Below are 483,226 nucleotides of genomic sequence, written 5' to 3'. Positions count from 1 at the left end.
CACCGCGCCATGGGGTCGCTCGCTTGCTGGCAGCCAGCTCTGGCTGAGCCCACATAGGACCCCACCTCATCTTTCCACAGCCGGTCCCGCATCCCCCCCCCCCACTGCGGCCTTCCCCACATGCAGCACACAGACCAAAAGAAAATTGCCTTTCCGTGTAATGTTAAAAAAAACACCCACGCGCGCGCGCACACACACACACACACACACATTTAATAATTCCATTTTCTAGCAAAAACCAATCGTCTCGTAAGGATCATTTCCCCCGCCTCGGTGGTGTCTGTTCAATGGGAGACTGCCAGGTTATCCTGATTGTCTTTATTGTTGGATTGCTCAGCGTGAAGCCAACCAACATTGCCAAGGTTCTTCCACCTCAGACATCTGAAAAGAGTTTGCAAGCACTTAGGAAACCAATCAGTATTCTTGAAACTTGACTTTGCAAGCCTGAGGTTCGTTTGCCAGAAAGACAGGAGATATTCAAATAATATCAGTTTCTGTCTATATATATACTTCTCAATTTCAGTCTCTTGCTCTCTCTCTGCTCTCTCTCCTTTATAAATTCAACTTCAGTTTTCTCACCCCTCCTGTAGAAAGTTGTGAGTTTCTCTGGATCCACAACGGAAAAGATGCAGCATAATTTCGGGAGTTTCAACCCGAGCTCCTAGCTATAACGCCAGCAGGTCGTGTACTGAAATGCCACACAAACAAAACAAAACAATGAGGTTTATCAGGAATTTTTTTTTAATTGTCTCTACAGGGCAGTTATTTCCACTAAGGAAAAATGGCAAAACTTGAGTTTTGAGACTGAAATAATCTATGAACTCTGTAAGGAATGGGCCATTGTATTTCAATTTCAGTTTTGTTCCTACTCTTTCACAATCAAAAAAATACTTTTTCTGCATTTTCTCAAGCAGATAGATAGATAAAAACTGACTGTCACAGTTTGGTTTCTATTGCTGTGACATTATGACCAAAAGCAACTTGGGGAGAAGAGGGTTTATTTCATCCTATAACTTACAGTCCACCACGAAGGGAAGTTAGGGCAGGAACCTGGGGGTAGGACCTGAAGCAGAGACCATGGAGGAACTGGCTTGCTGCTTATGGCTCATTCAATTTCCTGTCTTATACAGCTGAGGCCCACCTGCCCCGGGGTAGGGGGTGGGGGGCACCGCCCATAGTGGGCTAGACCCTCCCACATCAATTATCAATCAAGAAATGTCCCACAGACTTGCCCACAGACCTATCTGATAAAGGCATTTCTCAGTTGAGGTTCCCTTTTCCCAGACAACCCTAGTTAGTGTCAAGATGACAAGAAATAACCAGCGCATGTGCCTTGGCAGTTCCTTTGTAGAACACAGCAGAACAGTATAAACTGTTCTTTAGTGAGTACTAGTTTGCAGCCTCTTAGGAAAGAAAAAAAAATGTCTCTGTGAAAGAAATGCAAAAGAGAGATGAACAGGAATAAAATGTAGCCAAACTCTGGAGTCCTTGTTATTAACACAGTTGCCCAGGGGTTATTTTTTATCTATTACAGAATGTTCTTATTTTTCAGCTTCATCCAGTTATCTACAGTCATTCACCCATTTAATTATTATCAAGACTATTCTCTAAAGTGAGCCGGGCTTTAGAGACAGTCACCAAGATGGCCAGTCTGGACCCCTACACTTGGAATCCTTTGGAGAACTGTCCATTTGTCTCTCCTTTCTAAGCTTCATTAAAATAGATTTTTAAAAAGTCATTACTAACACCTTAAGAGGCCCATGGGCATACAAGCCCATGGCCTTTGGGGGTCATGGACAGAAGGACATGATTCTGCTACTCATTCAACCTTGGTTTCCTGCAGCAAATTCCTTGGAAAACCCACATCTCACCTCTCCAATATAAGTATATATGAAAAAGCATGAAACTCTTAAGTTTGTACTCAAGCCCCTGGGGTGGTCTGCTCACAGTGACTCATGTTGCCATAGGTTGTCATGATTATGACAAAACATTCTATCCATTGTGCTGAAGATCAACTAACAAGAGGGTACTAGCTCAAGCTCACCTGCGCCGAAGATGTTGGAAGCAGAGTTGAATTGCCTGGTGCAGTTCCAAGTTTTACTCTTTTTACCCTTTGGCCTTTTTGAGGGATCCACTATCCAGATCCCAAATAAATCACACAGTAAGTAAGAGGCTTACTCTTAGTTGTGAATGCCCAGCCTTAGCTTGCCTTGTTTCTTGCCAGCTTTTCTTAAATTATCCCATCTATCTTTGGCGTTGGGGCTTTTATTGTTCTCTATTCCTGTATACCTTTTCTCTCCTTCTTCCTCAGTGTCTGGCTGGGTGGCTGGGTGGCTGGGTGGCTGGGTGGCTGGGTGGCTGGGTGGCTGGGTGGTTGGGTGGCTGGGTGAAGTCCTCTTCCCCTTGTTCTCTTCTTGCTCCTCCTCTTCCTTGGCTCTCCTTTTTATTCTCTCTGCTTGTCAAGCCCTACCTATCCTTCCTTGCTCCTGCCTCGCTATTGGCCATTCATCTCTTTATTAGACCATCAGGTGTTTTAGACAGGCAAAGAATCACAGCTTCAGGCAAATGGATGGAACTAGAAGAAACCATTCTGAGTGAGGTAACCTAGTCACAAAAAGACAAACAGGATATGTACTCACTCATATATGGATTTTAGACATTGAGCAAAGGATTACCAGCCCACAGTCCGCACCACCAGAGAAGCTAGGAAACAAGGAGGACCCTTAAGAGGGACATACATGGTCCCCCGGAGAAGGGGAAGGAAACAAGATCTCCTGAGCAAATTGGGAACATGAGGGGAGGGGAGAGGGAGCTAGGAGAATGAGAAGGGGAGAAGAGGAGGGGTGAGGAGGACATGAGGGATCAGGAAGTTCGAGTTCGGAAAGAATAGAAGAGAGCAAGATAAAAGATACCATAATACAGGGAGCCATTATAGGTTTAAAGAGAAATCAGGTGCTGGGGAAATGTCTGGAGAGCTACAATGATGACACCATCTAGCAATCTAAGCAACAGAGGAGAGGCTACCTTAAATGCCCTCCCCTGATAGTGAGATTGATGACTGTCTTATATGCCATCCTATAGCCTTCACCCAGCAGCTGGTGGAAGTGGAAGCAGACACCCACAGCTAAACACTGAGCTGAACTGAAATCCAGTAGCAGAGAAGGAAGAGTGATGAGCAAAGGGGTCCAGACCAGGCTGGAGAAACCAATAGAAACAGCTGATCTGAACAAGGGGGAGCTCTTGGTCCCCAGACTGATAGCTGGGAAACCAGCATGGGACTGATCCAGACCCCATGAACGTGGGTGTCAGTGAGGAGACCTCGGAAATTTATGAGGCCTTATGTAGTAGTTCAGTACTTATCCCTAAAATAGGAATAGACTTTGGGAGCCCATTCCACATAGAGGGATACTCCCTGAGCCTAGACACAAGGGGTGGGCCTAGGCTCTATCCCAAAGGATATGACAGACTCCGAAGACACCCCATGGAAGGCCTCATCCTCCAGGGGAGCAGAAAGGATATATGGGATAGGTAGGGTGTTAGTTGGGGAGGGCAGGGGAGAAGGGGAGGCAGAGGGAACTGGGATTGACATGTAAAATAATCTTGTTTCTAATTTAAATAAAAAATGGAGATAAGGAAAAAAAACCTTAAAAAAAAAAAAAGAATCACAGCTTCACAGAGTTAAACAAATGCAGTATAAACAAAAGTCGCACACCTTAAAGTAATATTCCCCAACAGCTGGGACTTAATTCTTTCAAACATACATACATACATACATACATACATACATACATAGATGTTAGTATTTAACCAACACAGTTCACAAAATTCACTGGAACCCAACACCTTGTCATAGTGTGCATTCTGTATGCCACTTACTGTACCTCATCTTTTGTGCCAGTGGTCAAACACACTGACTTCTCGTCTTCAAAAAAGCTGTTAGTGTGGTGAGAGAGACAACAGCAGCAGGATAGGTTCAGGGCTACCATCTGAGGGCAATCTGTGGGGCACAGTGGGCGCCTGTCAGGAAAGTTAGTGTGGACCGAGATTGGTTCTGTGAGGGAGACACCAAGGTCAGAGGGAGCAACACATGCACAAGCAGAGAATGGAGGACAGGGCACATTTAGGAGCAGTGAAGCCTGAGGGAGATAGACAAAGGGAGCTAGGGAGGTAAATGGGGGATGGGAGAATGAAGTGTGGTGGTGTGTTTTACCTATACTCAGGGCAGAGAGTCAATGCAAGGGTTAAGCAAGAAAAGGGACTTTAGAAAGTCACCCTGGCCGCACCCAGGAGAGGCAGTCAGGTAAGCCAGGAGGTTGGCTTTGGCCAGGGTTCAGGATTTTGCAGAGCACTATAATGTAAAGAGAAAAGGCAGGGAAGTTGAGGGCAGAGGTAGTATTGAGATTACATTGATCCTACATGGAACCTAAACTGAGGAAGAGAAAAGCCATGCCTGGCGTGGTCAGGTTAGTCAAATGATAGTGTGGGTGGATGGTAGGGTGCCAAATTCATTTCTTTCTGCTTCCTGCCTATGAGTTCAACATGGCCAGCTGCTCCAAGCTCCTGCCACCATGCTCTCCCCACCAGGATGGACCAAAGTAAACTCTTCCCTTTACCTACTCCTTGTCAGGGATTTGGTCATAACATTAAAAACAACCAACAAAAACCCAGCACACATGTACGTGCATCCTTTCCATTCATCCATTCCCAAATTCAGTTTTTGACAGACAACTGATCACTTTCAGTTGCACAATTGGTCCGTCTTAAAGCTTACACTGGGTATTCCAGAGTTTCAGCTTTCCGGCTGAAATGAAATCAAAGTGATAGATTTTTCTGTAGCCCGAGTAATAAAACCCCAGAGACAGGTATTGGGGTTCAGGCTGAAGATCAGAAAAACAAAGCAGCCAACCACTAGAGAGTTCTTACCTCTACTAAGGCTGGGGCTATTCTGTCCTTAGTGTGGCTGCAGAGTGAATGCAGACTGAGACTGCACTGAGATTCTGCCTTATATTCCTCTCTAGTGCTGGGATTAAAGGTGTGAGGTCCGTTTCTTTTTTAGACTGATTTACTCTCCTGTAGTCACGGTGGCCTTGAACTCACAGAGATCCATCTGCCTCTCTCCTGAGTGCTGGGATTAAAGGTGTGTGCCACCACTGCCTGGGCTCTATGGCTAGCTTTGCACTCTGATCTTCAGGCAAGTGTTGTTATACCATAAACAAAATATCACCACATTTTTCTTCCTGCTTTCCTTTTTTTTCCTCATTGTTTCTCCCTCCTTTGCATGAAGCAATGCATTTTATTTATTGCTTGCCTGGAACACTACCTTTGGATACCACCTTGGAAAAGCCAAAGTATGTCATAATCATTTTAAACTGCAAGGTCCCAGGATGGGGAGACAGCTCAGTCACTGAAGTATTTTCCACATAAACATAAGATCTGAGTTCAGTCTATAGAACCACATAATAGCCAGGCATAGAAGGCTGAGTCTGGGAGCCTTAGGTTCAATTAGAGGCTCTACCTTAAAAATTATGTGGGGAGAGGTTCAGAACACCTGACATCAACCTTCTGGCTTCCACATGTGCATGTGAGAACATACACACACACACACACACAAACATACACACACAAATAAACTTCAAGGACTGTTACTTAGACCTTATGAGTACCTATAAAGGTTTGTAGGTTTGGGCGTGTTTGAATTTAAGCCAATAATCTTATAGAAGTTATTAATGAGACTAGAGTCTCTCTCTCTCTCTCTCTCTCTCTCTCTCTCTCTCTCTCTCTCTCTCTCTCTCACACACACACACACACACACACACACACACACACACGTGCAATTGTCATCATTCTGCCACCATTTATCTTAAGTCTCAGTTGGATGGGTACCTGACTCACTTAGGAATTCCCCCTGGGACCTCTCAGGAACTTTTAGGCTTTGGGGTTGGCAGTGGGAGTATGGGGGGGGTGAAGAAATGTGTTCTTGGAATGTTTTGCAGCAAACAACTAAAGGGAGGAAATCCCTCTTGACTTCCTACTGGGAGCGTCCTTATCTTAGTTCAGATTTGTGTCTAGCCTGAGCTCTATGACCCAGGCCTAATAAGTTTTTGTGTAGATTGTCTCCCCTTTCCTGCCTGACTCAAGTTGGTTTCAACTGCTTAAATTCAAGCTAGTTGAAGAGCAAAGATGTGCACTTCAGCATTTCAGGGTTCAGGAAAGCTGATCAAACTTTATGTAGAGAGATGACATGACCCCTTATTCTCTACTGACATAAGAAAGCCAGGCTTAAGTTCAAGACTAATGGCTCTCATCTCAGCTTTCCCGGGGACAAGCACATCCCCGTGGCCATGGACCACTCATTGGATCTCAGAGTCGGGCTATCCCACCTCACAGAGAAAAGCCACATAAACTTGGAGGCCTTGTTTATCAGCATTTTCTTTTCATTTCTTCTTAAAACTAGAGAAAAGAAGGAAGAGAGGGAAGGGAGGAAGAAGAGGAGGAGGATAAGAGGAAGGAAAAGGCTAAAGTTCTCTGAGTCTGGAGAGTATCGACAAGGTTTAGAAATCTACCATTAACATGAAAGGAATAAGGATCAAATTTGTGGATTAAAAATAAGTGCATTTGCCCACACTGAATGTCCTAATGATGCTGAATGCCTGCTTTAGATACAAGGGGTCTTTCATAGAGTCTTTCTATAACTGCAATCCAACACAGGAGAAAAGCCCAAGGGGCAAATATCCCTGAAGTTATACACCAGATGAAAGAAGGGATGGAAATAAAACCCAGGGACTTTTACTGCCCATGCTGTCAATAATAACTCCAGGGGCCTGTAGCAACATTGAAGGATGGAGCCTATTTCTGTTTTTTATTGGAAGATTTTTCTTTTGTGGGTATTTCAAGCTCAGATGCTAAAGGAGAGAAGAGAGGGATGCACATAATATGAAAATGGCATACAGATGGCCAGCAAATACAAACAACACTTTAAATGAAAGTGCAGCTCTGTTGTAGGAAGAGCATCAGACAGGAAGTAGGGAAGTAGGGCTCCAGTCCTGACTCTGCCACTAACAAGCTGTTTGCTTTTTGGACAAATACCTTGGTTGACTTCTTGAGCCTTGAGGTCATGTTCGGAAAAATGAAAGCACTGTCATAAACAATGTCTCCTCCAGTTGCAAAATTCTATGAGAGCTTAAAGTTTTTAAAGCAAATTAAATTAAATCAAAGTGATGGTTATATCATGTGGTACTGAAATTGCCAAAATAATATATTTAATGCAATTTTAGAAAGCTGAAATGGTCACAGGAAAATAGATTTAATTAAAAATAGAACAATAGAGGGGTTTTTGTTTCTGGCCTTAAAAAAAAAAAAACCTGGGGAACCTACTAAGAATAAAGATAAGGGAATTACAAAAGACAAGCAGAATTAATCATTATATGAATTTAATCACGGGAAGATTAAAAAAAATCAAGAGGCTCAATATTGCAGGCAGCATCCATAATCATAAGCTTTTTAACCATATACACAAGACATCAAACACATCACATAGGAGAAAAAAGGGTTCAGAGTACAAAAGGCATAAAGAAAGGAAGGTTTTGAAAAGACAGTTTCATTACTCACAAAGGGAGAGGGTGGTGACTAGCCAGCTGAAGACTCTTGCATTGGGAAGCCTAGCTGCCATCCAGGCGGCAGAATTAAAGGAGTGTGGTGGTAGACATGAGTATTAACAGGCAGAAGGCATTCCAGCTAAGCAAAGCACCAAGCTCAGATGTTGTTGTCTCAAGAGCATCCAACACATAAGCAACAATATAGGTGAAGAAATTATGATACAAGAAGGTAACAGGAAAAGGAGACCAACACAATGCAAAGAGACATTCCAGATTAGCAGAAGCATATTTATCTTAAAGAGGGAAAAACAAACAAACAAACAAACAATGCCAAAGGAACCAACAGGCAGTCTAACAATGCAGACAGACTGTAGAAAAATGGCCAGAAAGAAAGGACTATGGGTGGAACCTTCTAGAAGTATCATTTGGTCTCATTTTTAGACATGAGTTAGTCGTATTATCCCAAGCATCATATGCTTCCAGATGTCACTGCTATAATTACTGAAGGGGACATTTTGCACACAGTGATTTGGGGCAAGGAGAGGGGAAAGCAAGGATTACTTCAAAATTACTACATAGGAAATTATTTCCCAAGACTGAGCCAGGAGCTGGAAAGAGCTGATGTCAGAGCCAATCCAAGATGCAAGCTTTGTACCCGTCACAACGATTTCCTACATAATAACCCTGCCCTTTACCCTGGCCTGTTTATGCTTCTCATTCAAGTCTTGGTCATAGCTCACCATGGAAGAATGACCTTCCCTGATGTCATCGTCACTTTTCTATTGCTGTGATAAAACACCACAACAAAGGCAATTTAGGAGGGGCTTACAGTTCCAGAAGGTTCCATAATGGCAGAGGCAGCATGACAGTGGGCAACAGGCGTGGCAGCTGCAACTGTAAGCTGTATGCTGAGAGCTCATATCTTGAACAGCAAGCAGGAAGCAGAGGGCAAACTAGTAGCCGCAGGAGTCTTGAAACTTTTGAAGCCTGCCTCTAGGGGCACACTTCCTCCCGCAAGGCTACATGCCTCCTTAACTATCCAAGCAGAGCTACCAACTGGGGGACCCAGTATTCAAATGCCCAAGACTATGGGGATATCTCATTCAAACCACCATGCTTGGCCACCTTGTCTACAGTTGTCACTATCCTTTGTTTGCCTTTGCCTTCAACATGATGGATTCTCTCTCCTCAGACTTAACATATAGGCTTATACTCTTACTGGTAGGTGATATCCCCGAGAAACTTGTCTTTTTTTTTTTTTTAACATTTTGTATTGACTCTTTGGGAATTTCACATCATGAACTCAATCCCACTCATTTCCCAGTCCTTCCACGTCCACCCCCTATAAAATCCCCCACAAAAGGAAAAAGATTAAATATTAATTAAAAACAAACAAAAACCAAATCACTTCTTTCCTGCCTCCCCAACACCTCTTCATTCTTCTTAGTGGCACTGGGAGTTTCGGGTGTCACACAGTAAACCCTTTTGTCCACTCATCTATACTTGCAAATGTTCATTGCAATGAGTCTGGTTCAAGGCCTCTGCCTTCTGATACACCATCAATACTGGACCCTCACTGAAACTCCTCTCGGGTATCCTGCTGTTGCCCCAAGTCATGGAGATCCTGCGCTATGGTTCCACGAGACCAGTCCCTTCAAGCACTCCTGCAGGTCACAGATGGGGTAGATACTAGGTTGGGCCAACTGAAAGCCCTGGATGTGGTCTAGGTGGTAGCTGATTTGGTTGGTCTGGGCCACTGGGACTACCTGCCTCAGGTGAGGGGCAGAGCCAGCTCTCCCACTCCCAGCTTTCCCGTGAGGGGTGGGATCTGCTGCAGTGGCCAGCGAGGGGCTGGGCCAGCTCTCCCAGGGTCAACATAGGGCGGTGCTAATTCTGCCCTGCCCTCAGATTTCAACGCTCAAGGTTCTAAGGCCCACTATGGTAAGACGGGCCACAGAAATCAACACAGATTCCAGCGCAGCAGGACCACGGACCCCGACATGGCTCTCGCTGCAGCTCTGGTGGATGTCACCATGGCCCTGATGGTAGCTCAGACCACTCAGATCAGTATGACCCCAGCAGCAGCATGGCTCTTAGACACTAACATGGTCTCAGGTGGCTGACCAAACCCTGGGTGTCCGCATTGTCCTCAGTGGTAAAAGGAGCCACAGACATCAACTCAGACCCTAGCTGGTGTAGGGCCATTGACCCTGACATGGCCCCCAGCAGCAGCCTAGGTCAGATGCCACCATGGCCCCCAGGTGGCAAGCAGGCCACCCACATAAACTTTTCCCTCATCACCTTGGCTTATCGGTTCCACCTCTTTCCACAGTACACGAACCAGTCTGCTTCTTTCTCTCCCATTTCTCCACCATATATTTGCTCATTACAACGGTGCTACCTGCCTGGCACCTTGTGGCCTTTAGATGCCTTCAGCCAGTCCAGGCTTCGAGAACCCAGAAGGGCTTGTGTGTGTCTTTGCCCCAGCTGTGTATGAAAACTGTCATTCTTAAAACAAACCATTATCTCCTCATTCTTAGATAAACACAATTGTTTCCTAAAGCATTATCCTGACACTTTGCTGGTCCTTTCCACATATTATTTGCAAAGGATTTGTCCCCATGCACTGTATTACAAGCCTCCTTTCTATGGTGTTGTAAACGTCCTGGTATTCAGAGCTCACCAGGGACATGCCTATAGATGAGCAAGCTGGGTTTAATACGTATTTCAGTGAGGAAGAACACATGCCATGGAGAATTGTGGGTTGTCGCAGCCATCCCCAAGGTCCTCCATCCATGTTTGCAGGCTTGCAGGACACCTGTCTTCTTGAAGGACACTTGCCTTCTGCCAATAGCACGTGACCTGTGGATTAGGGACTATAGGAAGACTCGCCTACCGTTGACCCAAGCAACTTGGCAAAGTCGATTCTACTGTCCTTTTGTCCACGGTCTGGAGTACTTTGTAGCAGTTGAGGTAAAGGGTAGGATTGCTCAGTGGCCAGCGTTGTCATTGTCTCGAGATGAAGTTTCTTCAGTGCCCACCAGTCTTCTTGAAGGAAATGGGGTGGGGCCAGCAGCTGGCCTGTCTCTCTGTTATGAAAAGCTTTTTAATAAAACAGTTTAAATGCCATGTTCTCTAGATCTCTGAGCATTTGAGGGCTGTCTGTCTGTTTAGTATCTCAGCAGTCAAAGGTTTGCCTTTAGTTAGAGAAAAATCCCTTTTTGTAAGAAAAAGCTGTACCTTTGTAAATGGCTTACAGGATGGACTGAATGATATAAATATTTTGTTAATTTATACCTTTATACCTGAAATAGACCTTTATGATTTTAAATGTTAATTATTGAAGGGACCAGCTTCCCTTTTGGCAGCCGTAACGGCCAAACACGTGCTCTATGACCTTGTCTTAGTCACTAGAAAGTCAGATGCCTGCCTCGTGACAAGGAACCAACCAGAAGTTAGCTGGTGGCACTATGCTTTACGACCCTGGGTGTGCTTTATGGACAAGCGCACAGCAGTGATGCACAAAGCATAGCAACCACCCTGGGAGGGTCTATGGGCCATAACAACCAGTTGGCCAATCAACACAGGACAAGCCCTCCAAGTCTGGAGGCACACCAATCGTGAGCCTGTTCATACCCCTAGACACTCCCCTTACGCTGCCCTATAAGATCTCTCGGGAGGCCCTAGGAGCTGTCTTTTGTGAGCCATCCACCATGGTGGGTGGGTGAAAGACCCGAGCTAACATGGCGTTAGCTGGTTAAATTACAATAAAGCCTCGTGCAGTTTGCAGCAAGCTCTCGAATCTGCCTGGTGATTGGGGTGACCGCAGTCGTGGCCTGGGACCCTGGATACCTGAGTTTTCCAGGGGTCTAACATTATCATTTAAAGACACATAACAATTTAGAAATATGAGACTTAGCATAGTTTAAGTTGCACATAGAGTTAGCTAAGTATAAAGTTAAATTTAAATTACAGTACAGAGACAAGCAGAACTGAATAAGAGTAAAAGGGGGAACTAGAATGCAATCTCTGATCCATACATTGTAGCAAACAGACAAGAGATTTAAAGGGACAGAGTAGACTTAAAGAGAGGGCCCTGGAAAGGCACAGTATTCTGTAAACAAGCCATGAGCAACAGGGCCAGTGAAAGAAGAAATCATAGACAAAAATAAATAAAAAGCAAATAGGATCTGACAGCTGGGGTTTGCTGCACAGGCGGCTGGAGGGGCATGCCTGCAGGTCAGTCATGTGGCCAACATGGTGGGCCCCGGGCTAGGCTGCATGGCCAAGATGGTGGCACCCATAGGCATGTTTGTTTGTTTGTTTGGTTGGTTGGTTTTTTTTCTGTTTACCCGTCTGTTGGCTGCAACCAGAAAGGTCCTGTATGCATTTCCCATGGGTGAGGCAATTTGAAAAACCGGCAAAAAGCTCCTCTCTGGATGCCCGTCGGACCATGGGAGTTGCCAGGGGCCTGGCCCCAAGGGGGACTCAGCTGTCCCGAAACCAAAAAGGACCCAGGGGTCCAAATTGAAAAAGTCAAAAAGCACCGCTCCTGGAGCGGGATCCCAAACCTGACCCTTGGGAATTCAAGAGGTATCTTACCGGATTGCGGCAAACAGGCAGATGAGTAGATTCCAAAGATGGTTAGTTTGAAAAGCCACGAGTTGAAGTGTATAGAGTTCTGGCATCTCCCTCCATAGGCAGGAGGAAATGCCAGGAAAAACTGAGATGGAAAGTGGGTTATGCATTCAGATTTTAGGATTCCCAAAATTTCCTGTGCCCCTGGCGGGAGAGGTTACGGAGAAAACCTATCCCGCCAGCGAGCTGCGAGAGCGCTTATGGAGAGAGCCTAAATCACGTTGGGTGTCAAATGTTACTGTTTTGCTTAAATTAGAAATGAAGAGGGACGCAAGATGAGACATGAGACTAAGAGACATATTAACCAGTTTATTATATGCCCGGCAGAGTAGAGAGACTAAGGGAGAAGAGGAACAGGGTTAATGGCTGACCGCCATGGCCGGTCCCCATAGAGAGGCAGAGAGAGGAGAAGAGGAGAGGAGGAGGCCACTGGCTTTTAGTCATAATATACATTCTACTTTCAATCTGCCATTGATTTTTTAAAGTTATGTTTGTGTGGTTTTTGTTGATGTTGTCTTAACATAAGGTTTTTCTATGTAGCCCCAGGCTGGCTTAGATGTCATGGTTCTTCTGCCTTTGTATCCCAAAGGGAAGGCAGGAAGCTAAGATGTTAATGATTGGCATGGGAAAACTGTCCTCTTCAGCCCATGCTCGATCCAGCATTTATCTTCCTTTCTTCTTCTGTTGTGATAATAGTTGTTGAAACTCTGATGTAACAATGGCTGCAAAGAAGCATTTAAGATTGGTTAGGACATATCAGCCAAGTGCAACGCAGACAATTATCAGGAGCAAAATGACAATTAGTCTTTATAATAGAGCTGGAAGCCATCTGTCTAGATTGTGAAACCTAGGCAATAAAAACATGGCCCATAATCCATCCGAGAGAGACAGATGGCTTTTCTTCCTGTGTTGTCATAGGCTGTACTCTGTACCCTCTAGCACTTGTCTTGGTGATGGGAGTGTTTGCTACAGCCCATCAGGCCTCCTGCTTGGTTGCTTAAGAAAACAAAATCAAGGACTATACAAGTGTCAGTGACAACCAATGAATTTAGACTGATTTCAACTCAGTTTCCTCATTGCTCCGTTCCCATGGTGGGAATCATGGCTGACACAATCTGTCTGAGGAAGGAATGGGCTCTATTCCTCCTCAAGTTCGCCCAGCTGATTTAAACTTCTTTGGGGGGTAGAAGGAGCTGCTAGGTCTTCTAGCTGAGGAAGCGTGGAAGAATAGTAGTTTAGTTATTGGAACCTCCAACAATTGCTCCAAATACACAGGATCCATGAGTACATAGTGGAAAAAAAGAACCAATGTCCTACCAATGGACAGATGCCACATGTGGAGCCACACAGGTCCCTCAAATCAGGCGGAGGCATCTGTGAGAGTAATACACTGTCATAGGCAGGCAGCTGCCGTCCAGTTCTTACTCTTGATCAAACTATAAGGATTTCAGGGCCAATGCCTGTGAATTTAGTAGTTGGGATTAATGATTTGAAGGAAACTTGAGTACCAGAAAGGGTTTTAAAAGAGATTTCCCTGGGGTGGGGTGGGGATAGTGGCACACGCCTTTAATCCCAGCACTTGCGAAGAAGAGGCAAGTGGATCTCTGTGAGTTCAAGGCCAGCCTGGTCTACAGAGTGAGTTCCAGGACAGCCAGGACCATTTCACAGAGAAACCCTGTCTCAAAAAACAGAGAGAGAGAGAGAGAGAGAGAGAGAGAGAGAGAGAGAGAGAGAGAGAATATGCAGGTTCAGTAATGGTTGTATAGAGGTCAGAGAACAACTTATAGAAATTGGTTTTCTCCTTCTGCCATGTTGTTCCTGGGGCTTGAATTCAGGTTGGTGGATTGGTGACAAGTTGCCTTTACTTGCTGATCCATCTTCTCTACCTAATCTTCCACTTTTATGGTAGTTCCCCCACTTAAAAATGAATTTCTTCTTCCTTCTTCTTCTTCTTCTTCTTCTTCTTCTTCTTCTTCTTCTTCTTCTTCTTCTTCTTCTTCTTCTTCTTCTTCTTCTTCTTCTCTCTTCTCTCTTCTCTCTTCTTCTCTCTTCTTCTTCTTCATTATTATTATTATTATTATTATTATTATTATTATTTTATTATTTTTTGTGATGTGTGTATATGTGTATCCGGGTCTGTGCATATGCTAGTGCAGGTGCCTGAGGTATCCAAAGAAGGTGTTGGATCCCTGCAGCTGGGTTATAGGCAATTGAGAGCCACTTGACATGGGTGCTGGGAACTGAACTCTGGTCTTCTGCAAGAGAAGTGTGTGCTTCTAACTGCTGAGCCATCTCTTCCAGACCTTAGAGTAGTTTTTTCCTTTGGTAACAACGAGGCATTAAGATGCCTGGTGAGACTGTGGAGTCAGTAAAGAGCTTGTCTTGTAAACACAAGGATCTGAGATTGGTCTCCAGAATCCACATGCTTTGTAATCCCAGCCCCCAGAGCCCATTGGCCAATCAGCCTAACCTACTTTGCGAATTCCAAGCCAGTGAGATGGGATTTGAGGAGGAATACTTAAGGTCATTTTTGGGTTCCACAGACATGGATATGTAATTGTATCCCACACACTTGCTTGAGGGCACGCAGAATGCACGCACGCGTGCACGTGCTCTCTCTCTCTCTCTCTCTCTCTCTCTCTCTCTCTCTCTCTCTCTCACACACACACACACACACACACACACACACACGGTCTTAATGTGTTATTCATGTTTGCTGAATAAAGGATACTGCTGATGTAAAAAAAAAAAAAAAAAAAAAAAACCTCTTTGTTTCCAATGTCATGGGCTTCCTGAGAAATCTATCAAAGGTTGGGTGTGATGGCTCATGTCTGTAATTCAGCACTCAGGAGGCTGAGGCAGGAGTGTTAAGTTCCAGACCAGCCTGGGCTGCATAAAAGATCCTGTCTAAAAAAAAATCAACCAAACGAAACATCAACTCTCATTTAAATTTTTGTTCTTTTCCTCTTTCCTAATTGGTATATCTAGTCATGCACAATTAATTTAGTTTTTTGAATTGACTTGATTTCTAGAAATAGTTTGTAATACAAAGGTAAATTCAGGCTTGTAGCTGCATAACCTGCCCGATAACTTCTAATTTCTGTTTTTAAAAAGAAACCATTTACAGATAAAATTAGGTGAGGTTTGTCTAGGGACATGGCAACAGATCTGCGTAAGATGTAGGGCAGAGGTGACTATAACACAGACTTAAGCAACTGTACTGCCCCTTCGGGAGAAGGAAGGGAAACAGCTGGGTTTTGGGTATTGCTGGGGCAGTGACATTTGATAGAAAAATCAAACTGTCGCATGGACTGTTGGGCAGCTAGTTGAGAATTGCTTCATTTCCTCCATCAGCAAAAGAGTCTGTACACAGGGTCCCAATCAACTGAGCAGAGAACCTGGGCTCAGCCCGCCGACGACAGCAGAACGTCACTGTTGTTCATACTGAAGTGAGGTGACCATGTCTAAGTTTCTGAACCAAAGGAAAGACTAAAGATTGCAATGGGCCTTTGAGAAAAGGCTGATTTCCTATGAGTAGAACAGAGGTATCCGGAAGCTGGGGGTGGGGGGAAGAGGGAATGGGGACAGAGTAGCCAATGCATACAAAGAAATAGTTCAGAGAAGTGACTGCTGGAGTTTTACCACAGTTGCAATCTAGACTTACTGTAATCCAAATTTCAAAATAACTAAAAGAGTGGATTTCAAACGTTCCCATCACTAAGAATTGATAAACGGAGACTGGGGAGATTACTGTGTAGTTGAGAGCAAGTACTGCTCTTGCAAAGGACCTGAGTTCTAGTTTCCAGCACCCATGCATATTGGGCAGCTCATGACTGCCTGTAACTTCAGCTCCTGGAGATCTGATACTTTCTTCTGGTTCCCTAGGCTACGTGCAATCAGGCACATATACCCCCTGCCACACACCTACATATAATTAAAATTTTTGTTTGTTTGGTTGGTTGGTTTTTCGAGACAGGGTTTCTCTGTGGCTTTGGAGGCTGTCCTGGAACTAGCTCTTGTAGATCAGGCTGGCCTCGAACTCACAGAGATCCACCTGCCTCTGCCTCCCGAGTGCTGGGATTTAAAAGGAGTGTGCCACCACTGCCCGGCTTGATTTTTGTTTGTTTGTTTGGTAAATTAAAAAAAAAGTTGAAAAGAAATGATGTCTGAAGTGTTGCATTGCTAAATACTGTGTTGATCATTTCTTAATGTGTACACACATGCAAATATCACTCTGCACATCATTAATATCTGTAATTGTGCCAATTAAAACAAACTAAAAGAAAAGCAAAGGGGTCTCAGATGAGTCTCCTGTAATTGCTCAATACTCCCTGAATAAGGATCATCCATGAACAACAAGGGAAAAGGGCTTATGATACTTAGGTACCCCTGTTTGGGTGCCCAGGCAGAGTTGTGTCTAGGTCCCAGAAGGTTTCATGTTTATCTTTCTAGTATAGAGGTTCAGGAACTAAGGACATAATTCATAGAAGGGGGATTTGGATATAAGAAAAGCTTAGTATCAATTTCCTGTGACCCAAAGCCCCACCCTAAGAATGCCCAAAGTCATTTTGTTAGTCTGGGAAATTCTGAACATTTGTCCTTGTAACATCGTGAATTTGTCTTCATGAGGTGTGGCATGCCATAGACAAGGAGACTTCTGTTGTTACTGCAGCAGATTTCAATCTCTCTTTGAAGGCTTTGTGTCTCTCCTGAACTTAGGTCTTGAATAAGATGCAAAGTCAGTCTTAAGTCTTTACTCATTTTTTTTAAATAACAAAATATCACCTGCACATATTAGAATAGACTCATGAGGAAATCTCAACTCCTTGAGTTTCCAATTAAGAACCTGAGAAAATACAACATGAGAGGAGCTTTAATAAATGCCTGAGCAAAACAGGCCAGGTGCCTTGTTGATTTTCCTATGAGAAGGGAAATAAATATTGACTACCTGGACCTAACAGGGCACTAGTGGACATACATAAACCCATCCCAGTGAAGAGAGTGGCTTCTGGTAGCACTGAAGACCAAATGGAATTTGGATTAAGGACCATTGGAAAAAAAAGAAATCACAACCTTATGTATGGCTTGTGGTTTTGCATGAATTCATAACTATGAGGCTTGTTTTCTTGGACAACACCAGAGGATTACAAGGGCTGGAGCAAGGACTAATGAGTCCCTGGCTGATAAAATCCACCGTGGGCTGCAGCCCTTTCTGAACTTTGTCATGAAGGGTACTGAACAGGACAGGTGAGGGTTTAGAGAAATCAGCTCATACCTTCAAGGGTTTGGCCCTTACAATCCTTTATCAGTAGAACTCTTGACCAGAAGTTATCACGTGCCTGACATAACCCTTTAGACTGAGATTGGATAACCTTTTCTTGACTAGCAAAGTACCATCTAAATCACACTACTGAGAGAGTGAGGATGTAGCTCGGAGGGAAAGCACTTGCCTAGCATGCATGAAGTCCTGGATTCCACTGTGTTACTGGAAGGGCTGGGAGGGTGTAGCTTGGTACAGAAGAAGCTTTGCCTAGCTAGCATGTCCGGGATAGCTGGCTTTGGTTTCAGCCCTACCAAATAAATAAACAAATTCATAAATAAATAAGCAAGACAGAAAATATGCTGCACTAATGAAGGACCATGCATGGGAGAGTTCCCAGATGTTTTCAGAAAGAGTTCATCTGTGGAGCATCTGGTGGTCACCACTGTTCCCATGAAGGATCCCACCTAATGAAATTCAGTAGTGTGATGGCAGAGAGAAGTCTGTGTTGGCTGGCAGAGGGTCAGGAGTTGGAGCCATAGATGAGAAGGGAAAAGTCTGAGCATGCTTTGAAATCCTTGAGCAGATTAGTAGCTCCGGGGAAGATCATGGTAGAATTGAGAGTACAGAAGCAGTTGCACCTACCAGAAAGGTCTGCCTCTGTTGTCGCTTTGTTATTGAAGCCATTTATCCTTGGTGACTTAATGGAATCACTGGAAATTAACCCCAGGGTCTCTTTATTCTACTTTGGAGTTACAAGAAGGAAGTGGTACCTTGATTTCTTTTTTTTTTTTTTTTAAACTCTTCTTTCCCTTTCTTTTTTCCCTTCTCTTCCTATTCCCCCCCCCACTTCCTCCTTCATGTCCTTTCTTTTAATAGTCTCACTGTATATAATCTAGGCTAGTGTCAAATTCATGTTCCTCCTGCCTCAGCTTCCTCAACATTGCCAGCATTATAGTTTTTATCTCCCACCCCCTAAGGGACCAGCTCCCCATTTTGGCAGCCATAACAGCCGAACACGTACTTGCCTGACCTTGTCTTGGTCACTAGGAGGTCAGATGCCTGCCTCATGGCAAGGAACCAATCAGAAGTTAGCTGGTGGTGTTATGCTTTACAGCTCTGGGTGTGCTTTACAGACAAGTGTGCAGCAATGATGCACAGAGCATAGCAATTGCTTGGGAGGGCCTATGGGCCATAACAACCAGTTGACCAATCAACACAGGGCAAACCCTCCAAGCCTGGAGGCACACCAATCCTGAGCCTGTGTGTACCCCTAGACACTCCCCTTACGCCTCTATGCAGACTCTTCGCAGGGTCTTTCCTAGCCATCCGCCATGGTGGGTGGATGAAAGTCCTGAGCTAACATGGGGGTTAGCTCGTTAAACAACTACAATAAAGCCTCTTGCTGTTTGCATCAAGCTTTTGCCTCTGCATGGTGATTGGGGTGGCCGTGTTCCTGGACCAAGATCCTGGGGGCCTGAGTCTTCGTGGGTCTTTCACCCCCAAGCCCAATACTTTTTCATTTAAGTTTGGATGAGCTGGTTATTTTGCCAGCACATTCCCTAAATATTAAAGGGGTGGGGTACTAATAAATGTCTGTATCAAAGGGGAAGTTTACAATATCTCCTAGCCTCTGGCAGCAATTTGTTCCCCATTTCTAAAACTTAATCTTTAAGAAATGACAAATGGAGTCATATATGTGCAAATGTCCAAGATCAATGGCTATTCTTCATTCAGCATGATTCTCTGGAGACTTAACAGATCTATCGTGTATCAGTGATTGGTTCGTTCTTATTCATGAGTCCACGTTTTTAAAATTTGATTTTTTATTTTTTGAGATTATAATATAATTATATCATTTTCCTCCATTTTCTCCTTCTGAACCCTACCATGTCTCAATCACCACCACCCCACCTTGTGTAACAGTTTCCCCTGAGGTTAAAACATTAGCAACTCAAAATAGCTTCAGGAAGTCCCTGAAACTAACCAGATTAGCTCCCAGCCAGTGAATTGTAGAAGCTGATAGAAATAGAGCTGCACAAAAGACTCTGAGACCAGACCAGCTGCCTGGAAGAAGCAGTGATGAGCTGTCCAGAATAGGTTTAGACCAACTGAGTGTTAGGGTCCCCGAGAAGTCCCACAAAAGACCACCATCCATGTATGCAATCAGCAAGAACATTTATTATCTCCAGAATAGAAGGGCCAGCATGCTGGGGTGGCACATCCCAACAGAAGGGCAAAGATGGTACCCACCCTCAAGAAAAGCTTGCAGGCTCTTTTATGCACAACTAGAAGAATCCTAAAAGCAGTGTGATCATTCTATGATTGGTTTCATACATGACAACAGATTAGTATGTTTCTAGTTGGTTAGGGCTGGCAGGGGTGAGCTAAGGCTATAGCTTTTTCACGTTGGGGCAAGTCTGGACAAGTTCCAGGCTTTGTCCTTATTTGGTATCGCCTCGAGGTACCTTGGTTGGGTGTGTGTGTGTGGGGGGGGGGGGCTTGTATCAGTCCCATGCTACAGAGGCTATCTATTCTGGACTCATGTCCTTGGGGGCTGTGATTGGGGCCATCCCTGAGTGTGTGTGGGGGGGTGGACCTGGAAACTCCTAGCTACCCAACGGCTGGCATCTTGTCATTTTAGGAGGGCTCTCAGTCCATCCTGGAAACTGGAGTCTCCGGTCTATTCTAGCATCCTTCTAAACAGCTTTCCAACCGTCTGCCATGACTGCAGAAAGCATCTCTTATGAAGTCTTTCTTTTTTGACCCTAGCAGCATACCTAAAAACTGTCTCTAGGCATGTAGACAAAGCCCTCAGCACAGGTGCAGCACATTCAGGGTCTAGGTCTGTTCTAATGCAAACTCAATTCTCCATTGAGGCCATGCCATCAGGCAGCAATTAGCCAACATCTGTTAGACAATGGAGGTTCAGGTTTCTGAAAGATGGAGCCAGAGGTTTAGACCCCAAAAAACTTTCTAACTGATAATTTTTGGTCCCCGACAATTGGGGTGGAGGTGGGGGTGGGGAGTTGGTCCTGTCCTGGTATGTGAAGTTCTTCATGTCCTCACTGTCAGGGGCTTTGGCAATTGGTTTCCCTTTGTTCATGTCTTCCTCAGAAACTATCTTGTTTCAAGAGACAGGAAGTGAGGCCCAGTTCTTAACTGAGTTATTAGGGGTCTGTCATGATATCTGCCTGGTCCTCTCAGTGAGTCACTTGGAAGGGACAGTCTCCAACCTGTTGAGCTGTCTACAGGCAGTGCACTGTGCTCCAGGTTCCCAGCTTTGCGAGCTGTCACCCATGCTGGGGTGGGCTTTGGTTATGTGGCTATCTTTGAGTCATTTCTGCTCCTGTAAGTAACTCTTCATCCATGCTCCTGTAAGTAACCCCAGTAAAACTCATTGGTTCACCAAGTTGGACTTTGGTGGTTTTTGGTCTGTCATGGGTTCCCTGTATCATATATATGTATATATGTATTCCTAAATACATACACAAAATCTGCTCAGCCTGTATAATGTTGCTTGAATGTATGTTTTCAGGGCTGGCCATTTGGTATTGGACAACCATTTGGTGTGCTCATCCCTGGGAAGACCATTTCTCCTGCTACATTATTCCTTGGTTGCCTGAAGTTCTCTGTCTAGGGATGAGACCTAATTTCCTTTGTTTAGTCATTCATTTATTGAAGGGTATCTAGGCTGTTCCCAGTTATTTGCTGTCATGAAAAAAGGGGGTAGGAGTAATCATACATAGTTACTGAAGGGACACTAGCCCACTTGAGCATGTGGCTCTGGAAGGCCTTGCCCTTCACCCATTCCCTCTGCTTTGCTAAAAACTATTAGTTACATCCCTAAGGCTAGCCACCAAGGTTCATTCCCTTATTTGGCCTCTTCCTTCTCCTGAGGCTGACTACCAAGGTTCAGCTATCAAAAGGCCCCTTTGGCTCACCTAATTAACATGCCCAATTAAAATTAAACACCTCATCCTAACACAGGGTTACCCCTTTTATTTTTATAAACTGCCTTTTGCCTGTGTGACACATCTGTCTCCCCTCTGTCCAGAGACATCCTTTGTCCTTCTGGGTCAAATACCTTGTCCTGTATCGCCTTTATGTCTCAGCCCATTCCAACACAGACCTCCCCTTTTTCTCCTCTTAAAAATTACACCTGCAAGGTCATTTGCTGCTGCAGAAAGCAGCCACTTTTACTTTTCTTCCATGCATAATAAAGGATCTCTCTGTGAAAACAGGTGCTTGGGTGTGGTTTGTGCCTAATGGGGGCTGGGGGTGGGTGTCCTTCAGATTTTCATGTAAACATGTTTTCACTTAACTAGAACAATGCCCAAGAGTGCAATTGTAGAATCATGTGTCTGTTGCATGTCTAGTTTTTAAGTGAACTTGTGTGTGTGTGTGTATTTCTGTGTGTACTCACTTGTATGTAAATGTCCTTAGGAGCATGCATGCTACACTGTGCATGCAAAGGTCAGAAGACACGCATCTAGTTTTACAAGAAACTAGCAAGCTGTTTTCTAGATTTGTTGTGCCATTTTCTGTTGCCATCAGCAATATGTGTGTAATGTTTCTTTGCATTTGGGTTCACATTTGTGTCCACATTTGGTGTTTATTTTAGTTTTTTGATATGTGTGCAGTTGTACATCACTGTGATTTTGATTTTTCAGGGAGACTGCTGGAGATTTCTAGAGCCTTACATATATTAAGCATTCCTTTATCCCTAAGCTAAGCACCCAGCCCTTAAAATGATGCTGAACTTCATGTTTTTTTTTTTACTAGACTGATATTGTTCTTATGACATGTCTATTCCTATCTTTTGCTAAGATTTAAAAAATTTGTTTTAGAAGGTAGAATGTGCATGCCACCGTATATGATTGGAGGTCAGAGAACAACTTGCAGGAGCTGATTCTCTCATTCCACCATCCAAGGATCCAGCTTAGGTTGTCAGGCTTGGCAGCAAATGCCTTTAACTGCTAAGCCATCTTGCCACCTCATATTTTGACTGGATCAGTGGTGTGTGTGTGTGTGTGTGTGTGTGTGTGTGTGTTTGTGAAGGGACCAGCTCCCCATTTTGGCAGCTATGACAGTCTAACACGTGCTTGCCTGACCTTGCCTTGGTCACTAGGAGGTCAGATGCCTGCCTTGTGGCAAGGATTCAATCAGAAGTCAGCTGGTGGTGCTATGGCAATGGACAAGTGCACAGCAATGACGTGCAGAACATAGCAATCACCCTGGGTGGGCCTATGGGCCATAACAACCAGTTGGCCAATCAACTCAGGGCAAGTCCTCCAAGCCTGGAGGCACACCAATCCTGAGCCTGTGCATACCCCTAGAAATGGCCCTTACACTGCCCTATAAGATCTCTGTCCCGTGGTCTGTTGGGGTCTTTCCCCAGCTATCTGCCATGGTAGGTGGATGAAAGGCCCCCTTAGCTCGTTAAACAACTGCAATAAAAGACTCCAAATGGGCCTCTTGGTGATTTGGGGGGTTCAGAATTTGGGCACAACATTTGTAGTGTGTCTGTGTATGTTATGTGTATTGCGGTATATTTGTGTGTGTGAATATGTTTGTGATGTGTGGTGTGTGTGGTATGGTGTATGATGTGTGTGTTGTATTGTGTGGTGTGTATATGTGTATGTGAATGTGGAATGTATGCTATGTACATGTGTCTAGGTTGTAGACTTCTGTCAGAGCATACAAATATTTTCTTCCTGTCTAGAACTTGTCTTGACATCTAATCAGAGTCTTTCTTTCTCACAGATTTATTTTAATTATATGTGTGTGTCTGTATGACCTTGTGCACAGGAGTGCAGTGGCTTTAGGAGGCAGGGGCATGGCATCTTTCTGGAGCTGGAGTTATGAGTCATTCTGACTCCTCTCTGAGGGTGCTGGGAACCTCGATGAGCTCCACAGAGCAGCTTCTCTCTTAACTGCCCAGCCCTCTCTCCAGCCCTCACCATAGTCTTTTATAACATCTAAACGTTTTCTCTGTTTTTTAACTTTTTATGCATAGATTCCAAAGTTTTCCTCCATGCTGGGGCCTGGCTTGTATCAGTCCCACGCTACAGAGGCTATCTATCCCAGACTGATGTCTCTGGGGCTGAGATTGGAGCCAGCCAAATGGCCCCGGGTTCATCCCTGAGTTGGTGGTAGACCAGGAAACTCCTAGCTACCTAGACACAGACATCTCAGGAGGGCTCTCAGTCCATGCTGGAAACGGGAGTCTCTGGTTTATTCAAGCATCCTCTTAAATAGCTTTCCAAAAGTGGGGGTTATCTGCTATCATGTATATAGCTGATATCAAGTAATCCTTTCAACCTTAGTTGCACACCTGAACAGTCCCTAGTCACTGTAGACAAAAAACTCAGGACAGATGTGGGCACACCCAGGGCCTAAGTCTGTTATGCAAACTAGGGGACATTCTCTGCTGAGGCCAAGTCACCATCACTGGGTGGTAATTTAGCCAGCATCTAAAAGACAGTGGGAGATTCAGGCCCCTGGAAATGGAGTGGAGGTTTGGACCCCAATACCTTATAATCGATAATTTTTGGACCCCCGACACCTCCAATATCTATTTCTAAATAGTTCTTGTTTTGTATTTTGCCTTTGAGTTCCTAAACTGTTTGGGATTACTTCTCAAATCAAGAACAAGGCTGAGCTCAAGGTGTTCTGCTTTGCTTTCCTGTGGACCATTGATCACTCCTGTACCATTTGTTGTTAAAGCTAGCTTCCCCCTACTGAATACCTTTTACATCTTTGCCAAGCATTATTTGGGTAGGCAATGCACTGGAGATTGTGCACAAGCCAGTAAGTAGAACTCATTATTGTTTCTCTGTCAAATGAGATTACTTTTATCTTCAACTGCCCATTTTTGGGGCTGGTGGGAAACTCCTCCTTGATCATTAGTGTGACCCTTTTCCCTCCCAGGGTTGTACTAGACTCCAAGACTTTCATGTCTGGAGGGCCTGTAATTCCAGCTCTAAACCGGAGGCTGAGCGAGTTTCTGCTCCCACCGCTTTTGATGATGAACTCATATGGATCTGTGAGAGAAATAAACCCTTTCCTCCCCGAGTTGCTTTTGGTCATGGGGTTTCATCACAGTAATAATAACAACCCTAACTAAGATAGGTATGAAACTTCAAGACCCATTTTCTCCAATATGGCTCCACCTGAAACTAACTTTCCTAAACAGTGCCACCTGCTAGGGATCAAGTGTTCAAACCCATGAGTCTATGGGGCACATTTCACATTCTAACAACAGGAACAGTTAGAGATTTCTGTAAAATAAATAAGTAAATAAATAGTGTACTGGATATATCCACAGGACATCTGAGAGGACTACATCTCCCAGCCATCTTTGTACATAGACATGGCTTCCCAATTAGGCCTGTCTAGTGAGAAAGGGGCAGAGCACATGCTTCCTTTGCAGCTATATTGACTGACAAGATGCTGAAAATAGATCATGAGATAGCTGGGCCCTGGGCCAAGCTACCTCTGAATATTTACATGAGAGAAACCCACCACTTTCTTGATGTTGAAGGGACCAGTTCCCCATTTCAGCAGCCATAACAGCGTAGCATGTGCTTGTCTGACCTTACCTTGGTCACTAGGAGGACAGATGCCTGCCTCTGCCTCGGGGCAAGGAACCAATCAGAAGTTAGCTGGTGGTGCTATGCTTTACGGCTCTGGGTGTGCTTTACGGACAAGTGCACAGCAATGACGCGCAGAGCATAGCAATCGCTCTGGGAGAGCTTATGAGCCATAACAACCAGTTGACCAACCAACACAGGACAAACCCTCCAAGCCTGGAGGCACACCAATCCTGAGCCTGTGTATACCCCTAGACTCTCCCCTTACGCTGCCCTATAAGATCTCTATGCAGTGGCTTCTTGCCGTCTTTCCCAGCCATCCGCCATGGTGGATGGATGAAAGTCCCAAGCTAGCATGGGGTTAGCTTGTCAAACAAACAACTGCAATAAAACCTCTTGCTGTTTGCATCAAGCTTTCGACTCCACCTGGTGATTGGGTTCATCGAGGTCCTGAACCGAGATCCTGGGGGCCTGAGCCTCTGGGGGGTCTTTCAATGTAGGCAGTAGTAATTCTGCATCTCTGATCGATCAATCAAAATAATTTCCTAGCTGATTTTTATCTTTTGCCACCTTTTCCCTGAGATGATAGGAATTACATTTACTTTCCCATTTTGGGGGCCTTAGGGGTTCTGAGATCACCTGTTTATTCAGGTTGCTTTGGTCATTGCCCACTCTGGCCCCTTCTATATCGGAGCCATTGCTGAGTGTGGGTACTCTTACATCTTTCTGCTCTAGGTTTGCCGCTTGGGACGGGGGAATAGCTGCAGCTTGCTCTGGGCTCCTACACACTTGTCTGGACAAAGGGGGATGCTGAGTGTCCTGCCCTGTCATTCTCTGCCTTGTCCTCCTATTCACCTGCATCTTGCTACTATTTGGCTATGCTGGCTGGCCAGGAAGCCTCATCAGTCCTTGTTTCTCTACCTCACTCCGGTGCTGGGGTTACTGGCTACAAGGCTGCTTTTTTTTTTTTTTTTTTTTTTTTTTTTTTTTTTTTTTTGGTTTTTCGAGACAGGGTTTCTCTGTGGCTTTGGAGGCTGTCCTAGAACTAGCTCTTGTAGACCAGGCTGATCTCGAACTCACAGAGATCCGCCTGCCTCTGCCTCCCGAGTGCTGGGATTAAAGGCATGCGCCAGGCTACAAGGCTTTTATGTGGGTGCTGGAACCTGAACTCAGGTCCTCATGTCCATGTACCAAGTGCTCTTACCACGAGCCACCTCCCCAGCTCTAATTTTTTAAAAATTGTTTTTGATCCATGGTTGGGTGAGTCAATGGGTGTAGAATGGAGGGGTGATTGTATTTAATGCATTGTTGATTTTCTGTACACTCTTGTCTATGTATTTTTGTGATTTTGAAGATCATACCTAGGGCCTTATACATGTTAGGTAAACATTATACCTCTGAATTCGATCCCTGTATTTTTTAAGATTTATTTATTATGTATGCATGCAGGCCAGAGGAGGGCACGGATCTCATTACAGATGGTTGTGAGCCACCATGTGGTTGCTGGAAATTGAACTCAGGACCTCCGGACAAACAGCCAGTGCTTCTAACTGCAGAGCCATCAGTCCAGCCTCCAACCCCTGTATTTTTATACTACTTTACATCTAATAGGACGGTGACTCCAGTTCAGGGAAGGCAGGGGATTAAGTTTTTCTTCTGCTCAGTTCCCTGGGGAGCACTGTGGACAGCTCCCTTCCCCCACAGGGATGGTAGACCCGTGAAGAAGGGAATTCTGTTGTAGCATCCTCTTAGCAGGTGGAGACAGTGTACTGCTGAAGCAGCCTGGAGGGCAGTGAAGAAATGCGCCAGTCTGAGGGCAAAGCGCCAGTCTGGTGTGAGGGGAGGGTGTGGGGGAAGGGGAATTCATATAGTGGTGGTCAGTCACTAGTAAGTTTCTTCCTGAGCACTCACAAGCTGCCGCTGCTAGGAGCATGTAAGGTAAAAGGGCATTTTCAAAAGTCCAATGTGTGATTAACTAGAGCAGCGGTTTCTCAACCTTCCTAACGCTGTGGCCCTTCAATACAGCTCCTCATGCTGTGGCAACCCCCAACCACAAAATTATTTCTGTTGCTACTTCATAACTGTAATGTTGCTACTGTTATGAATCACAGTGTAAATCACTGTGTTTTCCAATGGTCTTAGGCAACTCCCGTGACAGCGTCCTTTGGCCCTAAGAGGATCACGACCCATGGGTTGAGAACCTCTGAACTAGAGTAAGTAGTAACCCCCAGAGAACATACAACACAGCCTGGAATCCAGAGCAAGGCTCAGCGACTGAACTAAACACCAAAGACAGCATTTCACTGGCATACATTATTTCTACAAGGGACTGGCACTTATTTGCAGGGCTTAATTAGTGGGCTTCTAGAAATAAAAATGGAACACGGAGAACAACATTACTACTCTTGCAACATTAGAATGGTCTCTAGCTGCCTTTTGCCTCCCTGTGCTCTTGGGTCTTGTCTTACCCTTCTCCTTTGCCTCAGCTTCACTTACTGACCATCTAGATGTTAGGCTAGAAATGCACATGAAGAAACTAGAAAGTCCTTGCCCTGGAAGTCTAGCTCAGCCTTGTGTCATTCAAATTCTGCACTCAGGTAGTGCAGGAGCAGGGCAGGTGAAGCGGTGAGGAAAGCACTTGGCAGTTGATCCTTTTCAACCTAACTGGACTTCCCATCACCCAGGACACATGCCTCTAGGCGCATCTGCCAGCATCCTCCCCGAGAGGTTTAACTGAGGAGGGATGGCCCGCCCTGAATGTGGTACCACCCTACCATCTGGACTGAATAAAAAGGAGCAAAGGTGCTATCTTTTTCCTGATTCCGGACTGTGGATTCAGCATGACCAGCTGTCTCACAGTCCTGTTGCTGTGGCTTCCTCCATAATGGACCGTGGTGTAACCATGTCCTCCAAGACTGAAGCATTCCTTCCTCCAGGAAAGCTCTGTAAGTAGGGAGGTGAACAATTAAAGATAGCTTCAGGAAGTACCTGAAACTGACCAGATTCACATGGCCCCTCCCTGGCAGAGTAATTAATAAAGAAGGGCCTAGGGTCACCCTCAGACAAGCTGTCTTAGGGTGGACTTCTTCTTCTTCTTCTTCTTCTTCTTCTTCTTCTTCTTCTTCTTCTTCTTCTTCTTCTTCTTCTTCTTTTCTTCTTCTTCTTCTTCTTCTTCTTCTTCTTCTTCTTCTTCTTCTTTCTTTCTTTCTTTCTTCTTCTTCTTTCTTCTTCTTTCTTCTTCTTCTTCTTCTTCTTCTTCTTCTTCTTCTTCTTCTTCTTCTTCTTCTTCTTCTTCTTCTTCTTCTTCTTCTTCTTCTTCTTCTTCTTCTTCTTCTTCTTCTTCTTCTTCTTCTTCTTCTTCTTCTTCTTCTTCTTCTTCTTCTTCTTCTTCTTCTTCTTCTTCTTCTTCTTCTTCTTCTTCTTCTTCTTCTTCTTCTTCTTCTTCTTCTTCTTCTTCTTCTTCTTCTTCTTCTTCTTCTTGGTTTTTTGAGACAGGGTTTCTCTGTGTGGCTTTGGAGCCTGTCCTGGAACTCGCTCTATAGACTAGGCTGGCCTTGAACTCACAGATCTACCTGCCTCTGCCTCTTGAATGTTGGGATTAAAGGCGTGAACTACCATCACCTGGCCATTATTTAGGGTTTTCTATTGCTTTGAAATGACACCATGACCAGGGCAACTCTTATAATGAAAACATTTAATTGGGGTGGCTCACTTAGAGTTTCAGAGGTTCAGTCCATTATCATCATGGCAGCGTGCAGACAGACATGGTACTGGAGTAGCTGAGAGTCTTACATCTTGCAGGCAACAGGAAGTCAACTGAAAGTCACACTGAGGGAAGCTTGAGCAAAAGAGACCTCAAAGCCCACCCCCACAGTGACATACTTCCTCCAATAAGGCCACACCTCCTAATAGTGCCACCCCCTTTGGGAGCCATTTCCTTTCAAATCATCACACAAGCCAAGCTGCAAAGAGGACTCTGAGACTGGACCAGCTGCTTAGAAGAAGCAGAGCCCAGTTGAGCTGGTGGGAAGGGTTTAGATCAACTGAGTCACTAGAAAGGACACTCTCTAACCTTTTAAGCTGCCTGCAGGCTGTGCAGTGTGCTCCAGGTTCCCAGCTTTGGGAGCTGTCACCCATACTGGAGTAGGACTTGGTGATACAGCTACCCATGAGTTATTTCTACTCCTGTAAGTAACCCCAATAAAACTCATTGGTTCACCAAATTGAACTTTGATGGTATCTATACTTTGATCTGTTCTGGGTTCCCTGTTTGGGATGAGTAGATGTGTCTCCCCCAGAATGTTTTGTCACACAACATGGAATGCATCCCTTCTTAAACTATGAGGCAAAATACCCTCCCCCCTCCTCGCCTGGGATTGGAGAGATGGTTCAGCAACTAAAATGCTTGCTGCTCTTGTAGAGGGCCCAAGTTCAGCTCCTCCTAGCACCCACATGAGACAATTTACAACTACTTGCAACTCTAACTCCAGGGGATCCAACACCCTTTTTTGGCCTAGCAGACTCTCAAAGAACATCTCTCTTTAAGTTGCTTTTGTTAGGTGTTTTGTCTACAACAAGCAACGTAACTAATACACACAGATAGCAGACACAAATAGCAGTTAAGGATGGGTTGGTTGGGGGAGTATGGGTGATAAGGAGTTCCCCAAGTGAGGCTGGGAATAGGAAGGGGGTGTCTGGAAGCAAGGATGAGTTCAAGTGATGCTTTTTGAAGGACCCCAAGCAGGCTCAGCATGCTTGTTGCACTCTGTGGGGAGGTGTGTTAAGAGTTACACGGGTAAGGGCTAGATTGCCAGGAGTCCCACACATTAATGAAGTTAAGAGTTTTCTCTTAAAGCAGGGGTTCTCCTTGGGTGGGTAGGGGCCACAGGTGACAGTTGCTGAATATTCTACAGTGGATAGGGCAGCCCAAGGTTAGCTGCTAAAAGTATCAGATAGCCCAGGATGAAATGGTGGGTCTCTTGGTTCAAGGAGTAGAACAAAGTCACCATTGCAATTACTAAAATATATTCCAATATCCAACCCAGCAGCAGGTAGGAGGCTGAGGCAGAAAGATGGCAAATCTGAGGCCTCCTTGGGTTGCGTAACAAGACCTAGTCCCCCCAAACCAACCAAACAGACGAAAAGGTAAAAATACAATGCAAAAGTCTTTTCCTTTTCTCCACATTCTAATTATTTGCCATGGTATTGTTTTTATTTGCTACCTAGTGTTGTTTTGAGAAGTTAAAAATTTAAAATCATCAACATGTGGTATCCCCTTTATCTTCATATTGTACAGTGCTGGTTTTGAACTACAAATATAAGGACACTTAATTCACACGTGGGACCCCTAAAATCACCCTACCCAATTTCATAGCTGGCCTGTGTGCATGTGTTTGTTTTTCTAGGTGAGCAGGAAGGCTGGGCAGAGCTCATGTGTCTGCTGTTACTCTACTCCATGGCGGCACACTGTCCCAGCAGCTACCTTAAGGAGGCATGAGTTAAAGGCAGGGAGCTGCCAGGTAAAAGACAAGGTAACTTGTTTAGTTTGGATTTGGAGAACAACATTAAAATTTCAGTATACATACACCCTATGTTGCTTATCTGAAATTCAAATTTTAACAGGCAACCTACACTTGCTAATAAGACCTGCTCTGCTCTTTCTTCAGTCCTGGGAGTCTGGGCTTTTCGTGGTCTAAGGCAGTGCTCTACCACTGAGTTTCCCCACTCCATCAGCTGTAAAACTCTACTTCTGTGTCACTGGTTTCGGTAGTTGGCAAGTTCAGGGACAGAACATGAATGAGAGAATACCCATCAGCTTATTGATCATTTGCTTTTTTTTTTTTTTTTTTTTTTTTTTTTTTTTTTTTTTTTGTGGCTAGCGCGCTTCTTATGCATTCAAAGCAAGTTTCTGGTTGGAAACTATCCTGGACTATGGAGGGCTCTGTTTACTGAGGAAACAGAATGGCTCTCAACCTGTGAGTTACGGCCCTTTGGGGTCATCCAAGACCATTAGAAAACACAGATATTTACACAAATATTTACAATATTACAATTCATAACACTAGCAAAATTACAGTTATGAAATAGGAACAAAAATAATTTCATAGTTGGGGTCACCGCAACATGAGGAACTGTGTTAAAGGGTCACAGCACGAGGAAGGTTGAGAGTCACTGGCTTACTTAGTCACAAGTGTTGCACATTTCTTTTTTGCTTGCTGTGATTGTCACTGCACCTTCATGCATTGTGGGCCCATGAGAATTCTGTGTTCATAGGGCATTGGAACTGTCGCCACTCTGCAAACAGGGCAGCAAGGACCATGGCCATGACTATCAGGCTCTCCTGTATTTCATTTACAAGTTTAAAGATCATTAATGTAGCACAAAAATAAAAGACCCAGGAACTGATATTGGGGTTCAAGCTTTAAGTTGAAGATCAGAAAAACAAAGCAGCTGGTCACTAGCTCTTATCTCTACCTCAGCTCAGACCAAAGGGGCAGTCCTCAAACTGCTCCCGACTTCACTGCTCCTCAGATTCACCAGGACTGCTATGCTCTTCTCATCATGGCTAGAGACTAATCCTGATATTAACTACTGAAGACCCTGCTCCTATCTTTTATATCTCTCTAGTTCTGGGATTAAAAGTGTGAGCTGTTACTCTTTTAGACTGATTCAATCTCGTGTAGCCTTGGGTGGCTTTGAACTCAGAGAGATTCATCTACCTCAGATCTTAATCCTGAGTCCAGGGATTAAAGGTGTATACCACCACTGCCTGATCTCTATAGATTGAGGCTGGCTTTACTTTCTGAATCCTCAGGCAAGCTTTAGTAAATCATAAATAATGTATTAAGAACTTCAGGATGATGACAGTGGAGCCTGCAAGTGTTAGGATCTCTTCTGAGTGTACTGCCTTGCAGAGGAACTGCGTATGTTACATGCCCAGGAACTCAGCCTCCACAGCTGGCCACAGATGCCGACAGTGCTAAAGGTGAGAAGCCCTACTCTGAGGAAATGGGGAGCCTGAAGGATTCTAAACACTTGGGGAACACAGAAGCTGGAGAGAGGTTCTATGAGCAGACTGTACTATGGAAGAATCAATAGACAGCATAGAATTTGGATCCAAGTAGGAACTTTGGATTACAGCTTAGTGGAAACAATATGAAAACATCAGTGCAGGTTGAAACAATTGCACGTGGTCCCCTGGGAAGGCACTGGATGGCACAGTCATCTCATCTTGCCATGTGTCAGATCAGGGTTGTCCTGTTTTCAGTTGACATGGCATGTGATGAAGTACCTGGTGGCTTGTGATCAGCATCCCTGTTGTATGGGGAATATTTAAATACTGGGATAATATTCTGTATGGGGAGGTGCCATGCCACAGTAACCCCCAGGCACTGAGACGACTGAGAAAAGGGTAGTCTTGTCTCTGCTACTAAGTTTCTTCAAGGTGGTTGTTCACTGTAGTGACATTTAGGCTGCTGCTCCAACATCCAGTGACTCTCCTCCCACTGGGTAGCAGCCATGTTGTTTGAGGAACTGCTCCCAGCCCCACCCCTAGAGATGAGAATTTATTAGTCTAATCTAGCAAAGTCAATCCCAGCTGTTTAGGTAACTCAGGCCTAAGCAATTAAACAGTGATAGCCCATGGCCAGGGGGAGAGAGCAGCCAACTGATTGGAAACTGGGATTTCTGCTCAGGGCTCTAGACCTGCTGGCTTTTTCCTCTTCTGTGTAAATAGGGAGGCCCAGTCATTACAAACAGCCACATTGTCACATTGTCACCATAAGACAAACCATACTGGGTAAGAAACAACCAACACAAGAAGGAAGTCAGACCTGGGAGTACTGCAGCTTAACGGAACCACATCACTGGCAAACTATGTCTAAAACCTTTCTCCAATGGTGTCCTTGCTGCTTTCTGGTTTCTGTTAGTTTTTAAGTCCCCTGAATTGAGCTCTCTGATATTCTCAGCCCACTCTAGGCATCCCACTACAAAACAGTGACTTCCTGCAGGAGAAGGGAAAGCCATGCTCCAGTCTTGTTAAGGAACGGAGAGAACACACTAAAGACAGCAGGAAAGGACATGGCTTGCCATTATCAGCTGGTACACGGTGCAGCCATCTTTGGAGCTACAATGTCACAATTACACCCACTTTGGGTGTGTGTGTGTGTGTGGGGGGGTGTTGTGTGGCTTACCCTTCATATATGAGGGACTAAAGTTATGTGGTGGGGACTTCATCAGTGTGCCAAAGACTTCTTTTATGCTGCATCTGAACAGGAAGGTTTTGCATAGTGAACCACTGTACCCTCAGGGTGTGGTCCAGTTTGAGAAGTCAGAATGCCTCTTTCTCCTCTTCTTTGCGTTCTCTCTCTTCTAGTTTCTGTTTTGTGCATATCCAGCTAGCAGCAAGTGCCCCAAGATTCTCTACCCAATGAGAGTCGTATTTCCTTGGGTCTGGGACTTTGATACGATTTTCAACTCATATTGTGTTACTATCAAGGGAAATTTTGAAGATGTAATTAAAGATAACAATGACTTGACTTTGAGATAAGCAAAAGGGAGGTTATGCAAGTGGCTGCAACTTCATCACATTCTTTTAAAGGCACAGCATTTCTTTATGGCTGGTGGCAGATGGAGAGAGATCAGAAGACTCAAAGGATTGGAAGTGTCCTTGCTGACTTTGAAGATAGTTAGCTACACACCAGAGTCGAGAGAAGCCTCTCCATGAGGAGGGTGACCTGATCCACAGGCAGCAAGGACTCGAGGCCTTTGCCCCATAGCTGCATGGAATGGAATGATGCAAACATCCAGAAACAACTTAGAAGTGGCTTCTCCCCCAGCCCTGCCTGGCTGACACTTGGAGTTCGGATCATAAGTAGAGAACCCGGTCATCTATATGGACTTCTGACCCACGGAACCATGAGATGGTAAACGGGTGCTATTTTAAACTCTTCTATTTGTAGTAATTCGTTAGCTAGAATTAGCAAACTAATACAGCCCATTAACGTGTCAGCTAGCAATCCCTTAAGTGGTTTTTAATTAGGAACCCAAACATGCAAATATACGTACGTGAGTGTACGTGAGGTACCTGGTGGGAGAAGGATCTGATTTGACTTGAGGGGTGTGTTTAGCAATCTCCTTTCTCATGTCTTTATAAGACTAAAACTGATGGTTCCAGCAAGGGACTTTTAAAAAATCTGTCTGGTTGTGGTAATTGTTCAGGTTTTAAAAGATCATTTTCACCTTTTACTTCTTGTTTTACTCTGCAAGTTCTGGGAATTCGCTACGCTCAATTGGAAACAGGTGCGAAAAGCCACAAGCTGTAAATGTTTGTTTTGTTACCAGGCACAAGTAACCCGGGAGGGGCCTCTAGAAAGATGTCAATGAAAACAAATTGTCCTGAGCTACCCGGTGACCCTCTAAGTGACAAAACACTGCATTAGAAGCTGAGTAAATTCATTCTGAAATGCATATTTCAATTTATGCTTTTTAGATTCACATGACTGAAAAAAGACAAATTTATTAGAGCAATGTCATAGTGTATCTGCAAGGTTTCCGGCCCACTCTACCTGAGAGTCTATTCCAGTCATGAATGTTGCTAACCAGAAGTTGTGGCTATCTTTCCAATTATTATGCTAAACACACACACACACACACACACACACACACACACACACACACACACACACACACACACACACAAAGCAACTTGGGGAGAAACCGGTTTACATGGCTTACCTGTCTCCTTCAGGATTCATCACAAAGGCAGGAACTCAAACAGAGCAGGAGCCTAGAGGCAGGAACAGAAGCAGAGACCAGGGACTGGTGCTCTTTCTGGCTTGCTCAACCTGCTTTCTTATACAACTCAGGATTACCCACCCAGAAGTAGCACCTCCCACAATGGGCTGAGCCCTCCTAGTCAATTAGCAATTAAGAAAACACCACATGGACAGGCTCATGGATCGGCCAGTTTGACAGAGGCATTGGTTGAGGCTCCCATTTCCCAGGTGACTCTAGGTTAGTGTCAAGTTGACAGCTGAAGCTAACTAAGTATGATGCCAGGCCCTGAGCCCTTTGCCTAAGACAAAGCAAAGCAAATGTTCTGAAAGCAATTGTGTGTGGCTTCTTGTTCTCTTAAGTGACCAGCCAGTGGTGTGTGCTGAGAACATTAGGCTGGGGAGCTGGGATGCAGAGAGGTTTTGCAGTAGTGAATGTATAGTGGTTCCTTCCTCCTCCTTGGGGAATATGTTCTAAGGGGTGGGTGTCTAAGCCTGCAGACAGTAACAAATCTCATTTGTATATGTCATATTGTCTCCTTGTACCTATGATACATTTGACTTTATAACCTAAGCATAGAAAGAACTTAGTAATAATTAATAAAATAGAATGACTTTAACAATATACTATAATAAAACTATGTGAATTTATGGTGTCTCTCAAAAATCTCTGTGTATGTCTGTGTATTTATGTGTAAATGTGTAAGGGAGGGTTCAGGTGCTTGTGTGTTTGCATATGTGGAGGCCACAGGTCAACATGGTTGTCATTCTCAATTGCTTTCTAATCACTTTTTCAGAAAGGGTCTCTTACTGAACCCAAGGCTTGTCGATTCAGCTAATCTGGCTGGCCAGCAAATTTAGGGATCCTTCCTGTCTCTGCCTCCCCAGCTGTAGGATTCCAGATGCACACGGGCTCTCCTGTGGGTGCTGGCAACCCAATTCAGGTCTCCATATCTGTGGAGCAAGAACTTTGCTAACGGGGCTATCACCTGAGTACCTCAGTGTACCGTATTCACCTCTCTTCTCGAGCTGATGTGAGGTCATGTGATGGCTCGCTGACAGATGTGTGACTCAGGCATTGTGATGCGGTGTTAGACTAGGGACAACTTTCTGATTATGCTTAAGAAGAAGGTTCATTGGGGCCACAACTGTGCAGTTGACCTCAGGTAACGGGAACTGTAGAAAGTAGAACTGGGAGAGAGACAATGGTAATTGCTATCACAGAAGAGTGGGGCATGTCCGTACCACACTACAGCGGGGTGCACACATATCACACTGGAGTGAAGGCACATAGACTGCAAACACCAAGAGTGATCCCTATGAGAAAGCAAAAGGCTTTTTCCTCAGTGCTGGATCTAAAAGTCATAATTCTAGAACACATCATTATAACAAGAAAAAAGTTTTGTAGATAATAAAAGTTTGTAGAAGAGGAATAACGGATCAACTCATTCCTTTGTTCATTCATGTGTTGACTGAACAACACAGAAACTTACACCCTTTGCAAACCAAAGTCTGGGAGAATGGGGAATCGATATTCTCCATATCTGAGTATGAATTTGCATCCTGTCTGGCCCTCATCCTGTGCACAACCCTCCTGAATTTTTGCCTTCTGCATATTGCCCGTCTTGCTTCTTTTACTTCCTGTCAACGTCAGTGCGGCAGTGTCAGGGCATAGCAGCTACATGGAGACTCTCACACCAAACCCATTCATTTTCAGAACGAGTCTCTCATAGCCTAGTGGGAGCAAAGATCCTGATTGCTCCCCAAGGGCCTCTATAGGACCGGATGGGAGGGACCTCTCCAAGGTGGGAAACAGTTTTTCTTCTATATGACAGCCATTCATCTTACCAGTTCTAACGATGCTCTGTGTGGTTTGAATAGAAATGGCCCCCATAGGCTCATAGATTTGAATGCTTGGTCACCAGGGAGTGGCACTATTAGGAGCTGTGGCATTGCTGGAGGAAGTGTGTCACTGGGTGTGGGCTTTGAGGTTTCAAATGCTCAAGGTAGGCCTAATGTCTCTCTCTTCCCGCTGCCTGCTGATCCCTCTGCTCTTTCTCCAGCACCATGTCTCCCTGTGTGCCGCCTTCACAATACCTCCCAAATTTGGGGGGGGCGAGGAGGATAAATAAAAAATCACTGAAACACCTCCATTTGTGGCTTGTACATTTTCTGTGTTATGTGTGTTGGCCATTGCTGAATTCAGGGTTTGGAGCTGAATTTTCACTCCCAGACAATGCAGAATAAAACAAAACAACCCATTCAATATGATTTACAAATTGCAGCCACCTAATAATAATACCTTGCATTTCTGGAGATCTTTTTTATTGCAATACTCTTTCCAGACAATAACTAATGAATTCGCCAACTCCCTCTAGGAATACAGACACATGCATTCCCACTTAATTTACATGAAATGAAGAGAAAGACATCATGAAGCAGCATTCCATTAAATCATAATTACAACCTCAAGCCCAAGGTATACATATTGAACTAACTCTCTCAGGGAGGCTGTGATTCTTACCCATTGGGGAGTTTCTAGTTTGAGTCTCTCTTTATCTGCATAAGGAGAATGAAGGAGAAATATGTACATTAAGTTCTTCATCTCAGGGATGTGGGTTCCGTTTTACAGCCACACAACTTTGTGTAAATGCCTGTGTGGAGCGAGTGCTGGGGTGGTGGTCAGATTGCACTGCAGGATTCCTTGTCTACCGGGCCTTCCCCTTCTCCCCATCATAGGTCTCTTATACTTTCCTTGGGACCCCATCTCTCCATCTCTCCTCCTGTCCATTGGGAGGAAGTAAATGTGATAGGACCACATAGATGTGTCAGGTATTTCCTGTGTGAAGAGGGAGCCATGGGCTTTTTACAAAGAGCTGGACGTCCAGGAGACGGAGAAGTCTTCCAAGTAGTCATGAGTCGCACTTCCTGTCCCTGGCCAGTCCCATGTGTCCACACAGACACTCAGCACTATGGATTCTTTCCATATGTCTTACCTATTTGCCACATATAACTGTTATTACACCGAATTGACTCCAGCCACCAGGTGAGTGGCTGCGATGTCTGAAAGTCCTACATCTGGAACGCCTTCAGATAGATAGCTGCTCCCCGAGGGACATAATGACTGAGTGTGATCGCCTTCCTACTTGGCAGGTTCACCAGGTAGGTAGAGGGGACTATTATTGCCCTTTACCTGCACCCCACTGCTCAGCCGAGTCAGAAGCCGCTGCTCAGACAGGCAATGCCTATCCACATTCCCCAGAGGTGGTCCAGTTTTGTGTCCCGGCATTAACAACTGTTTTCTGCTTGTCTGGATCCCAGGGCAATTTTCTGATTTATACGTTGTTGCTAGCACTGGCTTGGAACAGTCTAAACCAGTGTTTCTCAACCTACGGGTTGTGACCCCTTGAGGGTGTTGAATGACCCTTTCACAGGGGTCACATAAGACCATCAGAAAACACAGACATTTACAATTCATACAATGTCAAAATTACAGTTAGGAAATAGCAAAGAAAATAATTGTATTGCCACCACAACATGAGGAACTGTATTAAACGGTTGCAGCATTAGGAAGGTTGAGAACCACTGGTCTAAACTGACTTGTTTTTTAAATTTTAAAGCAATGATAGAAATTGCTTTGACATGGTCTGTCATTGCTATCCATGCCGTTTCTGCATCTTTGTGTGTGTGTGTGTATGTGTGTGTGTGAGAAGTTGCCTTTCTAAATTATTCTACACCATATATATTGAGGCAAGGGTCTCTCTGTCTTTTTTTTTAAAGATTTTATTTATTTATTTATTTATTTATTTATTTATTTATTTATTATGTATACAACATTCTGCTTCCATGTATATCTGCACATCAGAAGAGGGCACCAGATCTCATTACGGATGGTTGTGAGCCACCATGTGGTTGCTGGGAATTGAACTCAGGACCTCTGGAAGAGCAGCCAGTGCTCTTAACTTCTGAGCCATCTTTCCAGCCCCTGGGTTTCTCTATCTTAATCAAGATCTTGCTGACTTGGCTAGTCTAGCCAGCCCACTTACTCCAGGGGTCCCTGATTTTATCTGCCTGAACCCCTCCCCAGCACTGGGATTTCAAGCGGGTTGCCATTCTTGGCTCATCCTGGGGATTCTAACTGTGGTTCTGATGTTTGTATGGCAGGTGCTTTACCCACCAGGCCATCACCCCAGCCCTCCAAGGGAGCATTTTAAAAGCTAAATTAAGATGGATGCACCAAAACCACTTCATAACTAGGCTCACAGGTATGGCTGAGCCAACAAAGGGCAACCAAACCAAACCTGCTAGCAGAGATGGGAGACCTCCCTGGGTCCCCACTGGACATACTCAGTAGAGAGGTGGGCTAAAAGTCAGTGGGAATGAATGGCAGAGTAAATGGGGAAAGGCAGACCCACCAGAACGGGCAGCCAGTGAGCTGCCTCAGTGAGGACTCCAGCAATGTGGAAGCTCTCAGAAAGTGAGTCTGATGGAACATAAAAGTGCAGGCCCCTGAGATGCAACACATCCCATCTGCATCCACCCCGAGCCTTCCATGGGAGGTCTCTGCCACAGGCAGACACCAGGTGTTTCTAAAGGAGAGAGGATGAAGACAGCCATAGGAAATACAGAGAAGGTGCCTCCAGTTGAGCTACCCTCCAGGAAGAGAGGCTTGCTTGACCTCGTGAGTTTGATATGGCAAGACATATGTCAAAGAAGTCAGAGAAGGAAATAAGAACAACAGTGGCGACAATACCTATGATTACCTTAAACAATAAGAAAGGGTTCCTTGCCTTGGAACATCTGGGAATGCAGAGGCGTGTCTGGAAGATGGATGAAGACCAGGAGCATTATGAAGAAGGAAATTACAGCTAGAGGGGCTGCAGAATGAGAAAGATGGGAGACCTTTGCCATTCCACTGTGCTTCCCAGAACTCACGCTTTGCAATCAACCCCAAAGCAGCAGTGTGGAGAGGCGATTCCTTGTTGAAGCTTCTGCCCTCATGAAGAGATCAGTGCTCTTATCACGGAGTGTTTTCCACATAAAATGAGGAGTTTGTCTTCTTCTCCCTTGCCCCTGCTCACAGTGCCTTATCTTATGACACCCCTTTTCATGCCACGATACAGAGAAGGCCTTAGCCAGAGGTGGTCTTCGATGTTCAGTTTTCCATTATCCAGAAACAGAGCCAACTAAACTATCATAATTACCAAGTCTATGGTAGTCTGTTGTAGCAAGACGAAAGAGACTAAGACAGAAATGTTCCTGTAAGTGACAAGTTTGAGGGTCGAGGCTATGGGGGAGGTGCCTGGGGAATAAGAACCTCTTGTCACCAAGTAGACACAGCCACCTCTTCATCCTCAGGACAGGGAGCATGTGAGAGGTGAGTGCTCCAGCTCAGAGGTGAGTGCTCTGGCTTAGATGATGGATGGGGTGACTGTGAGGCCTGGGCATCATCCAAAGAACTGGTGTACCACTGCATCCGAGGGGCTAGATGTAGAGCCAGGAAAAGCAGAGTTCAGAGGCCACAGTGGGAACCCAAAGGCAGAATCGAGCACAAAGCCAATGGATCAGTTACTTGTCCCATTGTTGTTACCAAAAACCCGACGAAAAGCACCCTACAGGGAGAGGATTTATTCTGGCTTGCTGCATGGGAAAGGTGTGGCAGAACTCACCACAGCAGAAGTGTGCGCTGGGGCTCACACCTGGGCAGACCAGGGCTGGGAGAAGAGGGAATACAGTCACTCAGCTGGCTTCCTTCTTTGCTCATTCTTATCAAGTCTGGGGCCCCAGCCTTGGGATGGCCACTCACACTTGGGGGGGGGTAGGGGGTGGGGAGTGTCTTCCCTCCTTGGCTAAACTTCTCTGAATACACCATCATGGACAAGTCCAGGGGTGTGTCCTCTGGATAATTTCAAATCTAGTCAAGTTGGCAGTGAAGGTGAACCATCACAGCCAATAACCCCAAACATTTGAAGACGCCATGAAAGAGAATCACCAACCTCATCGAATAGGAAAGCTTACACCAAAGGAACAAAGGTAATAGAGCAGACAACAAGAATTTGGCACACATATAATTAGACTCCTTGGAGAGAGATAAAATGATATGACCCTCCCCATAAAAGGAAGGTTTTGAGAGAGCTTGGAAATGAAAAATTTGATGATTGAAATAAAGATCTTAATAAATGGGCAGGAGCGCTGAAGCAGAGAAGTGGGGGGGGGGGAGCTGAGCCAAGGCTGAGCCAAGGAGCCCCTGATCAGCAAGAGTCAGAAGTTAAGAGAACCCAGGATCCCAGCTTTGCTCAACAGATAGAAAGCCAGCAAGGGAAGAAAGGGAGAGTGCGCTGCCAGCTTCAGGAGGACAGTGCCCCAGAGGGAGGAGCCCCACAGAGGAAGTGCCCACAGACAGCTGAGTAAAATCACAGGCAAACACAGCTAAACACTCTTACTAAATAGTTCCAACACAGTGATATTTCAGATCTCAAGGATGTGTTTGTATACTCGCTCTTTGCAATTCTGGGATCAAAACACAAAATAACCTAAAGGAAGAGAATTTGATTTTAACTTACGGTTTCAGAGTTTTTTGTTCATTACACCCCCTCTACTCTTTCTAGGTGCATGGTGAGGCAGACCATCACAGTCGTGGGAGCACATAGCGGAGGAGTTCCTGGTTTGTCTGCTTGTTTTTTTGAGACAGGGTTTGTCTATGTAACAGTCCTGGATGTCTCGGAACTCATACTGTAGACCAGGCTGGCCTTGAACTTAGAGATCTACCTGCCTCTGCCTCCTGAGTGCTGGGATTAAACCATGGGCCACCACCACCTCGCATTGGTGGAGTTTGTTAAATGGACCTACAGGAAAAGGCCAGAGCAAGACAGAGCCCCAAGGACTACTCCCACCAACTAGAAAAAATAATATCATATTGTCAATCCACCCAGGGAGGGACTAACCCATCCACTAGGTACCACCTTCAGGATCTACTCACCGCTGGAGACCACTTTACAGACATACTCAGGGTGGTCTTTCCTCATCTCTTAGGTGTTTCTTAATCTAATCAAGTTGACAGACAAAGTTAATGATACCATAGAGGCCTCTCGTTGGCTTGCAGATGGTTGCTGGTTTGCTGCATACTTGACAAGTGCATCCCTCTGTGTGCTTCCACTCAGGTCTCTCTCTCTCTCTCTCTCTCTCTCTCTCTCTCTCTCTCTCTCTCTCTCTCTTTCTAAGGACACTGGGCACATGTGGCCTTTCCTATGTTAAGATGCAGGAAGATGATCCTCCCCACATGCCAGTCCCTCCCTCTTGGACTTCTCAGACTCTAGAACTATGAGAAATAATTTTCTTTATATATGTAAAAAAAGATACTATGCTGAGGAGATGATGGCTTACTGGCTAAGAGTGCTTGCTACACATTACTGAGGATGGGAGTTCAAACACTCAGAACTCATGTGAAAGCTAGATGAGATGCCGCCAAGCATGCTTGTAACTCTAGCACTCGGTGAGCAGAGATGGGCAGATCTCGGAAGCTCATCAACCAGCCAGCATAGCCTAATACAGCAAGATTAATATTCGGTGAGAGACTCTGTCTCAAGGGAATACGGTGGAGAGTGATACAGGGCACCAGACGATCTGCTCTGGACTCCACAAGCACACGCATAGGTGTGTGCACCTGCGTGACACACATCACTCCCATGGTAAGAGTCAGTTTGATTAGAGCCCATTTCTTTCTTTTTTAGATTATACAACTTTTTATTTTTTATTCCAGCCATTATAATAGATGTAGTTACAATTCACTTACAAACATATGGAATTATCAAAAGCATAACTAGAGAATTGTTTGATTGCACCTACTTGTGTGTCTTGCAACTGTTTTCTTTTTTCCCTCCATTTTTATTTAAATTAGAAACAAGATTGTTTTACATGTCAATCCCAGTTCCCTCTCCCTCCCCTCCTCCCCGACACTCCCCCCACACTAACACCCTACCTATCCCATACCCTTTCTGCTCCCCAGGGAAGGTGAGGCCTTCCATAGCGGGTCTTAAGAGTCTGTCATCTCCTTTGGGATAGGGCCTAGGCCCTCCCCCGTGTGATTAGGGCCCATTTCAATGGTTTCATTTTCATTTGTCCTTTAAAGGCTCTATCCCCAAATATAGTCATGTTTTGGGTTTCTAGGTATTAGGATTCCCATACTGAATTTGGTGGGGAAATACTTCATGTCATACATATTACCATACTTTTTTTCAGTGGGGGAACCATGGGTCAGGGATCCCATGGTGGGAGTGGAGAAGACAGAATGTGATGAGTTTTCTTCTAAAGATCCCTCAAGGACAAGGCCAGGCAAGGGAATCAGTCCCAGGTGCATTCAAGCAGGGGAGGAAGGACGTCCTCCCCTGGCCTCAGGCTGGAAGGCTTGGGAATTCCCGAAGGATACCAGCCAGAGTAACACCACAAAGGCCGAACACCCATGTTAGTGAACTGCCCACTTTGCACTGTAAGCAGATTTCAGAGAAGTCAGATCTTTGAGAGTCTGGATTCATCCTGGCTCAGCATTTAATGAGTAACACGAGATAGTTCTTGTGTATAGAGAAGCAAAAGGCTTCTTATTGTATGAAGTGTCCAGAAAAGTTATGAAGTCACCCTAGATTTCATCTAAGGGAATCGAACTGACCTTTAGAGGGGCTTGGAAGGGACAATGATGGGTAGGGACCATAGTTGGATGTGTGAGCTCATTTTCTCACTATTCTTTATGGACAGAGTTATTCTGCCTACTCAGTGTATCTGCACTGAGGTAAAATACACATCCTCATTGATCATAAATGATTCCATTATGGTCAAGAGCAGTCGTTCTCAACCTCCCTAATGCTGCAACCCTTTAATACACTTTCTCATGTTGTGGTGACCCCCAACCATAAAATTATTTTTGTTACTTCCATTTTGATACTGTTATGAATTGTAATGTAAATATCTGATATGCAGAATATCTGATATGCAACTCCTGTGAAAGGGTCATCCAACCCCTCAAAGGGTTGCAACCCACAGGTTGATAAATGCTGCCCTATAAAGATCTGGAAATGTGACCAGAAAAATAGAGAAAGGTCATAAGGCGAGGAGGAGTGAGGTCCAGCCTCTTCCTCAGTTACTGGGAAACTTAGCAGCCTCAAGCAGACCTGACCCAGGGTGTACTTTAGAGGGGGCCTGGTGGTGCCCAAACACCAGGTACATGCTGCGAGCGGCTGTGAGCATCTGAGCTGGAAGTACAGGCCAATGAGAGACCACCATGGCAGTGAAAGTGGCATATTTAGGATGTTCCACGTGTGGGTGGAGGGGGATGACACAGCTGAACACTAGGCCAGTCACTCTGGCATGAGCCCTGGTCCCTCAAGCACACTGAGATGAGAAGGGACTCAGCCTGCAGTAAAAGGTTCATGAAGTCATTCTGCTCTTTCCATTCTAGTCACACTATGAAGACTCTAAACTGAGATGGATAGACATTTGCTTGCAAAAATTTATTTATAGGAAATTTAATAGACAATGGGAGGATAGTTAAAACCAAACACTTTAAACCTAAAACTGAAAGAACGAAGTTGGGATGCAGCTCAGTTAGTAAATGCTTGGTCTGGCGTGCACAAAGCTCTGGATTTGGTTCCCAGCATCACATAAAGAAGATGTGATTGTGCACACCCGAAATCCCATCACTCAGGAGGCAAAGACGGGACTCAGAAGTTCAAGATTATTTTTAGTTATATTGCAAGTTTGGGGCCTGCCTGGGCTCTCGGGTTAGTGCAACGCCAGTCTAGGCAGCTTAGTGAGACCCTTCCTCAAATCAGAAAAGTAAAAAGGAAAATAGGTCTTAGGGTAGAGCTCAATGGCAGAGTGTTTTCAAGGTCCCGGGTTTAATCCTAGAAGTTCGGAACAAAACATGGAAAAGAAAAATTCAAGTCAAAATGGATTTGGACACGGTTACTAAGAGGAAAGGAAGATCTTCTAGTAAATGATGTCAAGACAAGTGGACATCCATGCAAGAGTGTGGATACCCACACACAGAATCAACTTAAATCTAAAACCCAGGGACAAAACGTTCTAAGCCTATCAAAACAATGTAAGAGCAACCTGATTATCCCGAGTTAAAAATCCTTCTTAGATACAGCACAAAAACACAGTAGATATATCCTCAAGTGGACTTGATGAAAGTTAAAAGTGCTTGTAACACACTCACAAAGGGAACAAGGACAGGACCACCCAGTTGACAAGGCAGCTATTTCTGGGTAAAACCGAGTGGGAATTGAGGGAAAGGCTTATCTATCTGTACAGTATACCTACACAGAAGAACAATTTCATTAAAAAATTTAAGAAAGGAAAAATGCAATGATGGTTCATGTTTATTATTAACCTGACAGCACTGAGCTTGAGTCATGTAGGACTCAAGCTTCTGGAACAACTGAGGGATAATGTAGAGTTGGCTTACATCTGGCATGTCTCTGAGGGATTATTTAGGTTGAGGCAGCTGATTTACCTTGAATGTGGATGTTACTATTCCTTGGTCAGAAGTTCCAGACTGCATAGGAAGGAGAAAGGTCACTGAGCACCAGCACCCACCTCTTGCTGCTTCTGGACTGTGGATGCAGTGTGAGCAGCTGCCTCAGGCTTGCACTGATGTGACTTCCCCACTGTGGTGGATTAGATCCTGGAGCTGTGCCAAAGGAAACCTTTCCTCCCTTAGGTTGGTTTTGTTAGGGCATTTTATCATAGAAATAGGAAAAGAACTAACAGTGGCCAGTGAGTCTTTTGTATTTAATATTTTTATCATTATTAAAAAATATTTTTATGTGTCTGGGTGTTTTGCCTGCATGTATATCTGTGTACCATGTACATGCCTCATATTCCTGAAGACAGAATAGAGCATCAGATGTCTTGGAACTGATGTTACAGACAAAGCTGCTATGTGGGTGCTGGGAATTGAACCCCAGTCCTCTGGAAGAGCAGCCAGTGCCCTTAATCGGCTGAACCATGTCTCCAACCCCTGTGTTGAATATTTTAAATGTTTGTCTAGTGTTTGCACTGTGGAATAGTAACGGTTTACACTTAAGTATTGCATTGTGCAAGCAAAGCTTTGACATGCAAAGAAATAAAACATCTCTTAGCAAGAATGTCCCAGGCTCTCCAAATGTTGCTTCATTTTCACTCCAAAGTGACACTGTTTCTAACTGAGAACATTCCCAGGCTGGTATGTGTTTCTTTCAAAATCTGGCATCCCCTGTAGAAGCTTACATGGACGCATACTTCTTTCTGGTTAGAAGGCAATTTATTTGGCTGCTTGATTATATTTAAAAAAAAAAAAAAACAAACCTTGCTATGCCACATGAGAACAAACATCCTACTTGAAAGAAGTTCGAGATACTAGAACATATTTGAGACAGAATGCCAACTTCAAGGTTTATTAAGACATTAAAAAAAGTCATTTTGATAATGGGCTAATATTTGCCTCTAAATATAAAAACATTTTTTTTTTAAAACAGATCCGTAAGGTTCACTCTGTTACAGTACAATAAGAGGCATCTCCATTCCCGAAACCGTGCTGTTGGGTTTCTTGTGAAATATAGAAGCAGTATTACATGTAGTTCAAACCAGTAACAAGTGCAGCTGCTGCTCTATCTTCTTTCTACCTGGGAATTTCAGACTTAGACAAAATACAAGTTCCCACCAGAAAGAGTCTTAGTAATAGACGGATGTGCTTGCTACTCCTCTATTCACTCTGGAGTCACTCCTGATCTGGAAGGGGATTGCTTCCTCTGTTTTGGAGCAACTTTTATTCTTTGAGAAGAAGAAATAGAAAAAGGGGTGTTAACATTGCACTGTTGTGTGCAGCTATGAGCAAATGCAGACATTAGGTCTGCACAGACATGTGGGCATCTTTGAAGCAGCCTGGAAATGAGACTCTTTACAGGCTTGCACTGTTTACTTGTGATCCACTGCTATGTCCTTGGGAAAAATAGTCACAGATTTGGGGCTGTAAGTGCTCCTTATTAAAGCCACTAGTCTTTATTAATTTCTTGGGTTAAGATTCTTGTCATGGGCCGGGCATTGGTGGTGCATGCCTTTAATCCCAGCACTCAGGAGGTAGAGGCAGGCAGATCTCTGTGAGTTCGAGGCCAGCCTGGTCTCCAGATCGAATGCCAGGATAGGCTCCAAAGCTACACAGAGAAACCCTGTCTTGAAAAACAAAACAAACAAAAAAGATTCTTGTTACACTCTCAGACACCGGAAACTGCACACAACTTCCTCAGTAGTGGCTGAGGTTGATGTTTAATAGAGCCACAATTTAGATAAAACAGTGACTGTCAACACAGATTCTGGGTTCTGTAACAACATCCAAATACAAGAATAAGCAGCCCAGATGAATGCCTCGTAGCACAGACAGAATTGCGCCGCTTTAGTTTAGAGCGACTGGACAGAATACAGAGATATTGGACTGTGTGAATATAGCATTTCCATCGCTCCTCTGTATACATTTTCACAAGTCTCATTGCTGTGCAGAATTGACCTGTTTAAAAATTCTTTTCAGTTCCTTAAGCCATCTTCAGGCTGGTCCGCATAGGAGGCACAGATGAGGGCCCTGTACCTAACTTGCTTTTGTGATTGTTAAAGCTGAACCACTGGCCAAGTCTGGTGGGATGTAAGTACTGTGAATGCTGATGGCATCCCCAGAACTGAGATGCAGAACTGGAGATGGTTTTTGGCCTGACGGTGTAGTCCTTTGACTTTGGAATATTGAATTTGAGTTGTCAGTTCCAGGAATAGCATGAATAAATGTTTCTCCAAGGTAAGTAGGCAACTCCATAATAAGGGAAACAGCTGAGTTTTAAATTCCTTTACCGACTAAGACCAACTTCAAGGGCGCAACTTTTATAGAACTATGGAAACAAGTAGTTTCTCCCCTCTCACAGAAATATTTCCTGCCCCAGAAAGGTAACAGTCACCTGAGTGTCCAGCTGGTACAGGCCCTCCTAACAAGAATGTGCTGATACCTAGGATGCCCCCTGCCCAAGCCAATGTCTGAGATTCACACAGGATGGCATCTTGGGTCTTGTGGAATGAATGCAGTTTATTTGAACTTAAACCAGGCTAATTTCTCCCAGAAGCTCTGGCCATTGTTCATAACAGGGTGAGAAAAGGGAGGGGATTTCTAGAGAGTATGGAAGGGGGCTTCCCCCCATTTCATGTTTATATAGGTTAAGCTCAAAGCACTGGTTTAGAGATCCATGGAAGACACATTGGCCCTGGCTCTGATTAGTATTAGACAAGAAGTAAAAATCCATATGCACAGGGCTTTGACTCTAGTGGTGTGAAGTATCAGTTGGATCTGTACTGGTTGTCCAGATGCTGGGGTCAAAATGTTTGGGGTCTAGTTGGGTGTCACAAAAAGCAGTGAGTTCTCCCGTATGTTGACATTCCTCTTTTCCGTCTCTGACTCAGGTTTCACCCGTGATTAAGTGATTATGCTGAGCTGCCACTTAACCCACTAGAGAAAATCATTCCCTTTCCCGTGAGAGGTTTCCTTTTTCCAAGTCTCTTAAGACGGATCTTCTTTCTTGGGGACAAGCCTCCCAGAACAGCTGCCCACCCCCAACTCCCACAAAGAGAACTCAATCTCCCCATCTCCAGGGGGAAAGCCTGAGAGTACAGGGAATGAGATGGGGCTGTGGATCTCTAGCTCCATCACAGTTCTTGAACTGTAGCACTGAATGGCTACAGTGGTTTTTCATGGGAGATGTCAGTTCCTGAACCCAAAGTTGTTTCTTTCCCTTTGCATCTGAATACCACTAACTTCCCAGGCCAGAGCTGGGTGGCCTCCTCCTTTCTCCTCCCCTCTCCCATTCAGTTTTGTTTCTTTAAACCTCAATGTCTCTTGGAATTGTTCTACTGAAGGGACAAGATACCAAATCTCGGCTTACAGAATTTGTGTCTCAAGAATAACAACAAAATCAATCCAGTTCTCAAGTGTGTGTGTGTGTGTGTGTGTGTGTGTGTGTGTGTGTGTGTGTGTGTGGAGAGCATTTTGGAATTGATTTGGAAACCCTGGTACTCCGGGGAATCAGCTTGAAATCACACCAAGTGTCAATATTCCAATCACTACTAGGAAGGGACTCAGTAATGACTCAGAAAGGGGTGTGTGTGCTGAAACAGCATCAGGCTCTATATTTAGGGTCACCCACCGACCTCTCAACTGCACAGACACATTTGTGGTACTCATGTTCTCAGGCAAAGGTAACAGAGGAGGCTCAAAGACCATTGCATCATACCTTGAGTACCTTTGGTTATCTGTGGATGGAATGTCATTCCATTGAGTCACATTGTGGGGTTTTTCTGTGCTCATCTTGAAATAAAGAGTTTACAAATGCTGGTGAAAATCTAGTTTTCTGAAAAACTGAAAAAGCACTTAGGTATGACAAGGAAGTAGAATGTCACAGTGATTTTCATCAACAACAGCACTGTTTGAAAGTCCCAAGCATAGATACTTCCTGTCTTGTTTGGGTACCACCCATTTTTCCATGACTATTTTGAAAGCAAGTAGGAAACAAGAGCTTGATTCAGCTTTCCAGACCCCATCAATACTTGAGAAACTCTGTGGACCCCATCCGTATCTTGGATGCTTAATTTTCTGTTTTTATTTGTGATTAATGCCTCATCCTTCAGATCACTGTCTTTCAAATTGGCTCTAAGAGATGAATCTTCCAAAAACACACAGAGTTTTAATCCCTGGATTCCCATTACTGCCAAGAGCTGTGACTGCAAATCCCTCGGCAGCTGACCCCAAATTTACCCCTTGGTGTTGAAAGTGCCAATTAAATAATAAAAACTGAAACCGTGGTCAGATGTAATTAGTTTGAGAATAGAGTTTTATAATGTGCCTCGTGCTTAGCAAACAAGTTAACCATTCCAATAACAGACACACACAAGAACAGAGAACAGAGCTCTCAGATTGGAACTCTTCGTGTTGTTGGTCAGGATGGGAAACTGAGGAAGCAAACTATGGCTCTAAATGGTTGAAAGTGCAGTTTATGGGGTAGTTTCCCTCCCCGATCTTGCATTAAACATGTCTTTCAAGATTCCAGCTGGTCTAGGCTTGACTGAAAATGAGGCATAGTTTAAAACAGAATTCTGATAGGAATAGACTCTGACTGTGTTACTGTAAGTTATTTGACTGAAAAGCGGTTCTTGTTTGGAAGGTTGCTGGGAATTTCTTAGCCCACCTCGGAAAGAGTATTACTCTCAGTGGTCTCTAGTAAAGACAAGTCCCCGGTCCTAGACACTTTTGGGGACCAGGTGTGCTCCTTAGTTGTACATCTCTATTTGGCTGATGAGGGCTGAACTGAGTACTGTGTTTCTGTCTAGACTGTGTGGATTATGTCAGATGGCACAGTGGGGAAGATATCTGAACCTGACGGTATGGACTGCTTCAGGTCAGGAAGTCATTTTGTTTCTGTTATTTCTGCTTCTTCAGTTTGGGGAGGAGGAGAAGGAAGAGGGAGGGAGATAAGTTTGAAAACAAGGTCGACAAATCCTCAACTATACAGGTCACTTCCTGCTCTAATATTTCAGCTCTTCAATTCAGAATTCTCTTATTTTCTCAAGCAAGTATTGCAAACATGATTCTACCATGCTGGTTAAGCTGGAAAAGCCTGGCACGGTCAGAGAATTGACTTGCTCCATTAAAGAATGTTGACTTGAACAGAGTCTTGGGGATGCTACTTGAGTGGGCATCCATCCATGTAGACACCGACAGGAACCTCTCCGGTTTCCTCATCAGCAGTCTTTGTCATACAGAGAATGTGGGGGAGGGAGGGAGCGAGCAAGGATGGACATACTTGGGTATGGAAAACAGAAGTAGGAAACTACAGTTCTATTGAAAAACATCAGACTTAGCAATGATAACCCATGGGACGTGCTGCTCTGAAAGTATCGGGGAGGGCCGGGGATGCAGCTCAGTGGTAGAGAGCTTGTACTGCATGTGCAAGGCCCCGAGTTTAATGCCTAGAGTAGAAGAAGGTAAAGAAAGAAACAAAAACATAAACAAAAGAAAGAGAGAAAGGAAAAGATACATGAAAAAAGACAGCTTCTAAATCAGTTCCAATCTGGGAGCCAGAATATTGCTTTGAAAATATTTCAATTCTGAAGTTTCCTTGTAAAATATTAAGAGAAACTGGTGAACTTTTTTTTAAACGTACAACTCGATTTCTCTCACATACAACATAAATCATTTAATGTATTGTTTGCAACCTTAGAAAGGCAGACATATTCAATCCAAGTCTGTTTATAAATTCCAATTTTGTAATGGATTAAAAACTGCAGATAAATTAAGTCACAATAGTATCCTGTACATGCATTAAGGCTGGTGACTGCTAAGGTCTCTTGAGTATCTACAAATAGGAAATCACACACAGATCACTGTGTCTGGAGTGTCTACATCATTAAAAAAAACTTGCATTCTCTCTTTTTTTTTTTTTGGCGATACAGATTTCAACAGTAACTCTGGAAAACTGTGAAAAATGTTATTTAAAAATATATATGCATATGCTACGGCACAGTTTCAAAGATGTGATTCATAAATAATGTCGTTGCATTGATTAATTTTATAACAATGACTGCACTTCCAAGGTCAGATGTGAACACGTAGTGACTTATACTCAATATTAGGCACTAGTAATATGTCAGGCGCACTACAGTTTTATGTTAGCTGTATTGTACATATATATTTTCAAATGTATGCATTTATACAAACTGTGTCTATTTTGTATGGGTGTCAGAGATGTACATAACTGTTACACAGCACACACACCATTGTTGCACATACAGGACACGTTTTAGTGCAGAAAGTCTCATTGCATTGCATTCCATGTGTTCAATCTAGCACACAGTTTGTCAACTGTTTAGTGTGTATTTCCAGTACATTCCTCTTTAGAGAGTGGATCCAAGTTTCCATTTGCAATTTGGATGTTTCCAGAAGCATCTGTTATAAGAAAACCTCTCTCTTGCACATCTGTAGAGGACATTCATCTGTGCAGAGTATGAGCTAATGCAGAAGTCTGTTCAGGAATACTTTTAGGCTACTCCCTTTCAAAGGTAATTCTATCATTGTGACAAAGGATGGCATCTACTCAGGTCACAGGAGATAAGACCAGTTAGACTTTGGTGGAACATCTGAAAAAAGAGTATGTCTTCAAATGTAAACAAGTGGTAATACATTTTATGTTTAAATGTAAAAACTTCTGGAAGGATACAGATCACTGAACTGTGGTCATCTCAGGGCAGGTGAGGCAACCACAGACTTACATCTACATTATTTGAATTCCTATAATGAACATGTAGGACTTTTATAGCCATAAAACATAAGAAAGATGCTTCAATTTGCAACCCAATTTAAGAAAAGGAACATGTTACGGAGGACTTTCATGGCATCAAGCAGAAGATATCAGAATTATCAACACTAAGTCCCATCAAGTGGAAGACAGTTTCTTCCTAAAATTACCTACACTGGGCCTGACACATGCTCCATGGATGAGGCAAGACATGGACAGGACCTAGATGCTCTGACTATGTCCCCAGGAGACCAGTTTCCACAAGTTTTGTTAGGAAACAGGTCCCAGTATGTTCACCAAACCTGTGCTGGTGCAACTAGCCAGAGGCCAACCTTGTAATTTGATGGGACTTTTCCAGGGATGTGGATTTCATGGGTGCCGCAACTAAGCCTACAGCTTTAAAGAAAGTGGGGACCCAAAAAGCTACCCAGGGTTGCAGAGAGGCCCTGAGGGTGTTCCTCCTCTAGGTGAGAGTTTGAACTTTTCACCAGAATTCACCGGAGCAACTAGAACAAAGTCTCACTCCTGCACAAAAGGTGATTCAAAATTTCTTATATTCAGACTTGAAACACAGGATAGGATCACAACCCTGCCAACAGTTAGTGGGATGGACGCAAAGAGCACATTGTATGGATAAATATAAATGTGGGGATGGAGGCAGAGCATTCTCATTTCAAGACTCTGAAACCTAAACTGCTCCAAAATCTAAAACTTCTTGAGCAGTGGGTATGATGTTAGTGGTAAATCCCATACCTGACCTCATGGGATGGCTTACAATCGATATTGCAGACATTACCCTCATGTATACAAGGTATATATGAAATGTAAATGAATTTCATGTTTAGACTTGAGTCCGCTTCCCCAAGATACCTAATGATGTATTCACAAACATTCCAACATCTTAAAAAAAAACAAAAAACATTTTTGGTCCAAAACATCTGAAGTCAATGTACTGCTAAAAATTTCAAGTGTTTGAGGGTCAAGGCCAAAGGCAAATCCCACAAAGTTCAGTTTGGTACGGATCACCAAACCATGGTCAGCTGTTTGTTCTGGATCTGCACTAGAATCTGGGGAATGAGAGCAGTCTTATTTGCCACCTACTGAGAAGGCTGACAAAACAGCAATGTGAACATAACCAAGCTCACAGGGAGACAGTGGACACATAATGTATGCCCCTGCCACCTTCAACAATGGACTGAAGAGGTGGCCTTACCTATCTTCCTCTGGGTGACTTGGTACAGTGCTGTCAAGTAACTCAAGGACATTAGTTTGTCTTTAAAGTGTGGCAAGACGCAGCTTGTTTGAAGGACTTGTTTCTTTATACTAATATTTCAGATTCACATATACTTAACAAGAAGACTAAGTCTAGGGTGTGAAAGAACATGAGGAAACAAACTTCAGACAAAAACTGTAAATAAGATGCTGAAAAACTAAAACATAAACTCAAAAAACAAAACAAAACAAAACAAAAACAACTCAGAAAATAACCATGGCTAAGCATAAACATACCAGATGCTCAAGATATATGTAAGACACTCCGGTCGTTGCTAGTCCAAATAGAGTTGTGATCATCAAAGGGATAACTTCCTTTGCACTGTGAACAGCTTAACAAAAGCTTAAAAAATATCCTCCCAATTAAAATGCACTCAAGGCCCATAGCTACACACTGTGTACAAAGCATCACAGCAGCAACCTGTTCCCAATCTTGTAAGCAGCGGCCAGATCTAGGGATGGTGTGTTCTAGACAATGTCTTCATTTGGCCAAGTGAAGTTGCAAGAAAGCTATTGCAGAAAGAAAAGACTTGAAATGTGTTGGCTGACAACAGCCAGGTGGCTCTAGGGCCACAGAGTCACAGTGGCAGGAAGAGGAAATGCGTGCGCCTGGAGGGCTTATTGCCACAGGTGAGGACTTCATTCAGAACCAAAATGGTCACTGTTGCTTTTGCAGTTGTTGAGCTTTCACCGAATCCTGGGGCCATTTTTATACTATGTGGGGATGAGGCAAGGGAAGTTTGTGGGACTCCACTGGCTTATAATGTACTCTGTTGGGTGGATAATGAGAGCTGGGGGGAGCCGGTATGAGAGGAGGGGCAAGGCATTTGGTAACATGCAATCTAGTGAACTTCTGGCACAAAAATAATTGACTTGTTTCCATTATTCAATTACTCATTAATATACAACAACCAAAAGTAACTGGGGACTTGTATATAATACTGAAAGTAATCAATAATATAAAAGCTAGGTTCAACGCATTCGGCAGTTATGCTTTTGCGTGCTGGATCACGTCAGGTACAGCAACACATGAGATTTTGGTGGAACTTTCTAAGAAGGCAATGGCTTAGCACTGGGGGTGAGATGTGTCTGTGGGAGTGTGAGCACATGTGTGCTGCGTGGATTTCCTCCAGTGAGGAGCCTCTAATCACTTGTCTATTTTGGAATTATAGGAACCAGACAAAGAAAATGTATTTCAAAGAGCTGTTGATCTTAACACAATACACACACACACACACACACACACACACACACACACACACACACACAGGGAGGGGTGAAGAGAAAGCTTCATCCGAACCCACACCAAAACACACACACACACACACACACACACACACACACACACCCCAGAACAAGATCACTGTTGGAGTCTGAGGAAATGTTCACCGCAGTTTGGGAAAAGCTGTGGGCTAGGAATGTCAGCAGCACAGTGTCCAGAAACATTGAGCCACCGAGGAGGAGAAAATGCAGTCTGGCTCAAGGGCATGGTCCCTAGGACAGGTGTGCGCTGCTCCGAAGCCAGTGCAGACCTTGCTGGGAGTACTGGACCAGGTGTTCCATGCTGCTGTGCAAAGTGACAGGTCCCATGAGCAAATCCAGGTCATTGAAGAACTCTAGGAGACAGAGAGACATGCGAGGGAGGAAGTCAGGGCCTGGATGACTTCAGAAAGAATCCACTCATGGTTTCAACCAGTCTCCATTGTTTATGTGGCTTGGCATTTCCCTGGAACAAAATAAAACCCTACATCCAAACAAACGACTGCTATTTTGCCACATTTATGTATCCAAATAGCAAAGGGTCTGAATGTTCTAGCTACTTTCTCCTGGTACTTGATGTCAGTGTGACTCAGCTCTCCATTATTCCACTGTCAACTTCCTGGGCTGAGACCCTGAAGGGGATTCAATAAGCGGGGCTATACGACAGTGGGTAAATCAGCGGTCAGGACCAAACAGTCACCTCTGCTGAAGTTACATTCCAGCTTGGGACATTCTCTGTGCTTGCTGTCTCCTTTATTTTGTACCTAGGCACTTCCTGGGAAAGGTGGGAGTACAAGCCAGATGAATAGCGTGTGTGTGGTGAACACAGACAAATCCTTATGGCTGCTCTGCTGTCATAGGTGAATCACTGGATAAAGTCCGAGACAATGTTTTCAAAGGTCATATACATACACACTAAATGGTGTCCCCCTAAGAAAGGAAGGGGAGGTTCAGGAAAGACTGAACACTGAAGCCATCTCATTGGCCCCTATTATTTCTACTATCAGAAAAACAAGTATTATTTTAAAAGTAATAATTCAGGAATACATGTAAGATAATCTGTTCTGTAAGAGAGATTATTGTAAGCAAATAACACTTTTTTTTTTGAGACAAGGCCTTATTTATGTAGCCCAGGCTAGCTTGGTATTCCCTTTATAGCTCAAGCTGGACTCAGATTTGGAAATCTTCTTGCCTCAATTTCTAGAGTACCACTAAATCTGGCTAGCAGCTTAGACAGGAGCTGGCAATATTCAAATTCATTCATTTCATATATTTGATATTTCTGGAGTCCCAACTGTGTTCTAGGAAATAGGCTAGGTCTTGGGGGCACAAATGACAAGGAAATAAGTCTATGTGCGAGAAGCCCACTGTCTAAACTGGAAAACACCATGTGTGCACATCTACGTCCGTTTGCATCTGAATTTACACCGACGTCTGTGTGTATCTGTCATCTAATTGGTTCCACAAGCTCTTCCAAAGTAAGGGTAAAAGCAGATTCATGCAGCAGGTGCTAGTTCTTTTTCTTTCATAAACCATGAAATTTGATCAGGGCAGATTTCCCCACACCTACGTGGGTCCCCATTCCCCACGGGTTGTACACACACCTCTGTTTTCCTTGGCCAGGTTGTCAGCCATCTCCCAGTAGTCATAGCTGTGGAGGATGCTGTTGGTGATGCTGACGTGATTGGCTGCCATCTGGTGAATACGCTGGGGGATGCTGACGATGGTTGACGGGGACAGGGCACTGGAGCTGGAGAGGCTGCCCTGAGACCCCACGGAGCTGGTGGGAGAAGGGTTGGGAGACATGGGGGATGGGCTTCCAGTGCTCCTGGAAGAAGAGAGGTAGAAAAGCCAGAGTGGAGAGGTTGGGAGCACGCGAGGCGGGCAGCCCCCTTAGGGCAGTGCGTCATGCAATGCGTGGCTTATTGCGTTTGGGAAAAGTGAACTTACTTGCCACTGGACCCCCATGGGGATGGGGCTTGGGCAGCTTTCGATGAATTCTGCAAGGAAATACAAATATGGACAGTGAGTGCCGTTGGCTAAGTCTAACCAGTGACAGACAGCATATTTTAATGTGACTGTGACAATCTTCACTGCTGTACTGCAGGTCAGTGCAGACTCACAGAAATCAGATCTAGAGAGCTACATTCACGAGGCTCTCACAGAAGCCAGTGTGTATGAATGAGTGTGCATATGTGTGTGAGCGTGTGAGCACACATGTACCCATGTGCCTTACCTAGTGGAGGTTTTTAAAAGCCAATTTTAGGCACTAAACTATCCATAACTGCAAAGGTCTATTGAATGCTGAACCAATCTAGAGTTTTCACCGGAGATTAGCCTAAATCTTCTGAAAAGAGAGTGAACTCTTCCCCACACCACAATGAAAATGCCTTATATCTAAATTTAGGGATTATTTACAGAGACTTTCAAGGGAAGTATGTCATCAAACCCTATTGTTTTAAATTTTGAAGTTTAAAATTATCCCTCTTAATGCTGGGTGTTGTGACACACACCTTTAATCCCTGCACTTGGGAGGCAGGCAGATCGATCAGTTTGAATCCAACCTGGTCTACAGACCAAGTTCTAGGACAGCCAGGGCTAAACAGAGAGACCCCCTGTCTCAAACAACAACAATAACAACAACAAATTATTCTTCTTAAAGGAATAAGAGAATATTCTTAATGTGATAGTTTCAGATATATTTCCTAACAGGAAATTTTAAAAATTCCGACACCTTATTAGCATAAATATTAACACAATTAATAGTACTGAGAGCTTTCATTATAACATAGTATTTATTTATTTATTTATTTATTTATTTATTTTTGGTGGCAGTGGGTACTGAACCCAAGTGTTACAGGGAGGCATTCTACCATTCATCTCCATCATAGCCCTTGGTATACTTAGGTAGTCTGACTCAGGCTATTATATCTCATGTGCTAGGTATTTGCATCAGTCATTTACATGTTTTCCTGATTGGGGGTGTGGCTCAGTCACACAGAACTTGACTGGTAATAGGAGCTCCCGGGTTTAATCCCAGGCACCACAAAAACAAAACAAAAAAAAACCCCAGAAACAAACTAGCAATAAATTAGTGAAAAAAAAACAAATAAAATACAGTTTTTAATATTTTGCATGTGTATGTATGTCTGCCTGTGTGTGTATGTATGCGTATGAGCATACCATGATATGTGGAAGTCAGAGGACAACTTGTGGGAATCAGTTCTCTTCTACATGTGGGTCCTGGGGACGGAACTCAATTCATCAGCCAGGCTTGATGTCAAGTGCCTTCATTGACCAAGGCAGCACGCCAGCCCAGCTAAAATCTTCAGAAAGGCTTCTCTTAAGCCAGGGATGTCGCCAAGGGCAGTCAGGTTTCCTGTCTGAGAGCCTGATCTCCTCGCTCCTATTGTCTACATGGCTATCAGGGGGAGTGACAGTCTCTATGAGGCTTGTGCCATTTCTCCCTCCCAGCAGTTCCTAAGACAATGAGCTTCTGGCAGAAGGAGCTTCAGGAAGTGACTGGCTGTCCAGTTTCAGTGCAGGAGCTGCCAAGATGGCAATAACTGGCCTTTCGGGCTCTCAGCAAGCGTAGACACAGACAGAATCACAAACTGCCATTTTCACCTGTCTCACGGAGAGAGCTGGAACAAGAATGCCATGCTAGGGGATCCCTGCTCCTTTCCTGCCAGAATGGTCCTGACACATACTGCTGAGGCATAGTGTCCACAACCCAACCTGTATTTAAATGGTCCTTGAAGGTACAAAGGGCACCTACTAGGTACAAGCTTCAACATGAAGGACACGTTTTAGAGATCCACCGAAAGGATGTGGCCAAAACTGCAAGAAGGGGGCAGATCTGAGATGTTCCCGTCATGAAGATGGTTAAGAGGTGGGGTGATGCATGTGTTCTCTAGCTGGCAGCATCTAACAGGCCCACAGTATACAATATATCAAAGCATCACATTGTACACTATTAATAACATAGTCTGCCACTTAAAATATACTTCAAAATATAGAATCGATGGAAAGCAAAGCCAATAGCTCCTAGAAGAGACTATCATTTCCTATTCCATTCTCTTACCCATTTTGTTCATATTTTTGGACTGGATACAAACATTAAAAACTATTTTCAATCACTTAAAAGTTTGTCAAAACTCCCTGCGATCACAAAATTCAGGGTACTTCTTTATTTAAGCATTTTTGTTTATATTTTGCTGTAATAATTCACCCCTTAGATTCTGAGTTCCCGAAAATCACTACCCCACGTGACTGCGTGTCTGCGACAGGCCTCACTATATACATATGTGACTGCCTTGGGACTTGCCATGTAGACCAAGTGCCTGGAACTTGCAGTGATCCTCCTGCTTCTGTCTCCTGAGTGCTGGGGTCACAGGCAAGCCCACCACACTGGATCTCTTGTCCTCAAGGGTCAGGGGGGCTCAGCAGCAGCGATTCCGTATGCACAACTAGGAAGCTGGTCGTACACTAGGCAAAGCCCAGGGAATCTCCAACATGGCCTGGCCATTCGACCGGTCTCTAAGGTGTGCTGGTTGACAATCAAGGATCGAAAATGATGGCTGTGTGCTTGTGTGTGATAATGGACTGGTGGAGACAGTGGTGGTGTCATTTCAGACAGAGAAGAAATTTTGAACGAGTGATTAACTTCAGGATCACTTTGCAACACTACATCAAAAGGGTGCTTTTTGTTTGTTATGTATTCTTCTAGTGAAAATAATTTAATTCTCTGAGATAAAAAGTTGCCATGGTTGCAATTCAATCCCTCTCATTACACATGGCTATCAAGGGTCTCGGAGTTGTAACAAGCCATTTACAAATAACATTTGCATCAAAGATTAAATCAGCTACTAGAGACTAACTAAGGGGACTGGGCCTAAGTTGTCACTTCCAAGAATTCTATATGGACATAAGGATTTATATCTGTTCTAAAGACCAATCCCCAGGTCACTGAGGGTGAATAATTGGACATTCTTTGTTTACAGGCTGTAAAAATAAGCACTGGAAGGCAGGGGCACACATTAGCTGGGCTCTCAAGGCTCATTCTCCCTCTGAGCCCTACAAGCCACAGTGTGTCATAAATGGGTGATTCTGGAGAACAGAGATGACAGGTTTAGCCTCAGTGCAATGGGCTGGATGAGGCCTCTCAGGGAGAGCTGTCAAGGAGACAGCACGAGGAGGCATGCTGCTTATTTCCTAGACAGTACCTTGAAATAGTCGATAAGTGCTTTCGAATACTTTACGGCGTGGTCCCTTTTCAGTCGAAACATCCGCCAGTACAGGAGAGCCAGGCATCGGTAACTGCAGTGGAAGAGGAGATGGATGTCCTTTACACTGAAGCTTCAGAACAAATCCTGTCGTTCCTGACTCAATACTTCATCACACTTACACATCCAAAATGTTCCCGTATTAACTATATGCATGAGTATTTGACACTCCTTTTGTTAAAAAAAAGCCCCATAATTCAAAATTCCAAGGAGGCCCTCAATACAAGCGTTTACCAGATGATGTATGATAACAGCTTTGACAGCTCTTTGTTGGGAACAGGGTCAGGCTGCTTTCTCCTCCCACCACTAGAGGGCAGTCTTTCCCCATGAGAGGCTGAGGAAGAGCTAGCACACAGCCTGCACTGCTTTATTGGATAAGCTTTTGGTTTGCAGACCGGACAGCAATTTCACAGATTTTTATTACCTCTGCTTGTTAACGCTTTACTAGATTGTAATGAGTTCAAATAAAGTGCACTACAAACAGCAGAAGTACTAATCGGAGGCTAGTCACGTTTGCTTATTTTCTACAAAGTTTTGTATAATTATTTATATCATACATATATCCCAAAATTAATTATTAATCACCATCAATATATTAATCCCATTATGGTACTCCAATAAAGAAAAGGGCATAGTTAGCATTTTCTGAGACTAATATTCTCTTCCCGGTTGACTCGTAATTCTTCCCCAGCAGAGATCAGGTATTGAAGTGCTAGAATCTCAACAAACCCAGCACAATGTGATCCAGCTTGATAGCACTTCAAACTCCAGATGAAATTATGTCAAAAAGCTCAGGACTCTGCCGGGTGTTGGTGGCACACGCCTTTAATACCAGCACTCGGGTGGCGGAGGCAGGCAGATCTCTGTGAGTTTGAGGTCAGCCTGGTCTCCAGAGTGAGTGCCAGGATAGGCTCTAAAGCTACACAGAGAAACCCTGTCTTGAAAAACAAAAACAAAAACAAAAAACAAAAAGCTCTCTTGTGTCTATGTGGCTGCTATGCTGCCTGAGACTCCATTTGATTTTCTATCTCTCAGATTAGATCTTGAGCTCAACAAACCCCACGGTGAGCAAAACACTCTGGATACATGGATGCAGGGACAGGAAAGAGCCAGAGAAGGGCCTTGCAATGTGAGGAATGGGATGGGGCCTTCAGAGCAGACGCTGTGGGGAGCTGCCACCGCATAGTCCTTATTACTGTAATCCTAAGCACAGGAAGATCGATTACCCATTAGCCGGTACGAAAGAAATGATTTTTATTATCTAAGCATAGTGAGCTAGCTGCCCTCAGTTCAGTGTATTGATAGCCCTAATGGATTGTGAGTATCCATGCATACTGATCTGGCATGCAAAGTAACTCGTCAATGATTTTGACTGCATCTGAAGTGTTAAACACAGGAAAAAATTCCATTTAGGACAATTCACATTCAAATGAATGAGGCAGGAGCTACTTGGTTTTACTTTTGCTTTGTGTGTGTGTGTGTGTGTGTGTGTGTGTGTGTGTGTGTGTGCATGTGCCCATTTGTGTACATGAGTGTGTGTGTGCCTGTCCATGCATGTGTAGAGGCCTGAGATCAACATGAGTGTTTGTTGTTCTCCACCTTATTTCTCTGAGACAGGGAGCTTGCTGTTTTCGGTTGCCCTGACTTGCTAGTGACGCTTCTCGACCACTGTGACCCTTTGGTCACTGTGAATTCAGGGTAGCGCAGTGAAAAGTGGACTGAGTCTCTTGGCTGTTGGAACAGCTTGGGATCAGTGGGTTAGAGGTATGGGGAAGCACAAGGCAGCTCGGCTTGGGGTTACACTTACCAAAGAGCAGCTAGCTGTTTGTCCTCTGGTGTGGCGTTGGGGCCTGAGTGGGTTTTTAGTCTCATAGCGTACCTTAAAAAAAAAAAAAAAAGATAGTCAAGAAATTAAAGAGCGCTTTCTGGCTATCAACGGAACCTCTCTCTCCATTCCACACTTACATGTTATTTCTTTTATTTTTTTAAACTTATGCACTTGTGTGTGTCTGCATGTGGGTATGTGTTACTGTGGATGCCCATAGAGGCCAGAACTGGGTGTTAGGTCCCGTGGAGCTCGAATCACAAGTGGCTGTGAGATATTTATTGTGAGTTCTGGGCCTAGAACTTGGGTCCTCTGCACAAACAGCAGGTGTTCTTAGCCACTGATCCAGCTCTCCAGTCCCAGCACATAGGTGTTCACAGTGCCTTAAAAGCTAGCTGATGGGCTGGGCGTTGGTGGCGCATGCTTTTAATCCCAGCACGCAGGAGGCAGAGGCAGGAGGATCTCTGTGAGTTTGAGGCCAGCCTGGTCTCCAGATCGAGTGCCAGGATAGGCTCCAAAGCTACACAAAAACCCTGTCTCAAAAAAAAAAAAAAAAAAAAAAAAAAAAAAAAAAAAAAGCAGCTAGCTGATGGCAGTGCTGTGGTGACCAAAAGGAGAGGACTTTTATGATGTTGTGCCACTTTCTGCTTTTCCATGACTCAGGAAAAACTCTTAGGAGGGCTGCAAGCTCAAGAGCCATTTTCCTACACCTCAACTTAAGCTGAGTCACTGAGAATGGAAGTGATGTTCACCCCAGGACTTAGGTGGATGCTTAACCTACTTTTATCCTAGTTATATGTAACTCTTATCTGATGACAGTATAGCTGGCTGTAATATGTTTTAATGTCTACTTTTCTGGGTACTGAAAAGTGTTTTGAGAAGCAAGCGTCTTTCATAGCCAAGGAGGACTGTGGCCACTGCTTCCTCTCAGGGGGAATAACTGCTCACCTGCTCAGAACCTTGAGAGATGAGGCGGCTGTGCAATGGTGAGAGGGTCCCAGGGTAAAGCCCCATCTCAGTTACTCAGAGTTCAGACAGATGTAGTAACATGCTTGAGTGTCTATTTCCTAATCTGTAAAGCGAGACTAACGCATCAGTCTCAGAGCGTGTAGAGGTTAGCCCAGATAGTTTGGGATGTTCTTGGCTTGCTGGAAATGGCTGAAACAGTAATGCTATCTTCTTGCTACAGGGCTATAGATTCCAAGTGCAGGCCTCTGCAGTTTCCCCAGAGCTTGCCCCTGGATAAAACCCTGCCTGTGTGACCTACAGTTTGATGGGATCAGTGTCTTACCTGGGCTGAAGCATGAAAGTCTTTACTGTCCCTTCTATGCAATTTTACCTTGAGTACCACATGATGGGATAAACTTTGTTTCGACCATCACACATGGTTTATAAAACTCACTGGGAGGAACAGTTTAGTGTGTACACAGCTATAGTTTTGTTCTTTCCTCCCGGACTTGCCGAAATTCCATCCTCCACTATTTCTTTTTATTGAGGAAGTTCTTTCAGTTTTCAAAAAGGTATTTTTAAATTTCAGTTGTTTTTATTAGTTTACAAATCAGTAGGCTGTATTATGGCATTTTCCAAATAAAATTTGTTTTTGTGTTTCTCCCTTTCAACCCTCCCTTATGCTCTGAGAACATGAGAGGGAATCAAGGGATTCTTCTGTCCTTTGTACTCATGTCCGCTAGACACGATTGCTTCTATCTTCCTCAGCCTGACCTAATGCTGAACCCGCCCTTCTTTCCGTATTTGAAGATCGGCACACCCGCTCCTGCCCCAGAGAGTAGACCACCGCTGTTCTTCAAAGCGGTCTCATTAGTGACAACATGTCTTTTTTTCTCTGGCTGCTTGCAGGGTTTTGGATTTTGTTGTCACATGCTGTTATGTTGTGACTTGGCATGCAATTTCTTTAGGTTATCCTAGTTGGCCTTTTGAACCTGTCTTTTGACAAGTTCAATGATTTCCAGCCATCATGTCTTCTGATACTCTTACTGTCCTGTTCTCTTTTCCTCTCATTCTGGGTCTCTAGTGATACTGGGGTGGGGTGGAGTGGGGAGTCTTTCTATTTTTTTGGTAACAATGTTAACAAACAAACCAACTTCTCTTGAAGCTACTCTGAAACATACCTTATCATTAGCCGCAATCATTCTGCAGGTAGGAAAACCCTTGTCTCCATTTTCTGGGCAGTGAGAGGGTACCACTCATTCTGAGCTATGTTCTCTGTGAGCAAGGTGGTCTGCATCCGCAGGTATAGTGTATAGAACACCTGCATCCTGTGTGTCTCATAGACTTTTGTTGTGGTTATGATTTATGTGTTAATTTTATTGCACAAAGGTCTTTAAACAGGACATGACATTGAAGCTCACTGTAGACCCCATGGCTTAGTTACTTAGCTTAACTTCAAATATTGAATAAGTACAAACTACATATCAGGGTCTGCCTGTGGTTTTAATTCCCTGTTTGTTGCTTAGTGATACACTGATTGTCCATTTATATGTTTTCTTCTGAGAAATGTCTACTTAGGTATACTACACCTTTTAGAATGAAGTTATTATTGTTGCTTTTTCTTACCACTTTTGAGAAAAAGAATGAATGAATAAATGTATTCATCTGATTGATGATGACTAAACCCAGCGGCCTGTGAAGCCAGGCAACTAACTGGTCTACCACAGACTTACATCTCCACTTTTATTCCCTATGGACTTTTTATTTTCAAGCAGCTTAGAGATTAAACGAGTTTAACACCTACCACTTCCTAGCTGAGGGGACATGGGGACATGTCCCTTGGATAGTCAAGAAGACTTTGGGCAGGAGGTGCCCTGTCTCACACAGAAAACAAGGAGGAATGCCGTGTGAAAGTTGTAAGTCCCTCTCCTTTCTTATTTTTGGGAATCAACACTGGTCCCCACTGGCTGATACTGCAGGTTGACATTCTTTTCTTAGTATTCTGCACATGTACTTATGGATACGACCTTCCTGCTCATCACTATGCCCCTGCTGGAAGCACCTTACCTGATGAGCTCCACCGTCTCTGAGTACATGGTGTATGGAGACTTGGATTCCATTGGGCCTTGCTCCATTGCATTTCCACACTCGATGAAGGACAAGGCTGCTTCGGCATAGTTCAAGGCTTTCCCAAACTTCTCCACCTGACCAACAGAATCAGTGGTGTCTTCCTTAATAAAAGGTTTTTTTTTTTTTTTAAATATAAACAAGGGGGAGCACCGCATAGTTTATATGCTTTGAGAAACCCAACTTTTGAGGTCTAAAATCCCGTGAAATGGGGCTGAGAGAAAAAAAGAAATAGATATGTAGCCCTCCCTGCCATTCATAGCCCATTTTCTATGATTTCAGGTACCTGTGGTCAACAGGGTCTGAAAATGTTAGGAGCAAAATTCCAGAAATAAACAATTAATGAGCTCATACATTTTACTATCATAGCTTTCTATTATAATTGCTCTACATTATTATCAGTTACTAGTTACTGCTAGTGTATTTCTGTGCTTAATCATGTATCAAAACATACATGTATATGGAATATAGTGTGCATAAAGCTTTGAACAAGGCATGCTCTCTGGGCTTGGAGTCCACATCCCTTGTTTAAAAGGGACCTAGTGTAAATCCTTTCCGGTCATTTTCTCTGACTGCCACTAGCTTGAGGCAATTCACGTGACACATTCAATTTTGCAAATTTCAGTTTTCTTCTCCCCAGTGATGTGGCAAATTCCTTCCTTGTCTTCTCCTACGGTGCTAAATGTGCCAAAGTTCACATGCCTGGTTCTATACATGGGCTTTTGTGCCCCATCAAAAATGATAGTTCAGGGCCTTGATTACTGTCTCGTATGCTATTTGTGACTTATACCCTTCCATGTTCACCCTCTTGGGCATCATTGTTAACGGGGGCCTTACTAAAGGGAAGAAGACTGAGAAGGGAAGGAGTGGAGATTAACTTAAGGCTCTGAGACCCAGAGCTGAAAACCAGTCACAAGAACAACCTCTAGGGTTCTCTACACTGTCTAAATGCACACGAGTCAGATGTGCTGTCCTGATTTCTCCCAGGTCTGGAACTATGTATGGAGGTTCTGGCTCTAGACACTGACTGCTGCTCTAGAAAAAAAAATCACATATTCTCACCTTGTAAAATCACCTCTGTTTTCCCATGATTTGTTAATCAAAGAAAAATTCACATACCTACTCTTAACTATTCTCTTAACTACCACTCAAATAAACATAAAAATAAACCCCCAACTTCTTTTAACAATGATATCTTTGAAAATGAATACATAGCAAAACTCTTACTCATTAATAAATCAAGTTAACACTTAGTAAGTCATACAGGCTATACCACCGCATTGTGGGGGCAATACTGTCAAGTTAAGGAACTGATTTCGTCATAAAGCACTTAATTTTGGGGTGTGTGTACTTGATATACAAAAGCTCCTTCCAGGGACACATAAGACATTTGGAGAGTGGAAACTGCATACCGTAAACTAGTTCAATATGCCAGGCAGCCGATGATTGACAGACTACAAATGGAGGAGTCTGATGTAAGAAAACTGGAGAGAGGAGAGAGTGACGGAGGGGGCTGCAGAGAGTCAGGGAAATCTCAGAGAGGAGACTGAGGTGGTAGTGGGAGGAACTGCATTATTTGGCTGGATTTGGGGAGGGCATTGAGGGTGTGGGTATACCTGGGAGAGACATCGAGAGCGTTAAGCTCTGCAGATGGATAGACGTGTAGGCAGCATAAGCAGGGTATGATGAGAGGCTGCCAAGGGACAGGGAAGTTAGAGTTGGGCAAGATGGCACTAAATGAAAAGAGCCAGGAAGCCGTGGATGATGGCTTCAGGTAGCAAATCTCACCATATTTAAAAGTGTTATAGGCCGGGAGTTGGTGGCGCACGCCTTTAATCCCAGCACTTGGGAGGCAGAGGCTGGCAGATCTCTGTGAGTTCAAGGCCAGCCTGGTCTCCAGATTGAGTGCCAGGATAGGCTCCAAAGCTACACAGAGAATCTCGGGGAAAAAAAAAAAGTGTTATGTTTTTGCCCCAAAGTGGCCATGCATTATTGCTTTCCTTCCTTCCTTTCTCTCTTTTTAAAAACAGCACTGGAGAGAGGGAGAGCCAAACACCAGTTTCTTTGGGTCACCTCAACTTTCCACCAAACCCTGGGATTGTCGGGCTGTGTGGACAAGGGCTGGCCCTTGTAATCTTCTCTATTTTCTGATATTCACTGCTATTTCCACATTGCCCCAGTGTTCCCTGGCAGTTGACATCAGATAATAACTGTGTGGTGAGCTGTGTCAGGCACACTGGGAGAGCAACTGCTAGGATTTATGTATCTTCCCCACTGGAATCACATTCCGAAAGGTATTTGAGATGCCACCTTTATCTCCAGCCCCCTGACTGATCTTTGTTATGAACTCTGGAGAGGAAGAAAACTAGAATTTCTAGGAAGAAAGGCATCTTTTTGGAAGAGGCCTTAGGGTGGGAACCACCTTATTATCTAAAAACCAAACCAACAAACCAAAAGTCTATTTCTTGCCTGAAATAGATCACCCAAATCAGAAAAGTTATTTTTTGCAAAGATTAAATCATGGCGACTTAAAGGTTTTAAGTATGGGTGATGGTTTCTACATCGAACACTTCAGGGGATGCACTTCTTTTGGGCAGATATACACCAGGAACTAGTTGTCCTGAAAAGGGATTTGTGGGACTGGGCCAAGAAGAGCCAGCTAGATTAGCCAGAGAGGAAAATGCAAATTCAATTTTTTCTAATAGCTCCGCCCACTGATTCCACTGGCTCTGGTTACTATTCAAACCTTAAGACTAAATTGAAATATTCATTTATCCAGGGCTTTCTTCCAGTTCGGCATTACTGAGTGAAGTCATAATTTATTGGGCTATGAGTCTTTGATTATATAAACATTTTCCCATTTAGCAGGCCTAGCCATCCTTGTAATAGATTTTATAATTACCCCGGGTATATTACCCCAGTGATGAAGCTGCAGCACAAACATAATTTGGATGAACAAATCTGGAAAGAAAAGGGTCTCACCATCGCGTCTGCTTTATGCTTCATCCGTTTAGCTTCTTGCATAAAATAATCTGCACTACGAGGCCTACAAGGAGAGAGTATTAGATGCCATTATTGCTTAAGTGCAAGATCTGTTGAAAATATGCTTTTCTTTCATTCAAACATAAAGCACAATTTAAAAACCTGGCTTTAATATAGAATCATGTATACTTTTTGCACTTTCAAATTACAGCCTGTACATAAAATACATTATTTTTCTCCTAAACTAGCAATTCAAAACCCACTCAATACATGCAGATAGCCTATATTTATAGTTGCTTTAACGTGGTCCCTTAGTGCCTAATTTGTGAATAAGATTTTTTTTATTGTATGGGTTAAGAAAAAAGTAAAAAATCTTATTTTGCATAGTATCTACAGAAAACCATCCCCCTTTAACCTGAAAAAAAAAACTGTAAATATATCTGGTAATAGTTTCATGGATATGTATGGGGAAGAGTATTTATCTATTCTTAGGAGTACATCGTTTATATGCATAAATAGTAACTAGAGCTGTATGCACATATAGTTAATTATCTTAAAGCCTCACAGTGAAGACTGAAGGACTGTGATGTAGTATGATCATGTTCCAGTTGTAATGAAGTTAATTGTAAAATGATGTCTACCTTGTAACAATGCAAACACGGCATGTATCCTCTGGAGTGCTGATTAGCTAGCTGGTAAACAGGAGCATTAGACATGTGTATTATTAAAGCAATAATCCTGGCCAGTGCCAATTCTTCTGGGAGAAGAAGGTAATTTGTCCTGAGACAGTTATGGATGTTTATAACAACCCTAAGTCACACTAGGCCACTCATCAGTTGGTGCCTTTAAAATGCTTAGTCTAATAGATTATTAAAAAAAAATACAAAAAACCTTTACATCCTTTAGATGCCATCAGCATAAACTTCTTTGTAGTCTGTGTGTTATGTGATCAATAAACTTGACCTATGCATAAACAGCAGGTACCAGCCGGGGGATATGATGTCAGCAGAGACATCAGTCATGGACTGTTTAACCTATTATGACACGCTTATTTTAAACTGTCTTGTTTTAGATTCTAATGGGTCTTTTACCTCATTGAAATACCAGGTAGTCAGAACATTCCTTTATTCAAAGAGACCAGAAAGCTTAGAGAAACAGTAATGTGCAATGACAGTGAACGTGGGTTGACTAAAACGTGGCATTTAATTAATCAAACTAAGAAATCAAATCAGGATCAAAGCAAATAATTAGTTTGGGTCAAAAACCATGGGAACAACAACAACAAGAAGGGATCTCATGTCCTGTCTCTTATTTCTCTACAAATATTGTTAGAGTTATGGCAATATACTGGGACTGACATGTTGGTTTGTTACCACAAAGACGTGACAACACAGCTGCAGGATTTCCTGAATGTAACTGTCTGTCTTTAGGCAATTGCTCCTTCACCATTCTCGCTACTATAGCCTTCTCCTCCCCTTGGTGGGTCTCAGTTGTGGCTGAAGGTTTCCTCAGTAAAACAGGTCAGCTCCCTTCACCTTTGCTTTTCATCTCCCAGGGACTCACACCTCCACTCGAAAGGCTTTTCAGTTGCCTTAACAGAGTGGGCCTCCTTCTTTGGCTACATATTGACCGATCCACAGCCTATATATTGCTACATTAGCAATTTTCATTGTTACTACCCTGTTCGCTTTCACATTCAAACAAATTTCTCAGAGTGGTTTTTTTTTTTTATTTTTTAGATTCACAGTAAAATTGAGCAGAAACTATGTAGTTTCTATGTATACTCTGCCCATATATGTACAACCTCCTTCATTACCAACGTCCTGAACTAAAGTGTATGTAATTGTTAAAAAGTGATAAGCCAGCCAGGTGGTAGTGGCACAAGCCTTTAATCCCACAGCACTTGAGAGGCATAGGCAGGGTGATTTCTGTGAGTTCAAGGCCAGCCTGGTCTACAAAAGTGAGTTCCAGGACAGCCAGGGCTGTTACACAGAGAAACCTTGTCTTGAAAAAAAAAAAAAAAGTGACAAGCCAGAGTTGACAACCAGAAGTCCATGGGTTAGGGATCATTTCTAGATGGTTGAGGTCCTGTGGGTTTGGAGTTATGACATCCAAACATCGATGGCATCCTGCTGAGTCGTGACACATATCTGTCATTGCAGAATCAGAGGGAAATACAAGCTGCCGTGTTTGCTCTTTGCATCCCAACACAGACAATTAGAATTCACCTCCAGTCCAAGCCTAGATTAACTCCTGGGCTTCAGATCCCAGAACCTATAGTTTGAGGAGAGTTTACAGTTTTCACAAGTTCTCTCTTGTTGCCAGATGTGTCCATGCTTCCGTTTTAGAATTCCTCTTCTCTTAAAGACATATCAACCAAATTGCTTGTATCAACTCTAGCTCTGGGGTTTATAGTTCAACTCCCTTAGAGTCAAACAGGAACCTTACTCCTTGACCAGTGTTTCCAAAACACAGTTTCTGTTGTGTCATTGTCTTGTTTCCAGTACAAAATTCAATCTTTGGGACTTCTGAGTCAAATCTTAGTTCAGGCTAGGTATTCACCTGGGACTTGTGGAGTAAAATCTGGGAAGGTTCCATTGGTTTTGATGGCATACCATTCCTGTTTGGAAGTTCTGTTCTTCCTTTCCCCTGCCTGTAATACTCTGCTCTCTGCTCACTCACGGAGTGTTCACCAGATCCTACCATGAACCAAAGATTACTCCCCTGAACTCTGATCCTTGCCAGGAACTATTCCTAGTAGTGTCACCCATGCTTCTCATTGTCGCAGAGAACTCGTCTATACTATACTTGATGGGTAATTAGTTACCCACCAAGTTTACAGGACTACAGTCACTGCATTTGTGCAGCTTGGCTACTGGCTTCAGCAGGAATCATGCTGTTGACCTTTTCGGTCTTCCACAGCCTACAGTAATCCTTGAATTGTGCTGGATTTCTTTGGAGCCTAGGGAAGAGTGGTGCCTTCTGAGAGGGTGCAGCATCATAGCCAATGAGCCGGAGAGTGTCTCCATGGCAACTTGAAATTCTCTACATCATTATCTGCTCTACACTCTAGTATCTAAGTTTGGTCATTTTCTTTGTGTCCTGTTTTTGTAGACTTCGACACTAAAAGATTGTCATTTTAAATGCATTTATTCCCATGGGGAGTGTGTGTGTGTGTGCGGGGGGGGTGACACCTCTTTTGGTTATAAGTTATGGCATCTTAGATTTCACAGGCTTTCTAAGTTAGAGATGGCAGTAGCTTATAGACCCTAATACATGTTCTTCAATCAATGCTGTTTTTATCTTCAGCACATGAATGCATTTTTCAAACCCGATAGGGAGGCTGAGTCACAGGCACACAGCAGTGCCTTTAGGTAAGTAACACATCCAATTTTCTGACCGGATCCTGGCAGCTACAACAGTAACCTGCCATGCTAAAAGAAAACCCAGTGCCATCTATGGACCATTTACAAACACGCTTGTTAGAATCCTTTTTGCATATAATGGAGGGCTCACTATACTAAGCACTGAAAATTGCCTGAAGATTGGCCCATTTTCTCCTCTCAGGTGATTTCCACTGCTATGCTCTTAAATCAGGCCATTATAAAGTCATTGGGACCAATGGGATGTCACTCACTCAGACTGTCCAGTGTGGCTGTGGACACATACTAACCTGAAGGCATTGCTTTCTACAGCCATATACAAGTCAGAAGGAGAAATGAAATTGCCCCTCACTGCTGTCACAGGTACAGAATCTAATATATCAAAGGTTCTGAAATAAAACCTAGTCATCTCAGGGTAAAATAGATTTTCCATGGAATCTGTTTGTATGAGGGAAATCTAGAGTTTTTAAACTTCCACAGTAATACCCTTCCTGTAATTTTTCATAGTATTTTATGATGGTCATGAACATACAAATAAGAGTGCCATTAAACATTGTAAACGGAACTACACCCAGTGCTCCAGACATCAGAACTGGCTGATGGCAGTGCCAGAGAACGGCCATGTGCATCTTTGTTCTAAGAGTTCTCTGCTAACAAAAGCAATCGGTGTACTTGATCCAAACGGTACATTTTCTTTTCTTCCTTTCTTCCACCATCACCACCTACAAACACATGGCCTTGGCTCTGAGCCACTGCAGGGTGTGAGTGACCTGACATGTCTTCTAGCACATGAGCTTTAGAAGCAGGCTTTGCTTTTTGTTCTCCTTCGTGGCTGAGGGAGAGAGAGAGATGAATGGTCTCCCACGGAGAGGCTGGCACACTGCTTTCTGTAATTCCTACCTCTTTGAAAGGCCGTCCCTCCAAAGAGCAAGCCTGTTTTGTGCAAACTGGCAGGGATGAGAGCTCACTGTGTTTGAACAAACAGGTCCCCAGGTGTGGAGAGATCTGGATGGTTTGCGTGGAGAAACTGAAATCCACATCAGACAGAGCAGCAACAACAATGATATCAAATGAATTTTCTTCTGATACCCCCCAATGTCAGTTGATGTGCCCTAGGGGTGTTACTGTGTCCCCAGTCTTGAGGTACTGGCTCCAAAAGGAGATGTACCATATAAGGGGTTAAATACTTCTTTTTCACACACAACTGCTTTGTAGTGCTAGCTTGCAGAACTGGGTGGCACACACAGGGCTTCGTGCATGCCGGGCAAGAACTGCCACCTGCCCCCCTCCAGCAGTCACTGTTGGCGGAGGTGTCTGGGGACTGGGGCCCTCAGGGGCTGCTGCTGGCTGTCTGCACACACTCCCATGAATGCGGGGAGATAGTGTTTAAGCAGCAAGGATTCAAAAACAGCTTTCCTTCCTATAGTCTTGACATCTACTGGAACCCTAAATGCTTCTCAGGAGGGGGAGTGCCCTCCCTCATGTTCCTTACAGCACCCACAGTACATTTTTTCGTGTTGTGCTGACTAAGGGAGGCAAGATTTTAATCATTTAAGAAAGTTTTATTGAAATGGAAATCATCAGTCTCAGTGCTCCTCCTCTCTGGGTTGGATATTTAAAATGATCGATTTTAGCAAAGCCTAGAGATTTCAATAACAGAGGTGTTCTCCTCCCATGTCAAGTTTCTCTTTTTGTTTTTCCATTGGTCAAAATAAAGTAAGGGCTCAGTCTGAGAAAGGGAATTCATGATGGAAACAATTCCCTAAGAACAAAAAGTGGGGTCCAGTTTTGCAAGGAGGAAAGAGTCTCCCCAGGCCAACAGTGCCTTGCCTGGCTCTCTTATGGCCTATGCAAAAATTCTAGTTGGTTTTCTTTGATTAAATCATGCTGCAGGAGATTCAACCTCTCATATACGGGAATCTTCCTTCCCATCCTCTATAAAATTAAAATCCTTTTAGCAAGGAGACTGCTGCACATAATTACATTACAAATGTCAAGTCCTCATCCCTTCCTCCCACTCACATTTTACATGCTCAATGGCCTTCAGTACTGTGTGTCCCAGGGAGTCTTCACTCAGTGCTGGGAGGGTTAGGTAGCTCTGCTCCTATTATTGGCGTCATGGGGACAGATGGGACATTTGGTGGATTGGCTGAGTGCTCTGGTCGTGACTGCCTCTTCTATGTGAAATATGGGCAGGGGACAGCACATCCTTCAGCAAGCAGCAGGCAGTGCTGGCCTCCAGCCCCGCTGGCTTCCAACATAGCAATATGGCTGGCGGGAGCCAGGCTTTATTTCTTGCCAAGCCTTTTACCGCTTAGCTCCGTGAATTCGGGACTCCTGGACCGAGGCTTCCCATCCCAGATCCCTCTCAATTTTCCTTGGCCAAAGCTCCCCTGTCACTAATTATGACACCAAATAATATATAGCTCACGGCTTTGCACTAATAAGACCGTATCTGAGCTGCGGGGCGAAGCAAGTGTTGTCACTCCTTGACATAAATTCTCACAGATTTTGTCTTTTACAAGAAAAGTCTGTTAATCATGCCAGTGCCACCTTCCTACTGAGGCGGTGGAGTAGTGACTGTCATGCTTTTCGGGCTTCTGCTGAAAGTCAGGGGAGGAGGGCATTCACACTGCCGCTAGTCTGTACTTGCAGATTACCAAGAACAAGCCGACCTTGATCCCAGTTTTAAAATAAGTGCTATCCCCTTTAGTTCATTTGCATCCCCAAAGCACTAACTGGCACTTAATTGGTAAGAAACACAGGAAACAAGATGTGGAAGAGTGTGGATTTAAATGTACTTTCACAAAGGTTCATGGAAAAAAGAAAAAGAAAAATCCAGGCCTTCCCCTGGGAAGGGTATTTATAATGCAGCTGTATTTATTCAGTACTCATTCTTGACAGCCTGGTGGATTCACTTGTTGTCTGAACTGCATGTTTATTCAACCATTAACAAGTATTTATAATACAAAAGGATGAGTTTCTTTCTTTCTTTCTTTTTTAAGGCTACATGACGCAGCTTTAAGAACTAAATGACAGCCTGGCATCTGTTACTTTTGGGATCTTTCTAACTGGCTTTCCATCAACTTCTCAGTTGCTCTGGTCCTAATGATCTGGCCCTCTCCCTTCTCCTCCTGGCAGCCTCTTGGTTCATCTCAGTGTTGACACCCTCAGTGAATATAAGCCAACGAGAGTGACAGGAGCCGAGGACTTTCTTGGTCAAGGAGGCTGCCAAGGCAGAAGTTGTCAGGGTGAAAGAGGAGGAAAAGGAAGTGAGAAGGGAAGGAAAAGAGGGCAGTAAAAGCCACTTGGGGGAGGAAGAGGCTTATTTGTGTTGCCTGCCTAGGGATGGTACCACCCACAGTGGGCTGGGCTCCCACACCAGCTGGCACTCAAGAAAATGCCACAGAGACATATCCACACCCCATTCTCATGGAAACAATTTCTTAACTAAGGTTTCCTTTCCCCAGGCGTGTCAAGTTGAAACAAATTATGACAGAAGGGAAGGAAGAAAAGTGGGGTAGGAGAAAGAGGACAGGAAGAAGGAAGGGTGATGAGAGAACATAGGAAGAGGAGGAGGTGTGGTCACAGTAGTCTCAGGAGTGGTCCCATTCATGCGTCTCTCTCCTGACTCTGTAGAATAACCGAGAAGGAACCCATCATCATACCCTAGCTGTTGCCCTCTACCTGAGTCTTTGTCAGTGCTCAATAGAGCAGCTAGACATGTAAGGCATTTTGCATGTGTCAGGTGACTTTGATCTCTTGAGGGATAGCTATTTTTATGGCTTAAAGGAAGAGACAATGTTGGTTCTTTGCCCTTTGGGTTTTAAAAATCTTCCTACAGCTTTCTTAGATCAGTGGCTGTTTCAGTTGCTCAAATCATTTTTGAGCAAGTGGTCATACCTCTCCATGTAATGGGCATGTAAGAGTGCTTTTCTATTTCACTGTACCATATCCCCAACAGAACAAACTGTTCCAGCACTGTCAACAGCCAGAATTACACATCTTGCCAGTAGGCAGAGCCTCCATTGGTATAGACAGGGAACATAAGGAGAATCATTTCCCCCTATAAAAAGTTCAAGAAACTTCAGAATGGCTACTGTCATTGGGTCACTGCTCTTTCTTGGCATAGGTCTTCAGTTTTGAACATTGGAGAAGTCATTGAATTTATTTTCCCATACATTCTTGTTTCTTTCTTATCTTTATCATGCTTCCCAAACTATATACTGGAGATGTTTGGTATTTTGAGCATCCCAATGTCTGATACTTCTGTTATTATCTATGACACCCAAACACTGCTGCTGCTTATGTGATACCCCCAAGGAGGGATGCACAGTAGTAGTCACTGATATTATTATTTTCTTCTGAGAAGGGGGCGGGAGATGTTGAGACCAGTTTGTATTTTGACTTCCAGGGGCTTATGGCTTGTGGTCTGTCTCTGCAGTTGGAATGTAAGCCAGCAGAGGGCAGGGATCTCCTGCACGAGGTTCCCCGAAGACTTCATTTATCCTGCCTCAAGTGGACATGCATGGAATGTTTGCAGGTCGGCCAACAGCTGAAGGCAGGATTCAGGCTGAACTCATGACATACTATCCCCTCCTTCTAGGTGTTTCTTGATCTGCTTTCTCCCTGGGAGACTAAATCATCTTCAGCATCATCTCAGCCTTTCTGGCTGTGATTTTTCAGCCTCCCAAGAGCATGGCTGGACATTCTTGTTCACCTTCCTCTGATGATGGGCATGTAAGATGCATTCAAGTTTTGGCAGGAGAAGTAGACAAAGTATGCCAGGCTGCTTTTTCTACATAAGGCCTGTTTATACTGTTAACAAAGAACCTATAGCTTAAGAGAAAACAGCCTTCTGGAGTAAATCACCATTATTCTTTTGCTATTATAGTGTACAAAACCAAAAGTGATTTTTTTTTCTGATAGCATAAAATCACCAACACCCCATAATATATAGCCTTAGAAATGAGACTCACTTGGAGGGGCTGGAGAGACAGCTTAACAGTTAAGGGCATGCTCTGCTCTTGCAGAGGACTAGGTTTGGTTCCAGTACCCATACTGGGCAGCTAATTACCTCTAGCTACAGGGGATCCTGAGTACCCATGCTCATGTACACATACCCAGACAAATACACACATAATTTTAAAAGAAATAAGATCCCTCAGTGAAATTTGCCTCAGTTTTCTGAGGTCTTGGGTGTCAACTCCATTAGCCCTGGGGATCCTGTTTATTCAGGGTTGCACACTAAGTTAGAACTTCCTTTGAGAGGAACGTTTAAATGGCCATATCACTCAAAGGCAAACAGCCTCATTGTAAATGAGAGGTAATGATCTTTCTTTTTACTTACTCCTTCCTCATCATACCAAGGAGGTCCAAACTTACATGTCATCGAAGATCAGTTTCTGTCTCTTGCAGTCCCTGTGGCCACTGGAACCTGGAGACCATGGCTCAGTCTGTGGCCGTGACTTGGTATGGAGGATGCCATTTTCAGAACTGTTGTGAGCTGCTTTCTAAACAACAAATAACACAGAAGTCACTGAGACACTGGCCACGTGGCTGAAAGAGTTACTGCACATAACACTTTTTATCTGCACAATACTGCTTGTTCTAGATTAGAAATGATCTATATTAGATTTTTTTCAATAAAGAAGAGGTAATACAGGCTGTATACTTATTCAAAATACTGGGGACCACAAGCGATTGGATATTTGGGGAAAAGGATCCAGGTCTAAGTATGAAACTCATCTGTGTTTCTCCATATACATATAGTAATTACATATACATTAAAACAATTACATGTAGTTTTTTTTTGCTTTTTTTTTTGAGACAGGGTTTCTATGTGTAGCCCTAGCTGTCCTAGAACTCGCTCTTGTAGACCAGGCTGGCCTTGAACTCACAGAGATCTACCTGCCTCTGCCTCCCGAGTGCTGGGATTAAAGGCACGTGCCACCACCATCTGTCTATATGCAGTTTATTTTAAAACAGTTTTGTGATTCTTTTTGATTCTGACCTATCATAGGGATTGGGTGTAGAATGACCCATTTGCAGAATTAGGTTGGTGTTCTTCAAGTTTCAGATTTTGGAGCCCTTAGGATTAGGGGTGCCCTGCCTGTATGTGTCTAGGTCTCAAGCTGAGGATTTCTGCACCTGTTGTCAAAAGCTGTTCTCACAATATCAAAAGGGAGGTCCTACATTTCTCTCATGGATGGGGAAACTAAGAGTGGGCAGGTTAGGCAACTTTCTCAAGTTCTAGTAGTAACTGTGGGTGGAGACCCTGGAGTGAGGGCTTGGGTTTTATTTTACCCAATTTATACATATATCAGAATCACCCAGAGACCTGTTAAAACACAGACTGCTGGCTTAGTTTCTGTTTTAGTATATCTAGGGTAGTCTCAGGGATCTGCATTATTTCTTCTTCTCTTCCTGCTTCCCTGCCCACCCTTCCAGATAAGGTTTGATATGCCATTCAGGCTGATTTTGAACTGTCTCAGCTTACTGAATGCTAGGATTACAGCAGTATGTTATCACACTCCTTGTGAAAGCTAGGATTACAGGAGTATGTTATCACACTCCTTGTGAGAGCTAGGATTACAGGAGTGTGTTAGCACACTCCCTGTGAGAGCTAGGATAACAGGAGTGTGTTATCACACTCCCTGTGAGAGCTAGGATTACAGGAGTGTGTTATCATACTCCTTGTAAGAGCTAGGATTACAGGAGTGTGCTATCATACTCCCTGTAAGAGCTAGGATTACAGGAGTGTGCTATCATACTCCTTGTAAGAGCTAGGATTACAGGAGTGTGCTATCATACTCCTTGTGAGAGCTAGGATTACAGGAGTGTGCTATCATACTCCTTGTGAGAGCTAGGATTACAGGAGTGTGTTAGCATACTCCCTGTGAGAGCTAGGATTACAGGAATGTGTTAGCATACTCCCTGTGAGAGCTAGGATTACAGGAGTGTGTTAGCATACTCCCTGTGAGAGCTAGGATTACAGGAGTGTGCTATCATACTCCTTGTAAGAGCTAGGATTACAGGAGTGTGCCATCATACTCCCTGTGAGAGCTAGGATTACAGGAGTGTGCTATCACACTCCCTGTGAGAGCTAGGATTACAGGAGTGTGCTATCACACTCCCTGTGAGAATCTGTATTTCTACCACATTCTCGGATGGTGCCCCAAAGCCAAGCTTTTACCCCTGTCTCACTCTAACTGGTCCTCCCAAGAGCTGCCATTCATGTCAGAGATGGACTGCTTCTCAGGCACTATCTCATAAAAATAGAGTGCAAAGCAATTATTTAAAAATATTTGAAAGAGGTCCTACTACCCAAGGTTACAAAGCACCCACTGTGGGCTGACACGTGGGCAATAGAGTATATGTCTATTCATAAAACACAAACTATTCCCTCTGAAGTAGTTGAACATATACACAAATGCTTTTTTAGGTATAGGCCAGGTTCATGTACAATATAAGGGTTAGAGTCTGCTGTACATGATCAAGAAGACTGGATGCTTAATTTCCAAAATTGTTCTTGAGACACTTAAATGGTGCCCTCTTAACTCTCTATAAAGTGGGAACAACCAGGAGTGCTGTCATGGTAGCCTTGGAGGTTGGTCTTTTGTCTACCTTCCAGCTATCTTCCTATGTTCTCTGTCACTCAGACTCATGGGCTGGTGCTGACTTCCTTAGGAACTTTGACATCATGTTTCTTGTGCTGGGAATGTCACTGTGACCTGCCCTGCCTTTTAGAGATTGTACACTGGGGCAACCTATGGCTTGTGGGTCAAATCTGGCCCTTTCTATGAGTAAATTATTACTGGCAACCAGTTGTGCCTATGTCTTTACACAGTGCCCACACCTGGGTTCTCCCTATAATGGAGACCATTATAATCAGCAGATGGGACAAGCTGGTGCGAACCACAAAGCCATCATCCATTTATTACCTGGCCTTTTGTCCCAGCAGGAAGTGGAGGCCAGGGGTGCTGCTTGGGACTGACCCTACAGTGCACAGGACTGCCCTGACCATGAAGGGTTACACAGCCCCAAATGCCAGTAGTGCCGAGAAATCCTGCTTCACTGAGATTTGCTGCTCCTGGTACCAGCCAGGTAAGAGAAATGCAAGTTCACTGTGAGCACCATCTTTGCATGTCTGGCAGTGTTTAGGGGTGTGATTATGGGTGTATAAGATTCCCTGTCCTAGACTCTCTCCTCAGCTGGGTTCACAGCTTCTTGGTGATGCAGAGTCAGATGCACTGAGTGATCAACACATCAGCTCAGCATGGAGCCTGGCCTAGGACAAGGACTTACTCTCAGAAAGCATCTGCTTGGTGAATGAACAAGCGGAATAAGAAAATGGTTCTGCTTCTCAGCACACCACAGATGACCACAGTGTCAGGATATGAGGGCAAAGAAAACTGGTTTCGTTTTAAGACCTGAACAGATATCTTTTTTTGTCCCATGTTTCTCAAGAAGAGTCTCTCTGAATTCTTCCTGCCTAGGAGTAAAGATAATTACTTCTAAATGTGGGTGCAGACAGAGAAGACATGATTTGGAGATGTGCTAAGACTCAGGCTCCCATAGAGCCTTCTGACAACTTTCTTGCATCTTAAACCCATGGGAAAAATGTTAAGTACTGGCCCCTCCTTAAGATATTTCTATTTCTTTGCATAGTTTAATTTTTTTTTTTTAAAGACAGAGTTTCTCTCTATAGCCTTGGATGTTCTGTAACTGGTTCTGTAGTCCAGGCTGGCCTCAAACTCAGAACTCAGAGACCTACCTGTCTCTGTCTCCAGTGCTGGGATTAAAGGTTATAAACCACCACAGCCTGGGGCATAGTCCTATTCTTAAATCTTCTCTCTCTCTAGCCTCATAGAGCTTTACTGGTTTTGGCAGGCATAGTGACCTGGGTGAACTCAGGCAGAGTGTATGGAATTACAGAATACCCCAGGGAGATGCTGTTCTTAGAGGCTAGTGCAGGAGTGTGGAGGAACTAAATGGAATGCCAGTGATATCTAGAAGGGCTGAGGTAAAGAAATGGCTCAGAGAGATTAAGCAACTGGCCCAAGATCACACCAAAGCTAAAACACCTCCATGGTAATCACAGGAGAATGTTAGAGCTACCCTGGTATGGATGGTCAAGGGGGATATTAGAACCCCATTCTACGGCAGACAAGAGTGGGTTGACAGCCCTGTAATGTTGGCATGTGAGTCATGTCTGGGTAGGACATTTTCTCAGCACAGAAACTGGCTGGTTTAAAACTCCTAATTTTCTTCTCTGGGGATTTTGTTACTCTGGGGCCTGACATAGTTCCAAGAGGCTTCATAAGAAGGGGCTTGGCATGTCAACTGGGCAGGCTTCTTGCTTCATATTCCTTGGGGAGATAGGAGGAGGAGTACTTTTCCTCCACCAGATCTCCCCAAAAAATGCCTTCAGGAGTTCAGCAAGGGACCTCCAGCATGAGTGTACAGTGTGCTCGGCAAGGGACAGAGTGGTGGGCTGACTCAGAATTTCACTCAAGTTCACTTAGAAAGGAAGGGCATCAACCAACCGTGAGGTCTCCAGCGTGTGACTGCAGCTGGCTGTCAGCCTTCGGCTTTTTGTTGGAAGAGGCAGAAGTCAATACCCCATTGCCATGAGGGCGGCTGGAAGAAGTTAGGTCCTCGCTGGAGTATTTGTGTTTGCATGCGTCAGAGAGTGGTGAAGTGGGTGACCGGAGCATTTTTTCATTTTTGTTTATTGGTATTGCCAAGCTGAAAAGAGAAATAGCAACAGAGTCTCGAAGTCTGCACTGGAAAAAAGGCCATGCTTCTTGTGTGACCCAACCTCCCATTTAAAATCTGGTGGTAGGAAGACGTTTCTTGGGAATTATTTTGACAGAAGTGACTTTATGGCATCAGAACCACAGAAAACAATAAACAAATCTCATACATTGTTTCTTTACACCATCAGGATACACAATGATCTTGAGTTCCTGCCAATGCAAGATTAATAAGGGTAACACATCCACATTTTGGAGTTCTTCATCTAGGTATTTACAAACACTGAAGGAACAAGTTTAGTTTTTCCTCACAAGTGTGAGCAGCTTGGGAAAGTCAGTCAACAGTCAACAATAGCAATCAAGCTCTTAGAAGTTTCTTAGAAGGCACTGGCCAGCATCTTAGCTTATAGGATACAGCCACAAAACAGCGGGGTGACTTCAAGGCCCGAAGCCACCTTCCAACAGCTGAGTTTCTGAATTCACCGGGCACTGATTGGAATTGTCTACTCTTAGACAGAATTTACCCAAGGTTAACCATTAGAGAAGACAAATTCACTTAAAGTCTTACAGTAATGACGGTGCTTATTGCTAAGGATCTATGTGTTTTGCATTAGGAACAAGTATCATTTGTGGAGGATATGCTATCCTGAAATAGAGTCAATCACTGCCAATTAAAGAAGCATATAGAGTTACTTAATACAGATTACAAACAACAACTACAACAAAAGGGTAAAAACAACGAAAATTTAGTCGTGACTCCTGGGGTTATGATGGGTTAATTGTATGTGTTGGTTATCAGAGCAAACAAGCCATTAAAGTCACTTCAAAAAGCAATTTCCTTAGCTGGTAGTCACAGTGGGAATCTGAAGCACTGGCCTTTTAACAAATAGCAAAGGTTTTTTTTTTTTTTTCATCATGCAAATAGATACACGTGGAGCCAGGACTTCTGGTTCCAAAAGTCCTGAGTGACATGTTACAGACAACTGCTCTGGATGAACCCAAGATGTGTCTACTGAAGGGACGGATGCTGTTGTCAAGGATGAGTGTGAAAAGCCTGGAAACAATCATTTCTTGACATCTGAGTGAAAAAAAAAAAAGACCTGCTTCTAAGTATCTATTATTTTACATTCTTCATGTGTGATGAAAAACAAATTATGATATTAAACATAATCATGGGTATATATGACTGTTGCTTCTTCATTGTTGCAAGTTTACATATTCAAGTGGACCAAACAAGCATTCTATGCAAAGCCTCCTAGCTGGATGGTCAGCTCTGTGTTCTGCAGTGGTAAAACTGGCAGTAGAATCCCAATTTCAGAGGTTCACAGATCACCTTCCCCAGAAAGAACTCTACACACTCTCATTCACATCCTGTCATTACTTAGTGCCAACAAAACAATCAGATCTGGGAGGCCCTGCCAGACAGTCATGAGAGCAGGAGATTTTTAATTTGAGGTTCATGAATCCGGATGGCAAAAAAGTTCTATCTTTATTGTCACCCTTTCTCATTTCTTCCAGTTACAAGCAAGGGCAAGGATCAGAAGAACAGTTAAGCCGGAGTCATCTTAGCAGAAACCATGGGTCTTTTCTTGTCATACTACAGTTGTTTCAGACACCTTGAAATATCATTTGTGTTCATTGCTATGCAGCAGTTATGACTTCCGCTAGATAGGAGGGTTATTTAATGTACCGACAAATGCACAGAAACCACATTATACATTAAAGAGAAATATTTTTTGGGGGGTGAGGTCCCCTCGTTGCCATTTCCCTAGTCCTTGGGAATGTACAGAAGACTGTGGAAGCCCCGAGTATCCGCTCCCCCTGTGCAGGGTTTCAGCAGCATCCTCAAGGTGATCCCCAGAGCACCCTGGACCTGTGTGCCTCTGCTCTCCAGTTGCCTTTTTGAGTTTCAGCACTGCTCTACATCTTTCCGCAACCTTTCAGTTTACATTTTTATGTGCTGTGCAGAACCATTAATCTCCCTTTAAAAACCCTCTGTGTATAGTCAGGGAGAGTGAGAAGTGTCTCAGTAGAGGGGAAGCGGGGTCTGTGCTGAGGTGCTTCTAAATGGAAAAGCCTCTATGACTGATGCTAAGCTACTTGCTTTAATGAATGCCTGGGACCTTGCCTTGCTGGAGGACCATTTATCACAGAGTGAGGCAGTGTGTGGTGGCCCGGTGCTGATACTTTAGAGTCATTGGGTGGCAGTTTGACCTTGGAAGAGCAGATCCTTTTTAAGTCCACAGCCTGTCTACACCCAAGAGCTTAGGTGTCATTTCGGGTTCTTATGTGCTTTGCAGCTATTATTAAAACATTAGCCTGGTATCAAGTTTTGGGGGGGATAGACCATCCTTGGGGGGTACAGAGCTCAGAGCAGTGTGTTCCCAGTCACTGGTCTCTGGTTACAGGTAAGGGCCTGATACAGCTATTGGAAACAGAGCATGAGGCTCACCTTAGACATAATTATAAGCTTTCGGTTAATTTGAGGGAAGTAAGCTTGCAGACTCAGATTAGAACAATCAAAAGGATCTTCCATTTCCTCAACACAGCATGTGACTCTCAGATCTAGTGACCCCCCAACTCACCTCTGCCTTCGGGGACCAGGCTTACCTGTTGATGTTCATGTTGCAGTGGCTCCCGGACAAGGTGTTATTAGTGGAGGCAGCCAGGCGTGAAGCACTCTCCTTCTCTCCTTGGGCCTTCTTTATCTCCCTATAGTCGTCTTCATTGTCACACTGGGTGGTAATAAGCAGAAGCCAATCAACTTTGGACTCTGAGGGGTGCCAGTGAGCTGCAGGGCACTGCCTGTCACACAGCAAGGCCTCTTGGGACGTGTCCTTACCTACCTCCTCTAGAGACTGAGAGAATAGGAACGCCCCTGGCATAGGTTCCACAGCACTCAGTGAACAAGGAGGACATGTGCTGAGTTTAGTGTGGATGGCCCAGTAAAGGGAGAGACATCATGTCGTGATCACAACTGGATGATGAAAGCTGCTGAGTGTTCAGCTCTGCAAAGCTGATCTGGTCTGAATTAGCCTGCAGTATCACGATCACTCATCCTGCATTTTGGTATCAGAATAAAGCATGCCAAGTGTGCTTTGTCCCAGCTCTTTGGAGTAACAATAGTGAGAAACCCCAGCTTTGCCTCTTTGAAAGAAATACCTTTAGTGAACGGGAAGCAGAGGCTGTTGCCTGATGTGCTTTACTTCTAGCTTGCAATTTCCAGCCCAAAACATCTTCAAGTTCCTCTTGAGAAGATAGGACTTGGATTGGCTTCTTGTTGTACAAATGTGTTTGACTCTACAGCATCAGGCTACAGTGGTAATAAACTCCCCAAAGTGCTACTCCTGGGGAGACAACAAGAGCTGTCTCATCAGGGCTGAATGGGGTGTTTTCTGGGAGAAAAAAAATCAAGCAGAGAACTTGACTCTTTTTAGCTGGGATTGTGTCAATCCCAGCCTTTGCAAAGGGGGTGGGTCCTAGAAGCTCATGTTGTTACAGTGGCCGCTTAAAGAGTCCAAAGCAAACTTTAAGTCCTTGGATCTCAGTTATGGGGCTTTAGCAGGGTGAAACTCAGCTGTGTCAGTCTGTATAGGGAGTCTGAGTAGTTATCTGCCCCTTCCAGCCCTCCCATGGAGAATGGGTGACATGGGGGTTGCAATGTTCTCTACTGAATGAGAAGCTACTTCCCTTGTTCTTGGCATACAGGCAATTGGTACAATTGGCTCTGCAAGGGAAAGGCACTTGCTGCCAAACCTGATGACCCAAGTTCAATTCCTAGGACCCATATGGTGGAGGAAGAAAACTGTCACAAGTTTATCCCCTGTGCACTGTGGCATATGCATGCGCACACACACAAATATAAAACACTGAAAAAAGGCCTTTGTATATGTGTCAAGAACAAGGGAAGTTGCTGTCTTTAGGTGGTCCTTCTTTTCCAAGGTTCAAATTCTATTTTGTAGAAATAAGCAGTTCAGTGTTACCACATGAAGAAACACATTCTGTGTCTGTATAATAAATTTCCTTGCTGGTAATGAAGTTCACTGTCACCAGAAAGAGACTATGTCTTTGATATATACCCTTCCAAAATGAGGAATATCTTCATTTTGGCCAGGAAAACTGCCTAATAAACATTACTTCCAAGTCACCTCATTTTGTGTGTGTGTGTGTGTGTGTGTGTATGTGCGTGTGCGTGTGTGTGTGCGTGTGTGTGTGTGTGTGTGTGTGTGTGTGTGTGTATGTACGTGCACATGCACATGGAGATCAGAGCCTCATTTCAGGTGCTGTCTGCCTTGTTTTAGGAAACACGATCTTTCACTGGGAACTAGATGACTGGAGAATGTCCCAGGGGTCTGCCTGTCTCCACCTGTCCACACTGGGATTGTAACCATGCACCTCCCTGCCCAGCTTTGTACAGAAGCTCTGGGGAATCAAACTCAGGTCCTCTTGTTTGCTCAGCAAGAACTTTACCAATGAGGCTATCTCCCTCCAAACTAGTTTGAAGACACAGCCATGGAAGTAATTGTTAATATCCTCAAATTTGGTTTGAGGAAGGAAGAATTTCCCAATTTGGAAACCTTCAAAACTGGCTGTATCCTTGAGTCACTCAGAGGCTGCCCGGGCTCTCCCATTCTAAAGCTGCGTCTGTCAATCCAGGCCTCACCTATCCAGCCTATTCATTCCTCAAGTGCCACTCCACCCAAAGACCGTTGTGCTTACAAACATCCTTCTCGCATCTGAGTCCCAGACCTCTTCTACCATGAAGCTCCCAGACCTCTTCTACCATGAAGCACTTCCTTATCACTACTGGAAGCAACAACTACTAGCTCTGATGCCATTGGCTAATGACCTCAGGGACACTGGATTTCATCTTCCACTTTAGTCTTAAACTCCATGAGGCCTTTTAGTGGATGAATGGCCCACTAGCAACATTACCCGGTCCATCTCAGCAAAGAATGGGGTTCACCATATGTTCCGTCTTCCCTGTGCCTGACGTTCAGCCTGAGTATCTGCACACTCAGTAAACGTTGCCTGTATTAGCATTTCTTCAGGCCAGGGGCAGTGCTTTAAGTATCCACAACCATATGGATATAGTGGCAGTACTCCCATACACCATTATATAGGTATGTCAATTACTTATGCCATTGCTGGAGGATACACAAGGGGAGCCGCCTGCAGCCCAGACCAGCAGCTTATCTGTGGTCTACACCTTGCCCTCAAATACAAAGAGAGATAGACTGCTCCTCCCAAGGCCTCCCAACTCTAGACCTACCTTGCGTTTCCTCTTGGATTTTGGCAAAGTCTTTTCAGCAGTTGTGTCTAATGCATGGCTGGCTGGGGCACTATCAGTGTCCTTGGCTGCAGGAGCGCTCAAGACCCCAGGCTCTTGGGACAGGTGTTCTGGGATCCGGGACAGGAGGGTCAGGTCAATTTTGACCCAGAGAGACCTGACCTCATCACTGTCCTTTAGTGGAGAAAGCAGTTCATTCCGGCCAAAGGGAACCAGCGTGTAAAACTGTTCCTCTAGCTCCTTGGCAATGTCACTGGTGGTCCTAGCATTGATGGACCCCACAGGGGCCCGGGAGGTGCTGCTGTTGCTACTGGCGGTCTCCTTCAGACGCTGCTCGTTTGTAGTGGTGGTCTGAGTCTTGGATAGGACGTACTCCTCTTGCTCTGACTCCAGGTCTGAGTCCGAGGAGGAAGACGAAGATGAGGATTCTGTCTCAATAAATTCCTTGGATTTAGGAGCAATTCTGCTGAGCCCCCTTGTGCGCCTTTTCTCACAGGTCACGGAGGAGCGTAGCTCCTTGCGGTGGCCTGTCCTGCTGTTACCGCAGGGTCTGGTTTTGGGGGGCTCTGGGGGTCCCACCACACTCGCCCCCAGCGCATCTTGGGCCACAGGCTCCTCTGGCCGGTGGCAGTTGGCACTGTCCCCAGCTGAGAGTCTCTCGGTGCGCCGGGTGGGCTTCTTGCCTGCTGACCTCCGGGTGGGCGCGGGTGCGCTCTCCGTGGGTGCGCTGGGCACAGCAGGTGGCGGGGCAGCTGAGGTCACAGCCACTGCGGCGGCGGCAGGTGGGGACTTTTGCTTTACACTTTTGCTGCCAGGGGCCTTGTTTGCGGTCCTCGGCCGCTGCTCCTCCTTGCAGGCAGTCTTGAGGTCCTTGTCTCTCAGGCTGGCTTGGCAGATCTCAGGAAGTTTCCCGCAGTCCTGCCCTTCATCTTTCACCGGTGTGTAGTATTGATTCCTTTCGGGGCCATGACTTTCATTTTGGATCAGAATAGGTGGCTTGTGAGGATTAACTTTGTTTAGCCATTTATCCAGCTGCCACTTGTTAGAGGATGCAGGTTCGGCCTGAAAACAGAAAACCCAGGACAAACAAAACAGCGTTTACAACAGGCTCACTTAAAAGGGGCCCTGGCTGTTTTGATCTTGACATTCTCTGCTAAGCAAAAGAAAATTGAAAGGTCTGGCAACAAACGGTAAATGGAAGCCCAGGTATATGTGGCAGCCCTCTGCTGGTACAGAGGGTGCCCAGCTGGCCCCTGGTACCGTGGTATCCATGAAGCAGTTTTAAGTCTACTTAATAAAACAATGGGACAGCATGCACCTCTCCAGCTTACTCCTAGGTATTATACAGATGTATCATTTCTTTCTTTTTTTTTCAGATTGTTTTTTATTTGAATTAGAAACAAGATTGTTTTACATGTCAATCCCAGTTACCTCTCCCTCCCCTCCTCCCCTACCACCCCTCTCCCTAACTAAAACCCTACCTATCACAAATCCTTTCTGCTCCCCCTGGAGGGTGAGGCCTTCCATAGGGTGTCATCAGAGTCTATCGTATCCTTTGGGATAGGGCCTAGGCCCTGTGTGTCTCGGCTCAGGGAGTGCAGATATATCATTTCATATATATTTGTACATATACACCTAAATTTGAGATTCTGTGAACTTAACTTGGAAATAATAACTGGGTGGCCCTGAGCATTAAAACGTTTTTTCTTTTGACTTGTCACCTTCAGGAAAATCTGTGAACCTAGAACCACCTCCCCATTAGCAGATAACTTATATGGAGAAGACAAGTAGGCCACGGGTGCTTAATGACAAAAGCAGCATCATTGGGAGGGTGGCGCATTGGCAGCAGAGGACACCATTTTCAAATGGACCCGGCATGCCCGGTCTGGCTCATCAGCCTGACTGAGTCCACCCTCAGCCTGCTGCTGCCATTTCCTCTGCCATGGTCCTGCTAGTTGAGAACTCCTGGCTTAGAACAAGAGTGTCTATCTGAGTCAGGTCTATCATTTACCATCTACCTAACCTACTCATCATTTATCTCTTCTATCTATCTATCTATCTATCTATCTATCTATCTATCTATCTATCCATCCATCATCTATCATCTATCTCCTTCACACCTATCACTTATCTATCATTGTGACGATATGCTGGGTCTTGCACATGGTAGGCAAACGACACCCTGATCTCCACTTCCAGGCTCTTAGCTTTGTATTTCAAACTTGTCAGTCATGAACCTAGAGGCAGAATCAGTCAGGTTATTTTATGTGAGAAAAAAAAAAAGTTTGTAACATAAGAAATTCTAAGATCCTCCTTGGCATATCATGATTTATTTTTCAACAATGAGGTGCATCTTGAGAGCAAAGCTTGGGGTTCTGAGTGTAGTTACATACACTCAGAAGGCCAGGAGAGGGCTGTGTTGGACACACTAGGTTGCTAGACAGGTTTGCAGGAGTTGAGGGCACACACACACACACACACACACACACACACACACACACACACACACACACACACACACACAGAGCCAGAGAGATGAGAGCCTCTGATAACATCAGGGGGTGGAGCCAGCAGGAACTGGCCATCTAGTATGGGGTCTACCAATCACAGCTGTGCTGGTGGCTCTTAACAGATGAGATCAGCCGAGTTTCCCTAATTACAAATGCTTGGGGCCAAGACTTTTACGAGTTTTATGTTATTTTTGGATTTTGGACTATTTGTATATAATTATGAGATCACTTAGAGATGGAACCCAAGTCTAAATGTAAAAAGCATTAAACTTCATACATATCTGATGGGGTGTGTGTGTGTGTGTGTGTGTGTGTGTGTGTGTGTGTGTGTGTATGAGTGATGTATATACATGCATAAGTGTGCTTCAGTACACACCACAGCATGCAGGTAAAGGTCAGAGATAACCTCAGGTGTCAGTACTCATCTTCTATCTTGGAGGCAGGGCCTCTGTTGTTTGTTGCCACCCATGGCTAGCTGGCTCAGCAGCTTGCTTCCATGGATTTTCCTGTGTTTGCTTCCCATCTCTCTACAGAAGGCCTAGGATTACAGACAGGTGACCATGCCTGGCTTTATAGGGTTCTCAGTTCCTCACCCTTGTGCAGCAAACACTTTACTTACAGAGCTATATCTCATCCCCTTGACAGAGATTTTGTACAGTTTTAAAAGTAGCTTTGTACGTGGAACAAAGTGTTCTGACGTGGAGTTTTCCACCTGTGGCCTCATTGCAGCATTCAGTAGGTTGTAGATTTTAGAGCATTTGGATTGGGGTTACTAAGCTGTTATCTTCTTGCTCCCTCTGAGTTACATGTGATTTTCTGCTTTTTTTTTTTCTTTTTGGTGTGTGTGTGTGTGGCTTCTTGAGAGAAAGGGAGGAAGAGAAGCCTGTAGGATGATGCCTGGCTTAGATCACAATAGCGGCAAGCGGGAAGATAAGGGACACCCAGCAGCTTCTTTCCAGGGGGGTTCCTGCACCTTCAGAAGAGCATCTGAAGGCTTTTTTTTTGTTTCTCAGACAGATCTGGTTGGCCTTGAACTTAGTAAGTAGCCTTGAATGGCCTTGAACTTAGTAGGCAGTCTTGAATGGCCTTGAATTTAGTAAGCAGTCTTGAATGGTCTTGAACTTCTGACTCCCTTTCTTCTACCTCCCAAGGGCTGGGATTACAAGTGTGAACTACCACTCTAGGTTTATACAGCCTCAGGGATTGAACAAAGTGCCTCATGTATGCTAGCTAGGCAAGTAGTCTTCTAAATGAGCTGCAGCTACAGCCCCCTGAAAGGTAATTTGATACAAACATTCATGGATTCCAAGTTTGTCTCCCCTAAATGTTTTGTGTCATGCTTCCGTGTCCCTAAGGAAGTGGTATGTGGAAGCAGAAGGGCCTTGAAGAACAAATTTGTGTAGCAGAGAGGGCTCAATCACTAGACAGAGCACAGAACTCATGCTACTTACTTGTCGCTGTGTTTGATACTAGGTCCTCCTCCACCCTAGGCTTCCATAGCTCTTGTGTGAGACAATACAGAAGTCTGTTTGCAGCCTAAACACAGCTGCATGTGAGGAGAGCCACACTGGAACTTCAGAGTGGGACCATTAATGGTGAATTGTAGAATTTCATACACTTAGGATGGGCCCACTGCCAGATGTACTCTAGGGTCATTTTTTTTTTCTTGTACTTCACAGCTGAATGAATCAGTCTGAAGTATCATTTTCAACACATCACTAAATCACATTCCCTTTCTCAAGGGTCTACAATAACCTCCTATTGCCTCTTAGACAAAATCCAAATTCCCAGACTGGCATTCAAGAGCCATCATCTTGGAATCATTTATCATTGCTAGAGCATCTACAATATGCCTCCCGCTTTGCATATATCACTCAATTTAATCTTTACAGATAAGGAATGCTATCTCTAATTTGTAGATGAGGCTCAGAAAGGCTAAGTGGTACCCCATGGCTGCACCGTTCCCAGGCTCTGCCAGGTGTACAGAGTGGGTTCCCCGCACTAGCTGCCTCCCCTCCCCCAGTACTCTCGGAGTCGCCTCATGAAAGGGAGCTCATTCTTTTGAGAAATGTCAGTCCTGAACCTAAAATGAGAGTTTTAGATATGCTTTTCAGAGGAAACACGATTCTTGCAAACAATGTCTGCGGCCTCCATCACAACCAATGGCATAGTCTTTTTGTGTTTGTTTCATGGGCACATAACTTGTAGCTTCAATGTAGTCTATACTTGTTTCAGGCTAGGGCCATGTCTTTTTTTATGACCTTGAAATAGTCATGCCAGGGCTGGGAGCTTGATGGCTATGCTTCTGCTCTCATCAAAAAAAAAAAAAAAATCAAGACTATTATTCAATCTGTACCGTCTATTCCTCATGGATTAGGGAGAAATGCTATAGCTGTAGCTGCCATAGTAGAGGGAAAGCGATTGTGGTCCTGGAAGCTCAAAAGACCTGTGATCATGTGGAGGGAAAACCTGAGACTTCGGATTCCAGCCCACCATCATGCACTGGTGATACTCAAATCCTGAGGTTATCACTGAGACTTCCGCCCAGGGTTTGCATTTGTCTCCTGGCGGCTCGCTGTGTTCTGTGTATGACCGGAGCTCTCTTCCCTAATTAGTCTTCTGAACATCCCTACTTTATCCACTCTTTTACAGCACACACTGCCACGTGGCCCAGAGGTTCCTGATTTACAAAAGGCTGTGCATCAATGTGCTTCGAGTCTCTGCTGATTGTAAAGAGGAATCTATAGTGGTCTTTTCTAAAACATATTTTCTGTTCAGGTACTTCATAAAGGCCTGTCATGGTCAGATCCACTGGGGAATGGCCACAATGGAAAATGCAGTTTGTAAGAGCAATATCTAGGGCTGGGAGCTATCCAATAGAAAGACATGGAGTTTACCTGATGTGACCAGGGTCTTTCTGTAGGGACTCTGGCAATCCTGAGCCAGGAAACCCTGTGTGCTGTCAGTGTGGCAGAGGCATGGAAAGGCAGCTTCCACCCCTGAGAAGCATTGGCACGAGAGGGTATATAACCAATGCCAAGAAAACGCACGAGAGAAAACCTTATGCTGAGAACAGTCCAGCACAGGCCATCCCAGAAGGGAGTCACAGCTTTGTACATGTTGACAGAGGCTTTTCTGTGCTAGCTCTCCAAAACCTGGCCTGCCTGCCTATGCTGGGGCAATTCATATATGATCAACTGGCTTTCAACAAACATGTCCAAAGAGAATGATTTGTAGGAGTTTCAGTGAGGCACAGGGAGTTTTCTAAGCACTGGCAGAGTGGAGGAAGAAGTAAGGACATCAGAACATGAATGCTTCCTCTTCCTCATGTCCATGGAAGGATGGTCTGGGAGAGAAGTGAGGGCCAAGGCTATTTGCTTCCAGGCAGCATAAGTGGGTCTGAGCAATGGACTGTGGCTATCAGGAGCTGGCCTATCACGTGAGGCTTGTAATACTGGGCTCCGTGCTGTCTGCCAGGCAGTCTACGCCAGCCACCTCCAAGAGAAGCAGAGTTTTGCTGCTACCTAGCACTATGATGTTCAGCTACTACAAACTGTTTGTTCCTAAAGGCTCTGTGTCTGTGTTAACCTTGGGGGGAAAGGCTCAAAGAGTCTGACTCTTATTCTAACATGCATGTACATCCTTTACCAGCAGAAAGGAACACTGGGTAATGTGGTTAATGCATTATCCAGCATCCGCCTTCCCTCTATAGGGAAGGATGGGAGCTGAAATCTCATATGCTCTCTAAGACTTAAACTTCAGAGGCCCCCCTCTTTAGCCAGGGACTTCTGAGATTTTCAGGAAGAAATGACAAGACTCTCCACCCACTGCCCAGAATTCCAGGCTTATGCTTTTAGAAAGTGCAGGCAATTCAGGAGCCCTAGGACTCATGTTTCAGTGTGGTATTAACCAACGAAGTCACAAAGCAAATAAATGTGGACAGGAGGCACTTCATAGGCCCCGCCCCTTTCAGTTCAACCCCCCCCCCCACACACACACACTGGCTCTGGCACTGCCTTGGGATGTAGTACTATTCTTTCACCTTCTCTCCTATCTCTTTTCTTTCCTTTTTCCTTTCTGGTAATGGGGATTGAACCCAGGGCTTTGTGCATTCTAGGCAAGTACTCTAGCACAGACTATAACCTTAGCTCTCTCTGCCTGCATGTATCCCTGCAGTCCAGAAGGGGGCACCAGACTACATTATAGATTGCTGGGAGCCACCATGCGGTTGCTGGGAATTGAACTCAGGACCTATGGAAGAATAGGCAGTGCTCTTAATCCCTGAGCCATCTCCCCAGCCCGCTCTGTTGTTTTTATAATTCAATATTCTGGAGTTTCTCAACAAATTATAGTACAATTAAAGCTCAATTACCTCCAGTATTTTATTCTTTAATTCCTGTATTTTTTCTATTTCAAATAACTCCCACTGGAATGTTAGCTCTGGGTAGACAGGACATTTTCTGTCATGTAACTGTTACATTCCTAAGCCAAGATAAGTACTATGGCTGATGGTCAATTCGTATTTATTGAATGAATATTGAATGAATGAATGAATGGATGGATGAATGAATGATGAGGGAGGAATAGTGGTTTAGTTTCTGGGAGCAGTCAGGGTAAAATAAATAGGTTAGTGTAGCTAAGGCCTTTGACCTTCTGTCTATGGGTAGAGGCAGATACAGAGGCACACAGATAGCTGGGCAGACAGGTGGGAACTTTGTAGAAAGGAGAGAAAAGGTGAACGGCTTATTTTAGGATGCACGGAGAGCTTGGCGTGACAGTCCAGTGCTGAAGAGTGAAGAAGGGTTGTGGGGACATAAAACAAAAGTGTGCACGGGTGTGAGGAGCCCTCTGTGAACTCGGAATGGGAGCATAACTACTTCCAGGGTGGCACAGGTATGACACCAGGCATGCATTCTCTACAAGGTGTTTCCTTTTTTTTCACAGCTGGACTTTGCGTGAGTGGGTCCGCTTGTGTGTCTCAGAGTCTATTTAGGATCTTGGTCCCTTAGATGGTATAGAGAGTTGTAAGCAAAGCTTTTCATCCCACCATCCACAGTGAGGTCAACTGTTTATAATCTCAAGAGGAAACAGTTTTATTCAGTATTTAGAAAGCAAAGTCTGCCCTTATGGCTCCACAGGCCTGAGGACCTGGTTTTCGGCCCTCACCCAAGAATCTTCAGGCTCTGAATTACTGTTTAATTTCCCCCTTTCCACTGAAAGTAGAAACAGCAATGGTTTTTATTGGTACCTTATAATGTTTTTATATGAGGCACCTAAATCTTCCCCTTAGATACCGATCACAGCTGTAAAAGGTTTCATTATTATTTGTAGGTGGATGCTAATTCTTCCTTTTATATTTTCACAAAGAAAACACAGTAAGGGTGGTTTTATTAATATTTATAGCCCTTGTTCTTCTGATCCGTGACAAACTGCAGAAAGGTAAGATTCTAAGCATGCCCAATGCATAAAACTCTTTGGCCTGTGATTTATGGGTGGTCACACTTCCCAAGTGACAAACTTCTCTGCCTGGTTATTGCCTGGGATGGCCCTGAGGGGGAGACCCCAGCCATGGGTTATTTCCTGTCAGTGATGTTTATAGCATATGTGGAAATTTCTGGAAGCCGAACAGAGAGTTTTAGACAGTAAAAGCTGATGCTTCGTATTTGAAAGGAAGCAGTGTCATCATGAGACGGGGAGGAGGGGGCACAGTGGGGAATAGAGAAGAACCCCATAGCCCAACAGCTTGTTCCAGGCTGGGGGACAGCAGGAGGGTGGGTAGGCAGGTAGGATGAAAGCCAGGGCTGGGGACTTGCTGGCCATGGAGCCACAGCCTGAGCCAGCAGCTGCTGCCTACCTCGGGGCTGGAGCAGTGTGGAGGCTTGCTGCCCTCGCTCTCGCTGGAGCTGCTCTCAGTCTCTGAGTCGGATCCGGAGCTGCTTTCTGAGTCGCTGGAGGAGCTGCTACTGCTGCTGCTGCTGCCGCTGCTGCTGCCCTTGCTGGATGGCACGGAACCTCTGCAGTTGGTCTGCTGGACCGCGGAGCTGCCAGTCCACCAGGCCCCCCAGGAAGGAAAGGGAAAGAAAGCCAAATGAGCAAACAGGAAGCACCAGCAGGCTGCCATCCTGGCAAAGGCAAGGGGAGGCACAGACTACACACATCTGTCAACCAGGGCCTGGACTCAAGGCCCAAAGCAGCCAAAACCAGACAAAATTAGACCCAGAAATAAACCGAAAATGAACAGTCTCTTTGGTCACTGGACATTGGTTAGATGTGTGGCTATTTCAGAGGAAGGTGTGCAAGACTAGTGCTCATTTCAATGTTGCCGCTGTTCTGAGAATGTTGTTTTCAAATACATCTCTGATTCTAAACACCTACACAAATGCAAGAATATCCTAAAACCTCAAAATATTTTGCAAACTGTCAAAAATAACTTTATCTTTGCTTTAGAGGGGAATGTCTGATGCCAAGGAACCTGCCAGGAAGGCCACAAGGGTCTGCTGGAAGCTTCTATAGAATTTGAGACTGTCAAAGTTAAACAGCTTAGCCCAGTGTGATAGCGCATGCCTTTAACCCCAGCACTCAGGAGGCAGAGGCAGGAGGATCTCTGTGAGTTTGAGGCCAGCCTGGTCTACAAAGCTACACAGAGAAACCCTGTCTCAAAAAACAAAAACAAAACAACAACAAAAGGCAAACAGCTTGCTTCATCCTCCCCCCCGCCCCCCCCACTGTAGAGTCCAGTGCTATTGTTACGGATGCTGGCTCAGTGCATGAACAGTAGCCTTCGAGTCCTTCACAAAAGAACTGATGATCCTTCAAAACACGTTTATACATTCTACGTTTAAAAAACCACCCCCAGAACAGTGGTTTACAGAAACTGGCATCTTCGGCTGATACCCGACAATTAACACACGTGCTGGAATCTGCCACACTGTCCCTATACGCTCAATGACAACAGGAAAATTTGGTCTGTGCTTTCAAACAGTAATTCATTAACACAACAATAAAGCTATCACAAATCCACCAAAGAGTGTGTACGTCAACAAGAAGACATCAGTTCTCACACATTATTCTACCTTTCCCAGGCCGTCTATGTGACTGAACTGAGACATTCCTGTATGTACCCCACTGGGGTCAAGCTCTAAACTCAGAAAGCGCTGGTCACTTTTGAGGTGCTGAGTCAGCAACAGTCTGTTTGCCACTTCTCAATTGTGAACATGGCTTCTACAGGGCTGAACTTCTGTGATGGATGAGGCTGGGGGCTCCTTAGGATTTAGGGGTTCCTTACCATGCCCAAAGAGCCTGGGCATGGTAAAGGGTTCTTTTCACTCATCCCTTAAATCTCAGGTTGCACTGTCTAAGGGGAATCTCATAAATTCCCCTTTGTTGGGGCTGGGAAGGAGAGAAATATTGGAGTCTCTGCTTCTCTTAAAGGAAAAAAAACAAGAAAGGAATCATCCCAGGAGTTTGGCAATAAAAATCACCTTTCTGAATGGCAGAGTTAGGGAAACTGGAGTTTGAATACAAATACCCCTATTGGCTTTCATTTCTTCCTGCCAATGTCATGGCCCACACATGCTATCGGCCTGCATTCTTCAATATCAGACAATATCCGCAGGGGCATGCCTTGTCTCAGTGGCAGAGATTTTGTTTCCATACTGTCACTGGTGTCTGGCATTGGGGGAGGACTCTGGGATTTTGAGATGGAGAGGAGGAAAGATCATTCATGTTCAAGGGACTAAACAGTATCTTTGCCTCATGAATGAAAATCCATTTTCCAGGTGACTGAATGGCGATGGCTACTATCAATGGAATTATTGCCTAGGGTGGTGGCTACTATCAAAGAGTAATGGAGGGATGGGGGCTTGCATTCAGCTGAATATGAACATCAGGATCTATATTAATAGTTTTTTTGGTTGGCCCTTAAAACACTGGGACTCTCTCTCTCTCTCTCTCTCTCTCTCTCTCTCTCTGACTCTCTCTCTCTCTGACTCTCTCTCTCTCTCTCTCTCTCTCTCTCTCTCTCTCTCTCTCACACACACACACACACACACACACAGGCACATGAACACAACAACAACAACAACAACAACAACAACAACAACAACAACAAAAACACACGGACAGCAAAACTACACATAACCCAGAAGTGTTTTTGTCATTAAGAAGCTGGTGGGAACAGACAGCAACCACAGAGGTGGGTCTCTGTGCCATACTCTAGGATGACATTTGCTGAAGACCAGGAAATAAAGGCAAACAAAGATTATTTTGACCCATTTTATAAAATATGCCCCAGATCAGTATTTGTTACTTGTTTGAATCTACACTGCACAGATTGTGCAGCAGAGGCCTTGCAGTGGGTGGTACTCTTGGTGGCCTGTACCATAGGATGAAGGGCTGTCTTTTGAAAAGAGGGGCTTTCATTTCTGGGGACATGCCCATTGCACACTTACATGCTGTCTCCCGCACTTCTGCAAGGGTGAGATACACCAGCACACAGTGATGCCAATACAACCACTGATCTGAAATAGGTTGGCAGAATAGCCTTGCAAGTCTATGTCTCTCTACCTTAAATTAGGAAATTGATTTAAAATGACAATTTTACTGGCATAACTATTTTATTTTTTAAAACATTTGGGGGAACCAAGGAGTCAGACTTTTCTTCACACTTGGCTTGTTGGAGCTGAGAGGCTCACAATACTTCTGGGGCCAGGAATGAATTCACAGACAGTCCTTTTATGATGGGTGTTTGACTTCAGGGTTTGAGTTTAATGGTGGTGTGACAGCAGTATGCACTCAGGAGAAGCTGCGCATGAAATGTTGAATTTGGATCTTTCCCTGGGCCTGTGATACAACTATGAGCAGTGATGTTACCACAAGGGGAAAGAACCAAGACTCTACAGTTTGATAGTGTTCATAGAATTAATATGTTAACAATTTATATTGTTTTCAACTTATGGTGAGTTTATCTGGATGTAACCACAGAGGAAGAAAAGAGCATTTGATGTTCATGTTCCTCTGATTTGGTATAGCCAGATAACACCTATGTCTAGGGTAGGGTTTGGAAGAACTCGGCTGGCTAGTTGTCAGGCTAAGAGAGCCACTCATCTATTCCTGTTCCACAAAGAGAGCTCTGCTAAGTGATCTTTGCAAAGATCCCTGGGGAACACCTGCTCACCCTGGCCAGCTTCAAGTCACTTCTGTGGCCCTGAGTGTATGTAGCTACTTTGCCTCTGTTACAATGATAGTGAGCGTAACAGACCCAAGTGATGGTCACTGTGGTGGTTTGAAAGAAAATGGCCCCCAAAGGGAGTGGCACCATTAGGAGGTCTGGATTTGTTGAAGAAGGTATGGACTTGTTGGAGGAAGTATGTGACTGTGGAGGTGGGCTTTGAGGTCTCATATATGCTCAAGCCACACCTAATGTCTCAGACTATTTCCGGTTGCCTGGGAATCAAGATGTAAGAACTCTCAGTTCCTTCTCTAGCATCATGTCTGCCTTCATGCTGCCTTGCTTCCCACCATGACAATAATGGTCTAAACCTCTGAATTGTAAGCAAGCCATCACAATGAATGTTTCCCTTTTTAAGAGTTGCTGTGGTCGATATGACAGACTCTGATGACACCCTATGGAAGGCCTTACTATCCCGGGGGAGCAGAAAGGATATGTGATAGGTAGGATTTTAGCTGGGAGGGGAGGGGTGGTACAGGAGGAGGGGAGGGAGAGGGAACTGGGATTGTCATGTAAAACAATCTTGTTTCTAATTCAAATAAAAAAATCTGCAGAAAAAAAAAAAGAGTTGCTGTGTCATGGTGTCTCTTTACAGTAATAGGAAATCTAACTAAGACAGTCACTCATATAGATCATCACTAAAAGAAGAATTGATTCTGAGAAACCAGGAAGGTTTTGGAGTTACAGAATTTAGAAGCTGAAAAAAAAAATCTGACAAAACTTCCTGAAAGGCAACTATAGGCTTGATACACTTAAAATCACAAATTGAAACTGTCAGTATACAACTGTTTGTTATGTTTATCGGGGGTACTGTGAAAAGTAGACTAAACTGTCTGGATAGATAAAACACTTGCCATGTAAACTTGAAGACTCAAGTTTGGATTCTAAGGATTCATATAAAAGCTGGACAAGCGTAGTGGTCTACCTGCAACTTTAGCACTTGGGAGGCAGAGCTGGCATTCTCTAGAAAGCTAGTGATCTGCCAAACTAGTTAGCTCTAGGTTCAGTGAGAGACCCTGTCTAAGTAAATAAAGTAAGAGCCATCAGGGAAGCTACCTGATGTCAACCATTGGCCTCCACAAACATTCATGCACCCCCTCATGTGTGCCCACATATATGTAAACATACACATGAAATGCCAACTCAGTAGAAGCTTTCCTGAAATGATCACGCAGACTGGTTGGCATGACGACACAACTTTAGATGATTCTTACCATACTGCCTACTAAGGTCTGGACCCTATACTGTTTCAAGACAATGGAGCCACTGATTCTGAAGACATGAAAAATGCATCTGACATCATGTAATCATCTTTTTATTAGCTTGATGGGTGGTACACACCTGTAACCCCAACACGCCAGGAGGTAGAGGCAGGGGGAACATAAATTTAAGGCTGTCATGAGTCTCAAAAAAAAAAAAACAAACAAAAAACCCCACCAAAAACCATAACTCAAACAGCCTCAACTTTAAAAACAAAACAAAACACAACCCAAACAAAACAAAGCCCCTCAAAATTAAAAGCAAAGTCTTTGCGTTATCATAACTTAGCATAGCTCAGCATGGATGGGTATTCACATGCATTTCAGAATGAGGAACTAAATGGAAATTAAGGACATAAACTGGGGTTAACAAAAGAGATCTCACTTTCTACAAAGTTACAATCTCTTGGTTCCAGTAACAAAAATGTGAGGTGACTTCAGTTTTCAGCATTTCTTCTTTTCTGCGAATATACCTTGAAATATATTTTCAATTCCATTTACTATAACTTAGTGAAGAGTTTAAAGTTTTCACTTTGGTGATTTCATGAACTGGTCTGCTGGTGAGTCCCGAATGTCTGGACTCAAGTATTTCAAACACACCTTTGAGAGATGCCACGCTGTATTCTGGGAGATGTGCTTGCTAAGCCCCTGCCTTAGTTGACAATGATAAATCCCTTCTAGAATCTGGCCCAGGTCTAAATACAGGCCATTAGAGAAAAGATCCAAAATGGAATCTCACCCTGGATCTCACAGATAAACCTCAAGGTCTCATGCCCGACTGAAGGAATACCCCTTGCTTTCACAGCTTCCCACTGAGAAATGACTAGGGAGGGGTTCCCTGTCATTTGCTGGGATGGTGACAAAAATGCTATAGGCCTGAAGGCTAGTAGACACTTCCTTGCTCAACAATCTGTAACATCTCAACAAAGACACCATTTCCCAGCCACCACCAGGCCTGAGTGATTGCAGTCCTTTTATTGGTAGTGTCTCCACTGATACCAGCTGGTCCAAAACTATGACCTCACAGGAGAAGTGAGCAAAGCAGGCAGTGCGAGGCACTTCAGTGTGGACAGAGTCCCCTCCCCTGTCGTGGAATATTTTTTTTATTTTTACAAAATTATAATTTCACATGTCAATCCCTTCTCCCTCCCCCCCAGCCCCCCATCAGCCCTCTCCCCCTCTACTCCCCATAGAGGGTAGGGTCTTCCACGGGGGCTCCCCAAGTGGAATTTTTTTTTTTTTTTTTTGGTTTTTCGAGACAGGGTTTCTCTGTGTAGCTTTGGAGCCTATCCTGACACTCGCTCTGGAGACCAGGTTGGTCTCGAATTCACAGAGATCTGCTTGCCTCTGCCTCCCGAGTGCTGGGATTAAAGGCGTGCGCCACCAACGCCAGGCTTCCCCAAGTGGAATATTATTTTAAGATGTGTTACATTTGTTTATGCTCTGGAACATTTGTTTTAATGATGTAATGATGTGCTCATTTTGTTTATGCTGCATTTGTTTAACTCTGTGAAGCCGTGAATCTTTGCCTGTCTAAAACACCTGACTGGTCTAATAAAGAGATGAACAGCCAATAGCAAGGCAGGAGAAAGGATAGGCAGGGCTGGCAGGCAGAGAGAATAAATAGGAGAAAATCTGGGAAGAAAGGATAGAGGAGCAGGATAAGGAGGAGGACACCAAGGACCAGCTACACAGCAAGACAGAAATAAAGAAAGATATACAGAAATAGAGAAAGATAAAAGCCCAGAGGCAAAAGGTAGACAGGATAATTTAAGTTAGGAAAAGCTGGCTAGAAACAAGCCAAGCTATGGCCCAGCATTCATAAGGAAGAATAAGCCTCTGTGTGATTTATTTGGGAACTGGGTGGTGGGCCCCTCTAAGAGCCAAAAGAATAAAACAACCAACAACACTTCTCCAATCCAAACTGATGGCATTGTCTGTTTATACCAAATTCTTTTGTTTGTTCTCGTTCCTCCAGGAGCAATTTCTCCTTGTAACATGGCTTTTGATAGTCCTCACAGTTGGTCCCTATCACGACTGCAGCTTCATTTCAGTAAGTCTGCCCCTGTACCTCGACCACTGTCCATCTCTCACCATCTTGGCTGGCTGCTGCCTATCCAAACCAAGGGCTTTGCACACAGTACCTCCTGTGTCAGAAGTCCTTTCTCCCTTTCTTCTTCTGGCTTCTTCCTTTTGCTCACTCTCTGAAGACCGAGATGCATTGGTATCAAGACCTTTACCCAATGCCTCGGATGTAATCAAGGCTTTCTGCTCTGGGTTCCTCTAGTACATTGCCCACTGAGCTTAGAAGAGTTAGATTATCCAACTCACACAGGGACACACACATACATACACACACACACACACACACACACACACACACACACACACACACACACACACTCACATAAACCAATGCCATGTATATATGGGTACACACAGAGGCCAGAAGGCATGGAATCCTCTGGAGGTGGAATTATAGGCAGTTGTGTTCTGTCTGTTGTGGGTGCTGAGATCCCAAACTCTTAACTCTTGCTTTTAACCACTGAGGCATCTCTTCAGCCTCTGACTAAAAAAAACCCCAAAAAACAAAAAAACCATTGCATTTTGAGATGATTAGTGATTCACTGGACACTGTACAAAATAGTACAGTGACCTTCCATCTATCCTCCATCCAGTTTTTCCCAGTGGTCACATTTTAGATAATAAGATGGCTCAAAATATCAAACCAGAAAATCACAAGGGCACAACATAGGTACAGCTCTGTGTCATATCAAATGCTTGGATTCCTGCCAACACATGTGGTTCCATCTCCAGCCTCTGCCTATGCCCCTCTCAGAACCACAGCTTCCTCTCTGCCTCTGACCCAGTCACACCAGTGCCAGGCAAATACTGATCTGGTCTTACTTCAAAACTGTTGTTTTGCAAATGATACACTCTATATCATATAAGTCGTTTTAAAAAATCAGATTTATTCCAATTACCTTCACATGGGTATATCCTTATGGAATGGGCCCTTTAAAAATACAATCGCCACAACATTCTGAGACCCACTTAAGTTACTGAGTACATATCAATATTCTAGTCCTGTTGCCGAGTAGTCCATGGTCATTAACCATTCACCCATGGAGGGACATTTGTTTTTTTTTCTAGCATTGTTCTATTAAAAATAAAGTTGCTATCAATGGTTTTATATAGGGCTTTGTGTAGATGCAAGTATTAATTTCTATGTGACAAATGTCAAGGTATGTGCTGAGTTGTACAATGTGTCATTTAAAAAAAAGATACTTTCAAACTCTTTGAATATTTAAAAATTCTTTTTACTTTATGTGTTTGAGTATTTTGTCTGAATGTATATCTGTGCCCCATGTACATGTCTGGTAGCCTCAGAGGCCAGAAGAGGGCATGGGATCCCCTGCAACTGGAATTACGGATGTTTGTGAGCTGCTATGTTAGTGCCGGGAATCAAACCTGGGTCTTCTGGAAAAGCAGCCAGTGCTCTTAACGCACTGAACCACATCTCCAGATGTTGAACATGTTTTATATTTTCTCTATCTTTCTGCTGTTATTTGGTGTTAGCCTTGGGGGGAATTGAGATGGTTATGTTACATTGCATTCAGTCTCTGGTAATTTATTTTACCTTCAAGTTGACTTAACTTGACAATAATATGGCTACCTCTTTCTTTTTTATTTAATTTTTATTTCTTTTAAATTAAAAGCTTAGTTGAAACCCAGCAGTTGTGCATATTTATACAACATGATGATATTTCAATATAGGTGCTCATTATGTAATGTTCAAATCAGGGGAATGGTATTTCTAATGTTGCTTCAACCATCAGATGAAACTTATAGAGTCTACAAGAAGAAATGAGGGGTGAAAATGACTAAAATTCACTATATAAATGCATGAAACTGACAAAGAATAATGAATAAATACATAAGAACGTCCAAGGGAAGGAACATTTCTTACAATTATGCTTCACATCTTGTTCTGGTTCTGTTTTCTGGATGTGTCAAGGTTCCTTATCTCCTCACTGAAGACATTCCATAACTGTCTTTAGCCTTTAGGATTTTCCTTCTGTAGTGTTTGTCATTCCTGAAGAAGTTCTCTGGATGTAGACTGACAGAGAGACAGTTTTCTTTCTTCAGCATTTGGAAAATGACGTGTGACTTTCTTGTGCCTTCATAATCCAGTGTCACTGAAATGGCTTGCACTGTTTTTCCTACGTGTGTGGTATTTATCTCTCACTGCTGACAGTGTCTCATGTAGCCTAGGCAGGCCTAGACTTATTATATAGCTAAGGAGGATGATTCTGATCCCACGGTCCTTCTGCCTCTGCTTCCCAAGTGCTGGGATTACATGCCTCCACCTCAGGTTTATGTGGCACTAGGGGGCGGAACCCAGGCTTCAAGCATGCCAGACAAACATCCTAACAGCTGTGCTGCTCGTCTCTACTCAGGCGCATTGTCTTTTGTTGTTGAAAGTTTGATTGTGCTGCGCTGTGCTGTCTGATTGTTCCTGTATACACATCTCTGGGCACATGCTACAGTGTGCTGAATGAGGGCCCAGGCTGATAAAGGGGCAGGGGGAGTGGACACACTGTGACCAGCTGTGTCATCTTCCTGCTTCCATGCCTACTTCTGACCCCACTACCACATTTCCCTGTCATTGGTGGACAACTCAAACCTTCCCTTCCCACACTCATTCTGCAATTGTCACAGAAATCAAACAAGTAACCAATTCATGTGCCTCCACCTAGATTTCTTTGGCTTCATCCTACCTGGGGTTCATTAAGCTGCTGGAACCTACAGGTTTATTTAGTCTGTAAAAAATTGAAAAATTCTTAAAAATTCATTTTCCTTTGATTACTTGTCTGAACCTGTTTTTCTCCACTCCTGGGACTCTCATGAGATGATTTTTTTTTTTTTTTTAAATCACAGTCCTGCAGGTCCCTATCCCACAGTCTACATTTTTCTCTGCTGTGTGACACAGGGTGGCCTTGAATCTGTAGCAATCCTTCCTACCTTAGCACCCTGAGTTCTGGGACTATAGGCACGGGCCACCTACCATGGCTGTGTTTGCTGATTTGATGTTGTTTTCCTTTTCAAAGATGCAGATATTAACCTATATTGTAATTCTAATATTTTATGGCTTTGCTTATTTTGACATTTTCAGGTTTCTCTTACGATGCTGCTACAAACTTCCTGAGTTGAAGGCTAACTTCATCTATGTTTTATTAGTCATAGAGCCACTTGGGACTGTCTTTTTGCCTCTTAACAAACCATAGCCACAGCTGCAGGCGATCAGCAGGGTTTTCATTTGCTTTACTTTCCATATACAGATGGTCGCCACAGTCTTCAAATCAGATCTCTGATCAAATCCTTATTTAGATTGCTTCTTCACTATAGGATGACGGAACACTGAGGTTTAAAAAAGAAGGGTAGGAAGGAGATATGGGCTACCAGGTGAGAATGCTGCCTCTTGGAGGGAAACCCTGGGAGCTCTTGTGAGCAGATGTGGAGGTGAGATGTAGGGGCAGAAGCATGACTCCAGTACTCAGAACCAGTGGCATGGGAGCTGGGTATGGCTTGGGTGGAGGTGAAGGCCATAAAGAAGACTTATATAGCACTGTCCATGTCCCAAATGGCCCCCAGAACCTTCTGCTAGCCTCAGGGAAGGATAAAAGTTGACAGAAACCGTCACATTCAGCAGGAGAGAAATTCAGTAATATAGAGGGTCCATAAACTTGAACATAAATTATGTCTCTCTTTTACTGCTGATGCTATTGCAGCAGCTGAGACATTTCTGACGCAAACAACAGAGTTCAGAGACGTGACTCAGGTCACTGAACCACACACACAGTCCTGTTGGGAATGTGAGGCTCTGTCTAGATGCCAGTGTGAGAAGAGCTTGGGTGCATAAGGCTTGACCACTAGTTTCAGATACCAGAGAGCAGAGATGTCACCCCCGAGGGTCCCTAGTCACTTCCTGGGTTTGTATCATTTATCATGCTCTGCTCTTCCAGGTGAGATGGGTGCCAGGGCATGGGGAATCTGCCTCAATATTGCCAAAGCATTCTTGAGTTTAAGAGCTTTGAGTTTAGAGTGTCACTATCCGATTAGTGATATTTGTTAAGAAATGTATGTTCCTGTGTTCTGGGGGATAGTCCTGCATGTGGATCCATTGACTTTTCTTTTTGGGATGTGATGAGGGATGTTGTCATTCTGATGGACCAAGACACAAAGACTACTGTTTGGTGTTCTGGGTTGAATTTAAAGTATACTTTTACTTTAATTTGGATAAAGGTCCCTATGTAGTTCAGTCAAGAAGAAAGGCACTCATAAATAAAAGGAAAAACACCATTATATGCAAACATTCCTTGGCTCTCTCCTCAAATATTCTTGGGCTCTCTGACCGTTTTTAATGAATAATATCTTATATTAAATATACTATAATACAATATATAAAACAATAATTACTAATTTAGTAAGTAAGGACTATATGAGAAGTACCCACATAAGTATTTTCTGCAAATATGCTGGGCCTGCTGGCCCTGCCTTCAGGAGGGTATGTCCTTGGGAAGGGTTCCTGTACTTACATCTGGGGAGCAGAGCATGACAGACAGACATACTTTGCACAGACAGACTAGATGGGGGAGGGCCCTGGAGGATGCTGGCCCCTTCAGACCGTATCTCTGAGTGTCCTGTGTTGGTAAGGCCACGGCATCTCATCATGACATTGCCAAACAAGGCCAGTGCTGCTGTGTTCTCCTCTTGTCCTAGGTTCTATTTGAGAGACAGGGCTAAGAAGCAGCAGCTGTGTTTGGTGACACAAATTTGCCCCCCATTGAATTAGGGGGTGGTGTGTTGAAAAGTGCTTCTTGTTACTCCCTGGGCCAAGACACACAGGGGTAGGCCTAGGCCTCATCCCAAAGGACATGATAGACCCTGATGACACTCTATGGAAGGCCTCAACCTCCAGGGGGAGCAGAAAGGATATATGATAGGTAGGGTTTTAGTTGGGGGTGTTGTAGGGGAAGAGCATTATGTAGAGCATTATGCAACATTTAGGCATATACTATCAAGTTCTTGGCTTCACTGCCTCTAGGAGTCTAGGTAAGAACTGGCATTGCTACTACTGTTAAGTGCAATAAGCCCTATGCACATGATCTAACCAATCACAAGGGACTCTATACCTATAGATCCAATCATCACAGGATACTCCACACCCACAGATACAACCAATCACAGGAGACTCCACACCCACAGATTCAACCAATCATCAGTGATCAAAATACATTCACCAAACCCTGTATGGGTACTGAACACATAGAGAGCATTTTCCTGAGTGTGATATGGTAGCTACATAACACTGCCACTGTGTTATGGATCATAAGTAATATACACATAGAAAATATACATATAAAACTGCAAAGTACATGTGAGGATGTGATTAGTTCTAGCACACACTCTGCCATTTAGACACACGGGATTTGAGAATTAGTAGGTGCAGGTATCTGCAGGGGGTATCCTGGAGCTAGTCTCTGTGGGTGCTAATGGGTGGCTGTGCTCTGCCTCCCCCAGATGTCGGTAAAATGACTTTAGGGTCTGCCTGCAGCCATGCTTGACTGGGGAACTTTCACTTTCAGTGTTGGGGTCCCTAAGGACTTTCCTGACTTCCTAATTTTGGTGCTGCTTGTTATGCATTCATATCTGGCACAGATCTCAGAGGGGTAGGCACAGGAAGCATAAAGTGAAACCATGCCCCCATAATGGGGCCTGAAGGGACTGGCAATGTGGATTCTCAAGTTGTGTGATATAATTCTGAGATCTAACCGAAGAAGAGAAAAGGATGAGTAAGGTTTGTAGAAAGGAATCCCTGGATACAGTGGGACCTGAGCAGGGCCCTAAACTCCAAGTGAGGGCAAACTCAACCTTCATGAGAACGGGCAAGCTTAGGGCAAATGGGTGCAATGAAGGTGACTTGGAGGCTGTGATCACAGGGACAGCTGTTTGGGGAGAAATCAAAACTGGCTCAGGCCAATATGTGGAATCATTGTCCTCTGTCCTGCTTTATAGAAACAAGTGGTCCTTCTATCTGGAAACATCAGTGACAAGGAAGCGGCCTGGAAAACATAAGTTGGGGTTAACTAGCTTTCTATACCAGGTAAAAGAGAAATCCTACAAGCAAGAGGCATCCACAGGGCACTGGTTTCAGGATCCTGTGAATACCCCAAATCCCTTCTATAAATCAGCATGATGGCTGCACAGAGTCTACTTGTATACTTTATTTATTTATTCTTCATTTATTTGTTGTGTGTGCATGTGCCACAGAGCACAGATGGTGGTCAGAGATCGACCGAGGGAGCTGGTTCTCCCTTTCACCATGTGGGGTCTGGGGGTCAGGCTTGGTTGCAAGCATCTTGATCTGTTGGTTCATCTCCCATGTCCTCTCATGTATCTTAAACCATCTCTCAATGACGTCTAACACTGGTGCGTTATCAGTGCTCTGTGAGTGCCTGTTATACTGCATTGCTTAGGGAATGACGAGCAGAGAAAATATGCTCATCATCAATTCAGATGCAATTTTCTTCTTCTACATATTTCCACTTGAAGCTGGCTGAATTCATGGATGCTGAACCTGATTTGGAGAGGGCCATCTTGTATTATTTTAGTGAGAGCACACTGAGTGGGATCTCCACAGTTGTTGGTAGAGTGGAGGCTCTCCTGCAATTTCTGTGATTCCCTTTATGCCTACTCTACCAAGGAGGCTACACCTCAGGGGAGTCTAGGGGTGCTCCTGACTGAAAATGGCACCTATATCCAGAACCTGGGACTGGGCCTAACCCAGATTGCAAGGCAAAAATTCTTGATGAGTAAAGGCCCATTAAAGATAATCTTTGTTTCTTTACACTGTGATTCAAATATCAAGGTTGTTTTGTTAGAATCAATCAAATATCAAGGTTGTTTTGTTAGAAGGCTAAGTGGGGGGGGGGGGCGGGGTGTAGGAAAAAGAAGAGATGATGAGATCATCTTGAATAGTCGCCATCATTCATTTGCTTTGTTATTCCTGGGTATTATACCTATGAGGCCGGGCTTTGAGACTCCTAGCTCCACCATCACAGAAAATGTGAGCAACATGGTTCTCAGAAATGATATCACCCAGTGATAGTCAAAATTCCATAAAGCTCACAGCCCAGCCTCACCTGTTCTGATGGAATCCTTCCAGAAGTGTTGAGCCCATGCATGAGGGCTAGGTACATCCATGCTGCACAATTGTAGCCTGCTTTCCCAGAGAATATGCACTTAGAGGCAGGAAACACACAGTCAGGCCAAGGTTGGGCAAGTGACTCAGAAGCACAGAGACAGTCCTTTTCCCATGGGAAACTTTGCTTTGACTTTCTGATCACAGCCACAACTGATCACAAAGGTAAGTCTGAGCCTCCCAGAAGGTGGGTAACTAATTAGACATTAATTAGCATACAGAACAGCATGTGCCTGGTTTAGCATCTAGGAACAAATGTATTTGGGACCTTTGAATAACAAAGATATTAAATTTTAAATAAATAGTTCATTAAGATTTTAAAAACTTAAAATATAGGCTGTTCCTAATGGTCAGTTGACATAACCATCATCTTCCTCAGCCCTGGAGTAAGAATGGTCACCAGTACTCAAAACAAAATGTACATGTGAGCTCCTTGTCCAAACATCAGGATGAGGGTAACATCGTCTACACTAAGACACAAGGCTGCTTCTTGCCTGGTTTCTCACTGGGCATTGAGCTTTTATTTGCTATTCCATGTTGTGCTCTCTAGGAAACCCAGAGGTACTGTGACCTTCACACTGGGAATATACTAGGCTCCTAGATCTGCGTGGGGAGAAGTTTAGTCCCACCCAGCCACACACTGGACATGCCATCTCTGTAGATAGCTTGCAGCAGAACACTGCTGCCATGTGTGGGCAGAGGTGTGCTGGTGGGCCTTGCCATGCATTCATACCCTTACGAAAGTGGTGCAAGATGGCAGCAGTCACTGTGTAGGATGGAGAGAGGGAGGCTGGGTGGGGTCAGGGGACCCGGCAGGGGAGTTGGCTGTGAGAAGAGGCTAAATGCTCTGGAATATGCTCCATTATTGTACTGGACCTCACAAATCAAAGACAAAATTATTAAGAATTTAAGATGGCAACCACAGAGCACCAGTCAGGTGTGTGTGTATACATAGATATCTGAGTACAGTACCCTGTGAGAGTGGCACAGGGATCTAGCTGTTCTTGCTAGTAGTCATCGGTTTCTTCTGTCTTTGTCTTTCTTTAAAAGCTAGGATCCTGAGCTACCAGCCTTCCAAAGGGCCCAGGTCCTGTCTTACGCCTTCCAGCTTCCCATCTGCCTGAATGCCCCTGCCTGTTCACTAAAGCAGAGGTGGGAGAAAACTTCCCAGACTATCTCCAACTTGGAGACGGCTTTATAAGCTCAAAAGAAGCTCTGTGGAGACAGGGCTTGAAATAAGCTGGCTCCCATGTAATTAAAATAATTATGAATGAAAATTACTACTTCAGTAATTGCTTTATATTATATTTACTACCATTTCCATTGTGTAACTTATCTCATTAATTACTGCTGGAAAAAAGTTAGTCAATGAATAATTAATATGATGTGGTATCCAAGGGAGCAGCAGTGCTTAAGAAACAGAGTTTGAAAGGCAGCATCACCCATAATCCTACTAATGAGAATCTCTCAGTACCAAGACCATAACTTGGGAGCAAGGCACTCTGCTGTGATTAGAGGTCAACAGAAAAATTCCTTTAGCCTGAACACAACTGGAAACAGACCTGAAAGTCCCAGTGGCTTTTGCTTTATCAAAAGCAGACAGTCCTTTGCATGGCTAACTTGGCCAACATACAAATTAGAACAGCACTCAAAATGAACACGGTACTGGTGCCGAGGTAGCCTACACTTCAGAGAAAGTGAGAGTCTGATGTCTCCTATCAGAGCATGTGCTGTAGAGGGGGAGAGAACAGGAGGTCATCCAGGTGCCCCAAACTGTAACCTCCAACCAGGTTTCCAAACAGGCCTGGCACTTGCAGGGAGCTGAAAAGGGAAATTAGTTATAAGGGAAGCCATGGAAAAGCAGGCATTCTGAAATTGCACATTTGAAGTTAGCTATATGTCCCTTCAAGATCTCAACATTTTCCTTTCTTGTGTTTTTAAGGCAAACATTAATTATTTTTAGAAATTATATGTGTGTGGGAATGTATATATGAGTACAAGTGCCCAAAGAGGCTACAGGATCCCCCGAAGTCAGAGTCAGAGGGAGTTGTGAGCCACTCAGTGTGGGTGCTGGGAAGTGAACCCAGGCCCTTTGGAAGAGCAGTATACTCTCTCAATCGCTGAGCCACCTCTCCAACCCCTTGACTTTTTCCTATGTAATTTCCAGCAAGGACCAAACCGTTTTACAGAACATTTCCTTTGTGATGATATTTAAATTAAAACATGGTTTGTATGGTATTGCCAGATGAAATGCAGGACACTTGTTGAGATTTACTAGTTACATATTGGATAGTAGACAACACTGAGAAGACATGAAATTATCCACTCATAGATTTAGATGGGTGAACTCTGGCAGCCTTGGTTTTATGGCCTTTCTTACTCATCCTATGTAAAAGCATGTGGCAAATGTGGCAAATCAGAAAGGCAAGACATGAGGATGAATGACACAGGAAGATGAGTGACACCCACAAACTGCATCACCACTAACTACCATGCATGAGATTCCCCTTGAATTTTTGCAAAATGTCCTGTGGCGGGATCCCGGATAGAATGATGAGTGGGAGTTACTAATGACAAGGAGAGTCTGGGGACCTGGGGATTTATCCTTCAAGTTGCCAGAGTTGTATTTTAAAAGCAATTTAACACAACAATTTGTGGGGATGGATGAACAGTCGGAAGATGAAAGTAGCACAGTGCTAAGATATCATGAGTCCACTCCAAAGCCACAAAAGTCAGGGTTAAGTGCCCCCCTCAGGGCTTTCGGATAGGCAGCAAGCCTTACGTGACCACTTTCCTACTGAAATTAAACCCGTTCATGGCTTGATGACTGAAACACCCTCTGGCTACTTCAGATTTCTGAAGTGGTCATAGAAAGAAGCTAGAGTGCCTATGAGAGAGAGAGAGAGAGAGAGAGAGAGAGAGAGAGAGAGAGAGAGAGAGAGAGAGAGAGAGAGAGAGAGAGAGAGAGAGAGCAGATGTGGCCCAGCCCAGGTGTACAGAATGCTGTTAACTAAGGCGTCTGCAATGCATGACGGCTGGCCTGTTCTATGGCATTTGGACAGTAAGACAATGGAGGATGCTATCTTATTAGCAAATGATGTTGGGATTTAATGAGATTTCACTGTAGTATTTTGTTGAAAAGAAACTTGTCTCTACCTCCTAGGCTCCACCTTCCAAGCCCATGCTTCTTGTGGCCATTTGCTCATAGTCTACGATACACCTCCTACTGCACTAGACACAGTTGGCCTTTAAAAATGTGGTGTATAGGTGAGTGCTCTACTGTTGAGTTAGTTGTGTATGAAAATTCCACAAGGATGCACGTTACTCTATATGCTCACTAAGAAACAAAACTATATAGGGCGGTGTCTTGGTCTGTTCAGACTGCTGAAAGGAATACCACAGCCTGAGTGACTTAAGATACTCATTTCTTGATGCTCTGAAGGCTGGGGAGTCTAAGATTAAGGCACTAACACACTTATTGGTCGGTGAGAGCTCTTTCTGGCATGCTCACAGCCATCTCACCATGTGCTTACATAACTTCTTGCCTGTGCCTGCTTTCTAGTTGTATCATGGGACCACATGACCTTATTGAAACCCAATTACCTTCCAATCTCTCACTCCCTAATACTAAGAGATGGTGGATTAGAGCTTTGACGGAAGAATTTGCAGGAGTGTGGAGGCATGCAAGCACTCAGCTCACAAAAGATGCAGGGGCATGTAAGGCTGTCGGTCTGCTCCGGGCTTCACAGCTGACTCCCTTTTGGAGGCTACTCCTGGGGTCAAGTGACCCAGCACCTCAGGAAGACCCTCAGTAGAAGATCTTTATAAGTATCCTCATCACCTGCTGGAGTATGACAGGGAGGCACTGAGAAGCTCACAAAGGGAAAGATAACACAGGGAGACTGGTTGCCAGCTAAACCCTATAATGGCACCAGAAAACATAAGGCCATCTATAGGAGCCACTGCAGACCTGTCATAGTTGTGAAGAGTTTAGGAAATGGTCTCCATTGTTCCCTCAAGAACTGAACCACAATACCAGAAGAGAGATTTTTTTTTCTTTTAAATCTGAGGTGCTATCATACTTTAGCAGCCATACCATTGGGAATGCCACAGACAATGCACGAGGCTTCTTCTGATTTCTCTACAGCCTTGCCAACAGTTTGTGTATGTTTTAAAAAAGCAAAACATATCTCATGATGTGTAATCTCATAGTGGTTTAACCTAGTGAAGGGAACCTTGTTTATAGGAGAGAAGAGCCATGAATTTGGGTGCATGGAGTCACATGTGGCTATTACAGCTTTCAGATCCACTGGGGCCGGGCCACAGAAGCCCAGGGTACTGAGTTTTGTGAGTCACATAAGTCTTCTGAGGGACCCAGGTCTTGTCTGTAATCCATCAGCTACTGATCTGCTTGATTACTGCTAGCAGAATTGTAAAGAGAGGGAAAATGTCCTGGATGGCCTCCAAGTAAGTAACCAAGATGGCAACTGTCAGGAGACTGAAGAATTCTCTGTGGAGACTAGACTTGTGAAATAAGTTGGAGCTGTGTGTAATTAAAATAATTATGGATGGAAATAGTCACTTTAGTAATTTCTTTTACATGACAATATTTACTACTACTGCTACTCTGAACCTTATTAATTACTGTTAGAGTGGTCCCAGGTTGGAGGTAAGAAATTAAGAGTAGAGAAGGAACAGGGTGCTTGATTTTGCCTTTTATCACCAGTCAAGATTAACAGCTGTTTAAGGGGCATTGCTTAGTAGCAACTGTATTACTAAGGGATACCACTTTCAGATTCACAAAGCTCTTTCCCTCAAAAATAATCTCCCAAGGTGCAAGGTGGGCAGATGTAGATAATACCCTCTCCTCTTGATGGATGGGGAAAGGCCACTGAGAAAGCCAGTCAGTCTGTCAGTATTCAGGCCACAAGTCAGGCTGTGCTGCATGTGCCCAGATTTGACAGGTATTTCTTGAAGTCTATCACCCATGGAAAAGCTGCTTAATCCCACAGGGGTGGTTACCACCAAGGGACAACTAGGGGCAGATGACTAAAGATGGAGGGGCCCCCTTGGTATCTGAGCTGTGACCTGAAGTTTGGCAAGGTATACAACTAGGTTGGAGGAAAGTAGAAGGGAGTGGAGAAGGGAAAAGTTTCCAGGCTGAAGGAACAATGTGTGTGTGTGTGTGTGTGTGTGTGTGTGTGTGTGTGTGTGTGTGTCTGTCTGTCTGTCTGTCTGTCTGTCTGTCTGTCTGTCTGTCTGTCTGTTCTGTGGCTGAAATCACATGGACTCAATTCCTTAAGTTGGCTGAGCTCCTCACAAAAATGGACTCAAGACAGAGCCAAGGCTTGAAGGGGACCTAGGAAGCTAAGTTGGCTGAGCTCCTGTTATTACAGATCCATGATATCCAGGGAATTGTGTGGTCTCCACTGCACTGGAACTTTACCTCATTTTGCTAGGGCAAAAAAGTTGACATGGCTGATGTTTGGTTTCTAAAGCAACCATACATGGGTGGGTGTATATTCTGAAAACCTGATGTATATTTGAATGCAATTTGTCTTTAATTTCAAAGTACCAATGAATAGATACAATATTTCCAGCCAATTGGAAGGGGGAAATCTCCCAAGGAATAGGAATCTTAGGAAACAGTATTGGTTTGCATCTTCTTTCCTCTTCATCTAAATCTAAGTAAGTGGTTCTCAACCTGTGGGTCGCAACCCCTCTGACAAACCACTATCTCCAAAAACATTTACATTACAATTCAAAATAATAGCAAAATTACAGTTATGAAGTAGCAGCGAAAATTTCACGGTTTGGGTTCACCACAGCGTGAGAAACTTTATTCAAGGGTCACAGCATTAAGAAGTGGAAAACCACTGGCTCTAAGCCCAAGCAATGTACTTTTCAAATGCTTTGTTGTCTCCTATTTTAAATGTAGAGCATGGAAAGATGGCTGAAATTCCTGGACCTACTTGCTTTGGTGGAACAAGGCTAGGCAAGGCATGCTGTACCACACAGACCTCCAGCTGAGTCCATCTTTCTGAGTAGGATAAAGGAGCAGCCCTTGGCCCTGGGTGTAGCCCTCTGGCATGTGCTGTGCGTGACTCAGGGAGAGCTGAAGTATGTCCTGTTTTAAGGGATTGAGTAGGGTGGAGAGGGAATGAGGGCCCAGGCAACCAGTCTGTGGTGTGGCAGGTCTTCCCTGTCCATAGCCACATGGCCCCTGTTGTGGGATATTTTGATCACACTCTGACATTCCACAGACTTGCCAATGAAGTTAAACCTTGAACCAGGGGGTGGAGCCAGTGACTAGCTGACTAGAATTGGCCATAAAGAGCCAGCAATTTGGACAGAGAAGACATACAGGAAGGAAAGAGAGGGGACTTGAGTGGTGCTTCTTTTTCTGGTTCTGGGATGAGGGAAGGGATGTGTCTTTTCTAATGTTTCTGGCCAAAAAGCAAGGCCAGCTAGCTGCTATTTAACCTGTCTGAGTTAGCAGACTTTCACTCCACCTTTGACCCCAGAGCTCTGTAGAGCAGGCTGGCCTCGAACTCAGAGATCCACCTGCCTCTGCCTCCTGAGTGCTGGGATTAAAGGTATGTGCCACCAACACCTGGCCACCTTTGACTCTTATTGATAAATAGAATGATAGAGACTTAGTTTAAACCTACATACTGGGGCTGTGGCAGAGCCAGGGCCACAGGACTGGAAGCCCCTCTAGGTCTCCGCCTGAGTAGCCGGCAGGGCAGTGACTGTAGGGCCACAGATGATAATTAAAATATCAATAGATTCATGTGCAGCTACTAAGCAGACAGAAAAACATCAGGTCCCTGCAAACCTTGACTCCAGTGTGTGCCACACCTTAGTGTGTCCATTAACTTTGGGTGCCAAGTGACTCAACAGTTTGGAACTTCAGTTTCCCATATGCAAGATGAGGATAAAAACACCTGCCCCAGAAGGTTGTCTGGGGATGACATGGGATGGTGACAGTGAGACACTAGCACAGAGCTTGAGACAGCATGCTATATATACCAGGAGGCCAGAGGTAACCTAACACCCAGAGGACCCTGTGCTTTGCTAGAGAGGGAGTGTTAACAGCTTCCCTTTGTGTTCATCTTCCAACCACAGAGGAACACTCATCCTTTTACAATTACACTAACTAGCTGGGACAGTGACTCAAAGAAACCCTGGCCCTCTTTCATATACCCTCTCGGGTAACTAACACCTCAATTTGCCATGCTCATGTACTGTCTGCTGTTATTTGCCTTGGCTTCTGAGTTCTAGGATTAGACAAGCTGAACAGTCTCCACTGTAAGATGAAGAGCTGTGACCTCAAGTGGCTCGCTGACTCACTGGCTGTGAAGAGAGTGAACACAGCCAAGAAGAGCAGTGTGGGGGAGCTGCAGGGCCTCAGACTTCCAGCCTGGGCAGTCTTCAGAAAGCCCTGTTTGATTTGCTCCACCAGAGCCAGAGAGCAGGCCAACCTGGCCTGTGATATACGAGAGGGGCCATGACCTTGGCCTCCACAAGCTTGCTTCAACATTTTAGCTGAACTGACTACAGTGAGTGTAGTCACACTAGATACCATCTCTCAGGATGAGAGGGATAGGGATCAGAAAACCCCTACAGAAGGAAACTGGAAAATCACAGCAGAGACAAGGCTAAGAAACCTACATGGAATTTGGTAGATCCCCAAACAGCAGGGATATACTTTACAAGGGTCTGTTGTTCCCCAGGGAGAGCTGAGATGGGCACTGTATGTTGTCTGTCAGAGGTGGACGTGGTGTGGCTGCCAGACACTGGCCTGGGAACCAGCACAGGCCAGGGAACTGGGCAGAGTGAGAAAGGTCAGGCTGCTCCAGCCAGTAGGAGCACATTAACCTTCCCTGGCAGCAGGGAAGTGTAGTGGCTCCAAATCACAGTCATCAAAGGCTGGCTAGCCAGCGCAAGCGACCAGCACTAGCCCAAGGCTGCCTCTGTGAAGGAGTTAAAGGAGCAGGTCACTGGCAGGGGAGGACTTCTGGAGAGGGACAGGCACTGAGACTGGAGTGAGCAGCTGGCTGGGCAGTAAGGTCTAACTGGCTGTGTGATTCCAAGTTCAGAGAGACACTTGGCGAAAGGACAGTTCTAGGAGGGAAGGACAGTTATGAAGAGGGAGGTCCTGTTTGCAAGGCTCGTAAAGCCAGAGAAAGAGGACTCTGTGGACTCGGGAGATTTAAAACCAAAAGGAACTGGTGCAACGATTTAAATAAATTCCCATTATAGACAGATAAGCAGTTTGAGTTTTTAACAAAACACAAAACAATAAACCCAGCCTATCAAATGACTTAATACACCATTCCACATGTTTCTCTCACTGGCTTCCTGGGGCACTGACAGGGACAGGAGTGTTCAGAAAGCACCATGTGCACTAATGATGCAGAGGTTTTGTTTTTTGAAACAGGGTTTCCCTGTATTGCTTTGGAGTCTGTCCTGGAACTCGCTCTGTAGACTGGGCTGGTCTCACAGACATCCTCCTTCCTTCCAAGTGCTGGATTGAAGGTGTGGGTCACCACCGCTGCTGGGACCAAGATGCAGAAGTTTTAAAAGCTTCTCTTGTCACAGATACTATTGGGGGCTGGGGAGGTGGCTCAGTTGGTAAGGTGCTTGCTATGCAAGCGTAAGGACCTCACCCCAGGACCCTGTGAAAAAGTTGGGTGGTGTTGTTATCTCAGCTCTGGGGAGACAGGAGGATCATTTGGGGTCACTGGCCAGCCAGCCTAGACAAATAGGAGAATCCCAGGCCAGTGAGAGACTTTTGCCTCAAAATGTGAGGCAGATAGCTCCCCTTCCTTTGGTGTCTCCTTCAGGTTCTGCTCAATTTAGCAGATGAGGGTCACTGAAAATGATAGCTATGTGTGGTAAGTTCAAAGCAGGAGGGAACTATATGTCATATCTTCACAGGTAATAAGTTTAAACATCCTAAAATAACTGGCCAGTAACTACCAGCTAGTAACACATTTCCTGTAGGACAGCAATCTTTTTTTTTTTTATCATTTATTTGAATTAGAAACAAGATTGAATTACATGACAATCCCAGTTCCCTTCTCCCTCCCTTCCTCCCCTACCACCCCCAACTAAAACCCTACCTATCACATATTGTTTCTTCTAATCTTCCCCTGACTCAACCTTTCTGCTCCCTCATGACCTCTGCATCCTTCCTCTTCTCCCCTTCTCATTCTTGTAGCTCCCTCTCCCCTCTTCCCATGCTCTCAATTAGGACAGTAATCTTTAATCGAAGCAATTTTCCAACAAGGTAGGGGTAGTCTCTCTCTCATAAGTACATAGTAAAAAGTCTCTACTTTTTAGTACACAGGAAAAATAATGTTAATTATACAATAGCTTTTGCATTGAAATGCCATGTGTACCACTGTATTGGTTTGAAATAAAATGGCCTTCAAAGGGAGTGGCACTATGAGAAAGTGTGGCTTTGTTGGAGGAAGTGTGTCACTGGTGGAGATGGGGCTTTGAGGTCTCTTCTGCTCAAGCGTCCCTCAGTTTGAGAGTTGACTGCCTGTTGCCTGCAAGACGCAGGACTCTCAGCTCTAGCACCACATATGCTTGGGAGCTGCCTGCATGCTGCCATGCTCTCTGTCATGATGATAATGGACGGAACCTCTAAAACTGTAGGCGAGCCACCCCAATTAAATGTTTCCTTTATAAGAGTTGCTGTGCTCATGGTGTCTCTTCGCAGCAATAAAACTAACTCTAAGACAACCATTTTATGAAAATTTAAATAAAAATGAAAAGAGCCATAAACATTGGACACACAGAATGCCCACTACCCTTGGTTTAGGGACAACTACGTAGGTGTTCAAAGGCACAGACTTGTTAACCAAGTGACAAATAAGGCATAGGCTTGTGATTTAAATATCTTGCCTCTGGTAACTTTCTCAAACGTATGAGGGGATGCATTCAGCAGGAAGGGAACACAATGCCGGATGATTCACTGGGTGAAAATGTGCCAAGTGCAGTGTGGTTCACTTATCCTGTCACTGAAGTGTGAGGACCGGGCTCCCTCTGGCCCTTTTGAGAGTTTATAGAACACAGTGATACAGATGAACAAGGGTTGCCAATTAGCTGTGCTCCTCCACAGTCATAGTGGCTGGAGGAGCTGGAGACGGGCAGCGAACTAGTCTTTGCTTTGCCCGGCCCCCCAAGGCCAGGGTCACTTCTAACCCTATCTGAGAAGGAAGTGAAGAGTGCTTCAGTGGGAAACCTAGTACCTCAAAGCCTTGTGAGGACATAAGTCCTCTGCTCTATGTATGACAGGCCTCCTTGGAGCTTTGAAATTCTTGACACTGGAATACTTTCTGACTTCAGTCTTTTTCAGATTTTTCAGTGTGTGTGTGTGTGTGTGTGTGTGTGTGTGTGTGTGTGAGAGAGAGAGAGAGAGAGAGAGAGAGAGAGAGACAGAGAGAGACAGAGAGAGACAGAGAGAGACAGAGACACAGAGACAGAGAGGTGGGGTGGGGAGGGAGAGTTGTGAGATGTCTTGGCCCTGGGACCAAAGTCTACATACGACATCTATATACATTATACAAAGATTCTAAAGGGGATCTGAGATGGTGTTTTAATTAATGCTATACATAAAACACGGTTTCATAATAGACAGTCTTCTACTTGTGGTGTTCAGTTGGTGCTACAAAAATTTTGGATTTTGGAGCATTTTGGATCTGAGATTTTTAGGGATCTCAGCCTATATCTGCAGACCTTTTCATTTTCATATATATACATATATACGCACACAAACACATTACTGTGCAAAATACACATCACACATTTTTATCATTTTCCTCACATACTTCAGAGGTTTTAAGTACATGGATGTTATCGCAGACATCACTCCTATTATTCTTTTTAAAGAAGCCAAAGTTCTACATATGCTTCAGCTATGTCACACATGAGCTGGGGCTCATGGCAATTGTGGGCATTAACTAAAGGGTTAAAGCACTTGCACCCCAGGGCCTTCCTGTTGACTCCTCCCTGGCCAGACATCAGGTGGCAAGTTCATATTAATCCTCAAGCACTCTCAAACCCACTAAACCATTTTAAAGGGCAATTAGTGGCTTTATACAACTCGTTATTTATTTACTCAAAAGACTGTAACTTCTTCCTTGACTCTCTTCTGTTGTGTGAAATACATGTCTGGGACCTTTTAAACTGTGTATTATTTACCTGATAGGACTCAATGGTTTCTCTGGACCCATTTAGTTTTATTGTGGAAATTAGTACTGGGGGGGGGGTGGGTGTTAAAGCTGAGCTTTAGCCCCTCTAGCCTGTGTGTGCCCCCCCTTGTTAATGTAGTGTTAATGCAACTGACTGGGCTAACGGCCACCCAAGGGCTGTGAGGGACAATTACGTGGCTTCCCTGTAGAAACAGGGGGGGTGAAGGGTCTCTGCTTGTAAGTGATGGATATCACAGGGCCCTGTTAAGGACCAGAGAGACTTAGCACATATGGCTCTGTTGACGGCCCCACACAGTGCTCTACCTGAGAAGGGCGGTTTGATTTCGACATAATAAAGGACTATTTGCTCTGCAGTAAGAAAACCAGGCCAGTTCTTTATCGATCATTGTGAGGAGTATCAGTAAGTGACCCAGATGAGTCTTCCCCATGAATGAGGTGAGAAGATGATGGTAGAGTCACAAGTATGACCAGTCCATCACAGGCATGCATGGACCTCATCTAGGGCCCTGGGCTTGGTGTTTTAGGGGACAACAGGCTAGGTTAGAACATGTTACAAAAGAGTGGGTGAGAACTATCCAGGGCTACTTGTGTAGACTTGCTGATACCATCTCTCCTTGGACATACAGAAAGCTGTTATGGCTGGTTATTTTTTCCTAACAGACCTGTATTCTACTCTTCTGGGTGCTGAGCCTCTAGGTAGACTTGAGCCAAAGGGCTTCCCCTGGCACCTGGGTGACAGGTGCTTCAGAATGCTATGGTGATGGGGTTATCTGCTCCCAGGAAGAGGGACAAAGCACCCATTCTTTTTATTAGTTCATGTGGTTTGTCCACATACCCAGATGGAGGCCATTGTCATTGCACTGCTTATTGCAAGTGGGAAAATTTAGACCCAGATGTTGAATGCTTTACCACATTCTCATTATCCTACTTGCTTTGTTCCACGATGTCTACTAAAGAGGAGAGAGATCAGGGATGGTGGTCCAGGAGGATTTTTCTTCTCATCATGAGAACAGATTTGATGAGCAGGATGTACATTCTTGGACCGTTTTGTTTTAAGAGTCATGCAGGAATTATAGAGATGGCTCAGCAAGTAAACACACTTCCAGGGAAAACCTTATGACTTGAGCTCAACCCTGGATCCCACTCACTGTGACCTCCCTTCATGCACCTCTGTTTGTGTAGGCTTGTATTCATGCACAAACACAAACAAATACAAATACTAAAAAGGGACACAGTTAAGTCAGGATTACATGATGATCTGTATAAAGCACTACCCACTCCTTAAGATGTGGCACCCATTCTGAGTATCTGCTGGGACTGCGCATAAATATATCGTGTTAGCAGCTCTCTGAAGGACATAGGGAACAGGGCCTGGTCAGATAGCTGTTAAGGTTTCTTTGGAAGACAAGGAACCTGGAGGAAGTGCTGTATGGTGACAGGATGTGCTGTTTCTGTTCTTCATGCTATGTGGAGCTGGTTTCAGCACCCTGCAGCCCCCTCCCATACAGGGTAAAGCAAGTACCCCCTGGCCACCCTGCAGCCCCCTCCCATACAGGGTAAAGCAAGTACCCTCTGGCCACCCTGCAGCCCCCTCCCATACAGGGTAAAGCAAGTACCCCCTGGCCACCCTGCAGCCCCCTCCCATACAGGGTAGAGCAAGTACCCTCTGGCCACCCTGCTGCTCCCTCCCATACAGGGTAAAGCAAGTACCCTCTGGCCACCCTGCTGCCCCCTCCCATACAGGGTAGAGCAAGTACCCTCTGGCCACCCTGCTGCCCCCTCGAATACAAGGTAAAGCAAGTACCCTCTGGCCACCCTGCAGCCCAATACCACCTATGCTGATGCTTCTTCTTGGTCCCGTTCCATTCCTGGTCAGAGTCACTAATGCCATTTCCCTTCACATCACAATGAAAATGCCCACCAGGTCCCCCTTTCTGTGCTCTGAAAGTCCCCCACCTCTCCGCATGCCCTGCCAAGGTCACTGGTTTCCTCACGGCTTCATGGGGGTAGGGGCTTTGCTTACTGAAGTGGCTAAAGGCATCGACTCTGGGGTCAGACAGATTGTTCTGGGGGCTCTGAGATGTGGGAGAAAGTTGCCTGAGTCTATTAATAGAAACCCAGATGCAGTAGCGTTTTAGGGAAAGCAGTTTAGAATATGAAGGGAAATGGAATCCTATTGACAACAGCCTCTCTTTATAGCCCTAATGTTGAAGTCTTTCTTCCTTGCTGAGATGGCTGTGGTGAGGATTAAATGAATAGTATCAATGACGCCCTTGGCATGCTGACACACAACTGTTCCAAGAGGAACACTATGCATACTATACCATTCTTCTAGAGACAACAGAATGGTGCCTTACCCAGTGTACAAGTTCAGAGCTGTAAATGCTTATTGAATGAATCAGTACAGATAAGAAGGGGACATTTTAAGTCTTGTCACAATGCACTGCAATGAAAGGTTGTGTGTGTATATGTGTGTGTGTGGGAGGGTTGGTTACATAAGTCACCTGTCCTGACATCCACTTGGAGTCAGAAATCTACTGGTAAGGCTGCAGGGTTTTCTCCCAATTACTGGGTCCTAACTTATTCCACTCTAACTTAAATGCATCAGGCAGTTTACATCCGAGACTGTCCTGATTTTTTAAAAGTTGTTTAATATTTTTCTCTTGTTCTAGCCATGGTAGTAGCTGTTTATGTTGCTTCACTAAAGCAGCCGAACCCCTGAATTTTGAGCCCCTGTGCACCAAACTCTCCCTTCCAAGGTACCCTGTTGCTGGGATGGAGACCAGATTCAGAAAATTATTTTCTATTTTAAGCCCAGAGTTGCCTCTGTAACTGCAAACCACTGGCTTGGTTCATCCATTCAATCATTTGTTCATTTACACATTCATTTATTCACCCAATAATTTTTCCCCTGGTTGCCAGGTAATGTTCTAGGTATAAAAAGATGACTAAGGCAGAAATAACATATGGATGCAAAAGGTGTCTAAGCCTACAGTAGAGGTCTCTGATATTTCAAAGCTTTCTTTGCTGCTGTGCGGAGGATGGCACTGCCTGGACCTGAGTTCTAATCATAGCTGGGCCACTTGCTTCCATGTGGCCCTTGGGTGAGTCACACCACCTGCCCATGGTTTAGTTTATGTTAACCTTTAAAAAACATTTTTGTTTTGTGTTTAATGTTCCACATACCTCTCAGGACTGTCCTGAAGATTATAAAATGATACAGCAAATGGGACAGAGCTTCTAAACTGTAATACTCCTTGAAAACTTGTGATGCACATGGTATTCCAGTCTTCATGATAAGGAATCCCCTGCTTGAGGGAGAGTGGAGAACATGGGGCCCACAGGCTCGGTTGATAGAAACCTGCCACTTTAACACTGTCAAAGCTGTGAGTTTAAAATTTCCTTAAAAGGGCCCCCATCTCTTCTTTTTGATGTTTCCAGAGCAACTGGGCCAGCAAGATGGCTCAGCAGGTAAAGGTTGCCACTTAGCTTGCCACTAAGCCTGATGACCCAAGTTTATTCTTTAGGATTTACAAGGGGGAAGGAGAGAATCAACTTCCTCAGATTGCACTCTGACTTCCATAGGCATCCATTAGCATGAGTGCTATCCACAGTAAATAAATAAATGCAAAATATTTTTAAAAGAAGGGATCAATTAGTAGTAGTTCACAGCAGCTGTGGCTTTTCTCTCATGTTGCCAGGGACTGAACAGAACAGAACCTAAAGCAAACTTGTGGGCTAGTGGTCCTCTTAGCACACAATGAAGCTGGCCCTTTGACTTGGGGGGCAAGAGGAAGCCGGAACAGAAGCACCCACTAGCCAGTCAGCGCCTGTCCTTCCCTCCTGTCCCTCAAAACAGGGACATGTTTCTGGACACAGATCATTTCACATTCCACTCTCTAGGTGGAGGTGAAGTTCTCTTAATTGAAGGCTATTTTTCATCTACTTCATTTCCTTCTATTCTTCCCCATGGAAAATAGGACTCCATGCATGAAATTTAATCTGAGAAAGGGAAAACCAGAAAGCAGCAAGTCCATGAGCAGGATAGGCCCCTCTCCTTGCAAACCCAACACCAGGCCTCTGGCCTCTGGCTGCCAAAGCCCTGAGCAGAAAGAATCACTTCTCAACCAGTGTGCTTCAGTCTTAGCACATGCCCCCAACTGAGCATGCGCTCAGTGAGGATCCCAGGAATAAATGAATAAATCCATGGGAGTTGTTTGGATTTCAATATAAATGGATCTTGGACCTGAGAATCTGCCAGATGGGCAGACAGGTCTGGTGATGTGTCTCCAAAGCTATAAAAACGTAGCCATGGCTGGAGCTGCACACTGGCATTTTAGAAAATGATTATATGCACAATTTAAGCACTTGGCCGTCCCTGCCCTCCAAGTGCTGTTGCTTCAATGGCTGCATGGATACTGCCTTTCTTGATCCTTCCTCTTTTTTTTTTTTTTTTGAGTCAAGCAATTTTTTTCTCAGCCCCTCACATTTCTAACAGTGTGATTTATCCATACAAAATTATGCTCCATTTTTATAAAACCCAAGTTGCTGCAAATGATGCCCGAGGTTCCACAGAAAATATTAATTCCTGATCTGCTGCTATAAAGCATGCCTGCTCTCCCTGCAGAGGCTCCGTTGCCCCAAGACAGATGGAAGCAGTCTCAGGGTATGATTAACTTCTTAGTCCCGGCAATTTCCTCATGCTCCTCTGGCCGTAGACTTCCAGATTGACCTCCAGCTTCTCTGCAAATGAACAGTCGCTTGGATTGATAAATCACACGGATCCCTCCTCTGATCAGAGCTGTCTGCTATTTACTACTTACAGAGAGAAGTTAATCATATTCAAGGCTCTTCATATGCTGCATGCAACCCTTCCTTCCTAACAGCCCTCTGCATATTCTCCATGTTACTGATAATGTGGGAGCTTCTGCAGTGCAGTCTGCACCTTTATGAAGGAACCAAGTGTCCATTTGTCCCTCTTCCCTTCACCTGTCCCCATATCCACCAAGAGCCACAACCCACAAGAAGAAAAAGCACTTGAGATTATAAGGATAGAGTGCCTGTGCAAACTAGTATCTAATAATTGCCTTATTTATCTCAAGAATATTGCCACCTCTTCCTGCCCTGGTTGCCTGTAGGCCTCATATTTCTCAAAAATATAAAACAAAAACCTACAGTCAGGTGTAGAAAAGAACAAAATCCATACAAGCTCATCTTCCTATAACATATCCTGTCATCTCAGGGTGAGGTCAGGGTGAGTGGGGTTGCAGTCCAGACTCTCACATCGCCTGGTGTACTCTTCTATGACTATTTGGGCTGAACTACAAACAAAGCCAATTGCTAGGGTCAATATCTGATGTGGCTTTTTAAAGTTAGGCAATGGATGTATTTTATCTTTAGTTGATTATGAGACTTCCCAAACTTTAGAGCAGCTGGCCTGGGTAGTAAGCTCCAGCACGCCAGGGCACAGTAGATTGACTACAGATAATGATAAAGGACTGTGTGCCTTTGAAAAAGTTAGACGAGGGCTAGTGAGATGGCTCAGTGGGCAAACATACTTGTCACTAAGCCTGATGGCCTGAGTTTGATCCCTGAGACCTAGGAGTTAGGAGAGGACTGATTCTTACAAGTTGTTCCCTGATCTCCACACATAAGCATGCATGCATATGCAAGTACACACAAAAAAATGTAAAAAGTATTTTAAAAAGCTACTAAAGGTGTTTGAATGTTTTTAATGAAGAAATGTCTGAAAAGATAAGTGCCTTAAATTTATTTATTTTACTTTTTAAAAATTTATTTAATTTACTTTTAAGTGTATGAATGTCTTGCCTGCATGCATGTATGTGCCTCTCAAGTGGCTCAGCCTTGAATTACAAAAACAGAAGTCCAGAAATATGGAGACGGCAGCTTCCCACAATGGCATCACCAGAGCAGTGTGTTAGCCCAAGCCATCACCTGGAAGTGAGCCTAGCTCCTCTAATTCTGAGTAAAAAACTTCTGGATTGAATAGGGGAATGTCCCTACCATCCTGGGGAATAGAGGAATGGCAACAATAGGAACCCCTGCATCTGGGCAGGTCACCAGCTTGACAGGGTTTTTTAGTGAGAAAATCAGAAAGAAGTCAGAGGGCTTCTCATTAAGATCTACCCACACTGGCTTCCTGGGGCTAAGTCATTTGAGAAGAGACCTTTGAATGTGTCAACTAGTTTCTGATGTACCCTGTACAATTTTAAAGGGAATGCCCATTTTCTTAAAAGATTGTTTGGTTCATTCTGACAAAGGTGGTCATGATGCTTCTCATTATATATATATATATATATAGTTTTATCAAATATTTATTTTTATATTAGGAACTTCATCCATCCAAAGGGTGTCTATCAGTGGTTTGTAGTATATCAACAGGGTTGTAGAAACATTGATGTAATAATCACAAGCTTTTCATTGTCCCCCAACAAAAGGAAATACCATATGTATTGGTAAAAGTCATTTTATGAATCTAGGTTTCCCTTGCTTTTTAAAACATTTGATTGAAAGTCTCTTACTTCCACAGAGAAGACAAAAGAAGAAAGAAATATGTGTAGGAAGAGCTTGATTCTGTCATATAGTGAGTTTGGGTCCTGAGTATCTCTGATCAAAAGGCCCAGAAGTAGCACATTTGTAGGCTTTCACACTCCCAGTAGTGGCTTGGGTCATGCAGAAGCTGCTCTCAGAGCATGTACACTTGGGTGGTTGTCACTGGGGGAAGGTTCTCAGCTGAAATAAACACACTTAGGTTCAGGCCACCTGAGAGGAAATGCTTTTTACCCATGTACTCCAGATAATTCACCTAAGCAAGGAGCTGTACCTGGGAGGAGTGCTAGACTGATGTGGTTTAGTCAGTAATCACTTATTCTGAAAGAAAGAAGTCACAAGGAAGGGAGGGACAAAGGCTGCCTAGACAACACACACACACACACACACACACACACACACACACACACACACACACACACACACACACACGTATATCCTGGTCTGTTCTAGAAAGTGATTCTGTATTTCAGAAAAAGCAAGGTGCAAATTCCAGTTCAGTAATGCAAGGCAGGAGAAACAAGCCAAGGCATAAGAAGTCAGGCGGGAGACCAAGAGTGACTGGCTTGTAGGCATACAGCTCAAGAGAAAATCTTATCAACAGACAGAGTCCTCTGGGTGAAAAGATATGGAAAGAGTGAAGAAAACACCTCAAAATAAATGAAGTACTTATTGCTGAAAAATGAGCTTGGCTCTCAACCAATTCCAAAGTTCAGAATTTACTGCACCACTCAGGCCTTCCCGCCTAAGTTTCTTGTCTCTTGTTTCATGGCACAACAAGGGATTCTTCATACTTTATGTGAAATACAACAAGGCGATTTTTGCAGTAATAAACTCCATGCACGCACGACAAATCCAAGCACGGAGAATGTTTAACATCCCAGTTCACAGATTCTTTAGGGACAAAATCCGATTATGAATTATATGCCACAATAAATAGGGCTCAATGTTTCATAAAGCAATTTATAGTTCATAAAAATGACAAAATGTACCTGTCAGATAGGGCGCGGAGAGCTGTTCTCTGGGCTGCCTGCTGGAAGAAAGGACAGAGATGTTTATTTAATATTCTGACTTTTAAATTATGCGCTCAATCAACACTTAAAAAAATCTGTGCCACACACACTTTTTTTGTCAAGTAACCAAAATTTAAACTGTTAGCAATGTAGTAGAACGCCCTGTTATGTCATGAAAGGCACGTTTTTGGTTAAGGGGTGTTGCAGCAAGGCACACTTGCCAACAGGGGGCGAAAGTGAGCGAGTGCTGCTGAGAATTCTTCCATGGCCACTTGGGGCGGCTCTCAGGAAACACAGCAAAGATTTGAGCTTTATTTTTTCCCTACCACCTGAAATTATTTATCCACTGCCTTATCCTCATTTCCTGTAAGAAAAAAAAATCAACTTCTTTATCAGTGAAGGTGTAAATTGGTGTTGGTGTGTGTCTGTATGTTGTGTGTCTGCTGATGTGCATATGTGAGCATGGCTGGGCTGAGGCTAGAAGCCGGCACTGGTGCCTTCCTCTAAGGCTCTGTGTCTTAGTCTCCTGCATCATGGTCTCTCAGGAAACCCAAAGCTCTCCATTTCAGGTAGGCTGGCTGGTCATCAAATTCCCAGGATCCGTTTGTTTCTGCTCCCAAGCCAATGCTGATGTTCTAAGCATATGTGGCCATGCTGGGGGTTTTTTCTTACATAAGTGTTAGAGGTTTGAATTCAGGTCCTCAGGCTTACACAGTGTATACTATTTTCCATGAAGCCATCTTGCTAGCCATTGACAACATCATGCTTGACTTTTTTTTCTTGATTTTTTCTCCATTTTTAAATTTGAATTAGAAACAAGATTGTTTTACATGTCAATCCCAGTTCCCTCTCCCTCCCTTCCTCCCCTGACCCCCCCACTAATACCCCATCTATCCCATACCCTTTCTGCTTATACTTGACTTTTTAAAAATTGTTTTCTTTTAGATTTATTAAATTTCTCCATATTTGGAAACTGGATTGCTGCCTGGGCAATATCACATTATTATGAGATCACTGATATTTTTAGGCACAATAATGATGTTGTGACAACAGTTTTGTGTTTTGTTTTGTTTGAAGAGCTTTTTAGTGACCCATGGAGATGGCTTATTTGGTATGGTGCTTGCTGTGCAAGCATAAGCATTAGTGTTTGGATCCCCATCACCCTTGTGAAAACACGCACGCAAGTGCATCTTAAGCCCAGTTCTGTGGAGGCGGAGGTGAGTGTATTCCTAGAGCTTACTCCTCAGCTAGTCTAGCTTGAATGGTAAGCTCCAGGTTTAGTAAGACACCGTGTCTCAAAAAAAAAAAAAAAAAAAAAACAAGGAAAAATAAAAGAAGAAGAAGTGCTCCATGATCGAAATGTAGTAAGCACGCTGACTACACACTGGTGACCTGTAATGAGTCTTATCTCAAATGCAGTTCCTCCTGTTGGTGACACTCAGCCCTCCTCAAACTGACCCTCAAATGGGATGGGCTGCATCTGATACCGCTATGCTTAAACAGGCTCTGTGGCCAACTGTGGTTAAGATTTATCCTGGGCTTCTTACAGACTCTCCCTTGGTTCTGACTTCAGGACAGCTTCTCTAACTCTGCAGCCCCTTTAAACCCTTCTTTAGCCACTTTGTAATGGTGTATTCTTACATTAGTGAGAGGTATAATGTGTGATCTGAGAGTGGATATTAGTAATTGAGCTGGAATAAAGGAACTTGAGATTGCCAGTGGCTACCTACCAAACAAAATTAGGAGCAAGTTGCAGCCAGTATTTTGTAATCACCCAGTAAGTTCCAACACTGAGGGACAACAATAAAAAATAACATGGAGGGTGACTGAAGAAGACACCTGACGCTGACCTCTGGCCTTCACATATGGCATCTGCACACATGTGTATACCCTTACAAGAACGATGAGGGACGGGACTAAAGATCCAGTCTGAACTTAAAGTCGATTGGCCCGTTCCTACTATGCCTCCAAAGATTCTTCCTGCTGACCTCTAGGACAGGGCACACCAAGCGTCGATGAGTAGCTGGTTGGAAAATGATTTATAGAGCAAAGGAAGACAAACAAAAAGCAAGAAATGGCTGTGTACCCACTGAGTGCCTGTGAATCAGTGGCAACTGCTAATGACCTTGAAGGAGTCTATCCTCGACTGGTTCTATCCTAAGCTTGATGGGAAGCCTGAGACAAGGGTAGCTCTCCTTTAGCAAACCCACAAGATGTTGGCTTAGACACTGGGCACTCACCACCCATTTATCAATGTCTTTTGTCATTCTTTACTCTTCCAGTCTGTCATTGTGATGAATGTTACCACACAGTCAACACTGTGGGACTCAGCACAATTGCTGGAAGTACTATTTATTTATTTTTTTAACGTTTGATTTTTGACTGCACTTTTCATTGTAATTATTCTTTGTTATGAAATACTTTACAGAGGACAATCATCATCCATTAAGAAAGGAAATAAGAATGCATTAAACATTTAAAATCACTCTTGGTGGGGGGCAAAGCTATGGTATTAAAGTAAAAGTCATACACTGAGGCAGGGAGCAATTAGTAAGAGATTTTTGTGCCCAGTCTCCTAAACAAAACAAAACCCTTCAGTTTTTGTGCACTGTCTTAATTTATAGTTGGAAAATAGTAAAAAGAAATAAACATTGGGTTTAAACAGTCAAGAAAAAAATTACTTGGGTGACTCATGATTGAAACCTGAAAAACTAGTCGTAAACTAGATGAATTGCCCAATTCCATCCCTTCAAGAGTTGTATCACAGTGACCACATTTTCCTTTCTTAATCTCTCATCAGCTTTCCCTGGTAGCTTTCCTTTGATTCGGTTTCAGCAGAGTCACTTGAGAGGGTTAAGAGGATGCTTCACTGATCTTTCCTGAGTGCATTATTCATTCATGAATGACTCTGAAGCTCAAGTCTATAAGACAAAACAAGTTTTCTGCCAGAAATAGTCATTTTCCAAGCTCCCCTCAAGAGATGACATCTTTTCTCTGTCTTTATTTTAACAAGGTTGGAGCCTGGAAACATAATCAGCAGATATCCTGGTTCCAATGCATGCTAAATGAATTACAAGCCACAATCTGTTAATGAAAGGAAATCAAAGAGGAAATTAAATGCCCTCTTGTAATTGGGTCTATCATAGGGCAAGTTCATAGACACTGGGGTGGGGAGTAAAACAAAAAGAAGGAAGAGGCTGAAGTTCAGAGGTGGCCCAGAGCCATCCAATTTCATGATGTAAGTAGAATTTATGCCTGTATACATAAATAAATTTAATTTGAACTACCTACTATGTGTAGGCACTGGACCTGGCATAGGTGACAGTAAAAATAGGTTAAGGTCTTCTTTGAGTCTGGAGGCGGAGCAGACACAAAAGGATTACAATGCCTAGGGCTGAGGAGGACAGCATGCTATGAAATGGAACAGTGAAAAGACAAATGGTACAGAGGGCTCAGTAAGTGTGGAGTAACAAGGCCTGTAGGAAAAAGGAGAGCCAAGTCCAGAGACATGGGGAGGGAAAAGGAGAGCCATTAGTTTACAGACATGGGGGAAGGAAAAGGAGAGTATGAGACTAGAAACATGGGGAGGGAAAGGAGGGCCATTAGTCCACAGAAATGAGGGAGGGAGAGGAGCAAGGGCTCGATGCAGAGGAAACAACCTGGGAGTAAAAGCTGCATCAGGCTTAGGTCCTGGCTCAGATGAGAAACTGTATAAGGTCACCGTGCTACAGGTCAGCAGGGCAGTGGGACTATGGCAGAGTAAGACGAAGCTAATCTCAAGGGCTACAGAGGTCAAGTGTAGGCTTGTGGTTGTAGAGGACAATAGGAGGGTCATTAAAAGGTTTAATGGATAGGAGCTGGACAAAGCAAGCTTGTACATTCTGTGTAACTTCCTGTGAATCTATGATAAAAAATAACAGAAGGACTGGTGATACAGAGTATATTTTCAAAGGTCACACTGGATTCTGTTTTGTGTGGTGAATGAATCTGGATAAGAAAATGAGTAAATGTGAAGTTATTACAATGACCAGGCAAGAGGAATATTTGACAACACTGAAGATGACGGGAGCATTGTTACACCTTGCAGTTCTAATAGAGGAACTGTCTATGGCAGGATATGGCAGGTCAGGCCAGGGATGGCACTGCCGTCAGATTTCATTCCTGAGTACCTGGTGTAGATGGAGACCACTGGTGGAGATGTGGGACCAGGGGTGCAGGAATATGAGTAAAAGAAGAGTAAGTTTTGTGCTGTTAAGTTCAGCACATGTTGGATGCTCACGGGCAGATGGGGAGTGATATAGCAGGAAATATTAGATAGAAGTTGTTAAACACAAACCAAACAAAGACACCAATAATAGGCTGGGAGTGATAGCTCAGCCAGTGTAACCATGGGACCCAGAGCCAGAGGGAGAGGAAGAGGAGGAGGAAAAGCAAGAGGAGGACGAAGAGGATGAGGAGATACAGCGGCACGCACTGATAATCCCAGCCTGGGGTGGGGGGAGCCCTGGGACTTACTATTCAACCAGCCTGTCCTAATCTGCAAGTTTCAGGTAAAGTGAGAAACTGTTTTTTTTTTAACAGATAAATAAAAATGAAGGTGAAGGAAACCTGAGGTGCACCTCCAGCCTCTTCTCACATATACATACACATGCACACATGAATATACACACACACACACATACCCACCCCTTTCTGCAGAATATCCGCAAGAGTCATGGAACTGACATATATGGCTTAAAGTTCAGGATCAACACTTTGCCACTGTTAACCCTCTTGGTGTTTTCCTGGGTAAGCATCAGTGCCATTCATTTCTAGGTTCCTAGAAATGCAGTCTAAGAAGCCTTCTGTTTAGTAGGCATCCTCCTCACCCTGTTGTGTACTGGGGTCAGGCAGAGCCAGTGAGGACAATAACTTAACCTCTGTGTAAAAACACTTTGAGAGTGACAGGGGATGCTAACCAGATGGCAGTTGGAGGAAGGAGGAGAAAACCCTCTTTGGCTGGGTAGTCTGGGCTGTCTGGTTGTTCTAATAAAGACTGCTCTGTGTGAATACTGCTTGCTCTTTATAAAACCCACACTGAGTAGTCTCACAAGGACAAGGCAGAATTTCAGAGGTGGCAGAACTCATCAGTAAAGAAAGCCAACTGCTGAATGGGGGCAGCAGAGGACAAACCACTGTGGCTCTTGAAGTCAGAGGCAAGCCAACATTTGTAAGGTTTTCTGGTTCCTTCCCAGCACTTCTCCCCTGATTTAGATTCTACCTAAGCTCTGAGGTCTAGTTCATTTTTTTTAAAACTAATTGCTTCTTCAATTCTCAGCTTTCCTTGGTGCCCTCCTCCTGCACTCTGGGTCTGTAACAGGAGTTGGGGACTGCTCATCTCTGGGGATCTCTCCACTGGGGCAAGGCGGCATTTTAATTCTGGCTTCCCATGCTCCCTTTAGGGGGCACAAGGCAGAGATCTTAGTGCATTCTTTCATCAGAAAGCACTTCTTTACATTTAGAGGATGTGAACAGGGGGCTTTGGGCATGACTAAGCCTTCTGCAGGGTTAGGGAAGGCACATTTGCTTTGGTAAGCATTTCCAGGACAGTCTACTCCCCGGAGATACACTCTGAACTATCTATGGCTCTTCTGGGTTCTGGACGCCATTTCCCTTACAGACTTCAGGTTTTGCTGTGGAATCAAGAGAGAATTTGACCTCACCAACATGTCTAGCATATTATGACAGAGTTGTATAAAGAAGGACAAGCCAGGGTATGTTAGGTGTGGGTAGGACCAAAGGCCACTGGAGAGTAACTAGGATTAACCTAATTGATACATGGTGCTTCTGGATAACTGAGAGCCAAACTCTTACTTGCCCTCAGAATGAGAGGGGCTCTTGTGAGGGCAGCACATACTTTTGGATTCTGGCACTGGTAAGACAATTGTGCCTTCTCAGAGGGAGACAGCATGAGTGTACAAGCGCATGCCCATCTGTGTGTTTACAACTTCAGGAGAGAAGCCATACAAGAGTGGCAACACCAGAAGCTTCTAGGAGAAAGTCTACAGGAGGTTTGTCTTTACAGCTCTAGTTCTTGACAGTGGGAGATTAAATTTGGAACTTGGATGGTGACACTAGAACACAGGTCTGAATCGGGAGCCGAGTCACCTTCTAGAAGGCTCTTGAGCTTTTAGGTCTCACCTGAGTAGGCAAGCTTATTCTCTAGAATCATGACATACATTATTAGGATAAAGAAACAAAGTCAGTTACTGGTAATAAATCCTAAGTTCTACATTGTCTGATGAGTCTTTCTGGACTGTTAATTTCAAGTTAGATTTAATGTAGTTGTTGGGTTATGTATGGAGTCATTGGGTTTGGTGAACTGTAGTTTTGCATAAAGGTGATGCTGGTCGGAAAACACAGAAAGCTGGTATAACTTTGTAAGTTGAAAACTAGCTGGTTATTTAGGCTTGGGTTGGGGACAGATCAAGTGCCCCTACTCCCATGGAGGCACGAGTGTACAGGAGTTACTGCTTGATGTTCCAAGCACTCCGCCAGGTGGAAGCACTGGCTAAATCCTGCAGGTCCCACCATAGCTCTGTGACCGACTCATTTGGGCTTCGGTTGTTTTGTGCTTCTTTAAGTTGTTCCACATTGGCAATTTGAATGCAGCCACAACTTGAACGACGTTCAAATCATGATGGCTTATTGGTAACTGTCATTTAAATATATACCCCAAACGATACATGGTAATTATATATATGTATATATTCATGGGGTCCAGTGTGCTATGTCAATGTGTGCATGATGTTTAATGATCGGAACAGAGTAACAGCATCTTCATGGTCTCAAACATTTATAATTTCTTCGTGTCAGGAATATTCAAAATCTTCTCTACTAGCTAGTTTGAAATATTTGAAAAACTGTTGTTAACCATAGTTACCTTTATTGTGTTATAGAACATTTGAAATTATTCTGCTTGTCCTAATGTATCTTAGTTCCATTTATCACCGTATCTCCTTCTTTCTCCCACACCCTTGCTACTGGGCTCTGGTTCTACTATTACTTCTCTAAGGTTCTCTTTGCTCTAGCATTTGGGTACTAGGATGAGTCATTTCTCACTTTGTGAGCTTCCAAATGCCTTTGGAGCTTTTACAAATGTCCCTTTTGCTACCTTAGTATGATGCTTTGGTGGAATTCCCTTATGTTCCACTGGTGTTGGTGGCTGGTCAGTAACTGTGATTGCAAACACAGTCTACACATGTTTCTTTCTTTTTACATGAAGACCACACAGGAAAGTGAAATAAATATCTTGGTAGCTTTGTTATAACTGCAATCTGTGACTGAAGAACCTATATTAAATCTGGACATATTTTATATATATATATATATATATATATATATATATATATATTATTCTCTCTATATATATATAATATTCAAAGTTTTCTACAAAAAATACCCAATGTTTGAAAGTAAAAATAGGTTTGTAATGGTCAAGAAGATTATTTCAGTTGCACATTCCAAACCAATTATGCAGGAGGAAGCAAAAACAATTCCAAGTTCATTATTGGTGTTTGGATTTCACTTCCATATGAACATGGCTCTGCAGCCACTGAGAAAGCACGCACACTCTTCCCAGAGCTGCCTGGGACTTAAGAACAACAACCTGAAGGACAATAAACCCAGAGACAGTGCTGCTCCACCCTCCCCAGAGAGAAATCCTGGCTACCTTCCACTCCATGTTTCAGTTGTGGTAATGATTGTAAGCAATATCAAATACGAATCTTTTCTATCAGTTACTATAAAACTTAGGTTTAGGACAAGGAATTAAAATCTTTTTTATCTTTCTCAACTGTTAAGACTTTTATGCAAATATTTTAATCATTCTGGTCCCAGTAAGACATTTGTTTGCACAAAGGCCCAATACTCTAGAATTTGATGGTTTGGAGCAGTAACCCCTTTCTACTTCCTCCTCCATACATTATTTATCAATTCTAATTGGATAAGATTGTGAGGTCTAACCCCAGCCAATGGGGAAAAGACACAGCCACATTGATTTAGAATAAAAATCAAATACATTTTCTCTTTCAGAGTGTGTTCACTCTTTTAAGCACACCCTCTTGATCCAAAGTTTTTTTTTTTTTTTTTTTTTTTTTAATGTCCAGACATTTCAGTTGGAATGACGCTCTCTTTCCTTGCCACCCCAAACATATTTCTAACTATTTGGGTGCTCTGTCTGGTAACCTAGCTCCCCTGAGGGAGTGCCTTGGGCCCAGTTTTAACAATTGTCTGATCTGTTTCTTAGAGATGATTTTATTCCATTCAACACAACCCATGGGCTGCAGAGCTGGTCTGGATAGAACTGAGAAGTGCCAAGAGCCCTTGAATGACAAAAATGGTTTGTCTCTATGCTTCTCCAGGCTAAGAGTCTCCTGAGAAGAGCTGTGCTTAGGAGATAACCAGCCCCGCACATGAAGAAAAATTAGGACAACAAAAAGACAACTTTCCAAATGTTTATCTGGACCAAACACCTGCATAGCCAACTGCAGATATCACTCACACCTGGAGAGATGTGACAGCACACAGAGACAGCAGACACTCTGATGCTGACACCTCCCAACAAGCTAATGAAGAAGACAAACAAAAAATCCCCAAACTCCACATCATCAAAGTCACAGCACAAAGGGTCACTCCTCCCACTTGAAGGAATGTGCTCTGGAGGGAGAATTCTACTTTTGTTGCCAGCTAACAGTCTAGCTGAAGGCTAGGTTGGAGAAGAGTGGTCCATCAGCTCTGGATGTTGGTTTCCTTGAGCTCCTGGAATGCAGGGTCTAGGTGGGTGCTATTGACATCTGTTATTAGCAAAATTTTGCCCTGGTTAAAAAAAAATGCAGATCCTTGTGTGAATTCCACACTTTTAGCAAACTCCATGGTTTCCTGTCTTTGTGTTACTCATTTGTTTTCCTACACTCACTGGATCATCTTTTGATTTTTATATACATTTTCTCATTTTTCAGATTTCCATCCCTGGTGTTAAGGTTGAAGTAAGGTACATTCTTCAGTGTGGACTTACATAAATCTCACCTGACCCCCAAAGAGTAAGTCTCTAAAACATGGTAGGGAACAGCACATGGGACTTTGCACATTTGTGGACAGTGAAATGTAACTATTTCGATTTTGGAAATTACAGCCAACTAGAATGGAAACAGAAGAATTTGGCTCTCCTCACCATGTGTGTCTTTCACAGGTTTCCATAATTTGATAAAGAGAGATTTTCATCCACTTTGGATGACAGCGAAATTTTGTTTATAAAAATGCAATGACCTAACGGATCGTTAGGGTTGACAAACAAGCCCACACTCCTGCTGAGCACATACATTTGCTTCCTTGATTGTGACTGACAGTTCAGATGTGTACTCATCCCTAGACAGGTATGACAAAGATCTGATAGGCAGGCGTCTCCAATTATATTTACTGTGTTTCCATTCAGAAGGGAAACTAGCTCAGCAATGCTATCAAATTGAGTGTTTACTCAGGAACATGGTTACAAGACTAGAAACAAAACCAAATATAAGATATCTTCTCCCCCTGTGTTCCTATTGGGCTTAAAATATATAATATATAGTCCTTTGCATAGTCCTTCAGAAACAAGGCATTTTCTGGCATTGAAAATTTACTTAAAGTTTTTGTGGTTAAATTATCATAACAAATATTACTAATGTGTAATTCATCTTGAACAGCAAGCCAGCAGCTTGCATGGATATGTGGAGCTTAGTAGGCATTTAAGACTATTCTTGGAATGATTTATGCAAAAATTGTCTAGCTCTTGTTTGGATACAAATAACATCTCTAATACACTTCATTTCTCATGGAAAAGAAACTTGATTTTGGAGTCATGCCCCCCAAACCTGGTCCTGATTACTGCTTCAACTCCTGTTTATATAATTCTACACAGTTTTGGCAGGATCCAAGAGCACATACCAGGGTGTTGGCTTTTATGAATCTCCTGGGATGTGAATGTCACGCTGACTGGATGAACTCTGGCCACAAATCCCAGACAAGCACAATGACTCTATTTATTCAGACTTGGCTGCCTGAATGCAGACTGACTCTGTGTGTAATAAATTTTCACAGGCCAAGAACCTCCACATCAACTAAGCTGAAGCTGAGAAGAAAAACGCACCGAGTGGAATTGGGCTGCAGAGACCTCTCCTTCCCGGCTGCATTTCATTGCGTTACTTCACCATGTGCTCACTGATTGACACGCTCTGTCAATGCCTTTAAAGTTTTCCTTTTCAATGTTTTCAAAGCTCTGCTTTCTGTTATGCAGTTGTCATATTAAAACAAGGGGTCTGGGATGAAGAGTAGAAATCTGCTTTTAATAGTTTGCCCTGAACTGATATGAGTCATCAGTGGCTTCTACGGGACAAGGCTGAGAGCTGAAGTAGGGCTATTTCATTGCCACTCCATAAGAGACCAAATGAAACATGATGGCTGCACTGTGGGGCTCAGCAGGGCCTCACCTGCAGTCTGGACATGCCAGGGGTACAGAGACTTTGGTTTCTTCCTGACAGACAAGATTATTACTCTCTGCATTATAAACAAGAAAATAATTGCCTCTTTAGCTTGCAGATTTATGTTAATGACATAGATATCTATTAAATTAATTGTATGCTCTCCAAATATTGATTGGGGATTAAAAGGTAACTTTCCTTCATTGTGTTGAGAAATCAATTAGGCCAATAGAGAAATTCCCCTCTACAGATTAAATCCAATGATCGCTGCCTGTAAAATTAAAACAGTCAGTTTAAGTGGATAAACTACACTCATTTAAAGAGAAAAATGCACTTATATAATTAAAATGAAAAGACTGCCCAATCTCTGTGGATAATGTGATTACTTGGAGCTGCAGGCACAGACGTCGCCATTCAGCATGGATCGCTGTTCCCTTGCTCTCCCTGAGCTATGGATTTGTCATCTTGGAAACCCTGCTAGCAGCTGACACTCTCAGCTACTGCTTGCCAAAAGTCTCAATCATGTGTCCCTTTGCTCATGCCTCAGCTGCAATGATCCTGTCTAGAGATTTGCTCTGTTTCACTTCCTAGGCTTTCCTGGACTCAAGAGGCAGAGCTCATCATTTTGACCAAATGGTGAAACATGCATTATGATTCCTCCCTCCTTACAAGTCTACCATGGAATTCCTTTAATGCTGAGAGTGCCTTCAGGAACCACTTCATTTGAAGTCTTCTGATCCCTTCACATTTTTTTCCAGGGGACAATTAACCATTGGACTCCAAACAAGAAATTTGATTCTCAGATCTGCTCAGATATCAAGTGTAAGAATTCTGAGAGCCATCATGACAGCATGCTATCATTTCAATGCTGTCACAGCCAAATTATCAAGTAAACCTTGCCACAGTTGAGGATACAATTAAAATTCTGTTATTGTTGAGATCCCATTCTCTTGGCTTTGGGGGCTTCAGCTTGAGATGGCTGAGAAAACCTTGTAACCTTAATATTGCTTGACATACAATTAGTGGATGTAAGAAATGCAGATAGAATTTCCATGCAGATAGTATAGACACTTTTTTTTCTCATGTAGGCATGTTATCTCTGCCTTATAAATCTTAGGTCTCACATTTTTCTCCTGTCACTCAACATGTCTATTTAATGTTTGGAATTAGAAAAAATATCAGTGCTTAGTAAGAGAAATAAAGGCAGAACAAAGGTCATCATTGCTTCTGGACATTGGTCTGTAGGTTTTTAAATCCCAACCAACTTACGGCTGCACTCTGTGTTTGTTTATGTATCCACTCAACAAACAGACCCTCTACTGAGTCTGACAGTTTCTGTCCTCAGAGATCTTTCAGTTTCCTGATAGGAACAGTTACTGTCAAAAGTAAACACATACACTGACTAAAATTAAAATGAGGTCCTGGAGAAAGAGTAAAACTACCGAGAAAAGGACATGCCAGTATCTTTCTGAGAAAGTAAAAGTATGTTGTACCTTTAGTATGCACAGGTGTCAACCAGGCAAAACACAGAACAGAGGTCAGTGGAAGCCCTGAGGCAGCTGCTGAGTGTGGCTTGGTGGAGGAGCTGAAAGAGGGCCATGAGGCTATAGTGCTGGAATAAGCTCAATGAGAAGGGGAAGGTGTGGACAAGGATAGACTGTGTAGGCTAGTGGAGGCCATGATACGAGCATTTCAATTCTCTCTAGGTGAGAGAGGAAATCTTCATATTTTAGAAAACCAAATTTTAGTGGTTCTCAGCAAACACTAGGCTGCATACAATTGCCTGTTAATTCTAGGCAATCTGATGCCTTTTCTTGGCCTCCAAGGGTATTGCATGCATGCGGTGCCCATACAGACAGCAAGATAAACACATAAATAAAAATAATAGTTTCAAAAATAAATGATTCGATCTGAGATATATTTTTAAAAAGATCACTGAGGACCAAATATTACAGAGGCTGAAGAACAGCAAGATGCCAGTTCACACAAGGCTGGTTTAAACTAGTTAGGATGGAAAGAGGTAGGTAGACTAATATTAAATTCTAGAAGTTACATTTATAGGAGTTAGAGAAGAAAGGCATATTTGAGTGAGGAATGGGAGTTATCAAGACCAAGTCTGTGATTTTAGGCTTGAGCAATGGGCATCTTGGCAATGCTAGCTCTGGAAATGGGAACAACCACAAGACAAACATGTGGGTAGAGGGGAGGCAAAACCCAGAAGTTCAGCTTGGCATGGCTCGAGTTTGGAAGGCCTGTGAGACAATCAAACAGAAAAGTCAAGTACGTGTGTGGTTCAGAAGCATATTCCAAGTGAGAGCTGAGGCTGCACAGAAGTTGCCATTACAGAAAAACTGAAGGTCATGAGGAGGGTCAAGGATACCCTAAAGAGAAGAACTAGAAAGGAAAAGGCAGGAATGAACACTGTCAGACTCCAACACTGGCTGGAGAGTGAGCAGTCAGCAAATCGTCTGGGAAGAGACAGGCAGAGAGGAAGGGCATGGGTGAAAGGGGCAGAGGAGGGGCACAGCCAGGGTATGCGATATTAGGCCCCTTCAAGGAAGCTGTGAACAAGAATGGTCAATAATGCCTCTTTCTGGGTAAGGCAAGGGATGAAAAGAGGTGGGTATTTGGGTCAGTCCTGGTTCCAGAGCAGCTGCGACAGAGAAGTATCCTTAATGGAGAAGGCAGGGGCTGAGGGCAAGTTCCAAAGAAGCAGAGGAGATGAGACCAACTCCTGGTAGGACTGGGCTAGCACCCTCTTGGAACATGAGGGAAGGGGGGTTGACAACAGGAGGAAAATAAGAGCAGGGTGTGGCTGGCAGAGGAAACACTAGTCCTTTTTACTAGACCCAGGTCAGCACTGGAATGCAGTGTGGCGATGGAGAAGTACAGGCTAAGACTCAGCTCTTTCACTAATGTCAGGGAGCCTGAGTACTTGAAAATCTGAGGGATGATGACTGTCAAAAGTTAGAGGCCTGCCTGGGCTAACCTGGAGACACTCGCCCCCACTCCCACAAAACTCCAGACTTAAGATTAAATTCTATACTGTCCATGTTTGTCAAGTTTCTGATGGATGTAATTACAGGATATTAATGGAGAAAATTTATAAAATAATCAGTGAACTGCCATGTCTATATAGTGCACAGCCATCATAAAAGGCTGCATGAGTGTGTTCCTGTGTGAGTATGTGTGTGTGTATGAGTGTGTGTGTATGAGAGAGAGAGAGAGAGAGAGAGAGAGAGAGAGAGAGAGAGAGAGAGAGAGAGAGAGAAGAGTATAGGCCAGAGGTCCATGTAGGACATCTTCATCTTTTCTGCTTCCTGACTGTGGAAGCAATGTGGCCAGCAGCCTCATGGTCCTACCATCCCCAAATCTGGGTTGTATGCCTTCAAACTGTGTGTCCCCCCAAACACTTCCTTCCTTGAGTTGACTTTTCAGGCGTTTTGTTACAGCAGCAAGAAGAGTAACTGATACAGGGAGTGCTCACAAGTGGAGCCCTGGAGGACTTTGTGGTTAAAAAGCTGGGCTAACGTTGCCAAGCTACTCAACAGCTGAGCAGGGATTTGAATCCTGGAGCAAGGCTTCAGTGGTCTTCATTACTAAACTCTCCTTTTGTCTTCATTTCTAAGAGCACAAAGGCAATTAGGGAGTGTTCAAAAAAAATGTACCAGAGAGTGAGGCAAACATGTGCAGCAACCTGAGGCTCTTATGGACATCCTTTCTTATTTTTAGGTGACCACACAGGCCAGCTGGACCAATATTTACAAAGACAACTAGGTTGATTTCGTGCATCATGCTTCCTCAGACAGGGAAGAATGTAAAGTTGTTTGACAAGATTTCTGGCAAAGAGGTGAACTCTGATTGTACCTGGAAAGATTGCTGAAAACAAATGTGTGAAAAAGGAAATAAAATATATGTTTCAGGTATATATAGGCTACATGTTTTCTGGGGGAAAATATTATCATTAGTGTCAATAATGATAATAATCATTATTATCATTAGTATTAGATAATGATAATGATAATTATCATTATCACAGCAGGGGAATCCCTCCAAGGCTCAGGGAGCACTGTGAAACAGGGAATGGAACAAATACAAAAGCTTGAAGACAGGGAGAAGGGGTGTGTGAAGTGCTGTCCTCAGTCATGATACAGCCATCACAAAAACATGGCTTCTCAGCAGCTACAGTAGTCTAAACCAGGAAGGCACAAGAGTAGGCCTGCCAACAGCCAATTGTGGATTAGAAAGGATTCATGGGGATCCTACCTTTTCCCTGATGAACTAGTGGCAACTTAGGGAATTTGGGGGGCAGGGGAGACAGTCATTGTCTTTAGTTACATACTGAAAAGCGAGGCCACCAGTCTCTAAGGCAGAATAAACGTAATACACTAACATACACATATGGACTTATTAAATAAACTTAATCGGTAAAAACAGTGGGAGAGTTATGATTTTGTGATTATATAAGAGTATACTTTAGACCCAAATAGGAAATATAATTAATATAATTAATGGCGACAATTTAACTTAAATTTCCAAGTGCAAAAACACTGTTTGGAGACTTGTCGATAAGTTAGGGACTACTGTATAAAAACCATTCATTCTGAGTGCTCCTTTTACAAAAACAATAAAATATATACAAGGGTTGAAACACAAGACACGTCTATTCATTGTTACCAATGGTTGTAGACTGGAAAGTAGACAATAAACCAAACGATTCAGTTGACTTTAGAGAATGTGATAGCACAACATTAATAATGAGTTTCTTAAATTGCATGTTCACTGGAAGTGTTTCCTGTAAATAGTGCTAGAAACTGTTTAGCCTGTGAATCCTTTTTCTAATATAAACCATCCACAAATCACATGCTTGGGAAGCCTTAACCCATTTGGTACCTAGCTGGGCCTCTCAGTGGTATAAAATAGAGATGAAATCATTTTCTTTTAGTCATATAAATGAGAAAACAAAATTAGAAGTGAATCTGTTTTACATTTCTACTACGACTGCTGAGCTGTGGGTATCTGGCTGCCTGGGATAGACATCTAGAAACAAATTATTGCTTCTTGAAAATTCTCAAAGCTCCAAAGGTCCTTTCTGCCCAGCTAATCTTCCTCTCCATGGATGCTCTCTGCTCGTCAACCAGGTTCCCAGAGTCTCGAGTCCTCTTGAATCCTTGTGCCTTAGTTTGTCTCAGCGAGGGGAACAAGCCTTCTGTGACCCCAGGTCCATGTTCTGCTCAGGCACACTTCTTAGTAACGCTCCTCCAAATTTTCCCTCTCCTTTGCTTGCTCCCTATAAACGTTATTTGTATTTGCATGCCTAGGCAGTAAATCGCTCGCACAGCAATTCACGACACCTTTGAATCAAGTTCACGATTTCAAAATCAATTGAGTGGCACATGCATTTAGCCCAATACATAAAGATGACTTAAAAAAGAGAACTCTCCAAACTGTCTCTTTAACCTATGCTGTTCATCTAAATTCGACAAAATGCAATATAGGTGATGGGGCAAGTGAAAGAAATGTAGGAAAATCTGTCTTTAGTGTTTTGCAACCTGCTTCAAAATAAAAATGCTTCCTGAGACGCAGAAGTGAGTGTGATGACTTTTAAGTGGATATTTTTTCACCTTAACTGACTGATCAGAAGACTATTTATAGCCCCCCTGACTGATGTCTCAAGCTGGTAAATCAACAGCAAGGGAGACTATTTCAAGCACATTTATCATTTAAGACAAACAGCCGAGACTGCGCGTGATTATTTTTTATTCATCATCTTAGCTCACCTCTGTGTTCGCTCCTTCTCACTGTTAATAATATCTGTATAAGTCTTCTCAATATTTAATGGTACAGCCTCCCCACTGCATGCTGATGAGTGTAAGGTCACATGTTTGATCTCAAGAAGGCCAGTTATCTTTGCCAAAAGATGTAAAAAGAAAGGGAGGGGGTATCTGTATTTCCTAGGGTAGCCTGATTCTCGCAGTGTTGTTAGAAACACTATTGTTGGTCTCCATGCTATTAAAAAAGAAATCACAGAATGAAAGCTTTTAATGGGAACAGAGCTCAAGGCATTTCAATAGACTGGCACAGAGACTCTTGAGTGGTAACACAATGTCCAGAATTACACAACCGCTTGGTTCAGAGTCTCTATGACTCAGTTTACCCTCATCTAGGCATCTTGTACAAGACAGCAACACCCAAGAAAATCTTACCTGTTCACTCTCTTCATCATCACTACTTAGCTTAAGGTCATCTTCTAGCATCCTGAAAGAAGGAACAGAGAGATGCAGACACTTAGATTCAAAATCTTTCACTGCTGAAACATCACCTTTTAGTAATGTGTATTTGATTTCTATTCCCCCCTTGTATTTTAAGTGCTTTTCCTCTGATGCACTTAGGAATGAACAGATAAGTCACATCACGAAAACTAACCCTCATGGCAATCACAGGATGAGATGAGGCTCCTTCAGAGTTGGCTGTTGTAGAAAAACAGAACCAAACAGGGACTGTTCCCTAGGAAGTTCAAATTTCACAATTGTTTGTTCAGTGTTTTCCAGGCTGAAGAGCTGGGCTGTGTCCTCAGCCCTGTCTGGGGGATGCTCATGGTAAAGAAAGCACAAGAGCAAGCAGAATTCTGCTGAGGGTCATGCAGCCATAATCTTGAGTCCTAAGTGACATTTATGCAGGCCCCCTGACAGCCAAAGGACTGGAGAGGACGGTCTACTCCCGGATCTGCTGAGTGGAAGGCAATGAACAGCAGGGTACTTCTGAAGAGTCTAGGAGGCCCTTTCCACAGGCTACCAGCCACCCGTGGGTCCTAACACAAGCAGCAAGCCCGTAAAGGCCAATAGCAGACAAAGAAGTACAACTGCATACCCTACTGTGCTTAGGGATGAAGGGTTGTTCTTATCAGCGTTGCTGCCATTAGTTTTTTGCAGTGCAGCTGTTTTCAGATTTGTCCAGCGCTAAAGGAATCTTGCTCAGAAATGCACGCTCTAAAATTCGCTCTGTACACACAGAGCTGTTCTGCCCAGGAGCAGGGAGAGTGCACTGGCACAGAGCCCAGGGCTCCAGACACTGGTCTGGAAGCTGTTGAGCTCTTGTGTTTAAAGACCTCAGTGTCTTCCTTATAGTTAACTTCTGAAGAGTGCTACCAAATGTGCCTATCATAGGCAGATAGTGCTGTTTTAATGTTATTTCAGTGACTTTGGGGGGTGAATGGGGGATCAGGGGCTGTCAGGGCGTGGACCCAGTTATGAAATGTCTAAGTTTTGGGGGTAGGTGAATATAGCACCCTTGTTCACCCCATGGAAGGTGAAGGTTATACCTAGAGATCCTGCTTTAGATTCCATGAGTCTAAGAAATATAATTGTTTCTCCCATCTCACAATGAAGGAAAAATATCCTTTCTATTTGATCAGAATCATTTGGAGAAACAACTGCAATTGAACATGTGCATTTTTTTGGTCATTATTTCCTATCCACAGGGCAGAACACAGCGTTTATGTTGTATTTGGTGTTCTAAGAGCTCTAGGCAAGATTTAAAGCTATGTGGAGACGTGAGCTGGTTACATGCAAATCCAGTGCCATTTTACAGAAAGGACTAGAGTGTCCATAGATTTTGGTATCAGAGGAAGGTCCTGGAACCAAACAATCCCCCATGGATATCAAGAGACAACTGTATTTATTTTTGATAATGTGGCAATAGGGTTTCTGAATGTTTAAGAAACTCATAGGGGCAAATAAGCTGAGAAATAAAGATTTCACAACAAAGCCTGGGAGAGCCAAGTGCTCTCCTCCTTTAAGGCCTTTCTCGATGTCACCTAGTAGCTATAGTGGGGGAATATATTCTAGCTTCTAAAAGTTGACTTAGGTCTACAGAGGCCAGTAAACAAGGCTGCTAGCCCAGTATCTAGGGAGGGCTGCCTTTGGGGGTCAGCGGTTGGTCACACAGGCAGAAGTCACTAAGGTAGACTTTAATGACAGCAAAGATGTTGATATAAAATACATGATAAAATTAAACTTTTAAAATTAGAGGCCAGAGAGCAGAAGCCTAACCAGAGGTACCGAGAGTGGGATTTCACAATCTTGATACCCACAGAGTTGCAGACTGCTAGATACAATCACACAGTGGCTTCACAGTAGGTGCAGGTGACTCAGATCTGTGATACCTACAGGATGTAGGCAGGACATTTTAACATGTAACTGAAGTGACTGAGACTTTATACATTTTTTTCTAAACTTGTAGTCTGTCCAGACAACAATTTCTCTTTAAAAAAATATTGTGTGTGTGTGTGTGTGTGTGTGTGTGTGTAAAAGTATGCATATTGCAGAGGGCAACTTGCAAGAGATGATTCTCTCTTTCTACCACGTGGGTTCTAGGGTTCAAACTCAGATTGTCAGGCTTGGTGGCAAGCACCTGTGCTCACCCAGCCAGACCAAGACAGGTGCTCCCTGCTCCACTGCTAAGCTTCACTCAACTCAGGCAACACTGACCTGCATGGGAAACACTGCCACCTTAGGGTGTACTGAAGCTACTCCATGGAGCGGGGCTTTCAGTTGAAGGGATTTCTTTGAGTTACTTGTTATTTGAAGCTCTCTGAAGATCCTTCAATCCTTTATTTAAAGTTCATTTTATTTTGCTCTACCTTAATGGCTTTAAAGCAAATCTGAGTTTTAATTGAGCTGTTTGATTTTCAGAATTGTTTCTACAGTAGGTTCTGCTACTGTTTCTACCTATCTCAGATTTTAAGTCAGAGACAATGTCTATTAAGCATAAACAATGTCATCATTAAACATATCACTATGCAAGTATCCATTCTAGCAATTAGTATTTCACAATGGCCTTTGTCTTAGGGTTTCTATGGTGGTGATAAACCACCCTGATCAGAAAGCAACTTGGGGTGCAAAGGATTCATTTTATCTCCAGGGAAGTCAAGGCAGGAACTCAAGGTAGGAACCTGGGGCAGGAGCTTATGCAGATCTATAGGGGAGTGCTGCTTACTGGATTGCTCTCTATGGCTTACCCAGTGTACTTTAAAATATTATCCAGTATTATCAATCCAGGGGGGGCACCACCTACAGTGAGCTAGACCCTTCCACATCAATCCATTAATCAAGAAAATGCTCAATAGTCCACAGACCAATCTGTTGGGGGCATTTTCTCAACGGAGATTCCTTCATCCCAAATGACTCTGTGTCAAGCCGATGTAAAACTAACTAGCACAATTTGCAATTAATACCCGCTGGAAAAGAGAAAAAAATCAATTTTCTCTAATGGAGTGTCAACTGGTATATCAACATAGTTCAGAGCAGGCCTGGTGCCAAAGAGTAGCTGACCAACACAAAAAGAACTCAATTTGGGCATATTTGCTCTTTGTTTTGGTATGGTTTTATTTTGTTTGGGGGTATGGGAGTGGGAGAAGGAGTGTGTGGGGGGGGAGGAGGGGGGGAGGGAAGGAGAGAGAACTGGGTAAGTAGGGAAGTGGGGGAGAGGAAAGAATTATTATCAAAACATATGAAATAAAAAAAAATCCAGCACCTAACCAGCACAACCTGTTTGTTAGCCAGGCCTACCCCTTTAGAGGCATTCCTAAGCAGTACACTCCATGCCTTAGAACACTGACTGGAGTGAATATTAGACATCTCATTTCATTCTTTCTGATTTTCTCTGCTCTGTTGGTTGTTACCACCTGGCTGGGTAATTTTCATTAACAAGTGATCTCCTTTCCATCTGTAGCTCTGTAGCTATTTGGAACAACTTTGCCTATAGCATTCTGGGGAACTGGGAACTGAGAAGGCTAGAAAAGCTCTTGAGGGGGGTTGATGACTAAGTATATCCTAGATGAAGATGGATGAAGTGACTTAGCCTGGAGGCAAGTGAAAAATGCAGGATTAAGGCGAGGTGGTCTAGATAACCTAGCAACGTCCAATTGGAATGTATTCTGTTCCATGGATCTCTACATTGTTGAAAACAATTTGCTTCATAGTGAGGTGGTGTTTGCGCACATGTTTCTGTTTCCCAGGACCTGTTCTGGCCACTAGTGAAATCTCCAGGATCCACTCCTGCCATCCCCTAGTGAAAAAAGCAACTCTTCTGTTCACCTGCTTATTTTAAACTATAGGAAAGGTCATCTGATGGTTCCTTTCCTTACTTATTGAGTGCACCTGCTGCAAAGGCTTGTCCTGTTTCAAGAACTGCACCCCATTCTGAACCTTACATAATTTTCGAAAAAGTCAATCTTACTCAGGAAAATTGTCAATCCCAAGTAAGATATGGGATGCATGTATGTATCTGTAACTCAATCAACTGTTTTTCCTGATAGCATCATTATCCATATGTCATTAATGAAGAGAAATCAGAGGAGAAGAGACTCCGCAATCTGGAGGTAGATATTTCTCCAGTCAAGCCTTGGGATAATTGATAAGAGTCCCGGCTGGTATTATATTTGCATCCCATGACAGACCCTGAGCCAGAGGACCCAGCTAAGCCACACTCAGATTCTTTACCCATGAAACAATATAATGGATGCTGTCTTGAGCTACTAAGCTGAGGGGTAATTTGTTAGGCATCAATAATTAACTGGTATGTTAGCAGTAAGTATTTAGTGTGTCTCTTCGTGAAGACTGTCCCCAGTGACTTCAGGTGAACCTTTGTAGCCAACATTCAAGATGTCCAACATTAGAAATAACGTGAGAGAGACATTTACTAATAGTGATATTAAAAATAAGAAGGTGAGTCTGATACATTCTATTTATGTCAATACAATATTTCTGTATCATAACATATTTTTTAAGTGCTCAACATGTATATGTGGCTATCAGGTAACATAGGCTCTTTTTTTTTTTTTTTTTTTTTTGGTCAGAAGGTGAGGGTGTTCAAATTCCCAGAATGTCCTCACATCTTTTTGTGGAGGAGCTCTTACACTGCCTGATAGGGTGCATGGGACAGGCCAGCGGAAGTGACAACTTTCAAAAGTGTGTAGCAGTTAAGAGGAGCAGAAGGCACATTTTCCTTGACTGTTCCCTTTGCCCAGCAGCGTCCTAGCAGCTCACGGTGTCTGAGTCAGATGTGTCATTGACTCATCTTGCTATTAATTCAAATGAGTGTATGCATGACACACTGCAATGCATTGTGAACTCTGACCTCAAAGAAGTGCCCAGAAACAGAAATAAGTGGACCACAGGAGGGGTGGACTTTGATCAATGGGCTTAGGGGTCGTGTCCTAGGAGAAGAGATCAGAAGGTGAACTTGTAAACACATCTTGTAAAATTCTGACCACCTGACGCGGGGAGTCTACAAACTTGTTAACCTGTGCTTCATTTACTGCTCATTCCTCTTGGATGTAATAAAGCACAAAGTCAAGCACGGAGACTACTTGACATTCTCAGGTTTTTGTTAATGTATATTTCCAACTGCATCACTTGCTCTTTTTACTTGGAATTAGAATTCTAGCCACTGGAGCTGACAGCCTGAAAAAGAATCAGTGTGAAAAGAGAATAGGAACATGGGGCCCCGCTTTCCTTGAGCATCTCATGTTCATTCACACACTCCCCATCCCCCCCCAAAACCCCACAGGAGCCACGTGCTGTTTGTGTGCTTGTGAAAACATGAAGACATTCCAGCTTTTCCACTTAGGACAGCGCAGACCATGGTGATGAGGTCGCATCCTCTGAACACATTAGACTTTAAAATTGCTTCTTTCTGAAGGAATTACAGGAAAAGAGGGCTGTACATACTCTATCATTTCGATCAAAAGACAACAGAGGCTTAGAAACCTCACTTTCACAGGAAAATGCTTTCTCTGTAAGATGGTTTTTAAATTCCTATCTTTCTTACACGGACTTGTAGAAAATGAGTTTCTGAACTTGGTGTTCCTGGCATTAAAGGACTGAGTTTCTGAGGAGAAATGAATGCTAACACAGTATGTATGAGAATGTGATCCTTTCCCTGGCAGACAATAGAGGAGAGTTTAGAGGGTCCAGGCTAGGGACATAAAATGCACTTGGCTGTTAAGATCCAATGATGGACATTGCTTTACTGGGTCCTCATTGAAGAAGAACCTGTATTTAATCAGAGGGGTATTCATACATATTTATCTAGCTCTTTAGATGTTGAATATTAACTATTATTGGTTAATTAATAAGCTTGGTACCTGTTCTGCTTGCTAACTAATGATCTGTTTAATTGGTAAATGTGCATTGGCATTAAGAGGGTCATATATACTTAGGCTAAGATTTGTTTTTTGTTTTTGAAATACTGGCTTCTGTATTTTGTAGCCACTGTTATTGGCATGTTAATTGTGAAAGGAGTCCCTAATTAAGGGATATTTTTTTTTTGAACAGGTAAGCTGTTAGAACTAGGAAAGAGGGCAAAACATAATCTCTCAATTAACAAATTCATGGACTTTAAGCTCTATCACGGTGCCTGAGAATGCCATCACACAGTCATTACTAAGCTTTACTGCACATTGGAATCACCTGGGAATCTTTAAAACATACTGATACCGGCTTCCACTCATCCTGCATATTCTGATTTAATAGGTCTGGAGTGCAATCTGGGTGTCCAGACTTTTTAGAGTTCCCTTGGTAATTCTAAACCGTAATGAGGGTTAAGAATGCTATCGACAGGAGGAAACAGACTGCACCAGAAGAGCTAAAGGATAGCTCCTGACCTTGGATACAGTCCTCACTTCTAAGGTTTAGTTGGTCCATTAATAGATTGGGATGGATGATAGTCAAGACTCAAAAGAAATAATTTAGATAAAAATGTATGTCAACTCTACAGGCTTGCAGGGGTGCTCAGTGAAGGTTTAGGACAGTCTACGGTGCTTTTAAACCTACTGACTTGAGGGCCACATCCATAGAGGTTCTGGTTTCAGTGGGCTGGCCACAGGCATCAACATTTTTGATAAACTCCTGTGGTCAACCCATTTGTTGAAACCTAATCACCAGTATTGTGGTATGAAGATGCAAGACCACTGGGAGATGATTAGGTTCTGAGATGAATGGGATTATTGCCCTTATAAAGGATCCCAGGGCTGGGCATGCAGCACGGTGGTAGACCGCTTGTGTATCATGTACAAGATCCTAGGTTCAATCTCCAGTTCTCAGCAACACAACACCAACAAGCAAAGTGCCCAAGGAGATCTATCATATGAGAACTCAACAAATGGGTGCTACTTATGAACTAGAAAGTGGACCCTCACCAGATGTTCAGTCTTGACCTTTGACTCCCTAGCCTGTTGTTTGTAAGCTATCTAATCTTAGGTTCTTCTTCTTCTTCTTCTTCTTCTTCTTCTTCTTCTTCTTCTTCTTCTTCTTCTTCTTCTTCTTCTTCTTCTTCTTCTTCTTCTTCTTCTTCTTCTTCTTCTTCTCTTGACTTTACCTTTCCCTCATCTTCTATTTGAATAAAAGTGTATTAGAACTAGGGAATGTAAGCCTTAGTGGCAGGGAGCTTACATGGCATGTAAAGCCCTTCGGTTCTATCCCTCCTGCACTTTAAAGTGGAAAAAAAGAGACAAAACTCTAAGGGAAGCAGTGTGTTTTCTCAGTGCCTAGTAGAAGCCATAACACCATCATTACCAATTAATTAACTTAGGGATTGTGACACAATTTAGAATTCTACAGGAGTTGTTTTCAGACACCATGGGCAGTGCAGGGGAATCCGATGCCATTTCCTGGCCTGCTCTTGATCTTATAGGAGGACCCAGAGATTATTTGGAATATCATGCCTTCTCCCAGTTGGAGAAGTCTTCAAAGTTTCTTCAAGATCAAACAGCACAGCATAGGGCATTTCAGGCATGGAGACTCAACACCATTCCTTCTGTGTAACAAGGGCTAGAGGCCTTGGGACTACATTTCCCCAAAGCCCCATCAGCATGGTTTTTATTTAGGTGTCACCATTGAGAGGCACTTGAGGAGTGCTTGGAAGGTCAGAGAGTAACAACCACTATTGCTCCCAGGGCAGACCATGCTTTGGCATATGGCAGCCTTGACTCTCATAGAAGATCCCAGCATCACTCTGTGAAAAATACTTGCAGGCATGGTAGGCCTCAGTTCTTGTATTTACTGCTTCTCTGCAATGACTTCCTGATTACCAGTTTCTCCCCACTGGCTCCCTGACCTCCTGATGACTTTGGCAGCCACCAATTTTTTATGCTAGCATCTTCCTTCTTGAAATACCTATAGTGGCTTCTCTTGTTCAGATTAAGCTGACCCACATGTATAATAAACGGAAAGAGGCTTGGAACCAGAAAGCCTGAGGTACTACTCCATACCCCCACTCTGTCATGGACTAGTTATGTGTCCTGTCCAAAGAACTTACAATTGCTCTGCCTCAGTTTCCTGGTCTATAAGGTGAGACATCAAAACTGTTTGCCTTCTAGGAATGCTGTGAAGAATTACATGGGGAAATAAAGAAAGCACATTATACAGTACTTAGCATATAGTAACCACACATAAGCATTTGATGTCAGGCATCTTATTGTCACTGTAACTGTGCTATGATTTAGGTCCATTTTATTGTTTCTAGCACAGATCATAGATTGCTAATGTATTCACTATTTCCAAAGTGCACATTTTAGGAGCCAAAAACATGAAGTTGCAAAAGTCTCTGGCTCATGGTTGATTGGGGATAGGCAGAAAAGAAACCCTGTGAAGTGATAAATATGATGGCACAGGGCCATATCTTTTTTCCTTGGCAGGCAATCATGGCCCTGTTCTCTTTCCTTGTAGGTGTATGCTCTGGTTTGTAAGTCTCCAGTATTCTGTAATTCGCTTCTGTGTCTGCTATAAATATTTTGGCATCTTTCCCAAGCTGCCCTAAAACTAGCTATACAGCAATGGATATCCTTGAACTCCTGATCCCCCTGACTCTGTAGAGTCACTGTAGGGGGACACAGCCCACTCACTATACAGGCTTTATTGATGTTATCTCCAGTGGGAGCACTGTCAGCTATAATGGTTTGGATCAGAAATGTTGCCTACAGGTGGTGTATGGAAATACTTGGTGCTGGCTGGAATGCTATGGAAGGCTGTGGAAATCTTGGAACAAGGCTAGCAGAAGAAGGCCTTTAGAGCTGGCCTTGGGGATCGTTAGCATGGCTGCTTCTGGTTCCCTCTCTGCTTCTTGATCTTCAAGATGTGAAAGAGCAGCAGCATCAAGCTCCCACAGGCCCAGACCAAGATATTTACCATACTGTTTCTACTATGATGGGTCACATTCTTTGAAGCCTTAAGTAAAAATACATTAAGCCTTAAGTTGTATCAGCCATTTCTGTCACAGCAATAAGTAGGTAACTAATACACCTGTGTTGAGGGAAGTTCTGATAACCAAGGCCTAAGACTACCTTTCTAATACCTGAACCCATTAAATTTGTACCTTCCCCAACTCTATCTTGAGGACAAAAGGTTAGCTACCTACTTGCTTTGGATATTCATGAAGCCATCTAACATTCATCAGAGAGCCCATTGTGGTGACACAGACCTGTAATCCTAGCCCTTGGCTGAGGCAGAGGGCAGAGGGTAGAGGGCAGAGGGAGACAGGAAGATCGGGAGTTCAAAGAAATACTTTGCTACACAGCTAATTAGAGGCTAGCCTGGGCTCAAGAGGCATGTCTCAAAAAACCACCCACCCACCCACCCACCACCCATCCAATCAACCAACCAAACATCCATTGAAGCAGACTAACAACTTTGCCCTATGCTGTGAGGAGTCTGTGATGGGGATGAGTCTGGAATTGGATTCTCCTGAGACAGAGCCACCAAATGCTCTAGGTCCCAGGATACAGACCCTCAGCATGTTCTGTTTCATATGACAGATGTTTGTGCACTGATCCACTAATCCTCTCTACTGCAAATGTAATAGACTTGTCATTTAAATGTAAAGAGGAGAAGAAGACCTTTACGATCCACATTAAAGAAAATGCATCCTATTAGCCATTCATTGGACTTTGAGATTGGTGTATGATACTCTAACTAAGGCGGTCTCATGAATTTGGCTTTAATGCTAACACTTTTGTAATATGTTCCATATTATGTCTGCTACTTCCAGAATTTTTCATTATAAAAGTAATCCAGGTGGCCTGAATATATAAAGCTACAATTTGGGAAAAAAAAGAGAAAAACATCTCATATATGGAAGGACTAATCCAGCACTTAAAAAAAAGTGAATAGACTTGAAAATTAGGTCAGGTATATTAAATATCCTAAACCCATTATCAGATATATACAACTGGCTTTTGCCAAGGGAAGCATGATTGCTCAGTCAACATCAATCACTTTCTAGTATCTTCTTTTGGAGGGGAGGTTAGCTTAAGGTAAAAGAGAACACATCAAACAATCTATGTAAATGAAGCCCTGTCACACTGATTAGAGACAAGGTTCTTATTACAGGATTGGAAGCAGGGTCTCCTTGACTGGTTGTATCCTCCTGAAGCTGCTCCTCTTTGAACCGGCCACATTTTTATATACTCATTGTTAGACTTCCAAAGTGCAGAAAAGAATCTCAAGTGCCGAGAAAATAAATCATGCAGAAAATTTTAAGTGGGCATGGGGATTTCTGGGACAAGTCCTGACTGTGGAATAGCAGTGCTTCTACCTGCTGCTTAGGAAAATAATCAAGTAGTCTTGAACACAGCGATTATCCTGGAAAGGACGCCATAAATCCTGCCTACATGGGTCTGTTCATTGGTGGAGAACAGGAAGCAAGGAGTGAAAATGGACAAAATTGGAGTTCAAAATGCTCGTTTTCCTGTTTTTGGCAAGCCACGAATCTTGGGGGACTATGTTTTGGGTAAAATGGCAGAAAATCAATTGCTTTAAGATCAACACTAAGTAATATCTATGGGTAAAGCTTTATCTTTGAAAACCCTTTCCACTTTAGGCACACTTCTCACCCTGAGGACTTGGGGCTCCAGCCAGCTTATTCCTTTCTAGGTGAGCATGTAGCATTCCTCCTGGGATGTGGCATGGGTTTCCTTTCTGCCTATTGTAACACATTTCTCTATACCCCATACTGATGGCATTGGTTGTGGGAAATCACATTGCATCTTGAGGGGCTACGCAAATTGAATCCCATTCTAATAGGTTTGTAAGCACTGTAATTGTACAAACTACAAATAAATAAAACTCCAATGACAGCAACAATGATTCCAAAAGAATGATGTTACTGGGGGTTTTCAGTTACATTATGAACTCCTCAGGTGGACAACTGGACCTCCATCTTACATTGCTGCAGCAGATGCTCTTAACCATGACCTGGAGGGCCTGATAAAAATGCAGAGATGAGCATGTCCAATTGACATCAAACAGCATTGCCTCCCATGAGTCCTTAATACAGGAGCTTGGTCTGCAGAGAGCAGAGCATCAGCAGCTTCAACCAGACATCAGTGTCATCCTTGTATTTTGAGGTAGGGTCTCTCACTTAATCTCAGAGCTCACAGGCTCAGCTAGTCTAGCTATCACCTGTTCTAGGGAATCCCTTGTCTCTGCCTCCTGAGCTTGGGGACTCCACATGGAAGATGGAAATTTAAATTCTTGTCCTTGCTTGAGCTTGTGCAGCAAGCACTTTCCCTGGTGAGCCATGTACCCAGCTCCATCAAAAACTTAGAAAGAGTTCCCTTGGTGTTCTAAGTATGGAATATTAAACCCAGAATCAACAGAAGGTTCTAGAAGATCCTGAAATACAGTAACTTATATGGCAAAGACAAATGTTCTTAACATAAATTTACTTCTTGCTGTTGTGGTAATCTCATCACTGTCACCCATTTTTACATTTTAAATAAATAGCTAAATGAATAGGAATAAGTATTTTGAACGGATGTTTTTCTTTCCTCCTCCTCCTCCTCCTCCTCCTCCTCCTCCTCCTCCTCCTCCTCCTCCTCCTCCTCCTCCTTTTTCCTTTGTGGTACTGTAGATTGAACCCAGGGCCTAAACTTGCTAGGCAAGCACTCTCTTGAGCTACATATACCTCCACCTTCATATTCATTGACTCTGTTTGGCCAATGACAGGCTACAGAAGTGCTACCTAAACAGAAATGACTCTAAAACAGCAGGACAACTGAGTTTTTCTGATGAACTAAGGCAAAAGGAGTGAGTGCCATTTCAAGTCAAGGAGCCCAGAAGGAATGCTCAGTGTGATACTGCAAGTCTTCAGGCTGAGCTCTCAGCATGCAAGAGGCTGTGGGAGTTTGCCTGCAAGATGGAGAGGTGTCAGGACCTTCCAAATTAAGGGTCCAGCACACAACATGGACACACGGGGGCTTAAAGAGAAAACTTCTGCAAGTTTTAGATTTTTAGGGATGTTTTCTTAAACACATACTGTCCTATAACCAAAATGATGTATGTTAGATGTTCTGACTTTAGGACAGTATGAGAGTTCACAAAAGCATTCACTGTTTTTCACTGTCAGCAGCGTTCAAAATATGACCTGCTCATCAACACTTTACTAATAAGCTTTGTGTTAAGTGTTCTGCCTAAGCTACAGGCTAATGTGCTCTGAGCATGGCTAAAACTGATAAACCTAAGCTACAATAGTAGGTAACATAGATGTATTATTTGCATTTCTCACAGGGTATTTTTGACCTGTGATGGGTTTCCTGGGGGCACAGCCTATCTTAAGTTGAGGACTGTTCATACTCAGTACTTGATTTCCTTTACTGTCAAGATCTAACACTGGCATTTGGCACAAAGAAACCAATACTGATACACTGACTTAAGTCCACACCTAACTCCAATTTATTACTTCTTACCTAATGGTCCCTTTATGTTCTTTCTCCACTTTGGGAGGGGGGAACAATATGTTTCTCTTTAACTGAGCTGTCCTCAAACTCTCCTGCCTCAGCCTCCTAAGTGCTGAGATCACACATGTCAGTCAAGACTCTTGGCTATTCCAGGTTCTCTCCCAGACACAATGTTATGTTTAGTCATCATGTCTGGGTAGGGCTCCCTTAACTGTTCTAGCCTCTTGGACTAGTCTGGTTTTTAATGCTTTTTGACCATTGTGAGGAGAGCTGGCCATGTTTTTGATAGAATGACCCATATTTGGCTTATGTCCCATTCTTTTCCTGGTTACCTTTAGGTGATAGGGTAAGACAATGACTCCAGAGGTAAATCACCATTCTTTCCACATCATATCAAGGGTGCATGTTATCAACATGACTTAGCACTGATGTTAAGCTTCACTACACAGATGAGTTGGTGTCTGCCAGGGTTTTCCACCACCTTAAAGCTATGTTTTTACTCCTTCCTCAGACCACATGTGGAAGACCCTGGGCAAGATTCACATAGAAGGAGATGGTGATACATCACTACCTCCTTGAAGGCATCACCTACATAAATAATTTGGAATTTGTCATATAGGATATTTTCTACTTCTACATCTCCTTCCCTCCTTCACTCCGACATCAATATGGCCTCTTGTACATTTATTTCTGTTGTTTTTCAGTGATAAAGATGGAACCCAGGGCATCATGCATGCTCGACAAGTGCTCTACCATTAATGCCATTCCCCAGATCCTTACATATTTAATTCCTATGAGAGCTTTTAAATCAACCCTAGTCAATTGTTTCCAAAACCACATTAAGAAGTTCCAGATCCACCGAAGAAGTCAATATTCAGAGAATAAGACACTAGAGAGTATGCAGCATAATGGCACATTTCACACCTCTCCGGAGGCCTAAAGCTCGGGGCTGTTCCCAGAAGAGAGAGTGGACAAGCCAGAGGTGATAACATCAAGGGGCCAATGTTTTCCACACACAACAGGGCAACTGCACATTTGAACTCACAGAGATTGTGGCAGCATGCACACGGCCTATGCAAGGTGAAGTCAGACACAATTCCAGTGACGAGGAATGGGAGGAGGGTAATACAAAATCCAGCCATTATCTGAGGAGCATTTGACAGCTGCTGGGAGAGAAGGACTCAGTTTCATTTACTGATGTGACCCATGGTAGGTCAACAAAAAGGCCAGAGCAGGCCCCACTCATGAGGGGCAACACAAACTGGACTCAGTGGGAAAAAGAAAAGAAGAAAATTCAAAGTTGGGTGGATATAGAGGTGATGGTAGATATGGGAGGGGTTGAGGTGGGTATGATAAGGATTTGCTGTGTGACATTTTCAAAAAATTGATAAAAAATGTTATTTTTAAAAGTAGCAGATCAATCAGTTTTTCTTGCCTCTGGTAGAAGCAGGGAAGGGGCCAAGAGAAACAGAGCTGGTGTGTGTTATCAACAGTTGCCACAGGTACAAATCAAAGAACTGTCATTATCCTTACAAAAGCGCTGAAAATTATGCCCAATGGACCTAGCAAATCCTTCAGATTTTTGACCACAAAACCAGATTCCCTTTCAAATTATAGTCATCCACATGTCTACATGTCCACACTTAGGCTGTCAAGGATATTCAACTGTCATATCAAATAGACACATGTGCTTGTCCTGCTTGGCCACTTGGGCATTCTTTACTTGTCACACTCCTTGCAGTTTCTGAGACTCTCCTAGTTCTCTTTCTTTATCTGCAGCTTCCCATTTCCCTCAGTGTGTCTACTCCTTTGGGCCACTCCCCAGAAGTTTCCATCACCTGAGGATCTTGTTGCCAATTCTCACCTCTTCTGTACCTCCATGACTCCAGGGCTACTCCCAGGTATGACATTCGTGACGGCTTCCTCCAAGTGCCAGTTCTGTAGGGCCAACTACATTGGCATCTCTAGACTTTGGTTTTTTGGAGACTACAACCTCTATTCTATATTACGGGCACCTGCAGAAAAATGCTTGGCATAGAACAACCAAATAATCAACACATGTTGACTCAACAATTAACCTGTACTTGGATGGGTCTCTTCATTTTCCCCAAAACTGGAATCGGTTACCTGCTGACTTAAAATTCAACTGACACTTTGGAGTGCTGTATTCAGCACCCCTTTCCACTGCCACTCACCTGGCCCTCTACATCTGGGTTTGGACTAATCCTCTCTCCTGCCTGCAGACAACATAACTCCTAGTGGTGTCTGCCCATTTCTCTACCTCCCTCTGGAAATCCCCTTCTTCCCGATGGGATATAGCAGTAGCTCACATGCCACCTCTCATTGTGAAAGCTTCCTTTTTCCTTGCGTCCAGTCCTTTGGGGTCTAGATCTTATCTTCCCATACTCTATGTGAAACTTAAGTTTACACTGATTGGCTTCTGAAGGACCACAGCTCCTTCAGTCCTAGCCTCAGCTCACTGCAGCTACAGCCCTGTCCCCACCTGGAACACTGCAAGCCTTTCATGGTTCCCTCCTGTGGATCTTATCAGGTGTTCCTCCTGTCTGATGTTTTCCTCCTTCCTCTCCTTATGTATTATTCAGAGGATGCCCAAAGGTCCCTGCTCGGTGACCTGGATTAATTTCCCTCTGCTGTACACATGTCTGTTAGTGCACTTGGCACCCTATATTGTAATTATTTGCCTTCAAGTCTGCTGAGATACAATTGCCCATATCTTCCTCCTTTCTGTGTCTCTGGTGTTTGGACAAAATGGAGCTAAGGAGCCATGTGACAAAAGGGGAAATGCTCAGGCCATAGATATCTACTTCAAGAACCAACTTCCTGAACTAACCCCACGAAACAGCCTGTTCTGCTTTGAGGCCATTTCCACTTAGTAACTATCAATAAAATTGCCAACTGTGACCTTAGAATTGGATTTATGTAGTAAATGCCACCACTCACCAATCAGAGAGGGCCAGCCTCCTGAAGCACCCAAAGGGCCAATGAATTTTCAATGTAATTTGTGTGGACTTCTCTGTCCTACTAAACTTCCTAGACATATCCTGGCCTTTGCGACTATATTCCAGATTGCATTCCTAATCTTTATTTCTGAATAAAAACACCTTCATTGTAGATCTCTTACTGGTGTTTGACTTTGACAGGGCATTAGCATTTAAAATATTTATTATGCTTATTTATTTATTATTCTTTCAAAATTCACTCATGTATACTATATATTTTTTGTACCCCTTTCCACTGCCTCATGTATCTTAAGAGTAGCAGACTAGACCTCTAATAGGTCTTGATCCAGGATTCCAAATGGAATGGCATACAATTAAAATCTTAATAAGCTAAAAATACTGACAATAAATTATGAAAGTCTATCTAAAAGGCTGTTTAACTGTTTCACAAGGAAAAGTTTATTGATTGTTACTAAGTAGAAACTTACTAACTTTGAAAACAATCAGTGGTTGGACAAATATGTATACAGTGAAATCATGCCAGTAACATTAAGGGGTTTTCCAGAAACTGCTAAGAAGCCCAGGCCTCTGTGGGCTGTGCACTGCTTATGAATAACATTCCCAAGACTGAATGGCTATGTACTGCTGTTAGAATGCGTGCGCAAGTGGGCATGCAAAGAACTGTGACTTTAACGAAGTATATTGCGATTGAAATTTTCTTAGTACAATGTAAGATTTTATAAAAAGAAGTGTGCTATTTGAAGTCTTTATATATTGGTGGGGTTTCCTTCTTCCCACTTTCTCAAGAGTGTTGGGAGGGAGAGGAGAGTCACTGCAGGGGAATGGCTGTTACAGACAGGTTTGTAATTCATGCCTAGTGTTCAGGAAAGAACACTATGCTCCTGGCATTGCCCAATAGGATCTGCAACAAGGAAAGCTTCAAGGACATTTCTCAATAGCTTTTTCAGGGTTCCTAAAAGAAAGTTCTGGAAGCAGTAGCTGGTACTCAGCCTTAAGAGCCAGCAGTGGCGCCTATAGGTGCGGTAAAGTCAGAGCAGCTTGATTCTAGCACAGCTAAGTATGGCTACCTTGGTTGCCCTGGCCTGCATCCTCCCTATTCCTGGATCAAGGCTTCTTCCTGTTCACATTCAAAGAGGACTGCTAACTCATTCCTAGGGCTCAGCTCTAGCTGCTAAGCTTGGCTCTAATCCTTACTGAGCACTACTGTGGTCATGATGTCCTGCTGTGTGCAGAGACCCAGAATGATGTATTCTGCTTGTCTCTTTGCCTTGTCCCTTTATCCAGCAACATGTTCTTTATTCTTATACTTGAACACTCTTAATGGCAGAGGTAGAAGAGGTTACTGGTCTGTGGGGGTAGTATACAGGGGCTATATCTGCGATTCATGAGTGATGTACTTACTCAGTATGACCTCAAGAAGGTTTGGGGAGTTCTCCAGGAGAGGAGAGGAGAGTCCTGTGTGCGGTGTCCTCTCTGAAAGTCCTGCCTCCTTTCTCTGCAGACTCTAGTCTGATAACACACCCTAAGGTCCCAGCCCACAAACCTCTCCTCTGTGCTGTACATACACCAGACGTCTCCATCTCCATCTTCCCTTCTGCTCCAAATCCTATTAAGCTGGTCCATATGTTTCCCTTCTTCTCCAAACTCCTTCAGGATGGAGATTAAATGCCCACATTCTTTAGAGAGGCAGGATATCAGGTACCAGGTCAATGAGGAGGAGACTCAATGTACAAGTCCTGAGCTACTCCAAGCTCTGGATGATGGCTCTGGCATGCCCTGAGCCCATTTCAATAAATACATCTGTCCTAGCTCCTGTCAACTTACATGGAACCCACCATTCATGCCTCATCCTCATCCTCTGCAGGATACATCTCTCTCAAGTAGGCACCATGTCAGCTTATTATTTGTTTTGTTTTTCCAGTTTAGCATGGGCCCCAGACAGAGCAGGAACTCAATAGCTGGGCGAATTCCCAACCAAATCAATGGAAATTCACAGACTGCTGTGAATCCACATAAAAAGGAACTGGGTGAAATAAGAGACAAGAGTAGAGATGAGAATCCCATGATTAACTGTGACAAAGCTAGCATTAAAAGTGACTCTAGCATCATCACCCTAGGTGTGTAACCTGAAACGTATTTGTGAAAGACAAGTATTTTTCTCTGCACGTTTCAGTTGGACTCAACTTTGTTTCTGTATCTGTGCACTGAAAAACAATGACAGTAAGGTGCAAAAAAGAAAAAAAAAAAGCAGGATGTGGCCAAATCTAATTGTCATATGGAAATGGTTCATACATTAAAATTTTAATCTATTTACTACTTATAGCAACTATATATTTTTTTCTGTTGACAATATTAAGTTTTTAGAAGTCAAGGTGATTTTAACTAAGGAAGCTTGGAAGGATGGTAGGTATGAGAGAAACAGCGTTATTGATTACACCGCACACTTCTTTAGCCTTGTGGTCCTTACTAACCAGGAATGGAGGCACAATGCACGGCTCAGTGGACGTGCATGTAAAAGGCAAGGTTCCATCATCTTGAGCCCCCATCCCACCAATAACTGTGGAATCCAGGCAAATGGCTAACTCATGTTTCCAGTCATGACTCTGTCCTGTGATTCAAAGCCCTTTATCTTTCCTCATTACCAAAAAAATAAAATTATTAAAAACATTTTAGGGAGGGGCGCTGGAGAAATGGCTCAGAGGTTAAGAGCACTGACTGCTCTTTCAGGGGTCCTGAGTTCAATTCCCAGCAACCACATAGTGGCTTACAACCATCTACAATTCAATCTGATGCCCTCCTCTGGCACATAGGCAGAACACTGTATATGTAATAAATAAATAAATCTTTTTAAAAAACATTTTAGGGAATAAAAAGGACAAGATAATTTTTTGGCAAAGAATAAAAGTACCCAGACAGTTCCTTTTATTTCCCATACATTACAGTTTTGGCTGTATATAAAACCTGTATATAAATCTAGTCTTTTTTCATGTTAAATTTACATTTTCACTCATGAACAGTTTGTTATAACATTCTAGCCAAGAAATTATAGAGGGATATTTTGGACTTTCAAAGGATTTTTATGGACTCAAAATAAAATTCTGATTAAGAGGCATGCTTACTTCACTAATTGGACAGCAGATGTAAAGCAGGGGACACATTTGGTATGCCATGAGCAGTAAGCCACAACAGTAGCCAGAGGAAGTTAGTATGCTGAGCCTAAGGGAGAGGAGAGAGGTGGATGAATGCTGAGTGGATGCTGAACCTAGAGCTTATCAAAGGAGCTCAGGAGAAGCCTTGGTGGAAAGGCCATGAGGCTCTGAAGAACAGGGAGTGGGCTGTGAGGCAATTCAGTTGGTACAGTGCTTGCCTTGTGCCCATGGTTCTTATACCAGGACTACATGAAGTAGACATGGCAGTACATAATTGTAGTCCTAGAACTTGGGAGGTAGAGGCAGGATGATTAGGGTCATTCTTGGCTATATATGGAGTTCTAGGGTCAGCTCAGAGTATAGGAGGCACTGTTTCAAGACAAAGCAAGCAAACAAAAATCCCAGGTATGCCTGGTAATCACTTTGAAATTATATATATATATATAATTTCAGGTGTGTGTGTGTGTGTGTGTGTGTGTGTGTGTGTATGTGTGTGTATGTGTGTGTGTGTATGTATGTATGTATGTATGTATGTATGTATGTATGTATGTATGTATATTCATTCTATGCAAACAGAATTCCATTTTTGTAGAAGACCTGAGCAAGTGTGGGTTTTGGTACCCTGGAATCAATCATCATTGATAATAAGAATGCCTGTATGCTTTGTTCAACCTCACATAGCATATATTGTCATTTCAATGTAATAAAAGCTGTGTTATTGTTTCTATTGTTTTCCTATGACATGCTTTATATCTCATAGTTTGGACTGCCTATTTTAAAGCAGGATCTTAGATAGCCCAGGTTGGCCAGGAACTAGGCTGACTCTTAGGGTGACACTGGACTTCTGTTCCCCCTGCTTCCATCTGGATTTCTGGGAGTCCAGGCCTATGTGCCAATGCCTCAGGTGATGAAGTGCTGGAGACAAACCCAAGGCTTACCACATGCTGAGCCGGCTTTCTACCAACTGAGCTCCATCTGCGGGTTGCATATTATGAGTGCTCAACAGCCACCTGTACTTGGTGGCTCCTTGTTAGACCACACAGCTCTTGTGTGCCCAGCTAGACCAGGCCTTCCTATCTTGGGGGCTCAGGTCCCAAACTCCACTCTTCGCTAGGAGAGTCTCACACTAATGCCTCCAGTTGTTGACAGCTTGATTCATTTCCTTCATTAGCTTTCAAACGACCAGGCGAGTCCTGCCAGGGACTGCCATCTATGTGCAGGAACACATTCTTCTTAATCAGGTCTCTTGAGAGAACCTGGATGTGTGCTCTTAAACTGAAAGGAAAAATAACCTGGGGAATGTCTTTCTGATTTTGTATGTGTGCGTGCAGCTGCCAGCCATCCTCTGAGGCTGCCACACAGCAGGCAGAGGTAGGGATGCCTCTGCATCCACTTTTCCCCATTGTAAATGAACACGGCTATTCCCAATCATAGCAATGCACAGATTTCTTAAATGTAGAGCCCAGCACTACGTTTACCCTTTCTTTTTCTTCATTTGTCAGGTGTGCACGTGAGAATTTTCAGGCATTTATGAAAATCTTAAGGTTATGCAAGGAGAGAAGAAACAAAGACAGTGGAACGTAGCGAATGTGAGACCACAGATGACCAGCTACCATGTTGTTTTTCCTAACCCAGCAAACTCTCCAAATCTGAGAAAAAAAAAATGGCTTGGAGGATCACCCCAAGCTACCCAGCAAGGCTTTAGTAGATACCAGTCACCCCTTTGCCAGGGATGACAGTCACTCCTCAGGCTGACTGCCTCAGACCAATCAGCTGTCTAAACCCTTGCAGGCAACACTGATTACTTTTCTGGTGAAGGGTACAGGAAAAATCTTAAGTGAATTGCCTCTACAGTTAGTATGACAGAATAGTTCATAAAACCTTTGCTGCTTGGAAGAGGTGTAGGACGTTTCATTAACATAACGCTTCATTCCCGTCTAGCTCCTCGAACACACTTTGTGGCTGTTGCATTGTGCACACGCAGGAAGTTGCAGTCACTACCTCTTAGATGAGCAGGATGCAACTGGGAGTGGGTGCAGACATCTACCCTTCATGTCTATTACATACACCCATTACTGCATTACATTTATGCGTGTGTTCATGTGTGCGGATATGTGTGCTTGAGTGTGTACATGCAGGGGGAGACCATGTGTCTGCTATTAGATGTCTTCCCTGATCTCTCCAATTTATTGTTTAAGATAAGGTTTCTCATTGTACTAGGAGCTAATCGATTCAGCTAGGCTGGCTGGCCAATTCGCTGCAGGGGTCTGCTGTCTCTGTCCCTGCCCCCTAGCACTAGGGTTATAGCTGTGTACCACTGTTCCTAGCTCTTATGTGGACACGGGGAATCTGAATTCAGGTCTTCATGCTTACACAGAAGGCATCTGAGTAAATGAGTTAGCTCCCAGCCCTACACTGCATTTAATATATGAAAAAGTCATAATGGCACTAGACACATGGTCTCTGGAGGACAGGGCTTAGGCTCAGGAAAGCTCAGCACATCACACACCATGTAATGTGACTTCTAGCTGCATCATGATGCCATTCCACCAGCCATGGGGTATGAGCCAGCACACAGCTAGTTCCCTTTGCTCCTGGCTCCACTGTGTATTTCTTCAGATGCTTAGACAGGTGTCTCTACCCAACATTTCCTCCTACCAAACAGATTTGGCTTCAGCGGAGAAGGCCATCTGTCCCTTGGTGAGTGTAAACTGGAGGGAGTAGGAGTAACTGGAGAAGATACATTCAAGATTTTTATAAGGACTCATTTTAATTTTTAATTGTATGTATGTATGTATGTATGTATGTATGTATGTATGTATGTATGTATATGTGTGCCAGAGAATGCATCTAATCCCTTGGAGCTGGCTTTACAAACAGTTGTGAGCCACATGATGAGGGTACTAGGAACTGAACTTCTGTCTTTTCAATAGCAGCATTTGCTCTCAATTGCTGAGCCATCTTTCCAGCTGCAGATTTGAGCATTTTAAATGGCACAGGGAATACTGCTACCTACTCAGCTAGGTGGCATGCACATAGATGAGATGGACCATTGTCACCTTTTGCTTTGGGTGTTGGGAGTGAGGGTACATGTATATGGTTGAAACTGCAGATTCCCAGCTAGGAACAAGACTTTCTAAGGCAAAATCCACTGTTAAATGCCCAGAGATTTTACAGAGAAATAAAAGTAATGCAAGTTTCAGGGCTAGAAAATAAAATACAGATGGGTTTCTGTACAGACCTTGAAGGTTAATGCTAATTGACACTCATATTCATCCTCTCTTCCCCCTACAACACCCATTTTTTGGTGTGTGCATGTGTGCATGTGTGTAAGGACAACCTCTGGTGCTGTTCTTTAGACATGTCAACTTTTGTTTTTCCTCTCTCTCTCTCTCTCTCTCTCTCTCTCTCTCTCTCTCTCTCTCTCTCTCTCATCCCTCCCTCCCTCCCTCCCTCTCTGAAACAAGGTCTCTCACTGGCCTAGAACTCACCCAGTAGGTAAGCTAGCTGAGCAGTGAGTCCAAGGGATCCACCTGTCTCCACCTCCCAAGTACTGAGATTTTAAGAACAAGCCACCACATCTGGCTTTTTTGTTTGTTTGTTTTGTTTTTACAAGGGTTCTAGTGTTCAACCCAGGAGCTCATGGCTGCAAGGCTGACTTGGCTGACTGAGCCCTCTCCCCTGCCATAATTACTCTTTTTCAAACAGGCAACACACTGTGTTTTTAGAAGGGCTCTGGGGGATCAGAACAAGAGGAAAATCAGTACTGCTAAAGATACAGGTGATAGGAACATCTTTTAGGGCCTCTCAGCCCTGATAGGTGTTGTGAGTATAGAGTCAGTGAATCTGTGTCCTCTGAGTTCCATTAAGTATAGAACCACACACCTCCCTTTGGTTTCTTTACAACGTGGACCATAAAACCAGCTCTACCTACCATGGTATTTCTAGAGACAATATAATAGAACATTATTGTGTGAATAAGACATCCCCCCCCTCCAAGAAATGTCACTCTGTGAATTCAAATGTTGTCAATAAATGTCACTAGAACCCAGTTTCAAGTGTATGTATCTTTTGAGGACATGGACAATGACAAAGTGTTATGCTTCTCCTGACCCTGAGTGGTAGCACCAAGGACTGGACCACCGCTACACTTCTTTTCAGCATGACGTCCAGTCTCATCTATACAGTCACAGTATCCAGCCAAGAATCTCGAAACTTTCCTTTGCACTACCTTTTTTAGTAGCTGATTTGTGTTTTTTAATGTTCATTCCTCAACCTTCAGGATTGCTATGCATCTCCTGACTAAGGGAGTCTTGGGATCAAGTAGGCTGCAGAACACTGAGTCTGCTTGACTCATGCTTTGGAAAACTGGGTGTCAGGGTGCTGGGGTGTTGTTGCCATAACACTGGCAGAATTTGGAAATTCTTCCTCAAGTTTGACTCCAAGGGTGTTGATTCTGGCTAACCACTCTAGCAAAAAAAAAAAAAAAAAAAAAAAAAAAAAAAAAAAAAAGATCCAAGGCTGATGACTCATTTGGGAGATCTGGCATGCTTGGGTGTTTGATAATGAGACAACGGAAACTTTTGTATCAGTGTAGGAGCCACCAACAATTTTTAGAATACATTTAAGCACCTGATGGTTTACATATTTATCCAGCAATTTATAAGGTTCTTATAGCACATTTAGCATTATTTCCAAGGAGAGATTGTTTCATAGTGCTGACAGACTCACATTAGCAGACTCCAAGTAGGTATAACTTAATTTTGATTCTGAAACTGGAGAAACCTGGTAATATGCTTATAACTAGGTGATAACTCACTACTGTAGTAGTTAATTGAAAGAACATAAATATAATACTTGGATTTGAACTATAAACTATATACGATTCTTTGTAGAAGTCATAGACAAAACATGGGCGCATAAGGAAGGGGTCATACAGCCCCTTTAAATAAAATGAGCACATTTAGTAACAACATCAAAATCCATCCTATTACCTGGGTTATTAAAAGTAATAGAAAAAATATGTCACCTCCTAATGAATGTTAATGATCTTTTCCCTAGATCTGTATTTATCATTGAGTCAACTTTTAGGAGAAAAAATCTCTGAGAGATTTTAAACTGAGATTGAGCTTGTGCCTGAAGTCACAAGACTTAGAGTGGTGGGTGACAAAGACTGTCTTCCATTAGGTTGAGTTCTTTGTTAATAGAAGGGAACTGCTCTGTTCCCTACCCCACAAGCACGGGTATTAGCCAGGTGTGGGGAACTGTCATCCACAACAGTGCTGACCTTTATGGACCCACTCTTTGGAGTCATCACAGCGCTTTCTTTCTGTTCTGAACTATTCCCAGGCAACAGCTGAGAAGCAGTCAACAGGATGTACAGAATTCTAAATCAGTTCTATGTCACTCCTCCTGGGATTCCTAAGACACAGGACCTTCCTGCATGGAACTTTGTTTGAATATGGAAGCAGATGACTTTCACAAATAACCTTCATGGTTTCTAAACAAGTACCCGCCCTAACAACCCAGACAGTGAGACTATGTCCAAGGAAAACACAAAGCAGGATGACTTGCTTTTAAATATCTCTCTTACTGCCTCATCCTTGGTGTGTCTTGGGTTAAGACACTCATTCAAACCCTTCAGTGAAGGTGGTAAGGATGGCAAAATGGGGATATAGAGAAAAAGTGAGATTCAGAGATTTTATATATATATATATGTATATATATAATTTATTTTTAATTATATGTATATGCATATGTGTGTGTGCATGTCTGTCTGTCTGTCTGTCTGTCTGTATGTATGTATGTATGTATGTGTGTAGGTATCATCAGAGGCCAGATGAAAGCATCAGATCTCTTGGAGCTGGAATTATAAGTAGTTACAAGATATCTGACAAAAGTGCTTGGGAACCAAATTCGGGTCCTCTTGAAGAACAGCGAACATTCTAAACTGGCCCATCTCTCTAGCCCCTAGAAATTATAACCTTAAAACATATTCATACTTTGGTTTTTATTAGTTATTAAAGTCCCAGTTCAAATGTATTTGCCAGCTTGGTTGAAGAGGAAGTACCCTGATCAAACAGAACACAGGGAAGAGGGAAGAGAGAATAAAGTGTCAGGATTCTGGAAATTCCAGGACCTAAGATAATGTTCTCCAGGAAACTTAGAATTGTGTTGCCAAAAGCCAAGATAAGAATGGGGGTGTGGCTGGGTGTTGGTGGCACACGCCTTTAATCCCAGTACTCGGGAGGCAGAGGCAGGCGGATCTCTGTGAGTTTGAGGCCAGCCTGGTCTTCAGAGTGAGTGCCAGGATAGGCTCCAAAGCTACACAGAGAAACCCTGTCTTGAAAAGCCAAAAAAAAAAAAAAAAAAAAAAAAAAAAAAAAAAAAAAAAAAAAAGAAAAAAAGAATGGGGGTGTGAAGGACAGACAGGAAGACCAGAGGTAGTGGTCTTCGTCTTCTGAGCTGGGGCCAGCCTTCATTTCAGCAAGAGTAAGTTCCCCGACTTTAGAAATGTCAGCTATATGCATTGAGACCTTGAGGAGCCCAGTGCACTTCATAAGCTCCCAGAACCCTTTTATGGATATACTGAGGACAAAGGGACAACAGATGCTGACCGGTAGCCCATCTAGGATTCCTTGTGATTTAGGATGGGCAATGAGATAGAAGGCAAATATGCACCGAGTGTGTCACATGTGGGTATGCACCCAAGGCAATGGTGGACAAATTAAAATATTCACTAGGCACTCTGGTGCATTTTCAGCTTGGGCTGCAGATGACAGACGGCACACAATGGGAGGCTTGGCTATGTGAACAGAGCCAAGGGGCTGCCTGGGCCCAGGAAATGAAAAGTAAACAACTAAAAACTTGCCTGATACCCTGGGGAGACTGGGGGATTCTGCTCTATACTCACTTGTTATTTTGATTATTACGTGGACTGAGACTAGAAGAAAGCATGCAGAAACAAAATAGCTACCTTCTTTAGATTCACTGGTGTTCTTTTTTTCTCTTTTTTTCCCTGTGTAATCCTGGAACTTGATCTGTAGATTAGGCTGACCTCAAACTCATAGAAATCTGCCTGCCTCTGCCTTCTGAGTGCTGGGTTACTAAAGGCATATGCCACCATACCAGGCTGGTACACTGGTGTGTTTTAAGACAAAGATTCATATGAAGTTGCCACAGGACATACATGGGTGTCCCGAGCACCCCTCCCCAGATTCTGTCAATGTGAATGTCTTTGTTTTGGGTACTGAGTATTGGACCTAGTTCCCAGACATGTTATGAATGTGTTCTATCATCGAGCTCCATTTATGGCACCCAATGTCAGCATCTGTTGTGACAATAGTAGCATGTTGAAATTAGGTAACTGCCATTCAGGTTTCAGAGCTTATACACGAGTGTGGATGAGCACACATGTGATGATGTACAACAATCCACTGTCCTTAAGACATCTGGCCGCATCATCTCTACAAGGTTCTTTTAGCCACACTTGGCAGTCACTCCTCATCCCCAACCAATGTGAACCATGATCCTTTTCTCATCCTTAGATATTGCACATGGAGAATGGAGTAATTCATTAGAAACTGACCTTTTCTCCATCCAGCCCAAGTGGAGACATGTCCAACTTCTCATGTGTTTCAACAGTCCAGACTTGTTACTGGTGAGTAATAGATATACGATGCTGTGAACACTGACTTAGTTCCCAGTTTGGGACTCTTACAAATAAAACTGCTATGAACCTTCATGTACAAGTTGTATGAAAATAAAATTTCATCTCTCTGGCATGCAAGCCTGAGAGTATGACTTCTGGTCCATTTATAGCCATAAAAAGAATCGCCAAACTATTTTTCGACTGGCTGTAGCATTCTACATTTGCAGCAGCACTGTGTTTAGTGATCCAGTTTCTCTACATCCTTGCCAGCATTTGCAGTTGGCGTATTCTTTATTTTAGTCACTGTGATAGGTGTAGGAACATTTTATTGAGGCGTTAAGTTACAGTTTTCTCAAGGCTCAAGGATGTTCCTTGTCTTTCCCTATGCTTCTCCATCACCTGCAGCACTTTTCTCAGCGAAATATTTACATGCCTTTTTCCATTTGTGTAACTTGCAGGCTTGTTTCTTCAATGCTAAAGTGTTTGTGAATTTTTTGTGTAATATATACATTATATTATGTTATATTGTGATATATATATATATATATATATATATATATATATATATATATCTTAACCGGAAAGAATTAGATTAAGGTATATGGGAGTACTTACACAGGTTACACACAAATACTATGCCATTTTAAGGAATTCTGATATCCTCCTGGAACCAATCTCTACCCTCAAAAACCAAGGGCTGACTATCTTCATTTGACGTCATATAATGATGGAGGAAAGAGACTGAATTGGCTTTTGGAACCCAGATAAGCACTGCCATGAGGAATTGACATAGGGTCTCATGAGAGAAACAAGAGAAAATGTCAAAAGAAAAACAAGAGAAGCCACTTTAGATATAGAGAATGGCACACACAAAGGAACAGAGAAGGCTTATCTGGGGACATAGTAAGAGTAATAGCAAGCTTATTAATTTGTTTGGTGCTTTATGTGTAGGGTTGGGGGTAGCAAGCGAGAATGAGGTCAGAAAAAATAAATAGGGAGCTAGAGGCTGTAGCTTGGTGGTAGAACACTTGTCTATCATGAGCAAATTCCAAGATTCAAAACTCCCAGCATTGTGAAAAGGAAATTAATGAAATAAATAACTGAGGGAAGTGAGCAAAAGATACTAAAGGCCAGGCTAGAAATGTGAACATATTTTTTAGGCATTTAGTTATTGAATGGTATACAGCAGAGAAACAGTATGATCCAAACCAACCTTTATGCATGTTAATTTCGGCACGGCCTTACCACCACGAATGCTCCCAATCTCATCTGATGTGAGTTAATTTGGCAGAATTATACACAGAAGTAATCAAGAAGCTGGTGGTGGGAGATCAGATTTCCATAGTGGGCAAAATCTAAAACAGAAAAGACCTAACCTAACCAGCAGTCAAGGAAACTAAAAGTGACAGAATTGTGTGACAGAAGCTGTGCAAACAGAAACTAATGGGATAGAACTAGCCACTGAGTCCTGGAAAGAGTATACAATTTTGGTTTGGGAGGTGTTTTAGTCACTGTTCTATTGCTGTGAAGAGACACTGTGACCAAGGCAACTCTTATAAAAGAGAGCATTTAACTGGGTGCTTGCTTACAGTTTCAGAGGTCTACTCCATTATCAGCATGGAAGGGGGCATGACAACAGGCAGGTGCAGGTGTGGTGCTGGAGAAGAAGCTGAGAGCAACATCTGGATCCAAAGTTAGAGAGAGAGAGAGAGAGAGAGAGAGAGAGAGAGAGAGAGAGAGAGAGAGAGGGAGACACAGAGACAGAGAGAAAGAGACTTGGTCTGGCATGGACTTTTGAAGCCTCAAAAGTCACCCTTAGTGACATACTTCCTTGTATAAGGCCACACCTCTTAATCCTTGTAACCCAATCAAAGAGTTCCACTCTCTGGTGACTAAATATTCAAATATACGTGCCACTCTTATTCAAACCACCACGGGTGGCTCCATTAGACAATGTTGGCAATATGGATGGTGAGCGAGTGGGTACAGGAGATGAACAGTGTGAATAGTCAGTGGATGGCTGGAAGGGCTGATCAGGGTTAGTAAGACGCCCGATTTAGAGGTCTTGATATAAAGACACCTGAACAAATAAGTTAAAGGAATAGGAATAGCTGGAACTGCTGTGAGAATGTCAAGGGAATGCAGTAAGATGTCGACTGAAGAATAGATGGTAAAGAGGCCTGGCCAAGCTTTAAAGGGAGTTTCACTTTAAAGGGGAATCACTAAAAGGACTAGAAGACAAAGAGCAAGCTAGAGTACAGTACTGCTTGCTCCTTGCCCGCTGTGGGTTCACTAGTTAAAGGTCTTGTCCTCAGGATGGTAGCACTGAGAAGTGGTGGAACATTTAAGATATGAGGCCTGCTGGGAAGAACTTGGGCCAGTGGCGGTGATGCTGACTCTGAAAGGAAATGCTGGTCTTGGGGAGTGAGTTCTACAGAGAGTGAGTTGCAAAAGTCCGAGCTGGATCTTTGAATCGCCCTCTGTGTTTCCTACCTCATTTCCTCTGTCCTGTGCTCTTGCCACATTGATGAGCCCTGAAGCACTCCTCAGAGCTGGGTAGTGGTCAGGAACATGGCTCTCAATCTCCAGACCTACAGCTAAACACATCTGCCTCTTAGGAAGTTATCTTACTCAGTTATCTCATAGGAAGGAAAGGCTAACTAATACACAGTGGTTAATGGATATGACTGTTCTTTATTTTGTTTGGGGAAAATCTAAATCCATGGGAGAAGAGCTTCCAGGAAAAGAAGATGGCGGTCTGGGAAGGATGAAAGGGATAAGGTCAAGAGCACCAGAGATGACCTTACACACTGTCTTTTGAGATGGGAAAGAAGCCAGCATGGGTCAAGCTGGGAGAAGTCAAAGCTGAAACAGAAGTTCCAAATGCAGCTCCTAATGCACCCTCTGGATGGAAAGCAAAACCCTTTGAAAAGAATTCAGTTCAGTTAGGACGGTGGTGGGTTCCATCAAAGTCAACTGGGAAAGTTAAGAACCACGGATTCTTTGGCCCAGGCTCAGTCACACAGAATGTGACTCTAGTGGAAGACAGCCAGGACCTTACACCTTTAAAACATCTTCAGTGACTGAGGTTAGAGCCTCCTGGAACTGGAACCCTTTCCTTTCCTCTTCCCGTTTCATTACTCTGTCTTTTGTAACACCGTAGCACTGAAGAATAAAGCCATGGCAAGCACGCAACCACACAGAGCTACACACATTAGCGCAGCTACCTTTTCTTTCTTCTCTCTAACCACCCCCACCTCTCTCTCTCAACAGGTTTCACCATGATTTTTCATGTACACTTAGTTTTTGTTGATCTTCCTCCCCTTCTGCCCCATGTCTTTTCCATGTTTAAATCATGTGTGTTTTATCACCTTCTACTCGCCACACCTTCCTTAGGGCCTCTTACTCCTTCTAGATTCCTGGTCTCTAATCACATTCACTCCAACATAAATCCAGACACACACACAAACACACACATACTCACAGACAGACAGACAGACAGACACACACAGAGACAGACAGACAGACAGACACACACATACAATTGGAAGATAGGATCTGTACATGAGAGAGGAACATGTGGTTACTGGTCTTTCGGAGTCTGGGATGCCTCACTTAATATAATACTTTCCACACATATCTATTTTCCTGCAGATTTCCTTATTTCATTTTTCTCTATGGCTGAATAAAATTTTATTATGCATATTTACTACATTTCAATTATCTATTCATCAACTGACGGCTTTCTAAGTTGTTTTTATTTCCTGTTTTTTCTTTTAATTTTGAGACTGTGTCAATGAATTAATAAATTAAATCAAAATTAATCAAGCTGATAGTGCTAGTGTGTGCTTTTGGTCCCAACTATTCAGGAGGCTGAGGCAGCAGGATTGCTTGAGTCCAGGAATTCTACACCAGCCTGGGCACAGCAAAATACCATCTCAAATAAACACACCACTTCCTGCTCATGTCACTGTGGTTTGTATTCATCACCAAAATCATAACTGAATCCAGGCCTGTTGTCCCAACTATTCGGGGTACTGAGGCAGGAAGATTGCAAGTTCACAGTCAGCCAGGGCCACATAGGTAGTTCAAGTTTATTTTATTTGTTCATCTATTCATTCAACCAGTTTGTGTGTATATGTGTTGTATGTGGTTGGCTATGTGCACCTGTATAGTGCGTGAGAGAGAGAGAGAGAGAGAGAGAGAGAGAGAGAGAGAGAGAGAGAGAGAGAGAGAGAGAGAGGAGCAGCAAGCAGCAGCAGCAGCAGCAGCAGCAGCAGCAGCAGCAGCAGCAGCAGCAACAGCAGCAACAACAGCAGCAGCCAGAGGCTAATGGTGGATATATTCCACATTCCATCTTATTTTGGGGGCACAGTCATTCTTGCTGAACTTAGGGCTCACTGTTTTGGCTTGCCTGGCTAGCCAGTGAGCTCCAGGGATCCTCCTCTCTGCATGTGCTCCCTCACCAGGGCTACAGGCATAGGCCACCATGCTGTGCTTTTATGTGGGTGCTGAGGATCTGAATTCAGGCCCTCAAGCTTGCATTGCAAGCACTTTATCCACCGAGCCACCTCCCTATCCCCTGATATTTTAAAAAGCTTATCCAGTCTGACCTGCACCCTGTCTATGATGCACAGCTGAGAGGCTGGACTGGAGGAAAAGCTGTTTGGCTGGGACACACCCAAGTACCACTGCAACTGGCCATTAGGCCACTTGGCAATTTTCTTTGGTTATCTCTCTGCATTTGTTTCTAATCTGACTGCCACAGGTTGGACACATGGCTCCCTGTGGCTTCTCCCTGTGGTTTCTGCATGTGGATATCTCTGGCTCTTAGGAAAGAGACTGGCTTTGGGAACTTGCTGAAATCTGTTAAACTGAAAGCATGCAGAATGCTGTTATTCTTTATCTGAACCAATCGCACTGTGCACCTTACAAGAGTTAGTAAGGTGCAGGACAAATCAAACAGTGAAAGGAGGGAAAGCAGAAAAGATATGATGCTTTTTATTTTAAAAATTTGAAAAAGGGTCATCTGGAAGATCTATAATGAATTTGGTCAAGAATTCTCTTGCATCATTATTTTTTTTAAATAAGCAAAGACGCAAAAAAAAAAAAAAAAAAAAAAAAAAAAAAAAGAGCTAGTAGAAACAAGAGGCTCCCACATAGCTGCTGGGCTTCAGGGAGCTGTAAGCACCATCCTTGAAAGACATCTCAACAGTACAGACTTTTTTCACATCAAATGAAAATGTGGTCCAATGCCAATGCCACAATGCCAGTGCTGCCATGTAGCTTGTGGCACAGACAAACCACCCACCTTCCCCTTTACAGGACACCCACACTTGCATATCCAACAGCCAGTGCAAACCTGCAGTCTGCACTTCCCCCACAGCCACCCATCCTTGCAATAGCAAAGATAAACCAGCAACACGAAATGACTCTTACCCTGTTTAAGGCTTGATCCAGCTGTGGCTCAGCAGGCCAAAGCCTAGCACACGTGATTGAAATAATACGCTCAACATTCCAACCATTATTTCTCCCCATACACAGTTAAAATCCACCTCCTAGGAACAATGTCACAATGTGACGTGTCCAGGATGAAGTCAAGAGTTTTCTTGGTTAGAGCAATGTGTCTGGTTAGAGATAAAGGAAAAGATAAAACAGTCTTGAACTGTGAGTTAATATTTTTAACGTGAAAGAAAGAAAGAAAAAAAAAATCCATCTTCATGCTTCACAGCCAGTCTGGTTTTTTTTCAAACAGGGAAAATTCCTCTCCCTATCAGGTATCCAGTCATTTTCTGCTTTTTAGCACAAGACAAACAGAAGGTCACCCATGAAGTTTCAAGGGCATCTTAGAAACAAAAGCTGAAGTTAGGTACCTTTCCTTGCTATCCAATTGCCAAAGCATCTCTCGGGAAAAACAAAACCTGCAATTAATAAACAGTCACGCTCTTCTGACCAAGTCCAGGGCTAAGGGTCTCCAGGCTCCAAATCCTCCCTTCCTGGATAAGCAGCGATGCTCAGTTGTGAAGCACAAGGTCTCTCTCCTCTCTCTCTCTTTCTCTCTCTGCAAATATTCAGGCTAAAGAGTCCGTGAAACAGACATTTTCCATCCTATGACCTCAGTTTTCAGAATTTAGTTATTTTACTTGGCAGGTATCCAGCATTCATTCTTTCCTTCTGTCTCTATCTCTTTCCTCCTATCTCCACTTATCTTTTATTCTTTATTCATTAATACTTTAAGACATTTGGGTCTAGAGTCTATGTGGTGTCTGCAGAGTGTTAGACTTAGTGAATGAAACTCATGGGATTCCCTGCTTAGAATTTGGATTTCATGTTAAAAAAGTAATATCTTTGCATATGTATGCCCTTAATATTGCACAGGACACACACTGAAATTATTGTTTATCTGAAATTCAGATTTAACTGGGTGTTGTATATTTTACCTGACATCTCTATTTAGAAATTGAAGGGAGGGATCAAACAAACAAACAAACAAACAAACAAACAAACAAAGGCATCCATTTACAGCTCCTGGAGGTTGAGACCTTCTCATCCCTGTTCTAAATGCTCTGGGCCTCAGAAACTATCCTCAGCATCCCTTGATTTTAAGTATGACCTACCACACTATAACGAAAGATCATCAGAGTAGACCACACCATGATGATTGATATGGATGAAGCCAGCTTGGTGTTAGGGTTTCTCTCAGTGCCACTCCAGGTCAGCACTTGCACAAATGTAACCCAGGCAACAGTGAACCTCCTAACCCATGCAAGCCTGGGTCAGAGCAGAGCAGATTATTTTTTTTTTCAAACTCTGAACATCAACTGAGTATTTTAAGGACAAGGCACCCATTTTCTCTGCTCAGCATTTGTTCAGAGGCATTTAGCATGACCAGTGACATTGATGATTAGAAAACAGAACAATGGAATTAAAATGCTCTTTGAAATGCTATAAAATGATCACTTATCAGATACTTGAAAGAAAAGATAAAACATTGCTTTGTTCCACACATTTAAGACAGAGAAAAATAGGAGAGTCAATGGGACACCCTACATTTATTATTAATTGATACACATGCTTGAACATTTGAGAAAATCCAGAGTGGCCCAAAATTTAGAAAGTCTCTTTACTTAGAGACACATCAATAACCATTGTCTTGGCAATATGTTGAAGACTAGTGGCCAGAACAGACAATCTGCAGAAGTGTCCTGAAATGCATGGCCCCAGGAGTCAAACTACATTCAAATTTTGGCTTGACAGGAAACCTCTCGCACATGGACACCTTTTCTGAGAAGGGTCCTCCACCCCAAGAGCCCAGGAACAACACTGGCAGGGTGCTCAGAACAGTGGTCAGTAACGCTGGGTGTGAGGGTCAGATGACTCACACTGAAAAAAGGAGGTTAAGAGCACAAAATCGGGGAAAGTCTCCATTTTCACAAATGGCTCATGAGAAGTAGTTTTTGTCTTGTTAAATGGATGGCTTTTTTTCCTCCAAATCTATAAATGTTTTATGTATATACTCATTTAAAAATATTTATTTTTCAGAGTATAGCTTCTGAAATTTTCATTATATTGGTGTAAGAATTATTGGCTATTATTCTTGTCTTTTATTATTCTATTTGCTCTTGGAAACTCAAAACAAACAAACACATAAAAAATAAAACCAAAACCCAATATTCCTTCTATCTCACATCCCTTAAATATAATCAATCTAATAGATCTAATCAATCTTTTAATTTTTGTGTCAAACTAATATTCAAGTGAAATTACTCAATGGCTGGGCTTCCTTGTGTATTAGTTCATTTTCTGTCACTAGGCTGGGTAACTTTCCAAAGCAGCATTCCCTTTGAAGAGAATGTGGTCCCACAGAACTGAAGACTCTACCAGGTTCCACCTCTTACTTTAAATGTTTTTCCACTCACTCCCATATCACAACACAGAAGACATAGCTTCCAGCACACCACAGCAGAGATCCAGCGTCCAGTACATGAGCCCTTGGGGCATAAACCACATCAAAACCATTGCACATGCCTTGTGGCCACTTCAAGTTTGTATTTTTAATGTAATTTGGTGTCTGTAGACAAAGTACTTTCTAGGGTTAAAACCCTGACCTGAGGGCTACAGATGGCTCAGTGTGTAAGAACACTGGCTATCCTTCCAGAGGTTTGATTGCCATCACACATACTGTGGCTTACAATTGCGTGTAACTCCAATGCCAGGAGATCTGATGTCCTCTTCTGGCCTCCTTGTGCACTGCATGCAGAGATATACATGGAGGCAAAACACCCACCCAGATAATAAAACAACAAAACAAAACACAACAACACTGGCCTGTCTATTGCACCTGTGTACATTGCTCTCTGGGCCTCTGTTTCTCCATCTATTAAACAGAAGGGTTGTGCACTCTGAGTTTCTATGGAGATTCTAAGCTGACTCACCTAAAGGGCGACTCAGAGCTTCAGTTCACATCCCTGTATCTATTATACAAACACACATTTTAAATAACACATCTAATGTACAGAATAGTGTCTACTTAGTATATAGCATGTCACCCTGTGGTCACGATATGCTCACTTTTATTGTCTAAATGTTTGGAATTCCAAAGAGTCCTTATTTTTAAAAATTTAAAGCGGGAGTTGGTTTTTTTTAATTTAAATAAAAAGGTGAGTATAGGCATGCATAATTTTGGCCATCTGTCCTAACACTGTATGTTTTGTTCTGTGGACACTTCAGTCATGAAGGCAGAAGGGGGTGATTTTTTGTGGTAGAGCCTTGGCGGCAGAGGCTAACACATTTACATTCTGTGGTGAGACACCGTGGGCACAGCTTGACTGAGGCACCCTCTGCCAGCAGCAGAGGCCTCTGAGGTGAGCAGGTGGGTTGAGGCTGGGAAGTTACTTTCTGTTAGGAGAAATTCAGACTGCTCCTTGGCTACTTCTACCACCGTGCTGGAGACTGCAGGCACTGACGCCTGGAGTCGGGCTCTCCCTGTATCCTCACAGGCCCTCCTGGAGGCCACGCTCTTGTCAGTAGGTGGGAGAGGCAGGCTGCAGGAGCTTTTTAGGGAACTATCAGCCCTTTGTTTAGAAATGGGATTTCTTCCTTCACTACTGCTCTTCTACCTCAGAGGTCCCCTGTGCCAAGCCACAGACCTAAAGCAGTGCCTGTCAGCGGTCCTGGAGGCAGGCAACTAGCCAGATTCCTGGCGCTGCTGCTGCCAACTGTGCAGCCTTGGTGAGCCAGCTCACTGCTTGGAGATTCTGTTTTCCTCTTCTGTAATAAGAGATGTAACAGTGTAATAATACACTTCATCAGATTGTCCTGTGGATTAAACAGAGCAATGTGTCCAGTTGAGTGCCTGGCACAAAATAGGTGTTTAATCCATGGGAAATATTCTATGCGCCAGGTGTACAGAGAGGTCCTGTGATACGGGGAAAATGTAAACTCTGTTTGCAAGCCCTTGAGCTGCGTGTCTGAGAGGATCCTATCTTAGACTGTGCAGAAGAGAGAACAAATTGAGCTCAAAGTGTTTTGGAAAGAAAGTGTACAAAATGCAGAGTGAATGTGTTCTAATTATCCCCGTGTTCTCTGTATCAATGAATTTACTCTTCATATTGGTACTTTGGCACTGTGTGAGTACTAGGCTCTGAATGCTGCTGCTGCTGCTGGTGGTGGTAGGGAGGGTGTGCCTACAAAAAAGCATGGAAAAGAAGCTGTAGGAAAGACAATGCTGTGCCAGGAGAAAACATAACCAACCCATTAGTGTCAGGCAATATTTATTGTCTACAACAGTCAATAAAAGTGGGAACAAGAAACATACTCTTCTACAGCCAAGTGTCTCCTCCAAAAAAAAAAAAAAAAAAAAAGTTACCATCTTCTAAGGTCACTCAGACACGGAGCAACTGAAGTTTGCCAGTACCAACTCTATGGACTGAAAGGGCTCATTTCAAAGGTGCCACACCTTTCTCTAGTCTAGGGACTGTCCATTGTAATAATATGCTCATCACCGGCTATGTATGTGGTCTCCTTAGGGTTTACTAGGAACTTTCTCCCATCACACAGAACCCTTATAGCCCCATCATAAGCCTGTGACTTGGTCCTAAAAACTTTCGAGGTTTCAGTTCTTTTAGCTAAAACTTTTGTAGGTCCTACCAGATTGCTCTTGAGTCAGAGGACTACATAGGTGTGTATAGCAGATCTGTCCCAGCTGTGTCGCACAGAGTGAGGGCTTGGGAGACGGCCCCATAGATAAAGTACTTGCTGTGCAACAGTGACAGACTAAGTTTTGAACCCTGGAACTCATGAGAAGATGGATGTAGCAGCACGCGTCTGTAATCTCGGTATACTGAGTGAGAGATGGGAGGCAGACACAGGACAACCCCTGGAAGTCTTTTAAAGAACAAAAGTCTACGACTGGCCAGCCTAGCATATGCAGATTCTATACCACATAGTGAAAATACTGTTCAGGCTTGAGAAGGGAGTTACACCACATGTTGTAACATGAACGAAACTTGAGGATATCAGATAGAAAAACAAACCAACAAACAAAACCACTATTTTTTTCTACTTATCTAAAAGTAAACCCTGAATAGGCAAATATAGACCCATACGTAGAATGGGCCTGGGACTGAGAACAGTGACATGGGGAAGCTGCAGTTTCACCAGTGTGGGTGTTCAGTTCTGGGTTACGATGGCGAGTACCGGAGCAAGCCACTGAAAATGCACCTCATGCTACTAAACCATACACTTAAAACCAGCTAGGACAAATTTGTCACATTTTAAAATTACATGGCAAAATCCAGAAGACAATAAAAAACAAAACCTTGGGTAACCTAGATAACCTCTGAAAAGTATGTTTGGTGGGTCCCAGGAAGAGAAGTGTGAGTCCCCAGAGAATCAAACAGGGGAATGGACTCCTTAATTTTGCTAGAGGTTTCTCTCTACTGACCCCCTTGGGTCCAAGCCTCCAGCCAGATAGGTATAAGATCACAGAAGACAAGTTTCTAGTCTTGTTCTGGGAGGACACAATTTATAACTAGCATCTGAGAGCTGAACCAAGATCACCTGATCACCCTCTGACAACTTTGTCATATCTTCTCCAAAATCCAGAGGACTTTGGCCCTGCTTACTCTTTGGTGCATGCAGGCTGCTCATGGTGGTGATCCACACTTCTTTGCAGACCCACATCTAGTTTGGGCATCCATACAATGAGTGGTCTGAGGGTGTCTAGGGATACAGGGGAAGCCTTTGCTCATTTTTCATACTTGGTGTCTAAGAGTGGGAGAAACAGGATCTGGCCAACCCTTTCCAGAAAGGGCTGTTTTGTTAGCTTTCTCAGCTCTCTAGCTAACAGGATCCTGGCAAATCACTTCAACAGATACAGCAAGGAGGTCTCCAGGGACAGACACCTAATAAGCTGAAAGATCAGCCACAATCCATCATTTTACACACAGCCAAAATAAATATCACCATGGTTTCAAATTTCTCAGGGGGAAAAATTCTGTTCTTTTGAGGGGGAGCCGTTCTCCAATAGACTTTGATCTCTCTACTATTAGCTGACCAGTTTGTGTAACCTGATTATTAAATGCACATGTCTAAGTGGCATATTTCTTTATATGTTTAGCAGCCATTTTCTCCATACTTAACATTTTAAAGGTAATTTTGCTATGAGCATGGAAATTTCAAATGGGCACTATCTATCTCATGAATAAGCTGTCTATTGCAGCTCTATAAGCATGCTAAGGTGGGCTCATCCAGGTCCACATCTCTGGTCAGTAATGCCTATGTCTGGCAAGATGTTTTAGGCCTTCTCTCGGGCATGCACTCTCTCTGGAGAGAGGCAAAGTCATGGGCTTTTGCAGATGGTCTGGCCCTGTGATGGCTTGGGGAGGAGGAGTTTGTTCTGGCTGCCATCTCTGGAGATGACTGATACTGGATCTTTCTCAGCCCTGGCCTTACTGGAAACCCTTTCAAAAAACTTTCTACTAGTTTGTCTTTAATACCCTTCATTCTTTCTAAGTTCTCTACTTGTTTTAGAGAATAAATTAAGCTTCTAATAAAGCTCTGAACAGCCATAGAGACAGGGCTGTTTTCAAGCTTTTATACACCATAAATACTGTTATAATGGCAGTAACAATGAGTTATTGGGTGCCGGCTTGGTAATGGGCACTTTCCATATATTACCTTTTGAAGAAGGAGCATTTCATGGGTCGCTGCAATTTAGTCTAGCTTATAATAACTTCCAACTCTTTTACTGTACAATGTAGGCACCTGGATGGCCATTTCCTGCTGCCTCATTTTGGGTTTCTTTTTTTTCCCTCTTAGGAGTTTAACCCTTTTGTTTACGCCCATCACCTTGATTTATGAAGGTCACTTATAATCATCATTCTTTCCAGGCACACTTACTACAGCCAATTGAGGGACATCCACAACGTAAAAGGGCATTCTCTTGGGGTTTTGTCTGCATGCCTGAGCCATGGCCTTTGACTTGAGTGTTCATTCTTCATGGCTGGCAGTCCTCCATAAAAGCCAGCTCAGCAATCTGCCTAACTGTGGGCTTTGCAACGTCTTGGAAATCTCCATCTGGTCATTATTCCTTGGAGTTCTCTAGCTGGGATGACTAACTACCCTATGGTACCCTGGCCTAGTCCTCTTCAGGCATACACTAAGAATTGTTCTTCCCAGGATAGTTACCATGTCCAAAGGAGCACATGTGGGTTTGAGACGGCAGCAGTGGGACACTGGCTGAGAACTTTGCTCCTAGGATTGGAGTCTTGAGTTCGTGTCCTCTCTTTACCACTTTTTTTTTTTATTTATTTACAGCAAAGTGAGATAGTTTTTGTTGCCCCATATCTTCATCACTGCATGTTTGGCATCGACAGTCATTATAATTCAAGTCATAAAAATGGAGATGTAGAAGTGTTTCATTATGGCTTTCATGTGTATTTCCCCGGGCTGAGTGAAATGCATCCTTTCACCTGCTTAGGACCATCTGCATATCTTCTCTGGTATCTTTGAGGACTTTTCCCACTTAAAAATGTTTGTTATTTTATTATGGCATTTTTTCAGAGTTCCTTATATATTCTGGATATGTTATTTGCAGGTTATAGATTGTAAATGTATCCTTCCAACTCTTGGCTTGTCCTTTTCTTTTGATGAAGTATTTTCCTTTTGTTATAGGTAAATTTATTAGAATTTTTCCTTCTGTTGTTCAGTTTAACTATTTCTGTGGGGGACTTTTGTCTATTTCGGGCTGTCCTATAATTTCCCCTAGAAGTTTTGTCATTTTGGGTTTAACCCATGTCTGCTGTCTACAGGAGATTTGTTCCTTCACTGGCTGTCTTGGTATCGTCTGGTAAAAGGCTTGGCCTTCCAGCTGGCCTGCTTTGCTACCTGTGTGTAAGGGCAACTGTGCACATGGCCGGTCTTTAGACTCTTGCTTCACAGATTTGGCTACTTTAAGTCAGTGCTACACAATGCTAAGTTGCTTTTATGATTAAGTTTTGAGACTGGGTATTCATAGACAGATGCACTTGCTCTTCATCAAGGCTCCTACAGTTATCTACCCATGCTCTCCACTTTTGAGTTATTTTCCCCCTTAATATTTATGTCCATCTCTCCCTTCTCTTGCCCTATGGAACCGACCATGATCTCCAGTGAAATGCTGAACAGAGGTAACAACCACAGATCGCATTGTTGTATTTCTGACTTTAGGAGGAAGAAAATGTTTGGACAACTATTTTTAAATATGATACTAGAAGTAGGTCTTAATTTTTTAATAGATCCTCATCATTAGATTGAATATGTTTCTTACTAGTTCTAGTTAGCTCATTTAGAAAAATTCATTTATGGGGCTTAACATTATTTACCATGTACTTTTGCTGTACCCAATTATGTCTCTTCTTTATTTTATCATTATAGTAAATTATATTAATTCATTTTTAATGCTAAAGCAACCATACACTTTTGTAGTAAATCTTACCTAGTCATAATAAGCTATATCCTTTTCATAAGCACCAGACAGGATATGCTAATGCTTTTAGGATTTTGTATAATGTTTTATGAGGTACACTGGATTACAACTTTCTTTATAAGGTTAAGTCTGGTTCTGGTGCCTGGTTACAGTGAACTGGATTTTCCTTTCTCATAGTTCCCCTTTTCTCTTATTTCCCAAGTCTGTCAAATTCTGGTAATTGATTGATGGTGTTTCATTGGTGATAAACATTTTTTTTTTTCGTTTAAAACTATGACAACTAGTAGTGACACTGACACTGAAGGAATTTTCTGTTTACAAAAGCCTGACTGGATTTAATTATTTAATAATACCAATATGGCATTCAGATTTTTAAAACAATTATGATAATTCTATTTCCTTTTGATCTAAGTTGTCAAATTAATTCCCAAGTAGTGGCTCATAATATCTATTTATTATTAATTAAAGATTCATAGGAGATGTGAAGCTGCCTTCTCTTGGGGCTTATGCTGGCAATTTGTTTTTTTTTTTTTCTAGATCAATCTTGCCACTATGTTAATTTTGCAAACCCTTAAAAAACTTATTAGTTTTCCCTATTGTTTGGTGATCTCTATTTTTTATTATATGTTTTACTATTAATCTTAGGTTTACTTTTTCCTTTTTGACGTTTTTATCACTTTTTTGGTTAGCATATAAGGATATATTTCATAATTTTCTATCTTCATTAAAAATAATTTTAGTGTTAGACATATGTGTATGTATGCGTGTGTCTGTGTGTGGGTACATGCACACGAATACAGGTGCCCACAGAGGCCAGAAGTGTTAGATTTCCTATGGAGCTTGAGTTATAGGTGGTTGTGAGTTGCCTGATGTGGGTTCTAGGAACTGAACTTGGGTCCTCTGAAAGAGCAGTAGGTGTGCTTAATCATCTCTATTTTTCTATCTTCTTAATATAGAAACGTTAGTCATTAATACCAACCTTGGTTCCCCCTCCCCCGTATATGGAAGTAATTTCTTACATATCCTATTGTCCTCACTGTTTTTAATGCATTTCACACATTTCCATCAAATGTACTTTCATCCTGTTCAGCTAAAAGTTACATTCTAATTTCACTTGTGAGGCATTCTTTAATGCAAAGAATATTTAGAAACATTGTTTAACTTCTTGGCATTGAGATTTAAATTATTCTTACTGCTATTGACTTAACACAATTACTTTGTGTGAGCATGGAGCATGAGCCATGATATTTTCATACTCAAAAGCTTACTGAAACTTCACTTCCACAGCTCACCATCAGGCCAGCTTTGGTGGGTGCTTCTGTGCCTCCAGAAAGATCCTTTATTTGCACTTCTTGGGTGTAGCATTGTTATGTACACTTAGGGCGAAATGGCTGCTAATGTGGATACAGTCCACAAACTCTAGTATTTTACTTATTCTTACTATAGAGAGATATGTTAAAAATCCAACTATGATGCTAGTCTAGTTAGTTTTTGCCATGACTTTTGAGTCTGTACATACATATTTATTACTATAGTATCTTCCTCATTGGAACTAGGAAATGTCCTTTTTCAATGTCTTACAATTATCATGTCCATTGTCCTAGGGACTATTTGGCAGTAGTACTAAGACATTTGCTCCAGTTTTCTTGCATTTGTTATATAAGCAGTTCATCTTTTCTTATTTTTCTTTTTGTCTAAAGGCTTTGATTTATTTGTTTTCTTATATTTGAAGTATGGATGTGTAGACAATAAGTAGTCTTGATTTTATAGCCAGCATAACAATTTTCTCTTTAAACTGAAGGGTTTTTTTAAAATGTTTTTTTATTAATTTATTTTTTACATTCCAATCTCAGTTCCCCTTCTCTCCTCTCCTCCTGCTCCCCCCACTCCCCTTCCCCACCTCTCTTCTGCTCCTAGACTCCTAGGAAGTCTACAAGTCTGTCCCATCATCTCCTTGAGGCAGGACAAAGGCACCTCCCCACCCCACACACCCCTGTGTCTAGGCTGAGCAAGGTATCTCTCCAAATAGAATGGGCTCCACTAAGTCAGTTTGTGCTGACTAGAGTTAGATCTTGGACTCACTGCCACTGGCCTTATATATTGTCCCAGCTGCACCACTGTCACTAACTGGAGTTTTTAATGTATTTATCCCCATTCATCATTGAAGGAAGCCAGGACAGGAACCTGGAGGCAGGAGCTGATGCAGAGGCCGTGGAGAGGTGCTGCTTACTTGCTTGCTCAGCCTGCTTTCTTATAGAACCACCAGCTCAGGGATGGCCCCACCCACAATGGGCTGGACCCTCTCCCATCAATCACTAATTAAAAAAATGCCTTACATGTTTGCCTACAGCCTGACTCTGTAGGTAATGACTCTAGCTTGTGTAAAGTTGACCTAAAACTAGCTATTAGATTCCCTGGAAGTGAAGGTATAGGCGGTTGTCAGGTATCTGACCTGAGTGTTGGGAACCAAACTCAGGTCTTCAAGAGCACTATGTGCTTTTAGCACTGAACTGTCTCTCTAGCTTCAATTTACTGTCAAAGCTTGGTCCTTCTGGGCTTCGGAAAACTGAAGTTTTACTCAACACCTGAATCTTGGTTGAGATTTGAGTTCCTAACTCTAGCAGTATCTGAAGTCTCTGCTGGTCCCTTGCAGGGTTCTACTTCTTGTTTTCTACTGTGCTTGTAGTTATCTTCCCCACAACTAAGTAAATTAAGAGCCATTAAAGCACCTGTGGGGATTTAAATCCAGTACTGGGGGGTTTCTCTTTCTCATGGTCTTTTCCTTTATGAAATGTCTTCCCTTAATTACCACGTACTTTCACAACTGGGGGACCTCATCCTCTGACATCTCACACCATTGCAACTGTGGTTTCCCTCCTTCAGTTCTTGCTGCTGCTTGTGGATGGCTGAGCGCCTCTCGGAAGGGTATAACCAAATGTAGTTCTCACTCAACCCACTTTGTTTCTTTCCAGGATCAAATTCATATACTTTGCCTTAAAAACTTAGATCTCAAACAGTTTTGCAAATACTCAGAGGAAGGGAATGCAACTAAGTTTTTCCATCATTAATGTAACTGAAACTCTTTCACAGATATTTATGGTTTTGTTTGTGTCTAAATATTAAATTGCCCCTTTCATCTTCTTGAATCCTTGGATCATTAATCCTGAAGGAAATCTCAGGTATTTCCCCAATTCCTTTGTCCTACCATGCAAGGCATGTCTAAAGCGCATTGCAATTAACAAGGCAGAGAGGCACTGACTTGTGCTCTGACTTTCAAAGCTATTTATTTATGAGACAGAATTGCTATGCACCTGTGGCTTCTGGGTGTCCTGGCACTCACCGTACAGATCAGGGTTGGCTTTGAACTTGTACTGATACTCTCTCTTGCTTCTGCCTTCCAAGTGCTGGCATTGCAGGTGTGTTCCACCATGCCTCTTCCAATGGTAAGCCACAGTTTAAGTCTACTCAGCCCCTCCGGAGTCCACAACTTTTCTTCTGCCTTAACTCAAGCTATCACCCTTTGCCCCATCCACTGAAATCTGAACATGCTGTTCCTGTTAAGTTCTAATTCCTAAGCATTCCCTTCCCTAAGTCTGGCCGTCAGGGAGTGTTAAGGGTTGAATTGCCTCTCCTCGACAAATCCATATGTTAAAGTTCCAACTTTAGTGCCATGTTGGTTACTCTTATGTAGCTGTGACAAACAGCTGGAAGAAACAATTTAAAGGAGGAAAATGCTTATTCTGGTGCCCAATTTCAGAGGGTTCAGCTGACATTCATTTGTTCCCATGAGCTTTGGCAGAGTATCATGACAGTAGAGACAAGTAGCAGAGAAGGTTCTCACCTCATGGTGGGCAGGGAGTAGAGAAAGGAGAAGAGACAAAGAACAAGATACTCTCAAAGATTCCCCCCCCCCCCCCCCGCTCAAGTGAACTTTCAGCTAAGTCCCAGTGCAGATGTCTTCAAAACCTTTCTGAATAGTGTTACCAGCTGGAGGTAACCAAGTATTTAAAACTGGAACCCGTGGGGGACATTTCCTCTTCAGACCAAAACTATTATCTCAGAATGTGACCTCACGTTGAGATAGGATATTTATGGAAGTAATCATGTTAAAATGAAAGCATCAGGGTGAGGTCTAAAGTTAACAGGGTGGGCCTTCATCAATATGGACGGTGTACTGACAAAAGGGGGCAAAGAGAAAGAGGCATCAAGGAGGAAGGAGATGCTGTGAAGATGAAGAGGTAGATGGCCACGTGTTGATGTATGTGACGATGAGGCCAGGAACACAGGTAGCCTTCCCTTCCAATAATCAGATGGGAGGGACATTCAGACTCAATGGTGGGTTTATTTCTGTTGCATAAGCCATCTAGTCTGTGATACTTTGTAACAGTAGCCCCTTCTTGTTACTCATCTCTAACAAAAAGTGGTTCAATTTAAAAAGAAAATTTGCTTCCAATTCACAGCCTGACTTGTCTCAAGACTATACATTCCTAAGTAGACACACTGATGCCCTAAGCTATCCTTTAAATTGGGCAACCATTCTGATCCTCAGATACCTCATATGCAATATGTGTAGTGTGTCTCTGCTATACCTATCAGAGTAAAACACAAATGAGGGGTATATATTTGTGTATGTTGTGTGTGTGTGTGTTTGTGTATATAAGTATATACTCATATATGTGAGAAGGTGCATATAATATCATCTACAAGCATATCAATGCTACCCATGTCTGAGGCATCCTTAAGCTGATCCTCACAGTGTTTCTCCTGCCTGAGTATAACAGAAGGACCAGGAAGAGCTCTGAGAGACTCTTGAGACTCAAGCCCACGATGCCCCACTTTGAAGAGGTCCTTGCAACCTCAGCTCTGTTTCTGTTACCTGTGATTTGAGTGGCAACCATGAAGCAAGAGACAAAGGAACCGCTTTGAGTGAAGAGGCAGGGAGGTGGGCTGAGGATTTCATATCACCAGAGGGCTTAAACTTCACTCCTTACACAGCCTACTTATTTCTACATGGTAGGAGAAACAAAGCATCCAGCAGCAGAAAGCAACATTTAGGGAGTAGATGCCACAGAAATTCATAAGGGAAGGAATGAGATCATTAACAGTGCATCAAATTACATGAGTCAAACTGGTGTCTGGTGAACGAGATTTTTAAAATATGTAAAGTTATGTATAATATGCTGATGGTTTACACATATTTTTGATGCTCTTTTGTCTGTCTAGGAAACGATTTTGTTAAGAATTTGAAAGACTGATGCTTTTATGAAATCAATGCTGTCATCAAATAACAAATAAAACACAACTATTTTACCAATAGCTTACACTCTAGTTGCAGGCATTTTTATCTTGTCCAAATGGTACTCAATGAAAAATTTCAGTGACTCTACCCTTTTCAGTTCTCTAGAATGCCTCCAGATGGCATTAAAACGCTTCTCCCATTATGTTCTATAGTATAATTTAAAAACTAGCAACATTTTTTTAACCATTTAGGACTGTCATATTTATTATTTCATGAGAAAAATACAACAACAGAACTCATTAGAACTTTTAGGGTAATATCTTGAGAAACACAGCCCATAGCCATATTTATTATGAAACATCCATCCACCCTGTGTAAGCCAGAGGAGCTTTATAGATGGCACAAGATCTTGAACAAAACAGAACACAATACGGCAGCACAGACTGTGGCTGCTAATGAAGAACACGTCAGGTGTTTAGCGATGAGAGCAATGATCCCGGAACAGACACAATCACAAAGTCATTTCTATAATTAAACATTTCATTCCCCAAAGGTGATCAAAATAAATATTTTAAGAAGGAAGCCTGTATGGGTGCTTGTGAGGCTCAAACAGTTATTTGTTAGTTCCTGCTTCACTGTCATTAAGTATTGAATAGGCATATCAGATAGTAATAATGATAACATTATTATTTGACATCGGGCCACTCATTGGCCTGGAGCTCAGCAAGAATGTTTGACTGACTGGCTGGTGAGCCCTAAGGATATGCCTATTACTGCTTCCCCAGAGCTGCTGCTCAAGGCATGCACCACATGCCTCAGCAAACAATTCAGCAACTGAGCTGATTCCCTAGCCCCAGGACCTACCTTAATTTGGTATCATATGAGTCATTAAAAACATACTTATATTCCTTCAATACTGAGAAGGAAAAGATAAAAACGTAAGAAAGAGGTACCTTCTAAGAATCTTTTCTCATCCTCAACAAACGCTTTACTTAAAAACATTGATGAACCCTTGAGATCTTAGAGATATCTATAGTTGTGTTTGTCACATATTTCAGAGGTGGGACTGCAGATGGCAGGCTTTTTAAATGGCTTGGGTACTTCACGGGTATGTGGGACAGAATGCCCTCCAGTATGTGTAGAAAGTTCTGCAAATCTTATGCCAGTGTTAAAAGTCTCCAGCCAAATTTTAAAGGGCTTATCTCCATTCTCCCTTAGTACATACTCTCCAGTCTAATTATATTTCGACTTTATAAAGAAGAACATTTGCATTTGCAAGATCCCCCTTTCAGCGCTAAAGCATAAAACCTCAAAGTGAGTCTCTATCCGAAAGCATTTAAAAAGACATTATCATGAAAAAAGAGAACCATGGGCCTCCTTCCACTATGATTACCACCATTACAAGATACTTGCACTGTTTCATTTTATAAGGCATATTAAAGAACAGTCATCTCAGAGAGAAACGCGAAAGACACTTACGATGTATTCGATGTGCCATTGTCTGGACTCTCTGGCTCCGCATCAGCTTTCTCTTAAAAAGGAAGTGGAGGGAAGAAAAAAAAAAAAAAACACCAACATCAGTCTCCCAGTCCTTAAGATTTAAGATTAAACATATTTCTATGCTCCTATTAACAAGCTTTCAAAATGTGCAGCGGGAGGCTTTTAAAATATCTTTTATTGTTTGAGAACCGAATGTGAAAAATAATTTCACTTTGGCAATACAATTGCCCAGGCACAGAGCCTTGAGTAGGTACCAAGGAGCTATTTGCAAACAAGCAGAGACATGGAGTGCAGACCTTGCCAGAAGATGAATATCTTACAGATGGAATCAGTTTCTCTCCACTACACTTTACAGAAAGTTTAAGGAAATAAATTCATTAGCATTGTACATCCAAAGCACTCTGAACTTTGATCCCTTTTGCTAACACAAGCCAAATGGGGTCAGGCTGAATTGGAGAGAATTTTGCAAAAACTAAAGCCATAGTCATGAAATGTCCAAGAATTTCACCCCACGGAGAACTCTGGCAGTAGATTTTGGGGCTCCCAATAAAAGCATAGTAAGATATAAACCAGAAATCCTTTCTGACCATCTGAGAGTCAAGTGAAAGAACATCTCCATGGGATGTGACTATTGGGGATTTAGTTTTAGGAGCTTGGAAGCAGTCCAAATTCTTTCCACAACAGGCATAAGGTAATACTTAATCCCGAGCCAACTGTGGTTTGAAATGTGCACCCTCACTCTGTAAGGCGATTCTAAGGTTTTGTGGCAATGGAAGGAAAAAAAAAGCTGTTCGGGCTATGGCTACTACAGATGGCTCTGCAGTGCCAACAGCTGAACAAAACCAGTAGAAAGTTCTGGGCTACAGGAGTTGAGCCCAGTGGCAGCAGCTAACCTTTGCTATAGACTTCAACTCAGGCCTGACACCTTCCAGGACCCTCTGCTTCTGCTCAGGCCTTCTATCCAAACACTGGACTATGATAGGAAGCTTCATTTATTCTATTTTAACACTAGCTTGTAGTCATATCATTTTGGGAATGACCTCCTGGATTACACAATGAACATATCCCAAAGATACCATCCTAACTGAGCTCCAAAGTCCACTTTATATTTTCTTGCAGGAGATTAAATAATTGTGAGGAAGTGAGAACAGTTGCATATATGTATCTCAGATATACTCAGCTGCATGTCTACAGTATGCCAGAACACTCACAAGAGACAGTTACTCAGTCCCAAACCCAGTCAAAGGAAAGAAAAAAAAAAAGCCACAACACCTATGTTGATACCATCTGGGCTAGTAGGTTCCTGACCCAGGGGAACCATGTTGAGATAAAAGCAAACACAACAGACTGATGCTTGCTCTAATACACTGGGCAGAACTGTATACTCATTTAGGAGATATATACGGTCCGGTCAAGTGGCCTGGAAAATAATCTAATTTAATCCTTTCCAGAGTCATTTTCCCAGAACCACCACCATTCCTGCCACAGTCCCAAAATATAGTCACAGCAACTGTATTATGTAAGATAAAACTAAACAAGGGTCTAATTCTTGTCATACACATTGACTGTCCTCCCTCTCCGCTGAGTTTGGAGAAGTAGGTTACATTTCCCCAGGAACAGCTGTCAGCAGTTATACCAAGGCACCATTACAATGGAGGATATCAAACAGGCTCGGCAGTAGTAGATAGTAAACATTTCCAATAGTTCGTGTCAGAGACCAAGGGCTCATTATAAGACAAAGGAAGACCTTGATTGATGTCTGAGTAAATGTTTTACCTTGACCAATAATGCTGCCAAGTAGCCCATGGACCGAGAGGACCCAGGTTGGATTGCACATAGGATCTGGGGGCCAGAGGCATCCTGGGCTGGCTACAGCATGGGGACAAAGCTGCAGCTGATTATCTCTGCTCTTAGCAGCACTATGTTGTGGCAACAGGGAAAACAGAATAGGTTCTGGCCAATAGGAGGGGAAACATGGGGCCAAAAGGGACATTTACAGGAGCAGTCTGATAGTGGGTGCTCTTGGCAACCCAGTCCTCAAAAAAAAGTGACTCTTTCTGGGGAAAAGCAAGGCCAGCATTGAGATAGGGATTACTTTTTTTTTTTTTTTTTGTCTTTCAGGAGGAAAATACAGACAAATTAAACTCCCAACATCTTTGAAAATTTAGATGATGCAATTTCTGAAGTTAATTTGAAATGTTCAAGGGCTTGAGCTACTGAGAATCGTTAACACTTCCCCAGGCCTCAAGGGGAAGTGACAAAGGTGAGATGTCAAAGTCTCAGGACCAACAGTTGGCAAGTGGGTACTTGTACCCCACAAAGAGACCACTGGGTGTCACCATTCTGATCTCATTGGGAAGGAATCTGCATTGCCCATTAATAAACAAGGTAGAAGGTCTTCACTTTGCATATGGAAATAGAGGTACAGAGAGAAAGGGGGACAATGAACCACAGAAAGGATCAGATATCTGAGAAAATGTGTATGCATATATGCAAAATTATATAAAGATACCAAGATATTTTTTTTACATTTTATTTATCTATCATTCTCTCTCTCTCTCTCTCTCTCTCTCTCTCTCTCTCTCTCTCTCTCTCTCTCTCTCTCTCTCTCTCTCTTTCTGTGTGTGTGTGTGTGTGTGTAATGCCATGACAGGTATGTCAGCGGACAATCTGTGAGAGTTGGTTCTTTCTTTCTACCATTTGGGTTCTAGGGTAGATCCCATGGATTAAGTGCTGGTCATCAGGCTTAGTAACAAGCATTTTTATTCACAGAGCTATCTATCTATCTATCTATCTATCTATCTATCTATCTATCTATCTATCTATCTATCTATCTATCATCTATCTCTATCTGTCTATCCATCCATCTATCCATTATCATCTTCCTTTCTATCCATCCACTCACCTACTCTTTCTCCCTCACTCCTTCCCTTTTTCCTTCCTCCATCTATTCACTATTCCATCCACCACCGTGTGTGTGTGTGTGTGTGTGTGTGTGTGTGTGTATGAATGACACATGTGTTTCCGGTTTCACATGTGTCTTTTGATGCCCAGTCACTAAAATGGAAAGTAAAAGACCTTAGGGCTGAGGGTAGCTTAGACTTTTTAAGGTACAGTCACCATTGGGGTGGATATATTTTGAGGCACAAAACAGCTACACTGCTCAACAGGCCACTTAAAACCTTATAGTAGCTTCCTTTCTAGCCGATTACACATACGGAAGGCTCCTGTGTGCCTGGTACTCTGCCTGGAGGAAGTAAGATTAAAAAAACAAATCTAACCCACATTCTTTTAGAGACACCATGCGCACTGCTGTTGTCACAGCGGCCATCTTCCCAGCAGAGAAGAGCTTGAACATATGAGTCCGGCGCTTTTTGTGCTCTGTGGTTTGATATCTTGACTTTTCATTTTTGGAAAAGGAAGAACATGAAGCTGAGTGGGAAGGGAGGGGGGAAGGGGGATAAAAATGATTAAAATACACTGCATGGGGACTAAAAAAATAAAAAGTGGAATAAAAAGTAAAGCTGGCAGATATGTAGTTTCTAATAAGGTTATAAGGAACTACACCTTGTTATTAAATTTTTAACTGGGATGTTATTGAAATGACTAAAACACTAGAAAAGGTCCTCCAGATAGACATGTATTATGCTGCATTTTTTTCACAAAAGAAAATTTGTCTGTGCTGTGATTTTTTTTCACAGGTGTATCACAGGCAATTCATGTTCACGGCCAAAGAGAATTGGAGCATAGAAAAAAAAAAGCAATAAATTAATTCATTTTTGTTTTTAATTCTGCTACCCTTCAATTATTACTCTAAAAATACTAATAATTTATAGTTTTAGATATATCTATGTTAGATAATATCTATTCTCTAATAAATTGTCCCTCTACAATTTTCACTGGTTCAATTGTTACTTCTAGCATTTCTTCTTTTTTTTCAACTTTTTTCTTTTTTTAAAAAATTTAAATTAGAAACAAACTTCTTTTACATGTCAATCCCCGGTCCCTCTCCCTCCCCTCCTCCCCTGCCCCCTACTGCCCCCATCCCAACCCCTTTCTGCTCCCCAGGGAGGGTGAGGCATTCCATGGGGGATCTTCAAAGACTGTCATATCATTTGGAACAGGGCCTAGACCCTCCCAGTGTGTCTAGGCTGAGAGAGTATCCCTCTATGTGGCGAGGGCTCCCAAAGTTCATTTGTGTTCTAGGGGTAAATACTGATCCACTACCAGTGGCCCCATAGATTGTCCAGACCTCCAAACTGACCTCCTCATTCAGGGGGTCTGGAACAGTCCTATGCTGGTTTCCCAGCTATCAGTCTGGGGTCTATGAGCAACCCCTTGTTCAGGTCAGCTGTTTCTGTGGGTTTCTCCAGCCTGGTCTTGACCCCTTTGCTCATCACTCCTCCCTCTATGCAACTGGATTCCAGAGTTACAATCTAAGCAATAGTGGAGAGGCTACCTTAAATGCCCTTCTCCAATGAGATTGATGACTAACTTATATGCCATCCTAGAGCCTTCATCCAGCATCTTATGGAAGCAGAAGCAGATACCCACAGCTAAACACTTCTAGCATTTCTAATATGTACTTTTAACTTTTAAGTATATTTAATCTTTTATTTCTCACATCAAGAAAAGAAAAATTTATATGTTCTGAAGAAAGAACAGAGAATAATCTCTTTCTTGATTAATCAGCTTCTTTTGAAAAAAATTATGTATTTTTGTTTAATGCATATGGATGTTTTACCTGCTTGTACATCTGTAAACCACAGGAGTGCAGTGCCTACAGGGACCAGAAGAGGGCATCAGATCCCTTGGAACTGGAGTAAAGAGAGCTGTAAACGGCTATGTGGGTGCTGGGACCAGGGCACGTGCTCATTATGTCTGAACCATGTTTGTAGCCCCCTGGCTTCTGTTTTTATACAATGTAAAGCGAGGAGCCTCACCCATATGTCTTTCCCTTCCATCCTTTCTCAATTCTAAGTAGGTATATCTTTCTTTTCACACTGTCAAATCATAACTATTATTGAACCATCACATTAATATTAATTTAGTTAATGAATTAATCATTGTATTTGCTTATCGGTCAATTAGATAAACTGTAAACCAATAATGAGCACTTACAGCATAATACAAGTATTAGATACTAACCAACAAGGAGTAAGAGTTGACTCATGCACAAGGAAGTATTCCTCATCTGAAGAGTGTAAATGTTCCTAGCACTTATGCCCAATGGTTCTCACTCTTACATTCCATCATTCTATGGGTTAGTTTTTCTCAAGTCAAGGCCAGGCCTTTTCTGAAAGATCGATAAATGACATTTACCTTTAATGCACATAAAATGCATATGTAATTGATGTGTATAGGCAGTTTTAAAGAATTAAAATGGACTATGAAAACAGCTTTCAGGCTGGAAATAAACATTCACAAGCAATCTAGAGCCTCCCAAGTGGCCCCAGTGGACTGCATCCTCTTTCCTACCTTTCTATCAGCTACCTAGAAAGTAGATTCCAGTTAAACCTTCCCATTCTTTTTGGATGGATTTCACCACCCAGGAATACATTCTCAGTCACTGCTGTTTTTACACTATACAAATGGAGTCAGGCTGATACACAGTCTTATGAGACTTATTTCTGACATTCAAGAACGGGCTTTTCAGATTCAAATGTCGGGATGCACACAGTGCTGCAACTGGCAGCATCTTGCTACAGAAGAATACTGTGAGCTTCTGATCGGACTTTTTGTAAGGGGAATTTGGATTTGACTCATAAGAACGATGCATTTGAACACCTTTCCCCACAGAACATCAGGGACTCTGTGCTGCAGGGATTTCCTATGTCCCAAACTGGCAGATCCAGAGTTACAATCCTTCAGGGAATACCATAGTGTGGAATGAATGTCACTGTGATGTCTGCCATGTCTCTGAGAACCAGTGAGACCCCAGACTTTGTACTGGTTCAGTTTTGATTCAATGGAGTGATTTGTTGTCCCAATACAATGGTGACTTTTTGTAACCACCACAAACACAAACTAAAACCCTAAATAATAAGATAAAACATTCTAATGCTAGCAGTTTAGTTTTTCCCTGGTATTTTTGACTGAACTATGCTTTTCACTTTAATAAAATGATATCTGCAAATAGTTTCCTTTGATGTCTTCATATTTATTGAAGACACAAATAAAACATGACATTACCATCTTCTAAAAGAACAGTTTTACTTGTCTCTTAAAAATACTTGAGGTAATTTTTGTACATGGTGCAAGATGTGAGGTAATTTCATTGTTTCCTATTGTAGGATATTATTTTAAGATGTGTTACTTTTTTTTATTTTGCTGTGGAGCATTTGTTTAATGATGCAAAGAAGTATGGCATTCTTTTATGTTGCATTTGTTTAACTCTGTAAAGCTGTGTTACTTTGCCTGTCTAAAACACCTACTTGATCTTATAAAGAGCTGAACAGCCAATAGCTAAGCAAGAGAGGGATAGGCCGGGCTGGCAGGCAGAGAGAATAAATAGGAAGATTCAGGAGAGAGAGAAGGAGAAAGAGAGGTGGACATCAAGGGACAGCCACCTAGCTACGCAGCAAGCCATGGAGTAAGAAGTAAAGAATGTTACACAGAATAGCGATAAAAGTCCTGAGACAAAAGGTAGATGGGGTTATTTAAGAAAAGGTGAATAGAAACAAGTTTAGCTAAGGCTGGGCATTTATCAGAAAGAATAAAACTCTGTGTATTTATTTGGGAGCTGGGTGGCAGGCCCACAAAGAGCAGAGCCAAAAGAGTAAAAAACTACCAACTACAGTTTCCCATCCCAAGTATTCTAGCACAAGCCACCTGCTTTCTCCACATTGGCCTGCTGTCTCCAGTTTCCATGTAATCATGCTCCATCATCCCACTAGTCTCCTGCTACCTTCTGGACGTAGCTTTGGTTGTTTCAACACTGGTGAAGACAAGGTTCGGTTCTTTTTCATGTAACTATTTGCCATTCTCATCTTTTTCTCTATCATATAAATTAGAGGCCCACCTTGCCAACTTCTATCTATACAAATACTTGAAGTTTGAATGGCATTGTACTGAATCTACAGTTCACTGCACAGAGAACGTTAATCTTTACAACATCGTTCTAATGCCTGTACCTGGTAATAGTCACTCTATTCATTTAGGTTGTCTGAAATATTCCTTGATAGTTTGTAATTTTTCCCATCACTTTCTTATATACTTTTTCAGATTCATTGCTTAGTGAGTTACATATTTTTATGCCAATGTCAGATATTTTTAGCTATGATTTTTCTTTTTCCTTTTTAAAAATCAGAATGCAATTGATTGTGAGTATAAAATTGTTAAATTTTCTTATTAATTCTAATAATTCATCTGTGGGGTTTTATCAATGTTCTATCTATGTATTGATGACTATATCATTTGGGAAAATGAGTTCTGACATTTTCACCCTAAGGAACACCACACCTTCCTCTTTCTTAGTTTTTGGCTGTGACCAAGATTCTATCCTGAGGGATCAGCCTTGAACTGGTACCTTTGCCTAAGTGTTAGAGGGTGTGAAAAACACTAACAAGAAACAGCAGAAAGTTATTCCTTTCAGACATGGGCAACTGTTCATGGAAATGAGTTGGTCTTCTATTCCCAACTTTCTAAGACATTTCCCCCCTGAATTAAATATATAGAATTTTATCAAATATTTTTCTCATTGTCTTGGATTAAACATATTTTCTCTTTTCATATTACTATGGTGAATTGCATCAGTATTTGAACAGAATCTGATTTTGAATTACTGCAACAAATAGGACTTCTTACCTCTTACACTTTGAAATTTATTTTACACATTGCTAGATTTGAATAGCAAGTGCATTAGGATCATTAATAAAATTAGTTACAACTTTTCTTTCTTGTACGATTGTTGTCAAGTTTTGACATCAAGATTACAGTGGCCCGAGCGAGTGGGGAACTGTTGCCATTCCTACTGGACTACCCAAGAGAGGGTGCCAGCTCAATGTTATTTTTCGCTGTACTTGGTGGAATTCCTGGTGAGAAGCAACCAGTCTGGTTTTACCACTGTGTAAAACGATTTCACTTTTTAAATGACTGAGCCATTTTTTTAAAAAAAATAAATAGTTGTAGGATTGTTTAGGTTGATTATGTATATAGAATTTTTATATAAAACATAATTTCTAAAATTAGTCAATTATAATATCACATATATTACAATAACATTCATTTAATCCAATTTTGCTTTCAATTACCTAGTTTTTAAAATAAAAAGGTTTAGTATTTACTTATGTATATGTGTAAGGCCACACAAGAAAGCCAGAGGAGGGTGCTAAATCTCTTGGATCTGTGACAACGTGGTTGTGAGCTGGGATCTATCTCTGGTCCTTTGCAAGAGAGGAACCCACCCTTCACTGTGAAGCCATCTTTCTAGCCCCCTACATTTTTATGTTCCCTCAGCTGCCTGAGGTTATAATTCCACTGTCTGTTGATTTCCACTGCTGCTATTGTGGGGTCAGCTAGAGGGGTTTTCTTCCTTTCTTATAAACACAATTTATTAAAGGGTGTTTTTGAAGTTTTTTGTCCTCCATGTCTTACAGTAATGTATACACGTGGTCTTCTTCCCATTTGACATGTCGTGTCAGTATTACTTGGGTACCATGAGCCTTTGGCTTAGCTTTCCATTTGGATCATTCTCAACGTTAAGTCCTTGACTACTGGCCCTGTCCCTCCGTTTGGGGAATTCTAGTCAGGTGTATGGTAGACTTTCCCACCCTCATCTCTGTGCTTTGCAACTCCATGTTCTTTTGGTTTTCCTATGCTATATTCTTTATACTCTTAAAGTTCAGTTTTCTAATTCATTAGTTTTTCTTAAAAAAAGATTTATTTATTATGTACACAGTGTCCTGCCTGCATGTCTGCAGGCCAGAAGAGGGCGCTAGACTTCATTACAGATGTTTGTGAGCCACCATGAGGTTGCTGGGAAGTGAACTCAGGACCTTTGGAAGCACAGGCAGTACTTTTAGCCACTGAACCATCTCTCCAGCCCTAATTCATTAGTTTTTTTTTTTTCAACAATGTCAAATGTGATATTAAACTTTACCAAGGAAATTTAATTTCTATTTTTATTTATATAAATGTGCCTTAGCATTTCTTCAAATTTTCTTGTTCTTTACTGTATTTCCATCTTTTCTATCTCTTCTGGAATTTAACAAACATTCTGGATTTCATAATTCAAACAGCAGAATTCTGATTTTACTTGGTCCTGTGTTCAGCCTTTTTTTCTTTTATATAAAGTGTTTTTTTAAATTGTATGTTGGTTATTTTCTTGGGGATGTTATTTTATTTTGAGGTTTGTTTAATTTTTGACTTTTTTTTTTTCTGGTATTCCTATCAACTGTAGCTTGATGCTGATGTCCTGGTTTTCTGTTTATGTTAGTCTCGTTTGATCTTTTTATCATAAAAACAAAATGGTTTCAGTTGTATATGCCAGATTTGGGGCTTTAACTATTGCTTATTGTTTTCATGAAAGTCTACTTTTTTTTTACTTTATTGATCATATTTTTAATTCTTAAAGTTACTTAATCAACAACCACTTGTTTTTCATAGCTCTTTTTACTTCCTACAATTAATTACAGGTCTTTCTGCCGACTGTCCTACACTTGCACCTCTGCTTCTCTTTGCCTTGAGTGACACGGATTGCCTCCATGTCAGGCCTCTCAGTGCTCACGGCTGCTCACAGATTTGCACAATGGGCTGGCCAACTCAAGTGAGGTGTTGATTTCCACATCAGAACACTGATGGAGTTTTCTAGAACACCCACCTATGCCTTGTGGGGTGTGAAGGGTGCAAGAGGAGAGGGTATGTTGGCTGGAACTTCACAAGAGAAGAGGTGAGCTGGGGGACCAGAACCTCGTTTTGCTCCCTAACAAGGTGGGAGATGGGCAGAATTCTTGGTTAGTCATCTTACTGAGAAAGTTGCCCCTTTTCCAGCACTGAATTTTGCCCACTCCAAATCAGACACCATCTTAAGAGTCTATTTTGTTTCTCTTTAGAAGGAGAGAAAGAGAGCTAGTCAACTGTTCATCTCTTAAGCAAATATTACTGTGCTTTTTTTTTTTTTTTTAGCTTTAAAAAAGGAAAACCAAATGGAAAAAATCTGTGTACACACTAGCTAGGATGTGGACTTAGGGTGACGGGTGGAATGGCCCAGCGGTACAGACAGTCCATGCCTGTTCTCCTGGGCTCCCAAGGCTCTTCCCCACACCGGCACATACTCTTTGTTGTTCCATTTTCTGTCTGAATAATAATTTGACTGCTCAGGGCTGTTTTTCAGTAGGGGCCCATCTTTCTGTTCGCCAGATGTCACTCTTTCCTGTACTAGGGCTGCTTCTCGTTTAGTCCCATTCCTACAGAGTCCTACTCTCTGAGTGAGGATTCCAAATGGGAGAGGAGGAAGTACTTAGGATTGATCTGCCACCGGAGCAAGCATTCTCCCAACTTATAAAAGGCAGACGCATACCATGTGTTTTCATACGTGAATATACAGTAACATATTTAATATCCTAATACTATGAAATAGAGGCTTATTAAACAGAGAGCTTCTCACAGAAGAATTACAGAGACTCCTCACTGGTGCCCACGCTCCCAGAAAGCCCTGTGCTCGAGTGCCATCACTCCCCCAATTGACCTTTGTCTATCAGCCCATGAATTTTATGGAGCTTCCCAGCACACTGTGTGGACATCTTCTCTCCCAAACTCTCCTGCCCTGCCGATGTCCAGCAGAGGAGCCTCAGTTCCACAGACAGCTCTACCAGCTCAGTGATTTTTTTTATCTTCCCACAGAGCTTTGTAACTAGCAAAGGTTGTTCTGTTCCCAGCCCACTGGCTGCTCGTGAACCCGACAAAGCCTCGACTTTATGAGTTTGCTCTTAGGACACAAACAGGGCACAGCTTATGCATTTTTAATGCCCCAGACAACGTTAATACCAATTTGTAGGGCCAAGGAAGAGAATTCTTCTCTACAGAATGTTCCCTCTCTGATGACAGAGCTCATGAACTTCATTAAACACTGATTCAATAAGGGAACCACTTGCTGTCCAGCCCCAGCTGCCTATTTCTGGAAGAAGGCACAGCATATTTAGCAAGTATGAGTTTCCTTCATAGAGCCTATTCCATTTGGTGTGAAGCCTTCTGGATTTTCTTTTAATGTAGGCATCTCGTTACTTGCCTTTTAGTTTGTTTCCTTCACATATACTAGGGACCCATGGAGAACGGTGCTCTTTTCTTCTGGAAGCCCTCTGACATACACTACTCTATGCTTTTGGCCTCCTCCCCTTAAATATCCACATTCAGGTCATCAAGAACCTTATCACACATGTAGGCGGTACCTGAACAAAAGGCTCTCTCTCTTTTTCTCACTTGATTTTGTTTCCCGGCGACTTCTTTGAAACCTACTGCTCATCTTTCCCTCCCCCCTCTCCACAGAAAGCTTGAGAGAGACGTTCTTACTTGGATTATTGTGTCCAGAGGATACAAGTTGAGAGTCCTGAAAAAAAAAACCCAAGAAATATCAATTAATTGTCTAATTTTCATTTTCCAAACCAAAGATGAATGCATGATATTATTAGTCACTGTATAGAACCAAGTCTCCACTCAAAACTCCACTCAAAACTACCAGCCGCTGTCAGGAGAAACCTTTTCAAGAGTGTGCTTGTTAAGAAGTTCTGGGAGTGCAGCTGACAATTGCAGTCATTTTTCATTATTGAATTTTTTGTTATGCTTAATTGAGGATGTCATTCACATCATACAAAACAAACATTTGGAAACAAAACATTCTGTGGCTTATGGTATTTTCATGGTGTGGGGCCACTGCCACCTCTATGTAGGTGGCATTCCATCACTCAAACATCAAGTCCCTTACCCTTTATTCAAGCAGGATCTCCCACATCCTCCTTTCCCTGTCCCCTCGGCCCCTAGTGACATGCCCATTTCCAATCTGTGTTTTCAGACTTTCCCGTTCTGGTATCTCATATACACAGAATCATATAACCTGTGACCTTTGAGTCTGGCTTCTCCAGTTAGAATGCTGCACTGGAAGTTGCTTCTTGTTGGAGTTGGTATCTCTTCCACCCCCTCTCTCCCATCTTCCTTCCTTCTTCTCCTCTTTGGCAAGGTCTCACTATGCAATCCACGATGGCCTGGAACTCATAACCCTCCTGCTTCAGGCTTCCAAGTGCTAGGATTTTAGGTATGTGCCATGGTTCGTTTTTTTATGGGCAAATACTATTGGCTATATGAGATGATATTTTATGCATGCACCTGCTGATAAGCGTACAGTGTCTATACTCTGTGAGCCATGCTGCTGTTGACACGCATATGCTGGGACATACACAGCTCCTGTTTGAAATCCTTTTCTGTACATACCTAGAGGTAGAATTTGGGGTCTTATGAAACTCTTTGTAAACTTTTTGAGAAGCACAAACTGTTTTCCATGGTGGCAGAACCATTCCATTCCTACCAGAAATGGATAAAGCCTCCAATCTCTCAACATTCTTGCCAGCACTTGCTATTTTTCATTGATTTTTTTTTTTTGAATCATCTTTGTATGGGCAGAGTGGTATCTCATTGTACTTTTTATTTGTATTTACCTAAAAACTAAAGATGTTAGGCATTTCTCCATATAGCTGATGGCTATTTTTTTTGAGACAGGTTTCTCTGTGTAGCTTTGGAGCCTGTCCTGGAACTCACTCTGTAGATCAGGCTGGCCTCTAACTCACAAAGATCCGTCTGTCTCTGTCTCCTGAGTGCTGGGATTAAAGGCCATGTGCCACCACTGCCCAGCTGGCTATTTTCATTTTTGAAGAAATACCTATTCAAGTAGTTTATCATTTCATGTAGCTATCTACCTTTGTGTTACTGAGTTAAAAGAGTTCCTCACACAGTTGATACTACGCCCTAACTAGATAGATGGTCTGCCAATCATCTCCCCCATATTCTAGTCTTTTTCCTACAGCTGATAAAGTCCTCTGATACACAAAGCTTTCACATTTTTCTATTTAATTTTTATTTTGTTGTTCATACTTTGGAGGTTGCATCTTAGAATCTATCAGGGAACCTAAGGTTATAGTTTTGGTCTATGAAATTTATGACTTTACTTGCCAGATTTGGTCACTGATACATTAATGTCTTCGAACCTAACTCATTTACCTCTGAATGTGCCCTACTTCTAATACCTCTACAGACAAGGGCTGCCAGCCCCATCTTGACTGGACACACTCTACTGAGCAACTGTGGTCATCTCGTTGTGATGGACACAAAGGTTATTATGCATAAGCATTTGCCTGCAAGGGCACAAACCCTTGCAGTATTACTGTGTATATTAGATTTAGCTACTACTCAGGTAAATAGAGATGGAATCTGATTATATTTGTATTTAAATGAAATACGGACATCTCTCTTGAAAATGTAAATTTTCTTTCTTTGCAAAATTGTTTTTTAACATAAAATATAAGGATGAGTTATAGAAGAATGAACTGAGATGGTAAGAGTGTAAATAAAATGAATGTGTAATATCACATAAAATCTAAAACTATATCATTCTGATATGTGCAATAAAAAATCTAGTGAAATGGAATTAACTACTAATATAAGAGTTGGTGTGTTTCTACAGAATTTTGCTCTAGGAAGGCAGTTGCTATCAGGCAGGGGAATCACTTAATAGGACCAGTGGCATTTAAACCCAAGTAATAATGTCTATTTTAGAAAGGAACCCTTCTGGAATAGTACAAAATGAGCCAGGCTGTTGGGTGGCTGTGTAGCCTGAGTTCAGAAGCCCAAGGAACCTTTCTAAGTAATAATGGGCTATTTGCCTTCAGAAGAGGAACAAGTTTAGTTCTTACTCTGAAACTCAGTTTTTGGAAAACTATTTTGGGAAGATGAAATAAATAAACTAGCCCCCCCTTTGTTTTTAAATTTGCTTTTTCCAGACAGGGTTTCTCTGTAGGCCTGGAGCCTGTCCTTGAACTAGCTTTGTAGACCAGGCTGGCCTGGAACTCATAGAGATCCACCTGCCTCTGCCTTCCTAGTGCTGGGATTAAAGGCCTGCACCACCACCTGGCTAAATAAACCACTCTTGAAGTGATGGGCCGAAAACTAATCTCAAAATGACTTTGGCCTACATTGGGTAGATTCTGCAATTAAAAAAAAAAAAAAGTTCTCAGTTAAAGACTCCAGATGGGTTGGTGTGCTTTTCTTTTCTAATTAATTTGGAGTCTATATAGGGACACAAGTTTGTTTTAGCTTTAATTTGTAGAAAACATTTTGAGCCCCAGTCAGTCAGCTTCTCTGTGCCATGTGTAGGCTGTGCCTCTAGGCGGAGGAGACTCGCCATCAATGGACAAGGATGGTAACTGGCATGGATTTAAGCACTCAGCTTGTTCTTCTAAAAACAGAGCAGGGAGGCCTTTTCTGGTTGTCTGCCCACACTAATGGGAGTAGAACGTTTGTTTGCTGATGGACCCTGCAACTTGTATAATAGGTATTGGCAGCTACCTGTGAGGAGGAGCTCACAGCTGACCCGAATCTTCACTCCTACATCCCAGAAGATCAAATTTTAGTTGAAAAACCCCTCTGATTAATGACTTCCTACTTCATTTTGCATGGGAAGAGAAAGAGAAGCAGAATACACTCAACATAATTGCTAGTAAAAACATCACTACAGACGTCTTTTATAGAAAAGATGCAAATAAACCAAATAAACTCGGATTTTGCTCCTACTGTTCTGATGTCTTCTGGATGGTGCACTGACTACCAGATATTAGCTCAGAATATACTAACTCATTAAACTCCAACATTCCCAGATTGCCATTCTCTGGGTAGAAATGAAATTTCATTTTTATTTTCAGTGGTGTGTGTGTGTGTGTGTGTGTGTGTGTGTGTGTGTGTGCGCACGCGTATACAAATTCTGGTTGTCTTTCTCACCTTCTGCCTTATTTGAGGCAGGGTTTCTCTTGTTTGTACTACTGCACTCATATGCCAGGCTGGCTGGCCCACTAGCTTCATCAAGCATCCTTGCTTCCATTTTTTGTCTTGTCCTATGAGTGCTGGGGTTATAGATGCTTGATATTGATCTGGCTTTTTATGTGGGGTCTAGAGATCTAAAATCAGGTCATCAGACTTGCACAGCAAGCACTTTTACCCAGAGCCATCTCTCTGGCCCTTATCATCATTCTTAATGACAGCTGGCCCAGCATGTCATTAGTCTGTTCTTGGAGGCATTAGTTTCTTTAAGAAAACACAGGATGCTGTCTTAACCCTGATAAACTATCTGCCACCCTTCCCTGTCCATTTAGCTATGAAATGCCAGAGGCCTCCACAGCGTGCAGATTGTTCCTTCTTCAGGAAGTCAGTGCCAGGCTGGGTTACAGCCGAAGAAGATAACTGCATCCTCCAAAGGGCCTAGAAGCTGAAGTCCTTTGCATTTTTATATTCATGCCAACTATCCAGACACCAACATGCTTGTAGCTTTCATCTTGAAGGCTGTCTCTTCCTTTGTGATTATCTTCTGTTAGCATACGCCTGGAGAGTGCCAGTCCTTGCCGGGTATTGTCATTTCTACCTCCTTTCTGACCTTTCTCTGTTAGGAGACTTGAAGATTATGCAGGTGATTCCAGTGAGTTGAGGGTGCTGGGAGCATAGGAATGGGTCTAACTCTGCATGAAAGTGATGTCAAGGGGCTGCATGAGTGCCCAATCTGTGCCTTCCATCCAAGTTCCCTCTTAGGACATATATCTCACTGGCTTCTATAATTCAAGAGTGTCCTGCTCGCTAAGACCTTCCTGACACTCAGGGAGGCTTGGTTGCTTCTTTGTTTTATTTTCAAGTGTGAGATTTTAAAAGAAAACTATATTGAGGAATAAATGCATATATGTAAAATATGATTGATAATGTCATAAAAATATCTTACTTTTATGACTGTTTTATAATGCAAGCATAGCTTTGTAATAGTTAATAAAGTTTAGAGAACCAGAAAAAAACAAATTGCTGTTATCTCTTATTGGGAAATTCCTCAAGTTTATGTGTTGTTTCCAGTTTGTCAGGGTCATATGTTAAAGTTAAAGTTAACCAAGTGCATGATGGGGGAATCGGCCCTCCTAAGTTTAAAGAACGACTATAGCTGGGAACTCATTTGGATGTTCCAACACCAGAACTATTATTTGACATCTTGGGAATCCTGAAACCTTTTAAAAGTGGTATTCAACTCATCAATAAAAAAATGTAATTTTGCTCAAGATAGAAATAACTAGGCACACTGGTTTCCCCGACAGCCCTTTGATGAAATACCGTAAGGAATAACATGTTTCATAAAATGTACCATGTCATTCAAATTGAATGAGGCCAAATCAGCTCATGTAACACTATGATGGTCAATTTTAATTATCAACTTGATTGGACTGAGAAGCACCTAAGAGATTAGCGAAAGACATCGATGGCCATGTCTTTGAAGCATTTCCAGGGATATTTAGACCACGAGGCTCTGATTTGTGGAGGGATTAATTCCTTGATGGGGAGGAGGTGGGGTCTAGTTGGAGGAAGCAGGTCACTGAGCATGTCTGTTGGAGTCTGTCTATCTTTCCTCTGCTTCCAGCCACTATGATATGAACGGCTCTGCTCAACAGGCCCTTCCCTCCCTGATGGATGGAATCCTCTGAAACTGTGAGCCTAAACGAGCCTGCTCCTCCTTAACTTGTTTCTGGTATCATGGTCACAGTATTCAGAAAGGAACTAATCTAACTACCATGCAAAGAAACCTTTGTAATTAGCTATAAGATGCCATCAACTGTAAAATAAGAACCAATTATAGGTCTTTTGAAATGAGCTGTAGATAAATGAAATATGAGGTTCTTTGGCAAATGGTTTTGGAAGAAGATAGTACTCATACTGGTATGGTAAGGACATTTCTTTTTAAAAACATTTTATTATTTTTAAAAATGAGGTGTGTGTGTGTGTGTGTGTGTGTGTGTGTGTGTGTGTGTGTGTGTGTTTGTGTGTGTGTGTGTGTGTGTAGGTTGTGTATGTAAGTGCAGGTGCCAATGGAGACTATTGTCCTCTCTCCAGCCCTTGGTGAGGGTAGTTCTTACAAATAATGGCTTTGTTGAACTTTTTGAAGAGGACTCCACTCATATTTCTCCTTGTTTATTAGTTTATCACTAGGTTTACCCAATGCTAAAATTGGGAAATGTTTATATTTTCAGATGGCTCCTGAAGCTAATTACCACAGGAAACATAACTGTCCAAATTTGGTAGGTTTCTGTTCACTCAGCAGTCATTCTCATTCTCTCTCTCTCTCTCTCTCTCTCTCTCTCTCTCTCTCTCTCTCTCTCTCTCTGTAGGTCAGAGGACAGCTTGTATGAATCAGTTCTCTTCTACAATTCGAGGCATGGGGATAGAACTCAGGTCCTCAGGCTTAGCAGCCACGCCATTACCTGCTGAGGCGCCTTTGCTGGCCCCAAGCAGCCTGTTTCCTTTCATTCTGCATCTATAAGGCTCAAGTTGATAAAATATAATTCATAGTTAATTTGAATGTTTCTTTTTGAGGTAATGTGAATCATGAAGCTTTACTGCAAATACTCATTTGGAGTTGTGAGGCAAGCCAGCGACCCAGAGGAGATGTGTGATAAACCTTTCAATTGCAGGCACCTCCCTTCACACTTGCTAGCTCTCATTCTCCTTCTGGTGACTTAAGAGGAAGGCAGTCAATTCTCATTGCTGTAATGATGTTGGGATGCTGTACAAGGCTTTGAAAATCACTCAACAAGAATAGCTCCAGATGAGGGCTGATCCACCAGATTCATCACTCCTGACCACGTAAAATGCTCCCAAGATGCCCCTGGGTTTAGATGTGCATCCCTATCCAGAACGGAAAGCACAATGCACTTTTCAGTTCTTTATTTGCAACTTACGAGACTGCTGCACAATGAGGGGGAAGGGGCAGACCGAATTCATTTTCTTCTCTCTTGGCTGAAATACCTGGTAATGAATGGCAGCCAATTTACAGGAGTCAGGCATTGTTTTCTTTACCAAATCCAATTACTTTTGAGATTTGAAGAATGAGGCAGAAATGCTGGGCACTGCCTAGGGAACTGTGACTTCAAATCGAGTCCCCAGAGGACAGAAACAAAAACCAAGTTCATTATCAACTGGCTTTGCCTTAGTATGTGTCTTTTAATACTTAGACAAAATGCAGAAATTCTCAGAAGTGTGTTTAGCTAATTAAATTAGTGACACTGGAAACTCAGAATGTGCAGTAAAATCGACTTTTCCTTTTTTGAGAGCAAATGACACCCTTAATCTTAATAAGGTCTTAATTCCATTATTTATTAGTCATTTTGAAGATTTTTGCCCCTCAAATTACATAAACAGTTCTAGCTCAATAATCCAAACATTAATAGTCTAATCAATCAGCTGCACTGTCCAGCTGTCAGTATATTAATTATCTGAGATAAGGGTACAGAGAGAAGCACTCTAGGATTGGCAGCCAGCATAGCCACTGGGGAAGCACCTGCCTCCATGTGCGAGGCTGTGGACTTACCCCAGCAACACATCCAGGAGCAGTGCACTCTATTGTGAACACTAATAAGTATGTATGTAATAGGCAGAATCCTGGCATCCTCAAAAGTGGTGATGACGTTAATTCCACAGCCCTACAAATATGCCACCTCACATGGGAAAAAGACTGCTATAGATATAATTCAGCTTAATGATTCTAAAGTAGGGGCTTATTCAGGGAAGCCAAATATCATTTCAAGTTTCCTGATAAGACAAGGAGGTTAGAGGAAGTCAGAGAAGACAAGATAAGCAGAGGTCTGAGTGAAAGGAGCCCTTAGCAAGGAAGCTTCCAGAAGCAGGCAAAGGAAGAAATGAAGCTGTCTTTAGAGACTTCCTAAGGAGCAGAGCCTTGACCAAGTGTGTGGCAGTGGTACAGCTGAAGCAGGAAGCAGCTTCATTTCATCCAGATAAGACAACAATTCTCAGCGAAGCTGTTTGAGAAAAGGTGTGAGTAAGACCAACCATGCTCCTGGATCATAAATCATTGACATGCTCTTCCTCAGGGACTCAAAACAGACAGACCAACCAACCAACCAACCAACCTAGAGGTGAGTTCCATGCAACCCTGACTGTGGTCCTAAGTAGGGCATTTTTTTTCATTTTGAAATTCTCTGCCTCTTCAATAAATAATAGTTTTTTTTCCCCCAGTGGAAACAAATTAGATAACTTCTAGCTATTTTTTTAAATGTGGATTTCACAGCTGTATCGAAATATGTTAGATCACCGAAATATGTTCATTTTGTTAACATAAATGCACTTTTTGTCTTGTGTTTCCATGACCACTCCAGGTCCCAGAAACCGCCATTTTATCCTTAGCTTCTGTAAGTTTCACTATATTAGATTCTACACACAAGTAGAATCATAAGTAACAATACAGTGTTTTTCTTTCTGTTTTGGGTTATTTCATTTAGCACACACACATATATATATATATATATATATATATTTATATACACTCATGTACTTATACATGATAGACCTTATATAAATGCACCATGTATCTCATATATATGCCCTACATGTATACATGTACTATGTGATTTTTAATCAATGATAATGGAGCATAATACACCAGAAATAAAACTCTAGTTAGTATTATATTGATTGTACTATACACTTAAAATTTGCTAAGAAGGCAGATCATTTATGTATGAATGTATGTACACACATACATGCACACATGCACATATATGTCAGAGTGTGTCTTTGGACGTCAAAAGTCAACTTTTGAGACACAATTCTCTACTTCCACCATGGGGATACCAGGGATTGATCTCAGGGAATCAGGCCCCTTTATTATAATTTCATTTGTTAATTATAATTCAATAATGCAATCAAAATGAAATTTTTGCATTAACAGTTTAAAGTCCCAGTGCCACCTCAGGAGTTAAGTTCCTACTTCTACATTTATTTGAAACAAAACAGAACAAATTTTGGGACAGTAACAACAAAAATATGCTAGGGATGTGCCCACTTCTATCACAATTATGTCATAGACAGGTATATTTAAGAAAGCCCAGCCCTCCTTTTGGAACCTGTTCTCCATGCAGGGATGCCTCACCCAGCCTCGATACAGGGAGAGGAGCTTGGTCCTGCTGCAAGATGATAGATATTCCATGCTTTGTTGACTCCCATGGGAGGCCAGCTCCTTTCTGAACAGAGGAGGAGTGGATAGGGCCATAGACAGGAGGGTATGTGTGTGAGGGAGCAGGAAGAGAGGAGCGAGGGGAAACTGTGGTTGGAATGTAAAATAAATAAAAAATTAATAAAAGGAAAAAAAAGAAAGCCTAGCACTCAGGAGGCAGAGGCAGGTGGATCTCAGTGAGTTGGAGGTCCGCCTGGGTCTACAGTGTAAGTTCCAGGACAGTCAGGGCTACACAGGGAAACCCTCTCTCGAAAACAATTAAAAAAGCAAGGCTTGTCTGATTGTATTCTGGGTAGTCATGGACTCAGGTCAGATTGTGACAGTTTTTCCATTTTCTTCTCAGCATGGCAAGATGACACTAGAAACACACATTATAGAAACTGCTCATCCTGAAGCCTGAACATTTAAAAGACATCTAGCTTAGATTCCATTGCTGACACACTGCTCTCTTTATTAGGTGTTGTCAGTGCAGCCTGGAGCGTTCACTCTCTGATCCTTGACTGAAAAACTCTGACTTTTCTGTCTTTCTCCCTCCTCTCCTCCCCACCCCCATCCCTATCCTTGGGTCTTGCTATATTGTAAAAGCTAGTCTTTGAAATTCTGGGGTCAGGAGATCCTCTGCCTCATCCTTTAAGTAGCTGGACTACAGGTGTCTTACCATGCCCAGCTTAGTTGGCCTGATTTACATAAGTTATTGAGTAGTAAGTGTGTGTGTGTGTGTGTGTGTGTGTGTGTGTGTGTGCGCGCGTGCGCGCGCGCGTGCGTGTGTGTGTGTGTGTGTGTGTGTGTGTGTGTGTGTGTGTGTAAATCGTAAGGCCTAAAATAAATTCAAATGTTGACACATGGGACATTTCAAATTCCTGGGAGAAAAATGGGCTAATGTGTTAACAGTGGTACAGTAATTTACTAACTGCTACAAAGATGAAAGCTATAGTCCCAACTCCTACCATCCACATTTTTTCAAGCTAAAAAACATGTTAAAATTAGAACAGAGACCATTGTTAGAATGTTGGGAAAGGGAGGATTTTCTTCCCTGTGACAGAAAAATTAAATACTTTTCTAGATAAAAGGAACATAAATAAAGTTACAAAATGATCCCATTATATGCACTAGACAATGAATAAGATAAAAGAAGTTACTACAAATCATTTTTATGAAGTGGCAATGGATGTGAATGGGCAATCCACAAAGGAAAAATAGTCATTGCTAAAGCTAGAAGTAATTGGGGAAATGCAAATTAAAACAATGAGATATCAACTTTTCATCCATCATACGGGCACAATGATAAAACCTTGGATAGTATTAATCATTGGCTAAGAAACATAAAAAGACTTCCTGAATCACAGCCAAGTGTAAATGTGGTTTCCAGTGGCTCCATATCATAATTTCTGTCCTTACTGAGGACAGTCAATGGCAGGCACACAAAGGGACATTCACAAAGAGTGCTTTGTGGTACTGGTGTCTGTAGTAACAGATCATAAACAATCTGTCTACCACTATGAATGGAGTAAATAAATCAAGGCAAACCCACACTACCCATGTTTTGCTACTGTCCACAGTCACTCAGAAGGTCTTCCAAGCACACTTTGTTAAGGGAAATATAATCAGCTCTTAGGAGGCTGCGGTTGTGGCTCATGGGGAGTGCTTGCCTAGCAGGTGTGAGGCTCTGCACTTGACTCTTTGCAAGAAAGAAAAGAAGGATGGAAGGGAGAAAGCGAGGGAGGGAAGGATGGAGGGAAGAAGGGAGGGAGGAAAAAAGAAAGAGGGGAGGGAAGGAGAGAGGGAGAGAGAGAGAGCAGCAAAAGCCTAATTCTTAGGACAGAATTTATCATCGCAATGAATGATTATTTCACTGATTCACTCTAGAATGTGGTATTTCTGTAGAAAACAGACTGGCTGGGGATGTCACTGAGTTCCCTACTTTCTTTCTAGATGTACGATTTGATCTTTGATAGTGAGCACTGAGCTATATGTCAGTTACATGCTAGGAAAGTCAGGGAAAGCTTATAGGACTCAGGTATACTTGAAGTGTATCTTGTGGCTGAGTTCCTTAAGATATAGACATCCCTTTTAGATCTTAGGGAACTGTATGCTGTAAAAGGATAGCAAGAGAAGTTAAATACTACATGCCTCTAATTCTAAGGCATTCCTTTTAAGATTAGCCATTAAAAACTGCTTTCCGGTGTTTGGGTAGGGGTAAGGCACAGGATCTCAATGAATATGTGAGATGATTGCAAGATGCTTTTTTGATCTCACAAACACTTAGATCAGTGGTTCTCAAGACCTACGGGTGGAACAACCCTTTTACAGATATTTATGTTGAGATTAATAGCAGTAGCAACATTACAGTTACAAAGTAGCAACAAAAATAATCTTATGGTTGGGGTTCACCACAACATGAGGAACTGTATTAAAGGGCCATAGCATCAGGAAGGTTGAGAGCCAAATAACAATTTGCAGAATATGGAAACATGAGGTCACAAGCTCGATACCCACCTCAGTGAACACATACACGCTTACAAACCATTGGAGGCCAGAATTCCATGCTTCCAACAGGAATGCTCACAGGGGAAGAGATGCCAAAGGGCCAACATACTATCCATGACAAGCATTCACACAGCATGGGGGTTCTCTCTAGTGCTACAAGTGCTCACCTTATTTGGGAATGGAAACTTGCTTGGTTCCACTTTGCCGGGAGCTTGAATAGCAGAGAGTGGAGGAAGCCAGGTCATCTCCTAAAGGTGGGTTAAAAAAAACAACAGTATTTTCAAATAGAGTACTCAACAGCAAAAGCATGCACAGGGAATTTTTAAAACAGAGATTTGAAACTTATTTTTATGAAGTGTTTCCTAGCGTGATCAGTTAGTTCTTTAGTCGAAGCCTCCCTCTTAATACCTTAAAAATAAAGGGCTGTCCCATTTTCATGTCACGGAAAGAAAGGTTGGAGTTATTACACAAAATTCATAGGATGTTTCTGAAGGTGTGCTTAAGACAGTTGAAATCTTAGTACTCTTTATTGGATGACTTGTCTAAAGTATTAGAGATAAAGAAGGAATTCCCAACCAGTTCCATAAATCATTGCCGTCTTCATAAGAAATGGGGGACAATGAGAGAGACAAGCCATATACATGGAGTAAATAGAGAAAGAAATGGTGTCAAGTTTACAAGCCAGTACTAAGATCACAACTCGAGTTCCGTGTGCTGTAATCTGTCACACGCTCTTTGACACTGTTCCCTGAGCTGTGGGAGAGGGAGGAGGTCATATTGTTCACATTTAGTGTTTTCCTTTAATTCCATCTCCTAGAAGACAGCTGCCATCAATAACTTACTAAGGATTAAATTGACTTCTGATGACCAAGAGAATCAATGTAGTTTGAAAACAGGTTCTGAATCCTATTTTTAATTGGCCTTCACTTTCAAACCTAAGCAATCATGAACCATAGTTGGTGCTTAAAAAAAAAAAGAAAAGTAAGACTTTCCTCTGTTGGAGGGGGGCTGGGTCCTCACCAACCATTGGCAGGCAAGGTGTTGAGAAAAGATCCTTCAGGGTTTAGGTAATCAAAAGAGGACCTGTGGCTTCATTACCCGAGTAACCAACCCTCTTCTCCATAACCTCAGATGGGGCAGAATTTACACAAGAGCCAAGTTAGGGTGAGAATTCTAAACAACCCAGAAAGGATTTAAGGGAACTCCACCATCTCCCCCCATGACACATGTGCCACAGGCTGGAGGGTTTAGCAATAAGCTTTCCACATGCCCATTCTCCAATCCCTTTTTTGTCGACAAGTGACCCCATGTCCTTGTCTCATCCCACCTCTCCTCTGAGGAAGTAGGACTGCTGGGTTTGTGTTCAGGGTGGCATCTGACTTCATCCCCAGGATGAAGGATTAGCTCATCATGTTCATGAGTGGGCTATTTGTTGGGGAAGTGATCAGATCTCACCTAGATTTTTGCTCCCCAAGTAAGAAAGCTATTAAGACACAAATGGGTTTTCTTCCCTTAACATGTTGTTTCTACCACTTGGCTCTTCCATAGTTCACTATCTCTGTTTTTTTCTTCACAAGTTTTCTCATCTTTTTTTTTTTCACTTAACTTACTGGCTAGGATGAAGTGGTGTCAAATCTTTCACAAAGGGAGCTAATTATCAATTACAAATACTTGACCTGTTTTTCCTTTTTCTCCATTATGAACTGTCTGATGTGTCTAAGGCCACCACAATTACTCAGTAGCTTTCTTTGCAATCAGTTTTTTATTCACACAGTTTATACTACGTAATCTTTAGGGGTCAAAAGAGATAAATACAATATAAACTAATTACTCATGATAAACATCAGGCGTGTATGTACACACCAACATGTTCATGTTAACTTCCTTCCAATTACTGTTTGCTCTGTTTATTCATTGGCATGTTATCTATGTGTGCCTAAGTTTTCTGTTTGTCTGTTATAAAACCCCAAAGATGATTTGTGTCCTTACAGCTATTCAGAAGTAAGTGACAAAAACGGTTAATGAACTATAAATGACTGAACTTTCTTAGGACATTTTCTACAAATAACTTCTCACAAGTGACTTTCAGAAATGAATTACAGTTTATCCAAGGCAGAGGTAACAAACAAGCTTTAAGAAAGCGCTAAGCTGTGATCCCTGAGTGTACCCTCATCCCTGACCACCTGCTCATTCCCTACATAACCGTTACTGAAAAGTTCCTGTGGGCAGGCACAGGGCTCAGTCTACTGAGTCATCAAGTTAGTGTGTCAGTCCCAAGAGTATTTACGATCACCATGTCTTCCCTTATCCCAGTGAGGCCTGCAATCTCTCCCTTCTTCATCCCTTCCCCACCTCCATCCCATCTACCCAGCCTCACAAACTACAGCCACAAGAGGCAGACGTCCCTTCCACTTGGTTTGCTGTCCTTGTCTGCATTGTAGTTCTTTTTTGCACCCTCAACTCTTTCCTTCATTAGAGGGCATCTCCATCATTCTCTCTACCCCGTTCCTTTAAAAGAGTCCAGTGGCTCCCTCCCGAGTTGCCTTCTTCCCTGTCTACTTTTACAAGAACCACCCCCAACCTTGCTGGCTTTTAAGAACAATCTTGTAGCAGCCCCCAACATTTCACACCACCTTCTTGACATGATCTGTGTCCATATTCATTATATTGCTCCCTAGCTCTGAATTTAATTCTGAAAAATCAAACTTTTTTTTTTTTTAAGAGTGAGACCTCGTGGCTCTCTCCAGTCTGCCCCAAGCAGATTCAGGGTAGGACACTTTCTCCTACCTAAAACTCACTCAAGTTCCTATTTTCTTTAAATTCAATACCTAAAACTAATCAACTAACAGACAGCTTAGCTGACTTCTCTAAGATCCTTCCAAAGGGTGTGAACCACTCAGGTCCACTGCAACCTTTATATGCAATCTTCATTCCGGTGTCTCTGATCTGTGTGGCAGCTAAGCTAAAGGCACTGTGTGGCAACACACACCAGAGACACTGACTTCCTAAGTCCCAGGACCTCTAGCTAGCTAGGGCAGTCTTTGCCCTGGCTCTAGTCTTTCGTCCTTCTAAAGTTTCTCAGACACTGCTCTGGTGCTCTGTGATTCTCCTTGAGCCTATTTGGTTCTCACTTTCTATCAACCAACTCTTCCCTATTACGTCTTTGAAAACAACCAGCAGCTACTGGGTGTCACTGTACTTTAAGAGAAATCTATGGGTCCTCATGACAATCAAGCCAATCGCCTTCCTCACTGGTAATCCCTACCTGCTCCTCTACCTTGTCCTCACCTCTTCCTGAGATCTAGATCCTGTCACCTTCTCTATAACTTTAATATGTTCTTCTTCCCGGGTTTTCACCCGGGAAGACTGATGAACAGTCTTGACCTCTCCTCCAGCCTTTTATTTCTATACTTCGTATCAATAGCCACTTTTCTTGCTGTTTTTAAAAAGTATCATTCAATCATATTTTGCTGCAACTCACACACACACATGTACACACACATGAAAAACTACAGAATATGGCATATGTAGCTTAATAATGAAATGAATCCTATGAACTCACAACCCACCTTCCTATTTCCAAGACCTTATCATCAGAATCAGCTCTGATAAGGGTCCTTTCCAATGGTCACGTTCATTAGATTCTCTTGAATGGACATTTCTTCATGAAGCTCTGCCCTGGTTATCTCAGTTCCCGTGACCTCATCACCTCCACTCTCTAGCTTCTTTCTTCTCCATTCCTTCTTGTTGGCAAGTCTCCTTGACTAATCCTTCAATGTTTTGTGTTCAGTCTACTTTCTATTCCCTGGCTAATCCTGTTTATTACTGTGGCCTTAGAAATCACTGATGTATATGTTGCCCAAATATACAGCCGGGCAGTCAACTGCCTACTGTAGGTGTCTACTGAGTTCCTTAGTTACTGAGCTCTACAGTCAATTCAGACTCACCATATTTATCACTGATTGCCTCTTCCTCATAAACTTTTCATCTTCTGTATGTTACGTCCTGGGTGAATGCACCGACATCTTTTAACTATTCCAGACAGAATCCTTGTAATCGTTATGGAATCCTTCTCTTTTATCACTCCAACCCTCTCCCCAATAAAGCACCATCTTACACTAATTAAACACTTAAAACAGAAGATGTTTTATAAACCCCAAAGGTAGGATTGACTATTTACCTAGTTTATAGGCAAGGAAGCCAAGCCACTAATTGGCTAAGGGACTGCTGAAGCTTACCCACTGTCACTGTGTCTCAGTGCATTTAAGGTTCAACCCAAGGCCGGGGACGCCTGACCTCTGTGCATGTGGCTGGTCTCACTGAGCCTTTTCCTATCTACAGGGCTGCCTCTCATCTACTATGGTTCCCCCACTTTCAATGAAGCTCCAGATGCCAAGCCAAGGTTTGATCCAACTTTGGGGGTGTTTATCCCTCACCTAGGAGTGATCCCCCTCCAGCAGAGGCTGCATCATTTGTTTGATGGTCCCATCAGCTAATGCCAAGCTGATGTGTTCAGGGAATTTTTGAATGCATGCCAAACTGAAGTATATATTTTCAGGGTCTCAGCTTTTTCTTCCTTTATGTTTTCTAAGCTATCATGAAAATATTCCAGTATTTTATCCTGCTTAATAACTTCCTGTTTTAATTTCTTCTTCTGTTATCAGTCCTTCTTCTACATGGATGGCAAGGGGCTCGTCTTGGGTGTCAAGGTAGCCAAGGAACTTCACTCCTCCAAAACCTTTACTAGCCACCATCATATACATAACAGAAGCACAATGAGAATGACAACTACACACGATGGTTGTATCTAACAGTTTCATGATAGTCCCATGCAAGTTGTTTTATTCATGCCTACCCATCTAATGTAACCATGACTTCACATTGGAGGTGAGGAAGGTAGAGCTCGAAGATTATTTATTCAATTGGTTCATAAATATCACAGCTGAAGTGTGGCCCCGTGTCTCCTCACTTCCACTCCAGAATTTTATTTTCACTCTAGTGCATTTGCCTTCAGAGCTCTCACCCTCATACATGAGAGCTACATAAAGGGACCTGTGCCAGTTTCATTCCACTTACACAGAAAAGTGAATCTCTCTTTGCTTATGAAGTGCCTGTGTTGGATGAGTGCCCATCCCCACACGCCGCAGGACTTCTCACCATCCACGAAGTTATCTGCCTTTGCTGATACGCCCCTTATTCCAGCATCACATGAGAGTTCCTTTCTCAGGCTCTTCCAAAGCATTTACCGCTTCTACCTTACACTCTCAGGATCTGTTCTGTGCTATACTTCTAAAAGTACACACCCCAGTCTATGCCTAGGCTTCCCCCCTCTGAAACTCTCTTCCATGCTGAATAAAAATCAAACTCAGGTGACACCAATGCCTTCCTTCAAGAGCATCCATTCCCTACTCAAAAGAATTATCAAATGGGAATCCTAGTAACCCCTCACAAGGGTGCTTAGATACACTAAACTCAACCCCTTAAAGAAGGGCTCTAAGTTCCTGAGGCAAAGGAGCTACTTAGGTTTGCGTAGGCTGGAACATTTTACACAGTAGGTGCTCCACAGAAACTCAGTGAGTTGAGCTGAATATCCACATGTCAATGCAAACTCACTTGCTAATATTGATTTAAGTATTGCTAAGTATTTCAATTGGATTTATCTATCTAACAAATCTTATCAAACACATAAATGAGTAGTATGGGTGAGAGTCGAATGAAACATGCAATTATATAATAATTTCTAAAAATATGAATTATTATGGCTATTTAAGTAAGTTTACAATGTAATGCATACATAAAATGTTATGTATGTATAATGTGCAATGATTTTACAAGGTACCCTGCATTTTATTGAAATTTCTTACTAGGGTTATATAGGAAAATTGGGGCACACATACATCTCTATTTCTCTTGTCACTTTACTAGCTCAGCAAGTCACAGCTCAATATACCATGATAATTTCAAGTTTTGGAGTTTAGTATCAATGGGATCTCTGCTTGTGATAGCTTAGAAGCAAAGGAAATGGGAATATCATTCCACGAGTCAGGCACAAAGACTAAATGAGATAATGGACAAGATAACATAGCATAGTGCCCCATATCTAAGCATATATCAAGGATGTCACTGATTACTTTCAACACTGTTTCTGAATTCTTGCCTCTAAAATGAGAAATATAATTTATTTCTGAGCTCCAGTTGTTGGGGGCCTAAGACATAAGAACAGATGTCAAAGTATGTTTGTCTTAACAATATCCAAAAAGGTATCATGAATATGTAATCTAGAGTTTAGTTAGTAATTATTTATACGAATTATATGTTACTAGAACTGAAGTTATTTAAAAATTATGAATGATGACTTAGGTTTTCTGAAATGAACATATCTGTGACAAAATAATAGCAGTTGATAAAGTAATAAGACCTTATAGAAAAGCTTTCATGTGAAACTTATTCCTGGCACTGATTTAAAGTGTGAGCAAAGACCCCCCCCAACATCACATGACTTTATCACTGCTATTGGTTACTCTACACAATCCTAATGCCAAGATACCATAGACTTACACCAGGGAATCAAGCTGGTGCTCAAGTAGAAGCTTCCCCATTACTGACTAGCGTTCATGGTGCTAGAAGGTACTATATAAATTACCAGAGGAGAAAAGTCATCATCAATCTCACACAGCTACAAACTCTGCAACCTATAACAGCAACCTGCCAGACAGATATATTCACTGGTGCACCAGTGGCACACATGTTATGAGAACAACCAACTACCTTTAAGGCCTACTTCATGAGATGGAACCCATACTTGACACTGTTATTAAGGCCAAGAACCTGAGACTAGATAGGCTGTGGTGCTTAGGGGAACGGCTACTATTCTGCTAGAGGAACACAGCAATAAAATGACTCCTAATGACCCATTACTATAATGACCCTAGATTAATGCATTGCTGAACCCTAATCAGAGACAGTTCTAGCAGGAAATGGTAGCTAACATGGAGATTCGTAACTGGATGATGTGCATTCTGTGTGAGAGATTTGGATGCACTTAGGCCTAAATGAGGTGTGCTATCAACCCCCTCCCTTCAAAGCTCAGAGATCTGTGTGGAGGTGGAGGTAGAAATACTGTAATAATCAGAGGTGCTGTACAACTCCATGGAAACAGTGTTTTTTTTCAGGCACAACAGGGCTAATGCATATGTGAACTCAGAGACTGTGATAGCATACAAGACAAAACATGCAGAAGGGGAAATGGGCACAAAGTTCCACCCCAACCAAGAATCTACTTGTAATTGAGAGAGACAGAGACACAGAGAGAATCAGTTTTCTTCAATGGAGTGAAACTCATTTTATCAACCATACTCCAGGGCATGTCTCATGCTCAGGAGTAGTTGAGCTACACAAAATGGACTCCATGGAGTGTCCGTGTCCGTGTGTGTGTGTGTCCGTGTGTGTCCGTGTGTGTCCGTGTGTGTGTGTGTGTGTGTGTGTGTGTCCATGTGTGCAGACAGAGAGAGAGAGAGAGAGAGAGAGAGAGAGAGAGAGAGAGAGAGAGAGAGAGAGAATATGAATATGAATATGAAGTTGGGTGTATGGGTGGGAGGAGGCTCTATTTAGAGTTTGGGGGATGGAAAAGAATATGATAAAGGTATGTTGTATGAAAATATATTTTGAGTCAAGAAATAAAATAGACAATAGAGAATGAGCAAATGTAAGGTTTCTCATTCTTGTCCCATTTTTCTTTAGCTTGCCTCACATTATCATATAGAGAAGAACATAGTTTTGTGGCAAGGACAGGGATTGTCACCTCTGCATAAAATGTCTCAACCCCATCCACACTCCTGATATTCAATCAGCCCTTCTTAAATACTTTGCTTTATGTACAGCAAAGTCCCCCTTACCCATAGGTGATATATTTCCAGGGGGAACCCTGTATATACTGTGTCTTGTCTTGTGCATACAAGCCTGCCATCAAACCCTTTTATGACAGAGGTATTGCAAGTGTAAACTCATAGCAGCGTAGGTGTCCACATGAACCTGCACTACTCAAGACCTTCCAAAAGTCATTCATGGACAGAAAAAGGGCTCATGGGATCCTATCTTTCCCTGCCAAAACTGATGGCTATTGGGATGGGAAAGCCATTATCTTCAAATGTCTATCCCCCTGGTGACCCCACCAGGCTCACCCAGTTAGTTTCCCACCCAAGGTCACTTAGACTACCCTAGTTCAAACAGACTGCTACCAAAACAAAGAGACTTGAACATGCAAGAGGGAATGTAGGCTAGAGGGGATAGCAGGGGTAGGAGGAAGAGGTCTGCTGGGCAAGGGGTGACCATCTTCACAGGGTGTGCAATTAAACTACAGCTTTGTTCTCAGAAACATGCTCTACCTAGGACCATGAATTAACTCTGCCACTTGGGACTACAAAGTTCAAATGCTGAAGTTGCTATTTATGTGTGGTCCTGGTGGTTATAGTTCAGAGCAGAATTTCATTTTCAGTTTCCATGCCAGAATAACCACCCAGATTCTCAGTTATTTCACGGGTATCTTTCATGTTATGACACTCCTATCATGTGAGTGCCACCACCAACAGAACAAAATAATTTTCAATGCCCTGCCAATTTCTCCTGTGCAGGCAGCTCACAAGAGCACTGCCCTCTATGGAATGGGACAGCATTTCTGCAAGTCTTAGACTTGGAGGGACTAGTGCCAGTATGGGAATAAGAGAAGAATAGTAAATGCTCATTACCTGGTAGATCTGAAGAGTATGTCCTAATCATCAACCCACATATGGTGCCTGAATAAAAGGCCAGCATTGGCCTTCACATATAGACTCCAGGGCCAGGCATGAAGGCTAGCTAGCTTTGCTCAAGGCAAGGACGTCATAGCCAACAACAGAAATTCAGACATCTTCATCTACTTCACTATGACAGAAGGGCCTGGGGCTTGGCAAACAAGAATCACAGTGTAATGCCAGGGCATTTGAACTCACTGCAAGCTCTAGCTACAGTGAAGTTGGTTGGATATCAAGGGTTAAAAAAATGGGGCAGTCTGGTAGAATCAGTCTAAGAAAGAACATTCAACTCAAATTTCAAAGACTGACAAAAGCAATAAAATCACCATTTTTTTAAAAAATGGAAACACTACTCATAGAAAGCTTTTGAACAAAAAGCAGTGCATGCTGGGGGAAAAAGTGCACCCTCTAAAAATATTTGCTTTAAAAAACTTCTACAGTGTAGGTTGCGAAAATTCCAGAAACCACAACTGCAAATGATTTACACACGGATACAAATAAACAAATGACTGATAATAATTTAAAGACAGTTATCAAAACCATGGTGAATTTTTATTTCTTTAAACTTAAAATGCAGGAACAGAGGCAATGTGAACCAAAAATAACCAAGAAGGGCATCCTTGTGTATTAATGGGAAATCACTCTAAGACCCTACAGATATTAAGACCTGCAGAACCATCTTCATATAAAATGTCATCGTAGTTGGCATCAAACCTGTGCACATTTTTTCATACACTTTAAATCATCTACAGGTGACTTAAGTACCCAATACAATGTAAATACTCTGTGAAAAGCTGTCAGAATATACTGCCAAAGAAACAGAGTTTTTACTGCTCACCATAGACACAATCCTTTCTGTGAATATTTCTGATCAGTGGAGGGCTGAATTCATGAATGGAGAACCCAGTGACATGGAGAGCCCAAGACATTTACGTTTCTTGGTATCAATGTGGGCTCTTTGGATGGGGGGGGGAATCTCAGAGTAGGATACTAATTCAACAAATTAACAGCAATGCCTGGGCTCTGCCCTCCAAGAGGTGACTCACCAAGGGATAAAACTCAGTAAAGATCAATGGAATGGGTTGCAGAAAGAGCATGCCATGCAGATGGACAAATGCAAAATACAGAAGGCCTGCAAACAGAAACGCCGAGGGTCCCTCAGAGTTGCACAGCATGCTTGCTTCTTAACTTGTAAGAGTCCCACTTAGTAAAAAGCTGAGGACAAAAAGCACTCAGCCTGTATTTTATCGGTACTGTCTAAAGTGCTGTTTGATGAAGCAACACAGATCCCACACAGGGAAAAACACTTTTTAACCACGTGGTCTTGAGCTGTCCCTAGCAACTCAGGATTCTCCAAGAAAACAAAGTGAAGACATGACGTTTCAATTTTTGTTTTCATGTAAAGAGACCTAATTTTGGACTTTTTGAGAGATCCCATGTTGTAGGTGCAGTTGTATCGTTGTGGGGTGGGAACACAAAAAGGCCCTTTTTACTCTCTAGTACCCCCATGTTAAAGGAGTCCTTATTATATGTACTCAGAACCTTTTGCAACAATTAAAAAATACATTTTAAACTTTATTTTTAAATGCACCTGGTTTTCTATGTCATTTTACTACTCATTTAAAAAAAACCACTAGAATTCCCATTCCTCAGTCTATGAGCTGTTTTTATAACTCTTGGTGGATTAAAATGTTACAGTAGAAGAATTTAAATTGGGTTCTTAGAGTTTAAAGCAGTCAGCTTTGCCATGCAGTGCACAGCTGCTGGGGTGAATGAGCCCTGTTAAAGCCAGGTAACAATAACTCCAGCCCTGGGCTGCAACCCACACACCTGTTAGTCTTCAATTTGTGCTCCTGATGACATATGGTAATTGGTCTAATTTTAAATTAAAAATTCTTTTTAAATCAAAAGAATATGCATTTGAGGAACATGGGGGGGGGGAGGGTGTTTCCCAAATTCTGAGCCTGGACTTTGCTTTTGTCTGTGTAATTTCTGAGGATCACATTAGATCTAGGTGGGCAAATTGAGGGGAAAGGTCACAGTATTAATTGTACCGCTATTATCTTAGTTTTGACTCATTTGGTACCTTTTGGTAGCAGCATAAACACCCAGAAATTAGCCTCTTGATAGACACACAGATTATAATTAATCTTTGAACTGTGGTTTCTACCATCAAATTGCTCTTTCATACACAGCTAAAGGAAAAGATGGCATTCATTACTCTGAACAGACAGGCAGATCATGGGGGCAAAAGGGGGAAGAGGATTGTAAGTATGTTTTGGGCCATATTTCCATGTAATCTATTCCCAAATTCATTTCCCTAAGCATGCTGGGACGATGCATAAGACAAACCCCTGTATCAATCAATCACAGAGAAGTAAAACAGTGAATCAGAACCAGGGCTGGTGTATGGGGAACCTTGTGTAATACGTGCCCTGTTACAAGCCAGCAAAATTGCATGGATAGTTTGTTTTTTCCCCCCAACTATTACTGTTGCGATCTACAAAATGATATTAACATTGCCAGCGGATTAATAGAAAGAGTGGTAAGTATACAAAGCATCTAGAATGTTTGGCACACAGTAGGTACTCAGTCAATAAGATTTATTGTTCTAATACCAACTTTATAATTACTGTTGGCAGCTTTTGGCTTGGGCCTTGAGAAGGGAGAGGATAAATAAAGAAGGCATTTATGAGTTTGTTTTTTAATCTATTTTACTCAGTTAATTATTTAATATTTAACTGGTAAATTATTCATAGTCAAATAAAAGGCATAATAAAAGTATGCTTATTAAACAATAATTTGCTTCCCCACTCCCTTGCCACTGAAGTCTCATGTGCACAAATGGAAGGGAGAGTGTGCCTTTGTGTCTGGGGTGTATCTTCAAAGAGATATGTAAGAGTAAGCGGGGTCCACCATCTTCTAAGATCTGGTGTATGATGTTAAGGACCCAGAAGCATCACCTTTAGGCCTAAGGACAACACTCAGCATAGCATGGAGTGGCTATGAGGAGGTACACTGGCCTAAGCTCTCCTCAGCTAACTTCAGGGCACGTTGGGCAGGCTGTGAGCACAGAGGTAGAAGGCTTCTGTATTTTAGTAGCAAGGCAGGTAACACAGACAGAGCAAGGTGGGCAAGGCTAGACAAAAACAAACCAGAGTCATCGGGACCAGGAGAAAAGCTCCAGGTATGGTGGACTTCTTACTCTGAATGAAGTGAGGTCAGTCCTGCCCATGGCACATGTCCATGCCCTTTCAGATGTTTCCCAGCCATGTCCCCTTTGACTACTCTGGCTTTTGTCTACAGGAGTCTCCATTACTTGCAGAGGATCCATTTCAAGACGCCAGGAAATGCTTGAAATCTTACACATAACCGTGTTTATTCCTATGTACACATCCACAAATTTAACAGCTCCTTCTCCCCCTCTTAGCTATGCTTGGGGACATTATTAAGTAATCGCTTGAACACATACCCTGTGATAGGAAGATGGTGGATTGTGATAACAAACAGGGCCACTAAGTAATCCACAATCAGGTAGTGTGCGTGGGTGAACACACTGGACAAAAGGAAGATTCACGCCCTGTTGTCATGGATCAGGGAGAGATTTTATTACACGACTCAGCATGGGGCACAGTTCAAATAGTTTATCTAGAGTTGCTAGATGAAACATTTAGTACTTTCGAACCTTGGTGAAACTGCTTAAGAAAAAACTGCAGATGGGGGTTTACTATGTTAACTTTATCCAAATACTAGGTGAAGAAGTGACTGTATCACTGAGTAACACAGGTGGTCCAGTCCAACAGGAATGTCAACCTCTCAGATGAATATTAAAGACAAGAAGACTTTACAGGCAACATCACCACAAATACACTAAACACCAGCAGCTATCTAATCTCTAGGGGCAGTTCTTTAGATGTATAGGATCCATGTTTCTTTTCTTTCTTTCTTTTTTTCAAAGCATGAGGTCAACATCCTTAAAATGGAAAAGAAAAAGACTCGAATGATTCCCTCCAAAAGATGTCTAAAACAAGATGTCAGGGTCAAAAATATAACAGAATAGCAACTATTCTGTATGGTTTTATTGTATGGTTTATCTTTTTGAAGGCTCACTATGCTGTGATCTTTCCAACTTCATCCTTCCGAGTCCTGGGATTTACAGGTATGCCCTGCAACACACTACTTTTATTAGAATGTTGAATTTGCAGACCTAGTGGAAAAGATCTATTGAAAACAAATAAAGGTAAAAGAGGAAGGTGCCTATCAATAAAGACCGAAAAAAAAAAGAAAGAAAATAATTTTAGGGTATTGGTAAGCAATGATGACCTCACAGAGACTGTCCTATAGAAGAAGGCCAAAAGATGCACCAAACTATGGGAGAGCAAATGTAGTGCAGATTTCACAAAGATCCTCACTAATAATATCGTCCCCTATCTTGAGATGAGGCCTGTAACCAGGAGAAACAAGCTGACTTAGCAGAGCCAATCAACTCAGTTTCTATGAGTGTACTTGAGTGTGCATCCAACTGAACCCATACTGCACAATCACTGTGAGCCAGGTACTTCCCTAAGTCTTAGAACATAATCTACACAACAGAAATGCTTCCTGTTCTTAGGATGTGTAAGGTACAAAAGAAGGACACAATATGCATACTCTGCTATATATCATTTTGTAATACAACCCAAGGCAGTATGCATAATGTACAATAACACTATAACCATTAAAACTTGGGTCTTAGAGGGTAGATCAACTTATGCAAATCAATGAATTTAATACCATTTACATACATACATATACAAACAGATCACAGGATCATCTTAATAGATATAGAAAATGCCTTTGGCAGCATTCACCATTCCTTCTTGATACAAGCTCCAAGAGAACTAGGAAAATAGAACATGTCTAAACATAATAAAAGCTATTTGTGACAAACCTATACACAACTGAAATGTTTCCTCTGAAATCAGCAGCCAGTCAATGGTATCATTCTCCACTCTCACTCTATACACTACTTGAATTCTTAGCCAAAGCAATAAAGCAAGAGGAAAAAATAAAAAGAGAAAAAATAAATAAATAAGTGGTATTTTCTTACATATAAACTCTAGACCTAACTAAGCACATACCCACAAAACAGAGGGAGAAAGCAGGTTGGGAAAGAGGTAACAAGGGAAGGATCTGGGGTGATCAATATGAGCAATTTAAAAATATTTTTAAAATGAGGAGCCAGGGAAGACAACAAGACTAGCACCATGCATCAGTACAAAGTACCATCTCTTCAAATGCTGAGATGTTTTTCTCAGGAACATTCAGCATCTCAAGCAGGATGAGAACATTTAGCATCTTGATCAAGGTGGGAGGTCTAGAGATCCCAGGCCTGGATGGAGCCACCTGCACCTTGTGGTGACTCCTGACTTGAGTTTTGTATGTATTTGACTCTATTCCTGATTTGATGTCGTTTTTAATTTCACATAGGATATGTGGTCTGCTTAGCTCATATGGTCTCACTTTTTAAATAAATAGGATCTTCATGGTATTTTTCTGCTTGGATAAAGTATCCTTTCCATATAAAAGTTAAACATGGAAAAAAATCTTAAATGTAGGAGTGTGGAAACCCTCTAGAATATTAACATCTACGAAGTCTATAGTGAACAGCGCTAAACACTGGGTACAGATTCAACTTTTATGTGAATATATATTAACATGTAAGTCACATACACACATATATGCATGTATAGATTCATGTATCAATTTGTATGTGCCCGTATGTGTGAATATGAACATATGTGGGCTGGTGTAGGAGCCTGTGTCTACATATGGGGTCAGAAGAAGGTATTGGGTATCCCCTGCTACCTTCCCCACCTTTTCCTTTGAGACAGGGTCTCTCCCTAAACATGCAGCTTACATTTTCTTAAACTAGAAGCTACAAAGTCCCCATCTCAGTGACCCTGCTGACCCTGCCCCCATAGGGTTGGGTGGGGAACAGTGTGTCTAATGCCTGGTTTGTTATGTGGTTCCTAGGATCCAGACTTTCATCCTCATGGTTGCACAGCAAGCTCTCCTAACTGTGGAGCCCTCCCTACACCCTCATCCACATTTTCTTCCGTTTTCATTAATTAAATTTACTCATTTATTTTACATCCTGACTGCAGTTTCTCATTCTCCTCTCCCCTCATGCCCTTATTTTTAATGAGGTCATGGTTTTGGGTGACATACTATTCTTTATTGAACATCTTTATTTCACAGTACCACATAGAAATATATCTCCTTAAGGGATGCAAAGACCATCTCATTGCCTGGAGGTGATGCTGTTTGTTTACTTACAGGACACAGTTGCACTATGGCCATTTCTTCATAACTACAAATGATGCTTTGCAAAACCCCCGTGCCTGTATCTTCTCACTGTCCTGAATTCTTTAGTAGGATTAATTCCTTGAGTAAATTTCAAATGGCATAAATACTTGAACTTTTAATATATTATGAAAATTTTCCTTTATCTATCAATTTATCTCTTCTTGACATTGTACATCTTCACAAAAAGGTCCCTGTTTCTAATCATCCTAATAACCTCTTTAAAAAAAGACATTTTTAAAAACAATATTGCCAATCTAATAGGAAAAAGGTCATTTGTCTTTCATTATCAATATACTATATTTATTAGATTTGTACTCTTATTCATGAAGTATTTATTTATATGTCCCTTACCTGTTTTGATGTATGAATACATGCTTTTCATATTGGTGTTTAAAGAATACTCCAGGAACACAGGAAATTAATGACCTGTTTTACCAGCTGGCCCATTATATATTTTCCATATTATGCATACATAGGAGGAACTCCTGATGTAAAAATGAGTAAGAAACTTGGAAGAAAAAAAAACTTTTGAGAAAAAAGGGTAAGTAATAAAATTTTACTGCTCAAAGATGGGTTTAATGCCTTTCTGTGTTGCATAGTTATAAAAGTATGTGGCAGGCACACTTCATTGCCTAGTGGCAAACTTAATGTTGAATCAAAGAAACTGACTTCTAAGCATATTTGGTGTAATAAAAGCTTTAAATAGACCACCTAGCAAGGCCCCTCTTGAGCCTTTAGAAATGTTAAAATGAAGGTGATTGTCTCCCAGGGATTCAGCATTGTGTAAGCTACCAAGTGAGATACAGCAGAGGCCAAAGATGGCAGGACTCCTGGTTTTTTGCTTTTTGTTTGTTTGTTTGTTTTGAGACAGGGTTTCTCTGTAGCTTTGGAGCCTGTCTTGAAACTTGTTCTGTAGACCAGGCTGGCCTCGAACTCACAGCGACCTGCCTGTCTCTGGATTCTTGTTCTTATGCCATTCAAAGATAGAAAACAAGACAGACCAAACCTCTAAACATATATGTGCATAACCCCCAGCATGTGGTTGACCTTTTGGAGTGCCAAAGTGTACTGCATCTCTATCATGGTGACAGTTTCATGATACTGTGCATTTACCAAATTGACTATTTTAATTCTTTTTTTGCAAGTTTCTTGTTTATTTTTACATCATGAGTTCCTTCTGTATAAGCATTATATGGAAAAGTATACAATGTCCCAACTGGCAAAATGTGCTGCCATTAATTTCCTAAATGCCCCAAATATTCCTCAAAAACACAACGTGAAAAAGGTTGCATTTTGACACAGGAATACCTCTATAAAGACATGAAAAGGGAATGGTTACCTGGAGTGGAATTATGCACTGCAGAGTAGAGTACAATGGTTAAGAGAACCCTGGGCAGGCATCAGGTGAAGACAGTGTAGCAGGTTTGGGGGAGGTTAGGAATCCACAGTGTGACCCTATGACCCTGTGTGTGGTGATATTGGAGGAGACACTGTGGGGACCAGACAGATAAAACTGAAATAGAAAAGGGGTGCCCAAATCATGGACAGGCTGAGAACCAGCTATTCAGATTTGGCAGTGAGACGTTAAAGACACCTCAGGTCTGCTGTCCTGCGCATAGGATCGCTGAAAGGGAAAAAGGTTCCAGGTGAAACACACCAACAAACACTAGGGTGGCCAAGTTCCAAGGAAGAAAGTTAAGTTTTATCTGTTTCATATGGTATTTATGCCTTAAAACTTCGGCTTTTCAAAGGCCTCAGAGAAAGAATCACACCTCATAAACAAGTAGCAACAACACTGGATTTGGAATGAGGACACCTTGACTTTGGTCTCAGAGCGTCAGGGAACCATGGAACCTACTGGTACATCTCCCAAAGGAAGTGAGGTGTTTCCCACTTTTCAAACAATGATGCCTGCTTAGAGAAGACTTGGGTTGGCTACCTTGGCCACAGAGTCGCCTTGCAGTACATCTGAATGTAGCCTACTTCATCTTCCTTCAGTTTGTAAAGACTGGTAAGAACATCTAACAGGAACTGTGGGACATGAGAGTCTGTATAAGTATCATAAATATGCTTCTGAATGTAGAACAAATTCACTTTGGTAGGACTGTATTCACAGCATTCTGATTTGCTCTCAGATACTCTAGGCTCTCTACTCTTCTGACCCCTCGTGAAACATCACTGGGACAAAAGAAAAAGACAGGAAGACAGGAATAGTGTGGATATATGGGCCTGGTGACAGAGGCATGAATGTACAATTGGAGCCAGGACACCCTGCTCAGTCCCTGGCCAGACTATGTTCTTGGCTTGATATCAGGCTTCTCATCTGTGAATTCCATGAAAAGAGAACACAGCAGTCAAAGTGTTTTCAAAAAGGAGAAAATTGGGTGGGGCAGCTTTCCTGAGTGCCAGGAAGTATTTACTCTGGAAACTTGTACGGTATATCACTAAGACCCTCTCGCTCTCTGGTTCTGTAGTGTTTACCTCATCTTCCCTCTGGCACTTGTTCTTTATTATCTATTTAGGAGGCACAGTGGCAATTTTAATAATGTATTCCCACAAGCCTGAAGTGATATGGTTAAGTCTGATACCAATTCACTTCAGAGTCCAACCTCCTGTCTTAATTTTTAAATTCTCCTCTGTGTGAAAAAGCCAAGGTCTTAGTCTCCAAGTCATTCTTAAATGAGCTGTTGTCAAAGGTGCTGCATAAGGGCACGGTAGAGTAGACTACAGGGAAGGGCAAGGCCATTAGTCCTGATAAAGATTAAAAGCTCACAGGCAACTTTCCCAGCATGCCAGCCCTTATCTGGGGATTATTTTAATTTGAAGGAAGATCTGAAACAAAGGGCCCAAGCTCTCAGCTTTGTGGCCTGCTGCTCCTTGCTTGACTATCTATCCAGTTCATGGGGAGAAGGCTCAGGGAATCCTACCTGCAGGCTTTAGTCAGATGTATGCCCACATGGTAAGTTAGCTTGGAATCTCACCTTAAGAAAACAACTTCCCTCTACCTCCTTTTCCTAAGTACAGATCAGGCATGTTTGGGGTATCATGGCTCTCAACTCCCCTTTTCTCAGTGTCTAGGGCACTTACAGTTTGCAGTTTACACTCATTCTATCGAGTGGGAATGCAGTAAAGCTCTCCGAGGGATGAGGACTTGATTTTGTTCATGGCCTTGTGCCCAGAGTCTGGCTTAGTGAGGTGCTCTTAGGAAGTCATGGAGAGTTAACAGGTGAGAGCTCAAATTCAACAATGCTTGTCCTGCTCACAATGCTTCTGGCATTCTTCTCTGTGTATACAGGGATGGGTGGAAATGTGGGAGATCTCAGCAGTGAGAATGGAACTGAATTTGGAGAGTTAGGAGTGCCTAACCAAAGTGGCCAATGGAATGAGACAGAGAGGGGGAGGGAGAGGGGGAGAGAAAGAGAGATCAATCTTCTGTATTGGAATCCAGTGCAAGGTATTCCTCCTCACCGCTCCTCCTCCTCTCAAGGATATGAACACAACTGAGGACTTTTGAGATCCGAGAATACATTTGAGTATTTAGCTTCTCAATATGTCTATATCCAAGGACTGTGATTTCTCAAAATACCTCAAACATATTTCCCCCTAAAATGAAGCTACCTAGAGGGAGTTCAATCAATATCTACTGCCCCGACTTTATTCACAAGGTGGCTGACGCTAGCCTGCTTCCACGTGCCATCAAGTTCAAAATGAATTTGATGTTTTAAAAATATCAAGCTCCCACAGAAGGACAAGAAAATAATGAATCGGCAAGATATTGGAGAAAAAGAGGGAAGGGGACTGTTGGAAATACAATTCTCAGAGGGGCTTCAAATCACACAGGGAGAAAAAGGAACACATTCCATGTTGTTGGAGTCTCTCATAATTGTTCGCTTTGGCTACTAACAGCCAGCAGAGTCAGGACTATTTTGGGAAAATTTCAGAAATTTCAAAACAAAGAATTTTTGGATTTTTTTCTTTAAAGAATAGAGGTCAGTCTGTTTACCTAGCATAGACAGATGGTTGTGTTTATGTACTTAGAGGAGCAATACAGAGAGATTCCAGAGTTCCAGATGAGGCGCATTTGCCAAGAAAATGCTTCAGGTTGGCAGAAGGCAGAAACCATGTATTGGGTAAATATTTAGCAACATGCAAGAATTTTTAACAGTAATATCTCATTTGTAGTGGAGTATGCTCTATAGCCTGATGAAATCTCTTTCCCTGTTCTGTTTTATATGCAATGATAAAAATCAAAACAGCATCACCTGTCGAGGGCAAATCCTGCCCTTGGGATGCTGCATTTCAAACTGACTTCCTAATTATCGCAGAGGGAACTGGCATGAAAGAGTAGGCCCTTCCCACTACCTCCACTCTGGGCGCTGGACTCACAGACAAAGAAAGGGCTGTTGGTATAACAACAACAAAAATCTGCTAAAGTAATCTTTTATTATTTTAGTCTGTACAACCAATAGTTCCAGCTGGAGCTCAGTGGTCGCCTGCAGCCAAAATTCAAGTGGGCTCAGTCAGCTCTGAGGCTTGTGGGAGCAGCCCTGCCTGAGGGAGGATGAGCCCACCACCGGCACCAGCTGGCTTTGTGCAGGGCCATGTGCTCCATGTGTCACAGGGCACAAAAAACACAAATAATGGGCTCTTTTCTGAATGAGCTTGCAGCAGGCGGGCAGACAGGAACCTATAAATGCACGTGTACAGATGTAAGTCCCTTAATCACGAGCCACAAATCCAAATGACGCAGTGGGTGGTCACACATGGAAAGGAATGACATCGGAGCTTGCTGTGAATGAAAGAAGCAGGGTGTAAACACAGACTCTCTGCCAAGTTCCTGTAGGGGTCTCCTCTTCACCTGCCCGTGACCCAGGGACATCCTAGGAGAATGCCACTAGGAGCCGCCAGCACTTTCTACCCAGAGGAAGTTTCCATTCCTGAAAAGTACTGCATCATCCCACCTACTTGAGACCCAAACCAGCTGGCAGCAGACTGTGTGTTTGGCTGTCTGTTCCAAGGCCTGAGCCCCTCTGCCATGGGCATCAGCGGATTGTGTTATCATGTACGGGGGCTTAGAGGCAGAGTCCTGAGGAGTGAGTGGTCTTCTGGCTTTTTCTCCAAGAAGGAAAGATACCGCCTTGACACTCACGACCCTGAATTGCCACACTGGTATATCATTGTCATCTGGCTGGTTTTGAACATTTCTCTCTTTAAGACTCTTCATTTATAAGTATTAAAGTTACTCTCTCTCTACCTTCACCATCTATTAGGCTTTCCCTTAGTTCTTGTGTTTTCTGACTCCATGAAAATGCTCTGAAGAGCAGGTGTTGGCCAGGCAACTTCTCTGTAGCCCCTAACTAGATGCAAACACATGGCTGAGCCACCTTGTACCTGTTCTGGTGGCCTTACAGAGCAGACATGCCTGTAGGTCAAACAAACTCAGCTTGCACCACATTACAAAAGTAAAAACCAAAACCCTGGGAAATTTATTGTCACATATCTAGCTCCAACTGGTAACATGCAAGTCCCCCCGGCTTTGTCTCAGTGAATAATGAGGGCAGGCTCCAGTTGACTGGTTCCAGGACAGAGTTCAAAGGCCAATCGGTCTCTGAAGAGGAAAAACAAAGATCACTGCTTGTGGCCCCATCTATGCCCCCCCCACACCTCCACTCTTTCCCTCATTCTTCATTCCCTATTAATAAATATGTTTGAGGGGGTGGAGGGATGGCTCAGTGGTTTAGAGTACTGACTGCTTTTTACAGAGGACCCAAGTTCTCTTCCCAGCACCCACATGGTGGTTTACAACTGTCTTTAAATCCAGTTCTAGGGGATCTACTGTCCTCTTAGGCCCTGGCAGGCAATAGGCATGCGAGTAGTGTACATATACATACAAGCAAATATCCAAATGCATAAAATACAATTTAAAAACAGTTATTTTTTTGTTTGGGAATGTCATGCGTACATACAATGTGTTCTGAGCAATCTATTTCCCCATTCTCCCTATAACTCCCCATCCCCTAACCACTTTTACCCCCAATATCATTTGATATATATACATACATATATATATATATATATATATATATATATATATATATATGCTGCACTGAATCTACTTAGATTTGCCTGTATGTACCACATCCTGAAGAAAATTGATTCTCTCCCACCCCCAGCAACTGTCAGTTGCCAAGAGCTCCTCAGTTTGGGTGGGACTCCATGAGCCCCTCCCCCGTCAGTGCTGCTTTTGGCTGGCTCGATGTTGTGCAGATCTTTGCATGCCGTCACGGCCTCTGGGAGTTCACGTGTGTAACAGCCCTGCTGTGTCCAGCAGATAGTTTCACTATAGACATTCACAACCTCTGGCTCTTACAGTCTTTCCACCCCTTGTTTGAAATGATCTGAGTCTTGTGGGAATAGAGTGTGACATAGATGACCCCTTCAGAGATAAGCGCTACAAGTCTCTTATTATCTAAACACTGACTGGTTGTCAGGACCCTTTATTTTTAACTCTTACAAAGTAAATGACAATTGTGGGCATATTACATAGTTCCAGGCACTGAGTAACGTTCAACAAATGTTTGTTTTAAAACGAAGGGAGAGTAACTGATTTGAAGAAAAGAAAATCACTGATTGGATAGAAATGGAAGGTAACAATAGGGATAAATAACACATATAGAAATCTTTAGGAGTATTCTTGCATATATACACAAACATAATTCCACCCAACTTTCAACAACAGGCTAGGGGAATGGTACCCTGTCTCTCCTTGCTCCCATCCATATTTTCTCATCTATGTATGCATCAATACTTTTTGTCTAGGTATCCATCTACCAGCTCACTGACCTACCATGAACTCACAATGGAGCGGACAATAGTTCCTTATTAGGTTTGTGATTTGAAACTGCTTTTTCTCCTCCCATGAATTTTCCTTTTCATGTTTTTTACACTGTCTTTTGCACAAACATCTTATGCTTCCAGCCCAGCTCTTTTTCCTTTCATTGCTTATATTTTTATATATCTACCATTACGTATGACATTGGCATGGGTTTTCTGTAATTTATCTCTCTCTACATATATTTACATATAGAGCAAATTGTAAAATCTGTACCATATGTATACATACATATATATGTACATATATATAAAATAAGGACACCCTTTATAAATTAAGGAAATTTAACTCTTCATACTTTATTGTTTTTTTTTATCATAAAACATGTTGGGTTTTCTCAAAATCTTTTTTAGTATCTATTGAGAGTATTGGTATTTTTTGTTATTTATGTGATAGTTGTAGTATATTATTATACTGCTAACCTAGAAACCAAATTTGAATTCATGACATTATATTAGCTGTATATACTTATGGGGCAGAGTGTGATATTTTGATACATGAACACAATATGAACTGGTGAGGTCAGGAGACAGAACCATGATGGAAACCAGGGTCAGAATTTTCTGATTTGATCATCACACACTGCATGCGTATGCCGAATTATCATACTGTACCTCATTTCTGTGTAAAATTATTACTTGTTAATAAAGGTGTAAAATGAATAAGGATGTGTAAAATGGTAAAAAGATAACTCTTGACAGGAAAACAAATGATATACTAGTAATATGACAAATCAGTACAGTGTTGCAGAGAAGTTTTACAAACACAAGAGTCAATAGTGAGGCCAGAGTCAAAATTCAGGTCTCCCATTTGCAGGCTATACAGTCAGATGCACACAGAAAATATCTTTTAGCTACACTGAATCACAGCACAGGCTACATCATCATATGATCTCATCAAAACTAGACTCCCACATCTCCAAGCCCAGTGAAGCTTCAGAGGCACTACACGGTCACCTGGTCACCATCCCTTGCCGTGCATCGTTTTTATTGCTATGGGAGCAGCAAGATTTATGGCACATCATCACACACTCTTCTGTGACAGCACTTGACTAAGTGTCCCATTTCCCTCTCCTCTCATAAGAGCTGTCTCCCCTCCATCTTTACTTCTTTTCCCAAATTCTGTCATTGCAAAGGGACATGGTCTGTCAACCTGGTCTCCATCACTCTCCATCGCCTCAATCAATGTTGTTTCAGTTGGTAATTCTCTCCTTCATGAATCACTCTGCCTTGGAGTCTTTCCTCTGTGGGCTGCTCCCTTCCTGTTTCCATTGCAAAGTTCTTCTGATTTTCAGATGACTGTCCATCCCAGACCTCAGCCTTAGTAACCACACCCCCGACCTCTCAAATGTATTGACGTTCTGAGTGTTTCTATCCTGGGAAAATTCATTTCTGCTAATGGACATTTTTCTTTGTTTTCCACACTTGTGTGTCTAACATCTCCCAGCAACCATTCATTATGTTTAAAACGGAAGTTGAAATCTCCACTAAAAACTTGCTTCCTCCATAATCTTTCCCATCATGGTCAATGGCAACTTTCTTCTTCCAGGTGTTGAGAGCAGAACCCTGGCTCATCTTAACCCTTCTACTGTGAACATGCAGTTACCCATGAATCCCATCACCTCTACTTTCATCCCGAGCCATCTCTGACCTCTTGAAGTCAACATCACGGCACAAGCAAGGCTCTTACTTTACTTCTAAGGTGGTCTATTATTTCCACTCTTGTTCTCTTCAAATCTCTTCTCCCTAAAACAACCAGGGTTATCATCTGAAAACCAAACGGATCACCTCATTCTGTCCAAAACTTCCAGTGGTCTCTTGGAGGGAATGAAACCCACAGTCCTTACAGCAGCCTGTGAGTTCTCACATGATCTGGTCTCTGGTTCCCGTATTGACTTAGTTCCCATTATTCTCCTTTTGCTTAGCGTTCTCTAGCTACCATGACCTCCTTGCTATTTCTCCAAACTAGCAAAACAGGTTGCCACCTCAGGGCCTCTGCACTGCTGTTCCCTAAGCATGTCCACTCTACCTCAACACTAGCTCATTTCTAAGATGTCTGCTCAACTGTCACTTCAGAAAAGAGGCTGTGCCTGGTTTCCGTTTCATAAACAATACTTTCCCAGTCATTTCCCTCCCCATGCCTTACTTTCCTTTTCAGCACTTACCACCAATAGGTGTTAATATATTGATCAGATATCTGTTTCTTGTTTCCTTCACTGATAGGAAAATTTTATAGAACGTAGAATACTCTGTTTGGTTCATTGCTGTATCCTAAGGCAAGGATCTGTGAACAATGGCCTGATGCCAGTTTCTTTAAATAAAAGTCTCTGTTTCATTGTGGTAGTCTCATACATAGAGGTCATATATTGCACTTTGGTCTTATTTGCCTTCCATCACTCTTTTCTATTGCCCTCTTGATGGTACCCATTGTTCTTCCCACGTTGTGTCCCCTTTGCTTCCAAATATTCTCCCCCTAACACTCAATCTAATAATCTTAAGCTTTATACTCTGCATAGAGGAGAAAATATGCAACATTTGTCGGAGTCTTGCTTATTCTGCTTTGTATGATGTTTAACCAAGTTTACTGAAGATGACATACTCTGTTCTTTATAGTTAAATAAAACTCCATTGTTTATACCCACCACATTCTCTTTATCTATCCATCTGTTCATAGCCATCTAGGATGACTCTATATCTTGATTGTTGTGAATAGCACTGAGGTAACACAGGTGTATAAGTATATCCCATGATACACTGACTGAAGATTCCTTCAGTGATATGCCCAGGAGTTGTGTACAGACATAAGCATCCCAAGATAACACATCCTTTGTAGTCCTAATACAAAAACTTTTATTAGAACCTGGACACCCAACAACAGTCATCCACTAGTGGCTGTTTCTGTGCTGCAAAAGCAGACGTGAGCAGTCATGACTGAGACTGTGTGATCCTCAAGTCCTAAAGCATCTATCACCAAGGCCTTCACAGATCAAGCTTGCTGACAACTAGATTTCTATCTAAGGCTCAGCAGTCAGTAAAGATCTATAGAAGAGCCATCAAACATACTGTTCAATGAATAAATGAACAGAAGAAACAAGTAGGCCTAAATGACTCTATTAAAAAAGGACCTTTGTAGTATTGTTAGATGAATCAAGTACTGTAAAATATCAAGAGAAAAACGATTTAAACATGCTATAAATCCAAAAATAGAAAAGAGATGTATTACTTCTTTCTTAAAGCTGAGACTTGAATGCACTTCTTTTGCTGTAATGTGAAGGAAGTACTGAGATGGACAACACAGGTTTATATAACATTTAAGTTTATACCAGACTTTACTACCTATGGTAGTTTGAATCTAATTGGCTCCCATAAGCTCATAGGGAGTGGCACTATTAGAAGATGTGGCCTTCTTCGAAGAAGTGTGTCATTGTGGGGGTGGGCTTTGAGGTCTCTTATGCTTAAGTTACTCCCAGTGTGGACATAGACTCTTTCTGCTGCCTGCAGATCAAGATATAGAACTCTCAGCTCCTTCTTCATCACCATGTCTGCCTGCAGGCCACCATGACTTACTATGATGATAATGGACTAAACCTCTGAAGTGTAAGCAAGCCACACCAATTAAATGTTTTCCTTTATAAGAATTGTGTGGTTATCTCTTCTCAGCAATAGAAACCCTAACTAAGACACTACCTTGAGTGACTTTAGTTTTTCTTTTCTTTTCTTTTTTTTTTTTTGAGACAGGGTCCCTCTGTGTAGCTCTGGCTGTCCTAGAACTCTCACTGTAGACCAACCAGGCTGGTCTTGAACTCACAGAGATCTGCCTACCAAGTGCTGGGATTAAAAGCATGCACCCGCATTGTCTGGCAACTTCAGTCTTAAAAGACAAGCATATACACACCAAAATCTAGTGTTACAGAAACATGAATCCTTCTTTCATTTTCTTCTTTCAATTATTGATAAAATGTCTTGATTCACCATCTCCCTCTGGGCCATGTCCAGAGCCCTAAAAGCTCGGTCTATTCTTTTGGACTACAATGTATACTTAATAGGGACAGTCAGGGGCACTAGATGGGCTTGCCATAGATTCTGGCAGAAGTCCTGCAGGGTATACACCTGAAGACTGGCATGCATCGTAAAGTAGAATCAGAACTCCCTCTTGCTTTTATGCTATCTTTTTAAAGACCATATCTCTGCTGAGATGGGGGTGAGTGGGAATGAGAGCAAAACAGAAATGGTAAAAATAAAATTGGAACTTGTGTAGATAACACAAAGCTCCACTGACCCACAGGCCTCCCTGGCTAAGCTATAGCTCACTGTAGGACCAGGGACCTCCAATAACACCATGCAGCTTTCCCAGGGATGTCAGCAGACTGGCTTGAGAGTATTCACTGCTTTAGCTTCTATATCACATCAAAGGAACAGGCCTGTCCTGATGCTTGGCATTTCAATTGATAATCTGCAGACAAATACCTCCATCTCCACACATGCACATCCAGACCCTTTAGAGAGATTCAAAGCCTGGGCATTTGAAGGTATTCTTGGTGTTTCAGAATCTTATAATGAGTCTCTGTCTAACCTTAAACAGCATTTAGAGACCCAGAACAAAAGGCAGGGGACACAAATGCTTCCTTTGGTTCACGAGTAGATAGAGGATCTATGTTCCTAACTTGGATAGTTTCCAGACACATGACTTTAAACCTCCCCTAAGTCTGTTTTGTCTTCCTGTCTAGAGACATTCCTAGAGATCCAGGGAATTTAATGAGGAACATGATAGGGAGTGGCTTCTTGGAACTCAAGCCCAGGCTAGCAAGGCAAGGAGCAGAAATTAAGATGAGAAAATGTCACTGTTTACTCAACTTCAAGACGGCAACAAAAGCTTTTCTCCATGCCATGCACTGCTAATCATACCTCCCAGGTGCTCCTTAGTAGTCTCCTCTCAGTCTAAAGAGATGGAAATCCCTTCATCCTTCACTCTGACAGTGGAAACATGGGACAGATAGCTGTTTTTGAGGTCCCTTCTCAGAATTATCATGAGGGTATGTCAGACAATGCCTAAGGGAGGGTAGAGGCATCAACTCCACAGTTTTGTTCTTGCAGCTTCCTTGCAATGTGAGCAAACCCACCCTCTCTCAGGATGTGTAAAGCTGGCCTCTTTCTGAAGAGGGCACTGAACTCTACTGATGGGTGAGAAGAACCACACAATGTCAGAGGCTCCCCCTTTAGGCTTACACTGTCTTCAGGACCAAGTCAAGATCTCTCAGCTAAAAAACCACTGTTCAAATTATCTGCCATTCTAAAGGCAGACATAATTCATGATGTGAGGCTATCCTTCCTTAAACAGCCAGAAAAGGGAAGAATGACCAACAGCCCAGCCACTTTTTGCCAATCTTCTACTCATACTCTGGTAACATGTCACAGGACCCTCACAGAAAAGCAGAGCAACTCAACAAGGTCTCCCATCACTACTGGGACCAGGAAATCCACAACTCAGTGTTGAGTATCTACTATGCTTCAAACCCTGATGTTGCACTTCTTCAACAATGTGTAATTCAGTTTTAGAAGTTGCAGTCTTTGACTGATACTGGGTGCACGCAACAATCCTTAAACGCAGGGACCACTGCAGGTAACTAGCAGAGAAGAAACTTTCGTCTCGCCAGTTTCCAGGGCTTGGATGATTACTTAAGCTTCAAAACCCTTAGAGAACTGAAAGCGGGATCTGCCAATCTGAACCAAGCTCACATGAGCCCGGATTCCCTGGGCTTTATTTCCTTAGACAGTTCCTCAAATAGAAATAAGGCTAGTGAGCTGTTTGGGCCTTGTAGTCTCTAGCACCCCAAGGTCACCCTGGAGCATTCTTTGGGTTCTTGGGATATGTGTATCTATTTATGAAGAACAAAACGCTGCTGAGCCCAAGGATGCTCCAAATTTAGAGGAGTATACATACGGGGTCATGTGAAGGCCCTGCAGAAGTCACAGCCCCGAAAGAAGATTCTAAGCACAGGCCTGGGAATTCATCTCCATGGGAACCAGAAAGGGACTAGAGCAAAGGGTGACCCAGAGGTCAAGGGCAAAGGAAACCGTGTACGCTCATTTGTCACTGCACACTGCACGTTAGTGTGATTTCTGGACTAGTGAAGTTTGTGCAGCAGGAAGAGGTCAATCTCAGCATGCTAGCAGCAAGTCGGGGAACAAGCTATATAAAGATTTCAACACAGGAACAATTTTCTTCTATTGAGTAATATGGGCTTCGGTACTTGTTGCCATTTTTTTGTTTGGGGATCTAGAGTAAGAACATTAAACAGATGTATTTGCCTGAAAACTTAATCCATGTTTTTCAAATTGCCCCCTTTTGGAGTGTTTCCTGTCATGGTACAGTCTGAAATACCAGATTTAAATATTTGTAATAAGACAACAAGGAAGCTGTTATCACTTTTCTTGTTTTTTGCAAACGTGTTATTGCTGTCTTGTTTTTTATTTTCTTCATTCCTCAACTCAGGTCTGCAGTTATATACTAAGACAGTCTGAAATGTAGTTTCCTGGGCTGTATCCTGAGTGTTTACGCACAGTGGTGACACTGGGACTCTTCTGAGGTTTAAGTGTCTTATTCTCATTTATGACCTGCCTGTGCCATGGCAGCTGATACTGTTGTTAATCACATGCTGCATCCAACTTGTAAATTACACTTTATCATAGATATATATGTCCAGGAAAACACTAATGTATTCAGAGCAGTGAAAAGAGCAGCAACAGAGTGAGTTCAGGTGACTGAAGGTTCCTTATTGGTTTACCTGCTTTTTATCAGCCTGGGGCTATGTCATTCCTATTTCTAATCTACAAGGGGCTCTGTAATAAGAAGCCTGTGTATTAGGGAATTACAGTAATGGAGTCCAAATGAGATTTCCCATGGATATGATGGTACTACATTCAAATCAAGAGGCCAACTCTAAATTTAAAATCACAGCATCAAGGTGGATTCAACCTGCCTTTTTTGGGATAACACAGGTTCAAAAATCCATCTCCAAACCTCCAAAAAATTAGCTGTCAGGCTATAATTCCTAAACACAGGGAGATCACAGCCCAACTTGCTCCTCATTCCTCTTCTTTTTTACAATGCAATCTCACCAGAAGTCCCAGGGGCATTAAAATGGGGATATTTTTAATTCTCTTCTGGTTTCCAGCAGATATTTAAATGTTACAAGAAGCTATGTAGACAAAAGGTTCTTCTGCCCCTCTATCCATGGGACACTTCAGCAGGAGGCTTCTAAGTCTTTTCTGGTGTTGCAGCAATTCCTGGGGATCAAGTCTATTTAAGGTTTCAAGTCATATATGAAGAACTCAGGTTTTGGAAACATGCACCCCATTTGCATAGTCTCTGCCCAGCTTCCCCCAAATACTCCTCAGGGATTTCCACTATGGTTTTACACTCTCTTTGCACAATGCTAGTGTGTGTGTGAAAAGGCAAGTGGGGGGGAAGTTGAGCTCCTTAATTGACCCACTGTGCTTAGAATCACTTGTCAGTTCTGCTCTGGGCAGTTGGGAAAGTTATTTCATGTGTGAGGCTCCATTTCCTCACATGAAGAGAAGGACGGATAATGGAGACTGTAGAAACGGAGTCTTCCTGAAGAGGTATCATACACTACTGAAACTGCATAATGTGTATATGATTCATGGGACTGAAGGTCATGTAAGATTTCAGTCCTAAAGCCACCGCCAGTACACCAATTCACTGTTAGCAGAACTCACCCTGACCCTTGATTTCAGTTACCCACAATCAACATCAATAGAAAACTCTGAAAATAAACGATACCTGTGTTCTACGTGCATTTTATTATAGTATAATTGTTCTATTTTGTCATCAATATGGTCAGTATCTTGCTGTGCCTAATTTATAATCCACACTTGGTCATAGGTATGTATATCTAGGACAAAGACAGTATATCCAGAGTTTGGTTCTGTCCGGGGTTTGAAGCTTTTACACAAAATCTTAGAAGATATTCCCCATAAATAAGGGGGACTTTGGTAGCTCCTTAAATGTTAGTTGTTACTGCAATGATTATAGGGTGACAAAATCTTAAAGCAAAGGACAGAATACTGAGAATTCAGATAAAACAACAGGCTTTTGGTTTTTTTTTTTTTTTTTGAGATACAGTTTCTCCTTGTAATGGCCCTAGCTGTCCTGGAACTACATCTGTAGACCAGGCTGGCCTCAAACTCAGAGATCCACCTGCCTCTGCCTCCCAAGTGCTGGAATTAAAGATGTGCATCACCATGCCCAGCTGACAAAAGGTTTTTAAAATCAGTATTTTCCATATTCTTTATCTTTGTTCTGAATGATAAAGAGGCAAGTCAACCAAATGCTGTCGTGAGGAACTAGGCAGCTAATAACTATGACTGCCCAGATGCCATGGGAGTGTGGTCACTAAATGGAATAAACACTAGCTTCTGTCCTGGCTTTTATTCCACAGTGCTATAAAGTCAGATAATGAAAAAATAAACTAGAACTTCAAATTAATCCTCCCGTGCCAATTTACTGTAAAATATTTAGAGGATTCAGGTTGGTTTTAGGGTTGGCCTCAACCTGCCACGGAACTCTGTGGAACTCGAGCTACAGTGGCTGGGTTCCCGCCATGCCATCTGTTCCTGACACTTGGTCTCATTAGTATGACTGCTTTTATCGATACACACAGTAATGCTTCTAGTACCATCTTAGCTAGGCATTATTTATTGTATCCATATATACAACAATATTAACACAGTCAAGCACCAGGATGGATACTTGAGGGCATCATTAAAATCAGCCAATGTTCAGTTCTAGATTTAATGATGATTTAATAGTATTAAATGAGAAAAAAAGCGCCCTTGGCCTTTACATGCTCATTTAAAAACATATAAAAGAGCAGTAACTCAGGCAGTTATACTTCTCTCAAAGATTTTGCTCTAAATCACAGATGGCAATGAGAGGCCATGGCCATGTGCTGGCTCACACTCCACTTACTCTGACCGAAGCCAAGCCAGAAGTGCTTTGTTGGTCATAATTAGCAAAATGCTTGCAAACTCAACCCTTTAGATCAGAGACCAGCAAGTGCCAGGCTGAAGGATAGAGGGCACAAACAAGTGAAATGATGATGCGGGCATTCTCTCAAGGCTGCCTTGTCCAGACAGCCATCATCCACCACAAGGCACCGACACTGAGCTGTACCTGGACACACAGTGGGAAGGAAGCATTGTCTGCGGAGAAAGCCTCGTAGCTTTGCTTTCTGGCTTATAGGGTTTTAAGGCAACATGTTTTGTGCTCTCAATTCCTGCTCTCCTTTACTGACCACAGACAGGTCACACATTTCTGTTTCAGAAACATATCACTGAGCTGCCTGATGTGGAATTCTCTGTGATATGCAACCAGCAGAGAAGACTGCAGATTGATTGGACATCATTAGGCTGAGTTTCAAAGTTGGATGGAGACTGTCTTGGCAGATCAGAGAACAATCTTGCAGTTCAGTGGGAGACAGAGCAGCCTGTTTGCTTGGTTACAGACCAGCTCTGTGGCCAAGCTCCTGCCAGTTTCTGAATTCATTCCCTTATCTATAAGCTGCCTCCTAGACTCATTCCAGTTCTTCTGTAATTAGAAAACATAGCAAGACTAGATTACATTTATGAAATGCCTTATAGAAGGCTTGTCATAATTTCTGCAAGTTGTTGATAATTAGGCGACTGGTCCTGTCTTCATTTCTACAAACTTTAGAAGTGATGCAAATGTTACCCGAGTAAAATGGTTATCCTCTCTCAGAACCAGAAACAGACCAGTCTGGACACCTACTGGGTTAGCCTGCATGTATGCATCTACTGGGTTAGCCTGCATGTATGCATCTACTGGGTTAGCCTGCATGTATGCAACCCAGCCTCTTTTTTCCTGGGGCATTGGGAAAGACTTTACTTTTGAAATCTGACAGTGAACATGGGCAGGTCATGTCAGGGGAAGCCATTGGTCACACTGTTTAAGGAGGCTGCTTCCACCACATGTTCCAGGGCTAACAGAGTCCTTCCCACACTTGCTCAAGTCTTGTTGGGGAAATAAACATCCGTGGCTGGAGCAAATTAGAAGAGAGATGCAAAATGATGTTCTCTGCATTTTAACACAGATTACAGAATCTTTCAACTACTTCCAACAATGAAGGCAATGTGGAGCCAGTCAAAATTACACATGCATGGACTCTGGTGATGATACCTAAAATTAGACTATGGATGGCGGCTCCTGCAAAAATAAATGCAAAGTGATTGCTCATCAGAAAACCCATACGTTCCCGTGCAAACCTCTCCCGCCTGTGATAAGTTCTTCCATCAAAATGACTACTCAAGCATTTACCAACTGCCCTCAAAATACTGCAAGTTAATGTTTCTCATTCGAGAATGTGTACACAGCACAGATAAGGGAAGAAATTTTACGGCAATATCAGAGTCTTGAATTCTCTGAAAAACTCATACAATAATGGCAGGGCCTCAAGAACTTTCAAAACATGATGGAGAACTTGGCTAAGATAGTAACAACTGTGCTATAACCACAGCACCCACACCAAAGCAACCCATTTGCTAACAAGGCTACCTTACACTACCCAACACTTTACACAGGAGCCCAGTGCTTTGGAGTTTTTAAATGAAATAAACAGAAGCTTTGTGATGAATGAGATCTGATTTCCCTCTGCCCAGTGAAGGAATTCAAAGACATAAGCTATGATCTGAGGCTGCAATGCTCCTTTTGTGGAACATTGTTTGCTCTCATTTTAGCAATAATGTCCAATAAGTAGGTACTGAATTTGACAGTGTCTCAACCAGGGGCTTGCTGGAGAACCTTTTAGTGGAAACAGCTAAAGGGTAAAGGTCAAAGGTTCTGCCACAATCTTACAGTGCCTGGAACCATCCCTATGGTAAGAAATTACCTAGTTCAAAATGTTAATAGTATCAAGGCTGAAATTCTGATAGATACATAAGCCAGTGATTCTATTTAGCTTAGATAGATGAAGACATATATCTACATAGAGACTTGTAAACAACAACAGATCTACTTACAAAGTTCCAAACTGGAAACTCAAAATATCTATTGACAAATGAATAATGGAGAAAGCTATTAGGTTAGACCTATCCAATGGAATATTTCTCAACATAAAGAAAGGATGGACTCAGATATGTGAAACATAGATGAACATCAAAAACACTTGGATAAACTAAATCAAAGAGGCAAGGCACAAAGATTATATCTTGTTTGAACCTAAACAGGCAACATTCTATCATTGGCTGAGCAAAACTTATCTGTGGTGACATGTTGATGAGAGGATGGGACAGTAGAGAGATTCCTCTTTTCAATCTTTAGTCATTGCTCTTCTGAACACTTGAGTCTACATACCTTCCATAATCCCAGCGTGAGCTGCATCTGACAGGTATCCTTTCAGCAAGCCCCAAATATGTTGCGATTCCTCCTGCGGTTTCTTTTTTGAGTTATGTGGAGTCATAGGGTTGAACCTTCCAGTATCGGGGATTTTACACTCACCTTTCCTTTTTATTTCTAAATTCATTTCATTTTGAGCAGAAAACGTATTTTCTGTTCTTCAGAACCTTCTGATCTATGGAGGTGTGTTTTACATGCCAAACACAGTCTACTCTATCAATTTTGTCATGTGTGCACCTGACACATTACCTGGTGCATTGCTGCTGAATGGGATGTACTAAAGTCACCCAATGAAGCCATCAACTTGCCGATACTGGGTTTAGGGATCACACTGACATGTTTGCTCGAGTTTTAAGGTCTTCTATGCTCATACTAATTTTTTATGTTTTTCTGACAGTAATGAGAAAAGAATACTGAAATCTCCAACTAAAATTGTCACGTTGTTTCTCCTGATATTTCTACAGGGTTTATACCATGTAATGGTAAGTGCTTTTATCACATGCAAGCTCTATAAAGGCTGTTACATAATTCCAATGGCTGGTTACACAATTTTTATTATTCTAAACTTTTCCTCTAAATCCCTAACAATATTTGTCTTGGAGTCTATTAGAAAAACAATGCCTCCCATCACTGTTTTCTTTAGATTAGTATGTGCATAAATTTTTAAATCTTTTACTTTGGATATCTCGATTTATTTCCAAGGCATATAGGCAGGATGCTGGTGCTCTCTGCTTTGTGAAATCCACCCAAATAACCTTAAACCTTTAAGTAGTGCTTGGGTCATTTTTCTTTAAAGTAATTATAAAATTATATAGTTTAAATTTATTTCTTTGATCGTTGTTTTCTATTTTTTTCCTGCCCATTCTTTGTTGTCTCCTTCTTTTTTTGGATTAACTGAATCATTCTTTCTTTTACATTTTTCTAGCTTACTCAATGGTTTGTTTAGTTTACCTAGGTGTTCTTCTGTTCATAATCAGCATCTTTGACTTCCTACTTTCTGACTGCCATCAAGTAAAAGCATCAGCTCATGCAGACAAGAGCATTATAACTCTTGTGACTTCCATTTTCTCCTATCATCCTTGATACTCTTAAGAAGTTCATTTTATTTGTAAATATGTTACAATCCCTCAAAGAATTGCTAGCCTTTTGCTTTAGGCTGTCAGTTATTTTAAATAAAATTAAAACTAGGAAAAATTATATCCATTATTCTTGAAGTTCTTTGTTGTTTTATGTAGATACAAGTTTCTACCTGTGAATGCCTTTTAGTAAGTCAAATTGTTATTTAGTTCAGTTTGCTTCTATTTGTTGAGAACTAATTTGCATTCATTTTTGAAAGAGGAATTACTGGGTATAGATGTCTTAGGTGACTGGGTTTCTTTCTCATACTTCAAACATACAGCCCAATGTACCATTTCCAACAATAACAACAACAACAACAACAGACTGTTTTTCTATTTTGCCCCTTGAGCATTTCAAGATTCATCAATTGCCTTTTGTGGCCACCTTGCTTTGGTTTTGTTGAACTTTCTGGATCAGTAAGCTTATAGTTTGTACCAACCACTGAAGACTATTTCTCCAGATTTTGTGTCTTCTTTCCTCCTCTCTCTGGTTTCTGGTGACACAATTGACAAACCCCGGGTGTGGAGGATACAGGTACTAAGGCACTGATATCCCCCTTCACCTTTTTTTTTTCTTCTGTTTCTATTAGGATAGCCTTTGTGACTATGTTGGCTTTTCCTCTCTCCCTCTATAGACATTAGTTCCTCACTATCACTTATTTATTTATCATAACAGAATTTTCCTACCTACATCAATGTTACTGTTTTGAAGCTTATTTGTGAGCAGAAGGATCCAAAAGCTTGGCATATTATATTTTTTGAGTCTCCAAACCAGTCCCCTCTTAGTACAATGATATTGACAAGTGCCAGTTTATTAGTACATCCATGTAGTAAATTTAGAATGCCCAACTAAGTATTTTATTAGCTTTGAAAGATCTACTTTGTATATGTTTAATGTCTTTCACTGTTGTATTCATCTATTCCTTTATATCCCTGAAGCTATTCTAACCCAATGAGAAGTTTTACCTGATTATTTTTCATTTCCATTAATGTTTTCATTGGCCAGTTCTCTTTTTGCCACGGGTCCCATGCCTAGCTTTCTTGTCTGTCAGCATTTGGATTGGACACTTACTAACATCATGGGTGCCATACTGGCAAATTCTTTTTTTTTTAATTTTTATTTTATTTTATTAGTTCAAATTAGGAACAAGCTTGCTTCAGATGTCAATTCCTTCTCCCTCTCCCTCCCCTTTTCCCCAACATCCCACCTGCCCCTAGCCATCCCCCCTCCACTCCCTAGGCAGGGTAAGGCCCTCAAAAGGGGCTCCCCAAAGTCTACCACATCATCCTGGGCCAGCTGGCAAATTCTTTACCTGTTCTTTCTTTTTTTAAGTATTGATGAAGTTGGGTCTATGAGAAAATTAGTTTATTTGTGGTGGGTGTTCTTTTAAGATTTTGATGAATTTTTCATAAATATATTCCAGGTTGTTATCTGAGAGCTTATACTTCAGTTTGTTAGGATAGATCCAATCCCTTTGCGCTGGGGTGTTTTAGCTTTGTTACCAAGGCATGACTCTTCTGCTGTCAGTGTTGTAGGTTTTAATGAGGTCTTTCCATTACAGCTTGTGAAAATTTAAATGTACCTCTGCTGAATTTGAGTACTGGGAATTACTTAGCTCATAGCTTCATGGCAATTTTTATTTGCAGGCCCTATGGAGTTTTATATTATGCATGCAAGGATTAGCATTCAGACAAAGACAGAAAGAACCTCCTGTCCCTGGTGGAGATTTTGGGGCTCTTCCTGTGAATGCTGTCACTTTTGTCTTCTGTCATCAATTCTAGCTGTCTAGGCCTCTCCAAACACTGTCCTATTTCTCCTTGACTCAGACAGACTTCAAGGCTCTGCTTGAATGTACCCTCCCTGTGCACTGCAGTCCAGATCCATCTAAGGTGATGGTAGAGGCACCTAGTTCACTTTCCTTCACAGGTTCATTAGTCTGTTTTGACTGCTGACCAATAACTAAAACCAGCAATTTCAAGGTTTCCTATCATTTCTTAGTTGTGGCAGGAGGCTAAGTCCTATGCTGTTCATCACTTTGTCAGAGAAACCAGAGAAATTACTCAATAGTGTAAAGTTGATGATGGCATTCCCAGCTTCAAGTCCATCCAAGCAGGCTATATGTTTTACTGTCTGTCTTGGGACTGTTTCTAAATTGCTAAAACATAAACAAGAACTGGAAAAGCAACTCTCCATCTCCCCATTTCTTACCAAACTTCAGTCTTTCAGCTTTAATGCCTCTATAATGACATTCCATTTGCTCATGACACTTCTGCTATTCATTGGGAAAACTCCACCTTTTGCCCTCCAGGTACTGAGACTATCATATTGTCCGTGTCATGTTTTGTATATTGGGGGATTCTATGAGCTCATTGATTTGTTTACATATGTGAGGAACTGAGAAAGAAAAAAAGATACAAATTGTAGAAAGTTCATCTAGAAGGAATATTTGTGAGATTGATAAAATATAATGGGTAGAGGCTACTCATACTCAGGAGACTGTTAAGTGTAGGGGAACCTGCAGCCACGCCTGCTTAGGGGCTGGCTACAGGTCTGCCTGACCACGTAAGCAGGTGTGGCTACAGGTTCCCCTACAGTTAAGTTCCTATGCTCTTGTTTAGTATCAACCTTCAGTGCTAAGGAAGCCCATCTAAGGTGATTATTGGAGTCAGTAAGCTCACCCTCCCTCACAGGATCATGAGTCTGTACAGACTGCTACCCAGAACACTGAATCACCCTTCTTTCTTTTACATTTACAACCCTATCCAAAACCTATTCAGGAAATCATAATTTTAAAATCTTAAGCTTTATGATCTAAAGTCCCTACTGCTGAAGACACCAGGAACCTCAGAAACAGGGCCCAAATATCCCTGATCTGGAAATGAACTGAATATATCCTCCCTGCAGAATAGCTTTCATGGTGCCACAGGGTACTACTCAAGCTCCCAAAGGAGGGAGGCAACCAACCCACTCAGCTATGACACCTATGAACCACATTGACTGCCACTATGGCTACAGTAGTGGCACTCATATATTGGTGGTAACTAATAACCCTCTAATTGGACTTAAGAGTCTCTCAACAAGAGCAAGACCACACCCGGCACTGGAAACCTAACTGAATACTCAGTGTTAGTGAAGCAATGGTTGTTGGAGCAGAAGCTACAATCACTCATTTACTAACCCATCATCACTCCTAAGAACAGTGTATGAGCATTTATCCTCATGCCCACAGACAAATGTAGTCTCCACTCCTCATCAAGGAAAGTTGTCTTTGCAACCAATGGAGACTACTACAGAAAACCACAACTGATCAAACTGCAGAGTGGTCTAGGATTTGCCACATCACATTGTAAGTAAGTTTTTGTATTTGAGAAACAGAATTTGATTCAAAATTTTGCTATTTGGAAAAAAAATCATGCAACAAAGGCTTTCAGGAAACTGGATACAAAGCAATCAATGGCATCGATTTTGGAGAAATGGAAGACAAATGGGCTAAACTGTGCTACTGCCCTAGTTTCCTGCAGGAAGGGAATGCCTAGGTGAAAGCACAAGGAGGCAAAGCCCCTTGGATACTGTGAGCTGAACATCTGGGAAGAACGAGCTAACTGAAGTTTGCAAAACAGAGCACTAGGAAGAGAGTTCTGCACAGTTAAAATCTTGGTTATCTGCAGAAGGGCTCCTCAAGTCCCAAAAGGACAAGTGTGTGAAATACAGGAAAAAGCAGTGAAAAAATTAGAGATGAAAATTGCAGCAGGTGCTCATTCAGGCTGGGAACAGTAATTGTTCTCAACATGAAAACTAGAATAATTCCTAGTTAATGGAGCAATGGGCAAAATATTCACAAGTGGTACTACATACATACTTATACATCCATGTATAGTGCAGCACTGCTCATAACAGCCAAGGTATGGAATCAGCCTGCATGTCCAGCAACAGGTGGATGATAAAAAACAATCCATTCACAAAACGGAGTTTATATGACTACACAAAGAATGATTATATCACTGCTGGGTGGATACATGGATGCAACTACAGATTATGTTAAACAAATCAAGTCAAATAGAGAAAGATGGATACCACATTTTCTCTCATTTGTGGACCATGGAATTCTATGGAAATAAATAAGTTATACATAAAGTGTGTGTGTGTGTGTGTGTGTGTGTGTGTGTGTGTGTGTGAGTGAGAGAGAGAGAGAGAGTATATCATAAACTTTGACCATATTACCTCCTTTAGTTCCACACACTCCTTTTTTAGCCATGAAACTCAAAGCTATCTGCAACAAATATGTGATAACAAGAAAAAAAGTATAACAAAAAGAAAACAAGAACCTTGTCTAAAAAGCAGACAATAACTAGCCTTAGATTAAATTTCACCCTTTTGCACCTAGCAAACTGTGGAAACAAGACTAAGAAGGAACAAACCATTTCCATGTGACTGATAACTGCATCTCAGAACATGGCTTAAGATTTATAGAAACAAGAAAACACAAAGTTCTACTTAGCATCCAAACCAAGGTTACCAGATATGTTAAAAAAAGAAAAAGTGAGCCACAAGGGCAATCTAACCTAGAACTAATACAGAGATCTGAATTATTAGACATGGATGCTCACTGGCTGTTAGAAATGTAGTTTACACATCTACAAAAACTAAGCAGAGACACATGGGATTGAATATATAAAGAAGACCACGATCCAATATAATATACCAAATAAAAATAGACATCGAAATGCAATTAATAGAAGAATAGAGACTGCAAAAGGACCAATGAACTCAATGACAGCAATAGAAACTAAGCAAGATAAAACAGAAAAAAATAGTTTAAAATACCAATAAACTGTGGAATGCATTTGTGTATGTCCTAAGGGATATGGAACTGGACTCCATAAAGAAGGAGGGGAAGCAGAAACATATTTTAAGAAATGATGAAAGAAAAACTTGATTTTGATGAAAATTATAGACCCACAGGTATATTAAACTTAAGAGTTCTAAGCATATGAAATATGAATAAAGCTATGTGAGGACATAGTAAAGTTACTCAAAGCTAGTGATAAAGACAAAACATTAAAAGCATTAGAAAAAATTATAAACAAAGAGCAAGCATTTGTGACGACATGGAGAAGTGGATTTTCTTTTCCTGCAGGTGGAAATGCTGTAAGGCTTTGCATAACAGTTTGGTAAGCTTAATATATTAAGTTTAATCCTCCCATTCCAGTCCTGGACATCTACTTCAGAAAAAAAGACTTCTTGTGTCCTGTAAACATGTGCACATGTTTATAATAGTTAATTTGTAATAGTCCTCAAATGGAAACAACCCAAATGTCCTCACACAGGCAGTGGACAAATATACATAAAACCATACAATGGATTACTGCTTAGTGATAAAAAGCCATGATTATTGTCATTTTCTGTTTATCCTGAGTGGCTCTGTGTGGCTACTTTTATTATACAAATACCTCTACTGCAAAGATGGTCCATGTACCGAAAACCTCAAGGGCTTTCCAAAAGGAGTAGGGCAAGCATCAGGCTCACAAAGTGACCCAGTACACACAAGGATAGTGGCACTGTAATCAGAAACAGAGTGACTCATGGTGGACAGGTACAGCCCATCTTCTGAGACCAAGGCCAAAACCGATAAGCTTATGTTCCTATTTGAATACACTGAGCCTAACTACAGATCTCAGAGGATTCTGACCATCAACAGATGTATGTATTGTGAATTGTGAGGTGACAAGAAGAACATGGGCTAAGCGATTCAGCTCTGAAACTTTTGTGTTTTGTCTGAGAGAAAATACTGAAGTAGTAGAAAAATTACCTGTTGGAAAATAAAATTGCTAGCTATATAAAAATAATTACTATTGATGCATGTGATAATTTGGACGATCGGCATAGCATTGATTTGGCATGAAAGAAACCAAAGCAAAGAAGAAAGTTTACACTGTATGATTCCTTTTCCATGAAGCACTGCAATCCAGCAGTGCTGGATCAGTGGATATGTAGAGAGGGCAAAAGAAGAATCACAAAGAGGCCTGGGAGGGAGGGGGTTGGAAATGATGGACATGGTCTCTAAATTGAAAATATCAAGGGAAACCATGCCATGTCTGTCTAAATATGTGCAGTTCATGAAATGTCAATTCTACTTCAATAAAGAACAGCAAAAATATCTCCTACTTCAGCATGATTCTCTTCAATGTAGATTTTGTGCATGCAATACTTTCTGAAAACCCCCAGCAACTCACACACACCAAAATCAGCTACATAATTTTGTGAATATAGTTTCAAAACATGTTACTGTCAACCTGCTATCTTATGGATAATTTTTTTTCTATGACCTTTGTTCAAATGTATTATACTGTATTCTCTTGTGTTTCTGGTATTGTCACTTGTGTTTGATTGGTCTTTAGAGATATTTATGGAGTCAAGAAAAGGAACCCAGCTGGGTGGTGGTGGCACACGCCTTTAATCCCAGCACTCGGAAGGCAGAGGCAGGTGGATCTCTGTGAGTTCAAGGGCACTCTGGGCTTCAAACTTAATTCTATGACAGCCAGGACTGCTATACAGAAAAATCCTGTCTCAACACCACCCCCCCAAAAAAGCCAAAGAAAATGAAGCTAATTAATTGCAGACACCTTCCCTTTCCCGAGAGCCCACAAGTTCCTACCTATAAAGGACTTGCCCTCCCATTTCCTTCAGAAGAGCCTGGCTGGAGAAGCCGGCTCTGGTACAGAGTTTTCTCCAACTGCCATCAGTATCTTAACATCCACTTCTAGGGGTGCCTCTCAATTGGTTCCCCAAGCCCCAGCTCCATGGTCATCATTTACTTCTGATAAGAAAAGTGGAAAGGGAAACCCAGTGCTGTAGCTTGGGTTCTATGTGATTGTACATGGGTCTCCACCTCACTCCAAGTCATTAATTAGTCCAATTCCTTTATTTCCTCTAAGACAATTCCTTTGCCACTCTTCCCACAGCCATCTTCTGCAGAACCATTTCCTTTGTTAAATACATGCTTATGCAGGTTTTCACATGTGTATTATGTACCAATTATCATATAATTACATAATTACTGTAATCGGATTTAACGGCATAATTAGAATGTGTAATTATATAATTAAAACATGTAATTACCAAGTTTAAAAAGTTATGGAAATTATTTTTAAATGAATAATGCATGTATGAATAGGCAACTTTTAAAATTTGCTACCCAGGCCTTGGAAAAATAATTTTTAACTGGAAACACAATTAAAGATCTAGTAAAGGGGCAGGAGAGATGGCTCAGCAGTTAAGAGCACTTGACGCTCCTGCGGAGGACTTAGGTATGGTTCCCAGCACACACTCAACCACCTGTAATCCAGTTCCAGGGGAGCTTATGTCCTCTGGCCTCCAATGGGCACTGGCTTGCATGAAGCACCTAAGTCATACAGGCATGCACATACATACACATAAAATACATAAAGACATCTTTAAAAAAAATCTAGTAAGTCTTATTCTATAGGATGTGTTGGAAAATCTTTAAAAATGCTACTGGATTTTAAAAACAGGCATAGGAAAACATCTTTATCAAGGGAACATGAGGTCTATTCCTACATAGATTAATAGCTTTCTTAACTTGAAACAGTGAGTGGCTTGTACAAATGTCCTTGCCCAGATGGTAACCAGGAAAATGGTGCATCCGTTTCTGCCCCCCCCAAAGTTCATGCTACTTTTAAAAACAAATGCTGACTACATACCATAGTGTAAGAAAATAGCCAGCCTTTATTCACTTAACATTAGAGTGAAACTACATTTAAAGTGAAAGAAGCAATGTAATGGAAGTGTTTCCTCCGCATTGAAGATAGAAGCAGGCTGATGCCCATACGCCCCCCTCCCCCCCCCGCCGCCCCCCTCCACACGCTCCCAGACACTGAAACTGAAACTGGTGTTTGCTGAGGAAGGGGTACTGTTTCCTTCACTCCTGTAGGTGCTGGCAAACTGTCCAAGCTCCAGAAAATAATCTAAACTCATGCTCAAGAGAGTGACAATAATAAGCTCAGCAACTGGACCATAAAAAGACAGGAAAGTGGGAAGGGGAGGTGGTGGTAAGAAACTGCTTTGTTTTCTAACAAAGGTAGTTAGCCTGAAAACGACCTGGGGCCTTGACCTTTGTGCCATTAGCCAATCACATCAGTTGAGCTCCCACCGATAGAATGAGATACTGTAGTCATCAGGAAAAGACAGGCTATTTGGAGTGAGGGTGTTTACTGGCCTATTAGGGTTCTGGGGCACCATTTTTACAAAATCACCTTATGGAATTATTTTCCCTTTGTTCTTTGTTTTCTTTGTGTAACACCAGGATAAGAAATGGAAGAAGAAAAGTTTGGATTTTTTTTTGGGGGGGGATAAGAGAAGGAACTAAGGGTGAAACCATTCATTAATAAAAATTCATTATAAACATGAGTGAAACTGTCAAAGGAAAAAAGATGGAACGATGTGTATGCTGTTCAAACAGAAACCAGAGCAATAAACAAAACACAGATGATATGGGCAGCGATGGTTTTTGAAAACATTTTTGAAAATACAATAATGAGTCATTATAATTTGGTGCCTGAGGAAATGTGCTCTTCATCGAAACCGGTAATCAATTATTGATTTTCCTGACCACAATCAACACAACAGTTCGCTTGATTACTGTCTGCATGAAAATCCCTTCTCTTCAGGCCCGCCAGGAACACTTTGTACATACTTAATAGTAGAGTACTTATCCCATTATCTCATAATTATGCATATGGCAGCTTCTGTAGAATGTGATCCAGCAGAGTAAATGCTCAGCGCAGGGAGTGTTTTCTCACCTGTGCTGAATGCCTCAGGTGTAGACACACATGCACGCAGGTGCACATGGGTATGCATGCATGCCCCCTCCCCCACAGACAGACAGACAGACAGACAGACAGACAGACAGACAGACAGACAGAGAGGGGTAGAGCTCACAGATCTTTCGAAACTCAGCAATTTAACCTGAAAAATTTATCTTAATCATGCATTTCTATACAAAACAACACACAAAAACAAATGAAAATGCCTCACAGTAATAACAGACAGAAACTGTAGTAAGTCACTGAATAGACCTTATAGGTATAGAGCCAATAATGGGGCTGCTACATCAAAAGAGAAGTCCTAACTTTAGTTTTCTGAGGACTCTGTATACTGCTTTCCATAATGGTATACTAATTTACATTTCCAACAAATGTAAGAGTTCCCTCCTTTTTGAAATCCTCGTCAATATTTATTTATCTTTTGTCCTTTTGATAACTTAAGGAAACACCCTCCTTAATGTAGCCTTGTTGGGAAATGAGTGGGTAGGTGGAGCCAGCACACTGTCTGGTAGACAGAAAGCACTTTACATTAAATGCTACATCCTTACAGGAATGCCACTTACAATACAAGGCATAGTAACACTGAGTGTTTGTTTTTTTTTTTAAATAAATCTTTATCATTTCTGGAAATAAACATGATATTTATCATGGGGTTGAAAAATGAACCTCTAGAGTTAGACATCTGAAGGGTGGCAGGATCATTTGAGGCATTGGGAGGACAATAGAGGGGCATAATGCTTAACCACCCAGGATGTTCTTTACATCCATTAACAAATACCAATAGAAGCTGCCATTTGCATGTACATGTACTAATGTCTTTGTTGAATGAAAATTGGTTCATTTGAATACTAGCTGTCCCCTTCGTAATGAGCAACCAGGACCTGGGAGTGGAGATGGAGCAAATGTCATGGTATATGAGTTGTTATCTGATCTATTGGTTCTGGGTGTATGTTTATACATGTGCGCGCGTGTGTGTGTGTGTGTGTGTGTGTGTGTGTGTGTGTCTGGGTGTATGTTTATACATGTGCGCGCGTGCGCGTGCGCGTGTGTGTGTGTGTGTGTGTGTCTGGGTGTATGTTTATACATGTGCGCGCGCGCGCATGTGTGTGTGTGTGTGTGTGTGTGTGTGTGTGTGTGTGTGGCGAGAGGACAACTTCAGGTGTCACAGGTGCACTACACTTTTTTGGTGGGGGGGGAGCAGGGACTCACACTTGTTTGGAACTCATTGAGTACACTAGACTGGCTAGCTAGTGAGCCCCAGGGAAGCTCCTGTTCCCACCTCCCCTGCATTGGGATTATAAATCATACTAACATGCTCAGCTATTTTACAGAGGGTCTAGAGACTAAACTCAGGTCCTCATGATTTCACGGCAAGAACTTTACTGATTCAGCCCCCTGTTGGCTCTTGATTAAGTCTAATAAAATTCCATTAGCCCTTTGGGTAGGGCTGAGCTAGCCATGGCTCTAAGGTTCCAACTGGTACAACATACTCAGTGTACATGCTTTTTCTTGAACAGAGAAGAACCCTTATGTCTCTAAACAGACAACTGGCTTTTCTGATATTTAAGTTGGTGGAAAGTTATCATATCAGACTATTGAGCTCCAAACTGTAAATTCTATTCCTGTCCTGGTTTTCACTCCGAGATCAAAAAGAGCCAATAGAACCTTCTGTGGGCCAGTGTGTCCTAAAAGTAAGAGTCGACATTGGGAGCTGTCTGGACTTTGGTAAAGCCACAGGTTCTTCTCATCTACCTCCATTTGGCTCCCAGGAATAATGCCCTCAGTCATGCATCCTCCTTTATGGAGGGACCACACACAGGACCTGTTTTTCCAATGAGCTGGTCACAACTTCCTGTGAGAAGCAGAGGTCACCTGTGTTCTGGAATGCTGCCCTTGTGTGCTCCTGCTTCAGGAAGTGAGTTCCTGCGAATCATAAGGTGCTCAGTCTCACTTGTCCAGCACAGGTGCTGTGTATGAGACCATCACTGCATCTTTAGGGTGGGAACCCTTCCCTTACTCCCAGAGCGAACAGGAAGGGACCAAAACAGTTGCCCCTGAGAAGGAGCCTTAAATTTCCTCTCCCAGGAGTTGACCATCACCTTTCCACTCTTCCATCTCTTCTCAACACCACTCCTAGGGTACCTGTGGAAATGGCTCTGGAGTTACCTCGCACAATGAAACACGGCCAAGCAAACAGAGCAGAAACGAGATGTGATTAAGAACAAAGAAACAGGCATCCTTGGGAGTGTCAAGATCACTGGCGACAAGAAAGTGATTCTAGAAAGCAGGTCAAATTTATCTGATCCACCAGCAGGCTTAATCTAGGGCATATACCATACGCCATAATGTTTGTTTGCTTTGATTATCATGTGGCAGGTAACAGAACACTATCTTGTGTGTAAGGAAACAAAGGGTGAGGAACAAGAACTGATGATGTCTAATGCATGTGATCTGTTACAGAAACAAACTACCACCTTGAACCCCTAAGCTACTGGCAAAGCCTCAATCAATACATTCAGGAAAGACCACAGAATCAATGATGAGGATAATTTAACAGAATTAAGAGGTGGCTTTAGAAAGCAAAAATAAGAAAATACACATAACTGCAATAACTACCTTATATGTTGCTTAGCAACAAGATATAAAAATGATACATGATGTCACGAACTTAGTTTCCCAAACAGAAACAGTGCCCTGCCTCAGCAGTGCTATAATATACTTTCACCAACTAGAACTCCACGGAGACTATTAGCACTACCATTTTCCATAATACACTCTCTTAAACAATCATGTGTTTGTGTTAGTGCATTAAAACACTGGATTTACTTAATGACTACCCAGTGATACTACAGTCAGAGAAAGAGAGGGGCTTCCTTCTATTTGCTTCTGCAGATCACAGACAGGTTCATTCCATGGTGAGAGAAGTCAACAGGCAGTGAAGGGTATAAATACAAACACAGGGGTGACCACAGGGAAAGACATGCTTTTGTCTGTGTGTGTTTGGAGGGTGGATGGGAAAAAAAATGTTTCTCAGAGATTTTTTTTAAATCACAAAAAGAGACGTTTCTAGAAATCAGAGGGCATGGGAGGGAAGGTATGACAGAGAGGGAGAGTTAACAGCAGAGGGCTTTAGGAGAGATGCAGAGTTGAGCAGGGGGTGGGGATTCAAGTGTCCTGTTCTCAGTGGTCACCAGGCAAGATAGGAATCGAAAAGCTTTTGCTTCTAAGGCAGCCCAAACCCCCTGGGAGTAGGAAGAGGTGCAGGAGAAAGGGGGGGGGGTGGTTCACATTCATGACTTCATTTCATCTTGCTACTTTAAGCTCATTTAACAGTACCAGAAAATAAGCTCAAGGACATTATGTGACTTATCCAGAGACACTCAGCTAGCTAGCTATAAAGCTGTAATTCAAAAGCCTGTCTGTCTTCAAAGATACTGCACACCTGAGGCAAAGTGGCTATTAAGAATGGCTTTGTGGGGGATGTTCTGGGATTTGCCTTCATTTAATGTCCTAGGAGCACAAGTGGGGGAGAAAAGCTATTTCATCTAAATGTGCAAGCAAACAAAACCCAAACCCATCCCCAGTAAGTCCTGCTATACGTAAACTGTGTGCACACTGGACCTAGAGGCCTCTGACTTTTGGGACCTACCTACTCACTGTTACGTGTGGTCATTAACTCCTTTAACACAGGGCTGTATATTCTAACTTAAGACAGTTTATTCAGGAGCTCTCCAGTAACCTGTGATAGACCCTTATGGGTAGGATCAAGGTCATTTCACTTTATAAAATCCCCAGGGGTTGAATCTATCTTATCCACAGGACTGTCTTCAACATTTGTGGTGGAGTATAGTAAGTGCTCAAGAAGCATGCCCAGAAGAACTTTACTGATTCAGAATCCAAGATCTTCCTAACATACTGATGAACATTGTCTTTTGGTTAAGGCCCTCTGGGATTTGAATCAATATTGGTATCTGTAAAACAACCTCACAGATGATAAATAAACCATACCCACGGTCACTGGATGCTAATCTGAAGTGGAATGCTCATTGTGAAGAACAGAGGCAAAGATAACTCAAAGGCAGCTGAGCATCCTCCTAGTTGCTATGCAACACCAAAAATCCTGCATATCCCCTGTTTCCCTGACCTCTACCCTCACCATACCTGTTCCCTCACCCAGGAAATCAATCAACCCTTATATTGTCAAGCACTCACCGAGTACATATGGGATGCCCACAGGGCACAGAGCAATAAACTTATTGCTTACTTAAGTCAGGAAGTAAAGTGACAGCAAAGAGGAGGATTAGTCAGAATGCCTGGGCAAAACCAGGCCCAAGTAGAGGCTTTAGGCTGCTAATCCTCCAGCAGACTGTGGTGAGACTTGGCTTTGGTTATTTCTAAAGTAGCACCTGACAGACCATGCCTCTCTGCACTATAAGCTAGGTATATGCCGCTTCCCATCTCTGAGAGTTAAATCACCTCTTTTATGAGGTGTGTTGCTTTAGCAACACACATTTATGTCCTTAGACATGAACACCAAGGTGTTGGCAGGGACATTTTCTGTTCTGGAAGCTCCAGGAGAGAATTTACTCTTTGTCCCTTTCAGCTCCTAGAGGAGTTACCTGGCTTATGACCTATCCTCTATCTTCAAAGCCAGCAAGTCATCCTGAGGTTCCCTCCTCTCTGGTTCCCTCTATTTCTACACTAACTTAGTTCTAAGGATCTTTGTGACTACATTGCATTCAGAAGATATTCCAGAGCTACCTCTGATTCAAAGTGAGCTGATTAGCATCCTCAGTTCAAGTCCTCACCTTGGAACCTAAACATATCCACATATTCTAGAGACTGGGATGCGGAGGGCATTATTCTGCCTGAATTTATCTACTGAGATTAATGAAGGGCCATGTATTCTATGGGTAGGAACCAGGGACCTTGATAAGACTGTTTACTCCTTTGAGAACTTAATGTTCTAAAAGGAAGGTGATAAATACATAAAATATTGGTTGTAACCCCAAATAGATTTATATCTAAAGTATGATTTACAGTCTACAAAGCACTTTGACATCCATCCTTCTTGTGAGAACCTCAGACCTACTTTGCAGGACAGGGAAAGAAGGTATGATTAACTCTGATTAATAGATAAGAACACTGGGTTGAGGAAGGATTTTTCATAAGACCATAAAAACATCAGGTTCCAATCTAGGGATGCAGGCATCTGACCCAATGCTTGTTCTACTCCCTACTCTGCAAAGACCTCATTGCAAGTGTCCAAACAACTACACTGCCAAAACCAGAGGTACTGTATCCCTTCTCTGAATAGAAAAGAGAAAAACTAAAAAAAAAAAAAAAAAAAAACAACAACAAAAAACCAAACCAAACCAAACAAAACAAAACAAAAAACCCAACAACAAACAGTGTGAGGCTATCCAGAAACTTCATTCTTCTAGAGCTGAGATTCCAGGCACAAGATTCTCCATCAATCAGTTTAGGGCTTACCCCTAATTCACATCATGGACAGTGAAGGATTAGAAGGATCAGAGAGTCACTGTATGGCTGAAAAGAACTGGAGATGTGATAAAAAGACATCCTTGTTGTAGGTTTCCAGTCTCTGCATTCCTAAATGAGGGATACTCCACAGTGGCTTTGGCCTTACGTGAAAAATGGTTAGTAGACATACACATACAGATACACTTAAATCTCACTATTTCTTATAATATTTCTGTTATGTTTGTCACGTTTTTATTTCCCCACAAAGCTTCATCATTTATATGGAGAATTCATGATCAGAAATGTGTTTGTTCTATCTTTGATCTCCCAGGGTTGTCCTACTATCTTCTTTTAGATGGAGGAGACCTATCTAAGAGATGGCATGATTAGTGAAATGGGACCAATTAGTGACCGGGTAAGATACGTAGAGTAGATAGCAGAGGAATCAGTTGGTACTTATTTTTTCTCTACTCTGTTTTTCTTTTCATTTCATTTCTTTTCTTTTCTTTTCCTTTTCTTTTCGAGAAGTAGGAAACTTAAGAGGCTGCCTGCAGTGGCCTCTATGTGAAAGAGATCACTCCTGAGGTGAGACATTACTGCCTTCTTTCCCACAACCCCTGAAGGTGAAACATCTGCAGAAGCTAAAGATTCATGAGCACCTGCTGGCCCTTCTTGATAAAGCCACATGGGACTCAACTGTGAGCAGCCTCTGGCCACAGCATCTTTTCAATATAAGACCTGCTAAGCCCCAGGATCCCCAGATGCTCAGTGTACACATCCTTCATGACTCTTATTGGCATAGGATATGGAAAGAGACAGTCACTGACAGAAAGGAAATATGTAAGTGTAAACACATAACGGGAAGTCGAGTGTGCCTCTCTTAATTGCCTAACACAATTCCCACTACGTGCATAAATTGCAGTTCCCATTAACAACACCATGAATAATAATCAGTTTACTTTCTGACTTGTATCTAAATATACCTTCTATATGATTTCATCTTTTATGCAGCTGTTTAGAAGCAGAACGTCTAATTACAGTTCCTATTAGTCAACATTAATTTTTCCCCCCTTTGCCATGGAGCATATGTAATGACTGATTTTCTAAAAACAGAATTTTTTAGCATATGGAACAAATCGTGTTATTATTAATGCATTCCCAGATGACTCTGCATTTCAATTCCCTTAATTATTTAGTCATTGCTGATTATGTCTTTTTACCATTCATTATCCCATTTCTTGCAACACAGGCAGTTTATTCATTAAGTGTCAAAATGAAAAGCTTGACCTCCAGGAATAAAAAAAAGATAATCAGGAAAACTGACATTTTTTAAAGGTCTGAGTGTCCACTCTTGAACATTTTCAAGTACATGATGACAAGCTCTATGCCAGCTTTTCAAGGGCATCCTTAGGTACTAATGCCAGTGCTGGAGGCAGAGGCTGGAGGCGAGGCAAGAAGGAAGGTGTGGAGCTACTCACATGAAACATCACAAAAGATTAGGCCGTGACCTTAGCTGTACCACCACGTTCTCACTTTAAAGAAAATTACAATTTGTGTAGTCTTTTGTTAGACCTGTTTTATTCAAAAGCTAACACTATGTTTCAAAAATAGTTAAGCAGCACTGAGAAGCCCAGGACAAGAAACATTTACTTAAATTAAAAGAGAACGAGCTCTTAATGAGGATTCATTGTGTCCGCTGGCTGATCCCACTGACGTTATAAAACCCGATTTTGACCCTGACTATTTAATAAGACTTGGGTACTGTGATCTCCATGCAGATGCTGGCTCATTATTTCTGTGAGGTCTGTGTACCCCATCTGAAACCAAATTTACTGCAAAGATAAAACAGCAAAGGGAAAAAAATATGAAAGGAACAAGATGGTTGAGAATGTGAGGAAGTCAAAGGAGATGAGGCATGTCAGTTTTACTCAGATAGAGCCTTAACAAAGCTGTTAATTTGGGACAGAGGAAATCATAGCAAGACACCTCTGGGCTTCCCCAGCTAGACAGTGGGCACTATAAAGCAGCCCGCCCTCATGTGGAACAACTGGTAAACCTTTTATAAGGCATATTTATCTTGTTGCTAAACACGAAAACAGATGATGGTGCCAGAAATGAGTGCTACTGAGCATGATGTTATGCTAGAACAGACAAGAAACATCAAATAACCAAGGAGGCTAGTCAGCCCAGGCTGGGGGAGGCTTGCAATGAAGTCAGAGGAAGGGAGGTTACTTTCTTAGAGAAAGTCACCAGAGTACTGTGATACTTTCCCTTTTCCTTATGTGGTGAAGGGAAGAAGGATAGTTCTTCAACATCTTTGTTTCCTAGTTCCCATTCTTTTATCTGGCTGTCTTATGGTTCTCACCTCTCTGGTGACATCACTTATGTTATCTTGCACGCTGTCTACCTTTTCTGTAGGAGCAGCGTATTAATTGCGGTCATTTAAACAGCCTCTTTTAAAGGTCTACTGTCTGTGTCATATCTGATTCTGGCAGGGGAACACTGCTTTGCTTCAATTCTCCCCCCTTTTGGATGCCTCTGCACACCCCCCCTCCCAGACAACCATACTGCCGTGTCAGTAGGCACTGAAGTAAATATATTCTGTGCTCTGCAGCGAAACCTTCCTCCACTTGCTTTTTGTTTTATTTTGTTGTATTTGGAGGTCTGTGTTCATGTGTCCAGGAAGTGAGCTACATGTGAGTTCCCTCTGGGACTTGCAATCTGCCTCCCCCATGGCTCTGAAACTTTCCTTCCCACAGCTCTCTCCTGGTTGCACCCACTTTTATTTTGACTCAGTGTTCAGGAGTCAGGTGGGAAGGGTATTGTCTATGCTCTGATTGCTACTCAAGCAACTGTCTTAAGCATCCTGGCCCACTCTCCAAGTGGGAGGTAACGCACACTGCACATATCCTGCCCTTTTCCAAGGAGTAGAACTTTGAATTTCCCCATCCTTCCCTGGTAAGGTAGGCTTCCAGCAGAGTCCCTCAAAATGCACTTCAGGCACTCCTCCAGCTTTTGTATCCTAGGACTGACAGAGGAGACAAGTCTGTGTCTCGGTAGAGGCTGGTAGCTGTTATTCACCTCCCACAGCTGTAGAGGGATGCAGCTCTCCAGGCTGGCCTTCTGTGTCCTTCCTGAAAGCTGAAGCTCTGATCAGGAAGAGAGATACAGGAGGTAGGTCTGGATGGATGTTCACAGATGAAGTGCCTTGGGATTTTCCTAGGTCTTCCCTACAGGTGCCAAGTAGAGACAAAACCACAAACCTTCCAACGTGAATGGCCCCACAACTGTGAGCCCACATTTAATCTTTAGCAAGTATTTCAGAGTTTCTAGCTGGGCTTCTCATTGGTATTGTGGCCTTGATTAGTGCTCCATGTACAAACACCCAGGTTGTCTTGAAGTCCCCCTCTCCACACCTCAGGCTGTTTGTTCTGCAACTTGAGCTCTCTCATGAGTTTTGTAAAAATCATTATATCGTTAATGTTCTCTTACCCTGCTTTTCTCCCGCTCTCGAGGTGGGACTGGTGCTCCTCCAGGCAGTCAACTCAAAGCTGAAATAATACTACTATTTTTATATCAAGAATACTACTATTTTTAGTACTATTACTATTACTATTACTATAGTAACACTATATATATACTATATATATATACTATACTATATATACTATATATAATACTATATATACATATAATACTATATATATACTATACTATAGTATAGTAATTACTATTACTATAGTACTAGTACTATTACTATCAAGAAATATACTATTTTTTTTATCAAGTTCTGTGCAGTTAATTCCCTTTGGTCTGTACCCGTGGCAGAGACATGCTGACCACTGTTGTGTCAGAAAAGAAAATCAATCATAAGACACTATTTCCAATGGTGAATATTCATTCCTTGTTCTTCACTTTCAATGTAAACACAGGTTAGCATCATTAACTATTCACACACATGAGACTTCCCATCAAAGATAAGGCCAAATTTGGTCATTTAGACACTTTTTAGTTCCTATGAAGACATGAATTTTCTATAGGTAAAATTCCACTCCTTTCTTTAAGAGACAATAAGCTATCAACCACCTGTCAAAAAAAATGGTCCACCAGGGGGTGCAGTCTGCATTGATTTCTTTTGCAGTCACTCAGTGTATGACTTGAACTGTGGTTCAAAAATCCTCTTTGCAAAGTAACATCTTACTGCTTTAAATTTAATTCCAAGGAAGGCTATTCTTTATGTTTTAATGTTTGACAATCAATTTCAAATGATTTCTAACACTTTCATTTACAAATTAATGGCAATTTGTAAAGAAAATAAACAAGTATTTAGATGCCGTAGGGAAGTTCACTATTAATGTTAATTATTTCCAATAATTAGTAATACTCAGCAAATTAAAAAAATCTAGAAAATAGCATACAACTGGGCTTTCTAGACTGAGGTTTCCTTATTGAACTTCATTTCTAATAAATCTGAAAATAGTCTTTGAAACAATAAGAATGTTAGCAGCTAACAGCCATTATTTCCAGTATAAAATGTTTATTTTGGTCACAGGTTTACAATTTGGTTCACCTCCAGAAGCATATTTAAAGGATGAAAACATACTGTTAGACATGTTGACTCACTGGGATATGTGAAACTGCAAATTTATCTAGCAGGAGATGTTATAGCCATATGCAAGCCCGAATGAGAACAATAGCTTTCCCCTGGATAATGTTCGCCACACTGCAATCTATATTGGCTCAAAGTCACATGTTTCATGAGCAGCAGAGCTGCTTAAGGCTCCAGCTCAGGAAGAAATTCTTACTCTGGCAGCCAAGGGAACCTGGACTTCTGCATTACAACCTCACTCCATGTTTCCTTACTCTCTACTTTTACTCCCCCCCCCCCCCCGGAAAGGAGATTGCTATCCAGTACTGTTTTTCCTAGGGGTGACATGGGTAGTATCATTTACCAGAGAGCTCCACAGACCGTAGTACCACCCAGGTCATTGCAGAAAACAGACGGGCATTTTAAGGTGTGTTGCTAAGTAACTAGTTATGTATGCTCTGGGCCAATGTATAAGGACTATCAAAAGTGTCTCTGTGCTCACAAGGCCCCTTCATGTGATGGTCATGCAACCAAAGTCTCAGTCCTGTATCTCATGAACAGTTAGCAGCTTTTCTCCCTCATACAGAAACAGCAAATGCAGCCATGATGTATTTTCTTCAGATTGAAGGGAGCAAGGCAGACCAGATCCGAGGGTCTTGAGGTACTACTACAACAGTTAGTCAGATGTTTAAAAACCTGTTTTTTGTTTTGAACAAGGTTGTTTGTCATTAACCACTGGGATTGGCCCCCTAAACACATGCAAATCTGCAAATGCTCATAGCCCTTGAATAACATGGTGCAGTTTTGTTTGTATAAAACCTACAAATATCCTCTCATATAGTTTATATCATCTCTATATTACTTATAATATCCAACACAAAGTATCACATCATTATATTGGAACCGTTGGGGAATAATGACATGAAACAAGTCTATACATGTTAAGTATGGATATGGCCATGCTAGGTTCAACATCACAGCTCACAACAGCGACATGAGGCACATGATGCCAAACATTAATTACTGGAGAGAGACCAGGATATGTGAAAAGGTGGAGGCCACACCCACAAATCATGCACATTCAGTGAAACCCTGGGTGCCTGGGAACACAAGTGGTGGAGTTTGCTCTCAGTATCCTTCCTATTGTCCACATCCATGGGTACAGAGGGCTGGCTGTCCTCTGCATGGTATAGAAAAGTCCCAGGCTGGACTGGGGGAGACCTGAGTTTAAACCCTGCCTCTGCTTGCTACTCTTTCTACCTTTCTTTCCACCCGTAAGACAGGGATGACACTACATGAGTGAATACGGTAACTCATGTGAAAGACACCCCAGCAACACACATTAAGCCAGGATGCAGGTACCAGTGGTCCCGGCTTCCATTTATGGAGCTCGTCTAGTCCAAAGCCTTAGCTTTTAAGGAGAAGAAGATTACTTAAAATTATTGACCTGACAGGCTCCTTTCATATTTAGGAGTTAAAGGTTTAGTCTGTACCACCTGAGGGCCTGTGAGTTTTCTTGACACTAAGACACTAGACTCTGGGAGGGGGTGGAGGCATATTGAAACCCGAATGACTGCTAATCTCATTTCCTAAATATTCCTTCCAATTTACCGAATATTGCGTTCTCTGCCTTTCCAGTTGATTTTCCTCCAGTGGCATATGCTTTTGCTTTTGATGTGACACGCTTTCAAAATACATTATTAAACAGAGGAGCCCTGTGGCCCCTGGAGCTGATACTCTGTCCCCTGCTTATTTTTAACAAATCTCCCTTTGTGCTCTTTTGTGCTGAAGTGATTAATCATTTCACTATCCAACGGCTGCTGACAACCTTTCCAGACGACTCCAGCTACCATGACCTCTGCCCCCACCCCCAGCATCAGCACTTGTTTCTAACGCTCTAGGAACCTGCTTTGGGGTCTTTATGCATACGCAGTGGGCTCCTCCTTTCATACAACAATACCTAGCTCCATTTTCATCTCTTGTCTTTCTTCCCCACAAGAGTTCAGGGCTCAGTGTGTGCAGGGGGTGGTGTTGGCTTCAATGAGCAAACAAGTTAAAAAGTCAAGATGATGAAGCTCGTTTTGCAGAGCAGAAAGGGGGTTTCATATCTCCCTGGCCAAAGAGAACCTGTTGCTGCTCGTTTTTTCTGAGCAATATCATTCTCATGTCCCACAATGCCCGGGGTTTCTTTTCTCCCTCTTCCTTTTTGCCTCTGGTGAGCTTCCGTAGTCTTCAAATGCTCTCTATTGAAGTCCAGCCTTGGCCTCCCAGGCACTTAATCTCTAATTTGGTTTCCTGAGAAGTAGCTGGGGTAGGATTTGGGGGCTGGTCATTTAAATGTAAGTGCTCAATAGCAATCTTAGGTAACTTTACAGGCCCATCTGTTTTGTCTTCTTACAGTGCTGTTAATGTGAATTTTAAATGCATATTTAAAGAGGCGACCCAACATTGTTATTCCTAGAGATGGGAAAGCTAAACTCAGAGAGTGGGTACACAAATATGAGTATTCTGAAAATATTCACCAGGAGTAAATACCAGGGTGATTTGAAGTATAGGCTTCGTATGCATAATAAATCTGTACTTGAAAATATTTGCAAGTAGCCATGGCCTAGTGTATTAAATCCATTACATAATAGATCGATAATAAGCATGCTGATCTGAAGTTTGGGGTTTTTTGTTTGTTTTTTAACCTAGGGCCTTGTGCATATGAGGCAACAAGTGAACTGTATCCCCACCCCTCTAATCTTAATATTTTAAAGCTGATCTCAGAAGCCTAATCAATATTCATAGACAGATACTTGAAGATGAGAAAATAAAACCCTCTATATACCGATTTCATGGAACCACAAATCTCTAGTTATTTAGAGTTACCATAAAAAAGTAAAGGTATTATGATGAAAACTTGGCTAATAAAAAAAATTGTTACAATAGATAAGGAATTTCCCATCACTTCCCAGGAAATCCCCATGAGCGAGAAAAAGCTGATGAATGGTAGGTGGGGATGAGGTGGTAGGACACAACGTAAATCAGTTTGTGTTAGTATACAGCATACTACAATCCATTCAAAACCAACTACCTCAAGCACAAGAGATGGCCCGGTTTGCTCAATGATCCTCAGGCACCAAAGGCTTTGAGGAAGGTAGTCTTTCTGGAAGATATCAGCCAGAGGTGGAGGTGCTAAGCATATTTTCCTAGGAGATCTAAGGTACAAATAGGACCATAAATAGAGCCATGGACAAAGGAAGAAAAAGCTTTATTTCTAACAAACATTTAATTTAGGACAGTAAAGAAACCCAATACTATGCTGTTACCTGTTGGGAAATCAGGGGCTGTGAGCACAGCTTCCTAGAAAACCAGAACAAAGAACGTGCAAATGTGCCAGGCACGCTGTAAAAGCTCTGAAACCATCAGAGTCTGATCACTGTTTTCTCAGTATTTACAGTTAACAGCATCAATGAGCATAAAAACCAGAAATTACACATCTACAGACCGAAATCAGCAGAACTCACTGAAACCACATGAATGCAAGAACAAAGGAAAAATGAGTTTCCTAAGTTTTTAGGTTCAAATGGGCTAAATATCTAAAACATTACAGGGACAGGTAAAGAATTATGCCTGATTCAAAATACATAATAGTTATCAGGATAGATGCTCTCATTTTCAAGTCCTCCGTTTCTTCCATCTTCAAGCTATCATTCTCTCTGTTAGAAATTATTTTTTCAGAGATCTGTGTACATACAATGGTAATTTGCAGGAAATCAATGTAATTCTACAACCCTCAATTTGGAAAAAAAAGTAACAGAGAACACTGCATGTGGTTTTCATAATAAATACAAGTTTTAAATGTGTGCCCTGAGCTGATCGCTCTGGGTGGATGTTTTAATTTTTCCAAGAGATGCTTTGCATAGACCACATTAGCAGTGAAATCACTTTGACTTGCAGCCCTTGATTCCACAGTAGCAACATGCTAATTAACCAAATTATCCCTGCAAACTTATTATCTTGATTTCTTCAACTTGTAAAATTCATTATCTATCAAAATGAAAAACCCAATCTCATAAAAGATAATCAAGACACAAGTGGCAGATACAAAAGCCCTGGGCTTTCCTGGTGTGCCACACACTGCAGTAATAGCTGGATTCCTTTCCAGCTCTGACCCCTGATCACTAGCAGGTAAATTTTCATCTTTCTTGAATTTCTGTTCACTGTATGGTACGTGATATTTCCTCTACATATATTGTACTGACAGTTCTTAGAGAAGTATTCTTTTAAGGGAAAACCACCTCAAAGACTTTTGTTATAGTGTGGGAAGATAATAGGGTGAAAAGCAGGAACAAATAACAAGCATAGGGTGAAGTCATTCATTCATGCACAGGGTGAAGTCATTCATTTATTCATTCCTCTTCATTTGCTTAGCATTTATTAAGCATCTCTTATGTGCTTGTTATTGTGTCAGTCATTTAAGATAGATGGACCAATGAGAGATAAGAAAGACCACCACGTAGCAAATATTATAGTATGAATCCACATTCCGAAGAACATAAAATAGAGGCCTCTATCACAGACCTGGGGAAAGAGAAAGGTTCTAGAGTAAAATGGAGTCAGGTTAGTTTGTGATAAGTTGAGCAGAATGGGCATGGGGATGGTGGCTGCAGTGGTTATATCCTTACAGAAAAAGAATTAAAGCTTGGGGTGTGGGCTGGGGTAGCATGGCTGGAACAACAACACGGGAATTGATCACAAAAGGCTCTGCAAATCACATACAGGAATCTGATTGTTCTGAGCTTGGGAGAGGCTAGTAAAATGTATGCTTTGGAAAGTTAGTTCTGTCTACAATGTGGAGAACTAGTTGGGGGGGGGTAGATGACAAAGGTTGGTGGGCAGCCTTCTGGAACATTTAGGCAGGAAAGGATGGTGCCCTGACCTGAGCAGGAGACATGAGAGAGAGAGAGAGAGAGAGAGAGAGAGAGAGAGAGAGAGAGAGAGAGAGAGAGAGAGACACAGAGAGACACAGAGAGACAGAGAGACACAGAGAGACACAGAGAGAGACACAGAGAGAGAGACACAGAGAGAGAGACGGAGACAGAGACAGAGAGAGAGAGAGAGACAGACAGAGAGACAGAGAGACAGAGAGACAGAGAGACTAGACCTGTTTGAGGAAATGAGAGCTGGCAGGTTTGGGGAGGAATTGAATGAGATGCCAGTGGGAGAGAAGAATCCGATAGTGTTAGGAGCCATGTGACCACAAAAGTTCACACTGGAGGAAAGTGTAGTAGAGGAAAGGTGTGAGGTAGGGTTAAGGGAGAGGTGTTTGTGACACATGGAAATGTGGGTGAGCATGAAATTCAGGAAACAGCTCTGTTCAAGGCGTGCATTCGACACCTATCAGCACTTGGAAGCTTTTATTAGGAGCCAAGGAATAGTCGTGTTCAAGGGATAACCTAAGAGAAGACTAGTAGGAGATAACCTAATGACACCAACATCCCAGATGGATATAGGAAGGAAGAACCACAAAGTTAGGAACAAGGTATAGCTGGGAGAGATGCCAGACAAGCACTTTATCACAGGTGCTGTGTTGAGCATCATCCCTCTGCCTCCTGATGAGCATGCTTGGGGTGCTGATTTACAGGTATGGTAGGTGAGAACCAGGCAGCAGAGGGGTGAAGGAAAATGGAAGTAAAGCTGATGAGAGACTATCCTACTTAGGAGGGAGAGAGGGGCCCTAGGGAATGCAGCTCTAGAGAAAACCTGCTCCTTTTCTATGACATGTTGTTGTTGTTGTTAGACTGAAATACTTTGGAACATTACAAGTGTACCCTGAGCACAGGAAGCTAGCAGAGAGATCATGGTTACAAGGAAGTGGAAACATTTGCTAGCTCTTGAGTCAGCTTCAGTAGAGTTTGGGACTTGGAATTGCAGGAGAGGGTTGGTCCCAAGTGGGAAGAGAGTACAGAGAAAGTAGGAGGGGTGAGAGATGAATGCAAGTGTCTAGCATCAGTAGCCCAATTACAGGGCTACAGGAAGGGGGGTGGTATTTTCCAGTTTCACTCACAGCTGTACTGGTGCCCAGATCTGTGAGAAGCTGAAGCCAGACAGTCATAGGACACCCAAGGGAGACACCAGGCTGCCAAGAACAGGGAATGTGAAGCATTTATGCCAAGGAGGACATACTGGGGGCACAGGGGCACAGCAGGCAGAGATGGCTGAATCCAACCAAAAATTACCAAATGCTGGTCATACGAAACAGTTCTTCATATGAAAAGCTTACTCTAAACACAAAGTCCAATAGATACGGGGCCAACATCTAAACAGATACAGAACATATGGGGTGACAAGAATTCCATGAAGGGGATGTTAGAAAAATGTTTTTAAAGAGCTTCCTTGGGAACTGGGGTTAAATTGGTGGTAGACCGCTATGTAGCCTGTGTAGGTCCCTGGGTTGGTTATATTCCAAACACCCTTGCCTCAAAAATATCCCCTGGGGAATTGAGGGTGAAGGTTGAGAAAATACCGATGAGAACAAGGTAAGTACACCAGATGCTTTGTCTGTGAACATTGTGCTGACAGTGAGCTCTAGTTGGAGGTTACTCGATGGAAGAGAGCGTTGTAAGGCTGCTGTCATCCTACCCTGGAAGGCAGGTCTCGTATGAACCAGGGGCCCCACCTCCTGCTGTGCATATAGGGTTCACAGTGTAGCCTCCACTACTGGCTGCTGGGCATGCTACTGCTCCATTCCATAGACCTGAAGTAACCCAGGACAGCTAAGGCCAATGGGGATATGGATCAAGCAGGTACGCTGGTCCACCCAGCAGCAGGACCCATCTGAGAAGATGGCCTGACCTTACTATGACCATGCAGTCAACATGCTAACACTGGCAGTGATTCTGGGGAGGAAGAAAACAATGCTCTTAAGGGATCTGGGCTGTAATGGTACTAGGACAGGGCTTGGTGAGTTAGACCTGAGGACTTATTTGTAAGGACCATCTGTGTGATGTGATTTCTAGGTCAGAGTGAGAACTGAAAATGCCAGGCAGATATAAAATGGGCCACAGATGGGGGCTCTTTATGCTGGGGGTTGTCTGACACCGAGTTTACACACATACAAACACTTCCCAGATACTTTTGCAAGCAAGTGCAATCTTATCTGTCTTCACATTTTAACTGCTGACATCACTTTAGCAGACATATTCATGTCTAGATGCTTCTTCATTAGGGACCCTAGCCCTTCTCAAAGCCTTACAATACAATAACTCTAAAGATAAATTTTCTATGTTGCAAGCTTAAAAACTTTTATTATTTATTTTTATGTGTGTGAGTGTTTTGCTAACAAGTATATCTGTGCACTGGGTTTGTGCCTGGTACCCATGAAGACTAGAAGAGGGCATCTAATCCCTTGGTACTGGAGTTACAGAAGGTTGTAAGCTGCCATGGGGTGCAGGGAACAGAACCCAGATCCTCTGGAAGAGCATTCATTGGATGCTCCTAATCACTGAACCATATCTTTAGACCCTGTTATAAATTTTTCAAAGTCCGATGAACCTATATAGTTATTAAACATATAAACGTTCTATAGTCAGTGTTAGGATGCTGGCATAACCCTGGCAAGGCCCTGGATTCCAGTCCAGGACCTTAAAAAAATTTCCCCAGAGAAGAGCACTTAAATGAAACACACACTGAAAACTAATTGTAGTGGTTAGGGGTTCAGTTTTGTGACACAGAACATCCTTGGCAGGTGTAAGGCTCTAGGTTCCCTAGGAGTAAAACAGAATTTTGTTCAAACATTGCATGATGTATAAATCAGTAAAGGCATACTAACTACCCCTTTAAACATCTATCATATTTCTTTGTTGTACAAAGCATTTGGAATTCTTTCTCCAACTTTTTTTTTTTGAAATACACAATGTGTCATACTATTGTATGACACAACGCCAGAATCTAGTTCCCCTAAAACATACAGTATTTTTAACCTGTCAATTAAAAAAAAATGAAATAAAAATAAGTGATGTCTTTGAGGGTTATTTGTACATTTTAAAGTATGACTGCCTACTGTGATTTTGCATGCATTAATACTTTGTGCTCTATGAAAGACAATGCTGCAATGGTAAATCTCACTTGTGTGTACAGCTTAAGTCTGCTCACTTTTTATCACAAATGAGTCACATTTAAGCACCCAGTTTTCTGAAACTGCTTGCTCAAACACAGAGAAGGTAAACTAGTGAAGGCAGCCTGAGAGGTTAAGTGGGTTAGAGGGATGGCAATGTGTAGTCCCATGGCCAGCAGAGGAAGCCAGCAAGATCACCACCTCAGCTTCACTCCAGCCTCCACTGGCTTATTCTGTGCTGGTGGGGATAGACTCTGTAAGCCACCTGCCTGGGAGTGATGCTTCTGAAATGAACACATTTCTGTTTGTTCCCCGTTTGGCTGTCCCCCAGTAAATCGATTCTCCCACCCACTGAGTCTCTCCTGTGTGCAGCAGGTATCCAGGTGCCAAGCGCGTTGACTACTTTCTGGCACTCACATAGAAAAATGAACTGCTTTCAATGATGCAGTCACTACTGCAGTACTGACAATCCCAAAGCATGCCACAAAACCCTACAACATTACTTCGAACATTGACAAACACTCATGAGCAGGCTGCAGTACCTCCCCCTGCTAGGACACAAACTAAACCAGGTGGTTATCTAACTAATTCTACCACCCTGCAAATGACTGCATGGTTCCTAATTGTGCAAAAGACAAAAAAAGAAAGATACTGGGAGCAGAGGCAGCATATTATCAGAAGGCCCTCTGAACCTCAGCGTTCCTGTGGCTGCCATTCCCTGCCTGTGGGTGGGATCAGACCCACCTCTCTTATAGAGACTGAATTCCTTTAGCCACATGGCAAAGAGAGTGACCAGATAGCTCTCCAGCAAGTCACCTGGATGCCCTTGGCAGGTAGGAATGTAGTCCTTTATATAAGGCTCTAGATTAACAATGATTTTTATTAAGAATGCCATAATTTATCCTTGGGTAAGATCATAGGTTTTCTTTAGTGAACTTTCTATATTAACATCTGGATTTTTCTTTAAAGACTTATTTATTTTTTACTTCATGTGCATTTGTGCTTTGCCTGCATGTATGTCTATGTGAGGGTGCCAGATTCTCTGGTACTGGAGTTACAGATGTTGTGAATTACTGTGAGGTGCTGGGAATTGAACCCAGGCCCTTTGGAAGAATAGCCAGTATTCTTAACGGCTGAATTATCTCTCCAGTCCCTAATGTCTTACAGTCAATTTTCTTCCTTCCTTCCTTTCTTTCATTTTTGTTTTCTTGAGACAGGGTTTCTCTGTGTAGCCCTGGCTGGACAGGAACTCACTCTGTAGACCAGGCTAGCCTCAAACTCACAGAGATCCACATGCTTCTACCTCCTGAGTGCTGGGATTAAAAGTGTGCACCACGGGGCTGGAGAGATGGCTCAGAGGTTAAGAGCAACCGGCTGCTCTTCCAGAGGTTCCGAGTTCAATTCCCAGCAACCACATGGTGGCTCACAACCATCCGTTATGAGATCTGATGCCCTCTTCTGGTGTGCAGATATACATGGAAGCAGAATGATGTATACATAATAAATAAATAAGATCTTAAAAAAATTAACTCGTTAAACAATGAAGACTCATTGCTTTAAAAAAAAGTGTGCACCACCTCAGTCCAGTTTATTTTTCTATAATAAGTAATGGAATATATTAATGTTATTCCTTGACAGTTTTCTTCCTGGGTTGATTTTTGTTATTGGCGGGCTATGCCTTGCCCTGAATTACATTTTTATAGTGTTGGAAAGAAATGAAAAAAAAAGGATAAAAGAAACAGTATGAACTTTTATAAAAAGCCATTCTGGCCTTCAGTGGAGGAGATGTGACCTGAGCCACTTCTCCAAATGACCCAAGCAAGTCACTGAAACAAAGCATCTCTTTGTTTCTCATGTTCCAGTAGGCACAGAGTAGCTAATATGTTTTCATCTGGAGCGAGGAGCACGTAGATGTTTGAGTACAAGGCTTTTCTTGTCCCATCACCCAGAGCCTGGCCATGTGACAGGCTGTGATGATATGCAAGCCATATGACATGGCTCACAATGCACAAGCCTCTCCAGAGATGCTATGAAGTGGGATCTTCAGGTTTTGGAAAATTAAGGAAAAAAAGTGATTTCCCTGTACTCGCCTGAAGGCTGTTCTATTATAATGTCAGGAAATGGATTCCTAGAATTTAAACAAGTACCACTTATCCCCTTCATATAAACAGAAGAATGCAACTCTATGCAAATACCTCACAGTACACTAGAATTAAATTAGTGAGTAAAGATGATAGCCAAGAAGGGAATCTGTTCAGACGCTACACTCAAATAGTGTCTAAATTCAAACCAGAATCTCAAGCACTGGCCCTTTGGTTGTTATTATAAAGGCACAGCACTCTGTGGGGGTGCCCTCAGCAAAGTGTAATCTAAAACCTTCTTGCATAAAACTTGTGTATCCTGGATCCTAGCCCTGCACTCCTTCCATTATGTTGTAAATGGCTTTTATTGGCTGAACAAATGTTAATGCCATTATATGTTAATGGACGATGCTATGAAAGGCACCAAGGTATTTCATACCATTTGAACCTCCAAGGGTGAAATGTAGGACAACTTGCAGAAATGCCTACCATGCCAGCCATGAGGGCCTCAAGCGCTTATGGCCCATCTCCATAGAACTCAGCTGATAATTTCGCCCTTGGATAAGAGAATTCTGTAATTAGGCACAGATTTATTAGGTCCCAGGATTAAAATTCTCTGAGTAAGAATAAAAAGTGACTTACTTTAGAATGCATTGTAATAGTCAAATGATTTGAAAACATCACCTCAGCAAAAAACAAAGGAAGGGAGAAGAAGCAGAAGTTAAAGACACAGTTGGCAATGGGAGCCATAAACCGGTGTGACTTTAACAGGTGGGCACACGGTCTAGCACTTTCACCTTGCCCTCACAAGGACATGGGAATCTCTGTTACAGCAGAGTGCCTCAACTTCCTTCCTTCAAACTGCTGAGAACCGACCCATCACTCTAAGCATTTACCTGCCGTATGTTACACTCGCTTCTCTCTGGTTACAGGTGGGACTTCCTTTCCTGGGCCTTTATGCTCTTGCTTCCTTGGTTTCTAGCCTTTCTCCTGGAGAATGTGGCTCTCCGGTGCTATTACCAATTAGTCCAGCCGTCTGCTGTGAGCTACACTCACCTATATGCTCATCTCAGTTCTTCAGATGCTCCAAGTGCCCTTCAACTCAGCATGTCTATAAATGGATTCCTGTTTCCCCTCTCTCCCCTAAGACAGAAGTAATCCTAAGTGCCCCCACTGCTCACATTTGAGAGTGCACCTCCACACATCTCTCCTCTGTACTCTCTCAATGGCTTCCACCCTTTCTTGCTACTTCTCCTTACCTCTTCACTCCATCTTCCATGGCTGTCAGAACTGGGAATGGAAATTGCCAATCTGACCATATTACCCTCCCCACCAACCTCACGGCTCCCTTCCACAGGACTTGAACATGCCTGGGAGGCCAGCACTATCTTTTTCCTCCTATCTCTACCCACCAACTTTCTAGTCATTTTTGTCTACCTTGCCCTCATTGGGCTCTCACAGGTTGAACTCTGCCATTTCCTAAGCTTGGGACCCTTATCATTCCCCAGTCAACATTCTATTTATCTTTTAACTACCAGGGAGATCAGCCTTAACCACAAGAAAGGTCATATAGCATATGGTAAGGTCACATAAATCCCTGAGAATCTGTCACAGCTGGTGTTATGTATTTCCTAACTAGATCTCTAAAATACTAGTGTCTGCCTCTACTGGGAGGTAGACATTTCTACAAGGGCAAGGGGGCCAGACTATTTAGCCCACCAGTTTCCCAGTTGCCTACCTATACAGGATGGACATGAGAACTCCAAGTGTTATCATTCTCAGGCATTTTTTAAGGTCCTTTGCTTCCTTCACAAGAGAACACCACCCCTTAAACAGCATGGCTTCAAACAAGTACTCCTGATGGCCCTGGAGTTGAAACCACATCAGGTTTCCCCACATTAGTCACAGAGCAGGAAAATTATGAAGAAAATTGGGCTCTACAAAGGCTATCCATTGAAACCAGACATCAAAAGGACAACCAACCACAGCCATGACTCACAGCAAATGCATAACCATGGGTTTAGTGGTTTTCCTTTGGAGGGTTCTTTCATTCATTCACTCACTTGCTCATTGACTTTAAATTGGGGCCATAGTCTGGGGGTGGGGTGGGGTGGGGTGCTGCTGTGTGACAGATACATAATTAGTATGCTAGGCTGTTAGTGAAAGGAACCCTGTGCTTCTGTCTGGGGAAGATGGTACATTTAGGGAGAGAGGGAATGATGACTACGGAGAATGGAGAATCACCAACTGAGTGAGGCAATGGATAGCAAGAGAAAAACCCTAGGTACCACTGGGGACACAGAGCATCCTCTGGTAACTCCTCCATTACCAACTACTACCAACACTGCCTGAAGAGTGTGGGAGTTGGTGGAAAAGACCCATCCATGACACATTCCATGACCACTACTCTAGTACTGGACTTCTTAAGGGCTCTAAGAGGAGAAGAACTCAAATGGTTCACTATCTTCTCACACAGTCCCCACATCCAGGGCCAGCTAGCACAACTGTGGGACCTTCAGTCTCATGTGTGGGCAGGAATCCACCTACTTCATGCTTCCAGTCTTTTTCTTTGTGCCACAGAGGACCGGAGGAGGGCTGTGGAGAGGCAGCACCAAGTGGGAGGTTGTGAGTCAGTGTTGTAAGAAGGTTAGGAGTAAGGTGGACTGGGGTGGGGGTGGGGAGGACGTGGGGAATTGTGTGTGTGTGTGGGGGGGGAGAGGGTAGAGGCCTCTTCAGAAAAAGTAAAAGCTTTAAACTTGACTGAAGGAATTTGCTTTACTTAAATGGATTTCGGCTTCTTAAAGTATAAATTTTTGATGTATAAATTATTTAAGGCTTATTTAAATTTCAAGCCCTGTCTACCAATGAGAACAAAAAGGACAGGGCTGAGCATGATGGCACACACCTGTAATCCTAGCAATTAGATAGCAGAGGCAGAATTGTGGGTTCCAGACCAGCCTAGGAGACTCTGTCAGGAGAGCAAGGAGAAGGGATGACAAACGACAAATTTCTTCAGGACGGACAAAAGATGATAGATATTTTGAAATTGCAAAATAGAAGTTTATCAGCATCATATATCATGTACTATCTGTAATTCAAACTGAAACAAAATAGATAATAAAGATTTTTAAAAATAAAATATGTATTCAGTATAATTAAAGATCAGAAATGAAGCCTCATGATTTGAAAAGTTTTCTTCAGAAGGAAAAAAAATCATTACAGATTAAAAAAAAAACAACTAACTTTAGTTATTCTGACCAACTTGTGAGTTTAGAAAGATTTATTTGTGAAATAACACTTTTCTGGAAGGAAAATATCCATCTTCTAAATCAAATTGTGAAGGTAAAAAATTGTAAGTCAAGTAATTATATAATAATACTGTACTGTGTTGGTAATTCATAAAAAAACATGCAACATGTCCAAAAGGTAGAAACATGTTAATGTTCTCCTCTTTACAGGAAATGACCACACCATCTAGTGTAATTTATTTTGGTGTTTTGTCCAGTGTAGTATCAATTTTCTAAGAACTGTAAATTTTTAGGTTATTTCCCCTGAAAAAAATATGAGTGAAGAAAAAACTATGGGTTAATGATGACTTCTCAAATATAAGTTAGAACACTCAGAAAAACATGAGTACAGTGCAAAAGCGATACTTGTCCATCTCTGTGTGAAACTGGCTTATAGAGAGAAGGCAGTGGGAAGGATGGCAAGCACAGTACAAAAGAAATTCATAATCTACAACACAACACAGAAATACATTTTAGACTTCAGCACTATTTCTATGTCAGGAGCTTCTGATTCTAATTAAGTTTAGAAGAAAAGAATCACAAGGCAGCCCCTGCCTGACTCAGGACATAGCATTAAAGGAGCAGGACATAGCATTAAAGGATGCTCAGGTGATAAATGGGTGCATACAGATGTGAGCCCTGATGTATTTTTCACTTAACATCTGTTTCCTGGTCATCTATCTGAATGCTTTAATAGTGTCACCTCAGTGTGCCTCAAAGCACCAGGACTGGGCAACCTCCTAGAATGCTGAAGGGAAGGGCTGCTCCATTAGCTGTCACTTTGGTGACTTCAATGATCCTCCTCAGAACAGGTGAACACCAAACAACAAACTATGATAGATCTCTTGGATAATGTGACCACAGGAATTCCTTCTTTTGGGAAATCTGTGCACAGCCAATACATTGGTAAGATTTTAAAGAGTATCCTTACCCGGATTATTTCTTCTACACAGCTGTTGCTTTCTCCAGATCTACTCTCCTAAAAGCAAAGGAAAAATAAATTAGCATCGTAGAACGTTATTTTAATATGTGTTACATTTGTTTACATTGTGGAAATTTGTTTAATGATGCAAAGATATGCTGCATTCTTTCATGTTGCATTTGTTTGACTCTGTGAAGCTATGTTACTTTGCCTGTCTAAAATACCGGATTGGTCTAATAAAGAGCTGAACAGCCAATAGCCAGGCAGGAGAGAGGACAGGCAGGGCTGGCAGGCAGAGAAAATAAATAGAAGAAATCTGGGAAAAGAAGATCAAAGAAGGAGAAAGAGAAGGAGAGGAGGACTCCAGGAGCCAGCCACCCAGCTACACAGCAAGTCACAGAGTAAGAAGTAAAGAAAGGTGTATAGAAATAAAGAAACGTGAAAGCCCAGAGGCAAAAGGTAGGTGGGATAATTTAAGAAAAGCTGGCAAGACAAAAGCCAAGCTAAGGCTGAGCATTCATAAGAAAGAATAAGCCTCCTTGTGATATATTTGGGAGCTGAGTGGTGGGCTCCTCAAAAGAGAAAAGAGTAAGAGTAAAGAGTAAACAACCACCAAACAATTAGGCTTGACCAAATGAAACAATGGTCACAAAAAGAGGATGACAAGCAGATTTCCAAATTAGTTGGCAGTTAGGGTGGAATAAAGCAATCTTGGCCTAAGGCAATGTTTAAGGCAGGGAGTGCTGACTGAGGGATTTGCCCTGATGGCCACCTCTCTTTGGTCAGTTCTTATGTGGCTGTTTCCCCTTCCCTGGCATGCTGGCCCACATACATATGCATGCCCATGGACTCCGCCCAGAGCTCTCCCTCTATGTTAATTTAAGTGAGGAAGCTCTTAGAAACACAGAAAAAGTTCTACAACTCCGAGAGCCATCTACCCTGGGATTCATTCAAGTGTTGAAACCATTGACTTTACCACAAAGTAGAACCAGTCGACCCATGAAATATACGCCACGGACCAGATGGGTTCGGTGGTTACTACCGCTTAAATAGAAGTCTAGTTCACAACCCTCAAATCCTACTCTGAGTGGCAGGGTGATTCCAAAGCTAAATACCGAAAAAGAGCAGCCACAATCCTCTGGGCATTGCCAAGTATGCTGGTATCAGATATCACCAGAGTCACTTGTTCTGCTGTCACCCATGCTCCCTGCACTGTCGGCAGCTCTGAGGTGTGGCGGCCTCAGGTCACAGCTGATTGGAGGAAATGTTAAGCTCCACAGACACTGTTTAGTTACTGCTGGTTACACAGCAAAGAGCAGTGGTTTTATGGGAACATAAAAGCAATGAGCATCTACTGTTGGGTGTGCAGCCTGTGGTCCCAGGAAAGTCATTCTGCAGGCCCTGTAATTTAAGGGTGCCAACCACAGCACAGTGTGACATACTAGAATGGGATATTTTTGTGCTCTGTTAATCAAACCCACTGCCCTTTCTTCACAACTCTCTCTCCTCCAGGAATGCCATCTGTGCCTTTTGTAGTTTTTTAAGCTAATTCCAAAGCATCCGTTGGGTCATAGCTCACCCACAGTTTCCTCAAAGTGGCTATACTTGACCCTGGCATTCTCAGTAGCATGCCCTTCCTCATCTTAGCCTCCCCACAACTGCAATTCAATACCCAGAGCTCTCCCCCCATTTAGAACACACACCATGTGCAGAGTCTCTGTCATTCTGGACTGTGTTCCACACTGTATGTATTGTATACAATATGCATGTCAGCTGATAGCAAGCAAAGTAATGAATGCATTTCTTTTCTGTAGTCCTTGTGTTTAAGCTTGTCTTTTTTGAAACAGGGTCTTACTACACAGCCTAGGCTACTTTGAAATCTACCATCCCCCTGCCTCAACCTCCCAAGTTCTAGGATTATATCATTACCACTCCAGGGTACTTCCTGATATCCTGAGGTTGATCAGAATCTACCCTAGATGTTCAAAGGATGACAGAAGATCCCAGAGATGTATGCCACCTTACCCCTTGGGTCTTCTGTGCAACAATTTTCCTTGGAACTCAAGGGGTACCTCAAGAAAGGTACTATAATGGTTTGGATCTTCAGGGCTCCAGTTGCACTAGAGTAGATGAATGGGGCACAATATTGAAGGAAGTCTAATTCAAAAGGCACTGAGGCAAAACCAATGACTTTGACAGGAAAATTGTGCTCCAAATAAAGGGCTCTATCCAAAATTACTAAGGCAGCAAGTGGCAGGCAATGCAGGAGCCACGCATATTTTCAGCAGTCCTCTAGTGACTTTTCTATTTCAGGCAAGCTCCCTACACTCAATCCTTGGGGCTGTCTCTAGTTGATTTGAGGTCCATGTTTGAAGTGGGGAAATGGAAAGATTTTGATAACATTTTGATGAATTTCTTCATCTTTTTGATGTTATACTTAGTCATGCATGGTCTCTCAGTCAACTAACCTCCACATGATACAGAAAGAAAAGAGAAGGGAAATAGGAGAGGAAAGAGAGCGTCAAAAATAATTATCCCTCCTAACTAATAAAACAAACAGGAAGTGTATATGTCCTCAGAAATGGGAGCATAGAATTCCACCTGGTGTTTTTCAAATGCACCGAAGGGAAGGGGTAGGTCAATGAGTAGGAGAGGGAAAGGGGCCAGGGAAGCTTTCTGCCTTTGGGAATCTTCCTCAAGTCTGATTTCTACTATAGTTGTGTGCTTTGATTATATTTACAATTTTAAAACTTTGTGTTTATGAGTGAGGCTAAAACGTGCATGCAATTTACATCTTCAAAATTGTGTTTATATTTTTCACAATAAAATCACTGCTTCCCTTGGAAAGGGACCCACTGAGAAGGAGGCTGCACAATGTAAATTTTAATTACTCGGTATTTTTTTTTTTTTTGAGGTTTTGTGGCTGTTGTCTCATGCTGAGTCGCTGAGCTGTTGCTCCGTATTTACTGTGACTTTGATGAACCCCCTTCATTTTTCTATCATTACATTTTGAAATCTGTCAAAACAGTCTCACCTCATTGAAACTCCAACTAAACTTCAATTAAAAGCCAGTATCCCTGGCTGATTCTCCTCCACAGCCTTGGTTGTTAGATGCTTTCCCCACTACCACTCACACCCACTGCACAGCCTGCCAGGGAAATGTGAGGACTGAAGTTCTGGGAAAGGAGATCTCAAGAAGCAGCCAGGAGCATCATGTCGCTGACAGCCGAAATCCCTAATTACCATGCCGAGCACAGCACACTGGAAGAAGCAAGGCTTAAGGAGAAAAGGCTCCATCAAATCATGGTGAAATGGCATTTCATGGCAGAGGCGATGAACTGCACACAGGACACATTTTGAAAACAGTTTAACTCTTCATCAGTCACATTTCAAGGAAACTTTCATTCATAAACGATGCTAACAACACAACGACTCTGTTATCAAAGCCTCAAAAGACCCTTGAGCATTTAGAAATTGTTTACCCCCCCATACACCCAAATATACAGGGCTATTTTTTAAACAAATCTTACTGTCTTTTATTTACAGAAAACCTGAGGCAAAGAAATTAGGTATTCTATCAATGCTATGAAAACAGTTCCCGAAGATCTAAGCTAACACGAGGAACTGCCATAACTCTGTGGGAAGTCCCATCTCTAAGATTAAGCCCCGGACTTGCCCTAGCTCTTAAGGGTGACTTGTGAGCAATGAGGCAGATGGCCCACGGTCTCTAAATTCTGCTTCTCTTAACCTATCCTGACATGCCAACATAAAAGGGCTGCACTCTGCCTCCCCTCATCTGAAGCTGGAGGCTCCGTTCTTCTCTGCCCTTCAGACTCTCCACCTTACCTGCTCTGGCATTCCCACCCAGCTCAGACTCTGGAATGCTAGTGCCACCACCAGCATTGAGGCACCCAGACACTCAGAGAGAGACAAGCAAAAGTGAAATAAAAGAGACCGGAGAAAAAGGGCACTCATAGGCGGTGAATTACCAATACCAACTGGAGGGCAGATTACAGAGTTGGGGGTACACTGCAGAATGAGGAAGAGACAGGGCAAAGCAGACATTTTAGTAAAGCAGACATTTTAGTAAGGATGGAAGGACGCAGGCCTGTCACTGTTAGAGATCCTTAACCCACCTGTTTTCCCTAACAAACTAAGGGCACTACCAACCAAAATAAAAATAAACAAACTATTGTGAAAGGAAATAGAACATTTGAACAAAAAATTATATAAGGTTATGATGATAGATAAAATGAACTTAGAACACACTGTTAATAAAAACACATGAGGTTTGAAACTTTTTGAAGAAAAAACTGATTTATGAGATAGGTAGGACTTACAGCCCAGAGGCAACAAGTAACATAAAAAAAATCACCTTCCAGTCAGATAATTGAAGTGTTTTGAAGGCTTTTCTCTTTATAAAATTTCTACTATAAGTAGAAATTTATAGAAAACAGTAACAGGTTATTTTTTTTATTAAATTAGAAAAAAAGGGAATTCTCAATCAACAACCCATGTGAAAATAAGTATAAAATCCTTAATTCCTTATTAATACATATCACCCAGTAAAACATCAGAGTTAATGGTATGTACCCCAGGAATACAGCAGGGAGTTAATATTTAATTTTAGCGACCTTTGAAAGTACTATATCCAGTTGTTAAGAAAAATAAAATTATGAAGTTTGAAGGTAAATGGATAAGAGCTAGAAACAATTATCCTGTTGAGTCACTGGCCAAATGGGTCCCTTAAACTCCTCCCCCAAAACTCAAAAGCTATTGCCAAGGCTATAGGTTATCCTTCACAATCTGACAGTAAGACTCTGTTGCTGAAGACACCCATTACTATGCCATTGGACTTGGAGAAATCAAGCTGATACACAACTAGAAGCTTCTACTGACTAGCACTCATGGTCCTAGAGGGCACTTGCATACCACCAGAAGAAAGTAATCATTAATATCATTCAGCTACAAACTTGGCCCTACAGCGACTGGCCTACAAGATATACAAGCCCAATAGTGGTACAAATGTTATAGGGGTAACCAACCTCAAGGGTACTTACTATATGATACCTGTTGAATGACAAAATAAGTCAAAAGTTGTGGGTTTGGAGGAAATGGCTTAGTTAGTGAAGTACTTAATACAAGCATGAAACCCTGAGTTTGGATCCCCATGTCCATGTAAAAAGTCACACACAGCAGCATGCTTTGTAACTCTGGTGTTTGGGAGTGAGTGTGGGAGAGACAGGCAAATCCCCAGAATTCACTGGCTAGTCACAGTGCAGCCCATCAGTGAGCTCTGGGCTCAGCTAGTGACCCTGTCTTAAAAAAATAAAATGGAGAATAACAGAAGAAGACATCAGATTGGAACCTCTGGTCTCCACATGTGTGTGCATATATCTTTATGCACACACAAAAATGCACTCACACAAACACTACACATGCACAAATAAAATAAAATAACAAACACCACTAAAAATTGAAGTTCTGGATACTTTAAGAAACTATCTGTGTCATGAGAGATGTCTTTGCTTTCCCTGAAACAGTAGCAAATAACAGCTGCCTTAAAGACTAATTCTTAGAACATCAACATGTATTCACTTCATTAAAATTAAACTTATATCTATTAGCACATAAACTACTCACAGGCCACTTAACCTCCTAATTCCCACACTGGTACCTGTAAATCAAGCCTTTAGTGAGCAAGCAACATTAGTAAAGGGTGGCTGGCTGAGCAGCCCCCTTACGAAAACTTCAGTTTGAAATATATTGAGCATGGGAAAGAATGTCACAAGTGGAGAATTCCACATCTCATCTCAAATGATGCATCATGGTCAAAAAGCAGGTACATAAAAATACTACATAAGGTTTTCTACACTCTGTGTGTGTAAAGTACACACCAACCATGAATTCTGTTTAGACTTCAGTCTCATCCCATACAACCTCATTATACATATGAAAATATTCCAAAATATGTTTTAAAAACCAAATTATGCAATGCTTAATCCTAGGAATTTTTAGATAGAAAATCAACTATTACAGGTTTACTATCTCTACCCGATTCTTAGCAACAGGACAAGGCCTCCCAGTTATATTCTGATAATGGAAGCTAGTGAATCCAATCAATGCTTGTAGTTAGAAGTGCATGTGGTTGTCGGTAAGTTTGGTGGTCTATCAGTGTGCTGCCCTTGTCAAAAGCCTATTGACACCATGAAGAAATTAGAACCAGAGATAGTGACTTTACATGTTTGTCACTAATTGATATTGAGTGCTTTTCTGCGGGGTCATGTCTCAATAAAGTGCCCAGTGCTGGAAGTCAGGGTCATCTTCCACACTGCCCTGTCAACAAGAGGTAAAGAAATCACAAGGCAGTCATAATTGAACACTTGTAATGGACATTGACAAGAACATGGCAAGACCTCTCCATTCTTTCATCTCAAATCACTCCTTCCAGCAAGAAGACGACCAGCAGGCTCAGAGGGTGACAAGACTGAGCTGCTCAACACTCACTCGCCAGGCAAGCCTTCAGGGAGACATCTGAAATGCACCATTTCCCATTTAGTGTCTTCCTGAATCTCATCCTGTCCCCAATTATCTATCTGCCTCCTAATCTAATAAGGAGCAAATAATATGTTCTTTGTGGGCAGCAGAAGGCTTGCTGATAGGATAACTCTAAAACACATCCTCTAAAAGGATAAAGAGAAATACACAGGAAAAACACATTTGGTTATCACATATCACCACAAATGGGTTTTCCTTCTCTAATCATGAAATTCAGAACAGAGACTTGCAAGACGGAAAGAGTAATCCAACAAGGCTGATGAAATTAGCCAATTAGAGAAACTTAGGACTACCCTAATTTGTGTCCCCAGGTTAGACATATAATCAATTCTCTCTCAACCAAGAATGGAAATGGCACTGTGGTGCTGTGCATTTGACAATACAGGCTGAAATCCCTTACTCCAAACATTCTAAACCGTGCTCTCGATTTCAGATTTTAATGTTGACTAGTTTCCTTTGCATTGCTCTGATAAAATACCATGAACAAATGCAACCTGGGAGAGAGGTTTATTAGGCTTACTGGTCATCTTCCATCAACAGGAGATGTTAAGGCAGGAACTTGAATCAGGAACCTGGAGTCAGGAACTGAAGCAGAGACTGCACAGGAATGCTGCCCACTACTTAAGACTTTGGGGCTTCAGTTCAGTTCAGTTTGCTTAATTATACAACCCAGCACCACTTGCCCAGGGGTAGTGTCATCCACAGTGACACTCTTAGATCAATAATTATTCAAGAAAATGATCCCCCCAAATTGCAGAAAGGGCAATGGAAAGGAGACATTTCCTCAACTGACATTCACTCTTCCCAGCTGACAAAACATGAACCAGATCAAAAATACTTCCATGAACGGATGTGATCTCAGCAGTGGAACTCAAGATTAAGCATGAAATTTGTTGAGGCTTTGTTTTTATTCATTAATTTTGTATGCACATGTAAATGTGCACACGTGTGTCTTGTGTTTGTGTGTGGATTCAAGTATGTGGGGAGTGTATGTGGAGGCCAGATGACAACCTTGGGTGTCTTTCTCAGGAGTGTTGTTCACCTCTTTTGAGACAGGAACTCTCATTGGCTTGCAGCTTCCCAATTATGCTAGACTGGCTCACCAGTTAGTCCCAGGGATTCTACTGTTCTTGACTTCCCAGCTTCCGGATTACTACCAGGACTGGCATTTTCCCTAGGTTCTCAGGATTGAACTCCTTATTCTTGTGAAGTAAACACTTTACTGACAATCTATCTACCCCGCCCTTACATAGTTATGTTTTCTGCATTTTAACTGCAAGAGAACACATTAGTATCTTCCACATGAGGCATGATTGTTATTTCTCAAAAAGTTTGGGATTTTGGAGTACTTTAAACTTGAGGCTTTTGGATAAATATAGGCCAACCTATATTTTCTTTGGAGCAGTCCGTTCATCTTATTTAATTATTTATCTAAGATAAATATGACTTACGAGCAGCCTTTCTTATGCCATGCCTGTTATGAGTTTTTCTCTCCACTCTCCTTGGACCTACTCACCAACACGTCTCAGGTCTGTGTGACCCCACAGAAGGGTTCATTCTGTCTACCCAACATGACTTGTTTCTACAAATGCTCTCCAAAGAAACATGACATTAAATGTATGAAAAAAGAAAACAAATCTAAATCCAGCTGACATGAGCAGAGGAAAAAGCCTGTCAGGGTCGAGCAAGAATTACTGGAGACCATGACTGAGAAATTCACACCTAGTTTTGTTAGTAGGTGAGAACCTGGCAGAAATCAAGTTTGATATTTTTTATTTCCAGATTAAAGATGCTACTTTCTGAAATTTGCAGCCTCTCATGGTAGTTTCATATTAAGTCCAGTGACATAGTTTTATGTTCATTTGGGAAAGTATTTGCAAGTTACTAGTAAGAGATCTTGAGGAGACAAAAACATGTATCTTCTCCCTCTTTGACATCTATGTATTAAGCAATTACTGGAGAAATAGTATGTGGGTCTTGTCATGAGGCAAATTAAGTCTGTTTGCTTCTGGACCATGGGTCATCTGGGAATTAAGCTGGCACTAATCATGCATTTCCCTCTATCTGGGCAGGCCTCAGAAAGTCCCTGGAAGGGACTGCTGATCACTGGATTTCCATGAAGAATGTCACTGGGTCAAGTTATCTGGTAGTCCTCTCTAGAAAGTTCTTTACATCATGTCTGTTTGTCCAAAGCCTCAGGTGAGACCTTGTACAAAGGAAATCTTTGCACTTCTGTTCTCTCAGGTCTTCATCTCATGCAGTTCTCATTCAATGGGAGGAAGTTACCATTAGCAAACCAGTATTTTGCAAAGAAATAGACACCACACTGATACATTACAGCTTGCAAGTGCACAGAATGTGAACATGCCTTCTTTAATGGTTCACTAGCATCGTAAGATCAGCTCCTTAGAACACTGTCAAAGAAAACCATTTGCTTAGGTCATCCCAAGTCTTCGGCTTCTTTCTCTCTCTCTCTCTACAGCAAGAAACTTCCATCTCCAGGGGTAAAAATCAGCAACTGAATTTACCAAAAATAAAAACGCTTGGTACAAAAAAATCTAACTAAGACTCTTAGCAATAGCAGAACGGGTACCTGAACTGACCTTTTCCCCTGTAATCAGATTGAATACCATAACTCTTATCACAGAGCCTTTATCCAGTAACTGATAGAAGCAGATGCAGAGATCCACAGTCAAGGACCAGGCCAATCTCTGAGAGTCCAGTAGAAGAAAGAGAAAAGGGATTATATAAGCAAGGGAGAGTCAAGATCAGGACAGGGAAATCTACAGAGACAGCTGAACCAAGTTTGTGGGAACTCACAAACTCTAGATGGACAGTTGGGGTACCTGCATGGGACTGAACTAGGTCCTCTGCATGTGAGCAACAGTTCTGTAACTTGATCTGTGTGAGGAACCTCTGGCAGTGGGACCAGGATCTACCCCTGTTTTTGCATGAGCCTGCTCTTTTGAACCCATTCCCTATGGTGGGATGCCTTACTCAGCCTTGATGCAGGGGGTAAGGACTTGGTCCTGCCTCAACTTAGTGTGCCTCAACTTGACTCTCCATGAGAAGCCTGGGGGATAGGTTGGGGGAGAAGTGGAGGGGAAAAGGAGGAGAGGTGGGAGGGGGAACTGTGGTTGGTTGTAAAATGAGTAAAAAATAAATAAATAAAATAAAAATATAATTGTTGTACCCCTAATATTATGTTGCAATAACTTAACAAGAAAGGATTGGCTTGTGCTAAAATTAGCAAGAACAGTCAAATTAAATCAGAAAGTGTAAATGAAAATTGTCAAGGTCTTTCTCTCTTTAACACCATTGCTTAAATGCTTAGAGAAAAGAAGGTAATTCTGGTATTTGCCAACCTTTCCCTCAACAAATAAACATCAAAGAATAAGTAAAATATTAAGTTTTGGGACTTGATTCTAGCACTGGAAAAATAACTAAACTTAAGAAAGTTTCACTTAAGACTGAAGATGGCACTGAGAAGGTCAGTGACAGTCAAGAAATGAATGGCAAGGACTATCTAATGTAATTCATGGCTGAGGAGACAGTGGGGAAGTCTGCAGGGCAGTCCACATAGTAAAAATGAGTGAGCCCAACCCCAGCTGAGGTAGAGTCCAGAGTGTGATGCTACAAAGCCAACAGATGATACAACAAAACTTGTTTCAGTTAGCTGACTCCTGCCTTCAATTGCAAAGACAAATCAGACGGGAATTCATATCTCAGTTGGGTACGAATACCAAGACAGTGCTTTTAGCCATTTTACATGGCAGTGTTTGCCAACCAACAAGCCAGAACAACATCTCAAAATACCACCAATGACATCAAAAGGACTTGTTGTTATGGCTGTAACACCAACCACATTTAAAGAAACTATCCCTGTATCAAGAAAATACATCTCTACTAACAGATGCAGAGTCTGTTGTGGGATTCCAAGGATCACACCAAAACCTGAGTGGTTTAGCACAGGAACCATGGGCTTTTGCAAACCCAATCTTCTCACAGGGTGCCTGGACCACTCCTACCTTTTCTATACTTCAACTTTCTCATTCTTGTTTTTCCTATAAGTGTGTGTTTTATGTATGTGTCCATGCCTGTGTGCAGATGCCTAAAGGGCCAGAAAAAGGTGTCAGATCCCCTGAAGCGAGAGTGAAAGGTGGTCTTGAGCCACTAAATGTGGGTGTTGGGAACCAAACTCCAGTTGTCTGAAAGAGCAGCAAGTGCTCTCAATTACTGAGCCATTTTTTTTTCTAGCTTCCAAATTGTGGTAAGCTTTGCATTATTTACTTATTTTGTGACTGTAAGTACATGGGTGTGGGCATGGCATGACACATAATTTGTGATTACATTTTCTTTTACTTCCATAATGGTCCCAGGGATCAGACTCAAATCACCAGGCTTGGTAGCAAGGGCTCCTCATCAGCTGAGTGATTTCATTGGCTCTACCTTTCTCATTCTGAAAAACGAGGATAATAATAGTAGCAAGTATACATGAGGACTAAATGAGGCATTGCATACAAAATGTTGAGCAGGTGCCTTCCACATGACAGTTGATCACTGAAGAGGAATAATTCCTAATTTTAGTATTGCACAGACGTCATTTCAAACATATAGGAAAGTAATAGTTACTAACAGGCTATATGAGTTCATGAAGACCAGATAATGTTAGCTCTACTATATTCCCTGCATCTAAAGTGCCAGGGGGCTTCTGGATTTCTGTAGGACATCTGTCAAGGTCTTAAGAGATTTCACAGAGGGCAGATGGAAAATTAGCTACTCATATATTTAGATGAACTGGTAGTTAGTTAATGACCTTTCCTAACTTATTTTTTAAACTAATTTTCTTTTCTTTTTTTTTTTTGAGACAGGGTTTCTCTGTATATTTTGGAGCCTGGAACTCACTTTGTAGAGCAGGCTGGCCTCAAACTCAGAGTTCCACCTGCCTCTGCCTTGTAAGCGCTGTTATTAAAGGCCTGTGCTACCATCACCCTGCTTAAATTAAATTTTTAATAATTTATTTTCATTTGCATTGATTGATCTTTTGCCTGCATGCATGTCTGTGTGAGAGTGTTGGATCCTGGAGTTACAGACAGTTGTGAGCTGCCATGTGGGTGCTAGGAATTGAACCTGGGTCCTCTGGAAGATCAGCAAAGTGCTCTTAAGAGGTGAGGCATCTTGCCTGCCTGCCTTCCTGCCTGCCTGCCTGCCTGCCTGCCTGCCTGCCTGCCTGCCTCCCTTTACCAGGGCCCATGTTGGACCCTCAGCACTTAGCAATGTAATTCTGGCTCTTCTCAGTCAATGTTTAAGAAAAGGTTGAAAGACCTTACAGGTTGGGATGAGTTCTTTGTAAAACCCCTAAAGAGACTACAAAGACTTTTTTGATAGTATGAGTACAAAAGTACAAATAGTTATTACAGTGTTCAATAAATTAGCTGAATTAGGCAGATATTTGAGAGAATAAATAGTTGTATTATTATAAACATGGCAGTCTATCACAATCCTGCTCACAGTTTTTAAATTTGACTATTTTAGCTGTGTACTTAGCAAACTATGGAAGATGCTATCCACGGTACAATATTTCCTCCCACTATACTGAGAAAATTAACATAGCAACAACTTTTGGCAAAGAAGTGGTTAAAATCAATATTCAGAAAAATATGAAACTTAGGAAAAATGCTGGGTACTATGGTATCAATATGGTTTTAAAGGTGTGTTTCTCAAAGGTTTGGATGCTGGGGCTTGGTCTATATGTCAATACTGGAAGATGAATGGACCTCTGAGCTGCAGCATGGGCACTGCCCAGCCAGACAGAGGTTTATCCTGCTCAGTGGAGTGAATTAGTTTTTTTGTGTGAATGGGTTATTAAAGAGCAAGGCCACATCTCAAGGCTGCTCCCTTCTGGAAGTAGCAGTGTCTCTTTCTGGTTTGCTGCCAAGAGCCCTCTTCTGAGGACATTGGTGTCATGCACTTGGACCCACCAGCCATCATTAGGTCTTACTAAGCCTCTTTATTTTATGAAGTAGCATGTCTCAACAACTGTGATCATGACAACAAAAAGGAGCAAAACACAGGTGGAGCCTTGTTTTCTATGAAAGTGAGCAGGCTCTCTTAAGACAAGTCAGGTTTTCCAGTCTGCAGTAGCAAACACTGGTGGTGGTGGGGTGTCCATGGAATTCCCCAGCATTGCTGATGTCGACTTCTACTGTGTTCACAGCTGAACTTCAGCTGCCCACGTTCCTAAATTCCTCTTCCCTAAGTTTCTCAGTTCTTACCTGTTGTTTTTGCTTTGTTTTGTTTTTTGAAAGGAAATACAGCACTATAGGAAAGCATCAGAATTGTTTTTTACATTTTTTACATTTCTGTGTGTGCTGGAATTTACCTTTTATAATGCCATCTCCTACTCTGAGCACTGTTTGAGGCTTTCATGGATACTCGCCGGTGGCAAAACTGAGGCTCAGAGGAGAGAAATATCAACCCAAAGCACACAGACTCTCGATTTTTTGCACTTGGGTAATTTTGGCTGCCGATAAATCAACATTTCCATTTAGCTGAGCTGACGCTCCCTTTTCTCTCCCCGGAAACTGTAACAGCTAGAAAGACTTGCCCAGTGAAGCCCAGCCTAAACCACTATAGACACATGGTTGCAGCAATAAACAGCTATCTTCAACTCCCACTGTACTTCTGAGCTGAGAGACGGGATTTGTTATTCTACTAATAAACAACCTGCCAACACTTCCAACAATTAGAGCAAATGGTCCTTTTCTAGATACAGCAGAGTGTAACCTTCAATAGTAACTTTTCTCCTCCAATTGCTCAGGTCTAAGACCAAACAGCTCTGGCCTGAAGTCACGAAGGCAGTTAATGCAAGGTGTTTTATGCCAGTCACGGGCTGGGAGCAATGCTGATCAAGGGCAGAACATACCAAAATGAGGCGGTGACACAGCAGCCAGGCATGGCTGGCCTGCTACATTAACCACCTTGTGAGCTGAACAGACACCCCAGCAGTCCCGTATCTCATTTACAAGAAAGAAACCAAGGCTTCTTAATAGGGACACTGGTGAGTTTAGTGTCATTGCCACATGCCTTTAAAAGGAAAGGCCTGGAGCCAGTGCTGATCAATACAGCCTGTCCTACTTCCTGCTCTCATTCTGTGAGGCAAGAAAATGCCTATATATTGGCACTAATCCCATTGTGTCCCAATGAAGAAAATGATAACCCAAGAGACTGTCTATTTAATAATATACTGTTGGATTTTAGAACAACAAAAGCAAATAGGACAACAGAACCAAGGAAGTAAAACAATCAGAAAGGCAGAAAAGCTTCTTGAAAACACACCAGAATAAGATAAAAGTCAAAAGAAGAAGGTAGTCATGCCCGGAGCACTAGCTGACTTCTAAAATCTCTAGTTCCTAGAAAGTTGGCTGTCATTTTTAACTCCTATGCTCACTGATTCACAGAGGACAGGTGTTGTGCTGGTGCTAGAAGGATTGAACAAAGCAGGGTCTACCTTCCATAGAGCTGACATTCTATGTGGTGGCCAGCAATAAATAAATCAACATGACTACTGTAGAAAATGGGCTATCCCTACATGAAAGTAAGAGCAGACTGAAAGTGCTGGTATAGTCATTAGGGTTCCTCTCAGCACTAATGGACCTCTTATCTGAAAGGATGGTGAGGCCTGGTTTCCTGAGTGGAAATCCTAAAATGAGAGCTCACACTAATAACAATGGGTATAAAAGACAAAAGCAAACAATATAAAATGGAAAAGCTACACAATATGCAATCGCCATTTCTATATGCCCAAGACCATTATTTATAATTTCATTGCAGCCATTCTCAAAAGGTAGAGAACGAATCACAGGTTTTTGAAAAGAAATTTTGCAAATAACATGGCAGTATTGCAAAATGCAAATGCAAATGCTGCCGAGCCATCTGCTCAGTATTACGGCAACATTGGGGAAGGCTCTGAAAGAAATGATGTTTGAAATCATTAAAAAAATAACATGTCAAGTTTAAAATACTCAAGGATCTTAGAAGCAGCATCAACACATTCAGCAACCATATGGCCCTACAGCAGGTTAAAAAAAAATCACCCTGCTTGTGGTTTCTACTTCAGCCCAATGGTTTCTAAAGTATGCCCCCCTTTCCAACTTGAGCACTTTTGCCCTATTGAATTCCTCGATGTTTACAATTTCTTGAATTATACTTAAATACAATAATCAATTCACTTTTTCTCAAGTATGAGATGATATGGTGAGGGAGATGGAGGCAGCTGTTCCAGAAGACAGGATGTGTAGGTGGCAGGTAGAACTGTTGAGCACGTCTAGTTTTTACCATTGACTTAGGAGACTGATTACACAGTCTCAGTCATAACTGCCAATCTCACTAGAGAGTACAAATTTCCAGGCACAGTGCTAAGTGCTTTGCACTCATCATTCAGTCATCACAGTTTCGTAAAGCATATTCTATTATTACCCACATTTTGTACCTGTGCCTCTCCCTCATCAAGGTCATCCATCATACATGTGGTATGTGGCAGGGTCAAATGTGTGAACCCCATTTCATGGACCACATCTAACGCCTTCAACCACAATTATACATGTCAGTGATCAGTGTTCAGGTGGCTGTGGGAACAGACTTGTGTTGACTTTTCAAGGTTAATAAAAGTCTCAAGATTAAAAGTAATTTTCCAGGTTAAAAACTCAATGAGTATCTCAGAGTAGAGCTAGCTCCCTTGTCTTACCAAGAAGGAAATCAAGAAGCACCTTTAGTCCAACTAAAAAGAAAAAAAAATCTCCCAGAGACAGAAGACACAGTAAGAGTTTCAGAGTCTAGAAGACAATAGTCAGTGGAGGAAACAAACACCTGACATGATTGCAGAACACTGAGATTAAAAACAGAGTTCTAGAAAGAGGAATCACAAATGGCTCAGAAGTATGAAGAAATATTCAATGTCCTTAATCACCAGGGAAATGCAGATCAAAATGAGTTTGAGATTTCATCTTACAATAGCCTAGATGCCCATCAATGAATGAATATATAAAGAAAATCTGGCACACTTACACAATGGAATATTACTCAGGTTTTTTTTTTTAAATGACATAAAATTCAGAGGTAAATGAATAGAGCTAGAAAAACTCATGTTGAGAGGGGTAACCCAGACCCAAAAAAGACAACTATGGTATATATTCACTTTCATGTGCATGTTAGCTGTTCAGGCCAATTTTATTTTTATGTGTTTTATGTGTATATAAATGTGTGTCTTGAGTTTGTATGTGTTCTTTGTTCTTTTACTTTGGCTGCCCCACCCCGGCTTTGCTTGTTTTGTCTTATTTTGTTTATTATTATTATTATTATTATTATTATTATTATTATTATTATTATTATTATAATGAAAGAAAAAGAAAGGTTGTGGATTTTGGTGGGTGGGGAAGTAGGGAGTAGCTGAAGAGGGGAAACACTAATTTTATTGTTTTGGGACCTCCGGGACTCTCTTGACCAACAACTAGAGGGATATTAGGCTTTTTATTTATCAACCTATGGTTCGGGAAGGAGCACTGTCTTTTTTATTTGGTAACTAATGGAACTCTTGTATGAAATATAGATATATATTATATTATATATTATATATGGTTTCCATGTGGCATTTTCAAACATCCTTAGTTTTAGCTGTCCCTCCCAATACCCTTCTCTACTTTACCCTTTCATCCAAATCCTCCCTCCCATTATTCCTCATTCTCCCTCCTAATACCTGTCTTCTACTATCTTTGCTTCTCTTAGGATCTTTCTCCCTCCTTTTGCTCTCCCTGCCAAAGCTCAGGGATCATCAAGGGAAATCGAGGCAGGGGGATTTTAAATGCCAGAAGTTGGGGGGAAGAAAAGATGGGATACACACAGCATTTAGAAGGGGTTGGAAATGGATCTGGGAGGAGTTAGTAAGGATAGAGAGAGGTGAATATGATCAACACACAACGTAATCAGTATGAAATTCTCAAAGAAATAATGTAGTTTGTCAGATGTTAATTTGACTAGAGATATACAGAAGTAAACAAAACTTGAATTTTGACTTGCACTGAGGAATTGAGAATGTTTTAGACCTAAGTATAATAACCACAGTACATAATTTCCAGAAACAAAGGCAAAACCTTAATGACTCTGAGGTAAAATATCAGTTATAGTTTTCAAAATTATCCTTTGTTTTTATTTCTAAGCATGTGCTGCATGTCTGTATGTGAATCATGTTATGCCTAAGGAGGCCAGAACAGGACCTCAGATTCCCTAGGGTTGTATTTACTGGTGGCTGTGAGCTGTCATGTGGGTGCTGGGAAACAAAGCTGGTTCTTTGCAAGAGCAGGAAGCCGAGTGCAGTCTAACCTTAACCACTGAACGATCTCTTCAGCTTGACCTTAACCATTAAATGAACCATCTCTCCAGCCTAACTTTAACTACTGAACCATCTCTTCAGCCTGACCTTAACCACTGAACCCATGGGTATCAGTTCTTAAGATGCAAAAAAAGTACAAATTAAAAAGGGAACAATAAAGTTTACTTAAAATGAAAATTCTCTTCAAGCAATATGTAGGAGACTTGGGGAGAAGGCTCAGCAGGTAACGCATTTGTTTCTCAAGCATAAGAACCTGGGTTTGGATCTCCAGCACCCATGTAAAAATCTGGGTGCAGTATTGTATGCCCATAATCCCAGTGTGTGAGGGTTACAGTCAGAGAGAAGAGGATCTTTGGAGATTGATAGATAGCAAGTCTAGTCACATTGGCAAGATCCAGGTTCAATAAGAGATTCTGTCTTAAAATATGAGGTGGAGAATGATCTAGAAAAAACATAAACTATTGACCTCTGGCTTCCATACCTATAAGTGCATACATGAGCATATACACACATATGAGAAAAATATTTTAAAAATGGATAAAGGATCAGGATTCATTGAAAGGCAATGAAAAAATACTCAAATTCTTATTCTGGTGATGCCTGCCTAACTGCAAACACACTAAAGCCCATGGAAATACACATTATGTATGAATTGTGTGGATTATGTCTCATAAAGGTGACTCAAAACACAAGGAGAATCCAGAGTCTGGGAGGGCATATTTGCAAACTGGCTATTTGATAGATGACTTAGCCAAACTGTAGAACTCAACAACTTAACAAAACACGGGCAAAGACAAAAATATGGGGCATGTGGAAGAGATACAGAAGTCAAGTAAAAGAGCTAATGGTCAAGGCTGGACTAACAAATGGCAGGACTGTTGGATTATAATCAAAGTACCAATAAGTGTCATTGATTCCATCTTAATAAACAGTTGAAAAAATAAGGGAAAGAATAGAACTAAAATAATTTACATAGCTTTTCTATCTTTAAAGAGCTAGACTATAGCTCTCCATCTTTAAGTATAAGCTTCATAAAATCATTTCTTCAAAGGGGACAGCACAGAAGAGAAAAATAACCCCATAGTGGAGATGAACAACAAGCCCCCACTTCTCCCAGAGACCCAGGTCAGAAGCAGCAGTAAGTCACACTGACACACTCATCTTTGATAAGACATGATCAGAAAGAGATTTTCCTTCTGTGGTCTTCCAAATCTGTTACTTCAGTCCAACCACCAGTAAAACATCAGACAAGATCAAACTAGAGGCTTTTCTATAAATTCCTGTCACAATTTTAAAACCACAATTTTTAAAAGGCCATTAAAACCACATAAAGTCTGAGAAGTCTTCATAGTCTACAGCAGTCTAATGAGATACTACTATGAAATGTACAGTATTCTGGATGGGATTTTAGGATAAAAAAAAGGAAGCAAGCAAAACAAATCAATCTGAATAAAGCAGTAACTTGGTTATAATAAGTTATGAATCTGCTCATTAGCTGTGGCGAATATACCATACTAATGCAAGATGTCCACAATACAATTTTAATTAAGTCTCTATACAATATTCAAAACAACTGAAGCTACTGAATATAAGGAGAATAATGAAAAGCTTTGCTCCTAGAGGGAAAGACAACAGATGCCAATGATGAGATGAAACCAATGCTAAAAGGGTAAAAATCAAACTATGTCTTTAAAATTAATGGATTTGGGGAGTGAAGAGATGGCTCATCAGTTAAAAGCACTGAGCTGCTCTTCCAGATGACCTGGCTTTGATTCCCTGAATCCACATGGCAGCTCCTATCTGTCTGAAACTCCAGTCCCAGGGGGATCTGACCCCCTTCTGGCCTCTTTGGGCATGGTATACATGTGTTATACAGATATACACAAGGCAAAACACTCAAATACATAAAATTAAGTAGTTTTACAATTAGTGGATTCTGGTATACATATATTATGCTGTCCCCAAAAGGCACCAAAACTAGAATAAAAGTCTTAAAGGAGATCAAGACATAGTTAAAGTATTATACCGGGGATTATTTTGTATATAGTGTAAGACAAGTTCAATATTATGGAGCATTTGGGGATTATTCCAGTATACCAGTATTTGAGAAATTATGTTTTAAATGTTAAACAGCCATCTTATAAAAACTACCTGTGCCTTTTAAAACAAACAAGCATTTCTGGATAATGTGGCATTGTTAGGACCCCTTCTTAATTCCATGACATGGGGCTTCTGATCACTTGGGTATCAGATCATATAGAGGGATGTACTAGCCCAATTTGCAGTTCTCAAAGGGACCCCGAGACAGTATATTCAGAGACAGGTAGGAGTTTGGAAGGATATCCACATGATAATTCATGTGTTGCTGACAAAAGGACATGCAGAAGGGCACCAGTACACGCTCTCCTCCATGTGACATTAGACTGACAACTCGAAAGGAAGAAATTCTGCTAGGCATGGGAACATGTCTATAGTCCTGGCTATCGGTCAGTCGAGTCTGATGCAGAAGAATCACTTAAGGCCAGGGATCTGCAATCATCCTGGGAGATACACTAAATCCTATAAAAATGGGGGGCAGGGGTGCACCTAGCTATTTCCCACTTACTAAAGCTTTCTTAGACAAAGAACACAGAGACAGGTCTTTTCATCTTATTGAGCTACTTGCATAGATACAAAGGTTTCAAGATTGCTCAAATGAGTATTTATTTTCTCAATGGGAAAAATCAGTTAACCTGATCATTCGTCTAAATAAATGAATAGTCATAATTGGTATCTATTTGGTATTTATGATTGAGGGCCCTTTTGCAAGCTGTTGCTATAACTGTGTTATTTATTTGCAGGCATAACTGAGTAACTCAGAACACAATATTGCACCCTGTTTGTTTGCATTAATTGTGATTATCACAGTTAGTTTATAAGACTGAATAATATTTAACCCTAAAATAATTATGCTGATTATCAAATGATTTTGTAGCATATAGTTTTAATATAACCATTACATTCTCAGATGATTAACTAAGAATGGGCTTTTCTTTTCTGGGTCTTGCTTTACTTCCAGGAATACAGAAGTTTTTCCAAGTCATTCAGCCAGGAGCTCATTAGAAAAAGAAACTGAAGTGAACATATCTAGTGACTTTTAGGTACAATAAACACCAAGATACATGAGTATAACACTGGAACACATACACACATAAAGCCCAACTTGGATCGGTTTGAAATTCTGATTTGGATGGTGAAAACTTCAAACCATCCTGGAAGCCCTACTCAGTTAAACCTTCCTGGCAGCCCTATAAATAATGAATCGTTACCTCCTTTGAAGTTCACTCAAAGAATTTTGTGCTACTCTTTGTACATATCTCCTACCCCACCTTTCTCAAATGGACCTTAAAAGCATTCAATACAGGGTCATATTAATGTTTGTTCCCCTAGAACCAATTAAAGACACTTACCTCTACTTTACTGTGCTACACTGCATTACTGCTTAGAAAATATTCACTCTCAGGGCTAGAGAGATGGTTCAGGGGTTAAGAGCACTGGCTGCTCTTCCAGAGGACCTGGGTTCAATTCCCAGTACTCACATGGCAGCTCACAATTGTCTGCAACTCCAGTTCCAGTGGATCTGATACACACACACACACACACACACACACACACACACACAGGCAAACCATCACTGCACATGAAATTACCGATGGATTAATTTTAAAGAAATCACTATCCTCGTGCCCCCCCCAACCTCTCAATGGGTAGGATATTCTTTCCCAGTCCTAAATTCTGGTTGGTCAAATGACTTTGATTTGAAACCAATGAGATAAGTCAAAATGATGGGAATTGGGGGTTAAGATGCAGTTGCTCAGTGGGCCTTGCCCTTCAGAGTGTCTTGCCATCACCACGAGAAAGAAATCTGAGTTAGGCAGGCTGTGAGTGAAGAGAGAAAAGAATGGCAGAACAGATCTGAGCACAATTGTTAACAACTTAGCAATTCTAGACCAGACTGGCAGGCACAGAGATGAAAGCAAGAGCTAATGACCACTGTTTTAAGAATCTCAAGGTTGGGTGTTTCGAACTTCAGCAACAGCTGACTAATAAACCCACTTTATTAACATGGGGTCAACCACATTCTGGAAAATCCACCACAGAAAAAGCTCTGCCTTTCCTATGTCCTGAGCACATTTGAAAATGTGGATGAGTTTCCCACTGTGATCACTCTCTACTTGCCTACTTAGGCATTTCCCTGGTCAAAGCCCACTCAGTCTTCCATGGTTCTCCTCAGATCTACATGACTACTTGTCGATTAAGAGTTGCATCTGTGAGCATATCATTCCGTAGAATCACAGAGCTTTTAATACAAATTTCTTTTTTCCTTCTAGAATCACAGAGCTTTTAATACAAATTTCTTTTTTCCTTTGAGTGATCCAAATTACCTAGAATTGTTAAAATTTCCCATTGCTGGGCTTATTCCAGAACTACTGAGTCAGAATCAATGGGAACATTGATTTCTGAGTGTGCGAATTCACCATAACACAGTTAATACCAAATCCAAGAGGATTTAAATAGTCACTATCCCTATTTCTGTTTATCTTTTAGTTTTGTTTCTTATGGTTGCTTTCTATCTGCTCAATGCATTATTTTTCCTTCCCTTTCAATGATATAAGAGTTCAATTAAGATTAGGAACTTCAGGGGATTGAAAAGCCAGTAACTTTTACAGAGATTATCATCATAGGCTTTGAACTATGATCATAGGCCAAGAATATGGTCATTTAAGTTGCCCCAACGTCCACTTTTTCTTTAATTTATAAAGTCTTCCAAAATGGGCTAGGTAGGAAATTCACATATAATCCATACTGCTCTCATAATTTTTGTCATGATATTAATGGTCACATAGAGTATTAACCAATTCTGGAAAAAGGTTTCATCTACGTCATGTACACAGTTTCTGGTTTGAGTCTCTATCAGTTTGCTACAGTGAACCATGGCCATGTCCGCCAGCAACCTTTGAAGTCTCCAAAATGAGGACAGGGCCCCACAATGACAATTTCACCAGGACTATCACAACACCATTATGCTGAACAACACCAACTAAAGATCAGCTTTGGACTACAAACTGCTTATAACAATTTTAAGGTAACTTGCTGAGGTGATCCAGCCTCACAGCCACTGTTTGCAACTGCTAGCTGAGGTGATCCAGCCTCATAGACTACTTTATTCAGCATTTGAAACAAGCCCTGTACTTGCCCATTATGCAGAGACTGGACAACAAATGATAACCGCTTGACAATTAACCAAAATTTGCTTTTCAGGATCCCCTAAAGCTGTCGTCACCCATGACAGCAGGAAGTAACTTTAAGAACATGATACCCACATTCCCAAAAGTGGGGTGGGTGCTTTTTGTTCACTTACTGGGTTATGGATATTTGTCATGGTTTAGGAGGATTGATTACAAAATATTGTTGCTTACGATCAGAAAGATAGGTGAACAAAGGAGATTGTATTCAAGGTTTTTTTTTTTTTTAAAAGAGAGGAATCCAGATATGATAGGATAATAAGAGTGAATTACTAAATCCACCCTAAAAAGAATAAAGGGAGGATATAGACATGATGAGATGAAAAGGTAGATTATTAATTAAATCTACTCTTAAAAAGCAACTACTAGCCTTAAATATTTTATGTTAGATTGAACTTTTGTATATTGTATACATATGTTGTATATTGATACAAATTTTAAATTAATTTTGCTAAAACATTCTGTACATACATTTCTAATATTCAAGGTATTGTATCTGTATAGCTCATTTAGCAATATAATACAAATTTCTAGTCCTTGAAAGTTATTATTATCAACTATATAGGACAGTAAGGAAATATAGTTTAGTAATTAGTTAACTATTACAATCAAACTTGTAGTCACTTTAGGTGTGTTTACAAGGTCAAACTGATATATTAAAAAGACAGGTCATCCTCAAACACTTCAGAGTTCTACAGAATATGGCATTTAATATGTTTTAAATTATATTATATATTATATAAATATATAATATATATTATATGCTCTTTTTTTGTAATGATCATGAGACACATCTGCTCCTGGCAGTACCAATCTATGTCAGAAAAGATGATGGGCATCAAAGAAACTCTACATGGAGTTATTTGTGGTAAAGTTAGCCACTGGGCAAGAAAGTACCCTTGTCTTGACTGCTGACAGTATGCTGTCCAAATTGGACATACAGAACACCCAAAAAAGTGACTGTAAACCTTGCCAAGACAAGGCAGTCCAGTCCTTCAGATTATTCTGGTTCACAGAAAAGTCTGTCAGATATGCTCAGCCTGTAGGCCAAAGATGTATGTCCCAACATTACAGGGAAATCTTGGGTGACTTTTCAGGCAGCCAGCTGTTTCTGTCATTTCTCACATTTTTTGGAAGTCGCTTGCTCGAACTTCCTGTTTACTCAGTTACTCAGTTTACTCAGAGACCTTCTTGGGTCTCTGAGGGAGTTGAAGACTAAATAGTATAGTTGTAGCTTTTCCTATTTACCAAAATCAGTAAAGAAACTCACTATAGGTGTATTAAGTGTAATAGGTTTAAAAGACATTAAGAGATAATTTGATAATAACAAATAAAAATAAAAAGTAAATTAGGTCCAAAACTTTAGACTCATTAAGAAATAATAGATAATGGAGTATTTTTCCCAATTTGTCATATTCTAATGTACTAGACATTGTTAATGTACTTATTGCCATGTATATATTACATATAGTTATTATACCTATTGTGTATAGTTTTTCTTATATTAGTATAACCTTTTTTACATTTTAGAAAAAAGGGGGAATCCGTGGTGATATCTTGCTTGTACAAATAAAGCCTGTCTGGGGGTCAGAGAATGGAGCTTGCCACTAGCTAACCATATAGCTCTGGAGATCTGTACAGACAGACAGGAAGTGAGGTAGCCGGCCAGAAACAGGATATAAACAGGAAGAAACAGGAAATCATTGTCCGCTGACATGACAAGGAGGTAAGGTGTGCCGTGACTTGTTCCTTCTCTCTGATCTCTCAGCATTTCCCTCTATATCCGACTCTGGCTTTTTACTATCTAGACCAATTAAGAACTTCATTTACACAAAGTACTGCCCTTGCATTTTAAATGTTTTAAAATTTATTTTTTTATTTAGAAATTTTAATTGCTTAAAAATTGTAAATCTATTTGAGGTGCACACACACACACACACACACACACATGCACACACACGCACGCGCACACACACACACACACACGCACACACACAGACACACACAGACACACACACAGACACACAGACACACACACACACACACACACACACACACACACACACACACACACACACACACGGTATAATAATGATCACAAATTAGCAAACACATTTATTAGTACCTATCCTTATCATTTTGTGTGTTGCTCATAATTTTAGGCAAACAGGACTACTATTTAGACTGGCCATATTGTATGTTAGATTTTCCAAATCTGTCTGTTTAATAATGGAGTCTGCATTGTTCCTTTCACCAGCTCCTTAGCTTGTGTGTTCATAGTTTCCTCCTTCAATGGAGATACCTCAGATGGAAGCTAATCACAAACCTGCATCCTTTGCATTTGTTTTGGAAACATGAAATCAGTAACAGAGCAGATTTTCAGAATGCTGCCATGTCAAATGACGGCTACCGGTCAAGTGCTATATAAGCGATGCTGCCACTCATTCCATTTCATCTGCTGCTCTGGAACTCTGACTGGATGACTGTGGTGCAGGCAGCATAGCTAAAGGACTGAGAAGACTGGCTTTGAGGCTCAATTTCTGGATTTGCATTCTGCTCAGACTCTGTCTGCTTCCCATTCTGCACAACTGGGAATGCTGACCTACTGTATGCACCTATAAACCAGGTGAGTTATTACCTTTCAAAGCTGATGCTAGTGCCTGAGTCAGTAGAAGTCAAGATTTGCCAGTTGTCGTCTTTTTAAGCCTTGAGTGTATTCCTGACTTCTATTTAATGGCTCCCTGCTTTCTTAAAATGTTTTACTTTAGAATATATCAGCCCCGATGTGTACGCACATATTAAGAACAGTAAAATAAATGTTTGCATGCCCAAACAGTTTAAGATGCAGCATTCAAACAACAAACGTTAGGCCCTCGGTACTCCCCGATCATCTCCTCATCCCTTCACTCGTCCAGATGGAGCGCATGCCATTCCCATGCTTTCCTTCATAGTTTTACTACATGTTTTTATTACTATCAAAATAACTCTCCAAGTTGCTCATAAATTATTCCATGACCCATTTTCTTGTTAATCGTCCCCATCTGCCACCCTTTTTCGGTTCTGTCTTCCACTGGGGGATTGTGGCAGATTATGAAAGGTGTTTTGTTCCCCGTGTTGGCCTAATTGTTTGTTCTTCCACTGGTTGGTTTTGAGAGCTCCTGCCGATCTCTTCAATGCTCCATTGTTACAACCCAGAGTCATCAATGACAGGTGACTTAAAAATGTCTGAGATCCGTTTTAAAATGTCTATGTATTCCACTTCCTCCCTAAAAGATGAATATGACTGCATTTGCTTTTTTTAAGTCGCTGAATCAAGTGGCAGACTTCTTAGGTTTCATGAACCTTTCTTGGATGAACACACTACTTGGAATGTGTTCTCTGCAGTGCAGTATTGAACCCACAGACAGCTTCGAGTGTGTGTGTATATGCGGGGGAGGCGTTCCTACTGGCTTGGCAAAAATATGCTGCAAAGTATCCTTACAGGGTCTAAGTTTCATACTTTAGAATACAATCACATGCTCTATTTCAACTCTCTCACCCCAGGTGAAAGAACACCCTCATAAGCCCTGGATAATTAAGATCCAGTTTTAAAGCCCCCCCTTAAATTTCCAGTGTCTTAGGGCTGTTGAGACACACCCAGCATCAATCCATCAGTCTGACCCAGTGTTTCACAGCATAGCCCTGAAGCTGGCCTAAACGACACAGGTAGGAATTTCACAACCCTACCTTGGTTGTCAAGCTTTCTAGCCTGTGTAACAGTTGAGTATAAAACAATATTTTATAAACATAGGTGGACTTTTCAAACCCATTGATGTATCCTTCTGCTGAAGGCTAAGACACCACAACAGTGATCAAATGAGGCTGTGATTACACTCATTCAATTTTCTCTTCTCAATTAAAATCTAGTGCCAGACACCAAAGGTTTCCCCTTCCTGTCTTTCAACTTTTAAATGGCTATAATGGCAATTAAAAAGACCCCTTTGGCCATTCTGCACTACTTTACTCTTAAGCACTTCCTATAATTTAATGATCCTATTTTGGCAAACTAGTATCACAAGGACTTTTTATTAAAATAAATACAGTTTTAAATAGAACACTCAATAAATTAGCTTAGCAGATGTTTTCCACCGAAGGCACTACAGAAATTCGGATTCAATCTATCCTCCCAGACAACATCCCACCTTGCTCAGTAAAGACTCCAATGTTCATTTTGTACAGCCATTGATTTCTACAACAATATCAAAGAGGCTGAAGAGGAGAACTGGGAAGCTCTCTAACAGGCTGGTGTTTCCAGTGCTTGCCCGGGGTTTTTGTAATGGTCTATTTCAGATGCAAAACAAAATAGAAAAAATAAAAACAAAACAAAGAAAAAAATTATTCTTTTGTTTTTTCTGAAAAGATAACTTGTACTGTAGTAGTAACAGTTCTGTGTGGTAAGTATAACACCTTCCTGTGGGTATGAAGTCAGATGGTGTCCGATTTAATGTACACAGATGTCAGGAGTCAGATCATCCTATGCATCTTAAACCGTGTTTTTATAAAACCCAAACTGGCAGAGAAAAATCTCACTTAACCCCAAAGTATCTTAAATATAAGTATGACTTAGATATATTCAAGAATCTTTGGAATCCAATGGTAATTTATGATTCGTGAAGACAACATTATAGGGAACACCGAAAAGTTATCTATTAATGTGTTTGTTGTGCTTTGATCTCCAGACAAAATAAATATGATTTAATGGAGACTGCACACATAGGAGACCCTTGTTAAGCAAGGTATGCAGAAACAACTGGGCTGAGCATGGGGCTGGTATATGAGGCAGCTGACAGCACCGCCTGAAGCCAGATTAGGATGGACACCTGGAACAAAAGGCCATGACACGCTCATGCTCCATTTTCATTTGAAATCCATATGCTACAAAGATGGTGCCTCTTCATAGGAACAGAGCAAACTTTGCACTGGAAAACATCAGAGAAAGGCACAAGACATAGTATGTGAAGCTTCGACATTGTCAATCTATCTATTTGGTATCTCAATTCTTTGGAACTGAGAAGGCGGCAGAGAAGATTGTTATTGCTGTAGCACTGACCAGTATCTCACCACTATTGGTAGCATCTGACTGGATTACTTCCTATTCATCCCCATGGAGATTTTAAAATGACTATTCCTTTAGCTTCTTTTCACCTTATGATACAAAGAACTTTATAGTTGCTGAAGAACACACAGAAAACTGATAGAGGCTAGATGAGAGTCTCTTCCCAAGGCCCATCACATTTTGGGCTCCAGATAAGTCTGTCTACAGACAAAAGTTCACACAGCCATACCACCTCGTTTATTACTAAAGATGATATCATAGGTGGCAAAAATGTTTTAGCAAATGTATCTCCATTGTGCCTGTGGTTGAGTTTCACAATAGCTGCCTTCTTGTTACACTCCACAGTTATTTTTAAAGGGTGATCTGGTGTAACTATGCGTTCAGTCCTCTCAGAGAATCCCTCAAGGTAAATGCTATGGACAATATGTGAAGGCCTTATGGCCGGCTGATCCAAGGCTGCTTGGTTACAGTTGCTCTACATAAAGCACACATTCTAGACTCTAAAATCACTCTGTTCAAATGTAGGCACCCTACCAAAAGTAAGTGCTGAGAAAATGAATTATTAGTTAATGGGGATTCTTCAAGTAATGCTGTATTAAGGAAATGGACTGCAATCTCTCCCTGGACTCTGCTCCACAGCACAGGGTTCACTAGACATGAAAATGTGTACAAGGCCTAGCATTTTTTTTTTTTTTTTTTTTTTTTGGAGTATGGCTGACCAGATTCAGCATCACAAAAAAAAAAAAAAAAAAAAACACAAACAAAAAAAAAAACAAAAAACAAAAAACAAAAAAAACAAAACTCCAAATCAAACAAATAGGGAAAGTCATGTGCATTTCCCAGCTGAAGGCTTAGAGGTGACTTGACTGTCACCTGTCGCTTCTTAGGCATTATAAGATGAATGGTTTTTAAGCATTAAATAGGAAGGAATGGGATTCTGAAACATACCCAGTTTTAAAACATGACAACAGTCTTTTAGGGGCCCATGCTGCAGAGAACATGTTGAGGTTGGGTGGAAACCAAACAGTGAAGCAACAGCTATGTGAAATGCTGAATGAAAGTGAATAGAGTGGGATGGTGAAAGACCCCGCCCCTGGCTGGTTCTCTCTCGGTGACACTCCCGTACGCGCGCACACTCCCACACGCCTGGCGGCTGGCTCCCTCCCAAGCCGGTTCACCCAGGCGGGGGGCCCTCGACCCAGGCCCGCCTGCCTGGCGCCGCACCCCGGGGCCGAGCGGGGAGAGGACGCCCCCCCCCCATGGGGAACCTCCGTCCCAAGGTCAGCCATCTGGACGCGGAGGGGGGAATTGGGTCTGTTGTACCAGGTGCAGACCTTGAGAATATACTGATAACTCTGTACCTCATTAAATTGTCCAATAGAATCCCTGTAACTATGCTTTTCGCTTCTGCACTGTGCTTTTTAGCTATATAAGGACCCCTCTCCCTTGGCTCGGGGCTTAGCCTACCCAAAAGCTAAGCCCCGGGGTACCAGCGCTACTAATAAACCCTCTTGCTCTTACATCCAGAGTTCGTGGTTTCGCTGATTCCTGGGTGCGGGTCTCCTTCTACGAAAGTACCCCTTCTGAGGTCTTTCAATGGATAAATAAGACACTTCAGGGCCCAATGGCAAAGCTCAGCTGCTGGGGCGCAGACATCACATCCTGGGGAATGGAACAACTGTGGGACATTCTAGCCATTAGAAATGGGGCAGCTTCTCTGACCAGGGTCTCCCAAATCATCAAGGAAAACAGTGGGCAGCTCTGTCCAGTAAACAATGGGACCTATCGATGGAGTGGAAGAAGAATCCTCAGTTGTTTTTATAGCATGAAAACAACTAATATTAGCCACAAATAGGTCATATATTTGATGACAGAATGAAACTAGAAAAGATCTCCTTAAGATGGTGGGTCATTCCAACAAAATGTAACAGGATACATATCAGTGGGTCTTGATTTTAGATCCCATAATGAAACTCTAGGAACACAGGAGCTGAAGCTTGGCAGGCCATGGTTATATGGTTGGGAGTCAGCAGTAAGGCAAAGACGATAATTTTGATTTGACTCATTATTTAGAATGAAAAAGGGAAAAGGCCTTACAGACTAAAAACAGAGCAGTGTACTAGGTTTGGGATGTAATTTGTTATAATGAAAAGCCAAGTGTCCGTGTGTCAGTTAACAGGGGTTGACTGGTGACATTCATCACATCAAATAATCTGTGAAATTATTTCCAGGGGAAGTTTAACTAAGGAAGGAAGACCAACCTGGAATGTAGGTAACATGATCCCATGAAATAGTTCCAGGCTGAATTGAAAGGGAAAGAATATCAAGCATACAGAATTCACCCCTCTCTGTATCTAGACTACTGGTATACCCCAGAAGGGCACTTCATGCTCCTCCACCCCCCATGTCTTCCAACCCTGATAGACTACACATGTCCCCTCTTAATTGTATGCCACAATAAATCATTCTTCCCTTAAGTTGCCTCTGTCAGGTGTTTTGTCACAGTTTGAGAAAAGTAACTAATATACCATGTTCTAGGAAAGTGTATAGTGAAAAAAATCTAAGAAAGTTATTAAAAATGCCCACTCTGGCACCTGAGAACTAAAGGTCATCATAACACTCTTGTATCTTGAAGGGTTTCATTATGGAAAACAGATTAGAATAACTCTATAAAAGCATTATAGGCAAAGCTAGAGCCAAATATTGGACAAAAGAGTCATTCACTCTTATCTGTTGAAATCCTTTGATTGTATTGAGGAAGCAGGAGAACGCCAAATGAAGCGCAACTTCACAAACATTTAGAACTCTCCAGAAACTAAAGTTCCAATCTCCTAGAGACATTGAGGGCCAGCTGCTTAAGAGACTGCAGCAAAAGTTGAACTTTCAGTCAGACTGGCTGCAAATGCAATACATAAGCCTTAAACTCCTTACCTCAGCAGAGCTTATGAGAACCCACAGCTATACCACACACTTCACTCATTCAATTCTCTTAAGAAAAACATAACACGACTCAGTGTTGAAGAGAAGCAAATGAAATCAACATTGCAAAATGTAAACAGAAGCAACGCTTATTCAAGAGGGTCCCAGTGTCCTTGGGGAACTTGAAAAACCAGGCTTGAAGACATCATCCTCAGAAAAGACACCCAGCCATGCCTGGCAGAGCTAGCTGGTCAGGATAAGATGCCTATGCTGCAAGTGAGGGATTCACACAACTAGCAATAGTCTATGATGCTGTAGTCAACAGCAGTCTGGGCACCTGATGGTACTGCCATCACTGCCACCATCTTCACCTAACGCTTGTAAGCACCCGCTTCTAACATAAACCCAGGAGGGTGAACCCAAGCAACACGGTCTCTGGATCATAGGACACTGTACAAACACTTAATACTATTGAGAATTATGTAGCAAACTCAGTGACCAGGAATAACTTACAGGTATCACAGGCCTGGAAGAAACATCCAGGACTCAGCAAGCACATCAACACATCTTCTAGGGCTTGACTTCTCAAGAAGATGGCCAACAATCTCCCTTCCCTGCCAGGCTTGAAAGAAGGTCATTTGCTAAGTTCCCAAGACATGTGAGAATTACAAATGGTAGAACCTTCTCTGATACCATTTTGCTCTTTCTCCAGATCCTCCCACCCACAAGCAGTGTAGACAGAGAGGAGCTCACCATCATCCAACCAGTTCCACTGTTGTTTCAAAGGATGGTCCAGGGGTCAGAGTCAGGGTCAACTCCCTTTCTACAAAATGATGTACCAACAGCACATTCTGGATTCTGGGTGACAATTCAGAATACCAGATTTTCTTCAGGAAGTGTGAGCATGCTAATCATGCCCCCAGGACAGGTGGGCACAAGGCGAGAGAGTGCTTAGCTTAGCTTTACCTCACAGCTGTCAAGCTGGGCCCTCTCATTAACACCCACGGCTCTTTCCTTTCTTTCTTGTAAGGTCCTTTGACTACAGCTCATGTACTTCAAATATGTCACTGAAAAATGCACAGATGGGATCCACCAGATCATGAGAATGCTTTCACAGCTTTGGAAAGTGTGTTGGGTTTCTTTCCTTTAGAAATTAAAAAACAAAAATCCTAAATTCTAATTTCTAACCCTTCCCACCTTCTCCCTGAATGACAAAGAAGCCTCTGCAGAAGCCAGTATTCCGGGTGCTGATAACTAATAGGGCAGTAATTAAATTGGGTTCTTTTTTTTTTTTTTTTTTTTTTTTGTCTCCTTTTAAACCCAAACCCAGCTAATTGTCTCCGCTAATCATGCCTTCCTAGTCTACAGAGAGGCCCACATCTGAAGCCCATTCGACAGTAGCTGCAGCCCACTCATATTCAACTCAACCCCAGCCCAGAAAAGGGAGACAGCAGGGAACTCAAGACAGGAGCCTGACAGGTGTTGCCCTGAGGGGATGTGTCCTCAAGTGGGAGGTCATGACAAGGGGGAGGGGGTCCTCCAACCCATTTTGAAAGTTCTAGACAAGGGGTTGCCTTGCTTTCTGTCTGATTATTTTGGGGTGGTGGTGGTGGTGGTGGTGGTGGTGGTGTGTGTGTGTGTGTGTGTGCGCGCGCGCGTGCGTGCATGTGTGTGTGTGTGTGTGTGTGTGTGTGTGTGTGTGTGTGTGATTTAATGAAAGAAACAAGACAATGAGGCATTTGGGGAGCTCTCAGATGGTCTTTCTTGAACCCCTCAGGTTTCATGAGCCTTTACATGAATATTGTCTATGATGCTCTGGCTAATGATAATGAAGCAAAGGAGATAAATATATACATATCACATATGTATATATACATACACATACATAGAGATAGTTATTCCACTCTTGGTTATGATACTATCATATGAAGGAAAAGGAGAAATGGAGCTATGCCAGCATCATCTTGTCCAGTACATTTTTATTTCTTTTAGATGCATGTGTGTGTTGCCCTGTGTGTGTGGGGGGGGGGGAGGATGGGGATTGTTCATGTGTCACAGCATTCGGAGTGGAGCTCAGAGGACAACTTACAGGACTCAGTTTTCTCCTTCCACTATGTGAGTTCTGGGGACAGAACACACTGAGCCATGTTGTTGGCTGCCACTTTTAAGTTCTGCATTCTAAACTTCCAGGTGGGATCTACCACACATACTGGCTCATTCAATCTCCTTCAGTAGTCTCACTTAAGTACTGGATTACCATGTCAAGTAGAAGAGCACAAACAACCATAAATAGACAGGATTAGCAACCTTCCCAGAAAATGCTCTACAGAATGTATTGATAAGGGCTTTCCACTGATAAAAACACACTATTTCTGAAATTCAGCAAGGACCCTTCAAGGTTTAAAAGAGTATTTACTCAAGCACCATTTTCTCGATAACTTCAGTGTCATGTCCCAGTTGTGTGTTGAGGGGCACTAAGGTGAGAGGAGGGAATGGGCAATAGCCGAGATTCACTCTTTACCACACACAAGCTCAAAATACCATTGGCATTGTCTTGGAAGTTATAACTGCCCTGAGGAAACACTTAAGCTTTTACTCACTCTATGAAATGGTGTGAAAGAAGCATTCAAACACACCATCTACTTTATGCTAGGTGGGTGACAACTTTGTGACCTTTCAAGGGGGCACTATTATACTGTACGGCCAGCACCCAGTGTGTGCCAGACATCAATCAAAGTCAAAGTACACTAAAAAAGCCTCACCCAGAGGGTTAATATTATAGATAATTTGAGGGGAAAGTTGGGTGTCTTAAGAATGTCACTGGTGGATAAACCCTTTTCTGGGAACTGACTTCAGGCTATCCCTGAGACCCAGAAAGAGCAGAACATGCTGGTGGCCCATAAAGAATGAACTAGATAAGGGAGAGTCTGCCCTAAACAGGGTACTGAGGTAGTGGCAGAGGTGACACTTAGGATTCCTCAGCATGCTTGCAAGGACCCCCATTAATGAATTTGTAACAAATGAATTAGATCAGATGCCTGGTCCTGAAATCCTTCCAATTTGATCAGTAGTGCTAGACTAAACAGATCCAACCAAACTATGGATCTTTGTCTCCTGGGCTAACCTTGCCATTGTTTGTGATGTTCTGCTCAAGTTCATTCTACTGATGAACTCTGAGCTCTGAGGTTCACCAAAACTACTCCTATAAGGCTGAGACCAGAGTCAGTGACCTTTAACTTCAGGATGCAGCCCACCTCCTACAGTGGGTAGAAGAGAGGAAAAGGCCATTCACCCTCTTGTGCCATGTAGAATTGAGACTGTCAATTCTACAGTCTCATCTGAGCATCCTGGCCCTGAAAACATACTGGATGAGATCCTCCAGATCTTCCCACACAAACCCATTTGGGCCACCAGTCTTCAGAAGGGCATCAGGACGGCATTCTTTTAAAGAACTATTGAACACTGCAAATTTGTGTTATCCTTACACAAGGGCCATGGCCATGCTAATCTTTTTGTGATCTTCCAAATTTTGCCCATGTGCTGAAGTGGACACAAGCTGACCTTTCTTTGTAAGGATTTTCTTGGTAGAAGGTACACAGTAAAGAACCCTGCACATAGTGAGAATTCACTCCAACTGTCAGCAGCTGTTATTGACACCATGCTTGGCTGCTTCTTGCTCCACTGGGCTCTCTCTGATCCATCCTGTAAATAGACTGAAATCCTGGTAAGCCCATGCAAACTACTGTCCACCTCCATGACAAGAGTATTTCAGATCTTTCATCAGCAATTAGTCAAATGCAAATATTTCCCTACTATGAATGCAAGATGTTTTAAGATATAAATGATACAGGATAGTTGTAATGTGACTTTTGAAATCATATCAAAACCCATTAGTCTATCTTATAATTTGAATGAGTACTTTGCATGTGCACAATTTTACAAAGCCTCTCAGGTCATGCTAAAGTTACACAGCTCTCCCATATGTTAACATCCTTCACGATACAAAAACCAACACACATTTGTGAATATCACTGCTGAACTTGCCAGGAAAGTATTTAATATGCTACTTGTAAGTTAAAATAGCTCCTGCTGGTAAATATAAGTTTTATAAAATTCTAACCTTTATCGTTTATTTGCTCAAATTTTTATCATTAGCAGAAAACACTGTCAGTTATTTCCCTTAAAGTGGCAATTTCACTCCAAGTGTTTCTGACAAAATGTTTCCCAAATATCCAAGTTCAAATACCACAGATTGTCTCTCAGCCACTCTTTAAAAGAAAATAGTGACTCAGAGGAGAAAAAAAAAGCTAGTGTCTCTCAAGACAACTGTGCTACCCGACTGTAACAGTGCCAAACATTTATAAACTATCAGGAAGATGTGTTCTCAGCCATCAACACTTAATAAAGTCAACAGTGTTTGCTGCTTCATCAAATACATTCTTAAGGGAGACTAGAGATTTCAAACAGCATCTACATGACCACACACACACACACACACACACACACACACACCCAAAGCATCTGGGCTCTCAATATGTAACATTAAAACAGAGTTGAGATTATCACTGGACCCTGTTCTCCTTTGCAATATAGTTTCCAGAAAGTGACTAGGGACAAAAACATCTGTTTCTTTAGCTAGAGAGATAAGAAAAATCACGACTTCCCTTTTCTTATTCATCTTGTTTTCTTGGCAGTATTTTAAAACATTCTAATCAAAGCAAATATGGATATATTACAGAATAAAATACAAACTTAAGATGGTAATTTTTGCAACCAAAGAAACACAACTCTCTGAAGGGCATGATCTGGATCATGGAGTTAGTGAATGGCAAGTGAGAGCTACAAGAACCTGTACCTCAGACAACTGGAGAAATCATACTATATACTATATCTTAGATTTAGTATTAGATCAAAGTTACATTTACTGGTTATAATATAATCAATTTTGGTCGTTGTAAAAGTGAAGGTCATTGTTCTTAGGAAAGACATAAATATATTTAGGAATAATGTGCTCTAAAAGTTTCCCTTGATGGTTGGGAAAAAATGGGAGGGGGTAGAGAATGAGTGTGAGCATGAGCAAGGAAGTACGAGCCACTCAGTATAAGTCAGATTTACACAACTATAGGTATTTTTAGTCTGCAGAAGCAACTAACTACAGAAATAAAATTTTTGACATAAGTATGCCCACATTTTTTCCTTATCATTATTCTCAAAGCAAGATACTGCATCAACTATTTACACTGCATGACATCATAAACAACCTAGACAGGGGGACACAATGTAGGAAGTGTGTGTGTGTGTGTGTGTGTGTGTGTGTGTGTGTGATGTGCACAAACTACAGCATTTAATACAGAGACTCTGAGTACTTTATAGCAGTGTCCAGACAAGACTCTGGAACTTGAGGAATGACTTGATGTATTGCCAAAGGTCAGAATTATTGAACTTGGGCAAAACTGCTTTGTTTGTATTTTTTTCTTGTAAATGTGAAATTATCTCAAGATACAAAGTAATAAGATGTTTTCCTGAGAATACTGATCCATGTCACAGCTCATTGGCAGTCTACTCCCTGCTCTTCTCTTCAGCCTCTTACACCCTTCGCACCCTGTTCCAAGCAAAGCAGCCACAGTGTCCTAGCCTCCAACCCTCCACCATAGCCAACAGTGACCTTCCCAGTGCCCACTGCCCTTGACCTTGCTGAGTCTGGGGTTCTTCTCTTGTCAGGAATGTTCCTCCTCAGAAGCACAGCCCTGCTTATATCTTACCCTCTGATCGTCAACCTGCCATCCTACCTAAGGGAGGCTTCTCACTTCTTCTACAGCTTTCTTTCTGTTATACTTACAAATACTATTGCTATTCAAAATATTTACAATTGTCTGTCTGTCTGTCTGTATCTTTATAAACACTAGACAGAGACCTTGAGTTTGGGGTCCCCAAAGGTTTTCTTAGAATCAGGACCCATATTTGGTAGGAACTCACTAAATATGTACTGAATGGAGGAATAAATAGATATCCCCAGGACATGCTGGCAGTAGGCACTCAGTGTCTTCTACCTCTAGGGAGTGCTGAGTATGCCAAGTCCACCCATACTTGGCTGGGCTTGACTTGTGATTGTGTATCTTCAACTTCTAGGCTCATTTCTCAAGGGGATTGTTACATCCATTTGAGTTATCAACACATACATCTGTAACCAAACTCTCGATCTGCACTGCTAAACTTCTACCATTATCTGCCAAGCTGAGATCCACCCTATAAGTTCATCTGCTGTCTTTCTATCACACTGACTTATTCCATAAGACAACACAACTCCATCTCCGAAAGATATTTTACATTTGCATATGCTGAGACATTTCAAGATCTTAAGGTCTCCTCACTTCTCTTCCTCTCTTCTAGCTCATTTCCCAGATTCTATTCTTGTTCTGCTTCATTCTTTATGCAGAAGCCAGACTGTTCTGTGTAAAGGGTGAGGGATATGATAATATTTTCCTGCTTAATACCAATGGCTTCCATGGTTTGAGGTATTAACAACAAAAGGCTGAAGACAATCTAAGTGGCTCTTAATGACAGATCCCCATCCTCATTCCAAACTACTCTGCCTTGGGACAACTAAGCCTCAGACACACTGATCTTCCTTCAGCTTCTATAAAGTCTACAGACAATTCCTCTCTTAATCCTTGTGTACCTGGTATTTCACAGACCAGGATACCCTTCCTTAAACTTTTCAGCTAATCACCCATGGGCTCTCAGCAATAATGGGCATTTACATCAAGATTTGAAACAGTGCTTAAAATTTTAATGGTATACAGATACAGGGCAGGCTAGTAACTTTGAAGATACTAAGGCGTAGGGTGGGTTGAGGTGATAGAGGAAGTCCTTCTGTGTATGTTTTTGTGTTATTCGTTGATAAATAAAGCACTGTTGCCCAATAGGAAAGCAAGATAGGCAGGACTAGAAGAGAAGGAGGATTCTGGGAAATGTAGTAAGGAGTCGCCATGTGATCGATCTCAGGGAAGAGAGGACGCATGCCACTGGTGTCCTTGCTAAGTTTTTATAAAATATAAAATATGTATAAAAATATATTTTTTTTATAAAATATGTAATATTTATAAAATATATAATACATATAAGTTTTTATAAAAATATATTTTATAAAATATATAAATATATAAAATATATAAATTAAAATATATAAAATATAAAATAAAAAACTTATAAAATATAAGTTTTTATAAAATATATATAAACCATGGTTATGGTTGATACTTCAGACAGGGCTAGCAAATAAGAAATCCTATTCATTGGCCATCAGCACTGTAAATAATATAAGACTCTGTGTGTTATTTGGGGGCCCTAACATGGCGGCAGAACTCAGGCGGCTAGCATAAAGAGTTATTGTTACAGTAAGGGATAGAAGATAGGAATATAAGACAATGAATATGGAGAACAGGAGGGTTTAACTTAAGTTTATTTCTGAGGCAGTGACAGACAGGTTTGTAGGAAGTTCTTGATTGCCACTTATCACTGACAAACCTTTAAGGGCAACCATGACAAATAGCGAGTGGCCAGAATGGATATGTTGAGGGACTGGAATGTGGGATGTGAGCCAGGTTAGGAGCATGCATTTGGGGGTGTCTGTGTGACATTAACTCCTGCTGTGATGGGGCCATGGAGAGTGATAACACTTGGAATCAGCAGGGGCTGACAAAAAGTATGAGGCAAGAGGCCCCAAGGACTAAAGGGTGGGTTAGTGGAAGTCACTACAAGTGGTGACATTACAGATGACAATTTCCTTTATGATGAGACTGTTAATAGCACTTTATTAAAGATGCTACCATCCCAGAAGTCACAGCATACTTACCAAACACACAGGCTATTTCTGGAGCACAATGAAAAGTTTAAAGGAAACACAAAACATCATGTAATACCCTACTTAGTTTACCAACAAATATACCTGTGCCTCCCACTAATGTGAAGGCCACTAAACAGAGAGATGGCATGCTATTTAGACATGAGGTGCTAATTACTTCCACTCTAAAGATATTTGCCAAGGAATAAATAATTTTCATTCATGCCACAAACGTTTTTAGAGCCCTATTGTGTGTTGGAATCTATGCTACATGTTGGAGATAAAGAGACTGAGAAAGAAACCACAGATGTTATGGACTGAAAGCATTCATTGATAATAAAATAGATGAATCAAATGAAGTCAGTCTTCCTATGTCACAATCCACACCACTATTTCATCTCACTGTAGGTCAGCTGACCTTGGTTATCTCTCATTGAATTCTGGAAAGAACTCAGAAATTAAGTTCTATGTTTAAAAAAGATCAGTGAATAAAATGTGATTTTGTGGTGGTGAGTGGTAAGTACAAACAAGATGAGGAAGTTTACATGACCTCAACAATATTCTCCAGATCAACCATGGATTTTGCTCTAGCTTAGAAGAGAATCAAGGTAAGGCAGCTTGATTAAGGAACAAAATTCTATGAGCTGAATTTCAAGATGCTAAGTTAACCACTTCAAGATAAAATAGTTCTTACAATGCAATGCTTTCCCTGTATGATCACATTTAATCAGATTTACAAAAACAACTTGAGACAGAGGAAAATTCCACTCCATAATCACTTACTTATTGGTATACCCGAGAAGTGCTTTCACCCGTTCATGATGGATTGTTAAATATAGCATCTTCTAAAGTCATTCAAAGTCTCATGATTTCTTAAATACATTACTTTGCAACAAGCATTATAGGCTTTCATTAAAAAAAAAGAAACAGGTTTTCTGGTATTCTGTCAATAGTTATTATTTGCATTTTTGTAATTATCATGCTTTCCAGGTCTAGGATTCTGAAAATTAATAAAATAAAAAAGTTAAAATTTAGGAACAGGAAAATCATCAGTTACCTAAGTAAACCATCACTAAACTCTTGTGTGACCATGTGATGTCTCCTAGGACAGAAGGAGTGTAAGTAGATGAGCCAATGCTTGCAAACACAATCTATTTTAGAGTTTCTAATTTAGAACACTATGGTCATAAACTGTTAAGACTTCAACACTAATCTTCTGTACACATCTTGAATAGAAAGTACCTTCAGACACAGTTTTGTGGGGGCTTAATGACAGCAAAACATCCTAAGAGATGTGTCTGGTCCTTTCAACACTATATAACCATCACAGGGTGCTCTTTGTACAGATTTTGGTGACACAGGTAACCCCATTCCAGTAGCATCGTGATGCAACCAAGAGGCAGGTAAACCCAAAAAACTTGCGACTACTGCTGGTACAATAGAATATACTATTTTATAGTATTTTTAGGAATATGATTAAAAGATGTGATACGCACACACACACACACACACACACACACACACACAAGCATTATATATGTAACATAGTTATGTACCATCATGATCAAGTACATGTACTGGACATAACCACCAGGTTTATACTATCACATGACTACAGTTCAACATATCACATTCCCACTAGAATCATCCCAACCATGTGATCAATTATCTGCTCCACAATGTTACGACAGTCACAGTGTGGCATTTCAGCTTTTTATAAGTTTAGGGGATCATCTTGGATTCAAATGGTCCTTTTGGACCAAAACACCATTATGTGGTACATGACTGTCTGAATTAGATACAGACAGAAGAAAAGAACACTAAGGCCTTCCAAAGGCTGCAAAATTAGGTCACTTTAGAGGACTGCCAGGTTGCCTTTATGTGTATTGAAGTCCATAGTCTCGGGCAGCACAGGACTCTGCTGGGAATCTTCCAATGAAGTGATAACTTACAGGGTTGGAAACAATTCCAGAGCTGGTCATGGTGACAGAGACATAAAGCACACAGTTCTCAAACTGTTTTCCAGACTGAATTCTTTAACAAAGATACCTATTATTTATGCCTTTGAAAAGAGTCTGTGATGTCCCTACGTGGTCCATAATGAGTTCTGCAGATTCATGGAATTCCTTTCTTGAAATCATTTCCTTTCCCTGAACTGTTAGGTCTCTGCCATCCATCTTCCAGCTTATTTAAATTCAGTCTATGAACAGGATTGTGTTTCTATCTTCTGTGCCGTGATCATCAACTTCTTAGTGGTTCCATAAAAGTGTATCACAACAATAATAACACTAATGAAGCACTGTGTAAAAACTACTGTGTGCATATCCATTTTCCCCTCAGTTCCTTAAGGGGCAGCACACAACCGACATCTAATTTCTCTGTTACCTTGTGTGTAGAAGAAAGGCCATGGGTGTCCTGTCAAGGAATTCTGACCTTTTGGATAGGTTAACATAGGTCAGCTGGGTACAATCAACTGATCTTTCTATGCTCATATTTTGTCAAAGGAAGCAAAAGAAACTGGTCAGCATTTCACATATGGTCATGTTCCTAAGTCATTAGAGCCTGCCAGCGTGCCCAACGACCAGAACTATGTTCTTGTGTGAGTATAAAAAGCCCTTGTCTTAATGCCATGACCTCTCTCTTGAGTTTTATGTTCTTTTTAATTATTTTTAATGTCCATGGGAACAATTAAGTGGCTGCATACTCTTCTTAAGAGGTACGAGCCATCCTTAATTGTCGCTGCAGCTTTCATTAAAATATAAAAGTCGCTCTGTCCTGCGGTGGGCACCTGAGCCACAAGTGAGTCTGGGCTCTGCTCTGCCCCCTCAACCTCCCCCATCAACCCCTGCTAGCTTCTGCCTGAGCCCCTCCGCCCACAAGAGTGGACCTGCCCAGACCGGGAAGGCCCACCCTGAGTCTGGACACACCTCACCCTTGTCCATCCACCGCCCTCCGCCATCAGCTGCCACCAGAGGCTGAGCCCTCAGCCTGCCATCGGAGAGAGAGGGAGAGACCCCACCTGAACTCACTGGAAGAAGGGATGGGAAGAAGACAGAGTAAGAACACACTCAACAACAGAAAGACCAATATGACACCACCAGAATCTAGGGACTCCATACCAGCAAGATCTGAAAAGCCCAACACAGAGGATGAAGAAGAGATGGACCTCAAAAATTATCTTAGGAAGATGACAGAGACCTTTAAAGAGGAAACAAGAAAATCCCTTATAGAAATAGAAGAAAAACCAAGTAAAAAATTACCTGAAACGGAGGAAAGGATGACCCGAACTGACAATCTAGGCAATGGTGGAGAGGATAACCTAAATGCCCTTCCCCTATATTGAGACTGATGACTACTTTTTATGCCATCCTAGAGCCCTCATCCAGTGGCTGATGGAAGCAGAGGCAGACACCCACAGAAAAACACAGAACTGAACTCTGGAACTTAGTTGCAGAGAGGGAGGAATGAAGATCAAAGGGGTCAGTACCAGGCTGGTGAAACCCACAGAAACAGCTGGCTTGAACAAGCAGGAGCACATGGACCCCAGACTACTGTCTGGGAGGCCAGTACAGGACTGATCCAGACCCCTGAACATAAATGTCAAATAGGAGGCCTCTGAACTCTAGGGGGCCCCTGGTAGTGGATCAGTATTTCCCTGGTGTAAGAAGGGACTTTGAGAGCCCATCCCAAGTGAAGGGATGTACTCTTGGCTTGGACACATGGGGGAGGGCCTAGGCCTGGCCCAGGATGATGTGGTGGACTTTGGGGAGCCCCTATCAAGGGCCCTACCTTGCCTGGGGAGTGGAGGGTGGATGGGGTGAGGGTAGGTGGGGGTCGGGGGGAGGGGAGGAAAAGGGAGAAGGGATTGACATGTGAAGCAAGTTTGTTCCTAATTTGAACTAAAAAAAAAATATAAAAGTCATTAAGGAGCAAATATGAGTATTTAAACAACAATGAAAGTGAAAAGATGCTTAGATATTCATTCAGTTGACATGAAGCCATACCAGTAGGAACTCAAAATTCAGTCCTATGCAGAATTTCTACAGAAGGTATTAGCTGCAAATACCATTTGATAAGAGACCTTTAAAAGAGTAGCAACAAGGATTTTACTTTCCAAGAATTCATCTCTGATATTTAGTGGGTGGTGGGTTTTTTTGGGGGGAGTTTATTTGTTGCAGCTTTATATAAAAGAAAAACAAAGCAAGATTGTCAGAGGCTAGCATGTGTGATTATGGAATGATAAATGTGCACTAAACTAAGTGAATGTATAACCCCAACCCACTTTTGTGTCTCATGCTTAGGAGTGCCTGCTGAACCTTGGGATTTGCCAAGACATCTCACAGAGATGTGATTCACCCTGTTCTCTGAGTCAGTCCCTAGAGCTGGTTTTCCTCTTAGGAGAACCAGACAGACACTTGGCCTTTCAGAAAACCTCTGGGATGAGTCACAAGTGACATGCACTGGCATCCCGAGGTGGTGGGTAGAAACCAAGGATTGAAAAGTGGTTGCATGAAGAGTGGAATGACATTGCACGCATGCGTGTGCACGCGCACGGGGGCACACACACACATACACACACACACACACACACACACACACACACACACACACACACACACACACCAGCTCACATGGGCTGGCTCTTTCACAATGCCACCAGGAGAATCCCTCATCCTAGGATCCCTGGTCTGCACTTCTTCACACATATATAGGCCTCCCACTCAATTTCAAAAGGGTGCTACCCACTCTGGCAAAAAAAAAAAAAAAAAATTAAGCCTACATAGTAGCTGGGAAAATACACAGCCAGGGAGACAGATGGCTTAGGGAAGAAGCAATCTGGAGCTAAAGTGAGGGTGTGGGAGTAGAAATGTGGGCCGGGAGAGGGGATCAGAGAAGAAAGGACAGGCGTGAGTGTGCAGTGACAGATGACAGAGTGCTGTTTGGGACAAGCAGAGGAAGCAAAGGAAATGGAAGTAATGTATTTATGCATAAGGGCTGTATCATCATTAGCAGAAGTCTCCTTCTGTCTACTCAATAAGTCCCGCTGCTGCAGACCGAGGCAGACAGCAGAGAGCACTTGCTTTGCCGAAGAAGCAGAGGTGACTTGCTATCCAGACATGCTTTCTATTTCTGATCGAAACGAATCCAAACTGAGCTAATTTGTGTACAGCTGCAGGCTATATAAACACGGCTGTTTAGAATTCTTTATAAAGTATAGGCCTTTGTACTCAACACTTCATCGAAGTTAATAAGTAGGTGTCAAACTCTGAATTAAAATTCCCACAAGAGGACACAGCACAAAGGACAATAAAAATGATTTTTAAATAATCATAGGGATAAATAGCATCTACTTCTGACTGATGTAAGTGCTGGCATAAAATGTTATTAGGCTACCGACATTGTCTTTTGTTCAGGAAGTATGTTTTATTCTCTAGCCATGTCATTCATCATCCTAATGAGCCCTCAAAATGTAAATTAAATAGCAGAGACAGATCCATTCGAAAAGCATCTTTAAAAAAAAAAGCTAGGTGTTATACCATTTTTCTATTTTTATTTTCTACTTGTGTATTGGTTCAATTTTCTTTCATTGAAAAAAAAAAGCCCTTAGTACTTGAACACTTCATGGGGTAAGTTCATGCAATTCATATTTTCAGTAAACAGTTCATTCATTTTCCAGTACTCTGGGACCAACGATTTAATATAAAGAAAAGAAAGAAAAAAAGAAATCTCATTTTAAAATGGTGTGCCCTGTAAATTATGTTTGATCCCAGAAAATCTTAGAAGCCTGTGCATGCATTTACTTTTTAGTTTTATTCACAAGTGATTTGGTCCAAGGAAACCCTCAATGGGAAAGGATTAGTGGAAATTTCAAACAGCTTTAGTTTACTGAACTGAATGCATTAATGGCTAAGCAAACACCATTTCAACCATTAATGATAAAAGAATAAGGTCATGAGCCAAATTAGTTGCGATTTCTTGTTATGTATCGATAAGAACATTACCCATTCCTATGATGAATAGAGAAATCAGGGTTTTCTACTTGACCTGAATTTATGCATGAGCACACACAGGAGTGACTGAGTAGCACTGTTAGGGAGGGGGCACCACGGAAAAGTAAATCATTCTTTGCAATCTTGGGCTGTCCCTGCTTGTGTGAGAGCTTGGCTCACCCATGTCTCTCTCCAGCTCATCTTCTGTGGGTGAATGTATATAAAATGAAGAGACAAATAATTGTGCTGTTGAGGTTTGCCTGATGTCCAGGGAACAGCCATTAATCTGGGCAATGGGGCTTTGGAAATCCCATTCTGCAGAATGAATTATCGTTAAGCAATGATAGGCATTCTAAAGACACTATATTTTTATGAGGTCAAAATGAGGGGGCAATAGCCCCAAGGGAAGGCTGAGAGCATCCAGCTGTGAGAGAAGCCACCTACTGAGTAGCATTACATGGAGGCCTGGCTTCCTGCCAGGAGCAGATCCAGCATAAGTTTGGTTGAAATAAGCCCCCAAAGACAGTCTGGCCCATGCACCATTCCCTGTAGTAGCACCCCACAAGACAGCCCACATTAGAAGTGTGGCCTCCCTCATTTTATGAATGTATGTGTCTAGACAAGGGGAATACACGGAGAGTCTGTACATTTCTCTGCATACCCTGTTCTAAAATATTTACTTAGCTGTATGTAATAGAGAGGTCACTTTTTAACACAATGGAGCTGAAATCCATGCAAAGCTCAAGACTGTATTCTGAGAGTTGGCCTCATGAAGAGCAGTGGTCCCAGACTAGGTGTGGTCACTTCATTTCTCCCCCTTGATTACTAATTAGGCAATATGACAGGCACAATACTTAGTTTTTGATGTAAGAACTACACTGATTAGTGAGGGAAAAGCTCATAGCAGGGGGTGATGGGGCCTTTGAGATATTCGGGTGACAAAGGGACAAGAACGCAGGTCACGGGGTGTTTTAAGCGATGACGTGAATGTTACTTCTGATAAAAGAGAACAAGGTTTTATTCTGTACATAACTCAACCAGGAGGAAGAGGTGAACAATGACAGACAGATTTTTTAAAGTGGAAGTGAAGCCTCTTCTAGAGTCTGGGAAGAAAACCAGTTAGGATATCAATAAACTCTTACATTTGACAACAAGCAAGAAAAACAATATATGGACCAGGGAAGAAAAGGTATGCCACTGTGGAAAATGTGCATTTTAACCTTTGCAATGTGCTAATAGTTAATATGAATTTGTACCAATGTGGCGTCTTCATAAAAATGCTGAACTCTCACACATAAAAACCTTTCAAGTATAAAAGAAATAAGCTACCCCTGCAGGCTTTCTGTGGAAATTACCAGTGAAGAAGGCTCTCGTAGTTAGAAGGTATAGACTTTTAACTAGATCTAAGATTCCGGGTGAACAGGCCCCCTGTTAAATGACTGACAGTGCCACTAGGAACTCTGCAAAACAAAATCCATGCTTCATTAGTCCCCCAGCTGAACTTGAAATCCTCTGGCTCAGAATAAATCTCAGCCTTTAAAAATAAATTCTTTGCTGAATTAACATCTCAGAATCATTAATCTTTGGAGTGACCCTTCAATTTCCTTTGGAAGAAAACCACCACGTTTCTCAAAGGTCTTTTTCTCTTTTGGCAAGCCAGGGCTTCATGGAGAGAAGGAAAATAACACCCTCTTTCTTCTGTCACTTCCCTGCTTTTGCCCTCAGGGTGGCTCTATCTCCCCCTCCCCCAAAGAAACATCCTAAATCAGAAAGCCAGCAGAGAGTTTACTAAGTCAGGATGAGAACTCAGCATTATGAGTGTGTGACAATGAAAAGCAAAGCTAGGTAAAATTATTATTATACATTTGAAGGAGAAAAGCCTGTTCGTTGGTTAAAATCTTATCAGATTACAAGTTATTCTTCATTACAAGGATCTTGTTTATTGTGTAGTGCAGAACTCAGTTTGACTGTCCCCCTACACACCCAGAAAACGTGAAAAATGTGCACATTTATAAGTGCACAAAAGGGTCACATTTGTGTGCACAAAGGACAAATAATCACTCCTTCTATCCACTGTTCGTGACACTAGCAGGTACTAGCAGACACTGGCCTTACTGTAAATTATACAAGAAACAAGTGTATTAAGGGTCTAGATGATTATTTTGATATGTTTGCATAATATGACATGATTAAATCAAACTCACTGTCCTCTGTACTTATTTTGCATTCGGTACAAAAAATCAAACTCTGCTCTCAGCAATGTTGACATATGCACTATTCCTACTAGTGTTGGCTCCTGGGTATGTCTGTACTGTCCATCAAACTGCATGAGAAGATCCACTGAACCAGCTCTAAGAGGAACCATGCCAAAGATTGCAGGGTTCTGTGTATTCATTTCTCCCACTGACCTCCTGGCCTAGCTGAGTCCTTCTTCCATCCAGGTTATTTCCTGGAACAATCTGTGTGGATTACCACATTCTGGGGGTGTTCTGTAGCCTATAATGATTTCTTTAAAATCTGAAAACAGCCCAGCACCTCTCTAAGCAACTTCCCCTTGAATTGCCATGTTAACATTAAAATGGTTTTATTATTTTGTTCTCCATGCTTAGCAACCTTCAATGGCTCTCTCTCTGACAGTCACTGTCTACACCATGATGCCTATGCCCAGGGCACGTAGGCACTTCCTCTGAAGAGTCAATGAGCCTTCCTGCTGGGGGGATCTACTTATCCTGCCCACTTCTCATAAACTGTCACTCAGTATTTCCACCTCTGGACTTTGAACACTCTTACTGCCGCAAAGGTAAGTATTTCAGATAACAGGGCATGGTGATCATTGTGATGTGGTCGTTACACAATGTATACATTTATCAAAACAGCACACTCTACACCATGACTGTGCACAAGCAGAAAAGCAAAACAATTTTCTACTGCAGGTCTGCTTGAAACCGATCTTACATACAAAGGCTTTTCTCTTTTCTTGCACCTCAAAGCCCACACTCCACACCGGTGTACCTGGCATTCATTCTTTACTGAGCTAGTAACGCTCCTCATAGTAACCGTACTAGTGTCTCCCTGAGAACAGGGATTTATTTCATCTGGTGTCCTCACATATATCCTGTGTACAACACAATTCGGGACCCACACAACAAACTCAAACATTTTTCAGCATTGAATCACTCCTCCTCCTCCTCCTCCTCCTTTTTTTTGTTTTTTTTTTTTGTTTTTTTGTTTTGTTTTTTGAGACAGGGTTTGTCTGTGGCTTTGGAGGCTGTCCTGGAACTCACTCTTGTAGACCAGGCTGGTCTCGAACTCACAGAGATCCGCCTGCCTCTGCCTCCCGAGTGCTGGGATTAAAGGTGTGCGACACCAACGCCCGGCTGAATCACTCCTTTCTTATCCCTGCCTCCAACCAAAGGCATGCCATGCAGAGGTATTCTAAGCTGCTGCCATGTGTTTTCAGCCAGTGGTTCCAGGGAGGACTGTCCCAGGAGAGGGCGCTGGATCTTTTAAACCCTCATAATTATATCCCCAGCCCCGTAAGAAATTTAAAAGCACTACAAGATCTTGAGCTGTTTTCTGGACACATGCACAAATGTGTTCAGTCTGTGGTTGTACTGCATCATAATCCTGATTGGGCAGCTGCTCAGCCGCGTCATTTCTATGAGTTCATCTGTAGGTTTAGAAGTACAGCATACAGCAGGAAGGCTGAGTCAGGTGTAGATTAGAAGAAAGGATTTGTGATAGCTAGGGTTTTAGTTGGAGGGGGTGGTAGGGGAGGAAGGGAAGGAGAAGGGAACTGGGATTGTCATGTAATTCAATCTTGTTTCTAATTCAAATAAAAAATGATAAAAAATAAAAGAATTTTACCATGTAAAAGACTGAAAAAAAAAGAAAGAAGTACAGCATACCTACAAGACTATCAAATTTATCAAGGGAGAGGCAGGATGGATACCTGACAGAAACTAATTTGATTTCCTCCTTTACTGTGGAACATACATTTGTCCAGAAATGGGATCATGTACACAGTTAAGATTTTGGTTTAGTTTATTCCTTACTGGCTGGAACAAGGAGGAATGAGACCTGACTCATGGGCACACTTCCTCAAACCCTTTACATAAACATAAGAAGATTCGTTTAAACATATCTCTGACATACCCATCTACACACAATCCCTTTCTCATTTTTTCCCCCAGTTAAATCTTTTCTACCTTCAGAGAGGTTTAAAGAATCAAAAGGTGGAGACTCACTGCTTGCTTGAGGGGGTCTTATACTTGCTTCTCATTGGCACACGACATAGCTGGCAAAGTCCTTACCTGGCTGTACCTGTCAGTACTTGCTATAGAATCCTTCATTTTCACCAACCAGCCTTAGTCTACCACTTCATGGATGCCCTATGTATGATGCTAATGGCTGACTCAAACACTGACACCATTACAGCAATATTATTTACTTTAGAGGTAGAGGAAGACTGTGCAGTCAGACAACCTCTGAAGCAGTTGGATGCACATCCATTAAGACAGGATGAGAAGCAGAACTAAGGCAACCCTGTTCTCTGCTGGTTACCTCCTTTCCTTGATAGAACGATGGGAACCCACATACACCATAGGGACAATGAATGGTTGCCTTTTTGATTGCTTTAATGTCAAGTTTACAAGGGTAAGACCATATAGAGGGTCTACGTTCATGCTACACAGAAGTACTTCATTGGCCAATCTGAAAAGAGAACTCACACAATAAGGCAGACACAAATTATATCAGAGTGACTGCTATAGAGCAAATTCTCTTCTAATTTATAGACTGGCAAAAGAGCAATGGGCATTCATGAAACCTGTGCACCACACTAAGGCTTGGGCTTCTTCCTTGAAGGCTTTATCTGTTATGCTTCAATTTAGAAAAACTACTTTTGAACTATTGGCTTGTACTCACACCTGGGCCAATAGGAAATAATGCTCTTCCCTTAATTAAATTTTGAGTTATTTCCAAGTTCTAAAATTTCTTCACTTATTTCTTAGCTTCTGGAAATAGGACTATGTCACACCAGCAAATGCCCATTTTGAAACTTTGGGGCATGCTTCCTGACAGTGGTCAGCATGCTAATGGCAGACAATTGAACTAATTTGTGCACTTCCACCTCCCCTCCGGCTCTAGAAACACGACCTAAGAGGCTAGGGCAAATAGCAGCCATAAAACACAGCCCCAAGACAGAAAGCCTGTCCCTGAGTTCAAAAGAGGTAAAATACAGTTTCTTTTGTGAAACAAGGAATTATTGAGACGAAGAAACCTTTGTTAATTGAATCATCTTTCAATACAAAAAGACAATTTCTCCAGGACCTAGACTCTTTTTAATAATTGGATTTTCAAGCAAATTTTAGTCTTCTATGTGTTAACTCAGATTCTTCTTAGTTTATGAGGCGCTGTAAGGATTTAACCAACCGCCCCTAGTTCTGAGAAGTCTGAAACATGTATATCCAAACTGTAGCTTTTTACCAAATAAGCGCAGCTGTCTTGTCCAAGCATTACATCCTTTCAAGGAAACATCAGCAATGCTATTTGTGGGCCTCCTTCTGCCCAGGAGGCCAGTAAGAGCTGAACAATGAAGCCAATGCCCCCTCAATCAATAGCCATCACAGCCTCATTTGTCAACCTCGGGAATCTTCATTTTCAATGAGGCTTACACCATTAAAGTCAGAAAACCAGACTTTCCATTTTCACTGGTTTCAAGTTTAAAAAAAAAAAAAAAAGAAGAAGAATTTGACTGTCATAAAAAAGAATGGTGTAGCTGCCTGCTTCAAACCTTTAAGAACTAATTTTTTTAGGCTTAAATCCTAGAGGTGGGACAGATGTGCTAGCTAGGAACGAAGGCTCCAATTTATCAATTCTTTCCTTTCCTCATATCCTGAGTCCCCAACCAATCTGCATCTTGTGAAGAAAAGGAAAAGGTTTATAGGCACGCTCTCTAAAATGTCATGAATAATGGATCTGAAGTCTGTTTATTAGCAGAGGTGCCGGTGCCATTGTTTCTGAATGATGTTGACACAGGTCCTCTCAACATGTGCTCTCTCCGTGACAGATTTATAGGCAGGACCACAAACATCACAAAACACACACATAACCTCTCCCTAGGGCTTCAGCCAGGCTTTCGGGGGCTCTTAAAGCCTATAGAGCTAACCTTTTCTTCTTTTCTTGAAAAAAAGGGCAAAATTATGAGTACAAAATTAGATGCAGAATCGTGTAAGAGAACTTATGGTCCAGAAGTCCTGAAATCGAAGCTTTAATTTCACAGCTACTCTGCTGCTGTCTCCTACACCAGAAAACTTTTTTTTGGGGGGGGCAGGCTCTCAGAAGCTGGGCCTCTGAATTAGTCTTCTAGTCCCTGTCACAATTTCCTCCTCTTCCTGAAATGTTTTGTGTAGATGTGTATCACAGGGTATCAGTTCAGCTCCAGTGTTCAATGGCTGGGAAAACTACAGTCGATCAGTCCCACTCAGTCATCAGTGAAGGGACATACTGTGGATAAAGGGCTTTGAAACTTTCTGACACAATTCAGGAGACACGGGACATGTCATTAGGTATTGGTGTTTTTTATTATGTAGTTTATTCAGTTGGTCCTCAGTCTATGAGCTGAGCTTCTGTGTATTCAATAACACAGTGAAAATATTGGGGGAAGAGTATTTACTCTGAGCATGTACAGACTTATCATTAAGCTCTAAATGATATCCTATCTCAAGAATTTACATAGCATTAATGTTGTCTTATGTCACAAGAGATGATTTAAAGTGCATGGAAGGGAATGTGTACATTTGAGTGTCAACTAAACATACAAAATTTTATTCAAGGGATTAGAGCAGTCATGTGTGTCCCCAGTGAGGTCCTGAAACCAATTCTTCATAGGTATGGGGGCGACTGTAATTTGCTTCTAGTAATTTATTTTTTTGTATTGATTTTTAGTTGAAACTAATCAGAAATCTTTAAAAAGAAAGAAGACATCAGAAAAAATAACATAGAGACTTTTAATGTTGATTAAGTCACAATGTGTTGACATCTCATTTTCAATAAAGACAAAAACAAACTAAGTCCTGTCTAGAGCAGACATGATGTCTAACCAGGCAAATCAAATATTCCTGTACAGGGCAGGAGGAAAGCCCTGGTCATGAGGGAGGAGGTGCTTTGTTGCTTCTATGAGTTCAATCCTTTCTCATAGCTATATCGTCATGCATGCAACCCCACACTGCTGCTCCCCTGCCCAGCTGTCCTTCAAACAGCAGGAGGTCAGAGAATAGCCTTTGGTGTGCTCTAATTCTGTCTGGGTAGAAGTGACCTCCATATGCCCCTGGCCTACCAGGTGCAGCATCTCTGGCCTGCCAGCTGGATCTTCCCCACCTCCATCCTGGGATGCAAGCAGACAAGGAGTTGGAGTCTATGATCACTGAAGCCTAACACTCCCAGAACTGATATCTTCCTGATAGCAAGGCTGTGGGGGCAGGAAGGGATCTTAAATCACAGCTTTCTCTATCACTGGAGTAAAGTGAAAGCAACAAAGCTAGGACCACTGATAACATGGAAAGGCAGTTTATCACCCAGTTCCCAAGAGGAGAGGACATGCCACACTGGAGAAGACACATCAGAGAAGCACCAACATTGGTCAGGAGGTAAGGAAAGGGAGAAAAGTGTTAGTAGGAGTTTTCTTATGTGTGCTCTGTGGAGGAACAGTGAGGCAGGGAAGGCAGCCTTAGATAAGTAGCTTGAGTGATTTCAGGTGTTTAAGATTATAAGGGTTATCTCTACTATCTGGTACTTGCCCTTCCATGATGATGGTGGTGACAGGGGTCTAGAAAGTAGAACCTCCATGCCCAGCGGTAGTGGTGTGTGCCTTTAATCCCAGTACTCGGGAGGCAGAGGCAGGAGGATCTCTGTGAGTTCGAGGCCAGTCTAGTCTACAGAGTGAGTTCCAGGACAGCCTCCAAATCTACAGAGAAACCCTGTCTCGAAAAACAAAACAAAACAACAAAAACAAACCAAAAAAAAAAAAGTAGAACCCCAATAAAGGAGGGAGCTGGATTGTGGCCTCCAAGTTGGTTGCTTTCATCAGACAAATATGCTTGCAGCAGTAGGCCAGATGTTTGCTGCTTTAGGAATTAAGAAGCCCTGGGAGATTCAGCCCTGAAAAGCCCTAAGATATCAAAACATCGATGACACAGGATAAATGAGCATCATTACAACAAGGGGAAGGAGCAGGAAGCAGGTGAGGATGGCAAGGTACACAGGAAAGGTGGCCAAGTCCACCTAACTTAAGTGGATGCTGAGTTAGAGAAAGGATTCCTCTCAGCTGTGCTCCAAGTGTCAGGGAGGGGTTGCCAAGCGCTCTGCCCTACTCCTTAAGACACCTGGAGCATAGGTGCAGCTGGAGGTTAACCTCAACATTAAAAACATACACATCATCACTGGGGGAGGTGACATAAGCCATTTTATACACAAAAAGACACTTGAGGATCCAAGACTGTGGAAGTACTTTTCTCAAAGTCACATGGCTGCACAGGATTGTATCCAAGTCTAGGTCACTCTGTCTCTTAGACACTTTATGGGCTCCGAAATAAAAAGAGAAAGCTGTGATGTCAAAGTTTATGAATGGCTAGCTAACTTCCTAAAAACACGCAGGCTGTTTCTCTTATACTTATCCATTTGAAAGTTCATTACACCTGAAAAGAATGCAGGCTGTAACTATCCCAACTATTCTTAAGTTTGCTTGAGAATTATTACAATGAGATCAAGAATGAATTAAGTGACTTGTAGGTAGACATGTAGCTGCAAAATATATTTAACATGGGCTATGGGTATAGTTTAATCTTTTGGAAAGGACAGTGTGGGCCTCCAAAAGGAAGTGGGTCTGCTGTCTCAGAGATCTTGAAAGGGACCTGCCTGACTTTGTCTTTTCTCACAGCCCAGCCCCTTCTCTCATTCCTGTTTCTACTTCAGATGCCCTAGGGATCAGACCTTACTTTCTCCTATGTAGGAGACTTTATCTGTCTCTGTCCCACTGGATTGGTTTCCCTCTGCACACCGGGTCCCCGCAAGCCACTTATGATATAACCATTCCGAGGCTTAATATCTGTTCCAATCATTTAGCCAAAGGCTTGGGCTTCATACTGGCTAGCTCTCTCTTAATTATTAACCCATTTCTATTCATCTGTGTATCACCAGACCAAATTTATAGTCTGTTAGCAGTTAAACCATTGGCTGAAACAACTTTATTCATCAACCAATAAGAGAAACACATAGTCGCAGCATACAGAAGAACATCCCCCATCACTCCTACAGGGGTTATAGGCATGTGCCATCATGACCAGCCTTTTCCATGTATTCTGGGGTTCTTAAGCCAGGTCCTTATGCTTGCAGAGCAGGTACCTTATACACCAAGCTGTCTCCCCAGCCTTTCTCTTTTCTTTCTTGTGCTTCTCTGCCACCTAAATTAAGAAATTATCTGGCATGAGAAATCCTGTTTACCTTAAGTTTCCAAACAACGAGGGAGACTAAATTGGGTATATACCAAACAATTTTTCTATGCTAGTATCAGTTTGTATGAAGCTGGGGGCATGGAGTACACCAACCACTCCTGGCCTTCCCTATCTAACTTCTCAACAAGGATCCTACAAGTCTGGAAACAACAAAAGCCCAGCTTGACCGATAGCCACACTTTAGCCACCTGTCTGCTGGGCTACCCAAAGTATTGGTGATTACACTGTCCATCGTGTTATGAATTACCTGGAAAGAGCATCTCAACAGAGTTACTGTCTTGGTCAGATTAGTCTGCAGGCATGACTGTCTTTTTAACTGATATAGGAGAGCCCAGACCACTGTGGGAAGTATCATACCCTTGGCACACACACCCCCCCCAACTTCCCACGTCTCTGCTCAAAGCATTCTTTTTCAATAGTTCTCTCTGAGGTATTGTGAGCTATTTGGCAAGTATAACCCTTTACAGCTATTTACACTTATAAAATGTATATTGTAAAGGTTTCCTTTTATTACCTTTTTCTTTTTTGAGATTGGAATTACATCATTCTTCCTTCAATTTCTTCCTACCAACTCTTCCATATCCCTCCTTGTTTACTTTCAAATTCATGTCCTCTTTTAAACTAATTATTATTACATGCATATGTATTTCTAAATATAACTTATTTGTTCCATATAATATTACTTGCATGTATGTTTTCAGGGCTGATCATTTGGTTCTGGATAAACAATTGGTGGGCTTTCAAATTCATGTCCTCTTTTAAACTAATTATTATTACATGCATGTGGATACATATGTATTTCTAAATATAACTTATTTGTTCCATATAATATTACTTGCATGTATGTTTTCAGGGCTGATCATTTGGTTCTGGATAAACAATTGGTGAGCTCTTCCCTGGGGAAGACCTCTTCTCCCACTCTAAGCACTCATTAGTTGTCTGTAGTTCTTTGTGTGGACTTGAAGCATCATAGGCTCTCCTCTGTCCATTTTGGCATGTCCACTGCTGTTGTTCCTGTTGGGCTCATGTTTAGGCATTCATGTTGGCCTACTACGTTTATTTGTTTTTCAGTTATATAGTGAAAACCTACTAAAAGCTGAGTCCTGATCCAGATACTCCATCAAACTTACATGAAATTAATTATAAGGTATTATAAGGTCAGTGGAAGGTGGCAATAACCAACCAGACCTTGGAAGGCTTCCCTGGTATCACTACCTCTTTTGCTGATCAAGAATCATACTGTTGTTTTGTCCTTAGTCCTTTTCTCTTCAGGCCAACATCTGGCTCTGCTGTACTGTTTGTTGCCTCTGGCCAACATTCTTGTACCTGGATGATGCCCATTGCCCTAGGAGGCTTCTCCTCTGCTCAACACCTTCTACCAATTTTTCAGTACTTCACTGTCATTGCTGCTTAAAATGCTAACTAACACCTCCTACTGCCTATGAAGTTTGGAATTCAGTACCATGATGACCAGTGTTACCACTCAGCCTCCGATGGCCATCCTGTTGCTCCGACAGGGAAACACACAGGGCTTACACACTTCTCCCACCAGCAGCTCACCTTCCAGGGAAACACAGAGGCCCTCTTTCCACCCTCCTCCCACCAGCAGAAACCCTCCCCATCTGCTTCCTCCCCTCATTTCCTCTCCCCTCATGCTGCTGTGGTACTGGTCTCACCTCCAATCAAACTGATTCCTCTAGAGGTCTCCAGCGCCGGGCACACAAATGTCTTTAGCAAGTACATAGATCTGACATTGCTTGGTTTTAGGCAACATAAAAGAATATGCAAAATATTGAGTTTCTGGAGGGGAGGCCACTTCTGGGAAAAATACCTCTTTTTACCTCTTTCAAACCCACATTTACAAATGAACAATAGTCCTCCCAACTCCAAATTTTAGCAAGTTTGCATTGCAGTTCTCAGAAACAAAGGTCACTTGTTCAGTTACAGATAAATAAAAATTCACAAGCATCTCCAGGAAAATCAATACAGGTACTAAAAAAATCTAAGTTGATAATAAATTTTAGTTCCCCTTGCACATAGCTCAGGAATGTCACTATTTACTGGCCCTGCTGTAATATCAGATATTTCAGAAGAGTATTGATTTTGCCACTGAAGTGTGACTAAAGGGATAAATAAACTGCTCCTAGGGTCAATCGATCCATTTATCTTCACTGGTATTTTATAAAAAGTCAAAGTAGCATAAACTTTGATAAATAAATGTTATCATGACGGAAATATTGCTGACATAAGGGTTTGAAAGAAGAAAGAACTGACAATTCTGACTCTTGAAAGCCACACAATTGGCTTCACATTTTAGCACGTTCACTAACAGCTACTCACATACATACAGCTCTTTCAACTGCTCTACATAATCTATGTGGCCCACATGGATAAGACACAGGAGTCAAGTCCTTGTGAAACGAAGCAACAAGGTGAAGGAGAATGGAGGGATTCCTATCCCCTGCTCAATCAGAAAGGAACGGTTAAGTCTCCAAAATAGACAAATGTCTTTGGATATTTTCCAGGTATGTTTTGGAACGGCAGAGTGACTTGGATTTTAAGAAATCAGGATGGGGTGCTCTCTGAAGTGGCTTTTTTAGGGCTTCCACTTAACTGCACCACAATGACCCCATAAAGATTTCAATGCAAAGGGCAGCAAACTTACAACATCTCATGCCTGTAAGAGGATATCAGGACTGGGGAAGAATTTTAATTCAAGTGTGGAAGAAGTGGGGACCCTGTGAAGAGGCTGTAACTTAGCACGAGAAATTATACTGTCAGTGTTTGGCTACAGTGTGTGGAGACAGCATTGCCATCCAGTGATAAAACAAAGCCATGGTTTGGGAGCACACTGGCTGATACTGCAATTTCAGCCCCATAACCAGTTGAGTTAAAATTACCATACTCCAGGGGACAAATAGCTTTTGGGATGTAGAAACCGCTAACAGACTACAAATTTGGTCTGGACCTCAAAGGGCTTTCAAGCTCGATTTTTTTTCCCAGTCCTCGCCAACCCCTGCCCCTCCTCTTGGTCATGACCAAAGGTTCACTCAGGAGCTCTTTCTTTTTCTCCTTTCCTTCACACAGAATCCTGGGCCACTGCTGCCGCAGAGCCCTGCCTAAGGAGGCCTTTCTCAGGGACTCAAGAGGAAACACTGCTCAGCACTTGGCGAGACTCAAATCTCCTGCAGGCTGGTGTGATGCCCAGCAGGACACAGTGGGCACTTGATACAATGGCATTTACTGACTGGAAGTGTCTGGGTGGCCAGACTGGGCCTGGGAGTCTGTGAAGGTCACAGGATGTTGGCAATGTGGTTAGGAGCAGCTGCAAAAGCTGCACTAGGCAGGAACAGAGTGGTAGCCATGGGTACAGTCAAAGGGGGGAAGCCCATGACGAAAGGGTGTCTGTCAGGTTTGGACTATCTCCACAAAACAGGGCTGGCACATTCTCATGACAGAAGGCCGCTAGAAGGAGCCCAGAGAGCACAATGCTGCGCATGTTTTGAGCCTCAAGTGCAACTTAGCTGCAGACACAAAATCTGTGCTTCCTTCATAGGGCAGGTCCTTCCACATCATATGAAGCAATGGCTGTGTGCACAAGAGTGTGTGCATATGTGTATGTGGACACACATTTGTCATGGGGCTTTGAATTTACTGTGAAAAGTCTCCCTGACATTCTGACACTACAGAGGGCAGTTGGATAGCTACTTCCATTGAGTACACCAGCAATAGTAGGCGACTCCTAAAGTCTGAGCTCCCAAGCCAGGTACTCTTGGCTAGACAGTATCACTCGGCCCTCTAAGTCCTGATCTCTACACCACAGATTAGTACAGCTCTTGATAGCTCTTGGATCACATCAAGGAAGTTTCCTTTTGGTTAAGCGAAATCTCACAATGTGTCAATACAGTGATAAGTGTCTGTAGAGCACTAATCCACAAATGGGACATGTATATCACACCCATCCTGTAAGGCCTAGGGATCACCATGCAAGAAGGGACAGAATGACTGTAAGGCAGAGGTTGGGAGGACCAGACTGAAAGAGTTTCCTCTGGACATGACATGACCACTGAACTCATGAACTCCTAGCAGTTGTGATCGCCTCACAAGATCCACCAAGAGCAAGCCCCTCAACCATCTAACATAGAGGGGGATGAGCTCAGAAGCTGAAGAGCTTAGCTGAGAGCAATTGACAGCTGATGGGTAATAAGGGAAGAAGAGTGCTTGTTTTCAAGGTGTGGGCCCTAGTAGTTAGACCACACTCCAAACTGAACTTCATAGGTTGTTTTGTTAAGAGGGCACACACAAAAGTTAGGGGATGGAGAGGGGGCACGTACATATAAAACTCACAAAAATAATAAAATGTATTATTTAAAGGATTGAATTAATATAAATATAATATTTAAATATGATATATTAAAAGGCAAGTTGTCTTTGAAGGGATTATTTTCCTTCTCTCTTCCTCTCCCTCAGTTCTGCTGAGGATCCTAGACGGCTGAGGATCTCACCCATCCCGTCCTCATAAGCAATGTATTCAATGAGGCTGGAGAGCATCTAAGGCTCACCTGAAGACTGAGGATTCAACTGTCTCCACACAGCTTTCTTTACCCTTCAATAGGCTCTGTAAACCATGCTGGCTATAATCATCCCCCCTCTCTCCCCACTCTCTTTATCCCCATCTCCCTGACCCCTGGACAAAGGCACATCAAGTCCCAACAAAGAAACTAAAGATAATGACATGTTCTTAGACTTGTGGTCACTATTTCAGGGAAATGTACTTCAAATGACTGCATCTGCCTGAGCTAGGAACCTGGAGTAAGTCTCACCCCACTTCAGCTCATTTCCTGCTCTGCCTGAAGACCTGCCTTCTCCACAGATGCCTCTCTGTTCCTGCAGTGTTTACTTTAGCTATTGCGTCTGGTCATTCTTACCTCATCTGTCAACTCAACTCCAAACCTTGTGTCTCCTTCTCTGGTGTTGCTGTGGTATGAATGTGGATGTGTCCTTCAAAGGTACATGTGGTAAAGGCTTAGTCCCCAGGCTGGCTCTACTGGAAGTTGTTATGGACAGTTGGGGACTGGGGCCTTAGGAGAGACAGGTTCTTATGTCATCGAGGACATGCCTCTGAAGGTTACTAACTGTCCATCCTAGCCCATGCTCTCCCCATGTGCTTCATGGCTGGCAATACATATATGATTTGCTTTGCCATGTGCCTCAGCCATGACATGCTGTTCTTTCAACAGTTAAAACCAAAACAAACAAAAAACCACTGGGTCCAGTTGAGAACCTCAGATTAGAATCTGCAAGGCAAAATAAAATTTCTTCTTTATAACTATCTCAAGTATTTTATCATAGTCATACAAAACTGACTAGTACACACTGAATTCTCACTGAAGCCATAGTAATCTGTTTAGAAGAACTACTTCACCTGGTCAGTTCCCTGTTCAAGGTACTTTGACAGCTGTGCCCTCAAAACAAAAGGCCAACTGTGTGTCACAGTTAAGACACCACTTTATGCTAAGGGCTCAGAGTCCTCTCTTTCAAATCTTCTCACCCCCATGCCTCAAGCTCTTCCTGTGTCCACCACATCCTCAGAATTTGCAAAGCTCCCCATCCATTTCTGTGCATCTTTTAGATCTCTGCTTGGGTATAATGTTCATGTAGCCTGACATATGGTCCCTTACTAGCTGTTCCTACTGAGCCCTGTGTGTGGCAGCCATCAATGCTGTTCATCAAATTCAGAATTCAGATGTATGTGGAAGAATACTTAGTCAACACTGTTAAAAATGTAAGCTTGTTCACTAAGTTACAGAATACGCTTATAATAAACAGCATCATTTGTATTTGTAAATTCTGAAAATTGGGAAGCTACATGCTACAATAATTTTAGTATATGATATGATATACATATAATGTGATGTATGTGTAAATGGGGGAAATATAATTTCTCTGTTATGGGCACAGAAATTGGATAATTGTTTAAAACCAATTAGTCATGAGCCTAATCATCACTGGAATGTTTCAGATAATGTGTTGAGCATATACATGAACACATAGTTTTGTACAGGTCTGGATACATTTACTGAATTCTGTCACTGGCTCAATAATGCAGGTGTACTTCATTTTACATGACAAGCACACTAATACAACTTCATGCAAATCAAATTTTTGTGAATCAAGGTTGATTTAAAATGTCCCATTTGAACAAATTTCATGTTAATTCTATGTTAAAGGGAATAATCACCTCCAAATGTAACTTTCCTGAATAAAACAGACATTCAGTACTGGATTTAATTAAAGCAATATTATAAAGTGATTAAATAGATTTCACTCACCAAATGGAAACCAAAGAGAAACCAGTGATATAAGACACACACACACACACACACACACACTACACATTACCAGCATCCTTTTTTTTAATCCTTTACTTTTACAATCACCAACAACACAAATAGCATCCATGAGATATGAGATGCTATTTTACACACACACACACACACACACACACACACACACACACACACACGCACGCACGCACGCGCGCGCACACACACGTGCACACACACACACACACATCACACACACACACACACACATACATGCAGGCATGTAAACGCACATCACACACACACACACACACACACACACACACACACACCCACAGGTATAAAAAAAAGAGGCTTAGCTTGCTCCAAATGATATGACAGACTTGGAAGACTCCCCCATGGAAGGCCTCACCCTCCCTGGGGAGCAGAAAGGAGTTGGGATAGGGGGACAGTGGGAGGCAGGGGATGAGGGGAGGGAGAGGGAACTGAGATTGACTTGTAAAAGAAGCTTGTTTCTAATTTAAATTTAAAAATTTTTTAAAAGAGGCTTAGAAGGGCCATCTCAAATTTTATAAACAAATGTGAAGGTGTGAAAATAAATTGTGAGGTGTGGGATTATTACATCTCCTCGCAAAGTTTCTTAGATGCTGCTAGTGAGACACAGCACAGCCACATGTGCCATTTAAGAAGACAACGCTCCCCAAGCACATTGTGATTCATAGCAATATGAAGCAAATTCCATATTTGCGGGGTGTTCCGATGTGAGAAAACATGCACCCTGAAATCAATGCTATAGACTCATCAGGCATGTTTATGGCTCATCCCGGCACACGGTACAGCACTGAACAACACTAAAACTCCATGTCTGTTGAGTGCATGAAAAAAAATTGGGTATTCAAAACATAACAAAATCGATAGATGTCTTTTATTTGTGAAAACTTTATCTACCAATAAAATACTGTGATCGTGTAGGCTGAGTTTTCCTTACTAAAAATGCTTTGGGTCAGAAGTGTTTGGACATCAGATCATTTTTTTTTTTCAGACTTAGGAATATTTCTTAAACTTAAGGCATCTTAGGAAAAGAACTGGAATTTGAATCTGAAATTCATTTATATTTTGTGTGACCTTATAATATACTCCGAAGATAACTTTGCACAATATCTTTTATTACTTGCTTGCACAAAGCAAGGTTTGTGGATGCTGAACCATCAGACCTAAAGGGTTGTGTTGGAGGCTCCAAAGTTTCAGATTCTGTGGCAATTTTGAATTTCAGATTTTCAGATCAAGGATGCACATCTGCAGTTGATTGACAGACCAGATCAAGTTATGTCTCCTTTAAAAATCACAGCGCAAGTATTTAGGATGTAAGTAGTAATAAATTATATACATGCTCCCAGGGTGTTCATAAGAAGTTTAAGACACACAAGGAAAGTTACAATCAAATCTATATGAAATCTTGGAGTGTTTTATCTGAATGTGCTATGCTGATGTACCAGGATATAAAGGTGTCTGTAAGTTTTACGCTAAGCCATTTCCTTGCAATGAGTGTATCTTGAAGTGTTTTATCTGATAGAAAGAACACCCCACGGATGGAAAGGTGCCCGGTCTAGTGACTGCTAAGGACCAGATGATGCCAACTACAAGTGTTCCTATGCCAGTAATGGGAATCCTTATTTTGTTGTTCTCCTCTGTTGTATTCATTTCTCTTAGCTGACAACTCCTGGCATCTTTTTAAGCCATTCCTACTCTATACAGAGAAAGAATTCAGTAGCATTTGTTCCTTGCTTAAATTCACCAAGTTGTAATCAACTGTCTTCCCCAACTTCTTTACTAATTTCATTCTAGATTTGAGAGTCCTACCCTGTCCTCTCACACTTGTTCTGCCTTTCCTGGGCTCATAAGTCTGACCCTGGAAGCTACCTAGCTACCTATGTCATTTTGCATAGCTTTCCATCTATACTCTACTAGCAGAAAAACCAGGGCTCCCCCCAAAGCTTGATATTACACAGAGACATGCTGGCTTTGCCAGGTCTGACACCAAGCTTTCTCCATGCATCATCCCCTATGCATCATCCATGCCCGATAAACACTGCAAAACAATCTATATCTCTGAGGAATAACTATGCAAGGGCACCATGCCCCACCCGTACAATAAAATGCATGTCTCCTGTGAAATGGCAAGCCCTTCATTTCTAAAGTTTGAATGGGACAGCACTTATAAATGCATTCTGCTTGGCTAAATTTAGACTGCAGGAGAAGAAAAAGCATATCCCAAAATACCCTCTGGCTTGGGGCTTTTTTCATGTGGTTTTGAATTAATTTATTGTTCACCCTTCACTCCCAGCATCTTGTGAGACAAACGCTAGTAGACTCAGAAATATCAGGCCCTGAAACCTTCAATTGTAATGCTCTGATTTAGACACCTAGTTCATTTGCCAATTACAAGAGAGTTCTCTTAATACTGATCTATTTTTCAATGCAAGTAACATGGCAGCCTGGGGAATTTTTTTTTCTTTCTTCAATAATGAACTTTGCTTTTACCACTTTCTAGGGACCCTACTCCAGGAATCCTTCTCCTTTGTATGTACAAAGTGGAAGACATGTCACATGAGGGTGGTCAGTCACAAAAGCCTTTATAACAATTTAGCACTAACTTGATCTACATGGTCCTCTTTGCAAGGTGTCTGGAGTTCAAGCCTTGATCCCTCTCCATGGTGGTGAACAAGCTGCTCATGGACTATGCTGTGTACCTAGTATCCACCATCCTGACCCCCCTTTCATCCCCTTGCCTCCTGGCTTCTGCCGCCTCCAGCTTCTCCTTCTCCCCAGAACTCTTGTCCTTCTGTACTATCACTTTCCTGATTGTTCTCCACTTTCTTTCTCTACTGTATCCCTCATGGCAGCATCCAAATGATGGCATTGTGCTTCCTGGAACATGTGGGAATCTGACAGTGTTGTATCTTCCAGAAAGTATCTGCTGTTCTCCTCCACACCTGGTGCCCAGGGCTTGACAGAGCAGTCATCAGGACACCTGCTCAGGCTTCTATCAACCTAATTTTGCTTGTTTTGACAAAATCTACACAACATTTCTGGGTGTCACAGTGACCAAGCTGCCACAGTGGGCAGACAGTAGCCTGTGCACTTGCTTGGAAGATATTGAGTCTCAACTGTATGCACTTTCTCTATCTACTTAGAAATTAAGAGCACACTGTCTGTCAGTTCTTTACTTATCTTAGATGCCTAATATTAGAACAGGCAATGGAGGACTTGCACTGGTTTCCTGTTTATTCTCTCTGCTCTAGTGTGTTCATTCCTGGCTTCCAACCCAGGAAGATGTGCTTTGTACATTTCAACACATTGTTACAAACAGCAGTAACAGACTTTTGTTTCCGTTTTTATTTTAAGAGCTGTAACCAATATTCATGAGTTTAATTTAACTGTCTATTTACTAGCAGCCCCACTTGTTAAGGGCTGCAATAAACCAACTGAAAAATTAAGCGCTGCACTCCCTCACACCCAAAGCCATACATTACGTTAAGAGTTCCATCATTAGGAATTCAGCAGGCACTCAGACAGCGGTGCAGATCCTAATGACTGTATTTGGTTTTTGTCCAGATGTTACCATGTATCACATCCTCCTTTGTCACTAGAGTAGTGGTCCTATACAATTTTTATTGTTGTTGTTGTTGTTGTTATTCCTTGCATTTGATAAATAAGCTGATAGACTTCCCCTCCATGATGAAAGAATATTAAATCCAGTCCTGACTAATGTGTTGCTGGAGACAAAAGAGGGAAGAAATTCTCATGGGTTCTAATGCTATTCTACATAACTCTCACTCAAGCCAGCTGATTTCAGGCCATTCTTACTTCCCTGGAAATCATTACAAAGTAAAGAGAAAAAACTAAACAGAAATGTCATTTGTCAAACACACAAAACCATGACAACTACCCTTTGTACATTTTTCATGCCAGAGGAGTACATGAACATGCCAGATTTTCAACATGGTGATGTCAGCTATGGGGCAGTCATGATTAGGATGATAGCACCATGCGAGATGCTATGGTGACAGAAACCTAAAAATCCCACAAAGTCAGCATTACTAACCCCTTCTTACAAAGGAGGCAGCAGAGGCAAGAAGGTTAGGACATATTCCTAGCTACTGCATTAGGATACAGTAGAGGTGGGCTTCAGATGCAGAATTTCTCAACCACCAACTGGACACTTCCATGTCAACAACCTACATAGCTCTGACCATGTCCAGCTATGATGTTTGCTTATGTAAATCTGGCAAAGATTCTGTTCCCAGTTATTCTGAGAGAACTGCCATTGCAACCAAACACTGCAGTTAAGGTATTTTATAGAAAAGACTAAAATCTGCAATCATTTTCTTATAGTTAATAGCAACTTTCATTTAGAAGAGTGGTTCTCAAACTATGGGTTGTGACCCCTATAAGGGTTGAATGACTCTTTCACAGGGGTCACATATCAAATAATTTGTGTATCAGATGTTTATATTATGATTCATAACAGTAACATAATTACAGTTATGAGGTAGCCACAAAGTAACTTTATGGTTGGGGTTCACCACAACATGAGGAACCGTATTAAAGAGTCACAGCATTAGGAAGATTGAGAACCACTGACCTAGAAGCTTTTGTTGTATCCCTGTGTCCACACAATGAGTGCAATGTGAAAACAGTGCAATAATGAAGAACACAACACTAGCCCCTAAGTCTTCAGTGTTTCTTTATAACGTCCAAATGTTAACCACCCGGACTAGCAGATTAAATTACCAACCAAGTCTTTAAAAACCAGCAGAGGATTGAAAACATGAGTAATAAAATGTGAATGAGAAATGAGAGTATACCATTCTCTTCTTTAACCATTGCCTGGACAGATGCAGCTTTGTATCTAGACAACATCAGGTTCCTCCTATTATTAGTGTTTAGTGAGTGGTCTCCATGGCAAAGCAGAACATCAGACAGGCTTGCTCTTCAGCCTAGCAGTCTAGCATGCTCTGTATTTCCAAGTTGCCATATATGAAAAGGCCATTTTAAAACATCTCTTGTTCCACAACATGAGGAAAGAGTTGAAAACTGCTTGTGGTGGTGGTGGCATAGGATATGAGTGATGACTGGCATTTACTGACAGGCATCAGGCAAACTAGAAAGCCAGATCTGAAATTGGGGGAAATGGGAGAAAAATGAACAAAAATGGGCAAGTGGGACCACATGAAGAGAGACCAGTAACCAGCTAAAGGCAAAATAAGCTCAAAGCCCCCTCAGATCACAGGCCACCACTTGTTCACTGAAATCAAGACTGATGGAGGAAGCATTCCTGGATCAAGTATTCAGAGAAGGAAAAGGCTGACTCTCATGGGTCTCTACCTGGCTCGTGCACACAATGTGTGTTTCTTACTAAGATGGACATTCAGGAAAAATTTAGCCTTTTATTCAGAGCCTAAGTCCAATCAATGTTCATTACATAGAATGGGGTGGAGGGGATGAGTAGCAGAAATCCCACCAGCAGGCAAGAGAAGTCACCCCAAGCCTGGAGTGTGAGTTACAGTGAACTGCAGGCAAATATGGGTTATTTAACTCGAAAAGAAGAATTGCATCTCTAAACTAGCATCTAAGGAATAATATTTTGGCAACACTGGAAATACTTCACTTTAATCTTGCACACACAGTGACTGAGTTTTGCATGAACTTTTTAATTATGTAAAATAGTGAAATTACACACAGTACAACAGAATCAGGCTAATTTTAGGCAACTTACGCAGATTCTCACATATATTTGACAAATTTTTACCAATGGCATGATAGATAAGTGACTGGAGTACACAAAGAGGGGTTGACTATTGCCTCTATTAACGGTAAAAGAAGGCCTGAATTATAAAAGTAGAAATAGCCAGACATGTTGCTCAACCAGTTAACATGAAGTGGGTAATGATGGTTGTTGTTATTTTTTAATATGGCAGTCAAGCATAGTGGCTTGCTTCTGTAATCCAGCACTCAAGAGGCTAACACCGAGCCTATTTTGAGGTCATCTCCAGCTGTACAGTGAGATCTTGTTTTAAAAAAAACTAGCATACATATCTTGCCTAACACATAGTGTATGTATGGATACAATCTGTATAAATGGGTAAGTGTGAGTGGCTACCAGAGCCTCAGCTCATGGTCCTTCTGCAATCAATGGTACAGCTCTTAAAGCACAGGAAGATGGACATCTAGGGTGTTTTTGAAAGGTAGGTGGATAACAAGGTATCACTGTACATGGTTGTGAAGACTGGCCAAGCAAGTCCATGATACACAGGACAGATTGTCTGGAAGAGGGACTGCAAGTACTCAGACCATCCTCTGATGAATTCTTCACCAGGGAAGCCTCAGCTCTGACTTAGGACCACTGAACTGGCTGCACCAGGCCCTCTGATCATTCAGAAACCTGTTGCACCAAACCTTCTGATCATCCAGAAACTGATTGTAGATGTTAATCTTTTCCATAAAATACCTTAACTGTAGCCGCTGATTGCCATGGCAGTTCTCTCAGAATAACTGGGAACCGAAGCTTTGCCAAGTTTACATGAGTAGACATCAGAGATGGACAGGGTCAGAGTTAGCTGGCTGACATGGAAGCGTCCAGTTGGTTGAGAAATTCTGAGTTTGAGGCCCACCTCTATTGCATCCTAATTCAATAGCTAGGAATATGTCCTAACCTTCTTGCCTCTGCTTTCTTTTGACTTTGTGGGATTTTTTAGATTTCTGTCACCATAGCATCTGGTGTTATCATCCTAATCGTGACTGCCCTAATAGCTGACATCACCATGCTGAAAATCTGGTATGACCACAAACTCCTCTGGCATGAAAGATGTACAAAGGGTAGTTGTTATAGTTTTATGTGTTTGACAAATGACGTTTCTATTTAGTTTTTTTTCTGTACTTTATAATGGCTTCCAGAAATGTAAGAATGGCCTGAAATCAGCTGGCTTGATTAAGAGGGAAGTGGGATGGGTCCTCATACTGTATTCACAAATGAAAACCAACTTTATGCCTGCCCCTGCATTTAAGGAAAGCTTTCTTTGCAGATTTATCAGTTTGTGCTGGAGAGACAGCTCAGCAACTGGTAGTTTTTGCAGAGGACCAGGTTTGGGTTCCCGGTACCCTCATGGTGGCTCACAGCTATTTGTAACTCTAGCTCCAGAGGGTACTCTTCAGGCGTTATATACACATGCTGGCAAAACAACTCATACAGGTTTTAGTATTTTAAAAAAGACTTGTCATTTAAGTATCAGTTGTCAGGCTAGCCTTGGCTATGGAGGAAGGAACTGTAGAGTCCTATTCATTACCATGAAAAGTATATGCTGCTAGCTCTTATGAAGTGATTTGTCCAGGCTAATAGCAAGGCAGGCAGAGCTCCTGGAATGACAACTTTTAACTTCATCTTCCAAACCACCATGCTATTTACCTGTCTCTTCCTCAGAAGGGGTTGTGAAATGACTTACCAAAACTCACACCTGTCACCTGCTAAGTGATGGTAGCCTGCAGATGGGCTCTAAGTTTCCTAGTAACTGAAGTGAAAAAGGAAATGTGAAAGGCTCCAAGTCTCCTGGTCAAATGTCAACTCACCAGCCACTTAGGAGAAGAAAAAAATTTTATACTGTGCCTGGGAAGACCTTAGTCCTCTGTGGCAATGTGGCAATGCTCTCTAGGGTGTTCCTATGCTCTGGGATTCACTGTAAAGTTTGCTGACCAACACTTAAGCTGCATGTTAAAGCAGGCTGTAAATGCAGTTGTTATGTGTCATTTGCAAAGTGTTCCTTCCCAAACCCAAGCTGCTATTCTGCTAAGCCACTGTCATCCCTCTGTAAGGATGCTCACCAGTGACTAAGTGGGATAAGCTGAGTTGTGACCACCAAGGAGCCAGAAAGACACGCTTGTTCCCAAAGCACCTGCATCATGGGGACAAAACCTGCTGCCCTCTGTTTGATGTTAAATAACTGTGGTGATGGTGTTAAAGAACCGTGGTGTGGAATTCTAGGAATTGAGTATGTGAAAGCAGTTTTAACATTTTATGAGCTTGACATGGTAAAGGTTAACTTCTCCAATGATTCATCAAGATGTCTTGTTAAGAGTGGCAGCATTATGACTGGCAGAGCCAAGTGCTCAAGTGAAAGGGAAGAAGAGAAACATCCACAGCCTGGACACTGGGCCTTAGCAGAGGATTCTTTCCAAGTGATTCCAATATCAATGGGAGTAATATATTGTTTTTAGCCCAAAGGAGAACAAGGTCACATTCACAATCCTGGGGGAAGATTCAGTCTTAACTTTACAAGATATTGGTCCATAAAAGGCTTATTTTTATTAACATTAGAACAGAGCACTATTAGAGGCTTGGAGGAAAGCAACAGTAGCCCATGGGAAAACATTTGCTTAAGCTTTATGTGTGATAATAAGCACAGGCCATAACTGCCACTTGGTCATTTGCATTGATAAAAACTATTAGTCAAGATCACAATTGGGGCACAAATGCCTCCAAACACCACACAGCTTGTTATAACATACCCTCAAATTTACAAACAGGCTGAATGCTCCATTAAGACTCAACACAATAAATAGCTTCTCTGCATCACTAACTCTGAAGACTTCTTCACCAGGGCCCCTTCCAATCACACAGAGATTTCATGAGGTCACAGTTTTAATATAAGTAAATGTGGTTGTATTTATAATCAAATAAGTCCCAGAGATCAGCATGAGTGAGTCACAAAGTCACACATTCATTCAAGAAACTGCAAATGTAATGATGAGCAGACTCTCACAGAGTACTGCCTCCTTAAACCATGTGGAAAAAATTCTTAGCTTAGTTTTATATTAGGATTAATTTTTGCCCTGGCCAAACTGTATGTCAGTGAATAAAACAGATTGTTTTGTTTGGGGGCAGTTTGTGATATAGTAATATCTAGCCCAAATGCTGTATGAGAGGAGAATTCACAAAGGCGTGTGAGGGGTGTCCTCTTTTTAGACATAAGGACTAAGAGTACACAAATAAAAGAAACAAAAAGTCCTCTATCTGCACACCTTATCCCCCACAAATTCCAACCCTGTCACAGCCTGGACTCACAGCCCTTCATTGTCATCTTTCTTTTTGAAAGCTTTATTTATTTTCATTGTATGTGAATGAGTGTTTTGCCTGCATGTAGACACGTGCAGCACGTGCTCCTGTTGCCTGTGGAGGCCAGAAGAGGACATTGGATTCCCTAGACCTGGAGTTTCAGGTGGTTGTGAGCAAACATGTCAGTGCTAGGACCTGAACTCTACACAACAGCAGCGAACCTCTAAGCCATCTCTCCAGATGACACTGGGCTCTTAGGGAAAACATTGAAGCCAGTTTTACCTCAGAAGAAAAAGAAAGCCATAGAGCTGAAAACTTAATAGAAAGGACAGGGTCTTACTGACACTCTTACCATTGTACCTCTATATCACAGCAAACTTATAGGGAATATAAATAGTAGGTTTGTTTGGGTTTTTTTTTTTTAGAATAAAACAGTAATTTTGAATGAGAATTCTAATATCCAGTAAAGAAGTAAACATTCCACAGAGTCAACCCAAGTTTCATGCTGTTGGGGGTGGGGGAGAAAGTGTTGGAAACACAGAGAGGAGGGAAGACCAGGATGAGCAGTGAGATGAACTGGAATTGAAGATGTCAGCATGAACTTTGTATTAAATAGCTGGGTAGACAGAGAGGTGAATGACAGACACTGTAACACCAACAGATGTGTGCATATGTATGCAGACATGCATGTGATAGTATATGAAATATATATGCAGTGCAGCTCAGCCTAATACAAGAGTCTGGAGGGAATAACACGCAGGTTCTGAGCACATAGAATACCCAGCATCGTCAACTCTGAAGTCCACCTGTACAGAAAAAGGAACTACTTGAGAAATGACTCACTTCAGACCGAGAGTTGTGGAATTGTAAGATAATTCTAGAACATCTTGTTATACCCAAGACAGGAATAATGAGGATATTCCTAATGGAAAGAAGCTAGCCTAAAGGCATCTTCCTCTGGCCAAGTCTAGTACATATTAAAATAATGTGGATGAATGACCATAATCTAATCAATGAAGCAAAAATCTATGAGTTCATACTGATGAAGGGCATTTAAAAGGCAGAAGGGAAAAGCCTTTATTACAGAGGAATGATAACTAATAAACAGAGAAATACCAACTAATAAACATACAAGTAATGACACCATTATAAAAGAGTTTTTGACAAGCACAATGACTCAGGCAAGGACCGTCAATGAGTGAGTGAAAGCATGCTGGGAAATGCACAAATGAATAGTACTGGCTAGTAACTTCCGTGGAGAAAACAGGCAGGAGCCACCTAAACCAACTGACTATTTTCCTGTCACCCATCCTGGGCCAAACTGATGACATCTGCTTCTGTGCATTGTGCCACAGAATGATACAGGATGTGAACAGACTCTGCCTGGGGCTGGGAAAACTTTCCCTGTCCCGCTATTTTTCTTTTTGAGATAGGAACTTGCTATGGCCCAGGATGGTCTTGAATTCCCAGTCTCCTGCCTTAGCCTCTCTGCCACAAAGTCTAGTGACCTCCATCCCTGAAGGATGTTCCTGACTATCTGAACTCAGATTGATGCCAGAAGGCAGGTGGATACAGGGTGGTTCTTATAGGGGGGTTTCCATGCTACCAAAGGTGGAGTGAAGCTATCTGGAGGAACAAATAGAAAAAATTCCACCCACTCCTAATAATCCTTCCCTGCTCTCACAGCCCCTGTATCAGCATCCGACAGTGCTCTTTGCTCTGAGCCATTCTCCTTCCCCATGCTAGCCTTGTCTCCTGGACCTGGAATATGAGCTCATTATTATATAAGATAAAACTATGCAGAATCTTTAGAGATTTTAAGGTGGATTACTAAACAGGTTATTATCCGATTTTTCAGCATTAAAAGAGACCCAAAAGTGTCCCTAACTGTGATTCTAGGTGCTAGCAATGCGACTCTACCTCATTAACAGTGAGAATTCCACAGCAAATATATGAGACACAGCATTATCTAGTAAGCCAAGTAAATGATAGGAAACAGTTTGCTATTTGATAGGACCCTGAATTATATACCCCACAAAAAGGCACAGAAAAAAATTCTGTTGGGTATTTATTACTTGGCTGCTACATGAAAATATTACAGAAATAAAAATTCAAGGAAGAAGAAAAATCCTAACAAATTCTTATTGAGCCAAATGGCAACAGCTAAAGCACAATCAATTCTGATAAAAGCAAGGGGGGGGGCGTGTTTCCTCCTTCAGTGTGGTTTTCCTAGGGGAAATAAATAATTTACTGTTCCTTCAACCAAGCGATTCTCCCCTATTATTTAAAAAATATGTTCTGTTGCCACTGCAGAACAAAGCGGAGAGCATGTTCCCCCCAGTGTGCCCTTGTGTTGCTGAAGATCTCCTGTATATGAGGATGGTAACTTGAAGTCACTAGGAAAAGTTTTGAAACACCATCTTGCTTCCTTGGCAAGGAAAGGCTGAACTTTGAAATACCCCAAATTATTAAAACAACTCTTAAGGCTGTGCGAGGTGCCCCCAACATACAATCCCAGCTCCTGGGAGGTAGAGGCAGGAGGGTCAGGAGTTTAGGTCATGCTCAGTTAAGAAGCCACAATCATTTAAGTGAAACCACTTTAACACTGCATCTCTTGTTTGTTTGTTTTTTTAAATCACACAAGGAAGTATGTCCATTACCTGGCTCTTTATCCAACATCTATTTCTTTGGTACCTCAGAAGGCAGAATAACAGATCAAGTCACTATAATAACGTTTGGACTCCAATATTCTACAACACAGGGTGTTGCTATAACAATACTACCTCTCCATCCTAGGGGCACTGTTTATGATATTAATTGCTCCAGTTTTTTTAAAAAATCCATCATTACATTTCATTAATTCATCCATTTATTCTGAAAATAAATACTGATGAAGTGAAACAGACAGATATGACGCAAGTATTCCAGGGCTGCCATTGTACAGGCAACTTCACAGAACTATCTCAGCATACCACGAAGGGTGAATGTATCAGTTATTTGAATTCAAATCTTAATAGAAGTAGCTTCCAACAGCAAATTTCTATGTTTCTATCTCATTTTCAGAAGATGCAAAAGAAGAACAGAAGTAAACCAAAATGCTAATTCAGTAGGGAAAACGTTTAGTGTGAACACAAAACATGGGTTTCCTCTGTCACTCCAAACAATGTTTGCACGAGACCCTATGTCCCTCAAAGCCTCTAGGGGAAAAAGCCATTTTCATTAGGGGCCCAAACTGCCTAGCTATTGTGCTTTGAAAGGAAGGGTATACAGTCGATCCTAATTATTATGGTTACTGCTCATGGTGCATCTCGGGTTATTGTCTCAACTTTATGAATATGGACAATACTCATCAATTCCCCCAATAGAACTATGGAATCATTTCTCTCCACTATGCTCTCCCTCACAAGAAATGGATAAAAAACACATTTGTTTTTTTTATATGGATGACCCATGAGCATAAGACTATTAATGCCAATCTCAAATATAACGAGCATGTTTCTTGCATCAATGCCTGTGGCTGAACACATCAATTAAAGCTTGATGCCTAATTTTCACATCTCAAATAAAGCTAACTGTGTAAAGAGGACATGTTGTATGCCCTCTTGTACATGTATTTACAGAGGTGTTGCTCTGACAATTCTAGAGTGAATTGGGGAAAGTGGAATCATTCTTTCTAAGAATATATCCAATCTTCCATGCAGCTGCCACGAACACCAAGCAGCTATATTGGTTGAGGTGACTTTAGGTCTACACGTGATATCTGTTTATATTAGAAATCTTAGAAATATATTAGAAATATTAGAAAACTGATATTAAGTTCAATTTACCTAATAGGGCTATAACTATCCCATATTTAAAGCAATTCATATTAATTAAACATTCTCCTCTTACTAATTAACCAGAACTTCCTTTAAGATCAAAGGATAAAATACAGTACCCCAAACTTAATTCAAACACATAGAAAAAAACACAGAGAAACCATGTCTCCAAAATCCAAAAAGAAAGGAAGAAAGAAAATACCAGACCTTTATTAAAAGTAGAAAATTGACAAGCAGAAAAGAATCAACAAAGACATAAATCAGTTATTCGGGAATATTAATTTGGTAACCATTCAGCAATACTGATCAAGATCTGTTTAAAAAAGGAAAAGTGTACTCATCACCAATACCAGAATAAAACAATGACTATCACTCCAGAGTGTATACTAAGATAAAAGTATGAGGGAATGACAACTGACTCTACAAGTAAGATGAAATCAGTTGCTTGAAAACTCAATTTACTAAAGTTAACCCAAGAAGTTGAAAACATTTCATACCTACAGAAGAAAGTGAACACGCACTTAACAACATTATAAAAAGTTAAAATACTTTCTACCAAACATTATGTAATAGAATCAAGAAAAAAAACGTACCCAACTTTAAACTAAAAATTATACTATTACTGAGGCAACAAAGGTAAATGGAGAGATACACATAGATGCAGGCATCACAAGACCCAGCATTTTCAAAACATCAATCATCCCCAAACTGACTAAAAGCTTCAACATAATAACTGTATAAAACACTGGTAGGTCTTTCTCAAAAGAAAGAATACAATAACAAAATTTGAAACAATCATAGACCTACATAAAGGTAAAGAAAAATCCAATTAAGTAACAAGAACACATTACTTCTGTAACATGCTTAGATAAATGCAAATTGGAGACTGTTTTACAAAACTCCTGGAGGAGTCTTCAAAAGTTTCCATGTTATAAAAGGCCAAAAAAAAAAAAAAAAGAAAGAAAGAAAGAAAGAAAGAAAGAAAGAAAGAAAGAAAGAAAGAAAAAAGGCTGTGGAACTGTTGCAGATAGAGGAAGGCTACAGAGTTGTGAGAATGAAATGCCACATAGTATCCTGGGCTGTGTCCTGGACAAGGCATTAGAGGAAACTGGTGAAATCCAAACAAAGCCTGTAGTTTATTTAACTGAGTGTGTAGATGTCAAGTTGTTAGCTTTGATAATTGTACCATGGTTATGTGAGACGCTAACTTTGGGAGAAGCTGGGTCCAATGTAAACAGACACTCAATGTATTTATCATAGTTCAACTTGTGATATTTTGACTTTACAATCATACAAAAGCAATGTGCATCCAATGGAGACCTTACTTTGAATTCTGATCTTTTCTCAGGCTAGCCACACTTGGGACAGTGCTCCCAGGCAGCTGTAGACAGTAAGGGAAAACGGCTTCCTCTGTACTGTTATGTTATGACGCTTGGGGAGGGGCTATAGTGTAGTAAACACACTTTAAGTATTTCAATCTGTGTTATTTCCAACCTACAATGCTTTTCTACTGAAAAATCACCTCACTGTACATTTAGGAACACCTGTAATAAATTTGTGAGGTTTTAGTTATCTAAAGTTATTCCAAAATTGAAAGGGTTTAACAAAACTGTCAGGACAAACAATATACTATTTAAAGGGAACACAAAGTGGAATATATATATATATATATATATATATATATATATATATATTCAGAATATAAAAAATATTTTATCAATTGGTAATTTTTAAAAAAACAACACAAGAAAGATAAAAAACTGAAGGGGCATTTTACAAATAAAGGTAAACAAGTGGCTAACAAACAGTGTGAAAGGGCATTCATCATCACCTTTGTCCAGAAACAGAACCAGGAGACATCAATACCCACCCACTAGAATGATGAGTTGATAAAGACTGACAACACCAAATGTATAGCGGTCAGAACTCTTCTCAATTACTGGTAAATTGTAAAATATTAAAATCACTGGAAAATGCTTTTGTAATTCTGTAAAGAGGTTAAATACCCTATAAGCATCAATTCTATCACTAGACATTTATAAAACGAAATCAAACCATGTCTATCTACAGGCTTGTAGCACAATTTCCATATCCATTTTATTTACAAAATAAAAAAGTTCCAATCTTCATCAATGGATCAGCTAATTATCATGTATTCATACACCAATACGAATGAATCTCAGAAACATTATGCTGAATAACGAGAAGCCAAAGCCAAAGTCCCACAGTATGGCTTAATTTCCATAGATTCTAGAACTTAAGCCAACATTTGGTGGCAGAAGTCAGGTTACTGCCTGTGACTGGAGGCCAGGGAGACACATTAGAGACAAAGGGTTGGGTATGCTGAGTGTCTTGATATATACACTTATCATGTGATTGACAGGGATTTTGGATAACTGAGCTGGGTTTTTTGTGTGTGTGTGTGTGCATACATACGATATTCCAAGAACAAAGAGGTGCCAGTCCTAAAAACAAAAGACGATTGCAAGATCTTCTCAAGTTAACATGCTTGTCCTTCGTGCTTAGCCTCTTCCCTACAATGGTGATGAAAGCTAACCCTATACTTCATTACCTCTCACACACTTCTCTGTTGATTGTACTATGGGTTGGGAAGCCAGCCTTTTGGGGCTTTTTGCCCAGGACCGGTTACTACTCTGCTGCAAGCCTCTGAGAGGCTCCTCAATCCTGTATACCAATGTCATATGTGCTCCATTCATTACCAATGTGCCATCTGGGACATCAACAATATTAATGTCCCTTATTTTACCCACTTTAAAAAAGATAGACATTCCCTATTCCCTTGGCTTCTTCCCTTAGTTTTATATTTTTGGAAGACTGTAAAACCATCATTCAATACACTTTCCAAAAACAGCCTTTTCCTCACCACAGGAAGAATGGCAGTAACTGAGCTCTGGTATAGATAAGATAACACGGGGGCAATCTGAAGATAAGATACAACTGTGGTTCTGTTTAACCCTGATCTACTGGGATCTGCTCACAGCTGTCATCGCTTCACACCAAATGCCAAGTCCCTCAAATTTAAATGGCTCCATAGAGAGTCACGGGATTGCATGCCTGAGTGTCGACAAGGACTTAGGTCTGCACCACATCTGTGAAGCTCAGCAGAGGACAGATTGTCAGTTTCTAGATAGAAACTCTCAGTGTTGGAAAGCATATGGGAGAGCTGGAAAGAAAGATGCTTTGGGATGAAGCATCAGCAAGTACTTGATTTCACATTCTACCTAAGTATTCTCAGGAGGGGCAGTTACAAGTTATAAAGAGCTAAGTCATGATTTTGCAAAAGAAACCAAAATGACTGGAACACTCTGCGTTCTGGTTAAATGGAATGTAAAGTCCATAGAATTTATTCAAGAGACCTTAGAGCACAGTTGTTTTCCAAAATGCGTATGAAGAAGTCTATGGTGCTGACTGTGTGAGTCACTTGAATCAATTGTTCATAGATCTTCTGCAATAATAATTAAATTTTGCTTTGGGAAAAATATTCTCCAAATAGGAAAATTTTAATGTCCTTGAATTATGATAATTACACACACAGCAAAAAGAGAGAACACACTATAGTCTATGCCAATTTCCCAGCATGTACACACTGAAAATTTTGTATATACTTGTTGCACACCATAGAATTCACCTTTTTAATCTTTTTAAAGCTTTGTATTCATAAGAATTTCACACATTTGTTCAATGAAATACAATCCTATTTGCTGATAATTTCCCCCAATCTTCCCCATATTTCCTTAATGAATTCCCCTCCCAACAGCATGAAATAAGTCCAACCTAGTTCACCTATTTTCGAATGGGTAGAGGCCATCCACAGAGCATGGGAATCTTACACTGGCCATATCCCCAAGGAAGAGTGATTAATTCTCCCTCCCCCAATAACTATCAACTACAAGCACCTCCTCATTAAAGAGTGGGGCCTGGAGATTATCCACTCTGTGTTGAGATTTTGGCAGGCTCTATCTTGTGCTGTGTGACCATGAGTGCACTAGTAATATCATATCCAGGGAGCAGCACAGAACTATCTTTTAATGTTCTGTTACCAATAAAATGAAATAAAAGTAAGGAATAAAATCGTTAACAATTATGTATAGCAGATAAAGTCGCACTTTAAGAAACATCTGTTTCCTGGCTATGAAAAAGAGGAGAGAAACTGAGCCGATGACTTCACACATGAATGTTCCTATGAACAAGCCCCCTAGATAGGACTCCCCTAAGAGAAGCACTAATTACAGACATTCCCCAAATGTTTGCATTAACACTCTCACTATGAGTTCACTGCTCTGTAAGCGCCTTCCCTCCTCTGCAATAGACTACAGAGGAGGGAAGGGACTTTCCTTTGGCCGCACAGCTTTACATTGTTCTGGACTTCCCTCCCTGCCACCACCAATATTATTTCCTCTCTGTTCGATGTCTTATAGCTTTGTCAAGGTTCTATCCGTGCGTTGACTCCTTTGGTTTGTCTTTCTGGACTCTGATTCTTCTATCACTTATTTTTTTATATATGAATTTTTATTTAAATTAGAAACAATCTTATTTTACATATCAACCCCTGTTCCCTCTCCCTCCTGTGCTCCCATGCTCCCCTCTTCATCACTTATTATTGCTATCCCTTACTTCAAACCCACAGCTGAAATTCATGAATCGTGCTCTCTGCCCCTCTCCAGTCCTCTGTGAGTTCTTCCCAGTGCTTACACAGCACTCTGCATGCAGTCTGTACTCACTAAACAATAGCTGAACTCCTAACCTTTTCGCTTAAGTCTGGAATATGTAAGAGAGCTGTCACAGTAAGGGGGGCAAAGGAGTGGAAGTCTTGCATCTAAGTCTAGCACCCCCCTTCCGTCTATCATATGGTTTATAATCTCAAATTTTCCTCTGCTCTGCTTACTGCCATAAATCAACAGCAAAATTACAAGATCAATCTCATACATTTCAGATCTAGAAACTGTTAATATGTCAAGTAAAACCCAAGTCCTATTTTATCAACTTAATTTTCCTGTGTGTACATACTCCAAAAGGAGTTTCTATTTTAGGACTATAGCATCAAATGCAAATGACTAAATCTTTTATAATAATTATCATTATCAGTTGTTTTTCCTTTGCTCATCCAACTCATTAAAATTCGTATCGGGCATGGGATGGCAAATCACTCTCCATTTCTTCAGGCTTACTAGTGATACACACATATAAAATATGTTAATAAGTATGTTTGCCTAAAGAGAATGCAAACTCTCCTAAGAAATGATTCTCACCACCACAGATCACAAACTAGGAATTTCTCCAATGCTTTTGAGATCCCAAAGCTCAAAATGTACTTACTATAGAGTTTTGCATTCTTAGCACACAGCACAATGTGTGGCGCGTAGAAGATACACAGAAGCCTACAGAATGAATGCCCTACAGTTACTCTTGGACAGATGGAAGGACAACTCAAAGATGAAGAACAGTATGGTAAAACCCAGCCTTCCACTTATATGGAAAGCTGTATTTCCAGGCTTCCCACAGCATCAAGTTCTTGTCCTGAATGAGGCTGTTTAGTGGAGACTGTGATTCAGGAGTAAAGGACAATTGGAAAGTAGAGATCTGCATGTATGGAACCTGACTGAAGACAAAGTCCCTGACACTACTGGCTTAGTCCAGAGAAGACATTCAGTAAGTGTTCAGTGAAGCCCACACATTGGATGCCCATGCACAAAGACTTGTTCTGTTATCAGAAAACAACCCAAAGTCTCATGACTATGGATCATGAATCCATAATGCTGGAGTGTGTGTGTGTTGATATCCTCTGCATGCTACAGGGAATACATGCCTCCAACCATTGCAAATATTTTCGTTGTAACCTGGAAAGGCTGCACATATGAAAATGAAGTCATCACTCACACATTGGGTAAATGCGTGCAGAGTCCCAATTTCAACTGTGCAAGGAGTTAGAGATGAAAAATAAGTAATGCAGGGTCTTCCTGGAACTCTGAGTTGCTGAGCCACAGTCGAAACATAAGCCAATGGGCACCATAGCAGAGAGCCTGTAAAAGGCAGATTTGGGGAGGGCAAGGCAAGAAAGGAAAGAGGAAGACACACAAGAGCACAAAAGTACCTCACAAGAACCCTGCTTCCCCTATCCTTCTCTACAATACACAGGAACACGTGGAGCTTGTGTAGAGTGGGGTGTTTACACTTCTCACTTGAAGTCAGAACTTTCTCATACAATAAAGTCCCTAAACCCAAACTACCCCTTGCATATATTTTAATGGACATAACACATGCTATACACACATGCAGAATGCCATATGCTAGAACATGCACAGACTTCTTATGAGAGAACTAAGGCATGTTGAGGCCCACTTTGCAATATGAATTTCTTACTTCTGTGGCTCTGTAAAACATGGGAGGAAGGACAGAGCATGGAGAGCACACGGGGAGAAGAGTGTTAAAGTGGGCCAACACTGTCACATCCCCATCAAAGTCTTCAAAACTACCAGACACATTCGATGGTGTATCCATCACCTCTTTCTAGAAGTCTGGTTTCTTTTCTCTTCATACATTAGCAGATTAAATAATTTTAAAAATATAATATTGTATTTTTAAAACTTTATTATTCTATTTACATACCTATATATGTGTGTATCTTGTGTATTTGTGTGGCACATTTGTGAAAGTTGGAAAACAACTTGTAGCAGTTGGTTCTCTCTTTACAACATGTGGGTCCCGGGGATTGAATTCAGGTTGTCATATTAGTATTAAGTACCTTTACCTGAGCCATCTCACCTGGCCCCTTAAAAAAAAAATACAACTTCTGGGGTCAAACATGAGAATTTTGCCTACATATACAAATGTCTAAAAGACACAAACAACAACAATGAAAACAACTGCACAGCAACATCTTAGTCAGATGATGTCAGTCAATGTTCATCAATTTCTACAGGTTCCTCCCCAGCTCTACAGTCACATGCAGACTGTGGGTGTCGGCCCTGGAACTGTGAAAAATAAAGAAACTGCACCCCTCATCTCCCCACTAGTTATGCCCTACCTGTCCAAGTCCAGGTTTTCTTCAAAGCCAAAAGCTGGGAGATAAGCAATTAAGCAGTTTTCCAAAGGTTTCCAAGTGAATCATAACCACGCCAGCTCACAGACTCTCTGTGGCTTTAAAATCGTAAGAACCTGAAGTGTCCTCATCAGAGAAGCATGAGCATGTGTACTGAGAGCCCCCAGAGCACATGGGAGGTGGTTTCATGTTTCAGAGTCTGTGAAACAGCCATTGTGGGACAGATGTACTAACTGAGAAAGGAAATTAAAGCTTAAGACTAAATAAGTCCACGAAAACCTCAACATTGTAGGCAAAGAACATTCTTTAAGTCTCTTTGATATGCACACAGAAGAGAACAATTCTTCATTAAATGCAAGTCCCCTATCATCAGTGGTACTAACAAGGGAAGGGTGGTTTTTATAGGTCACCTTTGCAGTGTATACTTGCCTAATTATATTTGTAAAACAAGAACAGGCTGGACTTCTTCTTCCAGTGTCAGAACCTGAAAGCTGCTACCCATGAAAGAACCTCCCTCCAAAAGCTCAGTAACTCAATCTGTACCCACTGAGTTAGGATACTGTTTTTATCATATCGCTTCAGGTAACAAGACCAGTCCTACTCATTCTTCAGTGGGAGACACAGGAAGATGCCAAAAAACAAGATCCGGCTCTTGAGGCCCTGGCAATTGGCTGGGTAAAGTAACACCACAGTTGGGGCTGTAGACAGTCCCGACCTCAGTTCACATGAGCGGGGAATTTTATCAGCCCTACTGTCACAGACTTGTCAAATTAGTCTGGCGTAAACTCACACCGAGCCTCCCATGGTTGAAACAACACTTGATTAAGAGAACTTTGATCACAAAGCACTCTACAGCAGTGTACAGTGATCATATGAATCGCACACACAAATCAATCTCTCTCTCTCTCTCTCTCTCTCTCTCTCTCTCTCTCTCTCTCTCTCTCACACACACACACACACACACACACACACACACACACACACACACACACACTTTTGAGAGCTAAACTTTCACATCCTGGATAAAATGCTATGGATTATAGAGTCAGTTTTTTAAACACCCGAAAAAATAATTTACATCACTTTAACCTATTTGGGGGTTATGACTTGGGAAACAATATGGATAAAAAGAAATAAATTTGTTAAACATTAGAAAACTCAAAACTCATTTACTATTTACATAATCATAATTAAACCAATTCTAGTTTGGATCTGAAGTGCCCCTCCCAAAGGCCCACAAATTAGGGTTGGTTTTGAGTCTGTGGCATGACCAGGAAGTGGTGAAACCTTCCAAGTGGGACTCCTAAAAGGAAGACAGGCTACTTGGTATCTTCTCTTGGGAGTGGTTCAGGGCCCCCAATCTCTCTCACTCTCTCTTCCCACCCCTGCCATGCTCTCTGTCTCCCTCCACCCTCTTCTCCTCCCCACTCTCTGCTTCCTGGCAGCAGTGGAAAGAAGCTCTGTAATATTTATGTTGCCAGCCTACATGCCCTGCCTCAGCACAAGCTCAGTGATGAGCCAACTACAGACTGAAACCATGGACCAAAAGGAAACTGTCCCTCCTTACCAGGTGTCATCTCAGCTACTTTGTCACAATGACAAGCTGACTTATGGAACAGCTTAGCTCAAAACCAAACTGGGACACAGAACCCCATTTTTATTACCGATTCTGAATGTGCCTCTCCTTTGCTTCATGTGACGACTATTGGTCATTTTTAATGGATCTGATTTCTTTTGTTATTGTTTTGTTTTTTGTTTGTTTGGTTGGTTGGTTTTGGTTTTTCGAGACAGACTTTCTCTGTGGATTTGGAGGCTGTCCTGGAACTAGCTCTTGTAGACCAGGCTGGTCTTGAACTCACAGAGATCTGCCTGCCTCTGCCTCCCGAGTGCTGGGATTAAAGGCGTGCACCACCAATGCCCGGCTATATTCAATATTTTACAATCAAACATTGCTTTAGTGTTCCTCAGCGACTGAAAAGGCTGGACTACCAACAAATATCTAAATATGAGCATAGCAGTCAAGAGACGCTTGGCACTATTGAGCACCTAGGTCATTTTTTTTAGAATCATGATTGAATTCTACATGAAGCTCAAGAAAGTATTTGGATGATTTATGAAAATTGGTCACAGGTCCTGGAGCCAACATTTCTCTAAACCCAAAATGATGACTTCTGATCTGGCAGTGTTCAATGTACAGTAAGGGCCTGTACAGGATACTATGTTTAACTCTCTCCTTTTCAGCCAAGTAATGATAAGAGTGTTTTATATCTGCCGGGTAAAATTTTCAAGGAACATACTTCTTTAAGGTTATACTCCATTAAGAAGACAGGCAATCAGGGCAGCACACACCTTCGTCCCAAGGAAGGTCTCAAGGTGTCTGGGGGAAATGTGGATTAGGAGCACAACGTTGACCCTGAGGTGGCATGCCTGTCCTGTGCACCTGAGCTGCAAGGGTGTTGGGAGCCAAATCTCAGGGGTTGGCATGAGATCCTAGGCCATGCTTGGCAGGTCCCCATATCCTGACTATATAAGCTAGCCTGAGAAAAGTAAAGTTTGCCACTTCATCAGAATCCTGTCTTGTGGTCGTTCTTTCTGCATCTCTTGTCCCCATTCCCTACCCCTTACTCTCTTGCCCCAGGTTGATGTCCTGCAGGTTGGGACACAAGGGTGCTCTCTCCTTAACCCGAGTGATGAGGGATACCAGTTACACGTGGGGCATGGCATCTGAATATGTAATCTGAAGCTGGAGAAGGCTTTTCTCCTGAAAGCTGAGATAGCTCCTCTCTCTCCCTTCCCTGTTTTCTCTCCCACTTCTTTGTGTGTGTCCCTCCTCTTTCATGCAATGCCCCATAGTCCTGCATCAACTGAGATTCTGACCAAAGATGATTTGGATTCAAAAACTTTGATTAATAATCCTAACCTGTTACAGAGATCCTTAGGAATTATGTGGGGAGAAAGGGGTAGAAGCCAAAGGGCTTTTATTTCTTTAAAGCCAGAGCCACAGATGTGCTAAAGCCAGTCTCTAGGGCAAGTGCACAAGGCTTATATAGAAGACAGACCCCAAGCACAATGTACTGTGGGAAATCCTCTTGTACACTGTGAAGATTTGTCACTGTGATTGGTTTAATAAACAAGCTGACTGGCCAATAGCTGAACAGAACAAAGGCAGGTGAGAAAGCCAAACTGAGAATGATGGGATGAAGAAGGGTGAAGTCAGAGGAGTCACCAGCCAGCTAGAGAATAAGTAGAACATACAAAATGGGATAGAGGTAAAAGCCACAAGCCTCGGGGCAACACATAGGTTAGTAGAAATGGGTTAAGCTGTAAGAGCTAGTTAAGTAATAAGACTGAGCTATTAGCCAAGCATTTACAATATAAACCTCTGAGTGATTATTTGAGAGTGGCTTCAAAACATGGAAACTACCATCTACACAATGGTGTAGATACTTTCCAAGCTAGGATTTCCAAGGACTTGTTCCATTTCTATGAAGCTTTAGTGGGGTCTGAGATTGTGTATTTTAAAAAAGATAACATTTATAATGATTCTTATTATCTTTGTTTATAATTTAGAAATTTGGTTACACATTCATATACTCAACTTCAGGAATTACTACTTTAGGATTTAGAATTGAAATTTACATGGAAGCAGGCTTAAAATATAATTTTTAGCACGTTTTACCCTTACAATTGTTTAGCTGTTTCAGTTTCAAAATGTTGAAAAACAATCTCGGTTTATTATGACCCGAGTCAGTCTGTCTAATACCAAAATGACAAAATAGATACAACAGTGCTCCCCCACATCACATTCTTTGGGGTTGAATACGATGAGTCAGGACCAAGAGTGGTCCATTTGTTGAAGTTACTGAGTTCATGCCACTTCCAGTGGATGTCAAGAGAAGTTACTTACATACTTTGTCTCCAGGCAGCTCTTAGCCTCTGGCTACCACAGGAAAGCCAGAGTGCACAGTTCCATTTTTAGAGAGAAATACTGATCTGCATGGCCAGGAAAAGACCAGAGATTTCTGTATAAAGCAGGAGGAGGCCTGCTTGGAAGGCCGGTTGAGAGCTGGGAGAAAGCTGGTGGCTTCTCTTCTTTCTTACTCTAAATACAGCAGCCCCCCTCCCATGCACATGTTGCCTTCCAAGACCCCCAATCGATGCCTGAAACCATGGATACCACTAACTCTCTATGTACTATATTTCTTCCTACACACACACACCCCAACGATAAAGTTTAATTTATAAATTAGGCACAGTAAGAGGTTAACAACAATTACTAATGATAAAAGGGAACAATTATACCCATATGCTGTAATAAAAGTAATTTAAAACTCATGAATTATTCATTTCTAGAATTTTCTATTCAGTGTTTTAGATCCATGGCTGACTGTAGGTAACCAAAACCATGGAAAACAAAATAAGCAGACATTAACATATTTAAAATAATAGTTATTTATGGACATTGCTCAGAGATAATTCACATGATGGTGTTTAATCATGTACTCTGTCTCTGGGAGCAGCTTTATATCAGTCATTCTACCTCCAAAGGTCCAATACTATGACTAGGCAACTAGCTCAGTGCTAGAGCACATGATTAGCAAGTACAAGGGATTGTGTTCAATCCCCATTGCCCCATACAGATTAGGTACATTTATCTTCCTTGATTTCATGCTACAATCAGTGTACACTCTGTTGGTTTTCTTTTTGAGAAAGAACATTTCTGAAGATTTTTTTTCTCCTCCTATGTTTTTTGCTGACTAAAGACAACAAGGCTTGGAAACAGAAATAACCAAGAGGATATTCTACTACAGATGTCTATTGCACACCACACACACTATTTCCCCACCATCAGAGTTTACTAGGGACAAAGCCAACAGTACTGACTTTCCTTGCGCGGGGACAGTACTAGTATAGTTTTTATACCATGTTACCTTACAAATTCCATGCAATTTTGTCAGTTCTATATGTCCATCCTGACTGCCCAGTTCAGTCATGAACTGAGATGACAAGAATGGTCTTCTGAATTTGTCTATCTGGCATGTACTAAATGTGCTTCAATGAAGGTTCCAGACCGAGTCCAGATGGTACTTTCAGGAGTTCCAAACTACTCAGAGAGGGAGGCAGATTAGCAGTTCCCACATGACCCTGTGGAAACAGCTGACCAAGGCCAACCACAGGCTCTAATTCCCTTTGTTCACTGTGCTCCAAAAAGCCTGGGCTATTCCTTTGCTATCTGGTCCCCTCCTGACCTAAAGTATGATGAGGTCCTTTTATTACTGATGCTGAATGTGCTCCCAGAAGTCACAAAGCAATTAAGTAATTTCACAGATAGACAAACTGGATTTGCTTACCAGATAATAAATATCTGTGTTCATAATTAGAACAGATTTATGTTTCCAGAAAGGCATGTGATGGAATGAAGACAGTGCTAGGGCAATTTGAGCCATGCACTTTCAGTAATGAAAACTGTCTGAGATCTCTTTCAGACAAATGCAACATTCTGGAAATTAAGAACCTGGAGAGTTTGCACTAAAGTTTTTGAGGACAATGTTAGGGGTCCTTGAGTTGGCCCATGAAAGACCACCCTATACATATGCAATCATCAACAGTGTTTATTTACTATAATAGCATATGTGGGGGTTGTTCACCTGTACAAAATGGTAACAATCTGGAGTGGAGCGTGGCAGGCTCCTTTTAAGCACAGCCAAGCGGTGTTCTAGGGACAGTTAGGTTATCCTGTCTATGATTGGCTAAGCAAGCAGCAGTTACATTAGTACATTTCTGATTGGCTAGGGCTAACATGGACTAGTCAGGGCTATAATTCTTCCATCTTTGGGCATGTTTGGACAATTCCCAAGGTCTGTCTCTATTTGGTAACTGCCTTATGATATTGTAAGGATGGCTTCAGGCCTTGCTTGTGTTCTCTCCCTTGGCTGTTTGTTGCGAGAGACACCTGTTTGTCCCCCTCAGAGAACTGAAACTTAAATTCACTTGTAAAACTGGGAGAGTTTTACCCCTCAGGCCACCAGAAAAACAACAGACTTTAAACCGAAAGTGTGAGTATAAGTGAAGCATTTGAAAGCATCTCTTGAGTAAGAGACTAAGTCACAATCTACCAAGTGACTGGAAGTAACAGAACAGTCAGTCAAAGGAGGGCTTCAACTCCTTGTCAATCTCCTTGGAACATGACAAATGTCCTGAAGTCCTTGTGGTCATCTCCAAGCTTATTTCATGAACATAAGCTGTGGGGACATTCCCAACAGCTCCAGAGTAACCAGTCATTTCTCAAGAATGGTTTAGAACAGTAGCATGGGGAACAGCAAGGGGGCCTTAACCATACAACACAGCAGGTGGGGAGCTAGAAGCTCGCTCAAAGTCTACCCCTTAGAACGATGACAACTGATAGCTCTTTTCACTGTGTGATTGGAGTAATCTCAAATCAAGTGTGAGGTCTCTCTTGACCTATGGCATAATGTGCCTGATCATGTGGTCTTACATTTGACACTAAGTAGTCAACCTCAGGTTTAGAACGTATATTGATAAAAGATGTGAGTTTTCATAAAGTTATCAACATCAAAGTGTCCCAGTACAAATCTCTTGATGGGACCAAGTGCAGAAAGAACTACAGAAGCAATTGCCTGAAGCAACAGGCAGCTTCCAGGGTCTCCAGGACACCATATCCATGTCCTGAAGTGAATGCTTCAGTGTCACTAAACCCGCAGGAGGAGGGCAGGAGCAGAAGGAACCACCTGCAAAATGCATACATGGGATGGAGTTAGTGCAAAGGAGGTACTTCACCAAGATCCTGGGAGAAGAAAGTCACTCTGATGTCAACTTTTCTAAAATGTTTCATTAACTGAGATGTCCACCTACCTCTGTCACTTCTGTTTTATTTTTCAGTTAGTTCTGAATTCACAAAAGAAAGAATGGGGTGTGTTTATGAGCCTCCCAAACACCTGGCCCCTCTATTAATGTAAAGAGGGAGGTCCAGTGATACTCAGGAATAATGTAAAATGCTACCACCTCCAGCCGTTGCACTGGCACTCTTTCCTCCATCTGTAGAGAACCACCCCCACCCCACTGCTGAATCTCTTTCTATTTGAAGTCTGAGTAGAGCAACCACCAATAAACCAGCAATATGAAGCATTTCCTATGTATTACTTCTAACCTTGCATATTGGTCACTGGCTATAGCACTTTCTGAAAAATTCCTCCTTACTTTCCTTAGTCAAACAACTTATCTATGGTCATTATTCTCATTCATTCGTTGTTCAAACATTTAATGAGCAGCTTGTAACTCTCAAGGGGAAAGGGGCAGGCAGCACTTTGTTTAAGGGTGATCTTTGAAATAATGAAATTCTCAGAATAACAATAAAGTACCAGGAGCTTTACTGAGAAGACACAGTTTTGCTACAGTACTTGGAAGGACAGGGGTTTCAAAGCTCCAAGGTCTCCAGAGGTGGCAGGCCATGAATCAGATAAGGAATGTTGACAATCTCATGGACTGTATGATGGATGCAAACCTTTGCTATTTCTAGGAATCCACAGATGTCCATAGCAAAAGCCCCATGCTACCTACCACCACTGTCCTGAACATACTATCAAGCGGAATACATTTGTTCTTAGTCCATCTCAATAGAAGATGTTCATAAGGCATCAGAGTGCTCAGTGATACAGAGAAGGAGCTGGGGAAAACCTACTCAAGCCACAAAATTCCACAAAGTCCTAGTCAGTAACCAGCCATTTTTGGCCATGGGAGTTGCAAGAAGCATCAGTCAGCAGAAGCAACAAGAAAACATGCAGGAGGTGGAAAGTAAGACTATGAATTCAGACAGCAACAAAAAAATTGACACTCTCAATCAGAGGAAGAGAAACACACACACACACACACACACACACACACACACACACACACACACACACACACACACACCATAGCTGGTTAATGGAGAGATGCTTCAAGAAAATGCTGAGAAGCAGAAAAATCATAATCAATCCACCACTTAAGTTTCCTTCCATTTGCTCTGTTTTTTCTTCCACTTCTTCCTTTCTGCTTTCTTCTTTTGGGGAAGCAGATTCGGTTATAAAATGGATATTAATTAGAGAACCTAAGTTGGCCAGCGTGGAAAGATATAGCAACAGCATCCATGTGTGGTGCTTGGCTAACCCTTCCTTGGAAGGGGTCTTGTGTTGGCTAGAGCTCCCAGGAAGTCCCCAGGACGGCCGCCCACCATCTCCGTGAGCTGAGTGAGGATCATCACCTGGCTTGCTTTGAAGGTAGGGCTTACAATAATCAGACCACCCAGGAACTGAAGAGACAGGCAAGCCAGCTAAGTTTCAGGGAGATAGCCAAGAAGCATGGAGGAGGATTACAGAACAAAGGGATCTCCTTATCTGTCAAATCCACATACAAGCCAACACAGACAGGAGGAAACGCCGTGTGTGCTCATAGGGTTTATGGGCTGGAACCTTTTCAATTTTTTAGAGGAAATCACACAGTGGTAAAGGAACAAAATGTAACTTCAAACTCAGTCCCAGGAAGGAAAGAGGATTAATGTTCACTGTGTTTGCTGGCTCTGGTTCTTGGGCAGAAATTCCTAGAGTTAGGACTCAAGATCCTACTTGTTAGACACAAGGTACTGATGATTGTCATCAGGGGAAGATTTCTTCCTTCAGAGTTACTAGCATTCACTTTCTCCTCTCAGGCTCATCCAAACTGGATATACCATGGTACTGCCATGATCGATGTCTACATGGGTTACTACAGTAAGTGAATACCCCAGATACACTTTTCTGAGGACATCACCCCTGACCCTCACATCTGGACTTCAGAAAATAACATTATGAAATTATTGTTTATATTCAGTAAGAAAATGTCTTTTTTGATGGATAGGAATAAGGCTGGTGTCCCAGGAGAGAAAAGAAAAAAGACATTCACAGGAGTCCCTGGAGTACACAGAAGAGCTGCATGCAGAGACATTGATGAAAAAATCTGAGATCAGTCACAGATCGCAGGAACCTAACAATTTGAGAGTGTGGGCGGAAGGGTGATCCTGTCGGCTGGATCATGCTGGAATATCCCAACTTATCTTAGGTAAATATGTTTACCGCTTGAGGAGGAGAGTGCTCAGCCCAGTCTTTACACACAGAAGCTTCCTGATAGATGGGAACCATTATCACCCACTTAATGAACAGTTACTGATCAACCACAGACAGAAGACACCTGCTTTGTCTTCAAGGAAGATACAAGAGCAAGACAGACTTCTGTAAGAACAAGTCTGATGAACCACTTGCCTTCCTGTTCCTAAGTCTGGCCTTGGTAAAATGAAAACTATGAAAACATAGAAAACTATGTTCCAGAAACTCATGTAGCTATAGTGAAGATACAATGAGTTCTTCCAGGGAAAAAGTGGAGGAGGAAGATGAAGTGGCAATTTATATATTGTGTCACACTTGGTTGGGTCACACTTTTTAGTTATTTGTTCAACTATCAGTCTTGACATCTTTGTGAAGGTTTTTTTTAATACAAGAATAACATCAACATCAGTAAATTTGTGAGACTTCAATTGTGCTTCATAAGGACAATTAATTCATCTAATCAATGACCTCAGGAAAAACAGGTTGATGTCTCCCAAGGCAGAAGGAATTCTGCCAAAGAATATCTTTGAAATTAGATTGTAACAGCAACTTTTCTTGGGTGCCCAGTTTGACAGCCTACCTGTGGATTAGGAACTTGCTAGTCCCCACAGCTGTGTGAGCCGATTCAATAAAATTAATTGATTGATCAATCTATTTCCTAGTTCAAATGTTATTGTTTTGTAATTTTTATCACTAACAAAGTTGTGTAGTGAGAGGGAACGATGTTTCTCCAAAGTGCAGCATGAGCTCCTTTTCTGCAGGCACAGTCCTGTCTGGAAAGGCTCCTGTCTACCAGAAGAATGTCACGAAGGAATTATTACTGCACATCTGGCTTTCTCCTTTTCAGCGGAGAACAGCTACAAGGGCTCAGTTACCACAAACTTAGGTCCCATTCTGACTTCTGGTGCTAGTGTGGGGCAAAGGTCCTCATGCTTAACTGAGCTAATCATGTAAATGCACAAAAGAATCCCACTCTCCAACGGAGGGGAGAAAGGCCCTTGTTAGTTCCCATCTTCACTTTGCTAAAGAACAACTCAGATCTTTTCTACAGTACAGCTTGTTCACTTCAAACTGACACATGCATAAGAAACATTAAGATATCTGTACATTGAAATGCAGCATCCAAGATAAGAAATCCATCCTTTACACCTGGCTTCCCATAAGCTGTGCCCTTCGGGAGACACAGAAATGACCACTGTCTTTCTCTCAGTTCCCACAGATGAATACTTTCTGGTCTTTGCTCAAACTGTGCTTCTGGAAACATCTGACATGAGGGCTGCTCCTGCTGGATTAATGAGACACTTTAAATGTAAGGGGCGAAGGCTGTACTTCTCTCATTGTCTGTTTATGGCACTAATAAGAACCACTTTGCAGTTGTCAGTTTCCTATTGGGATAATACTAAGGTTTTAAGAGTCCATAAAAGCTTTATATTTGAGTCTTGTTCCTAAATGATGACTCTATTGTTCTGGTGGGGCCCATCGCATTGAGATTATAGCTAGATGTGTGGTACCATATTGAGTGAAAAAGTAGTTTCAGAGAATTCTCCTTGACAAATACTAAAAGCTGAGGATTCTCAGTAGCTTCTTTGCCAACTGCACATGTCATATGTACTAAGCCCGGTAACCTGGATTCTCTGGTGCTTCTGCACACTTGGGTGGATGACAATGCCTGGGGTGCATGAATGCTGTTACATTTAACCCAACTTACCTCTTTGATCAGAAAGCATTGTATACACACTCAGTGACCATAAATATAGAATTTTTCCAAATTGCCATCACAGTGTCAAAAATCATCATCTATATCACACTGTTCCTCCTAAGGTCCAGGGATAGCCAAACAATCTTAGATAGAAGCAATATCTGCCACCTTATCCCCTATCACTAAGAACCTGCTAAGGAGCCTACTATGAGCCAGGTGTTAAAGGTTTCAAGCTTAGCTAGCTGGTCAGTACCCACCATGGAGTAGCAGAGTACATGCCACTAATCAGGCATTGATGAAATGCCTATAGCATGCTAGGAATCATGCTAGGATTCGATGATGTCCTAGATGGCAAGGAGGGGGAGAAAGTCAAAGAGGACAGAGAAGAAAAATAACAAACAAGAATCCTATAAAACAAGGGTAAGGTCAACCAAGTGACGGTTGGGATTATTTTAGATGTGATGACTCAAATGCAACATTTGATCCAAGAGTCTAAATGAAGGGGTGTGGGGGCAGGTCCACAAAGAACTTGGCAAAGGATGTTCACAGAAAAGAGGAAGTGCAAAGGTTCTGAGGCAGACATCGGTGAGCATATCGTAGAATAATGCTGATGACTAACACAAATGACCACCTTGATGGGGAAGGAATCAAGGAAAGTTGCTCAAGTGGGATTACAGCAACCATTGTTCCTTCTCCTCCTAGAGCCCCACATTCTCAGCAAAGAAGGCACACAGCTGACTACATCCCCACATTCAACCACATGGCCTCCCAGCACCCTCTGAGCCCCTTCAGACAAGGTCCAGGGGGGGGATCTCAGTAGAGTCCTCCTGTTTCCTTCTGTATTGGAGGCAGATAGACCTTTTCAGCAGCACAGTTACTTCAGCTGCCTGGATAAGCCTAGCCTGGCCCCAACTCACTGGCCAGGCATCACCAAGCATCAAGCTCAAAGGGTCAACCTCACATTCATTACTATGGTTTAGGTCTTCAATGTCCTCCAAAGACCCCTAGTTATCACTCATGGAAAACTATTAGGGAGAAGAAATCTCATGAGGTAGGGGGGTGAGGAAGGTCCGCCAGTCATGGAGAAGTATTTTCAATTGGAATCAGGGGATCCAGTTCTTTAGTCTTTCTTGTTTTCAGGCCCTAGCCATAGGAGAGGTTTTTCTCAGCACAATGTACTGCCTTGCCACAGACCAAAGTCAACAGTGATAAGCGACTGTAGACTGAAACCTTCACAGCTGTAATCTAAAATACAGCTTTTCTGTTTACAAGTTGTCTCGGTTATTTCGTTATTTGTTATGTCAGAAAGCTGGCTAAAAGTCTCATGGCCGCCTATTCTTAGTTAGGGTTTCTACTGCTATGGTAAAACACCATGACCAAAAGAAACATGGTGTGTGGGGGGGTGGGTGGGAGGGGTGCTTTATCTTACAGCTTTTAGGTCATTAAGCAGGGTAGTAATTCAAGGCAGGAGCCTGAAAGCAGGAACTGATGCAAACACTATGGAGAAGTGCTCCTTATTGATTTGCTGGCTCATGGTTTGCTCAACTTGCTTTCTTGAAGCACCCAGGACCACCAGCCCATAGGTGTCCTGTGCCCTCCCACTTCAATACTAATTAAGAAAATGAATTACAGATGTGCCGACAGGGCAGTATTACGGAAGCATTTTCTCAACTGAGGTTCTCTCTTACAAAGGACTCTAAGGTGTGCCAAGTTGACTAAAAACTAGCACACTGACGATATGCCAAGCCATTGGAGAAGAAAAGGGACGCCAGGACATTCAAGCTGCAGAAAGTATAAAGTATGAGAAACAAATGGAACCCACCCTTACTCCAGATACTTACACAGGTTCCCCATGTGGCCAGTGAACTTATATGAGCATCCTGGCCACACTGAAATACCTATCTTCCTTCAGTATCTCCATGACAAGCATCAAAAAACAGTGATGTTCCTATTTCTGGATTTAGGCCCCAATATATATATCCATTTAGAAAATGAAACCTACTACTGTAGATATCCCTAAAATATAAATTCCTAAAATATGCACATAAAAGAATGGAGTTTAAATGGAATTACCATATGACAGTGAAGAGGGCAATATCCCAACTCAACAAAATATTTTACTAAATAAAACATCCAGTACCAAGTATAGATTACTTTTTTGAGTCATTTACCTTGGCTGTTATTCCACCCCAGATACTACAGGGGCATGTGCATGTCAGTTCCCATCTCTTCAACTGTCAGTGAGGGGCTGAGGTCTTCCTGGTTCCTACAGTACTTTCTTCCTGTGACCTCGGACTGTCAATCCCAGGCATCCCAGGGCCCCGTTCCTCCTCTCTGTGAGGTAATGAACAGATGCCAGTAGAAATTGTTGCAGCCTTTCTTCTCACACAGATTTAGCCTCCTGTTATCTATCAGGGAAAGTGATTCAAGTGAGACAACAAATTTCCCGGGCTTTTATAGATGGATCAGTATAGAATAGCCATTACAGAAGCCATCCTCCTCCACAGGAAGCAGGACCTAGAAGATGCTCTGGGTTCAAAAACAGAAGCTGTCAACAAAAACTTCACCAATACCAGGCACTTATCTGAAACCGTGTGAAGTAGATGACAGATGGACAGGTCACACACCAGCCAGCAGAACTCTGAATGACACTCTAAATATATTTACTGGATGAGTTCTATAAAGACTAGATATGTACAAAGCCAACTGGCTAAATTCAGACAGGGAGAAATCGTTCAGTCCCCATTCATGATATTCTAAACACTTAATAAAAACTCTAACCTATGAAACCTGAACCCTTAGTGTAGTCTCCTCCACAGCCTACCTACCACAGCCCATAACCCTGTCCAAACATTAGATTTGACTCTAATGTCTGCTTTTTAGGAACAAAGGTTTTGCTTAGCAATAATGAAAGCTGTATACTTTTCTAATTCTCAGTGACTTGAGAGAAAGTCTCCTCTAGACCGGTCTGAAATATTTAGCTTCACAGTGCAGGTTCCCCAGTCTGGGCAGCACCCTGGGTGCTGCCTCTTCGTCAAGGAGGGCCTGGGCACCCATCAGATGCACTGCTGGGTCCCCATAGAATCTGACAGGTTCTAAAGGCATGCCTATAACCAAGGTTGACATAACTCCCTGTTTGCCCCATCCTCCACATGCTGCCTTGTGACCTCCTCTCTGAGGCATTGTTGAGGCCCCATATACAAATAGCTCAGATCTTTGTCAAGATCTTTGATATCTTATCCCATCCTATTTCATTTGTAACAAGGAAACTCAATGGAGGAAGGATGGTGGGGTAGAAAGGAGAAAACAGGGACATGCACTGAAGGACAGATTCTCTTTTGGACCCCAAATGGAGTTGTCAGAGATTTTGCTCACCTAATACCTAGAGAACAAAAGTTCTCCAAGCACAGCCCTCAGGGACTCATGACTGGGCCGCCAGCATGCAGCCTCCTCCTCCAGCTTCAAAGCAGCAGTCCATACAGAATTAAAGCCATGCTGTCAACGCTGTGAATATCAACCTGCGTATTTTCTCCGTGTTCATCATAAACATGACACAATGCTTAAGGCAATGGAGATGCTAACAACCCTGATTTGATTTTGTGCACATGGATCAGATTATCGCACTGTGCCAGGGAAAATGCACAATTAAGACAATAATAGCTCAGAAATAAAGTAGCACATTTTTATATACACAGCAAAAACCCAAATCCCAAAATTATGTCTTCTCTACCATGAGTTCATACCACACCCAAGACCCACAACTGCAGAATACTGGGAAAGAACCTGAGGGGAAGAACCTGGTAGCATACTCCATTCAGTTCCTCCACAATAAAACTGTGGTTGGAAAAGTACAAGTGGAGACAGGACCAGGATTAGCTGATGTTTCGGAGAATGGATGCAGATTCACACCTGCTCTTGCTAGGAAACAGGAGCTACCTGGCAGACTTGGAGTCTACTTATGAGGCTGTACGGTGGCAGCACACTTGGGGAGGAGGGCATCGGATAGGTTGGGATTTATTATCCTGGCTCTGCCTCTGTCGAGTAACCTTGAGCATGTAACCTAGGCTTCAGAGTCCTCACCAGGAAAAAGAAAACAACAGCATTAAAAGGATGGGGATATCTAGACTTGAGGAAGATAACTACATACAAAAGTGTTTAACATCCCATTTTAAGATATTTTATCATAAATTTTGCTTCCTTTGAGATCCCTAAAGGAAGGAGGAAAAACTCTGGAGAAATGTGTGAACTCTACTTGGCATATGGACGTTCCAAACAGTCACAGACACCTCTATAATAACCCTTCCCCAAGTCTTAAAAGAATTCTTCAGACATCAAATAATGTAACCATGTGTCTCCTCATGTCACCACACAAGAACCATACTCAGATATTTGCATTCTCTTTAGTACTTATCAAACCACTTCTACTCTTATGTTTTCCCTAGCCAATAAAAAGAAAATAATACAAAAAGCCTAGCATTGACAGTATGATGCATAAGGGACAGACAGCATGTTACTAATGAAGTGACTTTGACTATCTCTTAACCACAAGAGTGACCACCTCAGCTGAGCTTAGATAATAATAACATGATCAATCCTGCAGAAACATGATGAGCTGTAAGCCAACAGCAAACCAAATGGGTCATTGCTGTACTTCTGCCTCAATAAGGATTTCTGCATTTGGGATCGGATTGCTGATTTGCAGAACTTTGAGACTTTAAAAAAAAAAAAAAACTGTCAAAAGGGAGAAAACTAGTTAAAGAAAACTGGATGAGCTATGGTGAATATGTAACAAGAGATTCCATGAGAGGAAGAATGAAAATATGGCATTTTGCAACTGAATAAAAAATGCTTTGGCAAAAGGGATATAAAGTCACTGAATCCCATATATGAGAGACTAGGGCTTGAGAGACAAACATTTGGTCTTAGGATGAATGAGGACAGTCGTACTAAGAACAATAAAACTAATGTGGCTGAATAAAAATGTAATAGGATTTTTTTTCCATTGTCAACAAGTTGTTCTGTCCATGAAATAATTTTACCTTAGATTTTCAAGGATAGATTTAATTGGTCCAAATTCATAGGTGGAGATATATCCACCAAGTTAGTCAAATATTTCCATTATGCATAATTAAAACAGGAGAATCAGACTTATAAGCAAATATAATTATTTGAAACTATATATAGTTTATGTTTCTAGCCTTAATGATGTGACAAACTCACATGAATTTTTAAAATACAAATGAAGTTCAATTTGTAGACAGAAAACCAATACTCAAGAAATGCATGCATAAACATAAAATCTGTGTTTCTTATCATGTGGGCAAATAAAACCACTGCAAAGAGAGGCCAGCTTCCACAGTGAACAGTGAAATAAACTGATGTTTAGAATTTTAAGGAAAAATGTGTATTTTATAGTTTAGCAATCCTATGTTCTGATTGCAATTATGTACTTATCCTTACACAAATGATAATTATTTTCAAAGGGGTTTTCAGACAGAAATTATATGGCTGTGCTTGAGAACATTTCCCAACTGCCTTTGACTAGGAGGTGGTTACATGACTGGTTTGTGAAAGGCAAACAGAGTAGAAAGGTATAAAACAAATAAGTGCGGGAAAAGACTGCTTGGGTAGAGACCAGTTTCACAATTGGTAAATTAATCAGGAATCACTGCTATGCTACAGCAACTTCTGATTTTTTTTTTTTTTTTCTGCAAGCCCAGAATGGGTGGAGTTCCCGGACAGCGACAGGAAGACATACAATGGCATGCTAAGTTGTCTTGTTCACAGAACAGGATGGGTGAGTTTGATCTCCTTCCTTCATGTCAACAAGAGCTTCACTCCAAAATCCATTTGGTTTTCTCATCTCCGCCATGAACATAACTCACCTACTGCCTGACCTGCCCTCTCTTGTCTTTTCTGCTTTCTTTATTTCCTTATCCTATACACTAGCACTTTTAAGCTTTATTAGGAAAATAGGGGTGTTTTGTGATTGTGGGTATGACCATGAAGAAGATTCGTTGTCACTCCGGAACACAAACAAATCTCATACATCAAAGAGTAAATTCTATCAACAGAGACAGCAATATCTTTGATGCACATTTTGCATTATAGAAATCCAGGGAAATGATACTGTGATATAAAAGAAATTCATTCAATTAGCAATTGGCAATTCTAATAATTATAGAGAGAAGACACTGCTGGAATGGGCAACATGGCTCAGTGGGTAAAAGTGCTTGCTGCACAACGCTGACAGTCTGAGTTGGATCCCTGAAATCCATGGTAGAAGTAGAGAACCACATCCTAAAAGTTGTCCTCTGACTGACTTCCACACATGCTCTTTACTTCACACTACACACACCACACACACACACACACACACACACACACACACACACACACACGTGCGCGCGTGATTGTAATTTCAGCAGTAAAATATAGTGTAAAAAAGAAGTTGTTGTTTAAACTGTTCTACCTTGAGTTATATGGTAGGGCTCTTCTGACTTGAAAGTATGGAAAGGATAGGTTCTATGTAGTTTTCCAATGAATGGTGGCATAAATACACCAATCCTGATATTTCATGGACGTGTTAACAAGGTAATAGTGTGACACACAAAGCACTGTCTAGATTTTCAGTGTTTAGAAATGTTTCAGTTACCACCAAGGTGATGTAATAAAATGAGGACAATAAAATATAATTAAACATTAACTACAGAAACTATCAAAAATAATTGATTTGTACAAAGCACAGTACTCCTGTTAAAAAAATGAACCTGATGGATAATAAAATATACACAGTATTCCATCCTCTAGACTCAATTATTCCAAGGCAGCAATTAAATTTATAGAAAACTGTTAAGCTTCTTCTATGATTCTTTACTACAAATGCAAGGCATTTTCAGGGGATTGCTTCCAAAAAAGTTCTCATGGTTGCTTAACATTCTAATAGGAGGCACGGTCATAAACTCAAGTGTGTGTTTTATAAATAACCAAAAAAAATCCATGCTCCTAAGGCTCCTCTGCAATTGTTGTGTTTCTGGTTCCCACAAGACCAACTTTTGCTCTGGTTAGAAATGTCTAATTCCCCTCTATCTGTGTCTGAGCACAATTTAATAGTAAGAAAAAATAATTTTAATGCAACATAATGGTCTGCAAAGCAAATGGTATAGTACTTTTATTAATAATTATCATGCCAAGATTTTTATACCAGTTTGTTTCTTTAACATTTAAGGAAGCAGGACCAGACCATAAAATCATTCCAGAGTCCTTATGGGAAGCATTAAGTTTTTTAAAGGGTATAAAAATCATCCCCTCTTGGATTTTTTTTCAGCACACTCAAGAGTCCAGAGAATTCTCTACATATAGGCAGTCATGAACATAAACTTTTGTACACTGCTATAAATATCAGATAATTTGGTATCGAAAGTCTTAACCACTGGAAAATGAAGAAAGCTTTAACCAAAAAAGACGTGCATAACAACGCCAATGGCAAAGGAAAAGGACATTTGAGAATGCATGTTGGTAGACATACACAGAACAGCCCTTTGAAACCACTGGCATCTCAGTTTTCCCTTTGTTTATTTTATTTTATTTTATTTTTCGCCATCAAATGATGTTTGTGAGGCTTTTGTTTTACTGGGATATTTTTATTACACAAAATGATGGGAATCGTCCCATTTCCCCAGGTTCACGCCACGTGCTTTGTTCATTTTCACATCTCCCTCACCCTCCCTTGCACCTTGTTAGCCGTCCCACTGGTCTCCTTCTTTCCCATAAATGATACCTTTTCCTTGAGTATCTAAACAGTGGGTGGGTGACTGTGTTCAAATCTAGACCATCGTATGAAAGAAAGCACCCAATGCATTATTTTAATCCAAAGTCAGCTGGAGCACAGTAAGAGGGGCAGTCACTTACGAAAAGAATCAACCTATGAATGTCTCTTGTGCAAGAACTGAGGGGTGAGAGAGGGGACAAAGGAAGGAGACACCGTTGGCAAACACCAAGGCCATCCTTTGTTGATGTCAGGGGAGACCCAGGATGCATGAATACTTCTGAAACAGAGCTCCACAGAAAGGAAATATAAACTACAACATGAAAAGCTACTAACTGGGGAGTCTTTGTTACTGCCAAGTACAGGCAGCATAAGCCCAGGGACAGGAGGCTACCATCTCCTAGGTAAAATCAAACTGTAGTTGGAGGACCTGATTCTGAACCAGTACAGGTTCCCTTGGCCTACAAAAGCCTTGCTCTTACAGTAAAGGAAATGCAAATGACTTGGCAGCATTCCTTAAATATGCCAGATTCTGACAACTCAAAATTAGAACACTAAGGAAATTCCGGAGGCACAAATGCTCATCACCCATCTCGAATCGTGACAGCACATCCACCGTCCCTGAGAGAGAGGCCATGTGCTCTCCCTGCAGTGTGGCGACGGACAATCTCAGCAAGGAGTGTCTGAGTAGAAAGGGAGATTGAACAGGAAACAAGAAACTCCCAGATATTACAGAACTCACCATTGTTGCCTGGACTAAGAATTGCAATGTAAGAGAGGTCAAGTGTAAAGCAAAATACTCTAAGTACCCACTCACACAGACTATAAAGACCACAGCTATAGAAGATGGCAGAAACAGGTGAGAGTGGTACTTAATAAATACCAGGCCCCAGCTAGAGCCTAGCCCCAAAGACAACATTATGCATAGTCTTACATGTGTAGTTTGAATAGGAGTCTGTATCACATTCATGAACTGCAAAGATACCTTCCCAATCATGGGGTGGGGGCGTAGATGTGTATGTGGGCCTATGCATTATTACGTAGAAAGCAATGACCTGCCTTAATTCATGTAGACTCTACCTCTCAAATGTATAAAAGTATTTGCATTATTTTTAAACAAATTTTAACCCATGAACAAAAAAGGCTGCATGTAAAATAAGTAAAAAATCAGGAGAGTGATCCAGCATGAGGCTTCTCTTAGATTCACCTCCAGAGACAGCCAAATTAGAAAGTGCAGTTATCTATATGCGGAGAACCAAGGAGGGGAGAAAGAATAAAAAAAGTGAGCTGGTAGATTCCTTAGTAAGATTAACAAGATGTGATGAACACACTATCTTTCTGACAGTGAGACTTCTTGGAGAGTTCTTAGGGCAGCAATGCCTCCTAAGATGCGCTGATGTTTCGGGGGGGGGGGGGGCAAGGAGACCTTTCAGGCTAATAATTTGGAACCGTCAATAAAATACTGAATTGTCAGGACGTCAAAATTTGTGATAGATCAAAGTCTGATGGGGATGAGGGACCCTTCCTGTTCTGGCTGGTGTCCTCCCAGCATCTGATGCCCAGCAGAAAGTGGGTCTCTAGAATACAGGACAGGACCTCCAAGCAGGCAGGAACGCTGCTGAGAATATTCAGCACTGAGTCACCTCAGTCACAAAGCCAATGTCGCCTGGGCTCCTGGGTACTCAGATAGCTCCTCGCTGCCTTGATGCTGCCCCAACTATCAAAGGAGATTCTGACAGACACATCGTTCCTCACCCAGAATGAGGGCCACGGTTCATGTGCAGAACCCTGCCTCCATATTTTTTAGGTCTAGGCATATGTCAAAGGGGATGCTGACCAAAGAAAAGCCAATAGAAAGACACGGTTTTATAAGTGTTGACAGTCTTAGGGAAGGCAAGTTAGACAGCCTGGGGAAAGTAATGCAATTAAAAGTTATCCTCAAAAATCCTGACTGTCCCTGGGACAATTCCACTTGATAAATATTTACGAAGCAACTTCCATGTGGATAATCCTGTTACCAGTCACAATTCAGGCACACACCAAGTTTGACAAGAAACAGTCCCTTTCCTCAGAGAGTCTGCAATGAGTGAGGGAGAGGTCAAAAACAAGCAAGGAATGAGGATCAAGTAGACCCTCGGGAGGACAAAGCACCAGCAGGTCTGACTTGCAGGCAGGAATGACTGCATTTTCCCGGGGAACGCTTTTGAAAAGTGGAGTGTATTTAGAGAACCAGACATTTGTTTTTGTTTTCTTTGAGAGAAGTCAAGAAATAAAAATACTCTCAAGAATGGGACAATTAAGCAGTTACAGTGGAGAATAAAATAGACAGAGAGCCACTGAACAGCAAGAAAAGTCTAGTTTTGCCAGGATAATGGAATATAACAATAATAAAAGGTTCGCATGGGTAAGACATATTTCCAAGGCATATCTGCATTCATAAACAAATCCTGTGACATTAATAGAGTGGTCTCCTTATACGGTCGGGGAAGTAACACTCACAAAAACACCTTCCTCTCCAGGTCTCCCTCCAGAGTAGTGCTTTTTAGTCCAGGACTCTGTAAGTGCTCAGTAGCAGAATGCTGAATGTTCTTACAGACGCACACACTTAGAGTTTACAAACAGTGTACAGCATAAATACATATGGCATCATTATTAGCATTGTTATCCTGAGACTCAGTCACACATTTCTCCCTTTCCTGTTTGTAAACAAAATCTATTCCTGCTAATGCATGCTTATAATGTGTGCTTTGAGTTTTTATTTTATTTTTTGTCTGTGCATGTGGGGGGTATGCACACACATGGGTTCCCACAGGCCAGAAGAATGTGTTGGACCACCTGGAGTTGGAATTACAGACAGCTGTGAGCCATCCAACCTGGGCGCTAAGATCCCAAACAGGGGTCTTCTCCAAGAGCAGCAGGTGTCCTTAACCACTGAGCCACCTGTCTACGCCTGGCTACATCCTTTCTGCTTTTCCTGTTTTGCTGTGATACCAGGGATCAAAACATAGGGTCTCTTATGTGCTAAACAAATGTACCATTGGACATTACTACATAGTCCAGGCTAGTCTCTATCTCTCAATCCTCCAGCCTCAGCCTCCCAGTTACTGAGACTGAAGGTGGTCTGCACCAACATGCCCACCTGTTCCCCCATTTTGAAGTCTCTACCAGCTTGACTGCATACCTTCTGCCACACTCATGTGAGATCCTAGAGAAACTAACAGTCCCCTCAGTGGAAAAAATCATGGTGAAGAGTTATTGTATATTTTGTTTGCTGTTACATTCAGAGTGTCTGTAAGGCAGTCCCTTGAACAAAACACCATCAATATCTGTTTCCCTGTTAAATAAACTTAATTTATACACAGTAAGCCAGAGCAAAACAATGTCTTTCATTTCCTTGTTTATCTGGAGATGATCTATAACACTGCTGGAGTAGCTCTGGCAAAATAAGCCTGAAAGTTTATCCAAAACAAAAACAAAAACTAATAGTGTTATTTTCTGGTTAGTCACTCCCCTGTAGTCACCTTAAAATGCTTAAAATTTAAATGATAACATAGGTTGCTGTCCACTGTGACTTTTAGGTCCAACTAGAAATATCTGGTCATACACACCTTCACACACCCTTAACTGTTTAACAGGAAAGTAGTCTTCCTGAGACTTCATTTAGTATCACAAATTTACAGGTTTTTTTTTTTTTTTTATGTTTACTGAGAAAACCATGAGCACCATATGGCCTGACTCAGGGATATCCTGCTGGGATGTTACATTTTGTCAGCAATATGCTAAGTGTGCTCTCCTTACAGCAACCCCAAACTATTAAAAGCTATGCTGCCCATGACCTGACAACCAAGCTGGCCATCTAGGTGCCCTCTCCTTTTGCTTTTTCTTCCCTTTACCCTTTTACCTATACAGAGGGTTCCTCCCATGAGAACACAGGCTTGGGGCAGCAAGCAAGGGGCAGCTACAGGTTCCAGATTACATGGGAAGGAAGACTAAGAGGAGGGCCTTCCAGTCCAATATGCCAAGAGGATCTGGCTCTACCTCTGGCAGCCAGTCACCCTTAGGCCAGGCAGTTTTCCTTCTGGCTTAGTGACGTAGCTGCCAAAGCTGTGACCCACTTTCATACTGTCTTGTGATTCTAGATTCCCCATATTCCCCTTGCAGGTGATGAGCTTACTGCCTGCATTAAGATGAGAATCACACAGAGCCGGTGAGAGACATCTGTTCAGCTTTTGGGTTCTCAGTCACCGTGTGAGGAAAAGTCACCTAGCTCCCAGTGATACTCCACATCCTGCTTCTCAGCACCCCCAGCAGGTGCCCTGATCTCAGATACCATTTCCTAGCTTGCTATTCTATTCTACCACCCAGAGGACTTGTTCCTCTGAACATGACATCTTATGGGCATCACAGCAACTGCAAATCTGTGGTTATGAACTGCTGGAGTCAGGCTGAGACAGATCAATCTCCCCCACTTCCCCCGAGCCTGGGTATGTCTTGCTCATATCATTCATTTCCATGGCTCTCTGTTCCCAGCTGTCCAATCCACTGGACACACAGAGGTTTGGGAGATTATACGTCTGTATTCTCCATGCATTAATACAAACTTGGTCTTAAAGACATTTTTGGATAGACCTGCAGACTCCTGATCTAAAGTGAATGGTGTAGAACGATTCCTCTTTGGTAGACCTATCAGTAAGCCCTGGAGATAACACAAAGGGTAAACTAAATCTGAACAGAGAAAGGCAAAAGACAAGATGTCTGGGATGCTAGGATGGGGTTGGGGGTGGGGGTGCATTAGGCTTCTTATGCCTGCCCAGCATGTAGCTAGAACAAGGCAATCAAGACCTGGAATTCTGCAATCCATAGTCTATAGCAAAAGGGTACAGCCTAGGTAGGGACATCCCTTCTACACAATGGGAAAGAATCCTAAGTCAACATCAAAACTAGCAAGAGGCATAGATCAATGTCACCTGACTGACAAAAACCAGCCAGAAGACACCAAAACACCATAGCAGGAGGAATTGGCCACTAGTGCTAGACCTAGCAACAACTGTCTTCTCCATCAGACCTGAGCAACCACATGGCAGCTAGCACCAAAGAAGGGCATCACCACAACATCCAACAAAGAAAGCATTTCTGATCCACATCCTCCCACAGGGTGAGACCTTGCCTGCACCATTCAGAGGCGCTGGGTGAACAGCCTGGGAAACTCCTTCCTCCTTCAAAAGCAGTGGCATGAGATAATCCAAGCAAGCTACCAAAAAGAGCATTAAAAAGAGAGAGCCTTTCTGTAAGCACCAGAATGTCAAAGTAATGATTTTTTTTAAAGATTGCCAAGAATGAAGAAACTTGGTGACAATCAAATGACATTAACACAGATTGATCAGATATTGGAATTATCAGCAAAAGGCTTTTAAAGCTATCATAAAAACACTTCAGCAGATGCTGAAGACACAGCTCAAGAGTACACACTGCTCATGCAAAGGACCAGAGTATGTTTCCCAGCATCCATGTCACGTGGCTCACAACTGCCTGTAACTCCAGCTCTGAGGAATCCAATGCCTCCTCCTGGCTTCTGCAGGCACTGCACTCAACTGCACACATCCCCACACAGACACACGCATGCACATGATTAAAAATAAAATCATAAAACTCACGCTTCATTAGTGAGTTCTTTTAAAATGTCTCTTCAAACAACGAAAAATAGAAAATCTCAACAAAAAACAGAAACCATGAAGATGAGCAAAAAACTAAAGCTGTACAATTAGAAAACTGGTGTAACAGAACTATAAGCTACTGGGTCAACATCAATGCTTTAGCAGATTATATATCTTCTCACACACCAATACAAACTGAGACCCGAAACCATTTTAAACTTGCCTGTGGATTTGTGGTCTAAACAGAATGGTAGAGAATAATTTTCCCCAACTCTTCTTGCAAAGATTGAAGACATACCAATAGAATTCACTTAACCTGAGCAACGGAGGAAAGCAACCTAAAGAGAAAAACTGCACAGAGCCTCAAAGATCTGTGGGATAATGTGGGGAGGATTCATTTATAAAATCATTAGCATACCAGAAGGGAGGAGAAAGTATAGATTTAAAAAGGATTTATTTAACAACTCTACCTGAAGAACCATAGGCAACTAAAGAATGCTGAGATTGGGAGAAATGATCCTTCCCGGGAAAGAACACACTAATTAGTTATCCAATAACAAGTGGTCAGACTTGAAAACCAACATACAAGTAACATTATACAGACGAGGTAGGTTGTACTTATGTATTCAGGAACACACACGCATACATAACAATGATGATTGAAAAAAGGAGCCAAGAATTTGAAAGAGCATGAGGGTTACATGGGAGACTTTGAGAGAGGAAAGAGAAGGGGAAAATGATGTAATTATATTTTAATCTCAAAAAATAAAGAAAACAGTGTATAAAATAAAATGAAGATTCATCATCATAATAATCATCAATAATAATAATAATAATAATAATAATAATAATAATAATATCATGTCTGAAAGCTTCTCACACTTTGTAAAAGATATAATTCCCTATCCTGAACAAACTAAGGAAATCCCCAAAAAGATAATTCCCTAAAAATTTATATCAAGACTCATCATAATTAAAGTTTTCAACCTAAGGACTAAACAAAAATCCTTGAAAGACACCAAAAAGAAAAGATGCTTAACAACAAGGGGACAGGCATGCCCCAGAAAAGCAAAGTTTTCATCAGGAACAGGATATAGGGAAGAGGAGGCATGACAGGTTTCAAACACAGCTGTCAACCGTGAAGTCTATACTTGGTGACAGTATCTTTTAGAAATAAGGAGAAATAAAGACATTCTTAGATGACAACGAAGAAAAGCAGCAGCATCAAGCCTGCCCTTAAAGAATGGCTACAAGAAGTTCTCCTTTTCAAAGGAACAGCAGAATGAATTAAACTAATCACTGCTGTAGCATGAGTTATTAAACCCTGTAGAGCATGACTGCTCCTGGGCGGGATGTAAAGAAATGTCAGTTAAGCCAGGCTTGGTGGTGCCCACCTTTAACGGCAACACTCCAGAGGAAGAAGCAGGCAGATCTCTGCCAGCTGCAGGCCAGGGTGATCTACTTAATATATTCCAGTTGGCCAGGGCTACATGGTGAGACCTTATCTACATAATGTATTCCATCTAGCCAGGGCTACATGGTGAGACCTTGTCTCAAAAATAAAATAAAATAAGCCAATTCACCCCATTTGAAAAAGGCATCTACAGATTAAAGAAAACATCCCATCCAAGCCTGGCTTGGTGAAACAGTTAAGTTTGGGGGATTATGTACAGAAGCTCCAGTGGCTCAAATGCATTTATACCACTAGGGAATAGGGAATGCCCTGGGAATATGGAATTGCATCACTGAAAAATATTACTCGAATTATTGAGTGACAAAAAACTATCCACTAGAGAGTTCACCTGGGAGACATGGACTGCTAAATTACCATAGAGCCCCAAGTCTCCCTTCAAACTTCAACCTCCTGTGTAACCTCAAGTAGGGAGGTGCTTCCTGAGTGCCTCCTTAAGGCTCCTTAGCCCCTTGAGCTTGGGAAAATTCCCTTCCTTCCACAAGAGCATGTTTATTAGGCCCTGGATTGCAGGAGTCTTGTGCAGGGAATCATACTGATAAGTCAATCTCATGAAGATCTAATGCTAGTGACCACTGCATTAGAGGCAAGAACAATACACCACCATATGATGTGATAAACAATGTATGCAGGACAAATACTTGATATTGCACTTTAAGAAAGGGTGGAGATACTTGAATGACAAGAAGGTTTCTATATTCTACTTAAGAAAGTAGAATGATGACGCTGTCAGATGACAATAGATGTATCTGTGTATTTGAGGAATAACTAATCCAGTAAGAAAGTTACACAAAGAAAAATTCTTCAAAAACTCCTAGTCTAATTACTAAATTCGGAATAATTTTTAAATCTCCAAAGAATTTATGTTAAGAAAGAGGATGTCAGAGGTCAACCACCTATATGATGGGGGATGTCCTGTAGGCTGTAAATGTATGTGTTTCTCTTATTGGTTGATGAATAAACACTGGCCAATAGTCAGGCAGGAAGTATAGGCAGGGCTACCAAATGAGTAGAATTCTGGGAAGAAGCAACAGAGAGGAGCTGCCAGAATGATGCCATGCAGCCGCAGAAGGAATAACAGGTTCAGGCATTCTCTGGTAAGATAAGGCCATGTGGAAATATACAGGTTAAGAGTTATGGGTTAAAAAACAATGGAATCTTGAAATTTGCAGGAAAATGGATGGAACTCGAAGAAACCATTCTGATCGAGGTAACCCAATCACAAAAAGACAAACATGATATGTACTCACTCATATGTGGACCTGCTTTATGATACATAGTAGTGACCATGCTTTATCAGAGCTGATTTTAATGATGTTGCTCAGAATGGTTTCCTCCCAGATGATGACTGAGAAACTAATTTAAAAAAAAAAAATGGTGCCAAGTACCACAAGAGTAACAGAACTGCGCTGTCTTCTGGGATTTTGTTTTTTACTTTTTTGTTGTCATTGTTTGTTTGTTTTTTTTGTTTTTGTTTTTTGTTTTTTAAATGGAGTATGCTGAATGTTCTACAATTTTGTTCAAATGACTACAGAACCTGGAAAAGCTGTTGCTGCTATTGATGCATAACATATTGCCATTATTGCTCTTTATATATATATATATATATAAATATATACATATATATAAGCTAATTGAAACTCAAATATGTGATGAATCCAAGGTGTTTCAGTTAGTGCTCATCTGTGCATGCAAATTTGATTTCATCTTTAAAAGTTATATGCTTGCCAAAAAAAAAAATAAGTGACACACTAGAAGACAAATGTCACACAATTTCAATTTTATGTGTAACCTAGAAATGATGAACTTATGGGAACAGAGAGCAGAATTGTGGCTATTAGGCTTCAATGTGGGACTTTTAACAATGGGGAAACGATTGGTTTAAGGATATAAAACTGCAGTTGGACAAGAGGCATGGACTCTGTGAAGTCTTGAGGTCTACTGAGAGCATGATAAATATGGTTGATAACAATATGCTATATTTTAAAAATTGTGAGATAGTATACTTTAAGTGTTCTCAAAACAAAAATGATGAATATATGTGATATAACATGTTAATTGGTTTAACTTAACCATGCCATTGTGAACATACTGTATTCTGTATCATAATTGTGCATGACTTTATTTATGAACTAAATAAATGAATGAAAAAAAGAAAAAAAGAGTTATGGGTTAATAATTAAGAGAGAGCTAGCCATTGGCCAAACAGTTTATAATTAATGTAATTCTCTCTGTGTTTATTTGGGTCTAAACGCCTATGGGACCAGGCAGGACAAAACTTCCGTCTACACACTTAGCTAAACAGCAAGTTACAGAGTAAGAAGTAAAGAAAAGATATACAGAAATAGAGAAAAGCAAAAGCCCAGAGGCAAAACACAGACAAGGTAATTTAAGAAAAGCTATTTAGAAACAAGCCAACCTAAGACGAGGTATTCATAAGAAAGAATAAGACTCTGTATTTATATGGGAGCTAGATGGAGGACCCCCTAAGAGACAAAGACTTAAGAGGCAAAAGAGTAAGGAGTTAAAAAACAAACAAACAGAAAACCAAATACAGTTGAGAACCACTGTTCTAGACTATAATGGACTAAAACAAGAAATTGATAGCACAAAGACAATAGGGTTATCTTCAGACACTTCCAGGGGATTAAATGCACACTTTTATACACTTAAGAAAACATTAATAAGAAATTACAGAATAAAAACCCACAGAACTTTGAAGATATAGAGAATCAAAATATGCGGCACGTAACTGAAGAAATGCTGAGAGCGGAGCAGTATTAAATACATACAGGAAAAAGCCTCAGTGTAAGATGCGCACATGCTCCACAACACATCAGTAAATTAAATCTAGCAGATCAAGCAGTACAGAAAAAGAACTATGCACCATGACCATGGGCGAGTTAATCTGGGGGTGCAAGGGCCACAGAGAGCACCTTGGTGGTAATGAAATTCTTCTGCACCTTGACAGCAAGATGTTGGCATTGCAGGAAAATGGGAAAAGGCTACCCAGGAAATCTAGGTATTATTTTACAGCTGTGTATATAACTGCAATGATGTCAAAATATAAAATTTAATTAAAACATCTGTGGATGCTGAATGTAATTCAATTCAACCATCAATTTTTATTCAATCATGTGAAGGACTGGAACTGTCATGGCTGTCTGTATGACTTTAGTATGACTCTCTAAAACTAGAGTTTGAAATTATTCTCTGAAACTCAACAAAGTGAATGGAAGAAAATCTACAAAAATATTAACTTTCCAAAAAGAAGGATGATTTCTAGATACTCAAGCATGCCAGAAACAGAAGTAGGAAGACTGACACAAGTTCATGGCTAGCCTATTCTACATACTAAACTCCAGGTCAGCATGGGCTACAAAATAAGCCCTACCTTAAAACAAAACAACAACAAAAACTCCAGACAATAAGGAATGGCAAAGAATATAATCAATAAAAGTTCAACAGTCTTTGAGTTATTGATAAATCTTTAACATGATACTCATGTAGAAAATAATTTATCTTGATTTAAATAATTTTATTAAGACAAATATGAAAACAGAAAAAAGGAAACAGATTAACAGTACGCTATGGAAAATTGATTATGGGAAAGAATTAAATTAGTTTAATGATGTTCCCTCAGGAACTTTATGAAAATTAATTCATGCCGGGACAATTCTGATTAAAATATTTATATTTATATTAATAATCTCAGAGTCAAAATATTTTTTATCCCAATGACAACACTGATTAAACACTATGATGCCTTCCAGCAACTCACCCTGACTTTGCTTTTCTCCAGTTCTTCAATTGTTTTTCTTCATACTGCACTTTTACACATCCCCAAGGTTCCATTCTCAGCCCACTTCAACGTTTTTATGTTTTTAAGACTCATTTTCATGTTTTAGATTGTATGAATATGTGTGTCTGCTATGAGTACATACACATGAATGTTCATACCCTTGGAGACTAGAAGAAGGTGCTGGGTTCCCTGGAGCCAGAGTCACTTATTGGCAGTTGTGAGACACCTGATAGAGTCTGGACATGGAAATCAGGTCATCTACAACTGTAGCAGGTACTCTTACCCACTGAGCCATCTCTTCATCCCGCTTTTTGAGACAGGAAGTTACCCGGTCGAAGCCAGCTTCTAATTCCTGATTCTCTTACCTCCACTCCTAGATATATTCTTCTGCTGGACTCTGTAAGTTCTATCCTCTCCCTCCAGCTCCCTATCTCCTCCCTTCTCCACCACCACTCTTCAATGCTGACATGTTTAACTGCACACACATCTTGTCATAGTTACCCTGCATACCAGCACCAAGTTTCTGATGCCTGTTCGACCATTTCCACAGGAACTCCTTTCAAAACTGGACCTCAAGTCCATTTCCTATTTTACCAGATGCAGTGGTATACAGAGGCTGGTTCAAACCAGCTTATGAACTCATCTTAGCTCCACATTTAGTCACACTACCATTCCGATAGTAGACTCAGATGGCTTTGATTGGTATTTATACAAGGAAAGTTGTTAGACACAGCAAAGCAGAAATCAGAGCCCTTTTATCCTCAGAGATGAAAGTATATCGCTGCTTTGAAAGGTACCACCATCCTCAGATTATGAAGGAGAGGCATTTACAGTAAGCTTTGTCACCCCACTAATTCTGGTTCTGAAATGTCTCACGTGTCCTCTCCCTTCTCTCCAGACTCATGGTTCAACCTACCAGTGGTGCTTGCCATGACTACCACTAGAGGCTTCTCACTGGCCTCCTGATTCCATCTCTCATTCTACAATCTATCTACCATACAGTCTCTGGATTCTCTCCTTTTAAGTACAGGTGGGAACACACCATTATGTTGCAATGGTTCACTATTTTCTAAGGATATCAAGTACTAAATCTTAGCTACGCTAATCATTAGTTCACTGAATTAACTCCTGCATTTACTTTAGTCTAAGACGTGGGCTTTGCATTCCCTTCACCTCTAATCTCCTACCTTCATTCTCCCCTACAGACACAGTCAGCTCAGAAGCCCCTTTCCTGATCCCCCTACCAAAAATGGACTAGTCCTTCCTTTCTACCTTTCTACACAACCTTTGACAGCATTACTATTGTATTCTTCAGGCCTTATGCTTCAGTGTCTTACATATGCCAAGCTCAGCAAGCAATTAGCTTCATTTCCATCAGTTTTTAGAACCTGCTTTGCCCTTAAGTGATGGAGATTCTGTTTTTCTTTCAACCATGTATTTTCTTCATTTTGCTTCCCTAACTCAATTTTAATTATTCCCAAACCAAAAGCATTTTAGACTTAAGAATGCCTACTCTCTGACACAATCACGCAAGATGAAAGGATATTTAACCTCAGGCTGGGTGTTCCAACTGCCTGCAATTAAAGCTCTCCATCTCCCTCATTCTCCCCACACACTTGGGTTGACTCTATGATTAAAAAAAGAAAACGATTTCATTACAGATAATTTAGTTGACATTTTTGCTTTGGTACAACTTGAAGTTGAGATGGCTTTCACTGCCACAAAATAATTTAGAATGCAGTAGCATCAAGCAACACAAAGCAAGAGTGCCTTTAACACTCACTCATGGGTAAGACAAGATGTAAGGCACAGGGAGGTAAAAGGGTTTGTCATAAAATACCAGTGGGAAGCCACAGCAGTGTGGGGCAGGGAGGAGGAATGTCCTCTGCTTGTTGCCCTTAGCTTTCCACTTTTACCTCCTCCTCCTTCTCTGTTACCCATCCCCCCTCCCAAAAGCAGCCAAAGCCATACCTTCTTGGTTATGTGCCAAGGCTGAGCAGTGTGCCACTGTATAACAGAGAAGCTAAGGGGTGTGTGGGAGCAGAGAGAACACAGCATGCTTTGGAGTGGGCTGGAGTCAACTGACCTCTGCCCTGCTCCTGCAGTCTCTGCATGAGCCCAGGAGCAGCCTGGAAGAGTGGGGGAGCAGATTCTGCTTCCAGCTGTCTTCTGCAGGAGTCCGAGGGGGACAGGAGTCAGGGAACAGACTTCTGCTTTCTACTGTGCTCTGTGGGAGTCAGTGAGGGGCAAGGAGTAGGCAAGCACTCTTCTTGGTTTTGCTGCCCCCCCAATTTCTTGCTGCTTGGTACAAAAAGAGGGAGTTAACCCAAGCGCCCCCTCAGGTGTGCATTCAGCCAGCTTCATTTCTGACTTTCCCAGGTGTCCAACCGCAAAGTTTCTCTATTTACACCTTCAAAGAAAACACCCACACTTGGCTTCTCTGCTGGCTGGTGACCTGAGTTGACCTTGTGGAAGATGTACTAATTGGTAGGAAAATCCCTGTCTGGGTGTCCCTTGCATATAGCCTTAAACTTCCTTGTCTGTGGAGATACAGATTACTTATTTCTTTTCTTTAGACCTTTAATTCTTCACAACTCTTAATGCAGTAATTACACATGCATTTACAGGGCATGGTATATTTCAGTACAGGTAAACAATCTAATCGTGATCAGATCAGGGTGAGTGGCATATGATCACCTCAGACACTTATAATTACTTTGTGTCCAGAGCATTCAAAATCTTCTCTACTTACTTTGAAATATGCAATTAATTCTTGGCAAACATAGTTACCCTACTGTGCTGTAAAACACAAGAAGGTGGTTATTCCTCCTAGACAACTGTCTGCTGCATTTGCTAACCATCCACTGTTCTACCACAACCCTTTCCAGGAAATTATAAAATCAGTAGTTTAGGCTTCTGCATACAAATGAGAAGACACAGTATCTGTCTATCAGTGCCTGATCATTTTCACTTCTCAATGAAAAGTTATTAGTTTAAGAACGTATACCACTTCCACCATACCACGCAAATATATGTGAAGATGAAGAAAAACCTGCCAATCTAAATAGTAATCGTAAGCGTGCATATCTATTTTATTTTGTAATTAGGGTCTTTGAGATTTTATAAAGAATTACCACACCAGCATCACACATTTGTATAATGTTAGGAACACGGGCATCTACAGGTATGATCTACCCTAGAGTCTAATAGCTGTCTTTGTAGCACTCTCAAACAGCCCGAGAGGAAACATAATGTTACATAATGTGTTCAAATGGTGCTGCTCTGTCAGTGGTAAAGAACTGTTCTGACAAGGGACAGGCAGGGAAAGATGTTTTTCTTTTGGACATTCACTCTATAGCTGACAGAAAACTGATGTTGTCCTTCTGCAGCTCCAAAGAAAGAAGTGTCCCTGCTGTCTTCTACAGACCTGCTCTCTACCTGTGACCCCGAGACAGCCATTTTCCTTTCTGTCATTTCAACTCTCCCCAGATGCTTCCTCCCTTTTCCCAGAGTTTGGAAACTTGCCAATGCTCATCCCACCTCTCTTCCTATCTTTACTCTTTCCTCCAGGTCAGCCTCCATCTCTTCTGCCTCCATACTCACCCCTACTTTCTTCAATAAAAACCTTGTTTTGCAATGAAACTATCCCCCCAAAACTAGGTGGGTGGTGCACGTCTATAATGCCAGCACTTGGGAGGTGGAACCTAGAGGATCAGGAGTAAGAGGTCGGCTTTGTCTACATGAGGCCCTAGTCTCAAAAAAATAATAATAATAATACATACATACATACATACATACATACATACATACATACATGTCCCTGCTTCATCATCACCCACCCCCATAACAACTTTGAAATCCTTTTCACAACTTATATTCTCATAAAACCCACATTTTGACATGCAGGCATCACCTGACACTGCTCACCCTAGTCCTTTCTAACATATGCTGTTCCTTCTCCATTCCCAAATACTGCTTCTCTACCCACGCCTGCTCCTGGGATATCCAGTAGCCTGTCACTGCTCCCAGTAATGCAGTATTTTTAGTTTCCTATTCTTGCTCTAAAGAATTATCTGCTGTAAGAGACCACTGAACATTTGGATGGCCTCATGATTATCTCTAGGACCTTTGCCTATAACATCTAAATGCTTCCTCAGGATTCCACTTAGATTTTTCTATTGTCTGCCCAACTTCTGCATTTCTGTGAACCACGTCATGCACACATCCTAAATTTCCTAAACATCTGCATTTACATCATTCAAGACAAAGTTCATTCTCACCTTGGCCAGGGGAGTTGTTATAATGATTAAATGGCTTTATTTACCAAATGTAGCTGGGTACGGTGGTGCACCCCATAACTCCGTCACTCAGGAGGCTGAGGCTGGAGAACTCCAAGTCTGAGAGCAGCCTGGGATACATAAGGAGATCCCGTCTCAGCCAGTTAAAGCTATAACAGGCTATAAATGCATAAAGCCTTACCCTGTGTCTCCCAATTGTCCTCCTGACTTTAACTTTTATATAACTAAGTCACAGGATCAAAAAACAAGGTCTCCAAATTTCTTCCCCCTTACCTCCACTAGATGATGAGACTTCAGAGGCCCCTCTCCTATAAGAGGTCTCGGGGTACACCCTCCCAATTCTACTTCATCTCTCTCTGCTCTACTGCCCAAATTCCCACACATCAGTACTTCCTTCTTGCAAGAGTTTCTTAAATGAGTCAGTCCTCATTTCTCCCTCCTTACTCTGCTTCCCCTAGAACAATCTGCCACAACTTAACTTCTACCACATTTCTGCCCATTTCCTACACCAGCCATGGTTCCCCCTGTGTCCAGGGAAACACAAAAATTCTTCTCACTTTTTAAAATTCTCCTTTACAGAACCTTTTCTCTCCAGTTAAAATTATCTCCGAACTACAATTTACTATCCCTAAATATACATGTCATATCTCCCCTCCTGGCTGCAAGCTTCTTGGATATAAACATAATATATATATATATATATATATATATATATATATATATATATATATACACATAATATACACCCAAGTGTGTGTGTAAAGGCGAAGTATAAGCATATATATTTGAACATAAGTTCAAAAACATAAGTGTGTATTAAACTTACTTTGTATAATTCATACTGTTCAGTCCTCTGTTGATTGAACATGTAGTGTTTGATCCATTGTGTAGTAAAAACTGGAAACTGGGTAATATGATCATAAAATATAATGTAAATGTCATTTTGAGTTAAAGAGCAACTCATCATCTAGCCTCAAACTGACAAGGCAGACCCAAGTCCAAATTAAAAAAAAAAACAAAACAAACAAACAAACAAAAAACAAGCAACAAGAATCAGTGTATTTTGCAGAGGTTTTAATGCAGTATGAATGATCTGGAAAATGTCCTGAAACCCAGCTACAGAAACTTTATGGTTGAAATAAAAAAAGAAAAGAAAGATTCGTATTGATTTCCACTGTATAAATCACAACACAGAACCATAGGAATTTGACACATTTATTCACATTCAAGAAAGAAGAGGCCTAATTCCATCAATAGGTGAAACACCTAACATTGGATCCCACCATGGCATGGTCCTTCCAGGTGACAAAGAAATCTTCCAATCCAGGACTAGTGACTAGATACCAGATGGGCAATGGCTCCAACAGCAGGAGACTATAGTCATGGCCTTAACTCTTGCACTGAAGTCAATGAGTAGGCCATGAGGTCAAACCTTTCTAGGTTTGGGAGATACATCTGTCATTTTCTAGACTCTCAAGGTCCCAAGGAAGCCAAAAGATCTAGGTAGCAAAAGACAATTGTGGCACAAAACAACTGATTACATTCAGAGCTACTAATATTAGTGCAACTCTTGATTTATGAGGGCCTCAAACAATGTCCATCTCCCTTGCCTGGTGTATACTGGGGAAGCTGTGTGGGAATCATGATGTGGGTGTGTAAGATGCTATTGAGGGAATTCAGAAAAGGCCAAAGAGTGACACCATACACAGAAAGCCATGAAACAGCATTAATTTGCTCTTCCAGGTTATACCTTGATTAGTTCATTCATTCATTCATTTGATATGATTATTCTCCCTCTGCAGCATGCTAGGAACTTTTATGTGCTGGGCACAGAGAAGTAATTAAGACAGACCCCACTCTTTATAAAGAAGCCAGGCAATAGACCTGCATAGGGGTAGGTAACTGTAGATAGTGCTAAGTAACACAGGAAGTTTATGATAGGGTAGAAACAATGGAGGACAGGCAGAGGATGGTCAGGGACCTACAGCACAGTCGGTACAAAAAATGAATAAATAAATAGGAAAAGTTAAGGATAGGTTATCAGTCTTTCACACAACTCCTGGAGGTAAGGGCCACCTTTCAGATACTGTGGCCACTGCTTTCCAGTAGAAATACTATATTGCTGTTAATGCTGGCACCATCTGGACAAAGAAATGGCTTAATGTCTACCTGTGGTCATGCAAACCACACTCCCTTATAGAGAACAGAATGTCTTTGATATGTGCCATCTTACCAGAAATGTCTTAAAACTGCACATGATATTTTGAATGTGTGTCCTGATGTACCTTGCACAATTTCTAAACCATTTAGATTCACAAGCCCCTCAGCTCTTCCAGAAGTGTTCAATATAGATAACGATATTCTTCTCAGTTTTCTCTGGCAACAACTAACACACTAACTCTAGTCATGTGTCTTTTTATTGCAGCACGGTTGCACCTAAAAATCCCTCATTAGGCACAACTCTTCGTTAGGACACCATATGAGTCAGCTTTCGGTGGCAGTAACAAAATACCCAAGACAATCAAATTATAAGGAGAAAATATTTATTATCATTCGGCTTTTAGGACTTTGGCCCATGAGCAGCTATTCCCATTGCTCTGGGCCTGTGACACAGTAGCACATCCTGGCAGGAATGTGTGAGCAAACAAAACCATTGACAGCTGGGAAGCCAGCGTGAACAGCCACCAGCCCTAACAAAGGCTTGGCTCTGAAGACCTACAGACCTTCCATGAGGCTTACCTCTCTGTTTGTTTGTTTGTTTTTTGAGACAGGGTTTCTCTATGTGGCCCTGGTTGTCCTGAAACTCCCTCTGCAGATCAGGCTGGCCTGGTACTCACAGAGATCTACCTGCCTCTGCCTCCTGAGTGCTAGGATTAAAGGCCTGCATCACCACCTGGCAGATGCCCTACCTCTTAATGGTCTCATGGCCTCTCAAGAGCCATATTCTAGAAGGCAAGTTGTTAATATACGGGCTTGAGAGGACATTCAGCATCCACATTACAGCAGAGAGGAAACACCACATCCAAGATCTCGACTTTCCTTAAAGTGCTTAAGCACAGTGGCAGCAGACAACCAAGTTCTTTTACAGACTCTGCCTCCCACTATCTATATTAATTATGAATACTTCATGAACTTTTTTACCCATAGGCTCAGCCATCTACCTGCAATAGATGACTTTAGTCTTATGTTTTATGTATATAGGAGAAGTCACCTAAAATTGGCCCAAATCTTCCTTAAGTTTGTTGGTCCTCTATCTGTGAAGAGAAGCATGGTTAGAAATTCAGTGGCCATGAGACAATTCTCACTGTCTCAACTTGGGTATATAAAACTGCCCAGCATGAGTCCTAACTGCTTGACTCTCACAATGTTTTCCCTTTTCTATGTAATTTTTTTTGGGGGGGGGGTGTATTGTGCTTTGTTTCAAACCAGTTCTTTCATGGGCAATGCCTGATGCAGGTCTAGGTATTCTATATGCACTCTGCCCCTGCAGCTATTGTTTTAATTAGTTTGCCTGCTTGGCAGCTGGCCCTGTGTGGTGGGCTGCTCTGGGGCACAGGTGTCTACAGAGGGTTCCTCTTCTGGAACACAGGATGTAATGAGCCATTTCAGTAATAAGAGTCCTGCATCAAGCCAGAAGCCTGAGCACTGGAGAAGAAGCCCCCAGGCACTGGGATTCTCATGAATTTCTAAAGCTGCCTTTTGGATTTGCATTGAAACATAAGTTCCCCAAAAGAACTATTTGACCTGTGATTGTCTGTCGGGGATGGGGGTGGGGTGGATAAAGGACTTTGAATACTGAATATGTACAAATTATGATAATACAGAGGGAGTATTTGGCCACGTAAAATGCATGTCTTCTTGCAACACCTACTTAAAAAAAAAGGGGGGGGGCATGTTTTCTTTTTTCCCTTAAGCAAAATGTGATAGGGAAAAAATTAAACGAATGTTTATAATTCCTATTTGATTAAAACTCTGATTATTCCTCATCTTCCTTGCTACCTAGACATCAGGAACCTTTGCAAGAGCAGGGATTAGTTGGTGCCTAGCGACTTCATACAATGGATTGAAACCAATCTAATTTAACACCTGTGTGCTCATCAATAAGCGCACTCAAGCACAAAAGTGAGCACAGTGTTGAGTGATTTTGACACTGACTGCATGACAACCGCAGATTCTGTATCCAAACACTCCCAGACAAGAAGCTAATTGCAGCGATGAAAGGCACACCACTAAAAGCATGAGTAATCACTGCCGTGATCCACAGACAACCTGTTCTTCACTAGGGTGCTGCTACAGCACTTATCTAAAACCTGCTCCATCCCATCCCACAACCATTGTCTCTCCAATTAACAAAAAAAATGTAAGTGGTTTCCCATTAATATATCTGAGATGGTCAAAGTTCTTTTCTGGGCACACAGACTTAGTTCAGCAGTCAAGTCTGAAATGAATACAAATGTTGACGTCTGTCATCACACTACAGAGATGAAAGGCTAATTCATGAAATCTAATTGACTCTCTTCTCTCCCCAGTCCACCCTAGGTTCCTGTGAAACAGAAACACTGCCTCTCTGGGTTGTGACATAATAATAAACTATCAGAGCAAATGGTGAGTGGGATTGCACCAAGATGCAGTCGCAGAGTCTGCGCCTAGAAGACACCTCAACTAGTGGTACTTAATAATTCACATATCAGTCACTAAAGGAACAGTAGGAGTTTCCACCTGCCATAATCAGTATGTGTGAACCAACAGGGAGGCCTGCGGAAGTAACAAGCATGCAGAGACAATCACATTAACCTAGTCACAGGCTGGGATGACTCTGTGTTTCAGCACAACTCTTTTGAGATATTTGTTCTTGATAGCCAGTAAACTATAAAGCAGTATGTAGGTACATGGCTTACTTTAAGTTGGAAACTACCCAACTTAAGAATCACTGATGTCTTATTTTTACCAGAGTGAATGAGTATATAATTAAATCTATCGAAAGCAAAACAAAACAAACACATGAAGCAGAGAAAACCCAGCAATCTATCAAAACCACCGGACTATCTGGACAAAATTTTCTGGTCAGTATTTACTCGTCTGTTAAATGATGATGGCAAGAAAGTCTTCAGACCTCAAGTCTATGAGTGTAGCCTTCTATGCATGAGTATGTAATATGTACATAGACTAAATACCAGCAAATGAAATAGCATTTTGCTATCTGAGTGGAAGTACAATGAAGAAAAGTGGATTTTCATGTAAAGTACATGGCATGCTCATATTAGAAAACAGGGACTGGGGAGACGTCCTGGTCTATAAAATATTTCCTTGCAAGCATGAGGACCTGAGTTTGATTCTCAGATGTGGCGGCCCAAACTTCTCAGTATATAACCTCAGTGTGGAGAGATGGGGTTAGAATGTCCCTGGGCCTTGCTAGGCAGGTAGCTGAACTTGCCTTGCAAGTCTCAGGTCAATGAGAAATCTGCTCTCAAAAAACAAGGTGGACAGCCACTGAGGAAAAGCAGCCAAGACTGTCCTCTGGCATGTTTACACCTGCGTGCATACCCACACACATGTGCACCTACAGACACATGTATATACATGCATACACTCAAAGTTAGAAAATAAATGCCAAGGCATTATAAACTGATAGGAAAACCTAGAACGCTGACAGGCTTGCCTTGCTCTACCTACATACTTAGCCAAGACTGCAGCTGCTTTTCTGCCTTGTTAGGAGGAGGTTAAAGTCAACTCTGATTCAAGATGAAATTCTATCAGATATCATCAAATTCTGGTGGGAATACCTCCAAGATGAAAAAGCATCTCCAATTTAAATTAAATCAAATTTCCAATTAAGTCACAGAGAATTGTACCTTCAATAAGAATCTGTTTTACTTTGTCCCTTTATGACGAGAAAGACTCATTTTTTGCTTTGTGGACACAAATGAAGAGTTGTATGCAAAATGATTCATCTCCACCTCTGATTAAAAGGCCTCCCAGGTTAGGTTTGGGAATTCGATTCTTGAGGTCCAAGCACTCAATGAAATCCCATATACAGAGAAGTTCCTAAATAGACATGTATGTGTTTCTAAGTTCTTTTTATTTATCAGGTTTTCAAATGGATCTGTTCCAGACAGAGCTGAGGTTCTGGCAAAATTAAGGAACCCTTACTTCAGAGTGCTTCTCATAGTATTCTCTAAATCTCCACATTTCACATAACTGCTTTTTGAATTCACAAAGGAACTCCTTAAGACCCACAAAGAAAAGTGCACTCTGGCTCCCGCTGGAAGGGAACAAGCAGAAAAATAAGATTCTGCAGTGGAGGCAATGCAACATAAAGCTTTCAGCTTCATTCTGGGCAAGGTGAACTTCAGTGTTATCAGCAGAAAAATAACTATTACTTGTTTGCCTCCCTCTTATTTTTTCTCCTTAAAAAGAGAAGCCTCATCTCTACCAAATTTGAATTACACTAGCAAGCTATTTCTTCTGAATGCAAGTGGCTAGAACTGACATCATTCCTCTTGGGGAGAAGACTAAACTGAAGGCCAATACTAAACTGGCTTTAAGATACATGACGGTTTCAGAGAATTATTAACCAACAGCATGGGCTTTGAACTGAAGTCTGAGGAATCTGACCATGTGCTAAATTGCAAACATAGTATATGATACAAGAGATTTTAAAGACAGTAACTAGGCAAAATGGTACATGTCTAAATTACCAATTCTGTGGAAAGTGGACACTACTGAACACCAACCTGGTAACAGCACACTAAGATCCCATCTCAAAAACAAGACAAAATAATAATAATAATAATAATAATAATAATAATAATAATAATAATAATAATAAACCAAACAACAACAACAAACCACCTAGGATAGACATAGTGTTTGAGGTGGTTTGAGTATGGTTTCAACATGCACGGCTCCCTTCTTGATACATAAATCCAAGGGGCATAACTGTCAAGACAGGGGTTAAGACATGAGTTCAGGACATCTACAAAGCCATCTTTGCAATGAGAACAAGCACTGACCAACACATTTCCAGCCCCACCTCTCAGCCAGCCTTGCTGGAGCTACTAAGTTCTGCTTCTGCCTGAGGCTAGAACAAGTTTCCAATAGGAAGAGATATGTTCCCTAATCATATCCTCGGTCTCCACCAATTCCTTAGGGATCCTAGGTTTCCACGAAACACGAAAAAGAGTAGGACTCATCTGTGAAAGCAGAACCTCTATGAATTTTAATTTAAAAAATCTGCACTTGGCTTTGAAGCACTTCTTTCCTTTGAGGAAACGGAGGGGCCCTGCTCTTTTTCCAAAACAATTAGACTGCCCCCCTCATCCTCTTTATTGAACTACTCTGCCCACACTTAGAATGAAGATGCCTGCTGTATTAAACCTTCAGGCCAGGCTGAGCAGTCTGTGTGTACAACCTAGAGGTAGCACCTCCCACTGTGTCTTCAAAGTGCAGAAACACTCTCCCCAGAGCCTTTCCAGAATGGGACCTCCTTACCTCTGAGATCCAGCCCAGATTTCTGCTGCTCTAGAAGATGCTGGGGAACCCCAACTCCCAAAGCTAAACACAGAACATTCCCCAGGACAGTGCAATTGAGGGACAGTAGCCTGTTTCCTCAGAGGTTCAGGGACAAAATTCCCATCAGATTAGTTCTGTCCCCCACTTAAGAAAGAAGAGGATCCCTGGGCAGTGGTGGTGCAAGCCTTTAATCCCAGCACTTGGGAGGCAGAGGCAGGCGGATCTCTGTGAGTTCAAGGCCAGCCTGGTCTACAGAGTGAGTTCCAGTACAGACTCCAAAGCTACACAAAGAAACCCTGTCTCAATGCCCTCCCCACCCCACCCCCAAAAAGAAGAGAATCTGAAAACACTATCAGAATAAACATGTTAGGAATGTTCACCAAACTGTGACCCAGAGGAACACAAAGTTCAAGTAAGCATCCCTTCATTTTGAAGATCCTGTCCCTGGACAAACTCTAGGTATATGTACATGCACCAGGGAAGAAATCACTAATTGCTAACTATTGTTTCTTTCCCAAACTCATGTGTTGAAACCTAACCTTTCAAAGTGACAGCTTTAGGATCCGGGGCATTTGGAGATGACTAAATTATAAGGGAAGTTTCCTGAGTGGGGTTAGAACTGGTAATAACAGAGGCAGTACCTATGAGGAACAGACTCCTGCTAGACTCTGAATCTGACAGGACCTTCATCTTGGACTTCTCAACTTCCCAAACTGTGAGTGATGTTTGTTACTGATACATTCCAGTTTTTGGTATTTTTGCTATAACACCCCAAACAGACTAAAATAACAAATAACATGACCGACGGCAGGAGGTATAAGGAAGGAAAAGATGGCTCTCCCAGAAGTGCAGCAAAGGATCATGACTGAAGACTATCAAGTATGTATGTATGTATGTATGTGAAGAAGGGTACCAATAGGACCTGTTTCTTTAACAGACAGGTTTGTGTTCCCATTAGTTTCCTCAAAAAAGAGGAATGAAAAAAGGAGACATTAGCCTGAGATTACCAGAGCCCCAGCACCACTCTGTATGCAGGAAGTGTTCCACATGCACGCTGAATTGGATGCATTTGTTTGAAGGAAAGGGGGTGTTGAGAACTGGCTGGTTTTAGAATGAGGGGTCCTGTGAGAGAGGCGTTCTTTAAAAAGGCATAAACCCATGGCAACTGTGAATCTGAAGCTGAATAGGAAGATTTAGGGTCAAGGAAGGGTCCCGGCAGTGTGACAGAAGGTCGTCAGCATCTATAGAGGAGGAACATCACCCTGACCCCCACACCCCACCTTTTGGGGATCTCTTTGGCCCATTGACTACCTTTAAAACTTGCTTCTCAGTTCTACTATCATTTTTTTAAAGATTTTATTTATTTATTATGTATACAACATTCTGCTTCCATGTATATCTGCACCAGATCTCATAACGGATGGTTGTGAGCCACCATTTGGTTGCTGGGAATTGAACTCAGGTCCTCTGGAAGAGCAGTCAGTGCTCTTAACCTCTGAGCCATCTCTCCAGCCCCAGTTCTACTATCTTTGTGTGTCCTTTCCTACTGAAAATCTGCGAACTGAAGTCCCAGCATTACCAAGAACTTGAATTCCATAAAGCACAGCAACGTAGGTAAGCAAACTCTGCTCTGGGTGTCAGTGTCTTTATTTTGTCACTCTCTATAGTTTTCAACTACTCCTTAGCATAACTGTGTGCCCTTAATTAAATCTAAGTTACCAGACAATTTTTTTTTATGTGAAAACTCATGGCGATGCCTTTGGGTTTATAGCACCATTATTGTTATTGCAAGCTATCCAACCCCAGCTTATTGCATGACTTCAGTTAATAGAGGATTCTGATTTTCATATTCATAGTAGTAACATCACTTATGGAAATAAATGCTGTACTGTTGGCTTCTCACGGCTGTTCAGCAATCTCACTTCATCCTCAAGGGCTACCTGGCATGCCTGGCCCAAGAGCCAGAACAGAAGACACAGGTCTTCACAGACACACTGCTAGTGAGTCCATGTTTTCTTTCCTTATTGTATAGAGACAGGGATACCATGGGGCACAGGTGAGCAAGAGGTGGTGAGGAGAGACTGGGTGCATCTGAGAAACGCTAACCCAGAAGGACAGAGAATAGCAGTGATTTTTCCTTCCAGATATGAGGCAATTTTCTTTTTTTATTTCAAAGGAGTAACAGACAGATACACCAAATGAAAGTATTTGATTTGTGGCAATTGCTTTTCTTGTCCTGATTCCATTAATGCCATGTTTGTTGCCCTTAAACGCAGGGCCGAGTGTTTCCTTCTTACTTAGGACTCCCTGGACAGCTATTATCTTTATCAATTTTCTTTTACCCACATCGATTCTGTTAAAATTATGTGCCTTTCAGTCACTGCATTTTATTTAACCAAAATATCATTTGAAACACGTGTTTCTTTCTATACTCAATCTGAGGAACTTGTAAGTCATAAGAGTTGTTTTTAAACATCAAAGTTATTTCTAGTGGTAAAAGTAATTTGGGTTCACTACAAGCACGAGCTGCTAAAGAACAAAAGGAACTTAATCACGCATAGCATCAGCAACCCAGGCACTCTCTGGTAACAGACAGCATGAGACCACATCTACAAAATTGGAATCATTCTCTACATACTGTTTTATCTATTTACTTTTCGCTTTAAACTTATAAAACATTTCCTTGTGATATTAAACATTTTTAAAAAACTATTTTCTTTTACTTTTCTTGATTTATTTTCTTTTATGTGTTTGAGTATTTTGCCTATGTGTCGTTCTGTGTGCCACATGAGTACCTGGTGCCTGTGGAGGTCTGTGGAGGGCACTGGATCTCCTAGAACTGGAGGCATAAGTAGGCACTGAGAATGGAGCCAGTGCTCTTAACTGCTGAGCCATCTCTCTGGCACCATGAAGTTAAACACCTTAAAAATCAGGTCATATAGGTATTAGAGAATTTGTCCCTATGTGTTCGTTACCTAACTGCCCCTATGCTCTGTTTATTTTCTTCACCTGTACTCCCATCTGCTCCTCTTACTTCTGATTTTTTCATTTCTACAAAATGATAAGTGACAAGTCTTAAAAATGAGATGTTAACTTGTGTGACTTTATGTTCATTTGTCCCGTTGTTCTGGATAACTGGCGTCTTCTTTGGGTCATTATCTGCCCCAAGTCTTTGCCTTTTGTCTTTCGTAGAACACTGGAGTAATCCCTGTTCCACCCCCAATTAGTAGGGAAGTACCTCTTTAAAGGATATAAGAAGAAGATCTCTAATCCTTTTTCTGGTTTGATATTTGTCTTTAACTTGAGAACCATTTTTTAAAGACTTGAACAAGAATGTGTACCTGTATTATTTTTCAGCTTTAAGGTGTCATTAAAAATCACTGCAGTATCAGTAACTATCAGACAGTATTCCATATTCTGAATTGACGTACTAATACTTGGTGACTCAGACCCTTTTGATTGAAGGCCTCTAAATGCTATCTATGAGAAGACAGAATATGCCAGTACTTTACGTTGTTTGCCTGCTTGTTTTTCCATGTTCAGATGCCAGTAAATGGATATATGCCTCAAAGCTATGATTCCAACACAAGGCTCTTCTTCAAATCAAGGAAGTCATGCATGTATTTGCACAGGTAAAATGAGACCAAGCTACCACCTTGTGGGATTCAACAATGCAGCTTTAACTTGTGACTCTCATTCTGATATGCTAACTACTGAAAAATGTTCTTCATAACTCTCTAGGTCTTAGGTTCCAACCTCCTTCACATTTTAGACCTGGTATACTGAATTTACTAGAAATATGAAAAGAGAAGGAGGGAGAAGAGAGGGGAGAAGAAACAAGAGGGAGACAAGAGGACATAGGAAGAAGAGGCCTTTAAATAGGTAACATAGTGAAGCAAGACACCAAGGGAAGAACTCAGACTGCAAATAATACAGAAAATCAAGATGGGCCAAGTGAAATCTTTCAAATTAAAGGCAGGGGAGACTTCAATAGTAGAAAAAACTGGAACACTCCTGAGTTTCTGAGTTAAGTTCGCTCACTTTGAATTGTCATACACAGGGCATCATCTTTGCAAAATGCCTAATATTCATAATACATACATGGGCGTGCAGAGGAAGCCCACAAACAGTTTAATACAGATGAGAGTCTAACCCCCTAAGCATTACTCCTATGTAGGTGGTTGGTCAAAACTCCATCCTAAGAAGTTAGTAATGTATTCAGTCAAATCTAAACCCTGCTCAATCCCAAGAGCCAGGTATAAGTGTGTGGTCATCCCCTATCCCAATGGCAGAGGAGACAGGGCTCACTGGAGGCTACTCTATACATTTTTGTCTGTTCCTTTTTTCTCTTGATGGTTTGCAGCTTTTCAATAATTAACATGAAAGACGATCCCCATATATATCTTGACCATCTCTGTTTTTTTTCCTTCATGTATGATAATATGATTCACTTACAGATCACATGGGAATTATTAACGTCTGTTATTATAATCACTATTATTATTATAAATATATCCTGGAGCAGCATCAAATACTCAACAGCATCTCTGCTAACCAAGCAGAGACTTGACCTTCAAAGGTCTGGAGTTATTCATCATCTAACAGGACAGCTTCAGAGCCACAGGACCTGTCTCCTGCTACTGACTGACTTCAAAGAGCTGGAGGCACAATGTGTCAGTACTCGGGAAATTCAGGTGGGAAATTTTACTTTTCCCTGAATTCTTTGCACAAGGAGCTTTAGCAGAATAACCCACTTGAATAAGTAATTGTTCAACATTGGTCTGGATCTAAAGTAAGGAAGGGAAGGATGCTGCCAGGGATTCAGATTTCAGAAGGCTGAGTTTTGCAACACCACTAACTCAGCGCTGAAAAATGTGAGGAGAACATCAGAATTCACCTAAATAGCATTAGCTCTTATTTCACTCATTTTGGAATAAATCCACTTCTACAAGCTGAGAAGATACCGGCTTTCAAGCAGGAGAAAGAGGGCTCTTTCTTCTTCCCACAAAATGAAACACTATATGAAATGTTTCCCTCCCAAGGAGCAGCTTTGTTTAGCATCTCTGCTTTGGTTTTTTGCTCTTCAGTTTCACAGAGCAGCATAGGCATCCTCTAATTTCAAAACAGCAAGCTTCGTGTGAAGGCGATAGCAGCCAGCTTAAAACAGAAACACCAGAGAGTGAACAAATGCACAATATCTCTAGGATTGAAATATGAGAACCAATCACTTCCAACCAAATAGTCCATTGATTTCTCCATAAAAAACGGGATCAGCGAGGCTTTTTAATTCTGTCTGGAGTAGAAAATTTTAATACTAAGGAGGTCATCTCCACTCAGTTTCCATTTCTAGTTTCATGCAAGATCTTTATTTCAGATGCTATGAAACATCATTAGGAAATACATATAGTCTCTTTTCATGGAAGCTTGCACTAGGTATTAAGGTTGCTTACAAACCAGCCTGAAGGATTATGTGAATATATTTGGCTTTGTTTGAGCAAATTACATGACCATAAATATGCTGTACCTCTATGGATGTAAAAACAACTGAACAGAAAGAGAGGCATATTAATAAATCCACAAACCTAAAAACGAAATGTACATTAATACCATCTGTGCTACTTCCACCCGGTCCAACTTTGCCCACCCCAGCAAATCCCCCCAAGTCCACCAGAAGGATCTAGTTAATTCACAGAACTGCTTGCTGCCTGAGATTCCTGCCAGAACACTTAACAGCCCTCTCATTTGCTGGGTGATTTTATAGGTCTCTGGTGCTGGGCAGAGGTAGGACAGCTTACAGGGTGTGAGGAGAATAGATAAAACTACCCTGCTGTGTAGATTTAGTCCATTTGCACTGGCTCTCAGACAGAAAACAAATTGCAACCTCTCACAAAAAAGGCCCCTTTCTGCACTAGCAAGCTTGAAAAATTCAGGCAGAAACGAGTAAATCAAGCAACTTCACATCAGGAGGGGGGGGAAATGGCTACCACTCCAACAGCTGCTCTCGTAATTAAGAACAGATTTCATCACTAAACTCTCACTGGTTATGTCCACAGCAAAACAAATACACAGATGTGAGGCATTTACATACTAGAAAATTTATCCCAGGCAGCCAAACACATTTACCTTTTGTGCTGGAGAATGTTCTCTTAAAAATATTATCCAATCAATGGTAACGTGTAAGGCAATGTCCAAACGTGAATACAACTACATTTCTGCCATCATCTTGCAACTAAATTTATTTTGGCATTCTACCAAATTCACTCTCTTCTTCCACATTTAGAATCGCAATGGACTGCCATGAACATGACCTCTTTCAAATAATGAAAATGTGCTATGCATTTCTTTTACTCATAAAATTTGCTAAATTTATTGCTGCCTCATTTATCCATGTGTTAAATGGCTGCATGGCACATGCAGTAAAAGGAATCACATTTGACCTTTGCAGAGGTAAATTGGTGTGAAGTTAAATCAGAGAAATAAAATTAATGAAACAGTAAAAAGTGATAGGCAAGGATGAATTAATGGAAAGCCACTCTACAGCCACGAGAGAGTAACCTCATACAACACGGATGAATCGCACAACAACTAAACAAAAAAGCTAGTAATACAAAGTAGGAAGAAAATGGGCAAAAATAACTATGCTGTTAGAAATCAGTAAAGTGGCCTCACTTGGCGTGGAGTGGTACACAGCAGGAGGGTCCCCGGAGGCCATTTCCAAGTAGCCATGCTCCAGTGCTTAATTTGGGTGATGGGTTCACAGGTGTGCTCACTATGTAAATATTCTTCATGTTGTTTACTTAGGATCACTGCTTTAACATACAAACTGTTCTTCTACAATGAGTTATAAAAATGAAAACAAGCTAAGGAGTGCACTAGGTTTCCTGACTTGAATGTCGATCTTCAGCTCTCACGCAAGGCTTCAGCTGCAGGCTCTTCACAGAGCTTCCATCTTGTGCTCAGAAACCTTCTGGGCACTGGGCCACATGCTTTTCTATCTAAAGGACCAAACTGGTGGGATGCTGCAGTTTAAACTGCTATCATAATGTCCAGGACCATCTCCTACCTAACACTTGAAACTGATTTTCCTCTCCAAAGATGTAAATGGTAATATGCATATTCTATTATGCCCTGAATTGCTACCATTACAATTTCCAGCAAGGGAATAGCTTAAAACATGTAAGTTTCAATATAAGGTGGTTCGAAGTGTATTCTAAACAATGACTTATAACACTGTCTTACATACAAAACAGAAATGGAGAGATGTAAAGCTAACCCTGACAAGGAAAATGAATGATAAAGCCTGCATAAGCTGGCCGACTATTTCCTAAGACCTCCAATACCTAAAGTATGTACAATTATCATGTGTTAATAGTTTTTGGAAAGGGAATACTCATTTCCTTGATCTTTATACACTGAATATAAGAAATAAAGAATTGACACTTAAAAACCATAAATTTTTAGAATTTAAATTAATCTCAGTCTTGAAATACTGAGGGTGGCTGGTTTTTAAATTTTAAGAGTTCTCTGTAAGAACCACACTTTCCCAAGTTGAAACTGAGTTGTGGAGCAGCCACGAGGGTACTGGAGTATACTTTCAGAAGAGAAAGGTAGGAAGTAAGCGAGATGTGCTCTGTCAGGGGAGGGAAGGCGGTGCAAAAGAATGCAATATGTCTATATAGGCTTTCAACCCAGTTAGGTCTTTGGCGAACAGAAATGGCGCTCACACTATGCTCTAAGTGGCTTCACAGCTGCATTTCTCAATTGGTGACCATCAATGCATCAACCAGGGGTCAAAGGCATAAAGAGATTTTCTTTACTCCAAGAGGAGGGTCAGGCCGACCTGTTCCTTTGTGTTTGTTCATCTATTTCAATGTTGTTGCAAAGGCTGGGTTCTCTCTGATAGCTTGATCCTGTGTAGTCATTAATGCTTAAACCATTAAACCTCAAAGAAAGGGGCTGGAGAACCTTACTCATCTTGTAATTCCTCTGTTGGGTACTTACTTGCAACAGAAGTCCTAGAGATCTTACCTAGCATGACAACACAACCCCACAAACAGGATGCAGTAATATAACTCTGCTAGATTGTTCTATCATCTACATTGATTCCAGAAACAGATGGCTATATGTGGGGCTGCTGTGTTAAGCTAATGCTCCCGAGATTTATCCATAGACCTTCACATTGGGACCAGTTTGCAATCTAGCTGGGGACCCAGGACGGTGATGAGCTCCTTTAATGTTCATTGTAACTTAGCAGTTTCAGCTGGAGTTACAATGTTAGACTTTCACTTTCATGTAACTGAACATTTAAAGAACTCTTTTAAAGCTAGAATTTCAGGAAACTAAGATTGTCTCCTTAATGAAATGATACAGTTTCAAATTCGTATCCATGCTTAGAGGGCTGGAATTTTCCCACTATCATCTGCTACCCCAAAGGGAAGGCTTTTCTCCATGATCTCACTCTTTTAATACTCTTATGTTTCAAAACTGTATTCTCTAGTGGTGTTTAAGAACTTCATGTCCAGCCAGAATTCTGACAGGATGTACAATAGGAAATGTACTATTTTTCTCAATCTCTAGCCAGGGATCTTTTATGAATAGAACTGATGTGTGATTTTACTACAGCTTTTCTATTTAATTCAACATCAGATTTTGAAGCACCCGCATGCTAGCCCTGGACTCCATACAAGACATAAAAATAAGAAAGAGAAGATAGAAGCCCCCTGGGAATGCATGTCATGTGAATGATGGAAGCATGGATGACAGATGAATGAATGGAAGGAAGGATGGATAGGTGGACAGATGGGTGGATAATAGATTAGCCACAATCCAGAAGACAATGACACACACGTTTTGGTGAAAATTTTCCTTGGTAAGGTTAGAGAGAACGGATGAAGTAGATTTCTGGGATTGAGAAGTTCACTGTAAAAGCACAGAAGAGGTAAGTACATGGCATGGTAGGGGATGACTGTTAAGTTTTGAATGTTCCTGTCACAAAGTTCTGGAATTATAGCCAGAGGAATAGGTAGTTTCCAATTTTGAAAGGTCTTGTTCAGTAGATTAAAGATTTTTACCTATTAGGTTAGTATTTTCTAGTCAATGGTTCCCTGCAATATTAGTTCTATGAAGTATTCTACTTTGGGGTCAAATTCATTAGGGAGTGATACACCCTAGAGTTTCTCAGAGATTCATAATATACACAGGTATCAAGTATAACTTGAATACGCTTTTCAAGAGATCTCTGACATCCATCACAGCTAGAGTTCTACAGAAAAGTCATAGGAAACACAGAATACTGCTCAAGAAGAGGCAACACACAGCTACTGGAAATTCAACATACCAGGATAAGATTTATTTTTCCCTTTACCGTATTATAGGAAAATGGAGTCTTGTCTGTGGCTGGTATTGAAATGGATATCTAACGAAGCTAGAAAGAGATTAGTGACAAGAAGTTATGCGGTCATGAAACACAGGAACAATCCCACTCAAGGGACATTCTAAAATAAAATGGAATGAGGTTAATGGTGGTTAGAGATGGAATTAACAAAAGCACAAAGGCTCTTGTCCAGAGGCCATGGAGAAGGCCCACCTTCTGCCACAACACAGAATTTTGGAGACTGAAGCCCACTTTGTAAAAGAATCGATGTTAGAAAAAGAAATCACCTTGCTGGTTTCACGGATTCTTTTTCCAATTTTAATTGCAATGACATATTAATGATATGAGCTTGAGGGTTTTCTTGGTGTACTTGACTTGGACATTATTGGAACAGTATGGAGATCAGCCCATATTCTTACAATAGTGTTCAAGAGAAACAAATACTTAAGAACCACCTTAGTCCAAGCAGCCATCAGCACATACAACCAACAAGAGAGACACACAGTTCTTTCTCACAGAGGAGACACCCTGGAAAGGGAGTGGACACAGCAACTCAGAACACCCATCCCCAGGTCACTCCAGAAAAAATCACTTCATTGCATGTATGCTTTCAGTCAGTACAAAGTTCTTAAACACCTTAGTATGTAATAAAATACTGTACTGAATATAATAGGATTTGCAAGTGTCGTAGGTATTGGGGAGAGATTCCTTGTGAATTATGAAATTTTGTTGCACAATAACATTGAACACTACTGAATAACATTCACTTCAAAAAGTGGCTAAAATAGTACATTTTATAGTGTTTTCCCACCAGTCACAATTTTAAATTATGATCAAATTAAATTATTTCTGATTTATTGTATTGGTCCATGAAGATATTTGCTTTCTATCCTACAGAGAAAGTAAGCCCTGCCATTTTTTTTTTTTTTTTTTTAAGATGAGGAAGAAATTGGTAGACATGGGCCTTCAAGGTAGTTGATCAGAAAATACAGCCCGGGGGTGGGATTGGTGGGGGTGGTGGTGACTGTGGAAGAAATGGACAGACATTAAAAGGTTAGAAAAGTTAGTAGGAATGAAGATCTAGAAACAGGAAAGGACAACCATTATTTAGAAGAGTAAGAGACAACTGCGGACAATGCTCCACGGGACATGCATATGGTAAAGACACAGGAGAACTGGGGACACCATCCAGACACCAAACTTCAGAGGTCCTGACACCTGTTTTGCTCAGCCTGTCTTTAATAAGAGACAACAGAAAGAAGCTAGGAAGGGGAGATGACAGGCGAGAAACTGTTCAGGTGTAAATGTCCCCAGAGATAACACTCTGTGGTGTGCTCATACACTGTAAAGCAGGAATTCAGACGGTGAGTGCCTAAGTGAGTCCAACCTTGGCACAGACAGCTGAACTGTCCGCATGTCTTCTCAGATGTGACCCCACTGGCCTCCCTCTATACAGTCCTCCTTAGAAGCTTGCTCCAATTCAAAGGAGGGATTAAGACAGATGAAAACCCTCTGACTTCAAATGTGATGAAACTAAAGGAATTTCCAGAGAGTGATGCCTCTTATTCCAAGGAAACTCAATAGAGCAAAGAAAAATTAAATCCTTCATAATGCTACACCTTCAGGCAACCTATAAATTGTTGGTCTTCCTTCCACTTTGGACCTTAGTGCTTGCTAGTAACTAGGGTACTCTGCAGCTCTGATCTGCATGAAAGGTCACCTGGTATCTCTAGATCAGTCTCCTTGATGGTCCCTTCTAGTAAGGCAGAAAAGGAATCTCTGCTACTCAACATTCTAAAGCCTGAAAGTAGCTTGTCCCCATTTAACAGCTGGACATGGGGGCTGGGTCTAGTATCACTGCATTCAAGTAGAGACTCTTACTTCACAAGGTAGGTGGAACCCATGTCTCCAGAACTCCATCAGCAAACACTTAGTACCAACAAGGTTACATGAACCGTCCATAACTGTAGGCAGCATAGCCAGTTTGTAGGAGGGGTGGTGTGAGGAACAGAAAAGGAAATTAAATGAATAATTATTGTGGGAGTGTGCACATTTAGATTATCTGCTCAGTCTCTCCTTCACCTTAAATACGTTTGTTTTCATTTTAGCATGGGCATTATTACTTTGTGACATTTGGTTGCAAGCCTTGCTTTAACAGTGGAGACATCTCTCCCACCCATTCTTTAATTGCTAATGTTAGCATATCATGGTTTAACAAAATAATTGATTATCTATAATTTTTATTTGTCTGCACATATGTACATATATATATATATTTATTATATATCATGCTTCTGTTAGCTCTTTAATCTATAAAATACAGCTCAGAGGGGCAAATGCAGTCATAAACCTGTTGGTATAAAGATAAGCAGTTTATTTAATATCTAATTAAATGTGGTCACCAGAGAAATCACAGCTTATGAAACTTTATCAGAAAAAGATTAATCCATTTCAAGCTCAACCCAAATGTCACAAGAGAACTCATGAATTTAGATAGGAATCCACTTATTATCCAGAGACGTTTTCATATTGACTAAAAGGAACCAGTATTACTGGCTATATTTATACCTACTTCTATCAAATTCACATACTTTGTAGCAATCCTTGAATAATTACCAAACCAGAATAATATACTAGTGAATGTTTTTCTAATTTTTAAAAATTTCTAAACTATTTCATGACTTTAAAGGTTTGATTCATTCAGAAATCAATCCAAAAACTACACAAACATGGCATTTTAACTAAGAAACAATTCAAAAAAGTGAATGATATATGGCTATACACTGTAAAAAAAGGTACTGGGAATTGACTCTGGAGAAAATTATCCCTTCAAAATCTCACAAACCTATCAGCAGCAAGGATATACAGATAGACAGGAAGGCAAAGAGACAGGATGAAAGACAGACAGAGGCAATCATACCTACTATGATAATGAAAACAGAATCTGGGCACATGGTTACTGTGTTAGCTAGATTTATGTCAAATGGATACAAGCTAAAGTCATCTGAAGGGAGGGAACCCCGATTAAAACAATGCTTCCATAAGATCAGGCTGTACACTAGCCTGTAGGGAATTTCTTAATTAGTGATTGATGGGGAGGGTTCAACCCATTGTGGGTGGTGCCATCCCTAGGCTGATGGTCCTGGGTTCTATAAGAAGCTGGGTGAGCAAGCCACAGGGAACAAGCCAGTAAGCAGCACCCTTCCATGGTCTCTGCATCAGCTCCTGCCTCCAAGGTCCTGCCCTGTTTAAGTTCCTGACCTGACTTTCTTCACTGATGGACTATGATGTGGAAGTGTATGCTGTGTAAACCCTTTCACAACCAACTTGCATTTGGTCATGATGTTTTATCACAGCAATAATAACCCTAACTTGGACAATGACCCAGCATAAAGACCTGACCTTGCAGACTAAACCTGGAATTGGGTGACTTATTTGACTCAGTGGGATGCAACAGAAACCTTTCAAGAAGCACCATTATGGACAGGGTATTCTCATCCCTTTCCCCAGCCTATTTATGATGCCAGAAAGGAATATGGTCCATCTGGGATCATGGGGACACTGTTTGCATGTATGCAACAGTGTATGTAAATTAGTATGGCTATTCTGGGAAATAAAAATATGGCAGTTGTCCCCTAAAAATAGAAGTAGTATGTGATCCCGGAATCCCAGTACCAGGTTATATGCACAAAGGAACTGAAATCAGTTTGTCAAGCAGTGCAGCCAGCTCTGCATTGCTGCATTACAGCACTCTTCAAAGTGGCTACAATGTGGGAGTAACTGAACAACAATAGATGACCAAAGAAGAAAACATGATGCGTGCACATACACAGTGGAATGGTCACAAAAGGAATGAGGTGACAACGGAGAAGAACCCACAGGACACAATAGTAAGTGAAATAAACCGGCACAGAGAGACAAGTGTCTCATGCTCTTACTCCTATGAGGAGGTAATGTAAGATGTCAGCTCATGGAAGTCAAGTGTGGCAGGGCTCAGCAGAGGTTGAAGAGGGTAGGAGAGAGGAGACAGAGAGAGCTGGTGGGTGGGCACCAAGTTTCAGCTTGAAATACATGCTGGTATTCTAACACAGTGTGGGGTGGCTACGGTTAACACTAGCGCACTATTTCTAAACAGCCAGAGGAGAAAAATATGAATAGTGCCACTACAAAAACTGTAAGGATATGCCAGATACTCTGATTATATTATTGATAATACATGATGTATGGAGCCATCACTTCATCCCATGAACATGTACAACCACAGTGTCTATTAACAAGAAAGAAAAGAGCAGTCCTCCTGCACAAGGGAAAGTAACAGAACAATGGGAACCTGAGTCTGTGGCAGGAAGTCACAGTGCAGAACGCCACCTCAGACTTCGGTGACAGACACTACACTCTTGCTTTTAAGCCATATACCTGGGATTCATCACATGGACTAGCTTCATGTTCTAAATGTGTCATAAACAGAGTGGCTTCTCTTCCTAAGGATGTCTGGTACTAGAAAACACTCCTTATAAAGAAATTTTAACCACAAATCGAACATGTGAAATTAAGTTTGGTTTAGTCATTTTCTATGGGAAGTGAATTATGTCAATAAGTAAACTTATCTTACAGTTAAAATAGAGAGCATAATTATACTCTTATAAATTACTAGAAAAATGATTCATGCATTCGTGGAGAGGCATATTTTTAAATAAAGCATGTAACTATATAATCACATGACAATTTATTTCATAACTTACCACGTTGATATTAAAACTAATGTGAAAATTACAATGAAGCAATTTTTGAAACCCAGGGACAGCAGAAAACAATGGAGACTGAAAATGGAATCACTAGCCAACAGGAAAGGCTTCAAAAATAGATGGCTGAAAACCACTGAGAAAACTCACAGCTCAAAGCAGAAAGGAGCTCTTGAAAAAGGCAATGTTATTCAACACCAGTTACTCCTTCAGAGGAAAACTGAATGCACGAATTTAATACTTTTTAAATTCCCCTGAACTTAAAGAACAGACCTAGTATTGAAACAGCACTCCATGTTTCAAAGATTGCTTAATATTGAGATATATTTTAGTGAGTATTCCTGGTTGTTGTTGTTGTTGTTTGTTTGTTTTTGTTTTTCAAGACAGAGTTTCTCTGTGTAGCCCTGGTGGTCCTGGAACTCACTCTGTAGACCAAACTGATCCCAAACTCAAGAGATCTACCTGCCTCTGCCACCTCAGGGCTAGGATTAAAGGCAGGCATGTACCAGCATCACCTGGTGAACAGTCTAAAATTCTTTAGGTACTCAAGTACAGAGAGCAGATACCCTATAAGAAGAAATCAGATGAGCACATTAGAAGAATATTTATCAGCAAAGCTTGAGGGGCTCCGTGGTGAAAGTGATATGTACGAAAGAGAACCAGGGAGATGGCTCGGCAGGTGAAAGGGCCTGCTGTGCATGACTGACGGCCTGAGTCCAGAGCCCTAGAACCCATCTAAAAGCAGACACGGTGGCAGGCATATGTCTACCATCACAGCACATGCAGCTAGTTGGAAAGCAGGTGGGAGAATCTTCCAGAAGCTCACAGGGCAGCTAGTCTGAGGCACACAGCACAACAGCAAGGAGAGATCTGATAGCAGAGGTTGACCTCTGACCTCCCCATGTGTACTTTGCCATGTGTGTAACCTTCACGCAGGAATATGTGCACACACAAACAAATGAAAGGAGAGAGGATGCTACATAGAATTAAGCCCCTCTCCTATGCAACCTCTTGTCTTGGGTAGTGGGATCTAATTGACTTTTAAATTTTCCTGTTGTCATTATTAAAATTATTTAAATAACCATGAAACCAATTAGTAAAAAGGAAAAGTTACTATGGAAGGGCTGAGGATACGGCCCAGTAGCAGAGAACTTGCCTAGCATGTGCAAGGCCTTGGGTTGTACATAAAGAATTAACCATTAAACACTTACACCAATTACTGTTTAAAGAGGAAACTAGCCTGAAAAGTATTTGTCAGAAACACTAGAAGGAATAATATTACAGATATAAGAAAACACACAAAAGTATGCTAGAAGGAGGGATGAAGAGCAAGCAGCATGGGGTTTGCTCTGGGTAGCGACAACCTCTCGTCTGACGGGATGGCATGTTAGAACTTCATTCTGATATTTTTAAAAACAAACTGGTCTCTCTGTATTTCAGATATGGAAACTCAATACCCATAACTCACGGTTAAAATAATTCACTATTTTCTCTAACAGGAACAATTCTAGAAGATCATGAAAAAAGAATAATGGCAAGGAGATTGCCCCAGGAGTTTACAGTCTCTGAGGACGGTCTTAATACTATGCACGTAGCAGTATAAAACACTGATAATAGAGAGATTTCAAAAAACTAGAATTCTCACAGTCACAGGGCTTGCCCTAAGTCTGCAAGTGAAGAGAGAGCATTCCTCTGTAAGATCTGTAGTCTCAGAAGGATGTCTATTAGTATCCACATTACATAAAGATAGAATGTCTACACTTTCAATTCAAACTACAAAGGATGTACTAATAAGCCCATTATACTGATAATTGACTATCCAAAAATAAAACTTTATATCTTTTAGCAAATTAAATTAAAAGGTAGATAATATTTTATCTTTTTATTTATACTTTTTATATCCAATTTAGCTCTTTATGCTTGTAGGAATGGTTTATCTAACCCTAGTAACAAAGAAAGATGAAAAGGAGAAAGAGAAAATTTTAATTTCTCTACTAAAAATAAAAATGAATTAACAAACTAAGAAGTTGCCTATAATACTATTTAAGAAATGCCAATTTCTTCAATATTTTAATATTCTGAAGAAAAAATGTACAAATATTTCAAAAGAAAAATAGGTAAATGACATAAACAAAAATGCCCAAAAGTCTGTATTTGCTCATCATTTCCTCATTCCAGAATTACAAATTAAGTGGTTAAAACTGTTTCTTATGAATAAATCATAAATATATATAAAACATATTTGTCACTCTATAAAATAAATTATATTCAAGAAAAATTTCAAATATTTCAGTGGTTACTGAAAATATTAAGCAAACAAACTTTGATCTGAATTAAGTAAATTGTAAGACAAAGTCACTAAAATTATCCAACCATATGATATGTAACCTCTGAATCCCATACATTGAGTATTTACAAACTGCCCAATGACCGCTGATGAAGTGTTTATGATATTGAGGAAAATAAATACAGTAACAATAATGTATACCCTTATCTCGATTAAAAAGACAAAACTATTTAAAAAAGTCAGAAATACCTATCCCAATATTCTATGTGAATGTTTTTCCTAACTGTAATACAATTCAATTTATTCATCTTTATGTTCCTAATATTGTGTACATTTTTACAACTAAGTATTTTCAAAATCCCTTTTTCACTTGGCACAAAGAGTTGTTCATAGGTAAAGTCTCTAAATCCTCTTTCTGGTCTATCTTAGGAACCTGAGACACTCGTCAAAATAACTAAAGACTTCTAGCTAACTAATTCTGACAACCTGGTGGACAGAGAGACTTTTTTTCATATCACCTTCTCTGGCAGCTTCGAAACACTGCTACTCTGTTGTCTTCCTTCCTTCTGATCCCTTCTCTGCTCACAGTGACTTCTTCCTGTAGGAGGGGCTCAGCTCTACCTTGTCCACACTCATGTCACCCAGGGTGAAGTCAACCTCACTCAGTCTCAGTCGTTAGTCACCACGTGTACCCCGAAAACTCCAAATCTAAGTCTCTGGCCCAAATGGCCTCCTTTCTTCAGTAGCTCTGCATCTGTTGGCGCCAACTGTCTATCTCATCTCACCTCCTCACCCACACATCTAAGTGACATTTCAAATTTAGGGAGCTCAAGTCAATTCTTGGTTTCTCACTCCAATCTGTTGTACGTATAACCTTTCTTGTCTCAGGTGGAAGCATCTTGTTGCTCTTCACAGCTCAGGTCAAAACTGTCCTCAGTTCTCTCTGTCATCAAGCAAGCTGCTAGCAACCTGTACTGGCTCTCCTTCAAAATACTTCCAGGATCCGACTTCCCTTCCCAACACCCTCAGTACCAATGTGTGACAATATATGTTCTCTTCCTGATGTTACAGTTTGTCTAAAATGCCCCCAAAAGCTCGTGTTCTGCACACTTGCTTCCCCAGCAGGTGCCTGCATTTTAGAGGCTGTCAGTTCTAAGAGGTAGGTTCTCGGTGGTGGCAGTGGTCACCTCAGATGACCTCTTAGATGTTATTACCTGGCCATGGTTCTGGTTGCATTCTCTACTTCCTAGCCCAATGCATGAGAATGAAGAGTTGCCTCTCACTCACTCCCAATACCATGTATGGAGCTGTTCCTCTGTCACCCTCCCAAACAAGGAACCAAAACAATTATTTGCTCCCCTAATTTGACTCAGTAAGAAAAAACATACACAAAACACACACACAAATATTCTTTCATTGGTTTCTGCGGGTATTTCAGTCACAGATAGAGAAGCAACTGAAGCATTCCTACATGGGTGCAATAACCTGCAGCCTTATCTTCTGCTTCTACCTCTGCCCTGCTCCAGACCACTCCAGATGTAACAGCTAGACATACGCTTTTCATCCCCAGATGAGTGCACCACACTCCTCCAGGCCAGATCATCCAATGTTGCCCATGATTCACTCACAGCAAAGCTGAAGTCCTTCTTGTGCCCTAACAGACCTTCATGCCATTTCATCTCCAAGGCCTTTGTTCTGTATTCTATTGCAACTTACTGTTTTCTAGCCATCCCAATGTGAGGAGATGTGTTCCCAAACATGCTTTTGTATCAGCTGTCCATTCCACTCTGTGTGCCATGTTCCTTTTCCTAAGACATTCCTAGCAAACCCTTCATGTCTTCACTCTTTCTTCTTCCACGGGTCTCACCTTTTCAACGATTGTCCTAAACATCCTTCTTACTTTTTGAAAAGATTTATTTTAGTTTTATTTGTATGGGGGGTGTGTGTGTGTGTGTGTGTGTGTGTGTGTGTGTGTGTGTGCGCGCGCGCACATGTGTGCAGGTGCCCAGAAGGTCAGAAGAGGGCACTGGACTTCCTGGAGATGGAATTACAAATGATTGTGAATCACTCGATGTAGGTGCTGAGAACTTAGGGCCTCTGCAAGAGCTCTCAGGGCCCCTCAGCCATTTCTCCACCCCTCCCTTAATTTATCTGCTCCCTCTCTATATCCCAACCCCATGTGCCTGCCCAAATCCCTTCACCCTGCTCTGTTTTCTCCTCTCTCCACTACATACAGCACACATAATAAAATGGGTGACATAGAAATTTTAAGAGAGTAATTAGTTCAACTGGCTATAAAGAATCAGGGAAGTCTACTCTGACAATTCATGCTCAAAGGCACTTTATCTTTATTATTACATCGAAAGAGTGGCATGACCCTATGTGAGATGCTGCCCAAAAGGACACAGCAAGACCCATTCAACAGAAGCTAACAATCAAAGGTGGGCAAAAAGGACATAGCCAACAACAGTGAAATCCTAGGACACAAATGAAGCTAAACATAAGTTTTTAAAACACTGGCCTGCAAATGAGCCTCAGGAAGGGCCAGGGCCATGGATAGCTGGGAAGGCAGCCCCTCTTGGGGCTGTTGGCTAGATGCTCCCCTTTAGCTTCGAGGACTGAAAACAGAGTAAGCTTTTGTAAGGGTAACAGAGACAAGTACTCGAATGAGCATGAGGGACACAGGGGCCCTACATTGCTGAAGTCACGTTTTGCGAGTGCCACGGACTGTGGGGTGGAGGAGGCTGATCTAAATTTGTTGTCAGCGTTTAGACAAGACAAATGACAGAATGTGCACATGTTTCTGTTTTCTACTGTTTGTCTGTCTGTTGCACAGACAAGGGTCAGTCATTTACTGTGTATCAAAGGGAACGCTTAAAGCTAGGACACAGGAACACACTGCAAGCAGCCATGTCTCTGAAGGAGGGTTCTGTGAGGCAACAAATAAACAGAGCTCTGGTAAATACATGGATTGCACTTGCCAATTATGAAAGACTGCATTCCCACGATTTAACTGAAATGGGAATCACGTCAGGCAGGATTGATAAAGTGCAGAACAGCATGCAGAGGAGACGGGTTGGGGACATTCTTAGAGGCACAGGGGTGTACTAACTCTGTATTCTGGCATGCTAAAGCCCATGAAAACTTCATTCATGCAGCAGAGGACCAGAAAGTGTGGCTCGCCCTTCCTTCCCCAACACACTCTCATCCTATGTGCTCTCAATCCAACTCTTTCCCTGTGGTTAGAGAACAGACTATCTTCCAGAACACACACACACTCACTCACACAATCGCACACACACATACATGCACACACACATACTCAGGGTGTGTCGGGGGAGCTTCTGTTGTGAAAACCTCATGGAAAAGGAGGGGGCGGGGAAGAAGAGAAGGATGAAGATGGAGAAGCAGAGAGGACACAGGGAGAAAACATCTCTTTAGAGCCACAGCCTGCTTAGCATTTGTTTCTGCAGCCAGAACACACCTCTAAGACTCGTTTTATATGTGCTGTGTTTACATACATCAGTAAATACAGTTCCCATTCCTCTTCAAAACAGCAGCTATCAATTATACACTGGGGCATATCTAGCTCCTCTTCCCATAAAAAGCCTAACAAACCAGTGAGGGCTCATCGGGGGGAGTAGGTACTGAATGGAGAAGAGTGCAGGCTTTGACTCACACCTTTAAGCTAATGAGCTAATTTAGAAAGTATCCACTGAGCACAAACTGTGTGTCAGGCACAGCTGAAGGAGCACAATGTCAAGACAAAAATCCCTGCCTTTGTAGGTCTTCTATCCTAGGGTATTCGTAACTCCATCTCAATTTCCAGATTTGGGCTGTCAAACAATCTGGGGTTAGGTACGTTAGAAGTAAAGCCAATACAGCTATCTGTAATTACTATTTGTAATTATAACACATCGTTACATCTAGGACTTTCCTTGAGTGCAGCCTGCATGCCAATCACTGCTGTAGATGTTGATCAAATATAAACGCACTCACATTGTGCCCTACACAACAGCGCTCCTGAAGGCATACTTGTCCTGAAACCTGACTTTAGGGCAAAACAGGACTGTGGAAGGATGGCCAAGGGAGGCTGCAGGTCACGCATGCAGCTATGGACGTGGACTGCAAATAGCACCAGAGAGACTCTCTTTCCATGTGCTACAAAGGTATTGCTAATGCTGGGTAATCACACGGAGATAAGTGAGTCTGCCGCTCAGCCCAATTAAACATGCTATTTAATATGCTGTGCCTCCAATAGCTCTGATCAATGAGTCATTCTAAGTGTGCACTGCCTGAACATTTTAACTTTTCCTCCACACAAATCTTGTTGATTCTGTCTTTCATTTAATTGGAAATAAAGCCTAATGATATAATAGTTCAGAAGAAAAAAAAACACAGAAGAGACAAAGAAAGAGCAAATATGATCCCAGAATTGGGAATAATACCCCAGGAGGCCAGGGGGCTTACCCCTAAACAAGGGAGAATCCTATCACTGGGGTTTTGTTATAGTAACCCAAGATAATCTCAGAAATCATCAAGAATTGGCTATTAAACTCACACACACACACACACACACACACACACACACACACACACACACACACACACACTACCTTTTTCCAAATTCTCTCTTCTTCTTCACTCCTTCCTTCCCTGCCTCTGTGAGACTTAAACACACACAATCTTGCTTTCCTACCTTTACTTTGTATCACTAATATAGTTAAGATCTGCCAGGATTTACTGTATTATCTTTCCTCTAATCACATTACTTTACTAACCACACACACACACACACACACACACACACACACACACACACACACACACACACACACACTCTGCCACAGAACTACTACCAATTTCTCTAGTTCTCACGGGTAGAAACCCAGTGGATCTGCTCACAGTTACTTGGCTAACAGGCTGCAGACCTGGAATTTGAACCCAGTTCTTGCTAGTCTCCAATCTGTGGCCAAGGGTGGCCAATCTGTGGCCAATCTGTGGCCAATCTGCTCTTACAGAGCAGAAAGACTGCAGGTGATTTTTGACAAAAGAAGATGAAGTAAACGGCATGAGGCCTCTTGCAGGACTATATGGTGCCACTAAATGCAGAGGCCTCAGACTCCTGATTAGCCCCAGATTTGGAATCAACACACACATAAGGCTGTGGTTTCAGAGAAGCCAGTCTTGTAATCCTTCCAGATGTTTGCTGGGGGAGGGGACTTTACAAGAAGGGAAAAGAGAGACAGGAAAAACAAAGCAGGCTTGCTAATAACCTCCTGAGGGGCCTATCCTCAGGCCTCTACCCTCAGAAGTGGTTTCCCACCTTAAAGCTAGAAAACATAGCTTTCTAATATCAATCTGAAGGGTCCCCAGGAGGCAAGGGAACAGGAAGGACACCTTCATACAGGGGACCTATTTTAATAGACATTTTTCAATCAAGAATTAAAGAAACCGAAGTCATTTTTAGTTAAGTGTCTTACCTTTTAGGATCCACCGGCTAAACATAAAAGGACTAAAAAGTAGAAGTGTTTCCATGTGCTAGCCTCCATTATGACCTTCAGAATGACCCAGATGGAACAAGGAAGGCATGACATGCTTTCATGACGCATGCGGGATGAGTATTTGACTCTTGCCCTTCTGAACCTCTTCAGGACAAGGAAGGTCTGATGTTCTCAGAGGGAGGAGGCTGAGCACACGCGTGGTGTGGATGCTCTCAGAGGGAGGAGGCTGTGCACACGTGTGGTGTGGATGCTCTCAGAGGGAGGAGGCTGAGCACACGCGTGGTGTGGATGCTCTCAGAGGGAGGAGGCTGTGCACACACGTGGTGTGGATGCTCTCAGAGGGAGGAGGCTGTGCACACGCGTGGTGTGGATGCTCTCAGAGGGAGGAGGCTGTGCACATCTATACTGTGGACAGGAGGTGTGTTATACACAGTGCTGTTGCTAAGCCACTCTGTCCCACAGGACCTGCCTTCCCTGTCATGGGGAATGGAGAGTAGAGGAGAATGATAGGAAGAATGAGACGACAACAGTTAGTGAAACTGAGTCTCCTGGCTCCACATAGACCCCTCATTTCTTTAAGGAATAATCTGACAGCATACTTTGATTTGAAAACATTATACATCTCAATTGTAATTAAGAAATTCCGACTGGCGTGAATATGTAATATACACTCTGTTTTTGCAGATGCCTTTTTGCCCGACAGGCTGGTGCCGACTTTAATTTGGAAGAAATCCATTTTCATACAAAGGTAACCAAGAGTGACAGGAAATAGGAAGCCTACATCATTTATCTTCTGTGAACTTGGAACAAAATCAGTTAATTGCTTTTCTGGGAAGCTATTCTGTAGAATCATGGCATTTTGCTTTTCTACTCTTACTTGTGACATAAATGGTGATTTTTAGAAAATGCTGGTCATGAAAATGCTATGTTTAATCAATATATCTTAAAGTATTTCAGTGCACATTTTAACAAAGCAAATCTAATCAACCAAACAGTTACTCTAGCCTCCTTGTCAATGAAGTATCAATCATAACTAAACTCCTAACATAGTCTGTTAACTGGCACTCAAGTTTAGAGATCTCTTTCCACATCAACACAGCTATGGGTAATAGGGTTGGCTTTTCCCCTCGGATTTTGAATATGTTCCCACGCCCATCATCAGAGGTCTGTGCAGTAGCATATTCAAATTGTTGCTCCTGATTAATAGAAAATGAGCATAAGGTGTACAGCTTTTGGAATACCACTGCAGACAATACAAACTTCCTCTATGAGGATACCTTGGCAAGTGGGGACCTGCTTTAATATGCTTTCTTCAGATGCTTCCACCAGCAGGTAAGCACAATATACTTTTCATGGCTCTGTCATATATGTGCCTACCCCTACTGCCCAGCATATAAATAGGCACTAATTTGAGTCTGATGTGAAGTGCCTTTCCAAATGACGTTAATATTTTAGTTACAATTTTACATTACCCCATGAGTCAGAGATTGAAAGACCTTAAAACTAGGCACTCTTAAGTTTCAGTGTACCCCAATGCCCAGGAAGGGTCTTAGTGATATATTTACTTAGATATGTATTTTCATACAAATTGCAAATCCCACCCAAAAATCTGTTTCTACACCTCTACGTTAATAGTCTCCAAAGGCTAAACCTGGAATAGTGTGTGCATGCTTGTGTGTGTGTGTGTGTGTGTGTGTGTGTGTGTGTGTGTGTGTGTGTGTGTAACAAAAATAACTCACTTTAATTGGAAATGATTTGCCATGCCCTGTCTTATGATGTTCTAGAATGCATGTTTCAGCCATTTGTTAAGTCCCCTGTCTCTCACCTAACAAAAGATAACTTTCCAAGTGGCACTCTAGGGGGGGCTCACTTAATGAGGGGTGGCGTCAAGAATAGGAGACTCAGCTATAACAACAAAAATATGTTTTTCATTAAACCCCAAACTGAGCTGGGATAAACCAGCTGAGAGGCAGGTGTATTGGTTAAGGAATTCTCTTGAGGCCTTTAACTTCCACATCAAACTGCACTAGATTTTTCTACACTAATTACCCATTATTAAAGAGTAAAGAATTATAACAAATAACCCTCTGTGGCAGTAGACAGAATGAAGTTGTTGTAAAGGAAAGAGCACAGACTTGATGAAATATAAAAACAGGCCCAAAGAGATTCACAATTTCTTCATTTTTAAACAAATATCAAAATTGTTCCACTACAAGGATGGTAAAATTTAGAGAATGTACTTGAGACTAGAAGACCAATTTTAAAACTAGTTGTGACTGTGGGATAAGTTACAAATTAAAAAGCTAAGTGCTTTATTCAATTCATGGGGATAAATATCCTGAAGATAGAGATCACATTATAGATTTTTAATATCTCAAGTTACATTGCATGGAGCCACCAATCTGACTTTCTTAGGAGAAATGTTCTTACATTATGCCAAACATCTATTTGCATGCACATGTGTGCACACGAACGCATGTACACACAAACACACACACTTCCAGTTATCTCCTGTTTGTCAATGCATGCCTGGCCTCTTTGACACTGTCAGGCCAGGGCATGGGGAGGCAACAGGCTGTCTGTTTGAAATGTTGTATGTAGGGGCAATGAAACAGTTTCTATACATCAGTCTGATCTCTCACAGTTGTCCCTGATCTGGGGTCTTCAAAGGGCATCATGATTATGTCCAGAGCACTGATGACTCACCAAAGGTGCACACCGGGTATAGAAAAGGCATCTCATTGCTTTTAACCAGAACTACCTACCTCACTAAATGAATAAATAGTTACCTAATAAACTGAAGTCACTGGGGAAAATGATGGGAAAACATCATTGTAACAAGGAATCAACTAAAAGGAAAAGTGTAAATAGAACCCTAGTGGTTTAAGTTGGCTACCACTGTTCAAGGATGAGCTAGACTTCCTTTGCCAACAGAGATTATTTGATAACAATGACAAAACCAAAGATCCTGAGGAATTCAGTCCAATATGGTGGTATCCTTGTGTTTCTTACAAACTTTTACAAACAATGCCTAGAGAACATGTTTTACTATTTTAAAGTTTGATTCTCAACATCAATGTCAGGAAGCCACAAGTACCTGTAATTCCAGGTCCCAGGCATCCAACATCTCTGATCCCTACTGGTACCCACACTCATATGTATATACCCACAGATGAATACACACATATATACAAATAATTAAAAAAATAAAAATGAAATTTTTTTTTTGGTTTTTCAAGACAGGGTTTCTCTGCATTGCTTTGGAGCCTTTCCTGGAACTCACTCTGTAGACCAGGCTGGCCTCAAATTCACAGAGATCTGCCTGCCTCTGCCTCCCAAGTGCTGGGATTAAAGGCATGCACCACCAATGCCCGGCAAAATAATTATTTTTTAAATGCCTGGAGAAATTACATTTTGCTTCCATTATTTCTAATGATTCCTGCTTCCTAATTGCTAGAGTACATCATAAATGTGTAATCAAAAAAAGCTACTGGTGCACGTCATCACATTTCCTAATTAAAACCTTAGTAAATACCTCCTGGAGTGCAAAAGACAGTCTCTTCTCGAGTGACAGTCTCTGGGTAACAGGGTTATCTCCCAAATGGCCCATGGGGAATTCCAAGATGATGGCACAGAAATGCTATGCTCAGCCTTGTCAAAAACACAACAGGAAATGCCAAATCTTTTGTTTCCTTTGGTTATTAAATTGAATTAAGATGTAAAGAACACTCTGGTCGCATTTTTCTTCCATCTTTAAAGAAGAACATGTCAAAGGGAAAAACGACTTAGCAGTTCCTAAGAACAGTGTTAAAGAAAGACTATTTCAGCTCCTATGCTACATCACAGAGAGACAACAAAAGCACATGTGCACAGTCGTAATTCCTCTTCGTGTGTTCTTGACAACTATCATCAATTTGGAATATGGTATGAGACATGCCACTTTAAAAAGATTGTTTTCCATTCAGATTCACTGTTCAAGCAGCTAGTCACTGCCTTTCCCACAACCTGTCAAGAGACAGGCTTGTTAAATTTCTCACACTCAATGCATCCACTCCACACATTGTGTAATGCAATGAACAAATGTGCTACAACAAAGTCAAAATGCAAACCAGGAGAGTATGTATGAACTGGAATACTTCATTCATTCTGAGAATATGCTCATATAGCTGAACATTTTCATGTCATACAAAGAGCCCGAGTAAGAATTCTGTTTAATTAATATGAATGTACCTGAATCACAAGTCTTATAAAGTGAGTGGGATAGCTAATATATTGGAATATCAAGCAGACTCAGTGTTGATTTAATACTTTGCAGATTCTTATGAGACTTCCTTTAAGAAGTTTATCATAAAACTTTTCAAAATTGATAAAAGTGTTAAGAGTTCTATACTATTTTACAGAACAACTCTACCTCCTTGAAAGCTGAACTGTAGCCTTTGAAGTATTTTATGTTGCTACTATATATCTTAGTCAATACTATCTTGTTCATGAAACTTCATGAACTCAACCAAAGGAGGCATTCCTTCCCTAAGTAATTCCTACACATCATAAACACAAATACATTCATACATATATGTGTAGATATATTTTCAGTACGTAAGATAATCCGAGTATAATGAATTTGAGAATTTTAAAAACTATAACTTCTGTCTGAGGACTACAAATCTCACCACATCAATGGGGAGGTGTGAGGGAGAGGAATATGAAAACTGCATTTCCAAGTCATGCTACTATTTAGTTGCATGTAACTGCAATGAGAATGGACTCACCTCTGCTTGCTTGGGGATGCTGAACTTAGCGAGCTTGGCCTTGGATCTGGCTGACTCTGGTTTGTTGGCTGGGACCCCTCTGTAGGATGTGCAGTGCACACCAGCTTCTGTGGATGACTTAAGCTTAGGAGATTCATCAGGAGCCTGGTCTTGGCCATCCATTGGCCGCACGTATGCTGTTGGTTTCTGCTGGACCAGGCTGGGTTTTGAAGACAAGGATGGAGGAAAGTTCTGAACACAGTGTCCACTGCTGCTGTGCTTGGCTGCCATTGCAGGTGGCCTCTCCTGGGTCTGAAGCCCCGCCTCCACATTGCACACTTGCTTGGCCCTTGTCTGCTGTCTGCCAACACCATCTCCAAGCAAGGTCCTGAGAGAGCCCTGTTGTGCTGAGTTGGAAGAAGAAGGCAGTGATGATGAGGATGAGAGACTCCATACACAGTGAATAGGTTTTTCATTGTGGTTCTTTGAGATCTGCATAAAGCAACTGCCTAATGCCCCTCCTTACCTGCTCTCTGTTGGCCATCGGATGGTGGGTGCCCAGTCTTCTGCCAGCTCATGGTGCCCTTCTTACTCTGCTGCACAGGGACAGCTGCAGGTGTGGAAGATGAAGTGCTACAGACAGATGAAGGCTGGGGCTGGGATCTTGACTCAGCCACAAAATGTTCATCTACCTTGTTCACGGGAGTCTGAGAAACACCCGGCTTGGGGACACCGACAAGATGACTCTGGTTGGATCTGTCGGTTAAAAAGTCTTTCATTTCATCGTAATTTCCTAACGTATTCTGGATGCGGTTGGAGAGTTCATCCCCCTTGTTAGTCTGGAAAAACAAAAACATATCCATGATGTTAGAGACAAGACATAGAAAACAGTGGACAGGTGCCCATGGGGTCACACGTCCAAGACTGACACATTCACAATGAGAGCTGAGAGAAGAAATCAAAGTCTTCTTTGTGGGATCTGAAGATAGCTGTTAGTCTCCACATTATTCAAGAGCTGGAAACTTGTAATAGATAACCTCGGGTGCATATTAAAAAAACAGAAAGTTGTCCTTGGTATATTGTGCTATAACCAAAATGTATTTATTATTATTTATATTAATTTATTATTATTATTATTTATACATACAAACTTATTTATTTATGTAGCCTGGAAATCAGAAAATTTACTCCTGTAACTTCAAAAAAATGCTCTACATTGTCTTTCTTGGATTCAATTATAGTTGTTTTGCAGAACCACTAAAAGCTTTTCTTGAAATTTTAGATTTGACTCAGTTATAAGTTCACTTCCAGATTCTAAATAAGTATTTATTCTTGTCAGAAACAATGTGTGAGGCTAGCAGAATCACAGTAAAGTGAGAAGTAATAGGAGATCAAATATGCAAAATTCCCCCACCCTAAATTGTCCATATTTTTGCAGCCTGAAACGTTCGTGAACCTTGGAAGATATTACATTTGGAAGAGAAGTGACCTCTGTACTGTGGGAAAAAGTATGCAGCCTGTCTCAGTATCTGATCTTTGGTTAAAATTAGAAGTGATTTTTCAACTTCTTTTTAAAAAAATGTTATGTTATATGTGCGTGCGTGTGTGTGTGTGTGTGTGTGTGTGTGTGTGTGTGTGTGTGTGTGTGTGAGAGAGGAGAGAGAGAGAAGAGAGAGAGAGGGGGGAGGGAGGGAGGGAGGGAGAGAGGGAAGGAAGGAGGAAGGGGGGGACAACTTGCAATTTGGTTATCTCCTTCCACCATTTGAGTCCTAGGGATTAAACTCGGGTCTTTAGGCTTGGTAGCTGCTTACCTCCATCACTGAGCAATCCTGAACCCTCCCCAACTTCATTAGCCCTAACAGGTGCCTTGATCCTGGCATGAGCCACACATATCAAATATCTAACCTAAACTCTTTTGAATAGTATTTAAGAGATCAGAAAACATAACAGATGGCATTAATTTTGAAACCAAAGAGATGAAGTCTGAATTATTGATAAAAATCATAGCAAGTGGGTCTCAGTGTCACATTTAACCTATGAAGTACAGCAACCCACATAGCCTTGCAATCTAATTTGTGGGGAAGGGGTGCCACAGTGACAGGCCTATCTTCCCAGGTCAAAAACGACCTGGGGTTTCTCGTCAACTCCTTCACAGGACATTCCCAGAAGCAGAAAGGGGAGATGAACAGCTGAAAACCATCTACCTTGTAGGGTTCACTGAAGAGAGAGTAACTGGAATTAAAGCCGCCACTGTCCTGCTGCGCTTCCTGGCTTCTTCTTTCTCGTTCTTTCCTTCGTAACGCACTCCTATCTGGTTCATAGACACTGCACCAGGAGAAAGGAAAGAGAACAACCCCCAAAATTAAAGAGCCAAGCCCAAAGTCACATACATCTGGTTAAAGGACAAATGGCAATGACAGCAAGAACAAGGATGAGATTAAAGCCAGGCTCAGCAGGCCAACTGAATTCCATGTCTGATAATCACATTCTTCCAGAGGGAAAATCCGTAGGACAAGTTCCAACCAGAATTAGACTCCTCTGCCTGATAACACAAGAAAGGAACTATGTAAGCAACTCTGACAGAAGACTGAGTGCCTTGCTCGGGCCCACGGTAATTACTTCGATGTGTAAATAGAAATTATGAGCCTACTTCCTCTCATGACACTGCCTCTGAGTGTTATATGGGAATGCTCCTGGTTGGGATTTTTGTGTGTGTGTGTGGCATGGCTGTGTTTCTGTAGTGATTTTATCATTAACTAGCTCCCTAAAGAGCTGTTAAAACTCCATGCTGCAGTGGATTTCACAGTTATGAGTCTTCTCCTGATCTCTGCTAATCAGTCAAGTCGTCAAACGACTACTGAATCAATTCTTCCTTCTGATATATTTGACATTATCACTCCTACTAACCATAAAAAAATGTGCTAGGAGGAAGGGGTATAGGTGACAAAGGGAAAGGATGGAAATTGAATTATATCAATGTCATCAGGAACTAAGCCTTCTGGTTGAAGAAAAGTAATAATCTAGTCACCAAAATACAACCATGGAGTGGCCAGACACCAAACAACTGGAAGTATGAAGGGGGAAATAAAGTGTGCCATTCTTCTCATAAGGGGAGAATAAAGGGGCTTATTCAACTAGGGATGAGAAAGTGACTCTCTTCCTGATGAAAGAAACACACTGGGCTCCTGGGCTCACTGGCCTAGTGCAGGCATGCAACACTACCCAACAGGAAAACACACATCCCCCAGTAAAGAATGACAGTGGCCTTGCCATCATTTGGTTTGGCTTGATCTAGAAAACAGAGGGCTAAGCTGAGAGCCAAGACACCTACCTATTAAATAAAATTCTCCATGGTCCAGAAAGGAGATGGAAAAAAAAAAACACAACCTATTTACCCCTCAGTGTCTCCATTATAAGGTAGGGATGGCTTAGGGCATTGTGGAAGGTCAAAATGAGAGGTTGTGTTGGCAATTCAAAAGAAAGCTCTAGGACACTTAGGTGTCTTGAAATCCAGGGTACTGCTATTAACAAATGGTTAAAAATCAAAGGATCTGTGGGTTCAAAAGAACTTTGTGAAAATAATAATGTTTTAAAAGTTAAATAGCCTTCGTTAGTGATTGTGTCATGTAGATGCAGGGAGCACACACACACACACACACAAAAAAAAAAAAAAAAAAAAAAAAAAAAAAAAACCACAGTGATTAAAAAGTACTCCTCATCCCAGTTGGGCCCATGTGGTCAGGGCATATTTTAAAGTCACTGTCTGTGGGATGATACTACACATGCTTCTGGCAAGGCTACTCTTGCCCCTGAGGCATTTAATTTAAATTTAAAATTAGGGAATGCTAAAATATCCAGAGCAAGGAGACCATTAGCATTTTAATTCATCCTTAGTACATTACCCAAAGTTATTAGGTTTGGGAGCCCAACCAGTGTCCTTACATAAAAAAATCTTCTACCAACAGAGAGGCTCAGCCTTCCAATATCACAGTCATTTTCTGAGCATGGCTGAGGTGACAGTGAACAGCACAACGGGGACCCTCGACACACACTCATTTATAGAACCAGGCCTCCAATCCAAACGAGAAGCTGTGAGTACCCTATGCTGCTGGTTGTGCCTGCCCTACGAATCCCCAGCTTCTGTAAACATTCCATGGGTTTCACACAGTGATGAGATGGAAGACACATGATTTATGATGCAGAGGCATGAAGTGGGCTTTGAACAACGGAGACTATTATCAACTTCTAACTTCAGACTAACTTTGAATGGCACTTACAAAAAAGAAAGAAAAAAAAAAAAAAAAAAACAGGACCTGGCATTGCATGCATGTGAACTTCCCTTCTCTCCAGCACATTTAACCCTGGGAGTAGCACTCAGGGTGCCAACTGTCAAACAGAGATCTTGACACACATGCCATGCAGGCCACCCTCAGCCAGGCTGAGCCGACCACACACAAGACAGGAGTGACACATGGAGTGGCCTTATGCAAGATGAGCAGGCAGGTGGTCCTTTAGGATGGTTGCTGGGCTTCTGAGGAGGCCCCCACACCCAAAATTATACCTCCTGCATCTGCTGGCTGATGACTGAAATTCCAGAACTAGAGAATCATTCCTCTGGCTCAAGATGTCTTCACCCCTGTAAAAAATACAAACACCACAAGAAGAGAAAACGCTTTCAACCTGACAAGCCTGCATTTGGTATCTTTGTAGGTGCAGATCTGAGAAACACTTCCCTCAAAGGCCTGAGAGAGACAGCACAAGCACACTGGACTCCAAATAGGAGATGCAACCAAAAACATGCAGGGTTATTGGCAGAGGAGGGAAAAAAGTTATAGTTTATTTTGCAACAAGGTTTAAATGTTTAAGACCAAAGCGAGAGGCTGGACACCAAAATCAGATCAGCGAATATCGGACACAATATATTTCCAGGGTTTTAGAATAAGAGTCGGGTAGGAATTTAGGAAAGCTGGAGGAGAGGGGAAGCACTTCCTGTTTAAATAAACCCCTTACTCTCAGACCCTTTGAGTTTGAAGAGACAAAAACAAAACCATCCTAAAAGACAGTCCATGGCTAGATAAAAGTCCCCCAGGTGGTTCTGCCTGTATGGCCAGAGTATGGCTTCTGGCAGAAAGGATGGGGCACCCTTGGGACAGAAGAAATGCACCTGCCATTCTTTCACAGGCCATCACAAGGTCGACACTGTGCATCCATGCCATCAGGTGACACCGGATGACCGAGTGTAGAATCACCCTCTTGTCATCAAAGGAGATTAAAGGAATCACAAAAAAGCAAGGCCCTGCATCCCAGTGCCTTCTCTTTAGCCTCTCTGTTTGATGTAGCTCTGTAGCCTCCACTGAGCGGAGGTCTTTCCAAAGGCAACCCAACCACTCCTCCTTAACTAGCAACTCAGTCCTCCTATGTTATGTCAGGAGCGTATTACAGCAAATGCTACTCTAAGGGAAAGGTAGGACTTCCCAATTCCCATCTCTCCATGGGTGTCTCTACCTTCACCTTCCCACCAGTGCTCAGTGCTTTTGCTCATACAGATAGCAGCCACTTGACTAGTCCACCTGGCACTAACTGCAGGAGGAACCCCGCACAAGCACTCATCAACCATCACAGGGTCTTTCTCTCCAGATCACCATGAAAGAGCAGCTCCCATCCCTCACTGCCATGCCTCTGGAGCAATGTGATGGCTATGCCATCTGCTTTAGCAGCAAATAAGCCTTTCCCCTCCAGTTAGAGAGTTAGGTCAGCTTCCTGAGGATGAGGGACCAGTTTTAGATAATCGTTGTTCCTGGCAGGCCGGTGTACCTGTTAAAGTTGGTAAATGCCACACTGTTTCTTCTCGGCTAACAGATGGTAAAATCTCTATCAACTGTTAAGTTTTTCCTTGTTTCCATAAAAATTACAAGAATCACATCCCTCAGATGTGTATCACCAAATGCATTTATTTATTTTGCACAGAAGTGTGGCAGTCAACTGCCATAATGTTATTTATTATTTATAACAAATGCATAGCAAACCCAGAAAAATGAATCTTTTAAATAAACTCCTTCTAAAAGACATATTTTTAGTTTTTCTAAAAAAAAATCAAAAATTTAATAAAAATATTTCTGATTATTCTTCATTTACTTAATTTTAATCTCTAAAGTCAAGTCTCATGTAGGGCTCAAGCCAAAGCCAGTTATGGTACATGAGTTGAGGAAACATCTAGACAAGAAGGCCTCATCATTTCCAAAACTAATCTATTCTGAACTGCAAGATAAGGACACTTATATATATATAAGGATACTTACATACAAAACTAAGTAACAATGATGTCTGGTGGCTTCTTCCTTTTGCTGAGGGAAAACAGACAACCAAACAACCACTCATGTGTCCATTAAGTGTCCTCACAATATCAGTTAGACAAAGATAGGAAGGGGTGATGCTATTACTAGGTTAACTTTTCTAAATCAAGACCTCTCCATCATGGTCACACATGTCCATAAAACCAATCCTTGGAAGGTGGGAGCAATAGGATGTGATACCTATCTCAAACAAATAAAACAAGACAAGGAATTTAGGATAAGAGTTAGACCACCAAAAAGATGTTTTAAGAGGACATCATGCAAGAGAGACAAATGCAAAATACTTTACTCATCTCTCCCAAGAGATGAGCAGGTGTCACCAAACCAAGAGGTAGCTTAGCTGAGCTATCTAAAGGCCATGTCCACAAGCTGAGGAAGAAATTACTGCAAACACAGGCCTCACAGAAGCAAACAGGGCAGATGAAACAAAGAAACACTATTTCACTTGCAAAAAGAACAATGAAGAACAGTATGTTACCAGTTATAATTTTTTACAGTTTCCAAACAACAGATAATTATCTTCTTCCAAAACACACACACACACAGAGGGGGGGGGGGGTAGAGAGAGAGAGACAGGGAGAGAGTGGGGGGGGGATTACCATACAACATAGAACTGCAGCACAAACAACAAAATTACATATTGTAAACAACGCCAACTAGGGCTCATGGCATTGCCAATGTTGTCGTGAAAATTCGGCTCATTCATCAGCATAATCCAGTCTCTCCCACACCACCCTCCCTGGAAGAAATGGTGCTGGTGAGTACAGCCAACCCCGCCAGCTGAGCCCAGTGCTTGACCTAGCAGATTCAGCTGGCCAGGAAGAGCTGCCTCCCTCCCTGATGTACTCATCCATGTGCAGCCCACCCACATAGGAATGTTCATTCCAAATAAACTGTCATTTCCCATGGAGGAGGTTGTCAGCAAAGGCTGCATGGAGCCAACTTCAGCCCTTGACTGGAATCATGTTTTACTCTTTATAAGAAAAGCATCTTAACTTCTGGTATGTTTCCAGAGCTTAGGGTTCAGCAGTCATCATTTTCTGTTGTCGGAAGAAAATGCCTGAGGCCATGTACCTTATGAAAAAATAAGGTCCATTTAGTTTGGAAGGGTGAAAGTCCAAGGTCAGGTTGCCCTATCTATTTAATGATGATTAAATTGAAGATTTTTCTGGCTACATGATAACACAGTAGATGGCATTACATGGAGTGCACACAAGAAAGGAAGCCAAAGGACTTGCCACCCATGCCCACTTTTTGCAGCAACTCACTCCTGTAACTAACCAGAGTCTAGAGAAGTATAAAAACCCCTTTCTAATTAAGTGATCAGCTAGACTTGACCCCACTTTTTAAAAAGTCCCAGCCCCTCAATACCACCACACTGGGGACCACGCATGGGGTCTCCATGGGGACCTCTGGGGAACTTAGTCAAACCATCTCCAGATCACATCGGGGACTGGGGAAGAGCTGCGTTTCGGAGATGAGAATGACCATCTCCTGTTCTTTAGAGAATGTCAGCATGGTAACCACGTGTTTGAAAGACTACCTTTCAAACAGCAGGAATATAGTCCACAACCAATTCCTGAATTCCAGATGCAAGGGAAATAATCGGGGCTATGACCAATCCCCCTACTGCTGGGAAGCTGTCTCAGAATGAGAGAAAGGAGAAAGAACGCAATCAGCAGCAGTGTGGGCAGCAGTCTTCCAGGCACTGGAGATGACAGCACAGACTTGGGTGGGGTGGGAATATAGACAAGCTCTGAACTGGGCCTAGGAGAGGGTTGAGTAGACGAACCCATGAGCGGTACAGATACACAGACTACTGCTGAGTGGCTTTCAAGAGTTTGGGGAGGCGACCTTCTCCCTTGGCAAACAACCTGGCTTCCTTAGCCAGAATTCCCTTGTTTTTGCCCATGGCTAGCCTGTCATTACTACTTCCCTCACAATAGGTTACTCTGGTCCCGTCCCAAAAGCAGAGGATTAAAAAACACTGTGAGCACTCTCCCCTTCTTACATCATCCATCAAAGACGGCTTAGCAGCCTGCTTTGGAGACCAGTTTTCAGACAAGCTGAGTACTGGGCCAGCACACGGACAGGGACATGGACACCAAGAAGGTGAACAGGGAGAAGAAAAAGCAGTGGGTGGCAAGGAGAAGACTGTGCCTCAGATACTCTGCTGCTTTCAGCTGGCGATACCAGACACTGTATAATTTAAGCAATCTAACCAAACACTCCAAATTTCTAAGTGAAATTTCTGAGTCAAACTAATTACCATCTTTTGTTATTTACAAAGCAAACAATAAAAGATCAGTAATCCTGTCTCAAAAGAGAGAAAAGCGAGGCTGTCAATATGTTACCTGTAAATCCCCTCTATAGACATGGTGGACAGAAAGGCAGCCAGGATTAAACAGGTCAGAGTCAAGGAGAGACGGAGCTCCAGTTTGGTAAAAAGACGAAGTCTCCCAGCTGCAGCCCCTTATTGTGCTTAGGAGAGTGGTGGTGATGCTGACCATGAAGACAGTAATGGCGGTGAGGTGTGATGGTGGTGAGGGGCAGAAGGCCTGTTGAGGAGACGGTGATGGTCCTGGCAGAGTGTGCTGGTTAATTTTGACACGACCTAGAATCACTTGGGAAGAGGGTTTTAGTGAGGGATTATCTAGATCAGGCTGGCCTGTGGGCATATCTATGGGGGTTGTCTTGATTATTAATGGATATAGGAAGACCCAGCCCATTGTGGGCAACACCATTTCATGGGCTGGGTCCTGGACTGTATAAGGGTAGAGAAATCTAAGAAACAAGCAAAGAAGGAAGGGTCTATTCTCTCTCTGTGGTAGGTTTGATGGGACTAGTTATTTGAGTCCCTACCTCAGCTTTCCCACAATGAAGGGCCAGCTGTAACTTGGAAATGTCGGTCAAATTGGCGAAACTAGAATAGAGCGTGGTGTGATGGGTGTGTGAGGTGTTTGAGGCTGGGGATCGGGAGGACGGTGGCAGTAACAGGAAGGTGATGATGGTGAAGGGTGGTGACGATGGCAACTCGTGAGAGGGCAGTGGTCAGACAGGTGGTGGTACTGAAGTGACAGAGGTGAGGGAGCCGGTGAGGGGAGTAATGAAGGGGACAGCAGCGGCAGTTACACGCCTGCTGAGGAGAACCATTCAGTAACGCACATAATGGTCCCCAAAGTCCCCCAAGAGCATCACTATGTCTCTGCTCACTTACTCTGGTTTTTCCTCTTTGAGTAAAGCAATTTCAGCTCCACGCTCATTCTACTTACCTTGCTGGCCTTATGCAAGCTGTCTGCCATCCTGCCGTCGGCTTATAAGTGTATCCCACTCTTCCTTGTTTGTCTCCAACCACAAAACTACATCTTATCATCTTCAGTCTTGAGGGAATCCTCTGGGAGCATTTAGAGACCTCAGCCTTAGGTCCTCTGATTGCTCTTGCAGAATATCAATGAGGCTGAAGGCATTCTACACCTGGGTCACCTCAATACCGTATTTTGGGAGGAACTATAACATCACACCTAGACAAACCACCCACAAATATCCCAAATAAATCTGAAGGTGATCTATGCCATCTTCCCAGACATCTGACTTGTATTAAATTTTCCAATAACAACAGCTTCTCCAAATGGACTTCACATGAATTATTTCATTTAATAATCTCAAAACTCCCAAGAACCATTATCCTCATTTTCCAATGAAGAAAACAGGAGGCTCTAAGGTTAACTAACTTGCCCCGTCCCACAGGCAGTCAGCAGCAGCTCTGCAGTTAGAAGCCCGGCAGTCTGGCACCAGACATAGAATTCCTAGACTCCACTGCACTGCCTCCCTGGGGACAGCCCCCTGACAAGCTTTGACAAATGGTGCCCCCATCCTTTGTTAGTAAATGCCAGGCTGAGGGGTGTTAATTTTCAAATAGTGACAATTTCTGTTCATTCTTTTAAGGTCTGCTATTTGATGGATGCAATTTTGCAAATTCTGTAAGGAAAAAAGAAAACCACACACACACACACACACACACACACACACACACACACACAAAAAAAAAAAAAAAAAAAAAAAAAAAAAAACCCTGCATATTCACTTCAAGTGAAAAAAACACTAGCCATGATCTAATATCTAGTCCCAGAACATCCCAAGATTTCAAGAGCCTTAATTTAAACCCATTTCCCTAGTTTATACCATTCTTAAGGTGGAATTCTGTATATGGAATTTCTTAGAAATTACATAATACCATAATAAGAGCATTTTGTAACTAACACAGTAGCAGAGTTGCTGCTGCAACCTGGAATGGGACACATTACACCAAGTTTTTACTGATCATTTTCTGGGTCCAAACTCCATTCTATCTCCCTGGAAATAAAGACTTTCAAATCTCTCTCATAAATATCCTCCAGTGAATTTTGAAAGAGAGAGATGACAGATAAATGACAGCTTTGCATTTCCAAGGGTTAACTGTTTTTCCTGAGGGAGCCTAAGCCTCCATGCCATGAGAACAAGTGTCAGGCGCTAATGGAATTGTTCCGTGATAAATAAACTGCCAGGCTGGATGACATGCAGCTTTCAAAGAGGCTTTCCATATAGTCTAACCAGCAGAAGTTAATTTGAGTTTCTTAACAGGACCTTTTTCCTTCACAGTATAAAAGTGCCTTGGGATGAAGCAATTACACTGATTTACCATCTTCTCCTTGGAAGAATATAAAGATGCAGCAAACCTCACAAAAGCAGTAACTTAGCCAAATGGGATTCTCTTGCAAAGTCCCTACTACGCTATTTCCAAGAGTACCCGCCCTGGCAGCAGCACGGAGCTGCTATCAATCATTAGTGCCCAGGCAGAGGAGGATGGAGGAGGATGCTTCCTCTCGGGGCTCTGCATGTGGGAGCCAATAAATCATTTTTCCTCCAGCAAATGATCAGTTAAATTTCATCTTCACTTTATAGCATGTTTCTCAATTTCAGCTTCTAGGAAGTAGAAGAGGCATTTACAGATGTGTCTCGTTTTTACAGCATGCCTGTGTTTTAACCAGGATGCTTGCTCACAAACTCACTGTCTTGGCCACTCTGGGTCATGACCTAGCGCCTCAGGTTTGGGGGTATGAGGATGGCCAAGTTGACACGTCAAGTAGATCAGACCTCTGGGCACCTCGCTGGAAATACTAAGGTATTCCCCCCCTCCCCGAGGTAAGGCACTCCTCGAGAGGGCAGTGGTCAGAGTGGTGGTGGTAATGACAGTGAGACTTCCCAATCGTTCTCCTAGCTCTTCTTCCTGCCACAATCCAATGTCCCTCTCAATCTACTATGGTTTGAGTATAACTAGAAAGTTCCCCCTTAGGTCCACACGTTAAGGATTTGGTCCCCAGGGTGGTGTCACTGGGAAGTGGTGGAACTTTGGAAAAGAGCAAATCATCAATAGGAAGCCCTTAAAAGGGCAACAGAAGCATTAACGGGCCTCTTCTCTCTGGTCTGTAAGCATTTTGTTCCTATGCATGCATTTAGCTGCCGCCTGTATTTTGTTGCAGTACAGCAAATGAGTAGTCCAACACTAAAGCCGTAATGATATTTCTTTGGCAGCAGAGTGATCATGCCACTGCCCTGCCCTCAGGACTGAGTGTTGACTCTGGACTCTGACCCACTGCTCACCCCAGCTTCAGGCTGTGATCACCTAGTCTCTATGTCAAAGCCCACCGGAGCATGAGTACCCTGGATACCTTTGCTCTCTACCAGCCCACCTCACCCTGAGTCCAAATATCTCCATAAGCAAACTTTCCTCCAAGAACATGTCCATATGCATCCCAGCATATCCAAAGAAATTTGCATCTTTGTAACTACTGTTCTTATGTAATATCCCCCACAACACTGTTAGCTCCCTCCTCAGCCCACCTGTGTTGACCTATGAAACTGTGTCAGTGCCTAGAGTCTCTGGCACAAAGTGAGCACTGAAAATTGCCTTCAAAAACTATAAAAATATGTGGCACAAATGTTTTATCTCCTTCATTTTCCAAAAGTCACCCACAGGCGTAACACAACTCCAACAAACACAACTAAAATCCATTCAGACTTATAGTCCTAAAACGTTCTTTATAATTCTGGAATTTAACAATCATGGAATCATATTTATTACAAGTGATTTTGGGCAACTGCCTGGTGCTGGGAGCTTCTTAAGGAAGTTTATACTTGCTATCCTATTTAACCCTCTCTGCAAACCTATTGCGTAGCACTTAGCTCTGTTTTAAAAAAATTAATAAATGACCATATAAATACAAAAGTGAAACAAAATCCATGTGTTATTATGATCAGTTTGCAGATAAAGACCTTTCTTCATCAATGGTAATTTAAAATATGTGAGGCTTAGAAATTTTCAACAGTTTTCCCAAAGCACAAAATCATTACAATCAGGATTCTTATTCTATGGAAATTTTTAAAACGAAGTACGCTTTAAAATACTATACTTTGAATTAAAAAAATATGCAACACTTGTAACATACAAAGTACCAGCCAGACATGAAGAAATTGTCTGTGACTACAGCCTCCACACTGTGGAGGACATTTCTCTGGCTTCCTATAGTGAAAACTCTGCATTCAGTTGAGCTTGACTAAGAGGAAAAAACATTAAGAAGTATGAATCATTTGAACTCTGTGGCTCTATAACTCATTCTGTGCTTCAGACAGTAGAGATGATTAATTCTAAATATCCATATAACACAGTGGCAGCAAAGCAAGGGGTCTTCCCATAGCTGATGCCAAACTTCCACATCCCCAGTGCCCATGAGACATGTGATCTATCATAGAAGTACTTGTTTGATCCCAAGAACATTGCCAACATTATATATGGCGGGGGTACCCATGCATGGTGTTAATGAGCACAACTCTTCAAGAGATGCTGCAAAAAGGACTTGAGGTCTACTCTGCTGCCTCTGCTTTGCTGTTCCTTCCAAAGTCTCTCCCCCACCCCACCCCCGGCTGCCCACCACTTCTCTTTGTGTCCCATACACAATCAAACACAACAAAGTAAGTTTGAAGGGGGTGGGGGAGCAGTAAATACAGAGAGCTCCGTGATAGTAGGGTAAATTTACCATTGTAAAAAGGGTCTACAAAGAAGGTGCTTCTGCCTCAAAAACACAATACTTTTAACAAGAGCTGGGCAATCTAAAGTAGGCAAGGTGGACATTTGGTAGCACGCACTCATGCAGAATCAGGAAAGAGACATCTCCCATCTCACTGCTCTCTGGTCTTTGATCTCTGGTCTCTTAGTCCTCTGCTGAGTCAGCAGGAGGACACAAATTCTGTTACCTTCTATCCTGGCTTCTCCGATGTTTAGGTTCTCAGGGTCTCCCTCTATAGAACTTCAGGCTTTATAAGTCTGGAACAAAGACCACAGAGGCGCCATACTGTCCTTTTAAATTAAAAGTCTGAATGTGTTCACAGAATATAATTTCCTAATGGGAAGCATACTATAGGTTGAGTTTCTCTAATCTGAAAATCCATACTCTAAAACATTCTAAAATCAGAAGATGTTTTGTAAGCCAGCTCTTGCTGCCACAAGAGTCTACCTGGACCTCAAATAATAGGTCATTGTCAAAATGCATGTACTTAGAGTACTGTACAAAATTACCTTCTGGCTATGTGTAAAAAGTACACCTGAAATAAGTGAATTCCATGTCACACTTATGTCCTATCCCTGGACTATCTCCTTAGTACATCCAGAAATATTTTCTGAATTAAAAAATGGGCATCTAGACACTTTTTCCTCCCAAGCATTTTGGATAAAAGATGCCTAAGCAGGAGAAAAATTGTAAGACTTCTTGAAAAAGCAAATGACTTGGAAGCAGAGAAGAGGGAAGAAAGGGAAGAGTCCCAGGACAGCAGAACATTTCTTATCAGTGGGCCCATAATCACCAAAGGTCCTGAATCACTTTAAAAGAACTTAGCATTGGGCCTGGGATGAGGAGACCCAGTCACCACCAAGGAATGGACAAGCCAGGAGCCACTCTGTGCCTTAAGGCCTCCTGGTCAAGAACAGGTAATAAAACTAATCCACCCATCGACCAGCTTCTAGGAAGCAAATGAGGTAATGAACAGTGGTATGTGAAAACATCAAAGTGCTCTGTCAAAGTGAAATATTACTAATGTCTGGATAAGCGGTGACTAAAACACCCACCATGAAGAAAGAAAACCCACACCCATCTCAGACAGTAACCTGGGTAGCCCATCATTAAATACAGACCTTGATATAACATTATATTTAGAAACGTATACCATGCACATGCAGGATTTCACTTCAGTGTTACATTTTAATTGAAAAACAAAAGCAAATTTAAACCCATTAACTATCTAATCTTAAGGGAACATTTAAGAAATTATAGTGCTACACACAACTGAAATCTATGTAGCCGTGGATGGAATGGATCAAAATATGAAGATATAAAATATCCAAAATGCATATTAAGTGAAAAATAACATTGTGGAAGAGCACAGTTATCACAGACTCTTTTATGTAGAATAGTCTGTGCATGACTATTTTGAGATAGCACCTCTGAGAAGAAGCATGGAGCACTGGAAAGGGAGGAGTTACACTCTGCTTCTCTTAGAGGCTGTATAAACACTTAACTGCTTTTTCTGCTTCAGTGTACTGTTTTAAAATATCAATGATGGCGTGAATTTTCATCTGCTCTCTGACTTCTGATCTAGCAGCATGTAGAATGCAAAATTAAGATGGTTGTTTTTAAGTATACTATAGGATTATGTGCCTCATAAGACCAGAATCCTTGTTTTCTGTATCAGGCCCAGCCTATTTAGGATGACCTAAATCATTCTTTGTATAAATGTTACCTGTAGACTTTGACTCCAAACAAATACTATGCTGCTCAAAGACATCCTTATTCTCTGTACTAAGGTATACGTTTTCTGAGGGGAGAAAAGTTACTATATTTATCTTTAATAGTTTCAAGCTGCATCTACTCCAACAAATTGTGGGTTTCAGAGACATAATCTACATTTCCCCCAAAGATAACACAAGTCAGTAGGTCTTCTGATATCAGTTCTTCATGAATTTAACTTGTCTCCTTTTTCCCAGAGAGAAAAAAGAAAATTAAGATTACACATCTGTGCAGAGGTACCTAGGATTTCTGAATTGACTAGGGCATCTAAGAACTCTGGACTCTCCAGCTACAGACCAACTAGTGGCCACTCCCTGCTTGGCCACTCTCCCATTCAAATCTCTCCAATCTTTATAATTCCATCAATACTTTGCAGCTTTTATATAAAGCCATCTCTTTATTTTTCAGTTAGTCAAACCTTGTTTACCATTTGAGAATGGGTAATTCCTATTAAGTCAATAAGTACTACACCAGACTTTTAGATCAAAGTAACTTATTCTTAAGGTTACAGCGTACTTCCTTTTCCCCAAATATTTATATTTTGTGCAGTTGTCACTGACTAGTGCCCACAAATCTTACGTACCAAGGAAGTCATCAATAACTCAACACCACTCTAGCATTAACATTGAGCATCTCACATTGTCTTAAAGGTTAAGATTAACAGCCTCTCCTTTCTCTGTAAAAATACTTGTAGTTCTAAAAATTCAACATGCCATTTTCTAGTCACATAAATTACAGAATGCTTTGAATTATTGAAAGAATAATAAATACCGAGAGTTACATATTTTCATTGATAATCAGAGAAATGCATCTATTCTTTTAAAGGTAAAACCATTTTTGCCTACATTATTGGAAAGGATTTCTAAAACGAGTTAGTAGTATTCAGTGCCAGGTGACACTAGTATCCCCACACAGCTAACAGGAAATATCAGAACAAACTCCCTGAAGATTATTTTTAACCCAAAACATATTTCTAGAACCGTAAAAAAGAACCTTTACCCTTATAAATCTCTCCCTAGGAATATAAAGAAAGTATACTGTCAGAAATATATGGATTTATGTTCTTTCATCCTCACTAAAAGATTATATATGAGGGAAGGAATTAGAAAAAATATAATGAGCAATAATCAGAAAATAATTAAATCATTATTTACAGAGCCATAAAAACTCTTGTACTTCAAAATTCAATGACACAGGAAATGCATGGTCCAATGTTAAATGGAAAAAAATGAAAGAGGATAATAGTTTTGTTGAAATTATGCAGTGGTTATATTTATAATGAGCATACACTCTTACACAGATGAAAATCTAAAAATGTTACTGTTACTCCTGAGCCATACAAGATATGATGAACCTTATAAACTTTTTGTATACCCATTTCTTTATGTTGGACATGCATTATTCCTAATACTCATTAGGATGGGCTACTCTCAAAATAACAAATTGATTGTGAGGATGTGAGAAAACCAGAACCCTTGTGGACTGCCATTGCTATGTAAAATGGATAAGCTACTAGGTCTCCATAACATTACAAACAGGATTATGTTGTTACCTAACTATATTTCTGGTTACATATCCAAAAGCAATGGAAGCAGGGTCTTAGAGAGATGCATGCCCTTTAGCACAGCCATAGGACTCAACAGCCAAGAATCAGGGGCAACCCTAGTGTTTACTGACAGACAAATGGATCAAAGAAGTATGCCTATCCATGCAGTAGAATAATATCCAAGATTAGAAAGAAATCAGATTTTAATATAAGCTATATAATGTTATCTGATAAACTATGTCCCATGTCCCAGAATGCACATGCCGGAGGCTCTACAATACTTTAGGATTTGACTGCAGAGGGGCAATTAAGTTCAAATGGAGTTGTCAGAGCGGGTTCTAATCCAATCTGACTGGTGTCCTCATATGAAGAGGAGATCTGGACACAGACACCAGGGATGCCAGCACACAGAGCAAAGGCCATGTGCAAAAGCAGCAAGAGGCCAGCCACCTGCAAGCCAAGAGCACAGACTGCAAAGGAAACTGAGCCTCGTGACATCTTGATCTTAAACCTCCAGCCTTCAGAGCGGGAAGAAAACAAGTCACTACCATTCAAGCCAAGTGGCCTATGGCATTCTGTCAGCATGAGTCTCACGGTGCATACAGTATAATGGGCTCTGAGAACACTATGATGAGTCAAATAAGCCAGACACAGACAGACAGACAGGATGATTCTACATATACACCGTACCAAAATAGTCAAACTCAATGTAACAGAAAGGGAAGAGTGGAGCCAAAGGCCAGGGGAGTGGGAAATGAGCACGCACGCGTCTAATAAACACGGTTGCTGTTTACAAATGAGAAATCCCAAAGACTGGTTCCACAACAAATACTGAACTGAACAGCTTAGAACATCTAAACAGGAGAGAGTTGGTAAATTTTACATGGTATACAGAAAGACAGTTACATACTAAAATAGTTTTGATACGTGCATGAGGAGAATTAAAGCTACAGCAATGTGAGCAGAACAACAAAGAGTACGGACTGACCACCAAAACCAGTAAATAAATAAATACATATATTCCTGCACTGTGGGCTAAACAGCTCTGTAATACATGTCCTGTTGCTGTGACCTAACACCTGACCAGAGCAATTCAAGGAAGGAGAAAGCTTATTTTGGTTCATGGTTTGAAAGGATCTAGTCCCTCCTGACACAGGCAGCACAGAGTGAAGAGCATCATTGGTTCGCCTTGCCCAACCACCTTCCTCCCGACTGCCCTTTTATGCAGTGTGGGTCCCTCCATGAGGTTCTGCCCTCACTCAGGGTAGGCCTTTCTTCATCAGTTACTCCTCTATGTAAACAGGCTCACAGACACACTCTCAGGTAGATCTCCTTGGTGTTTGGGATCAAAGTACCTTCTCAAAATGTTCCAACCATAGTCGGTCCTTGTATTTTACTTATCAGGGCTTTTTTTAAAAAAAAATGTTTTTACATACATTATAGTTTGATCGTGTTCTTTCCCCTCTGAATTCCTCCTAGATCCTATCTACCCAACCTCATATTCTCATTTATTCTCCCCTCCATCCCTAAAAGAAAAATCAAAATAAACAAAGTACCAAAACAAAACACACACACAAATGGAAACCCCATTTTGTGTTAACCAACTACTCTGAAATAAACATTAACCATAACACCTAGCATAGCTCTCAGGTTCTATGCATATGTGCATGGGAAGTATACAAGCACAGGTATGCAAGTACACACCCATACATTCATGAACAGGTGCCAGGGCACAATGTCCTGCTCTATCACGCTATGACTTATTCCCTTGAGACTGGAGCTTGATGGTTAGGATAGACTATAGATTGTCAGGCCAGTGAGCCACAGACCTCTGTGTGTGTGTGTGTGTCTCTGTCTCTCTGTGTCTCTGTCTCTGTCTCTGTCTCTCTCTCTCTCTCTCTCTCTCTCTCTCTCTCTCTCTCTCTCTCTCTCACACACACACACACACACACACACACACACACGGGATGTGTGCAGCCACATCCAGCTTTGTATGTGGGTACTGGAAATCTGAACTCGCATCCTCCTGCCTTCACAGCCAGCCAAGTACTCTTGTCCATCTCCCCAGATATTATTTTGTCTTTTTCTAATACAGGGTTTCTGGCAACCTAGGCTGGCCTAAAACTCAGTACATAGCTGAGGATGGCCTTGAACTCCTGACAGCGGATCCTCCTGCTTCTATTTCCCAAATGTGGGATTATCAAGTATGCACCACTGTGTCTGGCTTCAGATCTTGGTTTCTAACACCATTATCCAATGAAAAGAATTAGGGCTATTTAGATAATTAGCAAATTTTAGGAGCAGGGTAAAAAAAAAAATACATAGATGGGTTTGAGATACCTTGCTGTGCAAAAAGCAAGAAATTGCTCGAAACAACACTGCTACCACAATACAGGGTAAATGTTAAAGGGATACAGGAGCCAGCTAAAACATCTTCTAAAAGCTGAAGCCAGAGAAATGTGGACAACAGAATCAAATGGTACTAGATTACCTAAAGCATAAATAAATATCCATCAGTACACTGACAAAAACAAATTATTAAGCAGATAAGTAAATGGGGTAAGGAAGAGACAGGATGAGTCTCCTGTGCAGACAGAAATCCAAATGATGTATGTGGCTATCCCATCCCCTTAAGCGCCACTCTGTAATCTCTAAGAACTGCAGCTACATGTAACAACATAAATAAATGTGATAATGCAACACTGAATGGAAAAAGCAGGAGAGGACACCTACTATATAATTGTATCTCTATGGTGTACAAACTAAATGCACAAAGTAACTGTAATTTATAGTCTTGGGATTGAACATAATGGCTACCTCTGGAGAGGGGCTAAGGATGATGATTAGAAGGATGCCTAGGGAGAGTTCTGAGGTTCTGCAACTTTTTGTACAATTTGATCAGTGATCTGTGTTCTGCTGATGCTCCAATCAACTCACTGAACCGAACCTGACCGCAGCTTCACACTGTGCACGGCCAACTGTAGCTGTGGGCTGAAACGGATTCTGATGCAATATGGGGACTGTTGTTAACTCTTCTCCATATGGTCGTCCAACTGACTCAGCACCGATGTTTGCAATGACTACATGCCCTCTATGCTCTGCAGAGACAACTTTGGTGATATGTTAGGTCTTTTACACATACACAGACAGGCAGACACACCTACACACAGAGAAAAACAACAAGATGAGGAGATCCTTTTCAAGCCTATCTATCCTTGTACCAATACTACATCCCTCAATTAGATTTAATAAAGTCTTGTGCAATAAATCCTTCAATGAATTTCTAAGACTAGCTTGTTTGTCATTCTTGATCTTTTGTACTTTGAATACTTACTCTGCAATCAGTTTGCCAACATTCAATGATAATTCCACATACAACTGCTAGAACTCATTTGGAGACAAGTATATCAGAACTTTAGATGTACCATATTTTTATGACTTCTTTTATCAAATATGTAAGTCTGGATGTGGAACTTCCTTTCAAAAACCACAAACCAATATATTATATGTATATATGGAGAAGAAATAAATCTCAATATTAAAAAATAAAAATGCTAAGGTGGGCATAGTAGCACATATATTTACTCCAACACTTAAAGGGAAGAGGAAGGAGGAGCACTGGGCTACACATTGAGACAGTGACTGAAAATAAGAATAGGATTAAGAAGCCTGGCATTAGCACATACAGAGCTATGCTATATTGAGTTTGATACACATGAAACTGTACAGTAGTATAAATCTATAATCTCAGCATATAGGAGATTGAGGCAAGAGGACTATAAATTTAAGGCCAGCCTGGGCTACACATTGAGGCAGTAACTCAAATGAGATACTGATGGTGATGATGACAAATGTCAGGAATAGCCATTAGTATGTATAGAGCACTGAATTTGAACTTCAACATTACATATCCATAATCCTAACACATGGGAAGTAGAGGCAGGAGAATAAGAATTCTATTTAGTCATCCTCAGCCACATAGTGGGCTGGAGACCACCTTGAGCTACACAAGAGCCTATCTCAAAAGAAGAAAAAGAAAAAAATAGCCAGGCCTGTAGTCGCAGCACTCACAAAGCTAAGGCGGGAAGAATGCCATGAGTCTGGGGCTAGTTTGGGCTACATAGTAAGTCCCAGACTAGCCTGGGATACAGAGGGAGACTCTGCCTCAAAAATACCATCACCAACAAAACGAAAAATAAGTAATAATAAAATTAAATTAAAACTGTGTCCTAAACCTTGGGAGTAAGAGGGAACATTAAGAGAAATATTTAAGATTAACTGCATTTATTTTTAACATCCCAACTATACAACAATGTATCACTGATTTCTTAAGCCTCTCTGAAATTAACTTAAATCATGTATCAGCTGGTAAATTCTGAAAATGAATTTTTACTCTCAAAAAAAACAATACTCTCTGACACATCTGTGACACAGAGTGCCCAGCTAAAGTTTCCTGTTTTAATTGTGAGAACCATGAACAGTACAGAACTTTTATTTCTCACATTATCTTTAAGCAATAATCGGCTCTGATCTGCAAAATGGTCTGTGCGTCCCTAACAAATAAGCATTTCCCACTTGCTGTTTTTCTCAAAGAGAAAAATCTACATAGAGCCATCAGCGTTAACAAAAATGCAGATTCCATAATACTGTTCTACACAACCTTTAAGAACCTTTATACCCACTATTCATATAAAGATAAAAAGTTATACAACTGTAAAGTCATGTGGTTTTTCAACATCTATCTTCCTCCACTGCAGGATATAAATCATGCAAAGGAATTCTCACAAGACATAATATAGGCACCAAATTATTTTGATTTAATTCTCAATAAGAAGTGAAGCAGTAACTTGTTACTTGAGGCTGGAGAATCAATACCAAATGCTTGTTCTTAGATTGCTTATCACTCCACTCATGCAAGGAGCTTGAAAAGCTGACACATTAGCATTGACAAGGGGATTGCTCTATTTGTTTTCCAAAGGTTTTCCCTGCATGACTCTATACTTAGTTTTATGCCAAAGAAAATCAATTTCTTTATTCAACATGTCAATCTGAAAACACACATAGAAACAATGATTCTATAGCAACCTATAAAAAGTACACTGAACAGTAATGTAAGATAAAAAATATAAAACACTGTTTTATATAGACTATACAAACAATAAAGAATTACCCTATCGATATAATTTTCATTCTTTTGAATATAGGCTTACATGTAAAAAATAAAACAGACATGAAATCTAACCAACAAAATCAGTAGGACAGACTTATTGCTAGTCTCTATTCTCAAACACACCAATCTCGTTTCATTTCAGAATTATTTAAAAGTTTCCTCAGACAGACTAGCTTCCACCAATACAAAAATTCAGAGACACCTAATTTTTCTTTTTTAAATTTGTTTAGTTTGCAAAGACTTTCTAGACTGCAATGTTGGTGCATGTTTATCAGAATATCAAAGAAAAAATATTTTTTCTTTAAAATACGGTTTTGAGTGATACTAAAATATACTTTGCATAATAAAGAATCAATGTAGAATTAGAGATGCCAAGCTTTTGATCTAGCACCCATAAAAGAGCCCTTAAAAGATATGTACAGGCTACCAAAGTAGAAAGCAACACAATACAGAAATCTAATTATCACATGCACTCATCCAACAGGGTCACTCAAGTCCACTGTGTTTGAAGTATTAAATGCCATCAAAATAATTGTTTCATGTGACTTTTCTCTTATTTTAGTGGATGAATGTTGTTCCCCACCACCACAAGAACCTGGATCCTGGCCTCTGGGAAGGACTCAGATCCTTTTCTTGTTCATTCCTCTGGGGATCACTACACACCCAAACCTCAGCTCCTATATTCTCAAGGCTACCAACAAACCACACAACTACAACATGGCTGTACTAGCCATGTCTCCCCCTACCCATTCTCTACCCATGTTCAAATCCCTACAAACTTACATCCAGTAACAGAAGGAAGCAGGTGTAGTGACCAAGCCTTGGGCTCATCTCCTGGAGTTCAGTGTAAGAGAGGGAGGAGGGATCATATGAGTGTGGGGGGGGTCAAGGCAATGATGAGGAAAACCACAGAGACAACAGACCCTAGCTAGTAGGAGCTCATCTTATCGACTATGGACTGACAGCTGGGGAACCTTCATGGGATCTAACTAGACCCTCTGAATGTGGGTGACAGTTATGTGACTTGATCTGTTGGGGGACTGGCAGTGGCACCAAGACCTATCCCAGGTGCATGAACGGGCTTTCTAGAGCCCACTCCCCGTGGTGGAATTCCTTGTTCAGTCTTAATCAGGGGATATGGGCTTGGTCCTGCCTCAACTTGGTATGCCAGACTTTGTTGACTACCCAAAGAAGACCTTACAACCTATGAGGAGTAGATGGAGAATGAAAAGGGGTGGGGGTGGGAGAAAGGGAGTGAGGGGGAACTGGGGTTGGTATGTAAAATGAAAACTATTTTTTAATTTAAAAAATTCAAAAAAATAATTTTGTCTGACATCACTTGCATGAAAGCACAAATTACAACATGCTTTAAAGATGCACAGGTCAAAACCCAATCTAGCCTCACACCAATTTTACCAAAACAAAGATGTCAGTAAAACATACTTCACCCTACAGCAGCCTACAGGAAACACTCAGTTAGCCAAACTTCCCCTCTAGCTGGAAGCACTGTTGGTGTACAAGGAGCTTCCAAACCACAAAGAATGAATCACATCAATTCAACCCAAGTCGCCATGAGCAGTCAGATGACTCCTCAAGAAAAAGATGGCCCTGGAGCTCCCACAAATAGAACAACCCAATCTCATCTACTACCAGTCTTAGCTGAAGAGGCTGGCTGTATGCAGGGAGTACACACTCCAGATGGTAGGTTGCCCTAGAGACAGCACTACTTGGAGTCACAGGCTCCAGGGTCAGTCCAAGCTCTGCCTTTCTGTTTACTAGAGCAACTGATGAGCAAGAACCTTCTTTTGTATCCCTGGCTCCTCGGCACTTACCAGTGTCCACATTTCTCTGAACATAAAGAATAGGTGCTGCTTTATTAAACACTGGGGGTCTTTGGGTACAGCTTTCCAGATCTTGAAAAAAACAAAACATAATACTCAATGCATGCCTTTTTATACTAAGTTGCCTTGAAAGTCTAGGGAACTGATAAATATGGAAGTTATCTGCATGCCATGATGTCACAGGACATGCTCTAAGTTGAGAGGCAGGGGACAGCGATGGCACCACTTGAACATGGCCTGGACAGCCAGGTTTTTCCACAGTCCCTTGAATTCCTTAATTTACTTCTTGGTTGCTCCATGCACAGGGACAGGTAATTTATAAAATTCTAATCAAAACGAAGAATGCACAGCAAGCTCTGAAACATTAAGCGCTAGTTTTCAGACTTTATCACATTCTTTCCTCTTACCTTCAGGTTACACTGGATTTAAGGCCCGACCTTTACTAGTCTCACTCAACTCCTACATTTAATAATAATAGAACTGCCCACATGTGATCCTAGCCTCTTAGTGTCTCATCAGCTCTTCTAATGCATAGCTTCATGATGTTAGTAAGCCATGAATAAAATAAGGTTTTCAATAAGTTCACTGTGGGATTATGAAATAATAGATAAAATATTCAGGGAAAACAGTCAGGTGCACTCAGGAAGCAGAGGCAGGTGGCTCTCTTTGAGTTCAAGGCCAACCTGGTCTACAAAGAGAGTTCCAGAACAGGAGCTAGAGCTCTTACACAAAGAAACCCTTTGGGGAAAAGGGGTGGGTACAAAATATTCGGGAAAAATACACTTGTGTCTTTTCTTATCGCATATTTAAAAGTAATTATTACAACTCATTGAATTAAAGAATCATGATTTCTAAATAAGTCCATAAAACAAGAAGAAAACAGAGGTCTTCCTAGTTATTAAAGCAATGAAAGAGAACAAAAATATATACTTCTATACATCAAAAAACTACCACAGGGTTAAAAATTAAGAATAAACCTGGCATAGTAGTTTCTAACTACCATTTTACCATTGGGAAGCCTGAGGCAAAAGGATCAGAAGTTCAAAGCCATCCTTAACTTCACTGTCTGCCTTTGGGGCCAGCCTAGGCTACATGCCTATAAGTAGATAAACTGAGGGAAAAATACGTAACACAGAAGAGGCAGAGTTAAGATAGATACTTATAATACATATAAACACATATATTATAAAATCACAAGCTGGATCCAGTTAGGACATGAATGGGAAGGAAGAGAGAAAAGGAAAGAAGGGACAGGGAGGAGTCTCAACATTAATACAAGAAAGGAAAACTGCAAATGAAAATTATCATTTTACCTAGCAAGTGGGCAAATTACTAAAAAGTATGGTCCTCAATCTAGATAATTCTAGGAAGAAATTTTATATGCTGCTTCTGGTACCAAAATGGATAAATCTTTCTGAAGAGAAATTTCACAATTTATCAAAAACTCTATAAAAGTTCACAGCCTCCAATCAATACTTCCATCTTTAAGAATTTACTAGTGGGAGATAGAGAGATGGCTCAGTGATTAAGAGCACTGGCTGCTCTTCCAGAGAAAGACTGGATTTCCTAATCCACTCAGTGACTCACAACCATCTGTATTCCAGTTCTACGGAATCCAAAGTCATCTTGGGCCTCAGAAGGCACCAGGCATACAACAGGTACACAGACACACATGCAGGCAAACACCATACACATAAAATATGTTTTAAAAGAGCTAAAGAAACTGTCAGCAATATATCAGTACCTTCTGTGTAATGGTCACCACGGCACATGTTTGTGTAATCATCAGAATACTCAAAAGGACAGCTAGACAAATTGAGGTGTATTCACATAACTGACCATTAGCAATCTGCAAAGCAAATGGAGTGATATCTAATGATAAATGAAAATGGAAGACTCAAAACTATATAGGTATAATCCACACATATGAGAAAGTATCAAATGTGAATATACACATACATTTCATACACAGAGAGTCTTGCGCTGCTTTAACAATGGGGATGTGTTCTTAGAAATGGATCATTAGGCAATTCTGTCAATGGGAAATCATAGAGGGCACAAAAACTAAGACAGCTACCATTTCACCAGGCAATACAATCTTATGGGACCACTGCATACATGAGACCATGGCTGACATTATTCTTAAGTTCAACAAAATTCTAAGTCTGTGTGTGAGGAAGGGAGGGAGGGAGGGAGAGAGGGAGAGAGGGAGAGAGGGAGAGAAGGAGAGAGAGAGGGAGGGAGGAAGGGAGGGAGGGAGGGAGGGAGGGAACAGCTACATAAAAGGGTTTAAAATTATGCTCTCAAGTTCAAACTTTAAACATGTTTGTTGGTTTGTTCTGCTTGATCATTATTTGAATTGGGACTCTATAGATCTCATAATGATACAAGTAAAAGAAAAACTTTTTAATTCGATTCTTCAAATTAGAAAAGCTTTGTCTTTGTCTTCTCATTTGAAAAGTCCTCATCAAGCCATGAAGGACAAAAAGGAAAACGCCAAGATGAGAGAGAGAGAAAGACCAGTTCAGGAGCCAGAAGTGCCTCACAGAGGTGGTGGCATGTCTCCTGTCTACTTTTCTACCAGGACAAGGGGATTGCCTCTTCCCCACTGATGAAAACAAAACAATCAACCCCCCCAAACAAAACAAAAAAACCCACTCTCCTATCACCTCATCTCATTCTCTCCAGGATTACAGAATCAATACAGTATCTTACATTGTTCTAAAACTGAAAAGAAAACCCAGAAACATCAATATCCCCATCCCCTAGTAATGCACAGACACCTGCCTGGAAAGAAGCTGGGTGAAGCAAAGAGCCTTTATAGAAAGTCACAAAACAGAACACAATCTCAACCATTTTGTGAGCTGATAACACAAAGAGGGTTTTGACTTTACTTCCCACGTATTTTATAAACACTAGGGAGTGAGAATGAGAGACACCACATGGCCTATGTTGGGGGTACAGAGGCTGGCACCAGTCCCAACTCCTCCCAGGCTGTCTTCAGAACATATGTCTGCACAGGGAAGTCCACCATGCAACAAAATGTCAGTGACTTAATCTGTGTCTTTGGGACAGGGACTATGCAGACTGTTTATTTTCTTGTTTAATTGGGTTTGTTGTTTTTGTTTGTTTTCCTGCTTTTGAATTTTCCTGAAATTAATTCATTTTACTTTTATAATGAGAAAAACAACTTTATAGCAGTTTTGAAATTTTTAATTAGGTAAATGAAATGCCACCTCTATTATGTCACTTTCCTGTTCAAACTTTAGGCTGGGTGCTGTAAAGAAAGCTCAACACCAAGAGCACTTGCTGCTATTGCAAAGAACTTGGGTTCAACTCTCCATACTCATCATACCAGGCAGCTCTCAACTGCCTGCAACTCCAAGTTCTAGAGGATCTGACAACCCTAGGCACTTAAACAGACAAGCAGACATACACACACACACACCACACACACACATTTTTTCTACAATCACTTCCTAGCAGATTTCCTGTCAAATTCATTTTCTTTTAAGGGATTTCTGCCAGATTTCATGACCTGAACACTCCACATGACATGGAACCCCTTTCTTTCTCCTTCATGACTCTCCCCAAACCACTCTTGCTGTATGTCCACAGCTAGATCTCTGGAACCATTCCCAAGTGTGCAGCACTCCTTTACACTCACAGGTCTCTGCTCACCTTAGTCTGGTTGAAATGCCAGTTGTCTCTCCCACCATAGATAATAGCCCTCATAAAGCCACCTCCCCTGCCCCCCACATTCCCTAGTGCTGCTTGCATTTTCCTCTCTAGGATAGAGGTACATCATCTTGGTTCTCCACAGCACCTAGCTTAAGGACTTCTCTAAAAGACCCTGAATGAACATATAAGAAATACGTTTCTACTCTAACCATTCTACTACTTAGAAACCTCCCATACAGTCTTCTACCTCAGCCTGATGAATACCTGTTCAGCGTCCCTGGTCGTTAACAATCCAAATGTTGTGTCATGCCTTCTTTCTGACCTTATCACAGGAAGGCTTCCCCCCTTAGCCACTCTCCCCTGATCGCACCCCTATGCTCCTCTATCTTATTTTTCATGTTGGAACTTTCCAAACGTATCATCATTTACACCTTCTCTAAGTCCGGTGTTTTTAAGTACTGTGGCAATTGCTGCTTACAGCCTCCTTGGTCAGACTGCCATTTTCTTACAGAAACAAAATGGAACAAATCCCTCAGACATGTCCCCACACAGCATACTACACAAAAGAAGACACTCAAATACCCAAGCTACAGCATTGCTCTGCTCCAGAAAGAAAGCGATAGGGATGTGATTGTTTTATTCTTGTCCTTCCAACAGCTCCTGGAAACCCCACCATTCACAAAACTAGGGTGTCTATGATCAGTGATAGAAGGAATAAAAATGCTGCAACAGAGGCTAGAGAGATGGTTCAACATTTAATAGCACAGAGGTCCTGGGTCTAATTCCCAGCACCCTCATGGCAGCTCACAACCATCTATAAAAGTAGTCCTATGAGCTCAGATGCCCTCTTCTGGTATGCAGATATGCATGCAGGCAAAAGGTCTAAATACATAAAGTAAATAAGCAAACAAACAAATAAATATAAGTCTTTAGCCGACTGTGGTGGTATATATAATTTTTTAATTCCCGAATTTGGGAGGCATTTGTGGACAGAACCCTGTGAGTTCAAGGCCAGGCTGGTCTATATAGTGAGTTCAAGGACAGCCAGGGCTACACAGTGAGGCCCTGTCTCAGGAAGAAAGGAAGAAAATGCTGTAACAGGTAGACCAGGAATCAGACTGCCTGCTCTCCTCCACAGAAGAGGATGGAGAGCTAGGTCACAGGTAAACACCCCAGGAGATGAGGAGCCTGCTGTGACCTAGAGCCAGAGTACATGTATTCTAATGAGTCTCATGAGCCACCAATCTTCACATTGTTTTTCTTCCTTTTAAGGCATTTCAAGAAGAAAACTGATTTTCAATTTAAATAAGTAAATGCAGAGGTATGAAGAACAAGAGTGAAATCCCTCCACTCTGCCCCTTTATCACCAAGCCAACTACACCTCTAAGTGCCTTTGATTCGACCAAATATGGCAAAAATGCAATCTTATCAAATTCTTTGAAAGACAGATTTCTTTGTCAATACAAAAGGCTGTTTCTAATCACAACCTGAGCGGCCTAAGCAAGCGGCACCGAAGAGGGCTAGAAAACTCTAGACTAATATATCTTCCCCAGGCCTCCGTCCAACACTGTAAAACTGGAATGAGTTCAACTTTTGAGACTGTTGCATTCAGCAGTTCCTTCCACGGGCAATAGCTACAGTGACAGCACAAAGCTTCCTGTAGGCACATCCACGCTGGAACTCAGTACCACAACTTGCTAGATTCCTACCAAGAGAAAAATAGTCAGTGTCCTAAACTGTAAGGTGGGCAGTCATGCCTGCCCTGTGTATCTTCTGGAGAAAGACAAATAATTACCCTGTCACTGTGAAACAGGATTCATGTAAAGGGGTTGTTTAATTCCACTATACAACACAAGAAATAGTGGCATTAGCAATAAAACACTGGAATCTACAGATCAGGTTCTTTCAGGGGTTGACTTTGTTACAACTATTGCTAAACTTTATTATTAACTTTCTTCAAAGTCACCAAGATGTCGTGATTGTAGTGGTGGCTCTCCTTAGTGGAAGAAAAAGGGTTTGAATGGCTAACTTGGAACCTCTGTGTTTGTGTCCTCCCTAGAGGAGAGGAGTGGATACCCCTTCATGCAGTATATCTCATTGTCCCTGTGGTCCTGGTGGCAGAGGCTCACTGGCCAGCACTGCCCAGTCACCATTGGCACTGCATGTTCCTCTCTTCCTCATCTGACAGTTAAGCCAATCCAGGCCTCTGGATCTTCCCAAAGAAGCCTAACTGTGTGCAAATACATAATCTCACAAGCATCAAAGTTGAGTGTGAATGAATCATATCTCACAAAGGTGTTCTGCTTCCTAAATAAGTTCCAGGTCCACAAACATGGTGGCACTTTCTACAGAAACTTCCAATGATGGTCATTATCACAAAGGTCTTCGAACTCTGGGAAATGGTGCCTTTGATTAATTTGTCAGAAGAGACCACACACGTGAAATGACTACATCTGCAGGGCACTGCCAAAGCTTACCTTAAAGACAACATCATGTTAAATAAAATACTATTCTGATAGTGGCAAAAGACATCCCCCAATTTTAATTCTGGGGTGCAGAGCCACCAAATCTGCAGTGTTTTATGTTCAGATGATGGGCAGGAAGCTGAAGTGAGAGTTTATGCATGTCTAATTAATCAAATAACCTTTGTGCCACTTATCTTCGGAACCGGCATTAGAAAATCCCCCTCATGCCCCCAAATCATATAAATCCCATGGTTTCCTATTCATTAAATCCAGCTTGGCCCATGCTGATGTGTCATATTTTGACATGTAACCACAAGGGAGATGCACAATCAAAATTAAGAAGAGACCTTAGCTGAAATTGGCATGCCCTACTCCAATGAACAATTTATGCCCACACATAGCTAAAGCTGCATATATCTTCTCCAAATGATGAGCGTTAAGCTGGTAGAAATACAGACACACACACAATCCAATGGTGCATTTTGCATAAAACATTTCTTTCAGCTTTCAACCAAACACATAGAAAGGATATTTACACCGTAGCAAGTACACAGGCTATTATTACACGGAATTACATGCAGACTTTCAATACTATTACCATCATATTTACTGAATAACCCTGCCGCGTTAATGAAATCATATTCTGCCCATGCTTTAAACTCTCCATGGCCTCCCTCTGCATTTAAAATTGATGTCAAACTCATCACTATCACCTGCTAGGCCCCTACAGTGTCCTGCTATCCACACCCACTCTCTGAGCCCACGTTACCCGCTCCTCTTCATCCTACAGCCTCCGTGACCCCCCATCCCTGACCCACGGTAGCTCACACTGCCCCTGCCATGCTGGCCTTCTTTCTTTGTTCTTTGTCTCTTCAACAGCCCTTGTCCCTGCTGTTTCTTTTGTTTCAAAGGCTTTTCACCCAAACCTCTGTGTGGCTCACTTCTCCGATCTCAGGTCAAATGTCACCCTGCCAATGGGCCTCCTGACCACCCCAGTGAGTGCTGCTCTGCACCTGCCATCAATCTCTGCCACGTCCTCATCTCCCGTCTCATTTTTCTTTACCACACAAATGCATTCCAATGGGAAGCACTCTGCTTCTGAGGGCCATGTGGCCACCAGAACAGAACACCATTCTTAACGTTTTGCTTCCACTGCTGTGTCTGAAACCGGTACTGACATACAATGGGAACGCGGTGCTCGTGTGGTACATAAACTACTGTAGATGGAGCAAGCTGTAGATACAGAGCAAAGCCCTGTGGAGGCATCAAATGATTAGGATGCTAGTGGACAAACAGGCAAGTGACACAGAAATGATGGTTAGGTGATCTGATCTGGAGAAAATAAAGAAAACCTACTGAACACAAAACACAGGCCTTGTGCTATGGTTTGGACATGGTTTAGGCGTGCTCCCCATGGGTGGATTTGTTAGAAGTGTGGTGAGAGGTGGTGGGGCTTCTAAAAGGCGGGGCCTGCTGAGGGTGGTTAGGTCACTGGCAGTGTGCAGAACTGAAGCGAAGTGCTCTCCTAGGACAGACTATTTGGTTACTTCTCCTAAGGAGGTTATAAGAAAAAAGTAAACCCTCCCCATCCTCATTCTGGCTTCCTGCCTCACCTCGCCATGTGACCCTCTTCCACTCGCCTGTGCTCCACAACTGTTTGGAGAAACAGGAATGCTGTAATACACCTGCACCAAGACAACTGCACTCCCTCACCTGGGTGGGTATTTGATTTACACACAATGCCTGGACCAGCATTGTTATGGATGGCTCTTTGTCCCGGCAGCCTGGTCCCACAGATGCCTCAGCCCCAAATGGATACACAGACACTATATTAATCATGAAACTTTTGGCCGATGACTAGGGCTTCTTATTGGCTAGCTCTGCCTTAATTATTAACCCATTTCTATTAATCTATGTATTGCCACAAGGCTATGTTTTACCCAGTAATGCCCAGCATGCTGTTATTCCTTTGGCAGGTTCAGGCTGCCTGCCTTTTCCCAGAATTCTCCTTGTCTCCTAGCCCCACCTATCTTCCTGCCTGGCCAATCAGTGTTTTATTCATCAACCAATAAGAGAAACATACAAAATAACATCTCCCATCATAGCACAGTTGTTCAGTAAATACTACTTCATTTAAACACATATATGAAGAAATTTTTTAAATGTAATTTTAGGTTCCCTAGCTAATGATTTTAAAAAAAAACATTCCTCTACAGTTCCTATTGGCTGTTCTTTCTGGTATAAACCTACTAGATGTGTGGGTGCTAAAATGAAGCAGGAGAAAACCCGTCCATGAATACAGGTGAAATGCAACTCTGAAGAATGCTTCCTTAAGTGGGAAGGATTTCTTTTAATCCCTAAAAACTTCAAAGAGGCTTTACAAGTGCAAACAGACTTTAGCTCTTCCACATTTTTCATGCTCAGAAACTGGGACATTAAAATGCCAGGAACCCTCTCAATATCAGAACAGTGTGATAAATGCTGGAGAAACTCTCCAACGACCAAGATTACTCCCATAGAGCTGCCAAAGAACCAGATGCTTCCATCAAAAGAATAGCAATTTGGCTTTGAAAAAAGTTGTGCCCTCAGCCCCAAATGGGAAGGGCAGGTGGGATGACAGTGTGGGCTACTGTTCCCCACGGCCTTGGGAAGCATCCTCCCCTCCTAGCCAGACTGTGCTGCTCCCCAGCTGGGAGGCATGTGCACAATGCACACCCCGATGCATATAAGGAGTAGGGATGCAGAGGGCTTGGCATAGCACTGTGCAAAATGAAGTTACAATGTCCAAAAAGATGCAAAAACTTCAGCGAAACAGAACATAGATAAATAAGAGGTCGCAGCATGATGCTAAAACATAAAAGAGTTCTTAACAAACCAATATGCACAACAAATAACATCTGTTTTTACCACTGCATCTGTCCTAAACATCAAGGGGGAGAACTCTCTCCCTAATGGTGAACTTGTAAAAGGCACTATTCACGGGTATCTGTCTCCACAGACTCCTGGGAAACCAGCATGAAGACTGGGATTTTGTAACTGTTATTATGGTTTTCATGTTTTACACTTTAAGGAATCCCAGTCTCCATCTCTACATTTGCAGCTTATAGAGTTGGTACATGTTTAAATTCACTGACAAAATTATTTTGTCGCTGTCTTTAACCCTGGCCAGCCCCCTGAGAGCACATGTGCTCTGGGCTTTCCTAATCAGCAGCTCGCACCTGAGCATCTGACTCCAGTAATTAGATCTCGCTACGACAGCATCCTTTCCTCCCATCTGGCCACAGGGTCCGGACTGAACAAATATCGAATGGCTGTGACTTCACCCTTCTCCCTACTTTTCTCTGCCACAAGGTGCCTGGGTCCTCGATTACCATGCCCTTGGTGCTGGAAGGGCATAGCCCATGTTTTCATCTCTTTCCTCCCTTGACATCTATCAAGCTCCTCTCCCATGGAAGACAGCTCATAAACACTCATTTACCAACACTAACACTCTGTAGTGTCCAGAAAACATTCTGACTGTGACAGCTCTCTTTCTATCTGCCTCTGTCCACTTAAAGACATGTATTGGGGTGGGAAAAGCTCTGCATGGAATAACCAAATATTCCAAATACCATAGCCTTCTCTCCCTTCCTTCAGATCCTCAACAGTACAACAGACCTCAAGATCTTTTTCCAAGACACTTTTTTTTTTAATCCAAACACCAACATAAGTTCACTTTCCTGACCCACTGCAGCAGTCAAAGGCTAACATAATAAAATTCCCTAGGCAGTAAAGAAAACCGCATACTGTCTCACCTCCTTCTCTGTGGATGGGTCCGGTGTTTGCTGCTTCGCTGGCCACTGGATAATCAGCATAGCATAAAACTAAGCATTCAGTGCAAACAATGAACCTTCAACGGTGACCTCTGAGCTTTGGTGTGGGAGTAGTTGGTAAGTTTACGTGGCTTGAGAAATAATCTATAAATGTGCCAGAGAAGAAAAAGCTGTGCCCACAAAGGATTAGCTTTCTACACAAGGGCAGTCGGCTGCTGCCTGGCCCTCCAGCTGGTCAGACTCTTTTCTTGCACTGTGAGGCAGATATGAAGAGGCAGGCAGGAGTCAGCTTCAGGGAACACAGGCTAGGACAGCACTCTGCTCTGTGAAGGAAAGCCTCTGGAGCCCCGGGGACCCAGAGGATCGGTTCCAATCTTATCAACAGAGGCTCACATGCACCTCATTAACTTGGCTGTAATGGTGCTGGTTGAAAAAGACAGCAAAGGGAGGGAGGGCAGGCCAAGGCAGTAGAGGTGGAAAGGGTACAGGAGAAGCCACTGACAGTTGTCATTATTTCTGGGGCCAGTGTCAGTCAGTGACCAAAAAAACACCAGAAAGCCAGAGTAGCTGAACGCCAACAGTCACCTCCCACCAGCAACAGCCAGGTTTCTGCTAGAACTCTGCCTGTATGGTTACCCACATCAGTGCCTGCAACTAACTATGGACTCCTGCTCTGCCTCTATGGTTACCTGCAGCAGTGCCTGCAACTGTGGACTCCTGCTCTGCCTCTATGGTTACCTGCAGCAGTGCCTGCAACTGTGGACTCCTGCTCTGCCCCTATGGTTACCTGCAGCAGTGCCTGCAACTGTGGACTCCTGCTCTGCCTCTATGGTTACCTGCAGCAGTGCCTGCAACTGTGGACTCCTGCTCTGCCTCTATGGTTACCTGCAGCAGTGCCTGCAACTGTGGACTCCTGCTCTGCCCCTATGGTTACCTGCAGCAGTGCCTGCAACTGTGGACTCCTGCTCTGCCCCTATGGTTACCTGCAGCAGTGCCTGCAACTGTGGACTCCTGCTCTGCCCCTATGGTTACCTGCAGCAGTGCCTGCAACTGTGGACTCCTGCTCTGCCCCTATGGTTACCTGCAGCAGTGCCTGCAACTGTGGACTCCTGCTCTGCCCCTATGGTTACCTGCAGCAGTGCCTGCAACTGTGGACTGTTAATAAGCAGAACAAAGCTCCATTACTGAGCTCCCACCACATGTTACCTCTCCGTATCCTGCTAAGAGATACATAAGCTCTCCCTCCAAGAGTCTCAATAAATATTCACCATTTTAAGTGAAGTCCTTTGAAATATGCATACTCCTAGCTTTACACCGAATGTACCACATACTGACGCATGGCTTAGGGCAGGTAACTAAACCTATTTTGCATCTGTAAAATGGGAGTGGAGTGATAGAATCAATGGTACATGAATGACATGTATTAAGCACTGGATATACCAAAATGCTATTTTTAAAATGTTGCTCATCTCAATATCACTGAAAAATCTGAAGCAGTAAGTGCTCCAAGCTTGCAAATACTTTAAACATCATGTCAACAAGATTTTAGGTTTTTCAGATGAGGGGTGCTCAACAAGAATTTGTACAAATATTCCCAAATCAGGATACCTCTAACCTATGATAAGCTTCAGGTTATAAATGTTTCAACCTCTAAACCTCTATGAGTTCCACTAGGATAGCTGCTGGCCATGTTATGCGTACACACATTTCTTTTCATAAGCACTTGGTAGGCTTTACTTGGGCGGTGAGATTCTAATAGCATTTGCTCATATTAAAGGAAGAGTGCATTCTGCACTTGAGGGTTTCAAACTCCAGTGATGATACAGTCCTCCTTGTTCCCTGCCCCATCCTGGAATTAAATGAGGGTGAGCACAGAAAGAGATTTTTCTGTCCCTCATTAAGTCCTTGAGTTTCCAAACTTAAGAGTTACTGCATTTTAGAATTCCCAAGGGCCCAAGTCTAGGATAAACCCTAATGATCTAAATAAAATAAAATGAACATGTTTTTAATCATTTTTAAAATCCACTGTATATATCCTTGACTTTTGTACAAAAATCTAATCAGAACAATAATTTATTGCATATTTCAAAGCAGCTAAGAGAATTTTGAGTGTTCCAGCACAAAGAAACCTGAAATGTCTGAGGTGACAGATATGCAAATTACCCTAATTTAATCATCTGCTCATTGCACACATGTCAAAATCTCACAATGTATGCTACAAATACATACAATGATGTGTCAATTAAATAAGTAAATATGTCATCTAATTGCAAAAATACAATATCAAAAGGTGAATACCTATAAAGAGTATCAAGATATTCATTTCTGATAAAATGAAGGGATGTTCTTTAAAACAAATAACCCACTCAGAGTAATTAAAACCTTGAGTTCAAACAGGCAACACTAAGTGCTAAACCAATGCTTATCAATGCAGTCATGCTGAAGCTCTCCGACCTCTCTCTCCTGTGCTGATGAGATCCTCCACAAGGAGTAAAGCACCCTATCCTTGGTGCCAAATTAAACTGCAGAGCTGCTTCCGCTGTTCTCTGCTTTGTACTTTATATTAACTAGCACCATAAAAGAAAGCCTTTAAGATAATATTTATTTGTAGAAACAAACATCGATTCAAGGCACTTAGAAGCACAATGTGTATTGAGGGGAGCACTGGAGGGAATCCTAGTATTTTATCATGTCCCCGGGACTATTACAATGTACCTGGGTATCTCACTGCTCGGCTTATTCCCAATATTTCATGTCAAGCTTTACCACCAACCAAAGCCATTCTCCTGGCATACCTGCATATTATCACAATAATGATGCCGGTAAATATCATGTCAGGCTGTCTAAGATTACGTAAACATGACATAGTTTGAGAAGGAATGCTTCTCTGCAGCTTACAAGTTAACCAAGATAAAGCCATGACAAATACCGTAAGCTATAAATAAAGACATCTACCACTGTACCACACTTATTCATGTCTGGGTTGAACAAATGTTAATTACAGAGAATTTGAAAATGGGGCTTGTTAATGTCATTTTTAATTTAGCATGTTACAGTGTAAATGTTTTCCATTGTGTTAATTTACACCTGTTATCACAAGCTTCATTATTAGGTTTACAGAGGAGCAGCTCTCTGTGACTCTTAAAATTTGCTTAAAATGGCAGAAACAATTACTAATTAGAAGGGCATGTTTACTTTAATTATATTTATTTCCTAGTCTAGTTTTATACATAATGCACTATGGAAGTGTATGATTTCATTAGTGAAACCAATTTATCACAAGCAATTTCTCAAATGAGCATTGTTTTAAAGACTGCCACAGATTCTTTCAGTGTTTCCAAAATCCCTTGGATGGTGTTTCTGCAGAGAGACATCTACATGGAATCTCTCACTTGTGATCTCAGGGCTCCACTGCTTTCCTTAGCAATGACAATTTATCTCTCAAGAACACTAATGCAAATTTTAAGACATAGGGTGCAAATATGCAAATGAACTAGGTGCAATTATATTCAAAATGTATTTATTTACTGGTATTTGTACTCACAGATTTCACTTAGAAATCCTATCATAAGTATATGAAAAGGAAATTTCGATTATTAATCAAATGACATGGAATATTTTTTCTCCCTAAAGTCAGTTTGGCATTGCATATACCATGACTGTTTGAGGGGTAGAGGTCCCATACTGGGCACAATAATGCCAAGTTCACAGTTGGGTAAATTTGTTGATGACTTTTCTCTCCATAGCAACCTATATAACACCTCAAGTACTGACATCCAGTAGGGAAGGAAGCTTCCTTGCCAGTACTAACTTGATTTCTCCATGTCCTGGGACCAAACTATGTGTTCTCTTCAGCAACAGGCACTTAAAAGCAACAGCAGTGGCCAGAACTGTTTTGTGTGTGGGGGGGGTCTTCAGGATACCCCTGAACAACAACTTGAAGGACAGCATCACACAATTAGCACTGGGCTTTTTATGTGGCAACCTATGGCTTCTGGAAGGAACATTGTTCTGGGCTCTGCAAGACAGTACATGTCACTAAGGGCTTTTGAAAAGAGACTATTCTATATTAAAGAGTCTAAAGAACTGTGAGAATTAATTATTATGTGAGACTCTTGATTGGATTTGTGATTTTTTAAAGGAAATAATACTTAAGAGGGCAAATGCTGAGACAACTGGTAAGATACAAATACAGAATATAGACTGAATAATATTTTATTGAACCGAAATTGCTGTTTTCATGGTAAAAGCACATAAATACACATGGGAAGTCAGAAATGAATGGTAAGGACCTGCAGCACTGTTCACATATCCAGCCAACAGAGCAAGAATTGCAAAACAGGTAGCACAGTTCATTTAGCATGCCATAGGGTAAATGAGCCCGTGAACAGTGGGGAAGGGTACCCCTGTGTTCCCTGCACCATTTTCAAGGTTTCCACAAGTTTGAAATTTAAAAAAAAATCACAATTGTGGAGTCATATGAGGGGCCAAATCTGGAGTACCTTTCACATAACTCTTTCTACATAACTTCTAAAAAACGTTAGTGTACTACTCTCAATGTAAACTTTTGAGTGGTTATATTAAACCCAATAAAATGTCAGCATTAACACATGTAAATGCTTCCTTGTCCTCACTCAAAACATCACTCATGATAGTCCCTGGAAGTATACTCTAATCACTTATATTTTTTTATTCTATAAAGCATCTATGCCCCAGAATAGCTAAGACATGTTTATACAAATGTGGACATCCTACACCTGGCCAGGTTGAGCAATCCTGTTCTTGTTAGAAAAGATGTACCTCTAAATAGTGTTTGGCTTAATTTTTGGACAGATTCTCTCTGTTTTAAGTATCCATGAGAGACTGGTTTGAGGATACTTGCAAGTGCCCCAATCCTTGGATGCTCAGGTCACATATGTGTATGCATCTACCTACACAAATCTCCCTTTACAGATTAAATCATCCATAGAAGAATTACAATACCTAATAAAATATAAACACTAGACATAATCTTTATACTGTATTGCTTAGGAACAGTGACAAGGAAAAAAGTTTGTGTATCTTCGATGTTGTTTTTGTCCAACATTTTGATCATCAGATGGTTGAAATATTGGGTACTGAACCCATGGACATTGATAGCTGACTCTATTTACTTCATTACAGTATTCTACATTTAACCAAAACACGATTTCTTAAAAGAAAGGAAGCGGTGCAAGTAGGATCTTGTTCACTTGAGAGAAACTCCCTAGGGTTCTAAATCCTCTCATATTTCCATGCCACTCACACAGATGTGGATGGGCTTGGCTATTCTCACTGGTTATCAAACAATAAAATGATATAGGCAACCTCTTCCAGGAGACCCTGTGCCAAAGAGCAAATGAGAGGACAGTCCTGTTGAAGGAAGTCTACAAGAAGAATGCCACACAGCAAAGTACACACTGGCTGGTCTTCCTCCAGATAAACATAGTGTTCAGATTATCACATGCCTTGTAATTGACACAGGACTTTCCAGTACCTACACCATTTTCAGGAGGAAGATACTTCCTAAATTTCCAAGTTCTCCCAGTGGTTTGCCCATTCCTCCTATCCCAAACAGTCATTCAAGAACTTGTCTTCAGTAGGGCATGCTGATACCTGCCTTTAATCCCAGTACCCAGAAGGCAGAGGTGGGTGAATCTCTGTGAGTTCAAGGGTAGCCTGGACTACATAATAAGCTCAAAAACACCCAAGGCTACATATGGAGACTCTGTCTCAACCAAACAAAACAGATAAGTAGATTATCAACCTGCTCCATTTAAACATATGTTCACTTCCACTCCTGACCGTATTTTTAATTATCAATATAGCCCAGTTCTAACTAAAGAAGGGCAAACATGTGGATAGCCAAATGGCACAGTGGGTACTTGCCACCTGAGATTGACCCCCAAGACCCTCATGATAGAAGGAGAAAACTAACTTCCACGGGCTATTCTCTGACCTCTGGGTACATGCTGGAGCACAGGTTCCTCACTCCCCACAACAAAATAAGTGAAAATGAAGTTGGGTTTTTAAGGAAAGTAAAAAGATGTTTTGAACAAGAGCTGGAAAACCCTAGCACAACCAGTTTAATGTGTCCAGAGAAGGAGCAGGGGTTGCTAGTGATGAGCGACTGAAAACCAGAAGAGCCAATAAATCAGCAGCTCATCAGCTTTCAACTCTGGTCTCAAACATACCGAACTTGCAATGTTCTGAAGCCAAAAATAGATCTCTCTCCAGAAAAGGAAAGAATTAGGATGAAGCAAAGAGTGTTAGGAGAAACAAGAGAGGCTGGAATCAAACCTGGCAGTGGTATCATCCCACTACCCTTCCCTAAGCTACAGAGTTCAAGTGATAAAAACTAACATGGCTTCCATTTTTTATCTACTGTAAGTGTGGAATCAAGTTCAAGCCCAGGGACTTGGAGAGCATGTGCGTGTGCATGCGTGTGTGTGTGTGTGTGTGTGTGTGTGCGTGTGTGCGTGTGTGCGTGTGTGTGTGTGTGTAAGTACGTACCTCTGGGCTAATGTGTATACAGCATATACTGTGATGTATTTAAAGGATAACCCAGATAAAGCAAGGTTGCTAAAGTGGGGTCAATTTCATCAAAATATAACCCTCCCCTTAGAAACCAGCAACCAGAGTAATTAGATTACAATCTTTCCAACACTGACTGTGAGGGGGATTTGATCAATTAGAGCCAAGATCAGTTACATTATTTGGTTTACCTAAGTAATGGACCCGTAAATGCAATCGATACTTCTCCAGGCTGTGAGCCTCCAAGACCTGAGATACATTCAACAAAACACAAATGGAGTTTTCAAAGGATCTCAAGATTTTCAATGACAGAGGGACTCTGGGCTAAGGGTCGAGGCAGGAGACTAAGAGTGGGCTAAGGGTCGAGGCAGAGGAGTAAGAGGTAGGTCAGGGGTTGAGGGATGGGAGCAGGAATTAAGCTTGCTATGTGGATTCTTCATTCCCCCTCTCCTCCTTTGTGTGCTGTTTCCATGTTTCTCATCTTTCACAGTTCACACGGGAATTAAGTTTGTAACACCAACAAGTTTTAATCACAGAATGAGCAAGCATGTCTTTCAATTTCTTTGGAAAATGACAGTAATAAAACTTGGTTGATAGGGGAAAGAAAAGGAATTGATACCCCTTTCCATCACTTTGTCCACATGAATGTACAGAAGGGGAATAGGCATATCATCTCTAAAACTACCTTTGTTTGGAATAGATTCTTAAAGGGGGCCCTAATAACATCAAATATTCATAGTGCCTAGCCTGCCTATATTAATTTAGAAATTGTCCTTCAATTGACAGGTCTGCTTGCCACCAATTTAGGAACTAAAAATAATGCATCTGTATATCCTGTGATACTCCCAATGTTTTGTCTTAGTCCACAGACCATCATCCTAAATGAAGTTGGCTGGAGGAGTTCGACAGAGCCAGGGGCAATTGCTCAATCGTCTTCCTCAACCTCCTGGTGCATTTTGCCTGGGCATGCACACCTGCAACATGAAAAGCTCTTATCTATCTGTCATTTGCTTAACACACTTGTAATAATTAAAGAGCAAAGCAACTAATTCCTGGCTTCCTCGAGAGTGGGGTTTCTGTTAAACTGTGGAAGAATGTGGCAAGAGGGGAAGTAGAGGGGAAATTTTATCCTGAGAGTCTACTCTGCATCACTTTGAAGTCTCTGCAGTCATGATGAAGAGATTCTGAGATAATCTGAAACAACAGGTAATCAAAAAGTCATTTATATTTACCTTTTAGCATCAATTAGCTTCCTCTTGGCAGCCGTTGGAAAATTATGTTTTACTCAAAAGTCAGCCTGTTGACTTTATTTATACAACACCTGAATCTTGTTGGGTGTCAGCATGTTAGCCACGATGGAATTTCAAATTTTGCTGTTTGACAGAAGTTGGCTCTGAGAGCAGCATTCTGAATGGCTTTAGTATCATCCCTAAAATTGGATATGCTCACGACCATGAGTGTAGGGGGAGGGCAGAATGTTTGAAACCATCTTTCCCTTTCCATTCAAATCATTTTCCCTGCAATGTACAAAGCACATGTGACGTTCAATCTTGCCATCAGTGGAGTGGCATGCTAATGTGTCACCTCCACAGCAATCTTCTAGATTAGGGCAAAAGTTAAGCACCTAGAAAAGTTCTTGATTCAAAGCTGGGTACAGTCACTACGAAGGCTGCCAGGAGCAGCAGCCACAGAACCAGCTTGAATGTCTTGCATCTTTCTGGCCAAACCTGCTGATTCATCAAACGAGACCATATGCTAAAAACTCTCCCCCATGGAATGTCTGATGGTGGTCTTCCAACCCCTAATTATATATGCTAACAAGACATCAGGCAGACGAACCATCTTCTTCATCCTCTTGAAGGCACTAAAAGGCTCACTTTTCCTGTTTACTGTTCCTTTAAGAGGAGGTGTGTGTATAAAATGCAGAGCCCTAAATCCAAGTACATGAGGCAAAGATGTCACCCAAGCTATACTGGTCACTTCTACACAGATCACCTTCAGTCAAGTGCCAGACCTACAGTGGCTGCAGTTCTCAGTCCTGGTTGGGGTTTTTCCCTTCTAGACATGTATCTTCCATTTCTTTTAGCAGTCAATTTCACCAATCCTGAAGGTAGAAAAGGCCACAGAAGTCATTAACCTGACCTCTATCTAAGTACAGAGCAATCTGACAGCAGGAATAGGAGGCTGTGGATTGAGTAAACTCTGGTTCCTGGGGCTATCTGAGCCACTGATTCAGATAGTTCACTTCTCTCAGCAATTGACACCCTCTGAGACTATTTTCCCATCCACAGAAAGACCATGCTGCACTAAATGATCACCATGGGGCAAATTACATGTGTCAACTTGGTTGGGTCATCAGGAGCCAAGACATCCCACCTATCACTATTCTGCATTTCTGCGATGCTGCTTTCAGATGAGGCTAACAGGAAACTAGCCTTCCTTTTCAAAGGTGCCTAGGCACCATCCAATCACTTGAAGGCTTAAAGAAGACACAAAGGCTGACCTTTCTACAAGAAAGAGGGAGCTCCTCCCACCTACTAGAGCTAGGACACCATCTTTTTCCTTCCTTTGGACTTGAAATGAAACATCAGCTTTTCCTGAACGTCAAAGCTTTCAAAATAGTTGGTTCTCCTGAGTCTCCAGTTTGCCAATTTACCCTGAGGAGCCAGAAACTTGTTAACCTCCATAATCATGTGAGTTCAGTCCTAAAAATAAATTTCCTTAAAAAAAATAGTAGAGATACAGTAATCCACCCTACTGGTCCTATGTCTAAGGAAGATCTTAACATGATTTCCACTGATACGTTTTTTGCCAACAGTTATTTGCGTCTACTGGAACCCTCATGGCAACAGGCCTTTCTTGCTTTATCTAGCTATCGCCATGTTTTAATAAGAATATGGCAGGCCTCTTGGTTAAGTACTATTCCTCTTGAGAAGAAAAGCTGAATTAGCTTTTCACAGGTATGATGGAGCCTAAATGAACACAGTAAAGCCTTTACCCTTACTTTGCACTGGAACTGCATAAACTCAGGCTGCAGTGTCCTTGGGTGTTTCTGGTGGCTTTATTTCACTTTTATTTCTGAGTATATCTTTAGTAAATGGTGTGTCTTCAGTTAACCCTAATTCCTATCCACATGAATTACAGTGAGGCCAAGGTACTGTCCAATTAGTCCACAAAATGAGTACAGAATTTATAGCAACAGCCAACATGAATTTTACTACTTTAGTGTCACAACTTTTACAATCCCTAATCCCTCATCTAGAGAACAATCCTCTGTCTTCTCTCCTACAATGATGGTTTACATGCCAGGGGCTCTAACAGGAAGCAGAGATGGCACCTGGCCCCTAGCAGGATTCTCCATAGCACCTTTTTCCTGGCTAAGGGGTCTTCAGCTCTCACTGAAAGCTGAAATCATGCCAGGCCCAACCTCAAGAACTCATTCAGTTGTAAGGGTAGGAGCTACGTAGGTATAGAGAGAAATGAAGCCAGGGCATTATTAAAAACATCTTAAGTAATTCTATCAGGAACCAGTGTCCTATCTAAACCTTTGGCCAGAAAACAGTTTTTACAGATCCAGAGAGCAAATATTTTAGGCTCTTTGGGCCAAGTAATATCTGCAACAACAGCTCACCTCTGCCATGGTAGAATGAAAGCAGGCAAAGTGAATGAAAGTAACTATGCTCCAATAAAACTTAATTTACAAAATTAAGTGGTGGGCTATATGTCCCTCCAGGTCCAGTTTGTGGATCAATCTACTCCTTAGCCCATTTAGAAACAGTTGCTCAGCAAACAAAAATGCGTCAAACTGCATGAGTTACCTAGCTCACATTTCTTCTTGTCTATGACATGGGAGACTCTCAAGTGGCTCACAGAGATCAATATTCACTCTCTTTCCCTCTCTCGCTGACACTTCCTCCATGTATTACATTAATGATCCCATGCAAACAAGGGAAAATCTTGTTCTGAGAGAAACCTGTTTGTCTGACTACTCACTGTTGTCTTACTATCAAATACCAGCTCAATACTGCTTCTAGAATTTCATGAGCATTGGACTAGATCTCATCCATCTGTAGTTGTAGTTCCTTAATCATGTTTTTCCCTTTGTAAAGTGGGACACATTGGTTGAAATAATTTTCTATCTTCTGGAATCCTAGTCTCCTTGATTGTCTAAAAATGTTGTCTAAAATGGCTCTACAAACACTTCTCCAAGTGCTTCCCCTGCCCAGGAGCACTGAATGCATTTTCCCTTTTTTTTTTTCTGAATATATTTTTTAGCAACTCTCATTATCTTGTCTATCTCAGGCTTTAATTTCTCCTAAGCATGTTTACCCTGCCATTTCCAATTTGAAGATCGTTTTCCTGATAAAGTTGATAAAATCAAAATAGGAGTCCAGCAGTTCTGCTCTCTTCCTTCATCTGTTTACAATATACCATCTGTTCTAAATAAGCCTATGTCACTGGGGTTATTTTGGCTTCAAAAATAACTGTTTGAAAACGTCTATCTACATGTGACTAGCCATGGTTTTCCTGGGACAGTCTTGCACATGCCTTTGCCCTAGGGTAACCATTAGCAGAGCCCTCAAGTGCCCAATGTGAACTGCAGGTTCTACAAGTAAAGCTATACTCAAGAATAAAGGAAAGGCCTTTCTGTTGAAATGCCTACATCTGCCATTTACCAGCAGGGTGACCTTGATAAAAAATTCTTTAATCTAATGCTCGGTTTTGCTCTAGAGAGTCTATGTACCTATGAAAAGATTAGATGCACGATTAAACACTTCACACAAGACACATACCACACAGTAATTTATCAGTAATATTCTTATAAATATCATTACTATCCTCTGCACCCTCACAGCACCATGGCAATTGTAACCCCTTCTTGGTACAGTCTGCTCGTCTTCTTCCCTGTGTCACATCCTTTTTCTCACCAAGCTTTGCTCCTGGGTGTAAACTCCTTGAAGTGCTATGCTATCGTCTCTCTCAGGTTATTCAGAAAGCCCTTAAAGTGCTGTAAAGAGTCGGATGCTGGAAAGTCTCCCCTCAGGCAAAGCAGTGAGTGGCATTTCCAACCGGCAGGGCTGCTCAGCGTCTCTGGCAGGAAGGCAGATGTGACTCTAAGAACCCCTCAGAATCTGTATCTCCTGGAATCAGTGCAAGCCACCATCCTCCTGGATCCCTTGGGAACCTACCACCATGACTACCAAATGGAGGAGAATTCAATTCTTAAATTGCTCCAGTAAACCACATTAGCAAGAAATTCTATGATTAAACCAACACTCAGAGAAAAAGATTGATCAAAGGTTATATTCAAATGACATCAGAAAAGGGACCGCCACCGGAGAGAAAAAAAAAAAAAAAGAGCTAGTAGTTAGTACCAATTACCAAAACCAGCAGCCAGTTATTAACACCAATGTTCCAATCATAATGACAAACTGTTTTACAAATGTGATGTGGTACATTTTTCTCAACAATTCTAGTAGAAACTGAGGCTCTGACTACTAACTCCAAGGACACAACAGGGAAATGACAGAAACTGCATTTACCATGGATCATCTATACCCAGATATCACTCTTTTGTTTAGTTTTCATGTTACTATTAAGGTGATCCAGTCCTGTTTTCAATTTAAAAATAGGAACCTCTGCAAAAGAAGTAAATATATATATATATATATATATATATACATATGTATATATATATATATATATATAATATATATATATATATATCTTTTAGTCACATATAAACTTGATTGATTAAACCAGCAAAGTTGGGTAGAAGTCAGGTGCTGAAGGCTGCTTTTTATACAATATAATGTACAATCTGTACAATGGCAGGAGCTTGAAGAAGATATGTGTCATATAGTTTGTAAGGTTCTCTCTGAATCATCCAGAGGGAAAGCCTCCCCAAGGCTTTAAACTTAGACATAGGATTCCTAGTCTAGTCCTTGTTTCCACTCCACATACAGTCTTGCATAAGACATTTGGTATCCCGAGGGTTTCTGGAGTTTAATTTATCTTTGCTATGTATGTCTTCTTTCAGTGAACCATAATGGACCAACTGCAACAGGATGAAATGGCAATCTATACAAGGAAGCCCTGAGACTACATCCATGTTCTCAGCACTCTAATATCTAAGACTCACTGTACCCACTCAGGTACTTGTAACTAATAGTTACTATGTCCATGAAGAAAGGACAAACAGAGTAAGGCAGGCACAGTCTGGAGGGACCATGTAAGGTTTCTATGTTCTTGCCTTTCATGGGAGACCACACCTAGTTCACGTCTCCAGAAATGAAACACCGGATCATGTGTGATGCTTCCAGAAGAGTGAGGAAGAGACTCGATGCTCAAATTTTTATTGTAAACTGGGTACATCTTTACCCACTGTCTAGTCTACAACCAAATCACAGACCCCTCCACAGGAAAGCAAAAGATCTCTGCATAAGTAGCCAAAGAAAAAATAAGTTGGTTTTCATTAAAATTAAACTACCTGTCAGAGTATTATGTTTAGAAGTGTCCCTTGGGAGATGACTCCGTGGGTAAAGTGCTTGCTGTGTAAGCGTACAGTCCTGGATTTAGGTCCCCAGAACCCACATGAAGTCAGACGCAAAGTACAGATTCTAAGTCCATAATTATAGCACCCTGGGATAGGAGGCCGGGACAGAAGAACCCCTGGAATATGGAGCAAACAGTAAAAGACTGTCTCAAGCCAAGCAAAAGGCAGAATTAACACAAAGGCTGCCATTTGACCTCTATCTATGCCATAGTATATATTCTATCTATCAGTCTGTCTATCTGTCTATCTTCCTATCTATCTATATATATTACACACACACACATATATATAGAGAGAGAGAGAGAGGGAGAGGGAGAGAGGGAGAGAGAGAGAGATCACAGAAGAAAACAACCTGCAAATCATCTTATAAGAAACACAGAATATATAAACATTTCTTTTTTTATTTTAGATAAGAGCTTCACTATATTTCCTCAGCTGGTCTCAAACTCATAGGCATCAGCCTTTTGAGTTCTTAATTAAAGGCATTTACCACAATTCCTAGCAAACATACAAAGAATGTGTTTCTTTCTGTTTAATTATTTTTTAAATTTTATATGTATGGGTGTTTTGTCTGCATGCAGTTTTAGAGACCATCAGCATGCAGTACCCAAGGAAACCAGAAGAGGGCACTGGGTCTCCTGGGACTGGATTTACAGACAGTTGTGAGCTACCATGTGAGTGCTGGGAATTGAACCTGGGTCCTCTGGAAGATCAGCCAGTGCTCTTAACCACTGAACTATCTCTCTAGCCAAAAGATTTATTTTTATGTGTATGAGTTTTTGTGTGTATATATATATATGTACCATATATGTGCCTGGTGCCCCTGAAGGCCAAACCAGGGAATCAGATCCCCTGAACTGGAGGTACAGACAGTTGTAAGCCTGCATGTAGATCCTGGAAAGCAAACCTGGCTCCTCTGCAAGATCGTCAAGTGCTCTTAAGCACTGAGTCATCCCTTCAGCCCCTCTACAACACCATAATAAAAATAAAAATAGCCAGCCTAAAATGGGCAAAGGATTTACATAGACATTTCTCTAAAGATTTATCAGCAGTCAATAAGTACATACAAAGGTGCTCAATAACAGACATCATCGGTGAGATTCAAATCAATATCATAATGAGACAGTCGGCAGTAGACTACCCATACTCAAAAAGATAGCTAATAACTAGTCTTAGAGAGACTGTGAAGTGGAAGCCCCATCCACTGATGGCAAGAATGCAACAGTGAGGTAAAAAAGGTATGTTAAAACTGACTGTGGTGACAGTTGCAAACTTCTCTACCCCAACCATTGAGATGCATGCTTACTGCACAGAGGAGTTATACAGTATGTGAGCCAGATCTCAATACAAATGACTGTTTTTAAAAGAAAAGCTGTACACATTCATTTTTTTCCCTAGATCCAAACTGAATTAACAAAGAAGTAATGACAAAAGTGGGGGACTAATATGATCCTAAAGCAATGCTTCCATCTGGACAAAAAGTCAGCAAAGAAATCACATGCCACAGAGGAAGACCATGACCCAGGATCTGGCACAGAGGTCTTGCAAGTGCATTTGACAGTGAGCAATGAAAACCTATCTGGCATAAAGAGCAGAAGAGACCAGCCTCAACACTGCCAGGCATGTGATGTCTCTCTCTTGCCATAAATAAATTAAGCTCTGCAAAACAACAAATTAAGCACGCATCAGTCAGACCATCCAGGAACACTTAGGGAGAACCAAAGGGTCTGGCACACGTAAGTGAAGACATTACCACCAAACAATTTATGAAGCATTCCCTCTATCCTTGCTTATTTCAACACTGACCTCTGAGAACAGATAATGTCATCTGAACTTGCTCAGCTTTGTGCTATCTGCAAACCTGTCACCTTCAGTCACTTGAATGGGGGTAAAGATGCTGGGGGAAACTGGAAATGCTCTGTCTACAATACAGAAAGAGCCACGTGTGTTATAGCATCCTTCCTCATAACCACTTCAAAAGAGTAGATAATCAACAGTCAGAGATACTCAGCCATAGGAAGGCCAGATTACCTAAGTCACAGAGCTAGGAGAAGCAAAATTAGGCTTCGCACCTAGCAAGTTAGGCTCCGAAGACCAGGCCTTTAACCATGAAGGTCAATACACTTCACTGTGCTGCCTTTTCCTCTACAACATCTTTCGTCTCTTCTATAAGACAGTCAAAGTAATACTAACACACATAATACTAACACACATACACACACACATACACTCTTTGACAGAGCCATGTGAAACTTATTTAAATATTTTTGTTTGCAAATACAGTACATAATACTCTGGTATGCCCCTTTCCCACTTTACTTTTTTGTAAAAATCTTACATTATTTTGTGCATTGGTCACAGCTGAGGAAACAAGGCTGGTTCAATAATATTAATCAAAATGATCTCTGAATCTCAGAACTCTATTATCCTAACATTCTTTTTTCTGTTTAGAATGCTATCACATCCCATAGGAGCCAAGGTGCCTTCACCTACTTCAGTCTATGACAGTTTCTCAGATTTGAAAGTGTGAAAGAGCACTGGACACATGTTCTACAGCATTACCTCGTGGTGGGTTCTCTGATGGTTTTCTAACTCCTCCGGAGAAAGTAGTTATGGGTTTGGGGAGAATGCAACAGAGATGAGGGGCCCATCTCATCTCATCCCACCAAAGGTGCTACACCACTGATGCCAACTCCAATCAACAAACTTGGGAAGAGTTGACCATGATGCTGCTTTCTCCTTCTCACCACATTCTGCTCTTTCTGAGTCACAAACTGCAGAAATGAAGAGTGAGACATCACCACCTCAAAGGAGAATATCTGTGTACACACCTCATCTTACTTTTATCTAGACCAATCTGGCATGATTTAAAAAATAAAACAGGCCAAGACCTGCATAAGATAAAGCCAGTCAACATCCCAACTCCTCCTAGCTGAGGAGACACCAACAGTCCACATTTTTCTTTGGGGTGGCGGTCACTGGTAGGTTGCCCATGCTCCACTGGATGGCCCCACATCCATATGCATATAAGCAGCACTAAGTGGAAATAGCAGGGGGGTAATCAAGTTGGAAGAAAGACATGCTGGAAGGATTGGGGAAGAGAACGTAGAGGAGTGAATATGATCACAATACCCTGTGTAAGTGGATGAAATTCTCAAAGTATAACTTGTTTAATTTTTAAGTAAAAATAAAACACACCAAAAAAGACAGTCCTTTTTGTTGTTGTTGTTGTTCTAGTTTTGGGTGTTTTTTTGTTTGGTTGATTTGGTTTGGTTTTTTGTGTTTTGTGTGTGTGTGTGTGTGTGTGTGAGAGAGAGAGAGAGAGAGAGAGAGAGAGAGAGAGAGAGAGAGAGAGAGAGAGAGAGAGAGAGAGAGAGATCCTACACTGGCTCTGATGATGCTCTGCTCATCACTCTTATATCACAGACTTACATGGAAGAAGGTTTACTCTATCCAAGGAAATAAAAATATGCATCAACACGGGGCTGTGGAGATGGCTCAGCAGTTAAGAGCACTGCATGCTCTTGCAAAGGACCCAGGTTCATTTCCCAGCACCACATGGCGACTCACAACCATACATAAATCCTGTTCCAGGGGCTCTAACACCTTCACCTTGTCTGTTCAGGCATACACACATGGGGTATGCAGACATACATGCAGGCAAGACACTCATAACACATAAATTAAAAATTTTTTAATGTACATCAACTGACTTTCACAAAATGTAAGTAAGAAGGAACCCATGATATAGGAAGCAGCTCACCATGTACATGCTTGCAAGGATAAACATTAGGCTGAAAGTTTCAAATGAGTTACCCAGAAACAGATTGAGACTTCCAAAGTTAAATGTCCAACAGATTTCTCAACATCCATGTGTCACTACTAGCTGAAGCTGTATTTACATACTTTACCCCTTTGCAGGGGACAGAGGCAAGAATGAAGTTTAGGTTTCTTTTGAGGGAAAAACCTGTTATCCACACATCACACCACCAGACTTGGGAAACTTCAGAGTAAAATGTTCTGTGCTCCATATTGTTTGCTTAGACTCTGGGAGGCCTACTGGCCTGGAATGTGGCCCATGCCTAGAGGGCCAAGGGCAGAGAAAACTGCACCTAATTCCATCCCTCAAGTGGAGTAATGGTGCCTTAATCAGGCAATGTGGATGTAAAATTGATGGAAAATTTTCCAACTGAGCTCATCTTGCCCTGGAGACCCCTCCTTAGGTGATTCTATAAAATCTGAAGCAGAGAGAGACAGGAGAGGACAAGGCACAGGATGCTGTATCTAGGGCTACAGTTATCAGGGCACAGTAGAAGAACTTTAACACTGCCCTTGTGAATGTCCTTATATTCCAGATTAGTCTTCCTTCCCAAAGAAAGGCAGGCTAAACACTGCAGGGTCAATCAGTTGGCCAACCAGAACTTGGATTTAAAAACTATTATTGTTTCAGTGGGATCAGACGAAGCAAAAAAGAAAGAACATAATCTCTAAGGTGGGGGCAAAGAGCAAGAAAGCAATAAAAAAAACTGGGTGATAAGCATAAAGAATGAGAGCTCCAGTGGGGGTACTCATTCTGACACAACCCTGGAACTACCGGCTAAAGTGAATCATCAGTTGGTAGTGGATTATACTGAGACATCTGGAAGGTTCTTGGATGGCCCGAGATACACCATGGCTTCTTGCTTAAGCAAAAGAAAATACTGTGAGAAAAGCATTCTGGATTTAGGGCCCAAGGCATTTTTCTGCAGATTAAGATCGATCGAAGATGAGCTGGCAATTAAGGTTTTACTCAAGACACATGGAAACAAAACAACATCAGCACTGAGGAGAGTCCAAAGAAATAACAAACCACAGATGTAACGTCCCATGGACTTCAGATGTTCCAATTACTAGATTCAGAACACAAAATAGGCTCAAAGACAAGCAGGAAGAAAGGACTACCAAAACGGACCAGGCGTGAGGAAAGCAGGACAGAGGGAAGGCCGGCCGTGGCACAGAGTTACAGTTAGAGGGCAAATGGGTTCTGGTGTTCTATTGCAGAGGTTAGCAGTCACACAGTGATGTACCATATATTTCAAAAAGGCCAGAAGAAGAGACTGGGAATGTTTTCACCACAGAGAAATGGTGTTAGAGGAGATGAGTTTATCCTGATTTGAAAATTACATGATATATATATGTATAGAAGCATCATATACCATCTCATAAATGCACAATAATGTCATTAAAATTTTTTAGTTACAAAATGAGAAAAATTACCAGGTTTTAAAGTAACTTTCAGTTATGAAAACTGAGAAGGCTTATGGCTGTTGGTGCCACAATAATATGAATAGTATTCACTGAACTGTACATATAAAAATGGTTGAGATGGCAAATTTTCTGTAATATGGTTTTACCACAATTCTTTAAAGAAATGAAGAGGTTGAGTTTACAAGAACTGAATAAACATTTAAAACAAAACCCTATAGTTATTTATGGGGAATGGTTGAAGCCCTGAGTGAGTGAAGTCTTGAATGAATGTGTGTTGTTTACATGTGTACAACCTTCTCAAGGACCCTAGCTTCAGGTCCACGGGAAAATGGCAAAGCTTTCTTCTAAAGGCTTGGCTCAAAGGGAATGGTAAAGCCTCGTCTGGTTTGGTCTGGTCTGGCCTGGTGTATGTGGACATATGGAAGATGTCTGTCATAGCTTTCTTCCCCTGGATGTTTAGGGTCTGAAAACTGCTCCCATTCAGAGAAGGCTCTACCAAAATCAGCTGTTTGTCAGTTGATCCAACAGTATAATTGTAATTCCTGCCACCTGGTTCATCTGTAATAACCCTGATTCCTTGATTCTGCTGTATGTAATATCCCCAGCTCTCTGTTCAATTCTAAGCACTAAGCATGCTCTCTGGTTTCTGCACCAGAGAGCCCACCCAGTCTTCGCAACCCCAGCTTTCTTCGTGTCTGTCTTTTTCTTCATTCTCTTACCACCTTTAGTTAGACTGAGTCCCTAGAGGCCAAGTACAGACTTGGAAGTTATTCAAATTAAAAATTTGCTAGCAGATTATATAGCATATTAGCCAAAGCTGAAAAGAGAATTAATGAACTAGAAGGAATGGATCCCAAAGGCAATTCAGGGAAACAAGGGAATGGAAATGCAAAGGACGTATTAACCTAAGAGGGAAATACAATGGGAAGTGCTGAGAGATGTCTAATCAGTTTCTGGAGGGGGGAAGTGGTATAAAGGATAAAGGGAAATAGAAGACTTTCCCAGGAGTGTTAAAGACACGCAGGCACATTATTCGGAGTAAATAAACCACGGCTACTGTGAAACTGACATGATGAAGAGATGTTAAGAAGCACCCAGCCCAGGAAACACAGAGCAGTCAGGGAGGAAATGCTGTTTCTCTAGTAGCCTTACATTCCTGGATGACTCCTCATCCCCAACACTAACCCAGCAGGAAAGAGCAGCTAGAACAAAGGAGAGAGATGTAAGAGATACCAATGCCACTTCTTCCAACATACTCAGAGTGGATGCCCACAACAAGAGCTTAACTGGGCGATGCGCCAAATCAAATCTTACCTTTAAACATGTGATGTTTCTGAAATACTCACCCACATATTAACACTTGACTGTTTTTTTTGTTTTTTTTTTTTTTTTTTTTTTGTTTTTTTTGTTTTTGAGACAGGGTCTCACTGTGTAGCCCGCTGGCCTGGAACTCATACTGTAGACCAGG

At 41.9% G+C, this 483,226-nt stretch overlaps 1 protein-coding gene across 1 annotated transcript; it reads right to left on the bottom strand.

Annotated features, from left to right (window-relative positions):
• Positions 1–54,978: 54,978 nt before the first annotated feature.
• Positions 54,979–455,217, bottom strand: Aff3 (AF4/FMR2 family member 3). The gene is made up of 25 exons (XM_035452441.1): positions 455,190–455,217; positions 453,437–453,517; positions 449,382–449,532; positions 434,221–434,295; positions 431,864–431,984; positions 430,186–430,498; positions 429,681–430,066; positions 281,772–281,819; positions 214,043–214,123; positions 202,646–202,682; positions 191,117–191,168; positions 144,119–144,170; positions 127,396–127,436; positions 94,707–94,893; positions 86,325–87,404; positions 83,663–83,787; positions 80,843–81,044; positions 76,680–76,807; positions 67,912–67,975; positions 64,870–65,006; positions 61,837–61,908; positions 59,970–60,063; positions 56,695–56,744; positions 56,349–56,572; positions 54,979–55,100 (listed from the first exon to the last, which is right to left on the bottom strand). The coding sequence occupies exons 1-25, from the start codon at positions 455,215–455,217 to the stop codon at positions 54,979–54,981; spliced, it is 3,951 nt and encodes a 1,316-aa protein (XP_035308332.1).
• Between the last annotated feature and the right edge of the window lie 28,009 nt (positions 455,218–483,226).

The sequence above is a fragment of the Cricetulus griseus genome (assembly GCF_003668045.3).
Source record: "Cricetulus griseus strain 17A/GY chromosome 1 unlocalized genomic scaffold, alternate assembly CriGri-PICRH-1.0 chr1_1, whole genome shotgun sequence".
In the NCBI taxonomy this organism is placed as follows: Eukaryota; Metazoa; Chordata; class Mammalia; order Rodentia; family Cricetidae; genus Cricetulus; species Cricetulus griseus.
The sequence above is the reverse complement of the archived record's forward strand: the minus strand, read 5'-3'. Positions and strand labels throughout refer to the sequence as shown.

Excerpts from the sequence above, each read along its gene's own strand:
- Aff3 (XM_035452441.1), bottom strand. The coding sequence starts at position 455,217 with ATGTGCCGTGGTGACCATTACACAGAAG. Across the intron at positions 127,437-144,118 it reads ATGATGAAGAGAGTGAACAG|CAGGCAGCCCAGAGAACAGC; the intron begins GTAAGATTTTCT and ends CCTTTCTTCCAG. Across the intron at positions 76,808-80,842 it reads CACACGCTGGAGACCTCACG|AAAGCAGCTCACAACAGTTC; the intron begins GTTGGTTGATGC and ends TTTGTTGTTTAG.